The 416,379-nt window shown below is 38.6% G+C and overlaps 56 protein-coding genes, 4 long non-coding RNA genes and 1 other non-coding gene across 88 annotated transcripts in view; 39 read left to right on the top strand and 22 right to left on the bottom strand.

Annotated features, from left to right (window-relative positions):
• LOC135640764 (uncharacterized) overlaps positions 1–850 on the top strand; it is a 2,840-nt gene extending 1,990 nt beyond the window's left edge. Inside the window, exons 5-6 of the mRNA XM_065155500.1 lie at positions 133–207; positions 291–850. Of these exons, the coding sequence (XP_065011572.1) occupies positions 133–207; positions 291–717 (502 nt within the window). The 3' untranslated portion in view covers positions 718–850. The remainder of the gene's footprint in view (positions 1–132; positions 208–290) is intronic.
• A 505-nt stretch (positions 851–1,355) lies between these two features.
• LOC103987153 (protein HHL1, chloroplastic) lies at positions 1,356–11,162 on the top strand. Its single transcript, XM_009405366.3, has 6 exons — positions 1,356–1,713; positions 2,344–2,481; positions 4,452–4,538; positions 4,651–4,698; positions 10,487–10,629; positions 10,856–11,162. Exons 1-6 carry the CDS (start codon positions 1,438–1,440, stop codon positions 10,866–10,868), a joined length of 705 nt encoding a protein of 234 aa, XP_009403641.1. The 5' UTR covers positions 1,356–1,437; the 3' UTR covers positions 10,869–11,162.
• A 583-nt stretch (positions 11,163–11,745) lies between these two features.
• LOC135640507 (MYB-like transcription factor ODO1) lies at positions 11,746–12,897 on the top strand. Its single transcript, XM_065154992.1, has 3 exons — positions 11,746–11,977; positions 12,135–12,264; positions 12,353–12,897. The coding sequence occupies exons 1-3, from the start codon at positions 11,845–11,847 to the stop codon at positions 12,756–12,758; spliced, it is 669 nt and encodes a 222-aa protein (XP_065011064.1). The 5' UTR covers positions 11,746–11,844; the 3' UTR covers positions 12,759–12,897.
• Positions 12,898–14,059: 1,162 nt separating this feature from the next.
• Positions 14,060–15,612, top strand: LOC135640761 (protein WVD2-like 7). The gene is made up of 5 exons (XM_065155496.1): positions 14,060–14,080; positions 14,175–14,876; positions 14,959–15,414; positions 15,500–15,558; positions 15,606–15,612. The coding sequence occupies exons 1-5, from the start codon at positions 14,060–14,062 to the stop codon at positions 15,610–15,612; spliced, it is 1,245 nt and encodes a 414-aa protein (XP_065011568.1).
• Positions 15,613–15,850: 238 nt separating this feature from the next.
• Positions 15,851–17,778, top strand: LOC135640765 (uncharacterized). The gene is made up of 4 exons (XR_010497448.1): positions 15,851–15,946; positions 16,339–16,443; positions 16,813–16,920; positions 17,644–17,778. It is a non-coding gene; the product is annotated as an uncharacterized LOC135640765 (long non-coding RNA).
• A 2,029-nt stretch (positions 17,779–19,807) lies between these two features.
• On the top strand, positions 19,808–21,744 carry LOC103987152 (adenine/guanine permease AZG2-like). The gene has a single exon (XM_009405365.3). The coding sequence runs from the start codon at positions 19,887–19,889 to the stop codon at positions 21,558–21,560; it is 1,674 nt and encodes a 557-aa protein (XP_009403640.1). The 5' UTR covers positions 19,808–19,886; the 3' UTR covers positions 21,561–21,744.
• Positions 21,745–23,794: 2,050 nt separating this feature from the next.
• LOC103987151 (BAG family molecular chaperone regulator 1) lies at positions 23,795–24,792 on the bottom strand. Its single transcript, XM_009405364.3, has 2 exons — positions 24,287–24,792; positions 23,795–24,216 (listed from the first exon to the last, which is right to left on the bottom strand). Exons 1-2 carry the CDS (start codon positions 24,510–24,512, stop codon positions 23,984–23,986), a joined length of 459 nt encoding a protein of 152 aa, XP_009403639.1. The 5' UTR covers positions 24,513–24,792; the 3' UTR covers positions 23,795–23,983.
• Positions 24,793–26,743: 1,951 nt separating this feature from the next.
• On the top strand, positions 26,744–35,650 carry LOC103987150 (T-complex protein 1 subunit epsilon). Its single transcript, XM_009405363.3, has 9 exons — positions 26,744–27,057; positions 28,250–28,568; positions 28,682–29,030; positions 29,432–29,564; positions 29,650–29,702; positions 31,609–31,711; positions 33,603–33,769; positions 33,854–33,967; positions 35,245–35,650. Exons 1-9 carry the CDS (start codon positions 26,859–26,861, stop codon positions 35,413–35,415), a joined length of 1,608 nt encoding a protein of 535 aa, XP_009403638.2. The 5' UTR covers positions 26,744–26,858; the 3' UTR covers positions 35,416–35,650.
• Positions 35,651–37,069: 1,419 nt separating this feature from the next.
• On the top strand, positions 37,070–47,676 carry LOC135641248 (probable Ufm1-specific protease). Its single transcript, XM_065156484.1, has 13 exons — positions 37,070–37,343; positions 39,692–40,039; positions 41,886–42,154; positions 42,549–42,636; positions 42,709–42,884; positions 44,141–44,231; positions 44,375–44,497; positions 44,646–44,693; positions 44,792–44,868; positions 45,483–45,571; positions 45,773–45,884; positions 46,720–46,822; positions 47,221–47,676. The coding sequence occupies exons 1-13, from the start codon at positions 37,148–37,150 to the stop codon at positions 47,448–47,450; spliced, it is 1,950 nt and encodes a 649-aa protein (XP_065012556.1). The 5' UTR covers positions 37,070–37,147; the 3' UTR covers positions 47,451–47,676.
• A 945-nt stretch (positions 47,677–48,621) lies between these two features.
• Positions 48,622–58,466, top strand: LOC103987148 (oxysterol-binding protein-related protein 1D). 3 transcript variants are annotated; one of them, XM_009405359.3, is made up of 8 exons: positions 48,622–49,506; positions 51,085–51,441; positions 53,695–53,782; positions 54,519–54,994; positions 56,202–56,357; positions 56,597–56,905; positions 57,470–57,814; positions 58,062–58,466. In XM_009405359.3, exons 1-8 carry the CDS (start codon positions 48,985–48,987, stop codon positions 58,227–58,229), a joined length of 2,421 nt encoding a protein of 806 aa, XP_009403634.2. In that variant the 5' UTR covers positions 48,622–48,984; the 3' UTR covers positions 58,230–58,466. The 3 variants fall into 3 exon arrangements, with proteins under 3 accessions (XP_009403634.2, XP_018682506.2, XP_018682507.2); XM_018826961.2 differs by having other exon boundaries at positions 49,377–49,506; positions 51,068–51,441; XM_018826962.2 differs by lacking the exon at positions 48,622–49,506 and having other exon boundaries at positions 51,201–51,340.
• Positions 58,467–64,056: 5,590 nt separating this feature from the next.
• LOC103987147 (protein SIEVE ELEMENT OCCLUSION B) lies at positions 64,057–66,842 on the top strand. Its single transcript, XM_009405357.3, has 6 exons — positions 64,057–64,323; positions 64,406–64,510; positions 64,587–65,035; positions 65,105–65,214; positions 65,289–65,914; positions 65,996–66,842. The coding sequence occupies exons 1-6, from the start codon at positions 64,132–64,134 to the stop codon at positions 66,611–66,613; spliced, it is 2,100 nt and encodes a 699-aa protein (XP_009403632.2). The 5' UTR covers positions 64,057–64,131; the 3' UTR covers positions 66,614–66,842.
• Positions 66,843–67,414: 572 nt separating this feature from the next.
• LOC108953020 (uncharacterized) lies at positions 67,415–76,460 on the top strand. The gene is made up of 2 exons (XR_010497069.1): positions 67,415–67,724; positions 76,172–76,460. It is a non-coding gene; the product is annotated as an uncharacterized LOC108953020 (long non-coding RNA).
• Positions 68,777–76,165, bottom strand: LOC135639896 (protein SIEVE ELEMENT OCCLUSION C-like). 2 transcript variants are annotated; one of them, XM_065153891.1, is made up of 7 exons: positions 75,896–76,165; positions 75,590–75,702; positions 75,029–75,515; positions 74,750–74,836; positions 72,090–72,217; positions 71,317–71,790; positions 68,777–69,651 (listed from the first exon to the last, which is right to left on the bottom strand). In XM_065153891.1, the coding sequence occupies exons 1-7, from the start codon at positions 76,146–76,148 to the stop codon at positions 69,040–69,042; spliced, it is 2,154 nt and encodes a 717-aa protein (XP_065009963.1). In that variant the 5' UTR covers positions 76,149–76,165; the 3' UTR covers positions 68,777–69,039. The 2 variants fall into 2 exon arrangements, with proteins under 2 accessions (XP_065009963.1, XP_065009962.1); XM_065153890.1 differs by having other exon boundaries at positions 74,750–74,855; positions 75,063–75,515.
• A 3,456-nt stretch (positions 76,461–79,916) lies between the features above and the next one.
• LOC135639882 (glycosyl hydrolase 5 family protein-like) lies at positions 79,917–80,811 on the top strand. The gene is made up of 2 exons (XM_065153871.1): positions 79,917–80,127; positions 80,217–80,811. The coding sequence occupies exons 1-2, from the start codon at positions 80,025–80,027 to the stop codon at positions 80,678–80,680; spliced, it is 567 nt and encodes a 188-aa protein (XP_065009943.1). The 5' UTR covers positions 79,917–80,024; the 3' UTR covers positions 80,681–80,811.
• On the bottom strand, positions 80,467–83,901 carry LOC135639881 (E3 ubiquitin-protein ligase RGLG2-like). Of its 3 annotated transcripts, XM_065153868.1 has the most exons (13): positions 83,757–83,901; positions 83,194–83,590; positions 82,868–82,952; positions 82,666–82,806; positions 82,467–82,580; positions 82,290–82,387; positions 82,107–82,204; positions 81,931–82,036; positions 81,712–81,839; positions 81,449–81,626; positions 81,307–81,363; positions 81,103–81,217; positions 80,467–80,602 (listed from the first exon to the last, which is right to left on the bottom strand). In XM_065153868.1, exons 2-12 carry the CDS (start codon positions 83,503–83,505, stop codon positions 81,137–81,139), a joined length of 1,398 nt encoding a protein of 465 aa, XP_065009940.1. In that variant the 5' UTR covers positions 83,506–83,590; positions 83,757–83,901; the 3' UTR covers positions 80,467–80,602; positions 81,103–81,136. The 3 variants fall into 3 exon arrangements, with proteins under 3 accessions (XP_065009940.1, XP_065009939.1, XP_065009941.1); XM_065153867.1 differs by lacking the exon at positions 80,467–80,602 and having other exon boundaries at positions 81,018–81,217; XM_065153869.1 differs by lacking the exon at positions 80,467–80,602 and having other exon boundaries at positions 81,018–81,217; positions 82,107–82,186.
• A 1,660-nt stretch (positions 83,902–85,561) lies between these two features.
• LOC135639784 (cytochrome b5-like) lies at positions 85,562–89,248 on the bottom strand. The gene is made up of 3 exons (XM_065153690.1): positions 89,060–89,248; positions 86,149–86,215; positions 85,562–86,057 (listed from the first exon to the last, which is right to left on the bottom strand). Exons 1-3 carry the CDS (start codon positions 89,144–89,146, stop codon positions 85,807–85,809), a joined length of 405 nt encoding a protein of 134 aa, XP_065009762.1. The 5' UTR covers positions 89,147–89,248; the 3' UTR covers positions 85,562–85,806.
• A 4,160-nt stretch (positions 89,249–93,408) lies between these two features.
• LOC103987141 (elongation factor Tu, chloroplastic) lies at positions 93,409–95,199 on the bottom strand. The gene has a single exon (XM_009405352.3). The coding sequence runs from the start codon at positions 95,046–95,048 to the stop codon at positions 93,603–93,605; it is 1,446 nt and encodes a 481-aa protein (XP_009403627.2). The 5' UTR covers positions 95,049–95,199; the 3' UTR covers positions 93,409–93,602.
• A 637-nt stretch (positions 95,200–95,836) lies between these two features.
• LOC135641332 (uncharacterized) lies at positions 95,837–104,247 on the top strand. Its single transcript, XM_065156688.1, has 9 exons — positions 95,837–96,822; positions 97,642–97,697; positions 97,781–97,863; positions 98,813–98,891; positions 100,023–100,133; positions 101,477–101,586; positions 102,316–102,399; positions 103,349–103,386; positions 103,902–104,247. The coding sequence occupies exons 1-9, from the start codon at positions 95,913–95,915 to the stop codon at positions 103,970–103,972; spliced, it is 1,542 nt and encodes a 513-aa protein (XP_065012760.1). The 5' UTR covers positions 95,837–95,912; the 3' UTR covers positions 103,973–104,247.
• Positions 104,248–109,222: 4,975 nt separating this feature from the next.
• On the bottom strand, positions 109,223–113,598 carry LOC103987139 (serine/threonine-protein kinase STY13). The gene is made up of 6 exons (XM_009405350.3): positions 113,035–113,598; positions 112,797–112,929; positions 112,518–112,713; positions 110,201–110,325; positions 109,949–110,107; positions 109,223–109,861 (listed from the first exon to the last, which is right to left on the bottom strand). Exons 1-6 carry the CDS (start codon positions 113,163–113,165, stop codon positions 109,547–109,549), a joined length of 1,059 nt encoding a protein of 352 aa, XP_009403625.2. The 5' UTR covers positions 113,166–113,598; the 3' UTR covers positions 109,223–109,546.
• Positions 113,599–116,225: 2,627 nt separating this feature from the next.
• Positions 116,226–122,197, top strand: LOC135639681 (uncharacterized). 2 transcript variants are annotated; one of them, XR_010497006.1, is made up of 3 exons: positions 116,226–116,441; positions 118,482–120,726; positions 120,828–122,197. It is a non-coding gene; the product is annotated as an uncharacterized LOC135639681 (long non-coding RNA). The 2 variants fall into 2 exon arrangements; XR_010497005.1 differs by having other exon boundaries at positions 118,478–120,726.
• A 10-nt stretch (positions 122,198–122,207) lies between these two features.
• LOC135586421 (uncharacterized) lies at positions 122,208–124,871 on the top strand. The gene is made up of 3 exons (XM_065153544.1): positions 122,208–122,555; positions 122,656–123,152; positions 123,612–124,871. The coding sequence occupies exons 1-2, from the start codon at positions 122,339–122,341 to the stop codon at positions 123,117–123,119; spliced, it is 681 nt and encodes a 226-aa protein (XP_065009616.1). The 5' UTR covers positions 122,208–122,338; the 3' UTR covers positions 123,120–123,152; positions 123,612–124,871.
• Positions 124,872–125,800: 929 nt separating this feature from the next.
• Positions 125,801–137,238, top strand: LOC103987137 (amine oxidase [copper-containing] zeta, peroxisomal). The gene is made up of 12 exons (XM_009405346.3): positions 125,801–126,389; positions 128,595–128,704; positions 128,815–129,120; positions 129,840–129,952; positions 130,043–130,373; positions 130,473–130,688; positions 130,790–131,026; positions 133,192–133,377; positions 134,586–134,726; positions 135,034–135,302; positions 135,558–135,639; positions 136,902–137,238. Exons 1-12 carry the CDS (start codon positions 126,170–126,172, stop codon positions 137,016–137,018), a joined length of 2,328 nt encoding a protein of 775 aa, XP_009403621.1. The 5' UTR covers positions 125,801–126,169; the 3' UTR covers positions 137,019–137,238.
• Positions 137,239–137,454: 216 nt separating this feature from the next.
• On the bottom strand, positions 137,455–138,006 carry LOC135640759 (uncharacterized). Its single transcript, XM_065155495.1, has one exon. It carries the CDS (start codon positions 138,004–138,006, stop codon positions 137,455–137,457), a length of 552 nt encoding a protein of 183 aa, XP_065011567.1.
• Positions 138,007–143,443: 5,437 nt separating this feature from the next.
• LOC135641267 (importin beta-like SAD2) lies at positions 143,444–159,021 on the top strand. 3 transcript variants are annotated; one of them, XM_065156530.1, is made up of 22 exons: positions 143,444–143,703; positions 144,532–144,667; positions 144,744–144,831; positions 146,445–146,600; positions 146,889–147,051; positions 147,147–147,331; positions 147,407–147,580; positions 148,701–148,846; positions 148,958–149,081; positions 149,167–149,347; positions 152,037–152,196; positions 152,283–152,324; positions 152,409–152,527; positions 152,609–152,807; positions 153,227–153,358; positions 154,443–154,546; positions 154,714–154,893; positions 156,436–156,575; positions 156,646–156,785; positions 157,301–157,455; positions 158,040–158,163; positions 158,257–159,021. In XM_065156530.1, exons 1-22 carry the CDS (start codon positions 143,614–143,616, stop codon positions 158,406–158,408), a joined length of 3,090 nt encoding a protein of 1,029 aa, XP_065012602.1. In that variant the 5' UTR covers positions 143,444–143,613; the 3' UTR covers positions 158,409–159,021. The 3 variants fall into 3 exon arrangements, with proteins under 3 accessions (XP_065012602.1, XP_065012601.1, XP_065012603.1); XM_065156529.1 differs by having other exon boundaries at positions 143,463–143,703; positions 157,301–157,458; positions 158,257–158,550; XM_065156531.1 differs by lacking the exons at positions 143,444–143,703; positions 144,532–144,667 and adding an exon at positions 144,972–145,140 and having other exon boundaries at positions 144,762–144,831; positions 157,301–157,458; positions 158,257–158,550.
• Positions 159,022–159,614: 593 nt separating this feature from the next.
• Positions 159,615–166,535, top strand: LOC103987135 (riboflavin biosynthesis protein PYRR, chloroplastic). The gene is made up of 9 exons (XM_009405343.3): positions 159,615–160,032; positions 161,822–161,956; positions 162,465–162,564; positions 162,739–162,864; positions 162,961–163,274; positions 163,609–163,728; positions 164,991–165,236; positions 165,380–165,505; positions 166,121–166,535. The coding sequence occupies exons 1-9, from the start codon at positions 159,667–159,669 to the stop codon at positions 166,370–166,372; spliced, it is 1,785 nt and encodes a 594-aa protein (XP_009403618.2). The 5' UTR covers positions 159,615–159,666; the 3' UTR covers positions 166,373–166,535.
• A 149-nt stretch (positions 166,536–166,684) lies between these two features.
• LOC135641163 (probably inactive leucine-rich repeat receptor-like protein kinase At3g28040) lies at positions 166,685–170,218 on the bottom strand. Its single transcript, XM_065156266.1, has 2 exons — positions 168,382–170,218; positions 166,685–168,298 (listed from the first exon to the last, which is right to left on the bottom strand). The coding sequence occupies exons 1-2, from the start codon at positions 169,926–169,928 to the stop codon at positions 166,834–166,836; spliced, it is 3,012 nt and encodes a 1,003-aa protein (XP_065012338.1). The 5' UTR covers positions 169,929–170,218; the 3' UTR covers positions 166,685–166,833.
• Positions 170,219–173,034: 2,816 nt separating this feature from the next.
• Positions 173,035–182,643, top strand: LOC103988264 (phosphatidylinositol/phosphatidylcholine transfer protein SFH9). The gene is made up of 13 exons (XM_009406814.3): positions 173,035–173,391; positions 175,840–175,939; positions 176,473–176,739; positions 176,826–176,903; positions 176,989–177,090; positions 177,166–177,215; positions 177,361–177,460; positions 177,578–177,649; positions 177,741–177,854; positions 179,088–179,166; positions 181,253–181,644; positions 181,774–181,852; positions 181,937–182,643. The coding sequence occupies exons 1-12, from the start codon at positions 173,183–173,185 to the stop codon at positions 181,843–181,845; spliced, it is 1,635 nt and encodes a 544-aa protein (XP_009405089.1). The 5' UTR covers positions 173,035–173,182; the 3' UTR covers positions 181,846–181,852; positions 181,937–182,643.
• An 834-nt stretch (positions 182,644–183,477) lies between these two features.
• LOC135640032 (uncharacterized) lies at positions 183,478–188,901 on the top strand. Of its 2 annotated transcripts, none has more exons than XM_065154119.1 (6): positions 183,478–183,803; positions 186,117–187,307; positions 187,494–187,643; positions 187,774–187,954; positions 188,351–188,552; positions 188,635–188,901. In XM_065154119.1, the coding sequence occupies exons 1-5, from the start codon at positions 183,537–183,539 to the stop codon at positions 188,512–188,514; spliced, it is 1,953 nt and encodes a 650-aa protein (XP_065010191.1). In that variant the 5' UTR covers positions 183,478–183,536; the 3' UTR covers positions 188,515–188,552; positions 188,635–188,901. The 2 variants fall into 2 exon arrangements, with proteins under 2 accessions (XP_065010191.1, XP_065010190.1); XM_065154118.1 differs by having other exon boundaries at positions 187,774–187,957.
• Positions 188,902–191,375: 2,474 nt separating this feature from the next.
• LOC103987131 (uncharacterized) lies at positions 191,376–197,309 on the bottom strand. Its single transcript, XM_009405338.3, has 3 exons — positions 196,445–197,309; positions 194,735–196,308; positions 191,376–191,871 (listed from the first exon to the last, which is right to left on the bottom strand). The coding sequence occupies exons 1-3, from the start codon at positions 197,148–197,150 to the stop codon at positions 191,857–191,859; spliced, it is 2,295 nt and encodes a 764-aa protein (XP_009403613.2). The 5' UTR covers positions 197,151–197,309; the 3' UTR covers positions 191,376–191,856.
• Positions 197,310–198,476: 1,167 nt separating this feature from the next.
• On the top strand, positions 198,477–198,791 carry LOC135640758 (putative lipid-transfer protein DIR1). The gene has a single exon (XM_065155494.1). It carries the CDS (start codon positions 198,477–198,479, stop codon positions 198,789–198,791), a length of 315 nt encoding a protein of 104 aa, XP_065011566.1.
• A 3,086-nt stretch (positions 198,792–201,877) lies between these two features.
• LOC135639985 (U-box domain-containing protein 9-like) lies at positions 201,878–203,958 on the bottom strand. Its single transcript, XM_065154053.1, has 2 exons — positions 203,521–203,958; positions 201,878–203,114 (listed from the first exon to the last, which is right to left on the bottom strand). The coding sequence occupies exons 1-2, from the start codon at positions 203,815–203,817 to the stop codon at positions 202,026–202,028; spliced, it is 1,386 nt and encodes a 461-aa protein (XP_065010125.1). The 5' UTR covers positions 203,818–203,958; the 3' UTR covers positions 201,878–202,025.
• A 2,139-nt stretch (positions 203,959–206,097) lies between these two features.
• LOC135639914 (small ribosomal subunit protein eS8-like) lies at positions 206,098–209,611 on the top strand. The gene is made up of 5 exons (XM_065153925.1): positions 206,098–206,261; positions 206,368–206,440; positions 206,864–207,200; positions 208,188–208,357; positions 208,444–209,611. The coding sequence occupies exons 1-5, from the start codon at positions 206,258–206,260 to the stop codon at positions 208,520–208,522; spliced, it is 663 nt and encodes a 220-aa protein (XP_065009997.1). The 5' UTR covers positions 206,098–206,257; the 3' UTR covers positions 208,523–209,611.
• On the top strand, positions 209,192–209,566 carry LOC103988263 (protein RALF-like 22). Its single transcript, XM_009406813.2, has one exon. The coding sequence runs from the start codon at positions 209,192–209,194 to the stop codon at positions 209,564–209,566; it is 375 nt and encodes a 124-aa protein (XP_009405088.2).
• A 603-nt stretch (positions 209,612–210,214) lies between the features above and the next one.
• On the bottom strand, positions 210,215–213,307 carry LOC135640455 (adenosylhomocysteinase-like). The gene is made up of 3 exons (XM_065154908.1): positions 212,520–213,307; positions 211,277–211,813; positions 210,215–210,782 (listed from the first exon to the last, which is right to left on the bottom strand). Exons 1-3 carry the CDS (start codon positions 213,228–213,230, stop codon positions 210,573–210,575), a joined length of 1,458 nt encoding a protein of 485 aa, XP_065010980.1. The 5' UTR covers positions 213,231–213,307; the 3' UTR covers positions 210,215–210,572.
• A 2,753-nt stretch (positions 213,308–216,060) lies between these two features.
• LOC103987126 (serine hydroxymethyltransferase 4) lies at positions 216,061–220,416 on the top strand. The gene is made up of 4 exons (XM_009405332.3): positions 216,061–216,853; positions 217,611–218,001; positions 218,087–218,188; positions 219,919–220,416. Exons 1-4 carry the CDS (start codon positions 216,176–216,178, stop codon positions 220,161–220,163), a joined length of 1,416 nt encoding a protein of 471 aa, XP_009403607.2. The 5' UTR covers positions 216,061–216,175; the 3' UTR covers positions 220,164–220,416.
• Positions 220,417–222,418: 2,002 nt separating this feature from the next.
• Positions 222,419–230,425, top strand: LOC103987124 (ethylene-responsive transcription factor-like protein At4g13040). 4 transcript variants are annotated; one of them, XM_009405330.3, is made up of 7 exons: positions 222,419–222,659; positions 225,137–225,195; positions 225,849–225,979; positions 228,532–228,616; positions 229,264–229,438; positions 229,873–229,994; positions 230,081–230,425. In XM_009405330.3, the coding sequence occupies exons 2-7, from the start codon at positions 225,153–225,155 to the stop codon at positions 230,224–230,226; spliced, it is 702 nt and encodes a 233-aa protein (XP_009403605.1). In that variant the 5' UTR covers positions 222,419–222,659; positions 225,137–225,152; the 3' UTR covers positions 230,227–230,425. The 4 variants fall into 4 exon arrangements, with proteins under 4 accessions (XP_009403605.1, XP_009403606.1, XP_018682753.1 ...); XM_009405331.3 differs by having other exon boundaries at positions 222,429–222,659; positions 225,849–225,937; XM_018827208.2 differs by having other exon boundaries at positions 222,429–222,659; positions 225,849–225,937; positions 229,258–229,438.
• A 1,076-nt stretch (positions 230,426–231,501) lies between these two features.
• On the top strand, positions 231,502–236,237 carry LOC135640300 (uncharacterized). Its single transcript, XM_065154608.1, has 4 exons — positions 231,502–231,675; positions 231,782–231,895; positions 235,173–235,277; positions 235,775–236,237. Exons 1-4 carry the CDS (start codon positions 231,576–231,578, stop codon positions 236,035–236,037), a joined length of 582 nt encoding a protein of 193 aa, XP_065010680.1. The 5' UTR covers positions 231,502–231,575; the 3' UTR covers positions 236,038–236,237.
• Positions 236,238–238,326: 2,089 nt separating this feature from the next.
• Positions 238,327–240,370, bottom strand: LOC103988262 (transcription factor MYB98-like). Its single transcript, XM_009406812.2, has 3 exons — positions 239,794–240,370; positions 239,603–239,729; positions 238,327–239,034 (listed from the first exon to the last, which is right to left on the bottom strand). Exons 1-3 carry the CDS (start codon positions 240,267–240,269, stop codon positions 238,411–238,413), a joined length of 1,227 nt encoding a protein of 408 aa, XP_009405087.2. The 5' UTR covers positions 240,270–240,370; the 3' UTR covers positions 238,327–238,410.
• Positions 240,371–240,816: 446 nt separating this feature from the next.
• LOC135639903 (uncharacterized) lies at positions 240,817–249,397 on the bottom strand. The gene is made up of 3 exons (XR_010497073.1): positions 248,958–249,397; positions 241,752–241,960; positions 240,817–241,239 (listed from the first exon to the last, which is right to left on the bottom strand). It is a non-coding gene; the product is annotated as an uncharacterized LOC135639903 (long non-coding RNA).
• Positions 249,398–252,657: 3,260 nt separating this feature from the next.
• Positions 252,658–255,554, top strand: LOC135582183 (RPM1-interacting protein 4-like). Its single transcript, XM_065153655.1, has 4 exons — positions 252,658–253,372; positions 254,361–254,762; positions 254,864–255,034; positions 255,277–255,554. Exons 1-4 carry the CDS (start codon positions 253,367–253,369, stop codon positions 255,304–255,306), a joined length of 609 nt encoding a protein of 202 aa, XP_065009727.1. The 5' UTR covers positions 252,658–253,366; the 3' UTR covers positions 255,307–255,554.
• A 300-nt stretch (positions 255,555–255,854) lies between these two features.
• On the top strand, positions 255,855–261,534 carry LOC103987121 (small ribosomal subunit biogenesis GTPase RsgA 1, mitochondrial). Its single transcript, XM_009405327.3, has 5 exons — positions 255,855–256,713; positions 259,763–259,984; positions 260,334–260,525; positions 260,615–260,808; positions 261,163–261,534. The coding sequence occupies exons 1-5, from the start codon at positions 256,048–256,050 to the stop codon at positions 261,299–261,301; spliced, it is 1,413 nt and encodes a 470-aa protein (XP_009403602.1). The 5' UTR covers positions 255,855–256,047; the 3' UTR covers positions 261,302–261,534.
• A 705-nt stretch (positions 261,535–262,239) lies between these two features.
• Positions 262,240–262,676, bottom strand: LOC103988260 (male-cone protein 1-like). Its single transcript, XM_009406810.3, has 2 exons — positions 262,364–262,676; positions 262,240–262,256 (listed from the first exon to the last, which is right to left on the bottom strand). Exons 1-2 carry the CDS (start codon positions 262,674–262,676, stop codon positions 262,240–262,242), a joined length of 330 nt encoding a protein of 109 aa, XP_009405085.2.
• Positions 262,677–266,251: 3,575 nt separating this feature from the next.
• On the bottom strand, positions 266,252–269,452 carry LOC103987120 (uncharacterized). Its single transcript, XM_009405326.3, has 2 exons — positions 269,139–269,452; positions 266,252–266,827 (listed from the first exon to the last, which is right to left on the bottom strand). The coding sequence occupies exons 1-2, from the start codon at positions 269,379–269,381 to the stop codon at positions 266,405–266,407; spliced, it is 666 nt and encodes a 221-aa protein (XP_009403601.2). The 5' UTR covers positions 269,382–269,452; the 3' UTR covers positions 266,252–266,404.
• A 928-nt stretch (positions 269,453–270,380) lies between these two features.
• On the top strand, positions 270,381–276,319 carry LOC103987119 (plastoglobule-localized metallopeptidase 48, chloroplastic). Of its 2 annotated transcripts, XR_671855.3 has the most exons (10): positions 270,381–270,633; positions 270,934–270,991; positions 271,287–271,354; positions 272,841–273,020; positions 273,552–273,648; positions 273,725–273,834; positions 274,549–274,682; positions 274,880–275,081; positions 275,563–275,675; positions 275,793–276,319. XR_671855.3 is itself a non-coding variant. In XM_009405325.3 (9 exons), the coding sequence occupies exons 1-8, from the start codon at positions 270,409–270,411 to the stop codon at positions 275,031–275,033; spliced, it is 1,026 nt and encodes a 341-aa protein (XP_009403600.2). In that variant the 5' UTR covers positions 270,381–270,408; the 3' UTR covers positions 275,034–275,081; positions 275,173–275,407. The 2 variants fall into 2 exon arrangements, 1 of the variants encoding a protein (XP_009403600.2); XM_009405325.3 differs by lacking the exons at positions 275,563–275,675; positions 275,793–276,319 and adding an exon at positions 275,173–275,407.
• Positions 276,320–277,552: 1,233 nt separating this feature from the next.
• LOC135640232 (F-box protein At1g67340-like) lies at positions 277,553–279,169 on the bottom strand. The gene is made up of 3 exons (XM_065154478.1): positions 278,751–279,169; positions 278,493–278,655; positions 277,553–278,412 (listed from the first exon to the last, which is right to left on the bottom strand). Exons 1-3 carry the CDS (start codon positions 279,152–279,154, stop codon positions 277,696–277,698), a joined length of 1,284 nt encoding a protein of 427 aa, XP_065010550.1. The 5' UTR covers positions 279,155–279,169; the 3' UTR covers positions 277,553–277,695.
• Positions 279,170–289,996: 10,827 nt separating this feature from the next.
• LOC135640240 (ribonucleoside-diphosphate reductase small chain-like) lies at positions 289,997–291,427 on the bottom strand. Its single transcript, XM_065154502.1, has one exon. It carries the CDS (start codon positions 291,247–291,249, stop codon positions 290,215–290,217), a length of 1,035 nt encoding a protein of 344 aa, XP_065010574.1. The 5' UTR covers positions 291,250–291,427; the 3' UTR covers positions 289,997–290,214.
• An 8,153-nt stretch (positions 291,428–299,580) lies between these two features.
• On the top strand, positions 299,581–306,078 carry LOC103988259 (uncharacterized). 7 transcript variants are annotated; one of them, XM_065153575.1, is made up of 6 exons: positions 299,582–299,901; positions 302,165–302,278; positions 303,122–303,205; positions 303,388–303,523; positions 303,846–304,012; positions 304,099–306,078. In XM_065153575.1, the coding sequence occupies exon 6, from the start codon at positions 304,964–304,966 to the stop codon at positions 305,720–305,722; it is 759 nt and encodes a 252-aa protein (XP_065009647.1). In that variant the 5' UTR covers positions 299,582–299,901; positions 302,165–302,278; positions 303,122–303,205; positions 303,388–303,523; positions 303,846–304,012; positions 304,099–304,963; the 3' UTR covers positions 305,723–306,078. The 7 variants fall into 7 exon arrangements, 6 of the variants coding, with proteins under 6 accessions (XP_065009647.1, XP_065009645.1, XP_065009649.1 ...); XM_065153573.1 differs by having other exon boundaries at positions 303,122–303,523; positions 304,099–304,842; positions 304,929–306,078; XM_065153577.1 differs by adding an exon at positions 301,581–301,673 and having other exon boundaries at positions 303,122–303,523.
• A 1,354-nt stretch (positions 306,079–307,432) lies between these two features.
• On the top strand, positions 307,433–311,429 carry LOC103988258 (protein LAZY 1-like). 2 transcript variants are annotated; one of them, XR_010496903.1, is made up of 6 exons: positions 307,433–307,830; positions 307,908–307,974; positions 308,081–308,853; positions 309,950–310,226; positions 310,933–311,056; positions 311,226–311,429. XR_010496903.1 is itself a non-coding variant. In XM_065153087.1 (5 exons), the coding sequence occupies exons 1-5, from the start codon at positions 307,825–307,827 to the stop codon at positions 310,950–310,952; spliced, it is 1,143 nt and encodes a 380-aa protein (XP_065009159.1). In that variant the 5' UTR covers positions 307,433–307,824; the 3' UTR covers positions 310,953–311,205. The 2 variants fall into 2 exon arrangements, 1 of the variants encoding a protein (XP_065009159.1); XM_065153087.1 differs by lacking the exon at positions 311,226–311,429 and having other exon boundaries at positions 310,933–311,205.
• Positions 311,430–317,712: 6,283 nt separating this feature from the next.
• LOC103987114 (sphingosine-1-phosphate lyase) lies at positions 317,713–326,128 on the bottom strand. Its single transcript, XM_009405319.3, has 15 exons — positions 325,837–326,128; positions 325,702–325,747; positions 324,790–324,941; positions 324,610–324,669; positions 323,186–323,410; positions 322,942–323,083; positions 321,553–321,603; positions 321,322–321,413; positions 320,523–320,649; positions 319,271–319,286; positions 318,638–318,745; positions 318,505–318,559; positions 318,285–318,431; positions 318,101–318,179; positions 317,713–318,025 (listed from the first exon to the last, which is right to left on the bottom strand). The coding sequence occupies exons 1-15, from the start codon at positions 326,022–326,024 to the stop codon at positions 317,903–317,905; spliced, it is 1,611 nt and encodes a 536-aa protein (XP_009403594.2). The 5' UTR covers positions 326,025–326,128; the 3' UTR covers positions 317,713–317,902.
• Positions 326,129–331,316: 5,188 nt separating this feature from the next.
• On the top strand, positions 331,317–333,066 carry LOC103987113 (probable WRKY transcription factor 75). Of its 2 annotated transcripts, XM_018827458.2 has the most exons (3): positions 331,317–331,505; positions 331,596–331,839; positions 332,810–333,066. In XM_018827458.2, the coding sequence occupies exons 1-3, from the start codon at positions 331,463–331,465 to the stop codon at positions 332,985–332,987; spliced, it is 465 nt and encodes a 154-aa protein (XP_018683003.2). In that variant the 5' UTR covers positions 331,317–331,462; the 3' UTR covers positions 332,988–333,066. The 2 variants fall into 2 exon arrangements, with proteins under 2 accessions (XP_018683003.2, XP_009403593.2); XM_009405318.3 differs by having other exon boundaries at positions 331,318–331,839.
• Positions 333,067–333,729: 663 nt separating this feature from the next.
• LOC135639494 (early nodulin-like protein 18) lies at positions 333,730–334,858 on the bottom strand. Its single transcript, XM_065153258.1, has 2 exons — positions 334,429–334,858; positions 333,730–334,310 (listed from the first exon to the last, which is right to left on the bottom strand). The coding sequence occupies exons 1-2, from the start codon at positions 334,646–334,648 to the stop codon at positions 333,886–333,888; spliced, it is 645 nt and encodes a 214-aa protein (XP_065009330.1). The 5' UTR covers positions 334,649–334,858; the 3' UTR covers positions 333,730–333,885.
• Positions 334,859–337,397: 2,539 nt separating this feature from the next.
• Positions 337,398–343,565, top strand: LOC135640756 (protein NRT1/ PTR FAMILY 8.3-like). Its single transcript, XM_065155490.1, has 5 exons — positions 337,398–337,451; positions 340,736–340,841; positions 340,929–341,146; positions 341,273–341,829; positions 342,743–343,565. The coding sequence occupies exons 2-5, from the start codon at positions 340,778–340,780 to the stop codon at positions 343,563–343,565; spliced, it is 1,662 nt and encodes a 553-aa protein (XP_065011562.1). The 5' UTR covers positions 337,398–337,451; positions 340,736–340,777.
• A 424-nt stretch (positions 343,566–343,989) lies between these two features.
• LOC103987111 (vegetative cell wall protein gp1) lies at positions 343,990–349,491 on the top strand. The gene is made up of 7 exons (XM_009405314.3): positions 343,990–344,573; positions 344,814–344,869; positions 344,953–344,998; positions 346,278–346,361; positions 346,856–346,975; positions 347,967–348,046; positions 349,047–349,491. The coding sequence occupies exons 1-7, from the start codon at positions 344,049–344,051 to the stop codon at positions 349,147–349,149; spliced, it is 1,014 nt and encodes a 337-aa protein (XP_009403589.2). The 5' UTR covers positions 343,990–344,048; the 3' UTR covers positions 349,150–349,491.
• Positions 349,492–351,170: 1,679 nt separating this feature from the next.
• Positions 351,171–361,358, top strand: LOC135641811 (E3 ubiquitin-protein ligase BRE1-like 2). 3 transcript variants are annotated; one of them, XM_065157552.1, is made up of 19 exons: positions 351,173–351,331; positions 352,751–352,912; positions 353,013–353,100; positions 353,212–353,442; positions 353,553–353,720; positions 355,193–355,386; positions 355,492–355,575; positions 355,690–355,809; positions 355,879–356,065; positions 356,136–356,296; positions 357,019–357,090; positions 357,223–357,299; positions 358,320–358,514; positions 359,201–359,273; positions 359,365–359,451; positions 360,013–360,150; positions 360,263–360,465; positions 360,563–360,725; positions 360,972–361,358. In XM_065157552.1, the coding sequence occupies exons 1-19, from the start codon at positions 351,251–351,253 to the stop codon at positions 361,101–361,103; spliced, it is 2,616 nt and encodes an 871-aa protein (XP_065013624.1). In that variant the 5' UTR covers positions 351,173–351,250; the 3' UTR covers positions 361,104–361,358. The 3 variants fall into 3 exon arrangements, with proteins under 3 accessions (XP_065013625.1, XP_065013624.1, XP_065013626.1); XM_065157554.1 differs by lacking the exon at positions 351,173–351,331 and having other exon boundaries at positions 352,779–352,912; positions 353,017–353,100; XM_065157553.1 differs by lacking the exons at positions 360,563–360,725; positions 360,972–361,358 and having other exon boundaries at positions 351,171–351,331; positions 360,238–360,465.
• Positions 361,359–363,272: 1,914 nt separating this feature from the next.
• LOC103987108 (polyadenylate-binding protein-interacting protein 3) lies at positions 363,273–372,986 on the bottom strand. 4 transcript variants are annotated; one of them, XM_009405310.3, is made up of 16 exons: positions 372,780–372,986; positions 372,425–372,482; positions 370,679–370,810; positions 370,450–370,611; positions 370,124–370,254; positions 369,417–369,607; positions 368,814–368,991; positions 368,558–368,719; positions 367,355–367,479; positions 367,166–367,211; positions 367,061–367,088; positions 366,387–366,664; positions 366,117–366,260; positions 365,086–365,181; positions 364,907–364,969; positions 363,273–363,655 (listed from the first exon to the last, which is right to left on the bottom strand). In XM_009405310.3, the coding sequence occupies exons 3-16, from the start codon at positions 370,797–370,799 to the stop codon at positions 363,626–363,628; spliced, it is 1,755 nt and encodes a 584-aa protein (XP_009403585.1). In that variant the 5' UTR covers positions 370,800–370,810; positions 372,425–372,482; positions 372,780–372,986; the 3' UTR covers positions 363,273–363,625. The 4 variants fall into 4 exon arrangements, with proteins under 4 accessions (XP_009403585.1, XP_009403582.1, XP_009403584.1 ...); XM_009405307.3 differs by having other exon boundaries at positions 372,772–372,980; XM_009405309.3 differs by lacking the exon at positions 372,425–372,482 and having other exon boundaries at positions 372,772–372,986.
• A 1,504-nt stretch (positions 372,987–374,490) lies between these two features.
• LOC135641626 (uncharacterized) lies at positions 374,491–375,098 on the top strand. The gene has a single exon (XM_065157142.1). It carries the CDS (start codon positions 374,552–374,554, stop codon positions 374,924–374,926), a length of 375 nt encoding a protein of 124 aa, XP_065013214.1. The 5' UTR covers positions 374,491–374,551; the 3' UTR covers positions 374,927–375,098.
• A 3,470-nt stretch (positions 375,099–378,568) lies between these two features.
• LOC135641625 (large ribosomal subunit protein uL15x-like) lies at positions 378,569–379,220 on the bottom strand. The gene has a single exon (XM_065157141.1). The coding sequence runs from the start codon at positions 379,154–379,156 to the stop codon at positions 378,710–378,712; it is 447 nt and encodes a 148-aa protein (XP_065013213.1). The 5' UTR covers positions 379,157–379,220; the 3' UTR covers positions 378,569–378,709.
• A 3,380-nt stretch (positions 379,221–382,600) lies between these two features.
• Positions 382,601–390,120, top strand: LOC135639666 (uncharacterized). The gene is made up of 10 exons (XM_065153520.1): positions 382,601–382,792; positions 383,616–386,645; positions 386,728–386,787; positions 386,874–386,954; positions 387,407–387,559; positions 387,724–387,887; positions 387,965–388,112; positions 388,278–388,400; positions 389,089–389,176; positions 389,756–390,120. The coding sequence occupies exons 2-10, from the start codon at positions 383,865–383,867 to the stop codon at positions 389,929–389,931; spliced, it is 3,774 nt and encodes a 1,257-aa protein (XP_065009592.1). The 5' UTR covers positions 382,601–382,792; positions 383,616–383,864; the 3' UTR covers positions 389,932–390,120.
• Positions 390,121–391,290: 1,170 nt separating this feature from the next.
• TRNAA-UGC (transfer RNA alanine (anticodon UGC)) lies at positions 391,291–391,363 on the top strand. Its single transcript has one exon. It is a non-coding gene; the product is annotated as a tRNA-Ala (tRNA).
• Positions 391,364–396,042: 4,679 nt separating this feature from the next.
• LOC135639733 (phosphatidylinositol 4-phosphate 5-kinase 1-like) lies at positions 396,043–400,753 on the top strand. The gene is made up of 9 exons (XM_065153609.1): positions 396,043–396,105; positions 396,269–397,559; positions 397,656–397,823; positions 397,905–398,070; positions 398,297–398,407; positions 398,520–398,713; positions 398,810–398,940; positions 399,034–399,136; positions 399,992–400,753. The coding sequence occupies exons 2-9, from the start codon at positions 396,391–396,393 to the stop codon at positions 400,293–400,295; spliced, it is 2,346 nt and encodes a 781-aa protein (XP_065009681.1). The 5' UTR covers positions 396,043–396,105; positions 396,269–396,390; the 3' UTR covers positions 400,296–400,753.
• A 3,403-nt stretch (positions 400,754–404,156) lies between these two features.
• On the bottom strand, positions 404,157–410,088 carry LOC135585956 (uncharacterized membrane protein At4g09580-like). 2 transcript variants are annotated; one of them, XR_010497091.1, is made up of 5 exons: positions 409,602–410,058; positions 406,179–406,449; positions 405,833–406,003; positions 404,555–404,767; positions 404,157–404,351 (listed from the first exon to the last, which is right to left on the bottom strand). XR_010497091.1 is itself a non-coding variant. In XM_065153965.1 (4 exons), the coding sequence occupies exons 1-4, from the start codon at positions 409,847–409,849 to the stop codon at positions 404,636–404,638; spliced, it is 822 nt and encodes a 273-aa protein (XP_065010037.1). In that variant the 5' UTR covers positions 409,850–410,088; the 3' UTR covers positions 404,427–404,635. The 2 variants fall into 2 exon arrangements, 1 of the variants encoding a protein (XP_065010037.1); XM_065153965.1 differs by lacking the exon at positions 404,157–404,351 and having other exon boundaries at positions 404,427–404,767; positions 409,602–410,088.
• Positions 410,089–416,379: the final 6,291 nt, after the last annotated feature.

Raw genomic sequence — 416,379 nt, 5'->3', positions numbered from 1 at the left:
TGGCTAATGAACTTGATATTATTTGTTCTTTCATAATTGTCCAATTAAGTAATACTACATTTGCTTCCTTTTCTCAAAATGAAAACCAATGCTGCATCATCTTACTGATAAAGATCACATTCTTATTCGCAGCTTTTGCATCAAATGCTTGAAATCTGCCGCTAATAAATGCGGAAAGAAATGCCCAAAATGTAGGCAACTGATAAGGTATCTTTGCTACTGCTCTTTCTTCTTCGGCTTCAGCAAAATATGCTCCATCTTCATCTGAGAGGAAGTCGCCATTGTTGCAGCAATGCGAGATCTTGCACTATAAACACAGTATTGTGGAACACAATTCAGCTTCTATTCCCTGAAGAAGTGGAAGCACGGAAGAGCAGCAGCGCAGTCGCTGCTACTCCACCTGGTGGCAAAACCCAGAGCAGCAGTTCTGAACAGAACAACAGCAACAGAAACATCAGTAGCAGAAGCATCAGGAGAAGTGCAGCTCAAGCTTCTTCCCAGGTGACGGAGAGAGACGCCAGGAGCTTCAGAAGAAGGATTGGCCCGAGCCAGTCGGAGGACGCAGCCATGGCTTTGAGGTTGCAAAGGGAAGAATTCAGGGTGGCATTTCAAGGCAGCCGCGAGCAACAGCTACGCGCACTCCGTTCTGCTCGAGCCAATCTTAGAGCTGCCGCCTCCATGACCGTCTACGGTCGCCTAAGGGGCCGAACAACGTAACATAGCGATTGATTGACCTGTTGACGGACAATGCTCTGCTGCATTCTCTTTGCCAATTGAAATGGCACGGCACGTTGACTCTGAGAGTGAGTCAACAGTCATTCAAAGAATCAGGTAGGAACCGTGGAAATCTTTGTGCTAGTTGGTCAACTCTTAATCCAATGTTATTCTGAATTCAAATGAATTATTTATGACTCAAATACAATATTTCAGGTCAACTGTTACTGTGTCTTGTTTGCAGGTCAACCTCATTTTGTTACTACAAAATACTGTTAATTCCCATCATTTTCCTATTGATGAAGGAGAGATTCAAAGAATTTGAAGCTGAATTTTAAATCTTAATCCAATGTTATCTGAAGTTAAACGAAGTATATTGACTCAAACAGAGTATGTCAACTGTTACTATTTTGACTTTCTTGTATGATTATTTCTTACTACATAATACAGTAAATACTATGAGCCGTGCAATCTTGCAGGCAATGTGAGAATTAGTGGTAATGGTAAGTCCAAATATTATGAGCCATAAAAAACACTAAAGAAATGTACGTGGCAAGTGAACGAGTGGTGTCTAAAGACACTTGGCTTGTCTGTTGGGTCAATCCCACGTTTGTTGTGGCGGGCCCCACTCGAACCAGAGTAGGAGAGCGAACGTTTGGATAAGAAACCGAGGGGGGAGAGGGAGACGGGGGTCGAGAGGAGGAGAAGAGGATCGAGGTGACCATGTCGATGGGCTCGCTCGTTCGGCTTCCTACCTGCAACCCGAAAGGAGCGCTGCTTCAGGAAGACGCCCGCTTCTTCTTGCGCGGCTCGCCCCTTGCCAGCGTCACGACCGGCAACAAGCGTCAGCAGCGGCGGCGGAATCTGCTGGTTGTGGAAGCCAAGGGGAAGAGGGGGATGATGGCGGGTCGGCAGTCCCAGCGCCCTCCCCCTCCCCGTCTCCCCAAGATCGAGGACGACGGCAACCCTCGTTTCGTTGTCTTCATCCGCACCTCCAACGTATCGTGTCATCAGCATTCCCCCACCCCCCCTTCTTTCTCTCTCTCTTTCTTTTCTGTCCTCAAGATCGAGGAAATATAATGATAATTTTCAATCAAAGCCTTAAATTTTGCTGATTTTGTTATTGCTTTTTTCGGATTGATAAACATTGGGTTTTACAAGTCTAGAGGGAAGCTCATTTTTTGTCACTAAATTTAGCGAATTTTAGTTCTTTAGAAAGGTATTCAAGAAAAGTTGAATCCAGATAAGCATGTTGATAGGCCTACGCCCATGAAGGAGAGGGCAATTGGCAAGCCCAATTTTTTGATTCATTAGCTTCACTAGAGTGAGTGAAACTGCTGAAAGGACCAACTATTTTTGGTACACAGCAGAACCCTACTTGATGATATTGTTCAACCCATACTTGGACACCTAAGGATGAGCAACGTATCATAAGAAAGATAATAGTTTGCATCATCATTGTCACAAATAAATATGCGTTGGAAGCGCTTTAGAGTCACCTGACACAAAAAGTGTTCAAAGGAGATGGGTAAACCTCACAAAGCTTGTTGTTTTGTTGGATCTTATGTATCTAATGACATTCAATTTGTTAATCACAAACTGAAGGCATATGATGTGGTAATTTTGCAGGTGTATCTTTGGTACCCGCTTAGTATAATAAGTGGCGGCACAACTGCGAAGATTATGGTGGCAGCAAAAGATAACTTTCTTGGAAAATATATCTACAAAGACACCATTGCTCGAAATATTGCAGCTGTTATATATAGAGTAATGCTTTCTCTTGGTATCTCTCATGTCCTTCATTTTCTCAACCACCTACTCTATGAATAAAAGAATGAAGATAAACTATTCACTATGTTGTCCACAATGATGCTTGGATTGTTTAGCTGTCCTTTTCTTTTTCCAGCTTATATGGGTCAGTTAAGACGCTCAGCTCTTATGCCATACCTTTTGTGTCTGCTCTAAGTTGAACACAACTTTTCCTTTCTGTGTTAGACATAGTCTTAGTGAAACTTATATTGAATCCTCCCCTGAAACTCTATCAATTCTGTATCAATCCTTGACTCCCTGTTCCATTGTCACCATTGAACTTCAACACAAGTATTCACTAAAAGTTAACAAATCAGGTTTTAATGAACCCTCCTTTACACCTTCCAAAGCTGCAAGAAATAGTTTTTAGGATTTGTGGGAAACATAGGCATAGCAGAGAATGAGTGAAAATCATCATTCTAACTTATGCATGCATGAAATAGCACTTGTTATATCATAATTCTCTCCTCTGTTTTTGTTTAGATGTGACTGAATTGTTCTCAAAATCATTGTATTTTATTTGCTTCAATTTTCCTAGCCTATCCAGCACATTCATATTCTTGCTTGCTAGCATTAACCCATATGATGCAAGCTAGTTGGTTAGGAAATCATTTCACTTCATATCTCTATATTACCATTATTTGGTTTAAATTATAGGAATAGTTGTGTATCAACAACCTTATTCTTGGATCTAACACCTTATCTCAAAGATGATAATCATGCAACTTCATATGATTTTAAGTTGTAACTTCACTCCTCTTATGATTACAGTTACATATAGTGCTTTAAGTATTTATCTTGATAAAAAGGGTATCTCCTGTGAGCTTGATGGAATATAATCGGAACTGTTTCCTTGTTCGCTGGTGTCTTTCATGTTTTTTAGTTAAATTCACATAATTGGTTGCTGGTAGTGTTTGTTAGGCAGATCTTTCTCTTTTAGATTATACCAGTGCTATTCTTGTCCTAGATTTATCTTGATAAAAGAATGTTGTTTATTTCTTAGTAATTGCTTGGTTTTATACAGAATTTTCTGGATTCATAAATTCATTGGAAACAGCTAGCAGTGGTCAGAACCTGCTGAGAATAATACAGCCATGAATTGGCTAGAAATTAGTCTGAATTGACCAGATTTCATCAATGTTGACTTAGACCAGCTGAGTTCCAATCAGATTTAGTCGAGTTTGAACTAGAATAGCATGAATCTTGAATAAGCCCGGATGCACCAGTTCTAGAATCTCCACTGTCTGGAAGCTTAATGCGAATCATGATTCCTTATATTCAGAATCATTATTTTGTGTATCCTGTAGTGTATCCTGTATATTAAGGAATATGGCACCACAATCCGATGTAGATTTCAAAACCTTTTCTTTTTCTTGTATGTTAGTTATTGGACACAAATAAAATGGGAAAAGCATAGTTAAAACTAAGCTCACTTGTCTGAATGTTTTATCCTACACACATGTATTCATTATATGCATGCTTCCTAGATGTTTTGACATTGCTTCATTCTTGAACCCACACCAGCCTTCAAGTCTGTATCTGCACCGAGTTTGGGGTATTTAGGTCCAAACAATTCCCTGAAAAATTTTGGGAATTTCTTGTTTGATCTACATGATCCATTAAGGGATGAGTTGATCCTACAAGTGGTGTTGAATCTACACAACCTCAGAAGAACTAGTGGGCTATGATTGCTTAGCCATTTCATCATTTGAGTTATCTTATACCATTGCGTGCAGCTTGAACTGTGTAAGATACCACGTTCTCACAGAATAACATGATGCAACTAACTTAAAGAATTTTATAAAGAAGACTATCCTTTATCAGATTTTTGCATTTTGTTTTTAAGAAGTTCATTGTGATAATTTCTAGTCTATTTTAGAAGCTTTTAAATTTTCAATGTAAGTAAATTTCTTGTCATGTGTAAACAGGATGAGAAGGAAATACAAAAGACAGCAGTTAAACAATACCGTGTTTTGCGATCTGCTACATCATTTAGATATGGTTACAAACTTGTTGTAAGGCTCTACAATCCTAAAATTAAATATATATTGTTGGTGTTGCTAGAGAGAGGAGCGTCTTTCTCCCTCAGCGTGTAAAATTCCTGCTAATTTGCTTTGATCTTTGCAGGAAAATAACAATTTGAGGGCTGCAATTTCTACTTCCAATGTCATTGAAGTATGTTTTTTTCCCCTTTTTTTTCTTAGTGTCTTATCTCCTATTCAGCACTCATAGGATGAAGTTATTTTTTGCATCACATGCATAGTTTTGCAATAAATGCTTTAGATCAGAAAAAAAAGATGGTACTTACATGATCCCTCTATGATGTACATAAATTTTTTTATCGATATTTCTAGAGTGCTACAGATACTTTGCCATGATGGTGCCTAAAGCTGCTTATTGGATAGAATTGACCAATATTCACACAGTTGCATGATTTCATTTATCTGCTCTAAATTCAACATCAAGTGAGTTTACATAGTCGTGTAAATTTTGCTGGTTTATTGATTTTTAGAATATCTTGTGTTGAGTTATCTATATTGGAGTATGAGAATTTCATATCTGCACAATGATGAGAAAATATTTTATATGTTAACTTCTGCCCTTTTTTTTCACGAAGACTGTATTTGTGATCTTATTCATGACACTGCAAGATACCTCTTCTTTTTATATGTTTAATATCTCAGCAAGAACATTGAAAGGATCTATTGTGATTACCAGTAACACTACATTAAGAGCTTTTGTGTATGCTTTGGGTGCAATGTTAATCCTTAGAAGATGGAAGCACAGAATCTTTCTTCCTTTCTACATATGAGCCTAAGGGGCTTTGAAATGTGCATGTGGTACACCATCATGTTGCACTATCAAGCACTGGTGCTATGCGTGTATGGGTAAACTAGACTATAAGTTGGTACTGATCTTCCATAAAGCTACAATCTTTCCCTTCTCCTAGCAAAACCAAGTGGACTCTAACCTTAAACCCCACCGGTACTACTTGTAGGATCGAAGTGCTTACCACCGTACCACAGCTATAACTTATGTTGAGGGCAAAACCTTGATCTTTTCAAGATGGCAACATAGTCCTTCTCATATGCTGTAGATGGCCATGAAAGGGGCTTAGCAGTTCACATGTAGTGCACCAGTAGATTGGGCTATAATAACCAATATCATGAACTGGTGTAAGATCCATATGTTCCTAACGTACTGACACGGACTTAGCTGGTTTTGCCTAAGTCGTGCGGCACCCTTGCGTGTCCGTCCGCAAAGGTCAGCCTCCCCGAAGACTCTCATTGTCCCTTAGGACCAACAAAAGAGAGAATAGGCAAGAGAGAACGTCTCAATCGGGATCCACAAGCAAACATCTCCGAAAAACACTTCATAGACAATGCAAATTACAAACAGACTTTACAAGCTTTGAACAGTGGCACAACAAAGGGTAAAGTGGTCCATTACAGACCGAAAAGCTCTCGCACGTGTCCACATGACACAACCTTTATTTACAAGCCTAAAGAGGCCACCACCCAACTAAAATGGGACTTATAAGCCTTCGGCCGCCCCTTTACATTCTGTACAGGGCATGAACATGCCAAAAGACACGGACACACATAAGCATTACATCCAACATCTTGTTGAGAAGTTTGTCCGTGACATTCTCCCCCACTTATCCCTTCGACGTCCTCGTCGAAGCCTTTGTGAACACTGCAACTCTTCGTCTTTGCTGAGTCTTCAATCTTCTGCTCCAGCTGCAATGCACCTCCTAGCTCCCAGCTGCTCTCCGCTGTTGTTTTTGAGTAGTCGAACCATTGATCCGCCATGCTGCTTCAACTCGCCAATGACTCTGACTCTGGTGTGGGGTTGGCTGAGTTGTGTTGATCCTCGTTGATTCCTGCGGATCCACCAAATGAAGGAAAAGACCATCCTTACTGCGTCAGTCTCTCAAAGTTTCCACATGCTGCTTGAACTGGGTGGATGCTTGTTGGAGCTTTAACGAGCATCGCCTCGCAAACTTCTGAAGTTTTGGGTCCTTCCTCCACAAAATCTGCTCATTGACTCTTCTTTTAGTTAGTTGTCACATCCAAGTAGGTTCGCATCACTTCCTCTTTCGATTGGTATTTCGTTGGGAAATGAAGCGGACAATCTACTCTCAGTAGCACCGATCACCGTTGGTGAGGATTTGACAACTATTGTCTTCCATTATCTTCGAAGGGTCTTTGAACTTGTGCAGAGCTCCTCTGCTGGATAGATAAGAGAACTGGGGTACTCGGTTTCGCCCATTCTCTTAAGAGTTGAGAAGGCAAAGGTTACTTGACTTCGCCCGCCTCCTCGAGGTTGTACTTCACGCATCGAGCTGGTTACTGGCCTTCGCCTGCTCTTTGCTCACACTTCTGAAGCACTTGAAGTGTTTGCACTCCTTGCTTTGAGTTAGCTACTGTGATTCACCTTCTCAATGCCATTGAACTTCTGGAATGCGGGAAGTTTTCACCCCAACTTGGAGTAATTCTCTGATAGATGAGGTCGCCTCTGGGATTGTACCGTCTTCTCCATCAACCCTGCCGCCTACTCACTGAGTAGCAAAGGTACAGCACCACGTACTGCTTGCTTCGTTCCTTGGTCGTGCACTCTTGCATGACCCGAAGTCCTTCACTTACGGCTATCTTGATGAAAAACTTGTTGACACCGGTCTTACGAAGTTTCTTGGCCTCTGCCCTTCAGCCTTGTCTCGGTACTTGGAGATTGCCTCTGCATACTCCACCTCCTCGGCCCCTTTCACGACCAAGCGCTCTCCCTCAATGAGAGCAAGGGATCAATGACTTTTACGGAAGTCCCGCCTCTGCGGTACCATGGCGCTGCCATGCCCATGGCACTACTATCCGTCACCTCGCATCTGCATCCCTTTTCTTCACGATCAGTAGATATGTTTCCGTGGCACTCCTCTGAGTCCACCTCCATTCTAACTGATGCTTGATTTTGGGTAGCTAAGTCCCTCTGGACTCATCGTCGCTTCCTCGCCCCTTTCGACCCCCTGCTTCAACACCTCTGTGTTCTCCAAGCAGTCTGTTTGGTCGATGGAAAGACAGACTGCAACTCCCATGCATGGCCTCTGCCATTGCGTTGTAGGGTTTGCACCAATTCTGTTCTCCTTAGCTTCCTTGGTAGCAACGTTCGCTTACTCGACCTTGTCCTCTGACTTGTCGGGCTCCCTTAAGCGAATATGAGCTCTGGAGCAGTCCAACTCTCCAGCTACTTCGATCATACCTCTGCATGATCAAGTCCCTCCCATGGAACTCACTGGTACTTGCATTCGAACTTTTCCCTTGGTGGAACCCAACCCCCATATGCTGATGACCAAGGTTTTCATCCGATGCAAAATTCGGTGCACGCCCGGAAGACCCGCCTCTACGGTACCATGACCTTCACTCCTTGAATCCATAGCCCTTCTTGCCGTCGTGTTGTTCACCAAAGCGGAGCTCCCAGTAGCTCCCGATCATACCTCCATATGATCTCATCCCTCACGGGACCCACCGATGTGTATCGCATTGCCACGAACTGTTCCACCACGATCCGCTGCACCATGTCGCCTCCTGGTGACATCTCCATTGCATTCTGATCCTTGTGGAATAAACTCGAATTGTGAACCCTCCATGTGTGGCCTCTGCCAATACATCGCAGGGTCTCCTCCACCTTCGATTTTGTTCGCTCCTTTGGCAATCGACCTTCATCCACCCACTCTTGGGTCACACCCAGATGAAGCACCACTCTAGGACAGTCCATCGCCTAGTAGCTCCCGAAGTCCACCGACTTCACTGTAATTTGTGCACCATTGTCTGGATCCTGGGCCTCTGCCCCTACCAGCACAATCTCCGCTGCGCACCGCTTCCTTCATGGCAACTTCGAATGACAACACTGTGGCATATTCTTCAAGAGTACCCGCCTCTGCGTCCTCTTGCCCCGTGCTAAGGCCTTCTGAACTCAACTTCACCTCCGCAAATTGAGTCGCCTTAGTTCCTTCATCAAATGCTCCTCCGAGATAAGGTGCATGTGCCCCGAAGCTCCCTTCGTCTTTGGCACCATGCAAGATGAGTCCGCTCCGTCAGAATGAAAGATCCATGGAACAACATGATTCTACTCTTGCCTCTGCAAGAGTTCATGTCCTTGACCTCTGTCTAAGGAAAGCACTGTGCCTCTGCTCCATGTTCCAACTTCTATGCTGGCTCCCTTCATGCGGCTTGGGTACTTCGCCAAGTTACACCCAAGTTGCTCCGCTCCTCGTTTCTGCATTGAGTCGATGGTGGCCCTCGCGCCCACCATTCCACGGGTCAGCCCTCCCTTGAGTCCGATCTCCACATCGACTCCAAGTGTGCCTTCATTTAAGTTGCTTCAGGTCGCTCCCCCACTTGATCTCGCAATGCATCCACCAATGCATTCTCTCGAGCGAGATCATGCGACGACTCCTCGCCGCTTGCTCAGTCCATCGAGCTTCGTGGAGTTGTTGTTTGTTGAGGTACTCCTCCTCAACATGTGAAGTCCGTCTCACATGATTCTCCCTCTGGAGAGCTGAGACTTATCCCTCCTGGATAACTGTCCCATTGGAGCAACATCTCTCTTCGTTTCGGAGACCACCATCCCCTTGGACTACTCCGATCTGCTGAACAAACTGTGCATTGCTCTGCCTCCTGCAAACGCACTTGCTAGATTGCGACTCCCCGTCAATACAACCCCCACTGCACCCCTCAAGGCCTAGCAACATGCTGAACTCGTTGCACACTTCAGCCTCCTACGGACGTATCATTCACATGCCGAAGAGAAAGTTTCAATGCTCCATGGCGCCGAGTCTCGGCCGCCTTGGGATGGCCACGAACATTCCGTCGTCCGCATACAAGCCCATGCATGAGTACCAAATTCTTCGAGTTAGCAATTCCCCTCACCTCTGTGAGCTTTGCATAACTCTTTTGGTCGTTGAGCAACTCATTCCACCTTGGATGGTCTCATTCTTGCCAAGCGCCTCGCTTGCCTAGAGCACCATCAAGTATAGTTGTCAACGTTGAGCCGTAGCTCAAACTCAGCCATCCCAACCTTTGTGCGCTCCAAATTCTTCCAAGCTTGCCTGTTCTCGTGGTGCCTCTTGCGCGAAGGGTTGGCCATTCCTGTGAATGCCAATCTCATATGCCCGCACCTCTGAGCGACTCTTTTCCCTACATCTCCATACCCGTTTTCCCCCAAACGGTCGCGCGTGTGCTGACTGCCCTCAACGCAGCCCCGCTAGGTCCCCCACGTTTGCATGCTAAGTGTTTCTATGAGTGCTTGTCCTGCTCTGATACCATATGACACGGACTTAGCTGGTTTTGCCTAAGTCGTGCGGCACCCTTGCGTGTCCGTCCGCAAAGGTCAGCCTCCCCGAAGACTCCCATTGTCCCTTAGGACCAACAAAAGAGAGAATAGGCAAGAGAGAACGCCTCAATCGGGATCCACAAGCAAACATCTCCGAAAAACACTTCATAGACAATGCAAATTACAAACAGACTTTACAAGCTCTGAACAGTGGCACAACAAAGGGTAAAATGGTCCATTACAGACCGAAAAGCTCTCGCACGTGTCCACATGACACAACCTTTATTTACAAGCCTAAAGAGGCCACCACCCAACTAAAATGGGACTTATAAGCCTTCGGTCGCCCCTTTACATTCTGTACAGGGTATGAACATGCCAAAAGACACGGACACACATAAGCATTACATCCAACATCTTGTTGAGAAGTTTGTCCGTGACAGTACCTCTCTGTATCTTATATTCGGTAGGCTTGTCATGCATTTGAATTACCATGGAAGTACTTGAGATAAATTTTCTCAAGAAACAAAAAAAAATTACATTTGTTTTTGTCAGACTAAATTCTGACTTTTCATTATGATAATTGTCACTAAATTCATGACTTGTCGGAGCTTGATAAATAATTGTGTTTTCTTTACAGCTTCCAACACAGGAAGAGCTTAAAACCGTCCTTGACAAGGTGAAAGACTTCTTCGGCAATGCTACCAGTGATGCTAAAGAGTCATTTGGAAAGCTTACATCCTTGGGTTCATTAACTGATGAGGAACCAGAATCACAATCCGAGTGAGTATTACAAATAAAAAATGATCTTTTTCTCTGAGCTGTCTAGTAAAAGTTTAAATTTGGTCATTTAGTTAGGCCACATGCTTGTTTCAGTTGTTATTAGTATGTTTAGATGTTCACTTTTATGATATTGTGAATGGAGAAATCATAAACAACTCTTTTTGGTTTCTTATAAACAACAGTTACACAAATGTTTGACACAAGCCATTTATCCTCCTTGTTGCAGAGTGAAGAGCTGAAGGAATATGGACTTCTGACATCAAGATGGCCAAAGATCTCTGTGAGCTGATATCTTTTCTGATGTTATCAAATCTTTACCTTAGTTGTTCGTACTCGACAGCTCAAACTTTTGTGTACATCTCTTCTACATCATCGAGTGAAATTGTTCACCTTTTCTTTCAATCTCCACTAAGTTATTTGGAGTTGCAAGTTCTGCTATTTGCAAATGGTATTTCAAAGCCTTACAAGAACAGATATGTTGTAAAAGAACTCTCATTGTCATATTATCTGAAAAGGACTTGGATTCTCCATAATTCATACCATGAGATGGTTGTCAGAGATCAATTTGAGGGCAGCCTTCAACAGAGTGGAATGCAAAAGATTCTATTGCAGGAATAATGAACAGAGAAGCAGAGAACAATGGAATCTTGAAATGGATAGCAGAGTCTGGGCAGCAGCATCTCCACATGCGTCGTATCCTCTCCAAGATTCTATTGCAGGAAGAATGAACAGAGAAGCAGAGAACAATGGAATCTTGAAATGGATAGCAGAGTCTGGGCAGCAGCATTTCCACATGCGTCGTCTCCTCTCCCTCTCCCTCTTCTTGTGTGATGCGCACCTGAAGACAAAAGCTCGAGGCAGAATCTTCGGCTATCATGGAAGGAATCTCTTCACTTCCTCCTCCTCCTCCTCGAGACAACAGAAGATACAGCAGACATGAGTGCTTTCTCTCCTGCTCCTCAACCACCGCCATGTCGTAATCCATCTCAAAGCATCTTCTCGCGAGACTTCCGGAGGTGGCTGACTCTTTCTCTCTCTCTCTCTTTCTCTCCCTCTCTCTCGCTTCGATCATTTGTTTAAGCAACCCATGAACTGGCAGCATCTAGAGACCCGATCTATAAGACCTTGTAGGGGATTCATGCATGAACTTTGCACCCACAACTTCTACTTTGTTCCTCTCTCTCTCTCTCTCTCTCTCTCTCTCTCTCTCTGGAGATGGGGAGGCAACCCTGCTGTGACAAGGCCGGAATGAGAAGGGGGGCATGGACAGCAGAGGAAGACCAGAAGCTCATAAACTTCATCATCAACAATGGCATTCATTGTTGGCGCCTCGTGCCCAAGCTTGCTGGTACCGACCGGACCTTGTCCGATGATTTCTTACAGTTTGGACGACGAGTTGTGTCGAATCAAACTCCTTTCAGCCTTCGTTCAGCTCACCGAATCATTATGGTCTGTTTGCTGACCATGTTCGTGGTACGTTTGTTTCTTTTGCTGCTTTGCTATAGGTCTGATGAGATGCGGGAAGAGCTGCAGGCTAAGATGGACTAACTACCTTCGTCCTGACCTCAAGCGAGAGGCCATTTCCCCGGAAGAAGAGAGCCAAATCATCCAACTCCATTCGCGTCTCGGGAACAGGTAACCTCGCACAAGAAAGATTCTACGTCGATCTCACGCTCTTATTCTCGCCTTGCATGCCGCCGAGTAATTTAGCCTTTCGCCTCAGATGGTCCAAGATCGCATCATATTTCCCTGGCCGAACCGATAACGAGATCAAGAACCACTGGAACACCCGAATCAAGAAGAGACTCAACCTCCTCGGCCTGAATCCTGTGACTCACGAGCTCATCAATCCGCCAAATGCCAGTCCGGAGATGATGATCGATATGAAACAGAAGGAAATCGGAGTCAGCTCGGAAGACAAATCTGGCTTCGAGCATAGGATTTGGATGACATTCCAGAGCATGAATGCAGAGGACAATAGGCTGCAGGTCAACTCTTCAGGCAGCTGCAGCTCCTCCTTCTCAGTGCAAGACTCGCTCTGCCCTTCTTCTAGCAAGGATAACTCTTTTCCTTCATCGGAAGCAACCATTTCTCTTGACGATCTCTTCTTCTATGGGAACTTGCTATGAGCCATCGCCTTAAGCAAAAGAAGCTCTTTTCTTGGAGATAATTCCATATTCTTTTCATCAGATTAGGAATTCAGATTTCAGAATGTAGTTCAGCATTAATTCTTTGTAATCTTAATATTCTTCAAACAAGAATAAGCCTAAACTACTAAATTGTTTGCTTGCATACAGCAGATATGCCTGCAAAGTCAGCATTGACTTTGTGTTCTTGGAAGTTTGCCAAACATGCCTACAAGGTTTGGATCTACATAAGCTGCCATTATAAATCACAGAGTGAGAAGGTCTCACCCCTAAGATCAAGGAGGATGCATGATGGCTGATGGAATCCAAGGGACAGAGGAATATAATTGGGATCAACCATCATCTCATGTTCTTGGAAGTGTGCTTGATTTTTGTACTAGAGTGCAGTTGTTTAGTCATAAATCAATTGCTCATCATTGGATGAGGGGACAATAAACATTTCATGCACATGGCTTAGATCAATATCTGGATGTCATCTTCCTGAGGGTTATGATCTTTATAATAATGTAATTGGCACCCTTGGCATCATATCAGAAAAATCAAAAGAAAAAGTAGATTTGTTACCTCTTAACGATGTAGCGTTAATTAAAACTCTAATCATAACTTAATATGGGATTAGATTAAAAAAAAAGGATTATTTGAAAGAAAAAATGCTTCGATTCGATTCGATTGTTATGATTTTTTGGTATGTTGGTCTGACCATCATTATCACTGAATTGATCGGTATAAATAAATCTTTGGTGTTTTTTTTTTCTATTCAGTTTCTTTTTCTGATTTCTTGAGATTTTATTTTTACATGATATTTGAAATCTTTTGATTAGTCTGTAATCTCATTATTGTATTGTTGAAGAATTGATCTGTTTTGCTCCAAAATGTACCTTAGCCCCCAAAGTAAGTAATATATGAAATGACATGTATATACCATTTCCATATAAATAGAAACAAAAGATTCTATATCAGGAACATTGTCCAAATATGCCTAAATTTCTACTAGATACGGTCGGATCTCATGTAGTTGAGCCAAAAGGACTGCGCAACGTACAAGGAAAGCACAGATACAGGCAACAATTTAGTGGGCGGATCGATTCAAAACGCTTTGACCAACACATTTCTCCTCTTTCTTTGTTAGGATCCGTTGTGCCAAAAGCTTCCTCCTTTTCCAGTCAGTCAGAGCCCAAAAGTTTTACCGCTTCTTCCATTTCAAAAGCCTCACCTTTTTTTGGGATTTCTCAGCATTTTGAGCCCAATTTTTTTGGAACCCTTTCGTTTCTTCGGTGCTTGAAATGGGATCTCATGAAGCTCAGGTAAATAGCTCTTTCCATCCGACTTGCTTTCTTAGTTTCTTCTTGATTTGAATGAGCATTTCTTGAGGGTGTAAGGAGATGTCGGTGTCGGCAGGAGAACCATGTTGCAGCATTAGGGGGGTCGATATCTTTCGGGAGATTCTTGTCGGAATCGCTAGACTGGGGCAAATGGTCTTCCTTCCACCATAACAGATACTTGGAAGAGGTCGAGAAGTACTCGGTGCCGGGTAGTGTTGCTCGGAAGAAAGCTTACTTCGAAGCTCACTACAAGAGGGTCGCAGCTACGAAGGAAGCCGCAAATGCTGCCAATAAAAGCTTACCTGGGAGGCAAACAGATGTCGCTGGATTCGTAGAATCTGAGAAGAAGAGTAATCGTATGGTCGACCAAGGTGCTTGTTTTTCGAGAGCAGGTATCAGTTTTGATCTGTGTGAAGTAGCACAAGTGGAGAAGGAGAATGCCACAGAAGAAGATAAGAGTCACATCGGTTCTTCTCTGCAACTTGAAGCAACAGATGTAGCAGTTGAAGAGGGTGAACAAGTAGAATCTGAGGAGAAGAGTAATCATACGGTTGACAATTCGAGAAAAGGTATCAGTTTTGATCTGTGTGACAAGAGCAATGAACCACAAGTGGCAGAAGCGGAGAAGGGGAATGCAATAGAAGGAGATGAGATTCACATTGGTTCTTCTCTGCAACTTGAACCAACCGATGTAGCAGTTGAAAATATTGAAAACAAGAACAAGTCTTCTGGGTTTGAGCTTAGTGAGATCTGTACATCGGAGAAGAAGCCACTGAAGGTAATGTGCTTGGCTAGTTCTTCGGTTCCGGTTTCATATCCATGTCAATGCCACTGATGACATGATAATTTGGTTCTTCCAGGAAAGTCTTGTCATTAATATGGATAATATAGATTCAGCTGAGAAGAATTATAGTGTGACTGTTTCAAGATCATCAGTTAGCCATAGATCATCAGGATTGCCTCCTTCCCCTTCATCCAGGATTCCATTTTCCCTGTCAAGGCCGGTTTCATCCTTGAGATGTCCCAAGGAGAACATTTCCACTCCAGGCAGTAACAGGAAATACGGTTCTATCTCAAAGGAGAACAAGAAATCAGTTCCAACATTTCCAAAATCGTTGCACATGTCGGTCAATCTTACTCAATTTCAGAGTGGAGGGGCCAATCCAAAAGCTAAAATGTCACCTGTTCATGAGAAGGCCAAGGAAACAAAAGCTAAAATGTCACCTGTTCATGAGAAGGCCAAGGAAACAAAAGCTACTGTGAATTCAGCAAAGCCATCTCCAGATCTCTCATGTCATCATAGGACACCATATAAGGTGCTTCTTTCACTTCCATTGTAAATGAATCTTATGTCCCATAGGATGTTCTCTATGGTAAACCACATTTGATTGAGCAATTCAGGTATCTTTGGATGGAGTGCCAAGTTTAAACTCAGTTATCATACAGTCAGAAAAGAAGAGGTACGACAAGGTTGATGATTCTGCTATTAAATATTCTGATCTTGCAGGTCTTAAGATGTCAGAAACTGCATTTAAGTGTTGTAAGGTATATTATTGCCCATGATAATCTCTAAAGGGGCATGATCCTGAAATATCGGATAAGAAACAATTTGTTGTTTAGGAACACTAAACATGAACACAGGCACACACTTTAATCAACTTTAGATTAGATATACACATAGATTTTTGTGCTCAATTTACTCATAGACTATAGATGGTGCTACTAACTCTTTGAAACATCTATTTGTGCTGCAGGAATTCAAACAATACAGGCAGTAGAGCTTGCAGAGAGACTGCATCATTTTCTCATACAACTAGAACTGGTGGAAGCATAGAACTAAAAAAGGAGGTACATGTGTGTGCTTAGTAGGTCTGAATTGCTTAACCACATATATAAATGATTACATAGCATTTTTTTTCTTATCGTAATGAAGTTTTCCTCATGCATCCTAAGTTCTCCTTCGTTAAATATTTGTTCTCATTTTTCGTTTGGATGGTGAGTCTTCTTTGAAAGAGGCAATGAGACTATATCTCCAAGAGGTGTCAAAGTTCCTTTTATATTATAAATCCTTCTACTCTTCTCAATTTTATTTCACACTCCCATAATTTAGTGAACAAAACAACTTTAATATCTTTCTAGAAGTTTTATGTCTGCTCTTCACATGATAATTACATTTCACAGTCAACTTGGCTTGTTTAACTTCATGCAATTTAAATGTGACAATTACCTGTAATATGCAGAAATCATTTGAATCGAAGAAATTGCATCAAAGCTATCATTTTAAAGCTAGGTCATTGCCAGAATTCTATCGAAATGCTGAACCAAATAAGAAGGAAAGGACGGAGGTATCCTTCTCGTACTAATTTATCTGAAAGTCTTTGTTTTGTGATAATTAATCTAATTATTTTTATAATTAGTCATTAGAATACCATATAACTATTATCAGATGATATTTAATAGTCTCATGAGCAAGTAAGATATTTGGTTCTCTAATGATAAGATACACCATGTACTTACATTTTGCGCTGTTATATACTGCCCATTTCCATTTAAAAAAAAATATTACTTCTACACAGTATAATTATAGCTCATAATTAGTAAAACTTGCTGATTTCATTTTCTCAATTTTTTATTTATGTAAGAGTTAAGCCAAATTGTTTGAAACTATCATTCATCTATATCCTACACATCTAATATCTGTATTGTATATGCAGAAAACAGCTGAAAGTGAACAAAATAAATTGCAGCACACCCATTGTTTCAAAGCCAGACCATTGCCAGAATTCTATCATAATATTAATCCCACAAAGTCTGGGGTGAAGGTACGGTTCTCTTATGATTTTTCAATTTTATTACTGTAACATAAAACGCCTTCTTACAATTCGGGAATATGAAGGTTATTTGGTTCTCGTATCTGGTATACATGCACCTGGATGTAAGAAAAACTTATTACCGATATCCATCATCGATATTATCACACAACATTATACAGAATTGTTTTGCAGGAAAGATGTTCATGATAAATTTTTTTTTGATAGACTAGGGTCAAATTAGAAGAGAATGAATAATGGCAAATACTCTTATGAATTCATTAACACTTTTAAGCTCCAGATGTTACATGTCAAAACAGGCAAAGATATTAAGAACCTGTTAGACCTATGTTATGTGGGTCGTAAGCAACTCAGGGTGGTTAATCTAAGAAGTTGGGAAATATAATTCACACAAGCATAAGGTAATGGATACACACAAAGTTATATGGATAGTCTTGATTTCTAGACCAATTAATTCACTAGGCATTATTTTGAACCATCTAGGCAAGAGTAAAGCCACACTATGCAAGATCAATGGATCCTTATTCTGTCTGATAAATATTAGGCTGATGTATGACTAATAAATTGGTTGTCGACAAGTTTTGGCATTTAAGATATATGAATTTTCCTTTTCTTAAGGGAAAAGATTTATACATGTTTCCTTGCATCTGTGGACAATGAACTTTTTATTTCTCGACTAGCGTTTCTTGTTAACACATTTATTGTGATTTGCAGATTTCATTGGAAAAACCTCATTCCTGAGCTTGCAAGGATCACTAAGTCAGAAGCCAGCTCATATCAGAACTCTCTTTTGAACTATAAAACTTTTTAATATCAATGGTCCTACAAATGATAAACCTTACCGTAAAATGTGCTACTAAACAAATCCAATCAAAAGAGAGCATATCTGTGCTATCTGACATCTGAGTATATTAAAAGTTTGACTTCTAACTTTGTTCATCCTTATGAAACATGCAGCCTATTTAGTAGAATGATTATGGAAGCTTATCATGAAGTCTCGCAATGTGGCTCCATTTGTCATATACTCGCAAAACCTGCAATGGGATTTTGTGTTCAGCAGATATGACACAGAATTCTCTTTTATGACCAATTTGAGGACAGTCATACAGATTACCCATTGCATTTAGTGAGACAGCATTTTTATGTCTTAGTTTGGGTTTGTTCATGGAAGATAAAAGAATCACACTATGTAATGTGCTATGACATGCCTGATACTAAAACTCAATGGCTTCTGTAATGATCAAGCGATGCAATGAAGGATAGTCCAGCAATTCTATCATTGTGGACATAGTTCGAAGCCAAAACTAGAATCAAAAACTCAAAATCTTTTAATTTGGAGTCACTTCTGCATGACACACAAAGAAGTTTTTGGGAGATTTCTATTGTCTGAACATTACTGTGTAAGTTCTTGATTGCACTTTATAGTTTCACTTTACCACATAGCTACTCATGGTTTATTTTCCATTCAAAGCACAGAGACCTATTTGTTTTCATTGGCAGTATATGACTTGAAACCTATAGCTCCTATGAGGTTTATTCAAAAGGGATACAAAGCTGTTTCCACAGATACTAATCATATTAAAAAAGGGGGAAAAGACACTCTTTTAAGCCTTTTGCTTGTGATCAGAATCATTTCCAACAAATCTAGGAGAATATTCAGATATCATATGAAGAGCAATCTTTATGTGAGTGATCAAGATTGGAGTCATGTAAACAATATTACAATAGGAACATATTCTTTGTTCATGATTGGAGTGATCCCCACTGTTAACATTTCATTGTTGTTACCAAACTTATTATATCTCAGATTGAATTGTGGGAGCAGTCGTGTGATTCCCATACAAGATGACATCAATTCCATCTCAAGTTCAAGAATAAGAATGAACAGAACTTGTCTCTCTCAAGCATATAATTGCTCCATGAATCCAACAGACTTCAATTACAGTCACGGTCAAGACAGAAGAGAATACTGGGAACAGGATCCTGGTGTTCTCAGCTCTATATGCAACTCATAACTCAACAAATAAGATGAACTGATTCTGCTGAGTAAGTCCTGGTGAAGGAGTGACAATGTCAAGTCTCACAACCCCAAAAAATCTTCTGCATTGGTAGAAGTGCACAAAAATGTTTAGATTAACACAACAACATGGCACCCACATGCAGATTGAACAGCATTGGCCTCAACATCTCATCATGCAGATGAACAGATGGGTGGAATCATAGCCTCTGCCAAAAAGAAAGAGCGATGCCTCTCAAAAGGAGAGAAAGTTTTCATTCTCCTTGTAGAGCAGGCCACTAGTTACCTTCCACTTTTATTTGAACAGAGGTGGATGAACTGGGTCCTATATAGAATGACAAGGGCCATATGATGACAGAATCCTTGCTGCTACAGCAGTACTTGTGCCATAATTGTATCACTATTTCAAAGTGAGGCCTTGGATGCATCTCTATGCACTCTTCCTTTTAGGCTCCTACTTCAGCTTCTCTTTTTGTCAAAAGAACACATCTTTCAGTCTCAGAAAGCATATGTTTATTCTCTTCCCTCCTTACGCATGCAGGAATCCAGCATCTGTTTACTACTCGGATGAATTGATTACTCTGTGACAACAGGTAAAATTGTTGTATTGGATAAAGATCGAATCTGTGAGTTGTGTGAGCACAGAGGAGCATCAACTCCAACGAGTTCAAACCACTTTTAGCCTTTGATTCAGTGGATATCTGTCTCCATAGCTTGCACTCTCCTGTTAGCTAGAGATGGACTCTCTCTCTCTCTCTCTCTCTCTCTCTCTCTCTCTCTCTCTCTCTCTCTCTCCATGCCAACTCAATTAGCCAACAGTGTCATTCATTGAGGGCTATATAAGGAGCAACCCCATCAACACCATTGCCAACGTCTTTAGCTCCAACTCCCACTGTGTGTGAGACCAGTAGTTCAGCAGAGTGGTAAGTAGTAAACAGAGATGGAAGGAGGGCCATGCAAAGGTTTAGGGGAGATGGGAAAAGGGTCGTATAGGAGCCTTTCGGGGACATGGCGGCGAGCCGAGAGTGCCGTGAATCGCGCCGTCGCCCACAGCCGCGTTGGGAAGTACTTCAAGGTGGAAGCCCGCAAGAGTTCCTTCACCAAGGAGCTCCGTGCCGGCGTCGCTACCTTCCTCACCATGGCCTACATCATCTCCGTCAACGCCGCGATCCTGGCCGACTCTGGCGGGCCGTGCACGCACCGCGACTGCAGGCAGATGCATGTCGCCGCGAACTCTTCCGCCATGCACGCGCACCATACCGTCCCCGGACGTGGGTGTGACTTGGACGCTGACGCGGAGTACCAGAAGTGCTTGGCGACGACCAAGAGCGACTTCGTCATGGCCACCGTCATCGCCGCTGTGGTCGGCAGCTTTGCGATGGGTTCCTTCGCCAATCTGCCGCTGGCATTGGCCCCCGGCATGGGGGCCAACGCCTACTTCGCCTACAACATGGTGGGGTTCCACGGCACCGGGCCGGTGCCGTACGAGACCGCAATGGCCGCCGTCATGCTCGAAGGGTGCCTGTTCCTCGCCCTGTCGGTGCTCGGCCTGCGCGCGAAGCTAGCCCGGATGATTCCTCGCTCCATCCGCCTCGCCTCGGCCGCCGGCATCGGCCTCTTCCTGGCCTTCACCGGCCTCCAAGCCCGTGAGGGGATAGGGCTCGTCGGGCCGAGCAAGTCGACGTTGGTGACGCTTGCGGCCTGCGCGAGGACTGACGCTGCCACAGGCGAATGCCTCGGCGGCGTCATGCGGAGCCCCACGTTCTGGCTCGCCGCCGTGGGCTTCCTCGTCACCGCCGTCTGCCTCTCGAGGAAGGTGAAGGGAAGCATGATATATGGCATCGTGATCGTGACCTTGGTGTCCTGGTTCAGAGGTACCAGCGTCACTGTCTTCCCAGACACCGCGACGGGGAATTCCAACTACGAGTACTTCAAGAAGGTGGTAGACTTCCACATGATCAAGAACACAGCCGGAAAGATAAGCTTCAGCGGCTTCAACACGAGCCAAGTGTGGCTGGCGGTGGTCACGCTCCTCTACGTCGACGTCCTCGACACGACCGGATCGATGTACTCGATGGCAGAGTACGGGGGGTTCACCGACGAGGAGGGCGGTTTCGAGGGGGAGTACCGCGCGTTCATCGTCGACGCGAGCGCCACCATCGTGGGCTCTGCGCTGGGCACCACGACGGTGACGACCTACATCGAGTCGACCGCGGGGCTCAGGGAGGGTGGCCGCACCGGGCTCACAGCGATCACGGTAGCGGCTCTGTTCCTGGTGTCGGCCTTCTTCACGCCGCTGCTGACGAACGTGCCGCCGTGGGCGGTCGGGCCGTCGCTGGTGCTGGTGGGGGCGATGATGATGAAGATGGTGAAGGAGATCGAGTGGGTGGAGATGAAGGAGGCGGTGCCGGCGTTCCTGACCATGATCCTGATGCCGCTCACGTACTCGATTGCGAACGGGATCATTGCGGGGGTGGGGTTGCACGCGGCGCTGCATCTGTACGACAACGTGGTGGGGGTGTGGAGGTGGGTGGCGAAGGCTAGGAAGATGATGGGGGAGGCTCAGAATCAGGTGTCTGCCTCGGCTGCAGACATGCCTCCCACACCTGTTTGATAAATTGTTCTTCCCTTTGGTTAGCATCAATGAGTTGGGTTCTTCAGTTGCATGACAAAGAACTCTCAGCAGTTCTCTCCATTTGGGAAGGAGAAGGATGCATGAAACAGGCTTCATCTTTCCTTTCTCTCCTTCCTCATACGAAGAAGGTTGTGTTAAGGCTTATAATGCTGTTTATTCTCTCTCTCTCTCTCTCTCTCTCTCTCTCTCTCTCTCTCTCTCTCTCCCTCTCATTAGTGGTGAAGATAGTAGAATCCCAACACCACCACAACAACAACAACAGTAATAGTGTTGAAATCATATTATCTCATTGTTCTACTGTCTTTAACATAAAAATTGAGCATTAAACATTGAGATGGAGGAGAATTCCATCCTAAAACAATTCCTTGATCTGATCACACAATCAATGGGAAATCATCACTGAATATACGATGTATTATAATAGTATTCTTGTTGATGCCTCCAAATTAAAATAAAGAGATCCATCCACAATGAATTATAATAATTAATAGATCAGCAAACATAAGTTACATCAACACACTCTCCACATAAATAAAATATTTACTTTTTTCTTTTCAAAGTAAGTGAATTTGATCCTATGATCTTACTATAATTTTTATCAGTTAAATTAATCAACATATTTTAAATTTATCGGATAAGAGTTTGAATCCTAATCATTGATAACTAAGTTAGATATATCATCATCATCATCATCATCAAATCAATATTTTAGATATAAACAAATATTATGGATGGTTAGAAATGGGAGAAAAACTAAAATCAATCTATTTACCTAAAGATGTCATCACTTTTATGTCATTGGTGGCTTTGGAGCTAAATTTGATTCAAACTTGGCCCACATTAAGAGATTTGGTGTTGCTTGAGATGCAATTTGCTCCTAACATGATATTAGACTTGAGTTAAACTCCGAATATCCATCTACTGTATGCTCACTCTCTTTTACAATCCATCATTCTTTAATCATTAGATATTAAGAAAATATTATCTGTAATGAAAAATATTAGATAATATTTTTATTGTAATTTTATTGATGTGATAGATATATCTATTGGTTGACTCTTTATTATTTGACATGTTTGTGGTATGTAATGGTAAGATGAATGAATATTCCCATATCAAAAGTATGATCATATTAATATGTTTTTAAGAACATATCATAACTTGGGTAATAGTAAGATTAAGTTTAGTATCACAACCCCAATAATTTTCTCTTTTTGACAGGTATCTCTTGATTCATCCTGTAATGACAAAAGCATATGAAGCCACTCGAATCAATTAGGTTAGCAAATGGAACTTAGCACCTAAGAACTAGCAAATTAACCATGGCTCAACTTAAAGCAAAGTGATGTGCAATCGTATTATGTTTCTCTATTATTATCTTTCCATGGAATTCTGTAACTGTTGTATTTGCATTCCATAGTGTCTTCTCCCACTGTTTCTTTCAACTGTATGTATTGTATTATCTGCTGAATCTATCTAACCAAATCGGTTGGTCATGTATGTTTGTACAATCAAATCATGTAATTTTTGGATCAAAGAATGACCTTTGATTTATGATCAAAGAATGACCTTTGTACAATCCATTTTGATGAAAATAAAGCTTCTAATTATGTTCCATTTTCTGCTGTAGATCATTATGTATCACCAACTCAGGGCTTGACCAAGTTACTATGTGTTCTATTATCATTGTTCATCTTGATGCTAGTAAATCTAATTTGCAAAAGTCTCTCTTTTCAATGGTCATTCAACATTTTTATGCACAATTATTAGAAAATTTGTTTTTTATGCAAAGTTCTCTCTGCATATGTTTGATGTTCTCTTTATGTGGAGCCTTTGATGAAAGGAGGAGTCTCATCCACATTTCTTGGACCTTTTATTCCACAAAATGTATACTTCTTCCACTCACAAATGTTGATGCCATGAATGGGATGTCAATGGAAAGAAGAAAGTTGTTTTTGTTTGATTGTGCAGTACAACTTGTTCTTAGTGCTACCTCATTAAGCCATTCTCAAAACTTGAAAGGAATCATCACCACATATGTATATCAATAGAATCTTGGGCCCTGTCTTCTCCTTTCTCCATTAGAGCAAACCTTTATGGACTTGATCTCATTTTAGTTGACCAAGACATGAGTAGACTAGTCCACTGATAAAGCTTTCCTGCAATCACTGTCAGTTCCCCAACACAGGAATGAGGAAGCTCAAACAAGAAGAAGCCAAGAAGTTGTCCCAAGTTTCCATTCCATTACATAAAAATACTTAGGAATGCAACTCTTCTTCCACATCAACTTTACATAAACTCAGCATCACACTAACACTTAGCAAAGGATGAGTCTGCCCTCAGCTCCTTGCATCTCATACTGTTAGTACTAGAAGAGGGATAGAGTGAGAGGAACCAAAGGCCTACACCTCAATAATGGTGTGGCATGGGCTGCTCATGACTTGCCTCTCTGCCATGGCCATCATCAGCTTCCTTTCCTTGATTGCAGGATCCTCCAAAACCAGCACCTTGTCCTTGTCCCTCACGCCCACCATGTGGAGATGATCACCATCCTCTCTCTCCTTGCCCTTGAACAGTAGCCTCTGCTCCCTTGGCTCCAGCCCTGTCACCATGCCCACAACTATCTTCAACTCCCCTGCAGCACCACAGAAGAATTCAGATCCAAACACAAGTAAACATGAACAGATGAAACCTAATCGGCTCACCAAATGTGGCAGTGGCTCCAATAGATATCTCATGCCAACTTGACCCAGTAGAGATTCTCACTGTGATCACCTCATCAGCTCCCTCACCACATTCTCTCTTCTGAACCAGCATGCCTCCTGGCCGCAGCTCCCACTGGATGTCACCGTTCCTGCTGCACCCACCATTGCCGCCACTGGCCTTGGAAGAACTCCTCTTGAAGAGCTTCTTTGATCTCAACCTGATCATTCTTCCTTGCCTCTGCCCTCTCTCTCTCTCTCTCGGTCTCTGTGTGAATGCACAACTTAGGAGACTCGGAGGAGTAGATATAGAGAGAGAGAGAGAGAGAGAGAGATCTTGGACAAGCTTTGCAAGCGTGCGTCAGGATAAAGAGGTCATTGATGGAGAAGAGGTTCTTTATGTCTTAAGAAACGAGAAAGTGTTGGGTGTGATGAGCTTCTTTACAAAGGTTCTTTGGTAGACCTGAAAAGAGAAGAGAACTTTAGCTGCTTTTGGTGGGCTTGTTTGCTAAAGGGGGAGATGAGCTCTGTAGATGTTTGATTAGAGTGGTGGTGTGTGGCGAGACTTAGGGAAGGTGAGTGCAGCACATGGAGTCTGCAAACCTGCTTTTGCTTGATTGAAGGGCTAATAATATAATGGTGATGGTTGGTGAGGATGGACAGCATCTGAAGAAGAAATCTTTGGGTTTGATGCTGGAGTTGCCTTTTAGGAGAAAGGATTTTTCTTCTTCTTCTTCTTCTTTCTTTAAAGCCTAAGGCTTTGGTACTGTAGCTTGCAAGACAGTATGATGTAACATTATATACAAATCAAGAAAATACAGGAGAATTATTCTTTTAGATTTATAAGAAAAAACTTCACATTTTAGAATATAGTATTGGAGACTTGTACACTTTCATCTATAATCAATATGTCAATAGAAATATAAATAATATACATATGTTATCTCCACTTAATGATATGATTTGTGATGTCTATATTTTCAAAACTGAAAGTATTGAAAAGAAATATATTTTAGAGTTTTAATCTTTCTAATAAATTTAAAAAAAAATTAAAAATTATAAAAAATTTTAATTATTTTTTAGTGAACTAATGATAAAGATGATATTTGATCTCAGACTCTTATTATCCATGTATTATCATAAAAAAAAAATCATCTCTTATCGTAAAGATAAATGGATCGGATACACCATCGTAAATCTGATTAAATATTTTGGATCGAATCGATATAAAAAATAATATTATTTTGAAAATTAAAGAAAGAGGGACATGTGAAATGTATTGGTGTAACATACAAATTGAATGCAACTGAATTGGACTTCAATTGAATTGGAAGCATCAATCATTGGATGACCTTTCATTAACATAACTAGGGTTATAGGTTCTCATCATGGTCTTTTGTGCCTGGTTATAATGAATGCGTGAACTTGAAGAAGGTTAGAGAGGAGAACATGGATTTCAGATCAACATAGTATAGTAGCAATTTAGATAGTGTGTGAGGTGGGTTGAGATTCCATTGGCATGTGCAAGAAGGGCCAAAGCTTGAAGGAGCTGAGGAAGAGGACAGAGATTGATGTAAATGTTTTTTGTGACATGACACTACTATATCATCATTAAACAAAAAAGCACTCAAGAGAAACTTTAATGACAAGCTATCATTTATAATTCCATTCTACATTGCTATTTTTTCTTTTTTAATATCATTTTCATTTCTACTACATAAGACATCATTTCAAGTTTAACCCTTTTTTATTTTTATTTTTATTTTAAATAAGACAATGCAATATTTATGATAGAATCATGAGTTTAAGAAAATATTTAAATATAAATAGTTATGCAATATTTAATTAATTATATATATATATAATCGTTAAACATTTTAATATGATTTAAGCAGTTCAATAAGCATATATATGTGTATTAGAAAAAGAAAATCCAACTAATTTCCAAGCTTAAAATCTGATTAATTATATTTCCCAAAGTGTGTGTGTGTGTGTCCATTCCACTGCTTGCATTGGCCGAGTCATGGTCGGATCGAACTCGGATCCATGGCTCATTGGATTCCAGCCCCAAACTCCGAACCCGCAGCTTTCTCCTCCAGTCACATTAAAGGGGTGTGGGCCTGCTTTGGGCCCCGACACTGTTTCGACTCTCACCGCACCAGATTGCAGAAAACTCCCCAGATTATACTTATTTACCGTCGAGAGTCCATCATCTTAACGCTTGGCTTGCGCATTCTTACATGGGAGTACGATTAGCATTTTGTTAAAGTAACGTACCAGTTTGTAATTTTACAAGTCCGTTGTCGCACAATAGCCATTAGTAGAGGGACTTTTCTATAAATTGTTTAAAATTTATGTGGGTCCCACTGTTTGGAACTACTCTGAGAGAGCCACGTCATCAATAGACTTGTCGTGGAGGAACGCTTGGGTACGCGAAGCCTTTATCTTCGCCAACCCTAACGGCATCCGCGATCGAGCGCTTCACTCTGCGGGAGAGAGAACGCCGTCCACCTCCGCCGCATTCTCTGAAGGGGAGGAGGAGGTAGAAGGAGAGAGGAGGAGGAGGAGAGGGGAGATGGCGCTGGCGTTCGACGAGTACGGGCGGCCCTTCATCATCATAAAGGAGCAGGGGCAGAAGGCACGGCTGCGGGGGCTCGACGCGCAGAAGGCCAACATCTCCGCGGGGAAGGCGGTGGCTCGGATTCTTCGCACCTCCCTCGGCCCTAAGGGCATGGACAAGATGCTCCAGAGTCCAGACGGGGACGTCGTCATCAGTCAGTCTTCTTTTTCTCCTTCTTGATTATGCTTCGATCTTGTTTCTTCCTTGCTATTGTTGGAGATTACTAGTAAAGCGTATTCTTTTTTCTGATTCTTGTTTGAGGGGCTTCCGTGGCAATGAGAGGGAGGTGGAGTCATCTGTTTTGCTTGTTGGGATTTTTGCCTCGAGCTAGGGTTTTTGAACTTTGGGGTGTAGGAAAGGCGTGTTTTTGTTCATCAGTAACTGGTAATTTTTTGGTAAGGTGGTGCTTTTTTGAATCATAGTTGTCTAGGGTTCAAGGCTCGCTAATAAAGTGGGAAAGACGAACGGTTTGGATCGTAATAAATGAGTATTGAAGTTTGTTTGAGTTGGGAGAAACGCTTATGGTAGTAGTCTTCAGTACTTGTGTCTGGTTTGTTCAGGAAATCGTTAGGAAATACAAAAAGAGAGAGATGGAACTCTGGTACTTCACTCGAGAACCAATGAAGGTTGTTCTTTACATTTTTTTAATGTAAATGTAAACTTTTAGTAGGTAGTGAAATTGAAAGTAAAATTATAGCACCCTGACATTGTGCAATGATCTGCTTTTCATTCACCCACAATAATATGTTGTAACAAATTTGAACGCATCTTCCATGTTGAACTTCAGAATTCACATGGGTAAGAATTTTGGTAATTGTAACATGTAGGGGTTGCATGATGTCTGTTAGATAGCATGTGCATTTTATTTATGGTTCAAGGTGCTGATCCTGTGTTGTACATACCAAGCAGTAGGACACAGGGGAAAGCTGCTAATTGGTAACGTGGTACTAGCGTGAAATCCATGTGAATTCATCTTATGTCATGGTAAGGCACATGCAATTTTGTGTTATATAACATGTACCATGTGTCATGGCGATGACCATATAGCACAGGGTAAGGTGCTGACACCTTGAACAATGAACTTCGGTTATAATTCAGGTGAAAAATGTTTAGATATTAGACTAAAGCTCTTCACAGATGGTTGGTTATCGATTGGTTACTTTTAACCTTAAACTAGAAGTTGTTACATGGACACTCTGTCTACTTTAGGGCACTGAAAAGTTGACTATGATTGTGTTTCCATGGTTTAGGAATTTTTCATTTATATGGTCATTTTTAGTAGGCAGTCGAGCTCCCACTCCCTTAGACTTTTCCATTTGCTGATTATTGTTCCTGTATGGTGGCAGCAAACGATGGGGCAACAATCCTGGAGCAGATGGATGTTGACAATCAGATTGCAAAGCTAATGGTGGAACTATCCCGTAGTCAGGACTATGAAATTGGTGATGGTACAACTGGAGTTGTTGTTTTGGCCGGTGCGCTTCTTGAGCAGGCTGAGAAGCTATTGGAACGTGGTATTCATCCTATTAGAATCTCTGAGGGATATGAAATGGCCTCTAAGTTATCTGTGGAGCATCTTGAGAGCATATCACAGAAGTTTGAATTTAGTGTTACCAATATAGAGCCTTTGGTGCAAACTTGCATGACAACTTTATCTTCAAAAATGTAAATTTAATTTTCCTTTATTCAGTCTATTGATCTATCTTCTTCCATACTTTTCTTCTATTTTTCTGAATTTGTTTATCTCCAGTAAACTACTCATCACGGTCATGTTGCAGTGTCAATCGTTGCAAGCGTGCACTAGCTGAGATTGCTGTTAAGGCAGTTCTTGCAGTTGCTGATTTAGAGAGGAAAGACGTTAATTTGGAACTAATCAAGGTTGAAGGAAAGGTCGGAGGAAAATTGGAAGATACAGAGCTCATATATGGAATTCTTGTTGACAAGGATATGAGCCATCCACAAATGCCAAAAAGAATCGAGGATGCAAATATTGCTATCCTGACATGCCCATTTGAGCCACCCAAGCCAAAGACAAAGCATAAGATTGACATTGACACTGTTGAGAAATTTCAAACTTTACGCCAGCAGGAGCAGAATTACTTTGATGATATGGTCCAAAAATGCAAGGTACATACGTCAAATGTTGTGTTTTTTCGTCTTATCAACAAGTTACTTCTTGCAAAAAAAAAAAAAACAGTTCTTGCATGTGGGCCTGTTTGCTGTAACATTTTGGATATTAGGCTTTTCACGAACTGTAGAGATTTTGTTGTATGTAAATATTTGCAATTCAGTCAATTAAAACTTAATTACTTATCATCTAGAGTCATTTTTTAGTGAATTTTAATTTTAATTTGATTTATCTATTTAATTTGAATTGATCTAATTTTGTTAAGTTCTAAGTTTTCAGTTTTATATTTTCTCTGCAATCATCTAATATGTAAGATGCAATTTGGTGATATATTGTCATATGACAAACAAGTGAATTTTTATTTCAAATGAATTCTGGGTTCTGTTTTTGACTGTTATAGGATGTTGGTGCAACCCTTGTTATCTGTCAATGGGGTTTTGATGATGAAGCAAACCATTTATTAATGCATCGGAATTTGCCTGCTGTTAGATGGGTTGGTGGTGTTGAATTGGAATTGATTGCTATAGCTACAGGTTTGTATTTTGTATTAGTTCACTAGAAATAATGAGGCAACAAAGAAAACTTATCATAGGTTGACTGTCTTTTCTATTCACACAGGTGGGAGGATAGTTCCAAGGTTCCAGGAGTTGACAACTGAAAAGCTGGGAAAGGTAGGATTTCCTTGGGATTCTCTCATATAAGTTTTATAATTGGGATATCTGAACATTTGGTTTGTCAGATGTTAACTTCTAAGTTGAGTTAACTTTCTCTGTGCAAGCTCAAACATTTTGTTTTATGCCACTGTATACTTCTATGTCCCATTGTTTAACATTGCTAACATTTAAGAAGTTGCTCTTTTTGTGTACTGAGATCATCGAGTATTTATGTGGTGAGGTAAGCTCCTCAAGTGAAGCTCACTGAGCAAGAATCAATCTTGATTGATTGGAGATCGAGTGTTAGTTTTTATTTTTATTTGAAAAAAGTTCCAGATTTCATATAAAATGTTGTTCTAACTTCTAAATGGGTTTCTCATTTCATTTGGAGTCCTTGAAAAAAAAAAGAGATAGAAAAGCAAAAAAGTTCTAACATCTGCAGAAAAAGTCTACGAATAATATGCATGATACAAAAATTACATAAATGTGCATGATACAAAAACTATATAATGCAGCTAATTTACATAACGAAAAATACTGTCTTAACATATTACACAAAACTTATGATAATATTTTAATGATATTCTAACTAAAATAATCCTACTAATTTCCTAATTGTTCTTCTCAAATTACTTATGGAAGTACATATGAAAATCCCTATAAAAAAAGAAAAAACTCCAACTTAAACTATGGAGTCAGTCGACTGAACTCAAACCTAACTGAACACAACTTGACTCATCTTGTATATGGTATGCATCACTTTATAGGCTAAAATATAAATTGGCTAATTCGCTCCTGTTTTTAGTTTTTTGAAGTGCATAGGCTATATAGAGATTTGATAGATCTACATGCATCAACTATCTTGGCTGAAATGACATGAGATTTTGTAGATCTGCCACATATTGTCATTTACATTACTAGCAATAATATTTGGAAATTATTTGTAAATAGTAATAACCAACCTAAACTTTTTACTGAACTGAAATAGGAACAACTTTGGAGAAGACTAGAGGTGGTAAATTGGCTCTAGAGGGTTGATTTGCTTACAGTTAGCAAGAAAGTGTAGGTTACATTTGGAAATTTAGGCTATAAAAGTGTCCATGAATAAATTTAATGTGGATGTCAATACATATAGATATATGCAGTATCATCTTTCCCCTTCAGCCTATTTTCAATTGCTTTGTTATATTTTTGTGCTAGAGCTAGGTAATCTTCATTGTTTAACAAAACATAAAACCTAAGTTACACTTGTTTATATTTGCATGCTTCTATAATGTATGCTGAACTTGGTTAAGAGTAAATTTTAGTGATTGGTGTGCCAACTTTTTGTAGTGGTACATATCAAGAAACTGTAAGGTATCATCTATATGGGGTCATCTACATGAATGTTCTCCATCATTGAGCTCTTACGAGGAAATATCACTAGGCAGAGTAAGAAGACTAAGAACCATTAAATCTTGTGATAGTTCTATCCCTAAGTTATTAATTTAGCTACAACTAAAGTGTAATATTCTTAAATTATCTAGCAATTTGTAGATAACATGCTTTGGTAGAAAATATAATTATGTATCTGGATTTATATACATTTGGAGGAAATTCTGATAAATATTTGGATGCTTCATACCCTAGTAAATAGTTGAGGGAGCAATATCGTCAGTGAATGCATTGACCGACTCACCGATAAGAGCATGGTAAAAAATTTGTTTTATTCTCCTTCGCAGAGTCTGTTGTGGTGATTCTTGACTTTTCATGTATTACACAGAGAGACATTATTGACTTCATGGTACCAAAGGATTTCAAGTTATTGGATTAACTTATGAATGAGCCTTTGTTGAATATGTTTAGTTGATTTTCCGAATACCAGTGCATCAGTTTTATGAGTGCTAATATTATTAGGAAACTTTTTTTTGTTCTTTCTTACCAGGCTGGATTAGTTAGAGAGAAATCATTTGGAACTACCAAGGATCGGATGCTGTATATTGAACACTGTGCTAACTCCAGAGCTGTAACAATTTTCATTCGTGGTGGTATGCATGTCTAATCCTGCTGTAGTACTCGTGGTAGATTGGTAACCCAATTGTATTTGCATTGTGAAAACTCATTCTTTCTGAATCTAGCTAAGTATGTTTCAGATCGATAACGAGGTTATAACTTCGAAATCTGCATATATATATATATGTATATATATATATATATGTATATATGTATATATATATATATATATATATGTATATATGTATATATATATATATATATGTATATGTATATATGTATGTATATATATATGTATATATATATATGTATGTATGTATATATATATATATGTATGTATGTATATATATATATATATATATATATATATATATATATATATATATATGTATGTATATATATATATGTGTATATTATGTATTTTAAACGAATGGAATTTGATACATTTGATGGTACTTCTAGTTCTCTTTTTAGGCTGAAACGAATATTTTGCTTACACTGGGTTTTTGGAGGCATGTGCTAGAATAACATTGATATGTGGAGTCATATAGTTAAATCCTTGTTTGATAATGCTGAACTTTTTTTTTCATTGAGAAATTAGAACTGCCTTTTCGCCCTTGGTGAACAGTTAGAATGCTTTTGATTGAATACACGATGAGGTTGTTGTGCTCTAAATTGGGTGAAAAGGAGTTCTGACATTGCATGTGGACAGAGCATGGCATTACCGTGTGCTATATCCCATTAGATGGATTGATTTGATGCCCTGATTTTCTTCATTAATAATCAAATCTGGTTTATAATTCAAATCGAAGATCAACATTATTGATTATGATTCTTAACATACAAAGGGCAAGGAAACAAATAAATATATAATATGTAGTTCTCTAAGCTGTTCATATTCTAGGCACCAAAAGGCCTTGTAACAACATTCATACCTTATTTTTATTTGATTAATAGAACCCGAATGTCACACTGTTTTGTGTTTTGATATACATCTAAAGACATTTAATCTTGAGCATTGAATCCTCATTTGAAATATGCATTTTATCTATATTGTTTCATGTACGGTAATTATTTCATGTAGGCTTAATCAACTGTATTGGTTTCAATCCGAGTCTTTTTTGTTGAATGTTCATGTGCATTTATTCTAGTCTACTTTATTGACATAAAGATTTTTGGTGTTATTTTATTGTCTCATTAAGCATTTTGTTCGTCCTATGTGGCAACACTTAAAGAAATCCTAATTCTAATTAGTGATTCTGTATTAAGAATTAAAAAAAAGGAGATGGAATGAATTGTTATTATACTAAAAAAAAGATGTAGTTAAAATTTTGTGATAGATGATCAAGAAGTATCCAACTAAAAAGGTTCATGTTCTTGGTACTGAGTATTTGTCTAAAGAGGATATTGCACATAGGATAAGGCAGGTTACAAGTGGGAATGCAGGCTTGTGAGTTCTATAATCATTATACTATGGCTTAAATGAATATTAATTTGATAATAAGGTGAGAAAAATTGTTCAAGCTGGTTTAGGTATGTCTAAATAAGACTATTGTGCATACTAGTGAGGGGAGTGAACCAGTTTAAATTGAGCTGCAGAAGGGCAGAGGGAGGGAGGACAGGAGGGATACGACAACGTTAAGAAAGGCATCATCATCAATGATGCTAAATGGGAGAAGATTATCCATGTCTGATCTTAAATGAGCACTTATCTCCCACAACATTTACATGCTTTGTTTGGTAACCAATTCAACATGTTTTCTCATTTCTTTATTTAGGAATGGGTTTTCTGTGTGTAACTTTCTATGTTTATGCTTCTGATTAGCAGTAATTCTTCTCACAAATTAGGCAATTTGTTTTACTAGAGAAACTACAGCAATTAATTAATTTGAATTTTTTATTGAATTTTTAATGGTGATGCTATAGGTAACAAAATGATGATAGAAGAAACTAAACGTAGTCTTCATGATGCACTTTGTGTGGCTCGGAATCTGATCCGGAACAATTCTATTGTATATGGTGGTGGCTCTGCTGAAATTTCTTGCTCAATTGCTGTAGAAGCTGCTGCAGATAGATATCCTGGGGTGGAGCAGGTGAATGATTCTAGACCTTTGGGAAATTGTCTAACAAATTTTTTGAAGCCTGAATTTCAAGTTTTTCTCTGTTTCCTTTCTCAGTATGCTATCAGGTCATTTGCTGAAGCTTTAGATTCTATTCCTATGGCTCTTGCTGAGAACAGTGGCCTTCCACCTATTGATACTCTTACCGCAGTCAAATCTCAGCAAATTAAGGTATGCAGTTAATAAATTAATCAGCTCCATCAATCTTATAATGTTGAGTGGCTGAAAGACTGTTTACCTCAAACCCTTTTTTACGTGGTTTGTATCCAGTGATGATTTAAAGTACTTTGTTATTGGGATAGGTATTCATGTGCTTCCGTCTTTGAAATTGGTAGCAATGGCATAAAGTTCAGGTCTTTTATTGGAATAAGTTGCTCTTTAACACTAGGTATCATGATTTATCCACAGAATCAGGTGGCAGGTAATAAATTAGATAATTAGAAGTGCAGTGGGAAGCCTTGCATGCCTGCATCTTCCACAGAGAAGGGCATGGAAACAGAGAAGTTTTGCCATATAGGGGGATGGGAACTAAAGGAGCATGTCCCCTTTGACTCCATATAGAAGGGACATGAGACCTCGTAAAATAAAGAAATCGAAAAGGTTTTTCTCAGTTTTGGTCATAAACTTTGTAGGATATATCTCCAAAGTAATCTAGAAACTTTTCAGTATCCAGTGAAGAGCTACAACTATACAGCGAGGAAGACTGCATGACCATGCTGTGTATGAGTCATTTTATAATATATTGTAGTTAGTTGTTAATTGATTAATATCTTATTGATTTCAGAGTAAACTACTACTATATAAAAGCTGGAATATAACTCCCACATACTTATAGGGTCCATGACAATTAAAAAGATCTCCTTTTGAACTTTTGGTTGATTATCTTTGGGAAATAAAAAACCAGCTCATGTTTTCAAGAATCACTAGTGAGTTATTTATGAGTTTTTATTTTTTTATTATTTATCACGAACATCTTAGATGAATGTCAAATGTTGTGATATACAGTTATATATTCTAGAAAATTTTTATTGCCATATCCGTGTTGTACATCTGTCATGTCCATATCCATGCTTTGGAGGTATAATTACCTGGGGTACTGGTAAAGATGGACTGATGAACCATTCTTATTATTTCATATCCTGTTTTATTTATTAATCATATGATGACAAGATTCAAGGCTGTAGCATTCTTTTTGAGTTGTCTGTTGGCACCAATTTCCTATTATCCATGGTCAGATAGGCACATGCATTTTCGTTTAGTTTCCGGCACAGCACTGATGTTTCTCGTGCCAGAGAACCAAGATTAAGTGAACTTTGCCTTGTACCTTCTGCTGATAAGTTTGATCTGTTGTCCTGTCACAATCATTACACAATTGTATCCTTAAGCGTTGCTTGGAACATTTCATATATCTTCAACATTGAAATATTCTCATGGCATGGTTGTTGCAGGAAAGTAATCCATATTGTGGCATAGATTGCAATGATGTTGGGACAAACAATATGAGAGAGCAGAATGTCTTTGAGACGCTGATTGGCAAACAACAACAGATTTTGCTTGCAACACAAGTCGTAAAAATGATTTTGAAGATTGATGATGTAATCACTCCGGCTGAGTACTGATTTTGGTGATGAAGCTTTTGAGCAAAGAAATATCTCTATCATAATTTGCTATTGCTAAATGGTTTAAATTTCCGTGTTGCATCTAAGAATTCTAATGGCTTGATTTTTGTGCTTTCTTCGTTAATTTGAGTGACTTTTTTTTGTAATGATTTTGTTATAAGTTTATTTATGGGTCTGATCTGTATCTGTATCATGCTACACTTCGATCAAGGGGAAGATGGGTGACTGTTTCCTACGATTGGATAGACATCTGTAGATCTGGATCAGATGCATTGCGAGATTCTTGGATGTTGTTTACTCGGAATTTGATACCTGGCATTTCTTTTTTCTCTCATGATTGTGAAGCTGTTCATGCTTGAATGAATTCAAAAGGTGAAAAATTAGTCGTTGAAACAGAGCATCCATAAATTTTAGCCTAATGGTTTATGATCTTTTGCTCCTCAAGGGTAGTATCCTTCTCATGATTGTGAAGCTGTTTATGATCTTTTTCTCCTCAACGCAAATGGTGGTGGTCGCTCCCCATCCCTCCACTCATCAACTATTCCATTATCTTGGAGCAACACCTTAGAATCATCAAATCCCGCTCCTACCCTACCATAGTTGAGGATGCCTTTGCCCACCCCCTCCCTAACCCGGTGCATTCTCACTCGAAACTCTCCACCATGTGGAAGAAGCGTTTTGTCGTCTCCCTTGACCCATTCGTGGCAATGCTCGTTCTACTCCAATAGCCTCTCACATGATGATGATGATATGGATGAGCTCTGGTTAGTGCCTAATGTCACTCCACAGAGGGTGGCATCCATAGGGGTTGCCGGAGCTCCTGTCGCTCTCCCAACTACCATGTTAGTTCCGACACCATCTCTTGTCACATCAGTTTCGATAGCGGGGGAACAATAGGAACTCCGATGACCCTTTATGGCACGACATTAAGCATTAACCAAAGCTTGTCTACATCATCATCATTGTGCGGGAGGCCATTGGAGCAGAGGGCGAGCACAACTACGAATGGGTCAAGGGAGGTAGTAGAGCGCTTCTTGCGCATGGTAGAGAGTTTCGAGTGGGAGCGGATTGAGGGAGGGAGGGGGGGTTGGCAGAGGCGTCCTCAACTACAGTGGGGTGGGAGAGGGATTTGGGGATTTCTCGACACTGCTCTTATGAGAATGAGATGGCAAAGTAGCGAGGGGATGGGAAGTGATGACCATTATATGCGTCGACACCGACACAATTTTTAAGCGACAATTATGCTAACGTCGATGCAGATGCAGAGCGGTTTGGGGTGGGTGACGATGAAGTCGATGGAGCGCTTCTCGTGGAGGCGGGTAGCGTTGCGACGAGAGCGAACCTTATCGTCATCGGAGGTGACTAAATAACTACATCGGCGTCGACACCAACGACATCACCGTCTACCTTCCGCTATCGAATATTAAAATTATATTTTATTTTTATATTTTTATTAATAAATTAATATCATTAGGATAAATAAATTTAAATATTTTATTTTTATAATTATATAGATACTAATATAACTTTTTAAAATGTAGGAGTTAGAACATTAAAAATAAAATTATATGCGTAATATGTATTTAATCCTACAATGCAAACGGGCGTCATACATACTGTGCCGTTATAAACTAAGAACAAAAGCTTCTTTCTGGTGTCTCTCGCGACGCACGCGGCGTTACACATACTGTGCCACTCGAAGCGCCGCGCCGACCCTCCTTTGGGATCTTCGATGGAGGGCGAGACGGGACGGTGCTTGAGGGTTCTGTGCCCGAAGAAATCGTTGCTCTCCTCCAAGTACCCCGGCCTCCGATGGCTGATCGGATCCCCTCTCTTCCTTCCTCCCTTCACCGTCGTCTCCTCCTTCCGCTGCCTCCACGCCCTCCCCGACGACGATCCCTACTCCCCCGACTTCGCCAAAGAAGCAGGTCTGCTCCCACGCCCTTCTCCCTTAGTATTGCCCCATTGCCATGAATGAAACCCTCGTGTTTTTCTTGACTGTTCGGTTAGAATCGGTAGAATTCGATCCAAATGAACATATTTCAAAGAAATGGTCACAAGAGAATGTTGTCTTTCTAGTGGAAGAGAAACAATGGTATGGATTTGGAGTTCTCTCCCTCTCTCTCTAATAGAATGACGAACCGATGATCCCGTTGTGTTTTTAAAATTTATTGTTTATATATTTGATATAATTGGGGAGGTTATTGACATTTCTAAGAAGTACACTACATTTATCTATACCTGAAGAATATTTGATACGCGTGTCAAGAATTTCAAAGTATCTGATCATAGGATTTCCTTGATGTTTTAAGAATTTTGTGTGATATAGCGGTGTGGATGACTTGTATCTGCCTTGGAATGTGGTCAAATGGAAGTGTTGACTTATTGTTGGATTTGGAGCCTTCAATCGATGCTCTTTACTTTATTTTTGGAAAATTGCAAATGCACCCCGACCCTGTGGTGGAATAAAACTGTGTTCCTCTGCAAAGATTTTAAATATCTAGTTTAATCTAGCAAATGCTGTCGATCCACCTCTATGCCCCTGAGGTTAATTTCCATTCCAATCATTACACCAATAAAGCTTTTTATCCCCTGTTTGAAATGCTCTTCTCAGACTCGAAGGATTTCATTAACATTAATGCAATTGTACTGGAGTGGCACCATTGGTGGCACATGGCAGTTACGTGGTGATGTTATGCGAAATTGTTTGATAGTCATAGTGGGTGTCAAATTAGCATGGTGTGGCATTTCTTGTGTATAAGGCCTACTTTATTTCATAGTTGGTGGATATGTTTTTGTTTTTTGGCTCTTGTTGGACATGTATAACCATACATCTAGCTAGTCATAACCTGATTTAAGACCAGCATGTGATAAGGGGAGCTGATTACAAGTGTTACCTGTAGGCCTTTCAAACAATAACGAAATACACAAGGTATTTGTACTTTTGGAGGGGTATATAGGATTTTTGCAATTTGTCAGGGTCGCATTGGAAACTTTACCTTTCAATAAAAAAATATTTTCTGGTTTATTGGGTTTAGATGATTTGTGATCGAGATTATAACATCTGCAGCCAATTAAGTGCTTATAAGTTGTCCTACTTAATTATAAATTCATATGGCAAAATGTGGTCGTAAGTTGAGTTATTTAGGACCTGCATGGGATCACAGACTAAACAGGGAAAAAGGGTTGGCCGTCAGTGCCTTTCCTTGGTCAGTCACCCTTCTCTCCCAATTCTTCTCACTCCATCGAGACGATTCAAACCATTCATTTTTTTTCAGTTCCTACTTGATTTAATTTTAATTATTAATAAATTATTGTTTGGAAAGAAAGATATGAGGTTCGTGTGCTATTCTTTGGTTCTTCAAGTCCTCTCTTATCTTTTACTCTCATATACGTTTGTCTTGCTCTTTTAGTGCAAAATTTTCTAGTTTTTGTGTTTTTGCATAAGATTGCAGAATTCATCACCTGCTATCATCATTTAGCACCATATCATCATTAAACCATTAGAAGTTATATTTACATTGTTGATTCTTTTTAAGACAAATCTGTCTGCTCAAATTACTAGAGAATGAACAAATTTCTCATCCTCCTGTATTTTAAGGCATGTATGGGCATTCAAACTCATTGTTGATTGCTTTTTACTCAAGGAGTAACTGAGATCTATTCTGTGATTGATCAAGTGCAAAAATTGACACTTTAGAAAACATTTACTGTCTTTTTCCCAACTCACATGCAAGCTGCTCCCTCCATTGGTCTGTGCTGTATTAATCATAACCACTGGTATTATCTGATGGTTATTTTGGGAGACCTAGTATCAAAATTTGCAGCCTTTGAACAACACAAGTTCATAAACATACCTGTTCTTTTAATTTTTATCACATATATTGTCTGGTTTAGATGAGGATTTGAGGAGGTCTTGGTAAGAATCACCTGATGATTGAGGCATACCATAACGACAGAGACATTTATTTGAGGTTTTGTTCTTTAGCAATATGTTTTATTATTTATTTTGTCCTTGTAAGGCACATGTATGTTCTCTTTCTCGTGAGTTTCTGTTTTGTCACATTTTGGTTCAGATAAATTTATTGGCTTATGGTTATCTGAAGTTTCGTGTGTGTATGTTTAAAGATAATCAGTTTGCATCCACTTTATTTTCATAATTGTGATCATGAGAGTTCCATTTCTTTAATTACATTTTTTTAAAAATTATTATTTTCAAATTGCAATTTTAGTATTAGGTCTTGTTTGACTTGTTTTCTGCATGTTGTTCTTGCAGATGAAATTAGGATGCTACTTTTAAGAGGATTCAATATTATAGGTGCATTATTTGTCGGCGATGGAAACTGGGAGAAATGTGCTTGGAAGGCAGTTGAGGCTTCAAGTAAAATGAGAAAATTTCTTTTTGGTGATGGAGATTGTGATCTAATAGGTGCTGTGACTGATTTAATAACTGATGACATTCATTTCTTTGTCTCACATTCTACAAATGTGGAAAGTATGGAAGCAGTTAGTACAGTTGTTTTTGAAGATAATCCTGAAACATATGTCTGGGAGAAAGGTTGTCTACTCAGATGTGAGCTGGAATTGAAGTTGCCTGTTTTTGTTCCTCTTGATAAAACATCAGGTGCATTTTTTTTGGTTTCAAGCAGTAATTTGAAACTCTTTTGCATGCCTAATATGTCCTGAAGTATTGTCTTCTCATCTTAGAAAGCAAATCCATCTTATTGAGTTCTCTCATCATCTTTATGTCCTAGATGAGCAAGAACTATAATTTTTTTTAATCTAAAATTATTATGTCTGTACTTTTACATGATTGTACCCAAGGTTTTTAATTCCAGTCTGTTGCAGATATTGGCTGGTCATCAAACTGGTATGGTATTGTGACACTGATTGGTATACTGCCCTATACTGGTTGGTTTCGGTGGGAAGAAAATGAATAGGACCAAAAACTATCAGTTTCAGTCAGTATGCACCACTAGTGGATGGATTAACTTGGCCTGGTCACCTCCTAGCTGTCCAACTGGTAAAAACTAGTCGGACCTAGTCCACTTATTGCTATACCTATCCAACTAGTATTTTAATTTGGTTCAGGACATGTAAATCTAGAAGGTTGAACTCATTATCATCCAAGCCTTTTCCCCTCAGTGTGGGTTCGTATTTTAATACAACTGAAAATTTAGGGGGCCACGAAAGATATGATCCAACTTTAGGACAAGGTTAAACTAAATTTAGATTACCAATGTTATTGACATGGTTAGTTGAAAACCTAAAATAAATGACCTCTAAGACGTTAAATTGGGTAAGTCAAATGGAAATTGGTGACCCTGTATTCCTAGATTTTTCCCGTCCACTTGGAGATTGATTTGGGTTAGATTTGAATCCTTTTCTGGTTCATCTGGAACACCATCTTTGCATTATATCTTAAGGCGAGGCTCATTGAAAATGTCTTCGATGCTTCTGACTTTGTTTATTTTGATTAAAAAAATCAAGAAGATAAGTCATACCAACATGGGCCTTGAGTTTTTCATGGAGGTAAATATATGGTAATGAATTCTGTCCCCTAAAAACTGGTTGTAACTTTTCATCAAATGCATAACCTTATTAAGATACTTGTTCTATCCGGTCAGGATTACATGTGTAGAGGCTTTTTATATTGATTGTTCTTTTGAGAAGGCCAAGGCCAATTAAGAGCATTGGTCTATGGCTCTAATGCACAAGAATTATGGGACATGGTCTTTTTAGAGAGTGAATTTTCTGGCTGATATTGTTCCCTCTAAATATGGTTGATTTCTTTAATCATGTAATTAAATTATATCTATCACCAAAATTTTTATCTTTGTTATTGTACAACCCAAGTATTATATATGGTGCCTACATGTGCTTTGCTAGCATGGTGCCTATATGAGGCCTTGTGTATTGGGTGTGTGCCAGTGCACCATGAAATTACTATTTGGCGGTATGCATGCGGCAACACCAACAATAGCAACAGCAAAGTCGTAAGTCCCAACTATTTGAAGTCGGTTATATGGATTTTTTGCCACCGTTGAGATATGTAAAAAAATCATATGTTTAATTAAGTTTAGAGTACTTAAATCTTTATTTATAGTTTCTATTAAGGTCTTTTTAGATATTCCTTCACCTCATATCGTATTACTAACATTAATCGTTTCATCTCTTCTAACTATCACATCCGGAGGTCTCCTAAGCACATGCTCATATTATCTTAAACTATTTTATTTCATCTTATCTTCTATCGAAATAATACCTAGTTGTTCACGGATAAAATTTTTTTTTTCCTATCTTTTTCGGTAACTCTACACATCTATCCCAACATTCTTAGCAGGCAGTATGCATGTGAAATTAGACTTCTGGAATTGAATGTTTGTTATTTTTTTTAGTTAAAAGTAAATGTTAAAGATTTTACCCTTTTTTTGGCATCAGCTTACATGTTATATTTTAAATATTATCAGATGTTGCAGAGATTGTTTCATCATTGGTTGATGAGGCTGCTGCCAAACTAAGAGATCCATATGTTGCATACCTAGTTGAAGGGTCAAACGTTGATACTGATGAGTTATCTCGATCCATTGTTTTGCATGGTATGGAGTTGGATTCAAAACCAGATCATTCTGATTCCATGCTTTTGAAGGCTAGTATGAAGGAATCTGGTGCAAAGGATCTAGCTTGTTCACATTTTTACTTGAAAGATAAGAACATTTCATCATCAACAATAAGAGAGGTAATTTTAGATATCTACAAATGCATTTGTGATCGTTGTTGTTTTGTGAAATAGTATTGGTTCTGAACGTATACTTTAAGATTCTAGGTAAACATCCTCCCCCTTCTTTTTGGTTTTTTTTTAACATCCCTTTAATGTAAAAGGCTTAGATGCCAGACCATTTAAGGTTTGCTATAAAATCATGCATCTAGTTCATTTGTAAATGCTGCCAGTTGCATTGGATTGCTGTTGCAAAAAGAAATAAAAGAAAATTCATGTACAACATTACTTACCTACTTAGATATCTTTGCATGTTCTATATTGTTATCATTTTTGTGTTTTCTGTACTTCTATGTTATTTAAATCATGCATTAGAGGCATTCAATTCCATCTGTTTGACTGTTCTATTTGTTAGAATGCAGATGCTATCCAAATAGCTGTTCTATCCAACCAATCCAGAAATAATTGTAAATCAGCTGTTCCAGTTGCCGAGTATTTTCCAGGTTGTTCTTTTATCTATTTTCCTGAATCTGTTGTGTTTCTGTAGTTTCATTGACAATGCTCACTCATTTCAGCAACTGAATATGCAAGAAATCTAAATGTTCATTTCAAGCTAGATGTCCTCTGCTATGCGTCTGAAGATTTTACCATAGCTGCTGCTCTATCTAAATTAGTTATACCTGGATTAATTGATCAGCTAAATAGTATCAAGAAGGCTGTCATACCAGAGCTGTTATCACAACAACCCCAGGTAATGTTTCTCTTCAATTTAATCAGCTGTTCAGCTCCGTTGTCTCTGCCAATTGCTTGTCACATGCATCGTTTTTTGTTCCATAAATTGACACTGTGCACATCAACTTCCAGGGAGATATCTAATCTAATTTTTGTGATGATAAAAATATCAATTTTAAGCCATCAAAGGCATACAATTCTCATATATTTGGGATTTTGGAGAAATTTAGTTTCATCCCATCAATAACCACCGAAAGAGTCACCTAGAATTTTCAAAATATGAATCATAATAGTAAAATAGCTTTTCTGATTGTACCCATATGGAGAACATAGGACTTTGTTTTGACTTTTTTGACTCAGTAAATCAGCTAGTAGAATTAGTTATGAAAATCAGTACAAAGATAACAGGATAAGTATAGATGTTTCTTTGAGTTGCAATAGAGCTAATGTAGCTTGATTTCTCCCATTGTACTAAATAATGTCCATTGTGGTCGAGTGGCTACTGGCTCTGCGTTATGTGCTGCTCAATGAATTTTCTGATGCTGTATGACAAAACTAGAGTAGTGTAGGTTTAATGAAGCCACGGCAGCTGCTATCACAATCCGTTGTGGCACAGCAGCCTAAAAGTTCATTGTAACTTAAATCAAACCCCACTACATGAATCAAGTTACTTCTTTTACCATGCCCTAGATCATATGACATGAAGAAGCAAAGTATGTCAAGTGAATGGAAGAAAATATATCTCCGTAAAATTATCACAATCGTCACTTAACATGAAACTTATATGATAAGTTCTACTTAATATATGAATGTTTGGTGACATATAAATCACTTGATTTATTTGATAATATGATCATAATGTTTTACATCTATGGTCCATTTTGGGCTTGTGGTGCCTGCAATGTCACCCCTTACCCTTAATCCTTTTGAATTCCTTCCACCTCTATGTGCCTGCCATGCTCTATTTATAATACTACTATTTTTTTAACACTCATTTTTCCCTTTTCCCAATGGATTCTGAACAACTGCAAGTAATTCTCGCTTGGGATTTGACATTTCCAAAATGGTTAAAATATGATTCTGCTAAAGCTCAAATTGAAGTCTGGTTTCGAGAATTCAATTTGCATCCTGTCCAAGCTCAAACATAGGCTGCCTGGGTGATGTATGTAGAACTGTGTGTGAATATATCTGTATACACTAAGTTGTTTGACATGCACTGTTCTTTTTATTTTACATTCATTGATGATTAATCTCTCATAATATATCGATATGCAGCTTTGTCCATATCACTTTCTTCCACCTGAGCTATTACATCCAGTAACAGCTATCTATGATCTTAGATATGGTGAGACTGAAATGAAACAAGGTAATAGAATTGAGGGTGGCTCATTCATATGTAAAACATTTGCATTTTTTTTCTGCAGTATGGTTACTTTCTCTATAGATGCTTACTTGCAAATCTCAATGCTTATTAACATTTACATAAGTGGCAATTTTTAAATAATTTAGGTGAAATGAGGAGATCTTTGCACTCAAGACTGGGTTTACCCTTAGACCGTCCTCTACTCCGGATTGCTAATGCTTTAAGTTTTGGCATGAAGAATACCAAGGACACCCATTCAGTGAAATATGGTGCTTATTAAATGTTGAGAAAGAGGATTTTAGCATCCTCAGTGCTTTCAAATTTCTAATGTCTTTGTTTTTCATCATATATTAGTTTTTGTTCATTTGAAAGAGTGAACCTTAAACTTGGGCAACTCATTTTGTGCACAACTAACAGGTTCTTCGTTGCTTAAAAATGTTCACACTGAGGTTCCAACTAGTGGGGGTTAGTATTCTGTTCCTTTTAAATGCCAGTAATCTTTATTTTTATTTTATATTTTTCTTGAGTTCATTGTGACTTTCTTACTTGAGTGCATTCTGCAGTTTCTGGAGGCATTATCTCGTTGATTGATGGATCTTATGAATACTATCATTACCTCCTCTATGGTTTTGATGACAATGTAATGACTCTTTCATTACGAGTTTCAAAAATCATAATTTGTACATGGATGGCCTGTATGAATTTGTATTTATATCCCCATAGGTTATGGCATTAGACTGAAGTCCATGTTGTTACCCTTCCCCATGTTTTTTCACATGATAAACATGGAATGGCATGGCACTAGCACATGGGTCCATGTTGCAGCTCATGTTAAGCCAGTGCCTTAATAATAATGCTGTACCCACAAGGGCCATAACAGGCCATTTTCTATATATTGTGGCCATATGCATCTTGCAAAACATATTTTATGAAAAATTTACACGAGTTTTCTCTGTTTATCAATTTGGACCCATATTTATTTGGTGCCTTGGTTCTTAGCTTTTGCTTAATTTAATGTTCTAACTGCCATTTACTATTTCTCTCCAGTAGTTTGAAGTTTGAACTCTTGACTTCTTATTTTATTGTATGTTAGTTTCACAATATTTTCTGAAAAAATATTATTTCTGTTCATTAATAGTAATAGTTAATAAGCACCACATAGTCAGATGTACAAAGTTTCACTTGAAGTACATGATTTTTTCTTTTATAATTTCCAATTTCAATTTTTTGGTACTAATGAAATGATAATAATAGGGCTGGGGATGTGCTTATCGCTCTTTGCAAACTATCATATCCTGGTATCGACTTCAACAATATGCATCCATAGGAGTTCCTTCACACAGGTTTGGAAAAATCATCAACACTTTTCCGCTGAATAGTATTTCTTATGTGAATTGGGAACTTACTTTCTTCTTTTCAACATTCTGTATTCATATGATGACATCGAGTCCATTTATCTTTTATGGGAATGCACTACATTAGTTTGATAATAATTGGATCTCTTTTAACTGTTCTTATACAGTATTTGCCAACAATTCTTTCAGGGAAATTCAACAGGCTCTTGTTGACATGGGTGATAAGGAGCCATCTTTTGTTGGATCGCGCGAATGGATTGGAGCTATTGAGTTAAGCTATGTTTTGGACAAACTTCTTGGAGTAAGATTTTTACTCTTTACATAAAACTGCAAAATTCTAAATATTCTTTGGTTGGTTATTGACTATTAAGAAAAATGAATTCTGCAACTGAAGAAAACTTTGTTGTCACTATATATTTGGCGTACAAGTTAGTAATTCAGTTGGGCTAGAAGAAAATTATGTTGTTCACAATGGTGGAGAGAATGACATTTGAGCAGTAAAAGGAATCAGGACCTGAGAGAAAATTGAAGCCATATGAAGCTATCTTGTGGCTTAGTTGGTTTTTGATTTAGTAATATCTATTTGATCAAAAAATTGGAGCCATATGAAGCTATCTTGTGGCTTAGTTGGTTTTTGATTTGGTAATTTCTATTTGATCCGGATTATCTACTTTTGTTTCTTCACTATTTTAGGTCATAACCAAGAACATTTGAGTTTGAAATTTTCACAATTTGTTTGGTAAGATAGGTAAAATCAAGTTGTCTAGAGACCTGGTTATCATGACCTGTAGTTATTGTTTGCAGCTTTAGGATTCAGTTGCCATTAGTCGGTCTCTTATGTAGTTAGTTTAATGTCTATGATTAGATTAATTAGATTAGTGGTTTAATGGCACTTGTGATGACATTGGTGGTATCACTTTGTGATTAGGTTAGATATATACATAAAGAATATTCACAGATTTCATTTTATTTTTGGTATTTTAATAGGTGGCAAGAACTTTATTCTGGTAGGTATCAAGTTGCAGGTTCTTGTACTTGTGCTTGTTGATATCCTGTGATGACAATCCCATCATTTGCAGCCAAAGAGAATTGGGCACTTTTTTCTTCTAACTTGTAATGAAGACTTTTATTTGCAGGTCAGCTGTAAAATTATTAATGTGAGATCTGGGGAAGAGCTTCCAGAGAAGTGTAGGGAGCTCTCCATTCATTTTCAGACACAGGGAACTCCAGTAATGATTGGTAAGTCCTTATACAGGCAAAGATGATCTAAAGGGCATTCTGAGTGCATGGTTATCTGCATCAATGACCTCTATCCAAGTCAGATTATGCCACATCTTTCAAACAAACATGATAGTCATTAAAATACCATGGGACCATGTGACATCTCTTTTTTTGTTAGAACCTACCAAAAATTACAAGTTACCTGAAAGTTTCTACCATGATGAGCTCTTATGTTGATTTCTTGTTACTTTTCCTTCTTTTCCAAGATAAGGTTGGATGTTCAGCTTAGTACAAAGACACAAAAAGATTTAACTAGTCTAAAGATGGTAAAACCGATAAAATAGGATAACTTGGTCGCACGTTTACTCGATTTAGTCCATTTGAAACCTTTTCTTATACCCTAATAAAATATGCAGGTGGTGGCGTTCTAGCGTATACCCTTTTGGGAGTCGACTACAACCAAGCAAGTGGTGATTGTGCATTTCTTATCCTCGATCCACACTATACAGGTAACGATGATCTTAAGAAGATTGTGAATGGTGGATGGTGTGGGTGGAAGAAGGCTATTGATAGCAAAGGCCGGAACTTCTTTTTAAAGGATAAGTTTTATAACCTCCTCCTCCCACAAAGGCCCAACATGGTCTGAAATCCCATATGATGTATCAGCAGGAGAGAGAAGAAACTATAGAAAGCTGGCAAATACAGAGGATATATGTGTTTGCCAAGAGTAGTCAGTCAGTTAATTTATCAAAATTTTCTTCAAACAATGTCAGGATTTGGACTTCAACTACATTATTGTATTGGACATTTCTTGTAAGTTCTAAATAAACAATTTTAGGAGTCAAGAGAAAGATATAGTTGAGATGAGTGCTTCTTTTGGTGTTCATCATTGATAAATTGGCCTCATACATGTGTTTGCCTTATAGTGTGGTAGCCAATCATTAGAACTTATTTGAAGTATTGCTTTCTGATAATTTGCAACATTCTACTTTATTTCTGAAGAAACAAGTGATGAATCTTCATTTATGATTATAAATTGTAGTATATGAGACTGCTACAATAGTTAGAAGCGGTCTCTCAGGTGCAGTTCAGGTGCTGAAGGATCTTCCAAGGTTCAATGCTCAAGTTTACATCTGTCTACTGAGACCATGGCCGATGCTGTCTGCTTGTGAAAAGAAGAAAAGTAACACATGAGCATATAAACTTCGTCGGTCATAATGGCATCAGCGGCAATCATAAATCTGCTTCAGATATTGGACAAGAAGAGAGGTAACGTCACTCATCATACTACACCTGCGAAATTTATGACTCCCTTTTAGATTTTGCCATATCCAACATCTTCTTTTATTGCTTCCAGATAAAGACAAACTCATGTCCGTTGTTCCTGGCCACCGCCCGAATCCAAACATGGACCCACCGCCCCCCGTCACGTGCCGCGCCCCCGATTTCCTGCATCCACGTGGCGCTCCGCAGATCTCCCCGACCCAATTCTCCATGCACGCACGATTTGTCACCCCTTTGTCTACCCGACCAGTGACTGCTGTAAACAACTGCGGCCAGGTTGCCGTTAAAGGGTTGGATGAGGAACGATGGGGCCTTTGCGAGTCCCATTAGAAGAAACGGCGATTTCGAACTCGGGCCCCGCCCCCCTTGGCTGTTGAGCCTTGTACGGGCCAGAGCGACGCGTGTCCGCGTCCGCGGAAGTCGGCACACTCGGCGAGTGGGCGACTCTTTTGGCAGGCGAACCGTGGTGGCGAACCAACAGCCGAGCCGCTGGGGGGTTCGTCTGCTTCCTGCCACTGCCGAGTGCTGCCGCTTCTGCTGCGCCCTTCAGCGAATTTAATGGATCTGCCGCGCCTCCGCTTAATTGCCTTCCTTCTCTTCTCCCTCCTCCGCCAGTTAATACCTATTATTCCTAATACAACACAACCCTCTCTCTCTCTCTCTCTCTCTCTCTCTCTCTCTCCCCTTCTTCTTCTTCTTCTTCTTCTTCTTCCACTTCTTCAGATCTGGATGTGCCATCATCATGTCGCTCCGCGGATCCCTCACACGGCGGCCTTTCTTTTATCTGATCTGGATTCAGAAAGATGTGATCTTTTCTTGATCTCCTGTTCTTGATCGTCGTTCCCTGTGTGGAATTTCCGGGGATATTGGATCTTGGGCGGTGGGGAGAGCGGGAGATGAATCCTCTGTGCTGCATTGCGCCCGTGTCTCTGGAGCGGGGGGATCGCGGAAACCCGTCGCCGTTGGTGGCGCTCAAGTCGGCGAAGCCCGCCCTTGGGGCCGAAAGTCCCACCAGGAACTCGTCCAGCAAGAGGCTGATCCAGGCCCCAGCGATCCCGCCCGACTCGGATGCGGCCGCCGCGTGCCGCGAGGCGGCGGAGGAGTCGGCGGCGGCGGTGGAGGGTGGCGATGGGAGGGGTGTGAATGGGGCCGTGGCGGGGGTTCTTTGGAAGTGGGTCAACTTCGGGAAGGGGTGGCGATCCCGGTGGTTCGTGCTGCAGGACGGGGTGCTGTCTTATTACAAGGTTCGCGGGCCGGATAGGATATTGATGGGGCCGGTGGCTTCTGAGGCCGGAGTGAGGGTCATCGGGGAAGAGTCGCTCAGACGGGTGCGGAAGGAGCAGCAGTGGGGGAATGTCGGGTTTGCGCGGCAGGGAGCCACGAAGCAGTGGAAGCCATTTGGGGAGGTACATTTGAAGGTGAGGTTTCAATCTTCTCTTTGGTTCTTATTGTTATTATTATTTCCTATCGAATACTTCGTCTTTTTTCTTGAGATGATTCTTTGGTCAAAATGCTGTCTACTGCATGTGAATCATCTTGTTTGCTTTTTTTTTTTTTCTTGTACATGACACTGTGGCTATAAATTGTGGCGAGCAAATGTAATATGTATAACATCCTACTTTATGTTGTGACATGACAAAGTAAAATCATTGCTGTTTTGAGAAAAGGTGGGATGATTTCCTCATGAGAAGAGGTTGTTGCTTCTGTTGCTTATATCTTAGGAACATTTCTCCTTTTCTGATATCTGCCAATTAAAAAAGAAATCATGATTTTGGCTTGAAAAAAATTCAGCTTTTGAGAGAAAATATGTAGTCTTTTGGCAATTGGATCAAAAAATGTCTGGGTAACACAGACATAACCAATATGTGGATATTGTTTGTGCAAGCTGATTATCTGAAATGTTTGATGTGGCTTAATTTCCAACAAACAAGTTTCATTACTATGAAATTAGAGTTTTCTTTTAGTCCAACTTGTAGACAGTTTCTAAGAAAGATGGCAACGTTAATTTTCTGAAGGAAGTATGTTCCCTTTCAAATTTACTTGATCATCACATCATTGCGAACAAGGTCAATCCCAAAAATCTTTTGTCTAAAATATTTCGCCAGGAAGATGTGAATAAAAGAAATTTGGTAGTAATCATAAATTTAAGATAATTTTAGTAGTACAGATATGGCAATAACTTCTACTGCAAGAATTTCTTACATGATGTCTTTTTTATCTATGTTGTTCTTATTCTGTGCCCTATTCGAAGCCTATTTTCAATGTTGACTGGAACAGTGCTGGCATGCTGCAAGTAACTACAGTGCTGCTACATAGTCTTGCATTTATGGGATTAGCTCTTTTGGAATAAGTTTGTCTTCATTCTCCAGCAGGACAATATAGAATCACATACATGGTAAAAGTTGCATATTATCTATTTGTTCAATGGCATATAATGCACGTGACTTGGTAATCACATCATAAATTTGTTTTTCTTGGATGTTGATGAATTAAACAAGGGACCATGTGTACTATACAAGTATTATGTATACTGTTACATTTTATGTCTTATATCAAAACTTTAGATTGATGAACAAATAAATATATGAGCTATATACAGCAAGAGACTACATGGTGATGCTCTGAAGTCCTAAACGCAATTATTTTGAGAGGTAAATTAATTAGGAAATCAGTAAAACTGTAATTAGATATGCTAAATACAAGACAGGTGAATTGAAGGATCTAGAGAAAGATATGTGTAAACTTGCTAAATTTAGGTGTGGTATCAGATGTCTGAAAGTGAAAACTTAATTATTTTTTAAAGTGAAAACTGTTCATCAGTGGTGATAGAATGAGGTGACTGTAATATTTGCTCATTATCTACCCTTGATTCAATGCCCCTTCAATGTAGTATTTGACTGGATCTCTTAAACCATCCTTTACTAGTTAAGTTGTCTACTCTTGCTGTCTTGCATGTATATTACTTTAACAAGTGAGCAGTGAATATCATTTTTCAGGTTTCTTCAATTCGTACTAGCAAGTCAGATGATAAAAGGCTGTACATATTTACTGGAACTAAAACTCTACATTTACGGTGTAATTCTAGAGAAGATCGAACCACATGGATTGAAGCTCTATTTTCTGCTAAGGAGCATTTTGCTCGTCTGCTGACAAGTAATGAATTTGAACCTATGGTAGAAGTTACTGTCTCGACTGAGAAATTACGAGAAAGATTGCTGCTGGAACGATTGAGTGAAGCAACAGTGAGAGAATGTGAGTCTATTATGCTATCTGAAATATCTGAACTGCAGAATAAATTAAAGTCTCTGCAACAAAAGCATCTTATTCTGCTTGACACATTAAGTAAATTGGAGGTAACTTTTCTTCTAAGAATGCTAGGCATTTGTTTCAATTATTTGCAGGTAGTTGTTAAACAATTCTGAGGATAAAACCACCAATGCAACATAATTTATTGTGTCAATGCAACATAATTTATAGTGGTGTTCTCCAGTCCATGTTTTCTGTTAATTTCCCTGCTTACTAATAATAGGAGCTTCTTCTTGCATTCAGGCACAGACTGGGATGGAACCTTCTTCTGTTCCTATCTTTAGCTTTTGATTTGCATTTGTTTTCTGTTTGATGTTTGAGGCACTGCACTATCTTTCTAGTGGCACTTGTCTTTAGTTAGATTCTTTATGCTACACTCTTATTGTTGCTCCTGTTGTATTTCACTCTACATTTTGTACTTATTTAGTTATGTACTTAATTTCCATCGCAATGAAATAGCTAGTTCAAGCTTTAAATACTATTGAATTTGAACTAATGCTCGACTTCCAGTGGATCGATATTATGATTTTATATGCTTGTATATACACATATATGTTCATACGTGCAAGCAAAACTAGGCAATTTTTGTGTTTGATGAATTTATAATATGTTAGTTTGGACAATTTCTTTAATTGTGTTTATATGTTCTACCAAAATAAAATTAGAACTCTTGATCATATTCATGACCCTTGCACTTTTAAATTCAAAATCAAAAGATCCAACACCTAAATTGGAAATCTGCACTCTGTACTTGAGGTTTCTTGAAACAAAGGTTTGGTTTATATGACTCCAACTCATGCATTAGTGGGCCTGAAATGAACCATTAACAATATCATATGATGTTTCTACATGATGAACCATCAGAAAAATCAAGAATGAGACTAGCCAAATTGTGGATTTGGATTGGAGAATCAGGATTTTGGCCAATAGTTTTAAATTTTCAAATGAAAAGATAACAATTCAAACTGTAAAAGTTGGAAAAACATGTATGATCTAATAGTCAAAGTTAGCAACATGTTTCTACTTTACTATCCATTCCATGGATCCATTAGTTAATTGCTTTCTAAAACACGAACATTACAATATCACCAATCATCTATATATACTCCTAATTTTCATTTTTACTTTCTAACTAAAGATTGACTAATGACTACTTTAGAAATTTAGGAAATTCTTGAAGTTTCTATGTCCAACACCTATAGTTTTACCATCTTCGTAAGTTTTACTATTCATTTCAGTTTTTTCTAATTATTGCAGGATTAGATTAATTAAGTCGACATTTAATTAATATTTTGAGAACACAATCCTATAAATTCTATTTTCAGAATTTTCTAAGTATTGCAGGATTCAATTAATAAAGTGGACATTTAATTAATTTTTTGATAATAAAATCCTATAAATTCTATTAGTTATCTAGTTATACCCTTAAAATTTAAATCATTATAATTTGTGTTTCCATGATACTATTTACATCTAAGCATTTTATGGTTGCCAATACTGATTCAATAGTATGATTTTTGTCTTAAGAACCTGATATTGTATATTAGTCTCTTGTATATGTATTACTTGTTATACATTATTTTATATGCTTGTGATATGTTATCTGCTTCATATTTAATGTTAATTGTTTATCTTCATAATTTCTATCTTTCTTTTGAAGTTATTCATTTCAAATTTGTCTCTCTTTTCTTCTCTTTTTGTTTACCTTCCATCCTTTTTATTTTTATATCCTTTTTCCTTCTCATTTCATCTATTTTCTCTACTTTTCTATTTCTTTTCTTGTCTATTCTTTTTTCCTTTGTTCTTTTTTTTTCTTTTATCTTTCTTCCTGTGAAGAGACTGGGGACTTGGCTAAGCATGAGTTATCTGGATAATCAGTAAGTGAAGGGGGGAATGAGCAGTTTACACCAAGGGGAGTGATCGAAGTTGATGACAGTAATGAGCATTGAGTGGTGGGAAGGAATTCTCTTGACCATGATAACTTTTGGCCCTTTTGGCAAGGGTAGAGTCCGTAAGTCCCCTCCACCTCCTTTCTCTCTCCTCTTCTCTTCTTCTCATCTTTCTTCTCTTCAGGAACTCCAGACATGGAAATGGAATCTGGATACAACACAGATACAATAACATGGCGAGAAAAGGACATGATATGACACGATCATTATATGTTTTATCAATATTTCATTGACTATAAGTACATATTGTCACTAATGCTATCCTCGTATGGATTTATAATGAAGTGGAATGAAGAGCTAGTATCAATCTTGTGTATGTTCTCCCTTATTACTTGTGTTTTCTTCATGTAGACAGAGAAGGTTGAGCTGGAAACTACAGTAGTTGATGAAACAAAGGAGCGTGAAGCGCATCTTGGATTGGTGAATGGAAGATTCAGTGGTTAGTAGTATTTACTCTTACCTTGAGTACTGATGTCAATATGAAACTTTAAGAATAGGTGTATATTATCTAATGTCAAACATTGTTTGGTTTTACTCCAAAATATTTGGATTTTTTTTGGAGGTTTGGTGTCAAATTACTCAATTAGATTTTGCTTTTTTTACTTTTTCCAAGCTTTCTGGTTTGGGATCAGTCTTGGTTTTTGTATGATATTTTCCTGGAGGCCTATGATATTGAATACAAAAAATGGTATTAACTACCATAATTGATATTCGATACACAAAAAATGTACAATATAACCTCCGCATATCAAGTTGCCAACCAATGAATTCTTCGAATTCTTCCTTTTATATAATTAATTTTAGTATCTGATTCACCAAATTAATAAAAAATATTTAAAATATAAGGAATAGCAAACTTACACAAAATTGCAATAATTGATTTCATCAAAATTGATATGGTAATGAGTTCTTCAATCCTTCTATATTCCATTGAAGAAATATGGGAATTTGACGATCGAGAGGCATGCATTTAGTGATGATTTCTTTTTGGCTAGAGAAAAATAATGTTTAGATCCTTCATCAGCAATATTCCTTTAGTTGCTGTCTTTGTGTGAATCTCGCATGCTATCTTCTGTAGACTCCAACTAACCTTTTTTCTTATGGTTTATGTAAAATTTGAAAATTTTGACTGTTTATTTTCTTCTATCTGAGGAGATTTGTTAACTTCTTTTCAGACTTCTATTCAGTCATATCGGAGGGGACTGCAACTGACTCAGAAGCAGACAATGAAAGTCAGGGGGCAGATGTGGAAACAGATGAAGATGATGGAATGTATTTTGATACTAGAGACTTCTTATCTTCTGAGTTACTGAGAAGTGGTTCATACCGTAGTCGGGAACTTATGGGTAATGGTGTTGCTGGGTCTACATTTGGCATTGAATCCAGCTTTCCTGATAGTACGCAAGATATTGGTCTAGGAGTCAGAACTTTGGAATATCCCTATGTCAAACGGAGGAACAAATTGCCTGAGCCCAAGGAAAAAGAAAAACCTGTTGGTTTGTGGTCAATAATCAAAGAGAATATTGGGAAGGATCTTTCTGGAGTTTGTCTCCCTGTTTACTTCAATGAGCCACTCTCTTCTTTGCAGAAATGTTTTGAGGATCTGGAATATTCGGACTTGGTTGATCGAGCATTAGAATGGGGCAGGCAGGTGTGTTTATATTATTTCAACTATGATATTTATACTCTTTCTGATTGCTTAGATGCTGTTTTTTCTCTTGATTTTCTTGTGAAAGCTTCAATTTTTCTAAAGGAAATGTAGGCAGATTATCTACCCAATTTTTCTTGTGAAAACTTAAATTTTTTTACCTCCTTATTTGGATTTCCTGGATTAAACCATGAAGCCCTTTATCATGGTGGAGCATTGTTACTGCTGCTCCAAGGGCTTCCCTAACGTATGTGCATTATATCCATTGCAGAAATCACTGGCCAAAGAATGCCAACTGAAACTAATTCATATATCTTGCATTGCATGCATTGATGTACTCTGTGAAATTCTTCTTCACAAAACACCTTACTGCAGTACAAGATCATCTGCTTGGTTATTTTTGACACCCTTTGGTTCAATGATATAGTCGATATTGAATTATGGTCTTCATTGACTAAGCTTCATCAAAGTGTCTGGTCCCTCTAGAACTAGATCTTAAACCTAAATTTTAGTTTAAATTCATTCAGTACTATTTTACTATTTGTCGATATTGAAATATGCTTCTGCTTGCAGTTACATGGAAGTCTTCCCTATGCTTGTTGATGTAAAATTTGGTCTGATATGTTCCAACATTTTCTGGTCATCTCATGAAAGGAATTATATGTGGTAATTGGCAGTCAGTATAGAAATTCTATCAAATCTTCTGTTGATTCTTCTCAAATTTTATTTCTTAGTAGCCCACCACATGTATGACCAGATGTAGCTTGGAATTCAATGAATCTTATGAAAAACATGGTGTAGTTATGAGCTGTTGCCATAATCATCTGGATCAATCATTTGTTTATTTTGTTACCTAGTCCTGCAAAATGGTGATTGTGAATACCTATTGATGATAATAATACAAGCAGCCTGTGATTAGAACTATGATTGTGATCACAAGTTATATAGTGAAGTCTTGTTTTCAAATGTCATTTGAACCAATTCAAAACAATAATTGACAGTATCCTATTAAGTAGCACTTTCACTACATTGTCTATATAAGTCACCATCCTACTAAAACTAATGTTATTTAGAATGAGTTGTATGGTTATGACTATCTCTGAATAGTGAACTGAGATTTGATGGGGAATATGTTATGTTATATGTAATTGGCTATAGAGTTTGGTTCTCCAAATTGTGATAACAAATGGATGTGCTGAACATAATGCAGGGAAATAGCCTAATGAGGATTCTTCACATTGCCGCTTTTGCTGTATCTGGATATGCTTCTACAGAAGGCCGACAGTGCAAACCCTTTAACCCTCTGCTTGGGGAAACTTATGAAGCTGATTTTCCAGATAAGGGTCTTCGCTTCTTCTCTGAGAAGGTTAAAGTTTCTCCTTTTCAGCAGTTGCTTAACTCACTAATTATCATGGATTATGGCTTCTCCTAGAATTCATATATACTTGGACAGCAACAAGAGACCTCACTTTGACTTCTGTTTCTTCCATATGATTCTTATCTTTTATCCCACAAATATGATTCTCTTTTGTGCTTGGAGCACTGGAACATCATAGTAGGTATCATATCACTGGTTATAGTGACTAACATGTCCACTGCTTTCAGGTGAGTCACCACCCAATGGTTGTTGCTTGTCACTGTGAAGGTAGAGGATGGAATTTCTGGGGTGATTCCAATTTAAAAGGAAAGTTTTGGGGTAGATCCATTCAGCTTGATCCTATTGGGATTCTAACTCTTCAGTTTGAAGATGGGGAGACATTTCAGTGGAGTAAAGTCACTACTTCAATATATAACATAATTATTGGAAAAATCTATTGCGATCATTATGGTACTATGCGAATAAAGGGCAGCGGCGACTATTCCTGCAAGCTAAAGTTCAAAGAACAGTCCATTATTGACCGTAATCCCCATCAGGTATTTCAGTAGTAAACGTGGAACATGCAGATGTTTCTACCCTACAATGCCTTCGACACTAGACTATTTCATTATATAACTGTCTCTAAATCTTTACCTATTATTTACTTTTCTTCTATATGTTTTTGCATTTTGTTCTAAACGAGAAAATCGGATCATCCAACTCAGCAGAGCATTTCATGTTGATTCATCTTTTTTGTGTAAGGAAAGTAACTACATGCAAAACACAATATGTATGACTTGTTACTTGAATCAAATGTTTATTATTCTTACCAGGGGCAGAATTCTTGTTTTGGAAGTTTCAGCCATGACAAAATCACAAATTTGTACTCATGATAATTGGTAATAAGATACCTGTGTAACAAATAATTGAAAAAAGATTGCAAAGCAATAATGCCGAACAAGTTGTATACTTTTCCTCCAAGATAAAAAACTGAACAAGTCATTTCCAAGGGTGACATCTTTACACAACTATCAAAAAATTGCAGCACATAGTTATTATGCCATCATACTTGTATGCTCTCTTTTTCTCTGTCTGCTGAATAGGTCTGCTTTATTTTTCAGGTGCATGGTTTTGTTCAAGATAATAGAACTGGTAACAAGGTAGCAATGTTGATGGGGAAGTGGGATGAGGCCATCTATTATGTGCTAGGAGACCCAAGCACAAAGCCGAAGGGTTATGATCCAATGTCAGAAGCAGTTCTTCTTTGGGAGCGAGATAAGTCTGTAACTCAAACACGATACAACCTCACACCATTTGCCATTTCATTAAACGAGTTGACACCATCCTTGATGGAAAAGTTGCCCCCAACCGACTCCCGCTTACGGCCTGATCAGCGACATTTAGAGAATGGGGAATACGAGCTGGCAAATATAGAGAAACTCAGGCTGGAACAATTACAACGACAGGTTTTTTTTTTCTCTGGTCCCATCATCTCAAATTTAATCTTCTGCATTTCTTTCAAGTTCGATAATGCTTTCGAGAGTCAGGTGGTTTTTCTTTCACTTATTGATCGTCAATGGACATTCCTGAACTTATGATGGAGATCATTCACTTGCAAAAACTAGAAAGCAAATTTATAAATGAGCATTAAGATCTCTTCACTTTCTATTGTTAAAGAAAGTTTCTCTGTAACAAAAACTATATTGTTTACAGGCAAGAAGGCTGCAGGAGAAGGGATGGCAACCAAGGTGGTTCAAAAAAGACGGCGACGATGACTGTTACCGGTACATGGGTGGATACTGGGAAGCAAGAGAGAGAGGAAACTGGGAAGGAATTCCTGATATATTTGGTCAGGGTGACACTCCGTTGGGTACGGATTGATTTTGTTTTTTATCTCCCATGTGCATGCATTACAAAAATTTAGTAATGCAGTGATCTATAATTAGGATGATGCATTTGTCTTTATCAAGCATCGGTTGTTTGAGATCAAGATTTCTCTATGACTGGTTCATGTTAAGAAAAACTCATCTTGTTCCTTGGTGATATTAGTCGGTCCAAGATCAAGACTACAAGAGAAGCTTCTTCGATCTCGCAACTTTAGGTAATGTCATTCCATCCAAGATCCAACTATGTTTGTTACATCCTCAAATGCATGAGATCAATGAATGTGTGACATGCTATGACTACAAGAAAGCTAGCTAGCTAATGTCATTCAAAATTTACTTCGCATTAGAGGAGCTCTTGCTTTTATATTTTTGGTAGTTCAATTTGTCTCGTCGGACAAGAATAATCCTTTTAATCATCATATTTGACTATAATCCGATGTAAGGTTTTCAATTTTTTATATCGGACCTATGTCAGGCCATGGTCTAGCTGGTAGGGGTCTGGTATATTCGACCATTGATCATTCTGTTATGGGGAGGAGGACGAAGAAGAAGAAGAAAGAAGAGGAAGAAGGTGGACAAACAATAAGATAGAGTAAAGGTGTTAACATGTACTCGCCGCAATACGATGAGAGGTTAATTGTAATGGAGTTCTTCACATTGGACTAACTATGTCTTTCGGCTTGATCTTAATCTATAACTCACTCTTGGGGCATTGAGTTCTAACCAAAGTAGGTGTCGATATAAATCTATGATTGGATGTCCAATGCATTGTGTTTTGAAGAGAAATGTTCATAATTCTTGGGTATCCAAGAAGACTCATATAATAGGTGTTGAATTATGCTAATTGAAATCATTCCAAGGCATCATGAAGTGTTCCAAAGCTAATTGAAATCATCAGTCTTGTTTCAGTTATGCAGCTTACACAACATATCTCAGTGGTGCAGCCATGAAACATTTGACTACTGATCCTTGTGACTCCCCCATCTCCTCTTTTAAGCCTTTCCATACTGTGACAGCCAATTATTAGGCCTACCATCCTCTAGCCAAAATTTCCTCCATTTTGACTGTGTCTTCTCATTAGACCAATAGCTTTCTGCTGCCATGTGCTTCCTCTCTTGCAGTGGAGCTCACATGAGATGATTATATTTTTTTGGAAGAACTCAAGAGAGAGAGAGAGAGAGAGAGAGAGAGAGAGAGACAAACTTAATGTTATGATCACTGAAAGGCCTGAGGCTGGAGCCAGCCACCCATAAAGCCATAGGGACAAAATGGAGCCTATAAGCCTGGGTTTCTGCCTGCCTAAATCTCCTTTCTTTGACCTGATGAGTGTGTCTTTGTGTTTGGTCTATGTGGTTCTTCTGATTTAAATCCAGTAACAGAGACACAGAGAGAGAGAGGGTATGGGGTATGCCAGAGTGGTGTTTTGGATGCTTGTCCTCATGCTTGCAGGCCTCTCCTTTCCCCGTCAACAAACTGTAGCTGGTAAAGCATCTTCTTCCTAATCTGCTGCAGCATTTCATATGTAGTGTAGAGAGAGAGAGAGAGAGAGAGAGAGAGAGAGCTTTTATCATCCAGAGTCTTGACATGTTTCATTCTTATGCTGTGATGGATCGAAAGGCGCCATTAGACTGCATGATCAGCGGCGAGGAGCGACGCAGACGACGAAAGAGAAGCTGCCTTGGTGGTGGAATCAGGATTACGCTCGAGTAAGTAGACGAAGACCGATACACAATGAGTTCAATCCATGAGTTCAAGCAGGTCTCGACCTTCTCCTTGGATCCCTCGGTCGCTTCAACACGAGCCAAAACTGTACTACTTTTACGTAGTGTTTGTTCATAGAGATCTAAAGTTCATTTTTCCTTCTCATTTCTACTCCCATGAAAGAGAGTAGATGGCAATGCCATTGCGATCTCTCTCTACTTCTTTGTTTGTACGTAGGATCTCCAAGTACAGGTCCCTGTTTTGCCATTCTACATCCGTCAACAGCTATCTAATATCTGAGGTTTCTACCGCAAACTCATTGATGACAAGAACACTTTCTTGTCGGTAGCTGTTGATATATTTAGATATATCATATTTCATGTTCTTGTCGAAGAAACAAATAAGAGAAAGAAAGCGTAGAATGTGTTTGTTTCATGATGTTTGAATCCATCTGTTTGGTCACATCAGATGTTTGACCATTTTACGCGCGCTAACCCGAATGTTCGTTCAAGAAGCATTCAACTCAGATCTCTCTCTCTCTCTCTCTCTCTCTCTTGGCTGACATGAATGAATTCATGAACGAGTCAAAGATTCGCCTATTTGAGTATTAGCGTGGTAATTAATGTCAACTGTAGGAAGGAAAACTAGTATAGTTGGAGACACATCAAGCTGCGTTACGGACCTTTCTAAGTCTCTGTTCCTCTGAGAGAGAGAGAGAGAGAGAGAGAGAGATCTCACATGGATGCATGGGAAAGAGAGAAAGAAGAATCGTCAGAAAAGAAGAAAGAGGACAAGACAAGGGAGACGGAAGTCTCCGTTGGTCTGCCGAAGCCGCGTCGGGTGGTGTCGGGGGTGGGGAAAACCAAGCAAAAGAAGGTCACATCAAGAGGTCACACACCGAGGGGGAGCGCACTGCCGCCACATGCACCTACCGCCGCTGTCTCCTCCTCCCTCCCTTGCTCCCTCCCTCCGTATCGCCCCCGACTCAATCCTCACTCCGATCTCACAATCGATAGTTTTGGTTACAATGAAATTTAAAATTGGAATCGAAACAATTCCGACAGTTCTGATTTTAAAATCGACAGTTTCAGTGTCAAAACGGGACTGTTTATTTTTAATTTATTTTGTTGTCGGAAGGCACAGATTTTATCATTTTTAATGAGTATTTAATTCATTATTCTTTTTCTGATCGATTTGGAATCGAATCGGAGTCGTTCGATTCTAATTCCGATTCTCACTTCCAATAATTAGAATGGCCAATTCTATTCAGTTTTGATCCTTCATCAATTTAATTTTCTGAGTCTTTCCTAAAAGAAATTTCATATAAAAAAATTTATGATAGATGATTTGAATTAAATAATAAGATTTAGGTATATAATATCACTAATTTGAACTTAAGTATTTTATTTTATAATTTAAACCTAATAAATTAAAAAATTAATTATGACATTAGATTGAATATGAATAAATCATTAATATGATGAGATACTCTAATAGAAAAAGATTATCCACAAACACTCTAATGTCAATGCCAACTGGATTAGTATCTCAAGAAACATATTTATCAATTTGCTACTTACAACAACAAAAGAATAATTTAATATTTTATTTTAGAACAAAAGAGACATTCACACCGATCACTATTGATAGAGATAATTACATATTATCCGCTATAGTTAGGTGTTTCGAATCCTACACTTTAAAAGTTTATATTGATATTTCTATAATTATGAAAGTAAAACATCTAGATCTATTTACCTTAACGATATCAGTTTTACCAATATAAATATAAAAATAAAAGATTAAAAAGGATAATTTTAACGTTTGATGATATACGATATCAGTGATGACGAACGACACGTTGCTGGTACCGATGCCAATATAGTTGCTTGGCCACCTTCGATGATGAGAAAGTATGTTCACATCGCAATGCCACTTACCTCCACGAGAAGCGTGTCGCCAATCTCATCATTGCCCGTCCCATAATTGTCGAGCGACGAAAGGATTACTCGACATCTATATCAGTACCGACATAGACGCAAAAGGGGAGGGATCAAGGCTAGGATCCACTTAATGGGTCAACAGCGAGGCAACCATCATCTCGTCGTAGATCCCATGGCAACCACCACTATCTACATTAACATCAATACAATTATCGCTCGATAACTACATCAACATCAACGCAGATACAGAACAATGCGGGCGAGCGACGATGAGGTCGACAACATGCTCCTCGTGGAGGCAAGTGGCGTCACGATGAGTGGGGACCTTATTATCGTTAGAGACGATTAGACAATTGTGTCGGCGTCAATGCCAACAATATCATCGTTTGTCACCACCAATACTGTCTGCCACCAAACATTAAAATTTTCACTTTCATAATTATAGAGATATCAATAAATTTTTTTAAAGTATAACGATTGCAACACTAAAGCTAAACTAACTAGAAGATTAACTCCTATCGAAGACACATGCTCGAAGAGGAGAATGAAAAACCTCTCTCTCTCTCTCTCTCTCTCTCTCTCTCTTATTCTTAGTGGTTTAGGCTGAAGCAGCTACCTCATGACCTGTACAGTTCCTAGAGGAATAGTTAGTCCCAATCTAAATTGATCATAGCAAGTCAACAAAAAATACAAAACACTAGCAGAAAACATTATCAATCCTCAGCAGAATCACATAATCCTGTTGGTAATGACTAAGGCACATCACTGGAGTATAACTATTAGGTTAGATCTCACATGCACCATAAAACGATTTACCTTTGAGCTATATTTGAATCTTGAGTTAAATTGACTCAAAGTAGGAGGGTCACAACACCTCGATTGGGTCTCACTGAGATGAGATTTCAATCAGTTTATAAGAATTCGGTGGAGATACTGTCATTAACAATTTAAGTATGTTAATCAGATGTTCAAACTCATCGAGTTAAGGAGTTCAATTATTCTATTGGACTAAATTTACTCATATATCTGATGAATGATTCAGCTTCAATGTGAGCTCTGTGATACTGTAGAAGAGAACTGTACCCATCTTATATATGGAGAATTAAAGGAAACATTTAATTTTAATTAGCTCTCCATTATGGTTTTTTTTCTTGTCTTATTTTCATTTTCTTTTGAACTGAATCTTAATTGTTACAATTTTCTTGTATATGGAATTTTTTCTTGTATGTATAGTGAAGAAACAACTGTACCAATGGCACAGAGGATTCTGAATCATTTACTTGTTTCAATGGGCTGAGAATTCTGTGTGGCTCGCAACTTTAATGCTTCACAACAACAATCATGATCAGCAATTCATTCAATGTTATCAAGATGATGGATTCAGAAAGGAAGCTGTGCCTTCAATCACTGACAACAGACAGAAGAAAGGATCAAACATCAATCATTCATTCTACTCAAAAGTTAGATGCCCATCTACTGTGTTGCATCAAGTGCTTTGTCCAAGCATTTCTTATCACAGAGGTAGACCCCATGCATGCATTATATTCCCTGCTCTATTTCCAGTATCAAGTTTTTGTTGCATGTCCTCTCAATGCCCACTCTGCATGAATCATTCTCTGCCAATCCACAGTAACTTCAAATCATATGGCAAGAAGAAAGCAGGAAAAAGTGCTTCAGTATAATGTAACATGAATTAATGTGAAGAAGAAGCACAGCACTTTTCTTAGGCCCCTTCATCTGCCATTGACTCTCCCCAGCAAGCTGATACAGAGATTGTTGAGGTTGTTCTTGGGAGAGACTTCATGAGCAAAGAACTTAATCTTCTACTATTGTAATTGACATGTGAAGCGGAAGCACAGGACTATTCTTAGGCCTCTTCATCTTCTTACCAAGCTGATGCAGAGCTTGTTCATCTCCATGGATGCTCGAGGTTGCTCTGCGCATTAGCTTAGGGAATCAGGAGGCTTCGCTTTAGGACTGTAAAGGGCAGCTCAGGTGCCCCACATGCGCCCAAATCTATCGAATAGTCTCGTGCCTTAAGGATCTTTGCGAAGTCCCGGCCGTGAAGCAAGGTAGTCGGTTCATTGGAGCTTTAGGGTCCAAAGAAGCTGTTCTGCTGCCATCTTTATTCTGTGTGTTTCCTTGTGCTCTCTCTCTCTCTCTCTCGCCCCTCCCTAGCTACTATATATACGTGTGTGTTCCGGCAATTGCACTCCACAGCCACCTCGAATTTGGTCCTCGTTGTCCTCAGCAATGGCGTTGACGACAGCAGCGAAGACGCACATGATCAAGGCGGATCGCCACCTCTTCTCCTCTTCGGACGATAGCGTGGTGATGAAGCAGATCCTCGCCACCCACTCCCCCGACGGCCGGGACATCAATACGCGCCCCCTCTTGCGAATCGTGGAGGACGTGCTGCAGAGGGCTACGCCTACCGTCATCGTGGTACTCTCTCCTTTTGTCATTTAGACCCATCTTCCATGTTGCTTGATCCAATCTTGTGTGTTCTTGATCCGGCATTGAGCAGACGCCACAAGCGCAGCTGGAACCGGTGGACGACAAGGCGCACCATGTTGAGGTCGGCGGCATGCTCGAAGCGCTTGCGTACACCATTCACAGGATTTCATGCGAGGTAATAGTTCCTTCCTGCTGCTGCTGCTTTTCTTTCTCGACGTGATCTAATTAAGCTGCTGAACGATGTGTGATAGATTACCTGCAAGTGCTCCGGCGGCGGCGATGCGCACGGGACGACGCTGGTTCTGCTCAACTCGCTGGCGAACTACACTTGGGATGCGAAGGTTGTGATAGCCCTCGCAGCGTTTGCCGTGAGCTATGGAGAGTTTTGGCTCACCGCCCAGCTGCACACCATCAATCCTCTGGCCAAGTCCGTCGCCCTCCTCAAGCAGCTGCCTGACATCCTGGAGCACACCGACGCCCTCAAGCCCCGCTTCGACACCATCAACAACCTCATCAAGGCAATGCTGGATGTCACCAAGTGCATCATCCAGTTCAAGGAGCTTCCGTCCGAGTACATTTCGCCTGACACCCCTGCCATGGCCATGGCCCTAGCGCACGTCCCCACCGCTGTCTACTGGACCATCAGAAGCGTCGTTGCTTGCGCTTCTCAAATCGTTTCCCTCATTGGCCTCGGTCACGAGTAAGCTCTATCCCTTCCTTCCATGAAATGCCAAGTACATCAGCTCATCCTTCTTCCCTTGATTCGCAGGTACATCAGCTCCACCAGTGAAGTATGGGAGCTCTCGAGCTTGGCCCACAAAGTTGGCAGCATTCATGGGCACCTCACCAAGCAACTTGATCTGTGCAATCGACACATCGGTAAACGATTCTTGGATCAGCTTCTACTTAGAATCAAGTATGGGTAGAACCCAAAGCGATTGCTTTCGATTCAGGTGAGAAGAAACACATCGAAGCTTACCAGACCCTGGTGCGGCTCTTTGAGACTGTACACATCGATAACTTGAAGATCCTCCGGGTGCTGATCTCTTCCAAGGATGATCTGCCCCTCATCGACGGCTCCACGAAGAGAAGAGTCAACGTCGACGTGCTGAGGCGGAAGATCGTGATGTTGTTTATCTCCGACCTCGACATCATCCACGAGGAGCTCTTCGTTCTCATACAGATCTACAACGAGGCGCATCATGGGAAGCTCGACCGCAGCTACGAGGTCGTCTGGCTGCCGGTGACCGATCGCCACGTCCCGTGGACTGCTGCCAAAGAGGAGACCTTCAACCGCCTGGCATCCAACATGCCGTGGTACTCGCTGCACCACCCCTCGCTACTAGATCCGGCGGTCATCAAGTACATACGGGACTTGTGGCACTTCGACAAGAAGCCATTGCTGGTGGTGCTGGACCCCCAGGGGAAGGTCGTCTGCCCTAATGCCCTCCACATGGTGTGGATCTGGGGAAGCCAGGCGTTCCCCTTCACCAGCAACAGAGAAGAAGCTCTATGGAAGGAAGAATTATGGCGACTCGAGTTCTTGGTCGACGAAATCGATCCTATCATGCTTGGATGGGTACGAATTAGCTGCTCACCCAGCGCTACATCATCTGTGCAGTATTAATTCATCGGCACTTTGCTCTGTTTGATTCCACAGGTAAAAGAAGGGCGCCATGTTTGCCTGTACGGAGGAGAGAAGATCGAGTGGATAAGGGAGTTCACGAATGTGATGAAGCGGGTGTCGCAGGAAGCCAATATCCCCATCGAGATGGTGTACGTGGGAAAGAGCAACCCCAAGGAGCGCGTGAAGAAGGCCATCAACGTGATCGCCAACGAGAAGCTGAGCGGGTACTGGCAGGACCCGGTGATGGTGTGGTTCTTTTGGGTGCGGCTGGAGAGCATGTGGCACTCCAAGATGCAGAGCGGGCGGACCATCGACAACGACCCCATCATGCGGGAGGTGATGACGATGTTGAGCTTCGACGGTAGCGACGACGGGTGGGCCATCATCAGCCATGGCTCGATGGACATGGTGAAGTCCCACGGTAGGAAGATCATCGACTGCCTCCTGCAGTTCGACTCCTGGAAGGGGAGTGTGCAGGAGCAGGGCTTCGTCCCCGCGCTCACCGGCGCGCTGGAGCCCTACCACACCCATGAGCACTGCACCCGCCTCATCCTCCCGGGCGACACCGGCAGGATCACGGAACAGGTGGTCTGCGCCGAGTGCAACCGCCCCATGGAGAAGTTCGTGCTCTACCGCTGCTGCAACGACTGAGTACGCCGCCTGCCGAACCCTGGTTTCCTGCCATGGCAGATCATCAGAAGCTCGGTCGAGTAGGAAGGATCCAAATAAAAGTGTGTGAGAGAGAGCGCTTGCTGCTTCTTCATCGTTCTGCAAGTGCAGTATCGTACGTCCATTTGAGTTGCTTATGATTGTGCTGTTCCTTTCTTGGTTGTCAACCTTTCCTTTATCTTAAATTAAAAGAACTACTTATCATTGTTCATCTTATCTGTTAGTTAACTTCTTCTTCTTCCGCTTATCTAATTCCTTGGCCTCGATTACATTGGAATACCAAAAAGAGAGATCGAAAACTGTATACATTGCACTGTTACAGGCATCATGAATGTATATGTTATCTATAAATTAATGGGTAAAATTTAAAAAAAAAAACTAATAGTTTTAAGAAATTCTCTTAGAGCATCTTTATTTTCAAAAAATATTATCGATCATTTTATCCCTTACTTTTATCTCATTTATCATCACCTCCTCCTCTACCCTTAGTCATCTCTACTTTCACTATATGTCATTCTCATCCTATCATCCTTATCGTCATATCGATGAAGAACAAAAACGATGACCGATAAAACGTAAGGATAATGGGAAGGCACAGAAGAAAGTGGATGATATAATAAGAAGTAAAAAATTATTTTTTAAGGAAGAAAGAGGCACTATGATGAAATTTTTCAAAACTAATTTTTTTTTATTTTTAATTAATAGGAGGCATATAGGTTATTTTATATTTCCCACAAGGTAGATAAATATATAGTTAACATTGGAGGGTATCGAAGGGAATTAAACGGCAAACGTACGTATCGGCCGCTTGCTTTGGTGGTCATTTATCGGCACCAACCCGAGATTGTGGCCGCACCGAAAGAGCGCCGTGAAATCTGTGATGGAAGAAGGCAATTGGGGATCCCGCTCCAAGATTGCCCTCAGCTGCGTCGATTCTTGATTCTTGATTTGTGCTTCCTTTCCCCCGCACACAATGTTTTCGGCCGCCCTTGCCCCTTGCTGGTTAATCCGACGCTGCTCGTCGATTGAGATTGCGGCAACGATGTCGGTAGGATTCGTAATCGGAGATCATCTTTAACTACGTGATTCGAAGGTACGTCGCCACCCTTATGTTGAGTTTAGAAGGAGGCACAATTTGGATGGCTTCTTCGTCTCACCTCTGTTCTATCGCAAATAAACCTAACAAAAACTAGTTTTTCTTTCCTCTTTTTCCCCTTGTTAACTGCTATGTTTCGCCATCACCTACATTTTGCATTGCCCTTTCTTATGATTGTTTAGTTTTTAAATTTGGAGTTTTTAATTTGTGTTTAAATCTGACATTTAAGTGAATAATGCAGTCATGCTGATCAATTGTGAATTTTAAGACAATGTAACACAACAGTTAATTTCAGTCAAGGAAAGCCCTAACAGACTTTAAGGGTATGGCTTGGGAATCAGAGTTGACTCTTTTTTGCTTTGTGTTTGACTATTCCTTGGATCAACACTCTGCACATGACTTTGAGCATGAAAATAGGGCTTACAGACTTCACCTCGTTAGGATATTGTATTACCTGATCTGTCTAGAACTGGTCTGGAAGCTGTGGACAAGGATATATGTTTTATGGCATCTAGCATCATTATTGACATCATTAGGTATTCAACAGGGTTTCATTTGGGTGTCTATATACTGTTGTTTTCATTTTTGGTCAGGGTCTTTGTTAGTGGGGGGCACCATCTTTTAAGAGTTTATCGAAGAGCTGCTCGAGACATCTGATTTCCTGGTCCTTGTAGAGCGAAAAAAGGAAAAAGAATTTCATGTTCTTCTTTTAAGGAAGGGAAATCCACTCTAAGTTAGCCCTTGTGAAATTTGTGCCCAGCTATATATGACCTAGATAACTTTCATGTGGAGAATTACTCCGTTATAGTCGAAAAGCAAGATCTTATTCATCAAAGATTTAATGGCAGATGTGATTTTTCATCTTCATCCAACTTATAGGCGCCAAAGGCAAAAGGCTCAGGTTTCATGCTTGAAATTGTTGAAGTTCATGACATAACTTCAGATAAAAATTGGGCTACTATGCGGATCACCTGCTGCTTTGTAGTTATCTTTTTTACCTTTATGAGAATGAGTAGCCAAAATTTAAGTGTACATAAAGTGCGGCTTTAGTAAAATAAAGAGGAAAAACAAATTAAGGTGTAGTTGAAATAAATGACCAAGATTATCTTTGTAGGTATCTTAGAGTTCATTAACAGGAACAAGTGGATGGACAAGATGTAGGTCAAGGAATTAAAAGCTGGTTACATGAAGTGGTCCATTTCTAAAATTGACCTCAAGTACCCCAACCGAAAAAAAAACAGTAAGATAATTGTAAGACTGTAATACCATGCACTCTTTATTGGTCAAAATTTTGAGCAGTTATGAAACAACTTCAACATGCCCCACATTGATACATGACGTGCCGCTCCATGAGAGACTTACATTTCTTGCAAACTGCAACTCCATCTGAACTCTCTGAAAATGGAGTTATGATAGAGTAATCACAGGGTTCTGTGGTCGAAGAAGGATCAAGAGATTTTCTCAAGGCATTCAAGAATCCCTGCTTTCTAACTCTTTCACCCCATAATTGAAAATGTGATAAATATTCTAACACTTCATTCCCTACAAGCTTAAAAATTTCAGTTGATGTCCCTTCACTTACAAGTAGCCAACCTGTACTTGCTGAATCATAGGTCAACAAGGAATTGATCTCTCTTGTAATAAAATCAGATTCAATTGCATAACCAAGTCGCAGCCTTGAACTCTGCATGCTGTCCAAACGTAACCAAAAGATATTAATATTTATATGTGACAAGTATTTACTTAGTTCTTCGTCCATGACTCTTGTTAATATATTTCTTGTTTGCTCAAAATTTTTGCTTCCAACATAGATAAGCTCTACTCGAATTCCAGCTTCACTGATGTCCTTCATTCTTTTGGTTAATTCTCGAACCCATCCTAAATCATTACTTCCATAAAGGCAAATGATTTTTCCATCTTCCATCTGAAAATAGTTTGACATTGTTAGTGGACAATAAAAAGATGTAAATAATTGTCAACTTGATGTATATTGATAGTTAGGGAACAAATACTCTGTAAAGTTAAATGTCAAGCTTTATATGCTAAAGTACAACACAAAATAAGGTATACTAACATAGCAGAGCCAACTACATTTCATTGTTACTTTTGCCATAGCATTTAGTAGGTTGTGTGTTGTTTTTCAATTTAATATTATCATATTTTTTATGACTGTTCAATCAAATGAAATTTGTAGGCATTGATATTGACTTGTAGAATTAATTAAGTGTATTTGACTCATTCAAATAAAATATTTGGGATGAATGAAAATTGAAAGTTTCATTTTATCTGAATTGTGTTTCTTCTTCTAAGTAAGATAAATGATAAGAATATGTTGTTTGCTCAGATATAACTGAAGGATTTAAACAAATTGTATAGTAGTTACATCACTTTCTTTTGCTATTGCTGAATTATGTAGTCTTCATCCTATGTAAAATAGGGACATCTATCTAAAATGCGAAACTGCAATGTAGTCTATGACATAATATCCAATTGTCTAAAGAAAGGCACGAGATCACTTTAATAATATACCAAAGTCTAATTGTCTAAAGAAAGGCTTGAGATCACTTTAATAATACCATTTTGTTAATAAAATAATCTTTGCATTATGAAAATAGGCATTATTTTATGTTTGTATGTTAGTGACATATCATGAAACAGAAACATGCTAAACAAGTAATAAAAAATGTGCAATTATATACTTTGGCTTTTCTTCTTCTTAGTAAGTTAGTTGTAAATTTCAAGGGTATCCTGCTTTCTAGTGTATGTCATATCTTTTTACCTTAGTGAAAACAACACATACTAAATTTAACATGGAAAAAGTCCTGATAATTTTAAAATTGAACATGGTTCATGGTTCCTATTGATTTCAGTATGATACACGTGATTCATATTTGTACTGTCTAAGACCAATTTAATTTTTGTCAATTTCTAAGCCTTAATAACCAGAAATTGATCAAGGTTCTCTAGAATCTATCAAACTCAAATGAACTTACCTGATTTTGACCAATTTTAGCCAATTTGATAATCTCAAAAGAAGGGAAAAAAAAAAGGAAGAATAGGAGGAGGGAAATGAGAAAAAGATAAGCTAACATAGAGGAGAAGAGGTAGAGGGAGATTTAACAAGACTTACTAGACGGCATAAATAAATATTTAAATATTCATGATTTGTTCAGGCATTCTATTTTATACAGAGCTTAATGGCAGAGAAAAAGGTCTACGTAGTCAAACCCAAATAGCTTGAACATTATAGCTTGTTATTGTTATTTTTATTGAATTATATCTTGTTGATTGGATCGATCAATCCTATCAATCTGAATCATGTGCCCTTCCTAGCTGACCTTGAGCCTGATGAAACTTTGTTCATTATGAATTTGACAATGCTAGTGAGGAATATGGTACATTAGATTTCTTGGTAAGGAGATACTACAAAGTGTGAGATATTATTACGTTAGATTTTATATGTTTCTTAACTCAAACAAATGAAAAGTTAACTTATTAAACTTATATTCAGAAAGGAATAGTTTGTAATGCATCTTAGAGGAAAGGGGATCAATATCATCTTAGTTTGTAATGTAATTGAGAAGCTTACCCAGTAGGATAAAAGGGGATCAATATCATCTAGTAGAAGGTTCATTGTCCAACTTTGTTCTTCCCAAAGCTCCCTTTCTCGTGAAATTGTAAAGGGATAAGCATTCGGTCCCCAAATTGCTATCATATCAAATGCATCTAGTGACAGTACCTTTCCATAAGAATCTAAGACCACCATCATTGGGTCTCCTTTGAAGTGCCATACTTGTTGTATAAATTTCATAACTGATGGGCTTACTTTCGAAGGTTCACTTATCGAATACCATGGTATCATGTCTGCTATTTGATTGTGTGTTTTCTCTCCAACTTCTGCTGAGAAGTTAATTGGAAGCCAAACAATCTCATAGGGTTCCTCTGACGTGGTAAGTGATTTGTTTCGTGACTGTTGTATAATAAGAAGAAGCTTTTCTGGGTACTCGTCCATCCTTGAGATGAAGATTATAACAACCTTATTTTTCAACACATCCACACCAACCTGGTAATCACCCAAAGAAAAACTACAAAAAATTACTAACAGAGAAATTCAGTTCAAAAGTACTTCCAACCAACAATTAGATTTAATTTAAGTGCCCCTGAAATAGTGCACAGGTTCAGCATGTGTTTGGCTAGTTGTGCTAGTTCAAAGATGATTAATTTAAAATGTCAATTGAGTTCCAATTTTACATCCAGAATACTTCTCTCTCCTTTGTTAGGAATGTAAATCACACAATCAAATCTAACAGCACAATTTTATAGGAAGAAGTAAACTTAGCTGTAGGTCTGACTTGAACTAACCTTTTTCTGTGAGAAAGAATCTCTGAGTGGAAAATCATCCTTTAGCGCAAACAATGTGTAGAGAACATCATGGTTGTCAACATGGACCTCCTCAAACAAGTTCAAGAGCCTCAAATACACTTTTGACTCTTCGTAACAAAAAGAAGGATAAGTATCACAACATAAATCATCAGAAGGTTTAAAAGAAACTAAAACTACATATTCAGTTATTTACTAATTACTCTTTTGTGTAAAATGAAAATCCAAGTAAAATGCTATTCTAAAATATAGCCTCTAGTTAGACTTAGTTTTCCTACATATTCTATCGGAGTTGAATGGTACAACCTATCTGATGATATCTAACTATTCTATAATGTGAGTAGAATAACAACAACAACAACAACGAAACCATAAGTTCCAAATATTTGGGGTCGGCTGCATGGATATTTTGTCGTCATTGAAATATATAAAAAGTCATATGTTTAGTTAAGTTTAGAGTATTTAAAATTTTATTTATAGTTTTTTTAAAGTTCTTTTAGGTCTTTCTCTACCTTTTCTTATACCACTAACATTAATAATTTCACCACTTCTGAATACTGCATCCAAAGGTCTATAAGCATATGGCTTTATCATTTTAAAAGATTTTCTTTTATTTTATCTTCTATCGTAGCAATATCTAATTGTTCACGAATAAAAGTATTTCTTTTCCTATTTTTCCTAGTATCTCCATACATTTATCTCAATATTTTCATCTTAGCAACACAAACTTTTTGTATATGTTGTTTTTAATATAAAGGGATTACCATAAATAATATTTTTTGTTCAACTTAGACGACTTGATCAACATGGATTACAGCTACCATAATTTTAATACTCCATGAATTAGCCATGTTTAAGTCATATATCCTTTGTATCTATTGAATTCTATAATTTTCGTTCAATATACTTCTATTCATGCAGTAATGCATTCCTATAACTGCCAAGGAAATTCTTTTTACAAAGGAAACTTTTCTTATTTTATTATTTTATTGTTATTAGCTACATTAGCTTCTTGCTGCATGACAATCATCTATCAAAAAGGAGGATCATGAAAATGCGTCTTAGATCATCTAGTTAAGTATTTTCATACCCGTATAAAGTAAACATTTCTAAAACTACTATTTGCAGTTCCAGCCACCTTATTGTAGCAATATCGAGTCTAAGAAGACCTAATAATGCACTAATATGGCAATTAATAAATGTCTTTCTACATGCTAATGTTCTCAATTACTTCAGTTTTGCATCATGATCAGCAAAACTTACAATCTTACAAAATTGATAAGTTGTGTGATTAGAGCATGTGAGGTATATTTATATTTCATGCTTCATATTTAGCAAGTAGACTTCTATAAACATATTTACTTGCATTTGTAAAATTTGGTCAATTAAAAAGTGGTTACTTTTAGCTACAGGATCTGTAACTACGAGATGGTAGGTTGGTTATATTTATCATGTTGGGGCCATTTTCCTAAATTTTATCAATCACTTTAGTTTGAGAAAATATATTTCTCATGGGCATCCAATATATTTGTGTAGGTCATATGTTGTAGCATTATGCTAATCGTGAAATGGGAGAGTACAATAGATAGGGATTTTGCAAAAATAGCTCAATGGAAAGGAAGAAAGGAAAGGAGCACCTGAAAATGGGATGTAACAAAGGTGGAAGGCAGCAGCAAAGACCAGAATAACAGCAAGACCATTAGAAAGTTTGACAAAAAAAGATGAAAATTGACTAACTACAAATACTGCGAGAAGCCGTAGAACAAATAATATTGTCGAAAGCCATATAGTGCTTTTCAATTTTTTCAATAAATAAAAAGTTTCTCCTCTATCATTCAATCTCTTTTCAATAAATAAGAACTCTTTCACTTATGCAGACACTTGAATCCGTTTCTTAGATGGGTGTAATAATTAATGTAAAACAAAAAAATGTGCAACTTATAGAGGCATGTCTAGTAGGTTACCAAGTCTCGTGATGAAAGAAAGTCTAGGGGTTGACAGAAGGTGCAAATTTTGAACCTTCATACATCTTATGCCTAGGTGTGGCATTGACTTATGCTTGTATGGTGTTACTACATTCTGATTCATGTAACTTGTTATGGTTAAGGTTTTAAATATTTGTGAAATATACTGTAAAAGAAATATAGAGATGAAACACAAGGCTGGGTTTGGATAACTATTATGGGGATGCAAATTATAAAATATCCTGAAGCCAACAAAAAAAAAAGAAGTAATCCATTACATGAGGCTTCCATCAATATAAGATACAAGAAAAATCAATTATATGCAATCTTACTTTTCTAACCTTTATAAGGAAACAGGTTCTTTATGTTAAGTGCTCTCAATTTATTCCTCCAAAAGTCCTACGGCTACTATGTGGGCATCTAGAAGTCCTTAATGTCAATGGATTAAAATTTTCATATATCAATCATGAAAAATTGGATAGTTGATCATATCAGGGAACAATTTTATGATACATATTCTTCCTGCCATAGATTGGTCATGTAGATTATATCAGTTAATTTTCTAGTTCACTTCTTTTCATATGCGACATTATAGAGTATGTATTGACCAATTGACATAGTAAAACTCTTCTATTACTCTTTTCTGGTATTACTGCTCAAATCAGAATAATGTATTACCAATTTGTTGATTGAAGGCATCAAACTTCGTACTTAAACCAGCATATATGTAGGTGATCTTTTGAACTAAACTCCAAAGTTCCCATGCTGCAGGCATAGCCTTTGCCTGAAATTTTGATTTGAAGCCATTAGCATTCATCTTATTTCATACTGCTGCATCATTGAAAACCAAGGTGAAGGTAGGCAAATATTTAATAATAAAAACTAGATAGTTTTACTTAAATAAATCAGTGCGATCCCTGATCAGTCTTCTATAAAACTATTTATCACTTTGAAAACTCAGATGTATCAAGTTTAGGGGAAGAATACTCACTCTCTCAAATCTCGAAGCTATCATGCTTGTGATCTGGGAAGCACATGCCACTGAACTTCTGATTACCCAATAGGAAGCTATATGGATTTGGGTCTTCATCATAGCCATAGCATCATAATCTAAGGTTACGTACTGCAGCGGAAGTATTTCAAACTCCATCACGCATTTTGTCACACTGACCATCTTCTCAAGAAGATATCTTAAAGCCTTGGAGCGGTGGTTCAACATGATAGTAAATTTTGTACTGTCACTCATTCCCTTGATTGCTGCCAGTGAAAAGGCAAGAGGATTGGTGAGACATAACTGTGCAATGAGCCAATGCTTTCCATAGCTTGATGCTAATGCTGCAAGAACTATGGCGAGCTTTGTACTCCAGCGATGTTTTTCCAGCAACTCCAACACAGCATTTGTGGTTGCATCGGAAGGTTGATCTGCAGCACTATGCTGCAGCATCTGCAAATAAGATCATTTAGAAATGTATCAAATTGCATATATATTTCATATATGGAAATAAGAGCATGATTTACTTCACATGACATGTGATGGACTGTCATTCCTAGTTCTTTTACAGTGCTGAGAATTTTGGCATTCTGCTTGCTTCTGCTGTCCTCTTGGACTGCTTCTTTGCATGACTTGATTCCTGGAAAAAAAGTCTATCAGTAACATAGCCTTATAATTCAGTAAATAGCTTTGACATTTTATGGATGTTTCTTATCTAATAATTGTGCACTCAACAAATATATTCTTATCCAAAATTGTCATTCACTATTCTAGATGCATTGGTTTTAGAAAAACTACTCAGAAATTGCAATAGAAAAGAAGATAGACTGAACCAGTAGTTAGTACACTTGACATTTTGATGTTGAGAAATATGTCCTCAGTCAGATCAAGCAATGGAGCCGAATCAACTTGATGATCTTCTGGCGCATGTTTTTGAATAATCTTCTTCATCAAGATGTCTTCGTACTCGGATAGGATGTCATCTGAACTAATTTGAGACTGCATCATGCAAATCATTTGGAACCATATACGATATTTGTGGAGTCTGGAATTTTCAGCACCATGGTCGTATATTAATAGGGTCATGACTCGATGGTTCTTTGGTACAGGAAAGAATTGGATTCACACAAGATTTGGGAGTTCTTGGAATCTGCTTTTGTCAGACAAGTAGCATCATCTTATTGCGGTGGGTAGTATTCACTTCCTCTTTATCTTTTACTGATGTCGTTTTAGGCCATGTGTTGTAATGTAAACACTTGTTCAGAAAGACCTAAAGTGTAATATCTGGAAAGTAGCTAAGCATGTGAGGTGACTGATACTTCTGAAACATAGAGGCTGAAATGAGCCTGTTATGAGTGAGATTGATATATATTGTGGCTTCTTGGTTGGTTTGCTTCTTTGGAATGCCCAATAATGAAGCCATATGAGAATAAAGAAAGTTAAGGCAAAAGTGAGAGGTTGCTTAAAAGATGGATGATGCCAGTACTTAGCTAGTCTTCTTTACATGCTTTATAAAATTCCATGATCACCTCTTTAACCGACATATTGAGTATGAGCTTCACCCTTATTCAAGGTAGCATCTTTTATATGTAGGTTTCAAGTAAGTTTAAAGTTGGTTCTTTCTTTCCTGCCTTTTGCCTTTTCCAGGACAGCAACACATAGCTTTTCATATGAATGAGTGGTTGTTCTCAATACAAGATTGGAAAGTTTGCAATATAAACTTGTGTGTGACTAGATATTTACCTTGTCAATAACATGCCTTGTATGTGGAGACCATTCTACCAGTATTAACGGAAACTGATGAATTATCTGTCTTGCTTTGTGATTAGTTTTCTTTAGATTTGGATAGTGTCATGCAATAGTGTTTGGTAATGGTTGATTTCTATTGAATGAATAATCTTTTGTGTTTCTTTATGGTGAATGTTATGTTGAGTTTTCATCCACAATGGAAAAGATATGCCCAGAGTTGTGTTTCCATCTAAGCATGCATCTTGGGGACAAGTGATGCCAAAGGTGAGTATTGTACAAGTAAATCTTGAGCCAGTGGAATTGTGGTGTTAAAAGAATGAAAAGGGAAAGAAAAAGTGAAAAGGAAAACAAAAGAAGAAGAAGAGAAGGTAGGGCATTATTTATTGCAGACTAAATACAAAAGACTTGTATTTTGGCCAAACTAGTTAGGCCTCTACATTTTTTACCAGTTCTCCTGCATTGATCACCCAAGTGCAAGAGACATTATCTGTTTAATTCATAAGTTTTTCTTTCTTTTTTTTATTTGTTTCTTTTCTTTTCCTTTCTTTTCTTTTCGGAAAGTGTGGGACTGAATAATATGATCATAAGGTTTTAGAAGATCACATAGTAGGGGATACAAACTTGTTAAAGTCAGATGTTGAAAGAATTGATACATAGCCTGTGCAAGATAAGAATCCGAACCTTAAACCTTCTACTAGGAAAGAAAGATGCTCTACCATAACTTATTTGGCTTGGGATGTCCTTGTTGAAGTCAAGTGGAAGTAAACCCTACTTGGAAAGAAAGAAAGATGCTCCATCGTTTGAGTTTTGGTTTTGGGACGTCCTTTGACATACATTAAGAACATTTTAGCATATGTTAGCGTCATGTATATGATATTTGTTGATCGAATATTGACTGATCGAGCATATATCTGAATCAATTTCAAACCAATATCTAGTATAATTCGAAGTTTGCATTTTCTTTTTCTTTAGCATTCCCTTGTAAATTAACTTCTAAAATATCATGTGAACAGTCAAATATGATGTCACATCGATTGGAGGGGCTAATTATAGGTTATCCTTTGTAGTTAAACCTCCTTAGTATTTTGATCGTTTAATTTAAAAAATTTATATTAAAATTTTTATAATTATCAAAATAAAATATTTAATTTCATTTATTCTAACGCCGTCGGTTTTATCAACACAAGATACAACGTGTCTATGAATGATACAAAAATAATAGATAAAAAGATAATTTTGATGGTGGTGACATAATGGGTGGTTGTTGTTGTGGTGATCGGTGAGAACGATGCGGTGGTCAACATTGTCGATGTCGATCCAAACATTGATGATGAAGAGGAAGAGGAGGCAGAGTGGTGAGGTATATGCATTGGCATCGCATCACTCTGTCTCCTCTTCCTCTTTCGATAATGTGATGGTCAGTGAGAATGAAGATGAGGCAGAGCAATGCAGCACCGATGTAGAGGTGACAATGCGGCATTGCATTGAACGATGTGGTGGTTGGCGAGAACAAAGAGGAGGCAGAGCAATGCAGTGTTGGTGGAGGAAGATGAGGGAAGTGAGGTATTTGTGTCGGCATCGCACCTCTTTGTCACCTCTTCCTCTTTCGACGATGTGATGATCAACACATGAAGAGGAGGCAGAGCATTGCGACATCAGAGGAGGAAGAGGAGGGAAGTGAGGCATCTGCACTGGCGTTGCACCGCTTTGCCTCCTCTTCGGACAATCAGATGATCAATGAGAATGAAGAGGAGGCAGAGCGATGTGATGCCGAAGGAGGAAGAGGTGGCAGGTGAGGCATTTGCATTAGTGTCACATCACTCTACCTCCTTTATCTCTTTCGGTGATGTGGTGGTCGGTGAGAACGAAGAGGAGGCAGAGTGGTGCGGTGTCGACACAATGGAGGCAGTGTGTATCACATCGAACAATACGATGGTCAACAAGAATGAAGAAGCAAAGCAGTGCGGTGTCGGAGGAGGAAGAGGAGGCAAGTGAGACATTTGTGTCGGTGTCGCATCGCTCTGCCTCCTCTTCCTCTTCTGGTGATACAGTGGTCAATGAGAATGAAGAGGGGATAGGCACCGATGTAGAGGCGATAGTGCAGCACTGCATTGGACGATGTAGTGGTTGACAAGAATTAAGAGGAGGTAAAGCGGTGCAGCGTCGACGTAGAGGAGATAGTGCGACATTACTTCGAAAAGATCTGGTGGTCAGTAAGAATAAAGTAGTGCAACGCCAATGTAGATGCCTCACCTACCTCCTCCCTCCTCCTCGTCGATGATGCAGATGCCTCACTTGTCTCCTCTTTTTCGCTAATGTAGATGTAGAGTTGCACTAAATGAGGAAGAGGAGGCAAAACGATGCGGTGCCAATGCAGATTGACATCAACAAGGTTAACCATCATATCGTTCTCATTGACCACCATCACAACAGCCACCCACGATGTTACCGTTCATTACCACTGATGAAATTATATTTTTGTCTATCGTTTTCATGTCATTCATGCACATGATATCACGTGTTGTATTTTGCATTGGTGAAGTAGATGATGTTAGAGTAAATAAAGTTAAATATTTTACTTTCATAACTATATATATTTTAATATAAAATTTTTAAGTCTAAGGATTGGGATGCTAAAGAGGTCTAACTACATAACCTAATTTATAATTAGCCTCCACTAGAGTGGTCACATTAGGCTTTCAACGACGTCACATTTAGCCAACACACCTAATCAAAAGTTAATTTAAGATTCGGAGGAGCTTTGTCGGGCGACTCATAACATAGTTTTGAAAGGTTCAGTACATCCCAAATCAAGCATACTTAGAACTTCCCGACACCACGATGAAATTGATGTCAAGTAGAAATTTGATTGGCTCTGTATCAATATTTTTATGCATCCGACCGAAAAGATTCTCTTGCACGGCCTCTTAAAGTCAACTACGATGCTTTCTTTGTAAGCCACTTCACTATAATATAATATAATATAATAGGTTTTCGGATGACACAGCCATTAGTTGCGTACAAGCAATACCAGCAATGTGGACTACGTGAAACCTCACGCAAGCATCGACGTAAATATTTGGCATAGCCAACACAACACTCTTTGACGGCAAAGATGATATTATACATCACATTTTGATCTAAACTTGCTAGTAAATATCTCTCACTCGCTCGCTCGCTCCTTCCCATTCTTCTCTGCCTTCCCCAGCAGACATGGCGTCCTCGTTTCATCTTCTTCCGCTCCTACTTTGCTGCTCCAGTCTTCTGCTACAACGTGCGTCCGCAGCGGCTCCTTCTTTGCTGCTCCAATTAAGAGGTTTGTCTGTCGATGATTCATCCCCTTCTCGAGTTGTATGCGAGAGAGAGAGCCGCTATATGGTTGTTGACTGATGATTCCTGGCGCAGATGAGAGCCATCCCTTGCTCCGCCGCCCACGCACCAAAATCTTCCACCCGTCCACCGGCCTCTGCGTGACGCGGAGGAGGACCATGGCAGACCCGCTGAAGCTTGGCCCTTGCTCCGCATCCGATTCATGGCGCTACACGCCGCAGGAGTTCTTGATGGTGACCGGCACCTACTTCTGCCTGCGAGCGGTCGGCCTGGGCGCGCCGGTGAGGCTGGGGATCATCTGCGACCCGTCGGACTCGCGGTGGCAGCTCGTGTCGGGTTCGGAGAAGACGCATCTGGCCACGAAGCTGACGGATGGAACGGAGGTGTGCTTGGACGTCGACTCTGACGGCTGCCTCGTCTCCAATTCCTGCGACGGGTTCCATGGCGGAGATGACGAGCACCTGCAAGTGGAAAGCCAGTGGTTTAAGCTGGTCACTGCGGGCTTCAAGAAGCAGAGTCTGCCATCATATGTGGGATAGCCAATAGTATTATTATATACGTACATGTGTTGTATATTTGCAGGGAAATATTGACGTCATATATGTGAATTAACTTAATTTCCTGATAAGTAATCAAATCTCAATAAATCCATTTGCTCTTCTTTTCTTTATCTTTTTTTCTTATTTTGAATGAGTGAATATTACAAGAAGAAATGAGTAAAGTTGGTTTTGATTTTTAGGAATCGAAACTAATAATAGTGATTTGTGATTAATATATAAATATAAATATATTTTTTCTAATTTAAATTATGATTTTTACTTTTTATTTTAAATTATTATTAATAAAGAAAATACCATTGATTCTGATACCAAAACGGACTCCTATCAACTTGTTTGCACAGACATGTAATCTGTCTTCAGCTACATGCGCTTGGACAAATTTATACACCCAGAAGACGAACCATTTTACAGTCACATACAGTACGAATCTATGCTTCAGTAGAGCTTTATTCTGGTCTGGATTGAGCTCCGGCAAATGGGGCAGAAGCTAAGCCGAGGTCCACAATCAACACACGTCTGCAGTGCAGGTCAAGAACAAATCCATCAGCATCATCATCGTCATACAAACCATTTCAGATTCACCATGGTTATATGCTGCTTCGTACCTGATGCCCACAGCCAAATGCCATGTTTCTGGGATTGGAGAGACAAACTGGGCAAGCCTGCAATTGACGAACCTCGTCACTAGTATCGTTGGAAGAAGAGAAGAATTGGAATCAGATAGATACGATTTCTTGTATGATTTACCTGAGTTTCCACAGGTGCTGTTGCAGTTGGTGTAGTTGTTGTTCTATGATGAGGATAAGACGATGAACTGTGCTTAGGACCAGCTGATCCAGAAGCTTTTGGGCCAGGAAAAGCTGCAGGAGAACTACCGGTCGGAGGTGGAAGAGGCACTCTTCTTGGAGACGTTCCACTATGCCTCCTGCTTGTCACACATTGCAGTCTCAGATCATGGAGTAGCAGTCGGAGAAAACTAATCAACAAGTATGAGTTCTGCATCCGCATACCCTAAGATGCCAAGATCGATTGTTGCTCTGTACTGTGAAGGTATTTCCATGAGTGCAGCAAGAGCAAACTCTGTTTCTTTTCGGCTTTTTTGCGTTCCCTTCTCCATGATCGACGTAAAATTCACAAACTATTTGATACAATTTACATCATCAAACACAAGAAATAGAAAAACCGAGTAAAGAATGAATCCAAATTGCTGTGTGCCGTAATCTCTGTACCTGGAAATTGTCGAAAGATCTAGCAGGAATGTTGTCATCGAATTCCTTCATCATGTCCCAGGGTCCATCTCCAACCCCCACCAGGATGATGGACAAGGGGCACTCGCTGCACCAAGACATGAATCAGTAGTGAGAACAATGTCAAACCAAGCATGTCAAAAGTCAGATCGATTTACCTAGCTTTGACGATGGCATCAACTGTCCTCTGTTCTTGGGGGCTCAATCGGCCAAGATCAGTATCCACGCTTCTTGTCACCTGTTCCAATATCACATTCTAAACATCTCAACTACCGAGAAAAGGATGCCTTTGCACGGATGAGATGAAGGAAGGAGCAGTGCCGTGGATGGAGCATGCATACCTGTCCGTCTGCGATTATTAGTAGAACATGGTATTGACCCCCGCTCTGCTCCACGATGGTCACAGCCATCTCAATCATTGGAGCAAAAGATGTTGGCCCTGTAGTTGAACATGTTCAGAACTCCCTCCGATGGATCATAGCACTCCGATTCACCAAAACTAAGGTTGTGAGAGGTACCAGATAATCTCAGATGCGGGGTGATCTCTCGATACCGTTCTAAAGCTTCCTCAAATCCATTGCAAGGTCTCTCCCCCGGATAGAAGCTGAAGACATCTCTGTCATGGGTGGTTGCTGCGAAGTAGCACAGCCATCATCAATCACCGCACGAGTCAACCGTAAGGCTGAAGAACAAAGCAGGGGGTTTGAATGTGACTACCATCTCCAAATCCAAAACAGGGGATCATGTTGTCCTCGTCGAAGGCCGACAAGGTCCGTCCGATGATGGAGATGGCTTGTTCGTAGGGGTTTGTGGCGGCACCGATGGAGTGCAAGCTGCGGCCGTGGAACGAGAGTTTACCTGTTCGAGAAGGTGAGTAACATGTTCGCGGTGGTGACCAGTGGACTCGGGGGATGGTTACCTGTCCACTCGTTGCTCTTGGTGAAGTCAATGCCTACGATAAGATTCGAGGATTCGAGGCCAGCTCGTGACAGGGCCTCAGTTACCTGTTGGAGTCACAAGATTCAAACGCAGGACACGACAATGGTGAATAGATTGGACAGGATCTACCAGTCTATCCACTTGAGATTCTAGGAGAGATGAGATCCATTTTCTAGATTAGTAGGTGAATTGACTTTCTATCACTCGTCTCCTTCGAGATACCTATCATTGCCTAATATGATGCTGACTGCATTGGTAAGAAATAAGCTTGGATTGTATCAAGAACAGAAGGTAACAGAGGATAACCTGCTCCAAGGAACTGTAGTCGTCGGCTATTCTCGAGTACTTGGCTTCCACCTTCGGCTGTCGTCCTGTGGCTTGCGAAGAACTCGTCCCTGTTTGACCGGGCCTGAAGTCATAGCTCGGCGGCGGCGGCGGCGGGTAGTAGGAGCGAGACGCAGGGTAGGCCACGGGTGGGGAATCGTAGCTTTGTGATGGAGGAGGAGGAGGAGGAGGATAGGAAGACCATCCACGGGAGAAGCTGGTGGTGCTGTAGGGCTGCTCCGGGTAGTCCCTCGCATCCCTGCTGCTGGATTCCGTCGAGCTTGCGGCTCCCATTCTACTCCAACGATTGCATACACTGTGGATCAAAGGATTCGTATGTCTTTTATAGCTGCCGTGTCCATCTCACTCTTACCGAGTCCTGCAAACAAGTAGAAGCCGATAAGCATGAGGAATGAACATGGAAAAGTTTGGAGATGAGCGAAACCGAGTCGCAGAGAAGGAGAAGACGATCGAGAAGGGAACAGAAGGATCAAATCGAACTAGAAGAATAGTAGGCGGATAGAGGTAAATGATGTGTCCTTCACCTCTGACCAGTAGATGGAGTGTTGATCCACCACATCGCCATGAATTTCTTCTCATCCTCCTCTTCCTCTCTCTCTCTCTCTCTCTCTCTCTCTCTTTCTCTCTCACTCTCACTGCAGCTAATAACAAGAGGAGAGGAAGATTCCCTCCGGCAAGGTAACCATGGGATTCATGGATGATAACGTCGTTGACTAAGTACATTGGAATGATTCCAATTGCACTAAGAAAAGACTCGGGTAGACCTGCAAAAAAACATGCAAATTTCTTTGATATATCATTTCATTTTCCTATTAATTTTAATTACAGAAAAAAGAAGAAGAAGAAGAATGGGTAGGCCATTTGAGTCCTTTGTTGGTTTACTTGGTGTAATAATTTTTTTGGTCTATTACTTCTATAATAAATTAGTATATCTTAACTAATAGATGCTTTTTTTATTTCTGTTTTTTCCTTAAAAATATAATTTTAAAAAATAACTTTTTGTCTTCAGTCAATTAAAAATAAAGAAAATACAGGCATTAAAAAAAAAGTCTTATTATTTTCTCTGTGATGTTCATGTTTCCATGAATAGTCCATGTTTGTTCTCTTCATGTGCATGACTCAAGTGTTCTTCTTTTGGGTGATTCAAACCAAATAATTCATGTAAATGCCAAGTAATTGAGACGTAGCCTTCCCATTTTGATTGATTGTATGTTTTTTTCCTTCTTTCTTCTTCTTCTTCTTTTTCTTCTCTTTTGAACAACATTTCAAATTTAATTCAAAATGTTGGTGGACCGATTAGTTTGATCTTTAATAAATAATAATGTTATAGTGGACCGATTAGCTTTTGAATATTTTAAATTATTGTAGAACAAGAATTCCACATAAACATGACTCTTCTTCTTCTTCTTTTTTTTTTTACATTTCTAGACGATGAGATGCCTAATTTTGTTTGGAGTGGAAACGAAAATTAATAAGCAAAAACCATGAAGTTTCAAGATTGATGCGCCAATAATTCTTTGTACTTTTCAAACCTACCTAATGGAAAATGAGAGTTGAACGACTTCGTTGGCTTGGCCACACAGACTATGACATGACCTCTTTTCTCGTACTCAAACAGCATAACATTTTTCTTATTATTTTCCAAGAATAATTTCAGAAGATGAGTTCGTTCTAAATGTCACCCACTTCCAAGAAAGTGATCCATTGGTGCAATCTGGAAATTGAAATTTATTATAAATAAAATAAAATTTTGATTTAATATAAAAAAAAATATATAATTTAGTATGATCATTCAAGTCTGATTCTGATTCGATTTGAATCATCACAATGATTTGATTCAATTACGATTTTGTTTCGATTTTAATCCGATCGGTATTTGAGATATTATAGTGCCTATATTTTTAGTGTAAGCTTGGTTTTGGTTGTCGATTCATACTTTTTCCTTGGGCACAAAATGTTACTTTGATGGCTATCCATGTCACTATCCTGGCATTATCATGACATCAATTACTTTTGCGTTTTCCACACGAGACAGCGTCATCCACATCGATTTATACATTCAATCTCTCAGGACATCCTAATAATTAGTGTTATTATGTTGTGTATAATTTAAATAATAAAAAATGTTTGTTTTTGTTCTTCAAGCAATTAGTGGTTGAAATAATTGCTTGCTGAAGTCTTTGAATCTATCCCTATAACTTCGATGGGGTCTTTACCATATAATATAGTGGACTGACTCATAGACAAAGACTTTGCATGAGTCTGCCGAAGTCAATTGATGGAACGTTAATTTTTCATCATTATTTGTGCCTATAGTTACACAACAATATTATAATTCTCTTGAAGAGATATGTTCATGTAGTGGGCAATGGGCTACATGACTTCATACCATAGTTGCTCTGTGATAGTAAGCACAGATTTAATAGGTACTGCAATACAACACCAAATGACTTCTTCGTACCATAAGATACAAGCAAGCGGTTGAGAACCAAACTTAGTGTCTGAATGTGTAAGAAGGCAGGAGATCGCAAAAACTGCTAACTTATCATAACTTGTTTTGCTCGAGCAAACATTTTAAGCTGCTTTTGTGTAGATTCTGACGGCAACAGCTGACCCCAAGATTGCCACAGGAATCAAAAACTGAAGGAGCCTGACGATGAACTCCGATGTCTTGTCCTGGTTGTAGTGAGGCTGCTTGGGAGGAGTGTATTTAACTTTCTGAGGGATTGTTGCAGCATCAATCTTGCCAATAAAGTACTCATCCATCATCGCCCTTGCGGTATTACTATGCCCGATATCTTCAAAATCATCAGTTGCATCTTTCCCTTACAACGAAAACACATGTCAAAGATAAAACATCTTACTGATGAATCAGTGATGCTGTATGGAGATCTGGGTAACTCAAAATAGATCTACCAGTTGATGACAACAGCACATCATCCCCTCCAGGGTGATCTTCTAAGAACTTGGTAACATCATAAACCTGCACAGAAGTACATGAAATCCAAAAATAGAAGACCAAACTACCATAAGCAACTTCTAAAACATGATAGCTGAGTAAAAAAGCAACACCACTAATGCATCACAATGACGGCAAAACTAATTACGCAGAAACGTCCAAGAACCAAGATATTAATATTAAAAAGTAACATCCCATAGTAAGTTAATACAATTGGTCCCATATATTTAAAGTCTGCCCACATGACAAACAGATTTGTCAAACAGAAGACATATTATTTAAGCTGATACTGCAAGCAACCCAAATGTTGCTACGTCAGTCCCCTTTTCTTTCTCGTGTTTCTCCTGTTCTTGCTCTTGATCACTCCTCCACTATGACCACCATCACCTCCTCCTCTCAGCCTACAGCTACTCCTCATAGTCTTACAGATGTTTTTGAAACTCAAACTCCGATCTCCCAAATAGCAAAGGAGCAATCTTATTGTTATACCAAGATCCATCCTCAAAACTATTTAGATAATTTGATCATTAAATATTACCCATGTGTTGTTGGCTGATATCAAGAAATTCATGCATCATTAGATCTAAGGATTAACAAGCTAGTAAAAGAAATACCACCACTGTTAGCTGGTAAACTTAATTCTTAAAGTTTTAATAAAATCCTTATATTCGTAAAGGTAAAGTTATTGACTCAGAAGCAAGTGCTTGTGTTCAATTTATCTTCCCCTGTAGCAGAGGTTCATCCCCAAACGAAAACTCGATCCATCAAGTTATCTTTAATGCCTTATTTATTTGCAAGTTAATTAGGCATCCTATGATGAAGGGCCCATGTGGAGACAGATGTAACTAACAGAAGCATGACATGAGGTATCTTTTAGTTATCTTAGCGTGTGTCCCCAAGTACAACCAATCCTGAGTGTGCTCCACCAATGAATGAAGTTCCATGCAATATCCATTGTCTTACAATTACTTAAGCTCAAAGTATGGGTAGCACATGATGATCAAACTACGGATTTGAATTGTCACTTAAAAATCAACCTGATTACAAATAAGAATCCCTATTAGGAAAGAGGCCAATATAAAATCTTATTCCTACCTACGCAAACCACAATTCCAAAGTATATGGGCTAAGAGATGCGGAATGAAACACACAGCCTCAGTATTGTTGGGCCTGTATCATGATTTCTCTTTTGAAAAAGTGAATCTACATTAATAGTCTTTCTTCTTCATTCAATCATTACATGTATGGGTCCTTATAATCTATGGTACTTTCAAATGCTAGAGTCAAGAGTGCATCTCCAGCCTACTTTTAATTCTTTTGTAGTCAAGATATTTTATAGAAAGTTAGAATCATGAACTTCATGCATTCATTGAACATTTTCTTTCCAAATTGTAATTTACTACTTGAATTTAGACCACATGCACAATTTTGCAGGTTGATACTCCCTAGAGAGAATATTATTGTAGCAGAGTGATACCATGTAGCAAGCATCTGTCATCTTACAAGTTTATTGGTTCACCGTAAGTTATTCTATTTCTACCAATATTCTGACAAGTTCTTTTCTGAAAAACATGATATTTGTTGATCTTCTGATGTTGAAAAGTTTTAAGAAAAAAAATAGAGGCCTAATAACACACATCACTTTGTACTGACAAACTGATAATATGGAAGTATAATCTAATATATTCTCCAATCAGAAATGTGATCACCGCCAATATTGCATCAAAAACACAAAGGAAATAAAACCTCAAATATAATGCACTCCATGCATGAAAGAAATCTTCATGATGGGGTGAATATCATATGATCAGAAAAATCCATGTCTAACATGTTCATCAGATAGACAACAACCAAAGCCCTTTCTTGTACTTGGAATGTTTTCAAGAATAATTAACGGGCAGACTATAATTGTAATGAAGTAACAAAAAGTTGGACAAACTGATAGAAACCTCAAAAAACATGTTTTGGGGCTATGTCATTTTGTTCATGGCATCGTTAACACTTTCTTTTAACAAAGATATTCATTCGTATGGCATCAAGGTTCAAACACATGATGGGATTCACATGATAGTTCGAGCAGGTTCAGATCCCCACTCTGTAACATCCTGCATCGATTCAAGCAAAATGAGCAAGATGATGACCTTTAGTATTTTTTACCTTTGGACAAAACTCCAGCTTATGACCTTAGATCTCTGAGCTACGTGAGAGCAATCAGCTAAAATACCCATAATTATATACACAACTTTTAACTTAAACAAGAATAATAGGTAGAAATATAACTGATATTTCAAAGAAAAGTTGGAAATTTTGCTAGAAACCTCAAAAGACATGTCTTTGGACCATGTCTTGATTTGTGCATATCATCCTCAGACAGAGGGCCAATTTAATTTTACCCGCATCAGTCCAACTTTATTGGACGTCTCCAAAGAAGCATATTAATCGAAGTGTTCTAATACCATGATGACGCTGTAACCTATTCCGAGCATTTATGGACAACTAATCGCATATTTGCCAAAGTAATCTTATACCATGCCGGTTCCATAATCTATCTCGAATTTCTGTGGGCATGAAATCAAGCCTTCATGCTTTCGGAAGGTAGCCCAACTCCCTCTAGTAGCTTGCGGTCAAGAAAATCCGCAACCTACCATAGGCATACGAAATCAACTCGCGAAGGTTGACAAGATCTCAATAGTCGAGACGAAAAGGTCGTTCCTTTCGTAGATAAACAAACAGATGGGGGCTCAGACATGATTGAATCGAACAACAACAGAGAGAGAAGGGGAAAGAAAGAAATCATACCACATCCGACAAACAGATACACATACAAATGAATCAAAGGAATCGAATTGAGGCGAGATGGATACAGACCTTGCCGTTGATGACGAGCCAGCAGTCCTTGTGGGTGTTGTGGGTCGAGACCTCGGCCAAGGTGTAGACCTTCCCATGACTCCCCATCTCCTCGCTCTCACTCTCTCTCTCTCTCGCCTCTCTCCTCTCTCTCTCTCCCAGAAAAGAGAACGGCGAAACCAAAGAAGAGGGAAGGGTTAGTTGGGGAGTAGTTGGTGTCGGGCGCCCATTTTTATATGCCGCTTGTACTATTTTAGATGGTAAATAACACAAAAAAAAAAAGAATAGTGTATTTACATATTTGCCCCTAAATATTTTAATACGTACATATATGTCATAATACTCCACAAATGCTCTTAAATTAAGAACTATCGTTAATGATTGATAATAATAATTTAAACATAATAAAAAAAGTACCTAAAATATTCTCAACATTATTCTAATTCAATTGGAGGATTTTGTTTCAGAAAGATGGATATTTAATTATGACTTTAGGGAATATATATATATATATATATATATATATATATATATATATATATATATATATATATATATATATATATATATCTGAGTTTTTTTTTATCATGTGTGTATATATGTACTAAACTTAAACTATGAAAACAATAAATAGAATTATGGGCCCCACTCACTTCCTCGTACATTCATATTTCAGAAAAGAAAAAATCAGTATTGATTTAATGTAAAAGATATCTAAAAGTACCAAATGTTAGCAGTTATTTCCATCAGTGACAATAAGTAATTATCTTGCAGTAAGATCCATGAAGTTCTTAAATATGCTGCACAACCACCATCTTTGCATTATAAAGATTTAATGAACCATTTGCAATACTATACATACTGTAGCTACAAAGCCATAGCAGTCATCATGAAAACAGTCCACATGGTTGGAGCCATGAACACAGCATTCATAGTTATTATTGAAGAACAGTTCAAGATTAAAAGTTTAATTAGCCCACACTTGCTGTTGGAAGGAAACAAAAGAAGGATCATGTCAAACTTCTTGTAGAAGACAATGGTGGTGGAGTAGGTGGACAATAAGTGGGGCACTTTTTTTTCTTCTTCCTTCTCCTTTGGAAGGGTAGACCAACTAATTCTGCTAGTGTTCTTACTCCAACTCCAATTGCAAATTATGGCTCACCTGGCAACCTCTCAGTCAATGATGTGGGTGGTGGAAATAAAACAATCACAGGGGAGTTGGTGGGTGGGGGTTAGTTGGCTCACCAACTTGTTTGGTTCATGAATTAATTATTATTATTATTCTCAATCAATTTTGATAAACTTCATATTGTGCATGGTTTTATGGTCCAACTAAAGTCTTGTTTTGATGGTTGCCTGCCCACAGGGTGATGGCTAGGAATTGGGTTCAACCTTCTTAGCCTTTTATCCTCTTCTTCAATCCACTCTTCTTCCTTTATTCTGTCAAATTACTCCTTAATGAGGGCTTATAATAACTTTCCTAATGGCTCATGTTTTCTGAACTCAACTAACTATTTAGGTATAAATTAATCTTATATTTGATTAGAAGGATATCAGAATAAAATGAAAGTAGATCAAGTAGATGCAGGTATTTGGAAAAAAAATCCAACCAACTACCATTTTTAATTAGTAATAAAATGATAACATGTAAGATAATTGAGAATTTTACTCTATTTAAAATGCAGATTTGATTAACTATTTAAGTGGTGGAATTCAAAATAGAACCTTCTAGTTTTTAGCCTCCTGTGTATTCTTTCCACCTAACTTGGTCAATACTCTCTCCTTACCTACTACTTGCTTCCCATCTTCCCTTGACCTAATTATGATGTTGATCCAGTGAACTGCCTTTTGCCTTCTTCTACCATGCTTGCACCATGCTCACCACATTAAAGGCTACAGGACACATTAGATGTGTCTTAAAGCTCATTGTACATCTAAAACATCCAATATGGAGTAGCCTAGCAATTGCTTTTATGATGGTAACATAAGTGATGTTTTGTGCTCAATGATCAAAGAACACTTCAACAACTGGAGGATTTGTGCTTCCTGACCTTCCTGTTCAACATGAGTATTTGGGCATTTGATGATATCAAAATCTATAATTGGGAATGAGTTCAAGAATTTGGCAAAAAAATAAGATGTAATATGCCTTTGGACATTGTTGTTGTTGGCATTGGATTGCAGGAACTGAGAGGGGAATGTTGCTAAATGTCTTGATGTATTTATTCTTTGTGTGAGTTTGGATGCTATCCCTAGTTGGACTCAGTTTGAAAAGCCTAATTCATCTAGCTCAGAAGATGACCCAAGCAGGTAGTCCAGTGCAATGCCAATGATCTTTATTGTTATTACATATAATTGTAAATTGCTATACAGAAATATTTTATCTAGCGAAAACACAAATCAAATTACCATGTAAATGCAATACTCTGTAGATTGAAAAATAATAATGATTACTCTAAATATCCACATCACCCAATTTGAAGTTAAAAGACAGTTGATTAGAGTCAACTTTGGCAAATTACTTCAATGATGTAAGAATAAGAACAATCCATTGTCTAAATGTCTAAAGAAACATTGAAGTTGAGGATAAGGATATGGATAACAACATATCACATCAACATACAAGAGAATGCACAGGTAGTCTAAGCCTCACAAACAGTATTCCCTGTTATCATCAAAACAGAAACACCAGAGTGCAGGAAAGATTCCAAGTTGAATCATCAATAGGTCATGGAGTTTTAATAACCCAAAGCATGACTGGGTAAAGAGCTAGTATTATTTTGTTCAACTTTTTCTTTTGAGTAGCACTAAGCATCAATTGGAAGATAACTGTTCGATAATTTGATTAAGTTTAGCTAACCCAAACATGACATATAATATGTTGCAGTAGAAAGTAGACAGGATGGGAATTTATAGTCCTTAAACCAACCACAATCTATACAAAGGCATACTTCTAGAAAAGTAGTTTATGTTGTTACAAGAAAAAATATATCATGAAACTAATAGACCATTAAAATTTGCTCTTTTCTTATATTCTTATGATTGATGAAATGAGTTTCTTGACATGCCTGAAACGAGATCTTAGAAAATGGTAATATGGCAATATGGATACCAGTCAATATGCACAGATAATGAAAAATACAATGAAAAAAATGTCATGATATAACATAGATTTCAATGCAAATACATGTGATGGATTAACAATTTACTGGTCTAAGATGCAGAAGTTTTTAGTGTCAGGCTGCAGAAAGTCAAAGACTCAGGCGATTTGAAAAGTTACAAGGTGCATAATGAAAAGGGGAGCTAAACTCGATTTATTCTGCAGCAGTTAATCATGATAAACTATATTTCCCATTAGTGTTACTGAAGTTGGTCATTAAATGGAACAACTGAATTAAAACTTTGCAGCTGCATAACAAAGATAGTAGAAGACTAACCTAATCACATCATTAAATCACAAAGCTTTTCTGTACACTGCTAATGTTGGAAGCACAAGAAATAAGCCTAAAGAAAATATATTGCTATAATCACAAAACAGAATCAAACTAGCTAATAAGCTACAGAGAATACAGAAGAAACAACTAACTTTTGCTTCTATTGTAAAGAAAAAGGATTACAGCAATAGGTTCATCCAGTCCATGTATCAAAAGGAAAATAATATACTATAACATAGAATTAGTGAAGTCATCAGTGCATCAAGTGAGAAGTAATTGGATAATGTAAGTCTTCGTTTCTAATATAGTCATTCTGAGAACAAAGGAGTGATATTGCAAATAAAGTACAATCCTAAAAGTTTGCATGAATTTAAAAATAAAATAAGAATTGAGCACGATAAATTACCAAGATTATCCTTGATTATTAAAATTAAACATTTTCAAGAATTAAGGCCAAAAGTAATTATGCAGGTGTTATGATAAAGTAGACACTACTCAAGTCAAATGTTGACAGGCTCAGATGGACGAGAAAGTGCAAAAGATAACAAACACCAAGCATGAAAACATTAATTCTGTAAGTATGATAATCATGAGATAACAAAAAGATATGTTCATGCACACACTTCCTACCGAATTGGTCATCCAGGTAGCTGTGTCAGTCATTATGTGGTATGCTGTCCTGCTAAGCACTAACCAAAAGCAAATAAGCCAATCTCTGAGATTGTATAAAGATGAAAACTAATTAAACCACAGTCCTACATTTCCTACAATTGAAGCATCTCTCATGACAAAAAGAACTAATGTAATCGTCGGCTACAGCAACAACATTGCAGTAAAAATTAGTTATGCAAACATCAACTAAAATCAAATTACATGATTTCACAGCTAGTTATGCGTTGAGTCTGCATGATTCCACTTGACCACAGCGACAGATAATTAGTGCAAAAAGAAGTAAATTCAAAAGTAACAAAACTGCAGAATATATGACAATGCAGAGCTGAGCCTCCCTTGGGTTGCAACCTGATCATATGTTTGGTCTTTAATTTGCAAGACTTACTACCTCAAACACTAGAACTTAGTGAAGCAGCCCCTGCAATAAAGAAGGCCAAACTAGTTTTACACTCAGAATTTTATTCAATGATGGATTGGATGACACCAGCACCGACGGTCTTCCCGCCCTCCCTGATAGCGAACCGCATTCCCTGCTCACAGGCAACAGGCACAATGAGTTCAACCACCATCTTGACACGGTCTCCGGGCATGACCATCTTGGCCTCCTCATCCTTGTCGTTCATAATGCTGGTGACACGGCCCGTGACATCCGTGGTCCTCATGTAGAACTGAGGTCTATACCCCGAAAAGAAAGGCGAGTGCCTCCCACCCTCCTCTTTCTTAAGGACATAGACAATGGCAACGAATTTGGTGTGCGGCGTGATGGTGCCGGGCTTGGCAAGAACCATGCCCCGCTGGATGTCGGCCTTCTGCACACCACGGAGGAGTAGGCCGACATTGTCTCCGGCCAGTGCATCATCGAGCGTCTTTTGGAACATCTCGACACCGGTGACCGTGGTGTTCCGCGTCTCCCGGAGACCTACAATGTCGACGGTCTCACCGATCCTTATCGTGCCACGCTCGACTCGCCCGGTGGCGACGGTCCCACGGCCGGTAATGGAGAAGACATCTTCGACGGCTAGGAGGAAGGGGAGGTCGGTCTGCCGCTGCGGGATGGGGATGTAGCTATCGACGGAGTCCATGAGTTCGTAGATCTTGTCTACCCAGCTGTTTTCACCGCGCTTTATGCTGGGATTGGCCATAAGGGCCTCGAGGGCGAGGAGAGCAGAGCCGGAGATGATGGGGACGTCGTCGCCGGGGAACTCGTAGGAGGACAGGAGCTCGCGAACCTCGAGCTCGACGAGCTGGAGCAACTCCTCGTCGTCCACCTGGTCCTGCTTGTTGAGGAAGACCACCATGTTGGGCACACCGACCTGCTTGGCCAGGAGGATGTGCTCCTTGGTCTGGGGCATGGGGCCGTCAGCGCCGGAGACGACGAGGATGGCGCCGTCCATCTGGGCAGCACCGGTAATCATGTTCTTGACGTAGTCGGCGTGGCCGGGGCAGTCGACGTGGGCGTAGTGGCGGGACTCGGTCTCGTACTCGACGGTGGCGGTGTTGATGGTGATACCGCGGGCGCGCTCCTCGGGGGCGGCGTCGATCTCGTCGTACTTCTTGGGGGAGGAGCCGCCGACGGCAGCGAGGGCCATGGTAAGAGCGGCGGTGAGCGTGGTCTTGCCGTGGTCGACGTGCCCAATGGTGCCGATGTTCACATGCGGCTTCTTGCGCTCGAACTTGCCGCGGGCGGCTCGGACGACGAGCAGGCCACCGCTGCCGCGGCGGAGTCGCTGCTGAGAGGAAGCGGCGGTGTCGTAGCACAAGTTACCAGTGGACAAAGAGAAGGAAGAGGAGAGGTAATTGGTGTTGGAGGAGGAGATTGCAGGGGATTTGGGGGTTCTAGGCTTTGCGTAAGATGAGGGAAGGAGAGCCTTTTGGGCTCCGACCATGGTAGTGATGGAAGCCATGGAGGCGAAGGGTAAGGATGAGGACGAGAAGGGGATTGGGGAGAGCTACGCGAAACGGAGGAAGGGGAACGATGCGGTTGCAGTCGCAGCAGTACTCTTATCCCTATCTACAACCGGGAAACGAAGGCCTCACATACACCGGAATAGTTTCGCGGTTTCGGGGTTGGATCACTGTTATATAGCAGTCATTGTAACTTTTCCGATATATCGTACGATATGACAGATACGGAGGGCAAATGTAGCCACAATATATGGAGGGGTGTGCAAATCGTGGCCTTCCTTCCACCTCAGAACGAATCTCGACGCTGATCTCACATTTCTCTCCCACTGGAAAAAATTTGACCTCAGATTTGCCTGCTGGTGATTCGTAACGTTTTCAGCCATATGATATTTGGATCATTCACAATCTTAATTGTTATATTTAGCACTTGTCGTTCTCATATCATATCGATAAGGGTAATGTAATGTGAGAAGCTGATGTGACTTAGTGAGGGCTTATAGATGGCCAGGCCGAATAAATGGGCCTTCAAACTTTAATTGGGTTTCGATGTACTTGCATGTTCTATAATTGAAGATATAAAACTGGCTTACCTTACTAATGTACAGGAAAATTAGAAAGGATCCCTAAAAAGTCATCGATCCATTCCCGCTTTTAATCTCAACCGCATATTAATGTTGGTTAAATCAATTTCTACAATATTTTATTTTTATTTAAAACAGGTAAATGATTCGAATATATATATATATATATATATATATATATATGTATGTATATAGGTTTTGTGTTGTGTTGTATTGTTTCTGATCCATCGATGTGGGAATATTGGTGAGAAGTGTCGCCCTGTTTGCACTGCATTCCCAATTATGGCGATCACCAAAGGCTTGTCTTCCCTCTTCGTCTCCTCTTCCTCCCGGTTCATACCTCTCCTCTACCTCAAAGCCCCCCCTGCTCCCTTCTCATTCAACCTCCGGCGCGGCTTCTCCTTTACCGCCACCCCATACCCCCTCTACTACGAGCTCGTACGCTACCGGCCGGCGCGCCGCCGACGCCCAAACGCCCATGAGGGCCCCGACCACTTGCCCTCCAGTTCTCCAGACGATGCCGCCGAGTCCGCTGCCCCGGAGAGGCCCGCGATGGACCGCTCCAAGCGGCGGTACTACCGCAAGCGGCAGCGCCGGATGTACGGCGGATCTGACTCTGAAGACGACGGCCGCGGCGGCGCGGATGACGGGTTCGTCGAACTCAAGCCGGAAGTCATTGACTTCCCGCGCCTCCACGCCCGCGAGGAGGAGCTCTACTTCTACGACGCGTTAGCCTATCCCTGGGAGAAGGAGAAGCACTACCGCATGGTGTACCAGCTTGAGAAGAAATATTTCCCCCAGTATTCCCTTGATAAAGCCTTCATCGACCCCAGTGCGGAGCCGGTGCCGTCGGCATCGTCTGAGGAAGGAGCAGAAAAGAAGGGGAGGAAGTCAGGGAAGTCAAAGAAGGAGAAGGATGACCGTGAGGAGAGGGACGAGAGAGCTTTGATCTTCTTTGAGGAAACAGAGGAGCAGAAGGAGAAACCTGCTGCTCGTGGTGTTACGGAGAAGAAAGTGGAGGAGTTCTTCAAGTGTTTCAGCAAAGTCCCAAAAGCCGGTGACAGGCAGAAGGCTGTTGCTACCACTGACACGAAGGACCAAGGAGAGCCGCATCTAGTGAGCAGGAAGACTGAGTTTCCTCCAAGATGGGATGGGCCATCAGGGACGGTCGTTCTTGTGGACAAACCTAAAGGTTCGTTTCACTGTCTTGTCAATTATTTGCTTTAAGTTTGTTGCTTCATAGGTCTTATTTTCGGTGATGTTCTTGATTACTAATCTGGTGTGATGATCACAAATTAGAATTGATAAACCAAAATTGATATCCAATAATGTGTTAAGTAATTATTGTCAGCGGCATTAACAGATGCAATCATGTCATATTTCACCAAGTGAACTGCTGCTAATTGCAAGTAGCCAGCAAAAGTGGAAGAGAATAGTGTCATCTGAAGGACATAGAAACATAAGCAATGAAATAATAATGCCACTCTTAATTATTAAAAGAAGAATAGTATCCCTGCCAACTATAACTTAGGATCATCAGAATCATTCTCTGGAGAAAAAAATTCTACGAAATACAATGATGCAACCTTTTCTTATGGGACTTTTTGGAGTTTATCCACATTGTAGTTGCATAATCTTCTCTCTTATAAACTTTCTTCATGGAGTTGTTTGTAACTAGCATGCAATAGGCTATAGAATATCTAACTTGTGGTTCATGTGCAAAATTCCCTCACTTAGAAAAGAGAAGATGAACATGTGGTCACAAGAGATTCTTCCAAGATTCTCCAGTAATTTGTACAGTTGACGCTCCTTTATTTCTTTAGTAAATAATAGAATAAAATATTAGGTAAACTTAAATAATGTTGATGGTACCATTGAAAGAAAGTACTTTGCCAAATTTAGTGATCCAATGGTGCACATGAATTTTATTCGATTGGCATTTTTGTTATACCGCATTCATGTTTTTGTTGTTTTCACTAACGGTATGAAAGCTAAATTGTACATAAGACAGGATGGACCTCATTTACTGTTTGTGGAAAGCTGCGACGCTTAGTCAAAGTGCAAAAGGTAACTTAAATTGTTTTCTAACATGCATGTTTTTCTCAATGGTGACTCTGGTGAATGCTGATTCTAAAATCTTATTATTAAAGGTTGGGCATGCTGGTACTCTTGACCCTATGGCCACAGGATTGTTAATTGTTTGTGTCGGTAAAGCCACCAAATTGGCCGAGAGGTACACAAAATCTAACCCAGTTCACAAAATCTAATTCTAAATCTTGTTTCAATTTTATACTGTCAGTAAATGTGCTCTGATCTAGCCAAACTTATTATTTTGTTCCATTATTTAGTCTCAAGAGTTTTATTTTGGATGTATCTAGTTAATTAGCTAGTAAATTTGTCATAGTACAACTATTGCAAAAAAAAGTGAGCTACGAAAAAATGTTTTTCGGAAGTTTCATGCCATTTTACAGGAAACTTCCTTTGAGAAATGTGAAGTACAGGATTTTGAGCATTTTTTAAATAAATAAGACCAGACTTTCAAATCACATAACCGGTTTTATAAATGATTGGTCCAGAATGATTTAGCCCTGTGTCTAGATGTCTTAAACACAAGAGGTTTTTGTCTAGTTTTATTCTTGACTCCTTTAGCTGTTGATACTAACCCTTGTGATATTGTTAAGGAGCCATTGAATCTGCCGAAGGGAGGTTGGAGTCACTGGATAGAAGAGAATTTTCTGTACACTATCCATGTTCAGATTTTAAATGAAACATTCTTTCCTCATAAAAGGAGTCCTTTGTTTTGCATAACTAGCTCAATTGGAGGTGGCTCAATTATAAGGAGCCTAATAATCTGAGTCAGCTAATGGCACCAAGGAGAAAGTGCTCCCAGATTCACTTGATCTATTCTTTTTTTTTTTTTCCCTTTTTTCATTCATAATACTATAGTTAGCCGATAAGCTGTTGGATTTGTGAATACTACATTTCTTTGTTCCCTTTTAGGATGTGCCTAGCTATCTGTGCTTCTGTGGATGCTATGTTTTCTTTTGTTTTTTCCTTTTGGAGCCTCTGTTGGCATGACCACTTGGCATCCCATGCTTGCGACATGTTGTGTTATATTTTTCAAACGTAAATGAGCACCTTTGTCCATATTACTGATATTTTGCTTGTATTGATATATGCAGATATCAAGGTATGATCAAAGGATATAGTGGTGTTTTTAGGCTCGGAGAGGCTACATCAACTTGGGATGCTGATTCACCGGTAACATTCTCTTTAGTTTAGTATAGTCGCAATTTGCCATCTCACACGGTTTGGTTCACAGTGGAAGATATTTGAAGAAAGATTAGATTTCTTGCTCCCATTCAACTTCTTGATGCCAATAATTTGAAAATATTGTTTGTGTGACAAGAAATTTTATTTGTATGTTATATCAAAGGTTGATTCTAGAGGTTTCCGTTTCATGCTCATTTTGGCGGCATTGTCATTACTATAAAAAATTTACTGTCAGAAGTTTGGATATTTACTATGCTTTACCCTTGTGTTTCTATATCAAATGAGTCCTTCCTCCAATTCTTTTTTCTCGTGGCAGAGTTGTTGATATATGGTTAAGTTCTCTATTTTTCTGTCTTCTCTTTTAATCATCATTTTAGTTGAGCTCAGTTCAAGATTTACATCTAGACAATGATGTATGTTGATTGCAAAAGATCCTGATACATTGTGCGAGAGCTGTCAGTTTGCAGGAATTGAATGTTGACCTTTTGGATTTCAATCAATGGCTTGGTTGTGGACTAAGATTGAATCAGTCGAGAGATATCTTTAGGAAGAAATTGATCCATTAGAAGGGAGTTAGCATAAATAAAATATCTAAGGTTTATTTTCCAGAAAAAAAGTCATAAGTAGAGCAAAAAGGGAGCCTACTGGTGCTAGAAGTTACTACAGAGATACTGCATATGACTATACAGTAATTCACATTATACAGTATAACTGAAATATACTTTGAATGAAGCTTTATTGATGATAAAATAATTGGTTTTTTGGTATTGATTGGATATGTTTGCGACAAAGATGATAATTGTGAGAACACATCAGACTGATGAAGGCTCACAAGGAATGAAATTTGTAGTAAGAAAGGAAAGCATTTAGATATTAGAAGATATCTTTTTGCCTTTTAGGTTTGTTAGAAGTTCTCTATTCTATCGAAACATCTTGAATTGTATTTTTGTTTATTGCATATTTATGCTTCTTAAGTTTGATGCTTTTTAACTTTATGTTGGCAATCCGGTTTTGAGGAATTGAATGCCGGGTTTTTTGTGCAAGTCATTTTATGCAGGCTTTCACAAAATCACAAGTCTTTTTTATTCTTTCGTTGATAATTTTTATCATATTGACTAGGTCATTCAACGAGAACCATGGGAACACATCAAAGATGAGGATATAAAAAAGGTTGCTGCATCATTCTTAGGAGAGATATTGCAAGTTCCGCCAATGTTTTCTGCAATCAAGGTTAGTGATGGTTTTTTACTTTTGAAAATGCATTTGTTTTTTTTATCTTTCATGTTTAGCTCTTTCACATATTCACTTGTAAATGTATAATTAAAACTTACAGCTACTAAAGGTTATCATCTGGGAGATCTGTCTTTTGTGTTCCTGAGATTCACCGTGGGGGGAAGGCTTGATAGATCAAGGCTGTGTGAGGAAGAAATGGGATAGATCTGGTTAACCACTAGTTCTAGAAATCCTAGAGAACTTTGAACACTAATATAACAGCTCTAGTTGTCAATATTTTAGAAGAATAGACAATATGAAGGAGGACAGCCTCCCAAATTAGGACAAATTGTGAAATTAGGATGAATTGTGTTTTATGTTCTTTTCCTTTTCAATCTCTGTAATAGTGCATTATGTTACAGAAAGAACAGACTGGGACATCCAAACCAAGGTCAGTGATTTAAAAAGGCGCTCGGGCGCTCGCCTAGGCGCTCGGGCGAGGCGAGATGAGGCCCGAACACCTCGCTTCATTTCCAGGCGGCGCGCTTCAAAGAGGCGCTCACCTAATAGCATATTTTTATTTAAAATTTTAAATAATTATATTTATTAATTATATTATTTTTTTTTTATATTTTAGCGCCTTACTTCGCTCGAGCGAGCGCCTAGCGCCTTCGGCGTTTTTGGATCGTGGCGCCTTTTGGCGCCTAGCGCTTTTTAAATCACTGACCAAGGTATACAGTTTCGAATGATACTGTCCAGTAAGGGCAGTACGTACCGGTCTGACAGTAAGTTGGTACACGGATCGTTCACTACCGGGCGGTATATATATATATATATATACAGGCGATGTCGCCTCATTTTTCTATGATGTCGCCCCGCCTGGGGAGAAGAGAGGCGACGTCACCTCGCGTGGGGGAGAAGGGAGGACCGAAATAATTTTTTTTTACTTTATATATATATATACCGAACGGTATACCGCTCGGTATACAGCACCATACCGTACCGTACCGAGAGAATGTCGAAACTTTGGTACGGTATGATATTTCAATCCTTGTAATCATGATAAAATGTCAACTGGAGATTGAATAAGTAACAGAGTCCTTTCTCTCATAATCCCATTAATGCTTTTTAACTTTTATGTAAATCATAACCCTGGCTTGAACTTTTTTTTTTGGTAAGTTCCCTGGCTTGAATTTGAACTTGAACTCCTAAGTTTTGCACCCATTCTCCTTAAGATTTATTTACTTCAAGGAATCACTAATTTTGGCTAACTTTCATGTCCATACAGTGTAATTGTAAGTTCGTTAGGACAAATTATCTTTAATTATTTTATTCCTGAAAAGTACTATGATTACTTGCAGGTAGGTGGTGAAAAGATGTATGAGAAAGCAAGGAGAGGAGAAATGATTGAGTTATCACCAAGGCGTATATCGATATATGATTTTGCTATTGCACGCAGCTTGGATGACAGGTCCCTCTTATGGTTACGTATTTTAAACATACTGCTTTCTAGGATACTACATTAGCAAGGATCATATCACCTAGTTTTTGTGATAGATTTGTTTAATTTATATTGAACTTTTTTTTTCTGGTAAAGGACTGGTCGTTTGGTGAGTAGTATTATCACGTAATTTTATTGTAGGACCACTGATTGGAAAAAGTTATCTGATAGCTTAAGACCAATTTGATAGGACACAGCTGAAGTTCTTGGTTCCATCGAGGACCCCTTATTTATCTGGAACTGACAGATCATGTATAGTTTTTGACAAGGTAACCATGTTCAGATGGTCTCAGTCTGACTTGTGTATGATAAAACTGAATAAAGCTCTAGTCTATGAAGACACAGACCTGATTGATTCAAAGGGATTAACCAAGAAAAACATTCTGAAAGATTAAGCAAGACTTAAGCTCCAGAATAAATTGGTTGTCTTTTTTACCAAGCAATTTTCTCCGTGAAAAGCCAGCATAAATAATTGAACTTGATCAATCTTCATTGTGATATTTATTTTAAGACTGCAATGGTGATGGACCTTTTGTAGCAGCTGTTCCATGAACATGTTGTAGAATAAATACCTCCATAAGTACAAGTCAAGTGTGTGGTGAACATCTATTGACGGTTCATTGGTAGCATAATTTTGACTTCATTAATCATTATCTATATTATTTATCTCTAGATTCATGCCTTGCCTATATACTGCAGACAAAATTTGATATTCAGAGTCATCTGCTCTAAAGGAACATACATTCGGTCTCTTTGTGCTGATTTTGGAAAAGCTCTTGGCAGGTATTCTTATACTCCATATTAGTACAGATAGGCATAGAATGCCAATTCCTTATAATTTATGCTTCCAAATAGCTTTTTTCTGTAATTTTAAGCATTTTACTCTGATGCTGTCTTTCAAAGAGTATTTTGAAGATCTATTCATAATTGCTTATACCTTAAGCAAGTTGTGTTGACAGGAGTAATGCTTGTACTTGAGAGATGCCTCTAAAACTGTTTGTAATATTTATGGAGGTTGAATGAGACTTGATTCAACATTTTGATATTTCTCTTTCGTCAGTACAATTCATCTTCCTCAATCTTATGGGTCAGCTTCAAACCTTACCTAACCTATTTCTTTTAGTAGCATCTTTACATCCTTTGGATCTTCTTGACTTTGCTGTTGGTTAATGTGAGTTCTGTGTCAGAGGTCGAGAGGAGTCACAGGTTATTGTGTTTGGCCTTAATCTTTGTGTTTTTGGAAGTCAGTTTCTCTGCCATGTGAGCATGAAGCCTCAGTTGGAAATTTGACCTCTATCATTGACATAATTCTACAGGTCCTTTTTGATCTTTCAGCTTTATTGCTAGATGTCTCGTTATTGATGTGAATTTATTTTTTATATGGTAGTTAAGATTTCCAATTAAAGAAAAAGGTGTTAGTAGTGGACATGTTATAATTTTCACCCTGAAAGTTGTTGCTAAGTTCTTTAATGGCTCCCTTACACTTCAATGAGTCAAATATTTCTCCATTGTCTGTCTTTTTTTTTCATCTGCTCTTTTGTTGAACATGAAAAGCCCGTAACATTCTGAACCAATAAAGTCTGCTACCTTTTCCTTCTCCAATATCTTGAGCACAATCTAGTTTATACGTTGGACCAGCAATGTTTGCTCATATATTGTACATCAAAATTAGTAAAATGTTCATTGATTCAGGTGAAATTTCCTAATAAGGCATGGTTAATGTTGTTTGCAGCTGTGCTCATTTGACTGCCCTTCGGAGAGACTCAATTGGTAAGTCATCCAAGATCTTCTCTTCGTGTGTGACAAAGGAAACATCTTTTAACTTTATTATAAACAAATTTGCAAGCAACCTTTCATTTCTTCTTTATTATTATAATACATCCTATCTGCGATGGCTGTGTTCATTTTGTTACTTTGAATCACAGAGAGTGCAAGCAAAATTTAATTCCTTATGCAGATGAATCATATAACGAAGTCCAGATGATTAATAAATGTAGTTGTCTGCTTCTTGCAATTTAAATTGTTTGTATGTAGAAGCTATTTTTTGCCATTGTCGTTGCACCCTCAGGCTTATTGCTGTAGAAAATTGCAACAGATAATTAGTGGTGATAAATCATGTAGTACACAAATATCCCATGGTTGCTATTCTTGTTGAGTTTGAAAGATGTGACCATAGTATCTGCTACTCGTGGATCTTGAGAAAGACGAGCGATCACCTTCTCGTTTTCTAGAGACCTATGTAGCTGACTCAGCTTGATATTGACATCCATTATGCTCTTCTGCAGGAGAATTTTCAGTCGATGATGCATGGAGTTTTGAAGAACTACAGGAGCACATTGTCAAGGGATACTTCTAATGGTGAACTTGTCCGATGCATACTGTATCAAGGAAACTAATCTATAAATGGCTGAATCCACCATCTGAAAATTTCTCAGTGGTGCCGAGCATTCTCTCAGTGAGTTCATTCTGTTCCATTTTTTTTTCCTTCCGCTTTTAGATTCCTCAAATATTCAAGGAAGGGTTTTGCATTGTCTCTATACGCTCGTATTGGCCTAAATTCATATCCTAGGATATTGTCATATTCTCCTGATATTAAAGCATGATGATTAGACATGAAAGTGAACTTTATCATGACTAGTATCGAGTTCTTTTTGTATGATCGATAATCATGACATATTTAAAAGGTTCTTCAGCATTCAAGAAAAGAAATATCAAATATGTGGACTTATTTGTATACGATAATTATATTCTTCATTTTGTGTGTTATTATGCTGATTACATTATTACAAAAGAGGCTGATGCATCAGATTCTTTCAAGTACATGTTACTTGGCTGTAGGATGGCAAACCAAGAGAAGGTTATTTATATCTTTCAAGGTGCAAGCTTTTGTGTGCAACAGCCTTCTATGCCACTGCCCTCATGGACATGAGTTTCTGAAGCTCCAGGCTGTGGCGCCTGCGCTTGATGAACTCGTTCGCCTCCATGTTGACGTCTTCATCACGTTCACTGCCTCTGCCACCACCGCCGGCAGGAGGCTGCACTGCAACGGCCTCATCAGTTCGGGCCTCCTCATCGAAGCTCAGTATGGATTTCTTCTTGAACATCATCTGAAGGTTAGGAAAGTGAGGACCGGTGTGCATGCTCGCCGTCCTGGACTCACCGTCTTCCTGGAACCTGACATGGTTGCGCATGATGGTCGTCCTGGACTCCCCATCGTCCTGGAACCTGACATGGTTGCGCTGTGAGTTCTGCGCCTTGGAAAGCATTTGGTCGAGCGGCTGAGCAGTTATTCGGTTTTCTGCTGGTGTTCCTTTGCTTGCTGCTGGGCTTCCTATATAGGCTAACAAAAGGCATATATTGCTTCCTATATAGGCCAACAAAAGGCATATATTCCTCAGAGATAAGAGTGAATCCTGTGCTCCTTTTGTCAGTGTCAGGCATCTTCGACAAAGCAAAACAGTGTGGAAGAGTTATCGAGGGCTGGAATGGTGCACGATGAAGACCCAAGGGTTCTACTTCCGTTCCGAGTGTCCAAGACTCATGGTGGCGGTGGTGAGAATGATGGGAGTCACCGTCTCTGCCCGCTGGCACGCACATAATGAGGGTCGCATGGCACATGAAAGGCCTGCAAGTGCGTGTCTAACGAGTCTATTGCGAGATTGGCGACGCTGGTACTTGATGATTCCTTCCGGCTCCTACCGAAGGTGGAAGGATTCTTCTAGCCAGAGTCGTTCGATCAGTTCCTCGACTCGATAGGTCCGGTCCGGTTGCATCTTGAACCGGAGGCGCATAGCCCGGTCAAATGAGCCATCAATTCTCCAATCTTGTCTCATCAAGCGATTTCTTGATAGCTAATTATATATTATCCCTTATAATAGTTAATTATTTTTAATATTTTAATTTTTATATTTAATATATATATATATATATATATATATATATATATATTATCTTTTTTATATTTATAAAAGTAAAACATTTAGATCCATTTATTCTAACATTACTGATTTTATTAGTAAAAATATTAAAAAAATTAATATTTTAATTGATGATGAGGGATGACGATGTCGTTAAGGATCGTGGATGATTGTTGTGGATGAGGAGAGCGACAACAAGATATGATGATTGCTTGATATCTACATCAACGTCAATATAGATGCAGAGCGACGTCGCTTGACATCTGCATAAGTTTTGGCAAGGGCATGAAAAAGAGGAGATGAGGGGCTCATCGAAGGAGAAGTTTTATTCGTCACAATTGTCGTTGACCAAGAAGGGAAACTCTAGAAGGCTGGCTGGCGAGCGGTTGTCGAGCTCTTGATGCACGTTATCCGTGATAAAAAAAAATGTGAATCTTGAAATTCGATGTTAAGTACTTTGTCGTATCCGTCGTCAACACAATTGTCGAGCGACCCTTATCTCTTAATGTCACTCTTCTTATCTACAATAGTCATCCACGACATTCAACGACGTCGTTGTTCATTACTACCAACATCGTCTGTCACTACCAATTGAAATATTAAAATTATTTTTTTACCCTTTGTTTTCGTGTTTCCACTAGTAAAACTGATGGCGTTATGATAAACAAACATAGATGTTTCACTTTCGTAACTATATATATCCTAATATTATTTCTTAAAATGTAGGGATTAAAATGTTAAATGTAACTAATTACATGGGACAATATGTAATTAATTAACCCACTTCTCAATGGAGTGAAGGTGTTACGTAAACTTGAGGAGCTCCAATGCCGCTATGGCATGAGCTCTCTCCGACTTCTCGAGCTGAGCTCAAACTAAGAAGAGCTCAATACCTTCGATGTCGTTGAATTTAGTCATAAAGCATCTTCTTATCTCTAATAGGATTGAATTCAGCCATAAAGTGTTATGTATCTTTGCCAATCGGACTATGAAGCGTTGAATATGTTTGACATTACCAAAACTGATTAATAAGTATGACACGATCACATCCCTATATCTATGATACGATCAAATCTTAGCATAAAATATCGTATATCTTTAACGAAGCTAAAAACAAACCATCAAGCGTGATATATGTATATCCAACATGGTCAAATCCGGTCACAAAGAGTTCCCCACTTTCGATGTGTCAAAACTCATCCATCATCTGTGACACGGCTAAACGGTCCAAGGGTTTCATTGTGTGGTGAGGGTAGGCTTACGCAAGCTACAGCAAATTGATCAATTAGGAGGGAATTGTGTCTGATAAGATATATTTTGGTTTCGGATGAATCATCACCGACGTCACACGTCACGTCTCAATCAATATTAGAATCCGATGTCACACGCCATCAGAACCCTGTGGTGCACGCCAAGTCGAGTTTCGTACCAAGACACTATGCGATATGATCATCCCGAGAGCTCGGGGCAGTGCCGTCTGACGCTGCTCAGGTATCCCCAATGACGCCAGCTCGTCAGAGAAGCTGTCCCATCCCACAAAGGTTAACGGCCGCATCGAACCGAGACGTAACCAATCCTCACACGATAGTATAAAAACCCATGTCCGACACTTGGCCGGGGGGGAGAAAAAATCGAGATAAAAACACTCGACTAACTTGCTCGTCGGAGGGGCCAAAGTCGGGAAGCACCCGACAAAGGCTATTTTGCAGGAAAGCGGCCACCTGCGACCAATGAGCATCTCAACCTGGGAATTGTCATCCAGTGTACGAGGATGCGCTGCCATCCAACTCGGAGACAGAGAGATGTGACCCGTCGCAAATGGAACCCAGGTCGGCAGACCGAGGAGCACTGATCAACACCCCATCACGAGGGCCTGATCGACCTCACCCTCCCGACTCTTGCCTGACTCGCTCCAAAACGGCCACCCCGAGCGACGAGCGTCTCGACCTAGGATACACCTTCCATCGCACAAGGGAGGGCAATGAGCTGGCCCGGATCTCGATCAACGCCAATCAGCACTCCTTCCCGAGGGCGCGGCTACCTCACTATCCAACTCGCTCTGCAAGAAACTCCTTACATCGACTCACAAACCTAATCGTGGTGACTCACTAGCCAAAGTACTTTTGTTCACTTCAACTCCATATGTCGAAACACAAAGAAGTATAGATGATGATAAGGGGATTTGACACTTGGACACTCGAACATCACGTCACTGTCAGTCCGACACCTATTTAGACGTCTTGCCAATCCGACACATCAGCTAAGCGTATTACATGGTCAGCCAATAATCCTGCATAATTACTTCAGTGAATAAACTCCTTATTTAATCGAGACAGTTATCATAGCTTCATATAAAAAGGATTCAGATTTACTACTACCCCAAGGAGAAGAATTATAAAATTTCCAACCATGTGAACTTTTTGTTGTCTTATTATTTTCGACTCGGACTTAAGCATCAAATTGATTTTTATCGGACTCGTCTCCGATTTCGGTTATATAGTGACTCTATCGTACTTAGATATCTCTCGACATCAGATTTATGATAAACTCAAATTCAAACCAAGATTGTTGACTTTATAATATCTCGAACAACTTAAATCTATCGTATAATTTTCTTATAAAAATTATTATTAAATACCCAATGATCGATGTTCTATACAACGATTTAAATAATTATGGATCGAACAATACAAATGATTTCAAGACTTGCAACATCAATTTATGATCTGATTCTGATTTGGAGCATATCCAACGCAATCCCGAGAAATCAAATCTCTAATCTTTGACCACTTTTTTTTTCAAGATTTTTCTCTTTCTCAAGTTGGCTTCCTTTGATCCGTTCGTTCCATGAGATAAAATCTTGCGAATCCAATATTAAATAGCTATCTATAATTAAGAGCATTCTAATAATGCCGCATCCCACCTTGAGGAATCTATTCTAAATCATGTGTTCTAGACCGCAAGGAGTTCGTCGTCATCGCCACCATCGAATCTAACTTTATTTAGCATCATCCTCTATTGATAAATAGTACCGATGACTCTCGACCTCCCTTTTATCTTTCTTTCGAGACTTTGGATCTTTTCTTAGTATATATAATCGCATCGTTAATTTGGTGCATAGGGATCGATAGAAGTAAAAGGGGAATAACCTCTCAACTTAGTGCAATCTAATAAAGAAAAAGAAGATGAATACATTTTGATTCATGCCCTAATAGAATGAATAATTAAACATATAAAGTTTTAACCAAAATTTTGTTCGAATTTTGGACATTTCATCAGAAAATATTATGATATTGATATTTTATCGGCAACTAAGATGATTTTGTACTATTTCTTAAAATTTTATGATAATTAATTATCAAGATTTAAAAAATATATAATAACATTTGTGATCAAATTATTTAGGTAAAAATATAAAGGTATTTTAGTTCAAGTCAAAAAAAATAAAATACCCTATAATTTTTTATATAAATAAAAACAATAATCATTCATCAAAGAGAAGAAAAAAAAATTGAAATAAAAATATAAACTTTAGATTATACTGACTTATCATAATGCTACTATGTATAACATATCAACCTTGAACTGCTAATACCAAAACAAATTATTTGATCTTATCAACTGTAAATAATCAACCTGTCATAATTTCAAGTTACTGCATTATAAGCCAAAAGATGATATCGATAATGTAATTCCAGAATCCCTATAATATGTTCCGATTTATTGAGCTCCTAGCTCTTGTTCTTTTGCACATTTGGAAATTCAACAATTTCAAACCCTGGTTACCCTAAAGAGAAGGCTTCTCGAGTCATTCCACCGGCATTCAGGCAAGAAATTTACCCCAGATATGAAAGCAAATCAAGCAAGTTTTACTTACAAACTACCTGAACTTCTTCTCTTGTTCATCCCTAACTATCGCATTGTAGAAACCCGTGCAAACAGCAGCAGGGTTCTCCTTAAGCTGCGATTCCATGATACAATTTGGGGGGCCTTGAGCCTCTCCTTAAAATGGTTCAGAAGCACTGGCTGAAGCAGAAAAAGAATCCCCTCTGGTTGTTCTCCATTGCTGCCGCTGTCGTATCACCCATTTCATCTCGAGCCGCCATCAGTGAACTCGTCCCAGGAGATTCGGGTGGTAAAACCATGTTCTCAGAACTGAAGGCACGGGAAGGAACCACATGTTCGGGTGGCAAAAGTGTGGACAGATAATGTAGAAGCATCTGAACTATCTGGCTAAAGTTGGGTCTTGAATTTGGGTCCTCCTTCCAACAAGAAGTTAAGATCAAAGCCAGTTCCTTGGGAAGGTCATCTGCACTGGGCCTGGCGTTCTAAAACACAAAGAAGTACGATGGACAACTTCAATAATGCTTAACAAATCGTATGAGTTAATAGGATTTAACAGCACAGTGGACTACCTTGAAAGCAGCTGCGTAGGCTGCCTGCAGATTAGACATGCCTTCAAATGGAAGCCTATTATGAACCAGCTCCCATAACACAATCGAAAAGCTGTATACATCCACCTTGTGATTGTAATGTTTCTTTTCCCCATGCCTTAACGTCACAGTGCTATATAACTGTGAAAAGAAAATGTTGTCGATTATTAATCAAATAATAACCTAAAATGATTCAGCAGAAAACTATGGATGTAAGCAAGCGCTAAGATGCACCTCTGGGGCCATCCAACGGTATGTCCCTGTTTCAGCAGTCATCATCTCTGTTAATGTTTCTTCCCTTGCCAAGCCAAGATCGACAAGTTTCACTGTCCTCTGATCTGCAGTCAATAGCAAGTTCTCTGGGAAAGAAACAAGAATCAAAAAATCATCAAGAGAAATCTCATACATGAACTTAATTAAGCATCCCGCAAGAGTATAAAGAGCAAATCCAGCACTTGACATAATTATTGAACATGTCTTCCTAAAAGTTAAGGTTGTGCAGATGGTCAAAAATGAAGAAGTCAAAAGCATGAACACTTCTTTTTCTATTAATCGATAGAAACTAAAAAGTAAGTCATCGATGGTCATTCTTCTAATGATGTTAAAAATGCTCCAAGCAGATTTAGACTAAATTCAGGGAAGTGGCCATATCCGAAGAAGGATTGGCGGTATAGTTCTATGCTAAGGAACTGGCATATAGCCAATGCTGCATACTTAATACCTATGGCAATCCAGTGGAGAATCACAGATACAAGTAAGAGTGACATTTCATTATCTACCATATAAAATTTAATCGATGGACCATAATGTCAAATCATTTTCCAGATTAGTTTGTGTTTGACTATTGAATGAACTAGCATTTTGAGCTTAGCACCAAGAAAGACTAAGAAAATACATCAAGATAATGATAGCAATCATTAAGACCTAAGTCTCTTTTGATAAACCTTTACTTCTAAAGAAACATGCACTAAAGAGTTTGGTCATCTAAGAGCGTACCAATGAAACCTCTTAGCATCAAATCTTTGTATTTTCATTTCTAAGGTTACTTTTCACCTTTAGGTTTGGTATTGGATGATAACCCCTATAATACATCTGGTGTTGCATTAATCTTAGAAGATCATAAAAGATGAGGAAAGAAGGCAAGAATAATGACAAGAAGCACTTGAGATTATCCAGTTTGAGAAATGAATTATCTAAGATAAAGACCAAATTATGAATATCCTAAAACTTTGTGTTCATATCAATGAGGTATATATCGAACTATTTTACATTGGTAGACATAACATTTCTGACAATTGATTCAATGGAAGTATCATGAAACTGCCAAAGCAAGCATGCGATATTACTCAATGATATAACTCCATTGCTGAACAAGGTGCTAAAAATTTTGACTATATTATCTTCATAATATGTACTTCTGGGAAAAAGGACAATGCAATTGCTAAAATTGGTGCATGTACGATGAATCAGGAGCAAAGATTTTCAGCTCAGATAAGCAATTAAACAAAAAAAGTGGAACGACCATAACATCATGGGATGATGTCTTGATAAGGTTAATAATTCATTACACAATGACCATGACCTGAGCACAATTAGGAACCTTAATCTCTAGAACCAATATAGAGAAGATTTCACGGAATAGTGGCACTGAACAACATACAATGCAAGAGGATTAAGAATAATGACAGGCAACAGGTTCAAGCAACGAAAGATTGATGTGAAGAGGAATTCCTTGGTTGGAACAACCGGCAACAGAAGCTGATTAATGCAGTTTGGAGAAAAATCACTAAGAGAGATCTAAAACACAGAGCAACCAACACGCAGATGATGTCAAAACCCTATAAGGAAAATTGATGAAGAGCCAACTGACATCAGCATCTGGCATAAAAGTTGATCAAGTCTGAAAATCAGCAATAGCTATGCAAAAGTATAGCACATAGTAAGATGACCTAAATCCAAGATAATTGTTCATTTAGCCCTGCAATAAGTACAGAATATTACGTGGTCTAGTCTCTAACAAGTAGAAAAGATTGAAAATTTTTGATGCAGATGAAAAAAGCAAGGTGATTGTTGGCTTAGAAATGTTCGTCAAATAATTTTTGGCAATGGTTGACCCAAAAAAAAAAAGAACGAATAAATTCACTACCCGGTCGATGATTGTTATGGACAAAGTGATTGCATGTGTAGTTTACGCCTCCTCATTATTGCTAATAGTTCTACAATTATATTATTTAAGGTGTCATGAAAGCATGGTTGATGATGATATAATTAGATAAGTTTTAAATGCACTTGTATATGTTCTAAAATTTCTTGATCAGATTATATTCGAATGAGAACAAACAGAAAAAGATAGAAGATTCAGTATCATCGAGCATCCATCTGTAACCCCTAAATTACAGCTACAAATAAATGTTATAATAGTATAGCTGATTAATGGAAATGATCATGCATCACTCTTGGTAATGTTCAGAAACAACTACAAGGGTCAAGCTCCGTGAACAATAAGACATTATAACAAAGGAAAGACAAGAGCTGACTCCAAGAATGTTACCAGGCTTCAGATCACGGTGAATGATACCATGAGAATGCAAGCACTCCATGGCCCGAGCTATATCCAGCGCAAAGCCAACGGCAACCCGAGGCTCCAAGCTCCTCGGCCTCATGTTTACCAAGTACTTGCGCAGCGAGCCCCCTAGCAGAAGCTCGGTGACCACCACCATCACGGGCTCCTTGCAAGCGCCGATGAACTGCAATCGGCACGACACCAGATGCCAGCACGACCACCGGCATAGAACGAATAAAAGAACATGAACATCTAAGTGGAACTAACCTTGACCAGGTTCTTATGCTGAACCCGGGCGAGCAGCGTCACCTCCCTGGCGAACCTCGCCTCCCTCTTCGCCAACTCCTCGGAGGTGTCCCCTTTGTGCATAACCTTAATAGCAACATTCTGATTCTTGTACCTGCGCATCACGGCCAACAACAAGCAGGCGCCCATCAGAAGGCAACACAAAAGGGGGAGCAATTCAAGAACCCCAAGAATCGTTGACCCAAGACAAGCGACTCACTTTCCCTCATACACCTTCGCATGAGCGCCCTCCCCGATCTTTGGCCCGACGAAGAGCAACTTGGGATCGATGAGCCACTTGGGATCTAGGCGGGGCTCCTCCAGCGCAAAGAACCCGTTTCCAGACTCCATCTCTGCAACCAATTTAGTGGATCTAGCATCTACCTGTCCTCACAGCAGCGAATCATGAAGGCTGCCAGTAGCAGTCAAGGACACACACAAAAATCCAATCTTTGCTGCTAATTCCGGACGGATTTAGGCAACAGAAACGCCGGAGCCGAAGGCGTCCTCTGCGTCTCCGCCGGTTGCCCTTCCAAACCCCATATCAGCTGCAACCCACGAGTTTCTACCACAAGAACAATGAAATCTCGCCACCTCCATGTTTCCGAAACTTCATGACAAAGCCAAATGCCACTGCTACCACCAAATCGTACCCCTTTCCCCTTCTTACGAGTAGACAAACAGACAGGCCTTGCAAAACTTGTTGGAAGACGACGAGGTCTCCTTGCAGTCCGCAATGGAGCAGCCAAGTAGCTGTCGAAGGTCGAATCCCAAACCGCATCAGCATCATGCCCTCATATATTTAATATCCCCCTTGATGACCTATCCATCTTTGCATTTACTTCCCCTCTATATATATAAATAAATAAATAAATATATATATATATATTGTATATTTCTGTAATCCTTTTAGTCTCTTATGATATAAATATGGATTAATAGTAAATTTGTATTTTTAAAATATATTTATAATAAAAAAGAAAATTCATAAATTGACTAAGGAGTGCAAAAATCAAAGCCAACCACCAATCAAAAATCAAATCCAGTTCGAAAGTTTTGGGCTGTGGGTCAAAAAGCTTAAGAGGGTTCAGATCCACCAGCTTCCACAGGAATAATAATAATTAGAGTCTGGTGATTAGTTTAAGGAGGACACAACACACGGCCTTTCATTTACCTCAACTGTTGCTTGACGAGAAGGATAAGAGAGCGAGTGAGAGCGCGTGTACGGCAGTGGGGGACGCGCATGTGAGAGGAATCATCCCATTCTTTATGCTCCTCTCCTTATTTTATGATGTATGTGATAAGGATATCGCATCAGGCATTGCCTATCCAGCACGATTATTATGTCATCTGAATCAGATCGGTCGGTCATATTGGAAACACAAAAATCGAACTCTAAATCAATTCGACTCATTGATTAGATCATTTAGATGTTAAATATCTTTTTTTTATTTATCTTAAGAGTATTTAATTTTTTTATAAGGACGAAAGAATTGAGGAGAGAACAATCCAACTTAACTTTTGCCTGACGATGTGTGATGTATATTGTTACAATATATCATGGATGGTTAAAGAAAAGTCCTTATTAATCAATCATCAATGATATCTTACATAAAAAAATATGAACTAAGAATAGAATAAAAGAAAATAAAAATAAATGTATTAAATAATTAAATGCGACGGTAGGAGTGACAACCACCTGGTAAGGTAAATAGCAACTGTTGGTGAATCTTTATGTCGTGGCTCAGGTGTCAGCACGGCTCAGTCCAATCCTGGATGCGTAAGGTTACCCACGTAGATGCTCAGGTCACATTAACGTCGGATCAGGTTATGCACAAGCATCGTCTCCCGATCGCGGTTCTCCCTCGACGAGTTGCTGTTGCTTCGTTGTCGATTCATACATAAAGGTCGAGGTCGGGAGGGGGATTTCCCAACTCGACCCTTCCGAAGTTCAATATTATGGAGTTAGGGGGAGTTGAGTGTCCCCCCTTCCTGATCAAGGAGGGTTAGCTTTTATACATGCAAGAATGAGATTGTCGTACATGGTCAATTAACTGCGACCGGCTTCTCGGACGGTCGACTTAAGCTTTTATGCGAGCGTCGATCGACCTGCACAAATTGGCACCGCGCGACGCCGCCCCGAGCTTTCTCGGATGACTGTACCGTGATGATGTCGTTCGTATGGAGGGGGCAACGAGTGGTCACCCATCATGTGTGTGCCATGCGCCACATCGAACTTGAAGTTCCACGTCTGTATCGTCGTCATGTTTGCTTGCCTAAATCCACGTGGGCGATATCAAAATGTGTCATATCAACAACTCAAGTGAAATAACATTCGTTGATATCACTCAACCACTTATTAAGATAATGTAACTTTTTTTCGATGTAATTCAATAACTCAATAAGATTGTGTAATTTTCACCCATGATAGCTCGATTATTTTTCATGCGATTACATGTCAACTAACTCATTAGGTGAGATGATGCACTTTGAGGTGGAGGTGGAGGTGTTTGTGTAATCTTTGACGAGCCTTGTTTTTTCCTCTATCACTCTCCTATTATTGTCCTTTATTATAATATAATTTTATATTTTAAAATAATATAATAAAAAATTACAACCTATCGATTCAACCAATAATCAATATCTCAGGATTTAATAGGGTCAATTATCAACCCAATCTAATTACTATATTGAGAAAAGGCCTATTAAGTCCAACAAAACTATGCAAGTCAAAATTCGGTTTCATCATAAATCCATCTCAAACACCGAAGCAGCGATGATCATTTTAAATTAGATTAGACCAATTCCGATGGAGAAATGAAATGAATTGAGGTGTGATTTCGAAAACAAAAAGAACCGATCAAGATATAATTTTCAGAAATCAATTAGGAACAAATGGTTTTGCTTATCCGATCCCAATAATATATATGAATTTTGGAACGGTCGGTGTGCCTACATGATGATGGCATGATGCGGCGTCAGATCAATCATAGGGCAAAATAGAGTACGAACGTCAACCCTGCCGACAGCCGTCTGATCCAATAGCAGGGTCTCGTGTTTGGTTCGCGAGTCACGGTGTCGGCTGGACCGGCATTATTGGGTTGCGACAAATGTGGCGGGCGTGTTTGAAGGACGGTGTGATTTGACGTCGTGTTTCTTCGCCTGATCCATGGGCCTATTATTTTATGTCGTTATTACTCGCCACGATGCGAGTTCCATGGGACCCATGATTTCGTTCATCCATGGGTAGGCCATTAAGTTTATGCGTCGGGTTGTGGAAGAGGACATTAAGTAGGCATCTGATCACTGCCACTGTGGAATGAGCATATAAATTAGCGCATTAATTTGTACCATAGTTGACGAATTTAAAGTCCATCATCATAAGAACATGAGGTGAACCCGAACTCGAAGGTGCGGATCCATGTATTGCTCTTGACCCGGGCAAGATCCGACCCGGAATACTGGGCCGGGCTTCTTGTCGTGTGTAATTGTCTCTAGAAGGTTCTTCGCTAAGTCGCCAGTTCCGTAAAGATACATATATCGTCGGTAGACTAATGCCATGGTTCCGTCGCCTGGTCACATCCCGCCTCTACCCTCACCGTCTTTGAATCCGAGCTCCAGCACAAGGTATCTTTCCCTTAAACTAGGGTTTCCATTGCTTCTTCTTTTCCTCTCTTTCCGTTTAAGAAATCTGGATGTTCTAGGATCCGATTGCTTACCCGATCTAACACGACCAGATATGGTATCCTTCTTAGGGTTTGTGGTTATGGTCGATCATTGTTGATGCGATGTGTTGTTGTTCTTTGTTCTTTGTGTGATTTGTGAGTCGGATGGAGGAAGAACAATGCGATGCGTTACTTTGCTCTTTCGATGCCCCTTTCTATCTCGTGCTTATTGTGTTTGATGCGAATGTATTAGACTAGCTTGTAGGATTTATTGACGGTGGCTATTGTTTGAATGTGATCTTTAGACACGATGGCTTCTGGTTTGCCTACTGAGTTTCTTTTAGGGTGCATTGGCTGTTCTTCCTTAACTATTATATACGTAGCTCTTGTTTTCTATTTTCATGTAAGACTAAGATTTAGAGATACAATGATCTAGTGATGCTAGTTAAACGCACACATATTTTGAGAATAACTGTCCATCATCCCCATTCTCTAGAATGAAGCCTGAGTTAATTTGAGAGCTGTGTGGTAAACGCGTATACATTCTTAAAGAATTTGGGACCTGTTGTGTGAAATTTATAGCTTTTTAATACTACAAATACATGACATGGCACTTTTACTTGTTAAAATCAACTGAATTCAAAAGCCTGCAAGAAACTTCCATCATGGTGTTACTAGAGGTAGAGAGGTAGGAAGAAAGATGGAGAACTAAAAAGGATTTTGAAATTAAGGGATAAAAACACTCTTGATTCGGCTTACTAGGAAGGCTGTGCTCCTCTGGTGGGCTGTTGATTGTGAATGGATTTTCCAAGAGTTAAAGTGTCGCATTATTGCGACATGAAGCTCTTGCTTTTCTAGAGAACTTTGCTTTTTCTCATGCAGAATGATAAGATAAAATATATTTCAATTCTTGGCAACTTAGCTAATGTAAGGAGAAGTATCTAGCCCATGATATTGAGGTGGCATCTGTGACCTTTATGCTGAGGTATTGCCTTCATGGAAACTCTGTATGGATCTACACTAATCAAAGGATTATAGACTCTTATGTCTTCACTTAGGAGTTGCTCTACAATGGTAGAGCTGGTCAAGAACTTTGATCTCCTTAATTGTAAGCTTTTAAAAGCTATTTTCTGTGCAAAAACAAGTGTATGTCAAAACTAAGACTAAAGGAAATACATTGATCTCTTTTTTTCAAGTGTTCCTAAATAAAATAGAGCAACATAGTTACAACAAAATAGATCAAATAATGACCTGAGATCAAGTTCTAATTAGTTTATGGATTGAGATAATAATATATTACAATTCAGGAACTAATGGACACAGCAGAAACATAAAACAGCAAATCGAAGAGGATGTCTAAGACCAGCAATAAATTTGATCAGGGTGTTCAACTGACAGCTTTTTGCTTCTTATCGGAAAGCTAATAGTCTTTGAGAAGGCTACAAATTTCTATTTATATTAAATATTTTTTAAAATTAGTTTTAAATTATGCCTAGTTCACGGGCAGCCCAACAATCCCGGGCCGATCTGGATATGTCAACATGTTATTAGGTCCTTATTGTCACTGTTCATGTGGATTTCATCTTCAATTCTAGGAAATGGTTATAATGTTCATTGCATAAAATGGATAGAGTATTCCAATAATTTGTTTAACTATGAAAATAAGCTTAACATGTATATGCAACAATGACATGCTTAAACTGCCACCTAGTTCTGTTAGAATATTTTCTTGTTTCCTTTTGGCAGGAAAAAAAGTATCTGTTTGCTATATTTCTCTTGTCAATTGTTGTCTTTTGCCTTTTTTCTTATCTTGTATTATTTCAAGTCAACATTTATGTTGAGCCAAAAGGTTTCTCTACCGTTTACCAAATGATAGCTTTAAATACTTACTGCACTCAGTTTACATGTGGAAATATAGTCATGGTAGGAACATGGATTATGCATCAATTTATTTAATTTTTCACTTGATATATAAAAACAAAAATAACTTCTTGCAAGGTAGGTAAAGCTATGGGCAATCCAATTGATCCCGGGATATTCCATCCTTGCAACTTGGTGGTCTCTTCTTTCTGTCCCTACCTCCCAAAGAATTTTTTTAAAAAATATATGTAATTTCTTAATCAGGGACTAGAGGAGTTGATAGAGTTTCCTCTGTAGGATGAGGAATACAACTTATCCTTGCCTTATTGGCAAGTTTATGAGCTAAGAAATTCGTTTGTCTGTCGATATGAATCCAGTCTAAGACATTGACCTCCTTAGCTATCATGTGAATATCCTTACAAATGTTATACAAGAACCCAGGAGTAGAATTTGATTGGTTGAGGATGAGATTTATTTCTAGTGTATCAGACTTGTCAACAAGATTCTACAGGTTCATTGATTGCAAGTGCTGCAGGCTTGATGTGAGTTACTGCTGGTGGCAATCTCGACCCCATCTAAGTTTAAAGACAGGAGAGTAAAATGAGTATGAACCATCACAAAAAATGAGAGCTTGTAGGTTCCCTGGAGTATGGAGAAGTTTGTGGGGGAGGTAGGGGACATGATTTCTCTCTGGAGGGAAGGTTGACATCGTTGAAGAGTGACAAGACTTTAAACTATAGAGAGGATTGTTGGATTCGATGATTTGAGTATTTAGAATGGCAAGGTGAGCATTATGACTCAAGTGAGTTCTTTCCTTCAAGCAAGAATCAGTGGGACAGTCATTCAAGAATTTGAAGGTGCATGTTTGGATTAAAAAATATTCCAGGTTGCGACATGCTGAAGGGTCTGCGCACTCTAGAAAAGCTAGTACTACAGGCCTCCCAGTCGCATATGATCAAATTCACAAGAGCATACTGAATTATGATGGCTCACGCTAGAAATAGTTGTTGGCTCTAAACACGCACGGAAACAACAGAACCTTAGAGCAAGTGATAGAAGGTGGTGAAAGTGAGAACACCTTGCTATTATGATGATCTTTATCGATTAGCCCAAGTAGTAACTTAAAAAATGGGTAAGGGTTAGTAATTTAAGATTAAGCTGAATATATATATATATATATATATATATATATATATATATATATATATATATATATATATATAGAGAGAGAGAGAGAGAGAGAGAGAGAGAGAGAGAGAGAGAGAGAGAACACATTTGACAGAGTTATCCTGATTCTACTAGTTAAGGTGCCTAGCCCCTTGTACAGAAATGCCAACTTGAATGGTGGGTTATCTTGATCCTAGAAGTCTTGCGAATATGCATCGCCCCTTGCACAGTAATACCAACAGGAATGGTGGGTCAGGTTCTTGTTTGTAGGGAACCTGGACAAGGGTTGCTGGCCAATTGAAGTTTTATAATGATGTTTCTATAGTATAGGATCTCCTTTAGCTGTATCATTTTTATCTATTCTCTTATCTGCAACATGGATATATGTTCAGATATAGATGTGTAATCTGGATTCTTCCCCACATCTCATGACTATCCAGTTGCATTGATCAACTTGTGGGCGATTCTAGAGTTGAAATGGTGGGGTATTTAACTCTATAAATCAATTTAAATCGGTTTTCTGTGTCTATTTCAGACCCATATCTTTATCTCAGTTGAGCAGAATTTTCTTGATATGGATGCAACGTTGGGAATCCGTTAAGGTCTGGATATTTTGCAAAGTTGGATGTAGATTAATTAAAGCCATGATATGAGAATATGTTTAGAAATATCATCATTACAAATTAGTTCTTTGTGATTTGGATTCTGCATATATTTATATATTGGCGCAATATATATTTATATATTGGAACAACCTTTTTCGACTTGGTTCCATTTGATTTTTCTGAACTTTTCAATTAACTTTGAATAAATTTTTACATGATTGTTTATGGAATATAATTACACGGTAATTGTTTTTAACAACATGGGAAACGTATTGCCTTTAACCGATTTGGTTGGAGTAACGATCGATTTTCATTGAATCCTACAATAGTGGAGTCAGAACGGGTTAAGAGTGAGAGCTCAACACAGTTATCACCCCATTAAGAGTAGAGGTTACATTGTATAGTTGTCCTTCATAGCTGGCTATAGTAATTCCCACACCTGGCCCCATGTCTTTGCTTATTAGTTAAGACCATCAACGGTCCTGGAATTCGTATCAACTTCCGCGTAGATATGAAGCATACGAGGACAGCCTCCTGGCATGCCGGAGCATCCACCAATTTCAGACCATCCACTATCTGGGATGCACGGAGCTCATATGTGTCCCACCACACCAGGTGTGTTAGAGTCCAGATTTCTGGAATTATTCACCCAATCTGAGATATATTTACCGGATAAACAATATAAGTGGTGAAGTTGAAATTTGATCTGTTTGCAGAAGCCACAGCTCAAAATATCTTCTAATAAAACACTCGCTATTTATCGTTCGAAGGCGCACGGCCATTCCAACACGTAAATGAAGTCTCTCACGAATGGTTACGGGCCACGGCATCGCGCATGCATGACCGCAGATGGTAAGCACGCGACACCTGGTGGGGCGAAATAGGTAACTGGAGCAGAAGCGTCGGCAATACCGACTCGAAGATGCGATGCATGCACACTGAAGGCCACTCTTGGAAGATGTGAAAGCGTGGTGGGAGCTGATGGCCAACGTCCCGCCTCAACGTGACGCGTCGCATCATTCGCAGTGCCACCAAGATAAGAAGGTGAAGCCACTCTTTCATCTCAAATAATAAAAGGACATAAAAAAACAGAGAGAAAAATAAAGACAAAAAAATAGTAGGGGATGTAATTCCCAAGACCCAATCAACTTGATTTCTGATACTAAGAAGAGGGGATAATATGCCAAGAAGATTCCACAGAAGTAGACCATCCCCCCATCTTTTGAACGGAGAAGACGGGGAAGAAGGAATCCTAGTGGTGGAAAACGCTGCTACAAAACTAAACAATTGTAGTTGACTGACCCCACGTAGATTCTCGTTCAGCACGTAATGTGTTGGTGGACTCCTTGTCATATCCCTCGGGGAATATTACTTCGTACAAACCAAAGTTCGAATTCAACAACTGTCGCATATAGGAACATGTGTTCTTACATGTTATGGAACCAACCTTTAAGCTTGGATGTAAGTTGGCTGGCAGGTATTTTCGTCCTCTTTTCATATGGAAATGACTAATAACTTTAAGATGCAATAGATGGGAAGTTATCCTGGCAACCTTTGATTGTCGAATGCCCGAAACCAATCTGAATTCTTTCATCCATGAATGTTTGAGGACTCCATCGAAGTAAGAAAACACAAAAAAAGGGAATCTAATCGACCTTTACGTATCAAGGTTTGCCGCCACGCTGGAAACCAAAGGAGAAGGGCATTTTCGGTAATTTCGTATTACTTTATTCTTCTTCGGAGGGGCCCGCTTCATGACTACACCTCCCGTCGTTTCCTACGCGGCGCCCATCCCTTACGTTCGGCTCACTGCTTCCAATGACTGCCGTGCTTTTAACCTTCACTCGGTCTCCTCACCATTAACTTTTGCCTAAGCAATCGTGAAGAGTACGTCAACCGCCCCTGCTCGAAAGCAGAGGAGAGGACGCGTCAACTGTCCTAAACCGAATCGGATCGTTTGGCTAACCAAACCGATCGTATATGAATTAGTGAATGCGAATTCCAATTACTAATATTATTAATGTTATACGTTTGGTTGTTTCGGACCCCTTGCGTCTCACGCTTTGCTTTCCTTTTGTCCTATAAATGCCGGGAAGTGGAAGCCTTTGCAAGGCTTGAAGAGACGCCTCCCCAAAAACACTTCCGAGCTTCTCTTTCCCCTCTCTCTCCTCCCACCTGCAACGAAACTGCTTTGCCACCTGAGCCAGTGAAGAGATCGGGGTTTGCCATGGTGGGAACGTCGTGCTCCTCATCGTCCTCTTGCGCTTCGTTCGGCTCCTTCGACGCGGACGCCGCGGCCGCCAAGCGTTCCCCCACCGCCGCCACCATCAAGTTCCTCTGCAGCTACGGCGGCAAGATCCTCCCCCGGTACCCCGACGGCAAGCTCCGCTACATCGGCGGCGACACCCGTGTGCTGGCTGTCGACCGTTCCGTCCCCTTCTCAGGTATACTTGATCCGTTCCTCGTATTGATTTCCATCGTGAAATTCGATTTTACCGGAGGACAAGAGGTCATAGATTGATGGGGTTCTTGGCTGATGAACAGAGCTGCAGGAGAAGATGAGGGAGATGTGCGGGTGGGGCGCGGTCAGCCTCCGCTGCCAGCTGCCGACGGAGGACCTTGACGCGCTCGTGTCGGTCAAGTCCGACGAGGACCTCGCCAACATCATGGAGGAGTACGATCTCGCTGGCCGCGAGAAGATCCGGGCCTTCTTGTTCCCCCCATCGTCCAAACCGAGAAGCCCCACCCACCCAGCGGCTACGGCCACGGCGCTGCCCAGCGGCCGGCCCTGGATACTCTCCGAGAAACGCTGCATCCACCAGATCTCTGATCCGATGAGGTATCCTGGCCGGTACGGTAAGTCCGGCGCCATATCCTCAGGAGATATACGTTACCGTGCCCATCACCACCATCCCCAACATCACCACCATCACCATCATCTCCATGGCCACCATGCGATTCCAAAGCCGTGCAACTATCTCGTGCATCAAGGAAGCCAGTGGCAGTAGTAGTACCACCGCCACCAAGGAGAAGAACTCGAGGTAAAACAGAAGAACCGAAACGGAGCTCCGTTCACCTGTAACCGGGAGTAGACTGTATCGAATCTCTCTTGCTTTTAATACAAAAATAAATCTAAAAAAGAAAATAAACCTCCCAACAATTAAACTCTTAAATAACCGAAAAGGGTTTTCTTCATCCTCCTCGTCTGTGGCCTGCCGTCTTCTCTGGGCTTTTCCTCTCCCTCGTGTGTGTGATTTCTTAGTGTTTCCACCTCTCCGTTCGTGTCACACGTGAGTCGCAGGTGTCTTCGTTAGGACTCCGTTCGTGGTCTTCCACTCTTTTAGGTTTGCGTTATTTCTACTTTTGCTTTTTCTTGGTCGTGTCCGTTAACGTGCCGTTTCTTCTCTTTCTGTTGAAATGTTTTTTATATTTATTTCGTCCTTTTTTTTTTTCTGGATTTGTGGCTATTACTCATTCAATCGCTTTGTCTCTGTTCGCAGGTTGCTTCGTGGTGCGGTGAACCGCTTCATCGCGGGACCATGTATTTTTGTTGGCACCCGCAATCGATGCGCCGGACACAACGAGTTCATACATCACATCTACTTGGACATACCGAAACACAAAAAGACGTTTATTTTCATCTTAAAATGATAGTAAACGAATTCTTTTAATTTATATCACTATAATTTATCAAATACTGCTTTATATATCATCCATACGATCAATAATTTTTTTTCCTGTTTTCAGAGACAAAAATAGCTCTTATTTTATAGAAAAACAATGCTGATAAATATTTTAAAGTGTTTTTTAGATTCTTAATTTACTTGGAAATTGGCCAGGATTGAGCAGGTCTGCCGCTTACTCTGGCTTTATCCGTGTGGTCAAAGCCTGTGAGTGTGACCTTTGATCCAACTATTTTTATTAAAATTATGTAAAATTTTGAAAAGCTCGATTAACTAATAATTTTTAGAGACATTAGTATATGATTTTTTAAATATAATAGATAGCAACATTTTTGCATTCAAAATTTTTATTTGATTGCTTCCCGAACCTACTCGAGTCAACGACGCCAATTTTTGTGTTTTTAATATGAGTCAATAATTATTGAATACAATAAATTTGTAAGATATTAGTTGGTAGAGGTACCCAAGAGAATGGCAATGGAAACTTATGGACCGTGTGATTGTACTGAGGAGGAGGTTGGCTTGACTATTTCATCGGTAGGGTAGTAACGCTGTCGCTGTTATGAATGGTGAACACGCCATTTGTTGAATTTGGAAGAAATATTTGTTCATATTAATTTTGTTTTCTTGTGATAATTTATCACAACAAATATATGCCCAAATGGTATGGTACCTATTAATTATATTTGTGGTAAACAAACAATAACGACATATTGATCACTTCAATTTTCATGGGATATATGCTCGTCATCAGTCTGCCCTTTTCTGTCAGATACCCCCTTCTTCTTCTTGTTCCTGTTCCTTTCCATTAAGTCAAGGGAAAGGCTAATTGATCAAGATGGCAGGGAGATGATGAACCACACACAGGATTTGACGCAACATTTACCAGTCAGATGTAGCATAAGGCTGCTGACATCAATCCGACCTGAGAACAGGGCAAGAAGCGATTCTGATGCTGACAATGGAGGCTGCCCCCCTTGGATAACCACGACACGTCGCCCTGATCTATTGCAGATGGGGAACATAACGTAAATGATGACCACGACAAGAATTATTCCACGAGTTTTATCACCTTCATCTGATGTCTTCTTGAATGCACGATAGATCGTCACCTTCCCCCATCCATGGTGATGAACATGGACTTCATTCGTATAGAGACTCAAACTGGGCCTCGAAAGAGAACCCACGGAGTTGGCCCATCCGTGATGGCCGGCCGAGCACTCAAATTTGGACGTCGATCCGACGCCGCGAGACGGAAGGACTTCCCCCCTCGTCTTAATCGCCCTATAACGCAACATGACACGTGGATAGATCATGTACCTTAATCCCGCACTCCATCAACAGACCGCCATAGCCCACCGAATCGGATCCTCCAGTGGGCAACTCATAAAAAGGTAAGAAGATCCAAACCCGCCCCCGTCCGCCGCCAACTCCTCCCTGACACGCAACACGCCCATCGCACCACTCCCACGTGGACACATCACACCCTCCTCCACTGCCTCCCACCATCGGAATCTTGCACGTATTTTAAAGAACTCCAAGCCCCGAGTTGAACCTTGTCGCGTGGCTCCGCATAATTGCCCACTTATATACTGCCATTATTGGATCTTTTAGCAGAGTGTCCCCAATAATGCACGCTTTAGTTACGCATCATCCCAATATTAAACGGGTGTAACTTGTGGCCATACGAGCTGTCCTATTTCTATCTAAGGAAAACGACATTGATACGAGCTCATGTGGACGTCCACATCCACATACCCTATTGCTTGTAATTCAAATGTGGCTCACCGTCAGAGACATGTTGGTGCTCTTATCGATCCACGCTTATCCTTGTCCGCGCCCGGGGGAGGTGTACCGCAATTCGTTCGAGGGTTCCAGATGGCAGGGTGGTCCCGTTATCGACACGGATTAGTTCACGGGTCGAGGCGCCACTGATGCGCACCAGCGAATTCCACTTATCACCCCAATGCCTCGGTGGCGCCCACGGTTACCGCATCGCGATGGAAACCGGACCCCACATCCTTTTTCTCCCGTGCGCAAATAAATGCACGTAAAGGGAAAGGAGCTTCGCGTTCCGTAAGCCGAACGCCCATCGCCTCCGGCTCTCTTCGCCGAACTTGGAAGGCCCATATTGGATCCATTGCCACACCCTCTCTTCCTCTTCGAGAAGAAGGAAAGGCGGTGGGTTCTTCCGCGAGATCTGTGTCTCCCGCGAGATCTGGACAGCCAGAGGAGGCTTGGAAAGGGGAGGGAGGGAGGAAGAAGGAAGGACTCGACAGAGGAAGCACGCCAACCGAGGGTTGCTGCATGTCAGATCGTGGCAACGGTATTGGCCACTACTACGGCGGATTCGGTGAGCTTGCCAACCCTCTGCAATGGCCACAACTGAGGAAAAAGCGACGCCTTGCTGTTCTCCCAGCCTCCTGCCTCCCAAGGCCAGCGGCGCCAAGGGAGGAGCGCCTCGGAGCGAGGCGGCGGTCGGGGAATGGATCGCGGCGGCGGATCCAAAGCGGCCTGCCTCGGCAGCGACGGCCATGAGCCCGCTCGTCCCCGTCGAGGACGTCAAGGACCCTCCCGCCAAGGCTTCCCTTCCGGGTACCGATCCTGCGTCCTCGTTCACCTTTCTTGATCTTGTTTCGTGATATGACTTTTAGATCTGATATTGTCGGTGTTATGTCTACTTTAAATTTCTGCCACGTTATTCATCGGAGAGAAAAAAACCTTGGAAATTAAAGGATAAATGGCAAAACTACGTTCATTTTAATCGGGAGGATTGCACGTACTTGCCCCAATATGTGGATCAGATTGACGACAAGACATAAATATAGAACGGACAGTTTCAGACATTTGCTATGTTTGTTAGAAAAATAGTTTGTTAAGGCATCTTATTTTTTTACCGAGATGTATGCGGTATGGGCTGCAAGATCATATGTTTGACAAACAAGGAGATCAATGGAATAAGATATTATGATGATCTAGTGACATGATAATTTATGATTACAATTCTTCCCCACAAATTCTTCCCAATTACACGAATGCCTTCTTGTGGATATATCTGTTTGAAATCTTGCATGTTGCATGTAGTAGGTTATTGGCACCCCAAATGACTAATGGGACTTTAAAATTAGATGTGCTCCAATTTGAATATGTTATGTGATGTTGGCCCATTTCGTAGTTCTCTGTACCGGTATTCAAGGTTCGTCATACCGCAACATACTACCTGGTATGTGCGGTATATACCGGTCCGATAGGGGACCGATACGAACAATATATATTGATTTCTTGGTATATCCCATCGTATTGTATATCTATATGTTGGTGCGGTTTAGTACGTACTATACCTACAGCCAGTCGATATGTCGGTATGGACCGGTAAGACGAACCGTGTCGATATTAATGTTTTTCTTTTCCGTCTATGCTAAACGTGTTCGTTATCTGATAGGGCACACAGCACTTTCAAAATCTCTGTTCTGTTTTCATTGTTACTGATAGGTAAGAATGCTTACTGGATACACTTCGTCTTAGGTGGTTCTCCTTGATCCAAGGAAACAAACAAATATAAATTAGTTGGATTTAGTCCTAGTGTTGTGCTTATGAAATATGTCTGCACTTTCTTAAATGAGTTAGTGGTCTTTCTGGATGCTTCTTGCTACACGTTATTATCTTTTTTATTTCTTGCAAAAGAAAGAAGAAGAAATCGTTGATATTCTTTTTGCTTTAGTTTGATGCTTGTTGGTGTTCAAATATCAATTTATTTTCCTGATTAAACACATCTTATTAGTCATCATAATCACTGTTCAGGTCTGGTGGATAGACTAGCAGGAGGAAGAGGGGAAAAATATGGTTAGAGATTCGGAATAGGAGGCAAAGGCAATTCGGTGGCCAAGAGCAATAAGTTGAGCCTTTAGCACAAGAGAGAAGACGAGAAATGTAGGTTAGAGGCGGAATCAAGTACATAGGAGGGGAGCAATGATCCGATAGAATAAAAAACTATTTCTTTTTTTTATCTGGGAGTGGTTCCCTTCATTTTCATTGCATATAGTAAGTCCACATCAATATCAAAAGAAACATATTCCCTATATCTTACCGATTGTACAAGCAAACCATGGTTTGTTTTGAAACGATAGAGTGAGTGGCATGAGTTGTATGAATTATCTAACAAATAGATAGGCAGTTAAGGTAGGTTCAAGTATGCAATTAAAAAAATTGATGAATTTGAATAATATGCACAAAAGTTCAGATGTGCTACATATGTAAATACAAATTGCATATTTGTAATGGACATTTTTGAAGTCTATTATAATTGGGCCATCTTATAAGCATGTCGGTTAGGCAAATTATAACAACATTTTGATGGTACTTTTGGATCAACTCAATTAGTATCCTTGCAATCAACATATTATGGAATGGTCCTTTACTCTGAAGTTGATGGGATAAATATCTGTCACCTTTGAATAAGCCAATAAGGTGGACAACAAGTGCACAATCTTAAACTGATGATGCCCCTCTTTTAGTGCCTTAGTGCTTGTCATTTATCCACTGATCACCTTTTAACTAACATCTACTTTTGCTCTGCAGATCTTAGTGTGTTATCCATAAATGAGAAATATTCTATTTTCCTTAATTCTTTGTTTTCGGCAGTTTTAAGCCACTTTTATTGTTCATTTGTTTTCGTCCTTTGTGCTGGGTTATCTGCTCTCTAAACTTTTCTTGTCCTCTTATTTCGGTGAAGTTTAGTAAATATGGTTGTGTGGATACATCTTGTTTTGATTGATTCTGACATTTGATGTTTAATTTAAGGCATCCCCATGATGATGAGGGCTCAGACAAGGCACCCCCTGGATCCATTGTCTGCTGCTGAAATCTCTGTTGCAGTAGCAACTGTTAGGTCTGCTGGTGCAACTCCGGAGGTTGGCTATTTTATACTATATATATGCTTCCATTACTATTTTACTAACCATGTTCTTTAATTTGATAGAGAGTGGTTATTTGAATTGACTTCACTATGCTTCCTTCACAGGTCAGAGATAGTATGCGGTTTGTTGAAGTAGTTCTTTTGGAGCCAGAGAAAAATATTGTGGCATTAGCTGATGCCTACTTTTTCCCCCCTTTCCAACCATCACTACTTCCCAGAACAAAGGGTGGTCCTGTCATCCTGAGTAAGCTTCCACCCAGGAGGGCAAGGCTTGTTGTCTATAACAAAAAGTCAAATGAGACAAGCATCTGGATAGTTGAGCTGTCTGAAGTACATGCAGCAACTCGTGGTGGTCATCACAGGGGAAAAGTGATCTCCTCTGAAGTTGTTCCTGATGTACAGCCTCCTATGGTATGTGCTTCATACTTCTAGAAAAGTTAATGGCTATATAATGCATCTTTAGAAATAAATATTGGAAAATATTCTTGGCTCTGTTATGAAATCTTTGTTCCGCCCAAGCACTAATTTTCAGATTCCTTCAAATTTGTTTCCAATCAGAAGTAGAACGTTCATTAAATTTACTGTGCATAATGTAATGAGCTTGTATGTAGTGTTACATTGGCATAAACATCATGGTCAGATTTGGATGCACGTTTTCTTATCTGATTCTTTGAAAGCAAATAACATAACATATGAGCCATGATTTCTGTAATTATCATTACTGACCCTGACTTAGTTACTGAGAATGTTGAAAAAGAGTGGTTTCTAAGGTGGTTTTGCCTTCTTTGCAATAAAATATTGTCTGTGCCATTGCTTACTACCAATTTGCTCATAATAATAAGATGTCGATGTCAGTTTTGCTTTCAAATCACAAATGTCAGTAAAATGTCTTATTTGATGTGTATCTCAAAGAGTGCAACACTAATCATCTATGCCTTCCCTGGAATTGGGAAAAGTTTGAAGTAAAGTAATTCTCCAGATGTTTACATTTCGTAAAAGTTCTGTAAAATCATTAGTTGAATGTAATTCGTCTCATTCTAGAACTTCTTTTCCACAAGCATTGTCAATGATTTTGGTCTGAAAGTAAGTGTTTGTTCTTATATTTTGATCCTCTTATTTGTCAACCGTAGGATGCTATAGAATATGCGGAGTGTGAAGCTGCTGTTAAAAACTATCCTCCATTCATAGAGGCAATGAGAAAGAGAGGAGTAGATGATATGGATCTTGTAATGGTAGATGCTTGGTAAGCAATACTCGTGACATTTCTCAAGTAATCATACTTGTGGTTGTTGTTCCTTGTTAAATTCTGTACTATGACCTTCATATTCTTCAGGTGTGCTGGTTACCACAGTGATGCTGATGCTCCCAGCCGCAGGCTTGCAAAACCACTCATTTTTTGTCGGACAGAGAGTGACTGCCCTGTGGAGAATGGTTATGCACGTCCTGTTGAAGGCATCTATATTCTTGTTGACATGCAAAACAATCTGATAATTGAGTTCGAAGATAGAAAATTGGTCCCTCTGCCTCCAGCTGATCCATTGAGAAACTATACACCTGGAGAAACTCGTGGAGGTGTTGACAGAAGTGATATAAAGCCTCTGCATATTCTTCAGCCTGAAGGTCCAAGTTTTCGTATAAATGGTTATTTTGTGGAGTGGCAAAAGGTATTTATTACTTCAGTACTCTTTTTTATCTCTCTACATCTGATACCTTATTAACTCATGACCCATGAGGTGTAATTGTTCTGCATTGCTGTTGCACAGTGGAGCTTCCGTATTGGTTTCACCCCAAGGGAGGGCTTAGTAATACACTCTGTGGCATACATTGATGGCAGTCGGGGACGGAGACCTGTGGCACATAGGTTGAGTTTTGTTGAGATGGTAGTTCCCTATGGAGATCCAAATGAACCACATTATCGTAAGAATGCATTTGATGCTGGTGAAGATGGCCTCGGGAAAAATGCTCACTCTCTTAAAAGGGTAACATATGCTATTCTGACAAATTTGGATTTACATTCTCACTCATCATCTCTTCTTCTTTATATATTATATTAATTGTCCAAAAACCATTTGTGATCCAGGGTTGTGACTGCCTGGGCTACATCAAATACTTCGATGCTCATTTTACAAATTATACTGGTGGTATAGAGACTATTGAAAATTGTGTTTGTTTGCATGAGGAGGATCATGGAATCTTATGGAAGCATCAAGATTGGCGAACGGGCTTAGCAGAAGTTAGGAGATCAAGAAGGCTAACCGTGTCCTTCATATGCACAGTTGCTAACTATGAATATGGGTTTTTCTGGCACTTCTATCAGGTAAATTGAGAAAAATGGCATTTTGTATGTCAAGTGTCTGACATATAGCTTTTCTCTACTATGGATTTTTCTTGAGCGGTTTAATTCATGTTTTACGTTGAAAAGGCACATGCATTTGAAGGTTTATTCATGATTTACTATACATAGCTGCCTTGGTTTCTTTTAATACTTATAAACTAATTGTTGCTATAATTGGAATAATACTCCCAGATAATTATCCATACTGTACCGGTAGCATATTTTTCGGCCTTATAATTGATCACCTTTCTTCCCATCATTAGCATTGCATCGAGAAATTTCTAGTTCTTGCGGCTGTTCCACCTTATAGTATATTTTTCGGCCTTAAAATTGATCACCTTTCTTCCCATCATTAGCATTGCATGGAGAAATTTCTAGTTTTTGCAGCTGTTCCACCTTTTTCTCTCCATACCTGAATGTTGACATTTTAGAAGAAAGATATAAGTAATCAGATTTTGTGTATCTGTTCTCTTTAACGCCAGTGGTTACATGAGTAGTCAATTGTATTGCCATTTCATTTATTTTGCATATGAGAATCAGACTGAAAAGATGATGATAATATTTACATGAGCTATTAAGACTAAGATATAAGGAGAAAGATTATGTATATTTCTTTATGAAGTGGACAAGCTTCATGTTAGAGATAAGTCGAATCAATTTTAGTCATGGAGTGTATGTCAGATTTTCATTATGTGATGCTGGTTGGTGATTATTTACGGTGACCATATAAGTGAGTATGTCTCCGACAATATTTTTAGTTGTTGAGATGATCCTTTTGTGGATGGTTCCTGAAAGTGACCAAAGTATGATCAATTGCTATGTAGATGGATGTAACATTCTCTGTTAGGGTACCATTGTACTCTAACTAGTCTAACTTGAAAGTTGGAAGTATTGGAACCAGGAGACTGTTTAGACTTTTAAGTAGAGTCAACTTTCTTTGAGGCAGTCTATGTGTTTTTTTGTTGGGTGGGGAGAGTTATACTACTATTATAAATATAATGCCCAATCGCGTGACCTACAATACCTGTCCTTTTTTCCCTTGGTTCTCTTTCTTATACCCTGTTTCTCTCTGTGGTTTCTTTTTACAAAAGACCTATTGCTATTTGCTCATTAAAATCTGTCAGATATGTTCTTAAATTGTTCAGAACCATTTATTATTGCCACTGAAGAACCTTTTTAAGTTCCCAATAAAAAGCTTCTTCAACTGTTGATGAGAGACAGTCAGGACCTATCTTCTTGTATCTATCTGAAATCCTTTGTAGTGCTTCTCCATACCTTCTTTAGCAATTTCATCTACATCTTTTGTTGGAACATCTTTAATTTATGTAAAATCTGTATAGATATTCCTTTCTCAGTCTTAACAAATTCAATATATGACCTTGAACTTTCACAAGCTATTCAATATTGACCTTGAACTCCCATCTCACACTTTGCTGCCCATTTTATAATGTGTTGTCAATGTTGTTGTGACAGATGCAGTTCATTACACTATGTCTATTCCATTTTGATGTTGAAGAATCAAATTGCCTCTAACAAAACTGGAGCTTCTTATAGGTTCAGGATGGGAAAAGGAATGTGTTGGAATTTCTAGTTCTATTCTTGATGTCAGATGTGATTAAAGCAAAACACCAAATGATTGGTTGGCTTCTTTTTTCTGGATGTTCTGTACTAGTGTCTATGTATTTAGTGCTAATGTGTATAGAGAGGGAAAAGAGTTCATCAGGTACTGTTTTGGGCAGTAAGCAGTTGTTTAAAGACTCCCTTAATAGTACAATATCTGGATGCATATTACTTGATTTCATGATCATGTTATTAGCTATTCTGATGATGAAACCATGATATCAGGTTTTAGAAACTGTTTGAGATGAAACAGGGGAACCTAATTTAATTCTATTCTGAAATATGGTGCACGACAGCAAAGAGATTCTGCTTTTATAAGGATGCATAAGTGCAGACAGGTTGTACTTTTATAACTTTTTTCATTTTCTAGCCAGAACAAGGTACATTACTGTTTTAATAACATTAGGTTTGGGGAGTTGTTGCAATTTTTAAGCCCTGGAAACTTAGGCTGTTTTTCTGTTATTAACATCACCTTGCTGGATTTTTGGTTTCTACAACTTCGCTTGGCACTTGTCAATTGGATGCAGGATGGTAAGATTGAAGCAGAAGTAAAATTGACTGGAATTCTCAGCTTAGGAGCATTGCAACCTGGTGAATCAAGAAAATATGGTACAACCATCGCTCCAGGCTTATATGCGCCAGTTCATCAACATTTCTTTGTTGCTCGCATGGACATGGCTGTTGATTGTAAACCTACCGAAGCCTTCAATCAGGTATTATTTCTTTTTCTTGAGCTTCTTTCATGTGCAGCTTGGACTCCTATTACTTGTGATTTTTTTTTCTTTCCTTGTTGTCCTTACTATTAAGTTTTGCTACCTTCTTCTTAGATATCTATCAAGAACTGTCTATAGCCATGCTAAAACCAGGCAGAATTTTTGTACTGGTGTTTGGCATGATGCTATGCGAAGGGCCTAAATCAAGTTGGTAGAAGCCCATGCAAGAATAGTTCAGCAAGTTGTTGCTGTTTGCCAGAGTAGAAGCCCATAATTCATGTGTTATATATATATATATATATATATATATATATATATATATATATATATATATATATATATATATATTTGTATGTGTTTATGCATATTAGGGTTTGCCTTTTCGAGTGTTGGACCCATTTCGGTAGTCTGCTGGAACAGTGCCTACTCGTCTATATTGGTGTACTGACGCATAGTATGCCGGTACGTATTGACACATAGTATTACTAGAAATTATATCAACTGTCTGAGCTCAAAGATATGAAAAGAGCTCATTGTGTAAGGTAAGAAGCAACTAGGACCATATATGTCATTAGTTAACAAAATCAATAATATAGTCACATTCTTCTTTCGTATCCTGAATGGTCCAACTCGAATCCTTGGAAGAAGTATGCAAAGTACTCCGAGTACGAGAATCAATTGGTGTATCCACATTTGATCTTTCATAAGAACCCCTAGTGATTATATACATGAATAAACAGCAAAGGATGAGCTATTAAATTTCACCTGAACTTTTTTATTCTTAATGATTTATTGTAGAGACACAAAGGATGTTCTTCTGAGAAGGGTATATTTGCCTACTTTTTCAGTAAAGAAGAATTATATTATGTGGATATAATTACTTAGTTTTGTCCATTCATTCACATAGACTTACTTAGTTTTCTTCATATGACTTTATAGTGTGCGATTAAAAGCTACCTAAATTAGAAGCTAGGTTTGATCACTGTTTATGCACTGTATAACTATTTCACTTGTCAAGCAATAAAAATAATTGAAACTTGAGAATATGTTCTTATATATTGGATTTACTGATATAAAATAAAATTATTAAATTATTATTCCATAGCAAGTACTGACCAAATACATCTTTACTTGGCAAGTCTTTTTAATTAATTTCTGATGGGAAAAGTATATGTTTTTGTGACAGTGCTATGTTTTTTGCCTTATAGGTGATTGAGGTAAATGCCAAGGTAGAAGATCCAGGTCAAAATAATGTTCATAACAATGCTTTTTATGCTGAAGAAAAGCTTCTCAAGTCAGAGCTGGAAGCTATGCGTGATTGTGATCCTTTCTCTGCACGTCACTGGATTGTGAGTACTATACTGTCTTTACTGCAAGCACATAATTTGCTCACTAAAGTGTAACTTCTCAAATTTAACTTTGTTGTGTACCTTTGAGCATCTTGAATTTTAATTTGGAATAAAGACATTTCCATTAAAAGAGTATTTTACCATATGATCATCCATTTGCTTACATCTAATTACAGTATAGCTTACATTGTTAATTTAAGATAGGAATTATTACTTTAACCACTGACTTCGATAGTTTGAGTTGATCAATAGTATGTAATCATGTTGCATACAAAAATCACTGAGACAATCTATTATCATATTTCAGGTAAGGAACACAAGGACTGTAAATCGGACAGGTCAACCTACAGGTTATAAGCTCATGCCTGGTCTGAATTGCCTCCCATTAGCTGGTCCAGAGGCAAAATTCTTGAGAAGAGCTGCATTTTTAAAGCATAATCTATGGGTTACACCTTACAGTCGGGATGAGATGTACCCTGGAGGAGAGTTTCCCAATCAGAATCCCCGCATAAATGAGGGATTAGTGACATGGGTTAAGAAGAACAGGTCCCTTGAGGAAGCTGACATTGTTCTATGGTTAGTTTCCCGGCTAATGGTCATACGAGAAACAATTTCTTTCTCCATATATGAATTGGCTTTCTATTTCCTTTAGTTTCAATGCATAATAAATCTGTATATAGATCTTACATCACCTTACATTCTTCAAGATAGTGTTCTTTCTTAATCATATAATCCTAAACAATAATTACAGATTCAAGTAGTTTTTTTGTTTGTGTTTGATTCTTCATGATGCTTGTCGGTTCTTTTCTTATTGATTGGCTTGAATTGCAGGTACGTATTTGGAATCACACACATACCCAGGTTGGAAGATTGGCCTGTCATGCCTGTGGATCGGATTGGCTTTATGCTCATGGTAATGTTGCTCTAGTTCTGTGATTCCTTTTTGTTCTCAGATATGTATTGTTGATCTCTTAATCATGCTCATCAATTTGATACTTGTTATTTGACTGAAAAATGACTAAGCAAGTTTAGAAGCGCTCTAATTTTCCAAGAAAACATAGATTTTGCTCATCACTTTTTGCATTTATCTTCTAATATCTGTCAGTTATATAATGTTTTTTCTTAAATTTTGTTGCCATTAATGAACTTTTAATAGAATGTCCTGGTACATCTTATTGAAGTGGTTTGAAGATTGTATGTCAGATAGGAGTTAATAGGGCAACTCATTCTACGTTTGAAGTTGAGGGACCTAGATGTCTTAATTTAACTCGTGCGCATGTTTGAGTCAAGATAGGTGCAAATATACAGTTTGCTGTATCGATAGGCCCAATGGTAATGGCTGATCTTTTCACCCTATGTCAGAAATTGGTTGGAACCGACTAGAATCAATCAAACTCAAGCAGAATTTAGCTGCTTTTAAGTCGATTCTAGATGATTTAATAGCCTCCAAAGAAGAAAGAGAAGATAAGTGTTAAGTAAAGGGGGAGAAGATTGAAGCCAATACGGATGAAAGAATGAAAACTTGTGACCATAATTATATGAAACAGAGGAGGAGACACTGCAGCAATAGTATTCGTCATCTAAAATCATTGTGCAATTTTCATCGTCTAAAAAGTAAAACAAAGAGAGGAAAATATTTGGAAACCAAAGTCCAATAAATAGTAACGCCTAACCTTAGGAAAGGAAATAGACATGGCATAACATGGAAGGGAGATAATATGATACTCGTGACTAATCTCAAATTTCATGAGGATATTATTTGAAGTGAATTCCAGACACATTCTACATCATTCTGGTATTGTATTGTATCTTCCTTGCTGTTCGGAAGGTAGGCTTGCTCATGGTTTAGTGCAAATTTGTTGTTCTAGATAACTGAGTAACTCTAAAGAAACATAAATTTTCTTTTTAATAAATTCATGGATCAGTGAAGTCCTAATTTATCTCCCATCATCCTGTGCTCGCATGATAGCTCGTGGTGGCACCGTAGTTATTGGAATTATATTCTACGATAGATTTAAACCTTGCATCCAATATTGACCTTTGTTTCTACCGTATGTAGCACTTGCCAAGATTATTTGCTTGCAGGTTCAGTTGTCATATATATATATATATATAGACAGATAGATAGATAGATAGATAAGAGTAAATGGTTGACATTTTCTGTTGACTTTGCAGCCGCATGGCTTCTTTAACTGCTCCCCAGCAGTGGACGTGCCACCGAGTGCTAATGAAATAGACAAGGATGGTGGATCGCCCAAGTTGATCCAGAACGGACTGCTCGCTAAGCTTTGAGAGGGAGGGATGTAAAAGCTGAACATCTAATATATCAATATGTTAAATAAAGCATCACCGGTGAGACCTTGTTGCTAGTGATTCTATGTTTGCAGTGTGCTAGATTGTGACTTGGATTAAGTTTGATCGTCGTGCGGTACCCTTTCCCCTTGTTTGGAAATTGCTTCTCTTAATCTTCTTTGTCTTGAAGTCATATGAATGTTGATCTTTTCCTTCTTTATCTTTTATTTGTCTCTATATATATATATATATTTTGCTTCGTGATACTGTTGATCTGTTCTATTGATATATGTTTTACTTGGTGATACATAAATACATATGTGATAAAATAGACATACAGGAAATAATAGAATTATTTTTATTATTGAGAAAAAAAGGAAACGATGGACTCCACCGGTGGCTGCTACGTTACCACAACGAGATTGGATGGAAACATTCATTCACTATTACAATACAAACTTTTATCTGCTACTTCTCTTTCCACTTCCACCTCGCCATTACCGTCTTCGTCCCCATTATGCGCATCATCAGATGCAGCTCGTTCCATTCTTCGCTCGTCAACTTCATCTCCTCCAACACCATCGCCAGTTTCTACTACTCCTGCAGTCTTCTTCTCTTCTCCGGACGCTTCTTCGGGAGGGCGCTCATCCTCGAGCGTTCCGTCACCCACGGCAACAGCCACTTCTCCTTCTTTCGTCTCCTCCGATCTGTCTTCTTCCAGCATGTCGTTTCCCTCACCGCCGTTCTCCGGTTGGACGAAGAGGCAGCGCATTAGCTTCTCGGTGCAGGCGAAGCTGGTGAGGTAAACGGTAGACGGGACAGAGAGAGCGAGAGCGAGCGCGAAGAAGAGGGCCAAGGAAGGGATCACGACCGGCGCGAAGGCGACGATGACAGCAGCCGCCGCGGCCTTCTTGACGAGAGACTGTCCCCGCCACGGGAGCTTCGCATCGGCTGCCACGGCGGGAGTTTGAGATGGGTTTGGTTCCATGGGAAGAAGCTCAGGGGATGGGGCGGGTGGAGGAGAGTAGGGCTAGTGGGGGAGTATATAGTGGCGGAAGGGAGCGTCGGTGCTGACAGTGGACATCGGAGAAGCAGCGTGCTCATTCGATCTCCTCGGGACTCGTAGCGTCAGAAAAGGCTTCTTGGGCTTGTTGCTTTAAGATGTGTGCTCATATGATAGGTAGATGAGGAGGTGGGTGGCAGGATTAGGCAGACAGTGGCGGTGTTTTTTTTTATAATTTATCAAAATTATAATTTTTTTTACCCAAAAATATCTCTTTATAAAATAAAAAATATATATATATATTTTTTTTTTCTATAGTGAAGGTCTTCGATATAATAATCCCACTTTTTGATCTGGTGTTTGTCTTACGAAGTTGATGATGCTCGTATTTTGATTGAGTTTTATAGTTCTTTTTACGGACAAATTCGAACTTATGTGCGGTCTATCTATCATAGAAGGAAAAATTATTCAAGGACACGGTCTAACTTAGAACACGTAAGAACTTTCGTGATTGGAGAGCGATCAAGAAAACGTTAAGCATCTCAAATCCTTGGAACTTTGGATGACACATGAAGCTCCGTGTCTAGAAATGATTCATCACATAGTTTTACAATAATATCGTAGGAACAATTGTGCATAAGAAACTAAACTATCTTAGATATTCTAATATATTATGAAGGACTTAGTTACTTTTATCTAAGTCATGTGGTGAGTATTCAATCATAGAAGGTGTCTTTAAAAGAGAAAATGAGTTAGATGAAGTGCTTAGCTCGAGATCTTACAAGCAGTCATTTTAGTATAAATAATAAAAATTACAAACATAGACTTTATAAACTCTAAGTACGACAGTATAAATAATAAAAATTACAAACATAGACTTTATAAACTCTAAATAGTCGTACGATACGAGGTCCAAAGTAGTTTGCCGTAACCAAAAGTCTACACAAGTGCCCATATAAAAATGTCATATGATACTGTCCCAAAGGATATGTGCACGTAGGTGTTGTGCTGATTGTCACTTCATACTACTTTATGAACCTAGAAACCCCTAAAATGATTGTTAGATGGCTTATTTTTACGTAGTTTTATCTCTACGAAGACTATACACAACCTACATTTACAAGATTAAAATTATCACAAAAGCCAACTAAAATGAGGTTACCAAGTCTACTACAAGGCCTTTACATATTGTGTAAAGCATGAACAAAATTAAAAGATATAATCATACACAAACATTATATCGAACACCCTATGTACATATTTACTCATGACATCCTCCCTCACTTATTCCTTTGACGTCTCCATTCAAGCCTTCGATATTGCATATCCTCACCTTTGTTGAATCTTTATTCTTCTTTTCTTGTTGTAATATGTTTCTTGGTTTCCAACTGCTCTTTGTTACTATTGTTGAGTAGTTGAACTTTGATCTGCTAATGCTGCTTCAACTCGTCAATGACTTTTGACTCTAGTGTAGGATTATTCCTATAGATCCCTCAAGATGAAGGAAATAACATTTCTTATTATGTGCTAATATCTCGCTTGTATAGTGTCTTTTGAATTAGGTGAATGTCTATTAGAGCTTTAACGAGTATCACCTCACAAAATTTAAAGTTTATGAAGTTTTTCCTCTATAAAATTTACCTATCAATTTCTCTTTTACATAATTGTCACCTCCAAGTAGGTTTAGATCACTTCTATTTTTTATTAATATTTAATTAAAAAATTAAGTGAAAATATATTCTTAGTAGAATCGATCACAATTGGTGAGGATTTGACAATTCTTGTCTTTCACTAAGTTTTTTTGATATATATTTAAATATGTACAAAGCTCCTCTGCTATATAGTTAAGAGAACTGGGTACTCGGTTCTACTCATTTTCTTAAGAGTTGAAAAGACAAATGTTATTTGACTTCACCCCTCTCCCTTGAGGGTTGCATTTCATACATTAAGCTGGTTACTAGCCTTTGTCTACTCTTTACCCACACTTCTGAAGTACTCAAAGTGTTTGCACTCCTTATTTTGAGTTAGCTACTATAATTCACTTCACCATTAGCATCCAACTTTTGGAATGTAAAAAGTTTTGCCCGAAAAGAGTAAAATTTTACCCCAACTAGGAATAAGTCACAGATAATTTATAATCACTATTGTGTGGATGTGTATTTCTTTTTATTAGAGGTTTATAACTATATATAGGTGACAAAATCACTATATACAATACAAACTCTATCATTTTGTTTAGTAAATTAGTATATTTTATTTTAAAGATTGTTTATACTCTTATAAATAAAAGTAAAAGAATTAGAAAGTAACATCTTGCTTTAGTCATGCATGTAGTGTTAGAAAACCTTAGGTAGCATCACATGTACAACGGAAGAACATAAAATAAAATAGGTTTCTAAAGATTCAATATCATATCATTGTGTAAAGATTAATGCGTAAAATCGAAAAATCGCGTATCACATGTGAGATGATTTACTTAGGGGAGATCGTATATCCCTGAAAATATATATCTAGATGCGTATATGAAGGAGGTCAGATGTTCTCCTCTCTAACGGTGATTTACATGATAGATAGCGCAATGATGCTCCTCCTTTCGCAACGCGATCTTTCCTCTTCTTTGCGCACCATAAGACTAAACTTTTCTTATTATCCACACGCCCCAAATAGGGCTATCGGCCGAAGGGGAGAGGGAGGGAGGAGAATAAGAGGTGGCAGACAAAAGAAGTCTAGTCTATAACCCTTTGATTCCCTTATATTTATAAAGATACATGTCAACTTAACCCTTATGGATCTTACTATATTAGGTACTGGATCTCTATCCGACTACCCTAGCCATTTGAATTAATAGATCTCTATCCAATAATCACTATGATCTTATTAGATCTCACTTAAAGGATCCAATAATACATTGACTTACTGGAAATCTAATAAGATGGGTTCGACGGATATCTCATATTCAAACTTTTACTCATCGCAACATTTACCATAAATCTGTGAACCTCTAGACCCAATATCAAGTTGGTTGTAAGTCGCATATATCAGAACTCATTCTGATTCAGTGAATTATTATCTCCATAATAATTCACTCGACTCATTAATTATGGACTTATTAGGCCACTACGCTATAGTCCCTATACGATAAGAGGGATCTAATTCATTGGATCTGTCTATTCTCAGTTATCATGTATATATAGTCTTTCATCAATCTAATATCCTAGAGATTATATATCAGACATGATGCTGTAAGACATATATAGAATCTATTCGAGTCGTTTGGCCGACCAAAACATACATACAAAATTATCCATCCCACGACAAGATGTTTTCCAAGCCGCTCTTAAATCATTAGCCGACCACACTTTACTACAATTCGTTATTTTCTATGAAATGATTAGTTCCTGCAACAATGTTTCTTCTGCGGTGATCGGATTGGATGGATAATTTTGCTAAGAAATGTTTAGCTGTTCAAAGGAATGATTGGTGATACAGTATTGAGATGCAATATTAGGATGACACGCGATCCAAGAAGGGAATGCTCACCATCGAGTTACAGTTACGAGAGTTCTTATAAGATCATAATAGCATTAAGAGGTGAGGGTGTGGCTGATGAATTAGTGATGAATTAGTGCTATAGCAAATTTGTTTGATCGATAAATTCATATGGAATTTGATAATTTGATAATTTGATAATTTTAATAAGCATTAATGTGAAATGATTCACATTCGATTCCATAATTATTTTACATGTTAAAGTATTTATTATTGGATTAAATGCATGATTATGAAACTTAATCATGTTCTGTATAATTGTGCCATATAGCAGTGGTTTCCTGTTTATGGGTGGGTTTGACTATTATTTTGTCAATATAATGAACCAAAAAAGGGTATCCTTTTATTATAATTTTGGAGACTGAATTCCTTCCAAGCCATTTGTTTATTTGACCATTTGGTGTTTGTTTCTTAAACTAAAAAATATTATTTATTATTAATAATTTTTTTACTCTTCATGTGCATCACTCCATATTTTTTTTTATATTTAATTCTTACAACAATCACCCCTAGAAAAACCCTAAAATTTTATGATTTTTAAAAATTAGAAATATATAATTTTTATTATCCCTAAATGATAAGATATATAATATTTCATAATTTCTAAATATAATCATGATTTTATTTTTTTAGTTTATCATACATGAAAAATAATAATAATATTATTATTATTATTATTATAAATATAGAATTCAAAGATAAATCTAACATAAAAGTTATCTTTTTTTTTGTTAATCGAATATACCGTCGGTTAGTTATAAGATTTTAGGTTCAAATTTTATCTTCATCATTTATTCTTTGAAAACAAAATCTTAAGTAGATTTTCAAATCCTCTGTGGAAGGTAAAATTAGTTATAATCGGATACAACACTGATCTCTCTCTATGCAAGTTTCATATGCAGCAATTCTTTTCTGAAGTTTCAAGTAAATTGCAGATATACTCATAAGCTGGTAAATCCTTCCTAACACATTTTACCCACTGAAGAAAATATACCCCCAAAAAACCAAAAGAGAAGAACAGTTAGTAGATCTGCCGATGAACCCACCCAGGGAACATCTTGACAATTTGATGATGAACACGTATCATAAGACCTAAACTGATACACCTGCCAAAAAGCTCAATCATGAACTTGTCGACTAGAATCCCTGTACCTCTGCATATAACAGCTGTATCTCTGTGCCCTCCCCTCTACTCTCTAGTCCTTTTTTACTTCACCACCCTAAAAAGCTAAGGTTTTTTCCCCCTTTCTCTTCCCTTCCATTCCATTTTCTACATTGCTAATAATAATTATTATTATTATCATAATTTTACTGCAGTAATGTTTTTAATGTTTAAAAGCACATAAAGGTTACTAGTATTGTTATTGTTTTCACTGCACTAACATTTACCACTTACCGCAAGTCAAAACCTCGCTCGCACACGTGGGTGCGCCACCAAGCGCGCCGTAAGCGAAGTGAATGTTGATTAGTTCCAGAAAACTTAACCCACGCGGTACCAGCGGTAGAAATAGGGCGACACAGGTGGGTCCCGCAGGTGGTTTCCTGTGGGTATATTTTCGGGTGCGAAAAAAGCGTGCTTCGTCATGTGGAAGAAACCAATGATAGGGGCCGCGTAATACTCACGCTCGCACCCGCGGCTCGGCGAGCCGACCGTGTTCGTATCCCCTCCAATAACCGTGTCCATTCTTGTACCATTAACTGGCTCCGTTGATCTCATCATGACCGTCGGATTCAGTGGGACCCGCCGAAAGGATTTTTTAGGAACGTAATGAGTCGTGGAGAGGATCCCTGGAAGCCGGTTCGGACCGGTTCGGACAGCCACGCTGTAACCCTAGGCTTAAATACCCGTCCGATCGCTCGCCTGCTCGCTCTCAAGTAACGAGATCTTCTTGCCATCCCCCATCTCTCTCGCTCGTCGCATCTTCCCCCGCCTCCTCGGAGCCCTAGTCAGCGCATCCGGAACCCTAGTCCGGCCCCTGCCACTCGCCCTCTCCTCCTCCGGTCGGCCGGGAATCCGTGGTGCTCCGGATTTCCTCGGTTGCGATGGATCTCGCCGGCCTCACCGTCGTCCTCCGCGCCGCTCTCAGCCCCATCCCCGACGAGCGGAAGGCCGCCGAGGAGAGTCTCAATCAGGTGAATTGCGTCCCTCTTTGCTTTTCTTGATTTCTTGGTTTCGTCGGGTTTCAGGTTCATGATTGGTTCCCTGCTGCTGTTGATGGTGTTGGCTACTGTATGATCGTGGGAACTTGTCGCATATTGTGTGTGTTTTAGATGGGTTTGTGTTTTAGATGGGTTTTTGAAATTTGATCGAGTAGAGCTTCAAGGTTATGGTGATGCTGTTTAATTGATTCAGCCAAGCAATATCGATTGTCATCTCAGTTCAGCTCATTGCCAAGGGCGAAACGGACCTGTTTGTCTCGGTTTCTGAGTCGCACATCTCAAGGACAATTGTAGATCATGGTTTATAGTGTCATCCCTTTTATGTTTTTCGTAATGGTGTTTTCTGTTTCTGGGTATAATTAAAAAGTGATCTTACTTTAGTTCTTGTCATCCAGTGAGGCATTAATAACAAAGAATGATTTTCTATAGGTTACACTGCCATAATAAGATATGCTTAATCAGGGAATTAGTTTACACGTTTTCTTTCATAAAATATGAACCAACAGGGTATAAACCCATAAGTGGACTGGTGTGAGCAAATATAGGATCTGGTAATAACGATGCACCAATTGGGTTTTTGATGCTACGTTTTCTCTTTTTGTCTTCTTCCGAGAATGTTCCTGTTGTAATGAGACAGAATTGACAATTGCTAATTTTCTTAGTGATTTGACTGTGTAGCAGGGCAATGTTATCCTATAAATTAGACATGTTAGATAAACGTGGAACCCGTGTAATTCATTGTTGATCATGCATCTCATTAGGTTTGTAAATATGAATTTTTTGTTTCATACTTTCATGCAGTTCCAGTATACGCCACTGCATATGGTGAGGTTGTTGCAGATTGTAGTAGATGGTACTTGTGATATGGGTGTACGCCAAGTTGCAAGCATTCATTTCAAAAATTTTGTGGCGAAAAACTGGTCGCCTGATGAGCCTGGTACAAGCAATCATGAGTTAAATTCTTTTCAATTGACTAATTGTTAATCTGCCAAATGACTACTGTTCTTGTTTAGGTGAGGCCCAAAAGGTATTAGAGACTGACAAGAGCATGGTTCGTGAGAATATTCTTGGATTTGTTGCACAAGTTCCGCCACTGCTGAGGTACATTATTTGATTATCTTTTTTTTTTCCATTAACGAACTTTTGTGACACTTGGTTGCCAATTTTATCAAATGTCTTTCTCATGATGAATTTTCTCTTTGCTATTATTGCTACCTCTCTTGTTATCTCTGTTAAAACAGACTCCATCCGTCCATTGAATTTATTAATTCTGGATCTGAAGCATGAAGTTTTCTCTGGATGCTTGTCATAATCTTCTTGGATAATACAATATTTTCTTTGGTGTGACTTACACGTGCGGATGCTGGTGTCTTGGTGCTTTTGGAACTTCTTCAAGACTACGATTTTCTTGTAAGCAAGGATTTCAGTCATGTTACAATATCGGTTTCATTAACCTGTGGGACCAGAATGATATTGTATCAGGAGATATATCGACCCATACCACCCAATATCATTGCATAAAGTTAAATTAAATGAATCATGCTGTACTGGTATGAAGCCATATTTTTTTTATAATAATACTTCGTCGAGAATATGGGTCGACCTTGCTTGTGACTACTTTTCACATTCTGTCTCAGAGAGAAACCACCTGAATGTTCTTTATATGTTCGTATATGGTTCTTCTTTCAAGAATTATTTTGTAGGCTTAGCTTTTAGATGTTTTAATCTGATTCATGTTTTTGGGTCTCGGGGAGTTTCAAAGTGTTCTACTCTTGCAGTCTGCCCTGACACATCTCGGCACAATGCATGTTGCATCAAGACTGTGCTGACATATATTTCTGCACAATTTTGGCTTGTTCACACTACCATGCTGGCTCATTATGGTGACAAATGTATAGTTAAAAATCAAACCTTTGATTCAATTATCTTTTATGTTCTTAATTGAACAGATATTTTTGGACATACATCTTTCAGCAATAGGCATCATGTGAATAGTGTTTTTGTGTTTTGGAGATCCAAATATGCTTAATTTATTACATTCATTATCTAGGTGTAGGTTAGGTCTAAGCTGAGGCATGATAGATTGATCAATGTAATTAGATTTTGTGCAAATATATTTAAATCAAATAAATGTTCATAGATTAGAGTGAGATTTTCTAGATTTTGATGAAGAAAATTGCCAAGATATTATTTGAGTTCGAAGTAGGATAAAATTATGTCTTCCTTTAATGTATTCAGAGAATGTCTAGTTGGTCTATACATTAACCTGGGCCACACTTGGTTGTAACTTGTATCGGACTTGAATCGATAATCTTTTCTGCTTAATTCTGGTGTTGTTACCCCTCCTGGCTACTTCTCTCGATCTTTCTTCATCTATATCCTTTTTATTTGATTTCTTATATATCTAAGTAAACGGGATAGGTTTGCTGCTAATATTTAAACCTTTTTTCCTTTATCGAAGCCATCGATATGAGTTATAGCTGATTTTTAACTCGACCAACAGGTTTTCGTAAATGCGATAGTTCTGCATGAAGATTTTTTGCATTAAAGTTGATGCATCAATGTCTGCATCTCCATGGCCCTGATGTACATCTTGCATTTCATGAAAGAAATTACTATGATCTCTGTCTTTTCCTTTGAATTGTCACTTATGATTCTCAGTGATTTCTGGATGGTATTGTTGGCTCTTCTGATATGTTATTGACATGAAACAGAGCTCAACTTGGAGAATGCATTAAAACAATCATCCAAGCTGATTATCCGGAAAAGTGGCCAAGTCTTCTTCACTGGATTAAGTGCAATTTGCTATCGCAAGATCAACAAGTGTTAGGAGCTTTATATGTATTACGGGTTCTTGCCAGGAAATATGAGTGAGTATTCTATACGAATAAGTCTTATTACTTAATAATCTTATTGTATTCTAAAGAAAAAAATTTCTGTTTGCTTTATAAAACATCTCTTTTTTATGTTGATACTAATTACCAAATATCAGCAAGTCATTAAATGCTTGCTTCTTTGATAAGCACATCAATGATTAATTGTTCATACAGTATACTTTTTATTAAAAAATCAGTTTATTATCAGAAAATTATACGTAAAAAATCTGTTTCATGAGTTACTTGCTATTGTTTATTAACTAAATGTTTTTACTTCTCTAGGTTCAAGTCCGATGAAGAACGAATACCACTTTATGCAGTTGTTGAAGAGACATTCCCTCTTTTACTAAATGTATTTAACAAACTTGTTCAGATTGTTAACCCAACAATTGAAGTAGCTGATTTAATCAAACTCATATGTAAAATATTCTGGTCATCCATATATGTAAGTCCTAATATGACTTTCTTAGTTTCTCACTAGACTTCCAGCAAAAAGATAGTTAAGATTTCTTGTTTTCTATTGTCTAAAACTCTTTGCAGTTAGAGATCCCACGACAGCTATTTGATCCCAATGTGTTCGGTGCATGGATGGCTCTGTTCTTGAATATATTGGAGAGACCTGTTCCTTTAGAAGGGCAACCATCTGATCCGGACGTCAAGAAATCTTGGACATGGTGGAAAGTCAAGAAGTGGACAATCCACATTTTAAATCGTTTATATACTCGGTGGGTTAAATTGGTAAAAAAGGAATTTTTTTAGTTATGTTTGGTGCTTAATTAACTTGTGGTTAGGACTCACAGGTTTGGTGATCTGAAGCTTCAGAAGCCAGAGAGCAAAGCATTTGCTCAAATGTTTCAAAAGAATTATGCTGGAAGAATTTTGGGTTGCTACCTTCAGTTACTTAATGCAATTCGTATAGGCGAATATTTACCTGATAGAGTTACCAACCTTATACTTCAATATCTCAGCAGCAGGTTAGTCTTGCTTAATGCAGCTGTATATGTAACTTTGAGTTTGCTGGTACAGTCAAGTCATGTTGGGTATGGACAACAATTGAGAAACTATGTTACATTGATTTAATTGTTATTTTGATTCATTAATAATTTGTTTTTTCAGCCATAGCAAATAGTCCTGAATTTTTCAGACTTCTTTCCGTGGGCTTCTGTGATCCTTCATATCCTATTTTCCTTTATTTTTTTCTTTGGATCGTTTAGTTAAAGAGCGAGTTCTCAGTCGGAACTCTTTAAGGTGAAGTTAATGGAAAAAAGGAAGAATCCCTTGACCTTATTATGATTAAGAAAAAAATTATAAAACTGAGCTGTAACCTGTGATGGGTGTATGAACTAAAAAATAGGCATATATTATGAGAATTGCCAAATACATAATGGTATTCACATGGATCAAATTCTTTGGAAACAGTCAAGAATGTTTTGTATTTTTGGTTGTCAGGTGCTAGGTTCATTCCGTTGTCTAACAGGGAAATACAATATTCTCGCTGGTCTTGTTTATTTGAGGTTTGCTAGTCAGGCAATTTTTATCTTTAGGTGAATTTGCCATTAGCTTTTAGAAGTTGCTACAGGAGCAAAACTGGCTTGTACCATAATCATTTAGTAAGATTTTTTATTTGTACTTTTGGTTTAATCTAATATTCCTTAATACTGCCACCTGCATGGTTGTGTAGCTCCTTTATTGTGTGGGAAAAAAAGTTAATATAGTCAATCAAATCAAAAAAAATATAAAGTTTGATGAAGATAATCTCTATATAAAATAATGATAATAAGGCAAGATAAAGATAAATAAGGTAATTGAACATTTTTAAGACAAGTAAAAGCTAATAATACAATAAGAGATTGTCAAATATAAATGCTAGAAGACTAGAAGTTACTGTTTATTTTCCCTTGGTTTCCTTATGTCTTAGACTTGTAGTGTGCTCAAATTGTTGATTGTAACTCCTTTGTGCCATGTGATACGAAAATACGAAGTGCGGTATGATAAAACCTTTTTCTTATCCTCAGGTGGTCCTGTGCTGTAGAATTTTAGCAATCTATGTTGTCAATGGCCTCAATTTTTTTTTTTTTTGAATCTTATGTGCAGTATTTCAAAGACTAGTATGTACCAATTGCTGCAGCCTCAGCTTGACATCATTCTTTTTGAGATAGTCTTTCCACTTATGTGTTTCAATGACAATGATCAGAAATTATGGAGTGAAGACCCACATGAGTATGTTAGGAAGGGCTATGGTGAGTCTTTTGTCTATTCTGCAATAAGATGAAAGTCCAACAAATATGATATTCTAAAACTTTTTTTGGTATGATGATCATTAGGTTAATAACTTTTTCTCCGTTGTACAGATATTATAGAAGATTTGTACAGTCCTCGTACTGCAGCCATGGACTTTGTGAGTGAATTAGTTAGAAAGCGTGGGAAAGGAAACTTCCAGAAGTTCATTCATTTCATTGTGGATATTTTTACGAGGTATATATTCTTCTAGACCCTTGACATTACCTGAATATTACTACAAATGACATATTTAGTATTGAACATGATTGTATCTAACCAGATACAATGAGGCATCTGTCGAGTTCAAGCCATATCGTCAGAAAGATGGTGCTCTTCTAGCTATTGGAACGTTGTGTGATAAACTTAAGCAAACAGAGCCTTATAAGTCAGAGCTGGAACGCATGTTAGTGCAACATGTTCTTCCTGAATTCACAAGTCCTATTGGTCATCTTCGAGCTAAGGTTTGCTTTCTCATAACTTTGTGGTCAATTTGGTTGAATGGTTAAACCCTTTATTCTCAGTAATGTTTTACTACTGTTGAACAGTGAATTTTTTTTTTCTATTGACCACTGATGTTGATTACTTTTGGATTTTTGATTCTATGTTGATGGTCAGAATTTAATGTAGCATGAATATGTATTTCCCATTAGAAGCATGGCAGATGTCTTTGATGTTGCTTCTTAATTCATAATTTCAGCTAAAACTCTTTTACATCTCCTTTATAGTTCATTTGCTGGTTTTTATGTGATAACTGAAGACATGAACATTATACATTTGGGTGATGTTTCAGTTTGGTCTTCATTCTGCCCTTTATGGTGAATCCAGTGATTTTCTTGGTTTGCTGGGCTTACTGATATTTGGGTCAGTCAAAATGAATTCCAAGATTCCAAAGATAGCTATGATTTTGTTGCCCTGTAAGTCATTGGTCCTGCAATTTATACACTGTTGAGTTTCTTTGCTCTGAAGCTCTCAGAGACATGGGCCACCTTGTCCTCATCACTTAAGACTTTTTTTAAGCACTGTGAATCAGCAACTTAAAAAGATAGTATCCTATAGTTGATCTGATGGAGTTTTATGACAGGTGGATCTTGATTTGGTGTCAAATATGTAGCCAAGACAAATCTTGTATCTATAGGTACCAAATGCCTGCCAATATACTTTTTGGTTGTAGTTTCGTGTAGCGAAGGGATTGGGCCCTGAAATTATTTTAGACATTGGAAGTTTCTAGGAGTGGAAATGAAAAGCTTGTAATGGCATGCAATGTTCAACTATAATTTTTAAGTGCCAAATTGTTGGTGGAACTCAATCCTTAATAGCTTACATAGTTCATCTGTTATTTTGTAATTTGAGGTGTCAAATTTGTCACAATTAACATGCCTTTAGCACAAGTTGGTGGAAATGTCTTGTGGAGTTTAACAATGGCTTTCTTCTGAAGTATGTAGAGAGGTCAAATACCTTGCAATGTATTTTTGTCCAAAGAATGGAATTGAGTCTGGACCCATACCAGTTGATAGCCGGACTGGTATGGGTTTGATCAATGTCGGTGTACCAACACATAGTATGCCAACATGAATCATAGTACCATTCTGTGGGGGAAGAGGAGAGGAAGAAGGCAGGAGGAGACAGTGGAGAAGAGGAGGAGAATTAAGAGGTGGATAAGGAGAAATACTGGGGATGAGGCCAGCGGCAAGTGACGGGTGGACGAGTGGCGAAGGGTGGGCAGCCAGATCGGGTGATTGTGCGGACAGGGAGAATTGTTTTGTGAACCCTTGCAAGCCCTAAAAGACACTGGAACTTGTGAGCCCTAAAAGTAATCCGGTTAAAACAGAAAAACAAGGCCTAACATCTTTAAGAAAATTGGAGTTGCAAGTACTAAAGGGCATCCGGTTTGGGGTCTTTTAAAATGAAATGACCATGCCCAACATTTAAAATAAATTGGACTGGACTGCTCGAAATGAGGCAGTCTACATCTCGGTTTATGCTTAAGTGCTAAATATCTGTCAGGATGGACTGGTTCATGCAAAATTGCATTCATTGCTTTTACCATTACAATGCTTACAAGGTTCAGGATCATAGCTTGTAATCTTATGATGGATGATTACTGATTTTTTGTTTGTTCATGGATTGTTTCAAGCAGGTTAATTTCATACCAGACGCATTGTTAATCAACTTAACAAACAGTACCTCAACTATTCCTATTCCATTTAATTAGTATTGCTAAATTTAATTAGTATATATCTTCTTGGTCATTATGTAATTGTGGGCAATTATTTAAGCATTACTTTTTTAGGATCATGGTTAACAAAACCGCAATAACTTTATGTCACCCATCTAACCTCCATGTGATCTAATGAGAGTTTTTTCTTATGGTCTTGGTCTTTCCTCTCAATACCTCTGTGTTATGCTCCCAGCTAGCTGCCTCTTCAGCTAGCTGGCTCCATCTTTTTTCAATTGGCAATGATGTATCAGTGTGGTTCAACTTCTCACAGAACACTATACCTCAAGAGCAACTAAGCCTGATGCCCTCAATATTGGCGACATAATTTTAGTGGTTATTAGTCATTTTTCCTTTGTAATACTGCCGATATGGTGTCTGGGATTTCTTAATTTTTGTAAGAATTTAAGGTCAGAGAATGCTAGAGTAAATTAGTGGTTTTTATTTAATATATCTGCTATAGGTGGTGGTTTGATTATTATTAGCAGCTACATCATGTTGGACAAAGATGGTTGGAGATCTCTTTCACAACTTAGAGAAGAAACGGAAGAAAGAGAACATTGATGCTTCTATGCAGTTTAAAAATTATCTATACTCGTCCCTCTAATGAGAATGTCTTCAAGCTAACTTACAGATGATAAGCTATGAAATGTAAGCGTTTCAGTCCATGAAATGTAGTTGGAGACTTACAGATGATAATCTAGAAAGTGTTAGATAGATACCCCTCTTGTGCAAATAATATTTGTATGGTTCCTTATTGTGGAAGCTAACTTTTGTTCAGGAGAAAAAACATAATACTACTCTTCTTCGTCTTTTTCTTTGGTGTTTCTTAAAGAAGATTGTTCTGCACTTGAATCTTGAAATGGTAGATATACGTAATAGTGCATCAGTCCTTTTGCTTTATGGACTTCTGAGTTTACTTTTTTCTTAACTAGGCAGCATGGGTTGCAGGGCAATATGCCCATATCAACTTTTCAGATCAGAACAATTTTCGCAGAGTGTTTCACTGTGTTGTCTCCGGCCTGCGAGATCCAGAGCTTCCTGTGCGTGTTGACTCGGTATTTGCATTGCGCTCCTTTGTTGAGGCTTGCAAAGGTATGATTTTATAATCATGTTTGTTTATTTTAGTGTTTCCTTTTTTAAGCAAAGCAAAGTCTCTGAGATCATTATCTCTTGTACAGATCTGAATGAGATTCGTCCAATTCTTCCTCAATTACTTGATGGTATTTTTCTGCTACTTATCTGAGTATGTTTGCATTGCACATTATGTGAATTTCGAAATAAGATTCTTAATTTTCTCTCTGCAGAGTTCTTTAAACTTATGAATGAAGTGGAGAACGAGGACCTTGTTTTCACTCTTGAGACTATCGTCGACAAATTTGGTGAAGAGATGGCACCATATGCTTTTGGGTTGTGCCAGAATCTGGTAATGTAATTGCATGTTGATGCTGGTTTTCTTGTATATAGTCTTTGTAAAATCCTTTATTCTCTGAGAAATTATGTGCAGGCTGCTGCATTTTGGAGGTGCCTGGATGCATCAGAATCAGATGATGAAGCTGATGATGCAGGTGCTCTAGCAGCTGTTGGATGTTTACGTGCCATAAGCACTATTCTTGAATCTGTTAGTGGGCTTCCCCATCTCTTTGTCCAAGTTGAGCCTACCTTATTACCTATTATGCGGAAAATGCTGACTACAGATGGCCAAGGTACATATTCTAGATGTCCTTTATTAAATGCATGTGATTCTGATCAGTGGGCTATATTTGTATTCTAAATGTCCTCTATTAAACTTTCCTTTTATGTGGCAATTGTCACCCTCCAAATTCCCATCACTATAGTCCTTTAAACTCTTAAAATACAACTTTTACAACTATTTGACCTGTACTATAACTATATTTAGAACTCTAATACACCACCAAACTCAAAGCAAGATATATACAAGCATTAAATTTATTGGATATAGTTAGGCTCTTATGTGTTATTGATGGCTCATTGCAAGCATATTGCTTGATCCAGTAACTTCAAGTTGCAAGTTTTGGTACATTGAATTGAATTTTTTGGGGAACTTGTTTCAAGTCCTCTTGCTTTTTGTTTTGCATTAATATAATGATTTTGTTTATTGCAGATGTTTTTGAAGAAGTTTTAGAAATAGTCTCCTATATGACGTTTTACTCGCCAACAATCTCGTTGGAGATGTGGAGCCTTTGGCCTTTAATTATGGATGCACTTGGAGATTGGGCTATAGATTTCTTCGATAGTAAGGCTTTGCTTTTTTATAATATTAATTACTGTTGTTCTTTTGAAGCTTTATTTCTTGCACACTGCTGTCAAGTCCTCTTTATTTGTGCTACAATGAAAGTCCATCCAGCATGTTAAACTCCGATGTTATTTTCTTTTGATGTATCATGTGCTTCCTCTTTGTAGTTCTGCATGCACATTTATTTGATGTTTACTCTGAGATTAATTACAAAATTTGGGTGCATACTAGTATCCTCATTTGTTTGGGTAATTTCAGGAATGTCATTGTTTTCCCATCCATTGGAATGCTAAGGATGATTGGATGTAAATGCACTCTTAATATTCAGTGGAGTGCTATAGGATTTGGTTATCCTGATTAAGATACCAATAATTTCTTAAGGTCAGTGACCGTAAGATGTGTCAGCTGCTGGTTTTTCTTACTAAGGCGCATGCTATTCACAATAATTGGCTTCTTCAAGAGCAGTTGGCAGACTTGGCAGAATGATAGAATTTGCAGTTTATCAATTGAACTCATGTATAGTAGCTGATTTAGTTGGTGAATGTAAATCAATCTTTGAAATTGTGAATTAAAATTAGGCTAGGCTCATATTTACCGAAATTTTTGTGCTCAATACCTTAATTAGGTAGGTTTTACTTGCTGGACACTTATAAGGTAGGTCTCCCTATATTTCTTTTAATTTTATTATTACACTATTAGACCAATGCTTTATAATACAAAAAATAATAAATCAGCCGGGGCATTTTTGAATATTTATCACTTTGATTATCAAATATTTATTCCATTAACTAATAAATATTGAACTGGCTGACTGTTTGTTTCTTGTCTACCTTGTTCATGTAACTGCCTTTCTTTTAATGATTTATCTGGTTATTGTAGTCATGTAGTGATTGTTTAGTTGTTCTTTCTGCTTTTTGTTAAATTAGTATCGAATGTTTTCTGTTCTTACGTAGGTGGATAATATAATTATTTGTTTATGCTTTGGGTATCAGGTAATTGCATATATTTTATTGCAATGATCTTCTTATCAGTGTTCCCTTTTGTAAATGCACATTGAAATTTAGTAAGTGCTATTTTCTTCCAGATATTCTTGTTCCTTTGGACAACTATATATCCAGGAGTACATCACATTATCTTACATGCAAGGACCCTGACTACCAGCAAAGCTTATGGAATACACTGTCAACTGTAAGTTCTAGTTACTACAAAGAACATGCCTATTCCTTTCAATTTTGATGTCTCATTATCAGTAAAAATCTTTAAACATGAGTCAACTTGGATGAATACCTGTGACATTTAAATAGAAAATTTTCATTAAATCATGACCTCAATCATATTTGGTGATACAATTGCAGATAATGTCAGACAGAAACATTGATGATGCTGATATGGAACCTGCTCCTAAGCTTATTGAAGTTGTCTTTCAAAATTGTAAAGGTCAAGTGGATCACTGGGTTGAGCCTTATCTAAGGATCACAATTGAACGATTACGTCAAGCAGAGAGGTCATACTTGAAGTGCCTCTTGATGCTAGTGGTGAGTAATTTGATATTAAGTAACAGTATTTATATATTTTGAATCTAGTGCTGAGTATACTGTTTTCTTTGTATAATTTTTTACTATCTAATAGACTAGGGAGTCCTAACCTTAAATTCAGGAAGGACTTTATAGAAACATGTGTGTGGACATCTGCATGCATCGTTCCAACTTAATTCTTATGAACTACTCCATTGTGTAAGTTCTTTTTTATTTGGATTCACTGAAATATAAATCTATTTATCTTTATGTCATTTAAGGCACAGATGAAAATAGGCTAAGAAACAATTTCTGTGACTTGTATATTTAGAAATTTTATGTTGGATTGTGCAAGTTGTTAAGCTTTGTTTGTTTTAATGGATCCTTGGCTACTTGACCATATTTACGTAGTTTATAGTCTCATAAAATGCAAGTTTTTTCTAGTCCTGTATTTTCTAGTTCCTTGCCAATAAAATTATTGGAAACCTTAACTAAGGTGACATAAAATCTGAATGCACTTTCAGTGGTCATGTTATAGACTTTTCTATTATGGTAGAAGTGGTGACAACTTGTGCTGCTCTGAGTTCATTCTTCTTCGTCCAAGGTTGATGCAGGACAAGTGTGGCTGGTACCCAAAGGGTTGGAAAGTTGCTATTAGGTATTGTTTAGGACTTAGGAGTAACATTTGCTGTTATCGTGGTTTACTTTGAAGATTTAAACCAGTTTGCTTCTGGAGATAAAAAGTAACTAAGTTGCTACACTCTGGATTTGATTCTGATTGTATGTTTTCTAATGAATTTATTTCGTTCTTTTTCTCTTAAGGCAATAACCAATGAAAATTGCTACTGTAAACAGACAGCAAAATAGAAATTAGTGGGTTAGGGTTCTTAACCGTGCATTGTTTAGGATACAGTTTAGCTGTTGAATTTTAAGTCTTCTCTCTGTTTTAATGACCTTGAACCTCTATTTTAATCAAACAGGATAAGCAGTAATTTCCTATTTGAAATCATGCTTCCTGGAACACCAACTGGTTAAAAAACACTGGAAATAAAAATTTGGCAAGTAGCATTCCTGTTCCTAGCTCTAATATATTATTCAACACACCTGCAACAATATAACATGCATTACTTTCAAGGTCAAACCCTGCAAGCCTTAGAGAGTACAAGAAGCACCCAGAACCTACAGTCTTGTTTAACAATCATTAAACAGACTGAGAGAATCTTTTATTTAAGGTGGTTATGTCTTCTGTTATTGTTATCTGGATACCTCTTTGTGCGATGTTCTTGCAAAGTTGTGTCATGCTGGTATTCATTTTTGATATTCTTATTCCTAATTCAAATCCAAGCTCCATCTGCCTAGATAATTAATTATTACTCAGTAGTCATGTTTTCATCTTTGTTCTTGCATTTTCGTATATTTTACCTAAGAGCTATATCATCTTTGAAATTCATGTTGCAATGCTGTTGGTTTGTGCCAAATTAAATGGAATTTTATTTTTTTGGCACTCTTTCTATCTTCAGTTATTGGTCTCTGTTCCATTACGACAACTTGTTACTTTTGCAGATTGCCGATGCTTTATATTACAATTCTTCATTGACACTTGGGATACTTCATAAGCTTGGTGTGGCTACAGAAGTTTTCAATCTTTGGTTCCAGATGCTACAAGAAGTGAAAAAGAGTGGGATGCGTGCAAATTTTAAAAGGTTAAGACTCTTTTTCTTTTCCAGGTCATTTTTAGTATTAGAATGACTGAATATCCCTTTTTAATTGCAGGGAACATGATAAAAAGGTTTGCTGCTTAGGACTGACTTCACTTCTTGGCCTTCCAGCCGATCAGTTGCCAGGAGAAGCATTTGAACGTGTTTTTAAAGCAACACTTGAACTTCTTGTCTCTTACAAAGAGCAAGTAGCTGGTACAGCATCTCAGTGCTTTGGATTTATGGGAGAATCTATGCCTTTTCATAAGTTTTTTGTTTACTTATCTTTTGCTGTTGCTTCATAGTTTCCTTTTTTATGTGGATGTCTTTTTCTAGTCATCTTTTTACCCAATTAGCCTATTACTTCTAGTCATCTTTTTACCCAATAGCCTATGTTATCTATCTTATACTTTTAAAGGATCTTTCTATGAATAGGTCTTTGGTAATCCTGGTTATTAAATTTGGTCTGTGGTTGTCCTTATTTGTCTTACAAATTCATCTTGATCATTAACAAAATGATATGCATCAAACAAACTTATAGTTATCATATCTTTTTATGATTTATTTGTTCTTCTTTGCTGTTTGCTTTTTCACTTTCATTTTTGTTTCTTTTTTCTTCTTTTTCTGCCCTAGCGTCTGCCACAAGATAACATAGATGCAGAAATGATTCTGGCAGGTGATATATTATTTCTACTTTTATTTGGCTAACCCTCCCTCTTGTGCATGAGCAGAAGCTAAGAAGCAGGATGACGCTGAGGTAGATGATGATATGGATGGCATTGAAGATGATGATGAAGATGAGGAAGAGTCTGACAAAGAAATGGGAGATGATGCTGAGGATGGGGATGAAGCTGATAGTCTAAAGCTCCAAAAGTTAGCAGCAGAGGTGGTTAGATTTAATGTTTTTGGTTCATTCTATTTTTTTTTGCATACAAATGATTAGAATTTTCCCTCAAGAACGTCTAGTTATTTGCATATTTTGCTAAAAGAAATTTTATAATGACTTGGAAATCTGTCGCCTAGGGAGTTCTTTTGGGTCTTGGCTCAATTTATAGTTTCATGTTTTGGATTGATATTCATCTATGAAAGTTATCAACAAGGTTCATGCCTTTACTTTAAAAGACTTGTAAACAATGACAAGGTTAGAAATGATTTTGATGTTTTCACATTTGGTAGCTGAGAAGCAACATATACAAGAAGTTAGTAATAGTAAGGATCCTAAAATGAAAAATTAGAGTTTTCAAATAAAAATATAGATAAAAAAATGATGAAGTCTTGATGAAGTCTATGAAAAAAGGGCTGGATGTTAAAATCTGTGCCACATAAAATTGCTCTCACCTATCTTCCTCTTCTTCTGGCTACTTCATTTTCTGAGCATATTGCATAGCGATGTTGGATCCTCTGTTTAGGCTTTTTTCTGTTTTGTGGGTATGTTTTTCTCATCTTTGATTTTTGTTGCAATGAAATCAGGCAAGAGGGTTCCAGTCAAATGACGAGGATGATGACTCAGATGATGATTACAGTGATGATGAGGAATTCCAATCACCGATTGATGAAGTGGACCCTTTTATATTCTTTATCGATACTGTCCAAGGTAAGGATTGTTCCATTTTCATACATATTCTTTCCAGCGTATGCTTTTTCATGTGTCCGAAACAGTTATATTTGATGTTGATGTTGTCTACAGCTGTGCAAGCATCTGATCCCGCTAGGTTTCAGAACCTAACGCGGACCTTGGACTTCCACTATCAGGCCCTGGCAAGTGGTGTTGCTCAACATGCTGAGCAGAGAAGAGTGGAGATCGAAAAAGAAAAGCTGGAGAAGGCAGCAACTCAGTGATGTTAGTGCCGTGCTACATTTCAGGGCTATCCCCATTATTCATTTTGTTGCCCATTCTGTCAGTGGGAAAGAACCGAGTTTGGTTATGGTGTCGTAGGTAGTCTCTTTGAGGAGTTGATATAGCCATCATCCACGTGAGGGATGATAGGGGCTGGCTTTCATGCTCCTAGAATTTTTGATTCTCCTGTGATAGGAGAGATGAAGATAACAGATGCACTGCGAGAACTGCTCTGTGCTGTTATCTTTGATAGTTTTGTTATGGTTTTCTGCATGGGAGTGGCAGCTCCATGGTGAATTAAGTTGTCACATAATCTCTGTTCCTCCTTGATCTGTTGGAAAGAGATTCATCAGTCTTATCTGTCAGAGGCTATTGCTTGAGGAATTCTTTCTTGCGCGTAAGATGGGTTGTCAGTATAGAGTGTATAGTGTGTAATTATTATTCTAAGAGATTCTACAATGTCTTTTATATTGTTCGGTGGAGTCCAACATTTATTCGTATCCCCCAGAATGGGATTGTACCTAGGACTGAGTATTCTTTCTGGTCTACGTGCTTCTATTGATCTTCATATTTGGCAAACAAAAATGTATTCACATTGGAGCTTGTTTGACTTCACTACGATGCATCTGACAACTCTGTAGGTTGTCTATATGGTTCACCACAATGAAGTGCAGCACAATGATTCCTCCAAAGCAAAAGTGTTATTGCTGGGTATTGCGAATTGATTCCATTGTTTTTCATCGACGCCTTTGCTTTGTTATATGGATTGTGGTTATCATGTGAACACAAACTTTTTTGATCATTTTCAAAGAATGAACATTTAGATAGAAGCTTGCCATTCACAATCTCTTTTTGTTACTGGTAACAAGGAAATGTCATTTAATGATGAAGTCTTTGAACTTTTTGGTTGAGAAACACAGGTGCCGATGGGGACGTGGTCGGTCAATATGCGAACACAAAACCTTTTAGATCATTTTCAAAGAACGAACATTTTGATAGAAGCTTGTCATTCACAATCTCTTTTTGTTATTAGTAATTTTTTAAAAAATAATTAAATATAATTTTATTATTTATAAAAAAAATACTTACGTTCATGATATTTTAGAAGTAGTCAAGAATTTTTCTTAAAATAAGATTGTAAATAGTAAAAAAAAAAAAAAACGGAAAACCATAAGAAATACATTTAAGCGCTTCTGCTTATATCTGCGTGCCTCCGCTTAATTCCTAGACCGCTAGAATACGGTCTCTCTCACGATAAGAATGCCGCTGATAGGAGGTGCGGCAGTCACCTTCGCCGCTCCGGCGCTCACGCTCCGCCGACGCCGTCCGATTCGGTGCGCCGTGACGGACGCCGCAACCGCGGAGGAGGCGGCGCTCCTCCGGCGGGCGGCGGAGGTGGCCGACCTCTCGGCGGGGCACACCTCGCCCCACCCTAACTTCGGGTGCGTGATCGCAAGATGCGGAGACGTGGTCGGAGAGGGCTTTCTCTACGCGCAGGGTACCAAGTGCGCGGAGCTCCAGGCCGTCGAGAAGGCCGGCGGCCTTGCTCGCGGCGCCACCGCCTACCTCAACATGGAGCCCGGTGATTGCTACTCCGATCACACCGCCGTCTCCTCCCTCGTCCAGGTCCGCGCCACATTCCTTCCTCTGTTTCTCGTTAGGTCGTGAAAAGCTGAGTTTTTTATGGTGTCATATCATGTACTCATTCGCTGTTTGTTGACATGGTTGCGAGTTGTTTGTTAAAATATCTCAACGGGTTTGATGTTTTATCTGCCAATCTTGTATAAAAAAGGTGTCTTTGGGACTATCAGATATGTAGCTTCACAGTTTACTTCCATTCCTCCATTTCCCTTTTTCTCTTTATGGGGCGTTTTGGATTCCAGGTGACCAAGACTAGTGTGTTGCAGATGCCTTTGGTTCCTTCAATTGCTTTTAGTTTTTTAGTTGAATGGTCCATCCATCTAATGTTCCGTGTGCTTGGTATGCGCAGTTTCATTTCATCATTATAGTCTTCGATAGAAGTTCCATTACTTTCTTTCACAGCTAGACATATATATAGTCGAGGTCACAAGCTATGTCTTCTTAATATTTTGAGAATCACCCCGTTGGACTTTGGAGTACTGTTGTTGATAATAGTCTACCTAGATAATATGGCACCAGCATATGATATTTGGTATAGCACATACAGCCATGTATGCATCTTTACTTCTTTTTGCTTTGTTATTGCTGCTCGTGGGATGTGTATATACTTGAGACAGCTTTGCTTCAAAAGTGGTGAAATGTCATGTGTCATTTCTCGCTGCCTGATTTAGGTTAAAGGTTCTAACTTGGCTTTCTTGAGTTTCATATTAGTGTTAGTCATGGATCATATGTGGTAGATGTAGTTTTATTTCCAATGTGATGAAAAATATTGACATGATTTCCGTCCTCTGTGGTAGTTATGTTGTATATGATTAAAGCTAGAATGAAATTTTTAGTTACATTACCGTAGAGTTCACAGTTGTCAGCTGCATTTATCAAGAATTGTCTGGGCAAGATAATCATATCAAGCTTGTTCCTCTATAAAGCTTGCTTCAGACCAAGGTTTTACTTACCGAATCGTACCGCTCGGTACGGGCGGTACGTACCGGTCCGAGAGACGACCGGTACGCGGACCGCCCCGTACCGTACCGAGTACTGTAGCAGTGTACAGTAACACTGTAGCAGTGTACAGTGCTCGGTACACGTGAGTGTACCGCTCGGTACACCTGGGTGTACCGAGCGGTATACCGTACCGTACCGGTACCGAGCCTGGGTCGAAACGCCGGTACGGTACGGTACGGCGAACCTTGCTTCAGACTATAAGGACTTGACATGTCTAGGAGCCTTGTCACATGAACAAGAAAAAAACAAATGTTGGATTTGTATCTTCTTCTCTTCTTCTCCAAGTCTCCAACTAGAAATGTTACTTCCTTGGCTACCAGCTAGAACTTGAATGACAAATCACAGAGACCAACTGGTAAGTTGTTACAAAATTCTCTTATTTGACAACCTTGCTTATATTTATTAAAAGTTTTATTTGGTCAAACATTCATCTCAAAGATTTGCTTCCATGCATTGATTTTTTTGACCATTGTTGTCTTCTTTAATACAGTTTCTTTTTTCATTTGTTGAATTTTGAGATTGTTTTTCATTTTGGAGTGTAAAGAACCCATTCATTCTCCAATGTTTAACAAGTTCCTGTTAATATCCAATCTTTAACAAGCCAAAAAATTCTAAATAAATTTTGACTTGCAAATGCATTCTTTGGTAAATGTAGATAGTGATTTAAGAAGTCTTTTTATTTGCTTAAACAAGGGAAAGTAACTTTCTAATTTACTCAAATAGACAGCACCTAAAATGAATTTGTTTATCATTTGATACCTTAATTAGTTAGGCAGGAATTTCAAGGGTTGTAATTGGCCTTAGACATCCACTCCAACATCTACGAGGGAAAGCGATACAATCACTAAGAAGTGAAAGTGTTCAAGTTGATGTTCTTGGGGAAGATTTGCAGAGCAAGACCTTTGAGGTAATGGTTTTCATGTTAGATCACAGGTTAGGTTACATTACTTTTGTTTCTTTCATTCTATTTCTGTTTCTCATTTTAATGCTAGTTGGTAAGAGAACATTGCACATGCATAAGTTTTGATACCTTTATTTTTATTCTCAAATGTGACAAATTGTTCCTTAGAAATTCAACTATGTTCAATACTGATAATGCAATTTTTGCAGCACAGCTTTATATCTTGAATGGTGAAAGTGGTTAAAATAAATTTGTACCACTTAGCTTGAACTGATGTTCAATACTTAGAACCTGGATTGCATTTTAGTTAGTTACAAATTGGTCATTTCCTCAAGAAGTTTAAACTCAAAATGCTAAAGACTTCTTTGCATATTAACAGGCACAAAGCCAGAAAATTTGTAAATAATTTACTCTAATTACATGATGCATATGTAATATTTATGTAGTTTTCAGAAGCTATTAATCTATGTATATCAAACTTCTTCCTCTTAACATTTTGAAACTTCTATTATAGGATGCTTTGAAGTCCTGCCTTATGGTAAATGCTCCATTACTTTATAGAGCTGCCTTTCGTGTTCCATTTTCTGTTCTCAAGTATGCTATGACCTTGGACGGTGAGAAATAAGTTCTTTTCTGTTATGTACCTCTTTCTTTGTGTTTAAGCGCTAAGCGTGTTACATTTTTGTTGCCTATCAAATCTCTCAAACACTTGAACTTCCAACTTTCTAAGAGCTGCTTTTTGGATCCTTCAGTGATCATAATAATATTTAAAGGCTTGTTATATACAGGTAAAATTGCAACTATGAGTGGACATGCTTCCTGGATAAGTAGCAAGGTATCTAGAGGTCGCGTATTTGAGTTGCGTGGTAGAAGTGATGCCATCGTTGTAGGGGGGAATACTGTGCGTCGTGATGGTAAACATCTGCAAATACGTTTCAAGTAAAAGAGCTGATAAAATTGCTCTTGTTTCTTGTATGAGGTGATATTACATCTTTTTTATGTTACCTCAGATCCACAGCTAACTGCCAGACATGGAGGAGGACATGTTCCTGTAAGGATTGTGATGTCACGAACTCTAAATCTTCCTGATGAAGCAAAGCTCTGGAATGTTACTGAAGCTTACACTATAGTTACAACACAAAGAGGTGCTCGCAGAGATTTGCAGAAAAAGCTTGCAAAAAAGGGTGTAGAAGTGGTGGAGTTTGATATTCTGAACTCTAGAGATGTTATGGAATATTGCTATGACCGTGGGTACCTCTCGGTACTATGGGAGTGCGGTGGGGCTCTTTCTGCACCTGCTATTTCATCCGGTGTCATACATAAGGTAGCTACTAAATTAATATTGGAACAATCAAAAGAGTTTTGCTCTTGTGTCTTTAACTGTTTCTGAATCTTTAACTCCTCTTCTACTCATGCATGGTTTATAATGTGTATTAGATAATATTTCTAATCGATTTTAAGGTTTATGTATGAATAGCATAAAAGACTAATTGTATCAGGAAAGAATGTTTAACCTTAAACCTTTTTAGTCAAATTATCTTTTCATTGCTTTCAACTGGTATCTTCTTTAGATTTCTTATTAAAGTAGATTAACTATTTTGTTTACTATATATATGTATATTTTTTAGCTCCTTGTTCTTAGCTGTACTATGTGGCAGGTTTATGCATTTGTTGCACCAAAAATTATTGGGGGAGTAAATGCTCCATCCCCAGTTGGTGACTTAGGGATGGTTCAAATGACACAAGCATTGAATTTAATTGATGTCTCTTATGAGCAAGTAAGTCCTTGGATATGTTATTTTTCAACTTTCATGTTGCAATATATGCTCATCTTAATTTTATTTGTTATTGGTGTACCATGTGACTGTTATAATTTTTCTGTAAATTAGAATAGCCAATTGTCCATGCTCTTGATGGCATAAAAAATTGGGATTGTCCATTAGTTTAAATAGATTCTTTCTTGCCATTGGACTTTGTTGGTTGTCAAACCTGATTTAACTAGTCAGTCTCTGGCCCTGTGACTGGTTGTGGTTATACTCTGTAAATTCTCAGAAAGCATATAACGGTTATTCATTGACATTGCCACAACTAAGCAATAGAAAATTTTGACTAATATCTAATTTTCGTTTTACCTTTTTGACTCTTTTTTTATATTGTGCAATTTGGTTATACATGGTTTTACATTGACAAGTGCAACATAATCGCCCTTCTAAAGAAAAGGTTGGCTATCAGAAGCATCAAATGGATGGTTGTAGAGGAAAAAATGTCATTTTGAGTAACCCATCTTCTATGATGCCCGTCTCTTTGGACCTCAAGGAGATAGTTGTACGAGCTTATAGAACAGATCCTGTTCAAGTAAGGTTGTGACAATTTCAGAATCATGCTCTTGCTGTTCTAGGCAGATCTAAAACAACATCGAGGCTTTGGTAGACCAAAGGTACATTTGTTATAGTAAACCTGTATATTTCTTTGTCCCTAAACCTTACTACCTGACTATTAAAACATTGTGCAATTGCTAAAGCCATGTGTTGCTTGAGGTTAGGCCACTTAAATCTATATGTCACCATCAAAATGGTCTCATCCTTGAAAAGTTACTGGTCACTGACATTTATAACTGTCTCTAAAGGATGAACAAGAACATATAACAAATTACCACCTAGTAATGTTAGTTTAGATGTTTGGAGTATGGTTATTGTTATTTATTTCAAGGCAGCAGACAACAAATGCCTGTCCAAATATCATTTTGTTGAGCATATCATAGCATCACAAGAATATGGAAAAAATAAGATAAAATGGCAGAAATAGTAATTGGCTAGATAAATGGAGTGGCATTGTCTTTTTCATTCGCAGTCTGCTTTTTGATGCAAGTCAAATCCCTTAAAAATCGTTCAACACTGAAGACGTTCTTCAGATTTTTTTTATTCTCAAACTATATTATATATTTGTTTGAAGTTTGAACTGTTGGACATGATAACCATTTGTTTGTTTTTCCTATGTAGTTCACTTTTAATCTGTGTCATGCTTTTTCCTTGGAAGCTAGGTTGGACCAGACATGCTTATAAGTGGATTTCTTCAGCCCATTCCGGATCTTTCACCTGTAATCCCATCATCAGATGAAATTTCAGTCCTTGATCCAACAGTTTCTCCATTTGATACAAAAATTATATCCTTTTATAAGACATGGGATCCATATGGAGCATTCTCAAACTACTCCCCACATCCTATACAAATGCCTGATGAAAATGGAAATAACTTGACATGGTCAACCATGGAACACTATTATCAGGTAAATTGTGATGGCCTACTGGTGACTTGATTCTATCATATCGTATTATTTCACAAAGACTTACATGGTAACTTTCTGAAGTAGCTCCTTGTAGTAGTGTTAAATAATAAATCATTCAAGATGAGTATTAACATGGTCTGCAGGCACACAAGTTTGTGGGAGTTGATAATCCTCTCGCTAAAGATGCCTTTGAACAGATAAAGATGGCAAAAAGCCCAGAGGAAGCATCGCGGCTGGGAAGAAAATTGCAGAGACAACACCCTGAAGTGGTATGCTCTTTCTATCTAGGGGTTTTGTTGCCTTATTCTAAATCTTTTATACCTTTTCTTTAGAACAAAAGTAGGATCCCTATGGTCTTTCACCAGTTATATATCCCTTGTGAACTTCTCGAAAGGTGCCTTGAAACAATTAAAAACTGCACTTCTCTTTTTTACGTTGTTGGCTTTTTAATCTACAATTGTGTACAATTGTACACGGCGAACGATTGTTGGTGAATATAAAATTAAATATAATCCATTGCTCCTCATTCTTCCATTTTCCATTCTCATCTTCTCTTGTTTTTTAAATTACTTGATGAAATAGTTATTCCCTGTATCCTGCTCATTGGACTCAGACAACAAAAGCGCATATTACGTTCGGTGTGAAAATTGAAAGCTAGACTTGGAACTTTGGGCCAACTTCTTGGGGATGAGTTTCCACTATCCGGTTAGCTGATTTTTTGTGGATGAGCTATGAAATTTCTTTACTGCTGGTTAAACTTCCATGGTTATGCCAAACCTACAACAATTAGGTCCTTTCTATCTAGAGCCGTTGGAATAAACATACGGATTGTATTCTGATAATGTTTGAAGTATATGCCTAAATCTTACTCTCATGCCCACCAGGTTCGTGCTGACTGGGACTCTGCCAAGATAGACATCATGTACGGGGCTCTCAAATGCAAATTCTCGACGTATCCGCATTTAGAAGCCATGCTTTGCTCAACTGCAGGCTCTGTTCTCGTGGAAGCATCACCCCATGATCTCTTCTGGGGCGGAGGCCGGGAGGGAGAGGGCCTAAATTACTTGGGCAGGCTACTGATGCAACTAAGAACAGAGATCTTGGAAGAAAGCTCAAAAACAAGTGTTGTTTCTTAAACAATCTCTTCTTGATGGTGTAAGTTATAGTGTGAATGTACTTTTTGATATAGTAATAAGTTTAGAGCTGTGTTACTTTTTTAAAGGATCATTTTAATGTAATAAATTTCTGGATAATAGTTTTTGTTTTTTATTGATAAAAAAATATTAATATTTTTTTGAATCGATAGAGATTTTTACAGTTCATCCGAAGGTTTTGAATTCGAATTTTATTTTTATTATTTATCTTTTAGATAAGGATGGTATTAATGCAGTGAAGGATATGTAATTCTCGATCAAATAATAGAGATGATCATGCCATCAACGATCATATGATCAACCGATACAATAGTTGCATTAGCCGAGCAGCAAAAGGGAAAGTGATACAGACCGGCATGTCTCCCTCACAAGTCGATGGGAGAGAGGGAGAGGGAGAGGGAGAGCGAGCGCTAACTCAGACAGAAAGCTTTCCATTGGTCTCCCTACAGCGGCGCTTTTATCACCTGCAGTATCTGAACCACCTCGGCCATGGAAGGCCTACTCGACGGTATCTGAGAGGTGCAAACCAACCCCAGCTTCAGCACCGGCAGCACCTCCTCCTCCGGGAACTCCCCCATGCTCGAGTCGACGCACTCCACCGCGTTGCCCTGTTCCACGAGCGCCCTCACATGGTCGATCAGAATCACCACATCGTCCTCTCCGTACTCCACCGGCTTCTTCCCCGTCACCAGCTCCAGGATCAGCACCCCGAAGCCGTATATGTCGCACTTCTCGTTCACCCTCAGGCTCTGGCACGCCAGCTCCGGCGCCATGTAGCCCATCGCACTCTGGAATCTGCTGCTGATCATGTGCTTGTCGAGCTTCTGCAGCAGCCGCACCAGCCCGAAATCGGAGATCTTGGGCTCGCACTTCTCGTCCAGGAGTATGTTAGTCGGCTTCAGGTTGTAGTGGACGATGGGAGGGCGGAACGACTGGTGCAAGTGGGCGATGCCCTTCGCCGTCCCCAGCGCGATCTTGAAGCGATCCGCCCAGGAGAGAGGTGGTATGGCCTCTGGCCTCTCGTGAAGCCTGGCGTGCAAGCTCCCGTGGGGGGCGTAGTCCGAGATCAGTAGCTGCAGCTGAGGAGTCCAGTAGTAGCCCTTCAGCTGCACCAGATTCGGGTGCATCACCTTGCCCAGTATCCGAACCTCGCGATCGAAGTCGTCATGGTACTGAACTATGTTAGCTGTCAAGAGCTTCTTGACGGCGATCGTCCCTCCTCCTCCGATCGATGCTCGGTAGACCGTGCCGAAGACTCCCCTCCCTAGCTCGGCCGCCTTGGTCAGTAAGGCCTCGGCGCCACCAACCAGATCCTCCGATCTCAGACTGCTTCTGGGGCCAAACACCACCATCCTCCCCACGGCAGGTCCCGTCGATCTCGTCGAGCTCGAGCACATGCTCTCCAAGGCGTTCTCCAGGAGCCCAATCCTCCTCCGAGCCGAAATGTTGAGCAGAGTGACCACCACCACCCCGAGAACTATGACGAGAGCAGCCGAGATGGCGACGATCGACGACACGCTGAGGAACCTCCTGTGCCGCATCGACACCGCCGGGTTCGCGACGGTGGGCACGTCGTTGTCGTTGTTGTTGCCGTTGATGTAAGCGTATGGGTCGAGCACCAACGGCTTGGGGACGTTCAACTTGCATGGCTCCGCCACCAGGGGAGTGCAGAGGCCGAGGTTGCCCTGCAGCGCGCTCTGGTCTAGGCTCTGGAATACGCCTCCCACCGGAAGCCGACCGATGAGCTGGTTGTGCGATATGTTTACGGCGAGGAGGTTGTCCAGGCGGCCGAGCTGCTGCGGTATCTCGCCGCTCAAGTTGTTGAACTCCAGCTTGAGGATTTCAAGCTTCTTTAGCTCGGCCATGGAGGCCGGAATCGATCCGTTTAAGCTGTTATGGGAAAAGCTCCTAAACAACATCAACGAATCCGATCAGAATCGTCTCTGTTTGGATGGGAAACATAGAGAAGCACAGCGATTTTAGCTACTCACAGAAGATACAAGGACGAGCAGTTGCCGATCTCCTCGGGGATGGGGCCGGTCAGAGAGTTGCCGTCCAGTTGCAGAACAGAGAGGCTACCGGACTCGCAAAGATCTCCGGGGATCGACCCATACAACGCGCTTCTGCGGAGATCCAACACCGACAGGTTCCGAAACAAGCCAAGCTCCGGCGGCAGCTGGGTGCGGAAGTCGTTCCATGAGAGGTTCAAGTACCTAAGACCGAAGTACAGCGCCATCTCCGGCGGAATGGTGCCGGTGAGCTTATTATCCGATAGATCCAGTGACTGCAGCGTCTCCGATATCCACGTCGACCCTGCCGGCATTGTTCCGGTGAGCCCGTTCGATGACAAGTCGAGAACCTGTAGCCCCAGATCGAACAGCCCCTTCGGGATGTTGCCATCGAGGCCGTTCCCCTTCAGATGGAGCTCGGTGAGTTTCGTGCATCCTGCGATCGAGTTGGGGATGGCTCCGGTGAGCATGTTATTGGTTAGGCTCAGATAATTCAGATCTGTGAGGCCGCCGAGCGAAGACGGCAGGTTTCCGGTGAGCTTGTTGTCGGATAAGTCCAAGTGCTGGATGGCTGTCAAGTTGCCGATCCACGACGGAATGTCGCCGGACAGCCGGTTGTTCGACAAGCTGAGAGAAGTCAGAGAATGGAGGTAACGCATGGAACTCGGAAGGTCTCCGACGAACGAGTTGTAGCTCAAATCCAAGCTGCTGAGATGCGGGCAGAGACCGACGCCGGCCGGGATGGGCCCCGAGAACCGATTGCCGTTCAGGTGGAGGCTCTTGAGGGTATGCAGGCGCGCGATCCCCACAGGGACTCCTCCGGAGAAAGAATTAAGAGAGAGGTCCAGCACTCGCAGCCGGGAGAGGGACCAGAGGCCCGTGGCGAAGTCCGTCGCGCCGGAGAGCCGGTTGCCGGAGAGGTCGAGCTGGAGGAGGAAGGAGCAGCGGGACAATGCGGCAGGCAAGGGGCCCTCGAGGCGGTTGCTCGCGAGCGAAAGGAAGCGGAGGGTGCCGCATGTGGCATTGGAGAAGATGGAGCTGAGGAGGGGGCCGGAGAGGGCGTTGGAGGAGAGGTCAAGGGAGCGGATGGAGGGCAGGCGGGCGAGGTCGTCGGGTAAGCCACCGGAGAAAGCGTTGCGGCTGAGGTCGAGGGAGTGGAGGGCGGGGAGGAGGGAGAGGCCCGGCAGGATTGGCCCGGAGAGGTTGTTATTGGAGAGGGAGAGGGCGACGAGGGCGGGGAGGCGGTCGAGGCCACGGGGAAGAGGCCCAGAGAGGGAGAGCGAGTCAAGGGCGAGGCGGCTCACCCGGGACGTGGCCGGGTCGCACTCGACATGCGCCCAGCTGCATGGGGTGGAGTCGTCCTCGTTCCACGACGCCAGCGCCGCCGTCGGGTCCTCCAGCGCCGCCTTGAAGACGATGAGGCCCAGCACCTCGTCGTTCAGCGGCGCCGGCAGGTCCACGGCGCAGGCGACTACCGCTACAAGGATTTGGAGGAGGAGGAAGTCAGTGAATCTCATCACCATCATCATCTTTGCCGCAAGCAGCAGCAGCTGCAGCCGCTGCTGCTATGTATCTATGGACCAATCTACCTACCTGTGCGTTTCTTGGACTGACTTCGGCTGTCTTCTTCTGCCGGCTGGTTGGATTCAGGAACTGAGGCATCCGAGTGTTATGTTACAGCACACACTTGGAATTGATGGAAGGATAGCACCAAAATACAGGAAAGGCGACGAGGAAGAGGAGAGTCACGTTATCGGGGACTGTTGCGTCCATGTCCGCTAGCTTCTGTGAGCAAGGAAGGGCGCGACCCCTTCCCAAATTTTGCTTGCATAGCTGCGTCGCGACATGGCACTACAAATCATATACACCATGGGAGAATAAAAAGAAGATGCTCCAGACGTTGGTCGAAGAGGATGCTTTGAGCATCCATACACCACTGACATCTTGATGCTTGTTGCTTGTTTACCCACGCAGCTCTCCCCGGGATGTCTGATTCGTATCAGATCAGATATAGCCGTCCATCGAGAAGGCCATGAGTGAGCCAAACAATCTGGAACTCATACAGATGAGTTATACATTTCATCTTGTAATGATGCCCGCGAATTGAGCTCTTCTACGAAGGATTGATGAGTTGTGTCCGAGACATCTCAACCCTGTATATGAGACGAAGCAGATGTCACATCCACATATATGTGAGCTCAAAGCTGTAGCTTTCCAACTTGCGTGCCAAAATGTTTTGAAACCAGCAACTGGACAATCCAAAAGCACTTCTCAAAGCTGTAGCTTTCTGACTGCAGATCGAAGTGCGAGAAAATTAAGCTCTCGAGTGGTAGCTAGTCATCACACTGAACACTTAAACATCACTACTTGGTACTGCAGCCACTTCAAGAAAACTGAAGTGGTAGCCTGTTGAGTCTGCTGTCCATTTCATATTGCTCGAGATGGTGGAGAGAGAAAACCGAGCACCTAAATCTCAGTCCAGATATACCAGGGTTGAATCAGCTGTAATCGCTGCAAGAAGCCTGAAATGGCAGCTTGCTGACTAGAGAGGGAAAATAGAACCGATAAATCTCTCAGGCCATGGTAGGATTCGATCAACTGCAGCCATTTCAAAGGTGCAACAAGTGCTTTCCCCTCGCTACCATTGCAACTCGAAGTGCTGCTGCTGCTTCACCTGCTCCTGCTACAGGAAACGACAATGGACAACTCCTGGGACGCGTCGAGGGCGGCGACACATGAGGAGACGGGGCATGGGGTAGCGTGGAGGTCACATGCAAAAGTTGCTATTGGGCGTGGGAGAAAGCGATTGTGACCGGGGTTTCTTGCTGATGATTCTTGCAAGAATAGGCATCGGCCAAAGGGTACAGCAGCTTTTACGTTTCAATTTGGCGTGAGACCGACCAGATTCCTTCCTCTGTCTCTGCTCGTGTGTCGACGAGGACGATGTTCGTCTGTCTCTGTACGTCCTTTCTCTCTCTCTCTCTCTCTCTCTCTCGAGTCGAGGTTGACGAAACTCTCTCTAAGCTTCGTGTTTAGTATCATATTAAAAGATGTTACGAAGATTTGAATTCATAGGACTCTTATGCACATGAATTTGACCACCGGTCCGATCACAGCGCACGTAATTAAGTGCATATCCAACAATCTTACTCATTCCGTGTTCATTTAAGAGATTGATTGCGACTTCCTCCTGCCATGACTCGATCTCAGTCAGTCATATATGCTCATCAACTTTACGAGCATTGCTTTAATAACATAGAACCCTCAAATTTAGTAGTCTTTGCTTACGTAGAGTTAGTTCTTTTGCACATTATACTTTAGCCACAATGATGAGGATAGTAATTATGATAAGACTCGGTTGACGTCAGATGACGCCTCACGCAACAGCACCTGATCAATGCAGACCGGAACGTCGATCGAGGCGCATTAACATCCTGCTAAAGCTCAATTCTTCACGCCACACCCACACAAAGTCAGATGCTACCAGTCTGCCCTCTACAAGCAGGCAGCTCAGGAAGCAGTAAGCTTCCCTATAAATACCCTCTCGTTCATCAGAAAGAGGGGGGGAGACAGACACACAAAAATACTTCTTCATCTGAAACCCCCTCCACATCTGCTAACTTGATCGTTGGAGGGGTCGGGCCGAGCACCCCGGCCCGACCTTTGTGCAGGTGCGAAGCCGAAGGTCCCCTCCGGACACGTAGGCGAGGAGTTCCTACCCGGAGGAGACGACTACACCGTCCCGATCGGACACCGCGCCCGACACCCTCAGCGGGCTCGAGAAACGCCACAGGGAGGTCCCCATCGTCCAGATATGAACCGAGTCACATCGGTCCTGAGGCCACGGCTCAAAGTTGTTTCCCGCAACACACAGAATGTCTTGTTAGAGAATAATGATTTATGTATTATTTTGTATAGTTGATAAACATAACAATAATATATATATATATATATATATATATATATATATATATACATAAAAAAAAAAAAGTCCAACATATAATGTTCCTACTGTTGTGGAATATGGGAAAATTCCATTATATGTAATTTCCATCTTAATAGAGAGTATTTTGGTGACTTGAAACCTAAGGACGACCATGCTTTGCTCGTCGCCGAACTTGAAATAGGTGACCTCAGGAACTGTCCCCTATACGATAGCTACAGCGTATCCGAATCAGCCCGGCTCAGATCACGCAGCAGAACACAAAAATAAACATTTCATCGCACGATCCTCACATGGCTACCTCGGGTCGGACAGGGTTCAGCTTTTCGTTTCTCCGCTTGCGTTGGGTGGGCTGGTGAGCTATAGCGTTACAAAATTAAAGCCAAGTGCTTTGAGATTCGTGCAACACCGAGTCAAGTGTGTTATCTTTACGTGGTTCACGAACCACGCGTCCGAGACTCGCTTTTCCGGACTAAAGATAGGACGTGGAGCCGACGGTGTGTCCCACGCGGGTAGAATGCGGTGGACCGCGTGATGCGTTAGTGAATGGTCCCATTTACCGTCCGTGTTTTATTTCCTCCGTTCGGCACAACGAGAATAGGAATCCAACGCCGCGCAAATTGGCGCCACCTCTCGCTATCCACGTGCCTCGCACGCCCATCCGTTCCCTTCTCACCCCTCACCGCATCGCACGACCCGCACCAATTCAATTCGGAGGAGAATATATTCGCCACCTCCCTCCCTCCCTCGCTGTCGATCCTATTTGGGGGCACGCGAGGAGAGACCCAAGGGAATTGGAACTATCGAGAGAGGCGGGGAGAGGCCGACGACGACATCGACATGATCTCTTCTTTCTCCAGGACCGGTGCCTCCGAAGGCGCGAGGAGGAGGGGCAAATGGAAGAAGGCCGACCCGCAGGCCGTGGCCACGGTCGCGGAGGATCGGATGGATGCCTCGGAGGAGGAGGCGATCGTGGAGGCCTTCCGAAAGGTCTTGATCGATCGGAATCTGCTACCGCCTTGTCATGACGACTACCACACCATGTTGCGGTCGGTATCGATCGTCGATCTCGTACCGATTAGTTCATCTTTCTTCTACGGATCTCATTTTGTACATCGAGATATCGTTATCGTTGATTGATGATGGATTTAGATTATAACGCCAATCTTTCGTACGACGAGCAATCGAGTGTTATTGAATTGGAGTATCGGAATTACGTGGTGGAGGTGATCATGGAACGGAGATGGAATTTAATGAGTTGCAGAAAAAATTATTATGGGACATTAAGTTTTGGGATTATAATGATGGTCGTGAGATTTGAGAATCGTGTTACATGAGTAGGCGAAGTCGGGAAATGGAGAACTTGCATTACCGAACAGGGACATACAGGGCTTCCTATGTCATGTTGCCTTGCTACCTAGCTTGATGCCCTCTTTGCCTCGATTAGGTGGTTCTGCACAAGGCATTAGCTTTTCATTGTTAGCGTTTTCCTGGTAAGCTACGGCAATTGTCATGGTATAGAGCGACCATAAGTTGCCGATTTCTTTATGACAGATGAAACTACTATGTTTCAAGCTTTATTAGCGTTTAGAGGTGGAGAGATAAGACATTGCAAATATTATGCTAGAATAGATGGGTTCCACTCCTGAACCTGATCTCTGTTTTAAATATCTCCGTACTTGGAATTTAATCCATCTGCATATCTTCTGCAGTTATTACTCATGCCACACATTGAATCATCTTAGATATCTTTATGCTTGCAAAATTGCCATTGGATGCCTCTGCTTTCTGAGTTTAACTTCTGCATAAATTTGGAAGATTCTTCATTGTTGTGTAAATTGACCATGCCCATGTGCATATGCTTAATCCTTGCCTTGTATACAAAGGACACAATGTGATAAATCTATATATTGGGCCATTTGCACCAGAATTCTATTAGACTGTACAAGCCAATGAATGTTAACGAGCTAAGTTGTAGATGTTCATAAACCCAACTTAGTTGTTCGTCATCACTCTTTCGTAAAGTTTCTTATTTAGAAAATGTTTAAACTTGTATCAAACTCTTTATCAGTCTTCTCGTGACAAATGCTAACAATTTCCTCTGCAAAATTAGCTCACATTATTATGATTAGATAGCATGTACAGTTTCTGTTTTAAGGATGATGCTTCTTAACTGCATGTCTTTCCTAATCCTGAATATGTTAGTTTCTTTGAATGAATGGTGTGTGATTAAAGAGGAATGTCATGTTGAAAAATGGTTTTCCAAGTTGTCATCACTGGAGCCACTTCTAAATATAATTTTCTTTTTGCAACAATCTTCTACATTATCCAGATTTATGAAGACATAAGTCATACACCTTTCCACTATTATCAATTCATGCTTAGGAGGAATGCTCTTGCCCCCCTCTTAAATTCAAATGTCTTGCCCTCTTATATCATCTGATTGAATCCAATCTTTCTTTTGAATGGTCAGCTTATAAACATAACTTTCTCCTTGAGCTCATTTCCTTTGCATGCACTCCGTTTATGGGGCATAACTGTATGTGTATTTCATATATACGTCTATAAATGTGTAAATTATGTCTATTTATGATATTCCTGTCTGCAAAACACATATTTCCATGCATATCCTTCCAAACTCTGGTACTTGTACCTCTGTTGTATGTCTATGCAAGAATCATAGACAAACTAGTGGAAACACTGACTCTGGATCCTTCCTAGTGGAGGTTCTAGTAAATGATGTACACAGTGTATGAGGCTACTGCCAAAGTGGGATCTGGGAGTACCAATGTATGTAGTGTTACCTCTAACTACAGAGAAATTGTTTCCATGACTTAAACTCTAGCCTCCCAGATCGCAACCTTATGTTTTACCAACTAGTTGAAGTTCTAATCTGTCTCCAAAAATTCGGCAGATATGCCTTATGCGTTGGAGCCCATAAAAAAAGGAATCCTCATAGAAAGCTCACATATTCTCTTTCCTTGCATCATGCTGATAGATTAGTAACAAAGATTTGGCTCATACTTAGGAGCTTCATTAAGCCTATTCACCAATTCATGGAGAAGATGTGTGCTTTTGGGAATTATATTCTTATGCCTTGTGCTACCAAGATCTTTCATTGAGCACTTAGGAAATTGCTTTAGAAGATGATTGATAGAGGAAGGGATGGAAGTTGGTACTGTATATGTATAATCATGTGAATCTTGTAATTTCTTATACTTATTAGGTACACATTCCAATTAGTCTGGATCATCCCAAGAATGCTTAGATCAAATGAGATATTTAGTAATATTTGCCCTAATACCTATTCCCTGATCAAACTATTCTTGGAATTGATCAAATTGAAATGCATTGAGAACATCTCATAGTTTAAAACTTTAACCTGATTCATACTTTTCGTAATCTATTTCAGATTGATTTTTCACTCCTCCCCTCCCACTTTCCCTCTTCAATCTCAAACATGCTAGACACTTTTATTTGAATTCTGGCTTCTGCAGATTTTTGAAGGCACGTGGGCTCAATATTGAGAAAGCGACCCGAATGTGGTCAGAGATGCTCCAGTGGAGGAAGGACTTCGGTGCTGATACTATCCTGCAAGTAAGAATAACTGGATCATAGCTTTTATATTCTACGTTTATGTGTATGATAGTCAGATGTACAAAGTGTCTTGATATAAACTTTTACATAGTTCGGTTCCAAACACAGTTCTGTTATCCTGAAATTTTAATTTGATTGAACACCTATTAAGGTAGTATCCACACAAGTGTTACACATTCTGGTTCTCAAAACAGACCTGCAACTTGCAAACCTATTACACACAACAGAGTACTTCCACCAGATAAAAGGATCTTAAGCCAAAAATATATGCAGAAGAGTACTTATTCTTTAGCTTAAAATAACAAATAGCGAGTCCAAATTTCATAATGCATAGTAATGATATTTAAGAAATGAATATTATAGAATCAGGAGTTCATGCTTTGTTTTTATTATTCTATATTTCTTTCTTTCCTGTTATTGAAGAACCAGTTTAGTAGCAATACAGAATTTAAGCCTGTATCATGTCAAAGGGCTTTACTTCTAAGCTATCACTTGTTGTGGTTTTGATTGCCTAACAGATTAATGCTATTTAGGACTTTGTGTATGATGAACTGGAAAAAGTTCTTCAGTATTATCCACATGGTTTTCATGGTGTGGACAAAGATGGAAGACCTATTTATATAGAAAGACTTGGGAAAGTCGACCCCAACAAACTTCTTAGTGTTACTACAGTTGAAAGATTTGTGAGGTACCATGTTCAGGGGATAGAGAAGGTACTTACTGAGAAATACCCAGCATGCTCTGTTGCAGCCAAAAGACATGTTGATACTATGACAACAGTTTTAGATGCACAAGGAGTGGTATGTGGCTACTGTTTTACCTGACAATTTGAACGAGTTTACATGATATACGTGACTGCTTTTTCCTGTCCAACTTGATTATTCAGAACTGGATGAGTGTTGGCAAATTAGCTCGTGATGTTGTTCTTCGAATCCAGAAAGTTGATAGTGATAATTACCCTGAGGTGATATATGTCGTACTGTATAAACAACATAGAATTTGATACAAGACAATCAATCTACTTCCTATAATCTATCTCATTTTTGCAGATATTGCATAAGCTGTTTATTGTAAATGCTGGAAGTGGTTGCAGATTACTTTGGAACACTATAAAAGGCATAATTGATCCAAGGACATCAGCTAAGATAGTGGTAGATTTTTTTTTAATGTATCCTTGTTGCCCACCATTTTATGCAGTAAATTTAGTCTTTCACCATATTTTGCAGGTATTAGGAGATACATATCAGAATACTTTACTTGAATCAATTGAGATGAGGTTTACATTCTTCTCTGTGTAAATTTAGTCATATCTGCTAAATGCTCTGTGGTTTTGGGTTCTGGACTTGGGATCCATTTCATCTTCTCTTTTTGTAATGACAGTTAATGAAATTCATTTCATTTTCTCCTTTTGTTGATGACAGTCAACTTCCTGCTTTTCTTGGTGGCTCTTGCACTTGTTCTAATGAGGGTGGATGTCTTACATCCAATAAAGGACCATGGAGTGACCCCCAGATAATAAGTGTGAGAACAATTTAAATTCTTAAATATGTCTTACAAGTTAGAAGAAGATAGTTCTTCTTGTGCCCTTAGTCTTTACCTAAAACCAACAGTGTGCTATTTCTTTTACCTGTCTTCCAGTCAGTTCAATCTGAAAGGGCAAGCTCAAAGGTTGGAGGGAATTTATTGGGTGAAAAGAAATTGAATCGCCAGGTTAAGTTTCATTTTCTTCAGGTGGTAGATGGTTTCAGTAGTCTATGTAAGACAACTATCATAGTCATGTAGTGTATCACCTTATTTGCAGGTTGCAATGTTCAAAAAAGGTACCATTCAGGTGAAGTCAGATACCAAAGATGCAGTATCTCCTATTCAACCAATTCCACAGCCTGACATGCCGACAACTCCAGCATATGAAAATGTCAGTTTTCTTGTATCTACTTGTCTTCTTGGCTTGGGATTCCTTCTGTGTATCCCTGTGAGTGCGTTGTTTGTTTGTTTCTGAAACATGGTTTGAGTGATTGTGCATGCGTTTCTGAACATAACTTGAGGATGTACATGATGATGAAAATGAACACTTGTGTCATATGCACTCATGTTACTTTTTTTTTAATCCACTCATGCACACAAGATGTATTTGTTTGCATGTGTTATCAGTGGGTATGCTTGTTTCTTTGATTGCTTCTGTCTACTTCATTTACGCTCCTACCCAACTTTTATTTCCATTGTTCCTCTATTGTTATGGTACATTTGGCAGCCTATAATATAATTTCATCATTTTACAATATTCAAAGATGATGCTCCATGCTTATAATCAAGAATGTCTCACGTTAGGATATTCTTTTGCTGATGTTGTTTTGCTTTCCCATTATACACTGTTTTTTTTAGTCATAAACTAGGTTAAACTTAATAATGTATTTATCCATTTTGTAACCATTAATACCTAATCCCATAGAGTAATGATTCATTTCGGTTTCACATGAGAATGAAGATTACAGTTAAATTTCTTTTGTTTTTATTAAGTAGATGAAGTAAAGATAACAAGAAAAACCTTAGTAAGAAGATTGGAAATAAAAGAAATGCAGATAATTTTAAAAAAATTCAGTCCAAAAAAGAGAAAAAGTGAAGAACAACAAGCTGATAAAGGAACATTAATCCTAAAGTCTAAAAGGGTTAAGACTTCCTCTCCACTTTATGTAGAATCTCAATGAGGCACTACTATAGCATTTCCTTCATCTTTGCCATGTTAATTGCACCCAACCAGTTCATAGCAATCAACAAAACCTATTATGACCAAATTCCACGGTGCACATACTTCACTGTAAGTATGTGAAATATATCTTCAAGTCGTGTTTCCAAGTCCTTTTAAGTGTAAACTGGAACTTGATGGACATCATAATTCATGTATTTGCATAACACCAAACTTTATCTAGAGTTTCCAATGCAATGGTATTAAGCACGAGCCATGATCATGCAGAGCCATGCACCAAGGAAATCTGTAATGAACTTCTCTTGTGAAACAGGACATACTACTTGGTACTTCATAGTTCATACTTTATAATTTATAGTACTTGTTTTATGGGTATATGACATATGATTATGAATGCAAAAGCTACACTGATATTAACTATTGAGTTGTGTGCATTTCTGTCAGAGTACTCAAATCACAACAGATGAAAACATGCCTTCAAACAGCCCAACTAGTCAAACCAAACTTTGTGATCAACTTGGAGGTACTTCATTTCATCAATATGCATTTCTATTTTTATTTTTCAAAGATTTTTAGAACTTAATTTTCCATGGTTGCAATGGACTGTATCAAGGGTGTTTAATGCTGCATCATAGTCACAGTTTTCTGCATGCCTTTTTAACTTATATATTCATTTTTTATTATTGAATTGTAAAATGTTAGAACATTTTGTAGATATAAGTTCTTGGTGACTCTACATCAGCACATATAGCTATCAAAAATATCAAGAAGTCACTTCAATGTTAAGATACTGTGATGGAACCAAATGGGCATGTGGAATAGATGTTTACATGTGCCAAGTTCAATATGCAGACATGCACATATCATATGAATGTACAGAATTTCCATATGTATCACACCAATGCTTTGCTGGGATGTTCATACATGGAACAATTATGAAAACCTCATGATCAGTGTAAACCGATGTCTGCATATTTTTGTAGATTCTAAGCATGCGCCATTTGCTTTTTCAATAATGGAGACCCATACGCTTATACATCAACTAGGGTTTTCATTAATTTGGAATATTAATTGGTATCAGGAAGGTAACATTTTAGAAGAATAGTAAGTGAAGATTCAATTGTTCATATATTTTTGTTTACCTTGCTCTTAAAAAGTCTTGTCATAGTTATTCCAAATAATTGTTGAATGTTGAAACCAAGATTTTAGTTAGTGGTCTGATATTGCTTCGAACAATCTAGCAGATCAGTATCATACAAAATTACCAAACAATATACAAACCTATGTACCATCAGGCATCACCAGAAAGAAAATAAATGTTGATTGTATCAATAACTTAGCATGATATTTTTTTAATCTTTAATTGTTTGAGAAGAACTTTGATGTAAGGAAAGAGATGCAAGTTTATATTGTCTTGTGAATAGAATCTAACAACCAGCATGATGCTTGTTGCAAGCAAGACCCCTGAAGTTCAGTAAAGAAAAGGTACACTTTGGGAAGTTCCTCGCCATGTTTGATTGTGATAGATACCAAGTTCAAAATTTGAGAAAATAATTGTGCTTCTGAATAACAATGCACCAGATATAGAAATATACCCATGGGCCTTACTGAAAAACAGCTGAGAAAATTTTGTTGCTTCTGAGTAACAGTACAGTGGACATTGAGATATACCCATAGGCGTTTCTGGATAACAGCATGGTGGATAGAGTAAGTTACATAATTTTCTTTTTCTTATAAAATTAAGATGTGACTGACCATTGAATGAAAAATAGTTTTGGCCATATACTGATGTCAAAGATAAAATCAGTTTCTGTTCAAGTGCAACTCTCTCTTTTTAAAGTTTCTTTCTAAAAAATTAAACGAGTGTGAACTTTATTACCTTGTCTACTCTGCTGTACCGCTTTTCAGTTACTCTTTTTATTCATTTTATAATTTTGGACAATTACAGTGCTTTTATTAGCGCATATATGATTATAATCAACTAATTAAAACAAATTAAGGGCCCTTGGATCAAAATTACTAGCAAAAGATGGGCTTTTGTTACATGGGGCTGAGAGTGACGTTTCAGAGAATACTAAGTCTGCCAAAATGCCATTGTAGTTTAAAAAACCTTCATGTTTGGTCAACTAGTGGTTCCAATTCAATTAACAGCTCAGATGGATATCATGAAAATATTAGGCACTTCTTAATTAAATGTGACAAGGCAATGATCTGCAATTTGATTACCTTTAATACAACAGCTAGCATTACTAAATCTCAATCTTTAAGATGATTAACTACTAAACATGTCAGGGACAAAAAAAACATTCAAGCATGTGAAAGTGTTTTCCTTGTATCATTTCTTTTCCATCTGTTGTTTCAAATATTAACCTTACAAATTACTTAAAATTTTTCCCAGCATCTGTCAGTCCTTGATCTGCGTATATTGTTACAGATAAATATCTGGTCACACAAAGAACATTGCAAGTCTCTCAACTTTACATTGTTTAGAATCTAGCATCAAATGCCTATGATATAGATTTGTTTGGTAGCACGCATGACTAGTGAGCCTTGAGCATTTTTTCTAGGAATTAATCACAGTTTGCTGAGTGTTTGGTTTTCCTATGCAGGTGGTCTGGTTGATGATTCCACCCGAGGGAACTCATTATCCAAGTTGCTTATGCTAGTGATAGGTGCTGTCGGAAAGTTCATCACGAAAGTGCTAGCTGTTTTATATTTATTTTTTGGACTGAAAAATGATGCCATCGATCTGGTTAAAGTGAAGTCTTCAGATCATCATGGACTTGATCCGACAAACGCAAATTCCATGAACCACCTCGCCAGACATGATGTCACAGAATCACCTGTCCTACCATGCTTGGAGAGGCTGCAGATGTTAGAAGAACTGGTAACTGAGTTAAACGAGAAACCTGAGAGGGTTCCTCAAGAAAAAGACAACATGATTCTAGATTCACTAAATCACATTCAGCCTATAGAGCATGACCTACAGAAGACAAATAATGTTAGTGCTTTTCTTAACCCTTTCGCTTTTGCAAGGATTTTAAGCATAACAAGTTTTAATTTCACATCCTTGAAATCATATTTTTGAAAAAAAAAAATTGGCTTATATATCAGCTGACGGTTCATGTAGGTTGTGCAAGTGACCTCACAAAAGCAAGTTGAAATGAAAGATTCGTTGCAGAATTTGAGAGGGGCTGCCTAACAAGCAGGTTTCTAATCTTTATAGGCTAAATTACAGTAAGAATGATGGGTGACTAATAATATATCAAATTCTTTTGCTTCTTGACATGCAGAAATAACAGTCCGCTGAGTTATATTGTTCAGTATCTAGCTAACACATTCATCTTCTTAAATGGACAATCTCAAGTTACTCCATTTCAGCAATGATGGCTCCTTGCGACCTCAGTTTTTATATGACCAAATTGCAACTACAACCTCCTCTGCCCAAAAAGAGAAACACCTGTATCATGTACTTTGAGCACTAGGCTACCAACCCAAAAAATAGTTCGAATGCCATGGCTTCTTCTTGTTGTTATTGTCATGGTTTCCTGTTGTTGGTGTTGGTGTTGGTGTACTTGGCTGACCGATTCTATGTTCACGACAATTTATTGATCTATTGCGCTGCAAGTCGTGTTTGGTTTAAGGACTGGAAAATTATTGCTGGATGATCTTCAGAAGATTTGTTCTGACCATTGCTATACTTGTGCAGATTGTTAAGCTCGAGTTATTCTCTATTTTGAATATTGGATTCTAAATTTCTGTGTCATCTGAAGTGTTTAAAGCTCTTTCCAGAAGAGTTTAAAGTTTAGGTGGTTAGCAAAACAATCTTCAGCTATCCATGGCATCAGATTATGTCATTTACTATTGAACATGTATTACCTGTAGCTTGTATAGCACAGTGTGTGGATTGGTAGAAATGAATGAAAAAGAATGATGATATGTGAACTCTAATGTAAAAGTGATTCAATGCTCAAGCTAAACAGTCTTTGTCAATATTTCACTCTGTGTAAATTGATTTGCGACTTCTGTTATGGTTACATCTCCATGCCAGTAGTCATTAGCTGACAATGTCTCCTTGATCTTGTTTCTTGTTCAAGCATAGGGAGAATGGAACAGTTCTCAATCTTTCCTACTGATGCCGGCAATTTAAATTTAAAATGGTGATGGTTGTACACAAATTCTTCTGCTTTAAATACTTCTTCATGTTCATTGATTGCACTAGGAATACCAATTATTGAACTCTTTTCTCACCAATTGTTTTAGATTTTTTGGCATTGGAGCTTTGATTTGAATGGTATACACACTTGGAGATTTCTCAAGTTAACACCATCACTAGCCCTGGTTTAATTTGAACCGATTGAATCTCAAAAACTGAAATCGAATTGACAATTCCGTATCTAAATTAACTAAAGAAAAAAAATAGACATAAATGAAACTCATGATATAATTATTTGAAAGTCAAATTTTAGTGACTTTGGTTTGAATCTTAGTGAATTTTTTTTTTATTTTTAACTATTTTCATAGTTAAATTTTTATATTAAAATTAGCAAAGACCAACCCACGTTTAGCAGCAATTATGACTATAACAAAAAATATAATATGTAATGAACAATATAAATTTATATATGTTGGGATTAATAATAAGAATTCAATTAAATTACTTATTATTATTATTATTATTATTATTATTATGCTTTTAGAATGAGGCTTAAGCTAACTCTAATTATCAAAATGGTATATGTCGAAACGACCATTGGCTCATACGACACATAAACCGATATGTCTCGCCCGATATGTAACAAGACGATTGGTCAACAAGCACAGTGCTGCCCCTCCCTAAGACACGCGTATTGCACGTGCCTTTCACAAAGCATTCCTCCTCCGACGCCATTGATGGCAGTGCTCCGCCACTCCGCCGCCTTTCCGTTTCTCCTCCTCCTCGCCCTCCTCATCTGCATCCCTGCGCTAGTCTCTGGCGTCTGGCTAAACGATGGCGGCGGAGGCGTAGAAGAAGAAGGGGAGCAGTTTTCAGAGGAGCTCTTCTTGAAGCCCTTGCCCGATCGGAAAGTCCTCGCCCACTTCCATTTTCAGACCACCGCCCCTTCCTCTGCCGCCAATGGTCGCCATCACCATCTCTTCCCCAAGGCCATCGCGCAGCTGGTACTCCTCTGACGATCCCTCCCTTCGTGATCCAAGATTGGAGTTCCAGTAAAGATTTGGTTTGGAGCTATTCATCCAATTGTTTGCATTTCTGATCCATTAATGCGGTTAAACCTGTCATCATCCTAATTTTAGGTGCATGATTCAGAGCATTAGCCTCATTCGCTAGTCTCCTCTAGGTACATTTGTTGTGTTGATGAAGTTGGGGACTTCGCTAGCTCAAATTTCCCTGATTCATGATTCTTGCATAACTAAGCATATCCTCTTTCTTAGGCTAGTCTATTAGTGCTAATCCAATTGGAAAGCATGTAAAAGGCTAAAACTTCGAGGGGAATTTGAGTAGTGCAACACACCTTCCATCTTAAATCTGTTCAAATAGATGGTAAAAGAACCGATTTGTACGCATTGTCAAACCTATTTGCTTAAGTGCCTAAAGGAGGGTGTTCATGGGAAATTTCTGATCTCTGCCCTCTATTATGGTTTTGCCTTCAAATGCCTTCTTTTTTTTTCCTGTTGTACATCGGACAATGTTATGCTGTACTTGAACAAATACGAAGGAGAACATTTATATAATGAGAGAGGAAGAGAGAATGAGAATGCAAAATAGCTGAAAGCATTAGTAATAATAATTCTCCCACATATTGACATAGCAAGAAATGATGCCTACTCAAGGACAAGGCATAGTGTCTAGCTATACTGTTATGCACTTTCTTCCAAAACAATGTAGTCATGATACAAGGAGGGGTTTCAGGAAGGATTTGTTTTTGACATTCAAGGCTAAAATTTAGAAAGTAGTGATGAGGGAAAGAGTGGATTTAATTGTCAAGGTTTTTGGATCTATATGATGTATTTGCCGCATCAGCAACAGCTTTGTGGTGGGTTTTCAGTTTGTTTTGTGAGAAAATTTATGGCTAGACAGCTAGGTATGTCTTTTAATGTTCCAGGATGGCTATAATGAGATTGGGTTGGACGCCACTCCTAGCTGGAAAACATTGGCTTGTTCAAGAGTGGCCAAGTAGATTTATATGACAGAATAAGGTAAGGCAACAGCCAGGTTCTTGTGAGAATTCAGAGGTATTTTAAGATCTCTGGCATAGTATAAAAGGTTTTGGTGAGATTCCATATTTCTCCCATCAAGAAGCAGCAGCTAATGAGAATTAAAATTAAGAACAATGGATACAAAAGAAGATTTAAAAAAATTGTCACAATTCATTGCAACTATCTTTTACATCAAAATAGGAAGATGTCATGTAGATTTTCTAGAACTTCATTGGAATTACTTATTAACTTGTCTAACTTAATTCTACTTCCAAAAAAAAGAGACTGAATATTTCCCTGAAGTAGCCCCAAAAGAATGATGAGGATGTTTATCTGAAAGTAGCAGAAAAGTACAATAACTTGTTCTGCATCACAAATTTTATCACTGATAAGAGTGACTCAAGTTGTTTTGTGTCCGTTCAGGTTTCGCAGTAAACTGATTATTAGCTTTTGTTTGGTCTTGTTTATCATAATATAGATTCTCTTAGACGCTACTGGTTACATAAACTCACATGGCAAGGAATTGTGGTACAAAACTTTTTTGCTTTATACTAACCAAGCAATCTAAATGTCTTTTTATTATCATGGTTTAATTGATTCACCTGTTCTATTCTGACAAATCAATCTTTAATGTGATTCTGTAATTTTCTTTAACAAGTTTCTTTTCTACTTGGCTATGCTGACTGTAGCCCTGTCATATTTACTGGAAATTGCTTTTGCAAGTAATGGGAGCAAATAAAGGTCAACAAGATGTTGCAGATATTTCTTAAATATGTATTGACCACCTCCTTGAATCTAGTTTAAGCATATTCATTTCTTCTTGTGGACCAAATTTCGATTTAAAGTGAAATTTTTCTTCAGACTGTTATACACGAAGATCATATGTAGAGCTGTATATGTTATATCAATAAACATTTTTTTGTTATATTTCACCAGAAAGGTCTTTGACACTTGTTCTTTTCATGTTTGATTTTAAATATTTTTTGTTGATTATATATTATATGTCTCAAGTTTATTATAGCGCTAACTGTCATGTCCACTGCAGTTAAATATTTTCTTTTTCTAATGTAATATAGTTGAACATAGATCCAAAAGTTGTGGTTTTGTTCACCTTCTCTCTTGCTAAGATTTAACTGATGGTCTAATGTCTTTAGAGATAGAGATAGAGGAACAATTATGGTGAAAGACTTGCATCAAGGTGCCAGAAACTTTTAAGTTTAGATGTGTTGTTTCTTTCTCTAACTATATTGTTATATTTCATGATACTTGAACCAGGTCCAGAAATTCCAAATTAAGGAACTGGAATTGTCCTTCACACAAGGACGCTGGAACTATGAGAGCTGGGGTGGATCTGATCCAATATCTAGCACCAATGCCAAACCCCCTGGGGTTGAGTTGTGGGCTCTCTTTGATCTTCCTGTTATGGAAATTGATGCCACTTGGAAGGATCTTACACATGCCCTCTCAGGCCTATTTTGTGCTTCGATCAACTTTCTCGAGTCCTCTACTTCCTACTTTGCTCCAAGTTGGGCATTTCGGTCAAATGTCAGCAACTTGAGATATGGTGCACTACCCCGTGAGGCAGTTTGTACGGAAAATCTCACTCCCTGGTTAAAGCTTCTTCCTTGTCGTGACAAGGCTGGGCTAGCTTCCTTACTGGACAGGCCTTCTATATATAAAGGATATTATCATTCTCAAAGATTGCAGTTAACCTCAACTAAATCAACTGGTATAGTTCTCAAACAGACACTTACTGTTGTGCTCAAACCTGATGTTCAAAGGAATTCTGCACATTCTTCATTGGATAAATCCATTCAGCCTAGTTGGTCTGTTAGTTCAATGTTCAAGAAGAATGTTACTGGACTTTGTGTTCCTGCTAAAACTAGCAGAATTTTCTTTGAACTTGAGACAAATATGGTTGTTGAACTTGAGAAGCTGGAATATGGAGATTCTTGGAGTAACTCAATATTTGATTTGTCTCCAAATCCGGTTAGGGTGTTTAAAGAGTTGAATCCTTTGCCAGGTCAAAGTAATTCCATTATTTATGAATACATTAACTACAGTGAGCATGAGCCTTTGGATTTGGGTATGAAGTGGAAGCTTCCTTTTATATGGTCTTGCTCTCAAGCACCATTTCATGTAAGCAGGTTTCTCATGGGAAGTGGAAATGAAAGAGGCTCTATAGCTATATCATTGCAATCTACCGAGTCAAACAAAGAGTTCCTTGCCAAATCACATGGGTGCAATGTGCAGGTTCTTATTTTTCAGGTTGTTCCCTGGTATGTAAAGGTTTATTATCATACACTACAAGTATTCATAGATGGAAAGCCTCAGAGTGTCTCAGATGTGATTGAGAAGATTCAAGTCAGCCCCTCAGAAGACAAACTGTTTCCTGGAACATTGGAACTGATGCTTAGGTATCCTTGCAGTGTGCAATCAGTTGCATTGACTTTAGATTTTGACAAGGTCTGTTTCAGTTTGACTTTTAGTTTTTCCATGGTGTCCCTTTTGTGTACAAAAGAAATAGTTTGTTTATTGGTAACTTTGGCATGATTTACATCATAACCTTCCTTTGAATGTTAAATAACACTTCAGCAAAATCTTTAATGCAAAATTTTATGATTTTTTAATTTATTCATGATTCTTGTACAGGGGTTCTTACACATTGATGAATATCCACCGGATGCTAACCAAGGCTTCGATATTCCATCAGCTCTAGTTACCTTTCCCAACTTCCATTCAAGCAGAAGCTATGTTGAAGATAACTTCTCGATAAATTCTCCGCTACTACTAAAATTTCAGGTATCTACTTGACACTTCAGCTACTGTTCAGAAATATGTGTTGTTAGGAAATAATGAATCGTGGCATTCTACATCAGCTACTATTTTTGGTGCTTGCTCCTTATTTCACTTGGATTTATTTTTTCTGCAGGAAAAGAATGTTGTACGGTCATACACAGAAGCACTGCTCGTGCCCTTGACAACACCTGATTTTAGCATGCCATACAATGTCATCACCTTCACTTGCACTGTTTTAGCATTGTTTTTTGGATCGTTACTTAATGTCTTGCGGCGAAGAGTTGGAGAGGAAGAAAGACTCTTGAACAGCAAAGGTAGTTCTGTATTTTGTCTATCACAAAATATTTATGACTCCTTTTGTAGTAGGTGTGATGGAGAAAAACCTTGAAGTTATTTAATTTTTTAACTAGAATTCTTATGAGCTATAGCAGCACATTCACCAAACGACACTCATCATTCTAATAAAAAAGGGTAAAAGCTCCATAAATAAATTATATAATTTGAAAATTCTTTAAATAATCATGAAACCAAGTATAAATATTTAACAGGAACCATAAGATTGATAGAAATCTAAGTTCTTAGACATATTAGACAAGGGGATGCATTATCTTTTTCTGCTCTGCGCGCACACACTAATTCTTCACTATTGTTTTTATATTATTTTCGCTACATATTTTAAAAATATTTCATTATCTTTGTTTGCTCTGCAGACACCACTAGGATTCGGCTGATTCCTTTACTGCTGTCCAAGTTTTCCTCCAAGCTAAAGGGAAGGACGGATGGGACACCCAAGTCATCATCTTTATTAGGATCAAAGTTTTTACTCATACTTGTGGCTGTATTAGCTGTTCTTTGGCATTATATCTCAAACTGATGGATTATGCCCTCAGATGAACAGTGATTTTGATTGCGGTAAGAGTTTGGAGACTAATGAGCTTAGTGTTTCATAATTCTCTTTTTTTAACTCCAGCATTGATCACTTGTTTGTTGACAGAATGCTGGTGATGGTGATACTTGGGTGTCGTTCATGATTACCTGCTGTAATTTCTCATACCTTTTAGTTCATTCTTAGAATTTTGTTATATAATCCTTGGCAATACTGATAAAATTTTGGATTACTCTCTTTCTAGTTTAGAACTTAATCTGCATAATAGAAGACTGTGAAGCGATCACATATCCACATCAGTCCTTTGGCCGGTACCAGCCTGTATCCAACTCTTTTGCTGCAGCTATTTTTGATTACCTGAAACAATTGAGTTTCCATTTTTTTGTCAGAACAAATTACCTATTAAGTCACCATTGCAATGACACTTTTACTTCAAATTCGGCACTATTTTTTGGAATAATCCGGTAAATTTTTTTGAATAATTTATGCTGTGTCTAGATCTTAACCAATACCTGTTTCTTTTTTTTTTCACAAATCAAATGAAAAGTAGCATGGTTGCTTATGAGACTTTCTTGTTGATTCAGGGAAATATGATATCATTCAAATATTTCCAAGTTGCATGATCTTTATTTTCCAATCCCATCTTTCTAATAGCTTACTTTTAAGTGGAAAGTTCTGCAGTTTTTCGAATGAGTTTGGTTCGTAAAAGTCGTATTCTGAACACCTTAAACTTTATTTTTTTTATCGTCAGCTGAGACATCTACATTTGTTTATTATTACTTGTTTAAATTATATTGCAAGTTGTCCATAAGAAATGTCTTTTGTAGGACCTCAAACTCTTAATCTCAATTGCCAATTTTTGCGTTTCTTTAAATTTCATGTGGTAAATTAAAATGTTCCCGAACAAGTCTGCTTGACTTGATGCAAAGTCTCTCTCTCTCTCTATATATATATATATATATATATATATATATATATATATATATATATATATATATATATATATATATATATATATATATATATATATATATATATATATATATATATATATATATATATGTTTTTAATCTTGTATCATACTGGTGTGTTGAGATTTGCTAGATATGGTATGGTATGATATACCTAGCGGTACACCTAATATAGGCATAAAATTCTTTAAAAATATATTAAAAAAAAATTAAGATATAAATTTTAAGTTAGAAATAAATATACATTTAGTATAGTTTTAACAAAACTAATATAAATTGGTAAGAATAGTGTCATATATCTTTTTCGAGTTTTGAAGGCTAGCCTTATACAAGGTTTGTAATTTTAGTCCATTCCATATCGTCCTTTCGTTACTATTGAATTATTTAAAAAATATTTAAATTATTAAATTATTTTATATACAACTTAAATTTTAAGATTTAAATGAACTAAATAATTATATGTATAGGTATTCTTGATTTTACCACCAAAACGAATGATAGGTCTCCACGGGTGATGGATCGAGGTCATCGATCTTATGTATCTGTATATCAATATAATATGTTTGTTGGATTCAATCCTAAAATTGATCTTACGATATAATATATTGATATATTATATGTCCTTGATGTATCAATGTGGTGATGGTCATAGGTTGATCATTATGAATCACATGTGTCCGAGGTAGCTCCTGAGGCATATATCGGTGAATGTCAAAACTTTTACTTTCGTTATTGATTTACTGTTCTGTATCATATTATTGCTCTTAGAAATATGACCAACCATCATCGTACTGCTATTAGCCGTAAGATTCTTCATAATACGATGATTGAGAATACAACGAGCTTTCGTTTTGTGTCTACGTTGTATAAACTCTGTCGTATCTACTCAAAATCATGCATTGGCTTCCCCTTCCATCCATAAATTTGATCAGTATCTCATTGAGTACCGGTTGAAAGTATCTCATATGAGTATCTCGTCGAGTGTCTTATTTAAATCGATCGGTATCTGTTGGTATAAGTTGGTAACAATCAAAATTTCGATCGTTATCGTCTGGTATAGCCCTGTATCATATGATACAAGGCCAAATGTCTGATGCTGCTAAGTTGCAGGAAGTTCACATGTTGATTTGTTAGCATATTGGTATATACCACTCATACCAAGCGGTACGATATGATATTACAAACATATATATATATATATATATATATATATATATATATATATATATATATATATATATATATATATATATATATATATATATATATAGATAGAGAGAGAGAGAGAGAGAGAGAGAGAGAGAGAGAGACTAAAAGAAAAAAAAAAAAAAAAAGGATTTACATTACTTTTTCAATAGTATGATTCCGTTATCTGCACATCATTACATTTTTCGATAGTATCATTCTGTCACGCATGTGCAGAGGAGAGGTGAGGTCTTCAACAACCGTGTGAGTTAATTATTATCCTTCTTTCCTTTATTTGTTCTTTGGTTCATCGTGATCTCGTCCAACGGATTCAGTAAATACAGACTCATACGTATCAATCCACCAAAATCACATTCCGATTCCGTCGCCTTCATCCCGTAGACCATAACCACATATGCACTCGCTACGACATACTTCTATCCTGCTTTGCTTTATCGTGGAGTTGACTTCACTTTTCTGCACAAAGAGACTTGTCGCCACCTTGGGCCTCCAAATGATACACTACAAAACCCCGAAGGAAGCCACGCCACAAATAGTGTGGTCGGATTCAAATCAAACCTGGGGCATGTTGTGTTATCATCACATTATCCATGTCACCTGGAAATCTCTCATTAATTATGTAAATTTTATCTCAGCTATTTCCTCTTATCCACCCAAACGACATGATAATGCTGCTGCTCACAAACATTATAAATACGATTGTTATCACAAAAGATTTATTTACATCAACTTGTTCATACAAACTACAAATGCATACTCCTCTTTTGTTTCTTTGGTAAGACACCGATAAAAGCTTTTACTGTACAAATTACAACAACTCTCAGACGGATTCTACCCGAGAGACATTTAAGAAATGCAAGAAAGACACTACTACAAGCTTTTACTGTACAAATTACAACATTTCTGAAACGGATTCTACCCGAGAGACATTAAAATTAAAGAAGTACAAGAAAGACAACAAATGAAAAATGTACAAGTTCCACAGTTGTTCTCTGAGCTCAAGTGAGGAGCTCAAGCTAAAGAAAACGATAATTGCTTCACCGTCATATTTGGCCTCTCTGTCATCAAATGGTTTTGTTGTTGTCATAGTCGTCATCGGGTCATCTTTGATCGCTTGACCATTTATTCGATGCATGTGAGATTTGGGACAGATCTATGGATATTTTCCCTGGAAATTATTGCACAAGTTGGTCACCCCAGGTAGACTAAATAACATTTGGAAAGAATCGAATGGAAGATAGGAACTAGCATGAGTTTTACACATTCCTTCATTAACTCTGAAATAACAGGATATGATAAAACATGGATGTAGAACTGCAATTCACATCTTATTTACTGGACCATACATGACAAACCTACCCCCTAACTTGTTCATGGAACTAGCTATCTTTTATAACATGTCTGGATATTCATTTTACAGATGATTATGACTTGTGAATCATTCAAACCGGTTGGTACAAGAGAAACATTATCTCCACCACATACTTCAATGCATCCCATTTATTGCAGCCATCCATCGTCCATGTCACAAGGAAGTCAACTTACCTAAGTAAATGCTCCTCCCAAAATTATGACAACTGTCCATCAAGCGTCCAAAAACTATCTTTTTTATCATACATAGACATAATAAATTATTAAAAGGTGTATCCATTATGTATTTCATAAGTATTGATTCTCAATATGCATCCCGAAATGACATGGCATGTCCTTCGAGAACTATTCAATAAAATGGCTAGTGGCAGAGGAACTAGCATCATAAAACATACACAAAATTATCAAAATAACATGTAAAATGGCAAGGAGAAACATTGGTAAACAGAAGAATTGAGTAACAAGAAGTGTCACCAAAAACACTACGTTGAAAGAAAATTATACCATGTCACACCAACTACAATAAACCTCAACCTAGAAAAGAACTACAATATGCCACATGCTTACCAAGATGCTAAAGACATCTCTTTTGAGACATGGTTGGTGTATGTTACACAAATAATAGGCAACAGGTTCGAGTTCACGTGTAAGTCATTTAATGTAATGAAAATTTCTTCCTAATTAAAAAAAATGCATAGGACATGGACAAATTGTTCACCAAAGTGCCTCAAGAAAACCCTTTAGCATTGGTCATATGTGAAGACTCGGAATCTGGAAGAACTTAATTTCTTTAAGAAAAGACAGAAGGGAATAATCACTAGTATTTCAGGCTCAATAGTTTCTATTAGGAAATCCAACATGACGACACAAAATTTGCTTAAAGAAGACAATTTTTGTGTACAATTGGATTAACTAACCCAGTAGGAGACCAGGTGAGATCAGCCAATTACCATCAATTCAACACTAAAGTAGTATGATTAAGTCAAAAGAACCAAATTATTATGAAGCCAATCTAAGTCAACCAATTCAATCAATCCTGGTGTCAGTTTAATACAAGTTATCGTCATTGTAGTAGAATAATACAAATCAAATGATCAATACAAGAACCCAAATCCAATGAGAAGAAAGGATGTCATGCATCCTTGGAGACAGTATGGATGTTACATTTTCATCACTGAAAAGCTGAGAAAATCCCTTTGTGGTTATTGTCAACATGAAAAATGATGATTTTTAATCTTCTAATTAATAAAAGAAGCTAGGTGAAACTAGATTCCATAAAACTTGTTTGTGGACTAGGATCATAGGAAGAGCAAACAAACAGTGGTTAGACATCCGTTCTTGTTCAAAAAGAAGAAACTAAAAAATGTCTCCATTGTTCGCTATAACCAATGATGTTGCTAATACTCCAGATGTTACTTTGGAATGATCATGATGTCAATCAATTGCCAACCATTAAGTTGTACGTTGAGAAACATCAAAATTGGTGCATTTTTGGCACAACCTAATTTGAGTTGGAGAAATTATCTTTCTAGAAGAGTCCTATCATTTTGCCATAGCCCAATAATCAGTCATAAGGAACTAAAGCAAATAATACCATGCCATAGAAACCTTCACCACACAACAACAGATGACGTACCGGTACAGTTGGCACACCATAATATTTGACAGCTTGAGTTGTCACAGAACTAGCTTGGGCCACATAAAAAATGGAGAGAGAGAGAGAGAGAGAGAGAGAGAGAGAGAGAAGCAACTGGATGAAATTAAGAGGCAAGTGGATGGAAAGGCCAAATGAAGAATGATTCTGAGGGACAAGTGAAATACAAGCGGGTAAATTGTCAGAATTTCGTTTCCTGTGCCAATAGGACTCAAATGCTCAAAAAATGAATATAATTCTACTAGAGAAAAAATTTGATGCTCATTGCGGCAATTATTGGAAGTACATCCTAGAGTTAAGTGCCTAAACACAGTCATTGTGTGGTGTCTAACATATATTTAGACATAAAGGTAACAATCAAGACTAACATTGAGCTGATGTTAGCTGCTGCTGAGCTCCTTAACCGGATGCGTAAGCCCTTATTGATAATACAAGATACACACTGACAACAAGTTTGGTTGACAATCTTTCGCAGAATGATGGTCAACAAGAATCTAATTGTGGGAAAAAGTTTAACGGAAAGCTTACATCATGTCATATTTGCATGCAAAATCAACCAAAGGTACTTGTTAATTATGAAGAAAATATCGTATATCTTTAGACATGTTTGCATGTCTAACATATCTTTAGACATAAAGTTAACAATCAAGACTAATATTGAGCTAATTTTAACTGCTGCTGAGCTCCTTAACCGGATGAGTAGACACTCATTAATAATATATGATACACACCAACAAAAAGCTTGGTTGACAATCTTTAGCAGGTTGATGGTCAACAAGAATCTAATTGTGGGAAAAAGTTAAATGGAAAGCTTACATCATATCATATTTGCATGCAATATCAACCAAAGGTAAATGTTAATTATGAAGAAAACTTAACCTCACAGATCTAAAGTAACACAAATAACAACAGAAAAAAATGTGTGATATCAGTAATGGGAAGTAGTGGCAACTTGGACTTGAACTGATGGTGGTGAGAAAGTATAGTTTGGACCATAATGGCATACCTTAGAAGACGGAGGTAAAGAAGCACTATAGATGCTATTTCCAGATTCTGTTGCTTTTCTGATTTCTTGAAGTTGATGCGCTATTTCCTCCAGGCGTCGTAGATTGTAGGTTTCCTTTTCCCTCTGTTCCAGTGAAACGCTCAATTTTTCTCTTCCTTGTTCGATTGCTTTTAGCCTTTTCTGTAAGAGTTCAACTTCGTTTTCAAGTTTAAATCTTTCGCTTTCAACTGCAGGCATTGAACTCCTCCTTAAATCCAACCAGGAAGCTCTAATGATTGAAGCATCCGTTGATTGACCCACTTTGGTAACATCCAAGCAACTTCTCTGCATGTTCAATTCTAATTGTGTCAAGCCTCTGTCTGAATCTTCAGTCACATCGTCAATTCTGCCTAATGAAGATGGTCTATTTAATGTACCATATTTGTGAGATCTGCCCAAATCATATCTCACCTGAGGAAGATATTCTTGTTTTGTTTTTCCCTCCTCAGCCAGATCAACTTTGTAATTAATTACATGTACATCAACCACATTCACTTCATTATTCAACTGAGATGAGTTAGGACTTTCTTTATCGGCATTTAGGTTGTGCCTCATACATAAATCATCCAATGGAACTGTGATCTTAACTTTCTCGTCTTGTTTGCTATTTCTTTCATCAACTAGCTGAGAAATTGAATCATCAAAGTCATTTTGCTGTGACCCATTAAATCTAGGTGAGCAAGACTCATTCGCATATCTAGTCTTATGGCTGTGCAGAGAACATGGACCAACTTCTATTGTCACCATGCCCTTCTCTTGCACAGCGCATTCATTTCCATCGTCTGGAACACCTGGATGGTACTTATCCAAACTATCACACCAGCTAGGATTACCACTGCTTGAATATTGTACATCTGTAGCCATTTCAAGTGATGATGAACATTTGACAAATTCTGCAGAGGACTTCTGCACAGAAGCCATCAAAGACTCACCTTCATTGACACATTGCATCTCATCATTTACCCTTTCCTTCTTTTTAATGGATTCGTATACTTCTTTCAGCATAAGTTCAGGGTCATCAAATGATCCAAAAGAAGCAAGTTTGTTCTGTCCGATCAAGTATGTTGCATCAGGCAGATGACCATCTGTTGTCTTCTTGATACCATTACCACCAATCATCATTTGCTGATATGCTTCAGCATCCTTATCCGAAACAAGTTTCTCTTTTTCCCACTGCACAATGATCTCCTTAAGGATCTCCATCTCCTCCTTATCATATGCAGATTTCTCTTCGACCATCCTCTGGTACTGCCAAGCTTCCATCTTGATAGCAGCCTTCTCCTCCTGGAGCCTCAATATCATTGCCATTGCTTCATCAGCAGCACTGGCAGCAGCGCTCCTCTCTTTTTCCAATTCAAGAGAAAGGGCAATATTAGCAGATCGTTCTTCTTCAAGTGCCTGTTTCAGTTCTCTTATTACCTCAGATTGATTCTTTTCCACTTCACAAACTCCCTCAGTAGCATCAGATAAGCCCTTATCCTCAGTTTGAAATTCATTGGCAAAAGCAACTTCTTGTATGAAAGCATTCTGATCATCTGATAGGCAATAAAAATGAGAAGAATGCAAATAGGCATGACGGTCATATTGATAAGCAACGGTATATAGACTTGTAGGCGTTTACGGGCACATGAAATGATCAAAGACGGAAGTCGAAGATTCATAATTCCTAACCTGAAAGATGGAGAGCTTCAGAAATATGTCCAGAGCCCTCCACCTGCGGAAGATGGTTGCTGACCTTCGAGGGAGAGGCATCGGCTACTTCCCCTTTCCAATCTAAAAGCAGAGATGGAGACGGTGAGGTCGGCAAAGAATTACGTCTGATGGTGAGATTGTTCCTATCCCGTCGCCGCCTTCTGAGAACAGATAGCGGCCGCCCATGGCGGAAGACCACCTTCTCCCTAAGATCCACCGAATCTGCGTCTCCGTCGCTGCAAGATTCCCTTCCATCAAACTCATGAGGCCTGGGCCGTTGAGAAAACGAGCCGCACGACTCCTCGCCTTGACCCATCTCCAACAGCCCGCAGACTGCGTCGCCGCCTCCACCATCATCATCACCAGCTCCAACGAGTTGGACGCTGTCGCAGTTGACATTACTGGAGGTGCGGCAATCGTTCCCATATACTGAATCGAAAAGACCGGCGAGCAAGAGCTGAAGGCAACCGACGCCCTGCTGCCGCTGCTCCCGGTGGGAACCGGGGGCGGCGTGGATTTCGTCGCAAGAGCAAGGTAGGGGTAGACCGATGAGGGCCAGAAATTTGGAGGCAAAGAACGCGAGGGAGGCAGCGCAAAGGAAGATATAGGCGAGGGCGAGGTCGAGGTAGGCGGCCACCAGGGCGCGCAGGGTCCAGCGGTGGTGGGTCGCCAGGCACGACGGCATCGTAGAAGATATAGCGGGAGGAGACTAGCGGCGGACGCTTCACCGAGGAGGAAGACGACCACGAATTATTCTGACGAACAGGCGGTGGGCGTTCCGACGCCGATCAAGTTCGTCAGAAAGGAATACTAGGGGAGAAAAGGAGGTCGGTAGAGAGGAAAAGGGGTGGGAAGGGGGGGGGCCCGAAGGGAGAGACGTGAGTGGCCCCACAGAAAAACTCTTCTACCCGTCATAAACAAACTTTTGCCTGACCTTTCTTATTATTGGACGAAACAGTGGCCCCACATATACTTCAATATGGGGCCAATTGAAAAGTAGGTACGGAGGGGGTAAGTACTTCTAACACGTGACTTAACTTTGTTAATCCACGTGTAATATCGGGCATACTATTTGGCCGGGGCGGGTCACGTGGTGGTGCCCGCAGAAAGAGACGTGGTCATCGCCGATCCGGCCCACCGGGATCGCGGAATCCGGTTCGAATGCGGATGACATTGGAGAGGATCCGAATAAGGCACCACACGTATGATGATCGGATATTTCTTTTGTAAAATATATTTTTCATATTTAGGGTTTTGTCTTATTTTATTTTCTCGTTTGAGTCATTAGGAAATCAATTGATTTCCACTTCCTTATTTGTGCGGGCAAATTAGGCATAAAATTATTTGATTAATTAACTAATTAATATAAAATTTATTTTTGTTATTTCCAACTTTGTTGCAACCCAGCTCAGCCCGTTTGAGCCAAGCCCGTGGTTCACATGGGCTCAATTCTTACCCCGCTTTAGAAACCCAGACCATGGCCCGGGTGGCTCGGCCGTGGGTTGATTGGTTCGGACCGGTTCAGCAGTGATCCAAACCAATTGTGTACGGTTCAAATTTGTCTAGCCCAAATTGGACCATTTGAAATCCAACGGGTAAATTCCGGTCTAGTCTAAAGCGAATTCAATGTCCGTTCAATTGGGTTCTAAATTAAACCGGTTTTGATTCACGTTAATTGAACTAATTCAGGAAGGATTCATGTCAATTATGCTGACTTTTCTTTATGATATACTTGGAAAGATGTTTATATTCTGTACTGTAAAGAAATAAAGAAAGAGAAGACATAGGGCAGTGAAAAGGTTTATATTCTCGAGCTAAGCTCTGACATCAATCCATCAAAAAAGCCATCAGCCACTGGCAGCACCACATAAACAACGTATAAGGATTCGCCCCCGTGAACCTCCTACAGTCGTATTACTGCCAATCAACACTCACGAGATCCAGACTCCTGACCCTATTTAAACCCGGTTAAGCACCGGCAATCACACGGCCTTCCCAAAGGTTGAAGAGAATGGCGAGGACGCTCCACGGTGTGGCTTTCTCTCTTGTTCTCCTGGCCCTGCTCTCCGCCGGCGGCCTAGCGGCGGCGGCAGAGAGCCACTGTAAGATGACCGAAGAAGGCCTGATCGCGTGCCTGCCGTCCATGACCGGGGCGTCACCGGCGAAGCCGTCGCCCAAGTGCTGCGCCGCCCTCGGCAAGGCCGACCTGGCATGCCTGTGTAAGTACGAGGACTCGCCGGCGCTGCCGCAGCTGGGGATCAACCGCACGTTCGCCTTGCAGCTCCCAGCCAAATGCAAGCTGAGCTTGCCCAAGAACTGCCACTGACGCTTCTTCCTGGCTCATTTGATCTGCAAGCGTATGATGAACGCGGTGTGTTGGCTCTCCATGCGTGTAGGTTTGCTTTATGATTTGGATTTCATGCTACGTTGGTGATATGTGGTTTTCGGTATCCTTTTTATAATCTCGCATCCATGATTTGAATTGCTGTCACGTACAATAAGCATAAGAATTATAATCGTAGTTATATGAAAAAATTATTAATATCAATAATTAAAATCAAATATTCATATATCAAAGTTTAGAATATGAACGTCGAGATTTTGACCCTGCACGCCCAAAATGAATTACACATATTTTAATTATTCTAAATAATTTAAACCATATAGTATAAAGATATTAGAAGCATAAGATGAATTATTGATGTCATACATATTTCACGTATAAAATATTGATATATTTAATATTTATTTAAAATTATTTATGAATGACTAATATCAGTTGAATAATATTATCGAATATATAACTATAAACTACAAGGATATTCAAAATAATATTATTCTACTCTATTAGTTGAAAATAAAATATAGGACTATCTAAATCTACTAATTATATATATTATTTTAAATATTATTTTTTAATATCATTTAAGATTAATCTTTTAATATAATTTTATAATTTATTTATTTAGACTACTTTGATAACTATAAGATAAATATAATAATATAAAATATAATTTAATATATTTTTATAAATATTAAAATAATTATTATAATTTGTATCTCATTAGTCTATCATCCTAAGTCACTTTGCTAGCTATTAGTTAGTTAGACTTAGAGATATAAGTTACAAATGATATTCAGTAAATATCCTTTAATATAATTTATATTAAAAAAAGTTTAATAATAATAAAATAATAATCATAATAATTATTAAATATTAATTAGTATAAAAAAACTCATATGATAATTATAATCATGATAAAATATAAATCATGCCTTCATAGAAAAAGTAAATATTATTTATAATTTTAAACATATGCATTTGAATAATTACATAAATATCTATAAAAATAATTATACATTAATTATTATAAATAAAATTTTTTATCAATATATTATATGAGAAATAGTAAAATAAAATTTATAATTTTTTAATTCTATCGATGATCGGCCAATCAGTCTTATTTAATTAGACATCATAAAATTGAGTCAAAATTAGGTTGCTCAGATTACATCCAACATCCAAATCTATCAAATCAATCAAAATTATGTTCAATCAAAAGTTTAATTATAAATAAATTGATAAAAAAAGAAGCTAAAAATTAGGCTTTGATTAAAATTTGATTAAGGTAGGTCAAATTGGTCAATTTTGTAGTTGGATATAAATAAAAAAATATTTAATTTTAAAAAATATATTTTTTGGGATATTAAAAATATTTGATTTATAAAGGGTAAAACTATCAAATGACTCTAACTGAAATTAAAAACTTAATCCTTTATTGGGTAAAAAAAACTTAATCCTTTTTTTTTTTTAGTTGTCATAGCCATCTACCACTTGCGCACCACAACTCGAACTCCCTCTATAACTAACAACCTATATAATCGTCATGGCGTTTCATCGTGCTTATGTGTAGTCATTCTCACACACATGGCTATCACTGATGCGCAAGTTCTCATCAACTGCACATGTGTCCATGGTCGATTGGTGACCCCAACCTCCAGCATCTTATCAACACTGATCGTGGCCAACTAACGTTGTCGTAGATACATCACTATAATCATCGATCAAAGTCAGCAACCAATATGGTTGTTGCCTTGTTGTGCTATCGCATGCAATGGCATTGCTACGTATGCAACATTGACTACCAAGATAGGTTGCCATATTGGGTTGCTGAACACAAGTAGTCGTCATTGCATGTAGTAACACTACCGTCTACGCAATTGATATCCACAATTGGATCGACAACCAAAGAAGGCCATCACTCGCAATAGTACTGTTGCCAACTGTAGCCCATCGAACAAGTACAAGCAACATACTTTTATCATGGTTCTACTCCATTATATCATCAGTAAGTAAGTAGGTGAGAAGCATGGAGGAATAGATTTAGAGATTAGACAAAATACATCATAGATTTATTTAAAAATAATATCAATCCAAGATTAAAATAATAATTTAAAAGATGAATAAATCTAATCACATAAATAAGTCTAAAATTTTATTATGATCTAAGTTATTTTGATTTCAAAATATGCGATATTAATTGTAAGCATGAAAATTATAATTAACTTTTTGTTATATAAAAAAATTTAATGCTAAGAACATCAAAGTCTAGATGTACATACATTTTTATATTATTCAAAAAAATATTTATTTTATTAATTATTGTCCGATCCAAAAGCTACACCTATAATACATGGATTGGTCCTTAAGTATTAATTTATGGACAATACTAAGATTAATTTATAAGAATATAATGATATAAAATTATTAATTTTAACTTAAGTATTTTGATCATGAAAGCCACTTTCATCCATCTTGACCATTATTTCTATCCTTCCAATGTTTGATAAATCCGATTGGCTTTGAGGTCTACAAACATTTTTTATAATATATCGATGATAAAATTCTACTTAGTAGTTAACTCAGAATGATAGATTTTCATTATTTTCTTCCATTATTTTTATCCTTACAATATCTAATAGAACTTATTTGCTTTAAGATCTACACATTATAATATTCAAGAACATTTTTTATGATATATTTTTACTTAGTAGTTAATTCCGAGTGACACCCGCAGAGAAATATCCACAAGCCTTCTGACCGGCGCTTCAAATTTTCTCGAAAGCAGTCAAATAACCCCAAAAAGTGAAAGGCCATGCGGATGCACCTCATGTGTGGATGATTGTTTTTTCTTTTTCTTCCATATCGAATCGTCAATAATCTTTTAACTAAATAAGATCACGTAATCCAAACAAAACATTAACATTCAAGTCATCCAGCCATTACAAACCAGAGCATGAGGCAGAAATAAATGATATAAACTCAATGTATGCATGACTGCTCTCTTCCATTCTTTTCTCATCAACAAGCATTGCTCTTGGGGAATCAAATCTATCAAGAAAAAGAGGAAATCCTGCAACATTGGCAAAAGCCAATTCTTCGATTCCTGTATAAGTGTAGTATGTCTGAATGCACCGAACTCATCTGACCTGAAAAGAGAGAGATGGTACTATTTACATATATGGATCTTCTTCTTCATTATTTGATTACAACAAACACCTAATATGAGTAGTGTGTGCTGTGCAAGGTTCGCTTCCATTTGTCTAGAATTCCGGTAGCCTTTCTCCGTGCCCTGGAAGTGCCATTCTGGGCCAGCCGAGAAATACTTCCGTTGGATTTCTCCTCCTCCCCAACCTCCCTCAGCTTCGTTCGATCATGCATGCAGACCGCAAACAGGACCACCACAGCGTTCTCCTTGTTCCGCGCACAGGAGCTGTCTTTTATGATGCCGAGCAAGGGAGGAACACCACTGGTGTCAGCGATCTCCTCGACTGCCTCTTGGTGGCCTGAAAGCAGCGCGAGGATCGCCAGTGACTCATCCACGAGCGACTGATGAGTGATGGCCGTCAACACCACGCCCACCACCCCTTCCCTCACCGCCCTCGCCCTGTTGTCGTGGACCATGCACAGACTGAAAATGGCGGATCCGGCGTCCTTCTTGGCGCTCGGGCTGCCTTCCTCTAACAGCTCGACGAGGGGCTTCATCGCCCCCAGCTCACCTATCTTGAGCTTGTTAGCATCAAGGGCGGACAAGCTGAAAAGTGCCGCGGCAGAGTTGCTACGGGTCTCCATGGTTCCAGTCTTGAGGACATCGATGAGCGAGGGAATGGCTTGGGGATTGTCGCCGATGATCTTCTTATTGCTGTCGTGGATCGAAAGGTTCAGAACCGTCGTCACGATATCCCCCTGAACCGCTGTGTCACTGTACAATCCAGGCACAGATAAGGCCGAGAGCAACAGGGGAATTGTACCGGGGTTCTCCCCCACGAGGGCACGGAAGGATCTGCTGCCCTTGGTAAGGAGTCGGAGCTCCCTGACCGCCTGCTTCCGATCCGGGATAGAGGAGGATAGGGATAGCTTGTCGAGGATCCTGCTAAGCGCATTCCGCTCCTTCCGCGTGATCAATCCTTCCTCTTGCTCGTCGTCGAGAGGAGGGAGGGTGACACCATGCTCGGTGCACCACTGGGAGATCATGCTACGGACGAGGTGATTGGGGGTGAGGGTGGTGTCGGAGAGGACCTGCTGCGTCCGCGGGCAATTAAGATTCCCAGAACTGAGCCATTCCTGAATGAAACGCCTGTCGTAAGTCTGCAAGAAGGGATGAAGCAAAAGCACAAATGATTCAGAGAGGGCAGCAGTTGCAATTAGATCAATCAAGTATTTCAATTCAGACTCAGCATTACAGCGAACAACAAATGCTCAATTGGTAAAAGAACAGTTGCAGATAAAAAATTGAGGATGCAACGATCTATCACAGCATAAATCCCACGATCATAACTCATCTAAGGCGCTACAAAAGTTGCGCTAGGAGAACTTAATTTGCTAAACCGAAACGAAAGGAAAAGAAAAGAAAGAACTTGGCGAGAAATCGTCAAGAAATCTAATATTTCAGGACCAGAACCAATCCGCACGCACCAGAACCAAAGTCCAATTCGTTCCGAACGAACGAGAACCAACGATTCACGGAGAAGCCCTAATCGGAGAGACACCGAACCTGTCCGGAAGCCAGGACGACAGGATCCCGCATCAGCTCCGCAGAGATCGGGCACAAGAAATGCTCCGGAATCGCCACCGACGCCTGTCTCCTCTCCGCCTTCCTCTGGTTCGCCAGGTTCCCGTTCGAATTCCCACTCCCGCGAAACCGAAGGTCCTTGAGCGCCTCGAGCGCCTTCGCGGCTTCCTCGTACGGCTCGACCCTGCCGTCATCCCCCTCGATAATCGCCTTCACCAGCCGCCTCAGCTCCTTCTTCAACTCCCCCACCCCCGTCTCCGCCGCCCCGGACTTCCCCATCGGCGCAACCTCTCGTCGCCCTCGACGGCGCAAACCAGAAGTACCGATCGAAGGATCAGAGATCGCCGCGTCTTCTCCTCTCTCTCTCTCTATCTCTCTCTCCTCTTCGGATTCCGCGTCACATTCCGCTAAAGATCACCTCTCTGCCTCCCTCGAGCTCCACTGACTCCTTAATAAATCCCAACAAACTAAACCCCAAGTAAACTACAAATGAAGAAAAAGTAATTTGAATTATTAGAATGTTAGTGTTAACTTGTTCCGCTGGATCCCATTACATCAATCCTTTTCTTGAGCTTTTCTCTCTAGAATTAGTCACAATAATTACCCATATATGAACTACGTAGTTTCTTATGTTGTTCCGACGGGGTAATTTGAGGAAAGGGTCCCACGAATCACGCCCTTTCTCGATTAATCATCATGAACGCCATGGCCGGCCAACTGGCACTGTTGGTATTCATTTATTTTTTATTTTTGTTGAAAAACCAAAACTCAAATTAAAAATCTTATTAGTTAATTAGAATTGTTGGTGCCATCAAGCAATTAATGGCGTGATTAATGGGATTAATACGGGGTGGATAATGGGAGGGTCAATAACGTGTTCGGTAAGGTAAAGAAAAGGGTTACCGCGCTGGTTTCGGTGGGCGTGCTTCGGATATTTACGCCCTCCAACATGGGGGATAATTACGGTCGTCTGCCCTTCTCCTTTGGATTGGGACGCGAAACGCTCTGCCGCGTGTAGAAACATACGGTCGTGTCACCGCGTGGTGTCGGAAGCTGCTCATACTTCCATAAAGGAAAGTCGATGAGATGGCCTCCAAAGTCGGTGATTTGGTAAATCTATTAATATATAAGTTAATTAAAAATATCAAAATTTTGATGCATTTATTATTTTCTATTTCCAACTCTTCTTGTTTCCAAAAATATAAATTTACCAAACGCGCATAACATCTGTATCTGTATTTATATTTAAAAGATAAACTACTAACTATATTAATATTGCAAATTTAAGTACGTAATTTGTCCCCTATATTTTCATAATTATTTAATTTCTTGTTTTAAAATTAAATAAAAAAATATTAATGTTAATAACAACCGGTCATGGTGTCCCAATAATTTAAAGTCAGCCAAATAAATCTCTTACCATGATAATATTTTTAGTTCATTTAAAAATATTTTTTACTAATTTTTATGATTAGTACTAATTGTATCACATATTTAATTATAGCTTTAAAGGTTGGAGGATCAAATTAATCGCCAAATCCTAACAATAATTGACACATTTATGGGTTTTTAGGATTTGCATGGATGTACATATGTACTCATGCTGAACACAAATATAGTGGAGATGGTGAGTCAGGGGAGGACACATGAGCATAGTATCTGATCAATGCAAGAAAGGTGTACCCACCAGCTTTACAGATCACATGATGTGTCCGAAACGTGGGAGGGGCCGCGCCAGGGGCAGTGCCGCTCTGGCGATTCGGCCCGTAGCTACTCGAACGGCGCGGTGGTAAGTTGCCCTCCAAGTGTTTGTTGTATTGACACAGCAGGCTGGATTTGTGTTGAAGCTCTCGATGGCATGGCTTGGCTACAGAAATCTGGTTCCCAATCATTCATCCAGCTTGCCAGCCTTTGTATCCATTTGTCTTCCTGTTGTTTTGCTTCCTTCGCATCGTTGCTTTGCCAAACCTGCCTTCGTTTTCTTTGTTCTTTTCTCTTCTTTAGTGTTGGGCATCCATAATTATTATTATTATTATTATTATATATATATATATAGATAATGTATCCTACTTGAATCACAGTCTCACCATCCACTTCTGTTTCTTGAATCAATCCCTTCTTGATGATCCCCAACAACCCCTTTTAACATGAACAAAGCCATATATTAAAGTCTTTCAACCATATTTTGCCGCAAACGACTTGCACATTGATATCACCAAATTTCACTACCAAATCCATTCTGTATTGTTCCTCTTCACCGATTGTTTAAAATGAATTCTTCCATTTTGGTCATAGAAGTCAAGTTTGATTCGTAACTCCGTTCTCTATGTTGCCATCATCAAGATAATTACTCACAGACTAATTAATACCATGATGCAATCATTTTGTGTAATTCAATATCTGACGATAAGATTTATTTGAGACTATATATCATTTTCCGGAAAGCTGGTTACGTTTGTGTCGCTATTTGACTCGCTTCAAACTCGGCTTCGACTCGGTTTCAACGCGGGAATCGAGTCTGACCGAACCGAGTCCATATTTGGGCTCGATTCGTGGGCTTCGACGCGGGCTAGGGTTTCATTCCCGTTCACCACGTGTTTGGCACGTGCACTGGTTGCCTCGGAGCAAAGACGTTAGGGTTTCGGAGGGCATATAAGAGAGAAGAAGCTTGCGACGGCGAAATCCTCGAGACCCCAAGTGTCGCCACCGCTCAGCCAACATGGGTACAGATCATAAACCCTAGAGCTGGAGCTCTAAAGATTGCTTGGTCTTGCATTCTGCCCCTCGCTCACGATCATGGCGTTCTTCCTCTTATTTTTGTTGCTGCAGGTATCTCACGGGACTCCATGCATAAGAGGCGCGCCACCGGAGGCAAGAAGAAGGCCTGGAGGAAGAAGAGAAAGTGAGACCCTTCTTCTTCTCCCGCTTCCTGAATTCCCTTGCTTTGGTGCCTTCTCTAAAACGATGGTTTTGGTCTATCATTTGAACCCTACATTGCTTCGGTTGTTTCGCACATAAGAATCGTATTTATTTCTCTTAATCATTGGATGCGTATCCGATTATGACTTGTATCTCGCTGCGCTTTTGACCATTTTTTCGATCTCTAGTGAAAAGATTGGGTTCCGAGGTACAAATTTAATGAATTTGTATCAATATTTAATCTTTTTCTTCCTTCTTCTCCCTTTCTAGTTGATTTTCTGCGTTTCCTTTGGTTCTTGAATCGTTTACTTGTTGTAGATCGAGTGTTGATCGCATTAGATAACCATATTTGTGCTATCCGTTAAACCTAAAGTTAGATCCTTCTAAAGATTTCATATTTTAATAGGTATGAGTTGGGGAGGCAGCCGGCAAACACAAAGCTTTCGAGCAACAAGACGGTGAGGAGGGTCCGAGTCCGAGGGGGCAATGTGAAGTGGAGGGCCCTTCGGTTGGACAGTGGGAATTACTCGTGGGGAAGTGAGGCTGTGACGCGCAAGACCCGTATCCTTGATGTGGTCTATAACGCTTCGAACAACGAACTTGTGAGGACACAGACCCTCGTGAAGAGTGCCATCGTGCAGGTTGATGCTGCCCCCTTCAAGCAGTGGTACCTCCAGCATTACGGGGTTGAGATTGGAAGGAAGAAGAAGGCCCCAACAGCTTCCAAGAAAGACGCAATGGAGGTAGCTTTCATTATTCTTTCATGTATTTCTTGTTAGAATCAACGATGGTCTTGGTATATTTGCTTACCCTTAAATCAAAAAACTTTTTTGGTGCTAATTGTGATTATTGTCTATGTTTGAAATTTTTGTGGGGTTTATCTAGTTTATCTTTTTGAGATATCTGAAAACTCCTTTTATGTTCTAAAGGGTTATTTTCTTTGTCCATCACAAACAATCTGGGTGATGTCGCCAATGTCTATCAATGATTCTCTAAAATTGTGATTTAGTTTTATTGTAAACAATGCTGATTTTTTATTGTAAACAATGCTGATTTAGTTTGGGTTGTCAACATTTGTTGGCAGAGAGTTTATTCAGGCAAGGTGCTCTGAGATCCCTAGTTGTATGTTTCAGTTTGAATATCTGTTTTTTTTTTGTTATGGTTGCAAATTTTAGGAATTTAGAACATTCTCAATATCTAGAATATCAAAGGATTTTTTTTTTTTTTTTTTGTAACTTTCTTATGGGAAACTTCCTAACCATTTATTTTAATTATCTTGGATGTTGTTCGTTATGTTTTGAATGGAATCAACTTGTAATACCATAGCACATGTAATTCTCGTTTCATTCAGCTGGCTGCTGATGTTGGGCTTTTTGTGGAATTCTTTTCATTGATACAGAACGGTATTTTTTTACTTGTCAACCCAATTGTTTGCATTTGTTCTAGTCCCATGGCATTCTTCTGAAAGAATTGACACTTTGAGTGGTATTATGTCTTGCCATGGATCAAGCAACAAATTGAAATTAAAATTTGCTGCTTTTGTGCGAGCAAGTGTTAATATTATCTTTAGGCTTACTCCTAGATCTAATTTATGAGACATGCCAGAAACATGATGTGACAATGTACATCAAACATGTTTAGATTTTAATCCCAGACTATGCTTAAAATTTTGCTGAAATTGATTAATGCCTGCCCTCTTATTCTGATCGCCATTGTCCTCGGATGGGCAGGAGGGTGAAGCCGCCGCAGAGGAAGAAAAGAAGAGCAACCACGTAACCAGGAAGCTGGAGAAGCGGCAGCAGGGGCGGAAACTTGATCCCCACATTGAGGATCAATTTGGTGCTGGAAGGTTGTTGGCTTGTATATCTTCTCGTCCCGGTCAATGTGGGAGATCTGATGGGTAAGCATAATCCTGTGGAATTCTTTTCGCTAGCAACCAACTTACCATAATATTATACAATAATAATATGATGTGTGATGATACAGGTACATTTTGGAAGGAAAGGAGCTCGAGTTCTACACGAAGAAACTTCAGCGGAAGAAGGGCAAGGGCGCTGCCGCTTGAGGAAACTACTTATTTCTCTGATTCCATCGCGAGTTTCAAAATGCTATAGTTATGCACTTTATTTCAAGCTTTGTTTTAGAATTTGAGAGATGTTCTCTTATAGAAATTTTGACATTGTGAAATAGAGATGAGTTCAAACACTGTATTAGACTCGCTTCTGATGAATCTCCCGTGGTAAATTTTCTCTATCGTCAAAAACCTTTTCATATTGTTGTTGTCGTTGTTAGTGGCTTGATGATTAAGATCATACAAACTCTCCATGATAATTCCCTGAATGTGATCATCTTTTGATCCTACAACGATGAGTGCCCCGCTCCACCGGCGGGGAGGACGATTCCTCTACGGTGTTTCCTATGCATCAACAATGGAGCCTCCAACCTTATCATCGGCACGAGGCTGCAGTCTCTCACAAGCTGGTCCTCTCTCCACTCTAACTCAACTCCCCCACCACCACCAAGAGTGCATGTCGAGAGCCTCTAACCTTATCATCGGCATGACGCTGCAGTCTCTCACAAGCTGGTCCTCTCTCCACTCTCACTCAACCCCACCACCACCACCAAGAGTGCATGTCGAGTCCCAACTCTCGTCACCTAACGGCACCTCTCCGTCCCCAATTCCCAGCTTCTACATATATGCATTACTCTTGGAGTGAGAGCTGCAAAGGAAATCATGAAGCACGAGCTAAGCCTCCTCATCCTCCTTCCACCTCTTCTCTTCCTCGTTGCGAGCAGCTCGCCGCACCTCATCCACGGCGTCGAGTTCCAGCCGACGGTGGTCGCCGGATGCAACGGGACGATAGCGGAGTGCCATGCGGCGACGACGGAGCTCCTGATGTACTCGGAGATCCACCGGCGGTTCCTCCAGACAACGAACACGATCACGTACCTGGTCTTAAACGCGGATAAGTTGCCTTGCAGTGCCGTCGGCAAGCCGTATACGACGAATTGCATAAAGCCTCGCTCCCCTAATCCTCCGAACAGGGGTTGTAATCCTATTTACGGGTGTCGTCGACCTCAGAGTTCACCTGTCAGTGCGCTCCATTGATGGCTTTGGATTCTTCATATTGCAATGGAACTCCACTTTCCTACTCGTGCTAAAAACCTCTCAGAACTGGTAGGTTGGAGTTTTGTTCCACACAGAGAGTTTTTTTTTTATTATTATTATTTTTAAAAAAGAGAACAAATAGTGAAGATTTTAATTCTAAGAGTTGAACCCTCAACAATAAGTCGGATGGGATTTTGATTCTTTCAACTTTAATATAAGTGGATCTAATATGGTACTATCAAACTAATATTTCATCTAAGATTTAATGTAAATAAAAAAATTTTAAATCCTTAATAAGTATATATGATTATTGTTATAAAAATATTAATATTTAAGATACAAAAATATACATCTATACGAGATGAGATTTTCAACCTTTAATTCTTTCTTACTTTTTCATATTTATAAATCTAAAATCTTAGGATATTAGATTAGATGATCTTCGTAAGTAATTGGATTAATTACATTCACCATCACCTCGGCATAGCAAACATTGACGAAGGGGTTGAAGTCTTATTGGGTGATCTTTAATTGGATTTGAGCTTCCAATTACGCACCCCAGTCCGATTGATGGACTCGATGAATCATCATCTAAAAGCAAGTCACATCCAATCATATTCAATCAAATCAATAACTAATGCTCCGATCTAAAACCAATCATATTTCTTATTCTTATTGGAGTCTTTTATTGTGGCAGAATACATTTTGCAATCGACAAAAGGGTTGGATTCCATAACAACTAAAGATCTCAACAAGTCTACGACCGAAACATGGGAGATAAACGTATCCATGCAATTAATAATGGAAAAGAGCCAAAGATGATAACTCATTTGGCCATTACATCTTCCTACCCTAATTATTCCTAAGCATGCCTTCAACAACATTCGGATCAAACACATCCTCGGGGAAACCAGCAATACGAGGAAGAAGGAAGATAACCAAGCAAAATAAACACGACCATTGATACTGCCACTGCTTTGCCATAATCTCTTGGATAAGCGCCATCCTAATACCTGTAGTGAACAGGCTTGTAGGGGCCCTCGACTGGGACGCTAATGTACTCGGCTTGCGACGGAGTGAGCTTGGTGAGCTTGGCTCCCAGCTTGCCGAGGTGAAGGGCTGCGACTTTCTCATCCAAATGCTTGGGTAGAACGTAGACTTTCTTCTCGTACTTCCCGGTTTTCCTCTCCTTCCACAACTCCAGCTGTGCTATCACCTGTTCGGATTTTGGTTTAATGGATGCATCAGAAGAAAGCATGACCCCTTGGTGTTAATCAACTATATGAAATTGATTTTGATCCATGTTCCGATGAGATCCATGGGCAAAGCCACTGATGTCAATGACACGGAGACTACATGACAACCTAACGGGAGACTTGGATGGGCCTTATACCTTGAGAACCCAAAGGGTTCCGATACATTTTAGCTTTCTATACTTGAATGAAGTACAAGTGAAACAAAAATAAGAAAACCCACGAGAAAGAACTAACTTCTTTTAACAACCACTATAGTTGGAAATAGTACCAATATTGGAGTATGACAATCTAAATGGCATCTATGCAATCTCTATGCACAAACCTTTCATGCTTCTACAATCCCCCATGATTAATATAGATCAAATGTATCAAGGCTTAGCAAGCATACAAGCTATAGAGGACTGTATAAAAAATGGATCGGCAAGAACAATTTAGTGTCAAGGAGCATACATACCTGGTTGGTGAAGGAGCAGGACATGACAAAGCTGGGATGCCCAGTGGCACAACCAAGGTTCATAAGACGCCCCTCGGCGAGAACTATGATGCCAGTGCTAGTCTCTGGGAAAACCCAGCGATCAGTCTGGGGCTTGATGGTGATGCGCTTGATGCCCGGGTAGGTCTCCAGCCCCTGCATATCAATCTCATTGTCGAAGTGGCCAATGTTGCAGACAATGGCGTTGTTCTTCATCTTCTTCATGTGATCAACCATGATAATGTCCTTGTTCCCGGTGGTCGTCACAAATATATCAGCCTCAGAAACAACATCCTCTAGAGTGAGGACAGGGAGGCCTTCCATCAGTGCCTGAAGAGCACAGATGGGGTCAATCTCAGTTATGATGACCCGAGCACCAGCTTGCTTCAGGGCAGCAGCACAGCCCTTGCCCACATCACCATAGCCACACACCACAGCGACCTTGCCAGCAATCATGACATCAGTAGCACGCATCAGCCCATCAGGGAGAGAGTGGCGGCACCCATACAGATTGTCAAACTGTTCAAGGCAGACCAAGAAACGCATAAGAACAACCATATGCAAAATCCTCAGATCTGAGAGCTCGAAACTAGATCTGTCTTGGACAATGAGGACCAATGACAAAAAAATTTGCAGCACTTCTAGTCAATTAAAAGCAAGATAACATATTTGGACAGAAATATCTATTAGATCACAGATAAAGTTGGATGAAAGATTAACACAGTTTGCCTAGAATTGACCAGACATTAGTGATCTATTAGCTATTGAGTGTTTCCGAATCTCACAATCCACCAACAGTAAATTATCTTGCAGTAAATAATTAATACTGAAACAGTAAAAGTGGACCAGATCCAGATCCAAAAGGACAATAAATACCAAATCTTGTAGCATATAACCTATTGGACGCTCCCCAATCAGATCCAAGCATTCAAACCCTCCATTCCAAAACAAAGAAACAAACAGAAAGGTGACATCTTGATACCAAATTATAGCAGTCAAAATCCAAAATATCACACATAAACAGTCTATAAACATCAAAACAAGAAAACTGAGATCTGGAATTAAACTATTGTAAACCTGTTAAAACATCATCCTGGATCTGGATCTGGATCTGGATCTGGATCTGGAACTGGAACTGGAACTGGGGCTCGAGAATGCACAGATCCGGACCCAGAAGTCCAGAAAGAGTAGAAAGCCCAAATTAGAAGATCAAACGAAAAATCACCTTGCTCTTGGTGACGGAGTCGTTGACGTTGATGGCGGGGAACAGCAGGGCGCCACTCGCCTGCATTTGGTAGAGTCGCTTGACGCCGGTGGTGGTCTCCTCTGACACACCGACAAGCCGATCCTTCATCCGGCGGTACTTCTTGGGGTCGACCTTGAGCCCGTCGCGGATGATCCCGAGAACGATCTGGAACTCGGCGTTGTCCGTGGATGCCGGATCGGGTAGCTTGCCCGTCTTCTCGAACTCCTCCTCGGCCTTGACGCCCTCGTGGATGAGGAGAGTGGCGTCACCGCCGTCGTCGACGATGAGGTCGGGACCGCCTGTGGGGCCCCAGTCGAGGCAGCGCTCGGTGCACCACCAGTACTCGGCGAGGGTCTCGCCTTTCCAGGCGAAGACGGCGGCGGAGTCGCGGGCGATGGCGGCGGCGGCGTGGTCCTGGGTGGAGAAGATGTTGCAGGAGCACCAGCGGACCTCGGCGCCGAGGGCGGTGAGGGTCTCTATGAGGACAGCGGTCTGGATGGTCATGTGGAGGGATCCGGTGATGCGGGCGCCGGCGAAGGGCTGGGAGGGGCCGAACTCGGCGCGGCAGGACATGAGCCCCGGCATCTCCACCTCCGCCAGCTCGATCTCGAGGCGGCCGAAGTCCGCCTGGGACAGATCCTTCACCTTATACTCGCGCCCCGTCGACGTCTTTTCCACCACCAACGCCATCCTCCGATCGATGCAGCAACCGATGAAAAGGAGAAGCAAACGAGTCAAGGAGGCGGCGGAGGCGAAGGATGCGAGGGATGGAGGCTCAGTGAAGTGTGTATATATAGAGAAATGCGAAGGGAAATGGACGGTCGAGATGAGAAAGAGTTGGATATGCGGAGACGCGAGACGTCAGATTCTTGGCGGTGGGGCCCGATGGGGTGGGTGGGTGCGAGTGGACGCAGAGAGAGAGAGAAAGTTGGGGGAACGGGCCATGTGGGCTTTGAGGAATGTGCGAAGATGTGATGGACGGTAGATCTGGTTTCGTTTCCATCTCGTTTAGGTGGGGTATAATAAACATAAAGCACAATATTAACGGTTAATGAAAAAATATCAATAAGAATTACGATATACACATATAGAGACAATTTTGACACTTCAAAGTCAAAGGACTACAAAATAGGCTATATATAATCCATGGTCACAAATTCCTGCCAATAAGAATCTGACACGCTCAAATCAGTGACATCATAGAGTGATATATACATATAATTTTATGAAGAACTATTAACCTAATAAAAAAGATGCATACAATTCTACAAATAAATTTGGTGGTGAAGTTGTGAGGTCCACCGAACAGTGTCACTGTCGATGCCTGCCAACATATAAACTACTCCTCCACCTACTTTGAAATATTTTTGTCCTTTTTTTTTCTTTTTGACTTTGCATTAAGAACACATCCAAATCTTGAGTTTTGGAGTGTTCAAAAGTCTGATCCAGAATTCCCCATTCGGTCGCCACAAAATACGCAGTGATGAGACACATATTTCTATGTACTATAATTTTTCTTTAATTTTTATTTATTTTCTAAAACGATAAATGATGAAATTGTGACTTGATCAAGTATAATCATTATATAAGGTTTAATTTAATATATATATATATACATATTTATTTTAGGACTAATTATAGATTACTTATGAAGATAGACTTTTTTTGCGATTTGTAGACTTAACAAATTTACATTGAGATCCGTAGTTATGAAAGTAAAATTTTTAATTTTATTTATTTTTATGCCATCAATTTTATTGATGAACGATGTAACATGTGCAAAAATGATAAAAAAAAATATGGGTAAAAAGATAATTCAAGGTATGAGTTATATTTTTGATTGTGACGAATGATGACGTTGCTAGGGGTTACGAATGGTTATGGTTGGTGAGAACACTTGGGATGTCTGTAATTTTGTGAGGAAGACGATGAAACAGATGCAGCAAAAGGGTTGCTAGGTGTTTACATCATCATCGACTCATATGTAAATATAGAGTGTAACTCGATATCTATATTAGTATCGATGCTGATGCATAGCAATGTCACTTTGCATCTACATTAGTACTAATGATTATGTGAAAAAAAGCAATACTCATCTTTCTTCTCTCCTTGATCCCTCGTCATTTTTCTCCATTTACTATTCAACATACACATGAGAAAAAGAAGGAGATACAGAGTGCCACTCAACATATGTATCCGTGTCAAATACAAATGTAGAGTGTCAACATTTACATCGTCCTTTTCCTCATGAGCCATAAAAATCTCTAGCATTCTCACAATCAAATACGTCATTCTAGTCAATTATATCCACCCGTGGTCCCTAGTGGCACATTGTTTGTCACAATTGAAGATACAACTTGGACATCGAAATTACTTTCTTACCCATCTTTTTTGTAAGTGTATCTTCTATTTTTGGTTTTCATCAATACACTTAGATTCTCGGATGTCACATGTAACATTTTTTACTTAAAATTTATCAATAATTTTTATTTCTAAAAATTAAATTGATAATTATATATAATATTTATACTGAGCAATCAGAAATTAAGATTTTTTATTTTTAATATATATAATCACAATATTTTTATTTTCTTTTCAAATCTTAGAATACAAAGAGCTGAAGCATGTACAGTTTATTGCTGCTGATACTATGAGAATCTAATCAATCTAACAGAAAAAAAAAAATTACGAAGAAGATATTATTTTCATAAACAAATACTAAATGTTCACTGTCATCCCACTTTGGTTGAAGAAAGAGACGACAAGCGGCGGGTGGGAAAAGGATGCACAGCTCACCAACCCCCGAGCGTCCAATGAAATCAACATGACTGCCTGTGACTTCAAGATTCAGAGGGCCAAATCTTCAAGCAAAGGTCACATCGTATGCTGTTCTTTCCTTACATAATTGTTTATATATATTAGAATGATACAGTATATGGTGTTATGGTCATGTTTTAGTGACATCATAAGATGGAGTTTCAATGTCACAAACTCTATATATATATATATATATATATATATATATATATAATTTTTGGGACCTAATAAGCTAAAACAGTCTCAAGAAATCAATCAAAATATGCTTACATGTGATTATTTCTTCATATTTCAAATTATTTTGGGCTTCATTCTGTAAGGAAATTAATAAAAAAAGAAAATGTGAATTCACTGTAATAGAAAAAAAACATTTAATTAGATTGAGAGGAAAAAATAAAGAAGCATTTAATACATAAATTATAGTTTTACATCGAAAAATATGTAATACAACTAAAATATTAATCTATCCATTCATACCCTTTTGAAAATAATTTTATCACCAATTTCAGCACATATTTATTTTTTTATTTCTGTCAATATATATATATATATATATATATATAACATATCACTTATTTAACAATATACTAATTAATTCGGATATCGTAAATATTTATTTTTTTAATTATAATATATAAATATAATTAACAAAAAAAAAAATAGAATGATGTCGTCACCCCCATGACAAGTAACCCAAACCATGTCTCTCCTATGAATCCTCTTCCCCTCACCACGCCCAACTCAACTCCGCGGACCTCCCCGATCTCTTGGAAGACTCCTTCCTCCTGCCCTTCTCCCACTCTGCCACGTCTAGCGCCATGGAGTCTGTGAGCGAATGGGGCCTCTCTCCGCTCTCCGCCGTGGACCCGGAGATCCACGACCTCATCGAGCACGAGAAACGGCGGCAGTCGCACGGCATCGAGCTCATCGCCTCCGAGAATTTCACCTCATTCGCCGTCATCGAGGCCCTCGGTAGCGCCCTCACCAACAAGTACTCCGAGGGCATGCCCGGCAACCGCTACTACGGCGGCAACGAGCACATCGACGCTATCGAGAACCTCTGCCGCTCCCGGGCCCTCGCCGCCTACCGCCTTGACCTTGCCAAGTGGGGCGTCAATGTCCAGCCCTACTCCGGCAGCCCTGCCAACTTCGCCGCCTACACCGCCGTCCTCAACCCCCACGACCGCATCATGGGCCTCGATCTCCCGTCCGGTGGCCACCTCACCCATGGATACTACACCTCCGGGGGCAAGAAGATCTCCGCCACCTCCATCTACTTCGAGAGCCTCCCGTACAAGGTTAGCTACGCCACCGGCTACATTGACTACGATAAGCTCGAGGAGAAGGCCCTCGATTTTCGCCCGAAGCTCATTATCTGCGGTGGCAGCGCCTACCCCAGGGATTGGGACTACGCGAGGTTCAGATCCATCGCCGACAAGTGCGGGGCCTTGTTGCTCTGCGATATGGCTCACATCAGTGGCCTTGTGGCCGCCCAGGTAATGAACGGTGATTTCTTTATCTAGGGTTCTTTTTGGTTCCTGTTTTAAGAACGAAGCCTTTCGTTTTCCTTTTGTTTCTTCTTATTGTAAGTGATGGGTAGGATAGATCTGGACAAGTGGTTTTTGGTTTTCTTCAGCGTGTTCTGTTTGCACCATCTTTTCAAGAGCTGGTTTGAATGGATGACCTTTGTTGGATCCTTGCATGATATGGAGTAGATCTGCAGGTTCGGATTACATTAAATATACTAGCTTTTTATGCAATGCACTTTTCAAGAACCGATTTTTCAGTTAATTACTAGACGTAGGCGCAAGATCTGAATGTTATTATATTGTTGTATCTTTTTCTTTGACCTATATTAGGGTTGATTGGTAGTAATGCATGCTCAAACATCTTGAATTTGTGTGTTTTTTATTTTGACTTGGTCTTAGAATTTTGTTGGTTAAGCTACATTGCCTTTTCTTTTACTGATGTAAACAAAACACTTTACAGTTTTATGATTATTGACTGCATTTTTCTATATCTATTCATTTAGTAGAAATTAAAGCTCAGTTATGGTCAATTTATAATTTCACATTAGTCTTGCATGTAGTTGGACTATTTTGTTGATTATTAGCATTCGCCTTTTCTTCTCATGAAAAGGTAAATCAGAGTAATTTCAAAGTTGATCTATTTGTTTTTCTGAGAAATTTGTATTTTGCTCTGCATGCATCTAAGTATTGTGCTGATCAAAAGGGTTATTTCACTATGATGTAGGAAGCTGCAAACCCCTTCGAGTTCTGTGATGTAGTCACTACCACTACTCACAAGAGTCTCAGAGGACCGAGGTCTGGCATGATCTTCTACAGGAAAGGCCCTAAGCCTCCAAAGAAAGGACAGCCAGAAGATGCAGTTTATGATTTTGAGGACAAAATCAACTTTTCAGTGTTTCCAGCTCTCCAAGGCGGCCCTCACAATCACCAGATCGCTGCATTGGCTGTGGCATTGAAGCAAGCTATGTCGCCTGGATTCAAGGCATATGCCAAGCAGGTTAAGGCCAATGCTGTTGCTCTCGGGAATTATCTGATGAGCAAGGGCTACAAGCTCGTGACAGATGGAACTGAGAATCACCTTGTCCTCTGGGATCTTCGACCTCTTGGCTTGACTGGTACTAAAAGTTTCACTTCTTTATGTAGCTATTTGGTGTTTGTTTCTCTTAAATTTATCTATCCCTTCACCTTGGATTTGTGTAGGAAACAAGGTTGAGAAACTTTGTGATCTTTGCAATATTACTGTTAACAAGAATGCTGTATTTGGAGACAGCAGTGCATTGGCTCCTGGTGGTGTGCGTATAGGTAAGAACATTCCTTTGCGTGATTTACTTGCATCAGGTTGTAAAGCTCTGAAAAGCGGTAGTTCAGTATTAGACTTTAAATTCTTTTACTTCTCTAAATTTGTTTTCTATAAAGCAAAAGGAGGTTGGCTTTAGTGCATCGGCAAGGTTGCTTCATTTCCCAACTTGGCATCAAGGGTTAGAATCACAAAGACAGACTTAACCTACTTAGTGAAGGTCTACACTTGTGAACTAATGGAGGACTACTTGCCATACAACCCTTCATTTTCTAGCTCAATGCTAATTTTTCTTTGCTCGATATCAAAGGCATAATGAACTTGGAAATGCCTGTGGAATCTAAGGCTGCAGAGTCTAAGCTTCTATTAAGTGAACAATTAACAATGTATTTTATTCTCAACAGAATTTCACAGAGTTATGGATGAAATTATGGAATTTTCTCAGGTTGCTGACCTTGTTATCCTCTTTATGTAACTTCTTCCCTTCATTCCTCTAAATCTTGCCTTTTGTATCTTTTCCTGCCTTACTACTGTGAGTGCACATTGGGTAGAACCTAGTATTTTGGTCTAATTAATGCTGCACTCATTTATTTGATACCCTGTTTTATTGGCATCATTGCGATTGGTGCACCATTGGTTTGAAATCAGGGAATGAAACCACAATAGACTTTTTGTGAAATATGGAGAGATTAGTTTAGTTTCTTACTGCAGATTATTTCAGCTTTAATATTTTAGGTTGCGTTATCTAAGATTTACTATCCACAAGTTCTGCTACCCACTCTAAGATGGAAGTTCCCCTGTGTTCGTCTCTTATCAGAATAACAGATGTGGATTCTAGACCATGAGGTGTTCTAATGAGGATAGTAAGAATTTGGAAGAAGATTGCTGTGGCCTGATAGGTGTGGAAGTGTTGGATTAGTATTTATGAAAATAGTGAATATCACTAAAAACATAATTGTTAGCATATTCGGTCATGTTATACAAAACCTACTCTATACAAGTTGTTACATTGGCTGGTAGGCAGTGGTCATAACATGGGACCTACATGTCCAATAGTGCTTTTTTGTTTGAGCGTTTCTGAACTTGTGATTGTGGCTAATGTTACAATTTTAATAACAAATGTATATGCACAAGGATAGCCAAATTGATCATTAGACAATGGAACTTGAGAGAACTAAGTTCACTTAAGGCAGAAATGTTATATATATGTAAAATGCTCCTAATAAGGTCAAACATGAACGATATGGTTAAATTGTTGAAGTAGAAAGAGTCAATTTAGGGCATAAAATTAAACAAGACACCAGAGTTTTCAAGGATAATATTATAGAATAACTAACAGAAGAGCTGATATAGGATGTTATTGAGGATACTGTACAAGGATTTAGAAAGGACATTCATGGTTCTAGTATTATATGCAAAATCTTTCTTTGATAGGTCTGTTGAATTTATGGAGTATATTTAAAATATTTTTGTTAAGTTAGCTAATCTGTTTTTGCTCTTCCTAGCTCTTCCCTACATAGATTCCCTTCATCTCTTTACTCCTACAGCATCATATGATTTTGCTTCAGTTTAACTAGTCCTCCATGATTAATATGGGCTCTATATTTTTTGTTTTACCTCTACAAAAATGGGTGCATTAACCCTTGAGAAACGTATTCTACGTTGTTCGATCATTATATGCTTCTGCAATGCTTTTTCTCATCGTCATAGGAGTTCCATGTGATTCATCTTTCAGGCACTCCTGCCATGACATCACGGGGCTTGGTCGAGAAGGATTTCGAGCAGATCGCCGAGTTCCTTCACCAGGCTGTGACCATTTGCCTGAGCATTCAGAAAGAACATGGGAAGCTGCTTAAGGACTTCAACAAAGGCTTGGTGAACAACAAGGACATAGAGGAGCTCAAGGCAGCGGTCGAAAAGTTTGCTGCATCATTTGACATGCCTGGCTTTCAAATGTCTGCAATGAAGTACAAGGACTAGTTGGAAAGAAAAAAGGTACGAGGTCTAGGGTATCGTCGTCATCGGCATGCAACTCTGCTCATGTTTCTTTCAACCCCCTATATTTTGATAAATCTGTGCTTGGTTTTGCTTGTTCAATTGTCCACACAAACTCTTCGCTTTTGCTTCTACTTCGTCCTCTGATGCAAGTTCATGTGCTTCGAAAGTAAACTATTTAGCATAATGATCCTTCTGAATAATGATATCTTTTGACCTGTGAGAAGGTTTCTTATCACTATTGTCAAATTACAAACCGCAATACCTTTTTTTCTTAAGTTTAATAAACCTAGGCATGATGAAGGCCGACTTGTTCTTGTTTGGTTGACATTTATTTGGGTTCAAATGAATGAAATCAAGTTTTAGCATGGTGTATATAAAATCCATTTCAGTGATGCAGCTCTTATACCAGATCAATTCGGATATCAATTTTTGTTATTTGATGAGATAATCGATTCATTAATGGGATTATGCTCAATAGCTTTGCCACTGACCTTTCAAAATATTGTAGTCAATCATATATCGGACCGGTCCATCAGAATGTTGCCATTTGGAGCAATTTAAAGCCTCCTGCTCAAGTTAGGCTTTTCCAGCCAAATTAATTAATATAAGGAATTTGTTTACACGAGGAATTATGACCTATAATATCAAAATTGTGTGTCATGAACACCTGTTTGAAATTGTGTACAAAAATATGTGAAATTACAACTCATAAAATGGTCAATGAGAGGGCAAAACCAATATATATACAGTCAACACAAGTATGATGAAGCAACACTACACTTGAATCAAATAATATGGAGGAACAACCACAACAAAATTATACCTCGAGGAAAAATTAGAGCATATTGTCTACGTTACAGGATCAGCTGGGACTACCAGCAATCAGAGTTCGGATTGCTGCCTACTTTCTGCCACACCCATCTGTTGCAAGTGATCGATATTTCACTGAATGGTGATGGAGCACAACAATGCTGAAGTAGCAAGTTCTGCACCAGCATCCTCTCATAAAGTTTCTGCACCTGTACATATCTCTTGAACCAGCTCTCAATTTGCTCAGATTGATGAACTTGGTTTTCAGTATTTGATGACAAGCTGCCGTAGCCAAAGCTAGTCCATCACCATGTGGAATGCATCGTAAGGTATGGGAGATGAGTGCCATTCAAAGTGTTCCTGAACCTGATAAATTGTTGAGGAAACCAAAACATGTAAAGCATTTGAGGCAAAAGAAGTTCTCTCGAGTATACTCGGATGCAATCCTTCAGTGACAATGACTTTTGTGTTACTACATGTCAATAGATTGTTTTTGTTCTATTTAGTGTAGTATTGTCCATAAACCATTTAGACAAAAATGACTGTTAAACCATGTTGATGATTTGACATTCCGTGGATAATTTAGGAACTTTTACACCACTCCACAGTTTTGCATACGACAAAAATGAAAATGATAATACGGAGGAGAACTTATTTGAAGCTCTCATTTGAATTGTGATAAGATCATTTAGTCCGTTGAGGAATATGGAACCAATGACTCGTAAGTTCGTCGAATCTTTTTTATTGACTTCCTTCGTTATATATTTCCAATTAAACTACCCAATCAAGCTTTATACTCTTCATCAAGTCACATCGAAATCTTCGTTCGAATACGATTCCGGCATCATGGAGTCGAGCGCGAAATCAAAAGCAAAGAAATCGGGTTCCGGTCTGGTTTAGCCATAAACGGGCTGAACCCATCAGCTCGAGCCGTGTTGTGGAGTAGGATAAGGTTAGAGGCTCTGGAGGGGCAGTGAAGGTAGTTAGGTGGACGTTATCCTCAGTACACCTTTATGTTTTTTGGTTTAATAATAATAATAATATTATTATTATTATTATTTATATCTCCTCTAAATCCAACCACCTCCCCGTCGGTGCCCGCTGCCTAAACGCTGTTACCGGTTCCCTCCGTCACCGAACCTGAGGCGATCCCACATTTCCCAAAATGCCCCCCACACCGTGTCGCTCCACGTTGATAAATATTAATTTTTTTTTCTTATTTTGGGGGAATTATAGAAGTGAAATTAAAATTTTCAAAAATAGTAAATTTGATATAATTAAAAATGAAAGAGAGATGCAATTGGGGAAGGCCCGGAAATTTAGGAGGGCGGTTGGTTAAATCCCACGAGGATTAGGGACACTGTGGTAATTTGAAGTGGGAATAGAAGGTGACATAAAACATACGTTCCCATCGCTTCGGTGCCTTCGACACCTCGAATACGAGAGGGGAGAGCGCGGAGACAACCACAGAGAAAAGATCAAGAGAAGAGGAGGAAGAAGAAAAGGGGAGAAGAAACGAAAGACAACACTAATCGAAGAGAAGACAGGTGGTTGATGTGAGCCTCCATCTCGATCACCTCCTCGTCGTACCTCCCTCGAGCAGCCGTCGGCATCGCCGCTCGCCCTCCCGGTCCGAGCGTCGTCATCTTCCCACCGGCGTCAAACCCGGTACGGACTCGTCATGTCCTTTTTCTTGGATTCTTGTCTGTGTTCCTTTTGGTCTGCCGTGGTGCCGATGCTTATTTTCGTGCTGTACGTGGTGAGTGGACTGGGGGGTGTTTGGGGTCGGGTTCTTGAGGGTTGGCGGCCACCTCGGCTCACGGCTTTGGACCTTGTCGGTGGTTTTCCGTCATCTGGGTTTGTGCGGGCGTGGAATATGTGTGGGTGAAGGCTGGGGAATCGGATTTCCCGAGATCCGAGGTGGTGGTTTGGTTTGGTCTGGTGGACCTTTCGACTTTCTACCAGATTGAGGTTCTTGATGGGTTTTGATCGTTGATCGCGTGTTGCTGGAGGAGCTTGGGGCCTGACCACCCTGTTAGATTTGTATTCTAGGGATTGCTGTTTTAGTAGAGCGTGTGGGTTGGAGTTGGTTTCTGTTTGCTCTGTGTAATCTGATTAATTCTATACTGATGAATGATGATAATGTTGGTTGATGACCAGTGCCTGTTCACGGGAGCAAGGTGGAGTTGTGATGTTTGACTCGGGTATTGTGGAGTCAACGGGATAGCACATCAAGGCAATTGATATAAGACCGAGTCATAGTGGGAAATTAGTTTCCTTACCATATGTTGAAGTTACTGTTCATTTGTGTGCATCATGAGGATCTTCAGTAGTTCTCTGTTTAGTTCTGCAGATTCATGTCAGTTTGAAACGAAAATTTTATGCCTTGAATTTGTATTCTAGGGATTGCTGTTTTAGTAGAGCGTGTGGGTTGGAGTTGTTTCTGTGAATATTTCCCATCAGTTGTGACAATAGCAGTTGACATAAGTATGATGCATCAGTACAATCAGCTCTCTTAAAGGACAGAAGACTTTGCTGCTGCAGTCTCTTTTACTTTGTCTTAGTCTCGTCCCTAAGAAATCTTCATATCTTTCTAGAGACAAACCTAAATAAAGACAAAAAAAAAAGTTGATGGAAATTTACTTAAATTCGAGTATAATTTGAATCCATCCCCAAAAAGGTAGCAAAGAGCTACTTGACTGCGTTCATCCCTCCACTTCTTTCTTGAAGATCTCCAATATTTCTGCATCAGGATTGATGCACGATGGAGCTCAACAATGAGATGATTCCCTTTGACTTGGTGGTGAGCCAGGTTGGAACTCAATCTTGTCATCTCTGAAGGTGGAGCTCTATTAACATCCATTGTCATTTCAGTCATATGCCAGCGTTCAACTAAATTGATTGTTAAGCTGGAGTGATGTGGGTGGGCTCCGGGATAGTCTCAAACTCTCGACCAATCTAGTTGATTTATACTGCTGGATGTTCTGGGTTTGAGGTCGTGCTGTTAGTTTGTAATCGAAATACTTAGATTCATGGTGTGTCCTATAGGGCAATACGACAACAGAAGATGGATCACAATTGCCGATGACAATTTATGCCTCTGGTGAGAAAGATATAGCACCTAGTTATTGTGGACACACCATATGATTGTGAACTGTTCTGGACAATGGATGTCCAGATTGAATGAAGCAACCATAAAAGTTTTAAGCTGTCTATTGTGAAAAGGATTTATGTTTGGATATTAAAGAGGAAAGGTACCTATACTTTGAGAATGTTATCAAATGATATTATCAGATACTTTTGGAATCCCTTTTCATTCTGAAAATGACTTAATTCTTATAGGGCATCATATTCTGGATCCAATCATTTGACATCATTTTTATTCTTCAAGATATGATCAGAACCATTGGACAAACTAGATAACTAGATGGCTTGCTTAAGTGGATTTCCATCATGTTTTCCTGCGAGTTTGATCCGATGATGATGCGTCTGCAGGGAATGTATTGCTAAAACACGAGAATTGATAAACAGAACAAGTATTGCAATTGACTTGCTGAGATCCAACAATTTTGAGCTTTTCTAGGATAATTTTAATAGGACGTGAATGCTAATTGAATCTACCTTTTCACAGTTTTAATAGGACATCGAGTCATGTTTTGCATCAAGTGCATTTATTTGATTACCTTCTTATTGGTTTATGATTAAGGAATTCGTTATCCACATGGGTGAATGTGCTAAACCCATCCCCGAAAGGAAGACTCCCTCCAAACCAAAAGAAAAGGTGAAAATAATATTCTCCATTAAAAACTTCTATAATGTCTATTATGTGAAGAGCTTTTGCAAAAAGCTGAAGCAATACCAATCCTGTAAAATGTCTAAAAAGTCAGTTATTTTTTAACCCTAGTTTGAAATGTAGGCATCATTTTTTCTGTTACATTTTGATTTAGTGGATATATAAATCAATCAGGTATTTTTATCATGTAGCCCTGGCAATTGTTGTGATCTACTGCTATTAGTTTCCAGTCCATTATCTAGGCCAATTTATCTTGAACTTTTTGTTCAGCATTAGTTTTTTTTTTGTTCATATTTTCTAATAGTATTCAGTGGATGTTTATTTTTTCCATTAATTTATCCTCTTCATTCAGAGCAAGGCAGTCAGCAATGGTTAGCATAAGGCGAAGAAGATATTTGGGGCTCTGTTCTGGTAATGCAATTTACTCAATCTATAAATGATTTCACAGCATGCATGATGCAAATGACTGTTTTCCCTTTAATTTTATTAGTTTGGGATTGATGACTTATAGATTCTATACCATGGACCTTGATTCTTAGCAGATATGCATGCTTTGCGTACTAAGTGATTTCTTTGTGGTGGAAGATAGTATTTCTATTCCATCTCTAGTTTGATCTTCCAAGGTTTCAATTGTTGTTAATGTCTCGAAAGAAGTCATGTTGATGAATAAAAAGGACATATCAGTAAGAGTAAAAAGGACTTGGTACCTTCAGTAAGAGTAAAAAGGACATATCAGTGCATGAGGCTTCCGCCAATGTGGGATCCAGGATATATATGCAATCTTACCTTTAAATATTTAAAAAGGTTGTTTCCGTGACTCTTATCTGATCTTTCAGATCGCAAAGGAACTACCAAGGTTCGCCCTCACCTTCAATGAGAGTCAAAAACTTAAGACATTAGTTAACTTGAATCTTTGTGACATGGATGGATAAATTACATCTCTGACATCTTACTTCTGATTACATGGAAGTGGAACTATCATGTCCCATTTTAATAATTGAATGAATTTATAGCATACTTGTTGGGCCTATCATTCTAGTAAGAGTTCTAACATGATGTTGCAGGAAAAAGTTCTTTCCCGGTTGTGGTTCCTCAGCCAATTGACAATGGCAATTCTGTGGAAAATCCTAATCAACATGTCAAGCCAGTCAGTGTATATCCCATATCTTCAGTTAATACAAGTCCTCAAAAGCTGGTATATATTTAATTTTAGAATCCTAGGTTCATTTTTCTCCAGCTATATTCCTGCCACATGTGTCTTTTATCAATCATTTATATGTTATAATTTGTCACCTTTGTCAAGACATAGTTGTTGGCTCAAAAGTCTTACATTTATAAGTTTTACTTAAACTTTTAAAAACCTACTTCAGCAATTGCAATCATTATATTCTATGTTCTGTTTGATATGTGATGTTCATGTACTGTAATGTTCATATACTGTAGGCTTATACTAATAACACACATTTTCACTCTTTCTGCTGGTATATATTGTTTGCCCTTAATGAGTGTTGTTATTGTCAGTTTGGTACATTAGTTGCTTAGATTTGTATACTATTTTATTAAAATAATTAATTTGCTTTCGAGTATGCAGGCATGTTTACATCAATATTATAGCATGTGTTCTGTCCTTTTTCAAGTTTTACTGTTGCTTCTATCGGGAATGTTAGAGGAATAAGTTCATTTTACAGTTAATGGAGTAGATAGTTTCTCATTTAACTATAATGGTGATCGATTAAAGCTAATAACTCATCTTGCAACTATTAGCATTCCCTCAGACGTGGTCCATTCTATTGATCCTGAAGAATGATGCTTTAGAGTTTAGACAATATTCATCATTTTTGAAATACAAACCACCAAATCGAATTTTTGACAACAACTGCATCCTTTGTTGTTGCTAACGTATGCCACTATTTTGTTTTTCAAATTTGGATTGTCAAAAGCTGGTCATTGACCCAAGGTCACAATGGCTTGTTAAAATCCTTTTTTTTTAATCCTATCTTAGGTTATGTGTATACCATTACTTGGGATCTGAAATCTGAATACTGTTTAAAAAGTTCTGTTTAATTAAGAAAGATTTTTGAAATGCTTTTTCTAATTGATTGAGTTCATATTTACATAGTTCTTAATATACCAAGAAACCAAGACTGTTCAGCATCCACTTAGTGTTCAAGCTGAGCCAAATATACTTGTTACATTCATTGATAAAATTCAAGAGACAGGGATACATGGTTCCAAATCTAAGGCACGAGGAAATTGATCCGTTTGTTATAAATTAATGGAGTATGCTAGAGTGCACATTAAGTCTAGTATGAGGCACATCTAGACAACAGTTTACAGGTTATTCCTCTAACACAATTCTTAGGCTGAAGGTGGTCATGAGGAACTGTGACTAGAAATATTTCAGGTTTGCAAAAACTATCGGTCAAACTAACACTCAAAATATACAAATGGTATGTTCACATTTCATAAAATGACTGACCTTTTATTTTTCTATGTTCATATTCTAGTTTTAGGACAAGTAGCTCAATTCTTTAAAGTAGTATCTCTGATTCTTTTTGAGTTGCAAGATGCATCTGGGAGTAAAAAATAATGTTCTTTCAAAAAATCAGATAATTTCTTCCATTGATGAAATAGTCTTATAGTTTGATTTTGCATTAATTCTGATCCTTTATCGATCAGCACCTATATCTGTCAGTTGCACCAATAGGAACTAAGCCTCAGATTTATAAGGGGGAGAGTATATACATTATGCTGATTAGGTATCTAAAAGCTTGAACTATCAGTGGCAGTGCTGGTAGTTTTGGGTATCTAATAGCAATGTGCAATTATCAGTCTCATGTGAATTAGGTCTCATTTAAATAGTCCACATAATATGTTTGTTTGTTGATCTAGTAGTATGCATTATTTAGCCATGACCATCAATCAATAGTTATTTCTACATGATTAATTTACTGAAAGACTAGAGGTTAGACAGAATTGTTCTCATTTTGCAAACTATTATGCTAGTTTGATCTGGCATGTATTGCTTCTTCCATATATTAAGTCATGCATGTAATTCGCATATATGAAGATCAACATATTATGCCGGAAGGTATATGGACGTCTAGAAAGGTTGTTATTTGGTTTAGTTTACCTTTTCCCCCTTCCGGTGCCTTATGCTCCACTGTACTATCATTGTTAAGTGATTGTGTAAACCATGTAAAACTGAGTTCCCTGATTTAGCTAATGATGGTCATAATGGTTATGCTCAATTCCTTTTGGGGTTTGACAGATTTTTTTCTCGTTGGAGCAACCTATTATGTATGGCATATGTTGCTTCTTCCATATATTAAGTCCTACGCGTGATATATAGAAGATCAACATATTACACTGGAAAATTTATGTACTTCTAAAAAGCCTGTTATTTGGTTTACTTTTTCTCCTATCTGTGCCTTATACTCCAATTTCACTGTACTACCATGGTTCAGTGGTTGTGTAAACCTTTTTCTACACCTTATTTCTTTAGAGTTTATACTATGCAGTCCAATAGACTTTCGAAATGAGACACTGAAAAAGTGACTCTACCACTGGATGATATTTCCATATACTTTTGAAGTTTGAACCAATAGGCCCCTTGCTGGTATCTATGTCCACACAATCACCATAACTCATTATTGACAAACCCTTTCCTCGAAGACCTAATGTAATATTATTAAGCCTAAGCTGTAGTCCTTGCTGAGGTATTTCCATGCTCATTGTGTTCTGCAGGTAAATAAATCTGAAACATATTCTGGATCCTCAAATGTATCTGGCTTGACTACGCCGAAGGAGGCGCTGAACCATCATTGTCCTGGTTTGTTTTTTTCCTGAAAATTCACTTGATATTGAATGCCTTGAAACCTTTATATATTTATTCTCTGAGTATGGAATACTTTCAGGTACGAATAATCATGCATAATGTTGTAGTTCCTTTAATTTGATTTACTTAGAAGAAGGAATAGGTGACTAAGAGCCAGAAATTTTTAATACACTGGGAAAGGAAAACAGAAAATTTCATACACTAGAAGAATAATTTTAATTCATGTAATTTTTCATCAGTTCTTGAAGTGTGACTATTCAATATGCAAGTAGAAATTTAAAGTCTTTTTTTTTTGTATATACATGTTTGTGTATAAAAGGGGTAAATTTCGGTTCATTTCTTTTTCAGAGATTGCCATGTTCTACATTTACCGAACTGGATTGCTGATCCATTAAATTTTTTTTTTGTAGAAACAAATTTGAACAGCAAACACACGTACACTTGTTATTAAGACTCACTAAGCTTGCCATGTCTTTTAAAACAAGAGTTGAAAATTGTAGAGTTTTTCTCATTCTGTTGACATCAACTTAATCAAACTTTCATAAAAGGAGCTGACTTAGTGTTTACTGTTTTAAGCGAGTTTTTTTTTAAATTGTTTATTTAACTTACATGCCATTTTGCTACTTCTATTTGAGGTAAAGAAATAAAGCGTAGCAAGCGACACAGGAGAAAGCACTACGAAGACCAAGAACCACGCAAAATGACTGGGGTTTACTTTAAAAATATGAAATGGCAGGCAGCAATAAAAGTTGATAAGAAACAGATTCATTTGGGAACGGTCGAGTCTCAGGAAGAAGCTGCTCGATTGTATGACAGGTATTAATCTATTAGATACACTTAGCTGGTATTTTAATTTTTGTTTCTGCCACAAAGCTTCTAGGCTTTCCGAGAATATCGTTGTCTTTCTTGATTTATCTTCTAGGTTTCCCAACAATATCATTGCCTTTCTTTATTATTCTCAACCTAACTGGTGACAAGATTTTCAGTGGAAACTTCCACAAGTTAGCTTTGCCCACCTGCTCCATGACTTCGATATTTCTTGTAAAATCGGAGATAATTTATTGTACAGGATTCAGGGAACAATTTCATTAGGCAATTGTCCAGCTAATTGGTTATGGTGTCTAGTTCAGAGTATGACAACTGATGTTGACTTGACTGATTACTAGAAGATACTGATGTTGTAGTGCTTCCGCGTGACTTACATTTCCTGCTGCGTATTCCTTTTATGAGGAGTTCATCTTTACCTACAGAGCGGCTTTCATGTGCGGAAGAGAACCCAATTTTGAGCTCACGGAGGAGGAGAAACAAGAACTAAAACAGTACAACTGGGATGATTTCTTGGCCATGACTCGCAGCGCAATCAACAATAAGAGTAAAATGAAGCTCATTTGTATTTTATTGTTCGTCATGCTCAACGGAGCTGTTCTATTCTCATTTCTTTTGGTTATTGATTTCCAGAGCACCAGAGAAAGATTGGTGCAGGGAGACGAAAGAAGTTGGAGAGTCAACTGCCAAATAACAACCGGAAACAGGAGGGAGGCACCCCTGTTTCATCTATTTCCGAGGATGATGAAGATGTTGACGTCGAGACATCTGCCTCGTGATCACTGTGATGCAAGGAATCCAGAATACAAGTTCTAATCATTTTTACTATCGAGGCTAGCTTATGCATACATATACACATTTCATAGTTTAGCTTTATTAATTACCTCATTAGTTTGCTCTATATAAAGGCCCCTATTAGGGCAAGATTTTTGTTGCCATCTTCTAATCAAAGACTCCCATTTCAGATGTCTCAACTTCTATGATTGCGTTGACCATCGTTTGCCTTGTCAAATTCATGCAAATGTTGATCGATTATGTGTGAGCCTTAAGACCTAAATCTTGAAGGGAGACTTCGTTCAGTTGTGATCCAAGTTATTGATTGTTTGACTACTAGTATGTCGATCATCGACATTTCTCCTCTTGTACAAAGAACAGTCGACTGTTCTGCACTAACGAAAACTAGTTCTGTGAATACAAACCATTACTTTCTACTTTGTCCTCGACGTCTTGCGACACTCTCCTCGAGAGAAACATTGGAATACATCCCCATCGTAGCATCGACGAAAGCAATCCTCATACAGAGGTCACTAAACACCCGTTCTACGTCCTGGACACGTTATAAGAGAAACTTAGAATCTTTAGATAACTTATTTTAAAAATTTATATTAGCATCTATAGTTACTAATTACGGTAACATCATCAATGAAAATATATAAACAAAGGATAAAAAGATAATTTTCATATTTCAATTGGTGGTACTGGACCGTGACACCGTTAGGAACCGCAAGTAAATGTTAGTGGATAAGGAAAGTGGCAATGAGAGATGAGGATTGCTTTGTATCTACGTCAACACCGATGCAATTGCCAAGCAATATCGCTTTACATTTATGTCGGTGTCAACGCAATTGTCGAACGACGAAATAATCGCCAATGTAGGTATCGAACGCCGATGCTCGATAATTGTATCGATATCGACACATATATAAAGCAACGAAAGGATCATTGGACAACTGCATCGACATCGATGTAGATACAGAACGACCCTCACTTTTCATCGTCGTTCTACTCATCAACAACAGTCATCCATGATCTCAACGGCACTATCGTTCGCTATCACTAATTGAAATATTAAAATTATTTTTTTACTTTTTATTTTTATTTTTTAGTAAAACTAATGATATTAAGATAAATGAATCTATATATTTCACTTTTATAACTATAGAGATATCAATATTTTTTTTTTTAAAGATAAAAGACCATAATACGTAATTAACCCATCTTTAGATCGAGTCGTATTTATCGTCCGTTACAAAGGTTTGTCGTATCGGGTCTTTGGTTCCCTACTCCTCGACTCTGGTTCTTTTAGGAAGACGGCTTGCTTGCTCTCGCGTAGTCGCGTGCGGTGGGCATGCGGGAGATGTCGTCGGAAGAGAGTGCCACGGACGCGCCCGGCAGCCGACCTTCGGACGGCTGGAAGGGGCGCATCATTGTCCCCACTCTCCTCGCTGGTCACCCACCTCTCACTTTTTGCCCTCTTTCTCGTGAACTGTCCGTGTAATTATCAGTTCTTCTTAGATCCCAAGGATTCGATTCGATTTGTTCGATTGATTTCAGGGGTGGTCGGTGGAGGAGCCGGATTGGTCTCTAAGCACCGGAAGGTTCTCGGCACGGGCACCATCGCCGCCACCTATGCGGCCGATTTGGCCATCGTTACCGGTTGCTACTGCGGTAATCTGTCGCCTTAGTCTGTTGTTTTGGTTGAGATTAGATACCTCTGTTGCTTTGGGAATATAATCATGGTTCAGTGTGTAAAGATCAATTATTTAGGTAGAAAAATTGTTAGATTATTTCTTTTTATTATGTGTCTTGGTTCTTTCTTTTGATGCTGAGTAATTTGAAGGAAGAATATTTGTGCATTCAGGCGTTTACTGGATCATGACAATCTTATTTACTAAGTCTTTGTTCAGTTTTCCTATATATTTTTCTTACATGGATAAGATTACTTGTAATCCGCCCAAGCATAGATAAGATTACTTATAATCCCCCCAGCACACAAACTAAGTATAACGAAGCACACATCACAAAAATACAAGTGCGTCTGGTCTGAAAATGATAGATAGAGAAAAAACAGCTAAATATTGTATTCCTGGATTTATATGTATGTAATGAATTAAGCCATTGAAGTTCATAGTCTACCAAATTTCAATATGTTGGTAGAGAAGTAATGGCAAAACTACGTAGAAATTGTTTAAGAATCCCCGAAAGGCACACGATAGGTAAAATAAAAACTTAATTATCAAATAGGCCAACTTGAGATGGCATACATAATTCATAATATATCCAATATAAATTGGTTGATTACATTACAATGCCCACTTGCAAAGTGAGATGAAAAAAGGTCCAGTGTGCCAAAAATTAGAAAACTTAGGAAGCGCCAGCTGAAGTCATTGCCTGTAGACCAAGTGAGAATGCATACAAGGAATGTGGAAAAGTGGTTAAGACAAAGTACTATTCTGGAAAATTAATTTTTCATGAAATGGCCTCATCTCATTATTGATTTTGTTCCAATTTTGATCCAATCTCAGGGAAGATGTATTATGTTGTTCTATCTCTTGAGTAAGGAAAAGAAACAAAGAAGTTTAGAAAGATATATCTACCACTTTAGATATATTCTCCTATAAAAATTTAATCACTATTGAGTGTTTTGTTGACAGACCAAAGAGCTGGTTGCACAAACATGTTCTGAATGTTGAGATAGCATGGTTTAACACCCACTTTAATCATTAATGTTAGGGGCAACTTTTATTCAATAGCACATCTAGCAATATACATAGCTTAGAGACCACCAGCAAAATCTTGATTTCATCACTCCATCAAGATGCCAGAGTTAGTGATTCTAACCCAACAAGAAAACCACCAAAAGATTGGAACAAAGAGATGCCATTTCTCTCTCTTCCTTTTATCTAAAACACAAAATATCATGTTTATGTCTACAAACTTCCTATTTGTCGAAAATAAACTAAGAACGTGTTTTTTTGTTACATTCACTAAATAACTACATAGTTTTTGCTAGAATACAGCTTATAGCAGGCCCTTTAGTGATTAACAATGACCAAAGCAAGAAAGCAGGAGTAATTCTAAACCAAGAGTAACCATTCCAAACCAAAAGCATAGCTAGAATCAAAGAAATTATATTTCAACAAAGATTTTTGGATTGCAGTGTCAACTGAGGATCAGAAATGTCTCATTTTTTGAGGAACAATGATATCGACTACTTGCCCCAGTTTAGCTCCAAGAAAGAAAAAAAGATCAGGAATGAAATGCAAAGGGTTGTTCCTCAGGTCAAATCTGATGATTTGGATCGGCAATTGAACTAGGGATTAGGATTGGAGAGCTGGATCAGCTCTGGTGTTTTTTCCGTACAATAAAGTAGAACAATCTAAAAAGTCAAAACTATATTCAGAAAAATAAAACAAATAAAAATAAGAAATGTAACTATTATTTCTTTCTCTTCTTCCTCATTGTTTCTTTCTTGTATTCTTATCCTCTCCCTACTATTCTCCTCTTTTCCTTCCCTTCATTATCCTGTCTTTCTGTTCATTTTCTCTCATTATCCCATAATGAGATAAATAAAACTCATTTTCTCTCATTATTCCTGCTATTCTCTCTTATCCTCTCATTATCCTGTCTTTCCGCTTATTATCCCATAAGATGAATAAAACAAGTCGTGTTCTCTTTCTGCTCATTTTCCCTCTCTTATCTTCTTGTGCTCCAGGCAATATCATGGTTGGTGACCAGTGATTGAAAAAGGCGCTCGGGCGCTCGCCTAGGCGCTCGGGCGAGGCGAGGCGAGGCCCGAGCGCCTCGCTAATGTCCCAGGCGGCGTGCTTCAAACAGGCGTCGCCTGGGCGCTCGCCCGAGCCCAGGCGCTGGGCGCTTCGGGCGAGCGCCTGGGTAAACCAAGTGACCGAACCAGGATTTTAGGTCTAGTTCGGTCCTGGTTCGGTTGTTAGTTGGTTCAATCGAACCAACTAAACCGATATAACCCTTACCCAACCCTAACCCGTTGCCGCTCCCGATCCCGATCCCGATCTCGCTGCTCGTCGCTGTTGCTGCTCGTGCCTCCCGCGAGCCCTCCCGCGAGCCTTCCCGCTGCTCGCGACTCCCGCGAGCCCTCCCGCTGCTCGCGCCTCCCGCGAGCCTTCCCGCTGCTCGCGCCTCCCGCTCCCTTTCCCTTTCCCGCTGCCGCTGCCGTCGCTCGCCGCTGCTTCCTCGTTTCTCCGTCAGGCTCAGTATACAGTATACTCTTAATTTAATAGCATATTTTTATTTAAAAATTTAAATAATTATATTTATTAATTATATTATATATTTATATATTTTAGTGCATCGCTTCGCTCGGGCGAGCGCCTAGCACCTCGGGCGTTTTTGGACCTTGGCGCCTTTTGGCGCCTAACGCTTTTTAAATCACTGTTGGTGACACTTGCTAGTGTTCGAGTAGGGGCCTTGTGGGTCATGTGACTCATGACTTTTGAGCCTTATGTCTCCAGCTATAAGATCCTCTAAAAAGGAAAAAGGGATTAGTTGGGATGGGTTGAACCAACTTGATATCAGGTGGAGTTGGCTGATATGCTTTCTAGAATCGCTGCAACCCAAATATTGGAGTTTCAAGGTTGAGTCAGGTTCTTGATTCTACATGCTGCATGGAGTTAAATGGTCTCAAAGCAGATGAAAATCAAGAGCACTGGAAATTAGTTACCTTTTTGATTCAGAGGAAACTGATTTATGGAACATTAAACTTATACTTTTCATGGTACAAGGCAGAGTGTTTAGACATGTATAGTAGCATATGAGATATGATTAAGGATAAGAGGTTTTTACAGGCTCTGCTACTTTTCTTTTTATGGGTACTCTAAATAGGAATCTTACCTGATCTACTTTGATATTTTGTGTCACTTTATTGATGCCCTTTAGTCTTGCTGCTGTGTTTATACTGATTATTCAGGTGCACGGGAAATTGCAAGAGATGCTCGAGCTTCAGAACCCGATGACCTTTTTAATTCTGTGATAGGAGGAATTGCAAGTGGCGCTCTTCTTGGGAGGCTACAAGGTGGTGAACCTTCTTTATCATCAAACTTTTCTTGCTTAATTTCATATACATATGTACAGTATGTTAACGGAATGAATTAAGCAGATAATTTTCAAGAGAAGGTGCATAGATGGCTTAGCATTGTGTTCTTTCGGTTGAGTCTTTATTATTCGAGTTCTTTGATCTTTTATACAATTACCATAGGAAATGTGTATGGGTATAACCATTGTTGCCAAATGTGGTCAGCTAATTTCAATCTGAGTCTGTTTCTATGTGAAATGGGTTTGGCTATAGTTTTGTGAATGTAAGTTGATTCTATTATCTGTAAAACTGATGCGAATATAGGTTCTCATTCCACCATTTCTATATATTTGAATATCCAGTGCATTTTAAAGGATAAAAAACTGTTCTCGCGGATACATAAACTAATTTTTCTTTGTTATTTGTATCATAATAAAGCCATGTTGATCTGCACATCAGGTTGCATAACGATCTTCAGTTTTTCCATTTCATTGCAGGTGGTCAACTAGGAGCAGCTAAATATGCAATCATCTTCGCAGCTGCAGGGACGGCACTAGATTTCACCACCATACAGTTGAGACCCCGTTTTCAAAGCTTCAAGAACACTCTAACCAGGATCAAAAATGGAAATTCAAGCTGGAGTTTCCCAGAGTGGTCACCTATTCAAGTACTAGACGAAGAAGCTCTTGCTGCCAAGCGTGCCCGAGAACAACAATTATACGGCAAAAGAACATTTGATAAATTGAATAAAGAAGAATAAGGAGATTCAACAACTAGAAGTATGTTTTTACTTTGCAATTGTCAAGTTTCTGTCTCAGAGTTCCTCTGCAGTATGGGGACAAGTACAGCCTGAGTTCCAGACTCAAGTTTCAAGTCTACACAAATAATCTCTCTTCCATGTCATGTTAGATCTTTGCTCTTGGGATCAGGATTAAAGGATAATACGAAAGCAATTCTCAAGGATAATAATCAGCTCAGGCTGCTTGGACCTGATTCTGAATTGAGTTCCAAATCCTTTGGAATGTGAAGCTGCTGCAACCTTTCTTTTGGATCGAGGAAAGCTTTTTTTATCTTGTGCTGCTGTTCTCAAACAAGCTGTTGAGCCATGTTTACATTTATTCGCCACAATGATTGTATTTATAACATTACATATCTTTTGAATTGTTTTTAGAATATTCTTGGAAGAGCACAAAAGTCGAGCCAAAGGCATGAGAATAGTGTAATCTGAGCGAAATTATCTGCTTTAAACTTAAGAAAAGCATGGAAGATGTGTGGGAGATAAAAAAAATTGTTACAACTGGTTAACTGGTTTAATAATTTCGTTAGGTTCAAATCGATTAAAATATTTAAGTTATTGGTTCAAATTGATTAAAATATTTAAGTTAAAATTGATAGTAATATACTTATCGAATTCTTATAAGTTAATTTTAATCTTAATTTTTATAAATTAATTTTAATCAAACTTAATTTTTATGTGAAACTAGTTTCTTTATAAGTTGATTTTGATATCAAATGTTACGATTTAAATTTTAATATATTCACCGGATCTTTATAAATCAATCTTAGTCTGATCCATTTTGATACCAAATGTTACCCTCAGAAATAATATTAAATATTTTTTTATTGTAACTCAAACGACTATAGTGGCATTTTTGAGCCTTTAATTAAGGATACAAATGAATCCAATTAACTCTCAATGTGAATTCAAATTAACACTTACAGTAATCGATTCCCTCTCCTCTCTCTCTCTCTCTCAATTCTTCTTTACGAGGGATTTACATCTTCACGTCAACGAATGGTAGATCGGCGATATGTTCAGAAATAAGAAAGAGGGATGGAAAGACAGAAGAAGACCATGGAGGAAAAGATTAGAAACGGGAAGAGAGGAACGATAGATGGACGAAGACAACTAAGTCAAATAAGTCTAAGTAAAACACAATTCCTAACCATTAAAAAGATCTTAATATATTCACTCTTCCTACTAGTAAATAGTCCACGACTCACCTCTACGCAACCAAGTCAGGAGAGAGATCCTAATGGAGGGATAAATCTACCTCATCCTACCCACCGTCCCATAAACAACTTACATGGACAATCCCTACTCTCTGTTACGCAAAATGAGACTAAGTGTGATAAACCAAAGGTAAGAGTAAAATAGCTAAGTGATTGTTCGATGTATGATTGGGACTCGAATCCAATCTGAGAGCCTCTCAAGGACACAACTGGAGTGCTTTTGATATTGTGTGTTAGGTGACTCTTCGATCGAGGTAAAGAATAACATCGAGAATGGATTATTTAGCTATCATTGATTAATGTTCATCTCTATATTGGCTGTATTTTAAGTGAACGATAGGAAAGAGAGAGAGAGAGAGAGAATTAACATTAGATGAGTACGTAGTGGTGTAATTATAGATTGTAGTTATTTACCTTTCGTATTTGTTTCTATATATTAAAAAGTTAGATTGATATTATTATATTTGAAACATCTAAATCTATTTACCTTGACGTCATCAATTCTATCAGTGATAATTTTAATGTTTTAATCAGTAATAACGAATGATGATAATATTGGGGTCACGAGTGACTATTGTGGATGAGTAGAATGAGAGGACAACTATACATCTACGTCGTTGTTGACGTAATTGCCAAATGACCCTCACATCTCGTCATCACTATCATCATCCATAACAATCACCATGGCTCCGTCATCCGTCATCATTAGTTGAAATATTAAAATTATTTTTTTATCATTTATTTTTATATTTTTATTAGTAAAATCAATGATGTTAGAATAAATGAATCTATAAATTTTATTTTTATAATTATAGAGGTATTAATATAATTTTTTAAAAATATAAAGATCGAAATATTAAAGATAACTAAACTAATGTGTAATTAACCTAAGTCACAATATAACAACAACAAGGAGGCATGCAGTGTGCGAAGGATGGCGAACAGAAACCCATCTTTATTTGTTGTCTTTCTTCTTTATTGGCTGTCTTGCAATACAAGTGCGTGCCTGTGCATAAAGCTACTCCTTATTGCAAGAATCATTCATGCTCTCTTTAACGTGTTAATTATTGTGTATCAAAGGATAAATCTTCCCCACCGATTTGCACTTCAGGACTCGCTGCTACTGCATGCTACTTTGAGAGAGCATCTCGAGCAGGTCCATCTCCGGTTTCATGTCCTCGCAGCACAGCGGCATGGCTGCCATGTCTTCCCACTCCATCGCCACCTCCACCTCCACCTCCGTCTGCAAGCTCTTGTCAACGTCTGCACCGCAACCGAGCTGGTCCAAGAAATAACCGAAGTCATAACTCTCACACGGGACGGCCTTCTCCTCCTCCTCCTCCTCGTCGAACAGCAGGCTGGCCATGACGTCGCTGAAGTCGCATGCAGGGACCAAGTTATCGTCGCTGTTCGGGGAGGCATCTGCGGCAGCGCTCAACTCCTCCACCGCGCCCGCCGTCGCCGCCTTCGAGTTTCCGCTGCTGGCTTTACGCCTCCTCGTGGACGGTGCGGAGCTCAGGGCCAAGCTTTTGATGTAGTTCTGCAGGAGCATGCCGGACTTGGGGTTCTTCCTGTTGCGGCACCGCCGCCGGGCGAACTGCCTTCGCTTGGTTGCGTTCCAGTGGTTCTTGATGGAGTTCTCCGTCCTCCCAGGGAGCCTCTTAGCGATCTCAGCCCATTTGTTGCCGACTTCGGTGTGAGCTTGAATCAGAATCTTGTCTTCCTCGTCACTCCATGTATCTTTCTGGATGAATACAATGAACACAGCATATTGTCTTATATGTTGACGTATATGAATGCATGTAAACAACTTAAAAGAGTTTAGGTTGATATTTAAAGCTATTATTTTTAGATTTCAAGGATGCACTATGAAGAAGAGAGCCCATTAATTGATACTTGAGATCGAGTAAAATCCTATTAATATTCATGAACAAACTTAAAAGAATAAGAAATACATCTCTGTTGTGATATCCGGATTGGTTAGTGCATTGTTGCACGAGTTATAGATCTCATATTGGAATCCATATATGCTACTGAATCTAATAGAACTGTCTTCCATACAGCAGTAAATTGTTGTGCTTCTTCGAAACATAATGATGGCATTCGTGAACAAACTTGAATTCTATAGAATCTTAGTCCCACGATTGTGTAACACATATGAACAGGGCATCATCTTATCTTCATATTTAGCAGCCCTCGAATGATGTTTAGGAGTAGGTGTGTCAATTAAGTAGATGGATGGATCATGGAGAAGAAAAGAGATCATAGCAAGATATTTGATCTAATGATGCAAATGAGAGTGTATGTAAAACCTTGATGTTTGGCCTCAGATGGTTGTGCCATCTTTCTCTGCATTGCTTTCCTATTCTTCCATGCAGCATCTGAGCAATGTGAGACCACTTCCTCAATCCATGCTGCTCCACCAGACTTATCAGCAATCTGCAGCATGCATTCATGAATCAGCAATCAATAGCTGATACGGAAGAGAAAGGAAAAGACTTGCCTGTCTTCTTCAGCAGTCCATTGGCCTTTCACCACGCTGGTCTTCTTCTGTCCTTTACCCCCACTTCTTCTCGCAGGCATGGCCTTCTTGTTCTTCTCGACCTCCATCTGGGGCGGCTTGTTGTTGACCACACTGGACAGCTCATCGGGGTAGCTGAAGTCGATGGGAGTCTCGAGAGAGGGAGTCATCGAAACCATGCTAACATCTTCTGGCTCCACATGATCGCCATTCGTGCTCTCTGCGATGTAGCAAGGCAACCCCAGGCTTTGGATGTCTTCAATGGGCACCATGTTCTGTGTGTCATCCAATGGTGGAGAGAGATGTTGAGGACAGAAGCCATCGAAGCCACAAGGGAAGCCATTGGCGATGCTGTGAAATGGATCATCCAGCCGGTAATTGAAATCTTGGTGCCCATTGGGATGGCATGCTTCCAACAATCCGTCGCCCATGTCGACCTTGAAGCACCCAAAGTCCATGGGGAAGAGAGAGAGAGAGAGAGAGAGATGTCACCATGTACAGGGCTGCATGCTATATCAACTGAAACCTACAAGAAGGATGTCTATTGTTACTATGTGGTGTAATTAGGGGAGGTGAGTTAATAGAGGATGTTAGTAAAGTGGAATTAAGCTGCTTTAATAGCAGTGTTAATGAGAAAATATACTTCATTAAGAAAGTTAGAGGGCTTTAGCTTCAGTTCTCACTTCCTCAAATCACTCAATGAAACATGAGAAACTGCGGCATATGGGAAAATTCTCCAGCACTCTTCTATGCTGCTAGACAAGGCATCATAAAATGCAAATTTAATGGGGCTGCTTTAAAGTGTTTTTATGACTGTGTAAGTAATAGAATTCAAGTCAGCATTTATATATAATATATCTTCCCTGTACGCTTTATTTTCTACTGCTTCTCCTTCCTGTGTAGAAACCAAAAAATATTCTTGTGATGTATCATAGAGTATTTTGATAATTCTCCTTCGATACTATGTTTATATCATCTCAATATGGTGAAATCTTGACAATGAAATGAATCAAGAAGAAGATGGTTAACATCTTCTAATTAATGTGCCATTAGAGCATGGGCCAAATGGAGATTCGATGCTATAGTATTTTTCAGATTTCGATGTGGTCCGAACTTTTCGATTATAAGTAGATGAGCCCTAAGGGTGTTTTGCAGAGAGAGTGAACATAATAACCACATATATCAGTGTCTTTGAATGGCTTGCTTGGAATATCCTCCCCTCCTCCCTCATGGTATCCTGCTACACCAGATTGTGACACATAAAACAAATTGGTAGGGGCTCCACGGTTCATCCCTCTCCACCAACTTTAACACTTGGGAGTTGGAGACTGCCACGGCTGGGAAGACTGATGGATCTGTAGCACTAAGTGGTTGGTCTTCGGGCATATGCATCTTTGTCTTCGCTGCCATTTGGGATCTCACTTTGAGCTGCAAAATTAAAATTGTGTACAGTGTTAGGTCCATGAAAGCAACTTTGCACTTAGTATTATTTGCACATAAGTGTCAGGCAGGATCTTTTTGTATTTTTTTCTCCCTCTCACAAAAAACGACTACCATTCAACACTTGCAAATCAATTCAAAGGTTTCGATCCATTCGTTATGGATCTCAGGTGCTCCAAAGGTCTCCTAAGAGATCACTTTCCATGCAAAGCATGGAACCTTGCCTTGCCATATATTTTATTGTTCCTCTCTATGGTTTCTACAATGTGGCTACAAAATTTCAGTGCAAGACAGTTATTTTTCCAGAAAAAAAAATTATTCAACTTCTATTTTCCAGAAAAAAATTATATTCAACGAATTATTTGCAAACGAGCAAGCTCTGAAGGTAAATATGCAAGCCGAGTAGTTGATCACCTCACCAACTCATATGGTATTTGCTATAAAAAAAAAATCTGCCATTTAAATAAATGTTAATATAAGGTTCGCATTGCCATTTATACCTTGGGCTTCCGACATGGTTCTTGCAGAAGGCTCTGACCAATCTTTGTACTAACCTTGAGTGTTACGGAGTCCAGGAGATTTTTAACTTGATAGTGAAAAGGCAAGTAGGCAGCTTTGAGCACACTTTTCTACTTCTGCAATCTTTAGATGTTGAAAGAGCTCAGTTGAGTGACAACCCCCAAGACGGTTTTCCAAAAATTCTTGGAATCTGCATATCATCATACCAAGCTTCAAATTTACATGTTTTGACAACGCTGGGTTTGTCAATCTATTCTTGTTGTTTTCCTGGAGAACACTTCCATCCCAAGATTGTGTAACTACCATTTCAGCATTAAGTTCCACCGAAATCATAACAAAGAGGCACTGGATAATATGTTAAATAGGAAAAACAAAGTAGGAAACTGAGATGGCAGGAGAAGTAGCCCTTCAACTCTCTTTCATAGTCAGTTGCATAAAAGAAATTGTCATTTTGCCAAATTCATCCATGCCATGCTTTATTATGCCGTCGGTAAATGTTTAAATGTATGCTAAAATAATTTTAGCTAGTAGTCCTTGAAAGTTGAAATAATTTGCCTCTTTTCGAGCACCAAAACTCAATCATTACCAGAGATCAGGCAGGTAGACTGCAACCAAATCCTAAATCTAAACACTAGACTCAACCCACTAAAGCCGTTTTTACTCGATAGAGTAGTGAAGCTGATTTGAAATAATTGGGACATCAGGGCTTCTTGCTGTTCTACTTGATAAAGTAAAAAAATTATTTCAGGTCAAATAATATTGTAGAGTGTAAACTGGCAGAAGCAACAATGACTTTAAACTAGTATGGGTTGTTGGTAAAGGTAGGGCCTACAGTTTGGTAGCAACAAGTTACTTTCTGCTGCCTTCATCAGCAACTTATACGGGTGAATAGAAAACCAGCATTTGCAACTGTTATATGTGACTGAAACCAGCTTTAGATCATAAAACTATGATGAATAAACTGATTACAGCTAAGTTAAGAAGAATATCAGCCAACAAGCTATGGTACATACTTGTAGACAAGTAGTTTCAGTAAAGAAACAAACAAAGAAACAAACAAAAAGTGCTCATAAGAAGAATTGATGAAATAAATTTCACTGCCGGTGGATGGTGAAATGAATATCAAATCATAAATATGGTGAAACAAAAAGTGCTCATTTGAATTTTCTACAAATGGAGAATTAGCCAATGAAAAATTGTAATAGCTAGCATGGACAAAAAGCTTTTGATCAGGCTTCTAAAAGATTGCAGTTAAGCTAGACACAAGAAAAATCCTTTCATGACAAATAAAAGAAAATGTGAAGCAAGATCAATATCTTTTATAATAGAACTATGACCTATGGAAGCATGTCTCCAAAAATCATCAAATCATAGCATAATTAAGAATCTTTGGTTAACTTGCTAAGACCTCCAGGAATTTTAACACAAGTTTAAAGCTACTGTTTTGTCATGCTCAAAGCATCATTAAAATTAAGGTCAGAATGGTCACAAATGTCTATCAGAAGTGGCTTTTCACCAAGATGGAACCAATAGTTTGTGGAAATGCACCAGAACAGTTCATTGACCCAATATATTCTTATCAAATCCTATCAGATCATTTTAGAGTCTTTAGTACTCTTGTTTGGATATATTAATTTTTATAAAAATGGGAATATGATCATATATCATTTGCATACACGTGTAATTTCATTATTGAGAATAGTGAGCAAGACAGGGGACCAAATAATGGGATAAATTCAAAACAAGTGAACTGACTTTTAGTGTTATCCTCTTTGTTCTTTTCTTGTTTTTACATTTGTTCTTTCAACCTATCCACTCTTAAGCAAATTTTCTTGTTCAAGATAATCCATATCCCAACAATATTTTCTATTTTTAATAATATTTCACAAGAAAATTTCAAGAAATTTTTTTTTTCTAAAGAACATTTTTCAATGAAAAATAAAAATTATTTTCCTAGAAAACTAGGTGATCCACTTTTCTAATTTTATTTATGTAATCTTCAGTAAACAAATTATCTCCTAGCACACTCGACCTTCTTTTCTCTCTCTCTCTCTCTCTCTCTCTCTCTATTTTTTGACACCACCGATATACAACTTAACCCCAAATCTAAGTTTTTAAGTGTAATGGAGTGCAGACATGTGATTTCACCCTAGCTCGGTTTGATTAGTGCACCAATGATGCCAGTTGGTAGGGGTTTGCAACCTAGCACTAAACTTTAGTATAGACAGTAATATAGTGTTTTTATAATTGAACTTCTGGTTAAATCAAGCATGAATTCAAAGGGATCCAACTAAGATTCACATGGTTTAAGTCAAATTAGCACAAATCTAACCTAAACCTACCCAGCGGATCTAATCTAGATTTGTGTATATCTAACCTAAATTTAGATCCATAAGGATGAAACCTAAATTGACATGGGATCTACAAGTCCGTATGGTTGTACATTGCTTGTGATTCATTATTAAAGTTATGTGCATGCACTAATTCTAGCATTTTCAGATATCCTAGTTTTGTTATTTTTGCTTGAAACACAAAAAAATAGGAGAAACGATTTGGGTACTAACTCAAACTATGAACTGGTGCAACTCGGTACCGGTATCCTACCAGCATGAGATGAGGTCATAATCAGTGGCAAACCAACATTTTGAATCCTGGTTATGAGACAGCAGAATACTAACAAGTAATCATGACCTATAATTAATATGGTCCCACACCAACATTCCGAGCAAAGTGAAGTATTTATATTTTTTGGGAATAGAGGAAGGAAAAGAAAAGAAAGGAAAAATAATAATAAAGATAATAAAAATTAACTACGACTCATTCTACCTCAAACAGTATCTCTTAAGGATGAAGAGTTCACACTTTCACGCGTCTCATTTCGGAGGAATTGAAATTAGTCCAATAAGTTATCTGTTTTCTATCTTCCTTTCCTCTCTTCCCAAATTATGCTACTACCTAAACCCCAAACTACTAAGAACCTTTGTTAGAGCTAACCAACAACAGAGACCAGTGGACAACCTCACAATGAAGTCAAGCTAGTCACAAAGAGAGGCACCGATGTCATTCTTCCTCCTCAAAACCAATGTCTTTAGATTTGCACTACTTATTCTTTCATTGTTTGAATTAAGATTTCTATGAATTGAACATGTTTTGTCTAATTCTCCCCATCTATCCCTTCTTTTTTTCTCTTTTAATCAACTCTCTTCTAAATCCTTAAGCCTTATCACTCTTTAGGATTGTCCCAAGTCAACCTCTCTTTTATAGTTTTATTAGACAAAATAACTACTTTAACATCACCCTTTTCTAAATTAAGAGAAGTGCTTAAAATTACCATTTCTCAAAGCATGAAGATTACTTAGGATCTTTAGCATCCAGTACCTCTACCTCTCCAGTTATGTGCTCATTCTTGACTGATAATGCAAAATCAAACCTAGACAACTGGGTTAGTGCAATTCCATCAGCATTGTTGGGAAATTTGGACTGTTTTCGCCAAAAGGAGGTAAACAATAATCATCCTGCTAGAACTTGCTTCTTGTTCACTATTATATAAGATCAATCCATTGACAACCAAATAAAGCAATTCTATATAAACACAGTCTAGAATAAAAGTCAAGGAAATCTGTCAACAGTCGCTGAACTGAAGTGCTCTATTGGAGGGTTAGATCTACCCCACACACGAGGTGAACACCATTACACTTCAAAACAACTAATTTTATTAATGTTTTGATTTACTTCACAGGGTCCTAGTTCGTCAGAAGAAAAAAAGGTTTTAATTTACTTCATTTATAGGTTTAACACCATATATCCATAAAAAATCAACACTTTGTAGGAATAAAAAGCATGGGAAAATAAATAGGACAAATTCTCAGTTGAGGATGAGGACAACAATAAAACAAGGAGAGGAACACAGAGAATGGGGAACAGAATCATGTTACGGGTATCTGCCTCTCGTTACATTTATATCAAAAGTTAGGTTTGAGAGAAGTGTATGCTTTTTATAAAAAAATGTATTAAAATTCTAACATTTTGTATTATTTCCTAAATCAAAATTTCTTTTATAGTTAAGTATGAAACATGCTCCTGCTAATCCTCATGTATCTTGCAAGTCTCTCTCTCTCTCTCTCCCCTTCTGTTTTAAAGAAATAAAAGCTAAGGGGTGAAATTCAAAATTATCATGTAAAAGTTGCATCTCTCAAGTCTTTCATTTAAATGCATATGAGTATTCATTATATAGCTATCCACCTTAGATAACCTCGTAAATGCCCAATCTATAATCTCCATGACCAAATCCACTATCAATCCTACAAAGGCCATCTCTATGTCATTCAATCTTATTTCACATTTGCATGTCATATTTGGAGATAGTGATTTTGTTTGAGCATTAACAACTGCTTGATTTCTTGGTTTGCAATGCAACAATAATGAAATAAAAATCAGCACTTCCTCAATCCTGTCCTGTAAACAAAACCTGTTACCAGATATTATAACTTTTACTATTAACAAATATGATATCATCCTCCTGCTATGTGGTTTTGACAATTATTGGTATTACAGTACAAACTTCAAAGGAAATTGATCTTAAACAATGTTATATACACAAGATGTTTCATCAAAGATTATTCACTTCTAGAACTAGAAGTTAGATTGTCTATTAAAGTGATGACTATTTCTAGCCTTTTGATCATTTAGTTAGATATTGTATATCAATCTTTAGACACTACCATAACAATCAAGCTAAATTACAAAAAAGTGCTCTCAAACTCTGTTGCATAACTTTGGAATTTTCTTGTCTCCTGTTGCATTTAATAAATTTGAAGACTCAATAATGACGGATGATAGTACTTCTCAGAGATACCTTTTTGTTCTGGAACATGTAACTCTTTAGTAAAATTCATCTTTGTTTTTGAAGTTATTACATGAATATTATTCTTTCAAACATGCTGGTCAATCATTGTTACAGATTCCAACTATGCATATCTACCAAATTTCAGTTATCTATGCAACAGCATATATCTTCAACCATGTGGAAACATGGCTTTTTGTACTCACATGTAGTTGATTATCTCTCCAAATAAGAAGGTAATTCCTATAAACAGAACCATCGCCATAAAATTCCAACTTAATATAATATTTACTATCACACAACAAATTAACATATAACTTATCCAACTTGCTTATCTTTCAAATATTTAGTTCCAGCATCTACAAAGATATAAAACTATAATAGACTTCATAAATCTTGAGATTGTTGTTCAACTTGCATCAATAAGTTGAACAATTTCTTTCCTCGCTTTTGCTTTATTAGTTAAATATGTGAAAACCGGTCCATGTTGAGTAGTCAGATATTCTTGAAAACACATATGCTATACAATTCCTTCATCATATGTGATAAGTAGTATAGATTGTCAACTTCTACCCTTTAAAAGATCATTCAGGTTTCTAATAACATAAACACTTATCACTTGCATTCTTGCAAAATGTAACAAGATGTACTCAAAGTGATGCTATGCCTACATCACTCTTGAATTTGTTTCTGTAGTGTCATTGTCATTCACAAATTTTGCTTCACAAGCCATCCATATTTGTCTACAATGTTAATTATTTCATCCAAAATTATGTAATATTTTCTCCTGATGCTATGCTAGTTTCACAGAACCTCTTAAAACTCATTTATAAATCCTTCTCAGTAATATTTTTTAATGATTGCATGCTTATGTCAATTTAATATGATTGCTGTATACAGAATTTACATTTTGACTCAGACAAACATGCTTGTTTAATTCAGTAAAAATATCATAGATTTAGATAACAACCAATAATATTTATCTAGAGACCAAATTTTTATTCCTACACTGCCTAAATCAAATGACAAAAGTTCTTAGAAACAAAAAAACCAGATGTACTGGATACATACCATAAAAGAATGTTTAGACAATTAGATATGTAAGTAATGTCATTAGACTCCACAATACCCACAAAGCTTTTTGTGAACATAGTTCTTATGACAAGCAACCCGATCCACACTTGTTGAAAGATAAAATAATTTTGCCCTTAAAAAAGGAACCTAACAGAACCAGACTAACAACAGTACCCGACAGTAGATGAAAAGTCAACTTTGTAGAGAAGAAGCTGTCATTATATGGATGGTAAAAAATGAAACAGGTAAAAAATAATTATAGATTATATGAGAAAAATGCAAATTGAAAATAGTCTAATAAATTGAAAGCTTTTAGGCGCATGTATCTCACACAGACTACGAACGACACTTTTATTCCTGTGATGTATAAACAAGACAAGCTGAGGGCAGAAAACTGCCTTCTAGTGTATTCATTTAACAGGAAATCAAGTGTAAATAGTTTATAGCTGTCCTGTCCAATAGGGAAGATACCTGCCAAATCTAGAACCAAAAGAAACATGTGGAATTTGACTTCCAAAGATACAATAGGCAGGAAAAACTTCATTACCAATTAATCTACGCAAAAAAACATTACTGATACTAGATATCAAGTCCAAAATTGGACGACAGCATAAACAGCCATAATGCAACAACGTGAACTGGAGAAGACTGTATGAGCAACTGCAGTGTCACTAATGCATAACTAGTGTAAATAGTATAAAGTGTAGTAAATGAAAAGTTGGGATTAGATGTGAATTATCCTATATGTTAAGGCACATAAAATTTGAAATGTTTTGCTGAATAGTTCATGTATCTTAGGTACTCCCTCAAGCTATGTCACCTTATAATCAAATTCATCGTAATTCATGGCAGGGATTACTGAAAGGGAAACACGTAGAGCTGGATCGTTCCTGATCATATATTGATTTGAAAGAAGCATAAACAACAATAGTTGAGCATTAGACCAGTAAATCATGCTTTTATTTAGCTAAATTGAGCATTCACTTAAACTAGAGAGATTGAAGCTCCAAACCATTGGAGAAGCTAACTACTGGCTTCGGGATAGAAAACGTGTGCGTTACATAGAGAGTAATGATCCTAAAGTCCAAATTTTGAGGATAAAAAAGACTAAAGAAGTAAAGAAAGAAAGTTCTCAACTTGGCCTATATCGAACTCCGATCACCATGATTTCACAAATCGAATGCAACTAACAAGAAATATCGAACGATGGACAAGAACGAATCATTCGGGAAACTGAATGGCCAGGGATCGAAGCGATAAAGAAACAAACCTGGAGGGTTTCCGGGCAAAGAAGACGCTCCATCACGAGGGCGAGCGAGCCAGGTGACGACGAGAAAGAGCACGCTGGTACACACAGCCATGGCCGCTCCCATGATTGCGGACCGGCGTGCTCTCTCTCGTTGTCAACCCGACATGCGAGCATCTGCCAACAGCAGCAGCACACAATCCACTGCAACCACCCTAATCTCGATCCGAAGAACAAGAAAGAGCAAAAAGAACATCAATCGGATTCCGGAATCGTTCATCTCCGAATCCAGCGGAAGACAATCGAAACCCTCGACCCTCAAATCACGGGGAAGTTCTTCGCCCAAGGTAGAACAAGCCGAAGAAGAATCGGAGACCGAAGTCGAGCTAAAAGGTCAAGGCAACGAGAGAAAGAGGAGGTCGAAAGGAGAAGACGAACCGAAGGGAGGAGCAGCGGCTGATGAGGACGATGGGATGGAGAGCGCATCGTCTCCCCACCCGGCCGTCCTTTTAACAAGTGGGGTTGGAGTTACGGAGCCGGTAAAATATTATTAATTCCGATGGACCAAAAATTAACTGGCGGGTAAAATTGCGTCATCGTCCTGCGACCTGTCCACCTCGGTGGGGCCCATGAATAGGAAAGGATACGAAAGTGGGTGATGGCAGCGGGGGTGACTTGGTTTGCGGTGAAAACCCGGGGTGGTGATGTGGTGTCCGGCGCGGTAGGACGGAGGACCGTGTCGGGACGAGTGAGCGGTCGAAACGTGTCGCGCCGGAGGTACGGAACCATCCCCGCTCATTGTCTGTAATTACGAGAGTGCCACCACGGCGACGGACGCGACGTCGTCCTCCGCAGTGGTGTCGGAAATCATCGTGCGTTATCCCTGCGATCGATATGCACACCCTTGCTTTTGCGTATCTGCACCCTATTGATGGAGTGATTGGCTGTGTTGTAGAGGACTCTCATCCCACTACACCAAGTCTTTGAGTGCACAAAGACACAGTGTCCTAACACTATTGGAACAAAGAGTCCATTAGAATGTCTATATTATTCAAAAAAGATAAGTTTGCATGCCTTGTGACGGGTGATTTGTACACTTTTGGGCACAGGTGACTTGCACAGCAGATTCTGTGCTGGGGAAAGGCGTTCATGGATCCAACATGTTTGTACCATCTCTCTCCAGAAAGATTCCTTGTCCAAGTTCTGTTACAGTGTCTCGATCCCATGTCCACAGCTTTGATACTGCCTGTTGTGTCCTTTTTATAGGGGAAGAACTGCGGATGGTGTACGAGTGGTCATGCGTGCATGAGTTGCGTTACGGACGTCGACGCCGATAGCACACCGATGACTAACGCGCGACTTCATGCCTTGGCCGAGAGAGACGGGACACGGGATGCGTCGCGTCACGCCCCGGCGCATCAGCCGCGAGAGGGCGGTGACGTCGTGGCGAGGGAGGGACGCACCTCACGTGTTCGGTGGCTTGGCCGAGACACGAGAGCCGTTGGCCCCGTATCGCGATTCCAAATATCTTGGACACCTCGATCCCTGGGAAGAGAAGGGAATAATCCACGAGCGACGGGACACGAAAAGCGTCGAGTCACACCCACGCATCAGTCGCGAGAGAATGGAGGCGTGGGGCCCCACGTCCGGGGACGGAGCAGGGACGCGCCTCGTGTTTGATGGCTCGGCCCATCGTCGCGACGCTCCAAAGACTTTGGACACTTCCCCCTCTTGAAAGAGAATAATACAATCCACGAGCGACGGGACACGGAAGGCGTCGCGTTGTCTCTCGGCGCATCAGCCACGGGAGGAAGAGAGCGTTGGGGCCCACGTCCGGGCAGGAAGCAGGGACGTGCCTCACGTGTTTGGTGGCTCTGCCAGGACACAAGAGCCGCTGGCTGCATGTCGCGCTTCTCCAAATATTTTGGACACATCTCCAATCATCCACGAGACATGGGACACGGAAGGTGTTGCGTCACGCGTCGGCACATCAGCGACGAGAGCAGGCAGGCCCCGTGGCCCACGTCTCGTCTCGTCGACTCCCGTGTTTGCTGGCTCAGCTAGGACACCAGATCCGTCGCACTTCTCCGTATGTTAGCAGGAAGTAATCCACTTCTTATAATCACTATGGATGTGGAAAACATTTCTCTTGTAATTATTCCTTGCAAGAATATTATGGCATTATTTAATTTATAGTCATAATTAGTAGTTAGACTGTCCGTATCGACGACTTCTTCTGTTTATGGCGAACATGAAGGCGATATGAGCATCTCATAATAGTGTATGAGCATCAATTGGTGGTTTGGTGTTCCCTTCTCCATCATCATCTTTAGGACCACAGTTCAAAGTAGATATCTAATCCTATTCCATTTCCTTTTTGTAATAATGTACCATTGTCCTTTATGCTACGCATGAGTTGTAGAATGGTGATAGAAACAATTTACAAATAATTTGTTGGTTTGATTGAAATAAATCGATGTAATTTATACTTTGGTTAATCGTCCACTTGACTTTCATTTCGAGTATTATCGTATTTGGAATAGAGGAGTCACTAACTATTCATGATTTAGATGAGAATTTTTTTAATTGATATTATTTATAATTTAATGTGATCAAATTTCATCATAAATTTAACTTAGTAAAATTGACTCTATATAACTTGTGTTTCGAGTATTACCATATTTAGAATGGAGGAATCAGTAAGTATTCATGATTCAGAAGAAATTTTCTCGAAGGCAAAATATATGTATTTGTGTCTCTTATCTCACTTTAATTTGAGGACATAAGATTTGATAGTTATATATGAAAGGATATGTCGCTTGGACAAATATCCTTTCGTGATAATATTGAGATATTTTTAGGCTCTATAAATAAAATTTTAAATCCTTAATTAATTCAGTTCAAAGTCCAACATAATTATTTTTTAATTTTAATATTTTTGATTATTTTATTTTGTTGCTTTGTTAAGTGAAAAAGACTAGTCAAGTCATTTCACAATTGTACTCATATGAGATATAATTCCAATTTAATCCTAAGATAAAAAATCTTGATCAATTCCTCATGCAAGATAATATTTTATCTTTCTAAACTTTATTATTTTATTAATTTCTTAATCGAAATCCGAATACATTTTACCCCGATATAAGACTCATCTAACAATCAAATTAATATATGCCCATAAGCATCTAAATCTCATAAGTGTTCATTTCATTTGTTTTGAATAATAGTAAACTTAAAAATATTGTTTTATATAACGTCACTTTATATCACAATAAGTTTTTTTATCATCTTTGATAGCTAACATGTTGTGTGTTCAGTAAATATACAATGACCCGATTGATCGAAAAATATCTTTTCGTTCTTCTCAATTATATATTTACATATGGCACATCAACTTTAATGTGGTGTTGATATATAACTAATGATTTCTTACACCCTTCTTAATTATATATTAAAATAGGATAGCATCATCTGACAACGATTTAAGAATCGTAAAATTAAGACGTTATTTGTGATAGCAAATAAAGATTTCCTCAACTGCACGTAAAAATCTCGTTGGACAATAAAAAAAAAATCTTCCCTTCCCACATATATAAATAAGACGTTATATTCAACTGTTTCATATTTAGTTTTCAACATCACAATTCAACTTATCAATTTGAGCAGCAATCTAACCTGGATAGAGCATCTCTCTCCCTGGCCAGAGATTTAGTGTTTTCTTACCACAATGACGGATGATTCTTCTTCATGGTTTTTTTATTAGCTTAAATTGGTTTTGAATGAGTCCCATAAGAGAAGTTCTTAGATCTCTGAATTATGTCTTCAATAAATATGGTCTAGAATGGGTTGTTTGTGTCCATGATCAAGATTTGAAACCCACAGCTTTCTTGTGTGTACAACTCACAGATCATCTTCCTAAATATTTTGATATGAGGGTTGATTGACTAAATAGAATAAAGCAGAAGTCTGACAGTGGAAGAACAAAGAACATAAATAATTGTTTGTTGTAGCTTGCAAACACGTTGATCTTTCCTACCGGAAGATGAACGGAAGCTTGTTCTTGATGATTGATAGCATAATGCCTTGAGATGAAGCTTGTCATATGCTTTATAATATTTCATCTTTGTAGTTCCAAGTACTACTCTTTCTCCTCAAATGCAGAACTTTCATGTCACACGTTCCAACACGAGGAAGACGACTTGCAAAGCACGGCCAAATCGCCGCTCGTCAACGGTACTGTTATTTCCTCTCCACTCTCCTCCCTGCGTCATTAACTATATCCCCTCCTCTTCCCTTCCACCATCTCGTCTCTTTCGCGTTCTCCAATCCAAAGGGGGAGATTGCCGAAGCTTCTGTCCCCTTGGGCATCGCGGAATCTTGGCGGGAGGAGAAAAGACAGCACCTTTTCATCATTCGAGGACTGAAATCAGAGAATGGCGGTGCGTTTTCGCCCCTTTGAGATGTTTTCGACCATCATGTTTGGCATTCTTGAGAAATCTGGAATTGGTTTCTTTTTGGCTTTGATGTGGTTTTGCTGGTGGTCTTTTCTTGGGAATCAAAGGTTTGGTGGGTTATTTGTAGCACTCTATCTGCTTGTTCTAATGTTTCTTTTAGTGGGAAATCTAATTGAGGTTTCTGCTCTCTTTGGTAGATGCATAAGAATTTTTTCTGCCTTCTTCCCATCTTTGGAGGCATATGAACCATCTTCTGCTTGTACTGTTTGTGTTGCCTTGATTGGTGTAAGCAACAGGTGTGCACAGAGATGTGCTTTTATGGATTTTGATGTTTGAATGTGGGAATGGTGAATTTCCCAATGTGGAGTGTTATAGAATCAAATATGATTTTATCCTGCTGTTATATTCACAATGCTTTCTGATAAAAGATGAAGCATTCTTCTTGGATTGCTTTGGACTGATTCATGCACCACAATTTCAAGTTGAGAAGGAATTGGTGGTAATAAGAACATTCTGATTAAGAGCACCAACCTGACATACTTGTGAATCATGACAAATGTTTTGATTTCCATGATTTCATATAAGATTATTTATCTCAGTTTGACATTTGGATCCAATAAAATCTTGCTATCACTTTGCTACATTAGATGTGATTGTGCATTTGGGACACCAAAGGGATATGTCTCAAAAAATTCTGTGTGATGAATTTGGTTCTATTTCATGGCGCAAAACATTTATCCTGCCTTTTACGATATGCATTTTGTGATTCTCTATCAAACTTGGCCTTTGATCGGAGAAGGTTTCGGTAGACCAAGGCATAAATCAGTAGCCACTTCATCTATTTTTTTATCTCTGTCACAATGACAAAGATATTTAGTGCATAATCCTTGAGAATTCTTTTCACGATCGATGTGCCAACTTCATTTTTTTTCTGGATAGAAATTGATCGGCTTCTGGCTTTATTTGGATGCAGCAACAAGCTCAAGTGCCTCAGTTCGGCAACTGGGAAACTGCTCAAGATGTCCCTCACACACAATGCTTCAATCATGCCCGGAGGAGAAAGAGTGGAAGAAATGCCACCAATCCGATTGATCCTAATGAAAGCTCAGAAGCTCATGCTAAAGCTACATCATCACCGGACCATGCAGCTCCATCTACAACTGAGTCCATTGCTGATACCACAAAACCCAAGGATGTAAATCCTTTGAAGACTAATGGTGGTAATTTTCGTCGAACCGCAACACCTCCTGTGCGCAAATCCCCTGCAAATCAAGCAATTTTTGGTGACAACCAGAAGAGGTTTCAGGGTAGAATAGCATCAGAAGTCACTCCAGGAAGAATCAGAAGAAACCTCTGCGATCGAGCAAATGCAACAGTAAGTGTTGTCTTTACTGATGAAGAAGTCTGAGAAACGTATGCTGAGATGAGTTGTTGCAGAGATGAGCAGGAAGCTAATGCTGTTTCTTTGGCTGGCAGCCTGACCATTATGTATTTGTGCCACCTTTCGCGGGATGGGATGAGAACGATCCAGCATCAGGCCAGAAGTATACTGAAGTCTTCAACAAAGTAGCTGATCAAAGAACTCCTGGAACTCCATTTAAGCTATCGCAACCGAGTTCTCTGAAGCAGAAAAGCACTGAACCTAAGGTCAGGATCTCTAATTGTTGGATCCAGCCATGATTTTATACCAGAAATATCCTATTTAAATTGCTCTTTAATCACATTTTCTTGTCAGATGACTACTCATCTTGATGGAAAAACTTGGCATGTTGTTTCATGGCCACATCTCATCATGCTCATATACTTGTATCAGCTGCACAAGAAATTGAAGATCTTCTGTGCTGCTTAATACATTAGTTTAATGTAAGCTTATATTCTTGTTTTTTCAGGGCTGTGGGTGCCTAAGCTGGATCTTTTGAGCTGAAGACTTCCTACCCTGGTGAGCATTTTTGGAGGTGCATGCAGAATTCTCCAGATAAGGCATGTCCAATGGAGATGGATGTGTTCTCAATATCTGTCTGTTTAGCATCTTATCATAATGTCATTGCATGTTTGTATGCAAGTTTGCATTTTCTTTTTCTTTTTCTTGTATCATGGCTGCTGCTTTACAAGCTTGTTGACCATTTTCTGGCGTTGACTTTGATGCTAAAATGAAGAAAGATGGTAACTCTTTTCCAGGAATTTCAGCTGAAGTGGCATATAAAGCTTATTTCAGAGGCATCAATAGAACCATCCACTGAAGTCAACCCAATAGAAAGATGCATACAAAAAGTCAATCCAAAAAGGTCAGAGGTGAACTTATTTTTTCCGCATAAAATGTGGATAACATCCGTTAACACACTAACATCAGTGGGTGTCGGCACGGGTACAATTGGGTCGGATGGGCCGAACACGTGTGTTGGCTGTCCATGAAGTAATTGTATTATACTGATGCGCCGAATGGGAAGCATAACCCCATCGAAAAATGTGAAGCACTTACCAGAAGTCACCCGCCGCGACACCACGCGCACTGTCGAACTCCCATCCTCGTGGGTCCCACCGTTGTTCTTTCTCCCGGTCCTCGTCCCGGCTGCCTCTCCCGACTCTTCAGCCTTCCATTTCCGCGCACGAACACACTCTGACCCTAACCACCTTCTCCGTCGCTCTCTTCCGTATCTCCGATGCCGCCCTTCTTCTCCCTTGCCGCCCTTCGCCTTCGCCCCCTCCCGCCGGTTTCCGCCGTCCTACGCCGCGCCCGCGCCCCCTTTCACGCCGGCTCCTTTGCCGCGCTCTCCTCCCGTGAGAAACCCCGTAGGCCCGCCCCCGATAAGAACGTCCTCAAGGCCAGGGACGTCGTCAAGGACCTCCCCTCCGCCACCTCCCCCCTCGACTCCGACGACGACCGCCGCCGCCACCTCCTCCCCTCCCAGGCCGTCGGCCTCGTCGCTGCCGCCCAGGCTAATTTCATGCGCGTCATCGTCGTGTCTGCCGGCGGGGAGCCCGAGAGCCGTGGATTCCTCGGGAGCGACCCCCGGGTGGGGCGGGAGCTGCTCTGCGTCGTCAGGGCTCTGCTCAAGAAGATCAAGAGGAGGGTCCTTGTCGGTGACAGGGTTCTCGTCGGTTCCATTGACTGGGCCGAACGGAGGGGGATGATCGAGGACGTATTTAAGAGGAGCTCTGTGATCTTGGACCCGCCGGTCGCCAATGTGAATCACCTACTGGTCCTCTTCTCGATGGATCAGCCAAAGCCGGAACCGTTCACGCTAACCCGGTTCTTGGTTGAGGCGGAGTCCACCGGGTTGCCGCTCACGTTGGCGATGAACAAATCGGATCTTGTTGGCGATGAGGTTTGGTCACCAGCTTGCTTTCTTATTCGATTTCTTTGGCTCGCCGGCTTGCATTCTCGATCGTTTTCTTCGGCCGATCATTGATTTTGAAGGTGAACTTGTTCTTGTGTGGCTTCGGATGCCATTCTTTGGTTGATTCGTCAGTAGCATGTCAGTCTGGTTGGTATTTTATTTTGGTGATTGGGGTTTATGTGGTATGGTAGTGTATAAAAATGAATTGAGCTTGGTGCTTAACAACAGAACTATTTTAGTTCAATGTGAATCTATTAGTTAATGAAACCTAAGGTAAAATCAATCTCAGTATATTGGTTCCAAAGCTAAAAAATGCCTCAAGTAAAATGAGACTACTAATAAAAGATTACAGCTACAGAGAACAAGTAAATTGGAATTAATCTATCGAATTGCATGATCTTTAGATGGCACAGTATTTAAAATTGGGCTAACCATAAACCACAAGAATAAATTCGATAGTTTAGACTAAAATTACATACAAATGGCAGGATGACTTATATACTGATCTAACATTCGGGCAATCTGTGTGGGAAAAGAGCAATAACAGCAGGAAAATGGACATGGATCTCCACCGAGTTTTTGAATTGTGTTAGAGTTGATGAAAAAGAGGAGTGCGTTGGTAAGGACTTTAAAGGGTAAAATACTGCCTAAACTGATATAAAAATGGGAGAGAGATAAAGATGCTACAGAGAATTGGATGGAGAACTTATAAGGTGACTATGCTTGAGATAGATGGGAGCCCTCTTTTTCATTAGTTCATTAGATACTGCTGATTAGAGCTTCGCCAAGACGACGGGAGATAAATGAACGAAAAAGAGTTTCCATTTACATAGTGGGGAACTAGGTTGGGTCTTGCATTTTCTTTATTGCTATATTACATAATCACCCTGTAGAAACAGCACAGGTGTGAAATATGCTTCTATTGCAGACTGTGGGAAGATGGCCTATTATGAAGCCAACTATAGCGATACAATTTGTTAAAACATGCTTGACACCTTCTATATATCTTTAATGTAAGATAGAAGGGTTCTGGAAAGGTCCTTTCATGTAGTTTATTATATAACTATTTGTAACTAATCCAAATACAAGCCTCTATTCTTTTTCTTTCCAGATTTAACATTTTCATGTACAACCCTAACTTGTTCTAGGTAAAAGTACTTAACAAAAAGCTTCATCATTTGGTATAGTTCAACTAGTCAGGATAGCGATCACCTTGTTTTCTTGAACTATCTAGTTTTTTGGATCATTTGAATTAGACATATAGGCTTGTTGTATGTTTCGTAAAGGGTGTGCTTTCCAGAAAATGTTATGTTTTGTAGTCATATTTGTGGTCTAAAAAACATTTGCTAGTTTACTGTAGTTTGGTTCATCTGTTTGGAGAGTTGATTTTTTTCGAGCAACATCTACTCATGCATTTGTTTTGGGTTAGAATTGTTTAATTTGCCTATATTTGGTGTGAGTTAGATTGTGTATTGAACTTTTCTTTCCGATTTTGTCCTTGGCCAATGGATAAGTTGAAACCACATACGAAAACTGCCATTCTTGTTTGGTGCAGGTAGCTTTGGTTGGACTTGGCCTTTTTTTAATTTCTACCATATTAAAAATATAAAAATTAAGTAAGTCCATAAAAAATTAACATAAAAAGGGTAAAGAGAGAAATTCATTCACTACAGGTCTTAGAGCATGAATTTTAATCTTTCATTGGTAAAATATCCTCAGTTTAATCTTCTTTAATGAGAATCTGGAATTGGCTATATTTTCTACGAATACTGTTAGTGTTAGAAGCACAATTAAATTTATTTTCTTCATATTTTAATTTTTATATTGTATTTTTTTTTAAAATTGAGATACTGAAATTTTTTGGCATGCTTACATATGTAGTTCATGTAAATATTATATTTTACAGTGAAATTGTTATTGAGATTTTAAGAAAGAAATATATTCATGATTCATAATCGATGATTTGGTTTGGAAGAAAGGGGGAAATGTTGTATGAAGATCTCAGGCATACCAGGTCTAAGTCTATTTCACAGGATTATGAGTGGTGGATGCTTTGGTGGTATGTCAAATTTTGAACGAAACAGAACTTGAAATTAGTTATAGAAATTAATCATAAAGACAACAGACTTTTTCTTGTTTGACCTAGGTATTCTGACAACTAAAATTACAAACTATTTTTAAAGATTATTTAATGCTGGTGAACATGATTTGGATGTAACAGTGACTTAACAACCATTGAGCATTTAGTAGTAACCAAGGTGTTCTGTTACCATTTTAACATGTAATTTTCAATCTTCTTCTTGTATGTTTGTTGCGAATATCTGTGAACATCTGTCTGTCAAACTTTGTTTCCTACCTTCTATTAAATGCCTAGACACTAGGCTAATTGGACATATGCCGGACATATGTTAGTTCAGGCTGGTTGCTTTTGTTGCAACATATGTTGCAAATAAAACACAGGTACAATGGTACTTAGAGTAATGTAACCCAGAGGTCTGCCTGTATATAATGTCTTGGAATAGTAATTTGGTGTTTTTTCTAGTGACTAGTTGTCCATTCTGTCCTCTCATGGCATTGCATCACTCAACAAGTGCAACTTTTTGTCTCATGATGGACGCTAAGTGGAAATTGCCTCTCGATGTCATACTGCTATTCTTTTAGTTTGAAAGGTAATTGACCTAAGACACATTAAAATGAAATTTTTGTTATGAAGTTGGGATTGATTTGCTCTCGTGCTATTGTTTGTGAACTCATTAGAAAGGATTGATTTTAGTGGCAGTCTTCCGATGAAAAGACATGTTGTTAATTGTTATGACTTATAACAAAGTACGTCTTTCATTCATTTGTGATTAAACCTATAAAGTATCACATTGAGTACCCTTGAATGTAAATTGACTTCTGTTTTACATTTTTATGTTGATTATTATGATTAATAATTACAAGGGCTGTAATATGAATTCAACATAGGTTTTTCATATATTATTTTAGAAATCGATCATTGCATGAATGTGTAGTATATCATGTTTCTTGGATGCAGACTTTATCTGCCTGGAAAGAAAGGCTACATGGATGGGGCTATAAGCCACTATTCTGCAGTGTTGATCAGAAATCTGGATTAGCTGCTCTTGAAGACAGACTGAAAAGGCAAACGACTGTAGTTGTTGGTCCAAGTGGTGTTGGGAAGTCCAGCCTTATCAATTCCTTGAGGCTCACCCTGAACATTTCTGATGAAGAGAAAATAAATAAGTTTCTTGAGCATGTACGTATATTTAAAAGACTACTTTTAAATATTTTTTATGCATTACATATTTGTTGTTGATCCAACTTTCTGTTTGTATTAAATGGGGATTCTTGTCTGTTACACATACCTTGTAAATTTCATGAGGTGTAGGAATGAATTTTGATTAGCTGATTTTAAGCATGTATAACATACATGACAGTGATTAGGCTTCTCATTTGACTGTTTTATCTAGAACTTTACTTTTCAATCTATCCATGTATATGATTAATTAATTTATAGTGTTATCATTAGAGGATAGCTCTTCATTTATATTACAGTTTACATAATCATTATATTGAAAACTTATTTTTTTGCATCAATTGGTCAGTACGAAAGAAGTAAGTGGCTAGGAGAACAGCGTGTTGGCAATGTGTCTAAAAGCGGCAGAGGAAAGCAGACAACACGACATGTTTCTTTACTTCCACAATCTGGTGGAGGCTACCTTGCTGATACTCCTGGCTTTAACCAGCCGAGTTTGTTGAAAGTTACAAAGAAATCTCTTGCAGAAACATTTCCAGAGGTTTTGTCTAATTTGCATACTGTCATTCTCTCAATTGTTTCTTCGTAATCATAATGCTCGATGCGCTATCATTTTTTTGATGTCTTCAGATCAGACAGGTGCTTAGTGCTAGTGAACCCCTGAAATGTGCATTTAATGACTGCTTACACCTTGGCGAACCTGGATGCATTGTCAAGGCAGACTGGGAAAGATATCCATACTATGTGCAGTTGCTTGACGAGATCAGAATCAGAGAGGAATTCCAGTTACGGACAATAGGAACAAAGAGAGAAAGTGATGTGAGGTAAGATTAAGATAAAAGAGGTCAATTTGTTTATGAATGTATACAAGTCTAACACTCATTCGTTATGAGTTGCACGTTCATCTCAGTGATCTAGACAGAGTCTCAATTGATTTATATTGGTTGATTGATAGGAAATTACTGTGACTAACACTTAGAACTATGACCACTCATTTTGATGTGTCAAATAGGATTGTTCGTATAATGGTATTGAAATCTGCACCACCACATTTAGTGAGAGAATATATGATTCATTATTCACGAGTGATTGGGTGGATATATTGAAGGTCAATGTCAATGTACAAATTGTGATATTAATACTTGCGAAACAAGATGAAGTAAGCTGAACTTTTGCAGGTACAAGGTGCGTGAGATGGGTGTCAAACAAGCAGAACCACGACTTGAGCTTAAAAGGCACAGGAGGATATCAAGGAAGCGTCTCAACCAGTCTATACTAGATGATCTCAGTGATCTTGATGAACTCGAGGACTACTAGTCAGATGCTGAGGGAAGTGCTAGATGAGGCTGGATTCAGATAGATCTAAATGAAAGTCCAGGAAGGCCATTGCCACAAGTCCATTTTGTGTAAATACTAAATAGTGGGACTAGGACAATGCCTTTTGTATATCTTCTGTTCTGTTGTAGCCTTGTGGTGATTAGCAACTACGACTGTAGGACACTTACTCTGCTTACAAAATAATATTGCACATGAAAAAAATTTTCCCGCAACGCACGGTATATCTTAAACTTAAACAAAGCGGCACAGGTTAAAAAAACAGTGATTTCATTTCTAGTTTGTTTTTTGCAGTTTATCAGAGTTTATGCTCCAGTTATGCTGCAGGTGGTATATGATCAAATACTTAAAAGAGGAGACAAGTTTTATGGTATGATGAAGAAACTCATGTACATCGCTATGCTTATCTGATGTGAAGTTGTGATACTTGGGGTTCAACCTTTGGCAGATGTTTCCCCTTTTTTATGACTTTGTAGCACTGGATTATGAATGTCCTTGTTACACTCCTGCATTCTGAGACCACACTTTGTTTGTCTTCTGAAACTTTGATACAGTGTGTATGATTGTTCTCTTGTTCATTAACTATGGGGTTAATTAACTATGTTTTGTGTACTTATGTTTTAGGTGCACTCATGTCTGGTTTGATGTGTTTGCTGAGCTGCTCACAAACACATCCAAAAAAGAAAACAGAAATAGAGACTGAGATATTTAACACAATTAGGAAGAACGAAGCAACATAAGATGTTTTTTTATATATAGTTCATTGCCAATGGATATTCACATAAAAAAAGACATGAGAAATGGTTATTGAAGTCTTATTAAGCGAACATCCAAAGCCATCTTCTTTATTCTCTCCTCTGATCAAGTAACTGCATGTTCTTGAGCAAAGATGGAAAGCCAGCCCTCAGCCTCCTTTCAATTCAAAGCCCTGCAACCTCTGCAAACCCAATGGAATACATACAGTAAACAACTAGTCACAGGCAAGAGTAAAAAGTAATAGTAAGTAGGATGGGTGGATGTACAGAAGAAAAGATGTGTTCTTACTTCCACATTTTCCCTTGGGGACAGGTTTGCCACAGCGTTCGGCAACATAGACAGCCTTCTTCAAGCTAATCTTCTTTTCGATCCCTGGGGGGATGTTTTTGCAGAGACATGGCACATCCACCTTTTTGATCTCAGCGCAACAAGTCTTGGAGGGCTTGATTTGTGGCCCTTTGATCTTCACATACTTACCACACTCCTTCACTAGCTTCGAAAGGTTTGCTCCGCAGATCTGTGCTTGTGCAGGAGAAATCAGGAGGAATGCTGCAACCATGGCCAAGACCAACAGGGACAAGGGAAGCCTGCGTGCTGCCATCTTTGCGGACTCTCGAACACCAACCTCGAATCACGTCTTGTGGATAGCTGAGTCGAACCGAGTTGGGGAGACTTTATAGCATTCCGGGGGTGTAGTAGGGGGAGATTTTGCTGGCTACGAGTATCCAAACCTGCCAAAGAACAAAGAACACACATTGATTGCATGATATATTTTTAAGGGACGCAAATAATGATTCATGAGATATTTCAGTGATTAAGTGATTACCATAGTGAAAACTTCCTTTTCTGAATTTTCCTACACTTGGGAGGCTTTTTTGGCGGTGCCATAAGCATTTAAGAGTTGATTTGTTTCCGTATGTGTAGATATTTCTACGAGAATAAAGAGTTTATTTTACTGAATATGATCGAGAAATGAGAAGCAAACATTATCTATTGGGCATCATCTCTATCTCTAGAAAGAAATTAAATAAGCCAAGAATGAATATTACACTTTTCATTTGTTTTGGTGTGCACACACCAAATCTCTCAGGAAAAATGGAACATTAGTGATCATATTGAACATTTGTGTTGAGCGAATCCCCCAACCTGAGAGTGGATATGTTATATTCATCCATCTCTCTCTCTCTCTCTCTCTCTCTCTCTCTCTCTCATGATATGATATGATATATTCATGCATCTCTCTCTCTTGAGATGCATTTAAGTGCGTTCACTAATGTAAACGACAAGAACTTTGTATTCTTCGTCATCAATTTTCAGGGCCACGGAGAAGGAAGGATATGCGAGAAGTAAAAAGGATGATGAGGTGGATATTTTTCTTTTGAGAAACAAAATTGGCAAAGCATGGGATGAAAAGAAAGAGGAAAAAAAAAAAGGGATGACATGAAAAAAATAAAAGGTATATTTATTAAATTTATAATTAATTGATTTAATGATCCATTAATTCGAGTCTCCGATTCGATCAAGATGATACATACTTATGTCGTATGTATCACGGAGAACAAATTTAGTAATTTTTCTCTAATTCAAATCAATATTTATAAATTATAAAAATATATTCAATATTATAATTTTTTTAATTATATTTAAAAATATCATTAAAATATTTATAGTTTTATCAAGATGAGATGAGTTAATTGATATATTATCGTCTCATTTCTTGTGTATATCAATCTTTACTAAAGGTGTTCTTGGTATCTTAATATAAAATTATTATTATTCTTAGCTAATTAGAATTATCTTCTAGTTAGTTATCTTTAGTATTTTAGTCTTTTCACTTTAAAAAATTATATTGACATCTCTATAATTACAAAAATAAAAAATCTAGATTTATTTATCGTGACGTTATCAGTTTTATCAATGAAAATAGGAAAACAAAATATAAATGAGTAATTTTAACATTTCAATTAGTGGTGATAGATGACGATATTCTTGGAAGCCACGAGTGATTGTTGTAGATAAAAAGAGCAACGACGAGAAGTGAGGGCTACTTTGTACCTACGTTAATACCGACGTAATTATCAAATGACGAAAGGGCTACCAATGCAGATATCGATCGACGTTGCTCGGTAATTGTATTGACATCAACGCAGATACAGAACGATGTTGTTCAATATCTACATATGTGGTCCTTTCATCTACATATGTTAACGCTGAAGCAGATACAGAGCGGTGCTATTCGGTAACTGTATTGACATCAACGCAGATGCAGAACAACGTTGTTCAACATCTACATCTGTGGTCCTTTCATCGCTTGACAATTACGTTAACGCTGAAGCAGTACATAGCAGTGCTGCTCGCAATTGTGTCGACATCGATGTAGATGTGGAGTGGCCAATTAAATGATATCACTCTGCATTTGCATCAGCGTCAACATAATTATCGAGTGATAAAAGGGTCATTAATATAGATGTTGAGCGATGCCGCTCTGCATTTACGTCGACATCGATGAAGTTGCTGAGTGGCGTTGCTCGGTATCTATATTGGCGACCCTTTATTGCTTGTAACTATGTTGGCATCAATGTAGATGTAAAACGACCCTCACCTCTTATGTCGTTTTCCTCATCCATAATAACCACCGGTGTCACTATCTATTATCACAAATTGAAATATTAAAATTAATTTTTTTTATTTTTATATTTTTGGTAGGGATTGAGATAGTAAATGTAGCTAATTATAGAAGTAATATGTAATTAGTCCTAAGAAGTTTTGTTATTAAGTTAATGTTCAAATGTTCAATGGTTAGTATCTATGCTTTAGCTTCGACTCCACCTGAATATCTAAAAATATTCACATGTGAATAAAAAAAATTAATTTTTTTCTTTTAAAAAATATCTTCTTATGACTCTATTCATTAGCTCTAAGTAGATGTATTTGAGCTTAAACTAGTCTTTTATCTCACTTGTAGCCTCTCATTCTAAAGAACTCAAGCAATTCAAGACTTTAACAAGTATTTTGGGCTATGGGAACACTTTTTTTCCATGTTCTTTATATTCACAAGATTGCAAAGCTTATGCAAACAAAGAAACACAACAATGGAAACCTCAATTCCAGTGTAGATTAAGTAAAACATGTTGAATCATAACAATCAATTCCAATGATATTTAATAGGATACAAAACCACAACATTTTTCTAGCACTTTTCTTCTAACAATCAATTAGTCATATCTTTATGTAGTCACAACTTACCCTAACTCATCAGTAACAATTGTAAATGGAAGGTGACCTCCATGTCCATATTTAAAATAGATATTATTTTTTTCTTAAAATTAAAAGAAATTTTCATTGCATCAGATTACATTCGTATATGATACTCACATGTAAATTCAAGATTCGGATATATCACTTTGTATAATAATAATAATGCATTAACCAATCCGGATAACATAACAAAAACTAAAACAAACATTATTACACATTATGGGATTGTATACAAATTATTAGACAAATAAAAAATTCTTTTAACTTTTTTAGACACATTATGGGATTGTATACTAAAACAAACATTGTACATTTTATTAAACAAATCAAAAGATAAAAAAAATTCTTAAACTTTTTTATTCTCTCGATACTTTGGTCTCATGTCAAGTTGATGATGGGATTGTATACTCTATAAATCCAATAAAACTAATAAATAATTAACCATATAAAAGAATTTAAAAATAATAATAATAATCAGATTGTATATATGACATGGACTCGATGCTCTGATTTATCACTTGTAGGAAGGATAATGTACTAATCAATCTGATTAACATTATTAGACACACATCTACATCTATTAAGCGAATCAAAAGATAAAAAATCCTTCAACTTTCTTATTCTCTCCTTTCGTCTCATGTCAAGCCGATGAGATGATGGGATTCTATACACTCTGCAAAACCAATAAAAACAGTAAACACTTAACCGTACAAAAGATTGGATGGATATCCATTAGACATATTCTTACTTGCACATTTACTTTTTGTATCTCTTTAAATGTTCCGTGTAATCTTAATTTACTTACAGAAAGCAATTTAAGGATAGGCTACTTACTAGGAGTTCAAGGTGTGTTTTAACTTGACAGGCAGGGCTATCTATGGCCTCGAGATTCTAAAGAGCTCATGCAAACAAGAAACATAACATTTTGGAAACCTCGGTTCCACTTTAGATTAATCTCTAACACATTATCAATCATAACAATCAAAACCAATAAGATTTAACAGAATACAAAACTGCTCGAGAAGTTATGTCTCCGCGACCTTAAACCATGTCAAAACCAAGTACTCTTCTTCAGTACTTTTCTGCCAGTCTAGCAGTGACTGCTCTAAGTTTGGAGTAGACCTTGCCGGCTGGTGATCCCAGTATAAGGCTACATAGAGAATCTCTAGCGACCTTTATGTTCAAGAAAGACCCGAGGATGTGGATCTTGGTATCCGCAATCACGATACGGGTCCTTGTAGAATTTTCAATAGCAAACTTGGTCTTGCCTCCCTTCCCGGACAGCCTGCCGATAGCACGAGAAAGGTGTTCTCCCCGTAGCGTCTTCACATCCTTGATCTCGAAAGAGTCCACGTAAAGATCGTCCAGGCGTAGCAGAGCAAGGGCATCGGCAACATCAAATCCAAGCATGAAAGCATGAACAAAGTCGGCACATTTTTGCAGGTTACTGACATCTGGAGTATCTGCTCTTGTTTTAAGTTCCACCTTCCTTGCCTATAGGATATAAAGGGATTCACAAGAAGAAAAAAAAAACTAACATGAACAATACTTTCAAAGGAGAAACTCGTATATGCATGGTCCAAGAAAGATTAATTGTCGGGAACAAAGTTAATCAACAAAGGAAACAAATATTTCAGCCTCCGCAAAACACCAAGCACTATCAAGGAAGAGTGTCTTTTGTCATCAAACAAGATTACATGGAACAAAATAAACAAATTTACTTTCTTTAATGCAATCAATTCAACAAAAACCGCATATGGATGTTTTATTTGTAGTTAACAATAACATATTTCAAATCCAATATCTCAACCAAATTACTTCACAGATCATTTTTTCTCAAAAGAATAAACAAAGCATTGATCAGCACAAACATGCATATGAAGTTCATAGAGGGTTTCACTAAACCAAGTTCTGTAATCCAGATCATTAAAAAGGAAATTACACAATTTATTTTGAAATCCAATATCTCAACCAATTTTTTTCTAGAAGCATTCTTTCTCAAAAAGAAAAAAAAAGTGTTGATCAGCACAAACATTCATATGAAGTTCAAAGAGGTTTTATAAAACCAAATTCTGTAATCCAAATCTTTCAAAGGAAACTATGCGCCTAAGATATTTAGATATTCATCAAACTGTAGCTCAAGAAATCCTCCTAGGGACTTTTTTCAGTACAAAATAGTAAATACTGAGTCATCATTTGGCTACAGCAGAGCAGATTTATGGGACACAATTGCTATTAAGAAAGTCACATACTAAATAAATATTACGTTTGCTTACACTATTTTAAGCAAGATCTATCACATTTATGAATACAAGACCCACGCCCTTGAAAAACTAAAGGTTAAAACATACAATACTCTGAACATGCGAACATCGATGCAGTAGATCGTAATGAATGCCACTTAGATTTCATAAAAATAGCATATATTTGCACACAAAGAATATGAAAGTGCATCTATTTTCACTGAAATTAGCATCACAAAACTTCACATTACAGTAACCAGTTCAACATAACAAACATCTAGATGGAGACCAACAAATTTTGGTAGCTTAGTTGATGCTGTTCATAACGGTTTCTTTTAATATAAATTTGAGAAATAAATTATAGGAAATTGTCAATATAGTGAAAGTAACAGAAAAAAAAATGTTAAATGAGAATTAGACACTTCCAAAGCCTGTTTGGAAGACAAAAAAAAGAGATTATATCAATTTTCAGTGGGATTAGCTTTTTCTCAAGAATTTACAGCAACAACTATCAATTTACAAGAAGATACAAGTTGTTTAACATAAGACACCTCCAAAATAGAGATTGGTGAATTTGGTTGCTTAGTTGATGCTGTATGTGACTGTTCTTTGTATATAAATTTAAGATGGATCGAAGACGAAAATGTCTAAACAGGACGAGTAACATAGGAAGATCAAATTCTCTTAAATAATATGAATTGAACATACCTAAGTGAAATAAGCTTGACTAATTAATGAATAGCTGGAGTACTATGATCAACCAACCAAGATTGGCAAAGTTGGCCAAAATAAACCTCAAAGTAAAGAAAAGGTTTCAGAGTCTTCTAAATAAACTCAGCTGATCTCACCCAAACCTGAAAGCAGGAATACCATAAAAGCCAAATAATCATATCTTGTAAGATGCAATCAAATTCTGATGCAGCCAAATGGTAAGCTGAAGGACTGCATTAACTCTTGTTTGTTTAAATTGTCTGGGTTGTTTAAATTGTTTGTTTAAGTATTGTAGCACAAAAGATAGTCAGATGTGGAACCTGAAACATCATCATGAACCTATACATAATTACATAGAAATTGACAAAGGCACAAACTTGAAGCTCCAAGTCTGTTTCTTCCTGCTATCACTTAATTACAAATTCATTTAATTAGATTTATATGCCTCGAGATGAATACTGTGCTACTATTCAACTAATGCAAGGAGAAGAACAACATAAAAATCTTAACCGCAAGAAGTAAAAGATACCGAAAGGGGATCACAACACCGTTCTCAGAAATTTTACTTGGCCGCTAAAGAAAACAAAGAAGACTCGATGATCATTAAGTTCACTCGTAACATAACATAAGATAAAGATAATCATTCATATTCGTATCCAACACGTTCTTCAGATTGCAGAGAAGCAATAATTTTCAGGCTAATCGTTTCCGCAACAAAGCCAGCATACCAATTAATGCATAAAACTAGAAGGGATCCACTTTTCTGACAACTGCAGAACCTCAAATTAGATATCCGATTCGATTAATAGACGACTAATCTACTGGCGGCGGGGAGAAGACGGTGATCAAACCTTAAGGTTCATCCTGATGTCGATCTTCATCTGCTCATAGATAGGGGTGTAGATCTCCATCCAGCAGCGCTTGAGCGGCGCGTAACGGTGGGTCGGGACCCCCACCTTCCGGAACTGGATCTTCCCGTCGGACATGTCGTGCGGCTTCAGAGCCTCGAACTGGGGCCGGAGCACGGCCGCGGGAGCGGGAGCGGTGGCCTTCTCGATCTCCATGGCCGAAGCGGCCGCTTCGCTCGACGCCATGAACAAGAAACCTCCTCTGAGGGTATGCTACGACGTCGGCGAGAGAAAGCGAAAGACAGATTAGGGTTTCAAGAATGCTGCTGTTATAGGAATTGGCACGCGCGTGTGATGACGGAGTTCGCATGACACCGTCCCAAACGTGACACTTCGGACGGTGGATCGCTGAACTGTTCCCAAATCCAACGGCCTTAATCAAAGAGAGTTGGATCCTTATTGACCCAATGAGCGGACAATTGTAATTCTCCATCGGACCGTTCATTTTGCTCGATCTCACGTCTCAACCGTCCATTCTGCCACGGTTGAGAGTGGTGTTCGTCCGATCATAATATCAGTCCATTTATTTATAATTGATATGTTTTTATGCGTTTATATATATATAATTATAAATATGTCAGAAGTGGCGTAGAGGATAATAAAATAAAAGAATTAATATTTAGATAACAGCATCTACATAAGTTTGCCTTTTAATATACATGAATACCATCATTGGAATTGCTCCAAAAATCTGCAGTGGTCTAAATTGGACGCAACGTTGGGTACATACGTGGAATAATACGTACGGTCAGGCAATTACGTAGCATTCTCATCGGTGAAGGATAATGGTAGATACTAAGTGGCCACTGAAGGAATACAGTCCGTGTACGTGTTCTCTCCCTCCTCCGCCGTTTTCTGTTTGACGTTACGTTACGGTTTCTTTCAGCTACATAAAATTGAACCCTCCTTTAATTTTGCTTCGTCTGCTATTATGTGCGGTCAACGACAAGGAAACGGTGGCAAATCTTCGCCAGTAACTCCGTTTGTGGACCTCACGACGCTTCACAGTTGATGCGCCAATACCCGCCGTTGGATCTACAACGACCATTTTTCATATACATCACTCAAAGTTTTATAAATTGTGACTGATGATAGCATAGGGTGCACTGTAGGGGTGTATTTGCGAAAATAATTTAGACGATGGTGTATCTGACAAAGTACAACATGTCTATTTTTGTGAAACGAAGCATTTGGGTGTGCGGGGGATTACCGAATGGCTGCTCTCTTCTCCCTGACCTGCGTCGTCTCCCCCAAACCCTCGCTTCCGGTCCCCGTTCGGAGCTCGAACGCCCGATGGCGGTGGGAGTCGGTTGCTTCGAGAGTTGTGTTGCAGCCTGAGACGCGGAGATCGAGAGTTGTCGCTCTGGTTTCCCAGGCTTCCCGGGTCGTCTTCCGTGACCTCGACGCCGATGATTTCAGGCACCCCCTCGATAAGCAGGTTTGACCTTTGATCGTACCATAGGATAAAGGCTATCGATCTTCTATCCTTGTAATCGGGATTTTATGCTGATTCCCTTCGGTTGCGTACCTCGAACCTCGCAAATTTTGTATTTTTATGATAGTACGCTATATTTCGTTTTCGCCTGAAACAATCATGTCATGTGCAAAATGATTGTTTTTTCAGGTATTTAATGGGGTTTTAGTTCTTTCTTTTTTTTCTCCTCTTCCACGTTTCTGTGTATTCAGCATCTGATCCTTTTGGTATGATGGATAATCTTGTTTCTTTGTGTGTGTCCAGAATACTCTGCTGCTGAGGACAATTCCTGGGTTGAATGAACTTGGCAAGGCGTTGTTAGGTAACATCACATGGAATCTACTCCTTTTAGCTCATGAAAGCTTTTGCAACTATATTTCACTTGACTGGAAATGTTCAGCAATTAATATACTTTGTTTAATGGTTTAATCATCGCTTATCTTAGTGACGGGATAATTTAAACTTTTTTTCATATCGAGTAGGGACTTCAAAGTTGATAGGTTTTAACTGATTTTTTTCCTTTTATTTTTGAAAGGTGATATCCTTGATGATTTTACCTTTGTATTTTTTTTACTTTTATAGTGTCTAAGTTGGCAGTTTATATTTTGTCGTTGCAGGACCAATGACAGAGCAAGTAATGCTTCTTGAGAACATAGGAACATCAGTACTTGTTTCTGAAAATCAGGTTGGACGCTTGCAAGAATTAAATATCTGATTCAACATGCAGATATCTATCATATTGAATGATTAACTACATGAAGTAATTTAGCGTTGTTTGCTATGTAGTTGAGTTCATTTGTGTATTCCTGCATGGTGCATTCTATGATGCATTATAATACTACGAACTCGTCATCGTGAAATTGATGATGGATCAATCACTTCGTTTCTGTATTTCAACTTCATGATTGCAGAGGATTTTGGAAAAAGAAATTCTTTTAAATTGTTACTGTTCTTAGGCAAAAAAAAAAAAAACTTTTATGCCTGCTGCTATCTTCTGATTTTTCGCTTAATACAACTTTACTCTGCATATAGATCTTTATTCTTTTGGAGCTTTTCCCTCTAATTTCCACTTCTACAACTTTGATATAATTGAAATAGTCCCATATGTGAAAATTGTGATATCAGTTTGTCGGGTCAGTCACTTCAATATACTTTGAATAGTCCTGTTTGTAAAGAACTTGTTATTGGAAGACAATCCTACTAAAGATCTTGGAAGACATAAGACAAAAGTACAAATGCCTTACTGTGTTTAATAAGAATTTTTAGTATTCATAGTTGTGACTTATGTAAAAATTATACAAAGGAGAAAGAAGTAGAACAGATGCCCTACAGTGGGATTTGTTATTGAATGACGTGCAGGTAGAGATTATAACACAATTTTTGGCAAATATTGTAATTTTCATGAGCCTCTAACACCAGCTTAATTGTTTCAGATTTATCTGCTTGATATTATCTTTTAGCAAATTTCCCTCCAAATTTTGTTCATCTATTGTTGAAGCAAAATATGGAAAGCTTGTCAGAAAGCTTTTTGAGGAAAACACAAATGGTTTTTGGTAAGCATGTTGTAACATCTTAGGCAGCTTTTGCTGAGAGCAATTTCCAAATAAGTTTACATAGGCCTCCCTCACATAAAAGGGATAGTAATCCAATGATTTTGAGGCATCTTAACATGCCATTTCCATGTAATAGGATGTATAATTGCGATCAGAGTAGCATGGACATCTGTGTCCTAATAAATATTCCTACTCAAACTTTGATTCTCAGTTTGCTCAACTGGCCTCTGTTCATAGAAGTCACAAAACTGAGCAAGAAGGATAGATCCATGATGGACTTTACCCAGGACAAGCTTTTTCGCTCAACACACACAAGGCAAATGTCCATAGAAACAGTGTATTAGACTGGGCTGCCTGGGGCTGAGGATGCACAATTGTATGTATCACAGATTGGATGTGCATGATAGATGCGTAAGTCACACAAGTGGTTTATATTGTGACAGATTGTGCACAAGCAACAAGGTTGATGCAGATTTGTTGTTCCATATCTCTTCTCTACTTTTTGGAGCATCATGTAGTGAAATAATTCATTCTTGGTGAATATATTAACTACAATTGTCAATTATTTGTGATCATTTATCATTATCTATAACTATATTCTCCCCCTTCTTTTTACAGCTCCCCGATCTTCATAAATTGATGATTGAGGCGGCAAAAGTACTAGACACTGAAGCTCCTGATCTTTATGTCCGCCAGAATCCTGTTCCAAATGCATACACCTTGGCAATTAGTGGTAGGAAACCATTTATAGTTGTTCACACTAGCCTTGTGGAGCTTCTTACTAGAAGAGAACTACAGGTATCATCATCTTTATTTTGCAGTGCAGAAACATTAGAGTACATTTAATTCTTTCTTTTAGATAAACAAACAGCGAGCGAATGAAATTTGAGATTGTTCGTAAGAGATCTGCATGCCTATGTGCTCTGAAATAAAAAAAGGGGTTCCCTCGTATAAAAGTTATATTGCTGATGATGGTTCCAGAAAGTGCCCAATGGATAGAAAATAATAAAAATATCTTATATTTGTGAATCCATTCCTTGATGAGATATGCATTTTTTTAATAGTTAAATGCTGGAGAATGTGTTGCCTTTATTATTTACTGATTTCTTGGATCATTGTTGCTCCATTTAAATTCTCGCTCTCTTGCCTGTTGCCTTTTGGAAGTTCTGAAGTTATTGATAACACGTATCTTATGTCATTATTTTAATGTTGGTGACAGTAAACTCCTGTAGCATATTCTTAATATTGCATTTCAATTTCCAGAAGAAAATTTTATTTGACTTGGATCCAATAAGTTACTTACGTATGCCGAGGTTTTCCTTTAATTAGGCCGTTTTGGCTCATGAGTTGGGCCACTTAAAATGTGACCATGGGGTGTGGCTTACATTTGCAAACATAATTACGCTTGGAGCTTACTCTGTACCTGGTATGATGTGTTACATCTTGTGGTGCTCTTCATGGATTTATGAACATCCACGCTGAGATGGATCTATTGTCTGCAGGCCTTGGTGGGTTGATTGCCCAGAGTTTGGAAGAACAGCTTTGTAGGTGGCTTCGAGCTGCTGAGCTAACTTGCGATAGGGCGGCTCTCCTTGTTGCACAAGATCCAAAGGTACTTTTAAGTTTTAACTGCATATCAATGTATTTGAGGATAACCATGGTCCATTCAGTTTATGATATTAGTGTAAACTATTATGTCTGACCAAACATTAATATCCCAAAACACAAACATTGTGGACAATGTTGATTGGTTATTTAAAGGTGTGGTATTGTTTCTATATCTTCACCTTGTCTCTGTATAGAGCTTCATATCTGTTGAAAATGTATACCAAGACATCATGGTTAGTGGTAGGAATCAAATTTCTCCTAATCTATACTCATCCACTGGAATCCCATTAGGAATACTGGAGCTGACCTCATTTAAGAGTTTAGGGTTCCCGACCAGGCAAACTATATTCCACATGCAGATTTTTATATATGCACATTGTTCTTTTTTTCTGGAGCTATGATTTCATAAATGCCCATGCCGTTTGAAATTTTAAAAAGATACTTATAAATTTTGACAAATTTATAAGGATATCTATAATATATTTTCTGTGATACCTGCGACTTTATGAGGATTTATTGTAAAATATACAAGTTAGCTGAAAAGCCTCTATGCACCTTCTTCTGTTTTATCTCTGGAAGGAGGCGGAAAATGCAACTGCTAGATGCATATGCGGGATCACATTCCAACTTCTAGTCAATGACAATGTTATTTTAGTTATTTCTTCTTGCAGTACATTTATCAATCTCTAATTACTTTTTTCTTGTGTCCTATCAAGAGGTGGTCATCTCTGTTTTGATGAAACTGGCTGGAGGGTGTCCATCTCTTTCTGACCAGCTAAATGTAGATGCATTCTTGGAGCAAGCTCGCTCATATGACAAGGCTTCTTCCAACCCCATTGGTTGGTACATCAGGTTTGTGTCATGTGCTGTAATGTGACATTAATTAATTTGTAGTATTTAGATATTACACCAACTTTGCTCAGAGGAGGAAAAGGATCCATGAAGACAGCCCCAAATAATTGGGACTTTACGGCTTCTCTTGCCATGTAAATCATTTTATGAGGTTTCTTGTTGAAATTTAACTTCAAAGTTCATTTGTGTGGTCCTAGGAATGCTCAAACGAGGCAGTTATCCCACCCCTTGCCTGTTCTACGTGCCCGTGAAATTGACGAGTGGTCAAGGGGTCAGGAATACAAATATCTACTGAAGCATGCTATCCAACTGGAAGATTCTCTAAAGCCTAGAAATACCTTTGTGCGGTGAAGATTGCGATGATGTTTTAAATGCTTAATGTTGAAATTAAACCAGAAGGTAACTAGAAATGTTTTGCAATTGTCTGTTCTAAATGTCATCGATGCCGCTTAATCATGCACATCTAATTCATCATGTTTGGATTCTGTAGTGCATGGTTGGAAATAGGATGCTGGAAGCCCTAAGGAGGGGGGATGTTGATACTAGAGCGTCATGAAGATAGGAAGAAATTTAGTGAATATTAGCATTGTACACAACATATACAGTATTGTAGATATACATGAGAATAAAGATCTTTGATATCTGTGCATGTAATCTGTTTTGTTAAAACGCCGAAACACAAGGAAAGTTGGATGAATGATTTGAAATGTTGTATACTTCCTATAGTTAGCTGGGCCTACTAAGATTTATTACTACTGTATACCTTAACATATTTTAACACATTCTTCGTATTGCTGTTGTTAATTTTGCAGGATTAGATCCTTGTTTCTGTCCATAGAACCATACTTCTCTCGGTGAATGTTTGTCTTCATGACTACAGGATAGACCTATCAAAATGGGCAAGGACTGTAGGTGAAGGGATTGTGGCAGATATTGCACACCGGGATTCCTCGGGAGAATCTGGAGGCAGATATCTCATATGTCTCAATGAAGGTACTTTGGATTTGTTTAGTTAGTATTCACAAGTCTTAATCTTCTTTGATTCATGCTTTAGAAAAATTATATATTAAAGTCACATTTGACAAGGCTGATATATATTTTTTCTTGCAGGAATTGATTGGAAGACAGAAGCTAGCAAGCCTTACTCAAGATGATAAGGATAACAGATAAAACCAGGGGAAGAAATTTAGAGAGTTGAAAGAAGCCAAGCCTCTGAAAGTGACCAGTGCCTGCTTGTTCACCTCACTAGACAACAACAGTAATAATCTCTTTGCATTTGATCTTTCTATTTCAATCAATTTCTATTGATATGAATCCAATTGAAAAGGATAGGACCCTCACCCCGACAATATAATCCCATAATCTATTAGATTTCTTCCTTCCTTGTGGGTTCATGAGATGACTCCAGTAGCCCCTTCGGTGTAATCCATAGAACACATACATGGTTGTGGTTGTGAATGACCAAGTCAGCTCTTGTGATGTGAGGGGGAGGCATCAGTAGTCTTTGTTTTAACATGACAATTAACCCTCTTGCAAGTGGTGATTTGACATGAAGAAAGATGGCAAGATTTGCCTAACCTGCATGTAGAAATTATGAACATAATCTGGTTATTATATAACTTGTCCTCTTGATTTGATTTCCAAGAATCTGCATGATGTGAACTTTTTTGTATGATCAGATCAAGTCAATCGATCACTCAGCAAATGGAAGGGTTTCTCAACATAAAAATCAATGACTTGCAAGTATATACAGAATCAAACATCACCTTAACCATTAGATAATATGTAGACTAAATCTTTTCAATCCCTTGCAAATATTAGTGTAAAATTTCAAATGATTATAAGATCATCCAGCTCAAGTTTTTTTTGGTAGTAGATTTCAAGATGCAGAAGTTGATAATTTTGATAGTAGGCTCATTTAATATTTTATATTCATTATCATCTGATCTTTTAACTATTATATTATAGGATAAAAAGGTAACAAACAAATGTAATTGATTTTTTTTCCTTGTTCAACAATAAACAATCAGTGATTGGCTCAAAGAAAATGTCATTTTCATGTCTTATCCTTGGATTCCTTTGTACGTCCCCCCCACTGTTTTCTGTGTCTTCACACTTTTCACTTGATTCAATCACAGTCAAACGCAAAGAGCGTTACGCACATACACAGAGAGAGAGAGAGAGAGAGAGAGAGAGAGAGAGAGCAGAAGCACTTTATTCCGGCCACAGGAATAAGCTTAACCTCAACGCAAAGGCGATTTAAGCTGGTCCACCGCGTGTGACCGGAAAAAGCTAAACAACACACACAAAGTATCATCAACATCAAATATATATATATATATATATATATATACAACAAAAGGCTGCTCACAAGTCACGCACGCCACCTTCTCTCTCTCTCTCTTGCTTTCACTCCTATTGAGACGTTGAGCGTTTTTACTTTCCACAACACCACAAATTCAAGCGGTTTCTCTCTCATCTCTACAAAATTAGGGTTTATTGCTATGTATTCGAAATATCCCTTATCCAACTGTAATGTCAATCTCTTAGATGTAATCTCTACTCTCTCAAGTCCACTTTGAGAGGAGGATTGGAATGGCTCGATTGAGCTAACTACAGTTAATTAGAATTAACTGTGGTCTAATCCCACAATTAAGTTTCTATTATATTGGCCACAGGAATGCCACATTACATATTTTTCTTTGTCAAGAATTTCCATGATTATATATCTCTTTATATTTGAATCTCGTTTTTATCATTTATTTTTTATAAAATATATAAAAAAAATTGACAAGGAAAAAAAATTTCATGCTAAAAAATATTTTAATATATATATATATTATGGGAGAAATAAAAACATGAGAAAAAGATGAAGCAATATTTTTGCTTTTTTTTCTCTCTCTATAGAGGTTGAGAAGAAGGAAAAAAAAAAAAAGGGCATCATTTTTGTCTGCTGTACAAAAATAGAAAAAAAAAAAACCAGAAAAGAAAAGGAGAAAAAAAGGACTACCTCTCAATTCAACATCATCATCATCATCATCTCACCGCCACCAACCTCCGGTGGGGCTCCGGCCGCGGCGGCGGCATCGAGCCATCGATCCATGGGAGCGCACTCGGCCTTGTGCGCTAGCTTCCAGTGGAGCGCCTGGCACGCCCGCGAGCAGTAGTTGACGACGCCGCAGACAGAGCAGCGCCGGAACTCGTGCCGCCTCATCTCCCGCCGGCCGCAGCCGATGTGTGAGCAGAGGCGGAGGCCATCCTCCCTCGGCCACCCGCTGGCGCCCCTTGCCGCGAACCACTCCGCCATGAACCGGTTGGCCGGGTGGGCCTCGGGCGCCGGCACGTTGCAGCCGAAGTCGCTCAGGAGGGAGCAGCCGGAGGCCAGCGCGTCGCCGTGGCGTTTCCAGGCAGGGGAGGAGTTGAGGACGGCGGCGAGCTCCCGGGCGTTGGCCTGGATGAGGAAGCGCCGGCCCTCGGCGACATTCCGGCGGACGCCGTAGCCGTCCTGTAGACAGTGGCCGACCTCCCGGAGCGCGTCCACGTGGCCGAGGACGGCCGCGCGGGCGCACAGGGCGACCCCGGCGCGGAGGTCCTTGTCGTCCTTGGAGCCTCCACTGCCATTGAACTGGATGACCGCCAGCGAGTACAGCGCCGCGGCGTGGGAGCCCATCGCCGCCCGCGCCATCAGCGACGCACCGCTCCCCCGGTTCTGCAGGCAGTAGAAACGGATCTGCGGCAACAAATCACAGAATAGGAATCCCCAAAATCCTTCCTTTCGACCAAGAACGAAACAGGGGAGACGCCACCTACCATGCCGAGGATGTAACAGGCCTCCAGATTTCCGGCGTCGGCGCAGTGCTTCAAGAACTCGTGTGCCGACTCCGACCAGTTCTTGGCCCTAACCGCGAGCGATTTCATGGACGCCATGGCAAGAGCCAGGGGATCGGATCCCAATTCGTTCAGCCTCTTGCATCTACGACGGGAAAAAAAAAGCGATTTTTAGCACAGAGATGGAACAAATGAGACGAGTATTCGAGCGAAATGCAGAAAGCTCAGAAGGAATAGTACGTTATCCGGACGCCAACGAGGTCAGCGGGGCGAGCGGCAGAGGCGCTCAGCTTGCAGAGGATGGAGACGACGAGTTCGTCAGGGAGGGAGTCGAAGAAGTCTGGCATCTCCCCAGCGACGCCCTCAGCGGCCATCATCCTCGCGGGTTCGTCCGCCGCTGCTTCTCCGGCAGGGACCCGCCGCGGCCTCTTCCTTCTCCTACCCTCCACCTCCTCCTCCTCCGGCTCCTCGGCTCTCCACTGCGGCCTGGGGTAGCAGACGCCTCTCCTCGTCCGCATGGCGCTCTCGTTGGCTGCGCGGATGGGCGAAGGACGCCTCAGGAGGAGAGCGACAAGACCACCGTATATACACAGGCATACACAAAGCAGGAGTGTCTTAGCCAAACGAAATGACCGTATCGCCATCGGTAGACGGTGGGAATCAGCTGCTAGCACACGGTCAAAAGTGCGTTGACCCCTCACTTCCACCTCACGCATGCTTCTCTCTCCTCTTTCTAACACTGGCGGTTGAAAACAAAAAAAATTCAACTAAAAGTAGAGATAATTACATATTATCTTATTTAATTAATTATAATTTACATCACAATCCTTATATTTTAAAAAATAACATTATGATCCTTATAATTATAAAAAATTATTTAATCTCAATTTTTTTCGATCATTAATTTTATCGACGAAAAAGATCGCATGTGTTATCACATGTAAAACGATACGAATAAAAAAAATAAAAAATAATTTTATTATATATTAATTTCATATAAACTATTTCTTCGGAAGAGATTTTCACATAAACAAATTAAATTCTTTGTTGATATGGCTCACTCTTTTTAGATTTCTCTCACTTTTTGTTTTTTAGATTTCTCTTACTTTTTGTTTTTTTATTTCTCTTACTTTTTGTTTTTTGGATTTCTCTTGCAAACAAATTTTTTTGTTTTTTTGGATTTCTCTTCCTTTTTGTTATCTCTTACTTTTTGTTTTTTTGGATTTCTCTCGTAAACTAAATTCTTCGTTGATATGGTTGACTCTTTTCACACAAACAAACTAAATTCTTCGTCGATATGGCTCACTCTTTTCACACAAACAAACTAAATTTTTCGTTGATATGACTCGCTCTTTTCACACAAACAAACTAAATAATTTTTAGATTTCTCTCACTTTAGATTTCACACAAATAATTTTATTTTTTGGAAAGGGTATGGGGCATAGCGTCAAGGTTTCGCGACCGCTACGGTGTGTAATCCCTGATCCTGACAAGTTTGATGGAGAGAGAGAGAGAGAGAGAGAGAGAGAGGTAGTTGAGAAGTTGGCAAAGTAAATACGGCTATGAAGTAAAGTGAGTCGGAGAAACAACGTAACGGAAGACTGAGTCAGGTGGTCGACGGTCAAACTTCCAAACCCGGCGGGCACTTGTATAACTCCGAGAGAGAGAGAGGGGGAAGAAGGAGAAATGATGGATGACCAAAGACAAAGAACGGTTCGAAACAAAAAAAACAACGTTAGTTAAGTTTGAATTGATGTACCTGTAATCAATGAGGCTTTCGTCGTTACGTAATTTGAAAATAAATTATGTATTATGTATAGATTATCGACTTCTCCTACTCTACAAGAATTGAAATATATGATTCAAAAAAAATATTTAAAATATATGATAAAACTGAAATTTATTTCTCAATAGAGGGATGATATTGATTTTAAATAAAATTTTTCAAAATCAGTGAGGCTTCCTTTCGTTAATACGAGATTCGAAAATATATTGTGTATTATGTATAGATTATCGACTTCTCCTGCCCCACAAGAATTGAAATATACGATCAGAACCTATTGGAAGAAAAAAATATTTGAAATATATGATAAAACTGAAATTTATTTCCTGATAAAGGGATGTTACTGATTTGAAATAAATTTATTTGAAATCAATGAGGCTTCCATCAATATGAGATTTGGAAATATATTATGTGTTATATATTTTTGACTATCTTGATCGTCAGACGGATTGAATTGGAAAACTCTTTTTGACATTGATTTTCATATAGAAACCCCTCGAGGTCAGATCCCCACCTCAGAGATATCTCAAGATCACCTTGGAGCCACCTTGAATGCCTCCATGCAACTTAGAGAGAATCTCGGATGACTTTATGCCTTCGAGTATAGACTAAGTCGGATCGACTCTATCTATATTACATCCCTCAACACCTCCAAACTCAAGTATAATGCCTTAAGCTTGAAGAACAAAAATTTTATGTTCAAAGCTTAAGTTTGTGTTAAATAACTTTAATCCATGTACTTGAGATTATTTTAATATATAATTACCTATATTTAATGGGTAGTTAGTTTTATCGAAATATCGAGCATGAATATAGAGAGTCGTTTGAATCATACCAAAAAAAATTATTATTGATGTTATGTGTTGACGGGATGTCCCATGGGGTGTTGACATATAAATTGCCCAACTTGGTAACAAATTGATAATCACATGATGTTCAAATTTTTTTCAGGGTGGTTGGTAGCAGGGTTCGTCGTACCAAGCTATGTCGCTTAGTATGAACAATTCATATTGATCTGATAGAGGATCAATATGTGGACCACCCTCTATCGAGTTATACTTATTTGTACTACTCGGTAATGATGGATTTTAATTAATATCGATCAAGGACTCAGATTGCCTAGTTCAAATAATCAATTTAACCATTAAATCATAGGAAAGAGTTTTTAAACCCTTTCGTCCGCTACAATCTTCCACCCAACATGCAAAGATAAAAATGTAATGGGGAATGTAGTAGAATCATCCACACCATAAGAAAGAATTGAGTCGGGTGGACACCTTCTCAATTGCATTCAACAACCTGCTCAGTCCACAGACATAGCAATACATGGACAGCAATACCTTGACTGATGATGATACTGACACTAGGGAGTCAATTGTCTCATGTACACAATTCAAGATAGTACATAAATCAAGAATTAATATCTTACACATACTACCCAAGATTCAAATCATAGAACTTATCGAGGTACTAGTCAAATTTATACACATAAGAGAAAGAGAAAGATAGTGGATGATTTTCAGTAGATGCAATAGAGCCTATATGATGTAGACACAGAACTCATCGTATTCACATCCATTATATTATGGAGAATCTTACCATCAATAATAAGATAATGATAGTTGGTCATATTTCTCTGAGTAGTAGTATAGTTATCGTTAGTAAATCAATGGCGAAGGTAGAATTCTAACATTCTTCATGCTCCACATCAATACATGTCACAATTATCCTTGTCTTAGGAGTCGTCTCAGACACATTGTTCACAATGATCAGACTATGACCATCACTACATCGATGCACCAATGAATATTGTGTATCAGTATACTATGTCATGGGATCATTTTTCAATATTAAGCCTGATAAATTATTAAATTGATATATAGATATATTGAGTCTCATCATTTTTCTATGATAAAATCAATTATATCCATCGATTAATTACTTGATTCATTTGAATCTTAAAATTTAAATTATTTAAAATTAATCTAATAATTTAATTTATTGATAATTCAATATTACTGAAAGAAAGATCCCAAATGTACCACAAAATTACTTCGCAAAGCTCGAAAAAGATATATCACTATTTTTTTTTTCTAATTTAGATAATTTTTACTAAAGTTATATTAAATATATTTATTTTTACTCAAAGTCCTAATCTAATTATTTTTCTATTTTTTTTAGAAATTTCTAAAACTATTTTCGATAATTTTATCGTACTATTGATATGCTTAGTTATAATGATATACCGTATGTCGATATACCTCAATACATATCGTAAAAAAAATCTTAATTGCTAGGTATATAGTTTAATTTTTCTAAAGCAGAGACAAAAGTATGTCGAGATGTTTTAAGCTTTTAGATAAATAATATTGATAAAAAAATTGAAAGTGGTATAAATTAAATTCGAGAGGGATACAAATAGAAATAGACACTTGAGTCAAATACAAGACTTGGTGGCATGTGGATTAAGCTAATGCTGGCTATAATCTGGTCAACTTTGACCGCTACAAGTCATTTGACCACATCCACCAAATTATTGTCAAACCCTAATTCCCACCACATGCATCGAGTTAAGGTTGAGCGAGGTGGCCATTTCTCACTAGTCGAAGCACCTGTGGTGGTTGGTTCCTTTGCTTGGAAGAAGGGTGAGCTGCTATGTGGCCTAATTTCTTCTTCTTCTTCTTCGAAGAAGAAGGTGGTCATCATCATCAATTGTTTTTGCTTGGTTGAATCAAACACATGTATCAATTCCCAATGTTTTATTCTCCATTTGGCCCCGAGATTATTGAGTTCCGACTGCCATCACTGTGGCTAACACTGCCATGATTGCTAAGTCTCCTAATCCCTTACGCTATCCACTTATTCCCATTCCATGTGTCCTTGGAGATGCATACATATGCTTTGTAATGTGTTGCGTACGCTCTATGGATTCTTGCCAAGTGATTGTTTGTGTCCAAACAAGAGAGAGAAAGAGAATTCTTAATTCAAGAATAAATGTGCATGCCAAATGCATAATAATATACATATATGTGTATATGTGGCCACATGTGGCTTAGGAACCGCTAACTTTGAAGGCAATAAAAGGCATTAATTATGGTAGATAAGTAGTCATATTCTTCGATTGTCATTTTTGAAGTCTATCACTTGTGTAATAGTTTATTAATTAAGGTAGATAAGTAGTCATATTCTTCAATTATTAGAGAAGGTACGAGAAAAATATCATCTTTTACGTCTATCACTTATGTAATAGTGCATTAATCGTCTATGTTTTAGTGTAAATTCGACCCATAACCTTTTAGGTAAATCAAATATAAAACTATCATAAGAGCTAAGTACGTAGTAATGATTTATCTTGAAAATTGCAACTAGTATTTAGCAAACAATTAGGAAAAAAAAAGTCATGTTTGATCGTGATATAATTATTTTTTGAAATCCACTTGTCAAAAATCCTGTTAGAATTTTAAGGGTTACACATGTATAATTAAATATGTTAAGTAATTATTTTTATTAGTCAAAATTAAAGTGATCCAATTAAAATAAAATTATTTGACTAAAGGACATAATTATTATTATGAAAATTAATTGTGTGGATACCATCAGTTATATTTCTAACTTAATGAAGAGATAAGTTAGGAATATAAAACTTTTGAGACATAATTACATATTCATTCATTATGAATATAATCATAATTATAGATTAATCAGTTATGACTATAAATAAGGTTATAGTCTTCGTTTGTGGTATCTAATGAAGTTTCTCTTCACTCGTCAAGAAAAAATCTAAAGTTCTTAAGGATACTTACAATTGGAAGACCAAATCACTAATTAATTCAGAAAATATTCTAATGGATTCATCGTGCGCTTCTGTGTTAATATGTTTCTTAATTGTTGTAGGATTTTATGCATATTATAATGGATTTAAGGAGTTTTATGGAAACATTCTAAAATCATATTTTGGATCTATAAAGTATATTCTTAAACCAAAATTTGGTTTTGATTCTATAAAACAATTATTTTAGTCATATATGATAGATCCCAACAAATCCATCTAAAATACAAGGTAAGAAAAAGTATAGGATAAGTAGAAATCGTTTGTAATGTAAAAGAAAGAAGAATTGATTGTGAGGTAAAAAGTGTATTCGAAAACACTGTAGAAAGGATATTAAATTCGATTTGATTATTTTCTTATTGTAATCCATATTTGGGTCTTTTCGATCAATGGGTTGGAGTCAAATGTCAAGAATAAGATTGATCACATCCTTCTAGAATTCAAGAATATGATAAGTGGGGAATTGGTCGTCCGAAGTTAGTTGATTTGTTCGTTGATGATTTTCTAAACCTTAGAGTTTAATATATACATTGGTGACTAGCTTTCGTTTTTATATGGAGGATTTTTTTGGAGTTTAATATAAATTAGATCCTCTATTTATTATTAGAAGCTTACTATTCAAAGTCTTTTTTTACTATTGATAATTCCTCAAAAATATTATTATTATTATTATTTATAATCTCAAAATTATCAATTTTATTTTATTTTTCCTTTCTCATGACCTCTTATTAGTTACCATTGTCGTCGATTGCGATGATGCTCATCATTGCTTTTGATGTTGCTCGTTGTTGTTCGACCTTGCTCATCTCTCTCTCTATGTCACAGGAGGAAGAGAGGAAGAAGAAGAAAGGATGTTTACGTACATTTGCAAAAGGGATAATATAGTGATATTAATTATTTTTTAAAAAAGTTTATAAATAGTAATATATTATTTATTAAATAATGGTATGAGTTTGAAACTTATAATTATTTATGTAATATTAGTTTTTTATTTTAACTTGCATCATACATTTGAATTTTGAATATAACTTACAGAATACATTAGGGTTTAATTTCATAAATAATATCCAAATCATTTTCCAAAGTGTAAACTTTTGGGACAAGTAATCAATTATTTTAAAACACTGACCCCTACACGTAACTAATCTCAATATGGGTGCAATCCGACCGACACGAGCCTATGTTTGACCTCAAGATTAGCTGTCAATGCATCATTAATAGCAGACACAATCATCATCAACATCAAATAGTTTGCCATTAATGAAAAGTATAATTCATTAGAAGGGGAAACCTTTTTTGAGAATATACTTGGAGATATTTTGTAAAGTGACATGTGACATGTAATCGTTGGGTTGAGATCGTAGTTAATGTTCTGATAGATAGAGATAACTCGTAATAAATAAATAGAATCATGAAATCTTACATCAAACCTAGAGGGTCTATTGACTCAAATTTTCATTAATGCTATGTTATATTTCTTCGTGATCGTGAAAATATCATGTCGACTAATTATTGTTCTGATAGAGATAACTCGTAGATATGCACTATCCATGTGTCATATAATCCATTCAACGAAAGTTTGTTGATTATTTTATTTATTATTATTGGATTCATATGAAAATTTTGGTTCAGAGGATAAGATTGATAAATCATTATATATATATATATATATAATAATAATAATAATAATAATAATAATAATAATAATAATAATGACGAAACTGAAATTAATTAACAAGACATATTCAAAATCTTTTTCTTAGTATAAATAATTTATTTTACTCAAATCATATATATTAATAAATAAAATATCAAGAAAATGGACAAAGGCATGAATAGTAAGTATATCATAAACAAACACACGTTTCTTTTTCAGGCATCGTCCGAAATGAGGTGTCGGTACGTCACCGACAGCCGAAATGCCGGTCGTCGTTGGCGGCGGTCGTGGCACGCCTCCGTCTTACCCCACAGGTGCCGCCCTCCCACGGGCTCATCTCTAGCGAAGATGGCGGACGTGGTCAGCGCCCTTGACAGCACGGTGACGGCGTTCCCCGAGCTTCCCTGAACCTGGACCGGGCAACCATGGAATATTTCACGGCTGCTGTAATCGAAGCTTACCACACGAGAGTGAGTTAAGGAATGGAGGAGGCTGCCGGCCTCGGGATTCCACAGCAGGAATGGGTATCCCTCAGTGCTTCATTCCTTCCTTGTGCTCCCTTGTTCTACTGAACAAGGCTGCGTAGTTTACCGTCTCCGAGAACACCATCGCAGCAATGCAAATGGAGGGTTTGGGGTTGGGTTGAAGACAGAGGAGGGACGTTGCTTCACGCACTCTTCCTGTTCCCTGCGTGGAGGTCAGTGCAGTGTTCGTGATCCCGTGCTCTCTCTCTCTCTCTCTCTCTTTCAACATTTATGCAGCAAGTATAAGGGATGCAAGAGACCTTTAGACTTCGTCATGAAACCCTTCATTTACCCGATGGTTCGATTAAGGAATGAGGTACTCAACTTTGATTAGCCACGATGATTATTAATATTGGTGATCGAAATGATAATGATATAGATCACATACGTAGATCAATGCTTCGATTGATGCAACTAAGTAAAGCATCCCTCGATAATAGAATGTAATCAAATCAAGAAAAACTTAGCGAGGAATGCAACTTATGAAAAAAGAGAAATGAACACTTTTCTTCGTAAGGATATATATTGAGTCAAATAAAATGTTTCCTATTCCTTTTGGCTAAATTAGTATTTGTCAAGGTATTTGCTTCCTAAAGGCTACCAAGTAAACGGATTCTTAGATTCACTTAAGTCTATATGACTAAATCAATCAAGATGCATCATATAAGTAAGCCCCACTATCTTGAATCGAAAGAGAAACCACCAAATCCACTTTGTATGGTGGAGAATTAATCCTTTGGTCAACCCTTATCTTGTGAATTAACCTACAAGTGGTCTCTCTTGTGGTGTCCATGGAAAATGTAGGTGTAAGATTACTTCACATTGTCTCCATCAGCATTAAATGGATTTGGCACCATTACGTGATGGTAGCCCACAAATATATAAAATCTACTAATTTATTGAAATAAAAGAAAGAAAAACAAGATGATAAAGCTACTTGCAATTACCATAATCTTGAATAATAAAAACAAATAGCAGGCTATCAAAACTAGGTAGGAGGGAAGGAACAAGAGAAAATTGATTAATAGCAAGGCTCCAAGTTGATAAACATTCAAATTGATGATTAACTATGTTTAACATCCTAACATATGCATCGCAAGACATACAAAATAAACAGCCTTACCAATATAGAACATGTATTATCTTTGGTATATCAATATCTCAGTCATAATGAGAATTGGACCTCAATGCCCTCAATGAATGTGGTTGATGGTTGGAGACAATGATTGGGTTGGATGCTATCCCAAGGCCAAGTAGATGGATATTTTGTTGATGGTGGTGTCTTGGCTATTGCTTTTGGAAAGAGGAGGCAAGTTCCAAGTTTTGGGAGCAATGGTATGAGAATCCAAGTCAAGGATGAGCACCACTTGTTGTGAGACAAGTCCCACATCTTTTCTTCTTTTTGCTTGTGCTTCTTTCTTTCCCTTCATTTGATGACGGAAAAAGATTGGGTTGAAGGGGATAAGAACAAGGAGGTGGAAATCATTGGCCTCATGCTTTATTGCATCAAGGAAAAAGAGGTGGGGGGATGAAGGTGAAGGTACAACAAGCGATCAATCAATCAATCAATCAATCATGGTCATAGTATTTAACATAATCATGGTCTTCAGGATCTGGGAGGGATGAGATGGATAAATCAAATGCAAAGATACTTGACCCCATGCAAGGAAACCAGGTTAATTTGGATGCTTCATGTCATCTCAGCCACTGGGTGACTATATGCACATGGATCAAAAATATGAGTGGGAAATGATGAGTACCGTCTGTAAGCCCATTGTTTAGGTCATATGGATTGAAGTTGAAGATGTTATAAGCATCATAATCACAAAGTACAGTGAACACATGATGAATGAAAACTTTGTTTTTCTCATCATTGTTGTGTTTCATTGCAAGGCCAACCTAAACGGAAGAATCATATGAATTGTCATCTCTAACAATTGACTCAAGATTAGTTTCATAAATGTTTCATCTCCATGAGAGCTTGCATGAATTCAGAATGAGATTCATACAATCAATAAGTAACACTTCTCCTTCAAAAAATTATTTGGTCAATAACAAAAGGCCATACAATCAGTAACACTTTTCATTCTAAAATAATAAGAAATAAAATAATCAAATTAAGAGAAAAAGATGTTGGTTCCATTCCTGGATGTAATTGTTCAATATCCATAACATAACCTTCTTCAAAATCTTAAAGATGTAACATACATCTAATGCCACCATAATTTCCTCAATAAATGATTGCCCAGATGAATCCATTTAAATGGAATCCTACACCAACACACAGAATGGTCATTGGCACCACTGCTTCAGGTGAGCATTAGCTGGCAAGATTGATAAGTGGATACATCCTGTAGCTACTAATTAAGACATGAATCCCACCTAATTTTGCATGATATCATACAAATGTAGGATGCACTCTATGTTTCATCTAGAGGAGGTAAGTTTGGTAAGAGTACTTGATGGATCAACAATGGCCTATCATTTGTCATTTCTGGGTATCTATGTTTAGCCCATCACATGATACCATTAGGGCCTGCCACAGGGAATGCCAGACTCAGCCGAACCAATGGGTCTCATCAAAAGCAAAATTATGCCTCATTGCCTTCAACTGGCCTATGAGTTTGATTGAATTGAGCCTCATCACAAGTACGGGGTATAGAATGCTCCTTTTACTAAATTGCTAATAGGACAAGAACTTATTCAGCTACATAATAGTCTCCCATTCACTATGAAAATTAATCACTATATGCAGTTGAACAGACATTCTACAAAGAAGTATTACCGGAAATGTAAGCAACCCATACAGTTAGCACAGAAGAAAAGTATAGAAACTGAGAGACATTTCTATCATCTTGTATTCTCTGTTCCAATCGGGAGGAACACATTCACGGTGTAGCAGACCATTCCCCAGGAACACTAAAATGAAGTATGAACAATGTAGATTGCTATCTTTCTCTCAGCAGTAAAGCAAGCATTAGTTGTGAATTCACATGGGCTAGCAAATTTATGCACCATGGACCAATATTACATGTTAGTGTCATCTCCAAGTTCTGGATTGCCATACTGAAGCCATTCTTCGCAATTCTATGCTGTGCTAATTGTAAGATATGTACCCGATCCAATCAAACACTTAGGAATATACTAAGCAAAATTCACCATTTACTGTGCATATTTTATTCCTAGCCAATGACATAATTGAAATCTGCTTGGGTCTACTTGGATGAAACCAGTTGTTTGTTTAAATCACACAATGCTGCGAAAACACGATCATCCTAAATGACTACATCAAGTTATGATCAACAAAAAAGACATGAAAAATAGTCGCTAAATAATGTGATAAAATAGGCTAGAGAACGTACCCAATTACTGCATCCAGAAGCCAGAATCCATTCATCTAATGGTGTCTCTTCTCTGCATGACAAATGAAGGGAAAGCAAATACCAACAAACATCGGCATTGTGCCGGGTAAATACGTTCAGAGAGTGTTGCTAACAAATAATATGTTGCTAAAGAAGTTGGAAAACAATCTCATTAGACAGCACTGCTACAAGACCTACGAAATAATAACATTCAGTTCTCAGGTCACGAACCTTTCGGTCTCTTGAGCATTTCTTCAAACGTTGATCGATCATCAACGACCATTAGCAGACACCCTGTTAGGCATTTCTTCAAACAAGTAATAAATGGTCATAACCATCAAAGCGTCCTACTAGGCATTTCCTCAAGCATATCGCGCTCGAGAGGGAACATTGAAATTACACTATCTATCCATGGAACGAGTCGTTCCCCACGAATCATTCTTTATACAGATGATGAACGATCGCAGACACTAAGATCGAAATAAATAGCTGAAATCCAAAAGAAAATTAACTAACAAATCACAAAGCGAAGGAACTCCACGGCCACAATTAGAAATCCTCATCCAGCTTGAACACGTGGATGCCTCCATTCCCGTTCAAGCTCGACATCACGGAGGCCTTCTGGTACTCACCGACCCTTTTCTCGAAGAAGTTGGTCTTGCCCTGCAGCGAGATGAGTTCCATCCAGTCGAAAGGGTTGGAGACCCCGTACATTTTGCCGTAGCCCAGCGCCCCGAGCAGGCGGTCGGCGACAAACTCGATGTACTGGCTCATGAGGACACCATTCATCCCGACGAGTGCGACGGGCAGGGCGTCGCAGACGAACTCCCGCTCGATGTCAACGGCGTCGGCAACGATAGCCCGGACCTTGTCCTCGGAGAGCTTGTTGCGGAGGAGGCCGTAAAGGAGGCAAGCAAAGTCGCAGTGAAGGCCCTCGTCACGTGAGATGAGCTCGTTGGAGAAGGTGAGACCGGGCATGAGGCCGCGCTTCTTGAGCCAGAAGATGGCGCAGAAGGAGCCGGAGAAAAAGATGCCCTCGACGCAGGCGAAGGCGACGAGTCGCTCGGCGAAGGAGCCGGAAGACTCAATCCATTGGAGGGCCCATTCGGCCTTCCGGGCGACCGCAGGGACGGTGTCGATCGCGTGGAAGAGGCGAAACTTCACGTCGGGGTCCTTGATGTACGTATCGAGTAGAAGGGAGTACATCTCGGAGTGGATGTTCTCGATTGCAATCTGGAAACCGTAGAAGGCGCGGGCCTCGGGGAGTTGGACGTCGCGCATGAAGCGGGCGGCCAGGTTCTCGAGGACGATGCCGTCGGAGGCGGCAAAAAAGGCGAGGACGTGGGAGACGAAGTGGCGCTCGTCGTCGGAGAGGCGGTGCTGCCACTGGGAGAGGTCCGGCGACAGGTCCACCTCCTCTGCGGTCCAGAAGGAGGCCACCGCCTTCTTGTAGAACTCCCAGATGGAGGGGTAGGTGATAGGAAACATGCAGAAGCGGTCTGGGTTCTCCGCCAGCAGCGGCTCCGACTCCTCCAGTCCTCGTCTTCCTTCTCCTTGGGAAGCAGGTGGCACAATCGCGGGCATGGCTGGTCGAGCAAGCCGGAGTGAACGGAAATTAGCAGTGGAGGAAGAAGGGGATTTATGTCTCGGACGACGAAGAAGAGGATTGGGCGTATATATATATATATATCGGGTGAGAGAGAGCCGGCGGGGGATTTGAATTTGGTGGGCTTCGGCTTGCAGTGGAAGGAGGAAGGGGTGAATGAGGGAACCGTGTGTCAAGTTACCGCGTCATTCTTGCAAGGGAAGACAAGGGAGGCTAGGGGGACCGTCGGCAGGCGGAAATTACCCCTTCAGCCACCTTTTATGTGATTGGACAATGTCGTTGGGCCCACAAACAAGCAGATCGATCCGAACGAGAGTACATTTGGAAGGTTCTGAAGTCGGGCGGGAAACTGTACTGCAATCTTGACGGCGTTAATGGGATGAGCGTTTTGGATCAGAGGGGAGCGGTTCCACGGGCGGCCACGTCACGAGATGACGGAGGCATACTCGTGTGGCGCCCGTGACGACAAGATGGTTCGGATCTCGTTGGCTATTGGAAAGCGAGGTGACGGGGCGCAAAATATCTGACGAGCCCAAAGGACAACGAATCTTATCCTACTGATAGGCAGCACGCATACACGCACGCACACTTCCGAACGCGGCTCACCTGCCCTGTGATTGGAGGCAGTGGGTGGCCCCCCCGGTTTGCAGTCTAAGTAGGTGACCATAAGAGCATCGCTCGCAGAGGAACATCACAAGAAATGGCGTCAAACCTAAAACCCAATCAGCTGCTACTTTGATTCTTGTGGATTGTCTAATGTTTGAATAGTTTGTGACTCGATTCATTCTTTTCTCTCAAGTAATCACTGTTCTCTTACGCACGCCGAAGTCCAACGTCCAACTGCAATAACTAATGAACAAAGTCCGATGTAACACTGTGTGGGTCGTGCCAAGCCCGACCCGACCCGACCCACAACGTCGTCAGGGAAGCATGTAACATGGACTGCATCGAAGCCTCAGTCCATCGAATTAGTGGACATGAAGTATCGAGTTTAACCGTTGTTACTCTGCATTACATGTTGATTATGATAAAACTAATTTGATTGGATAACATTAATCCCAAAGGGTTAAACTTGTAGGAATCGATTCGATTTATATTATGTGCAAGTTTATGGTGCAAGTCAATTAGACGGGACATTACAGCATATATCAAGCCCTTGGTGTAAGCAAAATAGAGAGAATAACATTGCACAGGGATTAATTAAACAGCAAGCAACATGGAGAGAGACGAATATAAGATTTGAATCCGTAACTTGCTCTGGTACCATGAGAACTAAAATACAAGCCATGTAAGCTAAGAAATTTGGTGATATATAAAAACCAAACATCTAATCAATAATGTGAGGAATATAATGAGATCAAAGACACACAATAATCCTCCGATGAGATGGAGGACAACGATGTTGCATTGTAAGAGCCAACGTTTATGGCCACGAAATGGCATGCGACCAATAAAATTGTAAAAGATGAGCAATGGTGACAATATGATTAAAATGATGACGATTCATTTGGTTAAAATGTCATGCCCACTTAGTTGACACACAAGTGAATCCTTGACCTACAAGGTCAATGACATAAGGTCGATAGGGAGACTGACACCATGCAATCCTAAAATCAAGGGGAGTCGTTACCCTATAATCATAATCTTACAATTTGATGTATGATTCTATGACTTGATAATAGACAAATAATCCATATACCCATTACCATTATTAACTAGAACCCAAGCTCAACAATCACCTGATACACTATAAAACCTTCTCAAGTGTGTGCATCCTTAAAAGGAAGAACTCTCCTATCATCTCACTACATATTTGAATATACAATATTATTAATATCTAAGAGGCCTTTATCAAAATTACTCCCAACATAGTCTTACAAGATCGTCAATCAAATCCTAAAATTTTGTGTGATGTGTCGGGCAATCTGTCTGTGTGCTTCTGTGAAGAGTGTGGAGTAGTAAGATGTTTGTAGTCTTTGATGCCATTGGCCGCAATCATATTCTTGTGGAGGGCAGTTGGGCCATCGCTGTTGCCTGCCTGCGGTACTTGCTTGATGCAATTAAGCATGTCAACTTCGCACCAACCTGTAACAGGCAGATCGCACACACATGATCGTGCTGCCGCCCAGCTTTTTGCTCCATTTGATTATTGGTTTCTACTATCCCCATCTGTTTCCTGGACAGTTGGATAAGGCCAACTTCGACATCACGATTAGCAGTTTCGACATAGAATCGTCTGTTTCGATTTTGAATTCATCAGTTTCAATTTGGTTAAATTTGAAATCAGAATCGGATCAGTTTTAGGCGAACCCAAGTCACTAAATGACTGTTTAAATCATCGGTTTCAATTGATTAAAAAAATTAATTTTTAAATCAAAATTAATAAATTTTAAATTTAAATTACTAATCACAACATCATAGAATTGTCAACCCGTTGATCCAATTCAATTTCGATTCGAATCAACACGAATGGCTATTCATAAGAAACCTAGTGTTATCAATCAGTCAACTGATGTCGATACAGAATTGGGGGGTGTGGGGGGGTGGGATCCGCAGTAGCAGATGGATGTGGATGGGTGATGCAGCCCCATTGACCCTCCAGCAGTGATGGGATGAACCCACTGACGTCCCTCTCGTATGTACATCACCTCGTCAACGCCAACCCGTCGCTTTTACAGCGAAGGGTGAGAGGGGCGTGGGTGGCGATCCTTAATGGTGGTGGGAGGCCGCTGTCCCCCAAAGGAGAAGAGGCATCTTCCCCACCCACATTACTCTCGGGCTGTTGCGGGGGTGTGGCTGAAAAGCATCAGCCCAAAAACAGCTGACATAGGTTGATGGGTGGGCTGCCTCTCACAGCACAAGCTTTGCCATCGCACAGCTTTTTCCCTCCAAGAGCAACTGGCCACCAACCCATGAGACATGGGATGCAGTTGCTGCCTGCCTATGGCTGATGTGATGGGCTCGAACGTTTTGGGTAATGTTAGATGCTGTTTATGCCACCTCATCATCTCCTCCTCTTCCTTTTCCATCCTTTAATTTATCTTAGTTTATCTAATAAAAATCTTTTGAATCGAATTCCACCTTGATCAAAACTTACTCACCCTTATCCACGTTTTTGTTTTTTTATGTGTCATCCAACTCAATCGATAAAAAAAATCTTAAAATTAAATTTCATCATCGTTACTTACCGTTTATATTTAAAAAATTATGTATATAAATATTAGATTAAAAATCAGAGCCAGCAAGCTATCATAACTGTCAGAAATCTAATAATGATAAATCTGAGTCAATTCAACCAAATATAATAATGATAAATCAATTTAAAAAAGATTAACATATATCAGATACCAACACAATCAAAAGATTAAGCTTATAAGGTTATAAGTCAAATATAACATATGTAAGATTATATTTACAATTCATCCTTCTTTGTTTCACACACAAATATTTTCAACAATAATGGATTGAAAGTAAAATATTATAAGGATCTAAATATTGATGTTTGGCCACACAATCTAATAAAGAAAGCCCTCTTCTTTTAAAAATCATGCTTCAACTATTTAAATGTAGAGGTAAGCAATGTTGGTTATTGTATTAGATCAATTTAAGAGGAAAAACATACAAGGACCTTTTCATTCTAGAACCAATGCTAAAGATTAATACACTATTCTAAGGGCTCCTATGTCATTTAAATCCATTGGATATATATATATATATATATAATCAGTTTTTGTATATTACAGCTATCAGTTTTTGTATTTAGATAGATCCCCTATTAACACACCTAAACAATTTTATCTATGTTGTTAATTTTAGGACATGTTTGATTGCACAAAAGTGGCTTCCTAGAAGTAGGATTATCATTATTATTGTTTCTTCTTCTAGTGTTGTTGAAGGATTTCAACAGTCAGAAGTGGAGTTAAAGGCCTGAAATCTATGATTAACTTGAGGCTATGCTAAATTTCTTGAGCTGGCTTCAGCATGTAAATGATTGAAGTCACTCGAAAGGAATGGACACGTCACACTCATCACCAAATAGATTGATACGTGACAAGAGAAGTGAGATCATAATGAGAAGTTTCTTTTGACAACATTGACTTACCTGTCATTGAGGTCCATCTTCCCACAAGGCTTTGCTCCCAACTCAAGCTTGCCATCAATTATTGCACCCTCTCCCACTGCCAAGGGATATACATGCCAAGTGACGATGAATCAGATACAAGAGAAAGATCCAAAAGAAGCTTAAGATCAAACTATAACGAAGAGAAGTCGACCAAAGGAAAATGATATATAGAGAGCTGATAAAGTCGACCAAAGGAAAATGATTAGACCAAAGGGTGCACCATTGTGGTCTAATCAATAATGATGGAACATTTACAATGAACAATGCTTGCTACCTTCCAGAAAAAACGGGTTAAGTAACATATTAACTCAGATTAAGGAATCTACCATTTCACAAACATCACGCCACCAGGTTGGATGATGTAATAAACAATGCACACAAAAGTTAAACCGAGGAAGACTTACCAAAATTTTGAAGGTGCAAAGACCAACCCTACCAGCATGGGCATGCTGGTAAAGTTGGCTGGTAGGAAGTCTGTATATAAAGACTCAGACTAGTTGCTAAACCATCACATCATTGTTGGATTGTATGTCTTTGGTTCTATGGAAGAGGATGACCCAAGAGAATTGCAACTGCTACACCTCCCCTCGACCCATATTCTTTCTGAAGCACCCATGTCCTTGGTGGGAAATGATCCATCTGATCATCCTTTGCTCGACCTTAATCTGTCGATGAGTGTTGGAACACAGCGATCATATTTCGAGGAGTCCAACAGCTTTGCAAAAAATCTGCAATTACTGAAGCAACAAACCGCAGAGCAGATCCAACTTACTGCTGTAGAGAAGGCTTACGCTGAGAGAATAAGGGAGCTGACAAGGAAGGAGATAGACTCAGCAAAGAAAGAGTTTGCACAAGCTAGGCTGGTCTGGGAGCAAGCCAGAGAGGAGGTGGACAAAGTGGAGAGGATGAAGGAGATAGCCACCAGAAATATGAACCCTGCCTGCTTGGAGTTCACCTGCCACAGTTGTCATCAACGGTTCCGACCATAGCAGAACTCAGTTACCATATCAGGTCCAGGCTCTTTACGCATATGTGGGTCATCATCATTAAGTGATTTTTTTTCACAATTTAATGCTTCCATGTTGAGATTCAATCCAAAAATCAAGCATCCATGCCTTTGTTGTATCATTTATCCTAGCAAAATGTCTTTGACCATATCGGTAACACAGCCACTTAAGCTAAATGTGAAATAGGAACATCACTATGATCACTGAAAGGAAGATGTTCTAATTGCAAAATTGTGGACGTTTCTAGTTGACCTGTCAGATATTAATATTTTCTTCTTGAATATTTTTCATGTAATCCATGAAACAGTAATCATCTTCACAGGAAAATTATGACTAGAGAACAGAAACCTCTGCATGCTCATCATCAGTGAAGATCCATGGCATGCCTGCTCAAAAAGAAATTGGAATGGGGTTCAAACAGACTCCAATACCCTTATTAAGAGTCACTGTATGGGGAAAATTAAGATTAACAAAAACAGTTCTGAAAATTTCAGGTAACCATTTCACAGTAAATTTCATCATGAGTTAAATATCACTCTACAATGTCAATAGTTTGAAATTATCCAACTGTAAAGCTTGAGAAAGAAAACAAAATATGAACACTTCTAGTTGTCATAGTAAAATTAACCCTTCATTCTTCAAAAGTCAGAGTAGATCATTCATAATAGCATGTTACCTTCAGCACACTTTAGAACTTGTTTATAAATCTAACCTGAATTAACAGAAGCCTCAATTCTAACTGGTAAAAAGGTTGGTATAATTAGGTACAAACAAATTATCAAAGGTTCAACTAGGACATGATAAACCCCTCCTCACCCAACATTTGAGACCTGTTTCCCTATACTCCTGCTAGCAAAATTTGGCAATGTTTAGTCATGTCAGTTGCTAAATGGTAAGGTACATAATACAATTAGACCTACTAGTAGATCAATCTTTTCACTCATTGATATTTTGTATGATCGTAAGAAGTTTGAATCATATTACCATCTCTTGTTGCAACCCTGTGTACCTCTTCATGCAAGCTGTAGGCTAACCAAGGGTTTGTTCATGTGGATGGTATCAGTAGGACTATTTCCAAGTGTCATCCACTTCAGACCTGAACACAACCGGTGATGAGTATCACTACTTCAACCCAACCCACACACAGTTTGTTGGGTGAAAGTGATTCTTAAACCTCTTCTTCAAACCAACAAAACGAAGAAGGTTGAGAAAATATTGCAGAAAAGAAAAGAAAACAGACATTGTGAAGAAAGAACTACAATATAACATCATTAATCATTCTGAAGATCAAGATTAAAATTGGTGGAATAGAACTAAAACAGAAACCCTGCAGCCGATAACTCACCCAAAACGCCTTTTAAAAGATTATGTGGTACTACTAGGTCAAGAAAACCTTTACTATGTTCTATAAGCAAATCAATTACAAGTATTGCATGAATTACAAGCTTGTTTATATTGGCTGTCTTTCTTCATAATTGATGTATAGCCTGACAGAGAAACTAAATACTAGTAACACTAGTATCATTGATTAATAGTGTTACGTATAAAGTTGTTCAGAAATAGTATCATTAATCGAGTTATTTATACCAGTAATACTAACTTATATGATTTTAATTTTTGGATTACATGTTCCTCGATTTTTGTATGACTTGACTAATCATGTGGTTGAATCAGCCTTGTCACTGGACAATCAATATATCACATGGCACATGCAGGACAATCAAGATATCAGATGACACATACTTGCATATGATACTATATCTAGCCAGTAACACAATTCACAAAAACAGATCCACAAGTTTAAGGCAATAGTTTGAAGGATAAAATATTAGATTATTATAGTTGTGTGTTTTTTATTCAAATTATTTTTGAGATTTTTTTATGTTAATATCTATAATAGAATAAAAATGTTTTAACCTTTTTATTAGAATTTTCATTCCGCTTAGCCAAGTGTGTCTTACTACACTGAAGTGTGTGACTTGCAGCACTTGCCTTGCAACTCACTCCCAAGTTTCAAGGGTTATCAGTGTCCTTATATATCTTAATCTCTCAAACAACCTCGGCTTCTATTTGCCAAATTCCAAGTGTAGTCATGATATATCAATAAATATTTATGAAATTTTCATTGCTTTGCAAGTAACAAAACAAGTTCCATCTCATGCATTCTCTGCCAGTGAAATCATGTGCTGTGACCTGTGTTTTAGCCATTATTGTAGATTGATGAAACTCATTCTTCTACGTTCTATAAAGTCAATTTAATGCTTATGATAACTCATTATAGAAATTTAACTCTTTTACAAAACAGAAATTATCCATTAACAACAAAAGAAAAGAAGACAACGATATTTAACAATGTTAATTCACAAGATTATTATGAACAAATTAGGAAATTGCTCAGGAGATGATCATCGAGACAGAAATCCTCTGAAGCCAGAACAAATCCAAGTGAAAACATAGACACTATTGTCATTACTGGGAACTTGCTACAGTCACAGCCATCGATGAGATGAGAACTCAGAACCATCTTCTAATTTCAACTCATAATTCAACCTCTTTGTTTTTCTGCATGTTCACCGCTTTTTAACCAATTCTCAATCGTCAATTTCTGCAAGATCCCCTTTCGGTCAATCATCTGTATAAATCTCTCGTGTCCCATTCAGCATTCTTTAAATAACTTGCTTCTCTATCATCCGCCACAAAAAGAGTAAACGAAGCAGAACAAGGAAGGTACCTGGCCGATCTCTACAGCGAAAACTGGAAAATCGAACACCGGACATTCGAATCCGTAGATATTCTCCGGGGTGCGAAGGATTCAACAACGGCGTGGAAATCGACGACGTCCAACAGATCGGCCTGGTTGAGGACCAGCTTCTTCGTACGATGAAATAGAAAACGGGAGACAGGAAATGGGGATTAGGCTTAGGGTTTTTGAGGAGCCTGTGAACCTGGATTTGGGTGGCACGGATTTTGGAGTACCTGAAGCGATTCCCGCCTGCCACGAGTCGGGGCGGTAATTCGAACTCTCCGGGTCGGAGATTGAACCGGTGAACAGATTAAACCGGAGTCGTCTGAACGGGCCTAAGTTTGGGCTCGGAATTAATTCGGGTCCGGACTCACTCAGAACCGGGTTTGATCAAGTTCGGCTCGCACTTAGTTGATTGCAAAGGCCACCATTATCTCCAACCGTGAACCACTCGTTCGCACGAGTTTTCAAGATTTGTTGTGAAGCGAACGGTTCCGGGAAGAAAAATATCGGCGAGATGGCGCGCAGAAGCGTCGCGATGCGTTCGATGCTGCTCTCGGAGCAGCCATGGCGGCCCTTCCGCCGCCCATTCTCGCTGCCTCCCATTCGATCATCCCTCCTCTTCTTCCCGAACGTAGAGTTAGGGCTACGTGGGGTACCGCTCTACTTCGGTGTTCTCGCGGCGACGCCCCGTCGGCGGCCTCCCGTCAGGATGAACAAGGCCCACCCCAGGAAGCCATCCTCAAGGCGATTTCCGGTGAGTCTCGGAAATCCCCATTCTGTTTTCTGTTACTTGATACTTTGTGGCTCATCAGTTTATTAACTTCTCTATTCCGATTGGATCCCTGTAAGATGCCAAATTTTCTTCAGCGTTTTGCCGGCGTGAAGCCACATTCAACAGAGTCCGGATGTATTAGACCGGAACGGAATGTACCCATTAAAGTTATTAATACTAATTAGCCTTACAGGAAATAGGAGGGTGAATAGTTGCAGGAAAGAGCATCAGATATTGGGAAAATTCAATCAGAGGATAGCAATAGCAGATCGAAACCTAATTTCCCCATTCTCCCTCCTCCCCTGCTCTCCCAGACCCAATTCCAACTAAGTATGAGCTTGATCTCCCTCATAACCTAATTAGTTGCCCCAGCAAGTCGTGCCTGATATCTGTGCTCTGCCTTAATATTTCTGATGTAGACCTTCATCATCAGCTTTCCTGACTGCATCTCTCTCGATTGGGTATATCTTTTCTCGTCTCTCTATTCCTTCTCTTTCATTCCTCTTCTTTCTACGGACAGTGGAGCAATGGTCATATGGCTTGAAGCTCTGTAATTAATCATGCTTAATAATCAAGCAAGAGAGAACCATTCTATATATGTTTGTCCATATATATCTTTAAAGAAGATATGTTTCATCAGGATAGTTACATAAGGCTCTTGAGATGTTAGAGCCTAAAATTGGATAGCAACTTCCGAAGAGCAGTTAATCCTGTGTGTCTTAAGTGTGTATGGTATTGATCCTCCATTTTTGAAATGTGGATTTTGAAACAGCTCCTTTTGAAATTGGTTTATAGAGGAGGTTATTGCAGAGGATAACAACCAGAAGTATATGGAAATAAGCTGTCTGCATTTACTGCTGGCTAGTATTTTTGGGCTTCTATCATCGAGGGGCATCCATATCCATTCACTATTAGAGTTTCGAAAGTGGGGCAGGTAGCTTAATAAACAAGGTGACATACAATGACATGACATCATGTCACCTAAAGGCAAAACATCTATTGGATCTTATGGGCTAGTTCATTTGCTGCTATTTGTCAGTAAAGTATTGGATCCTGATGTTTTTTTTTTTAACCTCCACCTTTTTAACATCTGTTGGCATTGGATCCGGAAGTATCAAAGTCTAAAGGGTTGCACAAACCACAAATGTTGTTATTGGTGGTACGGTGATAGATGATTCTACTAATGAATGGCTTGTTCTAGATAAGAAGGTACAATGTCGATACACTACACCAAGCTACTCATTTTTCCGTTCACCTTAGTTTAAAGTCAATATTGCAAAATTTATTTTGTTTACATTTATGCTACTTGGAATCCACTTTGTTGCTTCTTCATGACACCAACGATAAGACATATGCCTGGCTCCAATGTTGCCTTTCATTCTAGTACATATAAGCAGCTAGGCTTTAGTTTGTTTTTTTGCTTTGTTATTCTAGAGCATAGTTACATTTGAGCTAGATGTATGGCTGGTTATCCCATCTAGATAAAGAACATTTATCAGAGAAAAGCTATATCTGCATTTGGTCTTCTAACTCTCGTGCTTTCCAAATACAAAATCTACTTTGGGCAAATGTATATTTATACTTTTCTTCTGATAGGAACATGGTTATAGTGCAGAATTATCTTGACTTAACAGCTTCTGATATTACATGGATGCTTCCAGAGTCTACTCAGGCCTGTACCCAACCTGTTTGCTGTAAATACAGATCAAAAGCTGGCCTGAGTTTATTAGCATTGCATTTGTTCCTGCTGTGAGGTACTCAAATATTTAGTTTAAGCGGTCTAGTTGATTAGCCATGGAACCTTATTTAAATTAATGGTTGAGATGCTTTCTTTTTATCTTATTGGCTAGTTGATGATTTGTTTATACAAAATATTACTATATTGATCCTGAACGTCTAAAAGGATAACTCATTCATCTTATGCTTGGGGTGATTTTTTTCTCTCCCTCAAATTTGATATTGAACTACACAAGGTGATGCTTGTTGCTGAATTGAAGCAACTCTCTTGTTAGTTCTATCAAGATGCATATGTTGATAAAGTTGAACCAGTTGAATGTATCAGTAAGAACAACTTAGAACATGTAGAGCAACAATAAACTGAAAACAGAATATTGATCTACCCCTTCTTGATGGGTTCTCCATCTTTTCTACTACTTAATGAGCCAATGAGAAAAACTAAAAAGGCACTTAATTCATTTTTTATTATGCTGAATTTTTAATGTTCATCAATTTATTTTTTTTACAGGTTAATTTGTATCCCACGGTCAGGCGGTTTACTGCAATAGGAACTGGAGATGACGAATTTGTCCAATCAATGGTTGTTTCTGTTGAATCTGTGATCCAAAAATCAATTCCAAAGGTTTGTGTTTACTGTTCCGTGAAAACAATCATGTTAGTCAAATAGTTCTTAGGATGCGTGCAAAGTTTTACATATGTATCATCCAAGTAAGTTATTATAGTTAGTACCTTCTGGATTGTACCTTCTGGATTGATAAAGAAATATAATATGACATTTTAAGAAGCCATCCTACTGTTGATGATGTTGGGACATGAGATAGGAGTGTTGCATTACCCAAGATTCTGATGGGATGAAGGATACAATGAGCATGTAAACTACCTACTTACATTTCTCGTCGTAGTAGAAGTTCCAACCTGTTGATCTCATACTTGTCTCGTGAGTGTTCCTTGCAGTTTATCTACTTTAATGAGTTTTCTCAATTGATTTGATTCTAAACTTGTATGTGGGTGCCATCTGGCAGCTAGAACAGTGATTATTGGTAACTCAGGCCATGTCAATACTCTGAAACTGCTTGGCATAGCGATATCAGGCTGATGGGAAAAAAAAAATAAAACTGATGAAAGAAAAGTGAACAAAAAAATAGAATTCCATGAAAGAGAATGTAATTTTTGAAATTGGATATGCATATTATAATATCTATATTTTGGGACTTGGGAGACATATGAAGAGCTTGAAATTCTTTTGTGGAGGACTTGTAGCCCCTAAATTTGTTTTTTGTACAGATGCATATGTAATGGTAAGTCAACTACAATTGCTAATTATTTTTGTCTAGTTTTTTATTCTTCATTGTTCACTAAAATCTTTTCTATCGCTGAGCTTTTTTTTCAGAGGCAAGTGATCAATTTTTTTTCAGGTTACATTAGAACATGATCTTTTTATATCATATGTTTCTTTTTTGAACAGGGTAGGGTGAGTCAGGAAGTATCTTCAAGGGACAAGTATGTGTCAGCAAATATTGGACCTATTCGTGTTATCTCAAGTGAGCAGGTACCCTTCATTTTTTTTCTCTTTTCCGCCACATGCTACCTTTGAGAAATTTCATGCCTTGGATGAATATGCCTTAATTTATCTAAGACTGAACTGGAGGTATATATATCAAGTAAATCAGAGTGCTTGCTGACAACAATTATCATGTGGCATATGATCTGTGTTCCAATTGACCTTTCCAGGTCCAAGCTGTCTATAATGCCATGAGAAGATATGACAGGATGAAGTACTTATAAATCATAATACACATGTTTCTAAAAGTGGTCATAATGGTTCCAGTTGAATTGACATAATCCATGGCAATTAGGAAGTTCTCAGGTATACAATATTTTGAATTTAGCTAGTTTCTTGCAAGTTCTTTTGCTTGTTTCCGTACGATAGATTTTCCCCAAAAACTATATGATTCCTGGCAGGTTGAAGGTAAAAGCTTTATACTAAATGCTTTGATCTTCTGCTTGTCTAAGTTTGCAAAAACAATGTGTTACAATGGTTCAGATCACTGGTCGATAGGGTTGATATTTGTTCAGAAAAAAAGAAAACTATTTATTGATGCACAGAAGTAATAGTCTATACGATGTACCCGTTTGATGCATCAGCATTTGACATAGCTTGTTGTAGTTATGCACTTGTCTGCTCTTAGTCATGACAGGAATAAAACCAAGGCTCGTGACTCTTCCAATCAAGGATGCTTCCGAGAAGCTCTTTTGTATATCCACCAAAATCACGTCAAATTCAATGTCAACAACTGAGCTGAACGTCGCAAGAAACTTACCAAGCTTCTCAATCAGAGACCACTCTCTGTTTCATGTACGTAGCCCAAATTCAATGTCTGCTCTTAGTCTCCCATTCCTTCCCCAACTCACATTCCATTTCCACCCCCTTAATCCCGACAGGACTTCGATTCCCATGCCCGTTTCAGAAACAGTCCTTCTGGTCACGTCCCACTCATCGCATGTCACCTCTGAAGCTGAAGTGGGTGTGTTTGTGTGCAGAATGCAGCCACCGTACGTACGTGAGCATCAGCAAATCGACGGCTCCGATGCTTCCATGTGCAGCGGGTCGTGTCATGGGAACTAAGCGCCATCAGAGTCCCCGGATACGTCTGCCTCATGTACTTTGCGCCGACTTCCCGCCCTTGGTCATCCGCCGCTCTCATCATTCATCACCCATTCGCTAAATCGTCGACATGCCTCAACACGACATCCACTATTTTCCCTCGCCATATACGGTAGTTTCGACAAATCAGATAACATTTAAATATGCCGCACCGCCTCTCCGAGCCATAAACAACTTAAACTGTTGATCTTTTCTCGGTGCGGCTCGATCCGTGCGTCCGCACAACAAAAAATATGCGAGAAAGTGTCTGCCGTCGATTTTCGATCGACGGATCATGATACCTCGTGCGTATATTTACGCCTAAACCACCCCGAGAACAAAAGTCGACCCGACCGGCTAAGGCGGTGTAGGCGATCGAACGGAGCGAGGAGCGAGGTACGGCCCCATCGGAGAGAACACGAATCTCGCAGCAACACCCTCTCCTTATTTGTTGCCCATCCGGGATCCAACGGCGAGTAAGAATGTGCGGCCACGTCGGTCACATCACTGTCACACGCCTCTCGCTCTGTCTTCGTTGGGTGGTAAGTAAAGGCCGGTAAAACCCTAGTCTTTCTCTCTCATCATTTGGGCCAAAAATATCTACAAATGTGAGTGTATATATATATAGTGAGAAGGCAGAAAAAAGAGGATCCACAACAAGCAATGAACCTGTACCCCAAGGGGAAGGGAAAGGTCCACCCGTCGCCAGCGGCGCCACCGTCTGCCGGTGGAGACGAAGGAGGGTCCTCGGTCCATAGCCACGACGCGCTCGCCGTGCTCAAGCTCCTCCCGGCAGCGATCCTGGCCCTCACGGCCGCGCTGACTTGCGAGGACAAGGAGGTGCTGGCGTACCTGATCACGCAGTCGATCAATGGTCCCGCCGCCGGAATGGAGCCGAAGCGGCGCCGGGAGGCGATGCCGCCGGCTCATCGGCCGCTCTTCGACTGCGGATGCTTCGACTGCTACGCCAGCTTCTGGTCGCGGTGGGACTGCTCCCCCGACCGCGAGCTCATCCACCAGGCTATCGAGGCGTTCGAGGAGCGCCTTGCGAGCTCGGAGAACAAGGGCGGTGGTGACGGCTGCAAGGGGCGGCGGAGGGAGCGGCAGGCGAGGGATAGAGCTGAGAAGGGGAAGGGGAAGCGGAAGAAGGAGCGGGGGAAGTCGGTGGAGGTGGAAGCGTCGGTGGTCCACGAGCTGAAGTTGTTCGAAGCATCGGTGGCCAGTGGAGCCGCCCGCTTTTCGGGCGAAGTGAAGGAAGCCTCAGAGACAGCAGAGCCCGCAACGGAGGTAAAGGGCGAGGAGAGGAGCGGGGAAGAGGAAGCGGTGGCGGTGGCTGTGTCCAACGAGAGGCGGAGGGGATGGCCGGACCTGATGGGGCTCTTCAACCCTCGTTTATGGAGCCTTTGGTGTCCGGGCATTTGAGGTCATTTTGTTTTCTCTCTCTTAATTTAAATGAAAAAAAATCAAAAAAAAGAGAAAATATAGAAAATATAGCTTAATTGGGTGGTGCTGTTTTGGAATTTTGAGTCCGCAGATGCTGTTTAGAGAGTTGTGTAAATTGTCCATGTTCCCTATTTCCGGTAGTTTTGCTGTTTTTTTTCTGGCCGGGATATAGATATGTGGATATAATTTAGATATGTTGTGCTTTACTCAATCACAGCATTACTTTATGTCTAATATGGCCCATGTAATATTGCAATAGCTAGTTTGTATAAACCAGTTTCACTCAAACTACAATTGCTATCGTTGGAAGCTATGTAGTTTTTGGTTTTTTGTTAGTGTTTCGCATTAAATTGTTGCATGTACTCTGAGTTGATTTTTAAGGAGAATTGAGTTGGTACGGTGGCTGGATATTAATTAGAGTGGTGGGGGTTTTCCACTTGCATGTTTCTTGTTGAGAGTGGATTAGTGCCCTGGTGAGTATAAGTTTGGGATGGTCTCCTTCTGAGGTGAGAGGCCAAAGGGGTCTGAACGGTGTGTTGGTTCGGGGGAGTCAAAAGGTTTTTTGGAACTTGCACCTGGGGAATTAATTATGTATATTTGGAGCGTACACTAATTAGTCATGATATATACGTAGTTTGGCTGTAGAGGATAAGGAAGGGTGATGTGCTACTTGCCCTGGATTAGGTGCAGGTGATGTTAGATTCTTGATTATTATTATTAATGACAGAGATGGTGTTGAACTGGTTATTAGTGAGGTGACAACACTTGGGATAATTATGAGAACCGGATCTAGCCTGACTCAAACCGGAATGGAACCAAAATCGAATTGGTCCGATGATTTGTCTGATTTCAAACTGAATAGGAGTTTCGGTTTTTATATCTGTGAAAGCTGAAATCAATTATTTCAGTTTGAATAATCGGTTTTGTGATTTTAAAATTATTTTAGGGTGAATTCTTAAATAAAAATGTTATGTTTCATAATTTCTTGTAGAGCGGTTTAGGTCTCGTGAAATGACACGATTAGCATGGTCAACTCGCTTACGGAGATGCCCGCTTCCATGGTGGTGCCCAAAAGCGTACATGTTGCTTTGGGACAGCAATAAAGGCCATTGCTTTGTTTTCTCAGTACTAATGTCATTATTCTACACCTCTTGTACTTTCTCGGTGTGATTTCGTTGCATGAAGCCATTTCGAGTGGCCCCAAAGGAGGTCACGGGAGATTGGGTGAGCCACATATCTGACTCGGATCACACGACATTGTCTATTGCAGTGGAGGGACATGGGATTGGGTACAATGTATTCATTCGGACTGTCATCCACAGGACATCCTTTTAAGCAGCCGCAAGCGTTGGGAAGGAAGAGAAGAACGAAATCAAGAGAGTAATATAGATACAAATAATCAAAATCAAATTAAAGAATACACCCCCAAAAAAAAATTGCTGAAAAGTTTATGTGGTTTGATAATTTTTTTTTGGTCTATTTTTTATATAAAAAATTAAGTTTTTCGTTATATGAGAAAATTAAATATAAGAAATTATTTTATTTTAAGTTGACGCAAACGTAAATACGGAGAAATTTTCTCGTTAGAAGTACTTACTGCAATGAGAGAACGCATGTAGCGATCCTCCATAAATCGTTGCACTCTTCATCGATGATATCTAACATTATGGAGATGGGACACTCTGTTCTTGGCTCAGCTAGCCTTGTCTTCTCTTGTTTGGGGGGTAACAACGATGTGCGTCCCAAACCTTTCTCTCCGAAGATTTCCCTTCCATGTCGGCCCTCTCCACTGCGACATCGTGCCAAATGGATCACCACCACGCCACACCGTAGTCCCTCCTCTCTGTTCTTCCTGTCCTGTCGCGTTTGCTCTTCTGCATCAGAGCTCCGAACTCACATGCTGTTTTAGCGTAACAGTGTCCTGCGCATTGCTTTGTTGTTGCCTTCTCCGTGTTCCTCTTCACGCACCATCGTCCTCCACACGCTCCCGCCTTCATCATTGAGACATTGCCCCCTCCCCCGCCTTTTATCCTCCCCGCTCCACCCCCTCCGCCCTTCCTCCAGCACACCCAGCAGCAAAGATGAAGGTGAGTAGGAGGCCTTTCACTTCCTGCATTTGCCGTATTCCACCGTTTCCTCAACACGGTTTCGTTTCCCGCTGCAGCTTCTGGGTTGGATGCACCGCAGGTTCCGCTCCACCAGCGGCGATGTGTTCAAGGACTTGGGAGACGGTACGTTCACCTTTGTCTGTTTGAGTGCTCGGTTGTCGACTTGACGTGTTCCTCTGGGTACACCGTACCGCCGTTAAGTTGGGACGCTTGTCTGTATGTGTCGCAGGCGGCACCTGTAACTGCCTCGCCGGGCAACCGTCGCTGGACGAGGACCCCCACCGAAGCCGCCGCCAATGCGAACCCTTTAAGGTAAGAAGCCTCCGCCTCGATGCGGAGGTGCTCTTTGACGGCCATGGTGGAGGTGGCGGGGGAGATCCGGCGATGGAGGTGCTCTTCGGGGGGCTCCTCACCGTCGGAACACTAGGGACTGGGTCCTGGCCAATCGAAGAGAAGGGAGCGGAGGCTGACGCCAAGGCGAACGGGGAGGTGGACGAGAAGAAGCCCTTGGTGTTGGCGGTGGAGGAGCTGGTCACGCCGGCGGCGCTAGAAGCGATCGCGGAGAAGGAGGCGGAGGCGACGGAGAGGGACCTGATGGTGGTGGGAGCGGAGCTGGAGAAGGTGCTGGCAACGGAGGCGGAGAAGGGCGGAGGCGGCGGCGGGATGTCCTCCGCCCGCTCCAGCCATTCCGGGGCAGCGGCGTGCCCGCTTCAAGGTTTCCCGTTCGGGTCGCCGATCGAGACAGCGTCCGCGGTGGCAGGTGGGCGGAAGGAGCGGCGGGCCTCGCTGGGGGAGCTGATCATGATGAGCCGGATCGCAGAGGGCGGCGGCCGAAAGGCGGAGGAAGCCGAGTTCGCCGGGGTAGACAGCGGGGGCCATGCGAAGGGGAAGCCGACGGCTGAGTTGTGCTTGATGAGAACCACGATGGCAAAGCACCGCAAAGGATCGGACGGATGTGGCGGCTCAACTCATGCTTCAACGGTGGAGACGAAGATCCAAAAGGTACGGATCACGAGATCACCGTTCATTTTTGCACAATGCATCAAAAAAATCATCAATTTATGATTCAGAGTCATCATATTACGAGACATTGAATCCCAGTAGAGACATTGAACACAAGTAAACATGGTATCAATGTACGACCGTCTCCAACTCATCACATGCAATTTCAAGGTGCTTTTATTGTTATGTATTTGTATTTAAGATCGATCTGTATGTCAATCATATGTCTTGCATATTGGGAGAACCAGGGAAATCCATAATGAGGGGTGATGTATGCATGAATTAATCCTTTTACCATTTGCTAACTGGGCAACACTTTGATCTTGGTTTTGGGTCAGTGATAAGTGTCTCTAGTGGCCATCACCCTGTGATAAGTGTCTCTACATTGAGCCAAGCTGTGCCCTACCTTCATTTGGCTCCATGTCAACCAAGCCAATCTGGACAGTAACAAGTGCCAAAAACTGGTTGTCCTCTTATGCCTGCCTTACTATGTGAAGATGGCACTGTTGGTTGACAAGGAAATTGATTTGCCTAAAAGTGAACCCATAGATAAAAGTTTTGATTGGATTGATGCTTCTTTCTTACTAGCTGTTATAAATCAAATCACATGGGGCATGCTAACCAGCATATTCGATCTAAAGCTACTTCTTGTCTGCTTTATCTGTAGTAGCTACTTCAGAGATTTTAGTGTTTATCTGGATAACAAGAACACTTGGCTGTTACTTGACAACCACCTCATTAGATCTGAATCCATCCAAAAAGCACCTTCTTCATCGTATCTGTAGGCTGCTAGTAAGCAACAAGTGTGGTAGTTCTAGAACACATGTTTCTTGAATAAAGAATCTGTCAGCAAGTCACCTTGGTTTCTTGAATCATTGTACATCTATGTGGAAAATTGTTTCTGAAATCTTGCTATCTTTGCTACAGTGATAGTGATTTTATTAGTCTGTATACATGTATGATATGGAGTAGCTGTATGTTTCTTTGATCAGACATGTCAGTAGTGATTCACATCAAGAATTCTTGTCTGACTAGTTTCTAGAAAAACGATCCACAACAATATCCAGCCTCTAAAAGAGTTGTTTTCATGTTTCAGATCCTTCAAATTTTCCACAGAAAAGTTCACCCTGAGAGCAGTATCATGACTAAGAAAGCTTCAAAGACTGGCAAGATCGAGAAGAAAGATCACACGGCTCTAGTTGGAGGCAATGATCTCAGTGGTATGGGAGGTAGCACACTAGCCACTTTGAAAGGTGAATGCAGAAAAGAAGACATTCTAAACGTCAGTTTCTGCACCGATCCTCCATCCAATGCTTTTAGTGGCTGCGATTCAAATATCAATCGGGAACACTGGATTAAGACTGACGCAGACTGTAAGTGTCCCTTCACAATACATTCAGATGCAATCTACTGTAATCATTATATCTTAGGTAGAAGTAAAAAATGACCAGTTGCATTATGTTTGGAAATGATTTGCCAACTGCCTATCAATGTTTGTTCATTTTCTTCTTAGCATATTATTTCTACAAGCTAATGAAAATAATTCACAGGTAAGGCTTAGGCACACATTCAACGCCCATCAAAACAAAACTTTCTATGCTGAACATGGGAGCCTTAGCATCTTTTTTTTGTTGTTAAGTTTGTCAACTAAAATTCATTCTCTTTATTCTGGTTAAGGATTCCAAGAAAAAAAACGTCCCAACACAGTTGATATGGTATCTGATTTAGGATGCCAAAGGATGACAGATAGCTCTTGGATATAGAGAGAGAGGTTCATATGTTGAATACTTGTAGCACTTCTCTTGTCTCCAGCATTTCTCCAAAATCTGTTATTCCAGTGGTGAGATACACATACACGTAAAGTTAAATTTGTCTTTTTAATTCAAAGCACATCAGTCCAATCTCATCTTGTTGCAGAAAATTTGCATGTGTAGATGAGTTGTCTGACCGCTTGATGCCTGTGAATCAGCAGATATTATGTGAACTGCAAATTCATCAAGTAAAAACTTCTGTAGTTGACATTTTCCATCTTAAAATCTACTACTGAAACATCTGTTCTTCTGTATTGGGACCTGACAGATTTGGTGCTGGAGCTGTAGAAGGGAAGGAGCCAGTCAAACTTCCTGAATCCACACAAGTCATGGAAGTAAATTGAACCTTTACAACGAGAAGTCGAATCGAAGAATAAGTTTACAGTGTGGAGGTAAATAAATATATTCTGAATCAGTTACCAGTGTGGAAGCTGCTGTCTTTCTGGTGGACATTATAATTTGTTCTTCTTTCGTACCTTATGTACGTGGGAATAAATATATTATTATTACCACTGCTGCTAAGTTTCATATGAGAATTATTACTGCCATGCATATCAACAGGCAATGCTTCCACTTTTGGATCTTGGATGCTCCTCCAACTGCAACTGCACTAAAGCATGCATGTCTGTAATGGATGGGGTCATGTGAGGAGCAGTTTCTTGAGTAGCTTTTCAGTGTGTTTGCGAGTAGGGAGACACTGCATGTGGCAGATGCTGTGTGAGGTGTTGATAGGGACCTGAAGAATTGCGTCTAAAAGAAATGGATCAACAGTATGGAACACTTAATTTTTCTTTTATTGTCTGTGTAATGGTTCCTCTAATTGGTTTGTAACATTCTAATTAGTTCTAAATATAAAGTAAATAAAATTAAAATTACTTTATATAAATTTGATTATTATATTATTATTAATTTAAATTTAAATATTTTGATTAGTGATTTGGGTCAAAGGAAGTTGATAGGTTAATTAGATCTGAGTCATGATAATTGATATTAGAATCGACTTAATATTTTGATTTGATGAGGGGGTGTGAGCAAGAAAAATATTACTTGTAGATGAAGTTAGAGGATTTGTTACGGAAAAAATTATAACATCCTGATTAGTTTCATATTGGAAGTACACATCATTGAGTCATCATTAGACTACACCTCATATGCACCGTACTATGGTAAAAAAAATTATAGCATCATGATTAGTCACACATCAGAAGTGGATAAGGATCTAATGAATATATTATTATAAATTTTAATCTTTTGACTAATGATTCGAGTCAAATGAACTTAATAAGTCAGTTAGTTCATCGAGTCGATATCATGCATAGTGATGTTAAGTGTTACGAATTGTACCGAAGCAATATCCCTTGATCTGCCTCTACTCACAGCAAGAGATTAGCAAGGGTCTAAAACCAAATCAAATTGATTCAAAATAGATTTGATATAAATCGATTCATCAATAGTTCCATTTTGAAGATGATATACAATTTCAATTGATGTGACTCTTCTTCACTTTGGTTAATCGATTCAAACTGAATCAAATTGATTTTAAAAAATATCAACCATGAGTTTGTTATCTTAATTTCTTAATTAGTTAATTAAATTAATCAAAAGATTAATTTAACCATATCATAATTTCCTAAATGATATGAGTCGAATTTCACAAATCTATCTCAGCCCAATTGGACTAAGATTTCAATTAGTTCATCGATTCATTTAAAAAAAATTAAAACTACTTAAAATTATAAATCATTTAACCTCACCAGATTAACCAGTTCGATTTGATCTCGTTTGCACGTAATTTATTTTAACCAAAAATTAGTTCAATTTGAACCGATTTGAACAACCCTATCAAGGTATTACAGTGTTAGTTGATTTTTCTTAAGTCATACAATACATTTATGTGTCCATCGCAAAAGGTTAGCCTCTCCCTCCAAAATCTTTTATGGTCGCTTAAGAGCCTACAAAAGAGAAGACGGATTAAAAAAAATATTTAACTCGAGATCACAAGCAACCATTTTAGTAAATACTTAATAGGTAATATAATTATAAATATAAACTTATCAACGGTCATACGATAAAAGATTCAAGGTTTTCCATGCAACAAAAAGTCTTCATAAATTCTCATATAATACTACTATGGAACAAGACAGCGAACCAGCCCTAGATGCTACCTTAAAGGCTCATCGAACCATGTGCCACCTGAGTAGCTCCCGGGTGTTGTATTGCCTGACATTTTTACACTACTCTATAGAGTTGTAAACTCCTAAAATGGCTATCTAGATGGCCTATTTCTAAGTAATTTTACCTCAACATGATGATTGTAAATAACTTATGTTTATAAGCCTCAAACGACTATAAAAGCTAACCAAAATGGGATAGCCAAACCTACCATAAACTTTATATATACCGTACAAAGTATAAACAAAATCAAAAGGCACAGACATATATTAGCATCATATCAAATACCCTATTTATAGCTTTATTTATGACATTCTCCCTCACTTATTTACATGGATATTGTATCACATCACCTTTGTTGAATTTTCAATTTTCTATTTTGGTTGCAATGTGTCTCTTATCTTCCAAATGTACTCCATCATTGTTGTTGAGTAGTCAAACTTTGATCCGACATGTTGCTTTAACTCGTCGTGACTCTAACTTTGGTGTGGGGTTGATAGAGTTGTGTTGATCCTTGTTGGTTTCTATGAATCCTTCATATAAACAAAAATATATTTTTTGTTATGCGTTAGTCTCTCAAATGTCTTATGCCGCTTGAATTGGGTGGACACTTATTAGAGCTTTAATGAGCAATGCCTTGCAGACTTTAAAGTTTTTTTTATCTTTTCTTTGTAAAATTTGTTTATCGATTCATCTTCTACTTAGTTGTCGCGTTCAAGTAGGTTCACATTAATTTCACTTTTGATTGATATTTTGTTGAAAAATAAAACGGACAGTCTACTCTTAAGGACACCAATCACCATTGGTGAGGATTGGATAACTATTGTCTTCCACCAAGTTTCTACAAAAGGTCTTTAAACCTATGCAGAACTCTTATACTAGATAAATAAGAGAACCAGAGTACTTGATTTCATCCATTCTCTTAAGAGTTGAGAAAACAAAGGTTACTCAACTTTGCTTGCCTTCTGAAGAGTTATACTCCATGTATCGAGTTGGTTACTAGCATTCGCTTACTCTTTGCTCACACTTATGAAGCACTCAAAATGTTTACACTCCTTACGATAAATTAGCTATTGTGATTTGTCTTCTTATTACCATTGAACTTTTGGAATGCAAGAAGTTTTACCCAAAAAGATAAAAATTTTACCCAACTTAGAGCAAGTCTCCAATAGTTTTGGTCATCTCTGGGATTGTACCGCCTTCTCCATCATCTATGTTGCCTACTCTTCTAAACAAAAAAGGTATATCACTATGTGCTGTCTACTTTATTTTTTAGTCGAGCGCTCCATTATCGGTTTTACGAAGTTTCTTAGCCTCTGCCCTTCAGTCTTCTCTCAGTACTTAGAGTTTGCATCTATATTCTCCAACTTCTTAGTCTCTTTCACGGCCAAGCGAACTTCCTCCCTAAGAGCAAGGGATTGATGACTCCACGGAAGTCTCATTTCTGTGGTACCATGGCACTGTTATACCTATGACCCTACTATCCATCGCCTTGTAACTATGTCACTTTCTTCATGATCGATTGATCCACTTCTGTGGTACTATAACACTCATCCGAGTCTATCTTTATTCTAACCGATGTCTGATTTTGGATAGTTGAGTCCCTCTAGATTCGTCATCGTTTCCTCATCACTTTCAACCACTTGCTTCAACACCTCTATGTTTCTTGAGCAATTCTCCTTGGTCAATAGAAAGATAGATTGTAACTTTCATGCATAGCCTCTGCCATCAATTTATAGGACTCACTCTGATTCTATTCTCCTTTACTTCTTTGGTAGCAATATTCGCTTGCTCGATTTTGCCCTCTGACTTGCCGGACTTCCTTAAGCGAATATGATCTTTGGATCAATCCAATTCTCCAACCACTCTAATCATACATTTGTATGAACAAGCCCTCCCCATGAGACTCACTGGTACTTACACTCAAAATTTTCTCTCGGTGATACATAGCCCCTATATGTTCATAACTAAGGTTTTCATTCAATGCAAAATTTAATGCATACACAAAAGACTCGCCTCTCTAGTACCATGATATTCACTCTTTGAATCCATATCCCTTATTATCGTTATGTTGTTCATCGAAGTGGAGCTCCTAGTAGCTCTCGGTCATATCTCCCTATGATCAAGTCTCTTACAATACCTCTCATGTGTATGACACATTGTCTTGAACTGCTCCACCATGATTCGCTGTACCATGTTGCCCCTTGATGATAAATTTATCGTATTCTAATCTTCGTGGGATGAACTCGGACTACAATCTCTCCATATGTGGTCTTTGCCATCACATTGCATGGCTTCCGCCACCTCTATTTATGTTCACTCTTGTGGCAATCGACCTTTGGCCACTTACTCTTGGGTTACACTCGGACGAAGTATATCTCTAGGATAGTCCATCACCTAGCAACTCTTAAAATCCGTTAACTTCGCTAAACTTAGTATCCCATTGTTTGGATCCTAGACCTTTGCTCCCCAACACAATCTTCATTGCGTATTGCTTCTTTCACAGTAATTCGAATAGTAGAAATATGACATATTCTTCAAGAGCACTCGTCTCTTATCATCTTATACCATGTGAAAGCCTTCTGACCCTAACTTCGCCTCTATAAGTTAAGTTGTCTTAGTTCTTAAATCAAATGTTTCATCGAGACAAGATGCATATGCCTCAATACTCTCTTTGACTTTGGCACTATGTAGGTTGAGTCCACTCTATCAGAATAAGAGACCTATGGAACGACATGATCCTGCTCTTGCCTCAGAGTTCATTTCTTTTCATGTTCTTAACCTCTGTCTAATGAAAGACTTGTACCTTTGCTCTATATTTTATCTTTTATGTCGACTCCCTTTATGCGGCTCGGGCACTTCACTATGTTCCACCCAAATTACTCCACTCCGTGATTTGCATTGAGTTGATGGTGGCTCTCATGCCCACCATTCCATGGGTCAACCCTCTATTGAGTCTGATCTCAACATCGACTCTAAGTATGTCTTTGTTTAGTATTGTCTTGGGTCATTCCCTCATTTGATCTTGCAAAGTGTTCACCAACACATTACCTTACGAGAGATCACGCAATGACTCATTGTCCCTCGCTCGGTCTGTTGAGTTTGGTGGAGTTATTATCTTGAGGTACCCTCCTTAACATATGTGATCCATTGTAAACGATTCGCCCTGTAGAGAATCGGGACTTATCCCTCCCGGATATATGTCTCATTGGAGCAAATTCCTTTATTGCATCCTTTACTCTAGAAATTTCAGAGACCATCGTCCACTTGGACTACTCTACCTTGCTAAACAAATTATGCATTATTTTTGTCCCCGCAAACATAATTGCTAAATTATGACTCTTCACCAATATAACCCATATTGCACCCCTCAAGGCCTAGTAACATACTAAACTCACTTCACACTTTAACCTTTTGTGGATGTATCATTGTCATGCTGAAGAGAAAGTTTCAATGCTCTATGACGCTAAGTTTCAGTCACCTTGGGATGGCCACGGACAATTCATTGTTTGCATACAAGTCCTTGCACGAGTAATGAATTATTCAAGTTAGTAATTCCCCTCAATTCTGTGAGCTTTACATAACTCTTTTAGTTGCTAAGAAACTCATCACACCTTGTACTGTGTTATCCTTTTCCAAGTGCCCTGCTTATCTTGAGCACCATTAAGTTTGGTTGCCAACGCCAAGTCGTAGCTCGAATTCGGCCATCACAACCTTTGTGAGCTATACATTCTTCCAAACTCGCTTATCTCATGGTGCCTCTCATGTGAAGGTTTGACTATTCATCTGAATATCAATCTTGAATTTTCACTCCTCTGAACAATTCCTTTTCATACATCTCAACGCTTGTTTCTCCCAAATGATCGCATATGTTGGCTGCCTTCGACGTAGCCCTACTAGGTCCTCTATGATTTCATGCTAAGTGTTTCTATGCTTGTCATACTCTGATATCATCTATCAGGAACTTAGCTAGTTTTGCCTAAGTCATATGACACCCTTGCATATACGTTCGTAAAGGATTAGTCTTCTCGAAATTTTTTGTGGTCCCTTGAGGACCTACAAAAGAGAAGATAGGTTGAAGAAAATGTTTAACTCGAGGTTCATAAGCATCTATTTCAGTAAATACTTAATAGATAATACAAATTACAAATATGGACTTTGTAAGCTCTAAACGATCGCATGGACAAAGAATCCAAGGTAATCCACTATGATCAAAAGTCTCGACAAATGCCCACATGACACTATTGTAGAGCAAAGCAACGAACTAACTCTATACACTACCCCAAAGGCCCATCCAACCATATGCTATCTAGGTAACTCCTAAGTATTATACTAATTAATACTATGCACCACTCTACGTAGTTAAAAAAACTCTCAAAATGATTATATGGATGGCTTATTTCTGAATAGTTTTACCTGTACGTGACGACTATACAAAACTCATATTTACAAGCCTGAAATGACCACAAAACCAATCAAAATAAGGTTGTCAAACCTACTACAAGCCATTTACATGTCATATAAAATATGAATAAAATAAAATAAAACATCATTTTAGAACTAGAACTATTTTGATGACGCATCTTGTTTTTCCTTTTGAAACTTTTAGAGCTAAAAAATAATTCTTTTTTACTTTTCTAATTTTTTTGGAGTTCCTTATATATGGGTTCAAAAAAGAAGGTTGGTTTCGGGGAGAACCAAAAGGAGTTCCGTTTCCATTCGCCAAACTGTTAAAACACAAAAATATTTCTGTTTATATAAACATTATATCAAATATCCAGTTTATAATGTATGAACATGATTCCTAAATCAGTCGGATTGACAATAAAAGAGTTGAGAAGGAGAACCAGTAAGGAGTTCACAACTCAATTACATATAAACTAAATAACGCCTGATTGATTGTTTTTGAAGTAAAACAACAAGTGTTCTACATTCTTGTACAGTAATATCCCCTTGAGTGGCTAAATTATGTTAACATGGCTGAAATACTTATATCATCCAATTACGTTTCTGCAACAACCTGGTGAGGCAAAGAGCTTAAGAATTGGTATGTCTAAATGCTGCAGCTAGCAAGAGCTGTCCATGAACTCAACCAACAGGTCCTGAACGATTCCCCTATCTGGCATCTTTCCCGCGGCACCGTAGAGTGGTGCAAGCCCTCCACTGATCGGACCTGGGTTTTCTTTTACCTGCAAACGAAAGAGCAAGACAAGATTAGTCAGACACTGACATCAGATGATTTTGGTATTTCTTAATGGACTTACCATCTTCACGGACTCCCTAAGATCTCTCAGAAAGTCTCCGACCACATGAAGATGCTGAAGGGTGACACAGATATGAATACTGCCCAAAATTTTGAAACAAAATGGTTACAAACATGATAGATTTTTCGGATCGAAGTAAACACTGCAATCTTGTGGTAGAAAACGTGTTTGGATAAAGATCTACCTGTTGGGTTTCTGTAAAGCATTTAAGTGCCATCCTTTCGAGGTCATCATATCGTTGACCTCAAAGATGTCAATATCATTGGAGCCAAAAGCCACGACAGTCATGTGTGGCTGTCCAATGATAAACAGCCCTGGAATCTCCTCTATCCTGTGAGCATATACAAATTTCAGAAAAAATTGCTGATCTTGAATAGAAACAGATAACAAGAACATCACTTTACCCTTTCTGTATCTTCTTGGAGACTTCCATCATTTGTTTTGTATTTTCCAAATAACCTGAAATGTGATTACCATGTGGGTCAGTAGAATGAATTTAGCTTCAAGAAGAGATGAATGAGCAACATTTTTTGTTACCATTCAGCCCCAGAGACATCATTGCTGCCCAAGCCCCGGCGATCAACCCACCAGGTCTGCTTCCAGCCATAGTAGGGGATACATATAGCCCACCTGACCACTCTGTGACTGCACCAAGAAAAAAGGTTGAATTATGAAGGGGCAATTTTGCTACTTTGATTTGACTTCAATTTCTGGCAATTTTGCTACTTTGAATTATGAAGGACATAAGTACCAGGTATCTAGGACTTTCACCTCTGGTCAGGTAGATGTCCATAGTCTTTCATTAGAAAACAATAGTAAATGAAGAATAAAAACATTTGAAAAGTATTTATATATCCATAATGCTAAATAATCTCACTACCAAACTTTAATTCCAACAATATCTAATAAATACAATCATCTGCTAAGAGGCACAAAAATGCCCCATAACCAGGAATAATCACACTACAACATTTAACTTGATGAATTGTACAAAAAATAATAATTCCAAGAGAATATGTTACATATGTTATATTTGCACATTGATAGATGAGTTAGTATGTTGAGTAACCAAGGAAAGTTCATTCCTGAGCTTATAGTATGAATACCAAATCCTATATGATCTTCAGATATCTAAAAGTAGTAGTACATAAGAGATTTAAATGTACTTACCAGCAACAAATTGGTGCTGCAGAAAATGAATGGACAGCAAGGGAACAGGAACCATGTGCCACAACAAACATAAAAGAAGCATTAGTAGAATCATTATAGATGAAAAAAAAAGCAAGGTATACAATAGTTTTTCTGTGTTACATGCACACATATCCAAAACCAAAAATTGTGTATGATGTGTGTTCACAAAATCCACACTTACTTCCGACATCAAACAACAATAGCTACAGAACAAAAACTTGCTATGAACTTAGAAAGCAAAAGAAATTCACAATGCTATAATAAACTTTTTTTTTTTAAGAACCAGTACTAATGAGTATCATATTGTTTTAAGAATTATTACTGTTATAATTGCCCGATATCTCCATTTGTCTTGTCGAATTAGACACTTGGACATTTGGACACATGTCCATAACAAATTTGTGGTTGTCCATGGAATGTTGTAAAATTTTCAATTCAAAATCAAATCTGAAACAGGATAATCCCCTAAAAATATCCTCAAATTCTTGATTGTGTTTGACAGCACATATCACCTGTTTAGATTTAATGTGTAATCATTCCCAGCACAGTAGCAAAGACTAAATCTGAAGTACAGCAGATATGCATGCACCAAATCAAAGTCTGGTACATAAAGTGACGTCATTGAAGTGACCTGCTGGGATGGCAATAACAAGCCAAACATTCAATTTTCGACTTAAGTTCCATCTTAAGACTATGCTTCCTAGCAAACTGGACCTTCAAATTTACAGCCTGAATCTAGCAATTGTCACTGTAAATGTACGATGTTTTATAAATGGCTTTCTTGTTTCTTTTCTCTATAGGAAAAGAAGATCAGTGAGAAGAACTATTATCACTAGTATATAAGAATTCAAATGAGAATTTAAACTTATTCTCTGAAAATAAAAGTGAACTAGAACAACAAAAACAGAAACCTTTTCATTATCATTCAAGCCTTTTTTTCATTAATGTAGGATCACATAAACAGAGTCGACTGTACTTATTGGAAGATTTGACAAAGTCTACAATCATCAAATCATAAGTATGTATAATTTCTAGCTGTAGAAGTTTGGACAAGGGACTCATTGACAAACTTAATGGCACATGACAACTGACAAGTAGAGGGAACTACCATGCTTGTTGTAGTTTATTTTGTCATTCAACAAGAACAACCTCCAAAATCTCTTCAAGCATAAGAACAGTCAGGACGTAGGAAATAGCAAAATTTCTACATCTCGAAGATAGATCATGTTACCTTTCTTATCTCACGATTTCTGTAAAGAACCACACTTGTGCCCTTGGGACCTAATCCATACTTGTGAACATCAGTTGAAATTGATGTAACCCCTTTAACAGAAAAATCAAAAGGTGGGATGGGATACCTGCATAACAATGAATAATATGAAATGAGATCAAGTTAGGCTAGCAATAGATGTCTTATCCATTATCAACTGGTAGACACCTCAGATACGGAGAGTTGTGGTAAGAAGATGTATGTTTGATTGATGATTCATAATGATTTATAACACAAACTGATTGATACTAGATGATTCATGAAAATGTATAACACAAACTGATTGCCAATATGTTATGGTACCAAATGAGTGCTTTATGTTCGCTTTAAACTTCAAGGTCAAGATGCTGATGATGTTGAATATTCTTTATTGCAAATGTACATGTACATTTATGGAATAATATTGCTTCTATGATCTCAGGTTCTTCAGACCCATACAAGAATATATACCCCTCTTACCAATGGACTTAATGTATTTGGGTGTTCTAGCTATATCAAATGTTCACTTCAACACAGTGAAATACTACATATTTTCTTCGGTAGTTAATTATTACATCCTTGGACCAAGTAGCATTGATCTATCGACTGCAGTCGAAAGGCCAAACATCAGTTCAATGCCTACCAACTGGTGCTAATCCAGACAACTCTAGTAAGAATCATTATGTTGTAACAAACATGATGGTAATAGAAAAGCTGAAGAAAAAATAAAAAGTAAAATGATGAATATGTAAGAGGAGATGGATTATTCTGCAGAAAATACCCCAGCTTACGAGCGAATGGTAAAACAAAGCCACCAAGGCAAAGATCAACATGCAAACAAACACCATATCTTGATGCTAAATCCCCAAGCTCCTGTGGAGCAAAATATAAAATAATAAATTAAATTAGGAACCACATGTAAAGTTCAAAAAGCCATACTTCATTTTGTTTATGGTCATAAAAAGCTGTAACATGACCGATAAAATCAATTACACTAATACATAGTTCATACTTCAATAGGATCAATGACGCCATGTGGAAACCCTGGTGCAGATCCAACAATCTGAAAGAACATGGAAACAATTTAATTCAAAATTATGAGAATGCAGCCCAATGAGAATTTTAAAAAATACGAAGCATGTGTTCTGTAATATTGTCCGAAACGAAAATGAAATGGCGATAAAAGTCTGCAGAACTTTGTTATATTCTGTTTATTGACATGCACATATCGTTTTAAATGACAGCTATATTCAGGTCCACAAATTGAGCGCAGATATCTTAGTTCACATTCAAATTTGCTCTCGTGTAGTCTGACAGTACTAGTAATTGCAAATTTGCTGCAGTGAATTCATTTACTCTCTATCTTAAAATACTAGACCTTTATGCACTACTTAAACTCCAAAGGTGTTCCACTAAGCATATATATAGAGTAAAGAGATATAGCATACTTGTCCGATCTTACATGTTCCTAAGTGGCAGAATGTCCAGGAACCATGTGCGTTGGTGGGTGCATATGCAGACAGATTAAGAGCTGATAGCATAAATAATATTAAAGAACATGATACAAATTGTAATCATCGTATCTTCAATTTACGACGTATTTAGCATAAAATAACATAGTTCCTGGTAAGTTAGCATTCCTTTCTATGGTGAAAACAAACATCTGACAACAACTGGAGCAAGCATTTGGGCAACTATAAACAACATAACACACAGGACTGGCATTTTATAACCGATGGTTTGGTGACCATGCCCCAACTAATTTTTCAAGTTTGCTTGATTACATTTAAGCTGCTGTTTCATGATTACCAGATAAAACTAATATTATTTGAAGTAAAAGGTTAAATTTCCAAGATAATCAATAACATGCCTTCACATGATAGTAGGCAATTGAATCAAGTGGCTCATCCTTTAGTTGGTTTAGTGCTAGAGTTCAATATAGAACAACTTGAAAGTGACCACTCTATGTTTGACTGAGAATCCTATGCTCAATTCTGATAGGGAGCCAAATCTAAGAACATGGTCAACCATAGGTGTTTAAAATTAAATAGGGCTTCAAAACATAATGGTGTGCTTCAAAAAATAAGCATGGTTTTTGAATCAGCAAGTCAAGCTTGAATTGATTAAGCACAAATCAAACTAGGTTGTGCTTGCTCAAGCGAAGGTCACCATATTGACTCAAAGAAGCTCAGATATGAGGCAACATAAAATTAGGGTTTCCTGGGCGCTGCATGTTATAAAATATGCCAAGATTTTTTAGGGATGGACTCGATCAAGCATGATACTATAGAAGAATAGGAGAGTCAGAAGAATTTTCTTATTAACTTCCTGGATAATCATGGAAGCTTGTGAATGATAAAATATAATGAGGCAAAAGCAACCAATGTATAACAATGAATACCAATATGGTGTTTCCGTTGATGCAGCGCATAATTCTTTTAACATCTGCAACATAATCTTTATTTACAGGAACACGCCACAGCTTAATATTAAAGTATTGTGCAGCTTTATCATATGCAGAATGTGCCGATCCTGGAATTATCCTGTAAATACAGGGAAAAGAAAAATCAATTAGAGATATACAAATATTTATGAGATAGTGTAACTTCCTGAAATGTCACTGCACTAAGCTAAGTTTGACCCACATTTCTGGCTTTGTAATACCCTTCTTGGTTCTCATGTAATCTCGTGAAGTTTTAACAGCTAATAATATACTTTCTGTTCCTCCTGATGTCATGTTGCCACATATTTGTCCTCCAGATGCCGGCTCTCTACTGCCAAGGAGAGCAGCTGTCATTGCAACCACTTCTGCTTCATATCTTGCCACACTTTGGAACACATCCTGATGCAATGGATTGGTATGTGAAAACCTGACATGAGATAACAGATTACTTCAACAATGTTGTCCATAACACCTAACAACATAGAGGGGCAAACTAATCCCAAGGGAAAAGGGCAAAATTCCCTGAAATGATGATTAAAAAGCCTCTTTCGACCAAAGCTACTTTCCAATATATATATATGCAACTCTGACTCTTGTAGTGTTAGCATCAAATTGATGTAAGTACTTCCAATTCTTCCACTTAGTCCTCTTGTTTTTCAGACGTGTGCCATAACTAACTGCATCTTTTATAGGTGTTTAGGACAGTTATATGCAACCTTGTTCTCTTAGTCACTCATCCTATCTAGGCCAGAAATCACCTTTTTCCTTTTTTGGCAGAACATCTTAAGCTAGCATCATCTTGGACTTAGGTATGCTTTTTCTGCCCACTGTCAATGCAAATAAGCATTGAAAATTATGCTAATAGCTCCATGGTGTACAATGTTAAACACGTTTTCATGCATGTGTATTATCTTTATATGCAAGCATAAGGCCCATATGTCTAATATATTTGACAACAAACTGCATTTATCTTGTTGTGAGTTATGACTAGTTAACACTGATTACCTCACAGATACCATTGTCAGAGCAAACACTTGTGAGAGCAAAAAGTCATTGTCCAAAATGTTGAACCACTAGGTATTTAGCGACCATAACAGGAACTGTAATGATACATATAATTCAATACCACTTTGTATTCTTTTTTTCATTTTTGTAAGTCATATCATGTGATACAAGTTAGCACATCATCCAAGTATAATGGTATAGTACCAGTCTCATAAGTAGTCTAAATTGGTACTTGACGAGTATTCAAAATCTTGTCTAGCAAAAACGTCTCACATTTACAATCATTAATAGAGATTAGAGGGCCATCAAAAGAGATGCATCACATATAAGACCAATTAAAATTTTCATATATCTATTGTACCTCCAGCAGCAACAGATTATAATAGCTATATGAATGAACTAACAGAAAGCATCAGCTATATGACCACCAGGACATATCACCTATTAAATGTCCACAAAAGCAAATACTGTTAGCACCAGCCAAAAGTGCAAGAGAGCTTCACATTGGTGACTGGTGAGAAAGTGTTAAACAGAAAGGCCATAACAGGAAAAAAAAAAAAACTAAATTACATAGTACTTGCAAGACATTTAGCAGGTAAAGCAGTATCAAATCTTACTAACATTGCATGTGCCTCGTTTATCAAAGCAAAATGGTTCTCTGAGTCACTTCCACCAATATATCTGCAATGATTCCATAGATAACGTGATAAGCATACAGCACTAATGACTATTTGATTAAATAAAACAACAGCGGTTGTCAAGTTCCTATTCAAAATCTTCAACTGTTAGTGGAAGACATACACTGTACCAGAGCATTTGCCTTGCCAAGCTATATCTGTATTCCTTGCATCTTCTAGTTCCTGTATAGTTGCTTTACCAAGTCCAATGTTTGGTAACTCAGTTCTCCAGCTATCCCTTTTAGACTTACTACCAGATTGTAATTTCTCCACAACCTGAAATAAGAGGAGAAAAGAGGGTATCTTTGTTTCAGTCCCTTAGATGTGTGTATTGGAAAATAAAATGAACAATAAAAAATTCTCAGGTTTTAGTCTGTAAATAAAGTTGATGCTGCTTTTGTTGCACAAATAGTGGTATTCTGGCCAAGAATTTTACATCCTGAATCATTATTGAGCTTTTCCAAATTCAGATGTATGGTAACTATCTAATATTACAATTTTTATTAGGTGGTGGCGACCAAAAAGAGTATACCAAAATCAAAGTACTGTGACATGTCTGCCATTTGTTATAGACTATATCTACACCAACGTGAGATTCCTGATGTAAATATAATGCTAAAATCCTTCTGCACTCTTTAGAATGCACCCCCACAGCATTAAAATTAAAAGTACAAATAATCGCAAACAGACCACCAAATCGATGTCTTTAAAATATTCTTACAACCAAAAGAATTAGAAGATGGTCATACATTAAACCATAAAAATTTAATTCAAAAAGGCGCATGAATATGTTCATATACTCCATTACAATTCGGCAACCTATCAGTGCATAACTCACAGAAATAAATGATGCCATTGATGTCACAATAAATCCCGACACCGAATTCATGAAAAGCCCATCAAACTAAATCCTAAAATTTTGAGCTAAATGCGATCCTCGGCTCTCCAAGACGGTGAACCCTTTGTTACCCTACGGATTAATCATGGATGACAAATCAAAAAGAATCTTAGAAGATGAATTACACAAATAACCCACCTTTTTCTTCTCGGATTCAATATACCAGCTCACGCCGGGAATCGACCTGCACCAAACCCAAGAATCTCATACCATGAACAGAGCGATCGCCAAGGAATTCTCGAAAAGAAATCGTATGAGCAAGAAAGAACTCACTTGACGGAGGCGATAAGGAACCCTAGAACGGCGGCCTTGATCCCTTTCTCACGGACGGAGAGGAAGAGCGCGTGGAGGGAGCGCGCGAGGAGGAGGGTGAGAAGCGGCGCGACGACGAGGGCGAGAGGCTCGTACCGCGAGAGGGCGGCATTTGCGGCGGCACGGAGGCGGAGCATGCTGTCCTCCATTGAGCCGGCGAGGTAAGGTGAGGGACGCGAAGGGCGGCCGATGCCTGGGAGAGGGATCCTACCGATGGGTTGGTTGGCGACAACTGAGACGTGAAGCGTGGTCACGCATCGCTCTTGCGTTTTTACGCGTCCCGTGGACTTGACTTGACGGTCAGCTTACCGCTGCGGAGTCAAATCAGCGGGTTTAAACTCCGTGAAGCACAGTCCATCCGCATCTAATTAATAGAATAAAGCCTTCGGTTATGTTAAAAATGGGTCGGATTCGGATCTTTAAGATCCACATCCATCTTAGAATCTGCCATAATTGGTTTAGACAGTAAGTCTGGGTTCACCGGCGGTGAACTGTACCATAATGATTGCTCTATATTCGGTTTCAATAGCGTGGAAAGGACGTTCTCTTTCCGGCAAAGCTGTCCGAGTCAAATATTACTTGGCTTCCGCTGCCGCTCCGTGATGCTCTCACACTGCTACGGATCTGCCGTTCGTTTCATAAAATTGAGGGTCGAGATTTGTCCACGTATGGAAGTCAACCCGCCTTCATTAGGGTGTTACGCCAAGGCTGGATCAGGTGTTAGGTTCGTTGTAGCAAACAGCAACATCGGGCAAATGATAAACTGCAACGTGGATCATATGATGATCCGTGATGCCAAGTCAACGCTTTGGGAAACCTTGATGGTCAACGGTGAGGAAGCTTTGAATCGATATATCGAAGGTCATGGGAAGGCACAGATTGAGGTGGTCGGTCAACGTGTATGACCGATTTGATTCGAGTGAAATCCTCTTCCAAGATCTAACTTAAGGAATACTTCAATTCAAATTGGAATGTATTCAAAGTGAAGATAAGAGGCGGTGGGGGAATTAAACGTGGAGATAAAAATGGTAAAATTCATTGATTGGATATCCTTTTAGAGCTTCTCCTTGTGATACGATTTTTTTCACATTAATATTGGTAGTAACGTGGTGAATTAGATGTTAATGGTCTTTGTTGGAATTTTCATTATTAAGTTTAGAACATGAAATGGTTGAATTAATTTCTAAAAATTTTTTGGGGTATCATTTTAGGATTAAATCCGCTGGTGCATGATTTGGGATTTATCCCCAATTTGTTTATATGTGCATATGTGTTTATAAAATTATCTTGTGAGCTTCACTTGCAGACTACATAGATATATATAGTATATCTATGCACTCTTACAAGATATAAGTAGGATTTGGATGGTATCACTAAATTTGATATATATATATATATATATAGTAGTATAATCATATAGGATTTATCCCTCGTGAATTAGAATATGCTATACATTTTAGATGTATTTTTGTTGGGCAAATATGTCATGTGCAAAGGAGATACCTTTGATGTGTAAAGTGCTTTGAATGTTTCTATATCATCGATAAATATATAACATGTAAATAAGATACTTTAAATTATATCAGGTACTTTAGATACTTTTATTACATAAATAAATATATTATCCATAAAAAAAGTTGTGTTAAATGCTTTAGATATTTTTTGTCATAAGTGGATACATCATGCATAATAAAAATGTATTGCCATATCAGGTGCTTCAAATTTGGGATTCATACAAATGAGAAATTTTGGGATTAGTTGGGCACTTAAGATGTTTTTTTGCTCTAAATAAATATATGATAAGTGGATGAGATATTTGAGGAAGTGTTGAGTGTTTTAGATTTTTTTTTCTTAGACATATTCATAGTCAATAAAAAGGATATAGGATATGTTGGTCACATCATATATTTAAAATATATTTCATATACAACTTATACAAATGGGGATATGTTAGTCTCATTATTATAAGCACAAAAAGATCTTATGTTTTTATAAAGAGACCCTTTTATATAGTTCTAGATTGGCTCTTTTTCTTGTTGGATCTCTTATATCATTAGGGAGTTTGTTCATTTCTTACAACTATTTGGTTAGCCAATATGCCTTAGATTAAGGAAGAGATAGTTGAAACTAAATTAGATTAAACTCTTGAGCAAGTAATTATGGTACCTAAGGAGGGGTTTTATAGCATTGGATAAGATGGTAGGATGATCAACCTTGAGTTCTTTATGATAGAGTTAGATCGAGAACTTATTATAGTTGATGAACAACTAGATTATATGTTGCTACCCGCTAACATTGATGGTAGAAGAAGAAGAGGAACAATAATTTAGATTATGTCAATCAAAATTTGGACTTGTTATGTGATGTCAAAGAGTATCTCAATAGGAGTGATCATTTGAGTTGGAATCCTCATTTAGAAATGAGGATCATTACTCGAGACCCATTATTGGTAATGTGAATGTGAGATTGATTTGGATGTTTTTTTAGAGAGAAAGACAAAGGCCCAAGTTTCAATGTTATTGTGACTTCATGACATCAAGAGAGAATACTCTTTGCCATCATGTTATTGTGACCTACTATATTAATATTAAGTTCAAATTTGATTGTCAACTTCTCTTAGATGATTATAAATGATGGACTATTTATGGATCATTTTTTTAATACAATCGCATTTGGAAGAGAGAAGTCATGAATTATTTATGTAACATTTCAATTAGTCTCATATTGGATAAGACTAAGATTAACTTATAAGGTTATAATATACGTACTGCTATCAATTTTAACTTAAGTATTTTGATTATTAGTTTAGACTCAACAAAGTTAATAGATTAGTTTTCTATCATTACAATTATTATTAAACTTGATCTAGTACTGAGGCATGATAAGGAGGCTTGAGATAACTATCATGGGATCAAAGGACATATCACCACTCATGAATAAGAGCAAAGGACATATCACGACTCATTCTTAAATTTGATTTGGATTATACTAAGCTTTGATAAAAATACATTACATTATGAAGTTATCATTCGGTTATGCCTCAAATTCACATCCCTTAAGTGAGGGAGATTGCAACATCTTAATTAGTCCCATATTAAAAATTTAAAGACAGAGAAAATATTGATGTATTTTTAATTAATTTATCTATTAGTTTATCCTCTATCTATCTTCCTATGAAGTATAATATGTTTATGTTATTTTATATAATATCTTATTTTAACTATCGAATATGGGATCTCAATAAATATTGATTGGATTCGGCTCGAGTGATAAAAATAATCATCGTATCAATAAAAAAAAGCTTTTCTTTCTTATTTAAGATCTGGACCATGTAAGTAGCATTAGTCCCAATCAACTCCAAAAATTCCAGGCTGATTGATTGCATGAGTTGCAGACACGGAACGTCTTCGAAGAAGCACCACTGGATTGATCTTGCTCTCGTCGTTCATGCTCGTCGTGTATCTCTATGACTCAGACAAGTGGCTCATCGTCAATCGCATGAATGGTTCTGAAAAAGGCCCCTTCGGTTGCGATCACATTTATTGCATCAATTCTCGAGAAAGTCTATTTGCATCACCGAAGACATAACGTAGATTAAGGAAGAATAAGTGTACACTATATCTTCTTAATTGTATATTTTTAATTAATGATTCAAATTTTGTTTATTAATTTCATGTTCTTAGCAATCAAATTAGGGAGAGAGGATAAGTGCTCGTTGAAAGACTCGGAATTAATCCAATGGATTAATTTGTAAATGTAAAAATTATAATTATGTTATTATTAAAAAAAGAATATTAAAAATTAAGATCAAATATTATGATTACGTATGACTCAGAAAATCTTTGTCTGACGTCGTTTGATTCATAAAAAACAACGATGAAAGTGTAAGACAGAAACCACATAATCTAAACTGTCACCACCCTAAGAATTCTGAGGACTCGTATGTTCAATGAATCAAGTTCTTGTTTGGCGTAGAAATCTGAAGCGCGTATGCTCAAATATCTAAGCTGCTACGTCGATCGTCGTCGGCAGCTGATGAAGTCAACAGACGAAGCAATGACAAGGGAGGGAACATGCATTGCATGCATCGTAGGAGAGGTTTTGTGCCTCTACAAACCCTGATCCAGGAAACCAGAAGCCTTTAGACGGTGGATCCACTTCATTCATGCATATGCACCATTTCTGGAAGCACATCTTCCCCGCAAGTTTGTGATAGGCCCATGTCAATTTTTTTGGATTCCAACATATCTATCTATTCCTACTCTCGAAGTGACCAACTTGAATCACATTACCGGAAGCTCACAAGTGTATCTTCTACACTTTGTTGCTCACCAGTATTTCACGTTGGTGCTCTTCTACATTCCAACCTTTGTCAATACGAGTATCTGATTCAGATTGAGGTTGTTTTCCTTCTTGTTTTTACCTCTGTTCCTTCGGGTCTTCCCGCAGTTTCTTCGCATTAGAGTCCCCTGATTGCTTGTCATCCATCACAACATGTGATGGAAATCGATATGAGAACCAGTCAAAGGCATGCATGTTTCCTCTTGATGCAATCGTTTGATGCCACACGAGTGTGTCCAAGTTCCATGAATGCTAGCTGTAGGAAGCCTGCTTGCAGGTTCCTACGCGACCAGGACAGTCATGGAGATTTTAATTTTCTTCTCTGATGGAATGACCACCAAAATTCTTCGGATCCACCGAAAGGAACCGATGAGAATGATCATTGTCGCGTGCGTCACTGTGTGGTAAGAGCTTTGGTCACCCTTATAAGAATATTCAAGCCATTGGAGGTTCTTCTTCCTCTTTATGTCGTTGGAAGAACAGTGGCCACAAGGATGGAGAACCAAATCGATAGCTAGTCAAGCACATGGTGCACTGTCATGACTGATCACGACCTCTCTCCTTATCAGATGCTGAAGCTATCAAGATCTCAGTGGGCGTGATTGGGTGTGATCAATCCGAGACCCAACTCGAGGGTTGGCGTAAGGCTACAGCTCATCGCATAGAAACACCAAACAATATTCCATGACGTTGACCATGTGTTTCTGACTCTTCGTATATGTCATGCAGGAAATCCAATCTCTAGAAGTGCCGCATACGGTGTTCAATAACCATTGTGACTGAATTCGACATTCCATGCGTAGAAAAATGGAATGCTTCCGTTCTTAAACCCATTATTCATCATTGATTAATTTTATTGTTTCATGAAGTTGTTTGCGGATTTTAATCATCTAATGACTGAATAATTTGTAACCCTTTCATCCTAATTTATGGTGAAGAAAATAGTTTATAAATAAATATATATGCTTCTAACCTATCTCACGTGACAGGAAAAGTCAATGGCTGTCTTGTCGGGAAACGCATACATGTCTCTCAAACGACTCTTCTCTGCACTGATGCTTTCCACCAGTTCAATGATTGCCATATGTTCCAAACCATAAAGGCCTAAGCAGAAGCAGAGACCGTGAATTAAGAGTCGATCCTTCACTATTTCAATTTAGGTGTTTCGAGGCTAAGACTACTATAACTTGTGAGTGCCTCCCTCAACTCATCACCTTCTCTCTCTCTCTCTCTTTCTTGAGCGTCGATGGAGAACTACCCACTCCGGTTTCCCTCACAGCAACCTTCTGGTTCGTTTTCTACACCATGTCTCTCCCTCTTGCCGGCCGACATGATCGGCGACATCCAAGTCTTTGACACTCTCCAAGGTGGCTACTCAGCTGGTTTCTTGAGGTCCAAGGATGAGGTCGAGGTCCCGACCTCCCAAGGCTATGGAGCTTACCAGTTGATGGAATCCTTCGCTGGATCGAGGGAGAACGAGGAGAAGCCTAGCAAGAAGAAGGAGAAGAAGGTGAGGAAGCCGCGATACGCCTTCCAAACTCGGAGCCATGTTGATGTACTCGATGATGGCTATCGCTGGAGGAAGTATGGGCAGAAGGCAGTGAAGAATAACAGGTTCCCTAGGTCAGCTCTCTCTCTCTCTCTCTCTCTCTCTCTCTCTCTCTCTCAATCTCTCTCGTGATGCATGCAAATGTTGTCTGAGAAGGAACATAAACAGCTTCAGCTTGTCATGAAGGAAGCAAACATCGCACGCCATGAACACTCTTCCATTCATCAAAAGGTTCATGATGCAGATGAACAATCTTCTTTCTCCGTTCATCTAGAGATTGTTCTTGTTTTTTTGGACCAATATTGCATCAGTTTTAGGAAATTTGATGGTAGAATTTGACTATGAATAGTATACGAACACGATTTTGTTTCGCCTATAAACGTCATGTTAAGGTCCCTCTCAAATTTGTCTTCTTCGTTTAGCCTCGAGGCTTCACGTTCATTATTTTCTTTGCAAGCATTACTTTCGCATTCTTTATCCTGTTTTCTCTTAGTGTTGTTCATGAATCCACCTAAACATTTTTGTCATCTTCGTAGAAGAATGAAGCATTAGAAATGGACATTTAATTATCTTTGAAAAGATCACGAATAGAAAAAATCGATCAATTGTGGCCTTTTAATTTCATACTTTACTCCTCTATATTAGATGCATTTTAGTTGAAACTTTTTTATTATTGTTGCTGTTGTTGTATATGTGATGCGTTTATGAACTAAAAACATCTCCATAGATGTCATCAGCATCTGAAACTGCTTCATCAGAAAGAAGAAACACATCATACTGCAAATGTTCTCAAAGATCCTAACACAATATTGCAATTGTTGAGAGCTTTTTCCTGTTACTTCTCATAGGGAAGAACTACAAGCTTTCTTTTTCTTTCATGGTAATAGAGTCCTTAGTTTTTCCTCTCAAAAAGAGATGAACTTATTGACACAAGAAAGCTGTTTCATGCACAAGGGATCCAAAATTGATTGTTACAAGAACAGAACAGAACCGATTCTGGAGTCACCTATACTTAGCCTTAATGTCTTCTTTGTTTGGTTGCAGAAGCTACTACAAATGCACGCATCAAGGTTGCAGCGTGAAGAAGCAGGTTCAACGCCTGTCAAGGGATGAAGGCATTGTGGTGACAACCTACGAGGGAGTGCACACTCATCCCACGGAAAAACCGCATGACAACTTCCAAGATATTCTGAATCAAATGCAAATCTACTCCAACTTTTAGGTCTGTAATGTGACGGAACGAAGATGTTGAAGTCATGTATGCTTGCTACATAATAAGCTTCGCCAGTGCAACTTCTATATGGTGGACTCATTTTGCTGCAATACATATGGCTCTCTTGAACCTTTCAGCATGAAAATTGTGGTTGACACAAAAACAAAAAATAAATGATCTTGAGATAAATAGGTTGGTGACGAGTAAAAGTGATCTTCTATTACCAAAAGTTTGATGTTCAAAGGATATATAAATTTCATTAGGACTGACATGACTGCCAGGATTTCTTTATAAATGATCTACACAGCTGCAAGACCAACACGTTTCTGCAATGTTTTCAACGAGTAGCATATTGTCATTTAGGAATCACAATGATTCCAACTTTGAAATAATTGGATTCAGAACTATTTCTTGATAGTTATTCTTTTTATTCTGAATAGAGCATAGTTAAAATAGAATAAAAATATGAATTTTAGTATAAGTAGTAGAAAATAAATTTATTATTTTTAGAATAGGTATAGTATGTCATTTTTAACATACCTAAATTCTAACATATTAAGACATTCAGGTATAAACAGTAGCTATCTGTTGGGTATAAATTCTAACATAAATTTATTGACTTATCTTAAAAATTAAAAAATACAAGTATTTGTATTGATATGTTCATATTATTTTAAACGATTTAATTAATCTTTAAATATTTATAATTTGTATCCAAGTCAAATGAAACCAAAAATGTCTTGCTACTTCGTGTTCTCAAGTTTCTCGATATCAGGACATCACATACAACATAAAAGCCCAAACACAATAATTGTAAGATCCACCTCATCGATCTCTTTCATGAATCCAGCTAACAAGTAGAAGCCAGCTAACAAGTCTGCACGCGGAAACCAAACGACCGGGCGGTTTACGCGCTCCTAAGAAAACAGAGAATGCCCACAAAAATGCCCAGCACGAGTGGGGCCCGGGCGTGGAACGCGTGCCCGCGGCTGATGCTGGGGCTCACCATTATCTCCGGCGGTGGAGGGGCGACCTCGATGAACGGCGGCGGCGGCGGCTGGTTGAGCGATGGCGGAAGTCCCCGGCCGTGCGCCACCGTGATCCGGAACCGCATGCCCTGTAGGCACTGCGCTCCCCCGTCGGCGGCGGAGAAGAAGTAGGTTACGCCTTCCTCCGTCAGCGCCACCGGCACCGTCACGCCCGCCTCCGGGACCGCTCCGCCGTCGTAGTAGAAGGTCGTGTCGTCGCCGTTGTCGTCGGTGAAGTTGCAGAGGGCGTAGGTGGTCGCGTTCAGCGTCTGGATCACCGTGTTGCTCGAGTCCGTGTTGAAAACTGCGACAAGATCGCAACTTTAGCCAATTAATCGACCAAAAATGGGGTTTTGAGGGGGCATTTCGAGTTTCCCCCTCGATCCAGAAGGGAGAGAGGAGGAGGAGGAGGTCTTTCGTACTGAGGTAGTCGCCCAGGAAGAAGTTCTGGGTGGAGGCCCAGTCGGAGTAGTTGGTGACGGAGGAGTTGGAGGTGGAGTTGAAGAACCACCCAGCTGCGCCGCCGACTGTGTGGTTGGCGTAGGGCGGCGCAGGAGGGGAATCGCCGGCCGAGGTGGTGAAGCTGACCACCATGAACAGGACAGTAATGCCCATCGCCGCCATAGATGCTCTGTTGGTCATTGCTCTGTCTCTTCTCTCTCTCTTCTGCTTCTCCGTTCTCGTGTCTGTCTGATCGATGAACGGGCCTCGAGATAAAGTAATGGTTTCTGACACAATCTTTTATATTCTTATGAAATCAAACCGGGGAGGTGGAATCAGGATGGTTCGGTGTGATCCGAAATAAGTGGACTTGTCATCTCTCCATATTAAATCTAACTTGAATTCATCTTCCTATCTGAATATATATGGCTAAATGATTTTTCCCATCATTTGATTCACTTCTGATCCGCTTTTACCGCTCTTCCCATTGTCTCTCTCTCTCGCTCTCTCTGCAGCAAACTTGCATGTTTGCATAGGCAAGAGAATCCCGAAGAGCGAAGCTGGCAGAACTCATCGCTCCACCGGTGGCATCTTCTTCGGTCGATCGTACTTGGAGAAACCAAGGAAATGATCGATCAGATCTGTTGCAGCACATATTTCAAAGCCCAAAGCACTTTCTCTGACTTTTGAGCACTCGCTCGGTATATTTAGAGGAAGCTTTCGCTTCGCCTGCATTGGAGTTGTGCCATCGTTGGCTGTCATGTGTTGGATTCCAAAACTCCGTTGCATAAAATATCTGAATGAAGCCAAGAAAATGTTGACTTTCTTCTGTCCGGAACGACTATTAGGTAATGATTTTTTTTTTCAGTGATGAAAACTTGTCAAAGATTTAATGAAAAAACTTAGGATAATTTATCACAACAAATTTTGGACATTTTATCTTAACAAATAACTTTTAGCTCATGGTGTTGCCTAATTAGTTTTTACCTAATTTTTTTTATCATTTTGTTGAAAATATCTGCACAACACTATGACTATTTGCGTATTGTCGCCAACACCATTACTACTCCTTCACAACCTCCTACTCTTTCATGGTTTTCCGGTATCATCGTCACTACATTGCTCTCCACTCACAAACATTAGTACACTATCATCACTTTTTTCTGTTGTCTCCTCCGTCTCATTACAACGCGAGACCACCCACCTCTCTTTATCGCCTTCTTTCCGTCTTTCCTGTTTGCTTATCTTTTTTTTTTATTCTCTTTCCTTTTATTGGTCTTCTGTGTAAATGTGGAGGAGTCGACTAGTGAGGGATAGAATGATGGTAATAATGTTGAAAGTCATCGGGGAGTGAAAAGTTATCGAGGAGGTAATGATAGTACCGACAATAATATTTTTTATGATGATTAGAGACGAGAGTTATGACAAAAGAATATTTTTATCGAATGACGTTAAAAAAAAGCTCCTTGCGTAAAAGCCAAGCATCATTAATTAAAAACCCAATGGTAAAGATTTTTTTTGAGGTAAAATTTCTAGAAAAAAGACTTTTAATAATTATTTCTTTATGAGAAAGCACCGTACAGAATGTTTCTTGTTTTAAATTTTAGTTTTATTTGTAATCTTAATAATATGTTTTCAAATTCTTTAAAAAAGAAATTTTGCTTTTTAGTGATGAAATATTGTCAGAAATGTAAAGGGATCGAATAATATCCTCGTCTCTGATGATATAATTGACTTATTAATATTATTATATCTAAATATACATAAATGAAAATAGATTCATCTGGTTCTTATAAATCTATTCAAATCGAAACTATTCCTTATGTGAGATTAAATTAATAGTAATAATCTATTTATTCGATTATTATTTAACAAATCAATTAAATTTGTCGAGTTTGAATTACTGATCCAAACCTAAGTTAGTCGTAATATATTTATATATTTATTATATTCATTCATATCATTGCTCATTTTGAGATCAAACAAGATTATGACTTAAGTTCGTAGATAAAATGGTATAAAAAAAATCATGTATTCAAATCTTACCCCGAATATACTTATAAAACAATAATATATTTTCGATGAGTTCGAGTTCCACATATTGAATTTGACTTCGTCTATCACTGGGGTGTGAGTGTGTGAAGGATGTAACATCATAAATTATATATGATCTAACGCCTTAAGGTTTTAGATGAAATGATAAAATTAACCAACTAACAAAACTGGTCAACTGCTTATGTAATTTTGACCATAATTCTATCATTTCCCTGATTCCATTAATTAATAGAAAGAAGAATACCCTAATATATTCTATCTATTTTCTTATTCTCACTGGCAATTTATTCATTTATATGAAAATACCAGAATTCTTAAAAGAGGAAATAGAGAATTACTCAGTAAAATAATACAAGAATATAAATATATTATTCTCGTCAAAGTTGATTCTTCCTGCATTTAACTCAGCAGAGAAATGTAGCTTTGTGATTCAAGGAGCTCAACTCGTGGCGTAAGTCGTTGAGTACGTGGCATTTTCGACCTTCGTTTCGTGTCGTCAACCCAGTCGGTTCCCAAGTCGCGGTCCGACTGACGGCGAACGTGGTGATGCGCATCCGACGGTTTCTCTCTACTGCGAGAAACAACCGCGGCCGTTGGATTACAACAACTCTCCATGCTGATCTCAGCGGTGCACACGCAGTCCACTTCTGCTGTCTGTTATGCCTCCCGCGAAGAAAATTGTCCCATGTTTCCGTCTTCGGGCGCATCATTCTTTTCTCACTATATAGAGCCTGTGTTTTCCGGGGTTTAAAGAGGTTCGGTGTTTGTTGCTCCAAACGTAACGGAATCTGAACGGCCTCGTCTTCCTCGTCTAGCTCTTCCCACCTTATAAATTCGGTGGAACCCCAGTCCGCGAACTCTCGACTCGGGAATCTGTGAGGAATCGTCGATGGAACCTGCGGAAGGCGAGCAGACGTCGTCGCTGGAAGAAGACCTCCTCCTGCCCGAGGTCTGATCCCTCTTCCCATGGCATTTAGATTTCGTTCGCTTTTCTGCTCTCCATATTAATCCCTTAATCTTGTTGTCTCTTGATCGGTCTTGGATCCTTCTTTGCTTCCCAATGTTTTAACTCGTCAAGATTGTTGATGGTTCTCCGTGGACGAGGGTGTTTGATTGTTGTGTCGTGGTTCTTTAACTAGACTGTGGATCTTTGAGCGAGCTAGTTGTGTATGACCGCAAGTATTGCTTCGAGGTCGATACTATGATCAGGCTTCAGATCTTCGAGCGAGATTTGTTATGAGGTTTAAGTTTCAGGTGGTGCTCAATTGGACCTTTATCTTGTAATCAGAGTTTGCTTCTTTGAATTTTCTTCTAGTATCGGATAATGGGATCATGATTTTAAGGAGTTTACGGGGGATCATTGCTCGCATGTTTTTCGACATTTTGGATCTTGCATCTCGTCACTCGGTAGGACCTCCTATTCTATGCACTTGAATTTTGTTCCCGGTGTCATTCAATGGGGGAATACTGGTTTGTTTCACTAAATGCTGTTGGACCAAAGTTACAAGTATGATAAAAAGGGTCTATATCTCTATTTGTCCAACATGTGCATATCGATATGGTTTGTTACATTCTTCAACGTCTGAAATTTTATTAAGAGATATAATGAACTTTTGCATGTACCTCAGATTATGTAAATGTCATGCTCGGTCAACTCAACCAACTAAGGATCCAAGAATGTACCTTCCAAAATGCTTTACTCACTTCTTTTTGATGGATTAGCCATTGGGTCATTTGAACCGTTCTTATGCAGTAATTGATCACATCAGATATGTAGTGTGCTGTTATTAGGACCCGACTTCAGTAGTATGTCTTAACAAGAGAGAAGAATGCTTCTCTGATGGGCTGACGGCCTTCTGTGTGCTACATGTAAAGGCTCCTACTAATGGACTCTGCATCTAATTTATACCAGTTGAGCTATGGTTAGGTGTTGAACATTTGGCTGGCTTTTCCTTCACGTTTGTCTAGACCATGGTTAGGCGTGTTAAATGAGAAGTAGAAATAAAACGCTTATTTTTTATTAATAAATATTTCGTATAGCGATGAAGACAATTTTGGTCACTTGCTGACTAGGTTCGCAAGGCTTGACCTAGGCCTTTTTTTAGTTAGGTAAGATGACACATCTGAGAGTGTTAGTGTAATTTGATAAAAGGAGACCAATTGTTGTTCAGATCTTGAGTTACCAAGCTGCGTTAAGACTAGCTGAGGCTATTGTAACCAAGGTGTGGCGGTGAGTGACGAGTTTTGAATCGGATTGAGCTGAGTCATGGTTCACTCTACAGAGGATTTAACCTTCAAAGTTAATCTTCCGAAACATAGGAGACATTGGGAGTGTAGTTGGTCACTGAAGTCGGAACTTAGTCTCAGATGGTCAATGAGTAGAGGTAGAGTTTTCGAAATTGTAAGGGCACAAGAAGCAAGGAATCAATCCCCTTTACCTGGGGAAGAAGTTCCTTCTTATAGCCTAAACTGGTAGGCTACCCCATATGGGTTAGATTTGATCCTCCATTACTTCAGTTGGGACGTTGTTGCTGAGAGGATACACTGGGCCACCTGTCGCATGATAACGTGTATGAAGCAGTGTCGGCCTGTTGATCTCATGGCAATTTGTCAGTGTCGATGCCATGCCCATTGGAGAATTTGGTGGGCCCACTAAAACCCCCTCACCGTAGTGTTAGCATATTTTTCTGATATGACATTGAATTTAAATAGTTCGGGATAGTTAATATAGTTGCCTTATTCATATAATAAGCATCAGAACAAGTCTTGTTCTATTTTGTTAGTTTCGATTTGTGTGACTTCTTTGTTTCCTACTCATAGAAAAATTTTAAAATGGACAGCAACACAATTAATGGCCTACTAGCTCTTTTAAAACATTTTCTTTTTCTTTTTTTATTTTAGCTCTAAATTTAGATTGAATTCACAAACATACCAACATATATTTTTGGGAACTAATTTAAGAAAAGTAGGTGAAAATTTATATGCTAATCTTTGTCCATGCATTATACACATATATGTGGAGAGAGTTCGAGTTATAATCCTTGAGGTGGATTGTGGTCTCTGTTCTATCTGCAGAACATGAATCATTGAGGCTCCAAATTGAACATCAACTATGTTGAACATAATATACAACTAGCATCTTTTTGAAACATTCTAACATATGAATCGATTGAAGAAACAATGAATAATTTTAGCAACCTAGAATTATATATATATATATATATATATATATATATATATATATATATATATATATATATGTATATATATATATATGTATGTATATATATATGTATATATATATATATGTATGTATATATATATATATGTATGTATATATATATATACATATGTATATATATGTATATATATGTATATATATGTATATATATATACATATGTATATATATGTATATATATGTATATGAATCGATTGAAGAAACAATGAATAATTTTAGCAACCTAGAATTATATATATATATATATATATATATGTATATATATATATGTATATATATATATATGTATATATATGTATATACATATGTATATATATGTATATACATATGTATACATATGTATATATACATATATATACATATATACATATATATATATATATACATATATATACATATATATACATATATATACATATGTATGTATATATATGTATATATAGATTTGACTAGTAATGTTCAAGAATAAAAACATAATTTTTTGTATATTTTCATCTAATATATTTTTTTATCAAAGTGAATATTAAAATAATTTATTAATGGAATCTAGATCTATGTTTATCCATGCAATTTTTTTGTGCTATTTTTTTAAAAGAATGGTTTACGAAGTAGCTCGTACGATAAGATAGATAGCCCTTGATCCTGAAGCTCTAAGTTATGTAATGAGATTTAATTCATCTTTTTGAAAACGAGAGGGAGGGTGGATTAAAAAGCTCAACTGAAAGATTAATCCAATAGGGTTTCAGTTTTCAAACTATTTGTTAGAAATAATCTTTGACTACTTTACATTTAATTCCTCTATAATTCGAGTACCATATATTCATTAATCAGCAATTTCGAGTTATTTTGATGAACATACAACTTGTTTGATGAGCGTTTTCTTGACTGGCTTGGGTAGTTTCAGCCAAAATATCTTGATTATATTTCCCATGATAACATGGCCTCCATGTGACCTTAACTCACCACCAGTTTGTTCTTGACTTTGTAATTGAAGAATGTAAATAACGGACCATACACTGGAGATGGATCTGTGGACATGCAAGGAAACCCCATACCAAAGGATGGCACAGGCAACTGGAAAGCTTGTCCTTTCATTCTAGGTATGTACATTAACTGGCCACAGTCGAGTCCTTTTCTTTATTAAATCTACATAAAGTGACTGCTTATTTTCAAATCACAAATTTTAGCGAACGAGTGCTGCGAACGATTAGCCTACTATGGAATATCGACAAATCTTGTCACTTACCTGAAGAAAAAGTTTCATGAGGCGAATGTTTCTGCTGCAAGAAAGGTTACGACTTGGCAAGGAACCTGCTATATGACCCCATTAATTGGTGCAATTTTAGCTGATGCATACTGGGGAAGATACCGGACAATAGCAGTGTTTTCAACAATATATTTTATTGTAAGTATGGTTGGTGCTGTCTCTTACTTGTGCAATGGTCATCCATGTGCTGTTTAGAGTAATGTGTCATGATGCTGTTTCTTTTTTACAAAGATGATATGATAAATGCTGCTTTATTGAACACAGGGATTGGCCACGTTGACCCTTTCAGCAACTGTTCCTGCTTTTAAGCCTCCACCCTGTGTAGGATCTGTTTGCCCAAAAGCAAGTGCGGTTCAGTATGCGATTCTGTTCATTGGACTCTACTCTATTGCACTGGGAACTGGTGGAATTAAACCTTGTGTTTCTTCATTTGGAGCTGATCAATTTGATGATACTGATGAAGATGAGCGAAGAAGGAAGCAATCTTTCTTTGACTGGTTTTACTTATCTATTAGCATTGGAGCTCTCATATCCAGCAGCTTTTTAGTTTGGGTGCAAGACACGTGTGGATGGGGCTGGGGCTTTGGAATTCCTACAGTGTTCCTGGGATTAGCCATATGTAGTTTTACCCTAGGCACCTCACTTTATAGATTCCAAAAACCAGGTGGAAACCCTCTTTCAAGAATGTGCCAGGTGATTGTTGCCTCTATTCGCAAGCGGAAAGTAGATGTCCCTGATGACAGTTCTCTCCTGCATGAAGTACGGGGAGATGCCCCAGCAATTGAAGGAAATCGACAGCTGAAGCACACAGATGACCTTAAGTAAATAACTCAACTTCCATAACAACTTTGATTTTGCTTGCTAAATGCTTAACTTGATTAATTACAGAACTGAATTAATCCAATTTTTATTGATTATGAGGAAATTAAAGAACTGAATCCATCAAAGAGATATGGCTTCCAAATTTGCTTAATGAGGTTCTCTTGCCTTTCTTTTTTAGTTATCCTTGGAATTTTATGTTTCCAGTTGTGTAACTGCAATTGGGATATCATTGTATAACTGCACTTTTAAAGTTATTGGATAGGAATCATTATATCAGTTATCAGAGCTAGTTAAACTTGGACTTATGCACTGTATATAATATCCTATGATTGGATACTTATGCACGAGATCATGTTTTTTAATATTATAAAAAACATTGACGATCGTGCTTCAAACGGCATGTTTTACAACAAACCTAAGCAGTTGGTGCTTTGTGTTTGATGGAATTTAATGCTCAAACAGTCGAGCACTTCTATCACTGAATTGTCCTTTGTGTGTGGTGGGAGTGATGATGTTTCTTTTTAGGATGTTCTAAAAAGCCTTTTTAAGTTCTAACATCTCTGACCGGTATTAGAGGGATGTTTAGAATTTCTAGGTGACATTAATAATCTGTCAACTCCGGTTTAGTTTGCGCAAATGACATATAAGGATATTGTATTCAATCAAATGGACTAAGCTTTAGGATTTCAGATTCATTATTGTGTATTAGACCATTAGTAAACAGTATGCTTATTTCATTTATTGTTTATAATAGTGGTATCAGCACCAAACGTTAAATGTAACAAGGAACTAATTTTAGAAAATAGCTTCTTAATTATTTTGAGCTACTACCTATTTATGTGTCCCTTTATCTGTGAAATTCATGGTCTACATGAATTTGGACTACGCATTATTAACTGTTACCTACTGCAGATTCCTCGACAAGGCTGCTACAAAGACAGATCTTGATGGGGAGAACGGTAACTCTATAAATCCATGGAGGTTGTGCACAGTCACTCAGGTGGAAGAATTGAAGATTCTTACGAGGATGTTCCCTGTTTGGGCAACCACCATAGTGTTCTCTGCAGTTTTTGCACAGATGTCTACTCTGTTCGTTGTACAAGGGATGGTTATGGACACGTCCATCGGCTCCTTCGTCATTCCACCTGCATCTATGTCAACCTTTGATGTCATCAGTGTCATTGTATGGGTGCTATTATATGATAATATTGTTGTTCCGGTGGCAAGGAGGTTCACAGGCGAGGAGAGAGGGTTTTCAGACTTGCAAAGGATGGGCATCGGCCTCTTCATATCTATACTAGCAATGGTAGCGGCTGCGCTGGTGGAGATCAAGCGACTGGACATAGCCCATGCTGAGGGTTTAGTGCACGAGAAAGTGGCCATACCATTGAGCATTATGTGGCAGACACCTCAATATTCTTTGATCGGAGCAGCAGAAGTATTCACATACGTCGGCTCGCTCACATTTTTCTATGATCAGGCCCCTAATACCATGAGAAGTTTGTGCAGTGCATTATCACTTCTTACGACTGCGCTGGGAAGCTACTTGGGTTCCTTGATCGTGACTGCAGTGACATCGCTGACAACTTGGGGAGGGAACGCGGGATGGATTCCTGATAACTTGAACGAGGGGCACCTCGACTACTACTTCTGGCTTCTTGCGGGGCTGAGCTGTTTGAACCTTTTGATGTACGCAGCCTGTGCTAAGAGGTACAAGAGGATCGTTCCATTTTGAACTCCAAACGAAGCGCCGGCCGCAGTCATTCATGAAACTTTCAACTTGTACATGTCACGTTTAATTGGTCACCGATTTGAATGTTTCTTTTCCAAGTCTAAGCTGTGAATAGGGCAGTCGCTACATTTCGATTGCTACATACAGTTCTTTCTTTGCTCATGTCCACGTCAATTTGTAACTTCCGATGATGGCAGATTACTTGCTGCTGTGACTTGAATTCTTCAATATATGTCGTCAAAGATTCAGGAAAGTGCTGTTCAGGTTGATCTTATTCTGTAGACGGCCAGAGAGGAAAATCCATTCGACAATGAGGTTGGCCTGTGGGAGATTTCTTATCCGAGTACACGTACACTCAATCGGATGGACACGTGAGGCGCACGTGATTAATCGACTCTGAAAGGGAGAAGATCTCAACGATGGCGACGAGGTACCCTATTTGTTGGGGGTGTTTGGACCACCTCGCGAAATCACCACACCCCCGCCATGGCGACTCCCTCCCCAGCACCGCCCGTCTCTGCCGCTGCGGCTGCCGCTGCGGCTGCCGCAACTACCTCGGGCGCCTCGGATCCCTCGTCCGCCACGCACCTCCTCTCCCGACCCTTCGCATCCCCTCCTCTCCTTCCCGCTCCGCCCTTCTCCTCCCAGCCGCTCAGCAAACCCCTTGGCCACCCTCCGCCTCCACCGCCGCCTCAGGGATTCCTCTACCATCAACGGGGCTTCGCCACGACGCCTGCTGCCGGGCCGGCCCCGGCGGCCTCGGATCAGTCCGTCGCGGTGGCCAACCCTGCCGTGTACACCAGGAACGCAACCCCCGCAGCCGCGATGACCTTCGCCGCCGCTACCCAGTCCGGGCCCTTTGCTTGTGGCCCAGTCGATCGTCCGGTCCGCAACGTGAGGCCGCGTTTGCCACCCTCGACTTCACAGCCCGTGACGCCGATCGTGGTCCCGAGGCCCGTGGTCACTGCCGCAGGTGCTTCTAGGAGCGCTCCAGTAGCCACGCAACTAAAGGTTTGCAATACCCTTATACAGATTCCCCCCACATCCCTTTCTTCTCTGGGCATTATGTTATGATATCTGTATTTTCCTATATTTCATGATAATCACATATATCTTCGTAATCTATAGAAATTAGCATTCATACTTCATAGTTGGGCTCTTGTCATACTCAACTTGCTAGAAAACAAGGGGGTCGATCTCTAATTTGCATCACACGTTCACGCTCATTGCTATCTAACGTTAACTTTTCAGGCTGCAATACTCTCTTCAGTGTCTTCAACACCAGAGCACAATAACTGCAAGGAGAGGTAAGTGGCAATTTACATTATTTCTTTCAAATTCATTAATGGCTTTCTGCCTGCGAACTCCGATGATGTTCATTTATATGCAGGGACGAGAGTAGGGAAGATGATGTTGTGGTCATTCACGATCGAAAAGTAAGCAAAACTTAGGCATTCTTTTAATACCTCTATTGACTTCATAAGGAAGACGAACAAATTTGGTTCATTTGTGTATGTGATATATTCAAAATATATTTTATGTATGATTGCTTTTTATAAGCTATTGTTGTGCTTGGAATTATAAAATATGGTGCTATTCAGGAAGAAAGCTGGATTGCTACCAGCTCTAGGTGGATTACTATGTTCATATGAATAAAGATAGCTGGGGGAATATATTTGTTGAGTCTTATGGAGAAAGACATATGCTAATTTCAGGCCTTTGTATGTCACAACAGCAACTTTCCTTTTATATTAGACATGATAAAAATCGTGCAATTTATTCTCATTTTAGTTGTTTCTGCTAGAAGGATACCTGATCTCGAAGCTTGTCTAAGTGAAAATAGGATGCTTTCTTACTATTGGATAATATATTGTGTAATTTCTATATCTGTTTACTTGATTTTCTAGAAAAAATATTCTAAAGGCCTATATTAAGCGGTTTGCCAGCCAAACACATGGTCACTTTGCAAAATTGTGCTAATATGATTTGTTGGGGCTAGGTGTTGAATTTTTTTAGATCCTATGCAGTATGTTGTTCATGTGTAATGCTTGAGATTTCAATTTGGCAAGAAGTTCAATTGTTTAAGAACTTTCTTTTGAGGCTTACATTGTTATATTTCAGGGCTAGCTATTTGGTTATTTCTGGCTGATGAGCTTAATTCTTTAATGTATTTCATTTTTTATTTCATACCATTTTGACCTTTTAATAGAAATTATTGGAGCTTTTTCCAGGTATCTAATCATGCACAGACACATTTCTTATTTCTAAGAAGTTTGCTTTCTTCATATTTCCATTTTGCATATAGTTTCAACCATATTCTTTTCTCATCAAGCATCCTTTAAAAAAAATTAAGTTACCTAAGAGTTGCCAAATGACATCAATTACTTTTGGTGAGTATTTTAAACTCGAGCTTGTGAAGATGTGACAATTTGTAAGAGGACAAAGGGATACAAGTACAGTATATTTTGCTGTGTGTAAATTGCTATGTTGACAGAGGGCAGTTTCATGGATTGTGCTCACTTAAATTTTCAAGTTGTTGTACAACACAAGGAAAATCTCTTTTTTTTAGCACTTTGCTGTTTGTTGAAATAAGCTAGATATGTTGTGTGCAGTAATTGGCAGAAATATATAAACCTTGGTGTGATTATTTAAACAGATTTAGTCTACAATATATGTAATGGTTATTACTGATGGTGATCTTTATGCCTATTGAAGGTCAGAGTACTGGATGGTTGCTCGCCCTCCCTTTATTCCCTTTGTCGTTCTTGGATGCGGAATGGCCAACCTCATGAAATTAAGGTTTCAATATATCCTTCTTTTTACCAAAAAGCTTTATGATTTCTGCTATACCAAATACGCTAGTGTTCTTTGCCTATCAAATTTTTTATCTGATGTTCTTTGTGGCTATGCATATGGGGCTTCTATGCTTGGTCTAGTACTTAACTTTTTTTTTTTTTTAATGATAATGTGTTGCTCATTATTTGCTCCTCCATATTTGAATCAGCTAGGTGTTTCTAAGCATTCGGCACATATGTAATTGCTTGTATGCTTTAGGTCCCACAGAAAAGTTTTATAGAACATATATAAAAGAAATCTCTGCATGGCAATAAGTAGAAATCAATAATTTTATTTTTGTGGTACGGGTGCAAGCAGGCCAGGGGTGTGTAGTCTGGTGGTTGGAAATTTCAAGATGTGTGGCTTCAGTTAGGATTGGATACTATGTCAACAATTAGCAATTTTTTTCTTTTCTTTTCTTTTACTTTTTTTTTAATTCTTCATATTACTTCTTGCAGTTAAACTTCGCCAACACTGAGAAGCCCATTCCAATACCTTTGCATTTATCCATGTTTGATGCTCAAGTGATGAAGCAGCATGAAGATGTTACTGAAACTGAAGATGTCAACAATGAAGAGGTCTGTTGTGTAACATTAATTCATTTAACCTTGCCTATTGGAATAGAGCTACTTTATATTGTATATATAAGCTTGGTTAGCATTGCTTAATTGAAGGAGAACATCACAATATTTCTTAAGCTTTTGCTTTTGGATTAAGACTGAAAATTGTGATTAAACTTAATGAGGAAATACAATGCCAACATGCAAAGGCATTCGTGTGGATGCAACGAAGAGAAGGTTTAGATGTGAGTTAAGATATGAAGATAACCAAAACAACATAACACCACCATTATCAAGAGAGTTGACGTGGTGTCTGCAAAATTAGTATAATCCATAAGCATTTGATATGCTACACTTGTTTGTAAATCTTGTCTAGTTTCATAGATAACTATAACTTGCTGTATAATTTGCCACTTTGGTTTTCTATGACACATTGTTCAAATTTAGTAACAATGGTCTCATTGTACATATATACATGAACATTTGTCTTAGAGGCCTAGAATTTTTAGCTTCCAGACATTTATGCTGCAAATTTGTTTGAGTTTCAGTATTATTGCCATCATGTCTTGTGCCTTTTAGTTGTAACCATGAGCCAACATTGTTATGACTAGCATGACGTTTTGGCAGTCTGGTGGGGACAATGAACTGCCTATTTTTGTTAACCAAATATCAAATAGTTATTTACAGCAACCAACAAGCATTCTTACATGGTTATGCTTTTATTTTTGTGCAATCTATTTACCTTGTTCTTTCCTTGGATCATATTGCTAGTAAACCACTTATTAGGATTTTAGAAAAGGGCACTGGAAATGAGGATAAAAGAAATTGGATACTTTATCTCAAGCAATTGTTTTACTAAATAAATCTTGCAACCTTTTATTGTCCATAGTTTTAGCCTTTTTCTTTATGTATCCTCCTTTGCTTGCAACTCTTTTTTTCTTAGCTGCTAGAATTGTGGAATCATAATATCAAAGATGTACTTTTATTGAAATATGAGATTAACTTGCAGCCTGTAGGTTGTGTTGAGGAGTTATCTGCACATGATTTGTTAGAAATACATATAAATCATGCTAAGAGAGTTCGAGCAAGGTACACTTCCTACCTAATATGTTGTTCTATCTGTTTATTTTGTCATAACCTTCTACATCATTTTGTAATATCTACCGATTTGAAGTTGAGGCTTTGGTTAATAAGTCTGTTACTGGAAATTTTTACTTCTTTTTGGATCATGGCAATTGCTTGACTAACATATACAGGGATAGTTTACTAAGAGTTGATAATAATGTGTCCTTTTTTAAGAGACTACTGGAATAAGAAGTTGGTCCGAGACGAAAGACCATATATCTAACATATTTTGTTATTTGCTTTTACATGGACTTCAGTGTTCCATCATGACCTTCCTGAGTATATATAATGTTGATTTTGATATGTCACTTGTCTATACATAATGATGTGTCTAGAGTGCTGGATTATATAATAGTCTAAACCAACTTCTGTGTCTATTCAATTTGTATATTAAAATATTCCTTAGCAAACAATGAAAGCTGTAAATTATGGTGCTGAGTAAGCTATTATTAGTTCTAAGGCCTTGTCGCTGACATTTGTTTGCTTAAGATCTTTTGCCCTTTCCTTGTTTGTGATTTATACGTTCGAAGTATATCTGAAGGTTAGTGTCACATAGGCACACTCTAGCATCAGCTGCATGCTTTGGCATTTGTTTCCAGCAGCAAATTGGTAGAAAGAGACATAATACTGCCTTTTCCCCAAGAGCATGCCATATGTGCTTCTATTAGTGCACATAAAAAATAAAATAAAATCCACAAATTTGTGAGTTACCATGGAGATACTGCTTAGTGCATTGCACAAAGCAATTATCGTAGCAAGTCATGTACATTCTTGCTTTGCTCCTTACCTGGTGCATCAGATGCCTTGCTCGATGACCACTGATAAAAAGGAAGATCCCTTTGTTCTAAAAACTACTTTTATGTGAATGCATCAGTTTTCAGGGAAAGCATTTGCTGTAGCTAATTAGTCTCTCAGGACTCTGATAAATGATAAACCTAATCTCCTGCTTTCTTATCTGATGTAGGTTGCAAAAAGAACGCCTTCGGAGGCTGGAACGTTGCAAACAAAGATTGGCCTTTCTCCTTCTGCCACCCATGGAGTTTGAAAGAAATGAAACTGACAACTAGGTTTCTCTGCTACTCTTTGGTGATTCGCTTCAAGCCACCAGCTACGTTCTCCCTTCACCTCAAGCCAGCATGAGAGACTTCACACCCAGGTAGCTGGACCATGTTTTAGTTGTGCAGATAGTGCTTGTTGGGCTTCGAGTTTTGTAGTGGGACGAGGGAGAAGATTCAGTATAGGTTGCATATCAGTTGTATAAATCTGATAGGATTTGGAAATTTAATGAGTTGGGACAAGAAAGCTTATTCACATGAGAATTTACAATAGTTTCATAATTTGACAAACACACGATCTGTTCATTTCCAGAACTGTATAACAATATATACAAGCTTAACACATCGCCCGCATGACCAATCTTACCCCAAGTATTAAACCATTTCCAATAGAGTTGATTTGAGATGGTAAATGTTTTTGATTTATGATTCCATGATTCATTCTGATACATTTCAATCCATCCATCTCAAAGACACCACTCCTCTTGATCGATGTCACATTGTATTCTTTTCTTCTTGATGATCAAAACACAAGTCATTTGCTAGTTAATACGGGCTATTTGCAGCTCCAAAAAGGAAACGAGTTATGCAATTCATATGATGCCACTGAATTATCCCAAAATAAAAAGATGTTATGTTGGCTATCTACGCTTTGACTTCATCTGCTGATCATGCTGCACTTGAACAGAATGCAATGGTTGACTGCAGTAGAGCGAAGAGTCTGTCACCTTTGACTTTGCCTATTGGTGGTGTTGTCATACATCTATTTATATTCGTTTGTTCCAGTCACCAGACTTTTCACACGCACACAAGCACGCGCGCGCGCACGCACTCACGGACGCTGCCTTAAGATTTGTGCTGAAGCATGTGGGGCCCGCGGGGCTAATTATAGATTACAGTAGGTAGTTACATTTCCTTAGCATTACGGTTCTTATATTTAAGAAATTTATATTAAAATCTTTATATTTATAAAAGTGAATCGTTTATATGAATGATATGATTTTACTAATAAAAGATATAATACATAAATGATATGAAAACGATAAGTAAAAAGATAATTTAATGATTATAGTGGATGATGACACCGTTGATGTCTGTTATGGTGATGGTTGGTAAGAGCGATATAGCGATCGATCTTATTGATGTTGATCCGGACATTGATAACGAAGAAATAGAGGAGGTAAAATGGTGAGGCATTTACATTAGTGCCGAAGGAGGAAGATGATGGAGGTGAGGCATATGTGTTAGTGATGACGGGAAGGGAGGAAGAGAGGTAGATGAGACATTTGAGTCAATACCACACCGCTTTGCTTCCTATTCCTCCTCCGACATAGATGTCTCACTTGCCTCTTTTTTTTCCTCCAATGTCGAAGCAAATGTAGAACAATGCTATAAGAGCAAGAGGAGGTAGAGTGGCGCAACACCGTTGTAAATGTCTCACATCTATCCTTTTCCTCCTTCGACGTTGTACCGCTTTGCCTCACTTGCCCCCTCTTCCTCCTTCCTCCTCGTTGTCGACAACGCAAATGCCTCACCTACCTCTTTTAGTATCGACGTGGATACAAAGTAATATCGGAGGAAGAAGAGGAGGTAGAGCGATGCGACACCAATGCAAATGCCTTACCGTTCTGCCTCCTCTTTAGTCTCGTTATCGATGTTTTGATCAACATCGACAATACCAACCATCACGTCGTTCTCGTTGACCATTATTACAATTGTCACTCACGATACCATCATCATTAAAATTACTATTTTGTTTATCATTTTTGTGTCATTCATGAATGTGCTGTCACATATTGTATCTTTCGTCGGTAAAATCGACGATGTTAAGATAAATAAGATTAATTATTTTTATAATTATATAATTTTAATATAATTTTTTTGGACGTCTAACTACAATGTATAATATATAATTAACCAAATTTGCCCCGGCAATAGAGTTTCGGGAACTCGTGGCGATTTGAGCAGTTAGGGATGCCTTGAGATTTGTGCCAAAGATTAGCGCTTAATAAACGGGGATGCATACGGGTTCGGGTTCGCCCAAACGGGGAGACCCTTCGCTCATCGACTCTTGTAGCCTTGCGGAGTGACCGGGAGCGGCAATCCGGCAACCATGGAAGAGGATGCACCGGCCGGCCTCGGTTTCGGCAGCGGCGACGAGGGATCTCCGGCTTCCGCCATCACCAGGCAACAGGTACCTCGCGCTATTCCTTCTAAGGGTTGTTTCTTGCGTTTCAGTTGTCTCTGGCCTTCTTGCCCTGGTTGTATTTTTCGAGGAAATTGCTATCTTTAGGGTGTAGCAATCTACTTTTTCACCTGTACTTTCCTTTTTCCGGTTTCCACTGTTGTATGTGTGGTTATTATGCTTGAATCTGTCTTGAACCATGTCCAAGGTTGTGCCCTTCTAATTTTCTTTCATTTTTAGCTGAAATCCTTGATTGCTTTATTCTATGATGGTTATAATTGCTTTGAATGGGTTTAGTTGCAACCATATTTGTGACCTCACGTGTGGTGCCTTGTTTGCCGGCAGACTGCAGCTCGATGGAAGTGTTTGATGTAATTTAGGTTTCAACGAAGATTGGGTTTTGCTTGCTTGTTCTTGACTATTTTTTTTAATGATTTTACTTAATTTCAGGCTTTTTTTCCTTCAACGTTTAGGTTTTTTTTTAGAAAAGGCCACTTAGGTTATATGTCCATTTAACTAAATCTTAAGGCCTTAAAATTCCATTTTAGAAGTTGTTTTTGTTGTTGATGGTCCAAATTTTTCTTATTTTTTTTTATTCCATTCTTGATCAATTATTGTTCAAACTTAATGTGAAATTTTTTCTAGTTTCACTTATGAGGGTTTTTGTGACCTTGTACTGTGACAATGAAATTCATATATGATTGATCATATGAACCATACTGATTCTGGTGCAATCTTGTCTAAAATTACTAATGGGTGTACCACAACTAATACAATTATTTTGAATCCTCCTTTGACTGGATGGAAATGCAAATTGAGCATCAGAAATTCAATAGCAAAGCTCCGTCTTCATGAATTTTTTGGGTTAAACTGCTCGAGAATTATTCGGAGTGACATTAGATAACTAGAGAAAGTTTTACATCTGGGATAGTTTAAAAGCAAGATTGATATGGCCTGATCTTGAATTCTGAAGATTTTGCATCATTAGTTCAGAAAAAATAGGAACTGTGGTTTAGAGTTGCTTGACTTGGCATATAGAAAGATTGAAATTTGAAGCAGAGAAGGATATACTTGGTGGCAAAATATAGACATTTCTGTTATATCAGTCATGACTTCCCTTGTGACATAAATTAATGTGCGAGTAAGTTTCCTTGAGTGAGAATTTCAATGTGGACTGCCACAATTATTGTACTCATCATAGCTGGTGATCTATACTAACATTCTTCTTTACTGTTTTAACTCATGTCTTGGCTCAATTAGGTGGCTGAAAGTGATTCTTTTTTGAGAATATAGGGATTATGTACATTGATCCTCACCAAGGCTCACATTGGTGGGAGCCACGTGCACTGGGTTCATCATTTAGGACATACTGTAGCATTAACTATTTGTTTAGTGATTGGGAAGCATCTTTGAATTTTCTGTGTCCAGGTGGATGCTGCAGTCCTGCAATACCAGAATCAAAGGCTTGTTCAGCAGCTGGAGGCCCAAAAAGCTGAAATGCACACACTGGAAGGGAAGTTCAAAGAGTTGAGGGAGAGACAAAGTTCTTATGATAAGTCTTTGATGACTGTTAACAGGATGTGGAATCAGGTTATCTTGTGACTGCACTAATTCGTATTTTAATATAATGTTCTCACTTGTCCTTTTCCTGATTTCACATATTTCTTTGCAACTCCTGACAAAATCATAGTTAGTTGATGATTTGATCCTGCTTGGCATACGAGCTGGTGGTGACCTGCATTACTTACAATCATTGGACCATGAAGATCACTGCAAAGGTTGTTTCTTGAGGTTTACTCTTTTATTATAAATGAAATGACATTGTCATCTAGCACTTATGCTGTTGAAATTTATGTTGTGGTAGCTTGATCCTTTCAATTTTTTACCAGATGCCCTTGTATCATGTCCCCCGGAAGAAACATTTCTCTGCAGGCTTATAAGAGCAGGATCTGTGGTAAAAATAAGTGGAAGTTTATCTGTGAATTTTGTTCAAGAAGCACTTGCTTCACGCCATGCAGCCACCATTGATCTGATGAAATATGTTCTGGAGACAATCACTTCTCGACGAGATAAAAATGAATGCCTATCTTTTGCTTTACATGGGAAACTAGCTCCAGAAGGTTAGAATTGAAGCATGTTTAGCTTGTTGTGTTCTGATTACAGTTTGCTGTATACCTTTTTTATTTGGTTGGGCATTTAGTGTGTTTTTCTGCACTATGATGGCCTATAGATGCTATTGTTCAAATCCAGAAGTTTGATGAATCCTTGAGAGAGGTCATTAACAACATGCATCAATCTGCCGATATTCTCTTGGAGAAGCACAAACAATTTACAGAAGAAATAAACACTTACAAAGAAAGCCTTTCAACAACACAATCTGAGATAAAACGCCTTTCAGGTACTGGAATGAAGTTTTACCTTTTGCACTATAAAATCTTCATATATTAGAAGTCTGTTTTCTAAACTGCTGTTGCATTTTTCTATACTAACTGTTAATAGCCCACATTTATTTGCTAAGAAGGTCTACCTTCTAATTCTCCAATACATGGAATTCTTTTTCCATGTGAAGCTTAAATTGGCAAGAGACTTACACATGTTCTAACATAACTAGTTCTTGCCATAGTAAAAAAAACAAACAGCTTGTGTTTATGACTGTTGATTTTCAAACATATACCACAACAGGAAATTCATTTGATGCCTGTTCCAATTTTCATAACAGATTAGTTGGTGTTGAAGAAAGAATAATTTAATTGGTTGTGCTTGCCATGTCCTAGTCTCTGAAGCCCTGTTCAATAAGTAGAAGAAACTATAGTAAAAAAGGAGAGCTTATGATGACTATTGAAAAATGAGGCTGGTAATGAGATCTTCCGGCTATTTAGATGAGAAGATAGTGGTGGAATTGTTAGCGCATCATTTGCAATGCAGGAGGTAGGGTTTGTGTAGCATGATATAGCAGGAGTGATGGCAATGATATGTACATGACAAAATAAACGTATGATAAGAGGCAAAATGGATTAGGGAAGTGAGTCAAGGATGGAGTTAGTGGAGATCCTTGAACGTCACGAAGCAAACACAGGTGTGGAAATGGCAATAAGAAGAGGGACAACGTATGAGATGATGTTGATTGGTGGGTGGAGGGTCGGAGGTGGATGATGATAAGACATAAAATGAAATAGGGAAGTGAATGAAGGTGAGAGTTAGTGTAGATCATGACAATGGCATTGCACACACTGAGGTGAAGGTGGCAATTAGAAGAGGGACAATATATGAAATGGTGTTGGTGGTGGCAAGTGGGATGTTGGCAAATTTGGGGTTGGTGGACAGAATAGTGTCAAATTTAGGATGACCAATAATTACTAGAACGTGGAAGATCATTCGAGGAGAGAGAGAGAGATGATACTTTTAACAATGCTTGGCGAAATAAGTAATTTAATTATGCTTTGTGGAGGTTACACTAGTAGTGATGAAAAGTCAAGCCATGTTCTTTTTGTACTAATTCTACTAATCAAGCTTTAGCTGACCTCTGGATTTACAAGATTTAATTTGACACTGACCATACCATATAACGAGTCCCATCATTCAGTATCTTGCAATATACTGTACCAAAGCATACAGACAATTCAATAGATAGTCATTTTTTTAATGAGATATCACAGTGTGCCATATGGATATGATATTGTATGGTTCAATATGGGACCAATGTGGGGGTGGGTGCTCGAGATTTGGTTCCTTGGATTAAATACAGTATGTGTACAAAATGTCAGGGCTTTGCAGTCTTACGAGGAAGTGGGATATTTATGTTTAGTTTCTTTGCTACTTCTGTCATTTTTTTTTTCTTTATGAGCTGAAAAAAATTTTTTAATGATAAAGGTGAATTAGAGGAGAGTATGGCAGAGCTCGAGGAAAGTCGACGCAAGTTGGCAATTTTACAGATGCATAAGCATGGAGCATCTACGACACATGCTTCAATTGCAAATGCTGCAAATGGAAGCAGTTCACCAGATAAATCTGCAGATAGAACCATGGGATTGAAGGATCTGAAAGACTCAATTGAGGAGGCTAAGGTGAAATGAAAGCTTGCATTTGGCTTAATATTTGTTCTTCAGGGATAATTTATTATTCATTATGATGCAGTTATCTCCCTTATTTTCTTTCCCAAAAAATGGCAGACATTGGCAGCTAGCCGTCTTTTGGAACTTCAGGAAGCCCAGGAAGATTTCTTGATTCTCTCAAAGCAATTGGATGATCTTCAAGTTATATTCTTGAATACTGAAGTTTTCTTAATGCTTTTTACGTTGCTGATTAGATTAGTCTCGATGTTTGTGTCCTAAATTACACTTAACTCTGAACCTTTTTTGTTAATGTAGAGCCAATTGAAGGATGAAAATTATGTTGTCACATCAAAACCCTACACTTTACTAAATGATCAACTCCAGCATCTGAATGCAGAACTTGTACGGTACAAGGGTCTGATTGAATCCTTGCAGGTAACATTGTGTTTTTGTGGTTATTTTTGTGATTAATTGTTAATTATCTTATAAGATATATATATTCAGGTTGACAGGAACAACTATCTTCCAAAGGAGAATGAATTAAATCTTAAAGCAGACTCAGCTGATGCTATTAAGATTTCTGTTAGCAATTATGAGGCAAAGATTGCAGAACTTGAGCTTCAGATTCAAAAGTTTGTTGTTGAAAAAAATGATCTTGAAAGTAAACTTGAAGAAGCTGAACAGGATTTAGGTCAAAAGCTTTTCTTATTTAAGAATATGCATAATCTTTTAAAGACGTACCTAAGCTATTGCTGTTTCAGGTAGAAAAGACATCAAGGACGAAATTAATGTCATGGCATCAGCATTAACTAAAGAAATGGAGATGATGGAAAGCCAATTAAATAGGTCAAAATTGGCAGCTTCCGAAGCACTTGCACTACGTAAAGAAGCTGATTCTTTGAGACCTCTGTTAAATAGAAGGGTATTGGCCAAATCTTGCTCTCTGTGTTCTGATATGCCATTTGGTTTGACAATAATCTCCAGTCTATTGTGACATGTTTTTAGCTATCTACATCCTCTCCGTATTTATTTTGGAAACAATTTGAGCATCAACATTCCAATTGTAAAATGGATTTCTAAATTATTGCTTAACTATTATTTCCTAGTTTCTATTCCTGTGTTTATGACTTGAGTATAATATCTCATTGCTACATTTTTCTGGAAAGTAGATTTTAAGGTTCCATAATGATTTTGTTGCTGATTAAAGTTTAAAATTTCATTGATATGGTTGTTTATGCCTTTTGTTAGCATTAAACCCACCAAGTTAGAGAACATACATGATCCTTGGGTCTTTCATACATCTCTTGCTTCTAACATAACTTGAAATTTTTTTTTTCACATACAGATATGTTTCTGTAATTTGCCAGAAAAAAATATGTGTTTTAGAATAGCTAATTTGAACATGCCACATAGGGATCAGAGACTTTATAAATTTTACAACTAATTATTGGTCAATGATGTTTGAGAAGCTAAATTTCTTCTATTTTTGCTACACTTTTTGACTTATTTTTTGTGTTCTAGATTATTTTTATCTTTGAGTCTAGTTTCTGTAATTGTCAATTGTAACTCTTCTATAATTTTATTTTTGACAAGATTAATATGTTTCTCTTTTGATTGTATTATTAACGTCTTCAATGTTTTTAGATTAGTGAACACAAAGTCCTATCTGATAAATATGCTGAAGAAATGGTTGAGATTAAATCCCTCAAAGCACTGGTATGTTTATCTATAACATGCTTATTAAGGTTTAATTTTGTTACTTGATCAACCATAGCAACAAAGCAAATAGTTGGATGATTATGTTCAAATTTACACATGGTTTTTACTGCTGAATAAAATAAACTGCAGGTTGATAAACTGGAAAAGGAAAAGCAGGAGTTGCAATTTATCATGGATATGCATGGACAGGAATGTCTCGATACCAGGTATGTGCAAAGTCTAAGCACACCATTTTTACACATATCAGAGTTCATTCCTAAATTGTCTGCTCTATATATTGCCCTCCTTTTCTAGTAGTCTTATAACAATATTTTTTAATATTAATTTCTTTTTTTGCTTTGGAAGCTAACATTTCCTTATAGACCTATTGATCTTCTTGATCATTGCTCATGCTGGTGATAATAAATGCTAAAAGCAAACCTTGCAGTTTACCAGCATCGTCCATGTCCCAGAACATAATAGCATGGATTGACACAGGATCTGTTTGCCCTCCAAGGGATTTGTGGTAGCTAGTGTTGTATCAGCATTTCCTTGGCATGGCTGCATGCTGAAATTGTGCTTACATGGTATGTGCTGATTGGCATAGGATGACATGGTTGACACGTGTTGCTTGGAAGTCCATTTCTTTTTTTAGAAGGATTTGTAGGTGCTTGAATTATTCTTGCAAAAAGATTCATCAACATGTAACACCTGTCAATTAGAATATAGTAAAGTGCCCCTTTTGATAATTTTGAAGTTTGCTTGTAACATAATTGTTTGACATTTGATATTTAAGATTTAAAAATATGTTTACATACTAGTAATGATACTTGATTAAAAGTCACATTGTTTCTTATATAAGGCTTGACATGTGCATGAACTATATATGTAAAAGGTTCGTCAACATAACTTGTCAATTTGATAATTGTAAAATACTCCTTTTGATAGTTCTGAAGTTTGTTTGTCACGTATTGTTTAACATTGGTATATATGTTCTCATATGTTATCCATTTTAAAGCATGAAGTTGTTTTTCAATGTTATGATTTTATATGCAATATTAAGTGCATTCTGAAATATATTATGCTTGAGATAGCTCTTATTGATTAGCTAGTGTGTTGTTCACTGTATTCTCATGCAATAACAAGCCTTAGTCCTATCAGGGGTATTCTGATGATTACTCAACTAACTATTTTAGTTTGATCTTTGACAAAAGATTTAAAGGATTTGAACTTCTGATTCTGCACAGAACAATTGTTGAAATCAAGGAATCAGAACACAGAGCTCATATACAAGCTGATCTGTTGAAAGCTACTTTAGCAGATCACAGCCTTGAGTTACGAGTGAAAGCAGCAAATGATGCTGAGGCAACTTGCCAGCAAAGACTTTCTACTGCTGAAGCTGGAATTCCAGAATTAAGGGCCAAGTTAGATGCTTCTGAGAGGTTTGATATCTGCCATGGTCCAGCATAACTCTCATATTAATCCATTCTTAACGTATTTGAATTCTTTATTTCTGTCATCCTTAAATGATTTTTACCTTTATTTTCTGCCTAAGTTTTTTTTGTGGTTTATTGCTTAATTTTTTGGATGGATTTCATTTATGTTGAGAAGTTTTAATATTGATGTTGTATAATTGTGAAAATATATATTTTGGGGCTAAATAGTCGGGACATAAACCTATTGTTATTTGTTCACGAATAAGTTTGCCACGCTGAAGAGTTCATTGCTGCTTATTAATGTCACGTAATGTGAAAATTTGCTTTGCAGGGCTAAGCAATCAGATATAAGTTTTTTGTTGTTTTTTAATGAATAATTTGTCATGTTGAAAAGTTTGTTGTTGCTTTTTGTAGCCATACTTGGTAGTTATGTAAAATTCAGTTAGATTATAGTGATTAAGGAAGCAATATGTAGGACAAGAAAGTGAATGAGCCTTGGTGTCACATTAAGGTTGCTCTTTGCGGCCTGAGTGGCCCTGGTTCAACATTTGAAAATGGCCTCTCTGGTATCAGGGCTAAGGACTCATTACTTGGTCTTCCTCAGACCTAACATTGACAAGAGGGCACTAGGTTCAGCCTTCTAAGTAATATGTTGATATGCTCTTTTATTCTGATTTATTTTTGTTGCTCAGAGATGTCTTAGAGCTTCAAGAGGCCATAAGAATAAAAGATGCAGAAGCAGAGGCTTATATTTCTGAAATAGAGGTCAAGTTCCTGGTCTTTCTGTGTGCTTTTCTTTTCAGTATATTTTGGTTATTTATATATTTAAATGTTTGTTATCCCATTTCCCAAACAGACAATTGGTCAAGCATACGAAGATATGCAGACACAGAACCAACATTTGCTTCAACTGGTTGCTGATAGAGATGCCTACAATATCAAGGTTCTGCCATGATCTTGTAGACCATATCATTGCAAAAAGTGATTTCTGCGTGCAGTTCATTTGTTTTCTGTCTGATGCTCACGACTAATGACTTTGTCTTGTCATTGCAAAAATTAATATGAATATTCAATAACCCTTGTCTATGTTTAATGTCAGATCTTGTGACCAAATTAGAACAATATATCAGCCATTGTTCATCATTTAAAAGAAATTGTCTCAAAAGTATTATAAGCATTGAGGTTATGCATTTTAGTCTCCAATGATATTGCTCATGAATTGAACTATCTGCTAGACCAGAAAACTTGTCTGTGTACAGAAAGGGAAATTGTGAGTCATTATATGAAGTTAATGAAATAATGAGAACTGTGATTTCTCTTTGTGAGTCATGAACATTAACATGGCTTCCTACTTTTGATTTCTTGTGTAAATCAGATTGACAGTTTGCCTAATGTGTTTTTTTCCCATTCAGTTATAGCATCTGGAAGATTTGTTGCTCTATCTACAATATACAAAAGAATTATTAATTGTTTGCTCATCATTGTTATATCTGATGTATGCCAGCTAGTTTCTGATAGTGTGAAGATGAAGCAAACTCATAGCTCTCTTCTTTCTGAAAAGCAAGCCATGTCGAAGCAGCTCCAGCAAGTGAACAGCTCATTAGAGTTCTTAAAGACAAAAGTTGCTCATAGTGAAGAACAGGTTCTCTTTTTTTTTTTTTTCGCTTTCGTACTTTTTTTCTTCTTTTGTTATTTTCATGAGAATTTTCACTTATTTTCAAGCAAATAGGTTGTTAACCGAGTGAATCATACAGATGAAGTTACATGTTACACAAGCTGTTAAAGCTTCCATGGAAAATAGGCACATTAACATCAACCTGGAGAAAACTAAGCTGGAGTTGGTTGATGCCGAGAAAGAGTTGAAGTGGCTCAGATCAACCATTAATTCATTTGAGAAAGAATACGAACGGAACCAGAAAAAGATTGCTGAGTTGAAAGTGGAACTAGAGAGAGAAAGGTGCTGATCTACTGAATTAAATTAGTGATATATTGCTCTACTTCTAACAGCTGATGCTCTATTGCTCCTGGTTTTCAATATATGAATCTGAACCCAGAAATGAGAAGAAAAAGCTAGAGGAAGAACTTGCTGAGGTAAAAAATGAAGTCATGGAAATGAGTTCTGAGAGTGAAGAAGTTACGATCCAGAAACTTCAAGATGAGATCAAGGAGTGCAAGGCAATTCTCAAATGTGGTGTATGTTTTGACAGACCAAAGGAGGTAACAGATTTTTATTATTCTGGGAGTTTTGTATGGCACTTTTCATGTCTAAAAGTTCATTATTCAGCTTGTTTCTCTTATAAATTTAAACAAATGAATATTGCTTCTGAGATGTTTGAAAAGTAAGATCAGTTCAATATAGAAGATTTCACAATACATGTTACCTCAACTTGATTTTAACAGTCGAATGTTTCATTTTCTTTCTCGAGTATAACCTCTCTCTCTTGCTCTTTTTTTTCTTCTCAGGTTGTGATCACCAAGTGCTTCCATCTATTTTGCTATCCGTGCATCCAGAGGAATCTGGAGATCCGTCATCGCAGGTGCCCTGGATGTGGCACTGCATTTGGACAAAATGATGTTCGCGAGGTGAAGATATGAGTCTTTCAGAGTCGCCTCTCTAATCACCGGAGCCTTTCAGATTCGTCATTGTAGGTGCCATGAGATTCGTTACTCTCTTTCTCTCTCTCCCCCCATATACATATATAGGCTTTTAAGGAATCCAATCCATTTTATAATTTTGAATCTCGTAGATGTTTCTTTCATGTTTGGTATTCCATAATACGAAGGCTGGTGGCCTAAATGGTTGAATGAAAGCAATTCGGAGCAAGTTTAATTTGTTGTTCCTGGGTTACAGCTCTTACTCTCTCTCTCTCTCTCTCTCTCTCTCTCCTGGCAGTTGATATCTATGCTGACAGTTCTTGATTTATCAGTGAGTTTGATGTGCTAGTCTATCTGCTTTGCTTCGGTTCTTTTGAAGCAGTTTGAGTTCTTGTTAATCGACCATGTTGATCAACTGTGGTGCTACCATAAAGCTAATTACATATTATCCCTTATAGTTAGTTATCGTTAACACTTCAGTTATTTCATTTTAAAAAATTATGTTGACATTTATGTAGTTATGAAATTAAAATATTTAAATCTATTTACTAACATTGTTGGTTTTATCAATGGAAACATGTAAATAAAAGGTAAAAAAAAATCTAATATTTCACTTGGTGGTTGTGGACGATATTAATGGTGGCAAATGCAAAGCAATTACGGAGCACTAAAAATTAATTAAGATTGTATAGTTGGGTCTCTCGCCCTCTCAAGAACTTAAGTAGTACCTTTACTTTGCTTTTCCTCCTTGTGCTCACTTGACTCTCATCGTCGACTAGAGCCCTCATGGTTGCCTCTACCTCGTCCACCTCCTTGATGTACCCCACTACCTTGTCTCCGTTGCTCTTTACCGGGTTCAGTAGTACAATCGTAATAGTTTCCCTTGCCCTCTCGCTCCCCCCATCCACTAGGAGTCTGACGTCATCCACTCTTGGAACGCTTCTATGCACTTGTCACATGGGCAATCACTATCGTCACGTCCTCCACCACCCCCTTCCTCCCATTTTTTACCACCAGCATGAAGAGGGGTAGCTCGACGAGGGTTGTGCGATTGAGCGAGTAGAGGTCAAGGCTGAAGAGGGCCTTGAGTGCGTCCTTGATGGACCTAGTCGATGTGTTGGGGGCACTGAGGAGGTCTATGAGGGCGACAATGAGGGGCTTCTTTGACCCGATGATGGAATGGTAATCTTCGACAGAGAGGAAGCTGTAAAGGTTGTGGCGACAGGGGAGAGGAGGCAGAGGGCGATGACAAGGGTGTCGAGGATGCTCGGGGCGACATAAGCGCTTCATGGGCGGAGATGGAGAGGTTGAGGAGGGTAGCGATGTCTCTTGAGCCTTAACACAGACGAGTGGTAGTGGTGGTGATCGATGAGGTAGGCAATAAGGAGGGGCATAGCATCGACATCGGTAAGGGGGGTACACATCTCCAGGTCCTGCTTCGATATGCGATGGATCTCCGTGATGGCTTCGACAGTAAACTTCGATTCTGTAACGATGGAGCATCGATGTAAATGCAAAGCAACGAAAGGGTTGCTTGGCAACTACGTCGACGTCGATGTCAACGTAGATGCATAGTGATCCTCACCTCTGTCGTCACTCTCTTCATCTACAACAACCACTTACGACTCCTAGCGACACTACCATCCACCACCACCGATACTATCGTCATCACCTTTTTTTTTTGTTTTCATATTTTCGTTGATAAAACTTTAGAATAAATAGATTTAAATATTTCATTTTTCATAACTATAGAGATGTCGATACTGAGATGTTAAAGATAACTAACTATAAAAAATAATATATAATTAACCTATGTAATCATTCAATGATTCCTTGCATGAGTTCTATATTAAACAAGATATTATATTAACTCGAATGTGAAATCTAATAACATTGAATAAGTCGGCTGCAAGCAGCATTGGTAATATATATATATATATATATATATATATATATATATATATATATATATATATATATATCCAACACAAACACGCATATAATGTAGTTGTGGCTCCGATGACTTGTGTAAGGCACACATACTACCACGACGTCGTTTCAATAATCATTCGGATGCGTGCATGAGAAAATCTCATCCGATAAGCATTAACATAGAAAACCAAGTGTGATATCTACTACTCACTCAGCAGGTGACCAAGCCCAATCAAATGAATCTCCAAGGTAGGTTTTTGGTTTTTGTTGCTCGGTTTATTTGGATCAGCTCTTACAAACCAGTGATCCTCAAAAACAAAGCAGCAGGTATTGTTACAGAGAAGATCTAGTTGATCTGCCTCTGAAGCAGTTTGACATCCAAACTTCTTGTCCAAGTCTTGTGAACAAATGTGATCTGTAGGGATTTACAATCATGAAAAGTTATCATAAAAAGTTTCTCGAGATTGATGAAGTCAATCAACTCCCATCCCGGCAATCTTCACCGACACGCCAAAGCAATTGTTCTTTCGCCGATTCTTCAGTAATCACAGATTACAGGCCATTGAAATCGCTTGAGGTCAAATCATGTACTAGAATTTTCTGCCTTTCTGTGGCATTTCCTGCAGGTTAAAATGGAAAGCAGAGTCAGCGTAGGGAACAAAAGGAGATGCAGGAGTAATACACTATTGCGGGTAATAAAAGACATGATTTTGATGTTCCAACTGTTGACAACACCAATGTTTTCTTTGTATATCAGTAGTAAATGGTATATAATAACTTGGGTTATAAAAGCATGATCGATGTAACATTGCATCCATTTTCATATGCTTGTATTGACATGTAATTTTGTCATCTTATCAGGTCACCAAAGAAAAAAGAAGTATGGTAAGTCTGCTTAAAAATAATAACAAAGACAAGGGTAAATCAAGATGACACCAAAGGTAAAGCAAGATGGTTCCATGTTTATCGCTATGAATTATTTATCGCTATTAACTATTAGACCAATTAGCATACTTCAGTTTAAACCACCAAAGGTTCCATGTTTCTGGCTTGATTGCAGATTCATGCTTCTACTTAGTATCATGATGGATGGGAAGGTTCCAACTACCTTAAATTGTCTAATTTCCAACATTCAGTTACAAATATTTATTTACCACTGAATAAACGATAACTACTTTTGAGTTATACAGCAGAATCCACATTTATTTTGGCTTGAAGGATGTCTCAGGTTTTAGTCATTTATTACAAGGCCTACATAAGATATTAATGTATGCCTGATCAGATTGTCATAAGATATTAAATTATGACAATCTGTAGAATTTATCATAGATTTTAATTTAGTAAACAACAGATTTTATAAGTCTCAGCCAGAAATATATAAATACAGAATTGAGTGTAGAAAACAAACTACAAGACATAATTTATCTTCAACGGTGTAAAAACATACATTCACTCAAACAGATTAGTAGAATCTTAAAGAATTATAGAACACAAAACATTTTTCTGTAGCTAACTAGAAATTTCATGTAGGCATAGCGTAAACATTTTCTTGTCAGAAATAAAAAAAAGTGCCAAATTTTCATAGTCAAGATTCATCATGTCTGAAGCAGTGCCATATCCCCCTCCATTCTTTCCTTTTATTTTTAAATTAGTTTATGCAAGTAGAAAACCATGTGAAGAACTCGGTTCATGGAAATATCTATATTTACAACTATTTACAAGAAAATGAATATTGGTCTCCAAACAGTATATTTTCATAAACAGAACTAACAATCTAAATGCACAGTAAAAGACACTATAACAGATCCTCTAACATGCTTTAGAATAGAACGCCGGATCAAAAGTTAAAATGGATAAACAGATTAACTTACGGGTGGATAGCTCTGCACATAATAAAATTGTGGAGGCTGCCCAACAATCATCTGCTGTCCATACTGCAAACGATGATAAAAATGACTAAACAACCACTATCTTGCACAACAGATGGACATATCTGAAAAAGACTCTTCTTTGTTGGCAAAAATAAGTAAATATAGGAAATTTTGCACACCATTGGTCCACTAGGGTGGACATATGCCTGGGATGATTGCATTGGTGCAGCCTGAGGATTGTAAAGAACAGGCTGATGGCCAAATGATGGACCAACCTATAAAAATGTGAGCACAAGACATTGAAAAAATGATAACAAGGATAAAATAGGATCAGAATAGAAGCGGAAAAAGGTGGAGCACAAAGCAGATCACAAACAAGTTCACATCAATGGCAATATTTCCTTTTTGAAAATTCAGTAACCGTCAATGATAACAAAGATATGTGCACATCCGATATGTTCTTAATCTGGTTCACTACCAACTAAATGCTAGATGTTATATAACTGGATCAAAATTTATGAGTTGTCTTTGAGAAGACATCCTTGTAGTTAGGGCAAACAATGTACAGTGTTGGGGTCAAGGGTTTGAGTCCTAATGGAAGGATTAAATTAAAAAAAATGAGGCGACTTTTGTTCACTATCAGTAATCTAATGTCAATTTTACCAATTTCACAACCTTTTAAGTTTCCCAGAGAGCTTAAAATAAGAAAAAACACAAGATAGGTAATGAGTGGGACACTGATGGCAGACAGTGATACCAATCTAAATTTTCCTCCATATGAAGAAATAAAACAAGATCTTATAGTACATCACTCACACGCACAATCTATATTTGTAATGGTAATGAATTGTCTAGTCTTAGAACAAAGAAGAGGCCATCAAACATATTTAGTAGTCTAGCATAGCTTAAATCACATTCTGAAAATAACATGTAATGACTCTACACATGCATGAACTAAATGACACTCAAGTCAATTGAAAAGAGAAGAAAAAGACAAAAAATTACTGAGACAATATCAAATTCTCATTATTCTAAGCTTCATAGGTAAAAAGGATATAACAAAAATAATGACTACATAACAGGAAAAGGATTCATAAAAGGGAAAGAAATTAAGTAAAGGTCAATCACATAATCTACACAAAACTGATTTATAAAAACTAAGAGCACAATACACAAATGGAAAAACAGAGAAAAAAAATCAGGAACTTACCCCCACACCTATAGGCAGACCATGCATATGTGGAACAGCAGTTGCATTACTAGGGTAATAAATTGATCCATCAGATACTGCTGTATGCAGCCTCATAGAAGATAATGGGGTAAAACTCTTAGCATTCGGATTGAGCTTAAATTCCTGAATCATAAAAGCAGAGGTAACTAGGCTGAAATATTAAAGGAAAAAATGAAACCAAATGAACTGGCCTAGGCAAAGTCTAAGCAGAGAAAAAAAAGAAGAAGATCACTTCCACCAGCAAATCACCTTAGCATTTGGGTTAAGTGTTGATTTATCTGAAGATAATGATCCACAAGAAGAGCTCGGTGATAAACAAGGATGACTTAATGCTGAGTCAGCACATGCATGTTCCGCAGAACCACCAAGTCGTATAGGCGGATCAATAGGTTTGGAAGCAGCAGGTAATTTGCCAAGTACCGGAGAATCTGAAGGTTCAGTAATTATATTTCCTTGATTGCAAGATGAAGGATCAGACAAAGTGGCACTTAAAGATAACCCCTCTGATTCTGTTGATAGATGCTTATCTGCGACATGTAGAATGTTTATAAGAAGACAAAGGTCAAACTCCGAAAGGTGGAGCAAAACACATAATTTGGCAAATCGTGTACAAATAAAATATTTTCTCAGTGGCATCAACTTGTATTAAACTAGTGGAAGCTCCAGTAGTCCAAGAAACTTGGACACATTCAGAAAAGATAAGAATGTTGGTGCAAGTTGTGTATGTACTACTGAAACCTCCATCATAAACAACAGAAGAAAATATGAGATTAGAAATAATTATCAATACTCTCAAAGAAAAAAAAAACTGAAGCATAAACAATTTCAAATTTAAGAAAATAAATACTAAACAAGATGAGAATGCCAAGATATTCAATGAAGTTAAAAATCATAACATTTCAGAAACAATCTCATATACTGACCATCTGATGCTTGAGACTCCTGAATAGCCTGCAGAAGAGAATCATGTCAGAACCAAACAAAGGGGCTTAGAAGTTGCATGAACTATTGATAATAGAAAAACTCACCATACACTCCTTGCCAACTTGATCTTTAATCTGGTTTGCATCCAGCCTAGATACATCATAGTCATCAAATCAACAGATTATGACAAAATCCATTAATGACCAATATGAACAATCTCTCATGCACCCATTATAACAATTTTATTTTGAAAACTCAAGTACAGAATCAAATGACCTAACAGGGGAACAAACCTGATATCAACATCCAAGGATGGGGAACTCCATGAAATAGAATTGGACATTAGCTCAGTATTATGATTAACAGAAGAGAGACCTAAATCCTTATCAGCAAGAAAGTGCAAATCCATCTCCTCATCCTGCACGATTTATGAACACAAAAACCAACATATAGATAAAAGAATAATTCCCCTCATGTTAATTATCAGAAGCCTGAACAAAGAAGATGGACCAGATTTTAATAGTTTGTGCATTGTTTTTTGGATAATGCAAATAACAAATGCGATATTCTACAAGTTATATTAGTTGATAACATTTCATGTAATCAACATGACATATTGTGAAATCATTTTACTAGTCAAACTATTGTCAATCATTTTCCTAGTCTTGATATTTGTCAAATTGCTCTAAAAGATTGGTAGAGTCATTGTGGCTTTTATCTTGTATGCTACAAATCATATCCAAATAGTTTCAACTTTCAATAACTTAGCATTCAAATTTAGTTCAAGTAGAGCTATAGAACAAGAATTATGGAACATGAGTCCCAATAGATATATGGTATAAAGTTAAATACCTTTATCTCATTTAAAGCAAGGTTTGTCATGCCACTGTGTACTGTCCGGTATCGGCGGTACATAACGGTTTGTTGATATACCTCACCGTATTGTATCAATAGGTCAGTATAGTTCGGTACATACCATACCGATGGTCGATCAATACACTGGTACAGACCGATAAGACGAACCATGATTTAAAGAACCAAAAGAAATTAACAAGAAAATCATAGTAGTGGTTTAGCTATACTGTAGTTCTTACATTGTTAGTACTAGACATGGTTAGATATGTACTTAATTTCTACACATTGTGAACAAATCAATCACAAAACTAAAATCAGAAATAACAAGATTTGTTTCTTTGTTTGAAGACTGCCCATTATGAATCAAACATGAAATGGCAACCATGTAATCAATCAGATATCCAGTGAGGAGATTACTAATGTCAGAAACTCGTAACCTTTTCATCCAAGTTGAGTTCAATCATTACAAGATTATTCTGAGAAGAGATAGGCCGTAGGTCTGATTTTAAACCCGCAGCTAAGGACAAAAAAACAAGGAACTCTGATAGCTATATACTAAAAAATATCCAGAACAAACAGTATGGCTGAGCTTAAAACTATTCATATCAGCAAAATAGAAAAGGGAAAAATGTTGTGATTACCACTGATGAACTGGTAGCTTGAGTTTCAACGTATGATGCCTGTGCTTCATTACCACTTTTCTTTTTTTCTCTAAATCCACTATCATTGGCTTCCCTACGTACAGCTGAATATTTGCTCTCCTCGTCAAGGCCAAAATCATCATGTGAATAAAAGCCTCTTTCCTGTTACATAAAGCATTAAAATAAGTGAACACAATTTCAGAATAGCAGCCATTTAGAAGGTATCAGCATAATTAAGAAAAAAAAAAAGAGTCACCTCAGCTAGATGAAAATCATGGGTTTCCTCTCCCTCTATTTCTCTAGCTATTCTTGAAGCTGCTCTTTCAAGCTCTTTCATTTGGGGACCTCTTTCAAGCTTAGTAGTATATAGTTCCTCATTAAAGGTACTCTTAACTCCAAACAAAGTCTCATTTGTTTCAAACTGATCCCAGTTCCTAGTTTAGAGAATTATAAAACACATCAATGAAGAAAACACTATCAACTTAGTGACAGAAAAAGCTAATTAGCAGTTTCAAGGCTAATTTGGATAGTGACAGTAAAAAGAATACCTAGAGCTCTTGCAAGAATAATTTGGATATCTATATATTAATTATTCATTATCCCGACAATAAGAAACTGCAATTGATATAAGAAATGTAACGAGTAAAACTGCAATTGATATAAGAAATGTAACAAGGAGTTTTGAAATAAGTTTTGAAGGATATATGAATCAAAAGTGTGTTGCAAGGCAGTAAAAGAATGAACCCAAAGTAAGATGCAAGAAATATGAACAAAAATACATGATACTAATGGGATACAGCTAGTTAACCTGGAAATACCATAATATGCAAAATAAAAAAGTTGATGTCACTTCAGCTACCTATCCAATGTTCCATCAAATATATTGTCCAGTTCAGGACAATCAGGATCATCTTCATCAGGCATCCATGGTGCCAGCTGTCTCTCCATCTCCATATGATGAGAATGAGAAATAACAGAATCTATCATGAGGTCTTTTCTCTTCTCACGTGCATGCCCACTGGTAAATTCATCACTACTTAGTGACACATCCTGATATGATGAGAGAAAAGTAAAAAGGTGAAAAGTATCATATGCACCATATAAGAACTAGAATAAAGACACAGGAATATTTCAGAGTATAACAAAATAAGTAAAAGATGGACAAGTCATTCAAGTATTAACCAACTATGCAAATGCATATGGTCGAAGTAACAGTCACTCAAGCATCAAATTTCCGGACGTGATTTATGCATTGCATGGTGCACATGCTACTGTGAAAGAGGAAAACCGCTCAAGGAAGTGCATGTCATTTGTACGCCCACAATTTGGTGCAATACTCAACAGCAAGAATCATAGCAGCTTACGAGAAAAAGAAATCATTAGCATGGATGAGATGGGTGCTGGGCTGGCATGGAATGGCATGACAGAACACATTTTGCCATACAGGGTCTACCACTAACCTGGTATCTGATAATTGAATTCTTGCAATTAATGAGTAACACAACTCTAATAGCAAGCCAATTTAATTTAAAACCTAAAAGAATATAAAAACAAAGTAAGATAAACCTTTGCAAGAACTTGGACAAGTTCTCGTGCAGGTATGATCATTGGCTGAGGTGTTTTGATAGTATCATGGACAGACTTCTGCTCTCTGACTGAACCATCATTAACGACTTGAGCCATTTTCAAAACAATTTCTGCAACCAATTCCAAACACTTATTAATCATGCAAAATAGACAGGAAACAGAGTCAACGGAAGAGATATTTTTATTATCAAGATACTGAATTACACAAATCACAAGAATAGGGAAGGGAGGGGTAAAAACATAACCATACGACTGGTACTAGAACTTGTGGTATAATCACGCACAAACAAAGTATGGGTACATACCAAAATCTTTATCAGCATTTGTTGCATGAAAGATCCCCGAGATTATAGAACCATTTTTCACATGAACTTCCACGCGATGACCAACAAGACATGTCAAAACATATGTTAGTCGATCCCGTGATGGGCTAGTAACCCTTCCTGCCTTGATCCCATTTGATGAGCCTGTGCCAAAAAGCTTCATAAGACAAAGGATTTAACAAGTACAACATCTCATCTTAACAGGCATTACCAAAACTAGGGAAGGCTGACTTTCTTGATTGCATCTTACTGTCCATCCTTGAACCTGTCACTGTATCAACTCTACGATGGTTATATCCATTGGCAGATGGCCTGCCTTGTTGCGAATTCATTGTGTTAATTTCTGAGTAGACATGGATTAAAAACACATCAGTTTCAGCTTAAATAGTAAAAGAAAACACTGATTCAACAAAACAAAAAGACGCATAAAGAAGTCCAAATATTTATTTGAAGAACTAAAAAAATAATATAATAGGAAAAAGAACAGCTTTGTCAAAGTATCAAAAACCTTGAAAATGAAACAGCAAAGTACATAGGACATGGAAGACATGAAGTTTCTGTTCCACATCTCTAATATGTCACCAAGAGGTCCAAGAATGCAAAAGAAATGCATGTAAAACAAGAAAGGACCAGAGCTGATACCCAAGCAAAGAATAGATGGAGCTGAGGTCAAGAGAGGGAGAGAGGAATTTCCAAGGCTAATTGCATGTTCAGAGATGAAAAGAAACAATATGCTCCAAGTCTCGAATCTGACAAGAAAAAATCAAGAAATATTTCATGTTATTATACCATAATCCACCTCAAAGCTATAATTCCACTACATTTTAACCAGGGTTCTAAGCTGCATAGGGAACCAACACTAATCTCCAATCTCTTGTTGCTGTGTTGTTTGTTAAGCCTACCATATATAGCTCATTAAATGATATTCTTGATCTTCTTTCCCCTGGACTTCATTGGTCTCATCACTGCCTCAAATGAACTTGGAAACAAGAGAAAGAAATGGAGGCAACAGTTTATCCATAAATAAGAAAAGATAAATCGCAACTGTGAGGGACCAAAGGCCAGTGAAATAACCCTTAGTCATCTATGATTTCTGAAACCTGGATGGATAACTGGATGAACTGATAGAGCTGAGAGTTTTGGGAACTCATATCAGCATTAGCTTATAGGCTTCGAGATGGTCAGATGATACAGACTTCAATTTCAGGGGGAAAAAGTCCAGGCTTGAATAAGCAGGAACCACGAAATTACAAGTTAGATACAGGAAGACAGACTTGCAAATGAACCATCAAGAATGATACAAAAAACAAGGTCCAGTGGACAGAAAAATACATGAGCAAGTCTAACGAGACAGAAATCAAGCAAACAAGGTATAATGAGAGAAAGATAAGGCAAACAACTGGTATGAACATATATCCTTTTTATAAACAAATAGCCTTATTGGAACCATCAAGAATCATATGAAAAATATGATCCAGCGGACAGCAAACTTAGCATCTGCTCCATGTACAGCACATACGTGAGCAATCTAACAAGAGAGAATCATGCAAACAACAAGATACAGTGAGAGAAAGATAAGGAAAACAACTGGTAATGAACATATCTCCTTCTTATGAACAAATAGCCTTATTGGAACCATCAAGAATAATAATAAAAATAAGATTCAATGGACAGCAAACTTAGCATCTGCTCCATGCGTGCCACATACACGAGCAGTCTAACAAGACAGGAATCATGCAAAAAACAAGGTATAAGGAGAGAAAGATAAGGTAAACAACTGGTGTGAACATACATCCTTTTGATAAACTAAACAGCCTTATTAACACAGAACATAATTTTTTTCAAGAATAACAATTTGTTCCAGCCTCGATACAATACTTCATCGAAACCTAGGATCATTGAACCGGCACTGGGCCACTAGAGCTAGGAACAAGCAAATATCCAAGACGATCGGTACCTTCAACGATTGGAACCTCAATAGAGGCTCCTGTTGAGATCCGACAGATCCCGACCTCCTGCAAAGAAGCCAACAGATGAATTGCACTGCTCCAAGTTCGTTCTTCTAACTTGAACTATTCCAGATCAGCAATTAGTACGAAAGACGAGAAAAAAGAAACAAAATTGGTTCCAGTCTCGAGGTTTTCTATCCAATGTAGATCAAGAAGGAAAACATATCGCCTAAAATGACACGTCAAGAACAAGCATCCAGATCACAGAGATGGATCAGGTCACCAAGAAGAATTCTTATTTCTTTTTGGGTAAGAAAGGATCTCGGATCAATAAAGGGGGAAGAGAGCTGCGAACCTCGGTACCGGCGGGATCTCGGAGGAGAACCGACGAATCGAAGGGCGGTGGGATTGGAATCGGCTCCTTATCAGCGCTGAAATCGAAGAGAGAAAGAGAGAGAGAGAGAGAGATTTGAGGGTGTTTTAGGGTTCCACAAGAACAAAAGGGCCGACGATGAAGACGTTTCGGGCGAGGTTGGGGACGGGCGATAACAGCGTTTTGCCCGAGGCCCGACTTTGATGCATAATTTTATGGAATATAAGGGTTAGAGCGCTAAAAAGACCATAACATTAGGGAAGAAGGGAACATTTATGAATAAACCCCCTTAATTTTGCGTAATTATCTTTGAATAGAGGGTCGAAGAGCCTAAATGAAACAACGATGGACCATAAAATGGTAAATTTCTCAATAAACCCCTATCTTTTTTATATTTGCAAAGACTTTTGTTGTGCCTGGAACTTGCCGTGTAATTTCCGTGGAGTAGAAGGGTTGGAGAGCTAAAACCGAGGGACAAAGAGGTAAATTATGAATAACTCCCTATTCAATTCTCTTTTCTTTCCTCACGGAAGTCATGATTTTTCTTTTTTTTTAATAACAAAAAGTAAAATAAAAGCTCTCACAAATTGAAGAACACTATAATAGGAATAACATATATTGCCTTATATTTTTTCTTTGATATGAGATATATATACTATCTTAATCATATCAACACGATAATAACTATTACTATATGTCATATTGTCCCAATTATTTAAGTATCTAAAAGAAATTTTATTGAATTATAAATACTTAATTTTCTATTTATAGTGTCCAGTAAAATCTTCTTACCTCTTTCCTCACATTACACCCACTAATAGTAATCACCTCACGTTATTTTCTCCCTCATTTTATTAAATACCTCGCATCAACTTTACTATTTTTTATTTTATTAAATGTCAATTTTCATTAGTTACTTATTAACCATTAAACATCATTAGTTAAATAAATATCTTATATTTTTTTATATCTAAAAGACATAACAATCATGAAAACTCTTTGATTGACCTCTTTAATTTAAATACATAATAAATACATTAGTTTGAGACTTGAATAATCTATCTAATATAAGGGTAAATATTATTATTCTAGTCGCATATGAGCAACGTGAGATTTGCCTCTTCACATGTTATTTATTAAGGATTCCACAATAAGATTGATCCTTTCAGATTAAGCGATTAGGATCTCTTTGGTCTCTCTATCATAATGATGTTTGAAGCAGCTTTTCCTTGGAACTGAATCATCCACAAAGGAGGAGGAACTGTGGTAGAACGGCAGAATCATGCCAATATCACTGCAAGGAGGCGAGCCATGGCAAGAGTTCATTCGATCACCTCCATGGCCAAGCTGTTCCATGTTCATCTTCCTGAGCTCGTTCAGAATGATTGAGGCACTTTTCGTGTCCAAGAGAAGCATGCAAGGATGATTTCTGTGTATCAGTTTCTCGGATTCAAAGAGATGAAAGGAAGGGGAAGAAGGCGACTAATTAAGATGGCGAATACTTTGTCTGCTCCACCCAACACTGCGTTTTTAGAGCAATGGAAGGCTTTCGTAACCTTATCCTTTGGTTGTCTCCTCCCCGAGAAAGAAGATAACCTTATCCATCTCTCCGGCAATCAAAATCCGACACGTCGGATGCACGTGCTGATATGGCAACCCAAGCAAATCCTGAGATCATGTCTCCCATTCCATACTTAGCGCAGCCCAAACAGAGCAGCTCGAGGCCCGATCTTGATTCGGCAGATCGATTACTAGTACAACAATGGCATCGGCTTCCGCTGTCACCATGGCGATGCCGGGCGTCGGCCGCAGCCGGCCCCTCGCCGGCTCGGATGCGTTCTTCCAGCCGCTCATGCTGCCTGTTCGGCCTACTCCCGCGGCAGCGGGACGATGGCGGCCGAGCAGCCAGCGCAAGGTCCGGGCGTCGTCCGCGAAGGAGAAGGCAATGAGCGGGCTCGCGGCGGCAGCATTGGCAGCGGCGTTGGTGATCCCGGACGTGGCGGAGGCGGCGCAACCGGGAGTCTCGCCGTCGCTCAAGAACTTCCTCCTCAGCATCGTCGCGGGCGGCGTCGTGCTCGTCGTGATCGTCGGGGCCGTCGTCGCCGTCGCCAACTTCGACCCTGTGAAGCGGAGCTGAGACTGATTAATGATATGTGAAGCCTGGCATGAATGCATGCAGGTCTCCACAGTTATTACTGCGATCGCCTTTAATTTCGTCGACCTATAAATGGAGCTCGGTGTGAGGGGCTCTCAAATTTGGCATTGTTGGTAGAACATGTCGATGATTAATAACGTTATTCTCGTTCTTATTCCTGTGTGCAGAATTACATGATTATAATCCAATGGGAATTCTAATTTTTGCAGGGACATACTTCACCAGTAACAATCAAAATCTTGTCATTCTTTACATTAATATCTAATGCATTGATTGAGGGCGTCAGAAACACAGAGAGATCATAAACTTACAATTCCTACCTGAGCATTCTGCACACAAGCAGAAAGAACAAATGGATTTATATCAAGTATATCCAAAAAAATTATTCCAACAAGCTTTTATCTTCGTGTTTCGCGCCCAGATATCTCTATATAGCACTTTGGATACAATAATATGTCATACTTTTCTAACCACATTAAAAGGTCCAACACTACAATTGTATGTTCGTTTGAAGCTACTTTCCCTATGCTCTTTCACCTAGCTAGTGAGAGAGTTTGAGCAACACTTCCTCGAAAATGTATGCCCTCAATGCTCGATGATAAGACTCTTTGGACTAAGGCAAGAGGAGGAGAGACACTCGTAGACCTCATTGCTCGATTCACAAACGAGATCCGAGGAGTAGCAGATGCTCATCCATCGCTCATCACATAAACATTGATGATGGGGCTCAAGCTCTCCTATCTCTTTTAATCGCTGATAGAGACTACCAACGATTGTACCTGAGACATTTTAAAGAGCCAATAAATACATTGCTTCGGAGGCAACGGTCTTGGGTAAGCATAAAGAGTCTTGCAATAGGTTGAATTAGGAGCGATCGTAGTCAACCTTAAACCTGGGGTTACCCTAACGAAGAAGAAATGACTAACCAAAGCTACGTAGCTCAAGGTGTAAGTTGGCCACCTTAATTATGATTAGAATTAAAAAAAATTCAAATAAAAAAGGAGGGGCACTTAAGGGATCATCACTAAATAAAGATCATATTGACAAAAGAAGACAGGTCCAAGTGCTATCAGTTCCATCGAGATTATGGTCACAACACCGAAGATAGTCACAACTTGAATAAATAGGTTAAAGAGCTCATATGTTAAGGACATCTCGAGCGATTCATTTGAAATCACCGGAAGCCCTCACCCCAACCCTAAGAGCTAGTAGGGAGATAAATTGATGTCATAGTCGATGGATCCACCTGGGAGGGGATAGCTCCTCGGGCTGCAAAGCTTATGCCTGAGTCACCATTGAAGAGCACCCGATGATGGATGGCGACCCAGAGGTAACCTCTAAAGAGAGAGAGAGGCATAATATCTTAACCCAAATAATAATGACACCTTAGTAGTTTTATGATAACGATCAATACTCGAGTGGAAAGGATAATGATCAACATAGACAGCTCTAATGATAGCTCTAATGATATTTAGAGATAAATATCATCTTACCCCAATGACTTCTTCATTGACATGGTTCATCGACGACTCCATCTCACCTCTAGGGATTGTGAACCTACATGTCATATTTAAAGATAAACGTTGCTCTAAAATAATATTGACCAAATTCATGATGATGGATATTCTTTTGATGTACAATGCGATCATAAGTCAACCCACACTAAACATAATTAGAGCGATGATATTGACATCATATAATAATGAAGTTCCTGATAAGGCCCAACGTCGGAGAGTTAAAGAAGCAATCCAAAGGAGTTGCACCAGTGCTATCTAACAATAATCTCTCTACCAAAAAAAGTCCAACCCAAAACACTACTTGTGGACCCCTAAGACATGGACAAATCCACCCTACATCATCAGCCAGTGAAACCGTTCATCGAGGTGCCTCTTAATACAATCTAACTAGATCGAGCTCTCAAGTTCGGGATGACACTTCTTGAGGAGAGACAAGTACAACTTATCAATTTTCTTTGAGAGAATGCCAAAGTGTTTGCATGGTCGCAAAAGATATGCCAAGGATCAACCCAAGCGTAACACAACATCACCTGAAGATTTCTCCCAAGATATGACTAGTAAAGCAAGGATCTCGTAAGTTTGCTCCCGATCACCAAGTAATTAGTAATGAGATAGACAAGATAGTAGGAGCTAGATCTATTTTTGAAGTGTAATATCTCTAATGGCTCACCAATATTATATTTGTTAAAAAATATAATAAAAATTAAATGATGTGTTGATTATATCGACAACTACCTCCTCCTCCCTCAGATTGATCAGTTAGTTGATGCCAACTTGGGTTACGAGCTCCTCACCTTTATGAATATTTTGTCAAGATATCAGGTTAGTGCTAGAGGATCCAAGATATATTTTCCTCATCACCAAGACACATCTTGTTATCATGCCTTTCAAGATAAAAAAAAATGCTAGGACAACCAATCAAAGGATAATGAACAAGATGCTTAAACATCAAGGAGAAATGTTGAGCTTTAAGTGGGCGACATAATAGTGAAGGGCAAAACAATCTACTAGCATCTAGCGGACTTGGCCGAGATGTTTCAAATCCTAAAAAGATTATGTGTCTCAATTCGATTAGGTGCGCCTTTGAAGTTGACTCGATAAAGTTGCTCAAATTCACTGTGCATCAAAGAGAAATAGACATTAACCCCGAGAAAATAAGAGTCTATTAGAGATTCATCCACCTGAGTCGATAAGAGAGGTTCAACAGTTAGCAGGTCGACTAGCAACACTTCCCGATCCGAGTTTCTTATAAACTAAGGAATGCTAAGATCATTCAAAAAGTTAAAGGTTCATCTCACCAAGCTATCGTAGCTCACCTTCTCTACCTCAAGAGAAGTTCTGAATCTCTATCTCATTATCATAGTCCCGAGTATTAGCTCAGTATTGATACAGGATGATGAAAAATCCAAAGACCCATCTACTATATCAGTAATATTTTGAACGAAGATGCTTAATAGAGTTTAAAAAGTTCGACATCCAATATGTCTCGAAGACCACCGTAAAGATCTAAGTGTTGATAGACTTGAGACTTCATCTCATGACACACTCCTTCATCCAAGGTCAAATAACACATCTCACTTGCATGTAAACTATACATAAACAGCTCGACCCAGACATCACCATCTTCCCAAAACAGCCATAAACTTAATCTATGTGAGACAATCTCGGACCACATCAGCAAACTATGAGCTTCTTTGCATCGACAACATAATCTCTTCCCCGACATCATTCATAGTTCTGTTGTCTACAAGATGTTTGACTCACTCAAAAGGAAAACAAACTTCAGAATCCAACGAGGAAAAGAAAGGATGAAAACAGATTAGGCACTGAAACAACTAAGCAACCATAACAAGTTGCTCTCTCTTTCCTCTTCCGCAAAGCTCATATTATTATACGATGCTTTCATTTTTTTTTCTGCCCAACTTCAATTTCCCCTTTTTTGAGCCAAAGCTTCTTTGTGGATTTCCCTTGTAATCAATTTCACCTCGAAGTCGGTGCACCACCGCCAATGTGCTACAATGGTGACAGAGCAACAACAAAAGATGGCAACTTGCAACATACCCACAGCTTGCGATTCTTGGCAGTTGTCGACAAGAGGGCAATGGCATAGAAAGAACAAGAAATGATTGAACTTTACTAAGAGTTTGCAACCACGGTAATCAAGACGAGTCGTTAGATCAAAATCCGAACAACGCAGGAGAATTTGATGTCCAGATCACCTCTTAGGCTACGGAACTAACCGACAGGATCAAGCGGTGAGCACGACGGCGCCGCCTGCGGCCTTTATCTTCTTCTCTGCGATCTTGGAGATGAGCTTGGCCTTCACGACGACGGAGCGGCCCGGGGGCAGCATCCCCTTGCCGAGGACCTTGAAGTATCCGAACTGGGTTACGTCGATGAGGGGGGCGGCGGCGGCGTCCTTAGCGGCAGCGTCCTTGACGGCGTCGGGGACGAGGGACCAGAGGCGGTCGACGTTGAGGGCGGGGCAGTGGAACTTGTTGCGTAGGCGGTGGAAGTAGCGCATACCGACCTTTCCGAAGTAACCAGGGTGGTACTTGTCGAACAGGATGCGGTGGTGGTGCATGCCTCCGGCGTTGCCGCGGCCACCGGGGTGCTTCCGGTGCTTCCCGATGCGTCCGTGTCCGGCGCTCACGTGCCCCCTCTTCTTCCGGTTCTTCTTGAAGCGGGTCGTCATGGCGGTGGACGGCGGCTTCTCTAGTCCTCCACGGCTAGGGCTTCTGCGGGGAGAAGATAGGAGATGAGCCGTAGCCCCGAACATATAGAAATGAGAGAAGAGATCTCGGCCGTGTGATTGGGATTGGACGATGAGATTCGTTTGTGGGCTGGGCTATTTATTGGGCCTAATCTTCAAATCCATCGAGGCATATACTAAAAATTATTCTTTACAAACTAAGAATTGATGTTATTTTAAATACTTTTATATTCGTATATTTTATTTACATTTATTAATATTACTTGTAATTGATAGTAATTAATCTGAGTTTTCTGAATGGATATTAATTAGAGGATTATGTAGAAAAATATCAATATTTGAAATTATCATGGACCTATAATTATCTACTTCTAAATCGTCACATTTCAAACAACTCATTTTGAAGAACAATCACTGATCTTAAACAGTTATATATATGAACAATTAATGGACTAGGTTCAATCACATGGAATAATTAGCCGATTAATTTCGATGAATTTGACCGTCAATTAAGTAAATTGGTAATACCACTCTTTAGAAATCAATCTTAATCTTAATTTACTTTAATATAAGATTAAATGAATGAATGGTGATAATTAACCTCGATAATGATGACCATTAGTATATTGTAGATGGCTATTATTCATATTTAGCCAATCTATTCCTATATAAGACTATCTCAATTTGAGGATCGGAAGAGATTAATATACATAATCTTACCGCTATATAACTGATCTTTAGAGTAGTCATCATGTGTTAAGTGATCCTAAGACTACATACTAAATATTGAGAATTACTATAGATGATGCAATTGTCGGTGATGTCTATATCAGTTTGATTCGATTGTCTGCCGAGAGGTCAGCCTAATCTGATGGCCTGCAGCTCCAAGCATCCAATATTATGTCCCAAATGATGCATGGTGTCCAGACTTGAGCAGTTCTCCCTATCTGGTACTTTCTGGTGTGTTCTCTTATGTCACCAATTGTGCTCACATTGTTTCCCAGACTTGAGGGAATCAACAAGCAGCAGTAGCTGAAGCATGATGATGATGTGAAAGCATGGACTCTGGTGGCACAGACCAAGTCATTGCAGCCATGCATTCATCTGGCCCTCCTTTGTTCTTGAGATTTTTCTCTGCTGATCCTGTGTGGCCTTTATTTCTCCTGATGATGATGACCTTTTGGCATGGATCTACAGTGCAAACCAGGAAGAAGATAGGCTGCAGATAACTATTCACCTGCTCCCTACTTGTGCAGGAAGATGACTCCTCCATTTTCTCTTGGACACAATCCATCACACTCAATTAATATCAGGAGAAAGATGTCTGCACAGTGCAGGTGATAAGAACAATGAGCACATCCCATGTCAAAAGCAAAACCTAATCTTGAAGCTGAAAGCTTTTCATGAGATGTATGCGTATAGAATTACTCCACTTCCACACTTTTCTAATCATCAAAGATTTAGTTCCCTTATAAGCCAATTAGAACTGCTTTGATTTCACTCATTTTTCTTCTGCTATAACTTATTCTGATATGTGAACATCAAAGTTAAATTGCTAAATGACATATTGTAAATAGGCCAAAGATTTATTTAAGCATTAGTGGGAGAATATGTAATGACTTTAAGAAACTGCAAATGGTTCTATGTGTCACATCAACCACAAATCTATAGAAGCTACTTGCCCACTTTGGTGGCCAGAACTTGGAACTAAATTCTCCTCCATTTCTTGTGTACATTTCAAATCTTTTGTCATTGCCAAGAAACTTGTGAAGAAAATATTGTAGAGTGGTTGGTATGTCATCAACAGATGGTCTCTTCTCCCTTCTCCCTTCAAACTCATAAGTCTTCCCTGACCAAATGCCACATGAACATGATCTCATACTTGATACTGAGGTTGCTTACTGAAGCTGGGATGAATGATTCAAAGCTGGGATCTGACCTCAGATTGAAGATTTCATGGAACAGAGACAAACTAGATGATACTGATGGATGCCATCTTAAGCCCTTGCTCCTTTAACTCCTTGACCATTCTTGTTCTTGAAATTTTTAGTGAGGTTTGGCTTTAAATTATTGCTTGTTTGATCTTTTGAGTCTATAAAAAGGCCTGAGTCATCTGTTAAAAGCACAGGTTCAGAGATCCATATAGACATCCTAGCAATCACATCTCAATGTTCAACCATGAGGTTGACATTGTTTCATTCTCCCTGGTTGATGCATTGAGATCATCTCCATTCATTGACCTTGACATGTTAAGCAGCAGATCTTCTTCAAAACATGATGACCATCAACTAGGATCATACAGCCATTGCATAAGAAAGAACCAAAATGATTTCTCAAAAAGAGAATTAATGTTTTAGCTCATCTGTTCATATTTTGGGTGCTTTGCCTACCTCCACTACCATCATAACCAACACAATCATCAACCTGTTGTGGTTTGGCTTTATATTTGGCATGTTCTTCTGGATTTACTATTGAGTTTATTCAAACAAAATCTATGGAAAAACAATTTGTCAAATTAAAAGCCCATAAACTCTTTGCTGATATTTACGGATCAAGTTATACAGGCTAGAATGTCTTCTCATGAGGATGCATGGTGCTTGTAGAAATTGTTCCAGTTGTTTCAGCAGTGAAGACAAGATTGAAGTCAATCCAACATGTTTCACATCAATCTTTCTTTTTAGTTGAACATTCACCAACTCCAGTTGGATTAATCAAACTTGAGAGCTGACACAGTACTTAATGGGGCCCAATTGGCTCTTTCTTTCCTTAATTTTTTTCTGAAACCTTTCCTCAGCTTAGTATTTGTCTATTGGAAAACATGTGAAGAAGAAAGAGAAGCATTAGTTTCTTTACAGTGTTTTTATGGAGATTAACTCCTTAACTCTTCATGTTTTGTATTTTAATGCTCTAATTGTTTTCATTTTCATATTAATTCTTCTAATCTTAAGTCATTGATGATATGTTATTGACTAACTGTAAAAAGAAATTGTTTTAAGAATGGGATATCCTGTTAGATTAATTACTTACTATCAACTAAATTAAGGACTAATGTGAAAATATAATTAATTGAAGGATTAATACGCTAATCCAGCATTATCTTTATATTGATCAAAGCAGTTGGCAACAAATCCATATGCGCTGTGCAAATATAAAGAATTAAAAGGGTGAAAACGCTAATCTGGTGGAAGATATCTCAGGGACTAATATGCACTGTGTTATGAAAATACGAAGAGTTTGAAGGATGAGAACGCTAATCCAGTAGAGTCTCCGCGAGGGACTAATGTGCAGAGAGCTGTTCATTTCAGTGCCGTCGTATCGATCATGGCAGGTGGCGTCGACTCCATTTGCATTATTTTTGTGTTGGCGAAAGCTTATTGATTGCTCGGCTATTGCGATGTGATCGCATCAAGCTCGTCATGGCAGTGAGACCCACCCATCCCTGTCCCTGATCGAAGGCGCCAAAGCACAGCCAATGGCCTGCCTCAAGCTGACCTGTTTCATACTCAAGACTCAACCCATCTCTTTCACTCTCCCACACACTTCATATCAATTCCTCCTCCTCTCTGGCCTTCCATCTGATACATCCTGTGGGCTGTGCCTGCAGCTACAGAAGCGAAGGTATGCCACCTGAACTGAATTCTTCTTGTTCTGGTATGTTTCTATTGTGTAATGGAAATTCCAGCTAATGATACCTCTTTGGGTTTAGCGATTTGGGTGAGAAATCATCCGGTTATGAGTGGCATCGACCACTTAATTAGCTTCGATGTTTGCTTCCTCTTAAAGTAAAGAAAGAAAAAAGATCTTTTGTAGTTCATTGAAAAGGAAAAATGGGGTTTCAATGATGAATGAGATAGCTACAATCAAAATAGCAGAGTCACAGGTAGCAGGAAGATGCAATAGGGGTAATCGATAATTCCATATGGTAGGAAGATATCCATGTTGATGCAAAATGATTCTTGCATGTGGAAGAACAGATTGGAGCCGTGTGAATTATTGTGCCTGTGAATTTGGCCCAAATTGCTTGAAAGATAAGGCGTTGGTAAATGTTCTTCATTTGTTCAAGATTTCTAAACAGCCAGCAAATTGGTTTGCTGGAAATGATATGATTGAGAAAATCCTCGAGTTACGAGGGGCTGATGCTGTGGGATGGGTTCATAAATAAGTAGCAAAAGAGTAGGTCTTGAGGAAGTTGGTCAAATTACAAGGCAATAAAGATGACATATACCTTTGTCAGTATAACCGCACGAGAAGTGCTAAGATGTTTGTTCTGTTCCTTTTTTTTTCTCTTTATTTTTAGTGAATTAAAAGATTGTCACTCAACTTGATGCTTTAATTGATAAACTATATCGAGTTTTATCTAATAAGATTTTTTTTTTACATATCATGCGGTTTATGAAGTTGTTTATCATGTTTAAAATACAATATAAATCTGTTCGTGCAGTATATTCTGATCTACCAGAGAATATTGAAAGTGTTATTCGGGTTGGAAATGGCTTCTTATTTCCGATTTCCAGAACTTCTGTATGTAAGGTAAATTATCCATATATCAGATACGATAGCTTTGATGTCAGCAATTTAGTCCAATGCAATCTCGATGTGTACTGGTAGCATAGAGTGAAGTTTTCTGGTCCTTCTCATGGTGGTTATCCTTCCTTAAATGGTGACAAAAGTAAATTCGAGATGATAGTTAATGGAACGCTCGAGGAACTCCCAAAAGCTCCAGTATGATTTAGCAGAAACTAGAAATGATGGCTTTGGCCCTGCAAACCAAACTCTTAAGCAATCTCCATTGAGCTCCAGTCACACCAATTCTAGATCTGCAGAATTTGTTGCATCGGATAGTGCTAGGCATGCCTTGAATTACTCATTTCAAACTGGTGAGGAGTTCTCCATTGAATTCATGCGAGATAAGGCAATTCCAAAGAGGCCTTATATTCCAAATCCTTCTCGACATCAAATCTCTAGCTCCAACTATGTGGACTTGAGAAGAAGACGGGCCATCTCTAATGCAGAACCTGGAAGTGAATCAGATATTCCAGGTCTTGCCTCTGAAAATAAAGCACCATCAAAAAAAATAGAGAAGAAAGGATTTGTTGAGACCAACGACAAAAGTTACCTTGCATTAACAAGGACACTGTCACATGCCCCAGCTGGTAACAGTAGTTATCGAGGATTTCATCCTCGGTATGCTTCATCAGATCCTTCACCAACAGGAGTGAAATTCCTATGCAGTTATGGTGGTAAATTCCTACCTCGACCGAGTGATGGAAAACTCAGATATGTGGGAGGTGCGACACACATCCTCCGAATTAACAAGTCCATGTCCTGGGAAGAGCTCATGCAAAGAGCAAGAAGAATGTACAACCAAACTTTTGTTATCAAGTGTCAATTGCCTGGGGAAGATCTGGATGCCTTAATTTCTGTGCACTGTAGTGATGATTTGCAGCATATGATTGATGAGTGCACTGTTTTAGAAGACAGTGAGGCATCACAAAGGCCTAGGATGTTTCTGTTCTCCTCAGATGACAGTGATATCATGCATTTCACTCTTGGCACCATGGAGGGGGATTCTGAAGCTCAATATGTTGCAGCTATCAATGGTTTAGAGGCATCTGTTGACACTTCAAGTCTTCTAGGTTTGCAAAGTATGTCAGCCGGTGACTTCAAAAAACACCCAGAATTTAAAGACTACAACAAAAGGCATAATGCTGAAGGTCCATACTCTGCCATCCATCATCATGACACGTACCAGAGTGATGGAAATGGGATTCCAACTTCTGCATCCACTATTGAAACTTATGCAAAGCCACTCAATAAACTTCTTAATGCTCACTGGAGTGGAACTGAAGATTTCTCTGTTGGCATCTCAAGTCAAGACCAAAATGAAGAAAATAGGGAGGCAAAACCCATAGTAAAAGGCTTGAGCCAGCAAATAGATCCAGCAAAGGAAAATCAATCAGGACATAGATTTTCTTCCCCAGTGCAGCAGCATGGTGTTTCACTTTCATATTTGCAACTTGAAACACCCTGTGGAACTTCAGCCTCGGATTTTGAAACTTCTTCAAGGCATTGGATGGAGATTTTAGAAACTCAGGTGTCACTACCACCTGACACTAGTGTTAGTGCTGGCAAGAGTAGTATGCCTCAAGAACATGTCCAACCTTACACTTCTGCTGGAGAAGTTACCACTGAATGTTCTGATTATAAGCCTAAGATAACTGCCCTTGTCTCTGAAGATTCACATCCAAGGGTCTCAAGAGTATCTTTTAAGGATCAGATGCCAATAAATCAGGAAGAGTTATTAATTAAGTTATCAAACTTTAATGATCAAATTGGTTCTCACAAATCAGAACTTGATCAATTCTCCCATAAGAAGCAACAACTAGTTGGACTTTTAGTTCCTGTGCCCGTAGAAGACCTGTCTTCTGAATCTGATATCTTATCCATTGCAGCAAATCCACTGAGGTCTAATCCTACAAGTACTTGGAATGATGTGAAAGAAATCGAAAGATGTGAAACTTCAGTTTCAGTTATCCAAAGGAATCAAGTTGGCATCGTATCCATAGCACAGACACCAGAAAATTCCAATTGTCCTCATGAACCTATGAGTGGCAGTAAACCCTTGACAGAGCACTGTGCATGTAATCATGAAGAAGCTGTTGTCCCTTCATCATCTCACCTAGCGTCCAGCCAGACTGTCAATGCAAGAAATAGGACTTCTGAATTACACAGGAAGGTTGAGAAGCCTGAGAGGGACTACACTCCATCATCGGTGGCTGATGAGAAAAACACTTTAAAGAAGTCTAGGATCTGGAATGAATCTGATATGAGCGGAAGCCAAGAGAGTTCCAGTTTTGATGGTAAGATATTTATGCCTGATATTTGTTCCCAAGATCCTCTTGTTGAAGGATCAGAAGCCACAAAACCAAATTCTCCATCTTCAAGCATAGGAAGCATCCTGAAACAGAAGGAAAATCCAACACTTCTTTCTAGCAAGCTGTGCAAGGAGGAGATAACTACCACAGTTAGAAAGTTGGACACTGCAAGGAAACATGCTGATACTCATCTGGGCAGGGATGCAGGAATTGCTTCTCAAGGGAATAGTTCTCTTCCTACTACGGAACACAATGACCCTCTTAATTATACTAATTCTCAATTTCTTCCTGATCTAGTCTCCAATTCTTTTTCCAAGGTTAAAACTTCTGAGGAGCCTTCTAATTCAACAACCTCAAGTAAGCATAATGTCATAATCGGCTTGGATATGCCAAGTGGTGAAAGTCAGTATTCTCTTTTGAATTTGTTCAATGATGAGTTTTCAAGCAAAGATGTCACATTTATGAATCAAAAGCAAGTTCACGAGGAACATTTTCTTACTGAAATTGAAGGGTCGCATTCTGGTCAACTTCATTTTGCTCCTTTAGAAGATGAAGTCATGTTTGGCCAGAAGAATCCTCAAATTGATTTTGATGAGGTAATGCAATGACAATCATCCAGCACCATGGAATTAATGTGCAATACCCAGTTTAATCATTTATGGTGGTCATGGCTTTCAGGTAGACAGTTCCCTTGCAAATGTTGGAGAAAACTTAAGAACAGCACTCTTGGAGTATGAGGTAGTTTTTTTTGTGTTGTTAAGGTGTTTGTATGTCTCAATTATATTCTTTGTGCAGACAATTTTTCCAATTTTTGTTGCATACAGGAATGTGTATCTGATAAGAAGGAAGTGAATGAGCCAGGAACTGATGTTTCTATGGAAGTTCCACATCTAAGAAACGTGCAGGTTTGTTGATGAATATCTGTATAGCCAGCATTAATTTTTTGGACTTTGCAAGCTGAAGCACCTTCCATCTGGCATTTGATCATAATTATTGGGTTTTCCACTTTTAGTTATACAAAAGATATGGTTGATTAATGTTACTGTGTACACCGAGGCTTTTGTTCAAACACCAGACAGTATACCAGAGCTGATTCTTAAAACTAGCAATGCAGTATACAATTAGTCGATTTATTTTTCTTCAATAATTTTCCATGCTACAATGATTTTGTTTTTCAGTTTTTATTTTACATTTGTATTGGGTTGTTCAGACCTTTTTTTCCCTTAACTTCCCATGGCAGTCTGCAAATTCAGGTGTTCTAGAACTTTCCATGACCAGCAATTCTGTTGTTCTAGTTTACATTTCTAATGCATTTCTTTACTACTATCCTTGACTTCTTGTGATGTCATGATAGCAGATTATAAAGGATGAAGATCTTGAGGAGCTGCGAGAACTGGGTTCTGGCACATATGGAACTGTGTACCATGGAAAATGGAGGGGCACAGATGTAGCCATTAAGCGGATAAAGAATAGTTACTTTACTGGTCAATCATCACAAACAGACAAAATGGTGATGTTCGAGGCCAAATGAATCATTTGAGCCTTCTTTTCCTTTCGTTGACTGTTGAGTATTAAACATGTGCATGTGAACACTAGTTATATGAATGAATTGAGAAGCTGACATTATTAAGAGAGTTTCCTTTATGGTAAATAAATTTAGTGCTTGTCTTCCAGATATTAGGTTTTTGGCGTGAAGTGGGTATCCTATCAAAGCTTCATCATCCAAATGTTGTAGCCTTTTATGGAATTGTAAAGTATGAACCAGGAGGAACATTGGCAACTGTGACAGAATTTATGCCTCATGGCTCTCTCAAGCATGTTTTACGACGCAAAGACAAGTACATGCTTTTTTGTCACTCTACTTTTTCAATATTTTCATTTGCATATTGCTAATATATTATAATGAATCTCTTAGGTATCTTGATTTCCGTAAGCGGTTATTAATCGCAATGGATGCAGCTATTGGTATGGAATATCTGCATTCAAAGAATATTGTACATTTTGATCTGAAATGTGATAACTTGCTTGTAAACCTCAAGGACCAGTCCAGACCTATTTGTAAGGTAATTGAAAATATTCAGATGTGTGAATATTTCATTTGGCCTACAAGATCTGCTTAATCCCATGTATCAATCATTTATATTTCTATGTATATATACCAAGTAATCGATTGGAATCTGATAATGCCACCCCATGTCGAATTAAGATTCGGTACTTGTCTCATCCAGGTCTGTGATTTTGGCTTGTCAAAAATGAAACTACACACCATGGTTTCTGGTGGTGTGAGGGGAACACTTCCATGGATGGCCCCAGAATTGCTCTATACCAGTGGCAACAAGGTGTCTGAAAAGGTAATTAGATCAGTTTTTGTAATTTGAACAGCTCCATTGTGAGTTCGATTACAACATAGTGTTGCATTAAGGAAAACCAATTTTGGTAGTTTTTGTCAGTTATGGAAGCTAAAATTGTATGCATTAGCTAGTCGCATTTGCTTCATGGAAAATTCTCAGGGAACATGCTTTATTAGTTTCGTTATATTAACTGCTAAGATAGACCTGATAAAATTGTATGCTCTTTAAAACCATGACAATAGAAGCATCTAACAGTTGACAAAAAGCACCCTCAGTATTATGAAACAATCTAGTAATTCAAGTGGCAGGAGGCCTCAAGAAAAGCATGTTGATATACATATATGGTGATTATATAGTCATAATTTCACAAAATTAAATTCCTTTTTTTTTTTTTACCTTTTCTTTCTTTTGATTGTCTATGCATTACCCGGGATCATTTCTTTTTTCAAATCACATTTACATCTTTCATATCCCACTCCACTGACCTGCATTTCTAGTTTAGGCTAGTTGACCTTTTAACATTTCGAAATGACAGCATAAGCATACATTCTGTGATCTGCCTCACCTGCGATTGGATATCAAGATCACCATAATGATTGTCCTAAAATATGTTCACTGCAAAATTGTTTTGATATGTGAAAATTATAATGTATGACAAATATTTGTTTCTGTTTCACATTGAAAACAGATTGATGTATATTCCTTCGGCATTGTCATGTGGGAGATTCTCACTGGTGAGGAGCCTTACGCAGATATGCACTATGGAGAGGTTATAGGTATGCTTATGAAACTTAATCTGAAACAGCTTCATCGGTTTGCTAACGTAACATTTGCCGGATGCGTTACTCACATATGCAATAATAGCTTTTCTTAATGATCTCCTTGATTGTTATCTCTGATATTTTCAATTTGAAAATGATACGGTGTCATTGTAAGACCAATGAACACTTTAAAGACTTTGATATTTTCATCTTTTAGCAGATGATTTGTCAAAGAGCAGACCAATGAACACTTTAAAGACTTTGATATTTTCATCTTTTAGCAGATGATTTGTCAAAGAGCATCATGAACTTCTAAGCCAGACATAACATTGGGTTCTAATATTGTCCTAAGCGTTCATGAGAGATACAGACAAAAAGATTCAGAGTAATTCATTATTCAATTTTTGTTCTTCCTTTGGTATCCATGCTCAAAGCTAGAGTTCATTTGTACTTCCAGACATCAATCATGTCAGATTAGCAATCAGCTATTAGATTCCTGAATAGTGTTTCTACACATAAATGAACTGACAAGCTCTTGGTCTTCCTTGTAAAGAATTTTACATGCCTTACTCAACATTTATACTGTAAATGCAGGAGGTCTTCTACATAATACATTGAGGCCTCCTGTGCCAGTTTCATGCAACAAAGACTGGAGAAATCTAATGGAACTATGCTGGGCAGCCGATCCTGAGCAACGACCAACGTTCACCCAAATCGCCAGCTGCCTATACTCCATGTATAAAGCCAGTCAAACTAGGGCATCCAGTTGACAGTAGATACAATTACAAACTCTTTCAATTTTATTTGCCCTTGATTTAGTTGGGGTACTAAATTGCGACCTCCCAGGTGACATTGTTAGGCTTGAATATAAGACCTTCTCTTTTCTTGGTGGAGAAGCTGTATGTTTGCATAATGTGAAAAACACAAAAGTATGTATCACTATTGTTCTTCCTCATTTATGTACTGGTTTTTCTTGTTCTAGAAACAATTATTAGGCTGTTCGTAAGAAGTAAAACTTGTTAGTACATCTACAAACATCCACTGAACCAACAAGATGACATAGTCATTTTCAATCTCAGTATTTGAGAGCTTTTGTAACCTTCAAACAGAGAAAACTCCATCTTCACATCTTGACCAAGATTGATCCTTTTTTCAACTCTTGTGTCCATCTGCAAATTGTGTTAGAATGCATCTATAGTGATTGAACACAGCAGTTCTATTATTGATTGTGGCATGTTCTGGAGCTGGTTGCAGGTGCTTTTGCTCCATTCCATGCCCGCAAGACTTGGATGTGACTGTCATTACAAGGAAGCACATTGTGGGATCACAATAAGGTAAGACACTGAAGCAATTAGATAGGACAGTGAAGCTGGCTCCTATTAGCAAGCAAAACAATTGCAAGCAACCATTAAATTTTTGTCTCTCTCTCTCTCTCTCTCTCTCTCTCTCTCTAACAATTCAGAAAATCTGAATTGCAATCATGGATTGGTCTCAAATCTGAACATGTGAAGTCAAATAATAAACCCAAGGCTCACAATTATATTTACAGCTAGTATTATCGGTCATTGTTCGGACCGATATTGTACAATGCACTAATTTTCGATTACCAAACTTCATAAAAATCCCAAAAAACTTTCAAGAATATGGTTTGTATCATCCTAGCACTAAATATCATATCATACCAGAGGTTAATTAAACCAAACAAAGATTAATACAAAAAAAATTTCGATGACAGGTAGACTATAATTAGAAATCAAAAAACACAATGACACAACATGGTGTAAGGAAAAAGGTGGTTCAAATGTTGAAACAAGGAGGAGGTGATCAGCACATATATTGAATAAGAAGCAACCAAAGTCAATGGTCCATGCTGATCACAACCTTTTGAATCAGAGAGTAAATGTAGTAATCAGACTGAACATATTATATTGGTGAAATATTTTAGTGACCAAATCCAAGCATAGGGAGTTCATGTTCTTTTATTGACATACCAAAAAGTGGCAAGACCTGAACTTGCAGTGGTGGTAATATGGGAAGCAGAATCATGGATTTCTAGTCAAGTGTGCATAATTATTTGTATAATCATATGAATAGTATATAATATATTTATATTAGAGATAAACCAAGAAGGGGATGTAGCTCAAACGGTAGAGCGCTCGCTTTGCATGCGAGAGGTACGGGGTTCGATACCCCGCATCTCCATTTAAAATTTTAACTTCCTTTTAAAATAAATGCTTTTCTATGATTTTTTCCGTTTTTAATTTCTTTTATATGATGATATCTATTTTTCTAAAAATATTATTTTCTAACAACCTATTCTAGTTTGTTTTGTGATATTTCTATATCTCAAAAATCAAAATTAGTTTCAGGAATTTTTATTTTAATATTCATTGTTTTTTTGCTTGTAATTGATTTTTTGTGATGTTCTTTTTCTTATAAATAAAGAATATTTTCTTAAATTACTTTTTTCTACGAAATATTTGCTCTTTTTATTTTTTATGATGTAATTTATTTTAGACAAAAAAATTATTTTCTAATTAATTTTTGCGGCGGTCCAATTCTCAAAATCAAAATTAGTTTTTTAACTTCCTTTTAAAATAAATGCTTCACTTAATGATGTTCTTTTTAGAAAAATAGTTTCTTATCTATGAATTGCTTTCTGTTTTTAATTGCTTTTTATGATGTATATATTTTAAACAGAAAATTATTTTCTAACAACCTATTCTAGTTTGTTTTTATGATGTTTCTATTTCTCAAAATCAATTTGAAAAATATTATTGATTGGATAACATATTTGGAATGTTATACTCTCATGTAAAATTTATTATTATTATTTAATTGGAACCTATATCAATTCTATGAGGTTTACTTTCCCACTGAATATTTACAGAAGACTTAATTAAGTACATGATCTTCCTTATAACAAGCAAACAATACTTAATAAGAAAAAGTCTCCTTCTATGTGCCAATAAGCAGATTATATCATCCATGATCATGTAAATTTTGGCCAACTATATAACTGAATATGATAAATTATAAAACAATATTGGATATTGAGTCTCTTCTCTAGCCTAATTTTGGTTTTGTTTTTTTTCCCAGAAGACTAGAACAAGAACAATGGATTAGATCACTGTTCTCCATGTCTCAATTCTTCAAAATATCTTTAAATTTTTATTATTAGTATTAATCATGACTAGGTGAAGGATCATAGTATTTTATAAGGGCAAGTATGCTGTTTTCAAAATATGACAAGGATGGATGTGCAAGAACTCCTATGTTTATGCTTGTAATACATGTTGCTAATTCATATATATTTATTTTTGTATCTATCTTCAACTTCTTCTTGCAGCAATACAAATAGGAGAGTGTGTCATGTTATTATGGATGGGCTCAGTGGACATTCCAATAGGGGATTCCACTACTTCACAAATGGCTAACATGCTACCCCATCAACTCATACCAAAAGTCATATGGGTTGGTGGAGAGACACAACACTCAAGTTTATGGGAGTCACTGATGCAGTGCTTGCATAGGCATTCCTGCACTTGAAGAGGAACTGCTACCATATGCTTGGAGGGACTTACAAAGGCAACTCCATCACCAGAATAAGACCTCTCTCATCAGCTCCCAAGGGTGACTTCTAACACCTGTGTTCATCAGTAGGGATGAGAGGTTGGAACTTTTTTGGTAGTGCTGTCAACTACACCTTATCTACAAAGAATTATCATCAGGTAAATGATGGGTATGCAGAAAGGAAATATGTTGTTCCTACGGTACAAATAGGCTTTTATTCCTATCTATATTTTATGGTAGGAGGATACATGGAAAATAATTCCTTTTTGTTCTAAGCCAAAGACAAATGATTAGGCATATTTGAATCTCAACTCATTTGATAATTATATATAATATCTTACAATTCTTTATGACGAATGATGTTATGACCAATAAATATAACTATTTGAAATGATAATACAAACTAATTTATTGGTGTAAATAAGTCTCTTCTCGGAGAAATTGATTTTTGCAATAAAATTACTATAAATTCAAGAGATAATCATATTAATTATTTTTTTCAAACTCTTTGATAAACGACTCTAATATATTATCATCATGCCAATATTTTAGTTGTGAAAATTTATTAGATGATATTTTTAGCCCTAAACTCTTGATAAGTGAGATCTAATACATCAATTCTAATTTGAACAAATCTTTTCTAAACTAAATTTGCTTCTGTTTGAATCCTTGCTTCATCATATTTATCTTCTGTCAATACAAGGAAGATATGCACTACTATAATTAGTCCATGAAGCACCCAATTCCTATTCTTCTTGAAAGAAACATCACATACTCCTATCTTTATCTTTTGTCATACTCCTATCTTCTTGATCTATTTGAGTCATTCTAATATCCTTGACATATATTTCTAGTCTTGAGTATAAGCTAATTAAATTTAGCTCTGTAATCTTGTGTGTATATATATATATATATAGGTTCCCTACTTGTTATTCAAACACTGAATTACAACACAGTAGATCAAGTTTTTCAGTTAAAATATATTTTATATTGAGAATCAAAAAAGATTTGGATATCTTAAATGGATTCAGATAACAAATCATGTTCACAAATATCATATAAGAATTGTGTTGCTAATCAAGGTTGTTCCTTTACTGAAGGTTAACTTTGATAGATGGTAGAAAGGTAAACTTTGATCCTAAGTACTTTTGTTCTTAAAAAGAAAAAGAAAAAGAAACTTTGATCATAAGGCCTAACCCTTGTGAATTGTTCAAACAGTGGTTAGTCTTCATTGTTCACTTCAGCTTTACCATTGAATGATGGGTCATAGATTCCAAAATCTTTGAATCAAATAGTCCAACACTTAAAAGAGGTGATTCCTTGTTTCACCTTTTCCCATTAACCTAGGTAAAACTTTGACCCTTTGGATTCTTGTTGATCTTTGGGGTGTCTTTCCTTTTCTCTCTCTCTCTCTCTCTCTCTCTCTCTCTCCCTTCCTTTTCTTCTTTCTTTGTATTTGATTTATGCTTCTTCATGGTTCAAAAATTGGAATATTGAAGTACATAAAAATTGAACAAGGATGCAACCATTACTATCATTATTGCCATTAGTTTCTAGTTCCCAAATCACTCTTCTTTCAACTCATCAAGCCACTTCCTTGCAGCCCATTTGTACTTGGGGGAGTGTTGGGTCACCTCAGTCATCTTTCTTTAGCAACATAAACTATCAACCTTTGATGCATCAATTTTTATCCCACAAACTAAAATAAATGGGCTAAAATTTTGATGCTACATTGTGGTTTGCCTCAATAATACTAAACCTATCATTTAGTAATTCAATTGGTGATATAGAATTGATGTGGTCAATCTTATAATTGATTTAAAGATGTACTTGTTCCATATAATTTTATGAATATTAACATGATGATCTTCCAACAAATATGTTCTAATTTGCTACAGTTAAGATTTAAAGGTTCCTTATGATAGAGATAAATAGGGCTATTGAAGACTACAACAACCCATTAAAAGTCATTATCACCCCCCTCTAATTATCACAAATTATAGTGGCAAAATAACAAGAATCAACTAACAAATATGCCATTCTGAATCAAAATAATAGCAATGCTGAAATATTTTGACTTTTAACTCATTACTTCTATTATAATCATATTGTCTAAAAATTATAATTAATATCATATGAAATATAGATTTATTATAACAAAAATTTCGATAATTTTTTTGGTGATGTATCATATTCACTTATCACGACGAACTAATCAATGAAGATGTCATTTGTCAATAGTAAGATCTTGATATTAAATTACATCTTCACCATATATTATTCGAAAAAAAAAAGAAAAAGAAGAAAGTAAGATAATAATATATTAATCATATCAAACATGTTTGATGAACCAAAAGCTCATGAGAGTTTAAGTGGACCTGCCAAATCTACAACCTGGTTTGGTGTCATTATTTATTGTGGGTCATGACAAGAACAAGGTTTGCCTTTACTGCCTTCACACCAATTACTCACAACACAAGCATTCATGTGAAATCATCTCAGATGAAGACCTTTAGGCAGCAACCCCTTCTTCCCCTTTCATCTTTTCCCTCTCGAGTTGATGTCAAACCCAACATCATGACCATGGTGATCACATTGCAACCTCCATCAACAACAAAATACAAGCTCCAAATCCCATTCACAATGAATTGGTCTCCCAACCTCACAATCATTTCAGATTATGCCCACTTCAATCGATTTTAGCGCTCACTCAACCCTATCAACAAACATGTATATGGTGATTATGTAGATTAATCTAATTCAAGTACCAATGAGTACAAAGTACCCATACAAAGAGATCCACTACATTTAAATACCAATAAATATCACCAAATCCTTCATTTCCTCTTAGTTAGTACAAGGAATGCTTTGATATATAAAACACCTATTGAGTATCTCAACAAATTTTGATTGGATATAATAATTTTTTATGTTTATTTTATAAATAGGAGGCGATAAAAGTGGGATTTAATCCGATTATTAGTTGACAGCTTAAAAATAATAATTATCATAAAATCAAATTAATCCCCGGAGGATAACTATAGGATCAGCTGTCTCTGTTAGAGCAGGGTTTAGGTAGGGCCAACGAGTACCGTTATGGGGCCCCTGTTGGGACCACGGACACCTGTCCCGGTAATGTGAACGGTGTTTGGGTACAGTGTTCGTGATGCGTATGCTTTGTCCCCTGGGGTTGAAGTTGGAACAAAGGGACATGTCCGATAATTAAGAGATTTAATGGGGGTATTATCGTCAATGTAGTGTAATTAATACTGATATATATATATATATAATTACCACCGATACTTTCTCTCTCTCTCTCACTCTCTCTCTCTCTGCTCCCGTCGCAGCTGCAACGTTTCCCCAAGCGAAGGGTAAAGCAGCAGCGGCAGCTCACGCCTCCTCCTGCTTCTCTCACTTCTCGCTTCCTAATCCTCTCTTTCCCTTAAAGAAACCGCCTTTTTCGTCTATTTCTTCCGGTTTTCGTCCTCGGCTTCGATTTGGATATCGATTTGCTTCGTTTGGTGTGTTTTTTAGGGAGTTATCGGAGGTCCGGGGAGGACAGAGGCGCTGGATCTGCATTTATCAGCCAAGGAATGCGCTTCGCTATCGCCGGAGATTAGGGCTTGCGATCGCAGGGGAGCGCGCGGGGGCGTAGAATGCGGCGACCCGCTGACGACGACGGCGACTCGGCGGAGGGAGACGGCGGGGATGAGGTGGCTGAGGATCGAGAGAAGCCCCCTGTTCAGATGAGGGGCAGATCGCAGGGCGGAGGCGGGCGGAGGGTGGCCCCCACGGTCTGCCCCGCCAACGATGAGGAGGCGGGGGACGCGGTGGTCGAGAAGGCCCTGCCGAACGGGGACCTATACACCGGGGAGTTCGTGGGGAGCGCGCCGCACGGGCGGGGGAAGTACCTCTGGGTGGATGGGTGCATGTACGAGGGGGAGTGGCGACGGGGGAAGGCTGCTGGGAAGGGGAAGTTCTCGTGGCCTTCTGGCGCCACCTTCGAGGGTGAGTTCCGGTCCGGTAGGATGGAGGGCTTCGGCACCTTCATCGGGGCTGACGGCAATACCTACCGCGGCCAGTGGGTCGCCGACCGCAAGCACGGGTTGGGGAGCAAAGCCTACGCCAACGGAGACTACTACGAGGGCATGTGGAGGCGCAACCTCCAGGAGGGCCAAGGACGGTACATCTGGCGGAATGGCAACCAGTACATCGGTGAGTGGCGAGGCGGCGTCATCAATGGCCGCGGCGCCCTTATCTGGGCCAACGGCAACCGATACGACGGCCAGTGGGAGAACGGCGTCCCCAAGGGCAGCGGCGTCTTTACCTGGCCTGACGGTAGCTGCTACGTCGGCAGCTGGAGCCACGGCGAGCCCATGGCCCTCAACGGGACCTTCTATCCCGCCCCCACAACCGCCCGGAAGGAGACCCCCGGGAAAAGAAGCTCCTTCTTTCATTTGGATGATGAGTTGGGGGTGCCGATGACACCACTGGTTCCGTTGTCTGGGAAGCTTTCTTCAATCGACGGTGGAGCACCTGGGAGAGGGAGCTCGGCAGCAGAGAAGAGCTTCCCCAGGATCTGCATATGGGAGTTGGATGGCGAGGCTGGGGACATTACTTGCGACATCATCGACACCCTTGAGGCAGCAATGCTTTATAGGGATGGATCGACCTTCGACCAGAGCAGTGCCACCCTCATCGGCACAGTGCAGCAGCGACAGAATCCCTGCTGCTTATCAACTCATGAAGTGAAGAAGCCGGGTCAGACAATATCGAAGGGACACAAGAACTATGATTTGATGTTAAACCTTCAACTAGGCATTAGGTAGATGGTTAAAAAAATTTCGGTTTTATCTATTGTCGAGCATTGTCCTGCGAATGTGGTTGTTGAGCTGCTTGGTCAATTTGATTTTTGGAACAGATACTCAATTGGGAAACCAGGTTCAGCACAGCTGAGGGAGCTGAGGCCATCAGACTTTGATCCAATGGAGAAGTATTGGACGAGGTTTCCTCCAGAGGGATCGAAGATTACTCCGCCACACTTGTCGGTTGAATTCCGATGGAAGGATTACTGCCCCATGGTCTTTAGGTATATATTTGTGTTATTCTTAACTCAAAGGAGTTTGCATTTTTGGGTGATGAAATTGTTGGCATGGCTCTTGGATCGCAGGCACCTGAGGAAGTTGTTTTCAGTGGATCCAGCAGATTATATGTTGGCTATTTGTGGAAATGATGCTCTGAGGGAGCTATCTTCTCCTGGGAAGAGTGGAAGCTTCTTTTTCCTGACCCAGGATGATCGTTTTATGATTAAGACAGTAAAGAAATCTGAAGCGAAGGTGAGACAGGCAGCTCCTTTTTCCTCCTTTAGGTATTATTTATCGTGATTATTGATCGTACTGGTCTCCTAGTGCTGGTTCACCTTCTCTGAATTACCGAATTAATTTGACTAGAAAAATAGATTTTTCTCAGTTGGTAGTACTCAAGTACACACTTCCTTTTTCCTAGGAACAATGTATTGCCCTTGATATTCATTCCTTCATTTGATTTGCAATACATGTCCAGGTTCTCATTAGGATGTTATCCAGTTATTACCGCCATGTATGTCGGTATGCAAACTCGTTAGTCACAAGATTCTATGGTGTGCATTGCGTGAAACCTAATGGTGGTCAAAAGGTACGCAGATATTAGGCATGAGCTTGCATGTGTTGCTTCCTGTTTTACAGCAATTGCTACATGCATTAGTTATTCTCCAAATTATGATGCATGTATGTTGGTTGGAAGTCAGGTCCGTTTCATTGTTATGGGTAACTTGTTCTGCTCGGAATATCATATACATCGAAGATTTGACTTGAAAGGTTCATCCCATGGCCGGACAACTGACAAGGCTGAGGAAGAGATTGACGAGACGACAACCCTTAAGGATCTTGACCTCAACTTTGTATTTCGCCTCCAAACATCTTGGTACTTAGAGCTTCTTGAGTAAGTTTACATTTCTAATAGCAGAAATGTGATTGTTTTTGTTATTTTTACTCTCCTCTCTGTGTTATTTGGTCTGATAGAACCTTAATACCTTAGACAAATCAAGCGAGACTGCGAGTTCTTGGAAGCAGAAGGAATTATGGATTATAGTCTTCTGGTGGGGGTTCATTTCTGTGACGATGTCTCAGCATCTAAAACAAGCATATCACCATTTATTGGTTCACCAAGTAAGTCGATAATTTTTGGAACCCTGGTTACAGTCGTAAACAATTCATGGGATGGTTGACAGTGATCTGACCATACTATTGATGCATGGTCAGAAATATATGGCAAAAAGGAAGCTTTTCAAGAAGGAGATGCCTGGCCAGACTTACGAGACTCAATGTCAACCTGTCAAGATGTGAATGGGATTCTGGACACACGGTACTCTTTTTGGTGTTGAGTTTGATGGTTGTTTTCTAATTGAGGAAGCTTAGTGTTGATTCTTTGAAAATACATTCTCCTTGAAGCAATGATAATAATGCCATGATGGTGGTGTTTCCTTTCCCTCATTTAAAAAGGGTGCTTTTAATTTAAGCTTCGTTCCTGCTATGCTAGAAAACTAGCATTCAGATGTCTTATCTTACTGCACTTTGATGTTAATTGTGAGTGCCATTTTTAAACCGGGCTTACCTTTTCCTAAAGAACTTGTGGTAGAGTAAGTTGCAGGTCATTATCTGTTACCACAAAAGATTGGGGATTGCTGTTTGTGAATCTTGTTTTGAGGATATAGCACTTGGAACCATTTAAATAACTGTATCTGCCTAGAATAAGCTGGTTTTATTTAATCTATTTTATGCTTTCATACATTGCATTAGGTTTAAACAAGTTGTTATTTCAGTCCACTAAAGATTCTGTGTCACTTTTAAGATTCTCTATCAACTAGTCGTCACCTAATGATATACTTCTGTTCCCATGGACAGAGTAATTGAATAAGTTTAAAACTTGTGGACTCTTAGCCTCTTCTAGAGGACCTGCACAGTTTTAAGTGGTATGATGCAGTTGGTTCTCATCATGATGTAGCTCCAATGTCATGTACTTGGCTAGCACTGAATGAATATTGCACATCTGGACCTAAAAGTTTGCTCCATGTGTAGCAAAAAGAGAAAGCATAATCTCTTAATAGTCATCTGTATAATGATTGCTGTTCCTATTTCAAAGTTGGTTCTTAATATGACTGTTATGCTTAAAAAGTTTCAATAGTATCTTCTAATATCAAGTTCTCTTTGTTATGATCAGGAGACCCTTTATCCATCTGGGGGCAAACATGCCAGCAAAGGCAGAGCATGTCACAAGAAGTGAATCCGAGCCATTCGTAAGCAGTGTAGCATTGTCACCACCTACACAAAGCGGCAAGCTCCATGATGTATTCCTCTACTTTGGGATAATCGATATCCTTCAGGACTATGACATCACAAAAAAGTTGGAGCATGCCTACAAATCATTGCAGGCCGATCCCAATTCCATCTCGGCCGTGGACCCGAAGCTCTACTCTAGAAGGTTCCAAGATTTCATAAACAGAATCTTTGTGGAAAATGATTAGCATAACTTATCAGCTCATAGACCTTCAGATACGAGGCAGGGAGTTTGGCCGTCAGAATGACATGCATCATCAGCTCAACAGCAATCAAAGTAGTACATATATGTGCAGCTCTAGTTAATCTGAACACAGGAGCTTCAAAATGCCACAAAAGGGAAGAATTATGTGATTATAGAGGCAATTTTAAGTTTGCTACAGGTGGTGGGCGAGGCTGAATTTTGTAGCTCAGCCAATTTGTATATGGTTATTGGAGCAAGGGAGAGTTGGATTCCTTTTGTATCACCCTTTTCTTTTTTTCCCTAAAATAGGGAGGGAGTAGAATTCATTTGCTTCCTGAATAGAGAAGATTTTTTTTTAAGCAAGCTGTTGTTAGAGATATGGAATAAGGCCTGTACAGATGGATGTTGTTGTTGATGATGATGATGATATATGTATGATAGCATGGTAAAAGTTAATATTTATATGATTATGGCCTCCCTCCCTCTCTATCAGAGAATTCAGCTTCTTTTTGTGTGTTATTGTTCTTTCCTTTTCAGAACTTAAATGGTTGGAAACTAATATTTTGCAGATGATGCAGGGAAGCATACACTACACTTGATGGACTTGTGTGTCAAATTGAGGGTTTGAGAAAAGAGCAGTGGGAAGAATGGCATCAAAAGAAGTGAAAAGTGTTGCATGTTGATCCCATCTGTTCTGTAGTATGTGTATCTCAAACTCATTCTCAACCTTTCTTTGTTGCTGATCCTTTTCTCAGTATCCTATGACCTGATGATTTGTTTGATCATGGAGTTCTATGGATGTCTCAACTTTTGGTTGGCATCATCCAATTCTAACATAATTGAACACAGGATAATTGGAGAGCATTCAGTGATTTGTTTGATGAGAAACAAGATTATTGTGAGAACAATAATAAGTTTCACTACTCATTTTTCGAATCCACTGGTATTTATTCAAAGTTTGACAACTTGAATTCAGAAAGTTATGTGATTTATTTCGAAAAGGAAGAAGAACAAAGAACTTTAACTTATATCATTGAATAAAATACATATATAACATAAAATTCTTAATATTTTATGGAATATGATAAAGAATAATAAAACAAGTACAAAGTCAACTCCAAACTACTTTTGGTATTAAGTAAGATTTTTCTACAAGAATGATTTTAAAAATAATTTCTACTTGTGCCAATATAAATGTCATGCATGCAGATCTCATTATTTTATGTAAATAAATAAATACTCTTTTTGTTTTCAATTTTTTTGACAAATATTTTATTTTTTTTAATATTTAATAAAGACAATAAAATTTTGCATCACACATTAAGATAAGAACTTTGCAATTTTATACTATAAGAGATGCTGAAGGGAAAGCAGAGAGAGTGGGAGGCACATTCTCTCTCTCTCACTCTCTCTCTCTCTCATGCTTCTGTGAGGTCAAAGTTTGTGTCAGGGCTTAAGCCTTAGGCACTTCATCTTTTTTTTTCCCCTCCTGCTTTTTTCTGCTGATGAATTGGCCAAAGTCTACTATTATAATACTTCACAGATTATTATTATTATTATTATTATTATTATTATTGATATCAAGGAAGCCAGGAACAAAAGGAAAGTGTGTCACCAAATCTATCCATGCTGTGAAGTGTATCTTTCTAGATCTCACCTACCCATAAAATATGTGTATTCCATCACACTAAGATGTCCCATTCACTTTCTACATCTTTGTTTCCTGACAAGATTCCTCAAACTAATTACAACAACTTAACCAAGAAGTAGTAAACAAATGCAAAAGGCAATACCACTGGACACTCTTTTCCCTCCTGCATATGATCTCATCACGCAACTCAAATGGTTTCCCTACTTTTTCCCACCAAACGCACACACACCAAAAGAACAATCTCTTGGAAATCTTCCGTGATGTTTGACTCATGTCAGACAACTGCACAAGCCTAGACACAATCTTATGGTCACCGAAACGTGAACTTGCTGAGCTTGTGATGCCACCCAAAGAGCGGTGCTGATGGAGAGGGTAGAACACTGTCCTTGTCTTCTGGTACTGCTGATGGACTGGCCGGTCTCCTGCCTGCTTGCAGTGTTTGAGCAAATGGAGCGATCAAATAAATGTGCTGTTGGGGGCTTCCACATGGGATTGCTGTGGGTGTTCGCTTCGGGTCAGTCTCAGCTCAGTGAATGGGGTGTGCAGTGCAGGGTCAGCTGCCAACATGATAGTGAGCCATGCCTGTCCTCCACACTCTCTCGAGAAAGGCATGCATGCAAAGGGGAAAACAGATCGAAGGTAGGGGGGGGGTTCTTTAAATTCTGCTGTTTAGGGTTTCACAGTGTATATTTGGCCAACTATTGAAGCTCGTGCAGATGCTGTTCATGGTTTGCAAGCAAGCAGGTCTTTGAGCAAGCAAAGGAACACATTTGCATGGCCAGCTCGATGCAAGCCTGTCCACAGCTTTGAGAGGGAAGTGCATGTGACTGGAATAAATCTCACGACTATAGCTTGTCATTAATGGGGGGAGGTCGATGTAATGAAGGGAAGATTCTGATGGAGATGAGTGATGGTATTGTTACCAACTCAGTGGCATCCGTTCTTCCCATGTTTACATATAAGACAATGGCAGATGATGGACATTAAAGCTTTGCCGCAAGTGTTGGATGTTTCTGTTCGATGAAGTGTACTACAACACAGCTCCGCCATCTACCCATCTTTCACTTCCGGGAGGGAGGGGATGGACATCACATTCTATTGAGACAGGAGTGGGGCATAAGGGATGCGTGTTGTCTTCCCCGATGAGATGGTTGTTGAGAGCTGTACACTGCATGGATTGACATCATATACAGATCAGATTTATTCCATTCCACTTTGGATTTTGTCTCATTATATATATATACATACATATATATATATATACATATATATCTTTTTGCGTTCAACTGTCTCATCGTCGTCAAATCATAAGGATCCCGTCGAACACAATCTTGAGAGGATCTTTCAGACCAGATGAGACGGACGCTCAAGATGTGACCTCATGGATATTAAATGCAAGCATTGCTTTAGGGAGAGAGAGAGAGAGAGAGAGAGAGAGGACACTGTAGATTAAGTTGACGGCAGGAGGTGAATGCGCCCGCAGCCGAAATGGTGGGCTACATGAATGAAACAGAAGTTGTCGAGTTCTACATGCCGCCATTAATGGCTTCTTAACGCCCTTGTTTCCTCTATCCGCTGCACGGGGGGCTACTCCGCATGTAGCTGCCGCCCTCCTCCCATCTCTGTCTCTTCCTTCCATTTCATGCCCATTCTCGGTGCTGCATATATACCGACCGGGCACAGACGCACAGCGCCCGCCGTATGATCCTACCTGCCTTCTTTTCTTCTTTCGTTCGTCTCCATGACCACCTTTTCTATATGCCATTGGAGGTGCTGTTGCACGTCAATTAAGCTATGTAGTACTAATTAATTATTGCATGTCTTCTTCGTATCCTAGGAATTAACATACGATATTTTATATGGTATAATAGTGATGCATAATATTGATGGTGCTTCTTTGGCCATGGTTACGAATCAATATATCAATGCTGCTTTATGTAATTTAGAAATATACGCAGTTGAGTTAGCAGAGGACGTGCGAGTTACGAGGAGGAATATTGGGCCGGGTTTGTTGTGATGGGCTTGGGCCTTCCATGTCAGCCATATGGACCTGATGATATGATAGGGTTAAAAGAGTAATAATGTTGTAGCGATGCTTCATTCTTAGTGTCATAAAGCCTGTTTTAAAGCTTCATAACTATTTATGAAAACAAATATCAAAACCTAACGAAACATAGAATGAATGATATAAAAACAATTATATACGTCATGGTTTTTCCCACATTTTTATTTGAGGGCTGTCTCCAATCCAGTTGGATGACCAGTTGGGACCCACAACGCTCGCATCTCCTGTCTGGACGAAGGCAGGAACCATATTCTTGACTCTCTCGCAGAAGTGACGATGGCATCCTTGAGCTGACGTCATGGAACTTACGGAAGCAGACGAGAGGCTGTGGGGAGTCCTGTTTCCTGTGGGAACCGAGACAGATGAGAACCGTAGATTGTATCACCAATAGCATCAACAACAAGAGAAAGTCGAATCTCTACGACAACAAAAGCAGAAACTTCGTATTACCAATAGAAAGTTACACTTTGGTTCATTCTACAAGCTAAGTCGTGGGCGGATGAGGCAGGTTCGTGGCCAAAGAAAACAAAAAAAATGAGGGTTATACCTTACTTTTTCTAATGTTCAGGTGACAGAGAACAATAATTTGTCACAGAAAGCAAAAAAAGTCAACGCCAAGCAAGCTGCCTCATTCATATGTTCTCTTTCTCTTTAGGATTGTTGGAAATATGAAGACAAATCCAATAAGGAACAGGACCGCCAATGTCTTCAAGTCATAGAGATCCCTAACAGATTTCAAGTCCCCGAGAGCCAGACCAGCCTTCAGGTACAAAGCAGTAGAGTCTGGTTAGTCCCAGTATTGTATAGGAAAAGATATGAACAATGATGATAAAAGTTGGCCAAAGGCCAATGCTGAGTTGATTAAAAGAGAACAACAAACAAACAACCAACCAACCCAGAAATGCCAATAAAGAACAAGATGTTTTCAGATAATTCACCAGAGCCTAGTCAATTATACAGTCATATGCTGAATGTTCAAGTTCAAGAGAAGCTAATCTAAACAATAGTACAAACTACCAAGGATGGTGGTAGATCTTCTACAAGTTGTACATTCTACAGGTCTACGGATCTTGCACGTTCTCATCTTAATGCATTTTGGACAACACAGATGTGACATGTGTGCCATCATAACTAGAGCAAGAAACTCAGCATTCATAAAGAGGATATAGATACAATAATGCAAAAAAAGAAACCAAAATCACTTTAGATGTTGGTAAACCACAGTAACAGATGGCACCAAATTATAAAGCATAGAAATGATGACCCTCAAAATATAGAGGTATGACTGTACATTTCATCCTCCCAAGTCCCAAAAACATCATGCACTGGGTTGATCTTTTTCTAAAATGATGGTCCTCAAAATCTGTAAATTTTATAAATGGAATTGAACCTAATGCTGGTGATACAGGGGTAGGCGCCTCAGAGGCCCCAGCTGAAAGAGCTGGGCCATGTTGCAGGGTCAGCCTGTTCAGCCAGTGCCTGCAAAGGCTTAACTTAATATCTCAAACTTGCAAGAGTGAAAAGATCAACAAACCTACGAGCTAGCCCCATATAGGTCAACCTTTTAAATACGGTGAAAAAGATCACTATTCTTGCTCAAATGTAAGATACTATCAAGTCTCAATAAAACTTTTAATCTCAATACACATCCATCACCAGTGAATTATAGGGCAAAAATGCAACAGCAAGTTAGTGCATCTTAGCTGGCTACACGGCCAAGCAAACTAGGGTGGAAATGAATGATATCAAGAGGATATTTGAAAATGAATAAAACGAAATGACAGTTCAAAATAAGTAGATTCTAGCAGATAAAAAAGAAACTTACTCTGACAGTTATGTAAGATGCTGGAACAAGACCAACCAACGTTGCAAGAAAGAAAATGCGAAAAGGAACATCAACAATTGGAGATGCCAGATTTATGAATGTGTTAGGTAAAGATGGGGTTATCCTCAAAAAAAGCATGTAATTTAGCAGCCTTTCTCTGCGTTTTGCTATCTGCATCCAGAAAAGAACAGATTCTGAGATGAGCAAATTGTTAATCAATTGATTGAACTTTGAAGTATGTAAAGAAGAAAGCCATAAGCCTGAAAAGGTCTCTAGAAAACAAATATAAACAGAGGCAGCCTAGAAAATAAAAGGCAAATTATCACACAAGGAACTCTGTCAGTACCTCTGCTTGGAAAAATCTCAACTTTTCAGGCCACATCCAGCTGACCAAAGGCCTGCCAATTAACTTGGAAAGGAAATAGCAGGATGAAGCACCAGAAGTTGCAGAGAAAACAACCAAAATAACACCTTTTATGACCCCAAAAAGAGCTCCAGCCAGTAATGACAAGAATATAGTACCAGGTATCATGAATGTCTGCATAAAGATGTAGATTGAACAATATCCTAATACAAATTTGGCTTGGTAATCTCTGGCATATACGGCCAAATTATTTCTGCATAAGAGAATAACAGGAAAAGAAAAACTTAATACTATGCTAACCAAGTACAAGAAGTAAACAAGCTGCGCATTATGTCATTTTTTTACTGCAAGCATAATTTCCGTATTACATACAGATAGATCAGTTGTCTTGGATATTAATCCAAATCAAATTGTAAGGAGATACTACTGCTAAGGAAAAAGAAAATAAAGTTCACAATGGGAAGTTTGCTACTTAAGCATTAAGCCAAAGTTGACATTAAGAACAGAATAAGTTGTGAACTGATAGGCTGTCATTCAATAGAAGATAGAAGGAAGTCAGGAACTCATTTGACAATATCAACACAAAGATACCTTTTTTATCATACACCACCAGATAATTATCTTAGACTAGCCATGAACAAAAATGCCTACAACATGCCCTTTACAATTATTTGGCTTATACTTGAATACTACTACTATTCAATTCCTATGCAAAATATGATGCAACATTAAGTTATTACAACAAAGTTATGGCCACAATTTACTTATACTTGAATACGACCATGATCCAATTCCTTAAAGACTACTATGATCTAATTCCTATGCAAATATGATGCAACATTAAGTTATTACAACAGAGTCATGGCCATGGACAAAAGTGCCTGTCAACGTGCCTTTTCCAATTATTTTACTTATACTTGAATACCATTCTGAGTTAAATCCTATGCAAATATGATGCAACATTATATTATTACAACAAAGATATGGCCACTATTTCTTGGTGAATATAAAGAACCACATCGACAGAAGATTATAAGCAAATCTGAAACTAATTTCTGCTTAACTTGGAATAGGATGCCGGTACTGGTAAATCTGGAATAGAAAATCCAAAGAGTTCATTTAAGAAAAGGTTTCCCACAGTTATTCACATAATAGTACCACAAGTTCATCAGTGTGAATGAATAGTATACAATGGAACTACAGTTGGAGAATGAAAAAGGTTGTACAGAGTACAGACAATGAGGGGTGTGCACGGCTGCTTCTAAAAATGAACCACCAAGCACGATAACATAACATCAAATCAACTGGTTCCAGCCATCAATGATAGATATGCAAAAAAAAAAAAACATGAATCATATGAAGCTAACAAAATAAACTACAGCTTACAAAAGAACATCCTAATTCTTCAATGGACTATGTTTCTGAACAAAAATGAGAATCTTCAAAGTTATAAAAAAAAATCATTCGATGGCTCTGGCAAATAAACAACTTATAATTCAAAGTCACCAGCTAAACATCCTCCAAAACAGTCCCTAGCCCCAAAATATGACCATCCAATGAAATCTATATCTTTTATACTATGATAAATGGACCAGATGTGCTTCTAAACCAAACCTATACAATACCAATCTTAAATTGAAATATATTGTATCACTTATTAAAAGAGAGACCAAAATATATAGTGTCATATCAATACAAACCCCATTCATTCATTCGAAAAAAGAAAAAAAGAAATCCTCTAAACTGATTCCTAGCTCAATACTCCGATATCCCAATCTACATACATATTGTGAAGTAAGGGTACCGCGTATGATTAATTTAGTTTGAGCCTTCAGAGTTAGAAGTCCCTCCTAATGGAAAGACATAGTTGACTATTTTATTGTCAACACGACATCCATAACTCAATCATGGCTGCTTCACATGCTTTTACAAGAAACATAATCACCACACAAGAATACTTAGATCGAAAGAATATTCCTACAAACATGTATTACAAAAGATTGAACACATAAATTGATTGAGATGCATAGCTGTTGGTTTAAAATCCAAAACAAAGATAAAAGAAGGCAAGAAACCAGATAGAAGAAAATAATTTTTCACAAGCTATCTAGAATCCTCATCCCATAGTGTTATGAGCAGGAAATAAGTTGATAAGCACATATGAACCAGGATGTCTCACTTTTCATTTTCATCTAAGGTGATAATTAAGAAATATAATGATATCTTTAACAAGTGTCCAACTAGTATGTGATAATGCAATATCTCAGCCTCGTCAAAGAAAAATAGCAAAACACTAAGTTAGAGAAAGGGAGAAAAGAAGGAAAAGAACAAGAAGAATATGTCTGGGCTTGTTAAAATATTTTTTTGCAACTTTTTTAACTTTTAAATCAAAGAAGTTGCTTTTCTAAAATTTTGGAAGATTTAATTTCTAAAACTAAGAAGTTGCTATTGTAAAATTTGGGAATTTGTTAACATTTTCTGAAAGGTTTTTAAAAAAAAGATAAACTAAAAAAAATTGTTTAAGAAAAGGTCATGACCTGTTTCTGACTTCTTCTAAAAGGAATTATGACATAATCACTCTCGACCTCGACATGCATCGCTATTGCAATCGCCACCACCACCACCATCAATTACAACCACCTCCCTACCCCCACCACCACCACCGTTGTCACCAAGTCCATTGGTCACCAGCACTATTAACAACATTTGCACCATTACAAAGCATTACTACAATAATTGCTATTGTTGCCACGACCACCATCTCCTCCAACAATGCCATTGCTTGTCAAGACTTTGCTTCACAATAACATTTGGCCAAAAAACAATTTTAGAAACAAACTTTTCATAACGAAGCATATTCACAATATGCTAGTACTTACACAAATCAATTCCAAACGAAGCTTTTCAAAAGCTGCCTTTTAGAAAAGGAAAAACAATACAATGCATGCCCAAAGGCAAAGAATATAAACAGGGTGTTCTCCACTACTTGGAGTCGAGGTGTTCTAGATGTGAAGTATCATATATATACATTTGGGGTTTTCTTATATGATGACAATCAAATTTTAGTAGCATTAGCACAGCTAAATAGCCCCAAGGTTCTAAACGTTACATTTGAAAACCTATATCATACTTTTGCAGTGATTGTTAATCGGCATTATGCTGATCGAAATGTTCATATGTATATTGGTGTGTGACCTATATGGATGCATCTGACTAACTACTAGACGAAAAGATCACACATATCTAAAAGTATTGAATTAGGGAAGCACACCCGTACGATAAATAATATCTCAGGACGAGAATTACACGAAAGAGAAGGTATCAATTTATGCTTTTCTGCAAGAAGAAAGCCAAATTCAAGCAGACCCACCATGGAAGTAGAGCTAAAGAAAGAAAGGAGCTCACTTGAGGACGCGGAGGTCGGAGAGGTTGCGCGGCAGCCTGAGGATCTTATCGTACTCTGCCTCGGGCATGGTGAGGAAGATACAGAACAGTCCAACGGCGAAGATCAAGAACACAGCGGCCGCGGCAGCCGCCTCCCACCTGGTGAGCGGGACCCTGGACTCGGCCCTGAGCGTCTTCTTGGCCGTCGGCGTGTCGTCGGCGGCGGTCTCCTCGTCGCGGACGATCGCGATCCTCAGCGGCGGCGCCATGGAGACGAGAGTTACCGGCAGCGGCGCGCGGGATCGATCCAAGAACCTGCTGCTGCTTCATGAAAGGTCGCAAGATCGCATCATGTCATTGGAGCAGGAGGAGGAGATTCCGCGACAGAATCGAGGGGTAGATGCGGATTAAATCGAACAAGAATTGGGGATTTCCCCGAGGGAAAGCCCTAGAAAGTGGAACGAGAGGGGGGGGGGGGGGGAGGAAGGAGGAGGAGACGAGGGACAGCGGGATATGTTGGGAGGGGGACGGTGTTGACACTCCAACGCACGCGTCGACTCGATTTTGTTCTCGTGTAATGGGCCCGAGGAGGGAAGGGGGAGAAGGCCCACTTTATGACGGGTTTATTCGAGAGTTTCTTTTAATTATATTTTTTTTAATTTTTAATTAATTTAAATCATATTAGAAATATATATAATATGAATAATATACATAAATATATTTATTTATAAATATACTATTTATAAGTATTAAAGGGATGACAAGCAGGATTATATGATAATAAGCAATATTGGAGCATTGGCTATAAAGTGATATGGAGTGATAGGGAGCATAAGCTAAAGACTATCAGTGGATTGTGAGAAAGAAATAAAAAAGAATGCAATAAAAAATAATTAGGATAAAATAATTTTAAAAAGCTATAAATAGTAAACTCTTTTTTTTATTGTTATAAATGAAAAAACTTAAATACCCTTAACAATTTAAATATATTTGATAGTAAAATAAAAATTAAAAACATTCAAAATCTTTTAAAGATTCAAATGTCCTAATTAGAAAATAATACTAGTTTAGAGTTTGTATTTTTATTTTTCATAATTATTTTTGAAATAATGATTGATATATAAGATTTTTTAATAACATAAAAAAATAAATATTATAAATAATTAAATGAAAAAAAATAAAAAAAAAAATAAATGTTATATTTGAGATATAGATTATGCATAAATAAAGAAACTCAAATAGACAATATCTTTTGAGTCACATATTTTATTTTTTATTTTTTAAAATAAAACTCCAAATTTGTGTGATGACATTTTACATTTGAACTTGGTTTGATCTATTATTTCAACTCATGTTTACTTTTTATTGGTTTGAGTATGATTGTGGGTGAATATATAATTACTAATTATATTTCTTTTGTATTGGATGGTTTCATGAGTTATGATAAGTTATTGAAACTGATATCAAATCATTATTTAAAATATTAATATTATTATTATTATTATTATAAATAAAAAAGACGGTTTTAGAATCTAAAATCTTACAATAAATTATCTAAATATTTACTGACTAAACTAGCTAACACCTTCTACGTATCAAAATACTAACGATCAAAGTCTTGATTTGTACATACTAGTAGTTCAAAAGCATTTTTTGATTTTTATGTAAAGATGATACATCAAGATAATATTGTGCTTGTGCAAAAAACAAAAAAAAATCCAAAACTTTAACTCTTAAATATGATCAGAAAAAAAAAAAAAAAACTCCCATAACTACAGATATTGAGTTTGTCCTTAACTCATGAATCATTATGACGTCCAACCTTGATGTACTTGTGATCTCATGACTGCACACAATGCGTCTAAATCAGTGTGATGTTGTCTCGGATATAGTAACATATCAAAGTTGATGGGGTCATTCTTATCGTGGCTATTCCACCATTTGATTTCTTGATTTCCCACCTTATAAATATATTGAATGCATATTATCGGATCTCATTGATAAAGGACCATTACAAGTAAAAATTAGGAATTTTTAGCCTCTCAGTTATATCTTTGAAATAATATCATAGTATATCATGAGTTTTTTTTTCCTTGAATTTTATTAAAAAATATAGATATAATACTTATTTTTTATTTAGATTTATATAAGACACTCAAGTTTCGTTCACACGTAAGTTTCAATTAGTTTACGTGAGAGTTAGAATATTAAAATATTTATCGGGTCCTCTCATAATAGTTCACTCTTTTCGGATCTGTAGGAACTTTCATTTCCATTCATTGTATTAAAATTTTTGCTAAATTTATATTTATATATATATAAAGTTACACAATACATGTTCTTAATTTGAATTTTACCATATACTCGGGGTTTCATGTAAACTATTTATATTGGGTCCTTTCATAGTTTCTTAATTTTTTTAATTTTTAATCTTTAAACCATATCTTTAAGAGTATCAAAACTTTCACCAAATCTTTAGTATTTAATTAAAAATATTCAAACAATACATGATCTTCATTTAGGTTTATAGTACATGTTCTTCATTTACGTTTGGACCATATACTTGGAATTCATTCACACTTCAACTTACTTGTGAGAAAAGATATTAAAATATACATTGGATCCTTTCCTAATATATTAATATTTCAAGATTTTTATTCTCTCAATCATATCTTTAAGAGTCATGAACTTTCATTCACTATATCAATTTTTTGCACCAATATTTAGTTTCTAATAAAAAAATATTCGTATAGTACTCATTTTTCATTTAGGTTTGCTTCATATACTCAAGCTTTGTTCACATGTCAAGTATATATTGCATCATTTTTAATATTTAATATTTAATCATCTAATTATTAATATTCATGAACTTTTATTCACTGCATCAAAATTTTCATTAAATCTGTGGTATTTAATTAAAAATATTCATACGGGTTTATTGATATGTCATGCCTAAACCAAACCTAAATATTCATTTAGGTTTTGCATCATTCAAGTTTCATCAAGTTAGTAATGAGAGAGACTTCCACTCCCCACATCAAGCTTTTGACAAGGTCTCAAGTCATTTGTCTTTGTTTCATGGCCAATACTTGTCTTCAACTGGCCTACTAAAATCTTTTGAGTGATTGACCATCTCTGTTCTTAAACAAGCATCGAAGACAAACTTGAAGAGATCAACAAAGCACAGGAAGATTATTGCATCTATTTCTGATATCTGATGGAGTACTGTTCTTTATTACATTTCTCATGCATGTCTGCAAATGTAACAGAACTGATGCATCCAGCTCACACATACTGGTAGACCTCATGGCTGCATCGGAGCTATGGAAACGATGACTCCAGTTAACATATGCCTATTTTTCTGTCGAAGGCAAGGGGACAAGGAGAAGGACTACTGACTGCCACCGGACTCGCGCTCGACAAGCGACTTGACATGGATGAACTCCTCCACCGTGCAAGGAAGCTTCAGCGGACCTGGGGCACCGGAGCAGTAGCCGTAGATCTCCTTGGCCTTGTCGAGAAGACCAGCAAAGCGTGGATGATTAATATAAGTTACAGGCATCGTGAGCTTCTGCAACCCACCACCTCCTCCTTCCTTCTGGAGGCCAACTTCCACCGTTAAGTATCCGTTCTTCATCTTCCTCCTCCTGTCCCAGACATGGAAACGGTACACATTAGATCGATCTTAGTCAAGCGATAGGAGAGGAAAAGAGATAGTTACGGAGCAGGAGTAGAACCAAGGAATGGTCCAGGCTTGTTCTTGGGTTACCAAGAAGGTCAATTGAAGGGCTTGCAATGGGGAGAATGATCTGATGGTGGTTTCCATGTGGGATGAATTTGATTTAATGTAGAATCGTAGGTGCAGATTTACTAATCCTGAAGACCGTCTCACTAAATCATTCTCAGTGCATGCAGCAGAAGATTGGCCAAAGTGAGTAGTGTTTGCCATTCAATGTCGGGTGTTGAATCAAAGGGATGCAAGATGCATGCATCTGCATCCTTGTTGACCTTTCCCTCTCTTCACAGAGGGCAACATCCTACCTAATGAAGCACGTCAGAAATGATCACATCTGATCTCTCCATACAACACAGTGAAGAGAATACCATTAAAGATGTTATACTCTTCAGACCTTCTTAATGAATCCCTCAGTCTTCTGTTAGCAGAATTCTACGATATAAATATAGATATACAGAGAGAGAGAGAGAGAGAGAGAGAGAGAGAGAGAGAGAGAAGTGGATGGTGTAATCCAATAATTACAGCTCTTCCTTTCTCTCACTCAGATTGTTGTGGGTGGGACCGTAATCAACCTAGCTGAAATGAATAATCCACTATGGCTTGTTTGCTTGAACATGGACTAATGGAGATTCTCCTCGTCGTTTCTTCTCACCTTTTAGCTTCATGCGTTGAAGGACTTCATCCTGTGTAGCTACAGATGCCGAAGTCCACTAGCCCACGTCTGTTCCATCACTGTGTTGATGCTTGACTTCTGCGCACCGTTGTTGACTCCCATGGAATGTTTTGGACTCCCTCGACATGGACCTCTCTCTACGGGCCATGAACATACATAGAAGAGAAGAAGGAATAGCTCTTTTGGTGGTTCACAACAAGCCGTCACTTTATCGTACATCACGACGAAGAGACGTCTCACAGTCCGGTATCATAAAAATGTGTCTGCACGAGAGAGAGAGAGAGATAGAGAGGGAGAGAGTTGAGATTGGCACTGGAAAGCAGGTTCACCGGAGAGGGAGAGCACAACATTTCAGATCTCTGGTTTTCTCCCTCCACCTTTATAAGTTCCACAGTAAGAAAAAGAGGAGAGAGGCTGAGATCCAATGAAAACACTAACATTATCTTAAAATATATCTGAGTACAGTCCCTCTATTGATACTCTGCATCTCCTTTGCTGCTCCTCTATCTGACTTGATATTCTCAAAAGGGGAGACTGCACCACATTTGATTCAAAGTATTGACTGGAATCATCAATCATCAATACCTCCCATTGGAAACTATGAATTTATCATTCTTGATCTCTTTGAATCACTTTTATACTTTGGTTTTGCTTCTTTTTCGAGGTTAACGGATTCTTCGACTTAAACAGAGGAAGCATACAGCTATTTTTGACTGTGTCTAATCATGAAAATTAGCAATACGGTAGGAGATTTCATCCATTGGTTCTGACAAACCTGCTGAAGCTTATTGATCCTGGAAAACTCTTCTGATCATGAATTTTGCCATCAATACTGATCTATTTTAGTTTTATCAGAAGGATGGCAATCTCTTTTCTTCCTCTTCGAGTCATGAAATTTCTCTGTGACTCGTAAAAGAGATCTGATTGACTGTGAAACCCTATAGTCAAAGTCTCCGAATCCCACAAGTGACAAAGTCAAGTCTTTACATGTACCGCCTTCATACGGTGTGGCTGATATCACTGCATCACAAACAAGACTTCTTCATGTGCCCTGTCATAACTTCTGATGCCATATTACTCACCAGGCTGCATGAACTCCTCTGTGGCATTCACTTCCAAAACAACGTAATCGTAAGCTAGCTAATGATCTGAAGGGACTTAGAAGAGAATTCTTTACATCTGGCTAAGGTTCTACCTCGCATTCGGAGGTGATTAGATCCAACGCCATGAAGTATGGTATAAGCAAACAAAGTCAATATTCTCGGAGATTTGGCTTCACGTCCAACCGTACTGATGTGGACGGCCAGTTGACACGTACTCTTCACTCCCATTTGCATGACCGGGAGCTGGCCGTCTAAGGCCATTTCTGTGGACTACATCTCTTGGTCAATGCTCCCAAGTCGGATTCTGGATTGGCGTACGAGAGAATAAACTAGTGTTCTATGATAGAAAACCCGTCTGTCGTAGCAAAAATGAGATAGGTCTCCTTTCAGATAAGTTGAGGACAAGAAAGGCAAATGGTTTTGGTTTGGAAGAACACTCCACATGATCCATCAAGTCATCTGAAGTTTTTCATGGATTAAAGATCTAATTACTGGCATGTTTAAAGCAACATGAATGACATAAAAGATATCTACAGCCATAGATGATCGAAGTTGTGTTAAGGTCAAGGCTTGCATTACTAAGAACAAGAAAAGGGTGAAAGCAACTGCTAACTCTTCTTTTGAGTCTTTCCTCTCAGGAACAGTAGGCTAAAGAATGGTTCCAAACGTTCATGGCAAGTTACGGCAGCACCAAAGCCCACAAATTCCATTCTTCTCATTGACCAAGGGCAAGCTCTCTTTTATATGGCCTCCACCACCCCCTCCCATCTCAGCACTGGCCAGCTCCTCCTCATGGGCAACCACGGCCGTCGCCACCACCACCACATAAGCTCCTTCAACCCTTCGTGGTGCTTCAGACCTTCCCCAACAAAAGAAACCCCAAAGAGAGCAACTCCAAACGACAGAATCCCCACCACAGCTTCCTTCCCTTCTCTCCCAAAGCAGAAGCGTCTGTTTCGCCTTGGGTCCATGTCCGTCGCCCTATCGTCGCCGCGGATAGGCTGCATGGGACAGATCAAGAGAGACAGGTCATCTTCTCGCGACTCGACCTCCTCCTCCTCCTCCTCGTCGAAGACCAGCGGTTCGTCTTCGAGGGAGCGTGGCAAGTTGCTGAAGATCACGATGGCGCTGTTGAGGAGGAGTGCGAGCGATCCAACGAGCTCGAGGGTGGGGGGAGCGGAGGACGACGGTGGCGTGGTGGGAGCTGGTGTCACCGTTGCTGACATGGACCCGCCGCTGCCGGTGGTGAGGCGAGTGGCTGCGAGGGATGAACTCTCGGTCAGTCTG

The sequence above is a fragment of the Musa acuminata genome, chromosome BXJ3-6 (genome assembly GCF_036884655.1).
Source record: "Musa acuminata AAA Group cultivar baxijiao chromosome BXJ3-6, Cavendish_Baxijiao_AAA, whole genome shotgun sequence".
Lineage (NCBI taxonomy): Eukaryota > Viridiplantae > Streptophyta > Magnoliopsida > Zingiberales > Musaceae > Musa > Musa acuminata.
The sequence above is the reverse complement of the archived record's forward strand: the minus strand, read 5'-3'. Positions and strand labels throughout refer to the sequence as shown.

Coding starts and splice junctions, on each gene's coding strand:
- LOC103987124 (XM_018827207.2), top strand. CDS start 225,153: ATGGTTAGCATAAGGCGAAGAAGATATTTGGGGCTCTGTTCTG. Junction 225,196..225,848: donor ATATTTGGGGCTCTGTTCTG/GTAATGCAATTT, acceptor ATGATGTTGCAG/GAAAAAGTTCTTTCCCGGTT. Junction 225,980..228,531: donor ATACAAGTCCTCAAAAGCTG/GTATATATTTAA, acceptor TGTGTTCTGCAG/GTAAATAAATCTGAAACATA.
- LOC135640758 (XM_065155494.1), top strand. CDS start 198,477: ATGGCGAGGACGCTCCACGGTGTGGCTTTCTCTCTTGTTCTCCTGGCC.
- LOC103987147 (XM_009405357.3), top strand. CDS start 64,132: ATGGCGTTGACGACAGCAGCGAAGACGCACATGATCAAGGCGGATCGC. Junction 64,324..64,405: donor CTACGCCTACCGTCATCGTG/GTACTCTCTCCT, acceptor GGCATTGAGCAG/ACGCCACAAGCGCAGCTGGA. Junction 65,036..65,104: donor CTCATTGGCCTCGGTCACGA/GTAAGCTCTATC, acceptor CTTGATTCGCAG/GTACATCAGCTCCACCAGTG.
- LOC103988264 (XM_009406814.3), top strand. CDS start 173,183: ATGATCTCTTCTTTCTCCAGGACCGGTGCCTCCGAAGGCGCGAGGAGG. Junction 177,216..177,360: donor CTTGAATCAATTGAGATGAG/GTTTACATTCTT, acceptor TGTTGATGACAG/TCAACTTCCTGCTTTTCTTG. Junction 177,855..179,087: donor CAACTCCAGCATATGAAAAT/GTCAGTTTTCTT, acceptor CATTTCTGTCAG/AGTACTCAAATCACAACAGA.
- LOC135640756 (XM_065155490.1), top strand. CDS start 340,778: ATGCAAGGAAACCCCATACCAAAGGATGGCACAGGCAACTGGAAAGCT. Junction 341,147..341,272: donor TTTCAACAATATATTTTATT/GTAAGTATGGTT, acceptor TATTGAACACAG/GGATTGGCCACGTTGACCCT. Junction 341,830..342,742: donor AAGCACACAGATGACCTTAA/GTAAATAACTCA, acceptor TACCTACTGCAG/ATTCCTCGACAAGGCTGCTA.
- LOC103988263 (XM_009406813.2), top strand. CDS start 209,192: ATGAAGCACGAGCTAAGCCTCCTCATCCTCCTTCCACCTCTTCTCTTC.
- LOC103987111 (XM_009405314.3), top strand. CDS start 344,049: ATGGCGACTCCCTCCCCAGCACCGCCCGTCTCTGCCGCTGCGGCTGCC. Junction 344,574..344,813: donor CAGTAGCCACGCAACTAAAG/GTTTGCAATACC, acceptor TTAACTTTTCAG/GCTGCAATACTCTCTTCAGT. Junction 348,047..349,046: donor GCTAAGAGAGTTCGAGCAAG/GTACACTTCCTA, acceptor TATCTGATGTAG/GTTGCAAAAAGAACGCCTTC.
- LOC135639914 (XM_065153925.1), top strand. Junction 206,441..206,863: donor GCCTGGAGGAAGAAGAGAAA/GTGAGACCCTTC, acceptor ATATTTTAATAG/GTATGAGTTGGGGAGGCAGC. Junction 208,358..208,443: donor CAATGTGGGAGATCTGATGG/GTAAGCATAATC, acceptor GTGATGATACAG/GTACATTTTGGAAGGAAAGG.
- LOC103987113 (XM_009405318.3), top strand. CDS start 331,463: ATGGAGAACTACCCACTCCGGTTTCCCTCACAGCAACCTTCTGGTTCG. Junction 331,840..332,809: donor AAGAATAACAGGTTCCCTAG/GTCAGCTCTCTC, acceptor GTTTGGTTGCAG/AAGCTACTACAAATGCACGC.
- LOC103987119 (XM_009405325.3), top strand. CDS start 270,409: ATGGCTGCTCTCTTCTCCCTGACCTGCGTCGTCTCCCCCAAACCCTCG. Junction 270,634..270,933: donor GGCACCCCCTCGATAAGCAG/GTTTGACCTTTG, acceptor GTGTGTGTCCAG/AATACTCTGCTGCTGAGGAC. Junction 271,355..272,840: donor TACTTGTTTCTGAAAATCAG/GTTGGACGCTTG, acceptor TTCTTTTTACAG/CTCCCCGATCTTCATAAATT.
- LOC135640759 (XM_065155495.1), bottom strand. CDS start 138,006: ATGGAACCAAACCCATCTCAAACTCCCGCCGTGGCAGCCGATGCGAAG.
- LOC103988258 (XM_065153087.1), top strand. Junction 308,854..309,949: donor TGGAGACGAAGATCCAAAAG/GTACGGATCACG, acceptor TTCATGTTTCAG/ATCCTTCAAATTTTCCACAG. Junction 310,227..310,932: donor GATTAAGACTGACGCAGACT/GTAAGTGTCCCT, acceptor GGGACCTGACAG/ATTTGGTGCTGGAGCTGTAG.
- LOC103987120 (XM_009405326.3), bottom strand. CDS start 269,381: ATGGCGTCGAGCGAAGCGGCCGCTTCGGCCATGGAGATCGAGAAGGCC. Junction 266,828..269,138: donor ACATCAGGATGAACCTTAAG/GTTTGATCACCG, acceptor TATATCCTATAG/GCAAGGAAGGTGGAACTTAA.
- LOC135641332 (XM_065156688.1), top strand. CDS start 95,913: ATGGCGATCACCAAAGGCTTGTCTTCCCTCTTCGTCTCCTCTTCCTCC. Junction 98,892..100,022: donor CTTGGGATGCTGATTCACCG/GTAACATTCTCT, acceptor CATATTGACTAG/GTCATTCAACGAGAACCATG. Junction 103,387..103,901: donor CCTTCGGAGAGACTCAATTG/GTAAGTCATCCA, acceptor GCTCTTCTGCAG/GAGAATTTTCAGTCGATGAT.
- LOC103987153 (XM_009405366.3), top strand. CDS start 1,438: ATGTCGATGGGCTCGCTCGTTCGGCTTCCTACCTGCAACCCGAAAGGA. Junction 1,714..2,343: donor TCTTCATCCGCACCTCCAAC/GTATCGTGTCAT, acceptor GTAATTTTGCAG/GTGTATCTTTGGTACCCGCT. Junction 4,539..4,650: donor GATATGGTTACAAACTTGTT/GTAAGGCTCTAC, acceptor TGATCTTTGCAG/GAAAATAACAATTTGAGGGC.
- LOC135641626 (XM_065157142.1), top strand. CDS start 374,552: ATGGCATCGGCTTCCGCTGTCACCATGGCGATGCCGGGCGTCGGCCGC.
- LOC135640455 (XM_065154908.1), bottom strand. CDS start 213,230: ATGGCGTTGGTGGTGGAAAAGACGTCGACGGGGCGCGAGTATAAGGTG. Junction 211,814..212,519: donor ACTCCGTCACCAAGAGCAAG/GTGATTTTTCGT, acceptor TGCCTTGAACAG/TTTGACAATCTGTATGGGTG. Junction 210,783..211,276: donor CCTGCTCCTTCACCAACCAG/GTATGTATGCTC, acceptor AAATCCGAACAG/GTGATAGCACAGCTGGAGTT.
- LOC103987114 (XM_009405319.3), bottom strand. CDS start 326,024: ATGGAGGACAGCATGCTCCGCCTCCGTGCCGCCGCAAATGCCGCCCTC. Junction 321,414..321,552: donor GCGTCATTGATCCTATTGAA/GTATGAACTATG, acceptor TTTGCTCCACAG/GAGCTTGGGGATTTAGCATC. Junction 320,650..321,321: donor CCATTCGCTCGTAAGCTGGG/GTATTTTCTGCA, acceptor ATTGTTATGCAG/GTATCCCATCCCACCTTTTG.
- LOC103987121 (XM_009405327.3), top strand. CDS start 256,048: ATGCCGCCCTTCTTCTCCCTTGCCGCCCTTCGCCTTCGCCCCCTCCCG. Junction 259,985..260,333: donor TAAATAAGTTTCTTGAGCAT/GTACGTATATTT, acceptor TCAATTGGTCAG/TACGAAAGAAGTAAGTGGCT. Junction 260,526..260,614: donor TTGCAGAAACATTTCCAGAG/GTTTTGTCTAAT, acceptor TGATGTCTTCAG/ATCAGACAGGTGCTTAGTGC.
- LOC135640240 (XM_065154502.1), bottom strand. CDS start 291,249: ATGCCCGCGATTGTGCCACCTGCTTCCCAAGGAGAAGGAAGACGAGGA.
- LOC135641625 (XM_065157141.1), bottom strand. CDS start 379,156: ATGACGACCCGCTTCAAGAAGAACCGGAAGAAGAGGGGGCACGTGAGC.
- LOC135639882 (XM_065153871.1), top strand. CDS start 80,025: ATGGCGTCCTCGTTTCATCTTCTTCCGCTCCTACTTTGCTGCTCCAGT. Junction 80,128..80,216: donor TTTGCTGCTCCAATTAAGAG/GTTTGTCTGTCG, acceptor TTCCTGGCGCAG/ATGAGAGCCATCCCTTGCTC.
- LOC135639881 (XM_065153868.1), bottom strand. CDS start 83,505: ATGGGAGCCGCAAGCTCGACGGAATCCAGCAGCAGGGATGCGAGGGAC. Junction 82,581..82,665: donor CTGTTTTGGATTTGGAGATG/GTAGTCACATTC, acceptor GCTACTTCGCAG/CAACCACCCATGACAGAGAT. Junction 81,364..81,448: donor CAGCACCTGTGGAAACTCAG/GTAAATCATACA, acceptor CGTCAATTGCAG/GCTTGCCCAGTTTGTCTCTC.
- LOC103987148 (XM_009405359.3), top strand. CDS start 48,985: ATGAATCCTCTGTGCTGCATTGCGCCCGTGTCTCTGGAGCGGGGGGAT. Junction 49,507..51,084: donor TTGGGGAGGTACATTTGAAG/GTGAGGTTTCAA, acceptor ATCATTTTTCAG/GTTTCTTCAATTCGTACTAG. Junction 56,906..57,469: donor TTGACCGTAATCCCCATCAG/GTATTTCAGTAG, acceptor TTTATTTTTCAG/GTGCATGGTTTTGTTCAAGA.
- LOC103987108 (XM_009405309.3), bottom strand. CDS start 370,799: ATGAATTCGCAACAAGGCAGGCCATCTGCCAATGGATATAACCATCGT. Junction 367,212..367,354: donor TCCTTGGATGTTGATATCAG/GTTTGTTCCCCT, acceptor TGATGTATCTAG/GCTGGATGCAAACCAGATTA. Junction 366,261..366,386: donor CACTTAACCCAAATGCTAAG/GTGATTTGCTGG, acceptor TTTATGATTCAG/GAATTTAAGCTCAATCCGAA.
- LOC135640761 (XM_065155496.1), top strand. CDS start 14,060: ATGGGATCTCATGAAGCTCAG. Junction 14,081..14,174: donor TGGGATCTCATGAAGCTCAG/GTAAATAGCTCT, acceptor CGGTGTCGGCAG/GAGAACCATGTTGCAGCATT. Junction 14,877..14,958: donor CGGAGAAGAAGCCACTGAAG/GTAATGTGCTTG, acceptor TGGTTCTTCCAG/GAAAGTCTTGTCATTAATAT.
- LOC135582183 (XM_065153655.1), top strand. Junction 254,763..254,863: donor GCGATCGAGCAAATGCAACA/GTAAGTGTTGTC, acceptor TTTGGCTGGCAG/CCTGACCATTATGTATTTGT. Junction 255,035..255,276: donor AGAAAAGCACTGAACCTAAG/GTCAGGATCTCT, acceptor TTGTTTTTTCAG/GGCTGTGGGTGCCTAAGCTG.
- LOC135641811 (XM_065157552.1), top strand. CDS start 351,251: ATGGAAGAGGATGCACCGGCCGGCCTCGGTTTCGGCAGCGGCGACGAG. Junction 351,332..352,750: donor CCGCCATCACCAGGCAACAG/GTACCTCGCGCT, acceptor TTCTGTGTCCAG/GTGGATGCTGCAGTCCTGCA. Junction 355,387..355,491: donor ACTCAATTGAGGAGGCTAAG/GTGAAATGAAAG, acceptor AAAAAATGGCAG/ACATTGGCAGCTAGCCGTCT.
- LOC135585956 (XM_065153965.1), bottom strand. CDS start 409,849: ATGGCGCCGCCGCTGAGGATCGCGATCGTCCGCGACGAGGAGACCGCC. Junction 406,004..406,178: donor TGAGATTTTTCCAAGCAGAG/GTACTGACAGAG, acceptor TTCTGGATGCAG/ATAGCAAAACGCAGAGAAAG. Junction 404,768..405,832: donor CATCTTACATAACTGTCAGA/GTAAGTTTCTTT, acceptor TTGTACCTGAAG/GCTGGTCTGGCTCTCGGGGA.
- LOC135641163 (XM_065156266.1), bottom strand. CDS start 169,928: ATGATGATGGTGATGAGATTCACTGACTTCCTCCTCCTCCAAATCCTT. Junction 168,299..168,381: donor TGCTCGTCCTTGTATCTTCT/GTGAGTAGCTAA, acceptor GATGTTGTTTAG/GAGCTTTTCCCATAACAGCT.
- LOC135639784 (XM_065153690.1), bottom strand. CDS start 89,146: ATGGGGAGTCATGGGAAGGTCTACACCTTGGCCGAGGTCTCGACCCAC. Junction 86,216..89,059: donor GGCTCGTCATCAACGGCAAG/GTCTGTATCCAT, acceptor ACTTCTGTGCAG/GTTTATGATGTTACCAAGTT. Junction 86,058..86,148: donor TGTGCTGTTGTCATCAACTG/GTAGATCTATTT, acceptor TTTCGTTGTAAG/GGAAAGATGCAACTGATGAT.
- LOC103988260 (XM_009406810.3), bottom strand. CDS start 262,676: ATGGCAGCACGCAGGCTTCCCTTGTCCCTGTTGGTCTTGGCCATGGTT.
- LOC103987152 (XM_009405365.3), top strand. CDS start 19,887: ATGGAAGGAGGGCCATGCAAAGGTTTAGGGGAGATGGGAAAAGGGTCG.
- LOC135639494 (XM_065153258.1), bottom strand. CDS start 334,648: ATGACCAACAGAGCATCTATGGCGGCGATGGGCATTACTGTCCTGTTC. Junction 334,311..334,428: donor CTTCCTGGGCGACTACCTCA/GTACGAAAGACC, acceptor ATCTTGTCGCAG/TTTTCAACACGGACTCGAGC.
- LOC103987131 (XM_009405338.3), bottom strand. CDS start 197,150: ATGCCGTCGTGCCTGGCGACCCACCACCGCTGGACCCTGCGCGCCCTG. Junction 196,309..196,444: donor TGAAGCTCTCCATCTTTCAG/GTTAGGAATTAT, acceptor ATTGCCTATCAG/ATGATCAGAATGCTTTCATA.
- LOC103987139 (XM_009405350.3), bottom strand. CDS start 113,165: ATGGAGTCTGGAAACGGGTTCTTTGCGCTGGAGGAGCCCCGCCTAGAT. Junction 112,714..112,796: donor AGCATAAGAACCTGGTCAAG/GTTAGTTCCACT, acceptor TGCCGATTGCAG/TTCATCGGCGCTTGCAAGGA. Junction 110,108..110,200: donor ACCGTTGGATGGCCCCAGAG/GTGCATCTTAGC, acceptor TTCTTTTCACAG/TTATATAGCACTGTGACGTT.
- LOC135641267 (XM_065156529.1), top strand. CDS start 143,614: ATGGATCTCGCCGGCCTCACCGTCGTCCTCCGCGCCGCTCTCAGCCCC. Junction 147,581..148,700: donor CTTCAATATCTCAGCAGCAG/GTTAGTCTTGCT, acceptor TCTTATGTGCAG/TATTTCAAAGACTAGTATGT. Junction 154,894..156,435: donor AGTGCCTCTTGATGCTAGTG/GTGAGTAATTTG, acceptor TTACTTTTGCAG/ATTGCCGATGCTTTATATTA.
- LOC135640507 (XM_065154992.1), top strand. CDS start 11,845: ATGGGGAGGCAACCCTGCTGTGACAAGGCCGGAATGAGAAGGGGGGCA. Junction 11,978..12,134: donor CCTCGTGCCCAAGCTTGCTG/GTACCGACCGGA, acceptor GCTTTGCTATAG/GTCTGATGAGATGCGGGAAG. Junction 12,265..12,352: donor CATTCGCGTCTCGGGAACAG/GTAACCTCGCAC, acceptor CTTTCGCCTCAG/ATGGTCCAAGATCGCATCAT.
- LOC103987126 (XM_009405332.3), top strand. CDS start 216,176: ATGGAGTCTGTGAGCGAATGGGGCCTCTCTCCGCTCTCCGCCGTGGAC. Junction 218,002..218,086: donor TCGACCTCTTGGCTTGACTG/GTACTAAAAGTT, acceptor GGATTTGTGTAG/GAAACAAGGTTGAGAAACTT. Junction 218,189..219,918: donor TCCTGGTGGTGTGCGTATAG/GTAAGAACATTC, acceptor TTCATCTTTCAG/GCACTCCTGCCATGACATCA.
- LOC103987150 (XM_009405363.3), top strand. CDS start 26,859: ATGGCGCTGGCGTTCGACGAGTACGGGCGGCCCTTCATCATCATAAAG. Junction 28,569..28,681: donor ACAACTTTATCTTCAAAAAT/GTAAATTTAATT, acceptor GTCATGTTGCAG/TGTCAATCGTTGCAAGCGTG. Junction 29,703..31,608: donor CAACTGAAAAGCTGGGAAAG/GTAGGATTTCCT, acceptor CTTTCTTACCAG/GCTGGATTAGTTAGAGAGAA.
- LOC135640032 (XM_065154118.1), top strand. CDS start 183,537: ATGGCAGTGCTCCGCCACTCCGCCGCCTTTCCGTTTCTCCTCCTCCTC. Junction 187,644..187,773: donor CGCTACTACTAAAATTTCAG/GTATCTACTTGA, acceptor TTTTTTCTGCAG/GAAAAGAATGTTGTACGGTC. Junction 187,958..188,350: donor ACTCTTGAACAGCAAAGGTA/GTTCTGTATTTT, acceptor TTTGCTCTGCAG/ACACCACTAGGATTCGGCTG.
- LOC103988259 (XM_065153572.1), top strand. CDS start 304,964: ATGAACCTGTACCCCAAGGGGAAGGGAAAGGTCCACCCGTCGCCAGCG.
- LOC135640232 (XM_065154478.1), bottom strand. CDS start 279,154: ATGGCGATACGGTCATTTCGTTTGGCTAAGACACTCCTGCTTTGTGTA. Junction 278,656..278,750: donor CTCGTTGGCGTCCGGATAAC/GTACTATTCCTT, acceptor TTCCCGTCGTAG/ATGCAAGAGGCTGAACGAAT. Junction 278,413..278,492: donor CCTGTTACATCCTCGGCATG/GTAGGTGGCGTC, acceptor TTGTTGCCGCAG/ATCCGTTTCTACTGCCTGCA.
- LOC135586421 (XM_065153544.1), top strand. CDS start 122,339: ATGGTGGGAACGTCGTGCTCCTCATCGTCCTCTTGCGCTTCGTTCGGC. Junction 122,556..122,655: donor CCGTTCCGTCCCCTTCTCAG/GTATACTTGATC, acceptor GCTGATGAACAG/AGCTGCAGGAGAAGATGAGG.
- LOC135641248 (XM_065156484.1), top strand. CDS start 37,148: ATGGAGGGCGAGACGGGACGGTGCTTGAGGGTTCTGTGCCCGAAGAAA. Junction 37,344..39,691: donor CGACTTCGCCAAAGAAGCAG/GTCTGCTCCCAC, acceptor TTGTTCTTGCAG/ATGAAATTAGGATGCTACTT. Junction 42,637..42,708: donor AGTTGCCGAGTATTTTCCAG/GTTGTTCTTTTA, acceptor CACTCATTTCAG/CAACTGAATATGCAAGAAAT.
- LOC103987135 (XM_009405343.3), top strand. CDS start 159,667: ATGCCGCTGATAGGAGGTGCGGCAGTCACCTTCGCCGCTCCGGCGCTC. Junction 162,565..162,738: donor GTATGCTATGACCTTGGACG/GTGAGAAATAAG, acceptor TGTTATATACAG/GTAAAATTGCAACTATGAGT. Junction 165,506..166,120: donor AGAGACAACACCCTGAAGTG/GTATGCTCTTTC, acceptor CATGCCCACCAG/GTTCGTGCTGACTGGGACTC.
- LOC103988262 (XM_009406812.2), bottom strand. CDS start 240,269: ATGGACTTTGGGTGCTTCAAGGTCGACATGGGCGACGGATTGTTGGAA. Junction 239,730..239,793: donor TGGACTGCTGAAGAAGACAG/GCAAGTCTTTTC, acceptor TGCATGCTGCAG/ATTGCTGATAAGTCTGGTGG. Junction 239,035..239,602: donor ATCTGAGGCCAAACATCAAG/GTTTTACATACA, acceptor GTATTCATCCAG/AAAGATACATGGAGTGACGA.
- LOC103987151 (XM_009405364.3), bottom strand. CDS start 24,512: ATGATCAGGTTGAGATCAAAGAAGCTCTTCAAGAGGAGTTCTTCCAAG. Junction 24,217..24,286: donor TGGAGCCACTGCCACATTTG/GTGAGCCGATTA, acceptor GTGGTGCTGCAG/GGGAGTTGAAGATAGTTGTG.
- LOC135639733 (XM_065153609.1), top strand. CDS start 396,391: ATGCGGCGACCCGCTGACGACGACGGCGACTCGGCGGAGGGAGACGGC. Junction 398,714..398,809: donor TGGTACTTAGAGCTTCTTGA/GTAAGTTTACAT, acceptor TTAATACCTTAG/ACAAATCAAGCGAGACTGCG. Junction 399,137..399,991: donor AATGGGATTCTGGACACACG/GTACTCTTTTTG, acceptor TGTTATGATCAG/GAGACCCTTTATCCATCTGG.
- LOC135639666 (XM_065153520.1), top strand. CDS start 383,865: ATGGAACGCTCGAGGAACTCCCAAAAGCTCCAGTATGATTTAGCAGAA. Junction 386,788..386,873: donor CAGCACTCTTGGAGTATGAG/GTAGTTTTTTTT, acceptor TGTTGCATACAG/GAATGTGTATCTGATAAGAA. Junction 387,888..387,964: donor GTTTTACGACGCAAAGACAA/GTACATGCTTTT, acceptor TGAATCTCTTAG/GTATCTTGATTTCCGTAAGC.
- LOC103987141 (XM_009405352.3), bottom strand. CDS start 95,048: ATGGCTTCCATCACTACCATGGTCGGAGCCCAAAAGGCTCTCCTTCCC.
- LOC103987137 (XM_009405346.3), top strand. CDS start 126,170: ATGGCCACAACTGAGGAAAAAGCGACGCCTTGCTGTTCTCCCAGCCTC. Junction 128,705..128,814: donor CTGCTGGTGCAACTCCGGAG/GTTGGCTATTTT, acceptor CTTCCTTCACAG/GTCAGAGATAGTATGCGGTT. Junction 130,374..130,472: donor ATTTTGTGGAGTGGCAAAAG/GTATTTATTACT, acceptor GCTGTTGCACAG/TGGAGCTTCCGTATTGGTTT.
- LOC135639896 (XM_065153891.1), bottom strand. CDS start 76,148: ATGACCCTATTAATATACGACCATGGTGCTGAAAATTCCAGACTCCAC. Junction 74,837..75,028: donor CCTAAACTTGATACATCTGA/GTTTTCAAAGTG, acceptor CTATGCCTGCAG/CATGGGAACTTTGGAGTTTA. Junction 71,791..72,089: donor ATTCTTTCTCACAGAAAAAG/GTTAGTTCAAGT, acceptor GGTGATTACCAG/GTTGGTGTGGATGTGTTGAA.
- LOC135639985 (XM_065154053.1), bottom strand. CDS start 203,817: ATGGGGAAGTCCGGGGCGGCGGAGACGGGGGTGGGGGAGTTGAAGAAG. Junction 203,115..203,520: donor TCGTCCTGGCTTCCGGACAG/GTTCGGTGTCTC, acceptor CCCTTCTTGCAG/ACTTACGACAGGCGTTTCAT.
- LOC135640300 (XM_065154608.1), top strand. CDS start 231,576: ATGCGGGAGATGTCGTCGGAAGAGAGTGCCACGGACGCGCCCGGCAGC. Junction 231,676..231,781: donor TGTCCCCACTCTCCTCGCTG/GTCACCCACCTC, acceptor GATTGATTTCAG/GGGTGGTCGGTGGAGGAGCC. Junction 231,896..235,172: donor CGTTACCGGTTGCTACTGCG/GTAATCTGTCGC, acceptor CTGATTATTCAG/GTGCACGGGAAATTGCAAGA.